The sequence below is a fragment of the Astyanax mexicanus genome, chromosome 5, assembly GCF_023375975.1.
Source record: "Astyanax mexicanus isolate ESR-SI-001 chromosome 5, AstMex3_surface, whole genome shotgun sequence".
NCBI lineage: Eukaryota > Metazoa > Chordata > Actinopteri > Characiformes > Acestrorhamphidae > Astyanax > Astyanax mexicanus.
This window is the reverse complement of record NC_064412.1, coordinates 28,754,765-29,309,993: the sequence shown is the minus strand read 5'-3', so window position 1 is coordinate 29,309,993 and position 555,229 is coordinate 28,754,765. Positions and strand designations below refer to the sequence as shown.

Below are 555,229 nucleotides of genomic sequence, written 5' to 3'. Positions count from 1 at the left end.
CCACATGTGATATCCCCTCCACCAATAACTGAGTATAATGAATGAACTTCCACTTGCTGTCTTCAAATGCTGAATAAAGGCTGGTCTTTTTAACAAGTTCCTTAAACATTTTTTTTCTAGGTATCTAAACATTAATGAAGCTTGACTTATCTTTCTGATTGTAATGACTAATAACTATTTATTTTACAAAATAAGTAAAATTTGACAACATTTATTAAACACTGTAAGATTGAATTACAAATGTATTTTTATATATAGAGATGGGTGGGGTGACACTTTATAGGGTAAGTAAAGTTTAGTTTGGAATAAGCTCATTATTATTATAACATCCTTCAGTTGATGGCATGTTGCCACATATTTGGCAAGACACATTTGTACTAGTTCAGGTACAAATGTGTAAGGTAAGGCTTTCTAGATTTGGGACTTGCTATTCTTACATCTACTGGTGATTTTTTTCCTTATGTCTCCCTTGTTCACACGCACAGGTGCCTGAGCAGAGGATGCACAGAGTGTGTTTGTGGATCTGCTAGGCTGAAACTTCTTCGGAAAGTTCAGAAGACTCCAGGGAAGTATGAATAGTCCCAAAGGATAGGGATAGTAAATATAGTCCTGCTAAGCAGGAAGTCAAGAAGCTTACAGATCAGTAAGTCTCTGTGTAACCTCACTGACAGGAGCGCAGGTGAAAGGAATACATAAAGAGGAAAACAGGTCCTGTACTTTCTCACAGAACTCAGCCTTATCATTATAGCCTAAAGGTACTTCCATTTTTAAAGATATATGTGTTAATAATAAAAAAAATGTTTAAACTACCAAACCCACAACTGTAAATATTCCAGATAAGTAGTGACAGTAATGACTTCCTACACGTGTGTAGCTAACAAAGAGCTAATATTTAATAGTAGGTGAGGAGTCTGTTTGTCTGTCTGAGACGTTCTGTTCTGTATCTTTGCTCAGATGTTTCTATGGAAGTTCAACTGATATAGGCAGGTAAATAAACTGTCCACCTGTGTCTTATACTGTAGCTATTACTGACCTGAACAAGCTGGGCCTTGGACTGGTTTCGTACATTAACTTATTAGACACACTCTATTGCACTGCATACCAATTACCCAAAGCATTAAAACCTTGTTCCAGTTCACTACCAACATAGAAATATAGCATGAATGTCTGTTGATGTCTGCCTAAGGTTGCATTCATTCAGTGGCACCCCTGTGTTTACCTGAACACACCTCATTTTGAGACCACCATGATCACTGGCATAGATATATTCACAAGCACCATTGCTTAAGCCAAGGCTTAAAAATAGACTCTCCTTGGTTTCATCTTTGACACAGCTTAGGAACATAGCTAAGTTCAAAAACATCCAACATTCCAACATTTTAAGGACCTGGAAACAGTTATCCATGCTTTTATTTCCTCCCGTGTGGATTACTGCAACTCACTGTACCTGGGTATCTGTCAGTCAAGCCTGTCACGTCTGCATTGGTCCAAAATGCAGCTGCTTGCCTCCTCACTGGTACCAAGAAAAGGGCAGGCATCACCCCAGTACTGGCTTCACTGCATTGGCTTCCAGTAAAATACAGAGTGAAATTTAAAGTTCTACTCTTTGTTTTTGAAGCTCTTCATGACCTGGCTCCAAGTTACATTTCTGAACTCTCCTTCACTTTCACTCGACCTCTTGTCTTTTATGCTCCTCAGTGTAATTGTGTTTAGATGTTTAGATGTTTCTTGCTCTCTGCTGAAATTTGGAATAATCTTCCACTTTTTATAAAGGAATCAGCCACAGTGGATATTTTTTAAGTCAATTTAAGTCCAGCTATTCTCTCAGGCATTTGAATCCTGGGTGTTTTATGCTGTAAGTTGTCTGTTTTGTCTTGGTCAACTCTGTCCTGTCATCAGGTTCTTTTTTATTATTGTTTTTATTGTTAGTATTTGTATTGTTTCTTTTATGTCTAGTTTTTTTCTGTGTTGTTTTGAATTAGGTTTGTGTTATGTGATCTCTTTGGTAGGCACTTTGGTAGGCACTCATTGTCTTGTAAATGTGCTATACAGATAACGTTGGCTTGACTTGACTTTGCAGGGTGTAAGATAGCAATGAGCATCAGAGCGAACCTTGTGCAGGGTACAAGATAGGGGCCCTAGAGTTCAAACATCAACTGAGTATCTGCCAGATACCCAGGACACCATGCCTGAGTCCATGCCTCAGTGGGTTCCTCTGCAAATGAAAGCTATATACAAAACATACATTGTGTCTATATCTATATATTTCTTGATTATGGGTGTTTAACTGTGTGTTAGTGTGTCATGTGTCGCAGTCGCCGCTTCCAGCTCATCTTATCAGCTCCAATGTCTGCACATGCTGAGATGGAAATTTCATCAAATTGGTGTAATGGTGTGCTGTGCGAGGCTGATCAGCTGCTTTTCTGTAATGACCCTTTTTAAGGAGCTCTTCTAGACGCCCCTGTTCCATCCTTATCTCTTTCGTGTGATTTACTTAAATTCTAATATGGAAACAGAGCATGTTTTCACTGCCCCACACCGTGATTAGTCCGACCACAAACAAAGCTGGAGTGTTTTATTTGCAGGGGGAATCAAATCTGTTCTCGTAAAAGAGGAAAGACGGCGAGCTGGTAGTGATCAGAAGGCAGTATTTACCCAGGCTGGCAGGATGTTTGATTAGCTGGAAAAAGCCAAAGAACAGAAACATGCTCTGCAGCTCAATCTCTGATAAAGGGGCTTGTAACCTGTGGCCTACAGTCGTGTGCACACCTACATACACAACTAAAGCCTTATGTCACACCGTGTGGAGGTGTTAAGTAATCCGTAATACACTTGCTTTTATCGTTTCTGACACTAAAACCCAGTCTGTTTTCAGCTTTTTGGTGTATTTGTTAGCTTAAGACCTGCTTTTGTTGGTAGGCGGTAAACTGGTATTTGATGGTCAAGATGGGTGAAAAGCTGCTCAGCCAGGGGAAAACTTACTCTATGCTGGTGTTGTTGACGCCAAATGGTCTCGAAGGGGGGATATATGAAGTATATTTTCAGCATATGTATTTTCTTTATATTCTCTTCATTTCTCTTTACTAAATATGTATGTTTAAGTGTTTCCAGATGTATACCATAACACCCTATTTAAGCAGCTTCCCAAAGTGGGGAGGTGGAGAGAGCAGGAACATCGAATTGGCAGAACATCTCTCTCCAGGGCTGGCCTAGAAAGCCTTGAAAGATATTGTCTTAGTCTTTGTAATAAATAATTGTATTACACCTAAGGCAGTGTCTGCGGTGTCTTCTTCCTCATCTTCAAGCATCTTCACAGCAAATAGACAGCGATAAACGGCAATACAGTGGCCATTCTTAGCAACCCCGACATCGAAGGCAATCATTGATCTTGTGTGACACTACCAGCAATATGTTGTAGCTGAAGAAGAAGACCCAAGACCCAAGACCTTACTGCATGGTCAGCTGAGGTCCTCTAACTGAGCTTTAATTGCAGACAGTAGAAGTTAAATACAGAGATTTTTACAAGGGACCAGGGCCTGAGTGGGCCCCTTTTTCAACCCGGGAGTTTCATGCCCAAATCCAGCCCATTTTTTCCATGGAGCAGGAATTTGAATAAATAATAAGTACAAGTATATGTTGGTAAGTTAACAGAACATCCTTCATTTAAACATGTTTCATTCAAATTTAAATCAGATATAAAGTTGTAATTTTATGAATTAATATTACTTAGAAGTAGTGCTGGGCGATATGGGAAAAATCATAAATCTGAATATGGAATTTTTTATATCACCAAAAAGATATATTTTATGATATACCACATTTATATAAATCAATTATAAATAAATGAACAAACACGAAAATAAGGGCATTCAATCTGTAATTTCAGTTAGTTTTAGTTTTTCCATTAATTACCGTTTTTATTAGTTTCAGTTAAGGAGAATTTTTATTAACAATAATACTTGGTTACTTAGCTGTATTGTGATTATCATGCCATAGCTTTATATAAAATTAAAATAGTATTAAAAACAGATGAATACATCACAGACTATTTCCTGGAGCCGACCCGGCCGAGGAAAGTGACGCGCTCATCCGCGCATTTAAAAATCTGCAGGTGGATTAATGGGTGCACGGCTTGCAGGGATCTGGTGCTAATTCTACTGCTTTGGGGCTGCGTGACGTTCAGTCTCTCAGCCTGCCAGTCAGACTACAGTATCAGCATAAATCACCTGCATTTTTGTACAGGACAAACCATTCAAACATGCGGATGAGCTCTCAGCACCCGATTAAAAAATCACACAGTGTCTGTCTGGCTTAGATACAGCTATTAAATGAATAAATCAACATTCATTTAAAAAACCCAGGGAGATGTTCTGTATGCTAACAAGCTAGAAGCTAATAAGCTAATAACATTTAATAAAAACAGAAAAATAGATATAAAATAGGAAAATACCCAAACTAAACTAAGCTCAAAATGCTAGAAGAAATATAATCTAACAAATTCTAAAAGATCAAAACGAAAAAGTGAATCCTCAAAGCAGTAGCTTAAAGACAGAATATAAAGCTTTACCAGATTCAAAATTATGAATCTTAATTCTAATAAACAAGGCATATTTCGCCCTAAATGTTTATTTCATGAAAGGACATACAGCTAAATAGGCTAGATACTGAAAAGCAGAGATTCTAGGCTTTAAAATGGCATATTGGGTGTCTATAATTATTCATAAACACTGCAAGATATTAATTATGACATATTTCTGGCCCGCCGGCGGCCAGGACGTGTTAAAAGGTTAATGATGTGTTTTGGGCTCTACAAAATAAACTATGCTAATTCGACATTGCAAACGTTGCGCAATAGCTGACAATTCAAGATTATTTCCATATCTCTGGCTGCAGCTGTAGTCTGTCCTCTGGAAAACAAGCTTGTTAATTTTGCACATTTGGCAGCTTCTTCTTCCATCTCCTTTTTTTTTTAATCTGGCCTTTTCGGCTCCACCTGGCCTCTTTTTACCCTCCATCACAGCCGACTGACGCTTCGTGCTATTCTGTTGCTATATTTAATTTTATCGCTTCAGAAAAGACCACTCGTCGGCGCAACCAACTCAAACATTTGGGAGGGGAGAATTCCCTCAGATGGTTAAACCCATCTAATCTACTGCGAAGTAGAGGCTGTGCTGTCAGACGAATAGAGAATGCATACGTAGTTGAATGGAAATGAATGCAAGAATAAGATTAGGGTAAATTATTTTTTTCCGTCCAACCGGCCCAAACTCGAGCCGGCCCATCGGGAATCCTCCCGAATCTCCTGATTAGCCACTCCGGGCCTGCAAGGGAGGCAGGACCATACATGGACCAGCCCTAAAGTAAGTATCATGTTTGTGGCTAATTCATGGTTCCAGTAAGTATGGAAAAGCATGTGAAGTATGCACAGAAATTCTTAAACTGGTTACTATTTTACAATTTAATTGAAATATTATGTCATACATTGAAAAGCTAGCTAATTATCAGGGTCTGGGCCAGCATAGTGCATTTTGTATTTGATTTTAGTCATTCTTGGCCATGATAGTCAAGATGGTTGACCAGTACTATCTTGCTAGCATGCAGGCTGACCAGGTTGACAGTATTAAAAAGCTCAGCGATTTTAATTTGACCAAAATTCAGTTTAATATAAAACATTTGTCTTACCTACAGCTACCCCAGAAAACTGTAATTGCTTTTATTTTAAAATTAAAGTATGATGGAACGAAGAACGGGGAGATAAGCCACAAATACTCACAAACTGCACACTTTAGATGTTGCCATTCTTAGGTTTTGGATATATTTGCTAGTTTGTGCTGAGGCTACAATGCTAATGTAGCTAGCAAACACTAGAGGCTTATGGACTCCACCTAGCCTCACAGAAACTGCATGTCTGCACGACTCATTTTTAATAGGTATCATACTAAATGGATAAATGTATGTGGACACCCCTTTTTATGTTTAACTTTAGGTGTAGCCATACCTATTAATTAGAGATGTATAAAATCAAGCACACAGTGTTGCTAGCAATAGAATTTGATTTACTGAAGAGCTCATTTTTACCATGATCTGACATGATCAGACAACTCTAATTGTTTTTATTGCAAAATTAAAGCACAGTGGAGCAAGAAAAGCTATTTGATGTACTTGTGTATTGTGTTTGTGCTGAAGCTAGAATGCTAATATAGCTAGCAACCAATAGGGGGCTTATGTACACCCCTTAGCGCCTAATTCTATTTACAACAGATTAAGTAATATATTGTCAATAGAATGTGGACTCTCTAAATAACTCAGGTGTCAGGTGTTTAGCCACACTGTTTTCTAAAAAGCTATATAATGTAAAATCAGGCACACTGGACAGCAGTCTCTACAGACAAACAAAAGCAGTAGAATTAGATGGAGTGAAAAGCTCAGTGACTTTTAATGTGGCCCCTTAGGATCTTAGGATGACACCTTTGCCACAAGTCAGCTTGTGCAAGTGCGCTTATAGCTCAATGGAAGCAATAAGAAAAAAACAGCAGCTTGGCCAAGCAATTAACCTACCGAGCGCTACAGTGTTTCTTCAAACTGTTTATATATTAGGTTTCCAGATGTTTCCAGATGCTAAACGATTCAGTTCCACCACGATTTAAGTTTAATGCTCTGGCCTGATTTGATCTGACCAGGATTTAAAGCTTGCTCCTCAACATGTCCTAAATCCCCACTCCATTAATTCATCTGTACATCCATTCATTGGTTTCATCCTCCATTCATCCATTAGTTCCTCCACACACCCATGCATATGGTCTTTAATCTTTTGCTTCATTCCATGATCCTCCCATCTGTGTGTGAATTCAGACCATCCTGCTTTCTGTCATGAGCAAAGCCATTATAAGCTTTCAGGTCTGGTTTTCTATAGGTTTTCTCTCTTTCTCTGCCAGATTTCACAATCTCTCTCTCTCTCTGTCTCTCTCCCTCACCCACTGTGCATGGTGTTAACTCTTAGCCTAAGGATGTTCCATTTTCAGTCCTGCTGAATCCATATTGTAAAACATCAGCGCTGTAAATTTAGTAAGACAGCTGTGCTGCCTGTTTAGAAGCACTGTATCTAAAATGCTTGAGTTTTCAAGCCTTCACCTTTAAAGAAAGAGTTTGGCAAAATATTTTATCTACCTGATTAATTACTGACCCCGAATTCAGGCAACCAGCTAATGTCTGGTCCACACAACAGGTCAATAGGGATGATTTAAGGGCTGTCTTGCTTTTCCCGATAGTCACAAAAAGATTATCCTGTAGTATGTGATGCCTATATTACATTCCTATAGTCTCTCCACCTCCGATCTTTGCTTAGATCGTGAATCATAATATGAAATCCTCCAACTTTATGTGTGTTTTGTAGTGTAGGCCAGGCATTAGACACGTTTGGTACCTGGCGCATGCTTCTTTAGTTAAAGTTGCTTCTGTAGTCTGTTGTTCAACAGGTTCTCTATTTAGGATAATCATTTGATTATTGACACAGTCTTAAACAGCTGCTGTTCAGCTGAGCAAGAAATAGTGAATTCACTCAATGTTCTGCTCCTTCCTGACAATACAAGTGAAGGTTTAGCAGTGTTGAAAGCAACACTTTGTAGTGTCGCTAATGTATGCTAGTGTTTTACAGCATAAATAACAGCTGCATCTGTGGCGCTGTGGAGAGTGTGGCTTGGCACTGATCCAATTAAGTTAGATGTTTGCACCAGTTCTAATGCACATTATTTAGTGTTAGCACTGATTCTTTGTGTCAGATATCTCTCTAAACTGAATTTAGAGGTGCCTATGATTTTAGCTACATTTGCTAGGATTCGCTATTTATGCTAAATAGTTGTTTGTTTTTTTTATAGCTAAGCTTGTTGTATGGGGGCCTTTAGGTAATTAGAGAACTTACATTGTTATCTGGTTTATATTATACTTCTTCCCATTTCTTTCTATTATACTAATTCTTATCTAATATACCAATACACATTGTTTCAGATATGTCATTTTAGGACAGACCTTTAAGAACATATTTTCCATGCTACCTCAGTCTCCCTTTTGTCTGACCGCTGACAAACCCCATGCCTTCAAACTCTACTCCATAGCCATACTACATATACATCTACATCTATTAGTTTTTTTTTTTCTCCGCTTATTCATTTTCACATACTCCCAAGTCATAGAGTCTCTGTGTTCTGATGGCCATCAGACTTTTACTCCACTGGGGCCAGTAATTCTAATCCACAACCATACTGACATACACCTACACCTGTCTGTCCTGCCAGTCTAGATGTGCAACCATTCAATTTTTTTTTCCCCAAAGTTTAAAGCTTAAAACATGTGAACATTGTGATCTTTCATTGATAATCGAGTAGTTTTAGATTATTCAGATGTTAAATCATTGTGTTATTACGCGGAAAACCTCACTGAAGAGAGTCTGACTCAGGGGCTAATGGGCCCGATTAATCCTTGGATCAGATAACGCTGTTTACAGACTGGTTTACTGAGAGAGAGAGTGTGTGTGAGAGAGAGAGAGAGAGAGAGAGAGTGTGAGAGAGTGAGGTAGAGGCCTGAGGTTGCAGCAGTGCAGTGGTGGGGGGTGGAATCTGTAAGTTTGACAGTGTGGAGTGACAGGATGAGTGAGTAAGAACTCAGATGGGCTGTCATCCTCTATTGACCGTAAGGAGATGATGGAGCAGGAGGCGAAGCAATATAATTGGAAAGGGAAATTAGAACAAAGGGAGGGTTAGTTAGGGAGGGGAGGGGGAAGAAAGGGATCCAATTGAGGAGCAAACAAGGAGAAAGGTAGGAAGGGGACAGATATTCTGTATCACAGTGCAAAGAGGAGAAAAGAAATAGGATAGAGCAAAAGAAAGAGAGAGAGCAAAATCTAATATTTCTGAAAGGGTAGAAGCAAAGCCGGGTTCTAACCCAGCTGCTCACCAACATCAATAAACATTGTTATCTTGCTGAATGTTTTTTCGGACTTTAAGTGACCAAAAGAAATTCAGTTGTTGCATCATTGTCAGATTGTCAGGGGTTTACATAAATTTTGTATTGATGTTGAAGCTTAACGTGAACCCACTGCTGTTTTTGCACAGAAGTGTGACCTTGATATTCAACCAACTCAATGCTGTGCAAGGTCTGTGTTTTATATTTAGCTAATTTTACTAAGCCTTCAGCTACAAGTTTTACTGTATATTTAGCTAATTTTGCTAAGCCTTCAGCTATACATTTTATATTTGACTAATTTTGCTAAGCCTTCAGCTACATGTTTTATATTTAGCTAATTTTGCTAAGCCTTTAGCTACATGTTTTACTGTATATTTAGCTAATTTTGCTAAGCCGTCAGCTATATATTTTATATTAAGCTAATTTTGCTAAACCTTTATCTACATTTTTTATATGTAGCTAATTTTGCTAAACCTTCAACTACATGTTTTATATTTAGCTAATTTTGCTAAGCCTTTAGCTACATGTTTTACTGTATATTTAGCTAATTTTGCTAAGCCGTCAGCTATATATTTTATATTAAGCTAATTTTGCTAAACCTTTATCTACATTTTTTATATTTAACAAATTTTGCTAAGCCTACAGCTACATGTTTTACTGTATATTTAGCTAATTTTGCTAAACCTAAACTTTCAGCTATATATTTTATATTTATTTAATTTGGCTAAGCATTCAGATAAATATTTTATATTTAACTAATTTTGTTAATCCTTCAGCTACATGTTTTATATTTAGCTAGTTTTGCTAAACCTTCATGTACATGTTTTATATTTAACTAATTTGGCTAAGCATTCAGCTAATTCGCTAGTCCTTCAGATACATTCTAGAGTTCGCTAATTTCGCTAGTCCTTTAAATACATTTGCTAGAGTTAGCTAATTTTGCTAGTCCTTTAGCTACAGTTCTAGGGTTTGCTCATTTTGCTATGCCTTTAGCTTATATGCTATACAGTTTTTATTTTTATTTTGCTAGGCCTTTAGCTACTTTTTTTTTTACAGTTGCTTATCTAATTCTGCTAGGTCTTCAGCTACATGTTCTGCAGTTAGCTAACTGACTAAGACTACCCCCTGGGGAGTAAAAGCATGTGTTTATTTAGTGCATTAAAGTGAGTGTGTGTGTTTGAGAGATGCTATATTATCAAGTGTCTCTCAATGTCGATGACTGTTAATCTGGGCAGGGGTTATTGTGCAATCTGCCCCACATTTCCTGCCCTACTTTTTATTCCACCCCCTCGTCTCATTCAGAAGAACCCATTTCTCTGCAGATTAGCATGAACCGGTAAATCAGCCCCGAACATCACAACTCCCTGCTCTTCTGGTCCACACGAACTCCCCCCCACTGTTACACTGACCCACATACACATAATTACTGTCAGCATCATAGCCGGATAAGACGCCCTCTCATTTACGAGTAGAAACAGTTGATAAGTGATGTGCTGATTAATCTTCTGAATAATTATAGTTGATATTTAATTAAATTAACCCCAACTGCAGTCAAACAGACAATACCTGTTTGGAGTCTGATGTTTGGTTCTTAAATGTAAACACTAGTGCTAAAAGTCTAAAGGAAATAACACAGGACAATGTAAATCATGCAATAGACTCAATCTAGGTAGAGCTCAATCTTAATAAAAAATCAAATAAACAATTAATTAAACTTAAGCCAAAGATTAACAACATAAACTCTTGCATGGCGCCTGCAAAACTAAAACTCCACTCTAACTCTACTGACGAGCATCACATACTGACCAGGATTATTGACCTTAATTATATGCTGTCTAGATACAACAGTAGAGGATTTGAATAGTGTCCAGTGGCCAGTAAGTGAAAGCACAAAATATTCTAGGTGTTTCTAATTAAGTGGCCAGTAAGTGAAGCATAAGACAAGTGTTTCTAATAAAGTGGCCAGTGAGTGAAAGCAAACAGTAAGTGTTTCCATTAAAGTGGCCAGAGAGTAAAAGCACAAGATACTGTAGGTGTTTCTAATAAAGTGGCCAGTGAGTGAAAGCAAACAGTTAGTGTTTCCAGTAAAATGGCCAGTGAGTGAGAGCACAAGATCCTGTCAGTGTTTCTAATAAAGTGGCCAGTTAGTGAAAGCAAACAGTTAGTGTTTCCAGTAAAATGGCCAGTGAGTGAAAGCAAACAGTAAGTGTTTCCAGTAAAATGGCCAGTGAGTGAAAGGACAAGATCCTGTCGGTGTTTCTAATAAAGTGGCCAATGAGTGAAAGCAAACAGTAAGTGTTTCCATTAAAGTGGCCAGAGAGTAAAAGCACAAGATACTGTAGGTGTTTCTAATAAAGCGGCCAGTGAGTGAAAGCAAACAGTTAGTGTTTCCAGTAAAATGGCCAGAGAGTGAAAGCACAAGATCCTGTCAGTGTTGCTAATAAAGTGGCCAGTTAGCGAAAGCAAACAGTTAGTGTTTCCAGTAAAATGGCCAGTGACTGAAAGCACAAGATCCTGTCGGTGTTTCTAATAAAGTGGCCAGTGAGTGAAAGCAAACAGTAAGTGTTTCCATTAAAGTGGCCAGAGAGTAAAAGCACAAGATACTGTAGGTGTTTCTAATAAAGCGGCCAGTGAGTGAAAGCAAACAGTTAGTGTTTCCAGTAAAATGGCCAGTGAGTGAGAGCACAAGATCCTGTCAGTGTTTCTAATAAAGTGGCCAGTGAGTGAAAGCAAACAGTTAGTGTTTCCAGTAAAATGGCCAGTGAGTGAAAGCACAAGATCCTGTCGGTGTTTCTAATAAAGTGGCCAGTGAGTGAAAGCAAACAGTTAGTGTTTCCAGTAAAATGGCCACTGAGTGAAAGCACAAGATACTGTAGGTGTTTCTAATGAAGTGGCCAGTGAGTGAAAGCAAACAGTAAGTGTTTCCAGTAAAATGGCCAGTGAGTGAAAGCACAAGATCCTGTCGGTGTTTCTAATAAAGTGGCCAGTGAGTGAAAGCAAACAGTTAGTGTTTCCAGTAAAATGGCCACTGAGTGAAAGCACAAGATACTGTAGGTGTTTCTAATGAAGTGGCCAGTGAGTGAAAGCAAACAGTAAGTGTTTCCACTAAAGTGGCCCAAAAGTGAAAGCACAAGGTACTATAGGTGTTTCTAATAAAGTGGCTCATAGGTGAAAGCACAAGATATTGTAGGTTTTGCTAACAAAGCGGCTTGCGAGTAAAAGCACAAGATACTGTAGGTGTTTCTAATAAAGTGGCCAGTTAGTGAATGTATAAGGTATGGATAAATATAGAAATACATTATTTTAAACCTATTGCATTGTTTTTTTTGCCTAAAGAAATCCTTTAGTTTATTATAAACATACTAATTTAATTCCTGCTGAATCTCTCTTTAGCTCTCTTGGGGTGAATGTGGGCAGTAGGATAAACTTGTGAACTTCTGTCCCAGTGGATCATCTGACTGCGCTGTAATGGGTACAGACAGTACTGTGGACAGTGGGTCGTCTGAATGTAGATCAGCTTTCTGTAAGGCTTTACGTTAGACTGGGTTGCTTAAGGTTCTGTGACAGAACCTTTCAGTGACCTAAAGATGCTTATAATGGCTGAGAACACAACACACTGTAACAGACATTAACATATACATTAATCAACTTAATGCTGTGACTAGAGGCCATTAGTGCCCCACCATCTGCACCACTGTATAGTTAAACCATATAGATACACAGTTACTGACTGCACCCGCCTGCTGCTGGACCCATCCCCAACCTTATCATTGTTTAATGGTTATATTACTCTCATTTGCATGGTTGTGCTACACTCTTATCTATTATTGTTACATACATAACATTTGTTATGAAACAAACTACAGTATTTCCAGGAAAACATTAAAACCTTCCATATATTTTCCATATATTTTAATATTCTACATTTTATATGATGCTACAGTTAAGTTACCCAATTTCCATAATAAAAATACACCATCTTTGATAGCTATACCACATCCATTTCCATAGTCATGCTGCACTAATTTCTATGATCACACCACACTTGTTCCCTTTTTTATATTACAACTAGGAGTGGGTGATATTTAAATGATATCACAATATTTCTGAGTATACAATATTCTTGGCGATATGACAAAACACTAAAAATATTTGATTAATTTTAAGAAATTAAGACCATTGCAACAAAATAAATGTAAAAAGCATTATTTACCATACATTTAAAAATATTAGACATGCATTAGAAACAAAACTGTAAAATCTGTAAATTCTTGTCTATTTTTATAAATGGAACATATTTTACCTTTATTTAAACGAGTTAGAAAATTGAAGATCTACAGACTATACAAAACATTTTCCTGGCACAAAATCACTCTCACATAAAGAAAGATCTCACGTTTCTTCTCACGATCTGGCGTTTCTTCAACTAATCTAGTGGTTGGAGCTCTGGTGGGGATTGACAGGTCAGTGGTGGTTTTGTCATGGTTATTCTATGCATATTATCTTATTGTGATGTCACAATAAGGGAGCCGTCCAAATATCTCATAAAGGCATACAGGTCCTGACACCTTCTGAAACTCTTTAAACTGATGTATGATTTTTTTTCCATGCTTGCAGTGTTTATAGGAGCAGTCAAGACTCAAGTGGAAAAACAAAAGTACCCAAAAAGTAAGTTTTGCAAAATATGTGCCCTTTAAAGAACAGTAAATTACCAAGACTCTACCAAGATTTTGTGTAAAATAATGTAACATGAAAGTAAAGTAATGTGACAACAAATCTATAACCAACACTATTTAGTGCATTCACACTGATTATGCAAACAGTATCCTTGAATTTTCACAGCAAATAGCAAAACAAATAGAAAATAGACAAAATACAAAATTCCCTCAGCAGTGCTAGCAGTAATGGCTTCAGAGAAAGCTCACACTATCACGGTCTGAATGCTGATACGGTGCAGTCGGGGTTGGCGTTCTCTGATCGTAGACTGGGGGATTGAATGCCAGTGGTTTTGCTCTCATCACAACTTTGTGAGCTGACTCAGTTTGACATATAAAATAAACTTCACCCATCAGGGTTCTGCTCCAAACCGATCAGCTGTCTCTTTCTTTCATTCATTCTGTCTCTCTCTCTTTCTGTCTTCATCAGTGTCTCTCTGTGTCTTTCAGGCTTGCACACCCTTGGCCCAATTTTCGTATATAAAGTCTTTGGACTAGACAGGCTTTCCAGAAAATATAGGCACCACATGAAAGTGTTTTTGTAAACATATTTAAATATGTGGAACTATTTAAAAATAGTATTTTTTTGTCATTAAAACATATCGACACTGTCCAATAAAAAACATGGAAAGATTTAACCTTCTTAACTTTCAGTGGACGTCAATGTAAAAAGAGTTTATTTCAGGTAATTTTGGAGAATTTCTATTGGTCCATTCATCAAGAAATTTTGACACATAAATAAAGATACTTGTTTTTCATTGGAAATCGACAACATGAAGATGAACAGGGCTAAAACTCATACTGCAACCAGGCAGCAGAGGCGCTAGACCTGTGGTGGTTAAACTTTTGAGTGACATTAGCTGTGTTCTAAAGGCATTAAAAGACTGGAGTCAAGGTATGATGTGCAGTATCCTTGGTGAAGAAGAGTAGCCTGTTGGTCACACATATGGAATACTCTAATGATGTTTTGTGGAGATGACACATGTGAATGTCACAGAATTACACTTAAATAAATTATTTAAAAACATTTAAAAACAACCTGTTTCCTGACATTTTTGCCCAATTTCCTTGGATCTTGTTTTATTTTATCCCTCACGTTGGACCTGCGCAGAATAATAAATGTGGGTAACTGAGGGCTGCAAAGGATACATCAGCTGCGTCCTTCAAATCGCTTTGAATGTTGATGACTGCGTACGAAGGACTCATCATGTTGGAACAGCCTTCAAAAAGCATGATTATTGTGCTGTTAATACATGTACACAGTCATGCAGAGGTCTCCTTGACCTGAAGCACTTTAAGAGTTGTACTTTATTAGCACATATTTGATTAGCTGAGTGAGTCAGTAACAGAGCAGTGCACTAGCTCAAGAAATTACCAACACCCTCACTGGGAATAGATCTCAATTAAATTTGCATTTGTGGAGGACACTTAAGATCCCTGCCCTTCATACCATTTAATCCAAAGTGGGCTTTGTGAAACACTTGTTCATGCATGACAAGCTCTATCGTGACTCCAAATACAAACGCTTTGGATCACCCTTCCACCTCAATATGCCTTTGTTCTGCTCTCCTGGATTGGAGGATTTATTGGGCAGCTTTTATCATTAATTAAATGTCTCATTAGATTTCTGTACACAAGCTGTGATGCATTAATTCCTCCAGGCATGCCATCACACAGGCGTGACTGGGTTGTCACATGTAACAGGTTTAATATGTGGAGAGCCAAGGGTGGAGGAGGAAAAGATGAGAAACAGCACAAGGTCAGAAATGCTTGATGCATTTGATTTAAAATCAATCAATATATTATTTAACCCAAGTACCAAAAAGTTCTTTAAAACAAAGAAAAAAGATGATTTATTATAAAAACCCTTTTTAATGCTTTTTTTTTTTAATCTGGAAAAAAACTTTTTAATTTCTATTACAGTCATGTATAATCTTACCTCATTTTAATTCTGTTAGTTAATTTTATAAACTTTCTGTCATTTCCTTTTCAGACAAAATGCATTATTTATTCATATATTTTCTAGAGTCTCAAGTATAAAACCCTACTAAATTACTACTTAACTTATCACACAAAGAAAGTATAACTGTGTAGTAACACAACTGTGAACACTACAACACTCAACAATAAAGAAAACAGCAACTTGCTCTTACAGCCTACAACATTGCATACAAGCATTTAACCATTATATATAACTTCCCTCAGTAGCTAAGAGAAGATACACTGGGAGGAACAACTTCACAATGATGGTGAGGGAGGTCACGCACTTTATGTGAAATAGTAGTGACGGGAACCAATGGGAAGAGTGTGAGACTGACTGACAAAAGTAAAAGGAAGAGTGATCTAATGTTTAAGTTGTTTTAATAGGGAATGGATTAGCTTTTAGGCAAACTGAGAAAAGCAGGGTTAAACTCACCATTTTTTTTTATTAGACCAACATAAAAATGCACTTTAAATCAATGACATGGTTGTTACACTTTTTTTAGTGCATCCATCCATCCATCCATCCATCCACACTGTCAGACAGTTTCCCAGATAGGGATTAAGCCTAATCCACCATCAGTGTGTAGTGATTCCCCCCTGAGCTACATTAGGTAAACTTGTAGATCCTATGTTCTAATTAATTGCTATGGCCTTTATGTTGTAGGCTGTAAGAACAAGCATAATTTTTTTAGATGCTAGCTCTGCATTGGCTGTGTGCTTTTTATTGTTCTATATCTATAGTGTTCAGTTTCTCTAACTTATTTTCCATGTGTCATGCCTAGCGCAGTCAGCGCTGGTGTTTCTCCCACACTCAGCTCTATCTGCGATTCTGCTCCACAAGACTACAATACCCAGAACACACCACAAAGAGACTCTGGCGATCATGTGACCTTACCAGGAAGCAATTCCCCTAATTACCAACACCTGTTTTACACACTATTTAAGCTCTCTCAGAACTCTCATTCCCTGCTGAGTATTGTTCGGTTCGTCCAGCTTTACAACGAACTTCTCTGATCTCTATTTTGTTACTCCGTGTATTACCTTTTTTCCGTGTACTCCGACCTCGATTTTTGCCTGCCCTGTTTCCTGCTCTATTCGTATTTTTCTGACCATTGGACTGTTTATTCGACTTTGATTTTTGCCTGCTCTCTGATATTGCCCTGCCGGTGTTAGACCCCGGACTGTGTACCCCGTTACGGTATGGTTTTCTCTGTATGCATCTGTTTTTTGGTATATACCCTCTTTTGCCCGACTACTCTCCGTACTGCTCCTTTTTCTAATAAATACTTTTATTTACGTCTGCATTTGTCTGAGTCCTGGGTAATCATGACACCATGAATATTTCAAATCTGTATTTCACTTGAATGAAAATGTATTTTATTCACTTGACCATTACATTCAAAGTAGAATTATTGTGCAAAGCAAGTGATGCCAAAAGTAAAAATCAAATCATTTAGGTTTGGGAAACTGCCCCATATGTTCAAATGTTTGTGGACAATCTGTTATTGAATGCATAGAGCTATTTTAAATTGCTGACACAGATGTACAAATGCACACACACACTTGTCTCATCCTTGCACAATAAATAATATTTGAGCAGTAAGTTATGATACCTTACTTTTTCATTTACTTTAACTCATCAAAGTTTTGTAATATCAACTCTGTCACGCCCTTGCTCTGTTTCCCTGTGTTTTTCCGTTTCCCAGTGTGTTCCCCAGTAATTTTCCAGTCACGTGTGTCTAATTTGTAGCTCCGCCCCTCGTTACCTGTTTCCCCAGGTGTGTACTTCCTGTATGTATATGTAGTTCCCTTATGTCTGTGTTTCTTCGTCTGTCTTTGCACCTTCCTCTGTTGTTTCATTCCGCGTTCCCTAGTTCTTTTCTTAGTGTTTATCTCTGTTTATCCTTGTTTATATCTAGTTTATTTCCCTAGTCCTGTTTAGTTTATTTTCTGTCTAGTTTAGTTCCTTGTTGTTTTCTCTGTTTGTTTATTTTATTATTATCTCTCGTTTGTTTTGGTTTGTTTCTTTCTTATGTATTTAATACATTTTGTCTTACCCGCGTTTACGTCCACCTCCTGTCTGCGATTCCTAACAGAAAGAACGAACATAATATGGACATAGCGGGTAATCCGTGGGCCGGGTCCCGGATTGCTATTGCCTGTTCCAGCTCCCAGAACAGTGTTAGGGTAGGGCTTCTGTCACACCCTTGCTCTGTTTCCCTGTGTTTCTCGGTTTCCCAATGTGTTCCCCAGTAATTTTCCAGTCACGTGCGTGTAATTTGTAGCTCCGCCCCTCGTTACCTGTTTCCCCAGGTGTGTATGTATATATAGTCCCCTTATGTCTGTTTTGTTCGTCGGTCTTTGCACCTTCCTCTGTTGTTTTGTCATTCCGTGTTCCCTAGTTAATTTTCTCATTTGTTTTCATTTTTACCTTACCCATTTATGTTATTGTTACCTCTCATTTGTTTTGGTTTGTTTCTTTGTTTATTTATTAATAAAATTCCCCTTACATGCTTTTACGTCCGCTTCCACATCTCCCTGTCTGGCTGTCCCGTGACAGCCTCAGTGTTTATGGTTATAAGAGCAAGTCACCATTTGCTGTAAAATTTCATTGACATACTCAACATTTCACTCACAAAACTGTACATGAATTAGTCCACCAAGAACTTAAATAACTAAGTTTAACAAAGTTATTTTACCAGGCAAATATAACTCATCAGGGCCACTCCATAAAAGAAAGACCAAGAGTTACCTCTGTTGTACAGGATACATTTATCAGCGTTACCAGCCTCAGAAGACACAAGTTAACAGCATCTCAGATAAAAGTATTTGGGTTTGTTTAACACTTTTAAGTTACTACATTCCTTTACAGTGTTCCTTCTTAGTCTGGATGACTTCAGTATTCATTTACAATGTAGGAAAAAAATAAAAACTTTTTACTGAGAAAGTATATGTTTAACAAATCAGTTTCAATAAATGAATATACATGTCTTCACACAAGAAACTCCCTGTCAGACTTTAGGGAGAGAAGTCACACTTAAAGCAAAGCAACAAAGAGCATCACTCCATATTTCATAAAGGCCCTCGTTTGGTTATTCTAAATGAGGAAGGCTGAGCGGAGAATGAAATTCCCTCTGAAGTTGTTTGACTGTGGTTTGGACTGTTTCAGGCGATGCTGCTGTGAGGCTTTTTTGATTCTTTCTAACTTTCAAACACTGGCCATCATCTACTCTCTCTAACAGTGAAGCTATGAAGAGAAGTGTTTTGAGCTGCTGCTGCTGGACAGCTGTCAAGATGTTAAATTCTGTATCTTGTGGTTCAGATACAGAGTTAGCAGTAGGATCTGGATGGCAGTGATAGTTTTGTGAGTCAGAGTTCTTGCACTAACCATTCGCTATTTTAGAAAGCATGTGGCTGTCAAGAAATCAAGAGTGTATGAAAGATGTGTGTATTTTCAGGGCAAAAATATTTTAACTATGTATGAGAAAGCACACATTTAATCAATTAATCTGCCAGCTATAGTGAATTTGTTTTAATTTGGCTCAAACTTTCTTCCACAAATCACTCTTTTTTTAGTCTGGTGAATTATTAGCATCAACAATGAAACAAAAACAAAGTAACAATAATCTAATAATATTACAAAATCTCTATAGTTCATGTTTTAAAACCTATTTTCAATGTATTAAAGTGGAACCAAACTCGCTGATTTTAGCTGACTCCACCCTCCTCAACTCAAATTTGAAAAATGCAACAAAATGTGAGGAGCAGTTTGGGAGGGGCACTGGGTGATGTATGGGTTTAGAGGTGAATGGCCTGAGCAGTATGGCTGTGATAGCAGTAAGATGCAAATAGTTTAATATCACCAGTGGGAGGTATTATTGATTGACTGATTTGTATATTGTAAGTGTCCATGCACCAAAGTACATGAAAACATAGTTCTCGGCAATGGCACAGTTGAACCTGCGAGTGCACTGCAGAGGCAGAAATGACCGCAATAGTAGCATTTTTTAAGGTTAGGAAGTGTTTATAAAAAATTTAAGCAGCACTGGTATGTTTTATTACTTTAAATTAACACATTTCAGCTTTTTATGAAAAAAAAAAAAGGTTTAAGGTTCAGTGCCTCTTTAACCAAAATTTTCTATTCTAGTGCATTTTTTTTTAAAAGACTAGAAAATCCCCATGCATCTCAAAGACACACCAATTCTAGACTTGTAATTAATGTGAATGTAGAGCTTTACTCATTTACAGTATTACAATCGGCATGTGACAAAAGCCCTGTTGTAATCCTGCTACCGTTTACTGAGCAGCTCATAAGTCAAGAGCAAATACCAGCAGCCTTAATCACTGTTTGGTGTCAATTGTGCTGTTGACAAATCAGAGTAATGTCCGTGTTGACTTTTCAGGAAGGAGATTGTTAGTGAGTTACTAATATTGGGGCTGAATATTTGCTCACGTTGCTATTGTCTGCAATTTATAACAATGTCAATAAAAAGGGAACACTCTGAACTAAATATTTCATCTGCACGTTCAGACTGCAGGACTTTTACTAATAGACAGGTAGCATTCAGCATTCAGATGTTTTCCACAAATTACATATTTAATTTTTTTGTGTCAATTTTTTATATTTGATTGCACCAATATTTCTGTGGACTGCATGAAAATGCAGCATTTTTCTATGTATACTTTTGCAGCCCTTGAACCTTTCAGTTGTTCTTTCTCACAGTCTTAACACCTTTACACCGTAGGTCTATTAGCCAGTTATTATTCCTAATTCTTAAACTATTTAAAGTTATTTGATAGCTGTTTGTTTTTGTTTCACGTTGTGGCATCCCACAGGTTTTTTTTAGGATCAGTGAAACTAATGTTAATTATGACAGTAATGTAGTTATAGTTATGAGAGTATAGAAGTGAAGTGAGAGCTTGCATACAGTGTCTAATGGGTTAAAGGGTCTTCTTTTGAGATACTGGGTTTCTGGTAGTGGTTCATTCTCATGCTCTTTGGTAAGTTCTGGTTTTAAGTCTTGGTTTCTCTCAGTTGTTTTCCCTCATGATTTCTTCTTTTGGGGTATTGGTTCCTGTCAGTGGTTCTTCCCTATGCTCTCCTTTTGGCTATGTGTTATTTTCTCACAACCACAGGCCTTCTTCTTTTATAATCTTTGTCACAGTCATTTCTTCAATAATTTTTCTCCATTTGAGTCCTGTTTTTTTTTTTTCCTTGGTTCCAGGTTCTCTTTTTGAAACCTTAAAACTTTTTAAAACAATTCTTGTTTGGGTTTTTTTCTTATGCTACTTGAGAATTTCTTGGAGAGTCTTGGTTTTCTATTGGTTTGAGTTTTGCACTCTTTTGAAGCCTTGGTTCCTTATAGTGGTTCTTCCTTTTGATCATATGGAGTCTTGGTTCTTGTCATTGGTCAGAGCCTCTCCTTTTGAGTCTTCGTTCCTCATAGCTGTTCTTTCTTGCAATCTCACAAAGTCCTCTTTCATAGGCTTAGTTTCTCTTAATTGTTCTTTCCTATTTGAATCATGATAATTTATCATGCTCCTGGGAAGGCTCTTATATTATTTACTGGTTCTTCTTCGTGGTTCTTCCGCATGCTTTTTAAAAAAATCTTCTAATGAGTCTTGGTTCTTCTTAGTAGTTCGTTCTCTTAATCAGTGGTTGCCTACTTTTGGAGTTTTGGTTCGTCTCAGGGTTTTTTTCATGTTGGTCTTTTGGATTCTTGGTTTTTGTCAATAGTGATTCCCCATTCTACCTGGAATTCTTCTCCTTTTGAGTCTTGGCATCTCTTAGTGGTTCTCCCTCACAATCTTAGGGAGTCCCCACTGAAGTCTTGTTCCTTTTCAGTGGTTCTTCCTAATATTGCTACAGAATATCTTCTTTTGAGACATGGTTCTACTCAGCAGAGATATGGTAATTTCACAGTTCTTCTTAATTCCACTCACACTCATCTTGTGTAACACTGCCTATCTCGTTAAACAGTGCATGCTTAGAAATGTTCAGTATGACTAATGTCAAGTACGGACTGTAAAGAAGCAGATATCTGCTTTTGCCCACAGCCATAACCTCTCCTTTATGAGATAAGAGGAGTTAGAGGCGTGTGCTGAATATTGATTAGCATAGAATCTCTACTCAGACTGAGGCTAGATTGGGCTTCTGCTCACCACAGCCTACTGAAGTGTCTGAATTGATGTTTTCATCAAGATATGTCTGACCTACAAAGCTGGCATCTTTCATTTTGCACTGGAGTTACGAGGTGATGAAAAGTAGACCTGTATAGATGTTGTTTATACTGTATGACTCACTGTTATGTAGAAAAATCTCAGGGTTTGAATTTTGTCCATTTTTAGTCCATGTTTATAAATAACATTGAGTCATACAGTGTCAGAAATTACATAAGCAAGTCTATTAGAGATCTGAACACCTCCACACAAGTTTGCAGCAGCGATGTGCACGGTCATTTGCAAGTGTGCAAGGGTTGAGGTGTTTTAGAACATCCTGAAGTTCTTAAAGTTGATGTGTTGTAAGCAGGAAAAATGGGCAAGCATAAAAATTTAAGACACTTTAAGAACCAAATTATGACTAAGGCAGGTAGTGAGATAAGTAGTAATTAATACAATACAGCATAGGGTTATGGAGGTTTATTCATTTAATAAAAAATGTAAACCATGGAAGTGTTGGTTAGAGTAATGTATTATGTTTATATTTAGCTTCTCCAGGTTCTCACTGCATCCTCTTTCAGTTGGTGTTTGTTTTGAGGGGTTACTGTTACGAATAAGAGGGTTGGACGTAAGTGCAGAAATATATATTTAATAAAATAAACAAACTAATAAACTAACAAACAAACATGATAAACAAAAGTATTACTGAAGACAAACTGAAAGCAAACACGTGTAGGGAAACGTAAAACAATATTAAACAATACAAAGATAACTAAACTATGAAAACTAGACAAGGAATACAAAACTCAAAAAGACTTAACTACAAAACAGGAAGCTAACAACAAGCAGCATGAGACACAAAACAAACCTGTCAAGACTACAGGCAGCAACCAAACCAACAAAAGACTAGACAAGGAAGACTTAAAACAATGGGGCTTATATATACACTAGGAGGTAACAGGAAACTGGAAACACCTGAGGATCAATCATGAGGGTGCGGGGTTACAAATAACTGATGACAGAGTGGGGCTAGGGCGGAGACAGGACCAAAACACAACAGTAGCACATGGCTGGGAAACACATGACAGGTTAACAGAGGGCAGGAGCACAAGGGACCAAATGAGGGAGAAACACAAGACAGACATGGGCTTAGCTGTGACAGTTACTCACTGCTGTCTCCCCTTTAGCAGGTAAAATGCATGCTCTGTAGGGTTTAAATCAGGATGTTCACTTCAAAATCATTGATTATAAGTTGTATTAACAAGATACACCCAGAAACAAAGCATAGTTTTCTAATTAAATATAGGTTTCTGTATTTAATTACTAAGTACATTTTAGAAGTGTTGGTTAGAGTAAAGTATTATGTTTATGTTTAACAGAGCACATTTTTAGCTGGGATTAAAGTCCATCAAGACAGACTTTATTCTTGATTTAAAACAAAAATATGTACAACATACGGAGCCCCTAAAGGGACCTGGTGTATTTTTTTTTTTACATAGAAAGTGGTGACCACCGCTTACTAAGTCGTGAGCACGACTTACTAAGTCGTGAGCACAACCTACTAAGTCGTGAGCACGACTTACTAAGTCGTGAGCACCACATACTAAGTCGTGAGCACCACTTACTAAGTCGTGAGCACCACTTACTAAGTCGTGAGCACCAGATGACGGTAGCTAGCAAGCTATAGTTTAAACTGGCATATGTTCCACAGTGTAATGTGATTAACTAGCTAGGTTAGCTAAGTTATCTATTTTTCATTGTGAAATGTTTTAGCTAACGATAGCCAGCTAACTCTTATTAGATGTGCACAGAAAGAGCTTTTGGGCACACACACACACACACACGCACACACACACACACAATCCAGTTATCAAAATCATATTTATTTAGCTCCCATGTGTGATCAAATGTAGGCTGCTTTTACAAAGATCTAGCTTGCTAACCTAATGCTAGCTAAGTTAGCTTAGCTTTAAGGCTTTCATTGCTCTCTGTACAATATATGGTAGGCTTGGGTTAAAGTAGCTGCTGTGTTTGGTGTGTGTGTGTGTGTGTGCCCAAAAGCTTTTCTGTGCACATCTAATAAGAGTAAGCTGGCTAACATTAGTTAACATTTCCCACTGAAAAAAAAGTAATTACCATTAGCTAACATAGCTAACGTTAGCTAATACATTCCCCACTGAAATAAAGTAGTTACCATTAGCTAACCTAGCTAACGTTAGCTAAAACATTTCACAATGAAATATAGATAATATTAGCTAACCTAGCTAGTTAATCACATTACACTGTGGAACATATGCCAGTTTAAACTATAGCGACTTAATAAGTCGTGCTCACAACTTAGTAAGTGGTGCTCACGACTTAGTAAGTGGTGCTCACCACTTTCTACGTAAAAAAAAAATAAATACACCACGTCCCTTTAGGGGCTCCGTAATAACATTATGTATGTAGGATGAATAAAAAAGGAAAACCTCAGTCCAATTTCAAAACATTGGAGAGAGTTGACTGCCTCCTTCACATACAGAGAACTTCAAGATCTGTTGCAATGCTGTTCAGATAATGTATATGAGAGCTATGTTTCTACTGTTTGCACAATATAAATCAGCTCATGTGGATTTATACTGTGCAAACATTAATTCCGAAAAAAAAACAACTACTCCCAAAATACACACTCTAGAATTTGAGTTACTACTTTACAGATTTTGTTAAGCTACTGCTCAGTTTAACAAACTTTTCAGGCATTAACCAGCTCAACATCTGTCTTGTAGTCCTTCTGGGCTCAGTGCTGTCTTCCCCACTCAACACATCGCCAATATTTACTGGTATTAATGTCCGTCTCTGGTCATTAAACTTATAAGGCCAGTTCTGCAGCTATCTGTTTTTGCATGCTGTGGCGCTCTATACCTGGCAAACTGGGGATGTGAATCAAGACTGGGGAATGGGCAGTGGGTGGGTATTTAAGTATGACAATTCTGGCTGAAGCTGCTGTAGAGACTTGCCAGTGCTTAACCTTTACTTAATATTGGATTATACATTCTTCTTATTATGAGTACAGTAAATATATTACATATTAGTCCTAGAAAGAATAGCACATGCTTCTGTGCAAACACCATAATGAAAACATTCTGCCCAGAATCTCAGGAACACACAGGAACAGCCACTCACATCCCACCACAACAGTCTTGCGTGAGTCCAGGCAGGTAAACAGCCATTAGTCAGCCTAGGTGGGACACTGTGTATCTGCCTGGAGCACAGCTTGGATGACTTCTGCCTCATCTGCCCAGCAGATAAATACCGGACCAAGCTGGCTAATCGCTGCGGCGCTGCAGGGAGAACCAGCTGAATCTGGGTTCTAGAAAAAATAGAGCACAGGCAAACAGCAGCTAATAGACCTTTTCACATAGTTTGATGACATGTTTCCAGTTTAGTTTAGCAGGGTAAACACAGCAGCTACTGTAATTGCAGAACGAATTAGCTGAGCCTCTGTGTGGGTTTATGTACCAAAAGAGCCATCATTTATCTTATCTGACTCACTTTTTCTCTTAGAATAAAACTAAATTTGAGTTAAGCAAGGCACAATAGAGGGCAGCCGGTAAAAGAAGAGGTCAAATACACATTAAAGGCACTGTAACAAAATCTGATTAATCACAAAATCAGATGATTAATTACTATAAACAGACTTGGGCCCAATCCCATTTCTCTTTTGTACCTCTACCCCTTGTATTTGAGTGTAAAGGGGGAATTCCTTCCCCTAAGAATTGGAACAGTCCTTCAAGCAGCTGATACAGATATACAGTATAGCAGTGGAGAGCTAAAGTTCAGCAACCTAGCTGCTGGTTAACAAGCTAACTTTAGGGCATCGTATGCCTTCAGATAGGTAGCAGGTATGGCAGAAATTATTTATTACTGTCCATTTTTTAATTTCTCTATAATGGGGAGCTGAAATTAGCTTTTATTAACTTTTGTTTCATTTTATTTTTCCATTCCACCCTAAATGCTGCAGCCTCTGCTATCTGTTGCACCATTTTAGGTGGAACAGGAAAGTTAGCTAGCTAGCTACTTAGATGAACTACTAGTTTTTGTTATGCTTGTTATGAAATAAATGGCCATAAAACATTGAAACTACACATAAAACTATGGTAATATAGGGGTTATCTTAAATTTTGTCAGTAATTCCCTCTGTTTTGAGTGTGCATCTAAAAAAAAAAAACTTAGTTTGCAGGGCTGTATCCCTCTAACACTTAACCCTATCCCTCCAGCCTAACAGTAATCAAAATATCCTACCTACATCTAGGCGTGCACATGGAAAATAAAGGGGTAGGGCTAAGTGGCTGGGCCAAGGACTGAAATGGGATTGGGCCTCGGTTGGTGATTTTTGAGTGCCGTAAATAGATGATGGGCTTACATGTTAACATTGTGTTTAATGCTGAGAATTGTTGCATTCCTATTGATCTCAGATGCTAAAATGTTTTTGTCCCAGGTCACAAATTCTTACAGGTTGGAATTTTATCTCAGAAAGTCAAAAGAACTTCATGAATCCAGAGTTAACAGTAGTAAAAGCAGTAGCATAATTTATTATCAGTTTATTAGCACTTCTATCTAATTGCATCTCAATATATCAGTCGTACACCCAAATACTGCCCACTGTCTATCTGTGAACATGTTTCCATGGTGTTTAGATGCACAAACTACTGTATGACGCATTGTTATTAACTGATATTGCAACAACAGCAATGCTAACCTGGGACAATGCTAAAATTATGATCTAGGACACTACATGAAACAAATCTTTTAACTGGATTTGGACAAATCGTTTGTGGTAAACTTTATGATACAAAAGATCAACATTTGAGCTTTTATTTTTCTAATTTTTTACATCTTGATCTGATACACATTTCAGAAGAAAGCACCTACTGTACCACCCATTGTTCTTGGGAGCAAAAGTATTGGAACAGATAAAGTCTTTTACCACCTGTTTTGGGGTATTTTCCCCTTCATTCTCCTATTTAACATGTCAAATTCATGCTTCATAGGTTTTAGTTCTGGAGATTTACTTGGCCAGTCTATAACCTTTCGATTCTTGTCCCTGATGAACTCCTTTGAGTTCATTGTACATCAACGAAGATTAATAAACCTGTCCCAAAAATACACAGTCAAAATCCAAATCTGAAAAAAACATTTGGGCAACAAAACAAACTTGACATTCACATGTTCCAATACTTTTGCTCACAATAACAAAATGTGTGGGTTCAGACAGAAGGTGCTATCTTCTGAACTGTGTATCAGATCCCGATGTAAATATCTGAACCTTTAGGCTCATATTCATGTTTTAATGTCAAACTCAAATGTTTTCAGTCTACAGCAGAAATAATAGGATTGGCCTCACAGTTCTGATACATTTGGAGGCGTGTGTAGTTTCCACATCAACATCCATAGTAAATTGAATGCAGCATTGCTTTCCATATATTGATTCGGCACATTTTGGTGATTTTCTATGGATTGGCCTCTTATATATTTAAAAGTATAGCCTTTTATGCAGTAGTAAGCATTTTAATATAAGCAATCCTAAAAATTATATTAAAACTGGCATGTATTTAAACAGGATTATTGTTATTCATTTGTGTTAAAAATTCACTGATGAAAGCTACAGGCTACCTTCAGCTAATGTATGTGTGTGTGTGTGTGTGTGTGTGTGTGTGTATGTGTATTGGGGGCTCCTGTGATTGATGTATATAGGTTTTTTTTTGTAGATCATTCTGAGCTCCAAGACTGGAGCCCTAAGGCCATAGGTCATGTATGAGTCTCAACCAATAAAAAGTGGGGCTATTTTTATGATTTTTTATGATTTTTATATATTCGGTTCATTTAAACATTGCCCCTTTCCTTTCAGGTCAAAATGAAGTGCTCTTTAAACTATTTGTGACATCACAAACACAATTTTAAAAGAGATGGGTGAAATAAATCAGAATTAATTTTCTACGGTATTGGCCCTTAAATATTTTACGATATAAGTAAAACTTTTTGTGCATATGTAAGCCTTTTTTTACTGTGATACTACGTAAAAAGTACTTTTAAAAACTGGATACATTTAATCATTTATTCATGAAATGAGTTGTTGCCAATTATTTTGCTAAACATTTTATAAATATTCCGTATTTATGAAATGTTTGAAATGTGATAGAACACATCCCATACATATTTGGGTTGATCTAGGCAGGTTGTGAATTATGCACCTATATTTAAGGTGTGTGTGTGTGTGTGTGTGTGTGTGTGTGTGTGTGTGTGTGTGTGTACATTTAAAAGCCATGGTCACTGCTGTTGCAAACTGCTGTTGCAAACTGCTGTTGCTCTGAAGGAGGAAAAGGAAAGATTAAGAGCACTATAGAGAAGCAAGGCTCAGGTTAAAGAAAGATGGCGGTGCTCCACTTCTGCTCATTTTCATGCATCCAGATCCATCTTTATGAAATATGATGTAAAAATGCTAGTACTGAAATTACTGAAGTACATGAGATTTATTTGTCATGTAGCTGTGGTAGATGCCTGTTTTGTCTTTTAAAAATGTTTTAATTCATTTTTATTTTTATTATTAACACTGACCTTAACAAAGGCAGGTGAGACCTGCAGTTCTTTAAATGTTGTTCTGGGTTCTTTTGTGACCTCCTGGATGAGTTGTTAATGCCCTTTTGGAGTACTTTTGGTAGGCTGGTCACTCCTGGGAAGGTTCACTAGTGTTCCTTGTTTTCTTTATTTGTGAACAATAGCTCTCACTGTGGTTCGCTGGAGTCCCAAAGCTTTAGATATGACTTTGTAACCTGTTCCAGACTGATAGATGATCAGTGACTTTCTAATTTTTTCTTGAGCTTTTCTTCAGATTGTGGCATAATGTGTTGCTTTTTGAACTCTTTTAGCTGCTTCATGTTATCAGACAGGTTCTATTTAAGTGATTAAGTGATATTAAGTGAAATTGAGCTTTCCAAAAATTGTGATTAATCACAGGTAATATAGGCGGGGTGTGTGTGGGGCGGAGTGCAAACACTTTTTCACGAAGGACTAGATTGATTCAGGTTAATTTTAGGTAAAGAACTGTTTATATTTAATCCAGGTTAGGAATTTATATATATCAACGTCACATCAACTATATATTGGATTACTGATCTAATCCAGAGTGCTCCACTGACCACGTCCATTCCCCATCCCACTCCCACTCTTCTGCTCTCGTCCCCTCACACTCTGTCAGTATAAATAGGCGTCTCTGTGAGTAACACACCGTCTGGGTAAAGAATGTCCTGTAGGTGCATGAGGAGAGGGAAGGGTTATGTTGAGAATCCACTAATGATGGCTGTAGGCTACCTTCAGCTAACATGTGTGTGATGGAGGATACTTTGACTGACATGTTCTGGTCTTTAGTAGACCGTTCTGAGCTCCAAGACTTGGGCCCTAAGGCCAGAGGTCATATATGGGTATTAGCAGAGTAAACAAATGCAGCTATTTTAAGATTTCATGCTGCATTTATTGATTTGTACACATTCTGTTATTTCTAGCAGTGCTCGGATCCCTCTCCTTTTAGGTCAAAATTGTATCCAGGGCATGAAATACTGATACAGTATTCACAATTATACATGTATATAGAAATGCTTTTGATTCTTTAGGGTGTTTCATAGAAATCTATACACTAAGCTAATAAGCTAATACAGAATAACAGACCCATTTTAACATCAGACAAATATAATCTCAGTAAATATAAATAGCAAGAAAATAAATAAAATTATATATATATATATATATATATATATATATATATATATATATATATATATATATATATATATATATATAATAGGGATAAAACCTATTTGGACCAATCTAGCCTTGTGTGAAAATGTATTTGCCCCCTAAATCTAATAACTTGATTGTGCCCTGCATCATTTAAGTGTTTGCGATAACTGGCAATGAGTCTTTCACATCTCTGTGGAGAAAGTCTGACCCACACTTCGTTGCACAATTGTTTTTATTTCAGCTACATTAGAGAGTGTTTGAGCATTTAGGCTTCTTTGGGCCTCCTGGATGAGTTGTCCATGCCCTTTTAAATAAATTTTGGTAGGTCGGTCACTCCTAAGATCAAACAATTAAATAAAGAAAAAAGAAAAAACATTAAATTACACTGTAAAAAGTGAAGCATGGAGCTGTTCATTCAAGCTAATAAATATGATTGAACACATAGTACAATTATTGACTTTATTGTGAAACTCAACCTTTTTGAATTTTGATGTGTCAATTTTGATTCAGACTAAATTAATTACAATTCTGAAGGAAATAAACCAAATGTTTTGGTTCCACTGAAATCATACTCGAAGAAAAGAGATAAGGATGTAATATTTTTAATTTGAATCAAACATGAATTGCGCATGCGCACTGTGGAGCACGGGAGAAGTTGTAGAGAAGTGCTTCAGAGCACTGAGGGAGAGAGGGAGAAAGTGCCTGAACGCGCTCGCGAGAGAGAGAATGAGAGAGGGAGAAAGTGCCTGAACGCGCTCGCGAGATAGCAACGCATGCTTATGGTATTGTGGCGTCGGGACTGGAGGGGGGCGCAAGGAATTATGGGAGCTCACCCTGTTGGGGGAAGTGGGTGTTTTTCTGCGTGTTTATGTTACTGTTTATCCCAGAGTTTCATGTCATGTTTTATTATCACTGTTCTAGTATTATTCATGTAGTTATCAGTTATGTGGTTGTTTTGTGCCTCACCCTTTGTGTGTTTTCTGTGTGTGGGAGTGGGGTTAGCTGCGTTGGAGCTGTAGGTAGTTTTACTTTCAAAAGTGGAATCCCACGTAAATCCAACTCTTAGTGTCCTCCTCAGAGCAAAATAAAAAGAGCAAGAGAGCACTGAAACGAATCTCGCTGGTAATCCGTCCTCTTCCACGCCACAGTAACTTCTGGAACTTCTGAATATGCTGCCATGTTTTTTTTTTAAGTTCGGTTCAATTTAAATGTATTAGTTTGGTTCCGAAACTGAAATGTAAAGAATTTAACTTGGATCAAGGTGAATAATTAATATTGGGTCGAGTGAAGTAATAGGGTTTATGTCAAAATAAAATAATAAGGTTGTAACAATTGACTTTATTTAGATTGAGTGAAGTCAAATAGTTTAGATGCAACAAATGGACATCAATTTTTTTAATTTGAGCAGGGCTACACTTTTTACAGTGTAGAAGGTGTGTACAAACGTTTGACTGGTACAGTATGTAAATTAAATAAGCTTTCTCATATATCAATAATCTTTACATGTTCTTGGTAATGAACCGTGCAGTTGCTGAGAATGAATGCAAGCGAGAGGGCGGGTGGTGGCAGAGAGAAAAAGAGAGATAGAGAGAGAAATGAAGAGAAAGAGGGAGAGAGAGAGTAAGAGAGGTTTAATGGATGTGTGATTAGGGGTATTGGGGATACAGGAGTTGAACAGTGAGACGCTGCTTCAGTAAAGCAGTTTACAGATTAAAGGTAAATCCTGTATGGATTTACTGCTGTCTGTGTTTACTTACAGTGTGTGCACATGTGTGTGTGTGTGTGTGTGTGTGTTTGACTGTAGGTTCCATACAGGGAAATATGTGTCTTTTATTCTAATGGCAGAGAATTAAAATGAAAAAAAAAAAGAAGCGAGAGAAAATTCTAAAGAGAAAAAGGAAAAAGAGAAAAAAAGAGCTTAAAAAATACAGAGAAAAATATATATATATATTAATAGAGAGAAAATAGAAATAAAGCAATGTGGTAAAATAATGTGTGTGTGTGTGTGTGTAAATGTGTGTTACAGCCTGTCACTGTCCTCCTGCAGCTGTAGCAATAACATGACGAGAAGAAAGAGGTTCAGCATCAGGAGGAATGAAGGACAGTCTACATTACAACATCTCACCACCAACCCCCACCTGCCACACACCCTCATTCATATTCAACACCAGCCTTCTGCTTCCACTCACTGGCCAGTTTATTAGAAACACCTAGATTCTGCTTTCACTCACTGGCCACTTTATTAGAAACACCTACCTTCAGATTCCACTCACTGGCCAGTTTATTAGAAACAACTACTTTATGCTTGCACTTACTGGCCAGTTAATTAGAAACACCTAGCTTATGCTTCCACTCACTGGACACTTTATTGGAAACACTTGCCTTTTGCCTCCACTCACTGGCCAGTTTATTAAAAACACATATCTTCTGCTTTCACTCAGGTGGCCAGTTTAATGGAAACAACTGCCTTCAGAGTGAGAGACTGAGAGAGTGAGACACAGAGAGAGACAGACACAAAGAAAGACAGAGAGAGATAGAACGAGAGAGATAGACAGAGAGAGTGAGAGAGAGACAGAAAGAGTGAGTGAGAGAGAGAGAGACAGTGAGAGAGAGATAGACAGAGTGAGAGAGAGAGATACACAGTGAGAGAGAGATAGACAGAGAGAGAGAGAGCGAGAGACAAGTAATGTTAATTAATGAAAAGCATCTCTCCTCTGGCAGAAGAAAATCTATATGTTGTGCAGCACAGCCGACACACTCAATTATCTTATCAGCACCAGCTGTGATTAGAGTTAGAGCACACACATGCACGCGCGCACACACACGCACGCACGCACACACACACAGATACATTTTATTCTACCAGTAAGCAAAGGTCTGTGCTCTGGTTGCCATAGTTTCCCATTCAGGGGGTTAACGCCCTCACTGAGAAAGAAAGAGGGAGAGAGAGAGAGAGAGAGAGAGAGAGAGAGAGAGAGAGAGAGAATGAGAGCTGTCAGCACTACATGAAGCTAGCTAAAGTGAGGGTTACACTACTTTTGCTTAAGACTTTTGCCCTGATGTTAGCCCTAAATCTCAGTCTGGTTGAGTCTGTGCTAGTTAGCTCTAATCTGTGGATTTTTCAGCAGTCGGATTTAAGTATTCTCTGAGAATTGCAGACTCTGATTTTTGGCCTTCAGATTGATTTTTTTTTTACCGGACTCTAGTTCCTACTTGCAGAGTTGCTAATGTTAACTGGTTAGAAGCCAAAATTAGGCCAACATAGGCCCAACATCAAACATTGGTTGACACGTTGACCAACGTTGGTACCCAACTTTAAGCCAATGTAGGCCCACTGGCCAAAAATGATGTTGGACCAACATGATTAGCCAACGTCATGCCAACGTAAACAATGATGTTTATCATTGTTACATTGTTTATCACCATATAAACCTGACGTTGCCTTCCTATTACGCAGTTTCTTAATTTAATTTCCACCTTAAATGGTGCAGCAGCTCTAGAACTTGACCCACACTGCTGCACTGCTTAAGGTAAGGTATCTGCCTGTACGTTCACACCGAACGCAATAAAATAGCTCTGTGTCGCCTGTCCAACAGGCGATAAGTCGCTTGGGGGCGTGTCTCACTCAGAACAAGCTGTCACTGGTGGCCGTTTTCCAAATACAGCACGTACAGAAACAAGGGTTCAGCCTATCTACACAATTCCTAAACATTAAACAGTTGTACAGACGTTTCGCAAACAATAAATCTTTGTATATTTTATAACTACTATTAAGTACAATTATTTAACATAATTATTTCATATTACAATAAATGGGTTTACTAAAATATAGTACATTTTTACTTAATGTAGTAAATCATTCTCTTAATTTATATATATATTTTATATATTTAAAATTATTTAAAATATTGTTAACTTAATGTAATAAATAATTCCTTGGATATAATTGATTTAATAAAACGTATTTCTTAGTTTTTTAGTTTACCCTGTACAAATATGCATCATAAACACTACCAGTCAAATGTTTGGACACACCCTCCCATTCAATATGCTTATTTTTTGTATATTTTTCACATGCAGAAGCACACTTGTAGAATAATTTGGAGAAAGGGAAATACATTTTAGCAGAAACCAAATTTTGTGAAACTCGTAACAGCCCAGATTCCTGTGTTTAGTGAGTGCAGTATTAAAGTGTTGAATTTGATTTTGTTTGTGAATTGTTCTAAGTATAGCACTGTGTGTGTGTGTGTGTGTGTGTGTGTGTGTGTGTGTGTGTGAGAGTGTGTGTGTGGGATGCTTTAAGTGCTTTAATGTTGTGGTGATGCTGGTGTCTGGTGGAGATGTATGTAGGAGAGTTCCTGAGATTACAGGGACTCATGGCAGCGTCAGATCCGTATGTGGAGGAGTGTAATTCAGTTAGTTATTAATGAGGCATGGTGGAAATATATATATATATATATATATATATATACATATATATATATATATATATATATATGTATATATATATATATATATATATATATATATATATATTATATGTTATACAGTTCTGGAAAAAATTAAGAGACCACTTCAGTTTCTCAATCAGTTTCTCTGATTTTGCTATTTATAGGTATATGTTTGAGTAAAATGAACATTGTTTAAAATTTAAAAAATGTAAAAAAAAAATGTCATTTAGAGAATTTATTTGCAGAAAATCAAAATAATTCCTGAAATGACAAAAAGATGCAGAGCTTTCAGACTTTAAATAATTCAAAGAAAACAAGTTTATATTCATAAAGCTTTAAGAATTAAAAAATAAATATAAGTTTTTAATGCATCTTGTACACACTGCTTTTGAAGCATTCCAAGGTGGTACACTAGATGACCTCAGATTTCTTTTTTTAAATATTAAGTGCTGAAATCTATAAAGTTTTCATCTGTAACTTTTTCTAACATTACATTTGTTTGTGTTGTGTGCTTTACCCATTATAAACCTGTATGTGAGCCTACACTGTAGTTCTTTACTACCAGAACTACAGTTTAATTATGATTATCATCAGTTTCATTGGCTTTAGAATGAAATCCTATATGCTACATCAACCAACATTCACCAACAGGTCACAACAATTTCTGCATTACGAATAGTAGTTAAATAAAGTTGTAAATACTGTAGTTCACTGCTTGGCACACTTGTTGTTTTCCTCTGTCTGAATCCTTCTGAGATTTCCCAGTTAATTTAGCGTCAAACACGAACCATCCAAGTAAAATGTTACTGTTTAAAATTACACATTGAGAGTGAAAATCAACTCTCAACTATTTTACTCAGAAATATGAACTGTCTTTTTTTTGTTGTGTAGCTGGGTTGATAGGACAAAATCTGCACTTTCTGCTCAGATTCAGTTCAGTGCTACAAATCAGAGAGAAAAGTGTTTCACTGTTTATAAAGTGACTATAAAACATACTGCAAAGCTTTTGACTTTTTTACAAAATACAACACTGAGGGCAGAAAGTAACAGAGAGGAAGAATAGAGAACAGTGGTGAATCCCTGCCCGTCTCTGTGAATAGGATGCTCTGGAGCTTATCGTCGCTTTGACTGGCTGTGGGTGCAAAAGCATTTGATCTGAAGAAAACAGTGGGAGGAGAATCCATAAACAGACGGAGAAACCTGAGGGGATAAAGCTGTGGCAGAGTTTCTGAAGACAAATGACTTTAATGCTGTATTATAATGAATTATCATTAAGGAGAGAACAGTCTTGCTGTTATAACAAAACACACACACACACACACACACACAAACACATATATACATATATAGTTGAGAATGTTCATGTACACACATAAGTCCCAAAACAAATCCATAGCTAATACAGAATCATTACTAAATCATACATTGTACATACATATATTGTTCACCCTGCGCAAGGCACATATTGATGCTCTTTGCTATTGTACACCCTATTAACAGTCTTATTTCATGCCTTGCGCCCACGCCGCCAAAATAGCATCAGAGATCAGAAATACATTTACACTTATGGGTGAAAATGGATTGCATTATTTAGTAATAATAGTATTAAAACAACTAATATAATCAAAGTAAACAGTAAATAATTCATAGCGTTTGCTGAATAATTCTTAGCAGATACAGAATTATTCATACTGGTTGCTGAACAACTCTCAGCAGACAGTAATTAATTCATAGTAGTTGCTAAATAATTCATAGCATAAACTGAATAATTCATAGTGGTTACTGAACAATTCATAGTAAATGATGAATCAATTACAGTAAATGATTTATTGCACATTTAGAATAATTCATAATGATTATTTAATAACTCATCATGGTTACTAAATAACTCAAAGCAGATACAGAATAATTCATAATGGTTACCAAATAACTCATCGTGGTTATTAATTAACTCATAGCAGATACAGAATAATTCATAATGGTTACCAAATAACTCATCGTGGTTATTAATTAACTCATAGCAGATACAGAATAATTCATAATGGTTACCAAATAACTCATCGTGGTTACTGAATAATTTATAGCAGATACCAAAAATAATTAATCGCAAATACAGAATAATTCATAATGGTTACTGAATAACTCATCGAAGTTACTAAATAATTTATAGAACATACTGCATAATTAATGGCAGATAAAGAATAATTCATCATGGTTACCAAATAATTCATAGCAGATACTAAATATAGTTAATTGCAGCTACAGACTAATTCATAATGGTTACTAAATAACTAATAGGGATTAACGAAAAATTCATAGCACACACTGAATAACTTACAGCAGACTCATAATAATTCAAAGTGGTTCTGAATAATTGATAATTGTTAATAGATTATTTATAGCAGCTTCTGTAAGTATTGAATTTAACTGAAAAGTATGACACATGTTTAAGTGATTAATGTTTAATGTTGTTTTATTCTGTTGGGAAGTTAATCTAATCTAATCTAATCTACTATCAGCACTAAATGTTCAGAGATTAGGTTTTGTAACTGAAAATGTTATGTGAGTAATCTAGATCAGTGAGACAGTCTTATCAATAAGATATACTCTAGCTAATGGTGAAATACAGTGCAATGCTACTGGGTTACTTTCATGCTGGATTGTGTAACAACGGCAAGTCCTCACAAACAAAACATAAAAGGTACTGCGAGGACCAAAGAGCTGTGATTAGAAGCTCTCTGGATCGGAGAAGAATCGGATGAAAGCTGTGTGTCGGGAGAGGAGCGGCTGCGGAAAGAGGCAATAACTGCAGAACAATACACACATGATAGCAGTGCAATTACTGTACAATCAGAATCAGACGAGAGTGCTCATCACTGCACACACACACACACGCACGCACGCACGCATACGCAGTAAAATACATAGTGTTAGTGTGCCCTGTGTAAAAGTGTAAATGCTACACTGTTCTACCTAACCTTAACCTCAGAAACTCCTGGACGTTCTTTCTTTTTTCTAGTAAAAGTTGCATTTTGAAGATGCCTTAGACAGATCTTTAAGGGGCCATATCCATAATGCATACACTTCAAATACTCATCATATATACTGCTTTTGTTAGCACAATCTTAGCAAATAAAGGGTGCAATGTGTAGGGTTAAAGCTGTGGTCCAAAAACTGGTCCTCAGGGGCCCATACACATCCATACATTTAAATAAAGGGATAGAAGAAAATACGGACCATCTACGGCTTCCTGAGGACCGATTTGAGACCATGCTAACAAATAGATTTTCTTTAACAGCCTTGTATATGTGTATCTATAAACACAGAAACAGAGCACAGAGACATGAGAAGGAAGCAGGGGCGTGACCAGAGGAAAGAAACAGTAATTTGGAGCTAATGTTCAGATGTTCTGATGAATCTTATTCACAGTGGAACAATAATAAAACCAAGGCTTCACGTTAGATGTTGGTTTGGACACAGAGTCAAGGTCCAGAATGGGGAGATACAGGTCAAAAAAAAAAAGAAGAGACCATGACTTTACCAAATTGAAAACCTCTGGAATATAATCAAGAGGAAGACGGATGATCACAAGCCATCAAACCAAGCTAAACTGCTTGATTTTTTTGCACCAGGAGTGGCATGAAGTTATCCAAAAGCAGTGTGTAAGACTGGTGGAGGAGAACATGCCAAGATGCATGAAAACCAGGTTTATTCCACCAAATATTGAGGTCTGAAAGCTCTGCATCTTTTTTATTTTAGCCATTTCTTGTTTTCAGCAAATAAATGCTCTGAATGACAATATTTTGTTTGGAATTTGGGTGCCTCAAAACAACTCTCAAATGACCTGAAAACAAAAATTGTTCAACATTATGGTTTAGGGGAAGGATACAAAAAGCTACATTGGAACATTGTAAGGAAATGAACAGTTTTAGGCACAGTTTTAGTTAAGGCAGCTCTGGACAGTACAGTTATTCACTCATAGATTTACTGCCCAGCTAAATCTCATTTGAAACGTGAAAAACGTGATTAATTTAGATTCATTAATCATATAGCATGTAAATTATTTGATGTTTTTTTACTTGTTAATCAGCAGTAGTTTGAACAAATGAACAAAGAACATTCATCATCTCATATGTTTATGCTATAACATATTTTAAACTGTAATTTATAATTTTTTTTTGAGTTGTTTCTCTCTCGTCTCCGCCCAAGCCCCACCTTCTTATTAGTGTTCCCACTGGTCTCATTTGTACCCAGCCCCCTCATTATCTTCTCCAGGTGTTCTTTGTCTGTGCCATTTTTTTCTTTGTACTTCTTCATGCTTTTCGACCCACTGTCCTGCTTTGTTTTTCTATCCGCTTAGTTACTGGTTTGCTATAGTTAGTTAATTAGTTAGTTAGTTAGTTAGTTAGTTAGTTAGTTAGACGTTAATCGAATCAAATAAAACAATTAATTTAGAAAAAGATTAATTCTTGTAAGATGTTCAAATAATCACCCACTACAGTGACATCTGGTAGGTAATCAGGCATTTACCTGTTTTTCTTCAAATTCAAAATGATCCCATATAGCAAAGAATCAATTCACTTGTGGTTTTACAGCTTTTGTATTTTGTATTTCTTTATTTAAAAGAGCTCACATATTGATGGAATCATCTACAAATATCACAAAAAATAGATTAATTTAACTTTTTAATTTAACTTTTTATTTGCACACAGAAATTACAGAAGTAAAGGAAAAAGAAGTGATTTTTTTATGGTATTTTAGCAAAGACAAACCTAAATTTTAACTTACGGGCAGAAGGGCAGAGAGGAAGTTAAAATGACAGGACTAGGGTAACAGTAGTCAGAATTTTTCAACAAAATATATATATATTTTTTTTTTCTCAGCTGAAGACATACAAGCTAGATAAAAGACATACAAGTGAGGAGAAAACAGTACAAACTTTATAACTGCTCCTTTACCTCTTTAACTGCTAAGTGAAATGTTAGCTGCTGGAGGGTCAGCAGGTTGGGGCAGAGGCCCCGCCCCTTTAACCTCCTGTCCTCCTGGCCATCCAGATTCACCCATCTTTCATGCTGGTTCACCGCTGCCTGTTTCCATGGCGATGTCCGAGCGTGATCTTTAATGGGCTGGCAGATGGAGAGGGAGGAAATATGGCCCATCTGGACATTTGAAGAGCCAATCACAGACTAGTTGTCATAGCACACTTTACACACTGCTGAAAAGCAAACTTTAGAAACAGTGTAGAGCTCTGTCAGTCAGGGATGAGATGTTATTAAACATTCAGAAATCCAGATTCACCTAAAGACCTGTTTAGACTGGATTCTGGTTTATCAGGGTGTTTTCTCACTGATAAAACTCTCACATTTAGACAGCAATTAAAAGTTTTTGACAGTCCAGTCAGAATATTATGACTACAATATCCATTATCCATTATACAGTATATACAGCTCTGGAAAAAAAAAACTTCACTTTTTTTAATCAGTTTCTCTGATTTTGCTATTTATAGGTATATGTTTGAGTAAAATATCCATTGTTGTTTTATTAAAATTTCTCCCAAATTCCAAATATAAATTGTCATTTAGAGCATTTATTGGCAGAAAATGAGAAATGGCTGAAATAACAAAAAAGATGCAGAGCATTAAGACCGCAAATAATTTAAAGAAAACAAATTTATGTTCATAAAGTTTTATGAGTTCAGAAATCAATATTTGGAGGAATAACCGTGGTTTTTAATTACAGTTTTAAGGCATGTTCTTCTCCACCAGTCTTACACACTGCTTTTGGATAACTTTAAGCCACGACTGGTCTAAAAATTCAAGCAGTTCAGCTTGGTTTAATGGCTTGTGATCATTCATCTTCCTCTTCCTCTTGAGGTTTTTAATTTGGTAAAATCAAAGAAACTCAGTGAAACCCATGCAGACACGGGAAGAACATGGAAACTCCACCCAGCTAGGGAATTGAACCTGAAACCCGAGGCGAGGCGAACACATTAACCACTAAGCCTCTGTGCCACCCAAACTAACAGAAACTCCTGCCTACCTTCTCCACCTTGTAGATGTACAGTAAAGTCAGAGACATATTTGTTATTTATGGTTATTTGTTCACAAGACAATGCCTACAGGGTGCTGCTCTCAGGACACTGTTGGTGTATTATTCTCAGTCCAGCAGCGACACTGAGGTGTTTAAAAACTCCACCAGCCCTGCTGTGTCTGATCTACTTATACCAGCAACACTAACACTAACACAGTAACCACCATTATGTTAGCGTCACTGCACTGTACTGAGAATGACCCACCCACGTATAGACTAGTTTTGTTTTTTTTTGGAAAAGACTTCTGCAACATATCAGTCTGAAGCCTTTTCCGTGTCTTTGACTATAATCCTTTGTTTACATTGGCTAATGCTAAAGCTGTTCCTTGTTCTGTGTTTTGTTTGTTCATGCCTCTATCCTTGCTGTGCTTATTTGCTATGCATTAAATGCTGTTTGCTGATCCTCCTGTTATTTCATCTCGACTGGTGACCTTGTTGTAAACGTCCCACCTTCATTACAATGAAGCTTCAATATCTTGTATCAACAAGAAGAATAATACATTTGTACAGTTTAAGGATGTGTGTGTCGACTGCCAAAAAACACTGCCAAAAAGTTTTCCCACTATTAAAGAAGAGGTCTATAAGACACCTGTTCACATTCTCAATCAATTACTCGCCAACCTCTCCACCATTACCGAGACCAAAGTGCTGTCTAAGAACACCAGGGCCAAAACTGTAGACCTGCATAAAGCTGGGATGAGCTACTGATCACTAGGAGAGTAGCTTGGAGAGAAGGCAACAACTATTCAATTAGTGGAGTTTTGCATACAACTTAATTTTGGGGGATTGATCCAGTCTCTTTACTCCTCCAACTTGCCCCTTAAAAACCCTCACTTTTTCTCTACCAGCGTGTCGAACAACTTTACACCCATCTCCTTCCCATCTTTCTCCTTCTTCTTTCTCTTTACTTCTTTTCCTGTTCCATGCTTCCTAGTGAAGCTATTCCAAACCCCCACTCCAGTTCAAGGGTTTGGGAAATACTAGCAAACTAGACAATGGAAGAAACTCAAGATGATTGTCAATCTTCACTCTAAAAAACAGAGGTACGATCAGGTTCACTCTTTATAATTGTACCCTTAAAGGTACAATATTGGTCTTTACAGGGTCAGATTTGTTCCCTCCGAAGTACAAAGTAATTTCTAACAGCAATAAGTACAAATCTGTACCATTTAACTGGCCAAAGAGTACATTCAGTATTCTGTATCACTGTACTAATAAACTATGTATATTTAAATTGCACATTTATTTTTTGAAAACCAGACTATTTTGGATCATCAAGTTTTTAAAACCATATTCAGTTGATGATAATGTTTATAATCTTTATAATCATTACTGGCACAAAAACCATGGGTACAAAAAAGGACTTTCACTGTAAGGTACTTTTTTGTACCTCAATATAAGGTACAGCCCCAGCGACAAGCTTTGTACTCTTTTTAGTACAAATCTGTACTTACTTTTCTTAGTGTGTTCCTCACTCTGGGGCTCCATGCAAGATCTTGCCTCGTTGGGTAAGAATGCTTCTAAAGCCCTATCTGGATGGGATTAGTTTCTCAGGGGGACGTCTGTGAAAAATATTTCACACTTCTACTCAGTGATAAAACTCTTCTCTGGACTGCAGAAAAAACAGGAGGACCAGTGACTTTTTTGGCTTTCTCGGTCATGTGACATCACATTCAGTAGCTTCTCCATTTCCGCTCACTGTTGTTTGTACATGGATCACTGTGGAAACATGCATCCGAAGTGTAATTATGGTGCTTGGCAGTGCACAAATAGCTATTTTGTTAAACGCAAGAAGGCAAAACTCAGAGATGTGAGTCCGGACAGGACTTAAAATACCAGAGAACCACAGAGTTCAGGGTAAAACAATAGGTAATTCAGCCTGTAATTTTTTTTAGAGGACGTCTGAGAAAAACGCGCACATGGTCAATCCCAACGGGAATAAAATCACAAAGGACTCCCCATAAAAGAGAAAATTACCCCAGGACCCCCTGAGAAATTAATCCCATCCGGAGAGGGCTTAAGAAAGATCCAGAATCAGCCCAGAACTACATGAGAGGACCTGGCCAATGGCCTGAGGGGAGCTGGGACCGCAGTCTTAAAGATTACTGTTAGTAACAAACTATGCCCTCATGGATTGAAATATTGTCTACAAAGTCCCCTTGCTCACGGCAGGACATGTCCAAGCCCGTTTGTAGTTCACCAGTGATCATCTGGATGATCCAGAGGCGGCAGGGAAGAAGGTCATGTGGTCAGATGAGACCAAAATACAGCTGGTATTAACTCTGGTCATCAACACCAAGTTTAAACGAAGAAGAAAGATAAGTACAACCCTAAGAACACCACCCCAACCGTGAAGCATGGGGGTGGAAACATCGTATTTTGGGTCTGCTTTTCTGCAAAGGCGACATGATGACTGCACTGTAATGAAGGGAGGATGAATGGGGTCATGTATCGCAAGATTTTGTCCAACAATCTCCTTCCTTCAGTAAGAGCATTAAAGATGGGTTGTAACTGGGTCTTCCAGCATGACAATGACCAGAAACACACAGGGCAACTTAGAATTAGTTTTGTGAAACCTAAAAGATTTGGAAAATATCTGTATGGAGGAATGGGCCAAAATCCCTGCTGCAGGGTGTGCAAACTTAGTCAAGAACTACAGGAAACATGTGACCACTGTAATTGTAAACAAATGTTTCTGTACCAAATATTAAGTACAGATTTTTTGTGTTGTATCAAATACTTATTTCATGCAACAAAATGCATGCAATTAATTATTTTAGAAGATTCTGATTTACTGTCTTACAGTTAAAGTGTACCTGCGATGATGTCACATTTTGTTGTTTTTTTTGCACATCTCCGGTCTTCCCTGTGTTTATCCCCTGTCTCCCCCCTAATGTTTACTTATTCTTTGTAGCTCCGCCCCCTTGTTACCCGGTCCCAGATGTTTCGTGTTTCCTGTCCCCTTTCTGTGTGTATAAATGGTTCTCCTTGTTTCTGTGTTCCTCGTCCGTGGTTGTACATCTAACGTCAGTCAGGTTATGTGTTACTCTAGTCCTCATGTACTCCTCATGTTTTTTTTTTTTGTTTTTGGTTCCTTGTTTGTTTGTTGTAAAATTACAGACCTCTCCATTCTTTGTAGGTTGCAAAATAAACAGTGTTTCAAATTATTATTATTTCAATACTGAATAAAATTTTGCAAGAGAAGGAAAAGCTAATTTTAACTTTAACTAAAAAAAAATCATTGTGAAAGGTTTTTAGTAATTTTGGACCCTTTCTTTTGGTATTTGGTGGACACAATGTAAAGAACAACTTCCACATTCAATCACTTAAAAAAGTGAGTGTGACAGCAGTTTCCTCAGAAGTGTGTAACAAGCTGTCAAGCGAAGGCCTTCAAACTCTCCAATCAATGCCAGAGACAGTCTGAGTTCCTCTCAGAAGTGGCTGGGTTGTCAGATTTAGCTTGAGTGCTGAATGTTTTGGTGAGAGCAGCTCTAACTGATAGCAGAACACAGGAACAGTAAGCAGGTGTGTGTTTTGAAAGCTGTATTTTTGGAAGGTGTGGAATGTGGGTCAGCTGCACAGTAGAAAGAGCTGCAGCAGATTGAGTTGAGCAAAGTTAAAAGGTGTACAGCTGTAAAGAAGTAAGGATGCTTTTTCATATGTGGTAGCATATGAATACATTAGCAACATCTTATCAAACACCACCATAGCATAGCAACTGTCATAGCAGCAACCTGGAAAACCTTAGCAAGCACCTGGTGTACCATAAAAACCACCTACTTATCAAATCAAATTTATTTGTATAGCGCTTTTTACAGAAACATGATTACAGGACAAAGAATCAGGCAAAACATTAAACAGAGAAAATACAGAATACAGAACCCCAGTGAGCGCGGAGGCAAGGAAAAACTCCCTCAGAGCTGAAGGAGGAAGAAACCTTGGGAGGACCAAGACTCACATATAAGGGGGGACCATCCTACCACTGGTCAAACGGCTTTTAAATTAAATTTAAAAAGTCTTTATACATCCACATAGGTTTTATATATATACATAGCTTGGATGTAATCAGTAGTAGAGAGTAAGATAAATGATGAGCAGCTGATTTGTGGTGGGTGATGGAGAAGAGCTGACTTCAGAAACTTCCATCAGTCTGGCCGGACAGGGGACATGAGAGCCTGAGGGTCCAACATCCATCGGTATCGGGTCAGACAGGTGGGCAGTCAGTAACTCGGAAGAAGGCAGAGAGATGGAATTAGTTTTGACTGGATTTATGTAAAACAGAGTGTATAAAATATTATCAGAGTGTGGCTAATGACTCCGGCAGAACTGAATAAAACAGCCTAACTAAAGGGAGAGAGCCAGAAGGTAACATAGACACGGAGGCACCCTGAAACACCGGCATCCACCCCACTCCATCATCCACAAACCTGAGTGACCGTGTGCAGTGAGAGAACAACAGCACCAGCATCTCAGTTTACCAAAATTCCCTATGTCCATAAACCCCTGGATCTGCAGCCTTATCTAAAGAGAAAAAACATTAATTACCAAAAGCTAAACTTAATAACTTGACTCGTTAATTTTATCAGCGGCAACTTTTCCATACTGTATTTATATATATTGAGAAAAATGAACATTGCTGTTTTATTCTATAAAATACTTAAAAAAATATATATAAAATACAACATTTCTTTCAAATTCCGAATAAAAAACATTGTCATTTAGAGCATTTACTGGCAGATAATCAGAAATGGTCAAAATAAGGGAAAAAAAGCAGTGCTTCCAGACCTAAAATACTACAAACAAAAAAAAGATTTCATATTTATTTAGAAACAATAACACTAATTTTATAATTCAAGAAGAGTTCAGAAATCAATATTTGTAAGAATGTAATCAAGAGAAAGATGGATGATCACAAGCCATCAAACAAAACTGAACTGCTTGAATGTTTGTAACAGGAGTGGCATAAGGTCATCCAAAAACAGCGTGTAAGACTGGTGGAGGAGAACATGCCAAGATGCATGAGAACTGTGATTAAAAACCAGGGTTATTCCACCAAATATTGAGTAAAACATTTTCTGCAAATAAATGCTTAAAAGAATATTTTTATTTGGAACTTGGAAGAAATGTTGTCAGTAGTTTATATAATAAAACAACAATGTTCATTTTACTAAAACATGTACCTATAAATAGTAAAACTCAACATTTTGCAGTGTTCTCCTAATTTCTTTCTGGAGCTGTATGTTTCTTATTGATAGGTATTGATAGGTAAACATACTACTCAGTACACTGTGTCATGCTTTCATGCTGAGTGGATAAAAAGAAATGCTTAAAAATGACATATATTTTTATGATATATATATATATATATATATATATATATATATATATATATATATATATATAATATAAATATATATATATTTTTTTATTTTTTATTTTGAGGACCTACCATCATGATATAAACTATGCCAGAATGGTGCCTTAAATAACCCCAGCCTTCTCATTGGGTGATCAAATCAGAGAAAACTGAAAAATCCGAACATGGTCTAAAACTGCAAAAGAAATATCTGAATGGTTCAAATTTAACTAATGGGAAGGAAAATTAGTTGGTGTTCTTTAAAATCAATTTGAATGGAACTCAGTGTAAAATAAGACTTTATTCCATATTATTAGTGCATTTTTATAGGTCCATTTATTTGAGCCCCAGTGTAGAGAGCAGCTACAGGATTTAAATGATGGACAAAATTAGAAACGGACAAAAACGGAGGTGCATGGTTTCCATCAAACAGCAGTCATCGTTTAATAGAATTCCATGTATTGTAATGTATGTCATATATTTGATATATAAATTATGCCATATATTAGATTTCCATGTGGGTAAGGTGAAAACAAATTTAATTATCACACACACACACACAGCCCTCAGGTATGTAGAAAAACACCTACGCTTGGCTCACATCGAAACATATATATGCATATTGACATAATGCTTTAAAATAGCAATAATAGAAAAATGGCTAAAACAGCCTAAAAATGTTTAAAAACACATCTTTTTTTATCACGCTCCGAAAGGTTCTATTATTCTTGCTGTATTGCTAATCCCTGTACACAGTACTGTGTGTTGTGTTTTAGTGGTAACTGTTTTATTATGAACAGGTAAGTGCTGACAATAGTTTAGTAGAGCTGCAATTTGCCCCAGTTTATGTGTGTTTGGGTGAGTCTACTCTCTTGTTTGAACACTGGGTCACACACCCATATTAGCTCTCTCTCTCTCTCTATCTCTCTCTCTCTCTCTCTCTGTGTTTGAACAGAGAGACTCAGTCAGATAAGAGTTTGAACCTAGACCCATTTCCCTCTATTCCAAATGATTTTTCCAGCAAGCTTCATCATTTGTCCCTTTAAAATCCCAGCTGTAAAACTAGGATATTTCACCAAAAAAATATATAAAATAACTCAAACATCCAAACTTTCCTGTATATTGTTAACAGCCCCTTGGTGCCTGCAAATCATATACAGTATCCCGGGAAGATATTTCATATCAGGATTGCTCGAACACTTTTTGGAAGCAATCAAGCAAGACTTGCTTAACATGCTTAGTAGACCAGTAGATCAGTCTGCTCTGTGGGCGGACTTTACTTTGCCATTGGTCTGTCTGTGAGCAGGAGTTACTCCAAAAAGACATGGACAACTCATCCAAAAGGACTCACAGCAACCCAGAACAACATCCTAAGAAGTACAGACCACACTTTTCCTCAGTTAAGATCATTGGTAATGATTGAGTTATAAGAAAAAAACTGGGAAAAATGGTATGGTATTCATGGTACCCATGGAAGAGCTCCAAGGCGAAAACCACTGCGGACCTAAAAGAATACACAGGAAATCTGGCAGTGTTAAATCAACACTGTTAGTGTTGATTTAACACTACCAAATTTCCTGTGTACAAAGACCCGTCTCACATTTGCTAACAAACACCTTGTTGATATTCTGTGGGCTGATGAAACAAATGTAGAACCTTTTGGAAGGTGTGTGTCCCATTACATCTGACATAAAATGAACAGATAATTTCAGAAAAAGTCATATTGAAAGTCAATCATGGTTGTAATTTATGGAACCATGAATTCTGCTCTCTACTAGAAAATCCTGAAGGAGAATATCTGGCCATCAGTTTGTGACCTTAAGCTTAGGTGTACTTGGGTTCAAAGTTTATGATAAGAAGTAGACCAGCAAGTCCACCTCTAAATGGCTAAACATAAAAATAAAAAGATGCTTTTGGAGCATGCTAGGGATGTGAAAGACTTATTGCCAGTTATTGTGAATGTTGATTGCAGTTATTAGATTACCAAGTTATTAGGTTTAGGGAGCAAATACTGTTGCACATAGGGCCAGATTGGTTTGGACTTCTCCATATTAATAAATAAAATACTCATTTAAAATCAGATTTTTCATATTCAGTCAAGTTATCTTTGGCTGATATTAAAGTTTGTTTGATAACCTAAGAAATGTGAGTATTATACAAAAGCTAAAATAAGTCTGTAAGGGGTAAATTTATACATTTATGGCAATGTATATATATAGCTGCTAGCTGTGCTGCTCTATTGACATGTCCTTCAGAAGGACAGAGGTTAAACTCTGGAGACTACTGAATAAATAAACGGATGTGGTTGTGGTTGTTTGGGGGGAGTTGTGATGGCTTTGTGTTACTTTTGTGTGATGGGGGTCCTGAGTAGTGGTCTGATTAGTCTTGTTTTCTTATACATTGCAATATGCAGTCAGTTCCTACGGGTGGGACAGCAACAACATAGCAAGAAATGCAGGAAATTAAAGCCTGGTGTTGTAATATTCATGAACAGCCTTCTCAAGATTGTCATATATTATGTATGCTGAGAAAATCACTGTGAATAATGGTCAAATAAAAAAAAATATGTCATCATGCTTTTGTACTTTTACAGAAATTGTATTTAAATGGATACTGTAACTTACAACAGCACTAAACTCTATACACACTCTAACTTTTGCTATTTGCTAATTGCCATCTACTGTATCAAATGCATGCTGGCTAGCATCTAATGCTTCTGTTCTCTTTCTCACTTCTGTTGCTGTAACAGAGTTCTTAAAATGTCCTAAACTAAAATCTTACGGTCTTAAATTGTCTTAAATTTACTGTAAATTTGCAGTAGGTATTAATTTTTTTGATGGTGAGTTTAATGCCGGTGGGAAAGCACATACTAACATTAGCGGTCGGTCAGTAACTGGGGAGAGAACTAAGGCTAGTGTAGAGCTAGCTAACATTAGCGTTGAGCTAGCTAACATTACTGGGGAGAGAACTAAGGTTAACATATAGCTAGCTAACATTACTGGGGAGCTAGCTAACGTTACTGGGGAGAGAACTAAGGTTAGCATAGGGCTAGCCAACATTAACAGAGAGCTAGCTTACATTAACGGGCAGAGAACTAAGGCTAGCGGAGTTAACATTACCAGCAAACTAGCTAACATACTAACGTTAGCGGCGAGTTCGCTTATGTTACTGGGGAGAGATCTAAGTTAACATCAGCAGCGTGCCAGCTAATGTTACTGGGGAGAGAACTAAGGTTAGCGTAGACCTAGCTTACATCAGCGGCGAGCTAGCTAATGTTACTGGAGAGAGAACTAACGTTAGCGTAGACCTAGCTAACATCAGCGACGAGCTAGCTAATGTTACTGGAGAGAGAACTAACGTTAGCGTAGACCTAGCTAACATCAGCGGCGAGCTAGCTAATGTTACTGGGGAGAGAACTAAGGTTAGCGTAGACCAAGCTTACATCAGTGGCGAGCTAGCTAATGTTACTGGAGAGAGAACTAACGTTAGCGTAGACCTAGCTAACATCAGCGACGAGCTAGCTAATGTTACTGGGGAGAGAACTAAGGTTACTTAAGAAATTATGACTACATTTTGGGCCTTAAATCATATTTGTTGAGGTCTTTAAAAGGTCTTAAAAAACATTACATTTGACTTTTTAAATGGAGCAAAAACCCTGTGTAAAGGGATTGTTTACACAGCCTGCTATTATGTTCCGTACCTGTCAACCTGTGTGTGAAAATAGGTCTGGGGAATGCGCAGATATTTCAAAGAATAAACTACTGGCTAAAGCACTGCTGTCAAGTTTACATAATTTTTGATGATACATTCCGATCATATTATGAAATAATACAGATAATATTATTCATATGATTTCATTTAAACATTTTTTAGGTTCTCTAGGAGGCAAATGGAAAGGTTGATGAACCTGGTCCTCTGTACGGGGAGGTAGTCAGTAGTGAGGGAGGTGGGGGGGAGGTTTCCAGGTGTTACATAAAGATACAGAAAGCTTATGTAATGTTGACTTTGATGGGGGTAATCAGGGAGGCGATGGCGGTGCCTGTTGTGCTGTGTTTGGTGTGATTTCCTAATGGGGCCAATATTCGCTTCAATCTCAACGGGTTTCCTCCGAGAGTTTTAGAGCCAGTGAGCATGCAGTATTGAACCACGCTGTGTAACAGTAATTAAATAGTTAGTGGGCCAGAAAATGGGCTGATTTGTTTCGGTGTGTGATCGAATGCCTTTACCCCAAACTATTACAAATACACCTTCCCTGCATTCACAACACAGAATACATTATTTACAGCAAACCAATAAGATTGCCTGAGGTTAACTAACTTTGAATGGGTTCATTAGGGATTCATTTCTGTGTGCTTATATGTGCTTTAAAAGGGGAATCCCAACAGTTTTTTAAAATTCTTCCATTTAATTCCAATGATGAGAGCAAACAAAGGCATTCAAAAACGGGGTATTCTGGGGTAAAATTGTGGTTAATTAAAGAGAGGTCAGTTCTAAAAAGGAAAATATGCTGTTTATGTTAACCGTTTTTGTCAAATATGGGGGGGTTTGACAAATACAGTATATTGAGTCAAGACTGTGATGTAACAGTTTTGGGGGTTTGAAGTCAACCTGTTTTACAGCTCCATTTAAAGATAATTTTGTAGATGGTTCAGATTGTCAGACCAATTACAGCAAGGTAAGGCAGGCTATCATTAAAGAAGATCTCCGGTGTAAAATAGGCTTTTGTTGTAGTAAAACATGATAAAAAGTACTTACCTCTAATGAATAGCACACCTCCCTCCTCCCAGAGAGGTTCCTAGATCCAGAAATTTAGACAGTTTGTCCAAACACCCTTCAGACTGGGTGACACGGGGCATAATTTGCCCTGATACATCGCTTTTTCCACCGTTATCCAGGCTCAAAGTACCTCCACACCTCCTCCATGCTGTGTTCAATAAATGCATGTAAACATATCATTTTTTGTGTGGAATTAGTTAAAGCAGACTGTGTTTGTCTATTGTTGTGACTTAGATGAAGATGAGAACACATTTAATGACCAATTTTTGCAGAAATCTAAGTAATCCCAATGGGTTCACATACTTTTTCTGTAAAAAGAAATCAAAGGGGAATATAATGAACTCATTCCGTTGTGTGATATCTGTGCATGTGAATGTAGTCAGTCCAGTATGACACCTGTAAAAGTCCATGTAGATGATGAAGATGTGCATTACTGAGACCACAGTGCATCACAGTACATACATCGCTTTATAAGGCCACTCTGTACAATGTCACAAAACCATGATCCTTGGTTCACTGATCCAGACTTTCAGGTTTCAAAACACCATAAGACACAATAGGTCAAATTCCTGTTTTGATTGAATATTTCCTAGTTTCTAGGATTCATCTCTACACAGGAAACTTCCTCAAACGTTGTTGAAAGTAGATATTAAATAAATAAACTCTCTTAAAATGCAATTAGGTATTTTTTTTTAGTTTAGCTTCTGGAGACAATTACCGGGAAATAAATGGAAAACCCCCGTTTTAATTAAACTCAAAGGGATGGTTCCCTCAGGTACCTGATGGTCACAATTGCTCCCCTGGGTTCCTCATTAGGCTGCAGGACAGAGCAGGTTATCTCAGCACACGAGTGCATTCGCGGGAAATATGCAGATGTGTTTGTGGCATTCCTGAAGCGTGCAGAAGTGAATTAGCGGCTTGTTTCGAAGGAAAGGAGAGGAAACAGGGTTTTATAGCGGCTAATCAAACAGATTAAATTCAGCACAGGAGAGCAGACAGAGAAAAAAAGAAAGAACCTACACATTGATTCTGCAGCAGTCGATTCTGCTTTCAGAAGACACAAAAACATAATACCTGCCTACTTTATTAGAAACACCTCTCTTGTGCTTCCACCCACTGGACATTTTATTAGAAACACCTTCCTTGAGCTTCCATACACTGGACAATTTATTAGAAACACATAGCTTGAGTTTTTTTTTACTCTCTGGCCAATTTATTAGAAACAACTACTATATATTTTCCCTCACTGGCCACTTTATTAGAAACACCTAGCTTGTGCTTTCCCACACTGGCCACTTTATTAGAAACACCTAGCTTGTGCTTCTTCTCACTGGCCACTTTAATAGAAACACATAGCTTGTGCTTCTTCTCACTGGCCACTTTAATAGAAACACATAGCTTGTGCTTTCCCACACTGGCCACTTTATTAGAAACACGTCCCTTGAGCTTCCACATTCTAGACACTTTAATAGGAACACTTATCCTTTGTTTATACAGTCTGGCCACTTTATTAGAAACATCTGCCACATGCTTTCATGTTACTGGAAACAACTACTGTGTGCTTCCACTCACTGGTCACTTTATTAGAAACATCTAGCATGTGATCCAACCTACAGGCCATTTTATTGGAAGCACCCTACCTTATTATTACCCTCATTTATCACACCCTTACTTCAAAGTTTTACTTTCTGGTCACTTTATTAGAAACCCCTTTTATATGCTTGCAAACTAACCACTTTATAGAACCCCCTACCCTGTGCTTTTACCCAGTGGCCACTTTACTGGAAACATCTATCACATGCTTCCGTTCACCTACCTTCCTTGTTCATTTATTGGCCACTTAATTAGAAACTCCTACATTTTGCATTCACTTAATGACTATTTTTTTTAGATACGCCTACATTGGCCACTTTATTAGAAACATCTACCATGTGCTACCATTCACTGGTCAGTTTATTAGAAACACCAACCTTGGTCTTCTCCTTTTGGAAACTTTATTAGAAACCCTAACCTTGTGCTTCCACTCACTGGACATTTTATTGGAAGCATCTACCTTGGGTTCTTCTCTCTGGGCACTCTGTTAAAAACACCCACCCTCTTTCCCACCTACCCCTACATTCACTTACAGGCCACCTTATTAGAAATGCCTACATTGGCCACTTTATAAGAAACACCAACCTTGCGTGTTCACTTACTGGACACTTTATTAGAAACACTATGTGCTTTTACTCACTGGTCACTTCACTGGCAATACCTACCTTGATCTTCCCCTTTTTGGCCACTTTATTAGAAACCCTAACTTTTGTGTTTCTATTCACTGTTCATTTTATTGGTAACATCTACCGTGAGGTTTTATTCTCTGGCCACTTTAGCCACTATAGAAATCCCAAAGTTAGGGTTACACCCATTGGCCACTTTATTAGAAACACCTGATTTATGTTTCCATAATTTTAGGCAGGCTAACACTGATTGGTATACCTAAGCTTCTATTGATTGTTAGCTGTGTAACTCCAGTGTGAAAACCCAGTGTGAGACTTTTGCACATTTCAGATAATATAACAGTGTTTGCTGGAAGAGGGGGAAGGGATTTATATATATATATTTTTTCAGATTATTTTATCTGAACTCTGCTGATATAAGGTCAGCAGTATGCGTGTCCTCGCACTGCACTCGTATCATTTGGTGTCCAGGGTTGCCCTCTGCTCTTTGTTTGGTTTCTCATGGTAACCGGGTTTCATCCCCTGCTTCCGAGAAAAGGAAGAGTGAGCATGTGATTTTGCACGGTCCGCTGCCAAGTGACACCGTCATGGCAACCAGATATGAAGCACGTTTTGGGCTCTGGCTCGATGTGGTTTGAAGCTCAGACACAACAACCATTAGTCGGTTCAGTTTCTCATCTGTTCCGAGCCAAAAGGGACACAGAGGTGAAAAAAAAGCAAAAATAAAGGATTGTGGGAATAAAAGAGTTTGTTCTAAACAATCTTGTAGCATTTTGCTTTCAACCGTGATAAAAAGGCTTTTAATCCGTTTATGATTAAAGGCTTATTGATTCTTTATTATACAGGTAAAAATAAATGTTAACACTTTTTTTCACTCCCTTGAACACATAGTTTTTTTTTGTTTTTTTTTTACTTTTACTCACTGGCCACTTTATTGGAAACCTCTGCCTTGCACTTTCACCCTCTGGACACTTTATTGGAAACCTCTACCTTGCAATAACACTCTCTTGAGGCACACTGCCTTTTTCTGCTTTAACCCTTAGAACCCCATTGACGCAAATAGCATCAAAAATGATGCATTGTTTTATACAGCTTAATTACTCAGGAATGCGTCAATGCTCCAACATGATTCATAAATTGTGACAAACAGGTAACCCTATTGTTTCTAAAAATAGCACTGACCTCATGCTGAATATCAAGAAAATAAAATACACCTGGTGCTGCTTATATATTATGTCATAGTAAAAAGCTGCCATCTAATGAATCAAAATCCTTATACTTTCAACTAATATGCACTCTAACTATTACTGAAAATAAATCTTGCGTATGAATTGATTTAAAATGTGTACATAAAAAAAAGAAAATTTACAAAATTTACAAATTCTGGAAGAATTTTCATCTCAAATGATGACATTCTGAGCAGCTCAATGTCTTCTGATATAAAGAAAAATAATAGCATGTGGCTGTCTCCTAACATAACTGTGTTATAATAAGGGAAAGGGAAACTGACAAAAATGGAGAAAAACACACCAAAATATGGGTTAACCAACCAATTTGTACTCAACAATGGACCAGGTATGTTGGGAGCAGGAAAATCACCAAAGAAGGCATTGGCAGTGCAGGACTGTGTGCTTCCAGGAACAGAATTAAGGAATACTGGTTTACATGATGCTAACAATGATTGGTGTACAGAAGATTCTATTATTTGCTTGTTTTAGCAGACTAAAGCACTTCCACCATTATTTGATAATGGCCGGTTTGAATCCTTAAATTTAGTGTTTTTTCATTTTAAAATGTTTTTAAAATGTGCTAAAGTCATCCAAACAATGACAAAAACATATGGAATTATTTTGTAAATAAAAATGTTTAAACAAGCCAAAACATGTTTCAGATTCTTCACTAAGCACCTCTTGCTTAGATAGAGACAGTTTTGCACATCTTGGCTGGAGTTTCTCAGTCAGCTTTATAAGGTAGAGTCACCTGGAATGGCTTTCAGTTAACAGCTGTGCTAAACTTGTCAAAAGTTAATGACTTGGTTTTCCTGTCCACTTAATGTGTTTGAGAGCATCAGTTGTAAAGTTGTAAAGAGGTAGAGTTGTTATACAGTGAATATTTGAGTAATGTTCTAATCTTTATTATGGCAAACAATTACTCAACTAAGTAAAGGAAAAAAATTACTTGAAATAAAGATCAGCCAATGCGAAAAAGGTTAAGGACTTTGAAAGTATCCTCAAGTGCAGTCAAGAAAAAACATCAAAAACGTTATGATGAAACTGGATCTCATCAGGACCACCCCAGAAAAGGAAGACAGAGAGTTACCTCTGTCGCACAGGATCATTAGTTCATTAGTTTCCAGCCTCTGAATCCACAAGTTAACTGCACCTCAGATAAGAGCCACATAAATGCATCTTGACATAGTATTTTACTTTGTTTAACACTTTTAAGTTTTTTATTTTTAACTTTTAAGATGATTCCTTATGTGTTCCTTTATACTCTGGATGACTTCTGTATAATTTACAATGTAAGAGACATATGCTTTGCAGTGTGTCCATGTTTTAAAATAGTACTAAATAACTCAAAAGGAATGTTGAAGTGTGATTGTTTTAGACTTTAATTCTGTTGATTTCTTAAAGAGTATTAAAAAGGAAATTTTGCTCAAGATTGGAATTGCTTTTGACCCAAAAGGTCAACATAAAAAGCTGCTCTTTACACTCCTGCTGGATCCCAGCTCTAAAAGCAGAGTGTGAAAAAATAGCATGTGGAAAAATTAGGTCAGCATGTTTTTCTGACTCACACCTGCTGGAATGTGGGTGGCATACAGAAAGTGTGTCACTTGTTACAAACAGACTTTATACAGTATATGATCAACTGGCATTTCTCCATCCAAACATCCACCCATCAATCCATCCACCTACTCCAAATGACACACTGTTTGGAATGGCTATTAACATTTTAAGCAAACAAGCCACAGTGTTTGTTTATGATGATTTGTCGTCTAGCTTGAAGTAGTTTATGAATCATCGACTCCACCCACTCATTTATTTAACATGAAAAGTAGAATTTACACACTTTTCCTATTAACACCAAAGAGATATGACTAGCCGAGACATTATTTGCTACAAGAGTAGCTACAAGCCTAAACAAAACACACCAAAAAGCATTTGAAAATAGCTTATAGCTCAATGCAAATGCATACAGGGGTTGGACAATGAAACTGAAACAGCTGATTTTAGACCACAATAATATTTATTGTATCGACGGACAGTTCTGGTGGAAACAGGAGAGTTGAGATGCACATTGAATTCTGCCGTGATTTGGGAAGCCGTGGTTTTATGTTTTTTGGATACAATCCGGGTTAGCACCCGAACATCCCTTTCAGACAGCTTCCTCTTACAGCGTCCACAGTTAATCCTGTTGGATGTGGTTCGTCCTTCTTGATGATATGCATACATTACTCTAGATACCTTGGCTCTTGATACATCATAAAGACTCACAAATGAGCCAGCAAGACGTGCAGCAACAATTTGTCCTCTTTTGAACTCTGGTTTGTCACCCATAATGTTGTGTGCATTGCAATATTTTGAGCAAAACTGTGCTCTTACCCTGCTAACTGAACCTTTACACTTTGCTCTTACTGGTGCAATGTGCAATTAATGAAGATTGGCCACCAGGCTGCTCCAATTTAGACATGAAACCTCCCACACTAAAATGACAGATGTTTCAGTTTCATTGTCAAACCCCTGTATATTAGCCTTGTATTCCCAAGAAAAAAATTAAAAGGCCACATTTTATATTTTAGCAAACAAGTCTTGGCTGATCAAATACAACCGGCTCATTTTTTTTGACAAAGTACAGCTTTCAATTCTTTTAGATTAGGTTACAAGCCTTGCCTCCATCATGTTACAGTGACTGAAACTGTATTTCCTGGGTCAAAGGGCACCAATGAAGCAGATTAATTAGGCGTTCTCTATAAATTAAAGACAAATAGCTTTGTTTGAGAGCAGATTGGAGGACTAGAGATTGGATTATAGAAAGCACACACTACAGAATAAATTGAAAAGATCACTGCTTATGATCACCCTGAATTCAGGAGACTTTGTGCAATTGTCAGAAGAACAAATCAGCCTTAAAACTGGCATGATTATCCTGTAGTGTGGACCAGGGGTTAGGTTTGCAGTCAGCAAGCAGTCAGCAGTGGTTGGTCTGAAGTGTGCTGAGATTACAAAAAAACAGTCTGCATGTTTGCAGTGCGTGGAGCTGATATAACACTCTTTAACATAGAGCCAAGTGTAACAGGAGCAAGATATACAACCGGATGCTATCAAGGTTAGCGTGGCCTAATCTAACATAAGAGTGGCTGAGTCTGAGTCTCTTAGGTGGATATTATTGTGTAATAGACCCACTCTCAACCTATCAGTGTCTAGCACTCACGAGGGTAGGCTGCAGCAATACAATATTAATTCTGTATAATCTGAACTATACATAGTGACCTATTGGGTAGATGTTTTAAGATAGGGGTTTCTAATACATTTGCCACTTAGTCAAAGCCGAGACAGGAGTTTGAAGCATAAGGTGTACGTTTCTAATAAAATAAGCAGTTTTTGGAAGGATAAGGTGAATATTTCTCGTGGACGAAACCTTAGGAAAAACCTTATAGTGAGTTTATGATAAGTTTTACCCTCCTGATTTCTGTTCCTTTGTTCGTTGTTGGGCTCATTTAGGGGTTTCTTGATGTTTCTGGGGAGAAAAATACATGTATAAAAAGGTATGTATGTGTGTGTTTGCTGTGATTAGTGCTATATATAAATAAAACTGGTCTTAAAACAGCCATCAGAAAAAAAAAAATGAAAATAACACTGCTCAAAAATAAAGGTCTTTTTGAAGCTTATTTACAGCCTTGTGTCATTTATTCATTCTGGAGTAGAAAATGCAAACATTCTAGGTTAAAAACCTGTGCTTTGGTTCTAAACCTACACTATTTAGAACCTCTGTAAGAACAGTGAGAGAAAATAAGGTTAAACTCTGGGTAGCCTGCTGGGTACAGCATTATACTGCATATGGTGCCAATAGATTTATAAGTTTATCCGCTTCAAGGAGTCCTTTTCTATAGGCAATAGTTCTCTGCAGGGACTAGACCAGCTGTGTGTATGTGTGTATGTGTATGTGTGTGTGCAACTGAAAGTATCTACAGTTCAAATAAACTCATCAAAAATTGGACATTCAGAGGATTTGAACTTTATTTTTACTTTCCTCTGGTTGTTGTGTGTGGTCGAGTAAGATCAGAAAAAAGCTTAAGGTGAAAAAATGTAACCTGCCTGTTTCATTCTTCTTTTTTTCCCTTTTGTGGTCATTTGGGGTTTTCATCTTGTTTTCAGTAGGGCATTATTTGCCCTCTTGGTGTCAATGTGGAGGGTGGATAAGGGCTCCACAGGTGGGCCGCAATATAAACCTCTTGAGATTGTGCATCCTCATATGGAGACATTACTTTTCTGCTTATCTGCACCATGATACTTCATTTTTTAAAACGTTGTCCCTTTTGCCTCATATAGAGACACTGCCCGTACTGGCCATCTAGTGGTCACATAACAACATTACACTCAATTGATTGAAAACAAAATGGCGGGAATCCCAGTCAAAAGTTTCTACAGCCAAAGGTAACAATTCTCATCCAGTTCTAGGTTTGAAACTAATTTATTTACTTACTGGATTTTAATCAATTTTAGTTTTTGGACTAATTTGTTCCTTCTGATTCCAAATGGCAAGGATAAATTTAAAATTAAATTTTAAAATAAACTACTGTTCCCATATGAGAACATTGATTTTTGCCAAAATGACTTCCTGTACAAAGACAAACTTTAGGTTTTATACTTCTTAGGTACTACTAATCCCAAATTAAATTCATATTAAAAAAAAAATATATATATATATATATGCAAACCACAGAAAAGTCCAGGTCGCTGGAGATTAAGAGGTTTTTGTCTCTCACTGTTCAGATAACCTTGCCAAATAAGAATATGGCCTGGCCTCACTAGTCTGACTTCAATGATATTTTCAATTTAAAATAATTTTTTTGGTAACACTTTACTTACACGGTCCACTGTTGATATCTTGTAGATGATCAACTAACATTAAACTTAATGTTACAGTTGAATGAAAATGATTCTCTGTTAAATGTTATTCTACACCTAACTCCTACACCTAAAAGGGTTTGATTTTAGGGTAGATTTAAGATTAGGGTTAAGTTTAAAATAGGCATTAAGAATAATTTACTTTCAGCTGAGAGTTTAGTTGCATTTGATAGATATTAGGTTAAATATTATTTTAATGTTAGCTGAGTATCTATGAAGAATCTATAATGGACCATCCAAATAAAGTAATACCTATTTTTTTTTGTATTTATACACTTATTATAGTGTTGTATGTTTCTCTCACACTGCCGGATATTTTATTTTATTTTATATCTGAAACACTAAGGATGTACAAACCTAAATCTAAATGTGTGTGTTTAGATGCCTGGTGTGGGCAAAGTCAAGGATGCTACAATAAGATTACATTTATAAACACAAGGAGAGAACGCCTCTAAATTGGTCAAATTTGACTAAAACACAATTGCACAGTTAATGTGAGCTCAAGATAAGGTTTTTCATAACTTGATAACGTGGTCACAGATTGGACATAGGTATCTTCACAAGCGTTTCTACTATACTCAACCCAAGGTTGTGCTACTGTAAATAAACTGAGAGTAATTGGGGATGATGGGAAATGTCCAGTTTAATTTACTAAGCAGTCAAGCAATGCCTGTCTGTGGCACACATTTATTCACAACCCTGCCAGTTTAATATAAACCTTATGCTCCCTCTAGTGGCTACTTTTGATTTACAAATAATGTTTTTAGCTGTTAAATGTATTTCTTACATCTTTCGATGACACTGAGTATTCTCTTTCTCATTTTAAATACTGTGCCCTGTATGAGCAGTATATCAGGCCATGGTGTATTTGTCAGCCAGCACAATCAGAAATGATGTGGATTTTCTAGCTGATAAAGCTGTTCTGACCTTTCAGTTGATAAGGCCTGATAGGAGGCTATAAGAGATAATGTTTATCATTTATTTGCTCCTGTTTTGAAACTGTGCGCTCCAAAAAGCATGGTGACATTAATAGACCCTTAATAACTTCATAAATTAGCTAAATTCATAAATACCAGCTTGGAGCAGCTGGAGAAATGGCATCTCAGCAGACATGGGCATCATACCCACAACCCTATTACCTATAACCCCATACTTTAACTAACAACTATGGGTTAGCAGATAAACATTGGTCGTATATAGACCACAGGCATTTCTAGACCCTTTAAGAAGTTTTCAAGTTGTTTTCAGAAAGTGGAATTTGAGGATTGATCCACCAGTAAAGGACACTTTTTTCACATGCATTTTACAAGCCCAAAGATACAGAACTGGCATCTGAAGTGAAAGAAGCATGTGAAAAGACCTACTTTCAATATTGGGTGCTGGTGATCCTTTGGCCATCAGATGGCACTGTTTTAAAACATACATACTCCTGTACCCCTAAGGCTCTGATCCTAGAACTGACTCTGCTATATCCAATTATCTTGTTGTCTACCCTATTTTACGGACTATAAGGCGTACTATCAATGAAAGTCTATTTTCTGGTTTATTTTCTTACACAAGGCCCACTGGATTATAAGCGACACAACAGGGCTGTTGCCATGTTTCCCTTCTAATTCAGCAATTCTCGCTGCTGGGGGCGCCAAAGTAAATGAAACTGTAATTCATAAAAAGACATTTTCTTTCAATCGAGCGCTGAATGTTAATCTACAAAGATTTCTCTCCTGACAACCATTTATTTGGGTGAGTAAAGCGCTTCTGTTTATTTACAGTAAGTTTAAATTTCAAGTAATTTAGCGTGGTTAGCAGCAGCGCTAGCCATGGTTAGCAGCAGCAGTTAGCAGCAGCGCTAGCCACAGTTAGCAGCACTACACTGAGGAACCCTGAGCATTCTGGTAACCCAAGTTGCTAACAGCTAGTGGTTACTCCCACGTAGCTTGTTTTAACACAGTAAACACAGGCTATGGTCAAATTTACTCGCCTCTGAATGGCAAAAGACTACAGCTGAGTGGCTTTACTGCTCCTTATAATCTGACTGGTAAAATTCATATATAATGTGCACCAGATTATAAGGTGCACTGTCAACTTCCTGGGAAAATTTTAAGATTTTTTGAGCACCTTATTGTGCGATTACTTTCCATAGCAGTGTATATGTGTACAGTATTTTCAGTAACACAAGCTAGATGTCATATAATGCAGGACAACATCTTCATTAATTGCACATTGCACCAGTAAGAGCAGAGTGTAAAGGTTTAATTCAGGGATGGGCAACTGGCGGCCCGGGGGCCGCACACGGCCCTCGTCATCACTCAGTGCGGCCCGCGAATAGATCAAAAATAATTTCATAATTTCATAATTTAAAAAAAAAAAAAAAAAAAAGTAATTCTACTTTTGACCGCTAGAGGCTGCCAAACAATAGCGGGCACGGGCGCTAATAGTTTTCTGCTATTATTGAATGAGCTATTTGCAATCAGTTTTTAAATCTTTTTTGTTCTTTGTTAAAATGCCTCAAGTTCAAATGCCTTTTGCACTTTTCTAAGCAAATGTTTTGTCCTTGTTGCTTATGAAGGACTTGTTATAATGAACTTATTTTACACAGAGGAACTACTGTATTTGCAATCAGTTTTTTAAGCAAACTTTTTGTTCTTTGATATGAAGGACTTCCTTTTTGCACTTTTTTTAAGCAAACGGTTTGTCTTTTGCCGTATTAAAATGCATTAATATGCAGAAAATAGTTGTTAATAAATGTTGGTGCTGTAAACATACAGATATAAATTCATATAAAATTTGTTCTTATTGAAAATCATTTGTAGCGTTTTTCATATTCAATTATTTGAAGTGCGAGGTCATGTGGCCCTCCAATGGTCATGCTGAAAAAAATGTAGCCCTCTCCATCATGGAAGTTGCCCATCCCTGGTTTAATTAGCAGGGTAAGAACACAGTTTTGCTCAAAATATTGCAATGCACACAACATTATGGGGGACATACCAGAGTTCAAAAGAGGACAAATTCTTGGTGCACGTCTTGCTGGCGCATTTTTGACCAAGACAGCAAGTCTTTGTAATATATCAAGAGCCACGGTATCCAGGGTAATGTCAGCAGACCACCAAGAAGGACCAACCACATCCAACAGGATTAACTGTGGACGCAAGTGGAAGCTGTTTGAAAGGGAAAATCACGGCAGGATTCAATTTGCACCTCAACTCTCCTGTTTCCACCAGAACTGTCTGTCGGGACAATAAATTATAGTTGTCTGAAACCAGGTGTTTCAGTTTCATTGTCCAACCCCTGTATGTGGATTGAGGCATCAGAGTAATATTACAGGATTTTGCATATGAATTGGGTTATGCAGCATTACACACTATTGCCTGCTTACTTCATCAAAGTTACATAGGGCTATTCTCCCTATTACAGGTGTTATTTTATAGCAAAAAAGTACATAAGGCTGCTCTGAGTTATATAGCTTGCTTCTCTAATAGCTCCAAATATCACAAGCTGGAAATGGAATGAAAATAGGTGCCACCTCCTTAATCTGTCTGAGCCCCCTTATCTAATTGACCCTGCTGCTGGGCATGTTGACCCGGCTTATCTGTCTGTGCTGGGCTCATGCTGAATGATTTTTCGCCTGCCTCCAGCCTCCATGTGTTGTTTGGTGAAGTTCTTCATGCTGGTAATGTTTCATTTGCAGGCCTGCAGAGGTCTGGTGAAAAGGTGAACGCTAATGATGTGGAGGTCACAGCTGCTGCTGCATGCTAGCTCACCCAGCTAAAAGCATATAAAGCGTAGATTTAATGCGTTCATTGTCGGATTTTTTTTATTTTGTCAGATTTAAATTATTATCCTCTTATTAGTATATCCCATAGACTGTGTATAGCTGGAAAGAGCATCGTCTTTCAAAAGTGAAGCCACCACAGGTCAGGCGCCCCCTGCTGTTCGGTTGCCCCATAGGTTTGCTAGTGCAGCTAGTGTAACCTCTGCTTATGTTGTCAAGTTTTTATATCCCCACAGAATTTGTTTTTTAAAAAGTTAATCAGCTCTATTCAAAAAAGTGTGGTTATTGTAAAAGGGCTGGGTTACACCTAGCTGGTGTGGGACCAATGACTGTGTGAGCTCTGTGGAGGCAGCTCTCAGGGGCGGGTTTATTCAAATGAGTAGGCTGTCTCTCTACAGTCTTTCTCCCTCCTCTGGTCTCTACTGCGCAGGTTTCAGGATCGCCAACATGGCGGAAGATTTTGGCTTCATTTTTATTTAATGAATGGGATTGGCTACAAGGCGTCCATCTTTTTTGCACTCTCTGGTAAATACAGTACATAAAAAGTATTTGCCCCTTTATAATTTTTTTTTTGTCATACTTACATTTTTTCAGATTAGCAAACAAACTTTAGTATTCGACAAAGATAACCTGAGTAAATATAAAAAGCAGTTTTTAAAAGGATGGTTTAATTTATTCGAAGGAAAAAGCTTCCCAAACAAACCTGGCCCTATGTGAAAAAGTACTTCCACCCTCTATATATAAACTAACTGTGTTTAACAAACTTTTTGGACAGCTAAGATCAACCAGGTCTGATTACTGCCAGGCCTTTAGAATCAAGGCATCACTTGTCAAGAAAGAACCTGTCTGACAACATAAAGCAGATTGAAAGATCTCAAAAAGCAACACAATATGCCTCAATCACAGGAAATTTAAAAACAGATGAGAAAGGAAAACAAAGTCATTGATCATCTATTAGTCTTGAAAATGTTATAAAGTCATCTCTATGGCTTTGAAACTTCAGTGGACCACAGTGAGAGCTATTATTTACAAATAAAGAAAACATAAAACACAAGTAAACCTTCCCACAAGTGACTGGCCTACTGAAATTACTCCAAAAGGGCAGGGCCAACTCATCCAGGAGGTCACAAAAGAACCCAGAACAACACCTAAAGAACTGCAGGTCTCACTTGCCTCAGTTAAGGTCAGTTAATGATTCAGGTAATAATTCAATAATAAGAAAGAGAATTGTCAAAAATGATATCAATGGAAGAGTTCCATGGTAAAAAAAAAAAAAAACACTACTGACCAAAATGAACTCTGAGATTTTATTTTGAAAGGTGTGTGTCTTGTTACATCTGGTGTAAAATTAACACATCATTTCAGAAAAAAAAACATCATAATAAAAGTCAAACATGGTAATGGTACTGTGATGGTCATCTGGACAACTTTCTTCAATTGCACTCTACCAGAAAAACTTGAAAAAAATGTCCATCAGTTTGTGACCTTATCAACATCAGATTGGAAGGTTGATGAGGTTAAGATAATGTATTAAATATCTATTGAATGACTGATTGCTATCTGGGATGTGTCCACCTTTCTGTATTGTTTTAAACAAACAATTCTCATCAGTAATCTCGCTTCATTCTTCCTTTTACACTGCTTTTATTCTCCCTTTCTTCCCAGAACAATACATCTTCCATGCAATTAGCATTTATCCAATCAACAACACTGCTGGACTCTTTTATACACATCAATAATAACGTCCACCACAGGACACACTGCATTAACCTCTGACCCCCAAATCTTTATACAAACAACTCCACCTGCTCTCTATTCACCACACACACACACACACACACACACACCATTACCTTATGGATGGATGGAATGAGGCATAAACCATGTGACCTCCTAAATACCACGACATTTCTCATTGTCCTGCACATCTCTACTGCTCACTCTCTATACTGCAAAGCCTACTGTAATGTATATTCATATCTCTATAAAAACATAAAACACACTGCAATGTCCAAGATGATGCCCACTGTTTTTCACTGTTATCTGTGAAGGGATGCAGAGAAATTATTTTAAATATGCCAAAAAACCTGCACCTAACAACTGGGATCACACATACTGAAGGATTAAGCCCATAACCTTCACCCATTTAATTTATCCAACCAAACACTACATCACAAGCTCTTCACATGGGCTTCACATATAAGAATTGCAACATTATGTTTCGAATTTTTTTTGATGATCTAAAATACAATTTGGATTTTGGATAATATGGAAAATATACTATAATATAATATATAATATAATATTACCCCCTTACAAATTTCTTTTGTTTTTGCATTTTGATATTTCAAATATATTGATATTGATATTTTTCAGATTATCCAACAAACTATACTATCAGACAAAGATAACTTGAGTAAATATAAAAAACACTTTTTAAATGATTATTTATTTAGTCAGGGAAAAAACTGATTACTGCCAGACCTATAGAATCAAGAAATCACTTGAATAAAACCTGTCAGAGAACATGTAGCAGCTAAAAGATCTAAAAAAAAAAAAAAAAGCTGAAGAAATTCAAAAACAGATGAGAAAACAAAGTCACTGACAGCTGTCAGTCTGGAAAAAAATGTTATAAAGTAATTTCTAAGGTTTTGGGACTCCAGCGCACCACAGTGAGAGCTCTTATTCACAAACAAAGTGAACCTTCCCAGGAGTGGCTGCTCAACCGAAATCATTCCAAAAGGGCATGAGCAACTCATCCAAGAGGTCAAAAAAGAATTGACCCAAATTAACTCATAGGCTCATCTTATTAGCCAAAAAAAAAAAAAATCTTAATGACCCCCAGGACTTTTTGGTTAATATTATGGCATAAAACTAACACAATTTTAGAAAAAGACAACATACTGAATGTAAAACATGGTGGTGGTAGAGTGATGGTCTGGGCCTGTTTTGCTGCTTCAGGGCCCGAAGAACTTGCTGTAATAAATGGAACTAGCTATTCTGCTGTTTACCAAACAAGTCTGGCCATCTGTTCATGACCTCAAGCTCAGGCGTACTTTGGTTCTGCAGCAGGACAATGATCCAAAAGAGATGCTGTGGCATGATCTTAAACAGGACTTCATGCTCAAAAACCCTCCAATATGGCTGAATTACAACAATTCTGCAAAGAAGAGTGAGGTAAAATTCCTTCACAGAGATGTGAAAGACTCGTTGCCAGATTCGTTTGGATATTTTTTTTCCATTAATAAATAAAATCTTCATCTTAACCTTTCCTTTTATATTTATTATATTTTCTTTGTCTGATTTTAAAGTTTACTTTGAAAATCTGAAAAATATCAGTATAACCATAAAGCAAAAGGGGGCAAATACTTTTTCACACCACTGTATTTTTAAACTCCGACCACTAGATGGCAGTGTTGTACTCTATAGCAGAGTCTTTAGGTCCCAATGTTCTGATTGGATGAAACAATGTTTTTTACTCTATTTAGATTTTATGCCTTTGATGTTAGGATTTTATATACAAAGAAAGGCACCACTTTAAAATAACAATATTCTTATAAAGGTTCAAAAATTGTTTATAAATAAGTTTATCATGTTTAACACATGTATTAAGTTCTAAATGCTTTAATAATCTTTAAAAAGCAGTTAAATATTGTCATCCATCCTAAATAATAATACATTACTAATACTAAAAAATATTCATTTTAAACACTTAACTACCAAAATTAATTATTTTATCATAAATGACAGTGTGATGTACATTAAAGTAGTGATCAGCACATTGGGATAAACTGTGTTTGATGGTACATGGCAAAGTCAGTAGTTATTAATCATAGCACAAAGTTTTAAAAAAATAATTCCCATTGTTAACCTTTAGTTAACAAAGTTTAGCAGTCTACAAAGTTTACAGACTTTCATTGCTATCTTGGCAGTGAATTGTCATAACAAGCACGTTCCCAGTGGGTATACACCCCTGCTTGTTACGGAAGCATCCAGGTAGCTGCACCATTGAAATAGCAATCTGTCAATGTTAGACTGCGCACTTGGTTCTTAAAAGGAATGGCAAGTAATATGCTGATTGGTTTGTTGCATGTTGCACCTTAAACCCACTCATAATTCATTCAAAGAATTAGTACATACCTTTTGCGCATACTTTTCCCGTTGTTACAATAGCAACTGACACACGGACATGCCCTAAATCAAGCTGTGCTGTGCCTGGTTAACAGCTCAACTAAAAATCGCTAAAATAGGACCCATACATTTTAAATTTCAATATACAATGTGTTTTTTAAAGTTTATTAAACATTCAGTAGTATTACTTAAAATTATTTAAAAGTCCACATTCATTGCAAAACATCACTTTGCACACATTTTATAAATCGTCTTTTTAGTGTACTCAATAAACAGGGGTTTTTATCCGTCTTAACCTGGCGGTCACAACCCCAGAGGTGTCCTAACATAGGTAAATGCATTTTCTCAGAAAATTATTAAAGTAAAAAGTATTTGCCCCTTACAGATTTCTTTTGTTTTTGCTTTTTTGTTCTGCAGATATTTTAATATAAGACAAAGATAACCTGAATAAATATAAAAGCACTTTTAATTGATCATTTATTTATTAAAGGGGAAAAAAATCCAAACCAGTCTAGCCCTGTGTGAAAAATTGTTTGCCCTTTAAACTTAAAACCGTGGTTATGCCATTCTTGGCGGCAACAACTGCAGTCAAGCTTTACTGATAACTGGCAATGAGTCTTTCAGATCTCTGTAGGGGAATTGTTGTCCATTCTTCTTTACAGAATTGTTTTAATTCAGCCACACTGGAGGGCTTCCATGCATAAACATCCTGTTTAAGATCATGCTACAGCATCTCAATCAGATGTTGACAAAACCATAATTTTATTTCATTTTTTTAAAAACCATTAAGAGGTGGATTTGTTTGTGTGCTTTGGGTCATTGTCCTGCTGCAGAACCCAAGTATGCCTGAGCTTGAGGTCACAAAGTGATGGACAGATATTCACCTTCAGGATTGTCTGGTAAACAGCAGATTTCTTGGCTCCATCTAATTACAGCAAGTTGTCCAGGCCGTGAAGCAGCAAGGCAGCCCCCGATCATCACACAACCACCACCATGTTTTACCTTCAGTCTAATGTTCTGGGCATCATTAAGATGTTGTTTGGCAAATGTGAGACGGGCTGTTTTGTTTTATTTAGTGTGCTTGTTTGTTTGATAACCTGAAAAATGTAAGTATGACAATAATGCAAAAATAAAATAAATCTGTAACGGGGCAAATACTTTTCCACACCACAGTTTATATTGATTTGAACCCTAAAAGGAGTCAGTAAAAATGGTGAAGAACCTCTAGAATGAAACACAAATTCAAACTCTTTTAGTGGCCAAAAGCGAGATCATCACTAGATGGCAGCATTAAACAACTTAGAACCACACTGACACATTTATAACACACAGTATATAATATCTAACCCTTCTTGACATTATTAGGCCACAGTGCTTAAGCAAAACTAAGTGAGTGGTGTCCAAAGTACAGATATATTTTTAGAAACTTGCTGTAATCAGCTCTTTAAACAAATAACATTATAAGCTACACCCAAGATTACACTGAAGTGAAACATATAAATGTTGTTCTATGTAAAAGAGTCTGTCCCCAACTAACCCATCCAATACAGAAAACTCATATATTTGGCAAAATATAGATTTCAAATACATGTCATCTGATAAAATATATGGATTTGTCTTATAGCCATCATATATTTTTCATTATTTTTCACATATTGAAATATATTTGACATAAAAGCTTATCTTATTTGAAAGTGTCATGTTTGTCAATATATACAAAAACATATATGAATGACACATTTATTTAATAACATCTCATCTATAAAAAACATCAAAATAAGAAATCAAAAGATTTTGAAAAACTTTGAATGGAAGCTAGTGCAAAAAGATTTTACATCACGTAAAAAAATCAATTAATGTAAAAAAAACAAACAAACATACATAATAAAAACAGTAATGCATTCCAGTGAAGGACAGCGGAGTTATGTATCATACATTTTAACATATATGCATTTTAATATTTTTTTTTCATTAATTTGCTTATTACATATATGTATGTACATACGTGTTTGCAGGCCAATACACTGTTACATACCGTATGTGTTTCTGGCATGTGTTTCCGTTAAATGATAGTTAAACATATGTATAGGATATATATGTGCATATTTTTGAAATATATGCTCAATCTGTACGTAACGTCCTGGAAAGTGGTAAGTGTATATGTGTGTGTTGAGGTGTATTTACATAAAAAAATGTTTACATCATAGCAGAAAAATACAAAAAATCAAACATTTTGATAATTCTGGCACAAATCAGAGTTCACATTTTGGGCAGATTCGTTTGTTATGCATTCCCACAGTGCTCCTGGATTCCAGAGAAAGAACAATAAGCCCTAATTTCAACAAATTGCACAATTTGATCCCCACTTCCACTTGAATCTGTTTTTGAGAGTGTATTTCACTGATTGGTTGGTGAAGGATTGAGTTCGAACACAAATGCACAAATGCTAGGAAAAAAACATCAACAATCAGGTTTCTTATTCAAAATCAGTAGCACACTGGAATCTGCTCTAGTCCAGATTGTCCGAAAGCTGCTTGGTATTAAAGGGTGAGTATGAATGCTGTTAGCACCAAGAATGTCCATTTCGTATGTAAAGGGCTGGCGTGGTTGGGCACCGTCCTGACAGAGAATGATGTCCTTAAGGACTCTACTGGCTCCACAGGACAGTCTGCAGGAAGAAAACAGATTTTCTTTCATTGTTCAAATGGCATTAAGTGGATGTTGTGGTTTATGCAGAGTATTAGGTAAAAAGACCTTTACTGTAGACTGTAGTTTGATTCACTGTAAACTTCAGTTTGATTCTCTGTAGACTATAATTTGGTTCCCTCTAGACTTCAGTTTAATTCACTGTAAACTACAGTTTGATTCACTGTAAACTACAGTTTGATTCACTGTAGAGAACAATTTGATTCCCTACAGACTATGGTTTGTTTTCTGTAGACTATGTTTGATTACTTGTAGATTATGATTTGATTGATTGAATCGAACAAATGTTAATATTGGGTGAAAAATCTTTTTTTTTCTGGTTTTTAAACTACTGGATACATTAAATAGCCTAAGTATATTTTTGTATTTCTGTCTAGAATTTCTAATAACCCAACTGACATGCCAATGACTTTACTTTTACCTTAGCAGTGCTAATCGTTACTTTAATTTGGTAGTGCTTTTCTAAACATAAATGTATCTCAGCAATGCTATTTAATTCAAATTTTGGAAACTTTAGAGAATGGCAGAAGTGGGTTCAGAGTAATGGGTAACAAAATGCCTTCCATGTAGTAGTTTGATTTCCTGTACACTGTGGTTTGATTTCCTGTAGAGTACAGTTTGATTCCCAGTGGACTGTGGTTTGATTCCCTGTAGAGTACGATTTGATTCCCTGTAGATTATGGTTTAGTTCCCGGTGGACTATGGTTTATTTTCTGTAGATTATGATTTGATTGATTGAATCGAACAAATGTTAATATAAGGTGAAAAATATTTTTTTTTCTTGTTTTTTGTTTGTTTTTAAACTACTGGATACATTAAATAGCCTAAGTATATTTTTGTATTGCTGTGTTGAATTTCTAATAACCCAACTGACATGCCAATGACTTTACTTTTACCTTAGCAGTGCTAATCATTACTTTAAATTGGTAGCGCTTTTCTAAACATAAATGTATCTCAGCAATGCTATTCAATTCAAATTTTGGAGAAAGGCTATGCTAAGGTTAAGATAGCTCAGCAAATGTTACTGTCCTAGCCCTGTACAGCTTGTATCTTTAAGCTGAAAAACAGACAGTATGTGAAGAGAAAAAACGGACAAGTCATGTTAAAAACTGAGGAAATACTGAAATAGTACTTAAAATAAACTAAATCTTTTTTTTTTCATACAATTTAATTTACATTTGAGCTTTATTTTCCTGATGCTCTTGTTAAGAGTGAATTTTATTGCGACTGATGAGGTCGGTAGAGGGTAAAAAACTCACACGACTGTAGCTGTTAACATTTTGTAGCACAGGATCACCTCAGAATTCACCATAAGAAGGCAAAGTTGTTACCCACGAAGCTACACCAACCACATCCCACAGGTTCCTTATTAATCCTCCCAAACCTCAACCGCATGCCCCTCTTCCTGAGTCACTGCATGAACTTTAAATACTCACCTGAGACATGCAGGGTGGTGTCAGCCTTTGTATGATTGAAGTTTGTAAACAATTTGCAGCTGTACTGTCCCCGATCAGCTTCAGATAGATTGGAGATGGTGAGGGACAGTTTTCCAGGCGTATAATGGCACTGGATGCGAGGATCAGAGTGTACTCCTTCGGATGTTTTATAGTTGCAGAGTTGTTCTCCAGTCTTATTCTCCCAGTATAGCCCAAAAACCATGAAATCGCTGCCTTCTGATATGATGATACAATCAAGAGTAGCGTTTTTGTGACAGTCACACGACACAGACTTTTCAGTCCTCAGCTCCACCTGGATTTCACCTGTAAAGCAATCATCATGTTCTTGATCAGGGACAATAATTCAACTATAAGTGAATTAGCCTCAAAACACTAATAAACTAACTTACCAATTAGAATATAAGTGCAATGAGGTGTTCCTCAAGGTTCTGTTTTAGGCCCCTTTTTTGTTCAATTATTTATTTATTCTACAACCTGTAGGTCATATAGTGTTTTCTTGCATTGTAGATGAATTCAGTATTTTTTTCAGCATTATATGTACATTCAAACTGTATGGAATTATTTAGGAAATAAAAGTAGGCATTATATATATTTTTTAGACTCTTCAGAGTAGGCTCTTCTTGCATACATGACAGCTTTGCACATCTTTTATTAGGGAAAATCACCAGAAGTGGCTTTTAGTTAACAGCTGTGCTGTTAATATTTTGAATTTCTTGTTTTCTTAATGTGTTTGAGAGCACCGGTCGTAAAGTTGTAAAGAGGTAGAGTTGGTATACAGTGAATAACCCTATTTGAGTAATGTTCTAATCCATATTATTGCAAGAATTACTCAAGTAGTGTAAGTAAAAAAATAAAATAAATAAAATATAAAAATATTAATAATAGTAATAAAGGTCAGTTAATACATTAACTATTTTATGATGAAACTGGCTCTCATCAGGAACACCCCAGGAAAGGAAGAGTTACCTCTGTTGCACAGGATAAGTTCATCAGAGTTACCAGCCTCAGAAACCACAAGTTAACGGCTCCCCAGATAGGAGTATTTTGGTTTGTTTAACACTTTTAAGTTACTACATGATTCCTTATTTGTTCCTTATGTGTCTGAATGACTTTGGTATTCATTTACAATGTAGGGAAAAAATGCTGAGTCATAAAAAGATTCTACTCTGTACAGACCACTTGGCAGGAGTTGCTAAACTCTGAAATATAAGGTGTACGAACCTGACAGCCATTATTATTAAATATACATTATCTTTTACTTTTGTAATTGAAACTGTATTGTTTTTCAACAAATATTTTAGCATGACCTGAACTGTATTTTTGGATATTTTTTTTAATATACACATATTTATTAAAACAAGTCCTTACCTCCATTTACCACAGTGATGAGCACAGCCAGGAGAGGGAGAGTGGTATAGGGTTGCATGTTCTCTCTTACTTTCACTTTCTGAGACTTTTAAAACACTAAAAACACAAAGAAATGAATGTGTTATATTGGGGTAGTCGTCTGTAGAAGGTCTGTGCAGAAGAGTCTCGTTCTTAAGAAATTCTTAGGAAACTAAAATTCAAACAAATATCTCTGAACCATTAATCAAGTTCTAAAAACTCAAAACTTGCTGTTATTTAGATTTGATTAGGTACTAGCTAATTATCTATCATACCACAGACATGTAAAGTTCTCATTGACTAAGTTCTAAGGTAAAAGCATTCTTTATATTACTGAAAGAGGGGTTACCTCTTTAGTTTTTTAAATAACAGTAGTGGCAACGTTTTTCCATTAAAAGCTATTTAGCAACTTTTTTTTTCTTACTTTTACTTTCTAAGAACTTTCCCAAACAGTATAAAAACACAAATAAATGAATGTGTTGTATTGGGGTAGTCCTCTGTAGAGACTGTCTTTGTAGAAGAGTCTTCTTCTTAAGAAATTTTATCTTAGGAAACTAAAATTCAAACAAAAATCTCTGAACCATTACCCAGATTTTTTCCTAAAAACTCAAAACTCAAATCAAAACTTGCTGTTACCTAGATTTGATTAGGTAATAGCTAATTATTTATCAAACCACAGACATGCAAGCTTCTTATTCCCTAATTGTTGAGGTAAAGAGGTTCATTATATTACTGAAAGAGGGTTTACCTCTTTTTTAAATAACAGTAGTGGCAACGTCTTTGAATGTTGTTCTATTAAAAGCCATATAGAAAGTTGTTTTTCTTTAACATAGGGACTAGAAACTCTTTATCTCTTCCTTTTACTTTCTGAGACCTTTCCCAAATACTAAAAACACATTATATTGGGGTAGTCATTTGTAGAAGGTCTGTAGAGACAGTCTGTGTTAAAGAGTCTTCCTCTAAAGAAATTCTTAGGAAACTAAAATTCAAACAAAAAAATCTCTAAACTTAACTCAAAACTCGCTGTTACCTAGATTTGATCAGGTTTTAACTAATTATTTATCAAACCACAGACATGCAAGGTTCTTATTTCCTAAGTTTTGAGGTAAAGAGGTTCATTATATGACTGAAAGAGGGTTTACCTCTTTTTTAAATAACAGTAGTGGCAATGATTTTGAATGTTGTTCTATTAAAAGCCATATAGAAAAGTATTTTTTTAACATAGGGACTAGAAACCCTCTATCTTGTACTTTTACTTTCTAAGACCTTTTCCAAACAGTATAAAATCACAAAGAAATGACTGTGTTATATTGGGGTGATAATTTGTAGAAAGGTCTGTAGAGACAGTCTGTGTAGAAAAGTCTTCTTTTTAAGAAAAATTTTGTTAGGAAACTAAAATTCAAACATAAATCTCCATTACCCAAGTTTTTTTTTAAAAAAACTCTTGCTTTTCTTTCTATTACCTAGATTTGATTAGGTACTAGCTAATTATCTTTCAAACCAAAGACATGCAAGGTTCTTATTTTCTAAGTAGTAGTTCTACAGTAAAAAGGTTCTTTTTAGTACTAAAAAGGCTTTATGTCTTTTTTGCATTTTTTTTATCAATTAACAGAAGTGGCAATGTTTTTAAAGGGTTCTTTTAAAGCCATATACAAGTTTTTTTTTTTTTTTTTTTTTTTACATATTGTAGAAACCTTTAATCATGCAGACCAATATAAAGCTTCCAAACCAATTATTTTATGCCTTATCTTTATGTAGCATAATATAAATCTGGCAGTTGTTTTTTTATATTATTGTAACAATTCATAATTCTTACAACGCTCTTTTACACTGACTTCTAATGAAGTTAAGAATGTGTTTAGCTACTCTTATAAAGTTTCCATTTTTTAAGATACAGTGTTTTTGATGATACTCAACTCTTAATTGATTAAAAACAACATGAATATAGCACTGTTCTTTATTATGATTCCATCAGTGACTTGTGAAAACTGCAAAGAATTACTCACCAGGCAGAACTGATAGTGAAAGATGTTCCTCTCAGTCGGTCTTGGCTCTGCTCAACTCTGGAATGATCGCCTGTGATCTTCCTCAGCCAAAGTTAATGATTAGCGATGAGCAGAATCGGCTCCTACTGAGGATCAGTCAATGAACTGTGCCGCCGCTGTTTCATAGCTGCCAGCTCTTTCGTAAAACACACCTGAGAAAGGGAAGTAAAAAGAGGAGGAGTCAAACTGGTCCGGTTATCTACATGCCACAACGTGAACCTGTCAAAGATCTTTCACAATGAAGGCTGCAGTGGCAGGCCCCCATAACACACATTCAGAATGACTCAGTTATTAAAGTTCCAGGTTTTTAAACCTGATATGACCATTCAAACTGTTGCTTTCAAATCGAGCTCCAGTTTGTGAAAAAAAGTGCACTATAGCTGAGCAAGAAGATCTTAGCAAAAAAAAGAAATGCAGACTGCTGCTGTTTTTAAAACAATGGACTGAACACCCAAGAGTTCAGACCTCAACAACACCTCAACAAGAAACAATAAATATGCTTAGGAGGACTTGAGACGGTAAAAAAACAGAAAATGGCAGAAAATCCTCCTGAAATTCTTATCCTGAACTTTGTAGGTGTCGAAATATCTCCCTGCAGATTCCTCCCACCATGTTTAACAGATGGGATATTCCATTTCTTTTAGATGGAAGGTAAAAAAAAAAATCCGCAGATTTCTGAACAAACCCACCACCATGTTTAACAGGTGAGATATTCTGTGTTTTAGATGGAAGGTGTGGAAGAAATCTGCAGATTTCTGAACAAACCCACCACCATGTTTAACAGATGAGATATTCTGTGTTTTAGATAAAAGGTGAGCAAAAATCTGCAGATTTCTGAACAAACCCACCACCATGTTTAACAGATAAGCATGTTTTGGATCTTGTTCAAAAGCTATTTAAAACACTGAAAGTGAGTCTTCCTAAAAGAACAAAAGCTTTAACAAAGGCACTGCTCTAAACATTCAAACAGCTAATTTCTGATCTGATTTTATTTTTGAGGTTTCTAGGATTTTGTTTTTGGGACAGAAGGTGTGGAACAATCTTGTGCAGGTTTCAGAAAACCTCCCACCACCATGTTTAACAGTTAAGCATGCTTTGGATTTTGTTCAAAAGGTGTGGAAAAATATGGAAGCCCATTCTCACCATCTAAAAAAACAAACAAACTTGTGTTTTCTTAGACTTATATTTAAATTTCTTTGATGATCTGAAACATTTAAGAATGCCAAACATGCAAAAAAGGGGGCATTAACTTTTTTACACCACTGTAGTTTATAGTATCAATGTGCAAACTTTTAAAAAGTCGCCTTCGATAGCAGCTGGTGAGTAACTAAGTGAGAAAGAGAGAGTGAGAGAGTCAGATTCTTTTAGTCACAGCCATGGGCGAAAAGCTGTGCCACCGTAATCTGGGCTGTCAGTAATTAAGCGGGGGATAAATGGGCCTGGCTGCGCTGGTGGGCTAAACTTTGATCAGGACCGCGCTGTGAAATGGAGGCGACTTGAGAGACGTTCTGCCGTTTTCATGAAATCAAACTGCGGCCCTGTGAAGGGTAATTATCATGAAGTGGGTGGCACACACACACACACACACATTCGCTATACGAAAGCACACACACATCTTTTTCTTTGCAAGTAGCAAGTAGCTCTGACTAGCCAATTCACTACTGTCAATTCACTACCCACAGATCTTTTTCTTTCAGCAGATGCAATGAAATAGATTCACATCTAGACCAAAGGGTCACGTCAATTATTTAAAGCACTGTTTAAAAGATTAAAAGATAATTAAAAGATTTCAAGTACTCGATCGAGATGAACCATTAGATGATGTCAATGTTGAATTATGCATGAGTTATCCTGTATAATGAATTGCATTTGCATTTGATTTGCATTCTCTGTTTGCATCTACAGTTCATGTCTTTTTATTTATATTTTTTTTCAAAAATGTCAAAAATGTAATAAAACCTTGTATAAACATGATTAAGACACAATGCAACTTAAAACTTCAAATGAAGATAAATATTAAAATGCTTTGTAAACTATAATATAAATATAAATGGCCCTAACAAACTTTATTAAGAGTTAACCGCACTAAGTGCCAGCTCTTTTGCTGTTTAGAGGTGAGTATTATCGGCCTGTAGCCTGCTGCTAACCATGGATAGCATTTCTGGAGCAGCATTAGCATTACCCGCTAACCACATTAAGCTCTAGCTCTTTTGCTGTACAGAGACGAGTATTATCGGCCTGTAGCCTGCTGCTAACCAAGGCAATCACAGCTGGAGCGGCATTAGCATTACCTGCTAACTGCACTAAGCGCTAGCTCGCTGTTCAGAGGGGAGTATATTGGACTGTAGCTAATATCGCTTTGGCTTACTGGAACACTTAGAGTTTCTCAGTGTAGCGCTGTTGGGTGGCATTAGCCTCTAACCGCAGCTAGCCTTAGTGGAAATGTGGAAATCTTACCCAAATAAATAGTATTCAGGAGAGGAATCTGTGTAGATATTGTTTTAAGAATTACAGTTTTGTTTACTTAACTTAGCTTAGTTTTACAAGCGAGAGCTGATGAATTAGAAGGAAAACATGGTGACACCCCTCTTCCTTACTAGTGTCGCATAATGCGCCATATAATCCAGTGTGCTTTTTCTATAAAAATACACCATAAAATAGGCATTCATTGATAGTGTGCATTATAATCCAGTGCACCTTATAGTGCGAAAAAAAAAGTACATAAACTTATACAGTTATGAATCCCCTGTGTCGGTAGACTCCAAATAAAGTGTTACTTATTAATACATATGAAATATGAAAGCGTCTCTGGCAGTGGAAATGGGAAAGTCCTTCAATTCTTATGGGTGGATTTGTTTAATGTTAGTTTAACTTCAGTCTACAGCAGAAGTTGGCTGCAGGCCTGACTGACCACATTCAGTTCAGGTAACTGTATAATATCTGATTGACCTGCTGCTCACCTTACTGTTTAAATAAGTTTTTTTTTTTTTTTAAAGAACATACCAGCTTCTTCCTCATGTGTATTTATGGATTTCTTCACTTTGTGTTGTACAGTGACTCTTCTGATGCTGTTTATTCTTGAAAACCTGATGTGTGAGGATTTAGACTAGTCACTAGTTACATAGCTAGCTGGTTAATTACTGCAGATTTTGCGAGTTTTCCCACCTACAAAGAATAGAAAGGTATGTCATATTGTTCACTTCAATAGACAGAATCTAAAAATCCAGAAAACAACACAGTGATTAATTAGCATTTTTATCACATGAAACATGTATTGGATACAACAGAAAAACAGAACTTACTATTGACATGTGGTTGAAATATGATTGAAGTAATGTCTGTTGTTGTTTTAACGTCGAAATGACATTTAATATTGAATGGTTGTGCAAACGTTAAAATTTTAACGTTGAATCAACATAATGTCCTCAACCTTCTGCCTTTTGAATTAACATTTTACATTTCATCACCAAACAATTTCAAAAAACGGTTAGTTGGAGGAATGAAAAAGTGTTTTTACTTCCATTTGCAGTAATTTCTTTTAATGTGGCACCATTTCATTACCATATAGGGGATATGTTCATGTTCTATTATGTTTAAGTTGTGATTTGTAAGTTTATGTACATTTACACTCTGTTAACACTCTGTTAGCCATATGATTTTCTAGTTTTACTGAGCTGGTTTATTGGATGGTTTATTAAAGTTTCAACGTACAACATTGAAACAATGTTGCCAAATCCAACGCAAACTCAACCATAACATCAACCTTGACCCAGATCTTTCAGGTTCCGAGGTTTTTTTTTTTTGTTGGGTTAACTGGCTAGGCCACTCTAGGGTCTTAAAATGCTTCTTAGTTAAAGAATCGCTCCTTAGTTGCCCTGGCTGTGTGTTTTGGGTCATTGTTATGCTGAAAGACTCAGACACAACTCATCTTCATTTCTCTTTCTTATGGGAGGGAGGTTGTTGAATAAACTCGTGCAATACATAATCATATTCATCCTTCCTTTAATACAGTACAGTTGTCCTTTCCCCTTTTGCAGAAAAGCACCCTAAAGTATGATCTTTCCACTTCTGTTATTGATTGAGTGTACAGACAGGTTTCTTTTATAAAGATGACAAGTTCAAACAGATGCAATTAATACAGTTAATGAGAGCAGAATATGATAATTTCCTAAAGAAAAACAGGCCTGTACGACCTAGGACTCTTGGTTGCTGCTTGGTTGGTGATCAAATACTTATTTCATGCAATAAAATACAAATGAACTATTGTAAAATCATGCTATGTGATTTTTTTTTTTTTGTATTAAAAATTACAGACTTCTCCATTCTTTGTAGGTGGGAAGACATCTTTGCCCTGTTTCCCTGTGTTTCCCGGCTGTGCTCGTGTTTCTCTGTGTTTGTTTACCTTTTCCCTGACTGTCATTTCCCTGTGTGCTTTGTCTGTGTTCATCTGTAGCTCTGTGTAGCCACAGTGTTCATCCATGTCTTTACCTTTACTGTTGTCACCTGTGTTCATTTGTAGCTCCACCCCCTCTTGTCTGTCTGTATTTATTGTCCGCGTGTTTTCTGTTCCAGTGTCGGTTCTTTTTTAAGTTGTTATGTCTGTTAAGCTGTTCCCTGTGTTTTCCTTTGTTCTCGGTGTTCCTCGTTTTCAGTTTTAGTTTTAGTGTTTCTTTGTTTATTTTGTTCCTTGTTTTGTTTTATTGTTCGTTTGTTTTTTGCGTCTGCCTCTGCGTCCTCTTCCTGCTCACAGCGTGACATCAAATTTTCCAGTGTATCAAATTTTTATTTTCCCCACTGTGCAATAACTTAACATGTGTGAATTACATGGTTGATACAAACACAAAAAAATCTTATGTATTTAAACTAAGACCTATTTTTCCATATAGTCACATGTGATTCATTGAAATTATAATTAATGGAGGCAGTTCTACAAGTTGAGGCCTGTGTCCCAAAGCAGTGACATGGCTGCAGTTTACTTTTCCAAAGCAGGTGAAGCACACCTGACCAAATATTTGAAGACTCAGATCTGCTGATTAAACAAGAAACTTCGGTTATTTCCAGACTTCAGTTCTGTATTCAGCTCATTAACTAATCAGCAAAGCCTTCATGAGGAACAAGAGAGTAAAAAAAAACAGACTTCTTGTGTGTGTCAAAACCAAAACAGCTGTGTTTTTGTGTCCTTGTGTTTTTTGCATCTTTGCCTGACGTCATCTTCAAACACTGCCCAAGTTATATTCCAGTATTTGAGATTTTACCATAAGGGTTTGATACCAAAATACTATGTTTCTTTTTGTTTATCATATTTACAAGAATTCAGACTACAAATAAATCACATAAATCATTATGTCACTTTTTATTTTCACACATTTATATTTATATATTCTTAATATTTTATATGTGTCCAGCTTGGACGACTTTTGCAAAAATTGTTGAGCAGATAAGATCTGATTAATAATCATAAATCAGTAATGTACCAAAGATGTAAAACATATATCAAAGGATTTTGATTTCCAATTTCCAAACACTAGATATGGAAGAGAGGTTTCATCCCTATCCTCTCCTCCCTAAAAAAATGCAGAGCTTTCAGACCTCAAATAATGCAACAAAAAACAAGTTCATATTCATAGAGTTTTAAGAGTTCAGAAATCAATATTCGGTGGAATAACCCTGGTTTTTAATTACATTAAACAATGTTCTCCTCCACCAGTCTTACACACTGCTTTTGGATAACTTTATGCCACTCCTAGTGCAAAAATTCAAGCAGTTCAGCTTGGTTTGATGGCTTATGATAATCCATCTTCCTCTTGATTTTATTCCAGAGGTTTTCAATTTGATAAAATAAAAAAAACTCATAATTTCTCTTATTTTTTTCCAGAGCTGTATATACGTTTATATATGCAATGTCCAAAATGTCTAACTGTTGTACATATACATTTACATTTATGTATACACTGTTTAGTATTTTATTTTCAAAATTGAATTTTATTGGAAATTAGGCCATTTCCAGGGCTTTACAATGGTAACTATGAAACTATGAGGAGGAGTTATATTGAGCTAACCAGTAGACCTTTAGGGCCACTACATGGATTCAGCTGGCGGGCAATGGAAGAAAACCTGTCCATTTAAGAGATTTAAGGCTTTAAATTCCAACATACCAATGCAGCAATTACTCTATTACTCCTGACTCTTCTACAGGCTTGGCTCAAACTTTTTTATTGATCAACTGTTAGAAACTATTGGCTGTTATGGTAACTGGGGGAAAAAAATCACCATAAAAAGATAAAAAATAAACTCTTTATTAAAAAGTGTCATGGGATTTTTGAAAAAAAAAAAAAATCTGCATACATGGAATGCAGGAATATCTGTTTTAACAGCTTTGGCGATTTTAACCACAGTAACCAGTAAGAGCAGAGTGTGAAGGTTCAGTTAGCAGGGTAAGAGCACAGTTTTGCTCAAATTTTTTCAATGCACACAACATTATGGGTGACATACCAGATTTCAAAAGAGGACAAATTGTTGGTGAACGTCTTGCTGGCGCATCTGTGACCAAGACAGCAAGTTTTGTGATGTATCAAGAGCCAAGGTATCAAGGGTAATATCAGCATACCACCAAGAAGGATGAACTACATCCAACAGGATTAACTGTGGACGCAAGAGGAAGCTGTCTGAAAGGGATGTTCGGGTGCTAACCCGGATTCTATCCAAAAAACATAAAAGCACGGCTGCCCAAACACGGCAGAATTCAACGTACACCTCAACTCTCCTGTTTCCACCAGAACTGTCCATCATAACAATAACTTATTGTGGTCTAAAACCAGGTGTTTCAGTTTTATTGTCCAACCTCTGTATATATATATATATATATATATATATATATATATATATATATATATACATGCAACTTGGTATGTCTGCATAACTCAGGTACATTATATCTACTGTATGTTTTCATTGCAGTGAGCTGGTTTTGATAAAAATCTAATTTAGTTCCCAGTCCAGTCCAGTCCAGTGATCAATGTGATCAATAACCACTAAAAACCAGCAGGACCTTCTTTTATCCCACAGCTTTTGTTTGAACATCTGAAAAGTCTTCTCTTCCTGTAAAAGTTACGCATTAAACTCACACACTCATTTTTATACCCTCTTATATTTCTGACAGCGGCATCAAAACTAACCCCAGCTCCTGACACTCACAGCTGTTTAATGGTCTTTAACGGGTTGTTTCATGGCTGGTTTGTGCTGCTGCCTGAGGGCTGAAGGCCTGATCTGGCCGTTCGGTGAAGTAAGTGCCAGCTTTCCGTCACCTCCTGCGGTGTAGCAGTAGATTAAATAAAAGGTCAGATTTAGTGGAGAGTAATAGGTAGTGCAGTCCCTGAAGGCACTCGGCTGCCTCTCTAACAGCTCTGCTCTGCAGCCCCGCCCTAAACGACACCTCTTCAAATGCCACCGGCACTCTTCAAGCAGGAGTGAACTTTAAAGAAGAGTGAGCGTGCACTTTAGGAGAGTGGGGGAGTGGAGGGGTGTGAGGCTGTGTCAGGAAAGCACCCGCAACCCCGGCTTTCCGCTATCTGCCCTGAGCTGCTTCTGCTGCTGTGCTGCTGCTGTGGCTGTTGAGTCGTGGCTGATTTACAGTGCAGTAATGACAAATCACAGCTTAAATCAGCTTTACGACACACTTTTATGGTATGCTTCATTCAGCTCATTATATAAAGGTCTTATGAGGTTCCTTGTTGTACTATAGGAGATAGCGACCCTTACAAAGTGTATTACAAGTATAACATAATGCAATATATTCTTAACAGACTCACCATTAGACAAAAGACATCTTTTTTTAAATTAAGAAGTAATAAAAAACATCCTTTGTAGTCACACAAAACAATTATTTTCCATAAATGTATGTACCCTAATGCACAGTTACTTTGTATTTCTGTATTTCTTCAGAGTCAAGACTAAAGGCCCTATTGTAGGGCGTAAGGCGTGTCGTGATGCTCGTTGTTATCTTACATCCCTTCAACAGTCTATTTTCACGCCTTGCAACGTGCCGTTAAAATAGCGTCTGAGTTAAATAAACGAATAAATCTACACCAATGGGCGTGATGGTCAGGAAGTGAGGAGTGTTCAGGCAAATTTCTGGCGTGTTTCTATCTTGGCGGTGGGAAGTACAGGTGCACCACTGACTGATTAAAACCCTGACAACAGTCAACAGTCAGCTGCCCAATCCTATCTTCATGCAGGAGCGCCTGCTTGTTAAACACACACATGCTTGTGTACCTTCACAGCGCAACACACAAAAGCACTACATTGTTAAGATATCAATGCACCAAAGGTAGAGCACACCTGCCTCTTAAAGGGAATGATAACTGGCACACTGATTGGTTTATTTTACGTTATATTTAACACACCCAACACTACCTATGAGTAGAATTAGGTTATGCCTTTTGCGCGTTTTAAACTGACCAAAGTTTATTTTTTGTGCCCTCACGATACCAAAGACACACAGACATGCCCTAAATCAATCTGCGTGATGCACAACTGACCTGTGCGCTATACGTCGTTAAAATGGGGCCCTAAGTCAGGTCGTTCTGTGCCAATAGGTGGATTACCATTTCAAAAATGTAACAGCAACATAATCTAATGGATTACCATTTTACCATAACATAAACTAATTACTTTAAGTTAATTCAGGATTACTTGTCTATTAAAAACATATATTTAAGTAAATACAGGCAAAAGCAAAACCTCCCATGAACTTTCAAAACACCACAAACCCAAAAAATGTATCTCCACTTTAAACAATCTTGTGTTGCTATTGTACAAATCCCCCATCAATACCTCCAAAAATTCCACAAAAAGGGAAGTTCACAGTAAAAGGAAAAACACTGTAGATTACAATAATTGATATTGATTAGTATATTGAAAGAAACACCAGCATGAATTCCATTTTTACCAAAAATGGTGTAAACTTGTTATTACTGGCCTGGTGCTGCTCATGTTTGCTGGTATATGCTGGTGTTTTTCTGCAGGGCGGTGTAAAGGGCTGTTTTATATTATGCAAAAAACATAAAAAAAAGATCACAAGTTACTGTGCTTAATAAAATTAGTAGTAAAATCTTACACAGAAACCCTCCTGCAAACTTGACTAACAGCATAAAAAAATGTAGTGCATCAGCTAATCATACAGCCATTTTAGCTCACCTACATAATACATTGTAACTGTCGCTCTGTGGTGGTCCTGTGGGGTCCTGACCATTGAAGGACAGGATGAAAGGAGATAATAAAGTGTGCAGAGTAATTATAGAACTATAAAATGCTGCTCTATGATTAGTGGTACTGAAAAAAATGACAATTAGTGTAGAGAAAAAGGAGGTGGTCATAATGTTATGCTTGATTGGTGTGCAGAGTAATTATATAACTATAATTAATTATTAGTTTTATAATTGAAGTGTTAATTCTAGAAATGTTGTTCCATAATCAAAAACTGTGGTTTATAGAACTACAAGGTTCTGCTATATGATTATTAGAGCTGAAAAAATGGACAATTCGTATATAGAAAAAAAGGAGGTGGTCATAAAGTTATGCTTAATTGGTGTGCAGAGTGATTATAGAACTACAATTAATGATCAGTACAATAATTAAAATATTAATTCTATAAATGTAGTTCCATAATCAAAACTGTGGTTTATAGAACTACAAGGTTCTGCTTTATGATTATTAGAGCTAAAAAAATGGACAATTAGTGTGGAGAAAAAAAGGAGGTGGTCATAATGTTATGCTCGATTGGTGTAAGTCTAATTTAACCAAAACATATATTGAGATGTAAAAAAAATGATGTAAAAAAAAAAAGTATGTTAAAATATATTCATTTATACTGTACTGATATTTTGAAATATACATAAAACTCTATTTTAGTAGGTCACGGCAGAGGAAGCGAGAGAGTGTTTAAAACAGAGATAGAGTGAGAGATAGAGTGAGAGAAGGCAGGACGGCTCCAGAGGAAATCATTGTGTATTTCTGACTCTGTTTCCTCCTATTGTGTTTGACTGCAGGGGACCTCCTGTGCTAATGGCTGAATGATTTAATGATGACCTTTACCGGACGTTTACACTCTCTTAACAACAGCCCTAAGCATGGAAACTAATTATTACTGTCCTGCTAACAAGACGCTACATGATATTAGACTGATGCATTTTACTGATAACAGAACCTTTACTGCCTTCACTGCTGTATCCTGTATTCTAGGCCATTCCGAGTTGGGGTGTGGTTTGGGTACACAGTGCATATATAAAAAAAAAACCGGCTCCAAAGTTCAGTTTGGTTTTATAGTTTGTTTGTATGTGTATATATATATATATATGTGTGTGTGTGTGAGTGTATGTGTGTGTGTGTGCGTGTGTGTCTTGTAAGGCTTTATGTCTGTGATAGTAGTGTTAAACTGGCAGCCAGTGGTGAACATTGACCCTGGAAGGCCAAAAGTCACTCCAGTCAGAAGATTTACAGCATTTTTTTTTTAAATATATTTATAAGTATAACTTATTATCTTCACACTTTGGAAGACCTGTTACCCCACCGACTCATCACTAAATATCTAAATATGCACATATTTATTCAGTACCCTCAGCTGACATCCGCACCTCTTACACACTGTTTTATTCATTGTTTATATATCTTCGCACTGCCTTTTTTATCTGTATGATTCTAATGCATATTTTTACAGTTTTTACATTTATTATATACAGTGGCGTGAAAAAGTATTTTATTTGATTTGTTTTTGCTTTTTCTCATACTGATATTTTTTCAGCTTATGAAACAAACTTTCATATCAGTCAAAGATAACCTGAGCACATAAAATAGTCACTTTTTAAATGAAAATGTGTGAAAATTAAAGGGAAAAAAATCTTTCCAAACCATTCTAGCCCTGTGTGAAAAATTGTTTGACCTCTAAACCTAATAACTTGAGTCTTTCGCATCTCTGTGGAGGAATTTTGTTTCAGTCTTCTTTACAGAATTGTTTTATTTCAGCCACATTGGAGGGTTTTTCAACATGAACCACATGTTTAAGATCATCCACAGCATCTAAATCAGACTCGAAAATCTTCATTTAGATCATTGTCCTGCTGCAGAACCCAAATACGCCGGAGCTTGAGGTCACAAACAGATGGCCAGGCTTTCTTTATCAGGATTGTCTGATAAACAGCACAATTACTTCCATCTATTACAGTAAGTTTTCCAGGCCCTGAAGCAGCAAAGCAGCCCCAGATCATGACACTACCACCACCATGTTTTAAGTTCAGTATAATGTTCTTTTTCTAAAAGTATGTGTTAGTTTTACGCCAGATGTAATGGGACACACCTTCCAAAAAGTTCCACTTTGGCCACGGCAGTCCAAAGAATATTTTCCTAAAGTCCTGTGAATCATCAAGATGTTTTTTTTTTGCCTTGGAACTCTCCCATGGCTACTATCTAATTAGTTTAGTTGTCACCTTTATTTTCAAACCTACCTGGTAAAGTACTTTTGCATTGCAGTAAGCAATGCCCCCATCTCTTTACTAGGGGCTGAAGTTTAACACACGTTTCCTATACATGTGAATCCAGATTCTGCCTCATTTTGAACTGCTGTTGATACAGCATCACTGTGTGGCCAACACACTCAGAGGAAAGCGCAGCTCCCCAGCTATGATACCTCAGCTAACAGACACCTGTGCTGACCAAAATCACATACCCAGAGGGAACAAGGAAAGGACAATGTGCTCTCCCAGACTCTGGCTGCTGATGACATACAGCATGACCTGGGAATCAAACCAGAGATCTCCGGATTATTGGCAATTGACAGAGGGTCTGCAAGCTACAAATAGATTTGCTGAACAAATTCTTCCAGTTATAACCAGTTATAGACATGGAGGTCTGAGGTCCCCACCTATCCATTTTATTTCTATCGTACTTTATTTATATCCTTAGCAGTGTGGTTTTGAAAATGAAAGAAGGACTTATTTTCTGTTTTATATGATGCATATAAGCTCAAATACAGGGACAATTTAGAGAAAAATGAAGTGTAGACTGCAACAACAGATAAACTTGGGGTAAGCGACTTCTGAACCCACAATATACATATTGGAAAATGTAATTTTACATTTTAAGTCTTTTTCTGTAGTAAATACTGTTCTAATACAGAGTTCCACTACCAGATCAGGAGCATCCCTTGCTATGTTTAAGAAACTCCTGAAGACAGAGCTCTTCAAAGAGCACTTACTCTCCTAACACCTCTAACACTAACTACCTATTTCTAACCTCATTTCCTTCTCTCTCTCCTTCACTCCTCTATCCCACCATTCCCTTTTGACCTCCTTTAGGCCCTATCTAAAGATGTTTTTTGCCTTTAACTTCTATTACTCTATGTACGTCATTATTGTAAGTTGCTATGGACAAAAGTGTCTGCCAAATGTAATGTAATGAGATGAAATGTGATGTTAAACAGTGCTGGAACAGATTGTGCTACTGCACTCTCTACTGCAGCATTTACACACTTACACACAGCACATTCACACTTTCACAATCATAATAACTAGAAAAAGACACAAAAACACAGAGAACTCTGTAACTATTATGTATTTTCTTTAAGGAAATTACAGTTAAAGCCAGAGAGCAGTGAATACTGTTTCCTACACATTCAAAACACTTATGTCTGGCTGACCCACATGGCAACGCCAGCCTTTAGCTCAGTTTAACATTAGAATAAGTCTCAGTGTCAGCAGTGAAGAGAAGAATTAGAGGTACAGTAATAAAATCATTGCTAAAATGAGAAAATAAAGCAGCTTGTCTGGGCATATCTGTCATATATTGCATTTCCATATGAGAACTTACCCATTTTGGGAAAATTGGGTGATATATGGGATATTTTTCACTTCCGGCGCCGCTCGAGTGGCAGCCAGTTACAGCAGCTCCTGCTCTTTGTGAGCTGTTTTTCTTGTTTTTCTCTCTTTTTATAGAACTCTTTAAGTTTAAGTCTTTATATATATTTCCTGTAATTGTTTTTGTATACATAGTTTTTATTATTATTTGTTTATATTTTTTCCTCACCTTTTTCTCTGTCCTTTCCTCTGTACTGCTGTAACACTGTAAATTTCCCCATTGTGGGATTAATACAGGATTATCTTATCTTATCTAATCTTATCTTATCTTATCTATTCGTTAAAAAACACTCAAATGGTTAGAACTGGAAATGACTGAAAGGTAAAGGTTCCTAAATAGTTCTTGGCTCAGGCATTCTAGTGCAGTACTAGTGTGGAATCAAAACACTCACTATTTGTATTAAACCTTTACATCAAAAGATTTTCACATCTTTAAATCTTACTCAAGAAAATGGCATTGTTTTAAAGGATACCAAAGGCAAAACATTTTTGTTGCTCAATTTGGACAAGGGGTCTTATTTATGCTAAAAAAAAAAAAAAAAAAAAAAAAAGACTTTCCAGAAATCCAGGCAGACAACAACATTGCCAACCAGCTCTCTTGCATTTGGAGCAAGTTTAAGAGGAATCCATTGGCTAATTCACTCTTTTCTAAGCATGCTAACAGCGGCAACATAACTGCACCTCAAAAACAGTGACTATAGCAGGAGCCAGAAACACACTTAGCTGCTGAGATGGCTCTCTAAACACAGCTAGGACTGGCTCTGCAGCCAATTGGCTAAGCCTGTCCCTACCGAGGATATGTGCTATTGAAATTCCAGTCATTCAGTGAAAGATTAGCATTGTATTATTAGCACTGCTGCATGAGCTACAACTGCAGTGGGGATTTGAGGATTTATGTTCCCTTTTTTACTATCTAGAATTAGGTATGGTATGGTATTGTTCTCAACTGGCTGTGATTTAGATGGCAATAGTTACATGACACTCTGCGACTAAACAAAGAGAGAGAGAGACCTTTAAAAGTCATCCGTGATAACACTGTTTTGGGATGCTTTTTATGAAATGGAGGCTATTATCTGTGGCGATGACCTTTTAAATTGGCCAGTGTCCTAAAATATTCAAGCATATTTGAGGTTTTTTTTTTTTCTTAAAGCAAGAGAATCTCGTAAGCAAACAAACCAAACATAGGACCAACAACAAGACAAAGAAAAAGTCATGTAAGATAAGCAAGGAGTCAAAACCAGTACAACAATCAAAACCAGGCAAATAAATCAAAAGAGCAAAGACACATAGCAAAACAACAGAAACAAACAGGATTCTACTACACAATAGCAATCAGATTAAGATTAAGGCTAAATATGCAATAAACAAGGGTGTGTTGGCAATACTTTGCAAAGCAAGAGTGAAAGCAGAAGGGTACATATCGTCACTGTCCAATGAAAAAAAAACAAGTATCTCCAAAACAGCCACTTTACAAGAGAGAGAGAGTAAAAACCTTCTAAACTTTCAATGGAAGTCAATGTAAAACTAATTTATTTCAGGTCATTTTAAAGTATTTCTATTGGTCTGTGTTTATTAAGAAATTTTGGCACGGTGTTAGGGACAGTTTTTCTGTTCAAAATATGTAGTAAACTAAAAATCGTCAAAATTGGAGATACTTTTTTTCATTGGACAGCGACGATATAAGTTATATAAAAAAATTATTGGATTGGATTAATCAAGGAAATTAATTTCTTCTTCTTAAGACTCAAGCTTTTAATAGCGGATATTAAAATGTAAATAAAATGCAAAGTGAAATTATATTTATAGTAGTCGGTTTGTTATTTTTCAATGTCATATTAATTTGATTTATGATTAAAATATTTTAATGCTGGTACTTCCCTGTTTTTTGTGAAGGAGATAGCAATAACTGTGTAATGGATAAGTTATTTACATTTCTTAATAAGAGAGTGCTAACTACCCACCCAGAGAGAGCAAGGCCAATTGTGCTCTCTTAGGGCTCTGTTAGCTGGTGGCAAGCTACATGAACAGGATTCGAACCAGCGATCTCCTGATCATAGTGGCAGCGTTTAACCCGCTCTACCACTCAGAGCCCCATCACAGATCTTGATAATAAAGGGGGACTTTCCCTTGATTTTACCATAAACATTAAAAATATATAAACAAATATACTCATTTAGCTGTTTGGAGTAACATGGAAGTTCATTCGGGGTGCGCAGACTTCTGCACACCACTGCAATCCCTCTACAATCTGAATCAACGTGGTATAGAGGACACTAAAGAGTTACACAACAGAAAGGGACAGTTTTTTAGGGGACATAAATTTAGCAATATGTTTCTGATGCTACCAGCACCATCATTTTGCCCGATTAGCATAATCTTCCTTGTAATCCCAGCTAATCTTGACAGGACGGACATCGCACAGATGCTGCTTCCTTTTGTCTTGCATATAAATGGATTTGGCGCTTGCCGGTGGTGACTATGATCACCGTGTCTGATGGTTTTAGGCTTTGATGTGAAGCTCGTGTTGTGTTTACTGGGGTGTTAGCCTTCCAGAAAGTAGCTCAGATGCCAGCAGTAGGTGTTTCTACAAAGTCTACAACTCTACAAAGTGGCTTACAACCTAGAAGCAAGATAACATGCTGTCATTGTACGCCTTCTGCTGAGGAGTTCAGCTTTTATGGCTTAAATGTTTGTGTTGGCTCTTAATTAAAGGCCCATATCTGTCATTTCCTTTTTTCCCTAAGGGAAATGGTACTAGCCAACTTTGGGAACAGTTTATAGACAGAACAGCTGGATGTTAGGCGCTTTGGGATGGAACCATGACCTTCCGAGAAGCTGCGGCAGCTGCTGGGTCATCCACATTTGTGTAGTGTAGCACTGTTGATTCATTGTATGAGTTTATGATTTAAATTATTACTCTGAAGTAAGTGTTCAGTTTAACAAAAAAAGCTGAAAAACTGCAGTGTTGTTAGAAGGCATGTTAAAATTCGCCTGAAATATTTCGTCTCTAGCATTAGTTCATGTTCAGCTAATGTTGGATGGTTAGTTCCAAAGATTTTATAGGAACATCACTTTACCTTGTGTCCATATTTGCAATGCTGCCGATCATACAAGACCAGGCTCCAATCTCTATGAATGGAAAAAAGTCTTTTTTTTAATTCACTGGTTCAATCTGACATTTATCTCATGAACCTCTTGAAGGATTTGGCTCCATAATGCACAAAAAACATGATTTTCCAGCTTGGTATGGCTACTGCGCATGCACAGATCTCGATATTAAGGGAGGACTTACCTTCTAGCTTAAGGAGTATCATCAAACTGATTGGTTTTTTTTGTTAAAGGATTAAACCGAGGCTGGTTTGAGCGCTATGAGAACTACGGCCTCTTCAATAAGAACATCTCTGTTACTCATACCAGTGGTGTTGGATTGAACTCCATCTTCCCTCAAAAGATTGTAGTTCCAATGTCCCAAACTCTGGAAGATGTACAGCTTTTGGCAATCGAGTAAGCCCTAAATTGCCTTACTTTATCATAGTTTAACTGCATTTCAATTGATGCTTTTCATGGTTCTATAAGGAAACAGAAGTGGGTGAATAATGTTTAAGAGCGTAACATGACTCAACAGCCCAAAGTGGAAATCTCCAGCTCTGCTTCAGCATGTCCACCCATCTGCCGATCTTAGAATCAACCCTGTTTAACCCCACCTAGCTGAGGAATTCCTACAGCCAGGTACACCAGCTGAATGTAATCTGGATTGTGCTCTCAGAGGAAAACACTAGTGGCAAGATAGGAGCCTCAAAACATCTCTTAAATGACCTGAAACGAAGACTGTTCAACATCATGGTTTAAAAGGAAGGATACAAAAAAAAAAAAAAAAACAGAGTCACTTGAGGTATGCTAAAGCTAAAGCACATTTGGACAAGCCAGCTTCATTTTGGAATAAGGTGCTGTGGACTGATGAAGCTAAAATTGAGTTATTTGGAGGGTGGTATGCATGGCAGAAAAAGAACACAGCATGACAATCACTTTACTGCTTCCCACAGTAAATTTTGGTGGTGTTTCCACTGTGTTGTGGGGCTGTGTGGTCAGTGCAGGTACTGGAAATCTTGTTAAAGTAGAGGGTCTCATGAATTCATGTCAATATCCACAGATTCTTGAGAGCAATGTTTAAGAATCAGTGACAAAAAAACTGCTTAAAATCTACTAAGACATTCACGCAGAGAAACAAGTACAATGTTCTGGAATGATTATTTCAAACCCTAGGCCTAAATATTATTAAAAACCTGTGGTGTGATTTAATGCAAGCTGTTCATGCTTGGAAAACAACAAACCTGACTGAACTGGAGATGTTTAGTAAAAAAGAATTCATCAAAAATACCTTCAACCAGAAGCCAGACTCTCATTGGACGCTATAGGAAGCATTTAGAGGCTGTTATTACTGCAAAAGGAGGATCTACTAAATATTGATGCAGTTTTTTTTTTTGTTGTTGGGGTGCCCAAATGTATGCACCTGCCAAATTTTGGTTAAAGAATTATTGCACACTGTAGTTTCCTGAAATTTGAATAGATGTTCTTGTAGAGATTGTAAATATTCTTGTAGAGATAGTAAGGTTGTTGTAAAGGTTGTTGTGCTATAAATCTCTGGCTATGAGGTCTGTAATCTTTTTTTTTTTTATCTCAGATTGATGATCAGAGAAGAGTTGTAAAAAATGTAAATAAAAGGGTGTAAACTGTCATACTGAACTTTTTGCTGACCCAGACCAATAGTCCCCTTATTTAGATTTTTTTTTAAAGTTGACAACAGGGTGATGAGTCTGAGCTTGGGGAGATCACAACATATTCAGCTCTAACAGAGAATCTCAGTCCTCCAACTACACTACCCAGAACGCACGACACGCTGACATCACACAGACACCCGATCACATGACACATCACATGCTACCCCCCTGGAAGTCCTGAGTATTGATTACTAGCACTATAAAAGAGCTTCACTCACGCACACCTGTCCCGAGTATTATTGGTTCGCCCTCATTATGAAGTGTTATTGTTATCCTGTCTCTGTTTTTTCTGTGTATTACCTTTCTCTTTGTTTTTTCGACGCCGATTTTTGCCTGTTCCTCTGTGTTTGCATTTACCGTGTTTGACCTGGACTCTTTATCGTTTTTGCCTTCTGTCTACCTCTTCTTCTGGCCTTCCCTTGTATGATTCTCTGCACGGTTTCTGTATATGGTATGTTTTTTCTATGTGGCTACTGTTTTCCGGTTTATTACTGTTTCTGTTTTTGACTACCCCTGTATCTCTGATTCCTTTAATAAACACCATTATCTGTATCTGCGAGTGTCTGAGTCCTGTCCACACTATGACACAGTAAAAAAAAGGTTAAGAACCTCTGTTCTATGGCATTGCCCAAAGAATCTTCCCCTATGCTACAACAGACTTTCTGGAGGAAAGCCCTGCAGCTAGTTCTGAAAAAAAAAAAAAAAAACAGATCATGAAGGCAGATTATAGTTATTCAACCTTGCAGTATAACGGCAACATGAGCGTCTGAATAAAGAGCCCACGTTTGTTTGGTAAATCAGTCTTTCTATCTACTAAATTTGTCAAGGGCGATGTCTCCACAGTCGAGCGTTCCACTTCTATTCAATTCAATTTGGCAAGCTTTATTGGTTTGGACATGTTTAGCTACAATATTGATAACGTAACAAGAATTACCATTTATAAAGTGAGTCTACATTTCAGTTATAAAGTAAATTTAGCTTGAAAAGATCAAAGACAATTTTCTGGTGTTTTTCTCACAGAGTGGAAAGAATGTAGATCTCGGAGCATGAAGCAATTCTGGAAAAGAAAAGCCAGCAGGGTTCATCTCCCTAATGCTTTTTTGTTTTCTTCTGTTTATTGAGCAATTCCTTGGGGCATAGGCCTCAATTCCTCTACCAGCAACCTCTCTCTCACTCTTAGTCACTCACTCACTCACTCACTCACTCGCTGGCTTTCTCTCTCCCTCTTTCTCTCTCTCTTTCTCTTGTTTTCTTCTCCCTCATCACAGCTGTCAGTCTCTCTCTAATTCCCTATTTATTCCTCTTTTTCCTACATTTCATCTCTACCTCCCTCTCTTTCTATCTTCCCATCACCTCTGCATTTCTCCCTCTCTCTGTATCTCTCACTCTCTTTCTCTTGTTTTCTTCTTCCTCATCACAGATGTCAGTCTCTCTCTAATTCCCTATTTATTCCTCTTTTTCCTACATTTCATCTCTACCCATTCCTCTCTTTCTACCTTCCCATCATCTCTGCATTTCTCCCTCCCTCTGTATCTCTCTCTCTTTATCTCTCTCTCTCTCTCCTTTGCTATCGTAACGTCGGGAAAAGTAGACCTTGCACAGCTCAAAACGTGTGTACTAATTTTCTTTAATTAACATGCTAGTTAGGTAATTGCTGAAGAGTTAAAAATGTACACTATGTGAGACACTGTTTAACACTGTTTAGTGTTAAATTTGAAATACCCCCATGTACAGTCAGATTTAAATTTATTACAGTGATAAAATGTTAGCAATTTATAATTGTTAATATAACACTAGACAGTGGACCCATGTATACACTTTTGGTTTTAGTTAGTTGTTTTTAAACTGTATATACTTTTATTGTTTGTTGATCTACATAGTGTTAGAATTTCATTATAATTCGATCAATAAGCTCCAAAATGACATAAAATGTCCCACTAAAGATTAAGAAATGACAGTATATATGTATATGTAAGAAATAAAATAAAACAAACGCTGAGAAAACAAAGTCATTTATAAGGCTTTGGGACTCTAGCAAACTACAGTGGGAGCTTTTATTCACAAATGGAGAAAACACGGAACAGTGGTGAACGTTCCCAGGCATGACCAGCCTACTAAAATACTCCAAAAGGGCATGAACAACTCATCTAGAAGGTCACAAAAGAATCAAATACAACATCTTAAAATCTGCAGGTCTGTTAATGATTTATTAATAATGTAGAGACTAGTCAAAAATAGTATCCATGAGTTCCAAGGCACAAAACACTGTTGACCAAAACAAAAACACAATCTCACATTTACCAAAAAACATCTTGATGATCCCCAGGAATTTGTATAAATATTTTTTGGTCTTTCATGACAAGAGTGGAACTTTTTGGCAGGTGTGTGTCCTGTTACATCTGCCGAAAAACTAACACACAAAACATGGTGGTGGTAGTGTGATGGTCTGAGACTGCTTTGCTGCTTCAGGGTCTGGACAACTTGCTGTAATAGATGGAACCAGCAATTCTGTTATTTACCAGACAATCCTGAAGGAGATCATCAGTCCAGCCATCTGTTTGTGAGCTCAAGCTCAGGTGTACTTGGGTTCTGCAGCAGGACAATGATCCAAAGCACATGAACAATTTACATCTGAATGGCTTAAAAAAAATAAACTAAGGTTTTGAAATGGCCTAGTCAAAGTTTGATTGGTTCATTTTCAAAAACTCAAACTGTTCAACCAGTTTTAAATTCTGAATGCTTTTAAGTGTTTGATAATAATAAATAATAAAGAATACTTTTAAGGAGTGCTAGACATTTTTTGCTGTTATCTGCTTTTAGTAAATGTTCTTTACATTGTCTCTCAATTTCATGACAAAATGCTCCAAAAATGATCTGATATAAAATGCTCCATCAAAGGTTAAAAGGGGATAGTGTATAAGCTGTAATATATAAGTAATGAAGAAAATGACCACCGATTGCACCATTTAAATTACCAAACGTCTCTGGAATGCTCTGAATGAACCCATTGACCGCCTCCAGCTCTAAAACCAACCGATCTGAAAGGGCGGTTCCTCAGATTGTGCTGTTGTGTAGCATGTCCTGCACGGTCAGCAGGTAGAAAATCATACAGCCTATAGCAGTTAGCAGTGACTGCTGCGGATTCTCACCGACAGTCTTTCTTCCAGAAGCCCAGGACATGCTGAAAGAACCGTGTAAATATTTACAAAGAAGCCGATATGAACGTGAAAAATCTTTCTTGCTTCCATGGCAACTGCAGAATCCTTGGGTCATCAGTCTAAAACGCGCACCACTGTACCACTCACTCGGGGGCTGAAGGTAATCCTTCAGGGCATCAAAAGAGGCCGGGCTGTGATTTATTCCTTTATTCATCTCCAGGAATGTGTGTCTGTGTGTGTGTTGATTCAGGGAGAGAAAGCTCTGTGGTTTTCTCAGTTCAGAGCAGGTGTAGCACGGCCCTGCAGCGCTGTTGGTTTTGTGAATTTGTTCTGAATAGGTTGATTTAGTTAAGCTGCACTGAGAGTTCAGCCAGGCAGACAATCCAATAAAACCAATAAAAGTTTGTTGACACACTGATATCTGCTTTTTTTCAGGCAAATATTAATCAGTTCATAACATCATTTCTACAGCTTTTTATATTTTCAACCGAAAATTAAAAGAAGATTCATTAAATGGGAATGCTCCAGAATGTACCAGGAGGTGCAAGGCACATGTGTGAGCAGTATACAAAAGCATGAGCTGTAAGCTGCATGGTAATGTTTGTGTTAAAGAGTACAGATAGCCAAAGGTGTCAAATAACAAAGTACAAAAACTGTAAGCAATTTTACATTAAAATGCTTTACACATGCTTGCTTCACCTAAATTGCAAGCAATATAAACAGCTTACATGGTTAATATTTGCCCTTTACCTTTCTTATGTTACATTTCTTTCAAAAAGTGCTACTCTTTTTTTTATTAGTTTTTTTTTTTAATAAAATGTAAAAGAAAATGAATTAAACTCAAGATATGAGTAGAAAATTTGTTTAGTTTCAAATTTACAAATGAAGCAATGTTTATTAGCCCCTGGCCAAACATACTGTATGTAATATAAATGTGTGTGTGTGTGGGGGGGTGTACAGTGTATGTTTATTGAAAATGTGTTTTGATATACGTTTTTCACAAACAATGAGCCAATGCCAATGAGTTTGAGTTAGAAAAAATATTTTTAGTATTATTTGATGAAAAATGAAAACGGGTCCCACAGACCCGAACACCACAGGGTTAAGGTGGTTTGTTGGTTACTATATTTTACTGTAATTATTATTTTTCAGATTATTCTTTTAAAAAGTAGGGGTTACTAGGGGTGGGCGATATGGCTCTAAAATAATATCGCGGTGTTTCAGGGTATTTTTGCAATAACGATATGTGGCAAAATAAATAATATAGCATAAAATAATATAACGCAGCAAAAAAAATGCAGAATATTTAGTGCATGCATATAAACTGCAAACTAAAACAGTTATACAATAAATACACTTACAGCTTGACAGTAAATAACAGACTATTTTAAGACAGAACATCTCTATTATCACAATATGGATTTTTAATATCACGATATATTGTATACGATATAATATTGCCCACCCCTACTTGTTGCTGCTATTTTATTTCAGCATGTTTTCATTCCGACTTCTCACAGTTAAAAAAACCCAGATAAATATATCCTGATATATTTCCAGATAAATCTCTCCATCCAGATAGAGTGAATTTGAAAATTTGAATTATAACCAATTATCCGTGCAGAGACTCAAGAGAACTTGAGTATCGAAATGTCCCAGCACTTAGCTTCTTAATTATATGTGTATTGTACTAAAATGCATTCATTTTTAATGAGCATATATGCAGCTACAACAGGAAGCCAAGTGCATCCCAAATGTATCAACATTAACCTTTTAATAGAACATTATAGTCATTATGGCTTTTAGAAAAATGTTTTTTGAGGAGGGGTGAGGGCAGTGCACTATAGGCTTCTGTGGTGCGGCCTAAACTTCTGTGCTTAATGGCATTTTTTCTTCTTACATTACTTTTCTTTTTATACTTTAATTAGTTTTGAAAGCAGAGTTAATACTTCAACTTCTACAGAAGTATTTTAAACCCTAGTCTGTATACTTCTAACTTCTAGTAATGAATGTCAATACTTTTGACACCTTTGGAGAAAGCTCAAATAAAAAAATAAACATATTTATATGTGTATATGTTAGCAGACAATATCAGCAAGTGTGTTGTTTATCGATATATCATGATATATTACCATAACAGGGTGAACAGCTTAAGCTTTACCTCTGCTAAGCATGAAGACAAAATGAGAAATATTATAATTTATTAATACATGTATTGTTTTGAGCACAGCAGAGGGGTGAACCTAACAGAAAAGAGTTTGATTTGCATGGTTTAAAGTAAAATACAACAAAACATTTTTTTTCCATTCTCCAGTCATCAGTAAACGCTAGTCAATAAAAACTAGACAGACACACTAGTTTTGTCAGTTTTATGACTAGCAAAATTGACTAGCTCTTGTACCGGTTACAGCTTATAGTAAAATGCACTTCAAATAATGGTCTATTTAGTAAAGTAAAAACACATACCTGCACTAATCTTCACTTATGAAGCAAGTTTGCCAACTAGCAAGCAATGGAAAGGCAGTTATCTAATCAAGCTATTAGCCAAACAACAATGTTTAGCCAGTGAGCTAACGAACTAGCTAAACTAACAGACCCACTAGCACTTAGCTATCCATCAACAGACCACATCCATAAAACAAACAGTCAAACAAACACCTTTACAAACAGTGACCACCATAGTGAAAGCTCAAACATGCACAGAACAAGAGAGAAATCATCCCAGTGGCGGCAGATAGAACATTCATTCTTCCTGCAATGAATAACAGTTAATTCAATCATCTGAAACAGTATGAAGCAAATTAATTAGCTAAAAATTAAGTTATTTGTTAGTGTATTCTTCGCACTATAAGGCGCACTTAAAATCCTTTAATTTTCCCAAAAATTGCCAGTGCGGATAATAATCCAGTGTATGGATTTTACTAGTCAGGTTGTAAGGAGCAGTAAAGCAACTCCACTGAAGTACAGCGTTGTAAAGGAGTTTCAGTTTAGTTCTCCAGCACCAGGGCTGGAGTAGCATTAGCATTAGCCGCTAACCGCTATTTCCCTGTTCAGAGATGAGTATTATCAGTCTGTAGCCACTAATGCTAATGCTCCAGCCTTAGTACTGGAGGAATTCGGTAATCTAAGCTTACTGTAAATAAATGAAAGTGCTTTACTTACCCAAATAAACAGTTTTCAGGAGAGAAATCTGTGTAGATTAACATCCAGCGCTCGTTTGACTTTAAAAGACAGTCTTTTTTTAAATTAAAGTTTTGTTTACTTAGCTTAGCTTGCTGAATTAGAAGTTCCTTATAGTGCCTCTTAAAATGTGCCTTATTTACTTAATTCAATGCAAAAATACAGTAATTGACAAACTGATAATGTCTTCAAGGTACTTTAAAAGGAAACAATGTGAAGGTTGTGAAGTCACTGGTGTAAAAGATTACTTTTTCAGAGGGGCGGGGTTATCCAATATGTTAGGGATTTTTGGACAAATAGCTGATATTCTTATAAAAAATAGCTATATAAATAATTACAATGCCAGAACTATTAAAAAGTGTGGTAAAAATGTGTTATTTAGTGGAAGTGGAAATGGCAAAAAAAAACACCCCCATGTATCAAAGAAAAAAATGTAAAAAATGTACAAAAATACTTTAAAGTGAGGATTAACATTACTTCATACATGTAATAATGTGTTAAAGAGTAAATCTAAATGTATTAAATGTACTGTTACATAGTTGTTATATCAGAATTTAAACAACAATGCTGCAAAGATAACCCAGATGACCCAGTTAAAATGTTGTTAAAAAACAAAAACAAAGCAATGCTCAGCCTATTTATCAAAGCCAAGTTTCCAAACCAATTATTGTTATTATTTTAATATAATATATAAGTATAAACATTCACATATCATCTTTTGACATTAGCATCAGCCACTGTCAGATCATATCACATTCATGTGCGTTCTTGTCTGGCTCATCGTTAACTCTGAAATGAGCTCATTAGGGATCCAATGCAGAAAGATGTCCTCATGCACCTGCACTGAACCTTCGACAGGAGCCCAACGCAAATAAGCCTCATCGTTAGCCTCCTTTCTCTGCGCTAATAACAGCGCTACCCTTCAGAATTGATGGCCCCGTCCATTAAGGGTGTTCATTATGTCGAGTCGTTTCAAATGGAGGACTGTAATGAGCAAATGGCCCACTCCATCAACGCTGGCACCTTGGTGACTCGATTCATGACACTCTTCTGGGATGAAAGAGGGCCGGCGTGAGCTGGGTGAGCGCTCTGGCCAACATGTGTCGTCAATACAAAAACCACAGGACAGGCATCAATTACAGCAGTGCATTGTCCTCTGTGGAACCTTGTGTCTTTTGAAGCATCACCAGCAGCCTGCATGCTGCTTGCGGTCTGTCCAGCTGTATCAGTTACAATCACAGCATGACATTATGCTCAGGGTTCAGCTATCAAAAGATGAATCTTTTCGCGACAATCGCGAAGGTTAAGATTTATCAATTTCATTTTTTCTGTCAATGTAATTAATGTCAGGGTTCTAAAATTGATCAGATTCTGATACATCATACAGATGTAAAAACGGTTAAATGGTTGATGGGAACAACACAGCCTAGTTTACCCAACACATAAGCAACCATATAGAAGCAAACAGAGCAGACATGGACTACTCAAAATTAAGATAAAAAAACATGAGACATAAACAGATTAAAATCACAACCAGGGGCAAAAAATTTTTACAAAGAAAGAGAAAATTTGAGATCAAACCCAGAATAAGAAACAGACAAAAAACACTCAGTAGGCAACAACAATGCAATGGGTTGGCAATACTTCGCACTAATGTGTTAATAAAAAATAAAATGCTTTTATACAATGCTAATGGGTAAAATACAGGTGAACATGATGATCAGCAGGCAGGTGTCTGGGAATGCAGGAACTGTCTCAATACAGTGGTTGGTGTAAAGCATATGACAGAGAGAGAGGTTCCTTGAGTCAACAGAGAGAGAGAGAGAGAGAGAGAGAGAGAGAGAGAGAGAGAAGAGGCCCAAAAGCATGATAGTCACAGTATATAATTGCAAAAACTTAACTGAATAGTTAGTAGGGATTGTACAATTGTTTTTTTTTCACAATCAAACTAGTCTATGTTACTGTATGTTTGTATTAGTGTTCCAAATATCAGTTAAAAAGTGTTTGAATAGTAGGTTGGGTGCTGTGATTTGAGGTGACTAGTGGAGGTGGTCTCAATCCAGTCCCAAACAAACTCTGGAGCGGTTCTCTTGTGGTGAGAATAGAATCCAATCACAATCCGACCCAGCTATCAAATATTGTTAGCGGGAGACGGAGGGATGGACGTAAGTGCAATATATTATTTATTAAACAAACAAGATAAAATAAAACAGTAAACAAAACACGGGTAACGCAAAAAACTTACAAAGAACAAGGCAAGGATAAATCAAACTAAGAAACTCAGACTTAGAAACTAAGACTAGGATACATACGGACTAAGGATGCAAGGATACAAAGGATACAAAAGACTCGACACTGAACATTCAAACAGAGGGGCTTAAATACAGGAGGAGAGTGAGAAACACCTGGGCTTGGATGACAAGGGGGCGGGGTTACAGACAGGACACAGGTGAGAACACTAATAGCTAGGGCAGGGCTGGGGCGGAGCTATGGTGGAGACAGGTACAAAAACAACAACACAAGCACATGGCTGGGAACACTTGACAGGAAAACAGAGGGGCAGGAGCACAAGAGACCAAACGAGGGAGAAACAGAAGACAGACATGGGCTAAGGTGTTACAAATATACTCCTTCTGTTTGAGCTAAATTGCTGATAAGGTGCAGTTTAATCTAATATATTAGCCAGATAAGTCTGATTCCCACAGCTATGAACAGATGCTGTCTCTGTTGCATGCTGTTTACACGCACGATCTGTTCTGCGTTCACTGCTCACATCTGCGCTGCGTTCACTGCTCACATCTGCGCTGCATGTCCTATTAAAAACACTGTGTTTCTAAGCGCAGCTGCAAATTTTCAGCATTTTTTGTAAAAAGCAGCTTAACACTGCACAGATACATGCGCTGGTATTTTCTTTCTTGCTCATGCAAGCTTGCGCCAGACAGCTCTGACCAATCAGAGGAGACAATGTGCTCGCGTGGTTTATTGGTGCGTATTTTGGTGCATTTAGGTTTGTGCCTGTGTGAAACCAAACCAAACAGAGGAAGAAAACACTTTAAGTAAACAAACTCATCCACTGATCCGGACCATCGAAACGAATTACAGGTGTGAAAACGCACTTAAACACATACTCTGGTGCACTATTTCAACAAGACAATGCTTGGCCACATACTGCTGCCATATTTACAGCTTGCCTTCAAGACACTGATAGTATACCCTGGCCAATTGTACCAGACCTATTGCCTGATTGAAAATGTGCAGGATGCTTTTTTGACACTCTACTAAACCTCCACCCCGCCGCAAAATCAGCAGGAACTGCGTAAATATTCAAGCTGCATGGGATAAATTATCAGAGGACACCTTTAGCTGTTTGTTTTTGCTGTGGTCACAGTCTGTGATTGGCTTGTCCTTGGTTTGACTGTATTTCAGCACAGTCTTTCAGCAGACAGGCTGTAGTGGAATTGACTTCTCTACACCAATAAAGTCACTTCTGGACTCTGGACTCCTGGACTTCTGTTTAATACTGTTTGTTTGTACTGGCTTTCTTGAAGCCCTGCCCTCAACTGCTGTCCACAGCGCAGACTAGTGGATTTGTTAGTTGATTAATCAGTACAGTAGTCTGTATGCACATCAGAGTTTTAATTAAATGCATGTTATAATAAAATGCATACTCTTTCATGTATGGCTTCTTTGTTTGATCATATCAAGTGCTTGAATGTGAAGGTGTGCTGTCACAATTTACCACTTATATGTGTCACTATATGTCTAATAAATCATATTTTTTAGAACTGAAGCCAGATTATTGTGAAAAACTCAACTTTGTGGAGTGAGTGTGAAAAATGCATGTTTTCCAATCATCATTTTATTTTAAAGTGTTAGTCCTCAACTCACTATGATCAGGGCCAACGTCACACACTAAATTCCATACGTTGCCAGATCACATTTGGTCCTGCAACCACTGTCCCTACCTTAATGCTCATCCACAACCTGAAGCCATCTATCTTGATTTAAGAACACAGATACTATGCCATGGTCATCCACATTGCAAGACCTATTCCTACACAGCAAATTTCTGAGGTTAAAAAATCTGTAGTTAAACAAAAATGTGTGAAAGTGTTAAATTGTGTGAGTTTATTCTCCAACTTAAACTACAAGTTGAGTTGAGGGGAACTCTTTGGTGGTGTAGTATTTCAGAGTTTATTCCAAGGTGTTGAGGAGCGTGACTAAACTCTCTAATGGGCGTGTCCCCCAATCCTAGCTTACCATCAGTGTGAAGTTACCATCTTCTGCACTGTAAATTGTGCCGTGCTGGCAATGAAATATTACAATGTTTTAATAAAATTAGTTTAATAACATTTTTTTGCATTAATTGTTAACACTGTGGAGGAGTTTATGGTGAAATTAATTCCAGCTGAGATCTGTATTTTACTCTAGATGGGATAAATATTTTAACTCCCACAACAGTTCAGATTTAAGTCCTGAACAGAGTTAAAAGTCCAACTCCATAAAAAGGGTTACTTTAACTCTGTCATAGAGTGTATTTGATGGTCAGGCATATACACTTAAAATGAGTTGAAATGAACTCTTCGATGCCATGTCAACCCACCACCCCTTCTGCACAATGTGAAGAAATATCTAAGCTACAGAGCCAAATGTGTCAAAAGTATTAATATTCATTACTCAGGTAGAAGTATAGATAGATCTGTAGGAAATATCAACTCAAGCTTTTTACTAAAGTAAAAAAGTGCAAAGGTACTGCTTTTAAAACTACTTAAAGTATAAAAGTAAATGTAATGTAAGGGCACAATGTAAATAGTCTCTTAAGCCATGGATCATCTTCATACTAGGCTACAAACGTCTGATATGTTCTTGCTGGAGTGTGGGCGTGACGTGTGCATATGTGATAGATCACGTATAAACCAACAGGCTGTTGGAATGGTATATGTTTATACTTCTTACCCAGCTACAATCAAATTCACTCTATCTGGATGGAGAGATTTATCTGGATAGGGTTTTTTTTTATCAATGACAAGCCAGAATGAAAACAAGCTGAAATAAAATTTTACCAGGCAATTTTTAAAATGTAAGGAATAGAAATGTCAGTCCTGATTCTGTCTGTCTGCCTACTCCGCTATGAGTCAGAAATCATCCACCTTCACCCCTACATCACTGCCAGCAATAACTCTCACTAGAACATTTCCTTTACTGCAACTCATCAATTTAAAACAAACATGTCCGAAACGGCTTGTTCCAAGACCTGGCATGTTGGCATAGTGTCTCCAGTAATTGGCTCCAGACTATTTACTGTAAGTAAAGGAAATTTGATGAGCATATCTAAGCAGATCTAACCCTAGCCAAATGAAGAAGAAGTCTGTGCTAGACACTCCTTCCTGTTATTTCATGATCAGCTTCCCCTCAGAAAACACGTTCAGTCCAGCTCTAGATGCTCCGGAGGAGTGCGGAGGTGATCCAGAGAGGTCAAACGGAGAACAAAAGATTGACACAGAGAGTTCAAATAGCTAAACACTGTTCCACAGCCAGGTTTACAACCCCACTTCCCTTTGCAGCAGTAAGCACAGCCTCCACGGAGCGCGTTTCCTGACCTCTTCCCAAAACTACCAACTTCTGACAGACAACTGGACCCTTTGGCCACCCTCATTTTCGGTAAACTGCTTGAGACTTGACCCAGATGACCTGCTGTTTTGCACCAGGGAGAGCTGGTGAAAATGTGGAGTGCGCTTGTGTTTGTGCTGAATCAGCAGCTTCTCAACCCTCGTGTGATTCGGTCTTGTTTATTTCATCACATTTTTATGGCTGGATTTCAGGAGCTGTAGGTGCTTGTAGATGTGCAGGGAAAAGGGAATAAAACCAAAGTTATGTGAAATATAACGTAATGTAAGGAAGTATAAATGCAAAGGGCACCTTCATCATGACTCTTAGAGTTGGAGGAGACTTCAGCTTTGGAATAAAAGAGCTTTAAGCATCATCCACAAGTGGATCTACCTGAAGTCTACAGAGAAATGTGATTTTATTATATTTTGTTGTTTTTCAGCAACAGATTAGTCTGTGTTTCCTAAATTAAGGGTTGTGATCCAGTTCAACAACAAAAAAAATAAGACTGGGTAGGAACATCAATGGTGTTCCTGGGTTAATTTGACCCGATGTCTGAAGCCAATATTTCATCACTAACTCCATGGCTAATCATTCTATCCAAATTTATTGCAATGCTGTTCCTTACCTCTACCAGGTAATGGTTCAATTAGAATGATTCACTTGTTTTTCATAAAAAATACATGTTCAAACAAGTTTCACTATTTTGTTTTTTTACCTTTGAAAGACCAACATATAAAACACAATAGTTTTTCATAACGTTGAAACATTACATTGCAATTTTGATTTAGTCTTGTTTTTGCAGAGGGTCATTGCAAATATGTGAGAAAAGCCATGTTCATTGTATATGTTGATTACAATAATTAAGGCAAGTAGAAGAAACTCCAAAAAAATACCAAAAGCCTTTTATAAGAAGATGCTACATTACAGTCCCAGTCAAAATTTGGACACACTTTCCCATTTAATGTATTTTTTACTGAAGTCATTCAGACTATGAAGAAACAAATAAGGAATCATGTAGACACTTAAAAGTAATAAACAAACCATAATAGTCTGTGAAGCTGCATTTAGGTGCTTCTATCTGGGGAGCTGTTAACTTGCAATTTCTGAGGAGACTTCTCCTGTGCATCAGAGGTAAGTAACTCTTGGTCTTCTTTTCCTGGGGCTGTACTGATGAGTGCCAGTTTCATCATAACCTTTTTAATAGTCTTTTAGAATGCACTTTAAGATACTTTCAAAGTTCTTGAAATGTGACTGACCTTCATTTCTTCTTTTTATTTTTTTCAAACAATTCACTGTATACCTGTCACTCTACCTCTTCCCAACTTTACAACTGATGCTCTCAAACACATTAAGAGGCAAGAAATGCAAGTAATTAACTCTTGACAAGTTCAGCACAGCTGTTAACTGAAAGCCATTCTAACTCATAAAGCTGACTGAGACAATCCAGCCAAGGTGTGTAAAGCTGGCATCTAGGCAAGAGGTTCCTACTGAAGTATAAAACAAATTCTGGTTTGTTTAAGAATTTTTTGGTTCACTACATAATTCCATGTGTTTTTCTTCATAGTTAAGATTTAAGAACTTCATGTAATGAGTTTCCATCTTCATCCAAGCCTTACATCAGACAAACACAATGTAGGGAAGTGAATACTTTAGTCAATATAGTGTATATTGGTATTTCACATTATAGACTTGCTGAAAGAAATTAAAGGATGCAAAACAGATGCCAAGCTGTTGTAGTTTCTGATCTAACATATATATATATATATATTTATTCACTCTTAGGAGAAAATTCGGACAGCCAGTTTAACTATTGTTTTACTATTATTTAATTAATGTAACCTGAAATGTATTCGTTTAATATGCATATGTCTATTTATCTATTTGTTTTTCCTCAAACCTATATTTTAGATATGCTGGAGTTTATTTATTTATTCAACCTGATATTGACATTGATTTGTTCAGCCTTGAAATTACTTATTTATTTTTGTGTTAATATTAATTTAGATCATAATTAAGTCTGTCTAGAGTTTATTTATGTCTTTATTTCTGTTTTTTTTTCGTATTGAGCAGAATCATACAGACAATAAATGCATCTATTTTTCTATTTTGTATCAATGCAGTTAATATGTATTATTACATTTCTTTTGTTCAATACAGACAAATTAATGAACATTTTAATAAAAAAAAAAAACAGTTCATACATTTCTGTTCCAACATTCTGCACCAATAATAAACAGCACCAGTCAAAAGTTTGGACACACCTCTTCTTATTGTATTATAATGTGTTTTCATTCTTTACATTGTACTCATTTTTTTTACATTGTAAATTTAATATTGAAGAGGAAGACTATAATAAAGCTATAGAGGAACACATGCAGAATTATGTAAACAAAAAATGATAAAGAAAACAGAATATGTTTTATATTCTTTTATAGATTCTTCTAGAGGACAGATCTGCACACTCTTGGTTTTTTAATCTCAGTGTCTTTATGAGGTAAGAGTCACCTGGAATAGTTTTCTTAGCATCTTGAAGGAGTTCCTGGAGGTGCTGAACACTAGGTACTGCTTTTCCTTCACGCTGTAAAGCTTTAGTTCATTCCAAACTCATTTCTTTTGTAAGAGAGAAGTACAGCACTGCTGTGAATATGAAGCAATGCTTTTTCACTTACCCTGTTCTTCTGATGGCCGTGGTCTGTTCTGATAGTCCTCTTTCCTCGGGGCAGAGCAGTGCTTTTGTCTGCTGCACTGAGGAGCATGCTCTCTTAAAGAAAGGCTGACATCACAGTGTGTTTGTCTTTCCTGGAAACCACGTTTCCTGGATCGATGATGAGGGAAAAAATCGGGGTCTTTCCGTTTTCCTTTCGCTTTCCTTTGTGGCTATAGGCTCACACACATACACACGCACTCTGACTGAGGAAATGATATCGGACACTCGTATTGCTTCTATTTCTGCAGTGACAGTGTTTACATGCAGACTGGACACTACAGCACTATGCATAGTAAATCAGGATATACAGATAAAGAAATACAACTTATATACAACAGCAGAGCCATGAGGCCCCCTGCAGGATGTTGGCTGACCCCTCTGACCCTGGAAGTCACCCTCCTCCATTACCCACATACCTTTAGTTGAAGAATCAAGGCCTATGATGAGGTGAAGTGCTGGAAACAACCTTACTAAAAGTACTATAGAATGCATTGAATTACTACTTACCAGTGGCGTGCAGTGAATATAGTGGGTACCCCTTCTGCAACCACCCGCCTTGCCCCCCCCCCCCAAACACCCCCACCAGGCCGACCGACACATTGACAAATACTACAATAACTATATATTCTCTGTCTTGACTGAGTTATATGAACTTAATACACATTAACAGCCCACAAATACAGCTACAAACCACAAAAGTATACAATAGACCCAACAATCGCTGCTTAATGTTCCTACAAGTACAACTGTTCAATAAAGATCACTCATTTGTATGCCTACAGGATGCCAGAGCAGCCAAAACATTAAGTACACATAAAACTCACCAGTCAGGCAGCCTGTTACTTAGTTTCACGTTGAAGGGCAGCCTTTAAAAAGGATTCATTACTACACCCTTCTCAAAATCAGGAGAAGGGGCAGCAGACACGTGGGCAGAATCCATTTTAAAAAGCTTTGATTGGTTAAAACCGCTGTCAGTCAGATAAGAGTCCTGTAGCAACTGAAAAACACAGACTAATGCTTTGAATTAGTTGTTTTTTATTTTAGTTAATTTATAAAATAAATGCTTACACAATAATTATATTATATACTTCCTGTTTAAAATTCTGTAATTATTTACATGCACTTTTTGTCACCTCTTCTCTGAAGGGTTAGAAGGGCCTCACTGCACACCACTGCTATTAACAGCATGTTTTGGTATATTAATAGTAAACTTGTATCTTTGTTTGGGATTAAATACAGTAAATGCCCAAATGTTATTTAACAATGATATTTGACAACATCTAGAATTTCCAGAAAGTCTATAGCATGAATGGTAGATTTTTCTCATAAAGCTAGAAACCTAGTAGAAACTAAGTGTGTACTCACACTAGGCAATCCGAACCGTGCCCAGGCACGGTTACCTCCCAAAGCACGGTTCGTTTGGCTAGTGTGATCGCTCCGAACCGTGCCCGGGCACGGTACGCTGAACCGCTTGGAGAGGTGGGCCCGAGCACGGTTCACTTGGACCCGGGCACGGATCAAGATGACGTCAGTGATGCGACGCTACTGTAAACGGAGGACGTTTTATACACAATTCTGCATATAATATTTTTGAAAAGGGTTCTAAAGAGCACCATAATGGTTAGTGTTACCCATAATAAATTAGGACTACTATCTACAAGTCCTAAACAACAAACACATTTTATTATTACTTGAGTTTTATGTTTCGCTCCTTTGGTCACTATTTATGTATATAGCAAGTACGTCTCTTACCTTACTGATGAACGTGAATTGTAGTCCGCGAGTAAAGCTGCAAATTTCTCCCTGGACGTCTGCTGCTTGTGTAAAAACCTTCTTACACATGCAGCACGATTAGCAGTAAATCGTTGTGTTGCACAATCAATGAATCTCTGGTTCAGTTGCGTATTTGCACGCCCAAAACGACTCCAGAGAAACAAAAACAACAGTACAATCCTGAACTCCATTGTTTTGCGCGCGCATACTGTTCTTCAAAACAAAAGTCACCTGTTGATGACGAAAGCGTGCTCGGGCACGGATCGTTTAGCGCAGTGTGAGTGCAGGCCTGCGGGGGAGCGGGGAGGGGGTCGAACCGTGCTCCGGCACGATTCAACAAAAACGGGCCTAGTGTGATTACACCCTAAAACATGGTACTCCTAAATGACAGGTTGATGACTAATATGGTATATATTCACTACGACTTTTCCTTGACACATTGCTCTTTGATGATTTTAATTCAAATAAAGCAACAGTATTGGCAAAACTGGTTATAATTTTTATGTTAATGTAACCCTTTCTCTCCTACGGCTCCCTAGCTGGACTCTGCGTTGTGTTAGATGGAATAATGATGGACCAGGAAGCACAAAGATGCGGTGTATTCAGCTGGACGCTCTGTTTTATTGCCAGGCTCACACAGCAGCTCATCATAACTTCAGCTTTAGAGAAAGCACACAACACTGTCTTAATTAATTAAGTGCAATTATCCACTTGCACTCAGAGATCAACATTACAGAGAAATAATAGCTCTAAAATAACTCACAGATCGTATAAAAATAAAATAAAAGCATATACTGATTTAAACTGCAATAAAAACTGATATTTGAAACTCCATGACTAATAAAACAAATGATTTAAACTCCCAGATATACACCGCATTAACTGTAATATTAAAACACCAAATACACCAATAGAACACAAAAATATGGTTAAATTTATACATCTAACAGAACTTAAGGTGAAATCTAGAATAAATCTGTACAAAATATTAATGGATGGCATATATTTTTAAAGGATTAATTAGGATTAATCTCAGAGCACAACACCGCATGTCTCACCTTTAGAGAAAGCACACAACACTGTGGCTTCCTGGGTGAGCAGCAGCAGGAAATAGAAAAAACTAGCTAGGCATAGTGCATCTATTGCCACCTAGAGGCCAGCACTAGCAACAGCACCTTACATTAAGGCGACGGGAGGTGGTGTCTGCAGCTGCTGAAAGTAACTAATAAAGTAACTTGTAAAGTAACTTAGTTACTTTTAAAATCAAGTAATCCATAAAGTAACTAAGTTACTTTTTAAAGGAGTAATCAGTAATCAATAATCTGATTACTTTTTCAAAGTAACTATACCATCACTGCCTCCGACACACCGCCTCTTTTTAAACTGCTGCTGATTCAGCATTGCCAAGTAGCCAGCACACTCGAAGGAAAGTGCAGCGATTGTGCTGATTGACATCACCCTAGGAATGATGAGGGGAAATTTACCCACCCATAGAGAGAGAGAAAGGCCAATTGTTATCTCTTCACACATCTTGGCATTTTCTGAGTTAGCTTCTGAGTCCAAAAAAATTCACAAGTGCAGTGGCAAAAAACATCAAAATCAGTATGATGAAACTGGCTCTCACCAGGAACATCCCAAGAAAGGAAGACCAAGAGTTATCTCTGTTGCACAGGATAAGTTCAACAGAGTTACCAGCTTTAGAAACCACAAGTTAACAGCATCCCAGATAAGAGCCACCTAAATGCAGCTTCACAAAGTATTTTGGTTTGTTTAACACTTTTTAGTTACTACATGATATACTACATGAAAAATAAAAATAAAAAGATAGAATAAGAAGGAATGTCCAAACCTTTGAATGGTAAATACTGTATGTATGCGATGTATCAGCCAACCCAGTCCAATGGACTAGATGCAGCACAGTGTGGCCATACTCATTTGCATAAAGTTGAACTCTGCTGAGCTTTCTCTCTGCACGGCGAGTCTGCACTCGGCACAACCTAATCTGTCATGCACCGTGGCATGCATCAGCTCTCTCTATTGAAATGAATGGTCTGTGTCGAGTGCTTAATGTAATGTGGTCTGCTCTGAAGTCTCAACCAATGAGAGAGCTCACTAAACAACTCATTTAGCGCATATATTTCAAGAAACCACAACCCTGTCATAAGTAAACTAGTACTCTAACCACAGGAGCCACCGCTGCCCTTCAAATCTTCAACATCTCTACTGTTAAAGACAAAGAGTCTTATTTTAGTGATCTAAAGGCAAGCCACCAACTGCACACTTGTGCAGCTTGATATAGGCCTTTTTTAGTGTGTCTTTGCTATCATAAGGACAGGAAAAGTACACCTTGCATGACTCGAAGTGCACAAAACACATGTGCTGATTCTTTTAATTAATTATAGGTGTGTTTTGGATGTTGTATGTGATAAATCAATCTTGCGTTTCCCTTTAAGAGCCGGATACGTCCTGACTTTGGTGAATTGCTATTTTGATAGCGCAGAGCTTCAGCGCTTCTCAGCAGAGAAACCGATCTGCTCGTTCACACTAAAGGTAAGCAGGTTGGTCATTTACCGTAACAGCAATGTTATTTTATTTAATATTCTGGTAACACTTTATTTTAAGGAACACAAATTAGGTGCTTATTCAAGTCTTATTAGGGGTCTATTATGTGGAAATGATTAATAATGACTGAATTAGTTCTTATAGTGCACTATAAACAGTTATGTTAGCACACTTTTAAGCAGATTATTAAGCATTAACTATTAGCTAATTCTACATGTTATTAGTGTATAATTGGCAGCAGTTTTATGGCTGTGCTGGAGTTTATTAAGTTAATAAGGGCTTAATAAGTCACTAATAGACCAAGATGTGTACCATACTTTAAAGTGAGCTTCTGTTCATCACTAATTAGACACTAAAATCAATCACAGACCCCTAATTAAGGACCAATAACACTTACACAAAATTAAGCCTAATAAGTAGTGAATAAGTCATTTACAAATGTCTAATTAAGGCTTTATTAAGCAAATAAAAATATATTAATAAGTGCCTAATTTGTGTTCCTTAAAATAAAGTTTTACCAGTATTCTTTTTCTTGTTGATGTAAAAGTTGGGTTTAAGCACTGCTACCTGTCCCTTTGTGTGAGTAACAAGCAAGGGTGTGTGCACATTGAGCATGTGTGGCACAGCTGTCTTGCCAAGATACAAGATAGCAATGACCGCCTGACTGTTGAGTGTTGTCTGGGTTCATTTCAGCCAGTGGCACTCTTGTGTTTTCCATTGCCAAGATAACAATATGCCAGAAATGTATCTAAACACACCTCACTTCCAGATCACCACACGCTATTGGCATAGATATATTCTTAAATTGCGTTGCTATTTAAATGACACAGGCAGAAGGTGTAATAGAGTGTTGGTGGGGTGTAAGGTAGCAATGAGCATCGCAATGTGCATTGTGCAGGGTGTAAAAATAGGGCTTAAATGCTGCACATGCTTGCTTACCCTGTTTGTGATTATGTTTATTTAGCCATGGATTTGAGCAGCTGTTGAAGAAATGTTCCCACATTTGTGCTGCAACACAAGATAAATGGATAGAACCCAAATCCAACAGCATGTTTTGAAATGGATGAAAAATGAGGGTTTTGTCCAGTGTTTGTTTATGTATTTTCTCACTTAAAAAACAGTGATCGGGAAAACAGTAGTATGACACGTTGAGACCAAAAGATCAAGAGCTTGAACTGTCACATCCAATTGCCAAGAGTCCCTATATTGCAACATTGCATAATCCTAAGAAAATGACCCACTTCCCCGAGACACAAAGCTGCAGATGATTTGAATCCATCAGAACATTCAATCAAAGGCTTGAAACGGAGGTTCGACACCTTAGAGACTTGACTGTACTCTTGGATGTTGTAATAAGGGCTCCTGCTGCTCTGGGTAATGAAAACCTCAAGGCAGACTGTGAGAGTGAAATGGCGGGTGGGGACAGGACGAGAATGTTCCACTGTTCTGCTGAAAGGTAAGCGAGGGAAAATGGCATCTATCAAAGCTGCTGCTGTCTAGCTGTGGATGTAAGTAGATGACCAGTTTCAGACAGAATGGACGGACAGTGGATGGAGAAAAATGGTGTCAAGCCTCTTCTACAGATCAGCTCAGACTTTTAAACAGAAAAAGCAGAAATCATTCATATGATGACAGATCTGGAGGATGAACAGTTCATGAATGTTGAGGGAAAAAAAGGAAATTGCAAGAATCTGAGAACATTTTTACATATAAAAATCCAGACCAGTGTCCAAACCAATGTTTGTGTTTGTTATATTTTATACATTTAGAGCCCCATTGTACACCCTGGGCAAGGCACGTTGCGATGCTCTTTGCTATCTTATACCCTATCACATGCCTGTCAAGTTTTAGATTTAAAAATAAGGGATATTTTCCTCTGTACGCTTAAAGCCGTCCCACCAGCCCAACGAAGGTTCAGTATCCCTTACATTTTAAGACAGGTTTACAAAAAAATCTAAAATAACCACAAGTGAACCACTTACACACTACAATTAGATTATCAGAATCTAAAAAAAAAATACGATTTCATGTCTTTTTTGTAATAAATGCACTCTTTTATATGATATATTTTTTATTTATTTAATGGATTTAAAATTGAACAAAGGGTGCACAAATTCTGCAAAATTACTGTTGGTGACCTAAAATAGTATCATGAGCTTTTACTAAAAGGACAAGGACCAGATATGTTTCATCAGTAAAAATTAGTCCTAAGGGGCCTGCACAATAAATTTTAATTAATACTTCTTCCTTTTGATCACTCCACCCCTGATCAGTTCAGTTAATTTCGGTCCTCTCCACATTTCTCCACTTATTTTAAAAGGTTTAATCTGTGTGTTTTATTTCGGAGACGAGTATTTTTAAGCAGCTATCAGAAAAATATCATCACAGTTTACATGATTAGCCTACCGTTACCTTTCTTTTAGAAAAATCGCTGTATATCCAGATCTGTTTTAACATCAGCTGCTCCGACTAGCTGCCTGAACTCACAGCGACGGGGGGGCTTCCCCACACTGACCCTCCTTTGCAAGCTGATTGGCTGTTTCTCCTGAAAGGCGGGACTTTCTCCTTGAATCGGCTCCACGATTGGTTAAGAGACACAGAGCGGTCAGTGCCCTGTATCCTCAATAATATATATTTTTTTATTTTAATAGAATACGGGAAATTTACGGGAAAATACTAATACGGGAGGACGGCGGGAAAGAGGAGTAAAATACGGTAGTTTCCCGGCCAAAACGGGAGACTTGACAGGTATGCTATCAACAGACTATTTCCATGCCTTTTATAAGTCTTTTTCAGAAATACACAGAAATCAAACTGTTTATCTGACTGTTTCACAGCCATTCCAATAAAATACTGCCTCAAATTCTGTGATTTTCTGCATTTAATAGTAAAGTCACCCAAACTATGAAGAAAAACATGGAGTTATTTAGTAAACAAAATGTGTTAAACCAGAATATGTTCAATTTTTTTTTTAAAGTAGCGCCTCTTGCTTTAAATGACAGTTTGCGCATCTTGGCTGTTTTTTCTCAGTCAGCCTTGAGGTGGAATGGCTTTCAGTTAACAGCTGTTATGAACTTGTCAAGAGTAAATTACTTGAATGTCTTGTTTTCTTAATGTGTTTGAGTGCATCATTTGTGTTGTGAAGAGGTAGAGTTTGTGGTTTACAGTGAATTGTCCTATTTAAGTAATATTCTAATACATATTATGGCAAGAACTGCTCAACTAAGTAAAGAAAAAAAATCAGTCATTACGAAACATTTTAAGAAAGTATTCACAAGTGCAGTCGCAAAGACCATCAAAAATTTTATTATGAAACTGGCTCTCATTAGGACTGCCACAGAAAAGGAAAACAGAGAGTTTCCTCTAAGTTAATCGAAGTTATCAGCCTCAGAAAACACAAGGTTACAGCACCCCATACCTAAATGCAGCTTCACAGAGTATTTCGGTTTGTTTAACACTTTTAAGTTACTACATGATCCTTATTTGTTCCTTTTGATCTGGATGACTTCATCTTTTTTTTTACAATGTATGAAAAAAATAAATAAAAACATTGAATGAGAAGGTGTGTCCAAGCTTTTGACTGGTAGTTGTTTATTTTTGCTACAAAAGTTTTGGAGATTCGGGGAGTTGGAGACCTCTCTGGTGAGAATGTGTAATTGCAGAGAGCATGTGGAGAGTACTTTTAATGCAGGTTAATGTAAACACATTGCTGTAAGAAATTGTATGTTTGTGAGTTTTGTGTTAATTTTGTTCATTAAATTAATGAAATACTGTCGAATTGAAGAGAGCTACTGCATCCAGCTTTTTAAAAGTGTTTATCTGTTTAAAGTTAGAGAAATTGGGCAATTATTACCATTACTTACTGGGACTTTTGGAGACATAGCATTCGTGCATCTGTAAACACATCCACTTATTGGTGCTTTGTTCCAGGAATCCTTCTGTTGCAGGAAGGAGGGGATTCACTGAAGAGGTGTTTTAGCATAAGGAACGTAATGTTATTGCCGCACACTGGAAATCAATAAGGGGAGGAATTAATCAGTGAACAAAGGCCTTCATTTATTAGTTGTCTTTGGCTTGGTTTTAGCGATTGCCACGTGGCCTCGACACAGAGGTTAATGGACATGTAAAACAATAGAAGGTTATTGAGGGCAGTCATGTTTTCTAGATCCCAAAGGAAATTCCTCTCACCTTTTTAAAGTCCATGAAGTCCATGTAGACTGATGCAGTAGGGGAATCACAGAGAGAGGAGATGATATTGCTTTAATGAATGATAACAAGAGCCAAACCCAGGCCAGAGTAATCAAGAACTTTATAAAGAACAAATAAAGAATTTGCACTTTATTACAAATATGTAAGACTTTTTAGACTCAATTAGACTTAAAGGACCATTAAGGATTATATTTTCTGTGGTAACTCTAGATAACATGATCAGGATGTATCATCAGATATTAAGGAAACAAGCACTGGCTAGTTTTGTCAGCAGAGCTTTAACCAGTATTTTCTTATTTGAACTGTGTGGTACATCACGGAAATCTGTGTGGGATTTAGCCTCTGAATCTGCCCACTGTCATTCCCCCAGTCCCTTTTCTATACACTGGGTTACCAGGTATAGAGAACAGCACAGAAACTGCAGGTGTAGACATGGAAAAAAGCAAGCTTTTGAACAGGTACCTGAACAGGTAATCACTGAGCTTCAGTAAGGTTGCTAACCAAAGCTGGGTCATTTATCACCACCACCAAAAGCATGGTAGAGTAGAGAATTTTGGACACTATAAACATATACATATTCCCTTATCAGCTACAGAGTAAGAGTCATTGTTGCTTGCCACTCTGTGTCAATCTGGCAACCCTTGTGTGTCTTGTATCTGGGGAGGAGCGTTGGTTGGCAGAAAACTCTCCTCAGTGTTTTGAAATTGGACTCTTGCTGCATTTATTACTGACTGTTCCTTTAACATTTAAACCACTGATAGCTGACTATATAAGTTAAAATCACAATGTAAACCTCTCTTGATTTTTTTATTGTCCCAGATTCCTCAGGACACCCTTAAAAGTCTTTCTAGGAGTCACGCCTTGCTGGCCCATAATGTCAGCAGCTGCAATTGATAAAAGTTAATAAGCCATCTTTTTCCGTCTCCTGACTGTCCTCTTTCTCTCTCTACTTCAGGTGCTCGGTTGAGTGGTGGGTTGTTAACAGTGTTAATGGTGTCAGGTTGTAATTAGCTGGATGCTACGCTCGGTCTCTTTTCTGCTGCTGTTTTAAATCGTGTGAAATGGCTCAGTCATTAGTGCAGCATGTGGAACGAAAGTTCAAGAGGTTTTATACGACCCAGCCCGATCACATACAACCATTCCAACTGCTAAATCATAACCAGACATGGATCTGTAGTTGTGCTGTAGTTGGGGGTTTAAGCTGAGTGGGATAGAAGAAATAAAGTTGGGGGTCAACGGAAAGGGACATTTTGGGGTTGGACTTTATTCCCATGTTGGCTGTAACACCCATGCTGAGTATAATCTCATACCATTTATTTGTCAGAAATCTGGGAGCAAGACAAAAAAATCAAACAAAACATAAAACATGAAACATAGAAGATGCACAGCAAACTTCTGGAGTTTGAAAAAATGTGTTAAAGTGTTAAATTGTGTGAGTTTATTCTCCAACTTAAACTACAAGTTGAGTTGAGGGGAACTCTTTGGTGGTGTAGTATTTCAGAGTTTATTCCAAGGTGTTGAGGAGCGTGACTGAACTCTCTAACGGGCGTGTCTCCCGGTCCTAGCTTACTTTATTGCTTTAACTCTGTTATAAAGTGTATTCGATGGTCACGCATTTACATTTTAAATGAGTTGATATTAACTCTCAGGACGTTTATTCCAAAAAAACAGAATTTGCTGTGTACATTCGATTTTTGAGTTTTGGGGCCAACTCAAACTGTTACGTTTTGTAGAAAAACCCCACCAGTTGTGCCCCCTAGAAATCTTTAGTTTAGATAATAAATTATTCATCAAACTTCAAATATTAACTCTCACCAACTTTCCATGTAAAAATTCAAGTTTTTACATGGCCTAATTTAAGTTATTTCAAATGTTTATTGTAAGTTCTGCTGACTAGCCTTTAGGATCATTGAATGATCATTCTGTTGTTCTGATTCGTTGATTCTCAGCTCTGATTCTCTTCTCATTTCGTGAGAAAAGCCCTTAAATAGCATAACTCTCGCAAATTCTAACAGGGACTTCCATATCAGGACCCTCTTGGGGGTCACGACCCCCTGGTTATGAAAACCTGCTATAATATTCATCTAATAAACACATAAGGACATGTTGGCCTGGCTGTATTAATAAAAATCATTACGCGTGGAAGACTGAATAAACTGTAGCTATAAGAACGCCTGAGGACATTGTGAGAAGCTTGTAGCTTAAGGAGGATTTCACAGCTCAATGAAACCGAATCCAGTATAGCAATCTTTACAATGCCTTCAGATGTCTCAGCCAATCAGATTACAACAGAAACGATTGAGGACACATCTTTTGACTGATCTGTCAGAAATTTAAAAAATAATTAGTCATCATCTGCAGTGAGTAATGCTTCTGCTGGGATGGGTTTGTCAACACTTCACATTTTTCACAACAGCTTATCTGTTTAAATTCGTATAATTTCTAATATTCCCACCAATTTTACTGTGTCCAGGTTTCACCTACTAGATATACGTCTCATCACACAGTGCTGACAAGTTGAGAAACCTGAAGCCAGCCAATGGTTGCTTACACAGCTTCAGTACACAGCATGGATGCCTGCTGTTCCTAGTGATCACAGTATGCTGACTTCGAGCTACAGAGTTCACTCTTATACTGCTCTGGTATTATACTGTCAGTGTTGGCAGTTCAATAATAATATACTAAATATGATGAGAATACCTATGGTTAAATTAAAATGAAGTTATTTGAATATTACTAAAGTTTTAGTAACTTAAAAGTGTGTGTTTGTTACGCCCTCGCTATGTTTTCCTGTGTTTTCCCCGTTTCCTAGTGTGTTTCTCTAGTAATTTTCCGTCACGTGTGTCTAATTTGTAGCTCCGCCCCTCGTTACCTGTCTCCCCAGGTGTTCATTGTTTCATGTTTAGTATAAATAGTACCTGTTAGTCTACGTTTGCTGTCGGTCTTTGCACCTTCCTCTGTCCTTTGTCTCGCCACGTTTGCTATTGTTTGTTCACGGTTTCGTTACGCTCTATTAGTTTCTTGTTTATTTCTAGTTCCCTTTATTTCTTGTATATTTCTAGTCACGTTTCTTGCCTGTTTGTTTCTTTGTTTATTTTGTATATATTTACGTATTTATCCATTGTATATATTCCCTAACCTTGTTTTGTACTTATCTGTTTAGTTTAGCTCTTTGTTTGTTTTCCCTGTTTGTTTATGTATATATATTTATTCGTTATTCCCCTGTTTGTTTATTTGTTTATTTGTTATTTATTAAAGTATTGTTCTTACCCGCTTATAAATCCGCCTCTCTTCTCATCCCAGCGTTACAGTGTTAAAATAAAGATTAATTTTTAGTTTGTTTGACTAAACAGATCATTTATAAAAAGGACAAATTAAACACTTAGGTTGAACTCAGTTCTATTTAGTACTGTTTAGTAAATATAAAAAGCCATGGGAGAATGTGGCGCTGCATTGTTGTAGTAAAATTCACTGAGTAAAATCTAATTGAATATAAAATTGTTGCAAAGTAACATTTACTGAAGAATTTGTAGTTCAATGCACTGAGAATTATGAGTGAATATTACTTGAATATATGCTCTTAAATTTACTTGCTGTTTTTACGTGAAAAAGGTTTCCTAACTTTTTTTAAGTAAATCATACTTCATTTTTTTTTTCAGTGTAAGTGGAAATTACAGTTTTGCAACCTTACTACATACAGTAAAAATGGCTTACATTTGTGTCACATATACATGTTGTACTGTAATGCTATATGGGTGGGGTCCTACACTGCACCAAAGGAGCTTAAGGAGGATTTCACAGCTCAATGAAACCGAATCCAGTATTGAAATCTTTACAATGCCTTCAGATGTGTCAGCCAATCAGATTACAACAGAAACGATTGAGGACACATCTTTTGACTGATCTGTCAGAAATTTAAAAAATAATTAGTCATCATCTGCAGTGAGTAATGCTTCTGCTGGGATGGGTTTGTCAACACTTCACATTTTTCACAACAGCTTATCTGTTTAAATTCGTATAATTTCTAATATTCCCACCAATTTTACTGTGTCCAGGTTTCACCTACTAGATATACGTCTCATCACACAGTGCTGACAAGTTGAGAAACCTGAAGCCAGCCAATGGTTGCTTACACAGCTTCAGTACACAGCAGGCATGGATGCACCACTGGGAAGTTGGGCTGGTTTTATACTGTAAGTGCTTGTCGTTTGTGCCACCCTGGCATTACATCATCTAAATAAACAGTACAAACTGGTATTTTATAGGTCATATGAGGTGCAGCAGCCTTAGGCACCACAAGCACTCCTTCAACCACTTGGAGCACCACTGCAACCACTTCAAAGAACTACTAAAAATCACAACCGCCACTAAGCAACTTCATACACTGTAAACCCAGAATTAGTTTGAACTCAAATAAATTAAGTCTGTTTTACATAAAATTGGATATTTCTAAACAATACTCAACTATTTTGAGTTAGTTGAACATTCGTGGGCACATATACATTCAAACTGAGATCTTTAAGTGGAACCAACTTATAATAACTGAGTTTAGTCTGTTGCCATTGGCAGCCTCTTTTCCATTGGCTTCTGTCACAATCTATTTGCATACTGGGTGTGTCCAACAGTTTCTGACTAACACTCACCATCAGTGTGTAGTGATTTCTCCCAGGCTAGGTTAGGTAAATTTGTAGCTCACATATTATAAGAAAATGCTTGGTCTCTGTGTTGTAGGCTGGAGATCAAGCATCATTTATATAACTCTGTGTTCTCAGTACTTTTAATTCTTTAACGTTTTCTTTTATCTACTTTTCTATGAGTATTAAAAAAATAGTTGCATAAAACCAGAAAGAAGACTAAATACAAGTTCAGGAAAATATTCCATTTAAATATATGTGTATATGTATTTGTTACGTTCACTGCACTTAAAAATTATATTACATGAACTTAAATTTTTTTAGGTAATCGGTTACAACAAAAGTTTTGAGTTTAGTCAACTAATCGTGTTTTACAGTGTAGTAACCTTTTCTCAGACTTTTCCCTTTTTAAAAATATACATTCTTTAAACTCAAATGATTAAAGTCTGTTTTACATAAGATTGGGTATTTCTAAGCAATACTCAACTATTTCGAGTTAGTTGATTTAAACCAACTTATAATAACTGAGTTTACACCGTCGCCATCAGCAGCTTCTTTTCCATTGGCTTCTGTCACAATGTATTTGCATACTGAGTGTGTCCAACAGTTTCTGACTAACACTCACCATCAGTGTGTAGTGATTAGTCCTGGGTGACCTTTGAAATAAATCAAGCTCCTCTTTAGTTACTATAATTTAATGGTCTAGTTTTTACGATCTTGGGTTATCCCCATTATTTAACTTCAACTGGTTTTCTCATGTTATTTAAGCAAATTTGACTAAAAAAATTGAGCAAAGCTTAGACATGCTAAGTAGAGTCAACTTATTTGGTCTTACAGAATAACACAAATAAAAAAGTTAAATCGACTTCCCCTTTAGTTGTAATTTTCTAAGTTATGGTAACTTAAATTTTCATTTCCCATTACGTAACTTTTTTTAAGGCAACCGCTTTCCTAAATTTTTAAAAGTAAATTCAAATTATCCGGGCTCACAGTGTGGCAGGTTAAAGGCCAATTTATATTATACTATACTGCTTCGAACCTTCACGTCGATGTGCACCTCCCTGGAAATGTAACTACATGTCGCGTGACGCAGACAGCAGCAGCTGTGATGCTTGTTTAGCCAATGAAAAAATTGTGATTTCAACCAACTTTTATTATACTACACATGTCAATGCTCTTTCTACAGTGTTGGTTCATACATATTTCCCATAGGCTCCTGGCAGCCTATATTTGCATGTTGGGTGTGGCCTCTCCCTTACTTACCATCTTTGTGTTGTCTGTTGCCCAAAGCTACCTTATCGTAGTCATGCAGTAGTTATAATATGCATATTTATTGGTAGGCTTCAGTGTTGTAGAGCTGTAAGAGCACATTAACTTTATTCTGTTCCTAGTGATCACAGTATGCTGACTTTGAGCTACAGAGTTCACTCTTATACTGCTCTGGTATTATACTGTCAGTGTTGGCAGTTCAATAATAATATACTAAATATGATGAGAATACCTATAGTTAAATTAAAATGAAGTTATTTGAATATTACTAAAGTTTTAGTAACTTAAAAGTGTGTGTTAAAATAAAAATTAATTTTTAGTTTGTTTGACTAAACAGATCATTTATAAAATGGACAAATTAAACACTTAGGTTTAACTCAGTTCTATTTAGTACTGTTTAGTAAATATAAAAAGCCATGGGAGAATGTGGCGCTGCATTGTTGTAGTAAAATACACTGAGTAAAATCTAATTGAATATTAAATTGTTGCAAAGTAACATTTACTGAAGAATTTGTAGTTCAATGCACTGAGAATTATGAGTGAATATTACTTGAATATATGCTCTTAAATTTACTTGCTGTTTTTACGTGAAAAAGGTTTCCTAACTTTTTTTAAGTAAATCATACTTCATTTTTCTTTCAGTGTAAGTGGAAATTACAGTTTTGCAACCTTACTACATACAGTAAAAATGGCTTACATTTGTGTCACATATACATGTTGTACTGTAATGCTATATGGGTGGGGTCCTACACTGCACCAAATAAATGTAAAGAACAAAAAAGCCAAGGACTTCCATTATATGCATTTGAATTTGTACAGTGGCCTCATGAAGTCAAACACATAACCAAATAATAATAGTGATAATAGTGCTCTGAATAGATCTTGTCAGTTTTTATTTGATGTTCGGCAGGAGGTAAGTATATAAATATCTGTGTGTGTTGTTTTGGTGGAAGGAATCAGTTTTGCGTGAGATTTGTGGAGTTTTAACAAAGCAGTTCATACTTTTCAGTTTGTGTTTAGAGTTTTGAGAAACTGAGCCAAGTTTCTAGAAATGCGTTTAAACATTTGTGAAAAACTGTAATGACATAAGTATCAAATCATTTTACTGTAGCATTTTGCAGTTATGAGGGATCAAACTTAGCAGAAACAGCCATTTGGTTTTGTATAAAGCAGAATTTGTTGGTGTGGGGCTTAGGGCTCTCAAATGGATAGTAGTGGCCCTGAAATTATATATATGGTTCACTTTTCAAGCTTATGAAAAGCTGTCAACAATTTACAAAAGCCAATAGCGCTCAGACAAAACTAGGCTTTCCTGCTTTTGTTGAACAAGTAATCAGTATCCCTCATAACCCTGATAACAAGTGATTCATAACAGAGCATTTATGAGAAGTGGCTGTGTTTCTTGGAATTACAGCAGGAGTTCATATTCATAAGCAGAGCAGAACATTAAAAAAAAAAAAAAAAAAAAGAATCTGAAATTTACACAAGATCTCTGGAACGAGAAGAGCAGTGATCCCGGGGTCTTCAGTGGCTCCGGCAGACCGCCCTGGCTTTCACACCAGCACAGAGAAAGCACAGAGGCTTCCGCTTCAAATATCAGTTTCAGGTGGACTGTGCAGAAAATATATCAGAAATATATCAGAGCCTTTAGTTTCAGTCTGAGAAATACAACACTCAAATATATAATTACCCAGCTCTTATTACCGCTCTCTTACTTCAGTTATATAAGATCTACAACTGAAGGAGTAGTCTAAAGCTGACACTGAGAAACAGTGCTGAATCACACACTCACACACACATTCCTATCTCTATATGTCATAATCAATCCCTCCCTCTTCTCCTCACTTTTCTCACACTATTATTTTACTCTCTCTCTCTCTCTTCCTCTCTCTCTCACACACACTGTTCTCTCTCTCTCTCTCGCTCTCTCTCTCTCTCGCACTCTTTTGCTTGCTCTCGCCCTCTCTCTTTCTCCCCTGCCAGGGGCGTCACTAGCTCTTTTTTAGGAGGGAACAAACAAAGACCCCTAAAGTTACAGCTCCCCTAAAAGTGAAAGTATAAAGTTGTGTTTTTGAACTTTTGACTTTTGTAAAGTTTGTGTTTCTAATAAGCTAAAACATATACATTTAAGAAAGTAGATTTTTTAAATGTAGTAATCAGACACTGCTTAAACTGGAGAGAGAGAGAGAGAGAGAGAGCTGTGGGGCTGGTGTTGGTCTCGTTTTTGTGTTAAAATTAAAGGTGAGGTGCTAAACTAGTACTGTATGTCTGTCTATCATCTAATTAATGTTATCAACACTTAATTACAGTATATAACTTTTTTTTTTTTTTTTTTTTTACAGTTTTTTACCAATTGTTTGAACGCATTCCTAGAAACTTGGCTCAGTTTCTCAAAACTCTAAACACAAACTGAAAATTATTAACTGCTTTGTTGAAACTCTAGCAAATCTCTAGCAAAACTGATTCCTTCCACCAAAACAACACACACAGATATTGATATGCTTATCTCCTGCAGAGCATCAAATAAACACTGACAAGATCAATTCAAACCACAATTATCAGAAGTATTTGGTTATGATTTTGACTTCATGAGGCCACTGTTCAAATGCATAGTCCATGAAAATATGTTGGCTTTCTGTTCTTTACATTTATTTGGTGCAGTGTAGGACCCCCCAATATAGCATTACAGTACTACCTGTATATGCGACACAAAGCTAAGCCATTTTTACTGTATAGTTTTGTTGCAAAACTGTAATTTTCACTTATATAAGTACAATGAGAAACATGACGAGGAAAATCAGTTCACATACAAAGAGTAACAAAAATATATTTATAGCAAAATGCATAGAAACAGATCACTGTTCATCAGACCTCTGATCAGAGGACCTGAACTAAATTATGCAATTTGTGTTTAGCGATTTGCATAGCTGTGATTTAGAATGATATTTGTGTGCATAGTTCCACATTTTGTGTGTATACAATGTGGAAAAAACTGTAATAATTTACAACTTAAAAAAATAAACTCAGTAGTGTTGGGTTTTTTTACTTACTTATTTTTATAAGAGCACTTACGATGGTGTACTTTTATTAAAAAGAATGATTTTTGGCCCCCCACCTTTTCAAAATTCTTTTTTCACGTGAAACAATTCTTGCAGGGCGCCAAGTGGTCCAGCGATCTAATACGAAACATGCTTTCAAAATAAAAGGTTTTTTTTGCCAGAAGGTCGCAGGGTCGAATCCCGTTCATGTAGCTTGCCATCCGAGCTTGCTAGCTGCTCAGGCAATAATTCATCAGCAGCAACTTGAAAAAAAGGGTTGACTGACTTCAGACGTGTCGGAGGAGGCGTGTGCTCATCCGCACCCTCCTAGGGTCACAGACGCCCCTAGTGATGGGGACGCACAAAGGGTTAGGACAATTGGATAACCCAATTAGTGGAGAAATGGGGGGAAAAAATCAGAAATAAATGTATATAAAAATCTGCTGTATCATTTTTTGTCATTCAAATCTTGTAATTTGCCAATAAACTGTAATTTTCCCTTAAACTTAGAAAAAAGAATACTATTTTTTTAAAACAAAAAATCAAGCTTAACTCTTTTTCAACTCATGAGCTTTCTGAGTTAATGAGTATGTGTATTTTAATCAACACAAACTGTGACAGACATTAAGAAACAGCCATGATAAACCGCAAACTCTTCAGAAACTCTTGTTTAACAGAGTTGCTACTCACGACTCACCCAGCCAGGAGGATAAAACTGTTATGAAACTACTTTATTGTGAGCCCTCTAAACTGAACATCTAATTAACATAGCCACGCCCCACAGACAGCTGCATTACATCCCGTTCATTTCAATGGAAAGAAAGCCCCACTATGGGCGAAAAAGTTCAACAGAGCTCAATTTTATTCAAATGAATCCAGAGCCACGCTGCATTCAGCCAATCAGGGAACAGCAGGCTGTGACACCACACACATGCGAGCCTCACACACACAGAGCAGCCCCCTTTTAACCACTGAAGAGAAGCTAAAAATGGTGGAATATGGATTCATAGAACTACAGATTACAGTGAGGTTGATTAAAAATTAAAAATAGTATGCTTATAATCGGGACTTCTGTTGGTTCATTTGAATTAAAAAACGTCCCCCACTGACACGCCCACATGGACACGCCCACACGTGGCGAGCTGCAACATGAGTTGAAGAAAAGTGTTTTATAAAAGAGGCCACAATACCTATAAAAACACAAAGATACACTCCTGCACTGCCACAATACACTCCAGCCATAGAGGAATAAATGTTTTTGAACATAACAGTGTTTAAATAAATAATAATTTAGGGTAAAACAGCCCTAAAACTTAATTAAACAGTAAAAATGAGGATTATATCTGTGTTCCATTTGGCTTTAAAATGGGTGTTACTTCTTATTTACAGCAAAATGTAAAAAAAATATAAAACTACTTTACTGGTCTGTGTTTTTACACTGAAACCCCATAAATTAACATTTAAAACCCTTAAAAATGTTTACAGTTGAGTTAAAAAACAGAGAATTCTTGACAATTAAATTTACAGATTTCGACTGTGCTTTTACAGAAGATTTATTGAAATAGGTGTTTTTACTGGGATTTTCAGGTATATTCTTTTTTTTTACATAAAATACAGAAAACAACTTTTTTTCTACAGTTATTTTCTGTATTTATTTTTTTTACAGTGCAACTGATGCTCTCAAACACATTAAGAGGACAAGAAATTCAAGTAATTAACTCTTCAAGTAATTAAAGTTTAGCACAGCTGTTAACTGAAAGCCATTTCAGGTGACTGAAAGACATCCAGGTGACAGGATGTATAAAGCAATATATATAAATATATATAAAGGATATAAATATATATATATGTTTTTTATTAGATTAGAAAAAAAAATTAAGTAATTTCACTGCACTTTTAATACAGTAAAAATCTGGCCAGGATGTAGTCTTCACATTTGTATAGTAATAATTACAAAGTAATATAGTTATTAGTGATCTATTATGAATCTGCGCTTGGCCTGAGAGATATTTTCCACTGGGTTATGTTGTCTGTGTAAATAAAGAAAGTATGCTGCTCTCTGCAGGTCTGGTTATGTTGTGTCTTTTCCCTTCAGCCAACCAAAGCGGAGCTGAATCGATAGAGCGTCTCAGTGACACACTGCCTCTCTCTCTCTCACTCTCTTTCTCTGCCACTTAGCCGCTAGTATATGGTGTCTTTACACGGCTGGGGTGTTAAAGGGCTCAGGGATGGCCTGCCTGTCACTCTGATAGTGATGCATGGCTTTAATTACGTCAGGCCCCTCCGTCTGTTCTGTCTTCTCGCTGCCATGCACCGGCTCCTCCGCTAGGGCAATTTGTTTCACTTACGTCAGCGAGATTTCTCTCCACTGAGCGCTACAGCACGCGCTCGCAGTGTAATCAACCCGTACCTCACAATTCTGCTACCAAAGCTAAGCAGTGGCCGGGCTGGGCTTAGATATGTTACAGTCATTTTTAACACCTCTGTTATATGATCTACAGAGGCCCTGGGGACTCAGAAAAAAGATGTCTTACTCAAGGGTCCCTTTTTACCTTTTTCAGCACTACCACCACCATGTGTATCCCACTAAAAGCTTTTTTTTGTATCCCACTAAAAGCTTGCCCACCTCGGCTAAGGACCGCCCACAGACAAAGCTGAACCCGGGCTGCAGCAGAGAGGACATTAACTCGTCAGGTAAGAGCTTACAGCTTCTGTTTTCACCAGCTAGCTATTTTGTGTAAGACACTGTAGGTTTAAATAGGATCTCTGGTTGATTCTGCGTCTTATCAGGATCTTAAATATACACTAGGGAAGCACAGTTTAACAAGGTAGCACAACTCAACAGAACACCAGTCAAAGTAGGCGCCATTCACGTCGGATTTTATGTTATAGAGCAGACTCTGGGGCTTTGACCTGGTAAAACTGCCTAAGCACTGAATCACCAAGTCTGATGTAAGAGTTGAGTAGCACTTAGCTAAAAAAAAAAATGTTATCAATGCCGCCAGGAGACTCTCAGCTTTGCTCGGCTGCGAGGCGAGCGGCCCTGCGGTCCGCCGCAGCTCTGTTTACACTACCTAGTTAGTGTTAGCTATCTTGTGTAAGTAACTGTGGGTTTAAATCGGATCTCCGGTTGATTCAACAGTTTACCGACACCTTAAATATACACTAGGGAAGCACAGTTTGACATGGTAGCACAACTTGACAGAACACCGGTCAATGCAGGCGCCATTCTCGTCAAATTGTATGTCATAGAGAAGACTCTGGGGTTTTGACCTAGTAAAACTGCCTAAGCACTGAATCATCAAGTCTGAGGTAAGAGTTTAGTAGCGCTTAGCTGAACAAAACGTTATCAGTGCCGCCAGGAGACTCTCAGACTCTCAGCTTTGCTCGGATGTGAGGTGAGCGGCCCTGCAACCGAAATAAATGTTATCAATGCCGCAGGGTGAGCGAAGGCTGCCCACCACAGCTCTGTTTACACCACCTACTTAGTGTTAGTTATCTTGTATAAGTAACTATAGGTTTAAATCGGATCTCCGGTTGATTCCACGATTTACCGAGACCCTAAATATACACTAGGGAAGCACAGTTTGACAAGGTAGCACAATTTGAAAGAACACCGGTCAAAGTGGGCGCCGTTTGTGTCAGATTTTATGTTATAGAGAGGACTCTGGGGGGGCTTCGACCTGGTGAAACTGGCCAAGCACCGAATCACCAAGTCTGAGGTCTGAGGCTCTCCCCACGGCCGAGTGGCTCTAGCACCCCCCACCCGCGGTGGAGTGTCAGCCTCCGCTCACCCTTGTCTCACCTTGTTACATTGATAACGTTTCTTTCAGCTGCGGGGGAGTCTAAGGGTTCAAGGAAATCTTTAAAACTAAAATTGTATCTCTGAAAACATTTTGTCCTTTAAGTTTTTAAAGCTGTAAAATTGATTGTGTTGGAAGGCAGGTCACGCTCTCTGCTGCCGTGCTGTTATCCAATCAACACATCGACATGAGTCAACATGTTTGCATGTATGAATATTCATGAGCAAGAGCCAAAATCCTGTCTTTCTTCAGTGACCACTAATTCAGTGAACTAAAGCAGGGCTAAATAGAAACACCGGAGCACTTTTTTTTTCACTTAAAACGGATCACATGGCATTCATTCATACTAGAGACCACAACTAGACATTTTGAAATGAATAAAAAACAACGGAATGAAACGTTAAGGACATTTCTTTAATTGTATTTTGCATTGTGTAAATATATTAAAGATTACATCAGTTTTCAGAAAGTATTCTTATTTTTTTAAAAGGCTGTATATACCCAGATAGCAAACATCACTTGTACTGTTTCCTGTCTGAATGTAGGTCTGATTCTCAGCTCACATCTGGGCCATTTGAACGCCACATGTGCCAACACCTTGTTTGCTGAGTATAATACGGCAATTGGTACGTTCTGTTTGTGCCAACACCTCAGTTGGAGAGTGCAATACGAGAATCTGCCCACGCCTCTTTTGCCAACTCTCTGGTTGCCAAGTAGAAACCAAATATGGCCTAATTCCACATGGCCGGTGCCAAGTCTCGGCCAGTGCTGCCATACATCAGCCGAGCTCTGAGCAGTTCCTCATGCTGTCTGGGTACAGAACAAACACAGCATACAGAATATTCCAGTGTAAAACCAACACTGTTAAAGTGAAACTAACACTGTTAATGTTAGTGAAGTTAACACTCACATTGTTAATACTAACATTGTTGTGGCAAATGATATAGAAAAGCTTGCTCAATTGACTTTGTTAAAAAGCACTTACAGCATTGATTTGAACACTCTTTCCTAAAGCTCATAATAATGATAATGAACATGCTGCAGCTTGAAGAAGCTAACATCACTTTTTCCTCAGCATCAGCCAGCCGCCTCCACTCTAAAGAGCTACAGGTGAAGACCTGCAGCTGAAGGGTGATTGGCTAAGCTGCTGTCGGTGTGTACGTGTGTAGAGCTTTTTGAGCTTCATTTAAGGTTAATAGATGGACTAGATGAGTTAAAGGAAGTATAATAAAGTATGACGAAACTCTCGAAGGTGCCAAAGTCTCAAATAGGGGTTATCTGAAGCGATGCCTTAGAAGAAGCCCTTTTAAATCCCTTTCAATGAATGGATCTTAGGAATCATAGTTGTTTGAAATATATGATGCTTGGAGAACCTCTAGACAATGTAAGCTCAATAATTAATACTAATTGACAAAACAAACTTTATATGTGTATTTGTGAATGTAAAAAAAGATACATTTATGTTTCAAGGCGCATCTCTACCTGGATACAAGACTGGTTGGACATGGAGCATGGACAAGGTATGATCTTACCACACATTTTCTGACAGATGTTTGCAGCTGGCAACCCTCCTGAGCATTCATACTGCCAGGGTCGTTTTAATGCATTTGGGGGCATATTCTCAGCCCATTGAAAAAATATCACAAACAGCTATGATTCCTAAGATCCAATAGTTCCAAGATATAAACCATAAAAAAAAACAATTATTGTATTTACTATGATTAACAACTATTACTGTCATTTTACAAAAACCTGTTCTATAATTACATGAAATCTTTCCCTTTTAACATATTTTAATTCTTAAAAAAGTATCATATACTCCTTATAAAACAAAATAATTATTAACTTTCCAAAAAACTGTCATATAATTACAGGAAATCATGTCAAAAGTATGATAAATTACATTAGAAGTCTGTTATCTGAAGGTTGACATCATTTAGGTAACAGTGTAATTATGTTACAACGTTAATAGAATTAGATAGAACTATTAAAACAATGTACAGCATGTACCTGTCAAATTACATAATTAATAAATTAATAAAAAGTTATTTCACTGTCATTTACATCTCGAAAATTGTCAAGAGGTGGCTTAGTTCTTTATGTTAACAGATAAATTACAAATTTCAGTTTCTTTCTAAGTGAACTTTTTGACCCACACAATTAATCCATGTTTGACTCAACATACACTGAGATCAGTGGCGTCGCCTGACCTTGGCTTCCGGGGCTTTAGCCCCGAATGATTTTCCAGCAGCCTCGAATCATTTCACTCAGCTCAGCTGTATTATTAATGGGAAGATGGACCACTGAGCGCTGTGTGAATGAAAAATCTCTTAGCGCTAATCACGGAGTGATCAGTTCAAGCATAAAGTTCCGCCTTTTAGGAGAAACAGCCAATCAGCTTGCTGGTTTTGCAAAGCGTGGTGGGCTAGTCTGGCCACTGAGAGGAAGCACAAGGTACAGTAGGTGTTTCCAATAAAGTGGCCCATCAGTGGAAGCACGAGGTAGGAGTGTCCAATAAAGTGTACAGCATCGCGAAGTGAAACCTAACAGCCTTTGCTGATTAAAAGTGCTGGAATTATTTTGGATTGGTTTGCGTTTCTACACGAGTGTTTACATGAGATCAGTGTTTCACTCATTTGTTTCTCTGCCCATTTTAACTGAATAAGCACATTGAATGCATTGCGCCCACTTACCAGCTCTGAGTGCTTCTTACGAGTGGAATATTAAACATGTTGTTGTGAAAGGAAGCGGCAAGCGGCGTATAAACGTTTCAGCATTATCTAATTTAGACTTTTGTAGCGGAACAGCTTTATTGTGCGAGAGTGTGTGTATCTGTTATGGTGTTTCTAAATTGAAAAAACAAGCCTCTCAAGTGGGCAGAAAAAAAAATCGACTCATGCCTTTGGTTCCACTTTACTCCCTTAGCAAGCAGGATAATTCTGAAAACACCAGCTAAGTGTTTTTATTTTTAGGACTCTGAGAGCTAATGTCTGCTATATTGGTGGGGAACACTCTGCTCGTGACAGACTCAGAAGCAGTTGGGCAGTTTAGGAATGGCGGCTCATTTTTCACTGTGGTTCAGGCCTGCGAAACAAAAGTAATAACCTCAGCACAGACATTTTTATCCACTCCAGGCTGTAAATTACACTTACAGGCAGCTAAAAACATGAAAAAAATATAGCCCCAAGCCTCCCAAATAATAAAAAGAAAAAAAAAATGATTGCCATCTCTGTTGTTTTTCTGTTTCTGACCTAACATCTGGCAGTTGTTTTTTGTATTGTGTCAAAATTTCATGATGAATGGACCAATAGAACTGCCTGGTCTTAAGAAAAAATCAAAACATACGCAACTAAATGACCATTTCAAAATTCATACAATGTGTAATAAATATAGCTCAACACTCGTTCAGGCATACGAATTAAAGATGCAACCCAGACAAATGAAAAAGAAATTTGACATCAAAAGTTTGGACACACCTCTTCCCCTTTTTTAATTTGGCACAAGAGGAAGCTGTATAGGAGAAGAAGCCTTTTCTATACACACGCCACAAACAGAGTCGCTTGAGGTATGCTAAAGCTAAAGCACATTTGGACAAGTCAGCTTCGTTTTGGAATAAGGTGCTGTGGACTGATGAAGCTAAAATTATTTGAGTTATTTGGAGGGAGGTATGCATGGTGAAAAAAAGAAAACATAATTCCATGACAAACACTTTACTGCTCCCCACAGTGAAATTTAGTGTTGTTTCCATCATGCTGTGGGGCTGTGTGGTTCCAGTGCAGGTACTGGGAAGCTTGTTAAAGTTTGAGGTCGCATGAATTCCAGTAAAATATCAGCAGATTCTTGAGAACAATGTTCAAGAATCAGTGAGAAAGTTGAAGATGAAGTTGCGCCGGGGCTGGATACTTCAACAAGACAACGACCCTAAACACTAAACACTGCTCTAAATCTACTAAAGCTTTCATGTAGAGGAACAAGTTTAACATTCTGGAATGATTATCTCAGTCCCCAGACCTGAATTATATAAAAAAATCTGTGGTGTGATTTAACCCCTTAACAGGCTTAGCCCATATGGGCCACAAGTTTCCATAATACAAATCCCCTTTTTCTGCAGTAAAATTAGTTATTTACATCCTGAAAACTTTGGGCTTTGGAGAGTCATATAGGACACTTTAAGAAGCTGCATTTAAACCCTCTCTACTCCACTTAATAATTTAAGATCAGTAACAGGAATCAACATAAATTCTGCATGATTAAAAATAGACATGAAAACAAGACAATTGTATTGAAACAATTGTAGTTTGTAGAACATAAAATGTTTGATGTGTATGCAGGAAAAAAATATTTTAAAATTCAATACAGTTCAGGAAAACTCCCGTTGTATTCATTATATTTTAAAAGTTTGCAGATTTACTTCAAAATTTGCTAAATATTTTCCATTAAACTTGTAATTAGGATTTTTGCTAATGTTTCTTATCAAACTTGAAAACTTTTTATGTAATTATTACATAGATATTCTAAAGATATTGGCAATGTAATCAGGCTTAAATTTGACTAAGATACCTGCCAGTCAAGGGGTTAAAGCGGGCTGTTCATGCTCAGAAACCATCAAACCTGCCTGAACTGGAGATGTTTTGTAAAGAACAATGATCCAAAATACCTCCAACCAGAAGACGGACCTCAATTAAAAGCTAAAGGAAGTGTTTAGAGGCTGTTTTTCCTGCAATAGCAGGATCTACTATATACTGATGTACTTTTTCTGTTGGGGTGCCCACATTTATGCACCTGCCTAATTTAGTTTAAAGAATTATTGCACACTTTCTGTACATCCTATAAAATTCCCTTCACTTCTCAAATATCACTGTGACTGTGTTCTTCTGCTGTATGATATATTTAACTGAAATTGCTGATCTGAACAACTACTGGTTTATAAAGGAAAATCATGAAAACTATCAGGGATGTATATTAGATGTTCTCCAGTTTAATGTTGTTTAATGAGTTAAATTAGTGCTTTTCAGAGCAGGTTGCTGAAGGTGTCAAAGATGCTGAAGGTCGTTTGTGTGAAAGCTGGTGATTAAAAGCTGTTTAATCTGGTGATTAAAGATTAAAAACGCTGTTAAAAGCTGTTTAATACAATTGCAGATTCTATCAGAGCGACATACAGCTGAGCACTTTAGCAGCTGGGCTTTATCCTGTATCACAAGGTTATTCATTTGTGCACGTGGACTAGCATAGCTAGCATGCTGGGCCTCAGTAAAAGTATTTCTCATCCCTAGAAATGAAAAGGAGAAATGAAAGGGACTGAAAAGGTGCGGAACTAGCTGCTAGGTCTGCATGCTAAGTAGCTTTCCCAGAATGACAGAAATGCAGTGCGTGTTCACATATGAGCTGACGTGCTGCAGAGACAGAGTCTAATGCTATTAGAATTGTAATTTCCATCTCAAAGTGAGAGACTGATTAGGTCGGGACCAGAAGAGGAGATGGGAATTATTTCAGGGATATGAGAGATGTCAGAAACGGTATGTTTCTGCCTCAGGGCACCAGACCTCAAGCTTTTTTCTTTTTTTTTTTTACTAATACACATCAAGCAATGGCTCGGGTTTACATTAAACATTTTCTTTTAGACAAAAATGTCCAGCACTTGTAGAAATACTAGCTAAAAACCATCAAAATGATGATGGAACTCCATATAACATCCAATTCCTATGAGATAAGTTAGAGTGGTACAACCTCACTAATGGTGATGTGATTTCAGATTGCCATCAAATTGTCACAGCAGTGTTTAGCCTTCATCTACATCTAGTTCAAAGCCTTCTAAGAAACAGGGCCATTCTAAGGCATTTGAGGGCCCAAAGCAAAATCGACCACACCCCATACCATCCCCCTCCACCAGTAGTTCAAACAGCAAAGCAATGGTATAAAACACACTATATTTACCACCTTTAACGAAACTGATGAAGGAGCAAGGAAGATGTGGAGACGATGCAAAAGTGAGTATTTATTAAAGAAACAATTAAAGAAACAAACAAGACACTAAAATAAACGAATAAACAAAAACTGAAGCAAAACTGAAACAAAAAGAAACACAGAATAACATGGAGGTAGCGCAAAAGAAAACACGAGACCCGACTGACGTTAAATAAACACTGGTACAAAGGAACTATTTATGCACATGGATGAAACAGGAAACACCTGGGGACAGGTAACAAGGGGGCAGAGCTACAGTGCACATGGAAAAACAGAGGACAAAGTGGGCACAGATACAGGCACAGAAGGGAAACGACAGGGAACAGGGCAAGGATATGACACACGGCTACAAATTAAACCATATAAATTTAAGATTAGTGAGGACATGTAAAGGTAATCAAATGTTGTCAAATATAAATGAACGGTTGAGGTGTTGCTGTGTTGTTTCCATGATTTAAAAGTGAAACTAATGTCAGATAGTCAGTACCTTTATTAGTTCTTGAGTTAGACTTTGAACAGCTACACAGCAAATTCTGTTTTTTGGAACAAACTTCCTGAGAGTTAATATCAGCTCATTTTAAGTGTATATGCATGACCATCAAATACACTCTATAACAGAGTTAAAGTAACTCTTTTCCGGAGTTAAATCTGAACTGTTGTGGGAGTTAAAATATTATAATATAACATAATATATAATATAATATAGGTGAACAAGCGTTTTAAAAAGGATAACAGAATACCTCATGGAAGGAGCCCTGTTGGGCAAGACTTCACACTGATGGTAAGCTAGGATTGGGGGACCCGACCACTAGAGAGTTCAGTCACGCTCCTCAACACCTTGGAATAAACTCTAAGAAATACTACACCACCAAAGAGTTCCCCTCAACTCAACATGTAGTTTAAGTTGGAGAATAAACACACACAGTTTAACACTTTCACACATTTTTGTTTAACTCCAGATTTTCCAACTCCTGAAATTTGCTGTGTGGTGTGTATGGATACTGCTGAACATGTTCCAGTCTGGTTGTATGCTACTGTCTTCATCTAGTGGAAGGGCCCCCCTTTGAGGTGGATTCTGATAACAGTGCTGTTGTACTTTCCTGCAACAGCCGTCGTTGTTGTCTGGGGGCTCCAGGCAATTGCTATGTTTGCCTGTCTTGTTCCAATGGGCCTGTTCAGAAAACAAGAGATTTTAATGCACTAAAGCAAGAAAACTTCCATCTAAATCCATTGAATCAGTCCTCCCAATATCCCAGTACAATCCTTGTCCTCCTGTATGTTGTCCATTGTTTCTGCTCTCTCGCATGAATTCTGCCATTAAGAAGCTGAAGCTGTTGAAACGTGTATTTCAGGACTAGCCAGTCTGCAGAATGATTAACGATACAGTGCCGGCGTTCAGCGTTTAGTTTTTCACTTCCACTGCTGCATTAATGGGCTGTTTTTGTTTTGTTTTGGTCCTCTGTGACCGCACTTTAGACACCCAATTATCCCTCCTTTTGTTGCTCCTAGTCACTGACAGAGAAGACCTGGGGAACGAGGGAGGCATTCTTTTATCCACCCCACACAAAGGAGGAGAGGAAAAAAAAGAGAGAGTAGTCATTCCTGACAGGTTTAAACAGAGCTAACCCTGAGGGGAAAGCCCATTAGATTGTGTATGTGGCAGTTTCTGCTGTTGTTTTAACCTTTATGTAATGAAGCTGAGGTCATTGAGAAGCTTTTTCTTTGTGGAGATTGTTTCGCTACAGGCGGAGGAGGGAATTTCTGGTCTAATGTGTCTCGACTGGGCTAGAAGTTCTGCAAAGTTCCGTTTTCATAGAGAATTTTAACTTTACTTTACTTTAATTTCAAGTTTACTTAATGCAGACCTTAAACCAAACGATTTTCAAGCGACAAATTTCCAGAATCAGGATAAAATCATGAGAGTCTTGCTATAGTCGAATTGCGGTCGCGTCATCTCAATTGTTCAGTATAAGGTGGTTAGGATTGAAGGTTTAGTTCAATCTGTTTCTCGTCCTGGTGCTCCGATAAAAGCAACCGAGTTAAATGGTTATTTGTGTACCAGTATTGTAAAGTGTTACCAATATTACCATAAGTCTTAAAACTTGGCTCACATGAATAGTGACGTGAACAATGTCAATATTGTTACTGTTGCGATTCATTGCTCTAATCACTGACCTCGCATGTAAAGCTGCTGTAGTGCCGAATTCAGCACCCCCACCAAGCAAAACTCACTTCTTCTTGGCTTTAACTGTACTTAGAAAATTTAAATACCCAAGATACTTTTCAAAGCTGCGCCGACTCGTAAGAAATAAGGAAAAAGGAATGTCACCTGCAGCCTCTCCCGAGAGGGGGTGCTTTTCCTGGCGGGGGTGCTGAATTCGGCACCATAGTAGTGCCTAAATCTGTACCATTGCCAAACAAAAAAGCACCCACTCTCGGCACCGTCTTCTTAATAAAGCCTAGATGCTTTAGCTAACTTTAATTAGAAACACGGTCCCAAGAGGGGGTGCTTTTCATGGCGGGGGTGCAGAGTTTGATGCACTTTCAAAATAAAAGTTCATTTTAAAACAATTTCTGCGGTATCATTTTTTGGGGACAAATCCACCTATTTCTCATATTGGGTGGGACACATCCCACCCATCCCCCCTGGTTCCTACGTCAATGCTGGTCTGTGACTTGTCTTTAGAAGTAAGAGGGTGTCAGACTTTAGTCTATTAAGAGTCTTTTCAGGGTCTTTTCTAAGTTTTCTAGTGTATAATTTGCTTAAGATGCATCTTGGGCCAATTTTGGTCCAAGTGGTGCATGTGCCAACACCCCAGTTGCTGAGTAAAATATGACAATAAGCCAGTGCAGATTTTAACCCTTGATTTTTTTGAGTCACTTGAGTCACTAATTAGCAGGCTTGTAATAATACATCTGTCAGGGCCAGGCAGAGATGAGATAAGTGCAGGTACAATAAATAAACTTCATTAAAAGGGGTAATCCAAACTTGTTTTCAACAACTAGCAAAATGCCAGTATCAAAAGGCCAATAAAAAAATGGTGAGACAGTCTAGATCAAAAACACGGCAGGGCTGTCAGTATAGAAGGGCAAGGCCAAATTGAGAAAACAATAAAATGGGCAAGATAAACACCTTCGCAAAGCTGAATGGAACTAATCGAATAATCTGCAGTGAGTGAGTGAAGTGCAGGGGTTTATATGTGAACAGGTGAAATCAATATTACGGTGATGGTCATTTGGGGAGTTGTTAAGTTGTTGAGGAAGTCAGTAAGTGATATTAGTGGGTGGTGCAGTCTGGGAAACGGAGTTCAGAGCTGGGAGATCACTGATAGACACAGATATAGGAGCAATAGCAGGTGTTACAACAGCTTACCACACATCCCACACGTCCCAATTAGTTCTGGTGCTCCATGGCAGAATGTTTAAAAGAGCGAATAAAAATCTTAATTTCTATAATTCAGAGCATGTATTATTCATTTAGGATTTTTTTTTTCACTGATGCTATTTTAAAATAGCTTCCCAAACTCATGCTGTTTAACTTTTTCAGACCCTGCATCCATTACAATAGACATCATGTATTTTCTTTATTTGTTAATGTTTTGCTGCACATAACTCAATTTAAGAGCTGTTGTCCATCAGAACAGACCATGAACCAGCCAATGAACAAGTTTAAGTAGCTTGGCCCCGCCCAGTGCATTGGAAAAACAGTGGTTCTAGAACCATTGAGGCAAAGTAAAATATAATTTTTAGTAATTTACCATGATGTAGAACACTTTTTAATCATGTTTTTTTTTTACTGTTTAGGGGTGGTTTACGAAACATAAAATATTACACACATGCTTCCAATGCAATGAAAATAACATAAACAATTCAATATTTTAGTAAATTTATTTATTTGCTATATAGACTTTATATTTTTCCATTTCTGGAGAGGATTCAGGTCTGCAAGGGTTAACCCTTTTACACCCTGCATCCATTGCAATCGTCATGGTGTGTTTTCTAATTTCTTGTATATATTTTTTCACTTTACATAGAATAAGACCTATTGTCCATCAGAATAGACGTTTATTAGTAAAAACAAACGAAAGTTTAGCCCACCCACTGCATTGGAAAAATAAAAATCTGCTCACTGAAGTAAGGCATGGTAGCGTCCCAGCTAATGTGGCAGAGTAAACACATTTTCCCATCATGCTATAAGTTTTTTCTGCTTAATAATTAGTAAAATCATACATAAATATGATATATATATATATATATATATATATATATATATATATATATATATATATATATATATATATATTAAAACAATATTAGTTATATGAAATAGAAATAACAGTGAACAGAAAAAAATACACATTTTTTGTTTGATTTCTACTTATTGGTTATTTTATGTGTTTGATTACTGAATCCTGTATATAATATATACATCATTATTTTTTTAATCACTAGACCAGGGGTGTCCAAACTACGGCCGGAGGTATTTTAGAAATAGAATGAAAGTTGGCCCGCTGTTAAGCGTTTTTTTATAATGTGAGATTCAAAGTTTGAACTAGGTGTCAGAAACGAGCCAAAGAGTCTAAAAGCGGAGAGAGTGCGCATTTCTAGCGCAGAAAAACAGGCCAAAGAGTCTAAAAGCGGAGAGAGTGCGCATTTCTAGCGCAGAAAAACAGGGCAAAGAGTCTAAAAGCGGAGAGAGTGCACATTTCTAGCGCAGAAAAACAGGCCAAAGAGTCTAAAAGCGGAGAGAGTGCGCATTTCTAGTGCAGAAAAATGGGCATAAGAGTCTAAAAGTTGCCGTAATTAAGGAGTTTAATATTAAGAGAAATCATGAAATGAAACATCAATTTGAAAAATCTTAGTTTACACAACACTGTCAAAGATAAAGATAGTAAGTCAAGTAAAATGGTGTGTAAATGAAATAATCAGGAAAAAAGTATTATTTTAAGTGGTATATTTCATTATTTCTTTTATTACAGAGTCTGTGGCCCGTGACTTCAAATATATTTCTCCTTCTGGCCCCCAACAAAAAAAGTTTGGACACCCCTGCACTAGACCATAAGTTGTTTTTGTTCCTTGTAATCTTTACCTTCCTTCCAAAAAACACTGCAGTCTGACATTTCCTTCTGGGTGTAACAGTAACTGGTACCTGTGTGTGAGTGTTCACTTTCTCTATGCATCAAAACTCCCCGCTATGCACCAGTACAAGCACCTGCGTGAAGATGACCTGCAGCTATGAAGATGAGCTTTCATTTCTTCCTCCTCATTTCTTCCTCTGTTTCTGGCTTTTCTTTTCCGCCACTTTCTATTCCACTCTGGGTGTGTCTGACCTGCTACAGTTTCCCAACATATGTGGGCTGATCTGCAACAGCTGTCATTTCAACAAAAAGGCCTGAGGAACAAGAAAAAATGAATTACGGTGCAATAATTCAGCCACACCCTGTTTCCACACTACACACTGAATCCAATTAGACCTGAACCAAATTAGGAAATTTAAGTCAAACCACATGACATTGCCAACTTAATCAATCTGTCTTACTTTCTTCCTTCATCAAACCCTTATTTTCATGCTCAAGCAACCACAGAATACCAGAATACTAATAGTGTTACTCTAGGCTCTCAGCCACCAAAGAGCTCTCAACCAGCATGACTCTCAGCGGTTTAGACGCCCAGGAGAAGCTGGATCCAGACCTGGGTGATAAAGTAAAAAATATAACATCACAAATTTTACTATTCACATTATTTTTCTAGATAAATATTACCTTATTCAGAATACATCAGTTGAGACAGATCCTAAACAATTATAATTCAAATGCTTTCACTGTAAGCCCGGATAAGTTGAATTTACTTTAAAAATGTAAAGAAATCGGTTGCCTTAAAAAAATTAAGGAATGGGTAACAAAAACTTAAGTTAGCATAACTTAGAACATCAGGTTATTACAACTAAAGGAGAAGTTGATTTTACTTTTTTATTTTTGTTATACTGTAAAACCAGATAAATTGAGATTACTTAACTTTTTTAAGGCAGCCGGTTTGCTCATATGTTTTTTAAGTAACGGGGAATAAAAACGTGAGTTAACAAATTAAAACATCAAGTTATTACAACTAAAGGGGAACTTGATTTATTTCTAAGGTAGCCCAGGGGGAATCACTACACACTGATGGTGAGTGTTAATCAGAAACTGTTGGACACACCCAGTATGCAAATAGATTGTGACAGAAGCCAATGGAAAAGAAGCTGCCAATGGCAACAGACTAAACTCAGTTATTATAAGTTGCTTCAACTCAAAGATCTCAGTTTGAATGTTTATGTGCCCAGAAATGTTTAACTAACTCAAAATAGTTTAGTATTGTTAAGAAATATCCAATTTTATGTAAAACAGACTTATATTAATTAAGTTCAAACAACTTCTGGGTTTACAGTTTTCCTATCCAGAGTACAGTGCACAAAAAAAAAGTTTCTTGTGAGTTACAGTTAAGTTGACGGCAAAAAGAATGCTGGTAAAATAGGGCTGCACGATGTATCATTTAAGCATCGTCATAGTGTTGTGTCACTTAAGGCAATTAAATCAAACACGTCATGTTGCAATGTTTAGATTCTTGACACAAGAAGTAGATACACAGCGCTGTCTCTGTGTCTGTGTGAGTGACAGGCTGCTGCAAGTTGTTCCTGAGAAGCGGGAGGGGGAGCGGGAGCGTGAGGGGGGGCAGGATTAAACCAGAGGTAACCGCATGGCCTCCATCCACATGGTTGGGCATGTGCTTGTAAACGCATGTATCGAAAGCTGTGCACCTCAGATATCAGCAGATATTTCCAGTTAGAGCTGAATTCACGCTTTTAATCTGAAAAAAGAAAAAAACTTTGAACCAACCTAATAAACAATACTCCTTAGTTAGTTACACCTAAATAAATATATGTTTTTCAACTTATATTTACGATCTAGTTGGAATCTAACCTTTTGATTTAAAATCAATCAATATATATTTTTTTTACCCAAGTACTGCTTTTTTATGTGGAAAAAACTATTATCTATTTTTTTCTATCGCAGCCATGTATAGTTTTTCCTTTGAATAAACTAATTAAATAATTTCTGTTAGTTAACTTGATAAACTTTCCATAATTTCTTTTTTAGCCAAAATGCATTATTTATTTATTTATTTATTTTCTGTAGTCACAAGTATAAAACCTATTAATCCCTTACAATAGCATAATTTCAGATTAGTAACAGGAACCAAACCAAATTCTGCATGTTTGAAAATAGATGTTAAAACTAGTTAAACATAACAAAACTAGTGGTTTGGAGAACATGAACTGCTTGATTTATATTCAGGAAAATATTTATTTTAGAATGAAATTTAGGAAAGAGACAATTTTATGATTTTGTTCATTATACCTCGATATTAGCAGATAAATTTACTTAAATTTACTTTCTTTTTTCTATTACAATTACAATTATGCTTTTCAGTAACATTCTTTACAACCATGAAAGCTTTTTTACGTAATGCTTGAATAGAGATGCTCATAATTTAGTGGTGTAATGTCCTAAATAAGGTTAGAACAACTCAACTTAATATTCTAGCATTAAAAAACAATTGAAACTATACAAGCTTTCAGCAACTCTAATAAAAATTTTTCACTTCTTAATTGAGCACACAAACCAAATCTTCCCTCAGCAGCTCAGAGAAGATACCCTGAGGGGAACAACTTCACAATGATGGTGAGGGAGGTCACGCCCTTTGCTTTAAACCATAGTAAACCCAGACCAAAGCAGAGTTTAAAAGAGAGATGGTAAAAGAGGAGACCCTACAGCTGCCTGATGAAAAGAAAACCAGAGAGGGGTTCTTTTTTATATTTTGGTCTTTGAAGCAAAATCAGATAGAAAACATGGCCATCTTTGTTCTTTCATTCATATTTTCTGTTAAAAAAAATCCCTTTCTCTCCCCTTCTCTCTGCTTGTTTAGATGTCCTGGTTGCTATGCTGTCTGGGTTTGGTGTGTTTTCATGGTGTGTTTTTTATGTTTTGCTTTGGTTTGGGACACAGCCATTAGCCCCTTTAATCCCCCTCTCTAAGCTCTCTCTTCTGTGTCTGTTCTAGAGGGAGCTTGTTTGCGAGGCTGGGTTTCTTTTTGCCCTTTATATTTGTATAGCTGTCAAATCAAAACCTTGTAACTTGCTTTTTTCCCATTCAATTTAAATGTATGGAGGTTTCTTGCTCTCATAAAAGGAAGAAGGAGATATGTGTGGTTCATTTAAAAACAAAATCTTAACTATTTAATAGGAAACAATTTCTAAAGTAAAAGTCTAGGTGCTGTAATTACTCCAGGTTTGTACACTCTAAAAAGTTCTTATACTTAAAAAAATACCCTCTTGTAAGATAAAAATTAAAATTAAAATAAAGTATATGAATTTGGCAGGATTTATATTTTCATTTATTGTTTTATTGACTTGTAGTGACATAAAAAATGGAAGTGTTGTTTCAACACACTTTTCTGACAAACCCAGACTAAATATATTCCATTAAACACTAAAATACAAAAGTCGTTTTCTGGCAGCTTAATTATCTGTATTGGACAACTTCATCTTCTCATCCATCTTAATTCTTCCACCCACTCAGACATGTTAAATATCACTCAAGCAGAAGACACAGAAGTAGAGAGGCTCCACCAGACACCAGTTTTAAGTATGTGAGGGATGAGCTGTGTGACCAAAGTATTTAATAAAGTTGATCATACTGTTGAATATTGACATTGTTTGACTTTATTAAGACAACTTTAGCAAAACTGACATTATAGGAGAAGGTTGAGATAATAGAAAAGGTTGAGAAAATATATTATATGAGCAAATCAAGAAGATTATCAATTCAAATATATTTTGGTAATGATAGGCTACACTAAAAAAACAAAACTTAAAATTGTTCCCCTTAAGGTGGTTTTTAAATCAGCTGAACAGGAAATATTGAATTGCAACGTAAACTATAACAAATTAATCACCTCAGATAACATTATTAAGTTACTTGTTTAAAGTCGGTGTAACTAAATAAATTGTGTTGCAAAATTTACAAATTATAGTTGAACTCCAGTTGAGGTCAACCCAACTACTCTGCACTACTGCACATGCTCAGTTTACTCTTTAGTTAAACGGGGTCTACTGAGCAATTCTGCAGGGGTTTTCACCTGATATTGGTCACGCTATTTGCATATTGGGCGTGTCCTTCCATCTCTCACTTACAAACGTTTGGATTAAATCTGAAAATCTTAATTTAAAATATTTCTCCTCACAAGTTAAAAACAGAAAGGGCATTGTAAAAAAAGTAAATTTATGAACTGCACCACCCTGTAAAATTTGATAAGTTTGATGAGATTTTGAATGAATTTGGGAAACTGACTGACCTCAAAATGGTAAATATACCATATAATGGCAATATAACTGTCATTTACAAGATATGTTTTCTTAATGTCTACTATTTAAATGTGCTTAAAACATAGCGTTTATTCATTAAATTTATCTCGTACTGATTTTTTTTTAAGTCGCACTGACTTTAAATAGCATAGTAATGTTGATATAAGTTAATAAGTTAATATAACTATAGTTTCCTGGCTAGCTTAAATATACTTTAAAGAGAATTAGCACTTAAGTTGAACAATTTGCTGAAAGACTCAGCAGTTATCATGCACTGCTCCTCTGCACATGCTCACTGAAGAACCTAAAAGGGTAGAGTATAGTTTACTCAAGTGTATTTAATTATAGAAATCATTCATTCAAATTTACAACTTTACTAAAATGACATGAGTTGAATCGTTAGGTTGTAATTTTAGGTTAACTCATGTTATTTGAGAAAGAAGTGATGTTACCTTTTACAGTGCATTCAATATTTTAAGTTGATCACAATGTCAAATAAATATACAAAATGCAAATTTACATATGGTTTTCCAATGTGTTTCCAATGTGTTTGTTTCATATCATATAAAGTTATCATTTATGAGATTATGCTCTTTTCTTATAACAGCAACAGTAAGAAGCTGTACATTCTCATATATCATAAATGTGGTCATATTGCAGCATATTAAACACTGCTTAAAGCCTCACCTCACTGATGTGTGTAACTCTGTGTTTATGTGAAGCTCACTGTCGCGTGGCTGTTCTCCTGCTCACTGAGGGCTGCTTTCACATGCTTCAGTGTGCAGTAACTGACAGACCGATGAAACGAGTGAATTAGAGAGTGAATCATAGACTGAATCAGTCCTGTTGCTTTTCTTTTACCTGAAATCCCAAATGCTGGAAATCCCTCGGCTGCTTTCCAGCAGGAGGAGATCTCAGTGAATTTCAGCTTCAGGCTTCTTTCAGGTAAGACACTGAGAACTGCTGTCAGACAGGAAGAGAGAAGCAGCTTAAACCAAAAATCCAAACCCTTAGTATTCTGCTCTCTGGTAAAAAGAATTCTACCATTAATAGCTGCATTTATACTGAAACAGAGCAAATTTCAGCTAAACTAAACTAGTTATACACTCAGTTTACTACTATTTTAGCAATCAAACAACATTCTCATAATGTTGTTCTTATAAGGGTGTTCATTAATTCACTTTTCTTTATGTAAAAGTGTTTCTATTAGAGAACTGTGGAGTGAAAGTAAATCCTGGGTCAAAGAAGCTCTAAGCTTTATCAAAAACCTTTTTTACAACTGCTTAAATAGTTCTAGATCACTTATTCAAAAATACTAGATAAATCTAAGGTAAGTTACAAAAATCTAAAAAACTTAATAGAGATTTATAAAACACATAATTGAGAGTTTTATAACACTTATTTGACAAGTCTTAAATGGTTATTTATTTAAAAAAAAAAAAACCTAAACTATATTTTTCTGTTAATAGCTTAAATGTGTTTTTTTTAAAGTAATAAAACATACCAGTCCTGCTTTTTTTTTTTTTTATAAAAATTTCCTAACCTTTAAAAATGCTTTTATTGTGGTCATTTCCACCTCTGCAGTGCCCTCTTAGGTGTGCTATAGGTGAGGATGGGCTTCTCCGCTATCAGAGTTACAATGCTGCTGCTGCAGCTCAGCCAATCAGCTCTTTCTCCTGCCCTGCCTCTAAACCCATACATCACCCAGTGCCCCTCCCAGTTTTTTTTTTTTTTTAGAATTTGAGCTGAAAAAGCTGAGGTTGGAGTCATCAAAATTCCCTTTAAAACGCTTAGTAAATAAATAAAAAATACGAGTTGTATCTTTGTATTAAGACATTAACACTAATGTTATTTTGCTGAGGGAAAACAATTTTTTCCCTTTCCCTTTTTCATGAAATTAAGTTTTGAATTGTATAGTTGCATGAACTGGACATCAAGTCAGCTCTATTTAAACCACTAACTTTATCTGAATTAGAGGAGGGGTGGACAATGTTTGGGTTTTTCCTGCTTATTCACCTTGTTCATCTCACCTGTTAATTGTTGTCTCACCTGTTGCTAGGTTTAGTAGGTCTGTCAGTTTTTGCGTAGGACATTACTACTTAAATTACAGAAGCTTACCTTTGAACAAATTTAGCTTTTTTTATCATTTTATTTCTTTTTTTTTTCATTTTCTCCCCAATTTACACAGCCAATTACCCATCCCACTCATTAGGCCTTACCCTATCACTAGTAATGTCCCAACACACCAGAAGGGGGGAAGACTAACACATGCTTCCTCCAATACACATTTTGACTGCCCACCTGTCTGACCCGATACCGATGGATGTTGGACCCCCAGGATCTCATGTCCCCTGTCTGGCCAGACTGATGGAAGTTTCTGAAGTCAGCTCTTCTCCATCACCCACCACAGATCAGCTGCTCATCATCCATCTTAATCTCCACTACTGATTATATCCAAGCTTACATGAACTCTAACTGCTTCCATTAGTGGTGCTGCTATACTCTTGAATATATAAAACCTATGTGGATGTATGAAAGACTTTTTAAAATTAATTTAAAAGCCGTTTGACCAGTGGTAGGATGTTCCCCCCTTTAATGTGAGTCTTGGTCCTCCCAAGGTTTCTTCTTCCTCCTGCAGCTCTGAGGGGGTTTTTCCTTGCCTCCGCGCTCACTGGGGGTTCTGTATTCTGTATTTTCTATGTTAAATGGTTTGCCTGATTCTTTGTCCTGTGATCATGTTTCTGTAAAGCTGCTTTGTGACAACACCAGTTGTAAAAAGCGCTATACAAATGAATTTGATTTGATTTGATTTGATTTGATACATGTGAAGTCGGCCAATGCTTCTTTTCGAGCTGCTGTTGATGCAGCATTGCCGAGTAGCAGGAAAAAAGCGCAGCGGCTCGGTTCTGATACATCAGCTCAGAGATGCCCGTTGCTGCGGACATCACCCTAAGAGTGATGTGGGGAGAGAGCGCCATCTACCAACACGTAGGGAGCATGGCCAATTTCGCTCCCTCTGAGCGCCGGCAGCTTGGGGTTCGAACCTGCAACCTCCAGCGCTTTAGACCGCTGGACAACTCAGTGCCCTATCTTTTGTTTTTATAAATAACATAACATACAATACTTTCATAAAGCCCAACATATTAAATTGGTAGATATAATAAGCCTATTCAGTACCTATAATATAATAACGTTCTCTTTCAGCAACCCAAACTGAAGCCAATTAACTAACCACTGCACAAAACTTCTTTAATACATAAGAAAAAGTAGCTTGGGAGAGAAATCTACACACTGATGGTGAATGAGTGAGTGTGGCCACACCAATAGTGCAAATAAATGGTGGCGGGAGCAAATGGGAACGGCGTGGGTTTTAATTAAAGAGTTGGTGTTACACATACAAACTGACTTTATACTATTGAACCAGCCCAGCAGACTCAGTTACAGTAATGAGAAACATCAATATAAGATAAATGAGTAAATCCAACTCCAGTGCAGTTTGTTTGTGTTTGTTAAGCTTGCATGGGGCATTCACTGTCCAGCTGCCCAGTGGCAAAGGACTAAACTCTATTATAAGTTAATATAATCTCTACACTGCACAGAAAAAAAAAAGATACTTTGGACCAACCTAAAAAAAATATTTTTAATTTATTACAGCTAAATATTTTTTTTATTATGTTTATGATTGTTAGAATCTAACATTTTGATTTAAAATCAATAAATATGTTACCAAAATTATTTAAGACAAAGAAAAAAAGATTTTTACACTTTTCTTACACAATTTATTTAAATCTGGAAAAAACTATTATTTTCTATTACAGCCTATATAGTTTACCCTTGAATAAACTCATTAAATAATTGTAATTCTGTTACTTGTATAAACTTTCTGTAATTTCTTTTTTTTCTAGCCAAAATGCATTATTGATTTATAGATTTTTCTAGATAAAAGAATAAAATTGATCAAATTTTGTTAGATTAACTTAAAATGACTTAATATATCAATATTAAGCAACAAGCGAAGCTGGCCAAACTTTCAAAGTTCCTAATGAGGCTTTCACTCTTAATTAAACACACAAAGGCAACATACAAACAAACCAATGTGAACACTGCAACACTAAACAACAAAAACAAACAGCAACTTGTTCTTACAGCCTACAACACCACATACAAGCATTTAACCATTATGTAAATTTTCCCTCAGTAGCTAAGAGAAGATACACTGGGGGGGAACAACTTCACAACGATGGTGAGGGAGGTTATGAGCTTTATCAGTAATAGTGGTGACGGGAACCAATGGAAACAGTGTGAAACATGTCTCAGTCATAAGTAATTGTACAACACTTGTTTGGGAATTATTTTTTAATGTCTAGATCACTTGTTTGGGATAATTTGTAGAACCTTTTGGTCACTTATTTTAGATCTTAAATCGAATTCTAGGTAGCGTATTTTGAAATCAGGGACATTTTCAGATTTCAATATAGAAAACTACTTTTAAGAACATTCTAATCAGTTCTACATTGTGTATTAGAGAATTGCAGAGAATGTGTTTGAGAATAATACCTGCATATACATACTAGAAAATTCTTGAACTGTTATTGAAGATGCAGGGAATTCTAGATCACATAATAGAGTGTACAAAGTAGTGATCCTTTAGATTGCACTGTAAACCCACAGGTTGTTTGAACTCAAATGATTTAAGTCTCTTTTACATAAAATTGGAGATTTCTAAAAAATACTAAACTATTTTAAGTTAATTGAACTTGAGATCTTTGAGTTGAATCAACTTATAATAATAACTGAGTTTGGTATAATAACTTATAATAACTGAGTTTAGTCTGTTGCCATTGTCAGCTTCTTTTCCATTGGCTTCTGTCACAATTGATTTGCATACTGGGTGTGTCCAACAGTTTCTGACTAACACTCACCATCAGTGTGTAGAGAGTCCCCCTGGGCTACCTTAGAAATATATCAAGTTCCCATTTAGGTGCTATCTAGTAATGACTGCAGTCTGCCCGAAGATGGAGTTGGATGTAGTGCGTGTCCACATCTCGCCTTGTAGTGTAATGACGTGTTAATGTAATAGAATTAATAGAAAAATGCACATTGCTTGTATGTTGGTTAAACATCCAAATAAAAAAACAGCTTTTTGCGCTGTAAAGCTAAGACATGACACTGTCAAAGTGGGCGGGACTAGATGGCATGATGCCAACAAAGTGGGCGGAGCTGGATGTGCTGAACATCCAACTCCGCCTTCCCGCAAGCTGCAGTCAGTACCCTCTCTTTAGTTGCAGTAACTTGATGTTTTAATTTAGCTAACTCAAGTTTTCATTTCCTAAATTTAAGGAAACCGGCTGCCTTAAAAAAGTTAAGTAAACTCAACTTATTCTTTCTTACAGTATAACAAAAATAAAAAAGATAAATCAACTTCCCCTTTAGTTATATTAACTTGATGTTCTAAGTTATGCTAACTTAAGTTTCCATTACCCATTACTTAACTTTTTTAAGGCAACCGGTTTCCTCAAATCTTTAAAGTGAATTCAACTTATCTGGGCTTACAGTGTAGCAACACTGTTTACATGTGTGCATGTGCACATTTTAAAAGGTAACATTACGTAAATAATATTAGTTATTTTAGTAAATAACATTAGTGAACTTTATTTCATAATATCTTAATTTGGTATGAAAGATTTACTAAATAACTAAAACACTTGAGTAAACAAAACTTCACCCTTTCAAGGTCTTACTTACAGTAAATAAGCAAAATATTAACCCATGAATCTTCCCTATTGGTTCCTGGTTCCATTAATTTGCATAATGGGCGTATCCATCCTCACTTACTCAGCATCAGTGTGTAGTATTTCCCACCAGGGCTACCCTCCCTTGGCCCTGCTTTTGTGTTCACTGTAATCAAAATATTCGCACTAGTTTTGTATGGGTTTTTTTTTGTTTATTTATTTATTTTTTTTACACATACAAAGACATAGAACACAACTGCTTTAAACATCTTTAACATATAGATGAATTTAAGTTGTGTTGTGATTTAAAGTGAAAGTGCTTATTGATGATTTTATGTGATGTAAAGTAAAAATAAGTCCGTCAAAAATGAAAAAATGTCTGAAATATCTTTTTTAAAAAAAGCAAGTTCACTTTTCTTTTTACTGAGAATTTAAAAACTACAACTTCAATTCTGATTAATTTCCCAAGAGAGAAAAAGTCTAGCCAAAAAGGTGGAGTAGATGTTCTACAAATGAGCAAAGACACAAAACATCCTTGTCTGAATAAACAATAGTTTTAATTGGGCATTTTTAACGGTTATTAAAAAAAAACAATGGCAAAACACCCAAAAAAAGGTAGGCCTTATCAACAAAACTACACACTGATGGTGAGTTAGTGGTGGAGGTACACACAGTTATATTTAATTGTGTTAATGTAACTATGGCAATTGGTTCTCCAAACATCTAAATCTCAAAAATCTCCAAAAAACTCAAATTTTAGTGAGTGTGTGTGTGTGCGCAAAGTTACTGAGTGAAGGCAGGGGTTTTGTGTTCACTGCAGTTTCTCTGATGGGGAGAGAATGTTCCCACCTTGTTATCCTCCTGAACAGAGTGGGAGCAGGACTGGTCCTGGAGATGTGAGCTGATGTTCCCCTCATTAGGAATTCCCGGATGTGTGAACAGAGAAACTACAGAGCTGCTAATTGGTTCACTTCAGGATCCCATATTGATTCAGATCAAATCTGGTCTGAGTGTGGAGTTACTGCAACACATTCACAGCAGGCAGGGGGCGGAGCGTTCACCAGAGACTGGAGCTTCTGTTGAACTGAGACTTTATCTAATCCACATGGAGGAACCCCTTATAGAGGAACTTCTCAATATCATTATTGTTAAATGAGAACAGCCTATATATATATAGACTGCAAGGGAAGCTCAGCTTCCCCTAAAATGTAAAAAAATAAGCGATTAAATATATACTATTGTGTGTACATGTCACTGATTAAATATGCGCTACAACGCGCTGAACTTTAGTTCAGAATCAACTTCTTATCACTGGTAACACCGCGGCTTTCCTCTCTCTCATTCCTGCAGCTTCACAGCACTGCTTTAAACAGTGCGGACGCTGAGCGTCCACAGACTTCCACAGAGGAGCAAAGCGCGCGGCGAAACGAGACGAGTCATTGGATAAACGCTGGGCTTTGTCCCGCCCATCGGACGCTCAGCGTCTCTGGGGGTCTATGGAGCAGTGGGCTGGCGTACACTCAGCTTCTGCGTGATGATTGGATGACCTGTCTGAGGCGGAGTCCCTTTTTGATTGACAGCGAAATGATCTTTTAGTGTAAAACTCCGTGATGAGCGCAATTTCATTCTGTTCCGGAGACTTTCCTAATCCTTATAGCGGCATTTTCTTTATTAAAAACGAAGTGCTGAAACAAATAAAATGAACTGATGGCCTGGCCATTCCTCTTGATGAAACTCAGGACATAAATTAACAGGGGCCAGTAGTAAGTATTGTGTTATCATTAAAAATAATTTAAATGAATTAAGGGATTATTCAAGGAAATTAAAACTGTCCAAAAAGGAACAAAATTTACCTGCATTTTTTCCTTTACCAACTTTAAAGATTTTGCGTAATGTTTTTTTTTTTTTACAGATAAACATTTTATGTTTATTCATGTCATAGCTCTTTTGAAAACTTGAAAATAATGCCTTTTGTTTACACAAAAAAAAACATCTCAGGGAGAGTAGAATTTTTGTATAAATAAAACTACATATGTTAAGATGTAGGCCGAAATTGAGCTTCCCCTCCTTGAAGGACCAGCATCCGCCACTTATGATATGATTATGGCAGGGTGTGACTAGTATTATTGCACAAAGAGTAGCAGTGAATACATATCAAATAAATAATAGATAAAAAGGTGAGAAAAAAACACTGTTTTTTGATTGTTTTTTCCTTGATTTTACGAAATTGAAAACCTCTGGAATATAATAAAGAGGAAGCTGCATGATCACAAGCCATCAAACCAAGCTGAATTGCTGCAATTTTTGCACCAAGAATGGCATAAAGTTATCCAAAAGCAGTGTCTAGTGTGTAAGACTGGTGGAGGAGAACATGCCAAGATGCATAAACAGTGATTAAAACCAGGGTTATTCCACCAAATATTAATTTCTGAACTCTTAAAACTTTATGAATATAAACTTGTTTTCTTTGCATTATTTGAGGTCTGAAAGCTCTGCATCTTTTTTATTTCAGTCATTTCTCATTTTCTGCAAATAAATGCTTTAAATGACAGTATTTTTATTTGGAATTTGAATGAAATGTTGTCCATAGTTTAGAGAATAAAACAACAAGGTTAATTTCACTCAAACAAAGAAACAGAAACTGAAGTGATCTTTTAACTTTTTTCAGAGCTGTATATATTGCCACTGCTGCCAATTTTTTTTCTTTACCGCTGTTTAACTTTTTGACAGCTAAGATAAACAAAAGATACAGGGTCTCTTATTTTGTTTCGTCTTTTCTCATGACATTATGTTACACAAAATTATATCTTTGCTATTGCTCCCTGACATCATGTATTTGCATAATGGGCAAGTCCCCACCCCTAACACACCATAAGCATGAAGCCTTGCCCAGCAGGGCTACTTTAACTAAATTTCACTTTTAAAAAAAAAAAAAAAAAGTGATTTTATGTTTGAAAACTCCAATTAAGCAATGTTGCAGTGTTTCTGATGCCTATATTTTGTTGATCGTTTACAGTGAGGTTCTTTACTGTGTGTAGTTAGGTATAAATTTATAGCAACTAAAGACACTGAATGCTTAAAGTACATATGGTTATTGGAAAAAAAAAAATAAATTTACAATTATTGTGTATTTTATGTAAAAAAAACTGTACTAATTTAATTTATTTATAGACAATTACTATTATTATTATTATTATTATTATTATTATTATTACTATTATTATATTATTATTATACACTAAGATGCTGTAAGCTTTCTTTACAGTGAATTACTGTAATTTAACAATCACTGTTTAGCCATTAACTTTTTATTTTTTTTTTTTTATTTTTTTTTTTGTTTTATTTTTTTTTTTATTTTATCAATAGGTTTGTGTTTGTACTATTCTGTATGGACCTTTTTATCCACACAACATACATGCAACACAGACACTGTTTTCACAAATTTTCTTTCTTTCAAAGTGTTGTTTTTTTGGGTGGTCTTAAAGAAAAATGTGAATTGGTTTTAAGAAAAAAATAATCATGGGTTTTAGAGTGCCATGTTTCTTACGTGTTGATTTTATATGTGCATTGGTTTTTAATGTGAAAAGAAAACTGATCACTGTACGATACTGTGACAGTAAAGCTTTTTTCGACAGAAAACATAAGTGCAAATAAAAAAACAAAAATTGCTATTTTATTACTGAGTACTATTCTACAATTTTCCACTGTAAATTTACCTCATTTCTTTATTCTGTTTCTTTGTTCCTTTTGTGATCTGTGGCTTGGAAGATGACAAATAATCCATGATATAGAAAACACACAGAATTCTCTCAAATTTTATGTCATTCGAAACTTCTGAGATAAAATCAGGTCTTCAGTAGCAGGGTCCACCCTTACGAGATGTTGGAGATTCTATAATTTTAATCTTCTGAAGGTTCTGTCAGTCTTCTCTGTCAGTTGGATACCGTAACTCTTATAAACCACGTTGTATTTTTTCCCTCAGCTCTGGTAAATTTGCAGCAGGTCCGGTATTGTTAGTGTTCTAAAGCTCTGTTGTGTTCTTTCATCCTGCTGGAGTTATTGCTGTGTTGTGGAGCTAATAACTCAGCTCATAGCCTCCCACTAACATCAGCAGTTCATTTTGCACCAGAATGAGTTCTGCTGACAGCACTGGGTCAAACTTTCATAAACTGCATGGATTTGCTACACTTGAAGCCCTTCAGGGTAAAAGCACTGACTGCTTTTTTTTGTAATATCCTATTAAATCTGCGATTTTCTACACAGATTAAACAGAAATAATAATACACTTTGGGGAAGCATGTATTACCTGCTCTTCGCCGCTTGGGGCCGCAGTTTCACGCCCGTTTGAGTCGGTGGCTGTCCATGGTGCTGAAACTCTCAAAAAAATAAATAAATAAAAAATATTTAAAAAAAAATATGAAAAAAACAAACAAACAAAAAAAAAAACATTTTGGGGCAGTTTCCCAGACAGAGATTAAGCATTGTCTTGGACTACATACAGAATTTGCAATATAGATTTTTCCATTAAAAGGAAAATATATAGTCTAGGCTTAATCTCTGTCTAGAACACAGACCCTTTGTTTATTATGATAGAATAGGATACACAGATGTGACAATTATAATGCAAGAAAACAAAACAGATATAATTACACTAAAAATAATTTAGAAAAAAAAAAACAATCAAGCACATACATAAATAAACATTAAAATAAGAAACTTTACAGCAAATTCTGTTTTTTTGGAATAAACTTCCTGAGAGTTAATATCAACTAATTTTAAGTGTATATGCCTGACCATTGAATACACTCTATAAAAGAGTTACAGTAACTCTGTTCAGGAGTTAAATCTGAACTGCTGTGGGAGTTCAAACATTTGTCCCGTCTACATTAAAATGCATATTTTAACAAACCCCTTCACAGCGTTAACCATTAAAGTACAAAAAAAAAACACATTATAACTTACTGTAACTGAGTTTTAAATAGCAGTTCTCAGTACATTGCCAGCACTTTGACATACTTAACAGTGCAGAAGATGGTAACTTGCTCTTACAGACAACATCACATCAACTAGGCAAACAACCATTATATAAAACAACAAAAAATACTCCATGGAAGGAGCCCTGGTGGGCAAGACTTCACACTGATGGTAAGCTAGGATTGTAGGACACGCCTATTAGAGAGTTCAGTCACGCTACTCAACACCCTGGAATAAACTCTGAAATACTACACCACCAAAGAGTTCCCCTCAACTCAACTTGTAGTTTAAGTTGGAGAATAAACTCACACAGTTTAACACTTTCACACATTTTCGTTTAACTCCAGAAATTTGCTGTGTACAGAGTATTAGAGCTTTCTAAGATTTAGCTCAAAAAATACACAAGATAACTTACTCTTATAACAACCATGTTTTGTTAGTAGCATTTAGTTGCCAAATCACTGTAAAATTACATCTGCCATGAACATAAATATTAATACCACACAATAAACAAAATAAAATAAAAAAAAAAGCTTTTATGGCCATCAGCGCAACCAAGAGAAGGTTAGCCTCATACACAAGGGACTACACTGATGGGGAGTTAGGGGTGGAAGGCAACACCCATTATACAAATAAAGCATGTCAGGGGTCAATAAGACAGATGGAACTTTTGTGTACTGACTAAGAAGTGTTATGTATTTTAGTTTGTCTCAATTCATTAGGTTTGCACAAATAAATGTAATATAACACTGCAATTATTCTTTACAATTACAATATGTACTTTAAACATTTCAGTTCTTCAGTTTTAACTGAGGTTAACTGTAGCTACCCATACGCTATAAATTATTTTACACTAAATGAAAGTACCGCTCTTAGCTGAACTGCAAAGTTACTGCATTGCAGTCCTCCATCAGCATGAAACCATGTTTCACAGCAAAGGAAAAGGCTACTTTATTTGTAATGTTTACAATAATGTAAACAGATGAAACATTAGGAACCATATGATTGATATAGCTCTGGTAGGCACGAGTTCACACTGATGGTAAGTAAGGGGTGGGAGGAACACTTATTATGCAAATAAAAGATGTAACTTTTGTGTAACATACTTAGAAAGATTTTTTTGTACTGTGTCTCAGCTGCTCAAGTTAGGTAATATTTACTCAAAATATGGAGTAAACTCTTGATTCAAATGTATGCAGTAGATTCTATATGTTCTATATACTCTTTACAGTCTATACACTAGTTTGAACTCAAATTAATTAATCCTGTTTTACATAAAATTGGATATTTCTAAACATTACTCAACTATTTTGAGTTAATTGAACATTTGTGGGCATATAGACACTCATACAGAAGATCTTGAGTTGAGCCAACTAATTATAGCTGAGTTTAGTCTGTTGCCATTGGCAGCTTCTTTTCCATTGGCTTCTGGCACAATCTATTTGCATAGTGGGTGTGTCCCCCAGTTTCTGACACTCACCATCAGTGTGTAGTGATTCCCCCAGGCTACCTTTGGTTAACCTGTTGTTCATATATTGTGGTTAATTTGTTGGTTTCTGTTCTGGTTTCTGTTCACTCAATACTGTTCACTTTGTAGCTGTTTTTGTGAATTAATGATTTTGAGAAAATGCTATCAATGTAAGTTTTTTCATCTACTGCATCTCATTAAGAGTTATGTTATGTTAGGATTGATGTAATTTTTTTAGTGGTGCCTCTTTAGTTTAGAATGTTAACTATAAAACAACTACAGTATGCATACGTTGAGTAAAAACAACTGATTTTATTCATTGCAATAAACTTAAATAAGTAAGCTGGACCTTGTTGGGCAAGTTTTGTTCTTATTGCTAGTTTTCATCCCATTTCTTCCCAGTTTACAAGGCCAATTACACAACTGTTTGGGTGATGTCGATCAGCACAAGGCGTCTGTGAGCTGATGTATCGGAACTGTGTCACTGCGCTTTCCTCCGAGCGAAAAAAGCATTTTGAAAAGTGGCGGAGTCTAACTTCTCATGTGTTGGAGGAGGCATGTACTAGTCTTCACCCTCCTTGTGTTGGGGCATCACTAGTGATGAGGGGAGTCCTAATAAGCAGTTTCGGTAATTGGCCGTAGGAACTGTGGAAAAAATGGATTAAAAATTGCAAAACAAAAATATAGCTGCCAGTTTTCCCTTCAAATGTTACTGTTAAATATACAGGTGGCAGCTGTTGTTATAGGTATTCCCAGAATGTAATGCGCTCTACAGTTTTACAATAAAACATCTCTAGAATAGTTATTCAATGTATTATTTTACTGTAAAAAATACAGCATTTGATTACAGTGTAGAATGAGCTATAAAACAAACATGAGACCTAATAAAACCAAACAGAACTCCCAGCCAATCCAGTAGCGGGACCCTTGACACCACGAGCCAATCCCGACGCGCGTGGGCGTGGTCTAGTCGCATCTGAGCTGGAGGTTCGGAGATGGGTACGTAGTGGACGGGATCCTCGTCCTCGCGCCTGTTTGGAGGGAAGTTGCTCTCGTGTGCGCGCGGAGTTGTGGTGCACGCGACTGACCGGATGAAATCAACAGATCCGCTGAGGATGCGCGCGAGCTGCTGCAGCGCTGTGTAGGGAAGGAGGGAAAAGACGGGGGCAGGAAGAGCATCGCGAGCGCCTAACTTACACTGATATGGATGATATGCGCTGATCAGTGATCAGCCGTTTGAGGAGCGCGAGGCAGCAGCAGCAGCAGCAGCATCATGTCCGCTGGGTTTTGTCGCTGGTGGTGAACACAGACGGTGGGAATAATGGTCAGAAGATGCCTGCTGACGTTCAAACCGTTCAGGTGAGCACGAGCTACGCGACCAGATGTTGGACAGCAGCGACTAGAGACAGGGGTAAAGACAATTGCCAGAGATTCAGTGACTGGGGCAAGTTTAGGTCCATGAAAATAGGGTACAGTGCAGTGTAGAGAGTGTGTGAACAGCCTATAGAGTAAATCAGTGCAGTGCAATACATTAAAGCATGCAATTAATAATTTTGTGCAATGCAACTGAGAGTATGTAGTTAGAACAGTACAGCACAGAGCAATGCAATACCCAGTATGCAATACACTAGTTTGTGCAATGCAACTGTTAGTATAAGAACACAGTGCAGCCCGGTACAATACAGAGTTTACAATACACTAGTTGTGCATTGCAATTAAGAGTATATAGAAAACACTACAGTGTCATGCAAAACAAAGTGTGCAATGCACTTTGTTTAATTAAAGCCCTATCTGGACGATAAAACTCTGATTAAACTCTTGCATCCGGACTGAATTGAAAAAACAAGAGGACCAGTGAGTTTTTTGGCTTTCTCGGTCACATGACATTGTGTTCAGTAGCTCCTCCATTTGCACGCTGTTGTGTTTCTGTGGATCTCCGTGGAAACGTATGCCTAAGTGTAATTACAGTGCGCAGCAGTGGACAAATAGCTTATAATATCTTATTAAACGTGAGCTGACGAAACTCAGAGATGTGCGCCCGGACGGGACTAAAATTACCGGAGGACCACAGATTTCAGTATGTGCATTGCATTTAAAAGTGTGTAGAACACAATGCAATAACCCAGAGTGTGCTTTGCAATCAAGAGTACGTAGAACATAGTATGCAATACACTATTTTGTGCAATGCAATTAAGAGTATGTATAATGCAGCCCAGTGCAATACAAAGTGTTGCGGAGGAAATTTGGCTACTGAGTTGCGATAAATTTCCTCCACAGCGTGCAATGCACTAGTTTGTGCAATGCAATTATAGCCCTATCCGGACAGGATTAGTTTCTCAGGGGTACGTCTGTGAAAAATATTTTACACTTCAACTCAGTGATAAAACTCTTGCATCTGGACTGCAACTGATAAACAGGAGGACCAGTGAGTTTTTTGGCTTTCTTGGTCACATGACACTGCGTTTAGTAGCTCCTCCATTTTCACTGTTGTGTTTACGTGGATCTCCGTGAAAACGCTCGCCCAAAGTGTAATTAAGGTGTGTGGCAGTGGAGAAAGAAAAAAACCTTATAAACTTATAATGGGAGTCTATGTAAAAAGAGTTTATTTCTGGTCATTTTTAAGTATTTCTATTGGTTCATTTATCAAGAAATTGTAGCACAATATAAGAGCTCAGTATGTGTGTTCAAATTATGTAGTAAACTAAAAATCGACAAAAATGCAGATACTTGTTTTTCATTGGACAGCGACGATATAGCACATATTGTAGTGCAATGCAATACAAAGTATGCAATACATCATATTGTGCAATGCAACTGAAAGTGCAGCACCAGTCAAAAGTTTGAACACACCTCCTCTCATTCAATGTGTTTTCTTTCTTTTGAAGTTTTTTTATATTGTAAAATTAATATTAATATTGGCTTCATGTGGGGAAAGTCACCAGGAATAGTTTTCTCAGCATCTTAAAGGAGTTTCTGGAGGTGCTGAACAAAAGTTACTGCTTTTTCTTCACGCTGTGAAGCTCCAGCTCATCCCAAATCACAATTTAGGGTTTAGATCAGGTAGAATAACCCTGGTTTTAATCACAGTTTTCATGCATCTTGGCATGTTCTTCTCCACCAGTCTTACACACTGCTTTTGGGTAACTTTATGCCGCTCCTGGTGCAAAAATTCAAGCAGTTCAGCTTGGTTTGATGGCTTGTGATCATCCATCTTCCTTTTGTTTAGGTTCCAGAGGTTTTTAATTTGGTAAAATTAAAGAAACTCATTTCTTATTTTTTTCCAGAGCTGTATAAATTGCAAGACAATTCCCTATGATATTTGAAGGCAGTAGAGTTCCTTCACAATCGATCACAAAATATAAATAATTAATAATAAATAGTAATAATTCAGCTTAAGACTAGCTGGTCATTCAGAAAAAAATAAACATACCCTGTGCTAGTCAAGATTATACTACAGAGAGTTTGCAGTCTACAATCCATATCATATAAAGTGTACACACAGTGCATACTGTAGTAAAATGCAGGATAAACCAATGTAACAATGCAAAACAAAATAGGCCACTCAGTGCACATTTTACACAAGCTATGCAGTGCCACACAGTTTACAGCATGCAATCATTATACAGCAGTGAAATACAGAGCAGGTGGGATGCTCAATGCCAATATTGCTAATATGTATCCAATAATGACTGGAAATAAATGTCTGCATGTGGTCAGAGGGGTTGAGAACAAGCCGTCACTTTCACGCAGGCTTCATTTCCCCTGCTGTGGGTTTGGCTGAGCCATCAATCAGCACCTGAGACACGTTTGTCCCAGAGTCTTTCTCTCTCACACACTCACACACACACACTCACACACACACACGGCCAGAGGATGGAAGACCAAAAAAACACGTCTGTCCCGCCAGCAGCACTTTACGGTCTGCTGATCTCGCCTCCCGTGAGACACACAGGGAAGAGGAACCTCCTCAGCCTGTACCTCACCACACATTTTTCAGCCTTTCCTGCTCTTACACGCCGACTCAGTCTCTAGTGTGCACTCGCGCCCTTGTGGATTCTGAAGCCCTCTTACAACAGACAGCGCAATGTCACAAATTTGCTCAAGATACAGTCATAAGTGTTGTATAAAATCTACATCTACTGTATCTACAGTATTCTCTAAATAAAGCAGATTACAGTCAATGATGGCTGTGTCCCAATTTATATCTAGAGTATTTACAAAATACTCGAAATAGTCCAGACCAAACTCCATTAAGTCTGTTTCTCAGTTTACATCTACGGTACTTTGTCTATAGTATTCTCAGAATAATGCAGGTTAGAAGTCCATCAATGCTGCGTTCCAAATCTACGTCTACTGTATTCCACAGTATTCTCAAAATGGGACAGATTAGAGACAGTCATGGTGGTGTTCCAAATTCACGTCTAGTGTCTTTGTTTATTTAAAAAAAGTGCTAATTAGACAGATAAAACATAATATCCATGAGGGCTGTGTCCCAAATCTACATCATCTGTATCTTTAGAATACTCAAAATAGTGCAGATTAGAGATAATCATGGCTGCGTTCCAAACCCACAACTAGTGTTTTTATATATTTCAAAAATGTGCTGATTAGAGTGACAAAATTTAATATCCATCAGGGCTTTGTCTCAAATCTACATCTGCTTTATCTTTAGAATACTCAAAAAGTCATCAGTGCTAGGTCCCAAATCTACATCTTTTTTTATCTACAGTACTCTCAAAATAGGGCAGATTACAGACAATCATGGCTGTGTTCCAAACACACAATTTTTTTCTTCAGTATACTTTAAAAAAGTGCTGGTTAGAGTAAAAAAGTAGTATCCATCAGGCCTGGGTCTAAAATCTACATCTGCTGGATATATAGAATACTCAAAATAGTGCAGATTAGAGGCCATCAAGGCTTGGTCCCAAATCTACATCTTTCTTATCTGCAGTATTCTCAAAATAGGACAGATTAGAGACAGTTTTGGCTGCGTTCCAAATCCCAAACTAGTATCTACAGTATACTTCCAACAAGTGCTGATTAGAGTTATGATAAATAGTATCCATCAGGGCTGTGTCCCAAATCTGCATCTGCTGTATCTTAACAATACGCAAAATAGTGCAGATTAGAAGCCATCAGGTCTGTATCATAACTATATATTTATTGTATCGAGAGCGTTCTTTGAATTGTGTAGATTAGAGTGGTGAAAGGTAGTTCTCCATCTCTTTCTTTGTCCCATGTCTCAAAATACTATACCATGTCATGTTAAACATAAATAAGGGCTGTGTCCCAAATCCACTGTAAATACATCCACTGTACCCACAATACACTCGAAATTGTAGCTTCACTCAAACGAACCCTTTTTGGTTGACTTAGGCACCTTCAATTTTCAGAGCGTAGAAGCTGCATTATGGGTGTTTTTTAGATCTAAAAAAATTCAGACCAGAGTCTGAGTCAGAGTTGGATTTTTCTTCGAGTGCATGTGCATCATGCAGCAGAATCAGCACAACATGTTTATGAATAGGAATAATCTACAGTTACAGTAGATACAGCAATTACAAGCTAACTCGTTTGTGCTTATTCTGCTGCATTATAAATGTGCATCAGCACAGCACGGGTTCTTTTGCTTCCTCTATAACTGAATGAGTGACGATAGTCTGCCTCAACTTTCTGTAACTGGTCCGAAAGTCCCACCGTCTAGAAAAGTGCTTTCACCCTGCCGATGAACTGGACCATGGTTCAGTTAATCTGAAGCGAGACCACCTCTTCTCATAGTCTCAGACTGCTGTTCACAGCACTTTTCACACCTGCTATTTTGGTTTGGATTAAACTGCGAAGTCCAAAAGTTTGGACCAAATTCCTGACTGAGTCAAATGATAAATGATCTCTTCATCCATTATTCTCATCCAAGAAGTATGCTGGCTAAAGTTCTTGGAAATCCTCCCAAAGTCGCCTTCTCCTCCCTCCCCAGCCATAGCCAATCCGCACAGAATCTGATACTCATAAGCCCGGAAAACCAATTAGGAGATAACGGATCTTCGCTCTGAGCCAAGCAGAAGACCAAAGCGTTTACTTTAAATCCATTAATTAGAGAGGATATAATCTCCTCACACAGCTAAGCTAAGCCTTTGAACGCTTCTAAATGGTAAAAAGAGGAAGGATCAAGTGAAGCTCCGATATTTGACACACTCTTGACAAACTTCTCGATGTAGGCTGAGAGGAGCCAGTCTGGTAATTTAGCCTTTAACTTGTAGGTCAGCTCTACTTTGAATGGTGTCCTTTACCCTTTAAATTAATAATTTGTAAAAAAAAATCTAATTTATGTCTTTTTTTTTAATTTCTCATCCTTAATGCGGTGAGTCAGCCAAGACTTGTGTGGTGGAGCTGTGAGGCGAATGTTCTTAACTTAACACTGGAACACATAACATACTGGAAGTTAGAGATAAAAAGATCTTAAGATAAGGTTAGCAGCAGCAGCAGCAATCATCATCTAGATGATGCAAGTCTATGTTGGATATTATGGATGTTACTCGGGGTGGGCGATATGGTCCTAAAATAATATCACGATATTTCATGGTGTTTTTTCGGGATAACGATACTCTTAGCGATATGGCAAAACACTGAGAATACACACTACTGCAACAAAATGACAATTACACTTTATTACTGCATACGAAATTATATGGCACACCCCTTACTGAGATATTAAAAATACAAGAATTTCAACCAACTTTTAGTTACTACACGTGTCAATGCTCTTTCTACAGTGTTGGTTCAAACAGCTTTCCCATAGGCTCCTGGCACCATATATTTACATATTGGGTGTGGCCTCTCCCTTACTTACCATCTTTGTGTTGTCTGTTGCCCAAAGCTACCTAAACCTAAACATGCATTAATATAAAATGTGTATTAATAGTCAGGCCTCTGTGTTGTAGGCTGTAAGAGCAAGTCATCTTTATTCTGAGTTCATATTTATCACAGTATGCTGGCTTGCAGCTACAGTATTATGTTGTCAGTAGTGTCAGTTCTTTAAAAATGTGCTAAATGAGTTGAGAAGACCAAAGTGTTTTAATCAGCTAAAGTCCACAATACTTGAAAAAAAGCAGTTGAGTTAATCAAACTACTGTTGTGTGAACAAAACACAGTTGAGTAAACTTAACTGAATCAAGTTATCATCTAGCTTTGACTAAGTTGAATAAACCTAAAGCGGCAGTCCGTATTATTTTGTTTCTAAGCTGAAAGCAAAAGCATTTCTGAGTGAAGGAAGGACAGAATATTGTGTTTAATGTTACCAGTGTGCTGAAACGACCATCCCTGCTAAGACTAATATATTTATTCTAAAACCTGGGGTGTTGGGTTGCTTTTCACGGTTGTTCTTCTGGCAACGTGACACGTCTTTACGTATTTACGTCACACGTACGGCCTCTAAAAGAGGATCCGGCTCAGTTTTACTGAATGCGAGCAGCTGGTGGAGCAATGGAGACTTCAGAAGAGGAAACTCAGACTTCAGTAGCTCATTCACCCATAGTTAAATCAAAGCGTGCTTGGTCTTTCTCTCTCTGACTGAACATAACCTGGAATCGGATTCATCCGCTCTGAAAGGAGACCGCATCACATCCGCCCAGTTTAAAATGATTCTTCCGCATGCTTGGTGCAATTACCCACTCTCACCAGAGAGGGCCCTAAATCCCAAAACTTACAGACATCAGCTTTAACTGAGTCAAATCATAAGTTAAGTTGAGACAATAAATAATTTTTATCAGTGTACAGCAAAGTGGGTGAAAACGACTCTTCACTCTTTTATTAATGCATTAAATTTCAGATGATGCCCTGAAAAAGCAGGTTTGAACAAATAAAAATTATACATACAGCATATTTATATTTTTCGGGTCAGTGAAACTGAAATGTGTCCAGTGATGATGTTCAGGTTCAGTGCCCCTGGCATCGTCAGTCATGTCATTTGTCCTGTACTGCAGCCTGCAGCCCGGGCTTGGCCGCAGCTTCATGTGTGTGTCTGAAAGCAGATGATTCTGGTTAAGTAATAATCTCAGAGGTGCCCTTCACAGAGCCCTTGGATTATGATGGGAGGGATATAACTCTGGCTGTTAGGATTATTATAACGCAGAGGCAGATGGCGTTACACAGATGATGGAAACAAAATATGTGTCTTCTTCTTTGATCTGTCTTTTATCTTGTCACAATTTCTCTTTTTCCGAGCCGCGATGCTTATCTTCATCTTGAAAGTTCATCTATATGCGCTGCTGCTGTTATAAAAGAGGGAAGGTGCAGATTCTACAATATATATATTTTTCTGTAAATCTTCTTTGCAACATGAGTTGTTAAAAGTGTTATATAAGTACATTGTATTTATTTTTTTATATATTTATTAGACATTAATTGATTCTTTTGATGAAAACAAAACCAAAACAAAATGCACTGAATATGTATTTTTTTTGGAGATATGTAGATTTTTGTTAAATAATTTAATTAATTAAATAAATGTAATCATTTATAAAATGTGTATATAATGTAAATAATAAATTAAAGGACAAATACCAAACAACTAATTAAAAAAAATATTGAACACTTACATTTTTTATATCAAAGCAGATAAACCATACATTTACCTCAGCAGGGCAATTCTGTATATATTTTTTTGGTTGCAAACTAAATTTTCTGATCGTTAAAGGCTAAATTAGAACGTAGAATATTGGGTGTAAAACTTTATTTTATTATTTCACTTTGTCCATTTGGCTTAGTAAGAAAGAAATGGAGTTTTATCCATTTTTCCAATTTTCACGTTTTTCATTTCTGCCATTTTTCAGTACTTTTTTCTATTTTATACAAAAGTTGCATTATCTGATTTTTGTTACAAAATAGATTACGTCCAATTTTCGATTTTTCAATTTAGTACCAAATAGTCAGAAAAATGAAGAAATAAATGTTAAAATTGACCCAAACATTTGGTGCATCCCTATTATTTATTATCATACACCTTAAATACATTTATTTGTATCACTACAGAATACATTGTAAAAGGTGTATTTGAGTAGTAGTTGAAGTAATGCAATATTATGAATGAGAACAGGGTAGAATCTAACTGATCAAATACTTAAATTAATGAAGTTAGTTCAACTTAAATACCACCAGAATTGTATTCCTGTTAGATCAAGTTACAATTTTCTAAGTTCACAGTTCTCCATTTTTAGTGTGTTATCTAAGAGCTCAGATCTATGTGAAAGTCCACATTTTGGAAGGCTCTTTTTTCCTTGCTTTTTATTGTAACACTCAAATGTTGCTTAAATGTTGAAGGAATGTTTTATCTTTCACTTCTACACTGAAAGAAGAGTGACAATCATGTCATTAATTTAAAGTGCATTTTTGGTCTAATGAAAACTTATGATTTCTAGTTCAAACCTGTTTTTCTCAGTTTGCCTGAATCCTTTTCCTATAAATAACTTAAAATAAATTCTTTAACTCAAATCATATTTTTTACTTCATTTCAGAGGTTATGACATCACATCAGATCACTCCTGAATATATATTTAGGTGTAACAAATTAGATGATTTTTTTAGGTTGGTCCAATGTTTTTTGTTTTATTTTATTTATTTTTTTGTTGACTGATATCGATATTTAGGTGTTAGGGTGGGAGTGGCAAGATTTTTGCATGCTATTATATGTCATTAATTGTCTTCTCAGTATTTTACTACGATAATATTCTCCAGTTCTTGCTTCCTGTGCTTTATTAAGTCTTAATTGCATGTATTGCATGTATGAGAAGTTACATTCCTGCAGGCTAAATGTAACTTCTTTTCTTCTTGCTCTTTTCTTCTTCTACTTCTTTCTACTTTTCTACTCTTTCCTCTGCTGCTCTCTCTCTCTCTCTGTTTTTCAGGATCTTTGTGGTGGGGATTGGTTTCTTCAGTCTGTGTTTTTTAATGACCTCCCTGGGCGGTCAGTTCTCGGCCAAGCGTCTCACCGACTCTCCGTTCACCGTCCGGACAGAAGGTAGCTGTAACGACCGCGGCTATCGACCCTTTTCCCTGATGCTCTGTGCGTCCCCCCCCCCTTTCCTCCCCCTAGAGTCCCCCTGAACCCTTGATGGCTGTGATTGTGATGCGGTCAGTCCCAGAGTGGACGGACGCCAGCCGGCAGGCCTTGTTAGCGAAGAGCATGTTTTTGTGTCATGGTTGAAAAGGCTTCTGGCCTGCTGAGGACGAAATATGCTTTAACCTTTAGAAGTTCAGAGTTAAGACCCTTTCATACCGAGTACAGTTTTTTTTTGAAAAAAAAAAAAAAACACATCAAGTTTCAAGTTTCAGTGCATTCTAGGTCTTTTCGTGTCCGAAACTAACCACAAACTAGAGCTTCCTGCACTAATGAGCCCTCGTGTGGAGGAGGGGAATTAAAGAAGTAAGAAAAAAGAGAGCAGAAAGCAAACATGGAGCAGAGAAAAGGAAAAAAAAGTGGGCCTGTGAAGTTTCTTGGCAAAAAAAAACAAAAAAACGTTATAATCATATATAATGTTGTAGAACACGGTCTCTGTCTCAAAAACAGCCTCAAGACCATAAACAAACACTCTCCCGTCTCGTCTTGTTGTGTCTCGGTCTCAGGATGAGATGGACCGATGCATTCATCTGAGGTAACATTAATTAGAAGCTCAAGTATTTAAGAGTGATAGTCTGAGATTGTTTGTTTCAAACATCTTCATTCAGCTTCATGTTTTAAAATATCATTATCACGAAAATATTGTAATGTTATTTTAGGGCTATATGGGCCATTAAGGTATATGTTTAGGCATTATTAGTATTCCAACATATTGAATCATTAACTTCTGTTACAAACTGGAGAATCACAAACTTTAATCATTATAATATTTTTGTAAAAAATACTGATGTAGGATTATGTGCAATTAATTACAAATATATATTTTTGTTTTATTGTTTGTATCTTGGCCTTGACCTTGGCTCAGACTCTGCTCTAGTGGTCTTGACTAAAACAATGGTGTGAAGGTTCTACTACGGTAATATAAGCATTTTTACGTCCAAAATAAAACAAACTCAGCGTTAATGGGCCTTTCCTGAAAGCATGTGTTGGCATTGTGTACAAAGTTCAGATTCTAGACTATCAGCCAAGAACACTAGATAAAAATCTCTTTTTCTCCAGATAATTTGATCAAATCTGATGGAATGCAGTCTTGTTTTTGTGTGAAGGAAACATTTTAAATTTCATTTAATTTTGTATGCCTAACCTATGAAGTTAATATTTTAAAAAAAATGTTCAGTGGGTGGAAACACTAAGCAGGTGTTTCCAATAAAAAGGCCAGTGAGTGGAAGCGCTGAGCATGTGTTTCCAATAAAGTGGCCAGTGAGTGAAAGCACTGAGCAGTTGTTTCCAATAAAGTGGCCAGTGAGTGGAAGCGCTGAGCAGGTGTTTCCAAAAAAGTGGCCAGTGAGTTAAAGCACTAAGCAGGTGTTTCCAATAAAATGGCCAGTGAGTGAAGGCACTAAGCAGGTGTTTTCAAAAAAGTGGCCAGTGAGTGGAAGTACTACGCAAGTATTTCCAATAAAGTGGCCTATGAGTGAAGGCGCTAAGCAGGTGTTTCCAATAAAGTGGCCAGTGAGTGGAAGCGCTAAGCAAGTGTTTCCAATAAAGTGGCCAGTGAGTGGAAGCACTGAGCATGTTTCCAATAAAGTGGCCAGTGAGTGGAAGCGCTAAGCAGGTGTTTCCAATAAAGTGGCCAGTGAGTGAAAGCGCTAAGCAGGTGTTTCCAAAAAAGTGGCCAGTGAGTCTGGTGAGTAGTCACACTAAGTAGGTGTTTCCAATAAAGTGTCCAGTGAGTGGAAGCATTAAAGAGGGGTTTCCGATAAAGTGGCCAATGAGTGGAGGCACTGAGCATGTGTTTCCAATAAAGTGGCCAGTGAGTGGAAGCGCTAAGCAGGTGTTTCCAATAAAGTGGCCAGTGAGTGGAAGCGCTAAGCAAGTGTTTCCAATAAAGTGGCCAGTGAGTGGAAGCACTGAGAATGTCTTTTCAACAAAGTGGCCAGTGAGTGGAAGCGCTAAGCAGGTGTTTCCAATAAAGTGGCCAGTGAGTTGAAGCGCTAAGCAGGTGTTTCCAATAAAGTGGCCAGTAAAGGGAAGCGCTTAGCAGATGTTTCCAATTAAGTGGCCAGTGTGTGGAAGCCCTAAGCAGGTGTTTCCAAAAAAGTGGCCAGTGAGTGAAAGCGCCTAGCAGGTGTTTCCAATAAAATGGCCAGTAAGTGGAAGCGCTGAGCAGGTGTTTTCAATAAAGTGGCCAGTGAGTGGAAGAACTAAGTAAGTGTTTCGACTAAAGTGGCCAGTAAGTGGACGCACTAAGTATGTGTTTCCAATAGTGTCCAGTGACCATCCACAGTTTGATCCTTTAATCTATCTTTATGACTTGAAATCCAGCAGCTAAAATCTTTAGTAGATAATGTAAATTGTATGTACAGTAAATATGATTTATCACATAACTGCAGTTGTTTATGTATTTATGTGATTATGTTTCTTTTTAAAGTACTGAAAAGAGGCAGTAATTACTACACACTTCTAAGGTCTAAAGTCAGCTTGAACTCTAGTCTTTCTCTCATTCTACACTCTACACTCTCTCTCTCTCTCTTTCCCTCTGGCTTTATAATGAGGAAATGACTCCCTGGAGACTTTCCACTCAGGGATGGAGACTGCAGAGACAGTCTAGCCTCAGGGCATCCACTGTAGTAGTCTTCTGATTGGAGAACTTGAGCTCAGACTCGGGAGGTTGTGGGTTCAATCCCTGCTGATGGCTGTAGCCACTGTAGCCTGAGGCAGGTTCCTGTAGACGCTGTGTCCTGCAGTTGGTTAATTTATGTCGTTTTGGGCTGAAAGCGTCGGTTAAGTGCTGACAGTTAAGTGGCTGGTGGTTTATGTGGAGTGAGTAGAATATGCTTCTTCAGAGCTGCTATGAGAAGATAGCTTACTGCTGAAGATAGACCTGTGTGTCTGTGTTTCTTTGTCAATCTGATATCTGCTTGTACTTCCATGTATTTTTTGGGGGAGGGAGAAAAATAATTATAGTGTGGAATGCAGTGTAAAAGTAGAGTTAACTAGTAAACATTTTATTTAGTATATCAGTGTAGTTTGTAGGGGTGTGCCATATCGTATCATACACGATAATATCGTCAACATTTTTAAATATCGTGAACGATATTATGCCCTAAAATATCGTGCCATATCACCCATCCCATTTTCCATTATATATCTACTAGAGACAGATTATATCTATCCAATATTGGATATATGGAGATATTTGGAGTGCATTATTAGCATTATTATTAGTATCATGACATTCTGGATCATTGACTTCTGTTAAAAAATCTGGTAAAATTCTTGTATTTTTTAATATCTCTTTTAGGGGTGTGCAATATTATATTGTATGTAATAATAAAGTATTTTTTTATTTTTTTTTTGCAGTGTATAGTGTATGTTTTGTCATATCGCCAAGAGTATCGTTATCGCGAATATACCATGAAATATTGTGATATTATTTTAGGGCCATATCGCCCACCCCTAGTAGTTTCAATTATGTTTTTATTGAAATCTCTTAATCTACTGATGAACAGCTAACAGATTGAGTTTGTTATGAAATGTAATCAATTTTTCAACTTAAATACAATATGCTAATATGTCATCATTTTTGACAGTTTACAGTTTGACAGATTACAGTTTCCTCTCTGACCACTTTAAAAACTTTGACTTTTGTAACCACCTCGGCTACAAGATAGTAGATTTCAGTAAAAACTTAAGCTAGCATAACTTAGAACATCGAGTTATTACAACTAAAGGGAAAATTGATTTAGCTTTATTTCTTATACACAGTAAGAACAGATAGGTTGAGTTTACTTAACTTTTTTAAGGCAGCCAGTTTGATCAGATTTTTAAGATTAATTTACTTTAAAATTTTGAGATAACCAGTTGCCTTAAAAAAGTTAAGTAATGGGGAATAAAAACTTGAGTTAGCATAAATTAAAACATCAAGTTATTACAACTAAAGGGGAACTTGATTAATTTCTAAGGTAGCCCAGGGGGACTCACTGCACACTGATGGTGAGTGTTAGTCAGAAACTGTTGGACACACCCAGTATGCAAATAGATTGTGACAGAAGCCAATGGAAAAGAAGCTGCCAATGGCAACAGACTAAACTCAGTTATTATAAGTTGGTTCAACTCAAAGATCTCAGTTTAAATGTATATATGTGCCCACAAATGTTCAACTAACTCAAAATAGTAGAGTATTGTTTAGAAATCTCTAATTTTATGTAAAACAGACTCAAATTTGAGTTCAACCATGTACAGGTTTACAGTGTAGGGGGATTAGCTTAACCGGTGATTTGGCTAACGCGCTAAGCTAACGGTGGATTCAGCCAGTCAGGTCTTACTTTAAATGAAGTACAGGCGAAAACAACACTGGGAAACAACTTAAGTACAGTAGAAATACAAAAGAAAATGAATTACATTTTTACAGAAACTCCCTGCAGTCCTGGGCGCCGTCTCTCGTGCTCCACATTTAGTTTGTGTGTACCAAAACAGCACCTCTATTCTTGTAGGTAAACTGCTAAACTGGACTCACCTTTTCTGTCCATATTTCCTCCATACTGCACATCCCTAGTAGCTGATGATATTTTTATGTTTTTGACTCTTGTTAAAGCTCTCATTAAAATTGACTGGATACCGCATCCATATCCTCTAACTGTGGCGCAGTGCTGAGATAACTCTGAGGTATATTTAATATTGATCCAGGGCTTTGAGCTGAACTGTATGCTACGCTGTGGATGTAGGAAATTGTGGCCATTAGAGGATCCACAAAGGAAGCCGACAGTATATACAGGTTTCCGGTAAAGAAAGCATAGAAAATAGGCTGTTTTTTGAGTGACATTATTGCACCTCTGCTATACTTATAAACATCCTGAAAACACACGCTCCATGCAGAGTGTATATATTAAATGGCATAAGTCTCATAAGCCAGTAAACTGTATTATTTCCTTCTCAGACCTGACTGAAAACTATTGCACTTTAAAAGGATCAATGTGTTGCAGAGATCGAATCCGTGTCCTGCATAAACACACTCTATCATAAAGCTTCAATGAGACCTGCAGGGAAATCTACAGCAGCTGTTAAAAGAAAAGAAAATCTATCTACACTGTAAAAATGAAAGCGACTATGTAATGAATTACTGAGCATTTTAAATTAAATTCAAATTAGTTCAGTGAAAAGTTGAGCCTTGAAAACATTAGTAAATGACCTGCAGTTAAAATTGATTAAATAGGGTTTATTTCCATGTGCAGGTTAGAACCTCCAGTGTCTTCACAGAAGGTTTTTAACTCACAGTGCCCTATCTTACACCCTGTGCAAGGCACGTCGCAATGCTCATTGCTATCTTACACCCTGCCAACAGTTTATTTTTACACCTTGCACCTGCGCCGTTTAAATAGCAATAGTGCATGTGGAAATATCGATGCCAATGTGCGTGGTGGTTTGAAAAGTGAGGTGTGTTCAGGTAAATTTTTTGGTATATTGCTGTCTTGGCAATAGAAAACACAGGTGCTTCACTGACTGACAGCAGTCAACCGTCAGATGTTCATTGCTATCTTAGCAATGCAGGTGTACCATGCGTGCTCAACACTTGTACACCTCAGATCGTTTTGTAGACACCAACAGATGCGCCGCAGTGCGCACACCTAATCACATCAACAATAAAGTGAATACAAAATAAAATAACATTGCTGCTTTAATCAAGTTTAGTTAGTTTTCTCTGCTGAGAATTGCAGAATCGCTGCACCTTTGAAGTCAGAGCGCATCTGGCTCTTAAAGGGAATGGCAAGTGACTCACTGAATAGTTTATTTCATGTTATTTCGTGTTACACAAAACGTACAAGAACCGACAAAAGAAACAGGAAACACAGGGCTATAAGTACACACAGCAATTTTCATAGGGCATCCCAAGAAGCATTGTGTTTTTTTTTTGTTTTACAACAGAACACAGTTTTTTACTGTATTAATTTATTTAAAAAAAAAACACAGCAGAGTAAATCCTAAACAGTTATTGCAGTGTTCATGCATGTGCATGAAATTTAAACAACTATACTATACGATATATGATAGTGACCCTAATACTGTCTCATATATCATGTGAGTGTAAACCTGAACTGTGGTATATTAGAAATATATCTACTGAAACAGCAGTGCAGCAAAACGATATTAATAACTCTGGTTTGGTCTTATGGGGCTAGCTGTGAGCTTCTATTGAAAGGTCAGCTGCTGTCCAGTGGGCTTTTATTTCTTACCACACACTCCAGGTGTCAGCCTGAATATGAGACAGGTAACACAGAGGCAGGTGAGGGGAGAGAAGAGGACAGGAGAGGAGGAAGAGAGAGATAGAGAGAGAGAGAATGGTTTTAGGGACAGACGAGGATTTGAGCTGAAGTTGGGCCGTCTCCTCTTGGCGATGGAAATCTCATTATCATTGTTTCCTTGGGGGTCTTCACCTGATCTCACCTACTCTCCTCCCCACCCAAACCCCCTCTTCCTGCAGCTCATGGAAGAATGGATGTTCTCTATCATCAAGTGGGTTTAGCCTCAGGGTCTGCAAGCCTGTGTCAGTTCTTATCATGATCATCCGTCAGTTTTTACTCTAGGATCCTCATCTCAGACAGTGAAGCCTTTGTCTGTGTGTATAAGTGTGTGTGTGTACAGTTTTGATAATACAGTGGTTTATATTTTATATAGGGCATACCTAATTTATGGCTATGAAAACTGCATCAGGTACCATGAAATCAGCCTTTTTTTTAGTTGTAATATGAAATTTACAATGACATTTCCAAATTTAAGCAGAGTATAGAGGTTGAAGCTTAAGAATTTGACCTTTTTTATTCACACAACATTCAAGTGCCTTATAAATGGATTATTTTGCACTGTGAGGCAGTTCTGGCAATCTTATGACATGTGAAATTAAGTCTAATACCAAGTTTATACTACACAATATACATAGAATAATGTTAAATAAATAAAATAAATAAAATATGTACATCGGTTGCAGAGAACAAAGTTATGTTAAATAAAAATGACATATTCAAGCTGAACATTTACATGTTTTATTATGATTTTTATGTTTAGCTATCTTCTTTGCGTAAAATAGTCAATTATAATTTGTTGGACCAACATGAGTTTTTATACTGATTGAAAGCTGAACTAATCTTATTCAGTTGCAACAATTAATATCACAATTTGTACCTAAATTGCATTGAACAATTTTAACCTTTTAAAGTGAAATATAAAGGAATAATCCTGAATTAGTGCAAAAGTGATCTTTAAATATTTTTTTTTACTAGGAAATAGTAGCTAGTGATTAATATGATTTTTTTTGGTTATTTTCGATGTGCTGTAAAACCCGATAAGTTGACTAAACTCAAAACTTTTGTTGAAACCGATTACCTAATAAATTTCAAGTTCACATATATATTTAAAGTTTATTTTTTTCCTGAATTTGTATTTAGTCTTATTTCTGGTTTCATTCAACTATTTTTTTAAATACTCATAGAAAAGTAGATGGTAGAAAACAGTAAAGAATTAGAAAGTACTGAGAGCACAGCAAGAACACAGAGTTACTGCAGCTCAGTAAATGATGCTTGTTCTACAGCCAACAACACAAAGACCAAGCATTTAATTATAATAAATGATCTACAAGTTTACCTAACCTAGCCTGGGAGGAGTGCCAGAAATTGGGGGGCACACCCAGTATGCAAATAGATTGTGACAGAAGCCAATGGAAAAGAGGCTGCCAATGGCAACAGACTAAACTCAGTTATTATAAGTTAGTTCAACTCAAAGATCTCAGTTTGAGTATATATTAGGGCTGGCCCGAATAGCGTTTTTTGAGCTCCGGATATTCGGCACTGATTCGAAGCGAATATTCGAATATTCGTTTTTAAAAAAAGAGGTAAAAAAAGAGGTAAAAAAAAAAAAGAAAATCACGGCCCCCTTAAGACATATTCACCCCGGATTTTTGGTGTTTTTATCCCGGATTTTTGTTTTTCACCCCATATTTTTTCTGTGTTTTTAGCCCAGATTTCTTTGTGTTTTCATCCCGGAATTTCTGCTGCCGCACACTGCGGCTTATCCGCGTAAGCAGGCTAGGAGCGCTGCTGCTGCACGGTTTCTTAGAAAAATAACAAACAAAAATAAACCCAAAATGTTGACAAAAATATAGTCTAACGAATAAAAAAAAATAAGAAACGAAAAACTCCACAGGACCAAAGAAAATTACTAAGACATGTAATACTGAAAAAAAACGGAAAAAACAAATACGCGTCTGGGGATAAAAATTAAACAAACCAAACCACACTCAAAGAAATAAATGTATATATAAACAAAACAAAAGAATGGACAAAAACAACAATCCGTTAAAAAAAACTCATTTAAATCCATTAAAAAACTCATTTAAAACAATCACAGGCTTTTTGCGCAGAATAATAAAAGTTTCGGTTAGTTTCAGTTTCAAATCATGAAAACAGCTCATCAAAACCTCAACCTATCCTTTATATTTGACAATATTTGATTAACTTACAGGTCCTTACTTATTTTTATTTAACTGAACTGAGTTGTAAATTATTTATAGCCTCGCGCTGAATTCAGCTCCGCGCTGCGAAAGAGAGAGAGAGAGAGAGAGAGAGAGAGAGGCGCAGCGCATTTTGCCTGATTTTAATTAACAGTACATTTGTTGGCTTTAGTAAGTTTAATAACATTAATTTTAGTATACTTGTCAGATCTTATTTATAAAAACTTTTTTTAGAAGACAGAGGTTATTCTGCGCGCAATGCGCGCCGCTGCGCCAAGCACCACTTTGCATGCCTGACATTTCAGAGCGCTGGACGAGATTTTAATTCATGAATTAATATATTTGATATTTTAATAAATTTGCCCTGGTGATAAGAAACGAATGCTAACATATAGCTTTATATTTCTGTGTATTTCAAATGTTTTAAGTTTTATGTAATTGACGGGCAGCACCACGCGCCAGATTGACAATGTGCTTTGTTTTTCAGATATAAAAGTGAAATTCAGTTAAATAATAGCAAAGTTAACTAAAATAAATTTATGTTCAGTCAAAGTTATTTTCTCTTTTAATTTTCCATTTCAAAACTCTAGCATTTGAGTGAGAATAAGCATCTGTTGAAATTTTTAAACAGCAGAATGCCTAGTTACAGTTATTTAGTCTGTGTACTAAACATAAATATAAATCCTTATAACTGACAGAAATAAATATAACTAATAATAATTTATAGTTACAGTGCAGATTTTTAAGTATATATATTTTTTCATAGTTGATTGCTGAAGGCTCTGGGTGTGGTTTATTTTTATGTGGTAAAGATGTGATGGGATGGAGTATTTTGGAGCGCAGGGTGAGCAATCGCGCTAAGCTTTTTTCCGCCGCCAAGATAGAAACACGCCAGAAATTTACCTCAACACACATCATTTCCAGACCACCACGCCCATCGGTGTTAATATATTCCAAAGTCCAACGCTATTTTAAGGACGCGTGCAAGGCCTAAAAATAGACTGTTGACGGGTGGCAACGCGCCACGCTACACGCCTTGCGTGGGGTGTATGATAGGGCTCTTTGTCTGTGTGCGCAAAGTTAAAAAAAAGTTCATTCAGCTGCTAAAGTAACGTGCAGTAACGGAGTGTCGAAAATGGTAACGGCGTTATAGTTACAGTCATAGTAATTAGTTAGATTACTCGTTACTGAAAAAAGTAACGGCGTTAGTAACGCCGTTTATTTTAACGCCGTTACTCCCAACACTGTCGTCTGGATTAAACTCCTGCTCCAGCCAATAACAGTTCAGTTCTGTCCCGCGCGCAAGATATTCTGACGGGACCCGCGAGAACAGAAGTGGTTAGAGTGAGGTGGAGCTCTGGAAAGTAGAAAAAAAACGAATATCCGAATACCAAAATTAAAAACCGAATATCTACTCAACGAACGAATATCCGAATACCCGAATATTCGGGTCCAGCCCTAGTATATATGTGCCCACAAATGTTCAACTAACTCAAAATAGTTGAGTATTGTTTAGAAATCTCCAATTTTATGTAAAACAGACTAAATTTATTTGAGTTCAAACAACTTCTGGGTTTACAGTGTAGTAGCTGTGGACATGGCAATACCAGATCATATCCTGTGTTCAAAAATTTAAATGTAAATAAACTAGATTGTATCTACATGAAAAAAAGAAAGCAAACTCGTTTAATTGGGTCAAGAATAAAAACACACCAGGCATTCCTGTTGAGATGCGCTACGTTACCCCAAACCCCTTTTTTCCGATTGGACACTCCACATATTAGATTAGGCCATAAATTTATGCCGTCTTAATCAGGAGACACCACTGGCAGCACTACATGATTGACAACAACCAATCATCTTTCAGATCCCTGCGAGAGTTTGTAGACCCTCAGGGGGAGGTTTGAGGAACTGTCAATCACAGTACAGAAGTGCTATGTGTCATGCTGGTGGATCTGTGTTAAGATAACGAGAAAAAAGAAGAAGAAATAACTATGGACTTGTTTCTCCATGTCACAAAGAGGACATTATGGGCTGTCTATCCATTAAAAAAGAGAACTTGAGGTAACAATATGCCTGTTACAATAATTAAACTTTTGAATTATTGTACAGTATATGGACATAATATCAGTATTTTCACTTATTGGATTAATGAACGATTCATATTTTATTTCATTAGCTACTAATATTTATTGGTTTGAGAGAGCCTATATCTGAGATGTGTATTGCTGCTGAGAGCAACATTGATTGGTATAACCTGTGTCTTTCCCATTGGCTCCTAGCACTTCTGATATCTGGCATTATTTATACGCATCCTGGACTCAATCTCATTCACCATCAATGTGCAATCATTACCCCAGGCTATCTTCCCTTGTGTGTTCATTTAAATTTCATATTGCGCTGTACTTTTTAGGTCTCAATGGAAACAAGTTTTTTTTTTTTTTTTTTTTTTTTTTGGCTGGTGCCGAACGTGGTCTAATGTATGTTAGATACTTTGAAGACTTGTTCAAAAAGACCTATGCAATGGAGATAAAAGCAAAATGTGGTTAAATCTGCGTTCAGTGTTGGTCCATACAGCTTTCTTATTGGCTTCTGGCACCCTTTTATTTGCATTCTGGGTCTGGCCTCTCTCTTACTTACCATCTTTGTGTTGTCGGTTGCTCAAGGCTACCTTATCATATAGTATAATGTATGTGTTAATTGACAGGGCTCAATGTTTAAGACTGTAAGAGCCTTATTTATGTTGCTTTGAGCTGTTCCAGCAATTTTGCACTTTGTCAGTGGCTGAATGTGGTCTTATTTGTGTTATGTACTTTAAAAAAAGTGCTGAAAATGAGCCATAAGATGGATTTGAGAAGCGAAATATGATTACTTCTGTGTTTACAAAAAACAGCCAAGAGCACTGAGCCCTGCCATTTGGCAACGATGGAACTGGTTGAGGCTTTTGCCAGTGTAAACATAACACTGAAAAAGCTTGCCCACTCGAACCTAAGAGACAACCTTCTTAAGGTCTTTGAGGCACAGTCTGAAGAGTTGAAATTACTCTTAGATATTTTAAATGTCATCTATCTTCAGAGCTGGAGAGCCATCTGCAGCTAACGGTTTCAGAGCAGTAGCTCCAAGACAGGCTGTAGCTTAGAGAAGCTAACGTTAGCAACAGATTGTTTTCCTCATCCAAAGATACTAAAGCCTGCTAGACTAGTTAAACAATATGTTTTAATAACTGTACAGTACCAGTCAAAGGTTTAGACATACCTCCTCTCATTTAATGTGTTATCTTTCTTTTTTATATTAAGTATTAAAGACATTAAATACCTACAGGAACACATGAGGAATTGTTTTGCAAACAAACCAGCAGCGTTAGGTAAATCAGAATATAGAAAATTGTTTTATGCATTAGATTCTTCTAAGGAGACACATTATGCCTCAATGGCAGATTTGAACAGGTTTGGTATTTAAATCTCAGTGTCTTCATGAGGGAGAGTCACTTGGAACAGGTTTCTCAGCATCTTAAATAAAGGAGTTCCTGGAGGTGCTGAACAATAGCTGCTGCTTTTTCTTCATGCTGTGAAGCTCCAGCTCATCCCAAATCACCCTCTCAGTTGATCAGGTTTAGATCAGGGGATTGTGGAGGACAAACACTGTTTTTTACTGTTTGCTACATAATTTTGTGTGTCCCTTAATTGTTTTCCCATCTTTAGTATTAATGTACAATGTAGAAAATGGATTAAAGAACAACATTGAATGAGAAGGTGCATCTAAAATTTTGACAGTACTGTATATCTCATTTAGAAAACAAGGTAGCATTTTTCCTGAGTTTTCAGGATTTTTTAAAATACTTTTTGTCTTATAATTATAATTTTATTATTTTATAATAAATTGAAACTTTTTTCAAGGTCTTTTTTTACACTGAAATTTGTGAAATGGAAGTGTGTGATGATCACAGTCAAATTACAATGTTTACATTATGTGTACACTATTGTGTTATAGACACTTTAAATAATACAAAAAATATCAGTGTAACTGTGTTGGGTTGATTTTTTTTTTATGTAAACTCTAATATATTAATAATGATTGGTTCCAACATTTACAACTTTATTTCTCTAAAGAATATATTTTATACTTGAATAAAACCTTCAATTTTAACCAAATAACCTCAATAAATTGATATTGTATTGAATTGCATTGGAAATCGATTCAAATTGACACAGTGTAAAAGCCTAAAAGTTGAATTTCCTTAAATTATTTGAGGTAACCGGTTGCCTTGAGATTTTTAAATAATGTTGTTTGAAAACATTTAGTTATTATGCTTAAATTATAAAACAGTTTTGCTGAAGCTTTTGTTGTAATTTTTTGTTGCTTTATGCAGCAATTTTATCTACATAAAACACCAATGCCAAATACTATAGAGAGAACTGTGTAGAACATACACGCTGCACAGAGCTAGCTGCTCAGAAAATGATGCTCGTTCTTATAGCATGCAACATCAAGAACCAGCAGTTAATCATAATAGATGAGCTCCAAGTTTATCTAAGGTAATCCAGGGTGAACACTACACACTGATGGTGAGTGTCAGAAACTGTTGGACACACCCAGTATGCAAACAGATTGTGTCAGAATCCAATGGAAAAGAAGCTGTTAATGTCAACAGACTAAACTCAGTTATTATAAGTTGGTTCAACTCAAAAATGTAATATTTGTATATATTCAGCTAAACTTATTAAGGGTTTGCAGTATACACACAAAAAAAAAAAAAGATATTTGGACCAACCTAAAAAAATACTCTAATTTGTTAAAACTAAATATATTAGATAAATATATTTATCAACTTATATTTATGATTTGTTTAGAATCTAACATTTTGATTTAAAGCAAATAAATATTTTATTTAACCCAAGTACAAAATTTATTTTTTTTTAATAAATAAAAAGGATGATTTATAATAAATGCCCTTTTTTACACTATTTTGAATTGAGAAAAACCTATTATTTTCTGAAAGTTTGTAATATTTTTTTACAGAAATTAATTTATTTAAATAGTTTTTATTTTCAAGTTTCAAGTTTCTATTAAGGTCTTCATTCCTTATTCAGCACAGAAAGGCAGTACAATTGAGCAGGAGCATTCCAACTTGCTCTTACAGCCTACAACACTGCATACAAGCATTTAGCTATTATAGAATTCTTCCCTCTGTAGCAAAGAGAAGATGATGGTGACCAATGTGAAGAGAGTGAGACTGACTGACAGAAAAACTCCAGGCAGAGTGACCTGATGGGATGTCATAACCTCTGAAATGAAGTAAAAAACATATTATTTAAGTTTAATGATTTATTTTAAGTTGTTTTAATGAATGGAACGGATTTGCTTTTAGGCAAAGTGAAAAAAACAGGTTTGAACCAGAAATCATGATTTTTTGTCAGACCAACATAAAAATGATCTTTAAATCAATGATTCAATGGTTGTTACACTTTTTTAGTGTAGTCTAGAGTTAGAGGATTGTGTTGGCAAATTAGTTTTTTTTTTTAGGTTTCTCTCTGTACCTGTGCCAGATTTCTGCCTGTGTGACTCGCATACAGTACAGGGGGCGTGTCTGTATTACCAGACTCCTCCCAGTCTGCTGTGAGCAATCAATCACAGAGCTTTCTGTTGCCATGCAGGTCCAGCTGGCTGTTGGTGGTTAGGGCGGCAGAATAAACCTTGAATAAATTATTGTCTGTTTTGATATTTTCCTTTTTCCTATGTATTATTTATTTTGTGTTTTTTTTACAATATGATCCACAGTTGATAAGCATTCCGAACAGTCAGGGGAGATCTGTATAGATCATGGATTATCCATGTCTAGATACAGGGCTTTGACAATAAAACTGAAACACCTGGTTTTAAACCACAATAATTTATCGTCCTGACAGTTCTGGTGGAAACAGGAGAGTTCAGGTGCACATTGAATTCTGCCGTGATTTGATCAGCCGCGGTTTTATGTTTTTTGGATACAATCCTGGTTAGCACCCGAACATCCCTTTCAGACAGCTTCCTCTTGCGTCCACAGTTAATCCTTTTGGATGTGGTTTGTCCTTCTTGGTGGTCTGCTGACATTACCTTGGATACCGTGGCTCTTGATACATCACAAAGACTTGCTGTTTTGGTCACAGATTTGCGCCAGCAAGACGTGCACCAACAATTTGTCCTCTTTTGTACTCTGGTGTGTCACCCACAATGTTGTGTGCATTGCAATATTTTGAGCAAAACTGTGCTCTTACCCTGCTAATTGAACCTTCACACTCTGCTCTTACTGGTGCAATAATGTGCAATTAATGAAGATTGGCCACCAGGCTGCTCCAATTTAGCCATGAAACCTCCCACACTAAAATGACAGGTGTTTCATTGTCCAACCCATGTAGATCATTCTGTGTGTAAAACATCTATATAATATATATATGTATATATATATATATATATATATATATATATATATATATATATATATACATATATATATTAGGGGTGTGACGAGACACTTATACCACGAGACGAGACGAGACAAGATATTGGGTTCACAATAACGAGACGAGATTTAAAAATAAAATTTTAAAGAAAACTTTTTTTTTTTGTTGGACAAAATCATATACCTCAAACTTAACAGACTGGTTTCTCTCACACATTTATTCTATAAGGAATAGAAATAAGAATAAAAAATAAAAATACAACTTTTCTAGGTCTTATATAGTGCAAACAATAAGTACAAACCACAACCAGTCATATTAAGCCTATGGTTTGTGTTTTTTTTTCTCCTAAATCTCTTGTAATTTAACTATGTATAACCATAACCAGTCATATTACAAGACTATGCTTGAAGTGAAACAGAGACAGAACATGTTTTTAAATACAGTACAGAGCTAAGGGATTAGTACAGCTACCTATGAAACAGTCACGTGTAGGATTTACTTACAGTATTTATATATGGTTTGTGTCTTGTTGGTCACTCTGTTACCGTTTATTGTTTCCACTGGAGCCAAAATGCAGCCAGACATACAACATCTTCTATATCAGGGGTATTTAATTATATTAAATAATTAAGTGCTATATCCTGTAAGGTTGTTTGAACTGAATTATGTAAAAATATAGAAGAAGAAGAAGAAGAAGAAGAAGAAGAAATGCCTCTCTGGACAGATTTTGTTTACATGTATCCCCTGTCTCTCTGTCGCGCTCGGCGTGACTAGTTTCCAGCAGTTCTCGTTTTTCCACCCGATCTCGGGCTCCCTATCTTCTTATAAACGCGTTTTTTCACGGCCGCGGTACCGCGACCCTGACAACACGGGTTCGATCCCGCGTGAGGAGCGGTGTGTTTGCACTTATTTTTTTCCTTACCGCGTCTGCACAGATCTGATTGACTGAAGAGAGCGTTTGGTGATCTTACCCCACGCGTGATTGGTCTGTGAGTTTACTGCGCCGCACAATTAAATCCTTCTCAGTAGTTTATCGGTTTGGGTCCGCATTGGACAACGTTTGGGTCCGGACCGCGGTCCGCCCATTTTCCTCTTCTGCTGAGAGCTGCTCTCACACTCGCTGCTACTGGGTTGCCAGATCCCTCTTAAAAAGTCCACATTAAACTGTTTTTTTTTTTTCTCTCGCGAGACAGGTTTAAGCTTGACGAGAAATATCGTCACATTTAATCTCGCGAGATCTCGTGGCACGATATCTCGTCACACCCCTAGTATATATATATATATATATATATATATATAATATAATATAAAATTGAGATGCACTAGTAAATGCACTGAGCAGTGCCTATGGTAAAGTAGTGATTCCACATTACTGTTTTCATTAATACGTCTCTACAGCTCTCCTCATGGGAGTCTAGCGTTATTTACAGTTAATCAGTGCTTAATGAAGTTAACCCCTTATCTCCCCCCAGGTTTATTACGCCTATTATTCGTTAACTATGGGGACTTCTGTGCAAACTGATTGGGGCTATTGTTTGGTTAAGGAAGTGTGTAATGAGTGTAATTGTTAACAGTGGGCAGTGAAGCCATGAAAATGCAGAGATCTCAATAGACTGACCTCAGATTTCATTCTTTACTACCAACATTCAGTGAGAGCAACAGTGGCTGTTAGCCCTGTCCCAGTAACTGGGTTATTGACTTATTATACAATATATGAACATAATCTTAGTATTGCATATTATGTTTTTGTTAGCTAGGAGAGACAATTAGCTCTTAAAAAGGATGTTATTGCACAATTATGGTGCTATGTTATCATTATATCTGTGGAATAATTATAATTTAGGACTTAATTAGGGATATACAGAATATTCAGAATATTCAACCAAAGTGATTTCGCCCAAATGGCAAAAAAACAACAACACTTTCAGTGTTTGGGCAAATAAGCGAGAAGGACAATTTGGTTTTGTTTCATTTGGCTTCGGATTTGTCCCAAATATGTTCCTTTCAGTTCATCCCTAGTATAAAAATAGTAATATAATGTATTGCAATTATTTCTGAGACAATGTATTGTCCAAACAACAATGGTTAGCATGACAGGACTAGCGGCTATGTTCTTTGTTGTGAATTCATGAACACTGTATATTAATCTTCTGTAGCGTTTAACTGATCAAATGTATGTCAAGGATAGAGTGTGTGTGTGTGTGGGGGGGGGTAGGTAAATGGGTGTTTATTTGTGGGTTATAGCAAGAGAGCATGTCTGTGCTTCTGTGCTTCGGTGTGTGTGTGTGCGCGTGAGTGCTTGATTAATTAACCGCTCATGCGCTGTAGAGCTGAGGAGGCATCTGGTCTGAGCTCATTAACTACTGTAGAGTGTGTATCCTCTCTGTGCCCCCAGACACTCTCCTGTTTGAGGGTCTGAGTGTGTGTGTGTGCGTATCTGGATACGCATTATGGAGAGACCTGTGTTAATAATGTGACATGAACTAGCGTACACAGAATTGTAGAAATAGAAATGTAAAACAGTGCACATAAGGAGAACATTCATGAACACTGTGAATAAAAATCTAGATTCTATTCTAGAACAGTGTGAATCACAGAGGACATTCTAGAACACTGAATAACAGAGGACATTCAAGAACAGTGTGAATCACAGAGGACATTCTAGAACAAGGTGAATAAAAATCTAGATTATATTCTAGAACAGTGTGAATACAAATCTAGATTCCATGCTACAACAGTGTGAATCACAGAGGACATTCTAGAACAGTGTTAATCACAGAGTACATTCTAGAACACTGAATAACAGAGGACATTCAAGAACAGTGTGAATCATAGAGGACATTCTAGAACAGTGTGAATTACAGAGAAAAACTCTAGGTTTCTAGTAAGACCCTTACAAGACATAGAGCACAATGAACTACCAAGGACATGCTGTAACAGTAAGAATTAAAGAGGAAGGTCTCCAAAATAATTATTAACAAGGAAGATTCTAGAAAAATAAGAATTCGAGAGGAAATTCTAGAACATTGTGAACAACACGGGCATTCTAGAACAGTAAGTATTACAAAGGACATTCTAGGAATTCAGAGGAATTTCAGAGGAATTTCAGAGGAATTTCTATAACAGTGTAAATTACAGAGGGCTTTCTCAAAGAATGTGAATTGCAAAGCGCATTCTACAATAGTGAGAATTGCAGAGGAAATTCTAGAACAGTAAAAAATACTGAAGAAATTCTAGAACATAATGTATAACAAATAAAATTTTAGAGCAGTAAGAATTACAGAGGACTGCAGCAAGGGTGGAACAGTTTAAAACGGGGTGAATAGTGAGATTGTACAAAAGTAGAATTAATGAGAACGTTCAAGAACTATTTATGGGACATTTCTAGAGTAATGTGAAACGTATGAACAACAGAGAATATTCTAGATCCTATGTCTCACACACACTGCATTATACATTAATGTGTAATGAGCTGCATTTCATTTGTCTCTATGTAAGCTCCAGTTACTGCCAGTTATAATAGAGGATAAAATAGCTTACTAAACACAAACACACACACACACACACACACACACACACACACACATTAATGGGTGTCTGACAAGCACAGAGCTAAATCATGATTTATGATGCTGTGGTTTGGAGTATAAAGTGTGTAAATTAAGCAGTGTGTATTGTGGCAGCGCAGAGTATGGGGGGTGGGCTTAAGAGCTCATGAGAGAACCCTTGCATGCTCGGCGGTGCCCTTTTCTGTTTGTTGGAGCTATTATGGGGTTTCATTTTCTTTTGGGGGAATGTGTGTGTGCATGTATTTTTAGTCCATGTTAGTTCATTTAATTTTGTAATTTAATTTTGAGTATCTGCTGATACCGAGTGCAGATCCGATACTTCTGTAGAAAAAAGCAGCTTCCAAATTGTCCCTTTGAATTAATTTTTAATTATTATTAAAACAACAATATCAAAACATAACATTTTTTATCACAAAACTAACAAGTACTTAATAGCCATTTCCATTTAAATTAAACGCAATGTTTAATTTAAATGCGTTTAAATTAAACTGTTCACAAAGAAACAGTTCACAAAGAAAACTGTTAACATCCATTTTCTAAAAGCTAGTTTAAAAATTCTAGTTTAAAATATGAGGTAAGGCATGTTTTTTTTAATCTGTGAAATAATGTAAAAGGCGATTTTATATTATAATATTATAATCGATACAGGTGCATCTAAAAAAAAATTGAATATCATTGAAAAGTTCAGTAATTCTGTTTAAAATGTAAAACTACACACAGAGTGATCTATTTTAAGTGTTTCTTTCTTTTATTGTTTTCGATTATGGCTTACAGCCAATAAAACCTCTCAGAAAATTGGAATATTATATAAGACCATTTGGTACTTTTGGCAGCGTGGGCAGTGTTGGCAGTGTGCCAAGTCCTGCTGGAAAATGAAATCTGCATCTCCATAAAAATTGTCAGCAGAGGGAAGCATGAAGTGCTGTATTTTGTGGTAAAACGCTGCACTGATCTGATACAGTGAACCAACACCAGCATATGACATCATGTCTCTCCGAACCATGGACAAGCTAACAAGCTATGTGGAAAACAAGCTACGTCGAAAGAACGGCTAGCTGATAGCACCATGGGTTACCTAAACACTCAGGGTTCCTTAGTGTAGCGCTGTTGGGCGGCATTTACTAGTGCTAAGCGCTCCTAACTGCAGGTAGCACTGCTGCTAACCACACTAGCTGCTGCTAACCACACTAGCTCCTGCTAGCTGCGCTAAAATACAAAACATTTAAGCTTATACTGTACAGAAGTGTAATGGAAGTGCTTTACCCACCCAAATAAACAGTTTTCAGGAGAGAAATCGGTGTAGATTAACATCCAGTGCTTATTTGAAAGAAAATGTTTATTTTTTTATTACAGTTTTGTTTACTTAGGGGCCTCCAGCAGCAAGACCTGCTACATAAGACGAGGAACATGCCGACACCCCTGTTCTTTATTACCTGTCTAAATACTAGTGTAGTTACTCTTTAGTACGCATTTGAGTAGCCTCATCCTAAAACCTCCTGAAAATAATCTCTTGTATGTTCGACTGTCTCCTATACATATTTTCTGTCTTTTTTTAGCTGAATAAAGGTGCAGAAAACTGTAAATGCCCTTGAGCTGTAAGAGGTATTTACAGCATCTGTCAGGAACGGACTGTCTGTTATCTTTACATGGCGCAGCCGTCAGTTCACTCTATTCAAGCCGAGCAAAAACAGCAGAATACTGTAGGCTTCTGTAGCCTGGCAGTGTCAGCGCATGATGATGTACACCACAGGAGGTGGCTTTTATACTGTTCATATCGATATCAGAGATACAGATCAGGGAAAAAAAATAATAGACCAGTTCAAAATGGTAAGTTTCTCTGATTTTATTATTTATAGGTATATGTTTGAGTTAAATTAACATTGTTGTTTCATTCTATAATCTATTGACAACATTTATTTCACATTTCAAGAAAAAATATTATTATTTAAAGCAGTGGTTGTCAAACTTTTAAAGCATTGGATCACGCATGATCAAACCAAAGTGTTTAAGTACGCGAGGTTCGTGGCATAATGTGTAATATTGGCACTGCGGTGCTGAGTGTATTATTGCTCAATTGTTTCCTGTAAATGTAGTATGCTACTGAAACATGTTGGAAAGTTTGAGATAGAATACAATAACAAGAGAGTGAGACAGAGTAGTGGACTACAGAGTCTACATGGCACCCTGTTAAAACTTAGGATAATTATTTTGCCCTTATTACTAATACAGAACTGTATTCCCAAATGAATCTTGGAATTTAATCGGGTTCCACAGGTTTCAAACAGGGTTGGCTTACAAACAGGGTCTACCAGGTTAAACATAAACAAACTTGATTCTGTAAAAAATTAGAGATAAATACATTTTAGATTTCAATGTAAATTATTACTTTGTGCATGCATTACATTTCCTGAGGACATCTGGTGTACCACACTGAAATGCTTTGCATACCACCAGTGGTACATGTATCGTAGTTTGGCAACCACTGATTTAGAGCATTTATTTCCAGAAAATTAAAAGTGTTCAAAATAACAAAAAAGATGCAGCGCATTCCGACCTCAAATAATGCAAAGAAAACAAGTTCATATTCATTTAGAAACCACAATACTAATGTTTTAACACTTTTAATTACAGTTTTCATGTGTCTTGGCATGCTCTCCACCAGTCTTACACACTGCTTTTGGGTGACCTTATGCACAAGTCAAGCAGTTCCGCTTTGTTTGATGGCTTGTGACCATCCAATCTTTCTCTTGATTATATTCCAGAGGATTTCAGTCGGTTTCAGGTCTCTTTTCTGGAGCTATACTGTTTATTGTACAAACCAAAATTAAGAAATATATTGTGTTATACAGTTTATTTTGGCCATATCTTCCAGCACTAGTCCTAAGCATAGTCTGTGGGGTATGTGCAATCTGGTAACTTGCCATTACAGGTTTTATATATTTATGGACTTTGTGTAAGAAATGTGCTCTTGAGTTCGACTTCAGACATTAGAATCCTGTTTAAAAAATAAACCATCATGCAATTTTCCCATCATGCATTACAACATCTGGCTAAGGCAAGCATGATATTGGTGAATGGCACCAAATGTAAACAGAGTAGTGTAGAATAGGGGTGTGCCATATCGTATCGTACGCAATAATATCGGCAACATTTTTTAATATTGTGAACTATATTATACCCTGAAATATTGTGCCATATCACCCACCCCTAATTATCACATCAGGGTAAAAGCAAAAAAAAATCATACTGTTCTCATTTCTCATTATATATCTTCTAGAGATGGATTAAATCTGTCCACTATAATTTATTTTACTTTAATTCTGGATATATGGAGATATATGAAGTGCATTATTAGTATCATGACATTCTGGATCATTGACTTCTGGCTAAGATGAACATTTACAAATCTGCTAGAATTCTTGTGTTTTATTTTTTCATCTCAGTTAGGGGTGTGCCATATCATAAGGTATGCAATAATACACTTTCATTTTTATTTTGTTGCAGTAGTGTATTCTTGAAAAAAAAAAAACAATTCAGTGTTTTGTCATTTTGCCAAGAGTATCCTTATCGCAAAAATACCATGAAATATCGTAATATTACAATATTGGGCCATATCGCCCATCCCTAGTGTAGAATAACTAGTGGTAGTCTTTGGCTATCAGAAGTACAATATCCTGGGATAAAACAGAATAATAATTACAAAATAAAAAAATGGTGGATCGACCACATCACACTTTGTAACGTATTTTTCTTAATTCCAATTATAAAGCCCCCTATTGGACAGGGTTGTAAACTGCAGTCTGTGCATTAATTGTGTTTAACAGAGCCGTCTCATTCCTGAGCTGAGAAGTGTTCTACTGCTGAACTGTGTAATAAACTGCCAGTACTTGACGTTTTGTTTGTTTGTGTGTGTGTGCGTGTGTGTGTGTGTGTCGGGGGGAGAGTAAGGGGTGTTTTCATTTGTGCTGGCTATCGTGGTACTAACGAAACGTCAAATTAGGTCAAGCTTGTTTTACACAGCTCTCTTCACTGCAGCCGCTGGAAGATCAGAGTGAAGGAATCAGGGCAATTAGTGTTTCGTCTGTGATGAGACAACACAACACACTGCTGGGATCCACCTTTAAAACCCTCAGACACGCAAACACACAGAGTAACATTTTACTTTCCCATCTTCAGTGAGTAAATGATGTAAATATCAAACCAGGTGTGGATATAGGATTGAATCGGAGCCACCTCAGTTTTATCTAGTTTAAAAATAAATAAGAAGGCAAATGAAAATAAAAATCTGTAGTAATGAATATTAGGCATGTTAAGATCAAGAGTCCTCCAAAACATCATTATGGTATGTTCCTAGTATGCAGCGGCCAGCACTACCCACCAAAAATACAGCAAGTTGGAACAACCTGTGAACCTGTGACAGAAATCAATATTTACTGGAATAACCCTAATTTTTAATTACAGCTTTCATGTGTCTTGGCATGTTCTCCTCCACCAGTCTTACACACTGCTTTTGGATGACCTTATGCCACTCCTGGTGAAAACATTCAAGCAGTTCATCTTAGATTGATGGCTTGTGACCATCTCCCTGTCTATTGATTAACATTCCAGGTTTTTTTTTCAGTTTAGCTTCAGGTCTGGAGATTGGTCTGACCATGACAGGGTCTTGATCTGGTGGTCCTTTATCTACCCGATTTTAGATTTGCTAAAGAATCCCCAGATCATCCCTGATCCTCCACCAAATTTCACAGTGGGTGCAAGACACTGTGGCTTGTGCGCCTCTCCAGGTCTATGTCTAACCATTCGACAACCAGGTGATGTCGAATGAAAATTGGACTCATCAGAGAAGATGATTTTACTCCAGTCCTCTATATTTCAATCCTTATTGGCTTTTTTCTAGCTTTACATTGTTTAAGTCCTGCCTCTATGAGCCTGTTTTAAACAGTTTTTTTTTCTGTGCATTTTACATAAGCTGCCATTTGCCATTCTTTTTGTAGGTCATTTAATGTCATCCTGCAGTTACTGACATTTAAATAAGTTGACAGTCAATCTCCAGACCTGAACGCCATTGAAACCCTTTGCTGAACGGCTGAAATATATGTGCCAGGAATGGCATAAGGTCACCCAAAAGTAGTGTGAAAGACTGGTGAAGGGCATGCGAAGACGCATGAAAGCTGTTATTATAAATCAGAGTTATTCCACCAATTTTTGATTTCTTAAAGATTGGTTTTGTTTCTAAAGGAACAAGAACTTGTTTTGATTGCATTATTTGAGGTCTAAAAGCTCTGCATCTTTGTCATTTATTTGGCTATTTCTCATTTTCTACAAATAAATATTCTAAATGACAATAATTTAATTTAGAATTTGGGAGAAACGGTGTCAGTAGTTTATAAAATAAAACAGCTAAGTTAATTTTACTCAAACATGTACCTATTAATAGAAAATAATAATAGATAAAATCAGAGAAACGGATCATTTTGGAATGGTCTCTTTTTTCCGGAACTGTATAATACTGAAGACAGCTGAGGTTGTGATGACCAACATCTCCTAATTATCATGCGCCAACATCATATTGTTTATTGATATGTTTACATTTTCACAATTCCATGGTGAATATACCTACAGAAAAGCTCCAAAAGTAAAATAATATCTTTCCTTATTGGCTTCCATAAAAAAATAGGAAGGCATTTTCCTTATCTTTTCCTTAAAGTTGGCAGTTTTAAGACATAAATGTTTAGTATGCTGGTGAAGATATTGTTTTATGTAATATATTATTATACGCAAGCCGTATTTTCAGCAAAGTGCACAGAAGGTGCAGAAATTATATATCGGATATGCTGTTTCTTGTTCACTCCCCTGTGTGATAGCGTTTACCGACTTCTTGACCCGTGCGCCGAGCAGTACGGTCAGCTCTGCTTGTGTATGTATGAGTGTGTCTCCGGGTTTTGGGGAAATGGATCATTTCTGTGTGTCACGCTGGCTTGTCTGTGATAACGCTCTGAGCTTGCCGAAAAAAAACCTCAGATTAGAGCACGTTTTTAAACCCCCTGAGATGAATGTATTTAGCCCGATTCTGAAGTAAGACACAATAATTGCTGCCTTGTGGAGACGGCTGGAACTTTGCCCGGCGCTGTAACTCTGGCACTGTATTTTGGGGGCTTTGAGAAGCTTTTGGGAAGAAAGTACTTTTGTTTAAAAGTGACAGCAATGTGTGTATGTGTGTGTGTTAAATACTAGAAGTGGGGTGGAGGGTGTAGCTCTGTAAAAAGTACTTTGTTTAACCAGTTTGACCCTATATGGAAGCTCAGAGAATGCATAGTTAATGCATTACTGTAATAATTAAAACACAAAGCTTACACCAGCTTTATAGGCCTTAAAATAGAACCCTGTGGGACTCCACAGGATATGCTACACTAAACGTGTACAAGAACACTCACAATATAGGGCCCTATATTGTACACCCTGCACAAGGTGCGTCACAGTTATGATTCCTATCTTACACCCCATCAACAGTCTATTTTCATTCCATTCCATAGCATCTGAGTTTATGAATATGGGTGGTTGACATATTTGCCTAAAAAATTAAGTCACGGAAATTACTGGGTTATATTTTACCCTTAACTCTTATATTTCCAAATATATATATGGTCTTGTAGATTTCTTCTTGCAATTTACATTTATTCACTAGTTTACGGTCTTAGTGATTAAAATATTATGTATTATTATGTGTTATTGTGTATTAAATAAAAAAAGGGTATAATGTGATAATGTAGGTCAATTTATCCTGTTTCTTTATTATCACTATATAAAAATATAGCACTGCTCACATGCAAATATGTTACCTTTTGCATTATTTTTCATTATCTACACACATAGGAATTTTATCACATTTAATCACATTCTTTCAATAAACTTTAAATTCATTTGGGATTATCTTTTTTATAAAAGTACCAAAATTGTTGTAACCTTTGCTGCCACTATTTCTCATATGTCACATTGACGATTTTTGGCTGTGGAAAACACAGGTGCGCCACTGACTGAAACAAATCTAGACAAGAACTCTGGCCAAGTTGTTCAGAGATTTCCCACCACTTTTCTTGGTCCGGTTCAGGTCAGGCTCAAGAAAATGGTCTGTGATCTAGGCGTCTGTTTTTTAATACTATTTTTATTTTATATTAAAGCTGTGGCCTGATAATCTTTTTGCTCTGCAAAGGTAAAAGAAAAAAACAACACTGTTTTTATTTCCCATTATATATCTACTATAGACAGATTATATCTGTGCAGTATAATTTATTTCACTTCACTGCTTCACCACGGTGCACCGGTGCACAAGCCGGCTCAGTGAACTGCTATTTTTATGTTTTTGTCTCTAGGTTTTAAGCTTAAAATATTAATAAAAAATGGTTTGTTCATAAAGTATTTTATATTCTCAAACACGTACCTATAAATAGTAAAATGGCCTCTTAATTTTTTTTCTTTGGCTGTATATTTCTGTAACGTTACAGGCTGTCCTTCCTGGTACCTTTTAAAAACGCTGGAAAAAGTTCTTTTGATGTTTTCTTTCAGCTGGGATATAATTGCGAGGTATTGTGACCAAAAGCCAATGTCTGCTAAACTGTTAAAAATGTTGACACAACATTAAAACATCATAAAATGCTAACTTGACTTTCCATCATGGTGTTGAGTAACCAAAACTGAACGTCTGTCTGTCTAACGTTGGAGCTAGATGTTAATCCAGTGTTGGTTTATGTGGGCTTTGTGTTGTGGTCTGTACTACAACTCTGGGTTTTGACGTTACCATGATTAAAGTCATGAGGGTTATGTGACTTTAATTTCCAACTAAAACTCAACATCTGTCTGACATCCAGCCTTTTTTCTGATGACAAATTGAAATTGATGTCTGGTGTGTGCTGGGTCAATCCATTCTGAGATGTTACTGCGAAAGTATTGCTTTAATAGCAGCAATATACCAGTCTCTCTCTCTCTCTCTTCAGGTCACAGGCGGGTCTCTCTCTGCCACTCTCTCTCTCTCATTATTATACTCCCTCTCACTTTCTCCTTTTCCCCTCTTTCTCACTCTTTCTGCACACTCTTCACAAAGCTCTGAGCTTCAGAGAAGCGTGATAGTCCCAGAAGCGTTTTCTATTCCTGCAGGAGGATCTGGGAGGCTGTTCTTTGGAGGCTTTGATGTTCTGCTGCTATTTCTGGGAGTGGTAGGTGTGAGTGAATTGGGGCGGGGGGTTGAGAAGCGTCTCTGCAGGACAGCGCCTGTGGCTGACAGTGCTGGCTTCTGTACATTAATGCCTAGCTACTGTATTTTCATTTAGCTTGCCCTCCACACACTGTAGATGGAGGAGGGGCATCTTATAACAGTGTGAATGTCATTAAGTGAGAAGCATCAACACATTTTAGAACATATACACAGGATTCGTACGGTCATGAAAAACCCGGAAAAGTCATGGAATTTGAAAATAGCAATTTCCAGGCCTGAATAAGTTTTGAAAAATAAAAATACCCAGAATGTATTGGAAAAGTCATGGAAGTTTGGTCTACAAATCTTTGTGTTTCAAATAATCGATGTAGAAAATCTATTTTGTGCAAACATATACATTAGCTCAGAGTTAATTCAGTAATTTAGCCCTACACAATGGATCTCTCAGGATCATTTTATTATCAAAGATTGTGTGTCAACCTTTTCTGATTCATTTAAGGCCCACTATAATCAATTTTAATTATAGTTTTAGCAAACTTTTGGCTTTATTGTCTGCACTGATGAGCCGTTTTCATTTTTCATCAAATGATACAAAAAAATATTTTTTCTTACTCAAACTCATTGGCATTGGCTCATTTTTTGTGAAAAACATATATCGAAACACATTTTCGATAAACACACACTGTACACCCCCACACACACACACATTTCTATTACATACAGTATGTTTGGCCAAGGGATAATAAACATTGCTTCATTTGTAAATTTGAAACTAAACAAATTTTCTACTCATATCTTGAGTTTAATTCATTTTCTTTTACATTTTATTAAAAAAACTAATAAAAAAGAGTAGCACTTTTTGAAAGAAATGTAACATAAAAAAGGTAAAGGCCAAATATTAACCATGTAAGCTGTTTATATTGTTTATAAGCAAGCATGTGTAAAGCATTTTAATGTAAAATTGCTTAATTTTGCTGAATTAAATACAAGTAACAAAGTTAACGAGTAACAAAAATATGAACACCACACAAGGGTTAAAAATTGTATGGTCATGAAAATTAGCTTGGAGGCAAAGAAAAGTCATAAAAATCATGGAAATGTATCGGTTAAAACATGTATGACCCCTGTATCCAGTACCAATCTCTCCTTTAAGACAGTTGGAGAAACATTCCAGGTTCTGCCAAACGAAGCCGAATGAGAGAATAAGGCCAAGAGTGGACAAAGTGTGCATTAAAGAAAAAGGTGCTACTTTTCTGCTGAATCTAAAGAGTATAGAACATATTTGGACTTTTTTGTTATTTCGTAATTACATATGCATTCCCTCATGGTTTTGGTGTCTTAAATATTAACCTACGATGTAGAAAATAATAGATTTTTAAAAAAAGAACATTAAGTAAGAATGTGTGTGTCCAAACTTTTACATACATAATATTTTTAAACAGTGTGAATGCAGGATGCAGATAATTGAAGGTGAATGGGAAAAAAAAAATCTAGAAGAAAGTAAATAGAATAGAACATTCTAGAACCAGTTAAACTGGGGAAAATATTCAGTCGCAGTGTAAATGACACAAGAGTGTCCCAGAACATGTGAATGTGAATGCACAGAAAGGACAGTGTGACTTGGGTGGGAGCATTCTAGAAACTTCTAGGGAGCTTTTTAGAGCAAGGTGAAAAAAAAGAAACATAAGATCTAGCATTCTAGAACAATGTCTAGAACATTTTAGACTATTTTAGAACATTACTATTCTAAAACCATATATACAGAATACAGTTCTAGAACAGAGTGAACTGGGGAATACAGTTCTAGAACAGAGTGAACTGGGGAATACAGTTCTAGAACAGAGTGAATTGAGAAATACAGTTCTGGAACAAAGTGAACAGTTCAAGAACATTTTAGAGCAGTGTAAATGACATAACATTCTTCAACAAACTGAACTGGGAAAGAACTTTCTAGAACAGCATGATTGGTGGCCAGCATTTAACAATGCAAACAAGAGAGCATTCTAGAACAGGGTCAACTGCGAAATAACGTTCTAGAACTGCATGAAGGCACCAGTGGCGCAAAAAGGAGGTATGCAGCCTATGCGACGCATAGGGGCGCTGCAATAGAGGGGCCGCCAAATCAAAGCCCCAAATAAATTTCCTCTCTGGAGAAACAGCCAATCAGCTTGCTGGTTTGCGGAGCGCGGTGGGAAAGTAATGACAGGGCACTGACGATTTTAAAACGTATGTCACTCCCCCCCGCTGATGATTTTAAAACGTATCTCCACCCCTGATGATTTTAAAACATATCCCTCCCCCCACTGATGATTTTAAAGCGCACCTCCCCCCGCTGATGTTTTTAAAACGTATCTCCCCCCCTGATGATTTTAAAAGCCATCCCCCCCTGATAATTTTACACCCTTCCCCCCCCCGCTGATGATTTTAAAACGTATCACCCCGTCCACCTCACCCCCCACCCCGCCCACCTCACCTCCCACCCCCCGCTGACAATTTTAAAACGTTTCTCCCCCCCCCCCCCCCCCCGATGATTTTAAAACGTGTCTCTGCCCCGCAGATACTACGTTTGCATACACCCCAAAAAGTATGTAGTTGCGCCCCTGGAAGGCACAACAGCATGTTAAAGCAATATGAACATTCTAGAACATTCTAAAAAAAAATAAATGGAACAGAACTGAATGGATGCATGTAAATGAAATTTTACATTCTAGAACAAAACCTTAAGTTTAAGGAACTTGGCCATGAACCATGTAGTGGAAAGTCGCCTAAAAGACCTTGATTTCCCAAAACACAATCAGGTTCCTGGAAAGGTTCCTGCAGTGGAAATGGCCTTCTGCATCAAAGGAGCAGATGAAAGGTGGGTTGTTGATCAGTAGGAGGGGGATGCTGAACACTGCAGCATGGAGGAGAGTACTGATGGAGGTGTGTTTGGTGTATTCTCTGCATTTGGCGTCTTCAGACCTCGGGGAAAGTCCTGTGACACGGAGAGAAGTGATGAAGCTGCTTTCTGGAGCTGAAAGTGACCCTGGGGACTGGACAGCCAAACTCTCTATGGACTCTATTAAAACAACCAGGGAGGCCAGGCAACTAAATCACAGCTGGGAATGCTATTTATGCTCCACTAAAGCTTCCAGGGCACGTTTCAGCCGAGGAACCTGCCCTGCCTCTCGTGAACTGTTTTGAGCGAGTTAACCTTGAGGTGCGCTTAGGGTTTAAAATCATTTTGAGGAGTATGTGGAAGCCACGGCGTGTATTATGAATCCCAAAAGCCTCACAGACAAATAAAAAAAAAACAACTATTACTCTAGCCGACACCTCAGGAGATAAAGCAGAAATTCATCACGCTGGGCTCTGTTTGAGAGAGATACATCGCATCGATTTTAGGGCGGTCTTGAAGGATGACAGCAGTGGTTGTATCTAAGCGCCTGCTTTTTGAAAAAAAAAAAAAAGCTCTGCACACAGTAGCTTAGCAGAGCTTTCATTCATCACCACAAATATTTACCGTGACCTCTGTGCCTCCGGATCACAGCTGACAGATGATTTAGGCTTTTCAGATGCAGGGAAAAGCTCCTGCATTTCAAGTATTAAACATGCTCTGAATAGGATCGGTCGATTTACACCAGGAACTTATTCAGTTTGCTGATTGTATGAGATCGGATAGGCAAGGATCACAAGATATCACAATGCTACCGGTAGTAATGAATGGGAATTGAACTATTGAGCTATTCGATTGTGCACAATTTGAAAGGAAAGACATTGGGAAATCCAGTTGAGAGCACTTAAATTGCTCTACAAATGAGTTTAAAGCAACTGGAATAAGGCATGAAGGGGTGGTGCACTCAACACCATGGAAAATCCATTTTTAGAATCCATACCCAATAATTGACGGTAAAGTCCTTACCAATTAAAGATAGCTTAACCCAGAAATCTTTTACAAAGGTATTCTTCTACAGCATCTTTAAAAAACCTGTTTGCTCTGTTTACACTTGGACATTTAGACATGTGACTAGTATCTGTAGTATCTGTACTCTAAAAATATTTTAGCCACGTAGATGTACAAGGATTGTGACTGGTGGTGTCTGGTCAGAATTGTCATGAGACATGAGATTCAATTTTTAGATACTTAAGGCTTGACCAAGTCTCACCCTACCAAGACCTGAGATTTGATTTAAACTTTTGATTTTGAAATTTGAGAATTGAGTTGGATTCATAACCAAAGACTTTGAACTTGACCAATTCTTACCCAACAAAGACTTAAGACTTGAGTACTGACTTGAACTCATGACCACAGACTTGAGACTTGACTTGGGCTCATAATCAAAGACTTGGTACTAGACAAAGTGTTACCCCACAAAGACTTAAGACTTGACTTGGACTCATAACCAAAGACTTGAGACTTGACTTGGGCTCATAACTAAAGACTTAAGACTTGATTTTGTCTCATAACCAAATACTTTAGTATTGATTTGGGCTCCTAACCAAAAAATTGAGACTTGACTTGGTACTTGACAAAGTCTTACCCCAAAAAAGCTTGAGAATTGACTTGGACTTGTAACTAAGGACTTAAGACTTGACTTGGCACTTGACCAAGTCTTACCCCACAAAGACTTAAGACTTGGCATGGGCTCTTAACCAAAGACTTGGTACTTGACAAAATCCTACCCCACAAAGACTTAAGACTTGACTTGGGCTCATAACCAAAGACTTGAGTATTGATTTGGGCTCATAACCAAAGACTTGAGTATTGATTTGGGCTCATAACCAAAGACATGATACTTGACTTGGTACTTGATCAATTCTTAGCCCACAAAGACTTAAGACTTTACTTGGACTTGCAAAAAAAAAGACGTGCAAATGTCTGACGTTAAGTCATAATGGCAGAATCATAGAATATTAGAATATTTTTATTCCACCTTAAATTGAGCTTACCATGAATGTCACTGCTGCTCCATTTAAGTTAGAACCAACAATTAACTCTCAATAAGAAGCAAACAAATAACAAGCTGATTTCCAACTTTGATGGGTTCTACTAGAAATACAGTACTATTATTATTTCGGTATGTAATATGACCTGGGAGGGCAATATTTTGCAATAACCACATCTATCCCTAGTTGGCTGTCCTTCTTGTTTCTTGTGTAAAGTATAGACACACACATTATCAAAAAATAGACAGTTTATGTTTGTAAGTGAGGCCAGAACCTAATAACAAAGACTGTAAGTGAGTAAGGTTTTGCTGAAAGTTGGAAAGGTCCATAGGTTCATTTGAGGGAAGTTCTTTAAAAGCCTTGTGGGTGTAAAGGTTTTTTTTCTGTTTGTTTGTTTTGCTGCTTTCTTCCACCAAATGTTCAGCAGTCTCTCTCGTCTGGAGCTCGGAGACTTCCAGGAGCGTAGAAAAAAGGAGGTTTGTGAGGCGCAAGCTGAGCAGAAGAAAAAATGCCTATAATGGGCGCTCATGGCCTCGGTCTACTCAGAGCAACAAATACGTCTCTTCTTTCAGTTGACTGTGAGCTGAAATGTTGAAGTCAATTAGCCTTGAGTCTCCATCCTTGTTTGTACGAGCTTATGTTGTGTGTGTGTGTGCGTGTGTGTGAAGTGACATTTAGTACAGCAGCAGTATTATTTATTTTATGTAACGTTTTTACCCAGCCTGATCTTGTGGTTGCCTTTAAGCGATACTCCAGCAACAAATCTAATTAACCAAAATGTAGCTGATCAGCTAAGACAGGTTTCATGTCTTTAGTTTTCTCTACTACACTGGAGTTGTGATGCTAAAGTAGTGTAATGAAGGCTAATGAAGTAATGGAGTCTTACAAAACACCAATTAGCGATTCACATGAATAAACCTAAATTTTTAGTAGACTTGATTTTGTGGTTTCTGACATATAACTTATGGATATATGTAGATATACAGTATCTAGGGACCTAAAAACATGAGTGTCGATATTATAGCAGGTAAACTAAAGCCTGAAGTGTATCTTTCCTATTTTCACTGCTTGAAAGTAAGGGTAATGTTGTCATTAGTTATTTTGTTTTAGACCAAATTTTAATCTATAGTCTTGATCAAAAGAGAGTTATTAAACATGCTGAATTCCTGTCTGCCTGAAACTCGCTCCATTTCTAAATGTTCAGACGTGAATGACTGTATGACTGGACAGACAGAGCGCAGAAATATACAGCTCTGGAAAAAATTAAGACTACTTCAGTTTCTTTAGTTTTCTGTTGTTTTATTCTGTAAACTACGAACAACATTGCTCCCAAATTCCACATAAAAATATTGTCCTTTAGAGCATTTATTTGCAGAAAAAGAGAAATTACTGAAATAATAAAAAAAAAAAATGCAGAGCTTTTAGACCTCAATAATAATGCAAAGAAAACAAGTTCATAAATACATGAAGTTTTAAGAGTTCAGAAATCAATATTTGGTGGAATAACCCTGGTTTTTAATCAGAGTTTTCAGGCATCTTGGCATGTTCTCCTCCACCACTCTTACACACTGCTTTTTGGATACGCAAAGATTTAAGCAGTTTAGCTTGATTTGATCATTCTTGATCATCCATCTTCCTCTTGATTATATTTCAGAGGTTTTCAATTTGGTAAAACCAAAGAAACTCATCATTTTTAAGTGGTCTCTTATTTTTTTCCTGAGCTGTATATTTTTTCCTGTGGTGTTGTGTAACTAAAGGTGCTTGCACACTGCACGCGGTAGGTGCGGCGCGGTACGCTGACCCCCATAGGATTCAATAGTGTCTAGAGCGGTAGAGCGGTGCGTCGCTGCCGCGGAGCAGAGCGGAAAGCGGCGCGTTTCCCCGCCCATAACCACGCCTCCACCGCGCTACCGCTTACCGCGGGCAAAGTTCAACATGGTTCAACTTTGACCTCGCGGCAAGCGGTACCTCGGCAGAAAACGCATGACGTGAACTCACGCGACTAGAGAGAAACTGTAGTCCAAACAACAATAAACGTGCGCGAGAGACTAATAATAGCGATTAGTGAATCCCCTCAGCTGTACATCACTTCCCTACACTCATATAGAGATAACAGGAGGAAGAGAAGAATCAGAGCTTTGTTCTGAGGCTGAGAAACATATACAGATCCACAGAGGCTGTAGAGACTCAAAACTACAAAACACCGCTCACAGAGGTGATGGGTTTTAGAAAACTCCGCCTATTATCAGCAGGAGACGCTTGGCGTCAGCAGCAGCGCAACGCACCCGCAACTGACCAGCGTAGAGCAGAGCGGCAGCACAGCGGAATGCCGCGCGGCATACCGCGTTCAGTGTGCAAGCACCTTTACAACAAATCCACGGGTTCAAGCTCATTTTAGCAGAATGAGGTTCTGTGCTGGAACTGGTTGGCTAATGGCAGCCATATTTTTTAGATTTGCACTAAATTTGGCATCTTGCCACATCAGTTTCCTATGCTGTATATCAATCTAACATATTATTGAACACCCATCCCATCTTCACACAGTTTGTGTGATGATTTAGACATGCTAATTGGTTCAAAATGGCAAATTGTTGGGTTGGAAGTTCCTTTGCTTCATTGCAAATTTACGGAAGCAAACTTGTCTTGACTGATCAGCTAAACATGTGTAATTGGGAGAAGTCTAAGTTTAGTTATTTTTTTTGTCTGAAGAGTCCAGCAGTAGCTCTACTTCACGCTGACATTCAGTCGGCTTTACAAAGCTGCCTGTCAAACGGCCATCCATGGGTTCAAGCTCATTTAGCAGAATAGAATAAGGATCAGTGCTGAAGCTGGTTGGCTAGTGGCCATATTTTTTTTTTGGATTTGCACTAAATTTGGCATCTTGCCTCAGTTTTACATGCCGTAAATCAATCTAACAATTTTATTGAACACCCATCTTCAAACAGTTTGTGTGATGATTTAGACATGCTAATTGGTTTAAAATGGCTGAAAAAGTTCCATTCAGGGTTCACACAGGTGCTTGAAATCCTGGAAAATGCTTGAATTTTAACTTTCTCCAAAATTCCAGCAATTTCCAGGCCTGGAAAACAGAATGTTAAAATTGGAATTTTGGGGAAAGTGCTTGAAACTTTAACTATATTTACTTTACAATAAATAAATATCTGACTTAATAAGTTCGCTTTAAGAAAAAAATGCAGAGCGTAAAGTAAAACAAAGGCTTGAATTTCTTCTCCTTCTGTTATTACCATCTCTAATACCATCTCTTGAAGTGTGACAAAAAGCAAACTAGTAATTTTAAGTATATGTGTGTATAAATGCTCTCAACTCTCAACTGCTTAGTCAAATGAATAGGGTAAACATGTGGTGAAGAACATTGGTATTTAAATTGTGTGAAACTGACATAAATAAATCCATCATTTCTGCTATTTACTTACTAAGAAGTATTTTCTTTTCTCAGTAGCATACTCGCTGTGAAGTGTGGAGAATAGTCTTGCGATATATTGATTATCACTGAATCTCAGTTTTGAGATATCACCGTTATCATTAATTTACCACAGCTGAAATGTGCTGGAAAAACTTAAAAATGAAAGGCCTTGAAAGTGCTTGAATTTTACCTTGTAAAAGGTGTATAAACCCTGTCCTTTGCTTCAGTGCAAATCTACAGAAGCAAACTTTAGAGACAAACTTGTCTTGACTGATTGGCTAAAACATTTGGAATTGGGAGAAAAACTAAGTCTAAGTTCAGTGATTTTTATTCGTCTGAAGAGTCCAGCAGTAGCTCTACTTCACGCTGACCTTCAGTCGGCTTTACAAAGCTGCCTGTCATCTGCAGGCGCTCTCGCTGCGGTGTCATATTCGTCTCGGTGAGCGCTCATGAAGTGAGAAAGAGAGTGACAGCCTGGCTGAGAAGCGTCGCTCACTGGGAGCCTTAACGTCATTGGCTGGCCTTGGGAGGGATTAGCGATTAGCGATTAGCATGGCGGCGCGGCCATGCGGGGAGCGGCGTGAGCAAAGCAACATCGCGATTAGAAAGGTGGAAGCTGAGGAGAATAGCAGATTTACTGACACACACACACACACACACATACACATTCACACACGGAGATGTAAACACCATGGAGACCTTGACAAACACATCCACTATAAGAGCACAAGCTGTCACAGAAACTGAGAAACTATCTGTTGACAGCTCTCCCACTCTTTCTTTCTGTCTCTCTCTTTTTCTGTTTCACACAAACACTTATTTATACTAAAGTATATTTATATAAAAACATAATTAACAACATTTTCCATCCCTCAACCAACCTATATAATAATAAATATAGCTGTAAACGGCAATTCACAGGTTCAAGCCTGTTTAGCAGAATGGGGATCAGTGCTGAAAACTGGTTAGGTACTGGCGGCCATATTTTTTGGCCAAATTCAATTTCGATCTCACATTTTGATAGGACATCTGTCCATTTAGGTTTGTAAAATCAAGGCTTATAAACATATACAATCTAATATCAAATATAACAATATAAAAACTGTCTTTTGAGCTTGGTAGGGGTTCCCAAAAACTGATATGGATCAAACTTTGTTTAAATTGACTCAAATATTATAGCTGCTGAAGTAAAATTAGGATTCATTTACATATGTCAGCCATAGTTTTTTCATATTGTTGAAGTTCACACTCTGCCGAGATGTCAGGATTATCAGGATTGGTCAAAAATCCACAGACTAGTTTGCAAAAGTAGATTTTGCATATTATGCACATTGGCAAAAAATCTAATTGGGTGGTGGATAATATTCCAAATTGCAAGGAATCAATTTTTTTTTTACAAAGGAAAAGTATGTAATTGGTGTCATCCTGCACAAACTAAGTCTTACTACTAAGTTTAATGTCTCTATGCATTATCGTTTAGTCTGCAATATCATTTTTGCGAAAGAACGAAGAAGAAGAACCTGAGCAAAATAAATAGGGTTCTATATACCTTTGGTGCTTGAACCCTAAATATCTTAATAAAAAAAAAAAAAAAAAAAAAAAAATCAATCTACAAATATATAAAAAAATTACATTGCAAAAGTTACATTGTCACACTGTGTGCTTCCTACTGAAATGTGTTTCAAACACTTTTTCTATTTTAATATCTACCTTCGAGTAGTGATGCACCAGAATAATAAAAAAACAGAATAAACAGAATACCGAACACTGTGCATGTTTTTCTGCAGGGTTTTTTTTTTTTTCATTTTTAATTCAAATTAAATAGCTTAATATATTTTTGTCTCGCTCTTCCAAGAAAAAAGCAATAACAAAACTGCAATGTAAAAATATTTATTGAACTCTTAATATAATAAGATCCTAGCAGATAAACTAACAAAGCACATTAAAGTCTTTCTATTACATATACCAAGTGATTACAAAACCCAGCATAGGGCTTTTTCTTTAAAATGAGGTCACACCCTCTCACTTTGGTTTAAGTGGCATGTAATGCATGTAATCTGAACTGTTTTTCCGAGCTGGATTACTCGCTGAGTTGATGACAGACTGTGCCTGTTGACAACTTTAAGATAATGCTTTTTTTTTTTGGTTTTGTGTCTTGGGATCTGCTGATGAAAACTTAGTTTCACTTATTTAACTGAATACTGAACACATTTTTTTTTCCATTTTTGGCCAAAGGTCATTGGTTTCCAAATAATTGGTACATCCCAACAGTGAAGTAGATTAAAGTAAATGACACTTAAAATGATTGCTTAACCCTGCGAGGGACTGACTGATACCATTATTAAAACAGTTTAAATGTGAACAATATATATTTAAATTGATATTAAATTATTGCCCTGCCCTGTGGACATTCTTGATGTACCTGGCTGTTTTTTCTGGGGTTTTCTTTTTTTTCTTTATTTGCTGCTTTTACATTACATTGCTGCGGGTTCCCGCAGGTCCTTAAAAAGTCTTAAAATAACTTCATTTAAAATATAGGTAATTAAATTGTCTTAAATTTACTGTAAATTTGCTGTAGATATTACATTTTCAGATGGTGCATTTTATGCCGGTGGGAAAAGACAGTGACCCACTGTAAACATCTAATCCAGGGAGAGAACAAAGGTTAGCAGAGAGCTAGCTTTTTTTAGCCGCGAGCTAGCTAACATACTAACTTTAGTAGCGAGCTAGCTAACATACTAACTTTAGCAGCGAGCTAGCTAACATACTAACTTTAGTAACGAGCTAGCTAACATACTAACTTTAGCAGCGAGCTAGCTAACATACTAACTTTAGTAGCGAGCTAGCTAACATACTAACTTTAGCAGCGAGCTAACATACTAACTTTAGTAGCGAGCTAGCTAACATACTAACTTTAGCAGCGAGCTAGCTAACATACTAACTTTAGTAGCGAGCTAGCTAACATACTAACTTTAGCAGCGAGCTAGCTAACATACTAACTTTAGCAGCGAGATAGCTAACACACTAACTTTAGCAGCGAGCTAGCTGACATACTAACTTTAGCAGTGAGCTAACTAACATACTAACTTTAGCAGCGAGATAGCTAACATACTAACTTTAGCAGCGAGCTAGCTGACATACTAACTTTAGCAGCGAGCTTGCTGACATACTAACTTTAGCAGTGAGCTAACTAACATACTAACTTTAGCAGCGAGCTAGCTAACATACTAACTTTAGCAACGAGCTAGCTAACATACTAACTTTAGCAGAGAGCTAGCTAACATACTAACTTTAGCAGCGAGCTAGCTAACATACTAACTTTAGCAACGAGCTAGCTAACATACTAACTTTAGCAGAGAGCTAGCTAACATACTAACTTTAGCAGCGAGCTAGCTAACATACTAACTTTAGCAGCGAGATAGCTAACACACTAACTTTAGCAGCGAGCTAGCTGACATACTAACTTTAGCAGTGAGCTAACTAACTTACTAACTTTAGCAGCGAGATAGCTAACATACTAACTTTAGCAGCGAGCTAGCTGACAAACTAACTTTAGCAGCGAGCTTGCTGACATACTAACTTTAGCAGTGAGCTAACTAACATACTAACTTTAGCAGCGAGCTAGCTAACATACTAACTTTAGCAACGAGCTAGCTAACATACTAACTTTAGCAGAGAGCTAGCTAACATACTAACTTTAGCAGCGAGCTAGCTAACATACTAACTTTAGCAGCGAGATAGCTAACACACTAACTTTAGCAGCGAGCTAGCTGACATACTAACTTTAGCAGTGAGCTAACTAACATACTAACTTTAGCAGCGAGATAGCTAACATACTAACTTTAGCAGCGAGCTAGCTGACATACTAACTTTAGCAGCGAGCTTGCTGACATACTAACTTTAGCAGTGAGCTAACTAACATACTAACTTTAGCAGCGAGCTAGCTAACATACTAACGTTAGCAGCTAGATAGCTAACATACTAACTTTAGCAGCGAGCTAGCTAACATACTAACTTTAGCAGCGAGCTAGCTGACATACTAACTTTAGCAGCCAGCTAGCTAACATACTAAGTTTAGTGGCGAGCTAGCTAACATATTAACTTTAGCAGAGAGCTAGCTGACATACTAACTTTAGCAGAGAGCTAGCTAACATACTAACTTTAGCAGTGAGCTAGCTAACATACTAACTTTAGCGGCAAGCTAGCTAACATATTAACTTTAGCAGCGAGCTAGCTGACATACTAATTTTATAGGCGAGCTAGCTAACATACTAACTTTAGCGGCGAGCTAGGTAACATATTATCTTTAGCAGTGAGCTAGCTGACATACTAACTTTAGCAGCGAGCTAGCTGACATACAAACTTTATCGACGAGCTAGCTAACATACTAACTTTAGTGATGAGCTAGCTAACATACTAACTTTAGTGACGAGCTAGCTAACATACTAACTTTAGCAGCGAGCTAACATACTAACTTTAGCGACGAGCTAGCTAACATACTAACTTTAGCGGCGAGCTAGCTGACATACAAACTTTAGTGACGAGCTAGCTAACATACTAACTTTAGCGGCGAGCTAGCTGACATACAAACTTTAGCGACGAGCTAGCTAACATACTAACTTTAACGGCGAGCTAGCTGACATACAAACTTTAGCGACGAGCTAGCTAACATACTAACTTTAGCGGCGAGCTAGCTGACATACAAACTTTAGTGACGAGCTAGCTAACATACTAACTTTAGCGGCGAGGTAGCTGACATACAAACTTTAGCGACGAGCTAGCTGACATACAAACTTTAGCGACGAGCTAGCTGACATACAAACTTTAGCGATGAGCTAGCTAACATACTAACTTTAGCGACGAGCTAGCTAACATACTAACTTTAGCGACGAGCTAGCTAACATACTAACTTTAGCGGCGAGCTAGCTGACATACAAACTTTAGCGACGAGCTAGCTAACATACTAACTTGAGCAGCGAGCTAGCTGACATTAACTTTAGCGACGAGCTAGTTAACATACTAACTTTAGGAGCGAGCTAGCTAGCTAACATACTAACTTTACCAGCGAGCTAGCTAACATACTAACTTTAGCAGCGAGCTAACATACTAACTTTAGCGACGAGCTAGCTAATATACTAACTTTATCTAGCTAAAACGAGCTAGCTAAAAATACCAGTGATAGAACTAAGGTTAGCAAAAAACTAGATAACATTAGTGCCGAGTTAGCTAACATATTAACGTTAGCAGCAAGCTAACTAACATTAGCAGCAATCTAGCTAACATACTGACTTTACCCAGCATAAATCAGTTAGCTAACATTACCAGGGATAGAACTTAGGTTAGCAGCAAGCAAGCTAACATTAGCGGCCAGTTAGCTAACATACTTACCTCAGCAGAAAGTTAGCTAACATACTAACTTTAGCGGCGAGCTAGCTGACATACAAACTTTAGCGACGAGCTAGCTAACATACTAACTTTAACGGCGAGCTAGCTGACATACAAACTTTAGCGACGAGCTAGCTAACATACTAACTTTAGCGGCGAGCTAGCTGACATACAAACTTTAGTGACGAGCTAGCTAACATACTAACTTTAGCGGCGAGGTAGCTGACATACAAACTTTAGCGACGAGCTAGCTGACATACAAACTTTAGCGACGAGCTAGCTGACATACAAACTTTAGCGATGAGCTAGCTAACATACTAACTTTAGCGACGACCTAGCTAACATACTAACTTTAGCGACGAGCTAGCTAACATACTAACTTTAGCAGCAAGCTAGCTAACATACTAACTTTAGCGGCGAGCTAGCTAACATACTAACTTTAACAGCAAGCTAGCTAACATACTAACTTTAGCGGCGAGCTAGCTGACATACAAACTTTAGCGACAAGCTAGCTAACATACTAACTTGAGCAGCGAGCTAGCTGACATTAACTTTAGCGACGAGCTAGTTAACATACTAACTTTAGGAGCGAGCTAGCTAGCTAACATACTAACTTTACCAGCGAGCTAGCTAACATACTAACTTTAGCAGCGAGCTAACATACTAACTTTAGCGACGAGCTAGCTAATATACTAACTTTACCTAGCTAAAACGAGCTAGCTAAAAATACCAGTGATAGAACTAAGGTTAGCAAAAAACTAGATAACATTAGTGCCGAGTTAGCTAACATATTAACGTTAGCAGCAAGCTAACTAACATTAGCAGCAATCTAGCTAACATACTGACTTTACCCAGCATAAATCAGTTAGCTAACGTTACCAGGGATAGAACTTAGGTTAGCAGCAAGCAAGCTAACATTAGCGGCCAGTTAGCTAACATACTTACCTCAGCAGAAAGTTAGCTAATGTTACCGGGGAGAGAACTAAAGAAATTAAAACTACATTTTGGTTCCTCAATTATATTTATTGAGGTCTTAAAAAGCATTAAATATGACTTTTAAAATGGTGCAAGAACCCTGCATTAATTCATCTCTGCATTTCTTTGCTAAGTCAAATCTGGCCTTCAGATTCATATTTCCACAAACTTGTCTGTGGTATGAGCGCTACGTCTTTTCTACTCTCAAGCTCTTCTTTATATGGCAAGTGTAAAACCTTCACCTCTGCCGTCTGAAGGTTGTTCTTAATGTCCCTGATGTTTTTTTTCGGGGTTTTCTTTAGCGCTCTCACTTTTTTTTGTCATCCATTGCTGTTGTTTTCCTAGGCTGACCTGTTCTATGATGGTATCTGTCTTTTTCAGGTCATCCTAAATCGATTTATTGACTGTATTCAAGGCTTTTATGCAATGGCTCTGATTGATTCCCTTTCTTTTATCAGCTTTAGAATGGCTTGCTTTCTTCCAAAAACAACTCCCTTGTCTTCATGTTGGTCTACTAAAAAAAAGCTACAAAAAAGTCAGTCTGTCACTCTCTCAGGCCTTCCACCTGCTTCACAAACATTATGGATTTAATTTCCCTGAATCTACCCTTCCCCTGACAGTTCCTACATTCCTAGAAACCTGGTCATTATGTTTATTAGGCTTTGTGTGTGTATATATATACAGCTCTGGAAAAAATTAAGAGACCAATTAAGAGTTTCTGAATCAAAATCTGAATCAAAATCACTCTGATTTTGCTATTTCTCCCAAATTTCAAATACAAATATTGTCATTTAGAGCATTTATTTGCAGAAAATGAGAAATGGCTGAAATAACCAAAAAGATGCAGAGCTTTCAGACCTCAAATAATGCAAAAAAAACCAAAACAAGTTCATATTCATAAAGAATTCAAAAATCAATATTTGGTGGAATAACCCTGGTTTTTAAGTAAAGCTTTCGTGAATCTTGGCATGTTCTCTCTCTCTAGTGCTGTTTATTTTCTTCCACTGTTCTTTTGTATGTTCTGTTGTTGCTCTAATGATTTATAATGTATAATGCAGAAATATTGTGATATTATTTTAGGGACATATCGCCCACCCCAGGTGGTTAGTGATGTTTGTTGATGTCTGAAAGATGCACTGTATTGAGTGATATTGGGTATTGGATATTGGGGTTAGTGGGGTTAAAATCTTTACTCACTTTCCTTTATTAGATGTGTTAGTCCTACACTTATAAAGGGCAGAAATGGCGGAAAAACAAACAAACTCAAGGCTGAAAGAGCAGAGCTGAGCTGGTAGACCTGACTGGCTGCTAACGAGTGAGTGAGTGTCTGCAGCTGTTCTTCAGCCATGAAGTTCATCTAATCTTTGCATAGAGTCAATTGTCTAATACCTTTAATAAACACTGTCGTACTGGCTGTTTCTTCAGAGCTTTGCGACGTTTTGAAGCAATAACATTCATTTGGATTTATTTGACATATTTGGGTTTGTGCCCCTCCCACCACAGCCACACCCCCTCCCTGTTCTGCTGCTCTGCTGGACATTCAGCCCCATTAGCAGGCCAGGGTCGAGTGTGTGCTCATAAATATGTGATGACGTGATACGCTCTGCAGGAGAGAAAGGGAGTAAATAAGCTTTTCCTTTCTTTTCCTTTTTAAATCAGGCCAGTAAGAGTTCCAGCAGCATCAGCCCACCACACTCACTCTCCTTTATTCCAGCCATAAACCTTAATTACCAAACGAGCAGCGAGAGCACCGCTGATTAAAGTGGCCTGATTAGGTCATTTACAAACACTCGCTCTCTCTCTACCATATGCTTTTATTCTCTCTCTCTCTCTCTCTCTCTCTCTCTCTGTCTCACGCACACCATCTTACTCTTGTAAGATGACTCTTGTAAGACTCTTGAAAAATGTTTTTATTTTTCTCTGACATACACTGACTTACTCTCCCTCTCATGTTGTTATTCTGTCTCTTTCTTTCTTTCTTTTATGGCTGTACACTTCTCTCTCATATGCTTTTAGTCTCTCTCTCTCATCTAACTCTCTCTCTCTCGTGTTTTTATTTTCTCTCTCACACACAAATACTGACTTATTTTCTTTCATGTTGTTATTCTGTCTCTCTTTTATGGCTGTATTATTGTCTTCTATTTGCTTTTATTCTCTCTCTCTCTCTCTCTCTCTCTCTCTCTCTCTTTTGCTCTTATTCTCTCTCTCTCCCTCTCTCTTTATTTCTCTCTCTCTCACACACACACACACTATCTCGTTGTTGTTCTGTCTCTCTCTCTCTTATGCCTCTATCTCTCTCTTGTTACTGTTGATCTGTTTCTCTCTCACTCATATATTCTCTCTCGCTTATTACCTTAGAATGACTCTAATATTATTGTTTTCTTTCTTTCTTTCTTTCTTTCTTTCTTCTTTCTTTCTTTCTTTCTTTCTCTCTTTCTCTCTCTTACACACACATATAATGTCAGTCTGTCTCATGTTCTTATTCTGTCTCCATCTCTAACTCTCTCATTTGCTCTTGTTCTTCCTCTCCCTCTCATATGCTTACTCTTACTTTCTCTCTCACAGCTCTCATCACTCACTTTCTTTCATGCTTATAATCTCTTTCCTCTTCTCTGTCTTTCTCATACATTTTCTTTTACATGCTTTTACCCTCTTTACCCTTTCTTTTTCTTTTGAGCTCTCTCTCTCTCTCACTCTCTTTTACTAGTGTTGTTTTTTCCACTGGTCTCTGTTGTTGCTCTAATGATCTGGACTGTTTATTGCAGAGCTTTTATTGAGGCTTTTTTATAATTAAAAAGAGAAGAACTGGTCAAGTAAATACATTATTACTCAAATATAATGTAAGAAATATGGGTAACTAAATCATGATGAACACCTAATGCTGGATGATTTTTACGATTAATTCGGTTAGTTTAAATTATAGTTTTAATGTAATTTTCAAAATGGAGTAATCACAATTTTACATACAGACATTTTATAAACTAAAATATTTTTTATCTAAAATATCTCAAAAACGCTACTGATTTCTGAAGTGTTTATCCGTCTTACCTTAGTTACCGGCACCTCCCACAGACCGACACGTGTATATTTTCTAAACATTCCTCTGAGGACTGAGCTCATACTGGAAAAAGTTCCAGGACTAATCCAGCACTTTCAACACAAACATGGGATAATATTAGATAAAGCATATATCGCTCTCCGGTGAAAATCCGTGATTAATTGTGGAAAAAATAATAATCGCTCCTTCAAAGTTTCTTTAGTGATTCATTTAGTGCGTTATTTTTCTATTTTTAGTCACAGACCAGCGTTCCAGTACAGTATAATCCAGTGTCCGTCAGAGTGTGAAATTCTGCTCTGCTGTGTAGACATAAGGATAGCGCGTGATTTTTATTTTTTTTTTTACAGGTAAACCTAGTTTTGAACCATTTCTTTGTCAATTGTAGTTGGATTTTTTGTAGAGGGGGAAATAATTGATTATATTTGAAAATCTGTTATTTTGTGAAAATATGAAAGATTATTTTTTAGGCCATAATTGCCCAGCACTATGAACACTGTTATATGCCTGCAATGTGCATATATATGTATGATTACAGGGTAATACAGACTGTGGCCCATTTCTTCCTGTTTCAGCATGAAATTACAGTACAGACAAGGCAGCTTTCAATATAGAAATAAACACAGTCAGGTTTAGTAACTGAAAATTGTGTTTTTTTTTTCACTGTAGTAATACGGATCCGGCCCTCGCTGGGCTGAGTCATGCACGAGTGGTCAGATTAGACTTGGACAGAGCCAGTTTTAGCCTAGTGGGATTTCTAATGAGATGGGAGGATTAAGCGCTGCTGTTTGGGTTTGATAGTGGAGAGGCGTTACAGGGGTTATACAGCAGATTAGCGGCCGCTCTGTTACTGTTTTCCTCTTCTTAAGGGATTTGAATGTTTCGAGTGCCAGATGACAAGCATATTGATGGCTTTCCCTGTCTTACAGTGTGAAACAGTGTGGGTTAAAGCCAGAGTGTGTGTGTGTGTGTATGTGTGTGTGTTGTTTAACAGTTCAAATTTATTTTTCTGTATCTAGAAAACATTAGTCCAACATGGCAAACCTGACCAGGATTATGGCCAGAATCAATCAGCCAGCATGATCAAGATTGCTGATCAGCATGACCTGGGTGTTTGACAAGAGTTTTATACAGTGGCTTGCAAAAGTATTCATACCCCTTGACCTCTTTAGAGAGACACTAAACCTTAAACCACATGCGTTCCTTTGAAGTCATGTAACATAGCAGTCCTGCTTAATTTTTTTTTAACATTTCTTATCCTTTAAAAAAAAAAGCTTTTACTGTGGTCATTTCCACCTCTGCAGTGCCCTCACAGGTTCAACAGGTTGCAAATCAGTCAGTCAATAATACTGCCCCCATGGTGATGTCCAACAATCTGCATCTCACTGCTAACAGAGCCACACTGCTGCTGCATGTCAGGCCAATTAGCTCTCCTGTCTGCCCTGCCCCTAAACCCATACATCACCCAATTAGGGCTGCCACGATTAGTCGACTAGTCACGATTATGTCGACTATTAAAATAGTCGACGACTAATTTAATAGTCGATTAGTCGTTTTTTTTTTTTCTTTGTTTTTCTCTCCAAACTGCTGCGACTGCCTTTCTGTCCTGGACGCACATGCGCAGTAGTGGAAACCGGGGTAGGTGGTGGACGACATCTCAGGACATTATACAGACAGGCTCTGGTTTCATGGCTACCCCGCTACAGAACTCAAAAGTGTGGGATCACCAAGAAAATAAAAGTGAAACGCGTGCAATGCAATATCTGCAATGAAGAACTTGCCTTCCTCGGCAGCACAACCGCGATGCACGAGCACCTGAAAAGGAGGCATGTTGTGGCTGATTAAATGACGAAGAAGCTAAATTGCTATTTAGCTGCTAAAATTAGCATAAACAGAGCGTTAACTTAGTACTTAACTTACTCATCTTGATAGCTTTAAAACAGAGGTCACTAATAGGCGGACCGCGATCCGGATCCAGACCCAGACGTTGTCACAAATGCCGTCCCAAACCGATAAACTACAGAGAAGGATTTCATTCTGACAGTGGCTTCTGTTTTCAGTGCTTTTCGGTGCAGTAAACTCACAGATCAGTCATGTGTGGTGTAAAATCACCAAACGCTCTCCTCTGCCAATCAGATCTGTGCAGACCGCTGCCCTGGCTAGTGAATTGGGACGCGGACGGGGAAAAACGCCTTTATAAAGAGATAGGGAGCCCAAGAACTGGCAGAAAAACAAGATCGGGCAGAAACTAAAGACACACTGAGTGCGACAGAGAGACGGTAATGTACACAATATCTGGACAGAGAGGCATTTTTTATTAATATACTTTTTTTCATAATAGTTCAAACAACCTCACAGTTGAGATGTTTCATAAATGCCAGTGCCTTATCCTTATTTTACACAGTTGTTTACACTTTATGCTAAACAGTAAAATAATTGTCTGTTACAACAAGCTGCATATTTCATTAAAGGTTTAATGAACTATGATTTTAATTGTTTTTATTTTTAGTTAGCATATAGCTGAAATCTAATGATGGTTGTATAATAGCAGCTGCATTCTATTGTGATAAGCTGTGTTTTATATTCAATTAACGTATGATCCGATTAGTCGACTAATCATAAAAAATAATCGGTGATTAGTCGACTATAAAAATAATCGTTTGTGGCAGCCCTACACCCAATGCACCTGCCAAACTAGCCATCACATTTGAGATGATGGTGGAGTCAACTAAAATCTGGGGGTTTAGTTACCCTTTAACAATTGGTCACCTTACAACCACAAACTTAAATGTATTTCATTGAGATTTTAAGTGATGAACCAACACAAAATTGTGAAGCTGAGAAAAAGAATGTTTGTTTGTTTTTTTTAAATAAAAAAAAATCTGAAAAATGTTCAACCCCCTTTACTCTGGAACCTTTAAATAAAATCCAGTGCAATCAATTGCCTTTTAGAAATGAATAAGTATAGAGTTCATAGAGTCCAGCTACGTGTAATTTAGTCTCAGTATAAATACTCCTGTTCTGTGAAGGCCTCAGTGGTTTGTTAGAGAAAACTAGTAAACGAACAGCATCCTAAAGACCAAGGAACTCTCCACACAGGTCAGAGATAAAGTTGTTGAAAAGTTTAAAACTGACAGATCGAACAAGGAGAGTACTGGTCAGAGAAGCAGCCAAGAGGTCCATGGTCACTCTGAAGGAGCTGCAGAAATCCACAGCTCAGTCATGCACTCCACAAATCTGGCTTTTATTGAAGAGTGGGAACAATAAAATAATTGCTGAAAGAAAACATGAAAAGTGCAAGCTACAGTCATATGAAAAAGTTTGGGCACCCCTATTAATCTTAATCATTTTTAGTTCTAAATATTTGGGTGTTTGCAACAGCCATTTCAGTTTGATATATCTAATGAATGAGGTTACCAAACCAATTTTGTGCTTCAGTAAGTCAGTAAAAAGTAGTTAGGAGTATTCAAATCAATAAAATGATAAGGGTGCCCATACTTTTGCACTGGTCAAATTTTGGTTTAATGCATATTGTACATTTTCTGTTAGTACAATAAACCTCATTTCAATCCTGAAATATTACTGTGTCCATCAGTTATTAGATATATCAAACTGAAATGGCTGTTGCAAACACCAAAATATTTAGAACTAAAAATGATTAAGATTAATAGGGGTGCCCAAACTTTTTCATATGACTGTATGTATCAAATATGTGAGAGAAATCTGTGTAGATTAACATCCAGTGCTCGTTTGACTTTTAAAGTTTTGTTTATTAAGCTTAGCTTTACTTAATTTAAGCTACCACAGTACTTAGTTAGGTTCAAGCTAAGTCTATGCGTTAATGGGCAAAATCCTTCAAACTATACAGTATACTGTACATAAAACACTACAAGCTGTTATTTAGCAGCAAGATCATGTGTAGCAGAGGAGCAGGATTATATAATTCAGTCTAAATGGCAGCTGTGCGACGAGTAGCAGAGCTTTTCTTTCAGCCCAAATGTCTTTTAGTCCAGCTGGATGGCTCTTCCTCACCTGTGGGCTGTTTAGAAATAAGGAAGAGAATGAACGTGCCTCAACAATGAAGAGCAGCATCAAGCAGCGTGCAGGAGAGCTTTTAGCTGAGGCTAAAGCTGACAGATGCTAATACGCCTGCCTCCGGGTGAATTATGCAGAGAGAGAGAGAGAGAGAGAGAGAGAGAGAATGAAAGAGAGTTGAAGATAGGAATAATAAAGATGGACTGGACAGAGTGAATTAGAGGGAGAGGCAGGAAGAGAACTCGGCGGTTATTAAATAAGGAACACATCCAAGAGGCCAGATGTCAATTAGATCAGCTTTCCTTCTTGCCAGAACCACAGAAGGCCCTTTTGTTTGCTATCTCTTTTTTCGCTTTCTCTCTCTCTCTCTTTATCTCAGTTTCACAGCTAGAAGCTCCTCTCTGGCTTCCCGGTGCTGCAGCTTCTCTCCAGCATCTTTTTTCTCATCTGCTGTCTGGAGAACTTCTGCCCCTGGTGTGGGTGTGATGGCAAAGGCTATGCTGAGCCGGTATAGCGTAAAACCTTCCTGTAAAAACTGGAGCTCAAGGTCTTTCTAATGTACAGCAACGTTTTTAAATAAAAAACTGTAATAATATCACACCCACAGATCTTAAAAGCCTTGCTGTCTAGGCACATGACCAGGACAGTATAAGCATAACGCAATTTCATATATTACACATGCTGCCATTGATTTAAATGGAATATATCTCTCTCTCTTATCTATAATTACATTTTTACTAGTAAAGACTCCAATTCCAGATATCTGTAATTACTTTTTTACTAGATCAGTTAGATGAAAACCGAATTAGGACTCTTATCACTGATGCGATATTAGGTTAAATCAGCTTGTGATAAAAGGCCACTAGAGTATCCACAGAGTTGCAATAGCCATCAGTAAAAAAAAAATCTTAATATGTTTAACTAAGTGTCTATACTGGACTGTGGTGGGTCTTATGCAATGAGATCTAGTCATAATCGCTAAAAAAAAACTAAGCATTCTATGGAAAAACCTGTATGTTGTAGTCTTTTTGGATGCACTGCAAAGTCAAACTCAACAAAGGCAGTTTGAGACACTTATTCTAGGAGAACGGGGCGCAGCTAGGTGAGTTTGGCTCCACCTTGGGTTTCTATGCTTGCAAAACTTTTCAACATAGTGCACAATTTTTGAACTTTTGTGGAATGGAAGAGAAAGGAAATGCAGTGTCTATTTTTTTATACTGTCAGCATGGCTAGCATGTTAAGCATGTATTTAGCGGCATCAAAGTCTAACCTTTAATGTTCAAAATAATTAAAGTATACAGAATAGAACATATAAGATTAGATCTATAATCATAATAAAAAAAACAGTAGGTGAGCTCCATGGTACAGTTAAAAAGCTCCGTGTGACAGTGGGTGAGCTTGATGGTACAGTTAAATAGCTCCGCACGACAGTAGGTGAGCTCCACGGTACAGTTAAAAAGCTTCGCACGAGAGTAGGTGAGCTCCACGGTACAGTTAAAAAGCTCCGCACGACAGTAGGTGAGCTCCACGGTACAGTTAAAAAGCTCTGCGTGACAGTAGGTGAGCTCCACGGTACAGTTAAAAAGCTCTGCGTGACAGTAGGTGAGCTCCACGGTACAGTTAAAAAGCTTCGCACGACAGTAGGTGAGCTCCACGTCTGTTAGCTGATGGATCATATCTGGGGGAATTTAGGCAGGCTAAACAATAGAAGAAGAAAAAGCATGTTCATTTAGTAAATTGGGTAAACTAATCTTGAGTTTTGATTGCTTCAATCGGATATTCGATATCCTGAATTCAGTGATGTTGTATGTAATTTGTGTGTGTCAGGGATCAGTTATCAATATGCGATAGATTTCGGTGACTTCTGTGCAAGTGAGTGGAATTATTCCTGCTCAGGTTTCCAGAACAGACCCTGCAGCGCTCGATTCTGCTGAAGCCGAGAAACTACAGGACTCCACTCCTCACTGTCTGACATAATGTACAACACACAGCCTGATCTAAAATTAACCAGAGAGAGAGAGAGAGAGAGAGAGAGAGAATAGAAGAGCAAAGGAATGAGAATCCAAAAGGGAGAGATGGAGAGAGATCAAAGAAAGAAAGAACAGAGAGAATAGAGACAGAGAGAGAAAGGAAGTAGAAAGAGAGTGAGAGATTAGAGAGTATGAAAGAAGAGAGAAATAGAAACAAAGAGAGTGAAAGTGACAGAGAGACATTAAGAGGGAGAGAGAGAGTGTTAGAGTGATCGCTTTAGGAATCAGAAACTGAACTGAACGGAAGGGAAGGTTTTAATTGAAACGCTGCCTCAGAGGACGCCAGTCTAAAATTACAGCTGAGCTCTCGGCTCTCTGCTTTCAGTCTGGATCAGAAGGGAGGCGGAGCTCGGCGTGTCTGTTTTAACTCATCATGATCTCACACTCGCACACAAACACACTTCCTCAAGTGCTTTGACAACACTTAAAAGAAAAGTAAAGTTCAAACGGACACTACAAAGCCATCTGCTCTGACTCACGTACTATATTTGGATGTTTACAAGCTTGTGTTTGATTACTGTTCAACGTCCACACCATGAATAATTATGTATATACTATGAATTTTCAATACATACTGTAAATGCTATTACTTTTTCAGTATCTACCCTGAATTATTCACTTAATGTTGTAAATATTTGTAATCATTCAGCATCTACTATAAACTACTTTTTTTCAGTATCCAACATGTTTTTTTCAGTTTCATTAATTGATAATTTAAGAACAATTGTCAATCATTCAGAATTAATTATTCAATTTCTGATATGAGTTATTTAATATATATTGTGAAATATTCTAAATCTGCTATGAATTATTTAGTATGTTAATAATGATCCAGTGCCCATTTTGAATTGTTTAATATCTGCTGTAAAATATTCGGTATGCATTATGAATGATTCAGGATATACTATGAAATATACAGTAACCACTAGTTTTTCAGTGCCTTATATAAATAATATAATATCTAATGTGAATTTTGTCCAATATTTTGTTATTAATTCCAGTAATCCACTACCCATTATGAATTATTTAGTATTTTTGGTAAATTATTCTGTATTCATAATTAATTATTCAATATCTACTATGTTTTTTTAAGTAACCACTATTGTTTTTTTTAGTATCTATTATTAATAATTCAAGATCTACTATGAATTATACAGTAACCATTATGATGTTTTTAGTGTTCATTATGAATTATTCATTATCTACAGTTATGAATATTTCAGGAACTGTTAGTAATTATCAACTATTATGATTTTTTCAGTATATAATTATAATATATAATAGTACTTATTTAGTATCAGGTATTCACCATCTGATATAAATCATTTAACATCTATTGTGAATTATTTACAATCTGCTATCAATTGTATGAACTATGAACTATGAATTCTTAAATGACCATTAAGGATCATATTCTCTAGTTGAAAGAGCTGTCTATTTTTCTGCTAAACAGGTAATTACTGAGCTTCAGTAAGGTTGCTAACCATAGCTGGGTAATTTACCACCACCAATAGAGTAGTAGAGATGGGCATTTTGGATAGTAAATACTATATATTCACTGATCAGCTACAGAGTAAGACTCATGGTCGCTTCGCACCGTGCGTCAGTCTGGCAACCTGCATGAGCTTCGCGTCTGGAGAGGAGTGGGTGGGGCAGAAAACTCTATTTAGTGTTTTGAAACTAGACTCCTGTAGCCATTTCACACACTCGCTCCCATTTATAACTGATTGTTTCTTTAAGTAAACAAAGTATGCACTTTAAATGATTCTATATTTAAATGAATAGTTTAGTCCTCAAAACAGTTTGCACTATTCAGTATGAACTAATCAGTACCTACTACAGATCTCTACAGATTATCTAGTGTTCAGTTTAACTTACAAAAAAACTTACTTTAACTTACTTTAATTATAAAGTCTGTTAGGAATAATGGTACCACTTTAAAATAAGACTACCTTTATAAAGGGTTTATAAATGGTTTGCAATAAGTTTATTAATGGTTACTAATTAGGTTGTAAATGCCTTAAAAATCATTAATAATCAGTTATACCACATACAGAGAAAGGGCAACAAAGACCTGTTGTTTGCCAAATAGTGAACCCACAGCCATCTATATCGTTGCCCTTTCTCCGTATGTGTTATAACTGATTATTAATGATTTTTAAGGCATTTACAACCTAATTAGTAACCATTAATAAACTAATTGTAAACCATTTATAAACCCTTTATAAAGGTAGTCTTATTTTAAAGTGGAATAATTTAGAGTGTGCTGTAATTTTCCAAAATTTGACAGGATTAGCCGCTAACCACAGCGCTAGCTCTTTAGCCGTTCAAGAGGCAAATATATCGGACTGTAGCCTGCATGTTTACTGTGTTAAAACAAGCTACGTGGAATGAACCTCTAGCTTCATAGCACCTTGGTTTACTGGAACACTCAGGGTTCCTCAGTGTAGCTCTGTCGGGCAGCATTTACTAGCGCTAAGCGCTAATGCTAATCGCGACTAGCCCTGTTGCTAACAGTGCTAAAATACTGGAAATCTAAGCTTACAGTAAGTAAACAGAAGCACTTTACTCACCCAAATAAACAGTTTTTTTTAGAATTAGAGATGTGTTTATTTAGGTGCCAACCTGTTTTCTGATCTATGTGATTAAAAAAAAGACGTTCATTGATAGTGTGCCTTATACTCACAGTAATTTTCTGGCAGCAGGGGGAGCCAAAAATATCTGTAAAAAAACAGAAAAAAATGTTTAAAACAGATATAAACCGTAAAAAAAACAGTTATTGTATTTACTATGATTAACAATATTTACTGTAATGTTACAAGAACTTGTCCTATAATTTCATGAATTCTTTCACTTTCAACAGATTTTATTCTTAAAAAATATCATATACTCTCTGCAAATCATAATAATTATTAATTTGACAAGAACTTGTCCTTTAATTACATTTTCCTTTTAACAGATTTTAATTCTTAAAAAGTATCATATACTCCTTACAAAACATAATAATTATCAATTTTACTAGAACTTGTTCTATATTTACATAAATCTTTCACTTTTAACAGATTTTAATTCTTAAAAAAGTATCATAAACTCATTATAAAACTGCATAATTATTAATTTTACAAGAAACTGTCCTATAATTACATTAAATCTTTTCCTTTTAACAGATTTAAATTCTTAAAAAAGTGCAATACACTCCTTACAAAACGGAATAATTATTAATTTTACAAGAACTTGTTCTATATTTACATGAAATCTTTCACTTTTAACAGATTTTAATTCTTAAAAAAGTATTATATACTTCTTATAAAACAGAACAATTATTAATTTTACTAGAACTTGTTCTTTATTTACATGAAATCTTTTACTTTAATTTAAACAGTTACCTCCAGTTCTAAACCCTGATTGACCCACCTGATCTTTAGTCATTCCCATCACCAAATGATGCCTGTTTACAACATCAGTGTTCAGAGTATTGTAGAAGCATCTTCTTAAAGAGAGGAGTTTCAAATCTAAGAATATGCAGCTTCTCTACGAACTCACTAAGGACATATGCTAAGATAAAACAGCCAGGAGTGTCTTTATTTTTAATCAAAGACAATCAAAATGAAGAGATCTCAGTGGAGACTTTCTCACAAATTGGTGTCTCATGCTGAGAAAGGCAGAAAGTGAAGCTTCCACTGCTTCTCGTTAGGAGGGGAAATCTTTTCCTCTGGGTTAATCAATAGCCCGACATCCCTCAGATTAAATAATATGACATCTCCAACCATAACGAATTAAACAGCATCTGATTGGGTGTAATTGGGAGTCTGTTGGAAATGGTGATTAGTTGGTTGAGGTCGCAGCAGGAAGCTGAGGAGATTCAGCAGGAGGACATGTTTGTTTCAAATCTTTGAGCTTTGGAAAACAAAGACAATCTGACAGTTTCAAAGAAGCATCCAGGGTCTACATTATTTTCATTGAAATATAATACATTACATCATAACAGTCTCAGCTGCACATGCACTTTATGGCCAAAAGTATATTCAGACATCTACATCTGTTCAAACCAACCTGGCCTTGTGTCAAAAAGTGTTTGACCCCTAAATATTATATCTTGGTTTTGCCACTTTTGGCAGCAACAACTGCAATCAAGCATTTGCGATAACTGGCAATGAGTCAAAAACCTTCAGAGCTGGACTTGTTTGTGTGTTTTGAATCATTGTCCTGCTGCAGAACCCAAGTACACCTGAGCTTGAGGTAACAAACTGATGGACGGACATTCTCCTTCAGGATTTTCTGGCAGAGAGCAGAATCTATGGTTCCATTTATTACAGCATGTTGTCCAGGTCTTGAAGCAGCAAAACAGCCCCAGATCCTCAAACTACCACCACCATGTTTTGCATGCAGTATGATGCTCTTTTTTCTGACATTATGTGTAAATGTAACAGTACACACACCTTCCGAAAGTTCCACTTTTGTTTTTTTCAGTCCATAGAATATTTTTATTTTTTATATTTTTATATCCATAGAATGTTTGTTGGCAAATTTAAGATGGGCTGTTGTGTTGTTTTTTTGTCTTGGAACTTGGAACTTGGACCAGTTTTTTTATTATTAAGTCATTAACACGTAACTGAGGCAAGCGACATACCTAAAGTTCTTTAGACATTTTATTTTGGCTTGTTTTGGGACCTCGTGGATGAGTTGTCCATGCCCCTTTGGAGTAATTTTGGTAGGCTGGTCACTCCTACAACATAAAAAATGGACCAATAAATGGCTTAAAGTACAATCTGTATTGACTTAAAAATTAAAAGTGTATTTTTGTTCTGACTGTGCCCTGATACCCACAAAAAGAAAAACAGCAATAGAAAAGTGTATACTATATATGAAGGCAAATAAACATGATGCTGATATGGCACTGGCAGAGAGGAGGCCATATGGAGGCAGTGTGGAGATTCTGTTCCAGACTATGCAAATGACTGTGATTTTACAGATTCTCTGCCGAATGTTGGAGGCTGTGTGTTAGTTGGTGAGTATGCAAACTGCCTCTAGTCATTTCTTTCAATGACACATCACCCCCCGTGCCCCTGCCCCCTGGTGTACTACAGCGCAGTACTGTGCAGTGATTCATTACCCACAACCTCATTTGAGGCTTCAGTAGGCCTGCTGCATAGCGTACTAAGCCAACTCATGAATTTAAATATAGATATGTGTGTTTGTGGCTCTAGGGAAAGAAGAATGGATATTCAAAAACTATAGTGAGAAAGACATCAGGACCTGATTGAAACCACTGCCTCACTGCTTTTACGCTGTGTCCAATCATGGGGCTGCAGTTAACGTTGGAAAGTGGTCATCTTAGCAGCTCAAACTGAATAATGTGTATTCAGGTTGTGTATGGACTAATATATTTTATTCTTATATATTTGAGTGTTTAATGAGAATTAAATTTGCAAATAAAAAGCTCTAAATGACAATATTTTTATTTGGAATTTGGGAGAAATGTTGTCTGTAGTTTATAGAATAAAACTACAATGTTCAGAATTTTGGAGATTTTCTATTGATGTTTTGAGCCAGTATACAGGTCAGTTTGTGAGTTCAAATTATGTTGTAAAGAAAAATCTGCAAAAATGGAGATACTTGTTATTCATTAGACAATGACAATATGGAGGTTTATTAGGTGTTTCTTATTCTAGTGTACAGGAGTCTTTATTGTTTTTATCTCTTGTTCTATCATATACAGACAGCTCTTCCAAAAATAAAAAAGAAGAAGAAACCACTTCAGTTTCTGAATCAGTTTCTCTGATTTTGCTATTTATAGATATATGTTTAAGTAAAATAAACATTGTTTTATTATTCTATAAACTACGAACATTTCTCCCAAATTCCAAATAAAAATATTGTCATTAAGATCATTTATTTGCAGAAAATGAGAAATGGCTAAAATAACAAAAACAATGCAGAGCTTTCAGACCTCAGATTATGCAAAGGAAACAAGTTCATATTCATAAAGTTTTAAAAGTCCAGAAATCAATATTTGGTGGAATAACCCTGGTTTCTAATCATAGTTTTCATGCATCTTGGCAGGTTCTCCTCCACCAGTCTTACACACTGCTTTTGGATAACTTTAGGGATAACCACTCCTGGTGCAAAAATGTAAGCAGTTCAGCTAGTTTTTCGTGGCTTGTGATCATCCATTTTCCATTCAATTATATCATTTTTAGTAGCAAGTGTCTTGATATATCCTATTCTAGTGTATAGTAGTGTTTATTGAAGTTATGAACATTTTATTAGCATTTTTTTCGAGTGTATATGAGATTATTGAGATTGCTTATATCCTGATATCTCCTAGTTTAGTGTATATAAGTGTTTATTGAGGTTTTCAAGTACTTATATCTCCTAGTGCAGTGTTTCTCAACCTTTTTTCTATCACGTCACCCTTTAAATATATGCGAGATGTAAAGGCACCCCAAAGTACTTCAGGTGAGAAGGGGGGGGGGGGGGGTGCTGGCGCAGTACTTCAGGTGAGAAGAGGGGGGGGTGTGCTGGCGCAGTAATTCAGGTGAGAACGGGGGGTGTTGCTGGCGGAATATGAAATAAAATAGCGCGTCACAATTAGCGCGATTAGTGCTGCCTGTGATTTGGGACACACCCCGACACGAGCTGACTCTGGAAAGGAAATATGCACGTGAGGCGCAATATTTTGACGGCACCCCCGATGAAGCCAGACGGCACCCCAGGGTGCCGCGGCACCCTGGTTGAGAAACACTGTCCTAGTGTATGCAAGTGTTTAGTGAGGCTATTTATGTCCTGGTATCTTCTATTCTAGTGTATCGGCGTGTTTATTGAGGGAATTAACGGACTAACATTTATTTTTCGAGTGTATATGAGTGTCTATTGAGGTTGTTTGTGGGCTAATATCCTGCTTTCTTGTGTATTGAAATGTTTACTGAGGTATTTAAGGACTTATATTTCTTTTTCTAGTGTACATGCGTGTTTATTGAAGTTTGTAGTGTACTAATATCTCATGTTCTAGCATATGCGAGTATTTATTGAGGTGAAAGGTCTAATATCTTATATTTTAGTGTGCATGAGTGTTTACTGAGGCTCTTTACATCCTTATATCTACGTTTATTAGTAAACCGGAGTGTTTATTGAGGCTCTTTACATCCTTATATCTACGTTTATTAGTAAACCGGAGTGTTTATTGAGGTTGTAAATGGACTAATATCTTCTAGTGCATACAGTACATGCGTTCATTGAGGCTAATTGCTGTGTAATATCTCCTTTACTGGTGTACAGGAGTGTTTACTGAGGCTCTTAACATCCTAATATCTACGTTTATTAGTAAACTGGAGTTTTTTTTCTTGAGGTTGTAAATGGACTAATACCTTCTAGTGCATACAGTACATGTGTTTACTGTGTAATATCTCCTTTACTGGTGTATAGGAGTGTTTACTGAGGTTGCACATGGACTAATGTATATTGCTGTATTATTCACTGGAGTAATATGTTTGGTTGTAGTGTATAGAAGTGTTTATTGATGAGAATTAGACATTTTTGTGCTGATTATGGGTACATAGCTAGAATACTTTATGTTTTCGGCCATACCAAACCGTAAAGCATAAAGGGTCTGAAAGACTCTGTCATGGTAAATTCATCTCCTCTGCACCTGAACCATGTCCTTTGCTAGGAATTCACCTCCAAAAGCACAAGTATGGTGTAACCATCTAGCTAATGGAGGTGAGGCTTGCACTGAAATGCTTTCTCCTTTCCTCAGAAGCTTTTGTTCCGTACGCAGGGTCGATATTTCCTAGAACACAGACGAACTGGGACCCTACCTCATCGTACCAGCTGAACTTAAAAGCATGAAAAGCTTTTCCCACAACGCTGGGTATGGTGACCTCTCACAAAATGAACCAGCAGCAGCTGGAGAATGAATATATTTGGTGTGTTTGTGGATTAAATAGATATGACCATTCTGTTTTCCTGCAAATAAAAGCTCTAAATGACAATATTTTTATTTGGAATTTGGGAGAAATGCTGTCTGTAGTTTATAGAATAAAACTACAATGTTCAGGCAAACGGGGGTCCAACCCATTATCTAATAAAGTGGCTGGTGAGTGTATGACTACTAAGGAATCAAAGATCAATTTGTTTTATGATTATAGCTTTATTATTAATGTCTTTACACAAAAAAAAAAAATTCTTATGTACATGCAAAGCTAATTGTCTTTGCATCAAATTGAGGCTGATTTTCTTTACGTACATTTAAATCTTTAAATCTTTTAAAACTAGTTTCGTTGTGCTATTTCGAAGCTGATTTTCTTTCCATACATGAAAGCTGATTTTTTCAACATTAAATTAAATATGACGGCTTTATTTAAATTGAAACATAATTTATCTAAATAACTGAATTGGTCATATACTTACATTCTTTTCTTTATATGTTAAAATTATATTAAAAACTGTTTTCTCTGCATTTATTTTAAACCAATATGCTCTCAGAAGTGTCTCAGAGGTCCAGCAGACAGTTCATTACCCTACCTGCACCGTGAGACTAATAAAAGCTCCTTATTACGATTCCTGTGTTGAGTGTTGTAGTATTGAACTGTCTACTTAATCGACACAGCAGTTAAAGCGTTACGTGACGGCATGCTAAAGGCTAAGTCCCCAGAGTGTGATAATGCTTGTAATCGCTAATCAGTAATGAGGATAATGACCATCCGAAGCTCCTAGTCTTGACTGATTATGACCCTCCTGGGTCCTTAGTGGAGCACTTTCCTTGACTCAGCTCTTCTTATATATTGCTGAATTTTCTTGCATGTTATGTGATTTTTTTGCATCAAAACAAAAAAGAAAAAAAAATATTACACAATATGTTATAGGATTAATCATATGTACATATTGCATAGGGGTGCAGGAAAAAAAAAATATTCGAGCTCGAATCGCATTTCTAACATTAAACGATTCAGAATTGATTCTCATTTTCAAAAAAATCTTTTTTTTGCGGGTGCAGCTACTGTAGCGCAGAGCATTTTAACTGTACCACAGACTTTTTAACTGTCGCACAGAGCTTTTTTACTGTACCGCGGAGCTTTTTAACTGTACTGCAGAGCTTTTTAACTGTACTGCGGAGTTTTTAACTGTCACGCAGAGCTTTTTAACTGTACCGCGGAGTTTTTAACTGTACTGCAAAATTTTTAACTGTACCGCAGATCTTTTTAACTGTACCGCAGAGTTTTTAACTGTCACGCAGAGCTTTTTAACTGTACTGCGGAGTTTTTAACTGTCACGCACAGCTTTTTAACTGTACCGCGGAGTTTTTAACTGTACTGCAAAATTTTTAACTGTACCGCAGATCTTTTTAACTGTACCGCAGAGTTTTTAACTGTACCGCAGTGCTTTTTAACTGTACCGCAGTGCTTTTTAACTGTACCGCAGTGCTTTTTAACTGTACCGCAGAGTTTTTAACTGTACCACGGAGTTTTTAACTGTCGCACAGAACTTTTTAACTGTACCGTGTAGTTTTTAACTGTACCGTGGAGCTTTTTAACTGTCACGCAGAGCTTTTTAACTGTACCGCGGAGTTTTTAACTGTCTCATGGAGCTTTTTAACTGTACCGCAGAGCTTTTTAACTGTCTCATGGAGCTTTTTAACTGTACCGCAGAGCTTTTTAACTGTACCGCAGAGCTTTTTTACTGTCACACGGAGCTTTTTAACTCTGCAGGACAGTAGATAAACTCTGCAAGACAAACAAACAGCATAAACGAAAGCAAAACAGAAAGCAAACACAGGTAAACAAAGCAAATTAAAAATACAAGGAGAAGACTAAAGATAACAAGATTAACAAGATAACAAGATTAAGTAAAACAAAACTGAGAAAACAAGATACAGAATAGCTGAGACTAGATTATGATCAAAAACACACAAACCTAAAAGGCAAAACAAAAAATACTATGGACACAAAAATACAAAAAGTGTACAAAAGACTTAATGTGGAACACTGAAACAAAGGGGCTTTTATCCACAAAGAGTTGAGGAACACATGGGGAAGGAAACGAGGGTGCGGGCTTACTAACCACTGTGGATGTGGGCAGTGGGGTGGATGTGGGCAGTGGGGTGGATGTGGGCGGGGTGGGGTGGATGTGGGCGGGGTGGGATGGGTCTAAATGTGGTGGGGTGAATGTGGGCGGGATGGGGTGGATGTGGGCAGTGTAGTGTGGGTCTAAATGTGGTGGGGTGGATGTGGGCGGGGTGGCGTGGATGTGGGCGGGGTGGCGTGGATGCGGGCGGGGTGGGGTGGGTGTAAATGTGGTGGGGTGGATGTGGATGGGATTTAAAAGGGATAGTAAAACATTGTCTGTTTTAGTGTACTATACGTCTGCAACTGTTGTCTATAAAACTCTTAATAAAAACTTAATTAAAAGGAAAGTGACATACTGATTGGTTAATTGCACTCTACGCCCAAAACACTCCTGTGATTTCGTACATTTTGAGCAATCTGCGCAAAGCATACTTTTCCCGTCATTACGATAGCAAAGATACAGTGTGACGCTCTAAAGTAAGCTGTGTGGTGGCTAAAATAGGGCCCTTTGTGTTTTATCAAGGTTATTGAAAAGTGGAATTTGCCAGGTTGTATGAAAGGTGCTGTACAAATAACCTTGCTTTTCCTTTTTTATAAATAATAATGTAAAGGAAAAGGAATGTGTAGCAAAACTACAATAGTAACTGACTTCTGAGGGTCAAATCTGGGTCAGGGTTTGCTGATGAAACTTTCTGACTGCCTCGCAGACTTTACAGTCTGTTGTTGTGATTGAAGCACTTTTTGCTGGAGAAGAAAAAAATATAAACAACAAAAAAGCCCTCTGCTGGAGAGACTCTGATCAAGAGCAGCTTCACATGTCAAGCTTCTGTGCAATTTCTGATCTTTCAACACTGAAGATGAGCTGTGTAGAAGGAACTCCAGAAAGGTCTCTTCAACAACAGCAAAGCAATGTATTGTGTGTTTGTATTGAGCTTTGTAGATGCTTTAAATATCATAGACCTCTACATAGACCTCTTTTTACACAGGTTACAATAGGTCTATGGGCTACACAAAACATGTTTGTGAAGTTCTTTATACAAAATCATTAACAAAAATATCTCACCAGCTCTATACCTACCAGTTTCTCTTTCAGAATGAGCCATTTAAGGTCACTTTTTTATGTAAATGAGTTTTTTCTGACCATGTCATGTTTATGCTATAGAAGCACAAAATTCATTATTTAAAAGTACTTGCATCTCCCTCATTTTCTGAATTGCCACAAACCCACTCTGTTATGCCACAGATCCCTCCGTCAGAAGTCTGTTGGCTAATCCTGCTGTGCACTGTCCGAGTTTTTTGTGTGTGTGTTTTTTGTTCTGGACCAAACATTTATGACTGAAATAGCACTCCTAAAGTAAAGTTGTTATTAGAGTAGCACTGCTGAGGTACATTTATGACTGAAAAAATACTCCAAAAAGAAAGTTCATTATTAGAGTAGCAGTGCTGAGGTACATTTATGACTGGAATAACGCTCGGAAAGTGAGTTTCTTAATAGAATAACACTGCTGAGGTACATTTATGCCTGGAATAGCACTTTGAAAAGAAAGTTCATTATTAAAGTAGCACCGCTGAGGTACCTTTATGACTGGAATAGCACACCTAAAATAAGTTCATTATTAGAGTAGCACTGCTAAGGTACATTTATGACTGAAATAGCAGTCTAAAAGCACTCTTGCCACAAACCCACCCTGACTTGCTACAGATCCCTTCGTCAGAAAAAGTCTGCTGGCTAATCCTGCTGTATTCTATATTCTTGAGTTTTTTTTTAGCACAGTTTTGTATATTTATTTTTTATCTTTTTAGGTCTGGACCAAGCAAAGCTCACTAAGTCCTATTTTCTTGGGTGCCAAAACCTTTTACACAGTACTGAAAGCACTCCATTAAGAAGGGAATACAAGTGTGTGTGTGTCTGAAAACACTCTAATGTACATGTCGGCCGTGTTTCTCGTATCACTGGGCTAATAGCTTGACTGGCTTTGACACTGCCTCTAAGTGAATTCCTGCATGCATTCATACACACACACACACACAAACAGCGGCATCTCTGCATTATTCATTTTCACACCTATTGAAATATGGATTTAACTAGCGTACAGGAAAGCATGTCATGTGTGCCGCTGTTGTTCGGCTGTGCCCCTCGGTGCCAGGTAGGCAGTAATTCTGCCTTACGTAATTGTGTTTTTCTGCTGCTAGAACAGAAATATTGCTTAATGTAAAAGTTTTGAGGGCGGACTGCAGAGCTCTCTGCAAAATACTTCAAAAACACTCTTAGCTCTGACAGCTGGCGCGCCTGCGAATGAGGCCTCGCGTCAGACTCTGCTGTGTGAGGAGTAGAGTTTTAGGCGTGTGTGTGTGTGTGCATGTGTGTGTGTGAGACTCCAGTTGTGTGAGAAAGTCATCAGCACAGGTGAGAGTGGGACTGTCAGGTATTACAACTGCAGTAGGAACCGCTTCTCACGCACAGGGTAACAGTTTTAGGGCTTTTTGCTTCAGTCTGACTGGAGGACTGACTGTATTTCTTTGTGTAAATTTCACTCGTATGTGACATGAGTAGCACCGCTGAGGTACATTTATAACTAACATAACACCCAGTACTGCTGAGTTAAATTTATGACTGAAATAACACTTCGAAAGTAAGTTGCTTATTAGTGTAGCAGTGCTGAGGTATATTTATGAATAAAATAACACTCAGCACTGCTGAGGTAAATTTATGACATAAATAACACTCCAAAAGTAATTTTGTTTTTAGAATAGCACTGCTAAGGTACATTCATGACTGAATTAACACATAGCACTGCTGAGATACAATTATGACTGGAATAGCACTCCGAAAGTATGCTCATTAGTACAGTAGCAGTGCTGAGGTACATTTAGGACTGGAATAGCACTCTTAAAGTAAGTTCCTTATTAAAATAGCACTGTTGAGGTACATTAATGTCTGGAATAACACTACAAAAGTAGTTTTTTTTTTATTAGAGTAGCACTGCTGAGATACAATTATGACTGTAAAAGCACTCCGAAAGTAAGTTCATTATTAGAGTAGCACTGCTGAGGTACAGTTATGTTTTTATAGCAGTCCGAAAGTATGCTTATTAATACAGTAGCAGTGCTGAGGTACATTTATGACTGGAGTAACACTCTGAAAGTAAGTTAGTTATTAGAATAGCACTGCTGAGGTTCATTTATGACTGGAATAGCACTCTTAAAGTAAGGTCGTTATTAGAGTAGCAGTACTAAGATATATTTATGACTGGAATATCACTCCTGAAGTAAGTTCATTATTAGAGTAGCACTGTTGAGGTACATTTGTATCTGGAATAACACTGCAAAAAGCATCCATTATTAGAGTAGGACTGCTGAGGTAAATTTATGACTGAAATAACACTCCGAAAGTAAGTTCCTTATTAGAGTAGCAGTGCTGAGGTATTTTCATGACGTTTTCAAGTAAACGTCATTCTGTATTTTTTTCCTCCGGCTGTGTATATGTGTGTGTGTGTGTGTGTGTGTTTTGAATGGCAGTGAAGGTGAAGATGATTTCAGAAAGGTAAAGAAAGAAGAGAGGATGATGTTTACTGATGTGCTATTTATCTCCTTCTCACACCTTTTTACTTTATTCTCAGTGCACATAACACACACACACATATACACACACACACACACACACACGCACACACACAGATGTTGCCAGCCACTGTAACTGGAGCAGCTGTTCATCAGTGCTGTTTCAACTCCTACGGCTCTTTTATAATGCAGCGGCACCCTCAGTGGAGCTCATGCCAACTGCTTTGGAATTGTGTGTGTGTGTGTGTGTCAGTGTGCACTCGTGCGTGCACATGCGCGTGTGTGTGTGTGTGTGTGTGTGTGTGTGTTAGTTGCTGATAATGGGATGTTAGATCAGGAAACCTGAGGAGCAGTTTGACATCCATTGTATCAGGAAGCGTTAAGAACTTTAAGAACTTCTCGAAGCTTGTCAGTTTAATTCTTCTGTTTAATACATCCAAAGACTTCCAAAAGTCATGAAACAGGGCATAGTACTGTGTCCCATGACTTTTGCCAAGTCCCGTCAAAGCTAAAGAATGCTGCACTGACCTGTGGGATATGTGTGTGTGGGGGGGTCTCCTACAGTGTGAATGTGATTTTTGTTAGAGTGGCATCTTCTGGAGTATTACCACTCACTGCTCTGTCTACTGTGTGTAGTAATGTCTTCTTTGCCTGGAGTGGAGTTGCCAGGTTCTGTTTGTGTCTGCAAGGTTCTCCTCCTGTGACCAGGGTTCCTCCCATAGTCCAAAAAAAAAAGAATTCAGGCACACTTTGCTGGGTCAACTCCTCAGTGCACAATGCAGTCCTCCAGGTAGATGGCAGTTTCCGGTTAAGAGTATGTTGTGCGTGATTGGCTGATGCTTCTCACCTGTGTGTGTGTGTTTGAGTGTTGAATGCAAACGGTTGTGTGTAAAACATGATTGTAAAGTGTCCTTAGGTGTCTAGAAATGTGATATATAAGTGTAAATTCATTAATTCATTCAACCAGTGCACAGCCTTGAGGCGTTTTCACACTGAGTTGTGAATGAAAATTCACAACTGCGCTTTCTAACACATTTTCAAACATATGTAATTTTTACTCACCTGGTGCAACAGGAACCAGAGTAACCAGAGTGCATGCAACATTTTAGGTAGTGTTGACAATAAGGCTGCATACTTGGCAACGTCAACTATAAATATTTGTCAGTTTGTCCTCAATATGTGATGGAGGGGACTACACTTAGTGCAAGGGGTAATGGGCTCACACAGGAAGTTCGCTCTGTGCTCTTCCTGCCTCCAAAACCGTAAACACACCAGATAAGGGACAAGACAACACCCTTACTCACTGTTCATCATCTCATTATACATGTAAACATATTCTTAATGTTTAAATCCCACTATAGTGCCTTCTGTTGTCTTTGAATCGATAGAGAGAAAGCAGACAGAGAGTTACCACAATCTGCAGCCAGGGTTGCCAGGTCCAACAAAAACATCCTTCCCAAAGTGTGTCTAAAATCTAGCCCAATATATAAGGTTGCCACAGCTGTTCACAACACAGTACATTGTAATTTTTTATTTTGAATGGTTTGCAATTCAGCTGCAATTTTTACTAACAAATAACCCCAGTTGAAAAAGTGTGAACCTGGCAACTCAGGTTACAGAGGTAATTCAAGAGCACAATACAATGGGAAATATTAATGCTAAAAGAAGTAAATATTTATCAATAGGCAAACAATATAAAAATAATAAACAGATTTTGCATGGCAATTTAAATGAATAAAAAAAAAGATGAAGTACATTTCATTTATAGTAAAATTATTAAATCATTAAAAACTTCCACACAACAGAAGAGATTGATTAAGATTTTTATCAAAGCATCGTCAAATTCAGAGTAATATTGTTTTAAAAATGATAGTTTTAATAGTTTACTAAATAATATATATTTTTTTTCGTTTTAATAAGTGTATTATTAGATAATTATTAAATTTAAATTTAAATTCCACAAAGTTATCAAGTTATCTTATGTCGGTTAAGATAAATAAAATAAAATATATGTTTTATTTCCACAAACTTTGAACATTATTATTATTATTATTTTATTAATGTACGAATAAAGCTTTATCCATTTATTGCTGGTTCTGTCCATGTGCAGTTCTAGTCCATGTGCTAATGCTAACTGATAGCGCAGCAAGACAATACGTCTTCACGTACAACACTTTAGATTGCTAATTGCTAGTTAGCAAAATATATTTATTGAACGGTAATGAAAGTAATTACATTTCCAAACATATCTAAGGTAAGTCCCAGACTGCTGCAAAAACAGTATAGTAAACTATTGGAATAGTTTATTATACGTCAGTGGTTTTAATGTTAAAGTTGATTTAAAAAATATGAAAATATAAGGAAATTGCTCATGATAAACTCAATAACGTATCCAGATAAAACCTAAATTTTTAGAACTAGAAAATCTGCATCAGTCTGATCATTCCAGTTCTACCAACCAGTTTTTAATCAGGTAACACTCCTTTAAACCTTCCTCTCCTTCCATCATCAGCAGCAGCAGCAGCTGTGTCAGAGTTAGCGCTGTGTTTATTAGCGTAGCCCCGCAGGACAAGCCTACAAGCCAGCTACAGTTGAGCAGCTACAGCTACAGTGTGAGTAATCTCCTTCCAGCACTTCACGTCCCCTAAAATCACGCCAGCGCCGAGGCCCGTTCCCCATCCTCTCGCCTCGTGTTGTGCGTAATCAGTCTGGTGTGCAAATGAGTGTTTTTCTCCAGAGCATATGCGTGTCAGGAAGCGCGCACGTCTTCATCAGCGTCTGAGGATCAATCTGCGCAGCTCGTACAGCGTGAAGATGCTGAACTGTAGTTAAAAGTGAGCAGCTGTGAGTTTCTGTGATTAGACTTCACTGAATCTGCAGATGTGAAAGTTTTGCAGTGTTTACAGTATGGAGGTTTAGCTTGCATTCGTTTTTTTTTTATTTTTTTTTTATGTTGCACATTGTTTCTAGAGCCTTACAGGTTCTTAGGTTTTAAAATAAGACAGATACAGTGATGTAACCCAAAAGAAGCAAATGTATTTTGTTTTGTTTTGTTTCTTTATCATACTTACATTTTTCAAACACATCTTAAAGGAGAACTCAGGTGTAAAATGGTCTTTTGGTGTAGTAAAACATGATAAAAAGTACTTACCTTTGATGAATAGCGATTTTCCACCGGCATGGTGTCGGTGCTGGTGCCAGGTTCCCGAACGGTTATTTTAATTTCCACTGCAAAATCACAGGTTGTGGGCCAGAAAGGCCGGTTCCATTCTGGCCCCACAATCGTGATGTTCTGGAACCAGCGAACCTGTGACACGAGCGGCCAAAGGGCGAGCGAGGAGAGCAGCACAAGTTTTAAAAGGAGCTCGGTTTCCACCATATTGTTTTCAAATCCCCCCCATCCCCCCCCCCACTGGGTGACATGGGGCATAATTTGCCCCGATAAATCGCTTTTTCCACCCTTATTCAGGCTCAAAGTAGCTCCACACCTCCTTGCTAGAATCCGGAAAGCCGTGACATTTAAAACGAGGCATTAATAACTTAAAAAGTGCAGAAGAAGCTTATCAAGAAACACTGTTAAATTATATAGCTCTGCTGAATTGCCCCCTTTAAATAAAGCTTTAGAGGAAAGTATATACAAAATATTTGTTCAATAGTTTATTTGTGCTCATTTTTAATCACAAATTGTTTTTAGTTGATGCAAGGTAATTGGTTCAGTCACCTGTCAGTCAAAAGTCTGAATAATAGGAGGGGATAGTAACTGCGTTAGGAGCAGCTATATATAAGAGACCACTTAAAAATGATGAGTTTTTTTTATTTGACCAAAATGAAAACATCTGAAATTTATTCAAGATGTTTAAGATGGCTGATCACAAGCCATCAAACCATGCTGAACTGCTTGAACATTTGCACCAAAGCTATATATATATATATATATATATATATATATATATACAGTAGGGCTAAATTATAATTTGTAGCTGCTTGTGTGTTGAATATTTAGATAAACTTTGTACAGAGCTAGAGCTGCTGACAAGGGAGCTGTGTCTAAAATAGTTTTATTTGTAAAATTAGGTGTTTAACAACATCTTAAAAATACACCACAATGCAGTGTGTCCCGGCATGTCCTCATTAGTGTGTGTTGGTTGAGTGCTGAGTGTGAAGGAATGTGTTAAGTGTTGTTGGCCATGGGTGCTTAGTTTTACTCCTTTTCGTCTTTAGGGCAATGTTGCTAACACGTAAAATAAACTTATGTACACCAATTAGCACTGTGTTAATGATTACAGAAACCTTTATTCTTTCTTTCTTATTCTCCCTTTCCTTCACTCACTCTTTCTGCTACTCCTCCGTTACTGTAATTGGGTTGGTCTTTAAAGCTGACAGCCCCAGTGATTTGCTCACACGCCAACCAGAGCCAGAAACGCTGCTGTCTGTCATCCACACTACATATCAGCTACCAGTGAACACACACACACACACACACACACAGGCATATGAACCCTGAGTGTCACTAGGCCAAATAAAAATCTCGTATGCACTCAGGAAAGATGACTAATCACACTCGTTCAGTTCTGTCTCACCGGCTTAGTCACCACAAGTCCGTGCTGACTCTCTCACTATTAGCCTTTCATTCATTCATTTACCCATTCAAACCATAAACATTCATGTTCTTCTGATCAACATCAATATTACTATAATATTTGGGTTTATTCTAATGTCATGTAGAGTTTATTACAGGTAGAAACAGTCACTGACCACTGACTTTATTCATGTTTATATGTTTATATATGTTTATTCTAATGGTATATAGAGTTAATTACAGAGAGATACACTCACTGACCACTAGGGGTGTCACGATTTCGATATTTCATCGAAATCAATAGAAATTATGTCATGGTCTCGAGCGTCAAAGTCAAAAAGAGGATCGACGCGCGCTACGCAAATGGCGCATCACACTGTAGCCGACGCCGCGGACATTGTAACTGCTCAAAGAGCAGCCCTTTCTCCAGAGAATGTGGACATTCTCATCTTCTTAAAGAAAAACTTGAAAATATTAAAATAACAGTTGTTTTGTCTAGCCTCAAATATGTTAATTGTTTTAGTACCTTAAGGAGCATCTTTCTCTCAGATAAAGTTAATAATAAATCTTTGTTGAAGAAAAAGGGACCGAAAAGGTCTTAAAGTCTTATTTTTCATGTTTAGCTGTTATAGTAGGATAGAGTTCAGTTTGTTAAGGCTCTAATTGTTCTATTATTTTGTCATGACTGTTCCTGTATTTTTTTATTATTTATTTTGTTATGTTGCACATTGCTGTTTTAATAGTGCACACTGCTGCTACCAAAAAAGCCACTAGATGGCATTATATTTATATCTTAATTAAATTATTTAAATTTGAGCTTTAGTGCCTAATGTGGTGTATTACAGATCACTTGTATCACTTTGCATCACTTATATCAAGCACACCTTTTGAAATAAGAGATTGTAAATTTGATGAATCAAACCAATGACTGACCATAGACTAATCTAAAACTGGCATAGGCCTCTCTGCTCTAAAAAAAGGAAAAAGAAAATTGAGAATCGAATCGAATCGTGACCCTAAAATCGGAAATAAAATCGAATCGAGGATTTAGATAATCGTGACACCCCTACTGACCACTGACTTTATTAATGTTTATTCTAATGGTATATAGAGTTATATAGAGAGATACACTCACTGACCACTGACTTTATTTATGTTTATTGGGGATAATTCTAATGCTATATAGAGTTAATAACATATAGACACTCTCTCTGACCACTGACTTAATGTTTATTTGGGTTTATTTTAATGTTATATAGAGTACTTTAGGAATTAAATGTTTACAGATTGGAGGCTGGTGACCTCAGATCCATATGTCTGTGATTGATCCGAAGAATTTGTTCATCCAGTCAGTTAAAACAAATGTCCCCTCAAGTCGTCATAATTCATTTGCATAAAGCTGAGACAATCTTAATGCATTTCATATGAAGAGACAAATCACATTCTCCCATAGAAAATGAATGGACACTCCTGAATGGAACTGAGAAACTGCATGTTTAAGTTCGTTTTTACTCCCTGCTTATATAAATTCAATAAATTCTAGCTTTATGTATGAGTTTACAACCGCTTCAAAATCTGGCGGTTTCCCTGATGAATAATATTAGCAACGCAGGGCTAGCTAAGATATTAACATTAGCTGAGCTATTTTAGCAATAGTATATAATGTTTGTTTACCAAAAGCCAACTGGATGTCTTTCTCTGTGTATATTTCACTCACCTTCAGTCTCACTGAGGAGATATATTATTTATATATGTCTGACTGTGACAGCACTGCTTAAGGAAATCTATGATTAGAATAGGACTACTGAGGTACATGTTTGACTAAAATTGCAGTGTTGTTTTAGCTAGCTATCTGGCTAGGTAGATGTATACAATGAATTATTTTTTTTCCTAAATTGTAAATGAATACTGAAGTCATCCAGACTATCCAGGAACACCTAAGGAATCATGCAGTAACTTTGCTAAAATTGCTAAACAAACCGAGCTGCTCTTATCTGTGTTGCTGGTAACTTGCAGTTTCTAATGCTGGTAACTCTGATAAACCTATCCTGTACAACAGAGGTACCTTTTGCTCTTCCTTTCCTGGATTGGTCCTGATGAGAGCCAGTTTCATCATGAAGTTATTGATGATATTTTTTTTCTTTATTTAGTTGAGTAATTCCTTCCATAAATGAATTAAAACATTACTCAAACAGGGCTATTCACTGTATACCAACTATACACAACTCTTCACAACTTTACAGCTGATGCTCTCAAACACATTAAGAGGACAAGAAATTTAAGTAATTAGCTCTTAGAAAGTTAAGCACAGCTGTTAACTGAAAGCTCACATTCCAGGTGACTTTACCTCATAAAGCTGACTGAGAAAAAAACCAAAAGCCAAGATGTGCAAAACTGTCTCTATTTAAGCAACTTTACTAAGAGGTGTCTACTTTGAAGAATGTAAGATATAAAACATATTCTGGTTTGTTTAGCACTTGTTTGTTTGCTAAATAATTCCATATGATTCCATTAATCTACAGGGTAGACCATTTGACTGGTGCTGTAAGTTAATAATTATAAAAGCACTGCTGAAGTAAATGTATTGTGCTTTGTTGGTGTATCTGCTGGGAATTTAAATGTTCAGTAAATGTTTTTTTTTATATTGTGGTTTTGTATTCGCTTATTCTTTGAAAAGTGACATTTTTTTAAGTTTTGGGCAAACTATTAAACCCATTATTATTATAATAAACCCAGTGGACAGAGTGCAGCAGATACAATATGACTGGGTCTGGTTTTCTTTGCCTTGTTACGCTGGACTATTGTAGCAGAATCACCTCAGTCTGGCTGTGCCGCTGTTTGACGTTAGCCCTGAACGAAGGTTCAGACTGATAAGATTCTCTGTGTGATGATAACAGCGTGACAAACCACTCCTATTGAGCTGCAGGCTGCGAGTAATAAGGGTTAAAACAAAGGTGTCCCCTGCACGCTGTAATATTTGATAAGAGCCCTGTGTAATCCTATTCATGTGTAATCTACTGGCTCATTTCATTTCCCACATTAAAGATCTAATTACCCCGACCATGTGTGTGTTGAGAGATGTCCTTCAGCTGCTCGGGGACACGGATTTCGGGACAGAATAGAAAGAAGGAAGGTAGAGAGAAATATCTTTCGCTCTTTTTCTCTTTAGTTCAGCAGGTGTGTGTATCCTCACCCGTCTTCTCTGTAGACTTTTCTAAAAAAGACTTTGGTTTACTGATGGAGTATAAAGTCAACATCATTTCTTCCCCTCTCTCTTTCTCTCTCTCTCTCTCTCTCTCTCTCTCTCTCTTTCTCTCTCTCTCTTAGACACACACACACTCGTTCTCCCATAATCTGAGCTGTGATGTACTCTATTAGATATGAAAGGTCAGAGCTGAGCTCGTACGCCTGGTTGTCGGCGGGATGACACAAAGCCTTTTTATTTACGTCTAACAAAAGCTCCACATTGCAGCTAGAGCTGAACTGAAGCACAGTGAGAGGAGAAGTGTCAGAAGCACAAATGGCTAAAAAGCTTCTAACCCTGTGTGAAATAATATAAACAACCCATCTGGGAAATTCAAGCTGCTGTAGAGTTTAGATTATCTGCCCGAGCCCAAGCCCGATCCGATGCCCCAATGAACTCAGGCCGGGTCAGGCAGACATTTCCCACTATTTTCCTTAAGTCTTGTCAGGCTCAAGAAAATGGTCTGTGATCTAGGCGTCTTTTTTTTATTGCTATTTTTATTTGATATAAAAAGCTATGGCCTGATAATCGTTTTGCTCTGCAAAAGTTTAAAAAAGTCACACTGTTCATATTTCCCATTATATATCTACTAGTGACAGATTATATCTGTACAGTATCATTTATTTCACTTCAATCCTGAATATATGGAGTGCATTATGTCTCCTCATGTTGTGATGTTTAGATTTTTTTTGTGTTTTCACACCAGAATATTTTTTGTGCTTTCACGTCTGATTTTTTTTGTGTTTTCACACCGGATTTTTTTGTGTTTTCACACCGTTTTTTTGTGTTTTCATCCCGGATTTTTTTTTGTTTTCACCCCAGATTTTTATGTGTGTTTTCACCCCGGATTTTTTTGTTTTTTTTTCACATAGTTTTTTATTTGTGTTTTCAGCCTGGATTTTTTGTGTTTTTACACCTTTTTTTGTGTGTTTTCACCCTGGATTTTTTTGTGTGTTATTACATCATTTTTTTTTTGTTTTGTTTTCACACCACATTTTTTTTTGTTTTCACATCAGATGTTTTTGTGTTTTCACATCTTTTTTTTGTGTTTTCACGCAGTATTTTTTGTGTTTTCATATCTTTTTTTGTGTGTGTTTTCACAATTTTTTGTGTGTTTTAACACCGTTTTTTTTTTTGTTTTGTTTTCACCCCAGATTTTTTTGTGTTTTCACACATTTTAGCTGGCAGTTTTAATAAATCTAACCAATAAATAAAACGTATTATTCAATTCAAATTTCTGTATTGCTCAGAATCCTTTAGTTTGTACCCTTGAGTGTAGTTGTTTCTAATAAGCTTTTTGCTGGTGTGTTATTGTGTGTTCAGTGCTGGGAGGTGTGGAGTCCAGAGGGGTCCTGAGGAAGATCAGTGATATGCTGGAGGTGATTATGAAGAGGATGGATAGTCTGTCTAAGTTGGAGAATGTCAACGACTCGCGCCGCCTGGAGGAGCTCAGCTCAGCCATTAACAGGTACGACACTGAAGACAATCTAATCAAACCAAAGACATGAAGATACTATATATATATATATATATATATATATATATATATATATATATATATACAGTATATTATTTCATGATACAGAAATAAACCAAATTAAACAGACAGGGGAACTGACAAGGGAACATAGAAACAAAGGAGCTATATATATATACAGATGTAGACAGGAAACAAGAAACACCTGGGGACAGATAACGTGGGGGCGGAGCTACAAATTAACACAGATGGGAGTACTGAAAACAGAGGTTGAGACAAGGAGAACACAGAGCCACGCACAAGAAAGCACATGGCTAGGAACACAGACAGGCATAGGAAAATATATAAACACAGAGATAGAACAGAAAGACATAAAAAAGGAGGAGAATGTTACGGTATATTGTATTTAAAGGCTAATTCTGTGGGTTTGTGACCACGTTTCTAAGTTTATATTATGCAGTGGATGTTCAGTGTAGCATTTGGTACTTTTATTCCACCGCTCCATCTAGCTAGAGCAGTTCTGAACAACACTTGTTTTGTGTAGAAGAGGCCTTTCGCACTCCTCTGCTCTGATTGATGGAGGACCTCTGATTGACACTGTTCGAACCTGACAGCAGTTGAGAGTCGCTTGATGTAATCAGAGCAGGCATTGATACACTGGGGCACATTTGCATATATTTGAATGTATTAAATCACAAACATTGCCTCTCAAAAGTGCGGGGACACTTTTCCTCAAGTAATATTGGATTTTCACTGCTAACTTCAATTTAAAAGAATGATAAATAAACAATGCCAGTTAAACGTTACACATAGGGAAAAGAGATACTCTGTGAAGCTGCGTTTAGGTGCTCTTATCTGGGTGCTGTAATTTTTTCTGAAGTTTCTCTTGGTCTTCTCTAGTCCTGGTAAGTGCCAGTTTCATCAACATTTTAGATGGTTCTTGCGACTGCAAAAAGTTCTTGAAATATTTCGAATTGACAGGCCTTCATTTCTTAAAGTCATTTTTTCTTTACTTAGTTGAGTAGTTCTTGCCATAATATGGATTAAAACATTACTCAAATAGAGCTATTCACTGTATACCTGTAACTCTACCTTTTCACAACTTTACAACTGATGCTCTCAAACACATTAAGAGAACAAGAAATTCAAGTAATTAACTCTTGATAGGTTCAGCAAAGCTTTTAACTGAAAGCTCACATTCCAGCTGACTCTACCTCATAAAACTGACAGAGAAATCCTGCCAAGATTTGCAAAACTAAATATAAAGCGTATAAATAATTATATTAATTTTTCTTCATAGTACTGGGGTTGTGGTGGCTCAGTGGACAGGACAAATTGTTGGTGCACGTCTAGAAAGTCTTTGTAATGTATCAAGAGCCACGGTCCAACAGGATTAACTGTGGACGCTGTAAGAGGAAGCTGTCTGAAAGGGATGTTCGGGTGATAACCTGTATTGTATCCAAAAAACATAAAAACCACAGCTGCCCAAATCACGGCAGAATTCAATGTGCACCTCAACTCTGCTGTTTCCACCAGAATTGTCCGTCAGGACAATAAATTATTGTGGTCTAAAACCATGTGTTTCAGTTTCATTGTCCAACCCCTGTATTTATTGTAATGTTAGTGTTTTACTGAGCTATTAAACACTTAATTCACAGATAAGAACCTTAAGATTAAAATAAATAGATAAGATAAACGATAAAAAACATAAAGATAAAAAGAGGCTAAAAAACATATGAGACTCGTTCCTCAACCCAGTCCTCCTCTTTCTTCTGGCTGCACTGGGAGGAGTTGAAGAGTCTGATGGCTCTCGGGACAAAGGATCTCCTGAGTCTGTCTCTAAAGCAGCTCTGTGACAGAAACCTGCCACTGAAACTGCTACTATGGTCCATAAAAATAGTGTGCATTGGGTGAGTGACCATCATCGTCCATGATAGAGAGCAGTTTGTGCAGTGACCTCCTCTCTGCCACCGTTTTAGGAGAAACATCTGTTACCAAGTTGATCTGTAAATGAAACTTAAGTGAGAATCCCAAATACGTCTTTTTTTTAGACACTAAAGATCAACATTTGAGCAAAAGAATTTTCCTATGGGGCTCATCCAGGGTAAATCTCAGAGCTCACTCACCTTTAATTAAAGTAAATATCGAGATGGTAACATTTCTAGCATTGTGGAAAAAAAAAAAAAAAACAGAAATATAATCAGTCAATTTTTCCACAATCGAGGAATCTGACAAGGCACTTGATCAGCTGACAGCTCAACAGTGGCTAATTTTGAGCGTCGGCTGTTTTTCTCATCGCCGGCTTTTTGTACCAGGCCCGTGGCAACGGGCTCCATATTTCATCATATGATCGCTCTCTCCCGTGGCAATGGGGAGAATTCATCAGAAAGGGAGAATGAAGGATAGAGGAGGGGCAGAAAGTGGAAGTGTGGAACGCTGGCATAGCCGTGAAAAATATCTCTGTTATTAGGAGCATATTGTAGCATAGTGATTGGAAAACACTCCGAGATGAATGAGCCGGCCTTTACCGTTGAACATGGCGGCTCTGCCTCGGCCGCTTTGGTCACATTCAATTTGGGACAAAGCAAGACCATGTTTTATCCCTTAGAAGTAGAGAATTACTTTCATTCTGTTGTACTGCCCAGTAATGTTTTTATGGTCTTATAAACTGACTATACTGACCGGGAACATGCATGAGACAGCATGAACGAGCTGCTCTAGCGATACCATTTCATAATGTTGGTCAATCAGCGTGAAAAGCATTACCAAGCAGGTAGAACAGCATGACCCATATGGCTGTACAATATGACCAAGAATGTATATACAGCTCTAGAATAACAAAACAAGAGACCACTTAATGATAATGTTTTTCTTTGATTTGGCCAAATTAAAAACCTCTGGAATATAAGAGGAAGGTGGATGATTACAGCCATCATATCAAGCTGAACTGCTTGACTTTTTGCACCAGGAGTGGCATAAAGTCAACAGTGTGTAAGACTGGTTGAGGAGAACATTCATGAAGAAGATGCATGAAAACTGTGATTAAAAACCAGGGTTATTCCACCAAATATTGATTTTTTTAAACTCTTCTTAAAACTTTATGAATGATGGGAGTGTGCAGAGCAGGGATGCAGCGAGAAATACTGCTTTAGTAGAGTGTAATACTAAATGATAAACGTTTTTCTATTGCCAAACTAAATATCTTGTCATATCGCACTGCCCTAATGACTAGTGTGACAGAATTAGTTGACTAACATGACCAGCAACACCAAGCTTTTACCTCAGCATGACCACAGTAGTCAACCAACATGAAAAGCATTCCCATCATGACCATGCTGGTCCACTTGTGTCACGAAATTGCGTGATGAAGTTAATTAACCAACTTATCCAAACTAGACAAACTAGCCAGTTAGTCCATCAAACTCAAATTATGGCAAACACTACACTGGTCAGGAGTTGCTTTCCAACTTTTTAAGTCATGTTAGTTGTGTTTCGAAAAAGTCAGCTTCACATGAGCCTGTGGGCGCGGGCTGAGACGTGAAAACTACCATTTACCCTGTAATGACCCAGTTAATAATCTTATTATATATAAATATCTTAAATAAAATCTAATAAACTAAGTATGAAACACATTAATTAACTAAAAAAATGTTGCATAATGTGGCTTTAAGGGCTCAAGTAGTGTTTTTGCTGGTTCCTTTCATCCTGTTATTCATGTGAAGCTTTTGTGAAGTCTTTGTGAATTATGCTACATTGATTTTGGTCACTATTGGTATGGTTTCATGGTATGTTTCCATTTCCAATGATCTAATGGAAGTCTTATATAACACAGTTATATGGGAATTAAGGCTTTTAATTAGCATTATGCTGATTTCTAAGCAATCACATTAAATCACATTACCATTATTTGGTAGCTACATTATTCTACATTAGCTCCAATTGTCACCACAAACGGGTAATGAGACTGGATGGCAAACAGATATGTCAGAGGCTGAGACTAAGGCGTGGTCAAAAAGCAATGCAAGAGCTCAGAATACCAAATAAAAAGCTCAGAGCTAAGAGTTCAACAGAAATGCTAAAACTTTGCAAAGAGTCGATATGCTGAGGCTCATTTATAAAGCATATTAATGACATTCAGGTGAAGCAGGCTAGGGCAGGTGATCACAATTCCGGTGATGCCGAGCGGGAGCGGGTGGAGTCTGTGGGCTGACACCGATCCTAAAAAAAAAAAAAAAACAGTCAAGCGCCAGATGCCAAACATGTCATGGCTGATCTACTATATTTAGACATATTTTTTTCCATAAAAATATTGCCTTCTTGCTTCTAGTCCAAGATTTGATTTTGGAAGGGGTTCTGGCTTGGTGGTGCAACATCAGGCCTCAGTATTGAACCCAGTTGACACCACTCCACCTTGTAGGCTATAATACTGGGCAGATTCGGAAGACTAACCATCTGGACCAAGGCCATAAATATTTAACTGTGTTTTTATTGTGTAATTACTGTCCATTGCCGTTCCATTAAGGCAGGCCTGTATTTTCCCCTTCAGGGCTGAGTGCCAGGGCCATGTGGGGGGAGCGCTGGAGCATGCTCGGTAAGGCTACAGGATGGAAGTGCTGATAAATGTCTCCTGGCACAGGTGCTAACCCGAAATGGTCGATGCGTTTAGGCGTGGCCCTGCCTGAGATTAGATTTAATTAGCGAAAGCTGACTTTTTATTAACAGAAGGCTTCCCTGAGCGCTGGCCAGGCTTGGCCGCTCTTGCTTGCGCTTGGCCCCGGCTACTGTTAACACAGCTAAAGCCTCAGGTGAATAGTTAGCGTCTCGTGTTAGCCGCAGACAGTGGCCTGAGACTTCTGGGGATGGAGTGATTCAGCTGAAGTGAAGCGAGGTAGAGTGAAACATGTTGAGGGCCAGAACATGTGGCTCTGGACACAGCTCGGTCTCCGTGACTGAACAGAGCCATTCCGTGATTAATGGGCCCACTGAGACTGGAGCTTTGGTTTATGCAGAAGGTGGACACTTGCTAGCTTCCTAAATCCAACTTTCTCTCTCTTTCTCTCTTTCTATGAGGTAACAGTGTTGAATGTAAGGTTGGTGAATGCTGTAACAGCAGAGAGTCCTCCGAGAGTTCTTTGCCATGAAGCGCGATGTTGAATATACAGGGGCCTGTATGAAAAATGAAAAATTAGACCCAAAACACCAAATTAAACAGCCTTCTCCAGCATTCACACACAGAACCTTGTATTATTCTAACGAGTCACATGATACCATGGAGGGAGGATGACACAATTGGGCACAATATGCACATGTTCACTGTGATATTATTTAGACAGTAATTGCGGTGTGTTGAGTTGTTTTCAAAATACAGTAAATCTATACTGCTACACAAGCTGTACACTGACTACTCTAGTCATATTCATGATACATTTCTGTAGTGTTTCCCAATAAAATATATAATCACAGTATGGAATATAATACTGGTCATATTGTGTTACAATATAGGACAGCATGCTGGTTAGCTCTTTAACATTATGCAATGTATTACAAGTCAGTGGTGTAACAGTATGGTATATATTAATGGTCAGTGGTTTAACAGTATGGGATATATTACTGGTCAGTGGTGTAACAGTATGGTATATTTACTGGTCAGTGGTGTAACAGTGTGAAATGTATTTCTTGTCAGTGGTGTAACAGTATGAAATTTATTTCTAGTCAGTGGTGTAACAGAATGAAATGTAATTCTAGTCAGTGGTGTAACACTATGGTATAGATTACTGCTCAGTGGTGTTACAATGTTAGGACAACATTCTTTGCTGATTCTTTTTGATGACTTGTAATACATTTCAAGTCAGTGGTGTCACAGTATAAAATGTATTTCTAGTCAGTGGTGTAACAGTATGGTATATATTACAGCTCAGTGGTGTTACAATGTTAGGACAACCTTCTTTGCTGATTCTTTTAAAGAATGAAATGTATTACAAGTCAGTGGTGTAACAGTATGGGATATATTACTGTGCAGTGGTGTAACAATATGAAATATGTTACTGCTCAGTGGTGTTATATTATGGAATATGTTACTGGTCAGTAGTGTAACAGTATGGGATATATTACTGGTCAGTAGTGTAACAATATGGTATATATTACTGGTCAGTGATGTAACAGTATGGGATATATTACTGGATAGTGATGTAACAGTTTGGGAAATATTACTGGTCGGTGATATTATACTATGGGATATATTACTGGTCAGTAGTGTAACAGTATGTTATATATTTCTGGTCAGTGGTGTAACAGTATGAAATATATTAATGGTCAGTGATGTAACAGTATGTTAAATATTAATGGTCAGTGGTGTAACAGTATGAAATGCTCTGTGAAGTCCCCGTCACTTATTTCTTATAGGGCTGACTGGATTCAGTTGGGACTTCACAGCCAGCTGACGATGCACCGCTGAAACATTGGCACCCTCGTCTGTGTCTAATGGCAGAGTGAGTGAGTGAGCGAGAGCGGGCGGGCGAGAGAGTGAGAGAGCGCGAGAGAGAGAGAGAGATGGAGAGAGTGTAGCTCTGATTTTCATTGCTGTTGACACTGTCTGTGTACTGTGGAATTGGTTCTGATGTTTCTGGCCCTTTGTCTGCGATTCACCCTTAGGGCAGGTGTTTGCTAACGGGCCAGGAATTTAGAGAGAGAGAGAGAGAGAATAAACGCGAGAGTTGGGATGATAGAGATAGATAAGGAAAAGAGGGGAGAGGGAGAAAGTGTGAGTGTGTGTGAGAGCGAGAGAGAGAGAGAGAGAGAGATAGATAACAGGGGAGATAGAACATTAGCCTTTCAACAGAGTCATACAGGCCAAGTGAGACCATGCAGGAGGAGCACAGTCCATCTCTCTCTCTCTTTCTCTCTCTCTCCTCCTGTTTCTCTCTATTCTGCCTTTCTCTGAATCCTCTCTTTACCCACATCTACCTTTTACCCTTCCTTTTACCTCCCCTATGTCTCTGACCTTGTTTTACCTCGTTCTCTCACTTTCTTTTCTATATTATTCCCCTCACTCTCTCTGTCTTTCTACTTTCTCCATACCTGTTTTTTCTTAATCTGCCTTTTCCACACTCTTTTCCCACCTTATCTCTCTCCCTCTCTCTTTCTTTCTAGCTTCTTCATACCTGTCTTTCCCTTCATCTGCCTTTTTCTACATTATTTTCCCACCTTATCTCTCTCCCTCTCTCTCTCTTTCTAGCTTCTTCATACCTGTCTTTCCCTTGATCTGCTTTTTTTCTACATTATTTTCCCACCTTATCTCTCTCCCTCTCTCTCTCTCTTTAGCTTCTTTATACCTCTTTCCCTTCATCTGCCTTTTCCACATTATTTTGCCACCGTATCTCTCTCATTCTCTCTCTTTCCTTTCTTCATACCTGTCTTTTCCCTTCATCTGCCTTTTCCACATTATTTATCTTTCTCTTTACCTCTGGTTACCTCTCTCTCTCTTTTATTCTGCCTTTATCTGAATCTACCTTTTCCCTCCCTTTTCCCTCCCTTTTCCCTCCCTTATGTCTCTGACCTTGTTTTTCTTTCTGTCCTCTCACTTTCTTTTCTTTATTCTTCCATTCCTTATCCTTCCTTTGTTTTATATCTCAACCTCCCTTTTACCACCTTATCTCTCTCTTACTCTCTCTCTCTCACTCTCTCTCTGTCTTTCTACTTTCTCCATACCTGTCTTTCCCTTCATCTGCCTTTTTCACACTCTTTTACCACCTTATCCCTCTCTTTCTATCTCTATTTCTTTAAACCTGTATTCCCCTACCTTGCCACATTATCTATCTCTCTCACTCTCTCTTTCCAGCTTCTTCATACCTGTCCTTCCCTCCATCTGCCTTTTCTACATTCCATTACCACCTTATCTCTCTCTCCCTCTCTCTGTTTCTACTTTCCCTTCATCTGCCTTTTCCACATTCGTTATCCTTCTCTTTAACCCTGGTTACCCCCTTTCTCTCTCTCTCTCTCTCTCTCTCTCTCTCTCTTTCTATTCTGCCCTGAATCTACCTTTTCCCTCCCTTTTACCTCCCGTATGTCTCTGACCTTGTTGATCTTTTACCACACATCTCTCTCTCTCTCTCTCTCTCTCTCTCTCTCTCTCTCTCTCTCTCTCTCCATTACCTCAGGTTACTTCTTCCATGATCTTTTACCACACATCTCTCCCTCTCTCTTTCTCACTCACTCACTCTCTCTCTCGCTCTCTTCCTAATCTCTCTCTCTATCTCTTGTTTTCTATCTGTTTAATCTCCCTCTCTCTTTCTCTCCCTCTCCTATTCTCTCTGTTATGACGTACTCAAAACAAACACGTCCTTTATGTTTTTGACATATTGTTATTCTTTGACAAACAGAGGAGAAACAACACACACACACACACACACACACACACACATACACACAGTCTGCAGTTAAAAGAGTGTCTCTAGCTGCTTTTATCTGATTCCCCTGGAGCGAAACATTAGGTGTGACAGGATGATGTCTGCTTTACCCTCTCCCTGTTTAGTCTGAGACTGAGAGGAAGATACACTATATGGACAAAACTGCCTTTACTGTCCAGAGAAGACTTTCTCTACTAGATTGGGGGGGGGGGGGGGGTCTGATTGCATTCAGTGCCAAGAGCATTAGTCAGGAAGTCAGGATGCCTGAAAAACCTCACCTCATCCTCAACTCCCCAACCAATCCATAAATCCATCAAGTATTGGATGGAGAACAATGATCCCAGAGAACACAGTTCTACCACTGTTCTACAGCTCAATGCTGGGGGGCTTTATACCCCTCTAGCCCACTCCTGGTTTTAGGCATGGTGCCAATAGGTTCATGTTTATCTGTTCTATTAGAAAAGCTTCTATATGCTTTAAACATTTTAATTATCTGCTATGGGAAGCCCACTATCCCCAGTTCCTTTCCAACACCTAGTTTATCTAATCAGTTTCCCATTAAAGTAAATCCGGTGAGGTGCTGGTGTTTTATTCTAATATTATATGTGATTTATTGCAGGTAGATACACCCACTAACCACTAACTTTATGTTTATTTGGGTTTATTATAATGTTATATAGAGTTTATTACAGGTGAACACACTCACCGATCAATGACTTTATGTTTATCTGGGTTTATTATAATGTTATATAGAGTTTATTACAGGTGAACACACTCACCGATCAATGACTTTATGTTTATCTGGGTTTATTTTAAAGTTATATAGAGTTTGTTAGAGGTAGATACACTCACTGATTACTGACTTTATGTTAATTTGGGTTTATTATAATGTTATATAGAGTTTGTTAGTGGTAAACACTCTCACTTACCACCGACTTTATAATTTTTTGAGTTTATTAAAATGTTATATAGAGTTTATTACAGGTGAACACACTCACCAATCACTGACTTTATGTTAATTTGGGTTTATTTTAAAGTTATACAGAGTTTATTACAGGTGAACACTCTCACTTACCACCGACTTTATAGTAATTTGGGTTTCTTAAAATGTTATATAGAGTTTATTACAGGTGAACACACTCACCGATCACTGACTTTATGTTTATTTGGGGGGCAGCGCCTCTAGTGGTATGGCAGTATGTGAAAAATTCTAATTTCTGCTCCGGTATACCATATGAACCAGTGTACCGCCCAGCACTAATTCTAATGTTAAATATAGACACTCTCCCTGTCCACTAAGTTTATGTTATATAGAGTTTTACTGTGAAGATTTTAAATCATTTTTACCCTGTGGAAAGACAGAACTGACTGGTTGTAAGTAGTGGGGAAAATGTGTATTAAACAGCTAGATTTGTTGGTCAGCTTGAAAACAAAGAACTCAGTTCAAAACTAAATGATGCCAATATGTTCATGTTTATCTGTCATATAGAATACCCATGCGTGCATTTGCCTGTCTTGGTCAGCAATGGGTACACTTTAAAGCAGGGTACACAAATATGCAATATAGAACAGCTGTATTCACTTCTCTCTACACAGTTTGTGGTTCATTTTTATGCATTAAGTTTTTAAATCTCCATTAAACTTTCTGAAAAATCCCATGGGTTCCACTTTGCTTGACCTACAAGAGTGATTGGAATGCACCTTCGGTTTTCATAACGCATGCTTGATGTTGGAGAGTGTGTTCGGCCTAAATTTTTATGCTTGCTGTGAAATGGGTGATTATGCCCATTATAAATTATTATGCTGGTTGTAAAATAGTTCCAGAGCTGCCTAATTACACTGTAAAGCCTCTAATGAGTGTCGTCTCCTCTGCCTGCCAAACAAGGACTAGCTGCTAGCGTATTCCGCTAACGTCTGCCTGCTTTTGTATTTTATTTATTTCAGTATTCGCCTTATTATTATTTTTTTATTTATTTTTAAGCTTGAAAGAGTCAATGGATATCTAGTTCATGGACAAATTGTCATCTTTTCTAATGATTACGTTCAGCTACTTAAAGTTGCACCCAGTGCTGATGACACATATGTCCAAACTCATACACTAGCAGCTTGTCTAGTCCCTGTAGAGAATCCTGGCAAAAGAATAGAACACTGTGGAGCAGATAAACATGAACATTTAGCTCCATGTCTAAAGCCAGGCGTAGTCTATAGAGATATACAGTGGTAGATCTTTGTTTTCTGGAATGATGGTGCACCTACTACTGGGAATGATGAGGTTGGGTTATCATGGCATCATGGTAGCATGAACTCACTGATGCTCTTTCCGCTGAAAAACAAAATCTAGTAGAAAGCTTCTTCTCCATCTTGGCTTGTTTTTAGCAAGTTAGCCATTATGTCAACAGCCAGGCTTAACCAGGTTAAAGCCTAAAGCCACAGTGCTACCAGGCACAGCAGCTTCCTGTCACATCTTAGCCTGTGTCTGTCCAGTGTCTTTCATTTTTTTTTGGTTCCTTCCTTCTCCTGTCCTGTTCTCTATTGTTTACCTGTCATGTTTTCCAGCCATGTGCTTCTGTTGTGTTTTGGCCTTGTCTCCGCCTTAGCCCCGCCTTGTCATCTGTAACCCCTCCTGTCTCATTTGTAACTCCACCCCCCTCATTACCTCCACAGGTGTCCCTAGTGTGTGCCTGTGTATAAATACCTCATGTGCTCCTTTGTTCTCTGTCGCGCTTTTTGTTTGACCGTGTCCTGTTACTCTGTCCGGATCTTGTTCATCTGTTTTGTGTAGCCTCATACCTCCTGTGTTTTTTCTCTTCAGTTTTTCCAGGTTTGCTTTATATAGTTTGTTTCATTGTTTGTTATTTTTGCTTGTTTGTTTCAGTTTTTTAGTTTATCCTCTGTTTCATAGTGTTTTGTTTTAGTTACCTTTTATTTATATTATTCCATAGTGTTTTGTTCTTTGTTTACTTTTTCTAATATGGAAAATAAAACCGACGTGCGCTTGCATCCTGCCTCCTCTTTGTTACACTTCCCTTAATTGGCTTTCTGAGCTGTATTACATTTGCTATGATATGTGTATCTACTACTACTAATACTAGAATAATTCACAGCATATGCATTATTCATGTCGAAAAGATCCTAAATATTCAATACTCAGTCCAGCTAATTCTCTTATTATCAGTACTAATATCCAGTCCTGACGTTGATCTGGTGTAGCCTTCTCACGAAAGCTATATTTTTATATGGACGATTTAGTAATTGCGATAATTGATATTTTTTATGATAAATTTTATGTCACTAGTATAATGACAGTGCTACAGTAGCATAACAGAGCAAATACACCCTGCACCCAAGTTTAAACTTTTTAATCTCTACGTTTATTAGTCTGTCAACGATCATAATCCAGAAAGTATCAGTCAAAAGTTTTAGAACACTAGAATTTCCCTCTTTATTTTTACCATTTAAGCTCCATTTATGTCCAGTCAACAACAAGAAATAGTACAAAATCCATTGTAAAAAAAAAAAAAAAAAAAAACAGTAAACTGCCAGGTCCTTTAAAGAAAAACAAATAAAATAAAATCAGATTTTTTAAAAATATTAATAATACTACCACATTGTAAAAAAAAAAAAAAAAAAAACAGGGGGCAGTGTTTAGCAAACAATTAATTGTTTAACAGCTTACAGCTGGTAAGTAGCAAGAAAAAATGGATTTTAATGGCTTTTCGTCCGTAGTAAAGCAGTGCTGGAACAGATCTAGTGCAGCATTTGCACTTTAACACACAGCACATTCATACTTTCATAATAATAACTAGAAAAAGACATAGAAACACAGAGAACTTCGTATCTATTCAAAGTATAAGTCTACAGAATGTCTTTCAAGAAATTACAGAAGACGCCAGAGAGTGGAGAGTACTGTTTTCTACACCTTCAAAAGACTCTAGATGAGAAAAGAAAACTGATAACAGGAATACAGGAAGAGGTCTGGCTGACCCATATGCCAACAACCTTAGCTCAGCTTAACATTGGACTAAATCTCAGTTTCAGCAGTGAAGAGAAGAGTTATAAATCTGACAGGTGAAGTTCAGTAATAAATGTATTGTTGAGATTAGAAAGAGTAAGAGTTTACCATATGTTGTCCATATGGAGTCCCACAGGGTTCTGTTGTAGGGTTTATGAAAATGTAGAATGTTTAAGGAGTTAAAGAGCAATGACTTTTATCCTATGAATAAAACTGAAATAAAAAACAAAACAAAACAGTGTTTATAAAAGTCAGCACACCAGCACTTCTTTATGTTAATAGGCCCTCCTTTTAAAGAAAAAAAAACATAGTGGCCAGTATTGAGGTCAGCAAAAATGATTGAGGTCATGTCTCATTATATTGTAAGATCATCGGTTGATAACGTAATTATGGTGACAGATCTATATCAGTGCTATATCTCTGTGTATTAGCAGTTTTTTACTGTGATTTTCTGTAATGATGTAAATTGAATATAGCACAGTGGCAGTAATAAGCTAAGACAGAGTTAAGCCGCCGAGGCTGCGAGGTCCCTGGGCGACAGTGATGCCAGGAAAAGTTTGTTTTTATCTCCAGACGTCTTTAAGATATTCAGCTGGGGTAGCCGTGCTGACCTTGCTAAGGGTCAGCTGTCATGCTGCCTCGTCCCGTGGGGGACTTTGGACACTGCTGTAGAAAAAAAGCAAGCACTGTGGGGGTCAGCTTTCATTGACCGTGCCGTGGCACGGGTCAGCGTACGTGTCAGGCTTTTTTGATTCGTTCTGTCACCAGCGCAGCACATTACACACATAAATAGAAAGAGAATAAGAGAGAGAGAGAGAGAGGATGATGCATAAATGGAGACAGAGAAGGATGAAGACAGTCAGAGATTGTACACACTGAAAGAAAGTGTAATAATTCATTTAGAGTAAAGAGTCAGATCTGGGGTGTAATGGTTTACCCCAGTTGACCAGAACACACCAGAGAGCTAATAGATTAAGTAGCCAGCTAATAGAATAAATGGCCAACTTGGGTTTAAAATGCTTGGTTCACATCCAGGCCTCATGTGCCAACACCCCTGTTGCTGAGTATAATATGTCAATTGGACCACGCTGCTTGTGCCATCTCTTCTGGACAATTCTTCATGCTGTCTTGGTAGATACAGGGGTTGGACAATGAAACTAAAACACCTGGTTTTAGACCACAATAATGTATCGTCCCGACGGACAGTTCTGGTGGAAACAGGAGAGTTGAGGTGCACATTGAATTCTGCCGTGATTTGGGCAGCCGTGGTTTTATGTTTTTTTATTGGATACAATCCGGGTTAGCACCCGAACAAACCTTTCAGACAGCTTCCTCTTACAGCGTCCACAGTCAATCCTGTTGGATGTAGTTCGTCCTTCTTGGTGGTATGCTGACATTACCCTGGATACCGGGGCTCTTGATACATCACAAAGACTTGCTGTTTGCAACAATTTGTCCTCTTTTGAACTCTGGTATGTCACACATAATGTTGTGTGCATTGCAGTATTTGGAATTTTAAGCAAAACTGTGCTCTTACCCTGCTAAATGAACCTTCACTCTCTGCTCTTACTGGTGCAATGTGCAATTAAGGAAGATTGGCCACCAGGCTGCTCCAATTTAGCCATGAAACCTCCCACACTAAAATAACAGGTGTTTCAGTTTCATTGTCCAACCCCTATATTACCAAACTCTAGAACTAGAGGGGTTGAGAGTATACTCTGTACAGACAAAATATTAAAACCCCTCCCTAATATTTTTTAGGTCTCCCTTATGCTGTCAAAACAGCTCTGAACTGTCCAGGTCAGCCTCCACAAGAACTCTAAAGATGTTCTGTAGTATCTGGAACGCTAAGATATTATCAACAGATCCTTTAAGCCCTGTAACTTGTAAGGTGGGGCCTTTATGATCATCAATGAGTCCTGTAAGCTCTGCCCAAGACCTGCTTTGGAGATGATTCTTATGCTTGGCCGTTTTTCCTGTTTTCAATAAATCACCTTCAGAGACTGACTGTTCACATGCTGCCTCTTACAGATTTAACCTCTTTATTTTTTTTTTTTAAATGTTGACGCTTTGGTCTCATACGGAGACACTGCTCGTACCATCTAGTGGTCACATGACAACATTACTATCATGTCATGCTTGTGTCATTCCACACGTGGTCCTGTGTGTTCATCTCTTGCTTCCACCTCATTTGAAGCTCCACCCCCCTCGTTACCTGTCTCCAGGTGTTTCCTGTTTCCTTTGTCAGTTCTTGTACGTTTTTTCGTCTGTTAGAGTCGCATGTTCTTTGTTCTCTCTTTTAGTAAGTTCAAGCTACTATGTTCTGTTTTGCTTTATTGTTTTGTTTCACATTTGCATCTGACTCTGACTCCTCTCCTTGCTGCACATTGACAATTAGACTCAATTGAATAAAAAAAAGATGGCGTGAACCCCAGACAAAGGATTCTACAGCCAGTCCAGACAGAAAGAGGAGGCATGTAAATCTTTCATCTTTTTTTTAAAGTTTAAAACTAGTTAATTTACATACTGTAGAAAGCTTAAATATTGTTTTTGGACTAATTTGGTCCTTCTGATCCTAACTGACAATAATACTTTTAAATGTTAGATTAAACTACTATCACTATATGAGGACATTGTTTTTGTTTTTATTGTTTTTTTTTTCCATAAACAACTTCTTGTACAAAAGACAAAGTTTAGTTTTTATATGTGTTAGGTCCTACTCATATTAAACAGCTAGGTGAAATTTAAAATGCAAAACAAGCAAAAGTCTGGGTCTCAGGAATAGAAAATCTCTGGAATATAATCAAGAGGAAGATGGATGATCACAAGCCATCAAACCAACTGAACTGCTTGAGTTTTTGCACCAGGAGTGGCATAAAGTTATCTAAAAACAGTGTGTAAGACTGGTGGAGGAGAACATGCCAAGATGCATTACAAATGTCATTAAAAATGCAAATGAGATGCAATTTTTTTTTTTTGCATTATTTGAGGTCTGAAAGCTCTGCATCTTTTTTGTTATTTCAGCCATTTCTCATTTTCTGCAGATAAATGCTCTAAATGACAATATTTTTACTTGGAATTTGGGAGAAATGTTGTCCATAATTTATAGAATTCGATTTAAGATTATTAGATATTAGATTATTTTACTCAAACATATACCTATAAATAGCAAAATCAGAGAAACTGATTTAGAAACTAAAGTGGTGGTCTTTTTTTTCCAGAGCTGTAGTAACATTAAAAGAAATAAGAGAACCTGGAAAAATCCTTATTCACAAGAGACAAGCCCAACAGTCAGTATGCTGGATGCTGGTGATCTTCGGGCCCTCGGGCAGCATTTCTTTTTTTTTTAATTCATTTTTTTTTTTATTCTGGGGTTGTATATCCTTATTATGTCAGGTGCCACTGGAACCAGTAACCAGTTGATTGATTGGTGAATGTAAAGAAATGTAAAGAGGTGTTTTATATTGATTATAACATTCAATACATACAAACTGTGCTTTAATGAAATACAGTTTTGTTTTAATAATAAGTAATTAAGAAAAATAAACAAAATTTACAGTAAGAATGGAGGTGTTTGTGGTGTAGATGCCCTGGGGCAGCTTGGAAGGTTAAGTGGTAATTAGAATGGTGTGTATAGAAGTGGATGCGCAGAGGGCCAGGCTAAAGCCAAAGTCCGGGTCTGATAGAACACATATCAGATGTTGACAGTGAGACCATTTTCTGGAAAAAAAGAATTTGATGGCCACAACATATCTCCAAAAAGCTGGACAGGACTGCCAAATACTTTGTCTTAAAATATTGGATCATTTCAAAAAACTAATTTCCTCAACGTTCATGTGCAAAAACTCTGGATATCCCACCATCTAAAGTACATACATCTCTGGAAAAAAAAATAAGAGATCACTTAAAATTGAGTTTCTTTGATTTTACCAAATTGAAAACCTCTAGAATATAATCAAGAGGAAGGTGGATGATCACAAGCCATCAAACTTAATGATAAGTAATTAGCCAAATAAACAAAATATAGAGAAAGAATGGAGGTGTTTGTGGTGTAGATGCCCTGGGGCAGCTTGGAAGGTTAAGTGGTAATTAGAATGGTGTGTATAGAAGTGGAAGAGCAGAGGGCCAGGCTGAAAGCAGAAGGAGATGAATGTCCTTGGCGGTGTGACATTAATTCGGCTGGTGGATTGGTGGAGTGACACTGGGGTGAGATGGGTGTGATAGTGTCTGGGGATTTGGGGCTGGGGGCAGTAATCCACTCTGAGAGGGCGTCGTGATTGCTTACGTTTTATGTCGCCTTCAGAAGGCCCAAGGTTGAGCAGTGGCTCGGCTATTACTGACCCTCAGGTGATCCCTAATAACGCGGGATGACGTCCTGCGTCTTGCGAGGCTTTTGACAGCGCTGTAACCGGTCCTGCTGTGTGATGGGGGCAGAGCTGATTACAGCGGGTCACTCCCCTTCTCAATGAGGAGCGTTCAGGCTGTATCTCACCTGACGTAATGATGAGCGCTTAGATCTTACAAGTCTGAGGTCATTACTGTCATATTGCTCTTCTGGTTAATGGAATTTACATGGTATGGATTTACATAGCCATTAGGCTGGCACAATATATCATTTCAGCATTACCATCACAGTGTTGTATGTGCAATGTAATATAAAGCATGTTAAATACATTGGGGTACAACTTATTTGCTATTTGCCACAAAAAGTAAATTCATCACTTCATCATTACCCATCAAATATCTATGAAAGACAGATTATATCACAATGATATAATTCATTTTACTTCAGTCTTGGATAAAATGAGTGCAATATGAGCATCATGAGCAGTTGGATAATTGCTTTCTGTATAAATATGGTGGAAAAAAAAAACACTTTTGCAAGAAATATTTCAATCTAACCTATTGTAATGCCTACTTTTTTTTTGCCAATATCAGAGAGAGAACGAATTACAAACTGCAAACCGTAATTCATAAAGTCCACCTTAACATCAAAGAGTTCAAACATCACACAAAAAGTATACACAGCCAGTAAAAAAAATGCAGGAATTTTTTTTTAAACTTGACACAAAGTGGTCCAGCAGTCTAAAGCACTAACATGCTGATCGTGAGATCGCTGGTTCGAATCTCGATCATGCAGCTTGCCATCAGCTGCCTGAGCCCTGAGAGAGGACAATTGGCCTTATTCTCTCTAGGTGGGTAGATGGCGCTCTTTCTGCTATATCAGCAGCAGTTTGAAAAGAAATCTTAAGCTCAGTTTACCCCTTCTCACTCGTGTCTTATGTACTTTATGTACGTCTCATCCAATTGGCTGATGTGGTCCTGACATCACATGATGATGCTGGAGAAATTAACTTGTATCTATAGAGTAAAACTAATCTCTATTTTCTATTTAAGCATAATTTGTACAAAAAAAAAAAAAACTGCACCAGTACATTATGCTCCTGACTGATTTATTCTAAATAGGTATCTGTATTTGTATCGGCGAGTAGAAAAATACATATACTCATACTCGGTTGTAAAAATGGTCATTAATGCGTCCCTATCATCCCTATCAATAACCTTAATGATCCTACAGGTATTTATGTTTATTTAATCTGAGCAGTCAGGAACATTTGCTATGTAGAAAAATCTAATTAACCCAACATCCTTCATTTTACAAATTAGCAGAGATAATAAAACACAGGTTATCCTGTTTAACTCACACTGGTTTGTGGGGTTTTTTGTAAAGGCTTGCTGCCTCTCTCAGCGTTTCTCACCATGTGTTCAATAGGCTCCTGTTAGCGCCTTCGCTCGCTCTGCCGCTATTACACCCAGCGCTAACGATCCTGCTCTATTCACTCGCTGTAATGTGTGGGGAAACGCTCAGAGCCCAAATTGTATCTGCGGGTTTCAGGATTTTTCTATTTCACGCTCCATCCAAGTGCCTCACAATTAGCATCTCTGCTGCCAGTTAGCACTTCCCAGTGTTTTTGGAAGAAGAGCGAGAGAGAGAGAGAGAGAGAGAGAGACAGAGAGAGAGAGAGACACAGTTAGAGAGAGAGAGAGAGAGAGAGAGAGAGAGAGAGAGAGAGAGAAAGAGAGAAACAGAGCAATAAAGGTAAATCAGAAAGGATATATATATATATAGAGAGAGAGAGAGAGAGAGAGAGAGAGACACACACACAGTTAGAGAGAGAGAGAGAGAAAGAGAGAAACAGAGCAATAAAGGTAAATCAGAAAGGATATATATATATATATAGAGAGAGAGAGAGAGAGAGAGAGAGAGACACACACACAGTTAGAGAGAGAGAGAGAGAGAAAGAGAGAAACAGAGCAATAAAGGTAAATCAGAAAGGATATATATATATAGAGAGAGAGAGAGACAGATAGAGAGAGAGAGAGAAACTCAGGATCTACACTCTATGTTTTTATTTTATTTTGCAGCTCAACTGACTGAAAAATTCTGTCTGGGTTGAGTTATACACTGATTATGCGTAACATAATGACCACTTCTTTGTTTCTACATCCATTATCAATAATTGAACACCTCCTGCTTTCTTTAGGACATATAATACATACATGTTGAAGATTCAAGGTTGCAAACTTTGTCTATCAATATATGATATAAATTGTCTTTACTGTACTGTTACACATTTAACATACACACACATTCACAAACACCTAAAAGAAACTAAACTGAAAAAAAACTAAAATACTCCTTAAACATTTGCAACACTTGCTAATATCTATATAATTAATAAAATTAAGTAGTCTTGATAATTCATAAGTAAAGCATTGATTCAGGCAGATACAGCTCTGGAAAAAAACAATAAGTGATCACCTAAAAATGATGAGTTTCTTTGATTTTACCAAATTGAAAACCTCTGGAATATAATCAAGAGAAACATAGATCATCACAAGCCATCAAACCAAGCTGAACTGCTTACATTTTTGCACAGGAGTAAAGGTATAAAGTTATCCAAAAGCAGTGTGTAAGACTGGTGGAAGAGAACATGCCAAGATGCATGAAAACTGTGATTAAAACCAGGGTTATTCCACCAAATATTGATTTCTGAACTCTTAAAACTTTATGAATATGAACTTGTTTTTCTTTGCATTATTTGAGGTCTGAAAGCTCTGCATTTTTTCTGTTATTTCAGCAATTTCTCATTTTCTCCAAATAAATGCTCTAAATGAAAAAAAATGATATTTTTATTTGGAATTTGGAAGAAATGTTGTCCGTAGTTTATAGACTAAAACAACATAGTTAATTTTTCTCAAATATTTACATATAAATAGCAAAACCAGAGAAACTGATTCAGAAACTGAAGTGGTTTCTTAAAACATTAGTGAATAAGAACATTAGTAGCCACTGGCACACAGGACTTTTTAAACACATTTATTTTTATAACTATGTGAGATTATTGTGAATAAAGCGAAAGATACATTTTAATCACTTCAAAGGAGGAATGAATTAAATATTAATAACCTACTCACATCATTTTAACACACATTACTATACAAACTATCCAGCACACAGAACAAATTGTACAAGATGAAAAAAACACTGTCTTCTCGTGTGTGTTTGTGTGTGTGTGTGTGTGTGTGTTTGGCAGGATACAGCCAGCTGGACTGGTGGAGAGAATCCAGGCCATTGCCCAGAATGTGTCAAACATGGCAGTTCGAGTGGAGCAGATTCTAAAGAACAGCATGGCAGCATCCAGAGGTACCACACACACACACGCCCACGTACACACACTCACACACACACAAGTACACATATTACAATTTACATATACAGTATGTGAAATGTTGTCACACTGTGTAAAAAATTGGAAATAAAAAAATAGAAAAAGGGAATGTATGTAGAAATCATACACGGTAAAAATCAAAACTCAAAATTGTTTTCCTAATGTGATTTTTAAATCACCTGAACAAGAAATATTAAATTGCGCCATAACCTATAGCAAACTAACTGCCTCAGCTAACTTTATTATGTTTCTTGTTTAAAGCTGGTTTAACTAAATAATCCAGGTTTGCACATGCTCAGATTAACTCTATAGTTAAACGGGGTCTACTGAGCAATTACGCAGGGGTTTTAACCTGATGTTGGTCACGCTATTTGTAGTTTTCAGGAGGGAAAACTGTGTAGATTTACATCCAGCGCTCATTTAACTTGTCTGACTCGTCTGAAAATGTTTTTTTTTTTTATTTACTTAACTCAGCTTAGCTTTACAGCTCTCGCCACCCAGCGGAGAGATCTGCTGAATTACAAGGGAAACATGGCAACATCCCTGTTCCTAACAAGTGCCACTTAAAATGCAAACAGACCAGAAAATAGGCGTCTTTTTGATAGTGCGCCTTATAATACGGTGCACCTTATAGTGCAAAAAATATGGGAGTTGGATCAACTTTGGTGTATTTAGTTCACAGAGAATACTTCATTGACTCAACTTATTTTACTTTAATCAGGGTTCGTACGGGTGCTTGAAATCATGGAAAATGCTTGAATTTTAACGTTCTGTTTTCCAGGCCTGGAAAGCGCTGGAATTTTAGAGAAAGTGCTTGAAAATGCTTAAATTATAACTATATGACTAAATAAGTTTGATTTAAAAAATTTCAGAGCGTAAAATAAAAAAGGCTTTAATTTCTTCTCTTTCTGCTATTACCAAACACAATTCTGGTTATGCATAAATGCTCTCAACTCACCCCCGAAATTGACCTACTACAGAAACTGCTCAATCAAATGAATAGGGTAAACATGCGGTGAAAAACATTGGTATTTAAATTGTGTGAAGCTGATACAAATAAATCCAGAATTGCTGCTATTTACTTACTTAGAAGTATTTTGTCGTTGTGAAGTGTGGAGAGTAGTTTTGCGATGTATTGATTATCACTGAATCGTAGTTTTGAGATCACCATTATCATTAATTTACCAAAGCTGAAAGGAGCTGGAAAAAAACTTGAAAATGGGCCTTGAAAATGCTTTAAAAGTGCTTGAATGTTACCTTGTAAAAGGTGTATTAACCCTGTTTAATTGTACCAAAATTCTAGGGCTGTCAGCAGAACATAAAATATGTAAACATAAAACTGAAAAAGTAGGTGCAATATTTTTTACACTAAAAAGATTTGTATATTTAAATCGTCATCATGGCCTGTGAAAAGGTTTTGACACCCTACGCATTGCAAAGGGCTGAATCTCTCACTCGTCTCTTTATCTTTCTTTCTTTCTCTCTCTCTTTCTCTCTCAGTGTTTTATGTTTTTCCAATAAATAAAAAAATGTCTTTACTATGTAGTTAACATCAACATATTAAACCACCAATTATTATCATTTAAAAAGGGAAAGCTGATGAGTTGAAGGAACTGAATAAGATCAGAAATAATCAAGATTCTATTACATACTATCAACTTTACTTTAATAAAAACAACCAAAAAAACACCCATTACAGGGCTCTCACTTCAGCGTTTCTTTTACATCTAGCAGATTTTGTGGTGTTGACTATTGACTGGTTCATGGTTCAAATGACAGTTTAGGGGAGGTCAACAAAAGATCTTAACAACCAAAGAAAACTCTGCGAGAAAACAGGCAAATCAAAACCCTCTAAAGACTGTCAAGCATCTGTTGGAAGTTTTAGCTGAGAGTTGAGAGTGGTGGTGCACTGTTCCATTGTGCAGCACTGCTTGTAACAATGTAACTACACATTAGGATTAGGGTTTGTTAAAAATATTGTGTTTTATGTGTGAGACGATGCTTGTTTAATGCTATGCGTAGTACTTGAAAAAAATATATATATTCTATGATATCTCTGATTTGAATCCTGGTCATGCTGCTTGCCATCAGCTGCCAGAGTCCAGAGAGAGCAAATTGGCCTTGCTCTCTCTGGGTGGGTAGATGGCGTTCTTTTCCCTCATCACTCCAAAGGGTGATGTCGCTCAGCACAGGGCATCTGTGAGCTGATGTATCAGAACCTTTCTATGTGACTTTCTAGTCTTCACCTTCGTGTTGTGACATCACTAGCTGAATGGGTGAGACAAGTGGCAAAAAAATGTAGGAAAAAAATAGAAATAAATTTAATATAAAAAAAGCATATTCTATGATTAAGTCCAAGCTTAACCTTCACCCCCCCCCCAAAAAAAAGCTTTAAGTATAAAACAAGGAGCTACTGTAAACTATATTCTTCCATTTTTTTTATTTTTTAACAATGCCCAGAAAATGTATGAAAACTAACACACTGATGGTCAAAACAGTGTCACGTGACCTGAAGCTGTACTATTAGGATTCTGAGCTGATGTGCTGCTCCAGAGCATCTGATAAGATCAGCTTTCTGCAGAAGCTGAAGAGCTGAAGATAAAATCACACGCGGTTTCATATCAGCGCCTCACTAATTTTCACGGAATCTGCTCACATTAGTCAGAATGAACTCCTGTCTGTCGGCTTCACAGAAATGCGGTTGTAAGGCACGGCTCTGACGCATAGCCGGAGATTTGTTGGTTTGGAAATCTATGGAAGTTGGGAATAAATAGCAGACGGCGGCAGTAAAACCAAATTAAGCAGAGTGCGTCCGGCGAGCTGCAGGATTTAAACCCGTTTTTTATTCACATTTGGATTTTATTGCTCGCTCAGACGCTATTGATTTAGTCAATGTCCACCATCCTGACTTAATCAAACTATAAAAATCCTCTGGCGCTCGCAACGGATGTAAATTTTTCTGTTCTGTTCTTCGAGCGATGGGCTTCGGAGAGGTGGCGGCCTGAATCCTGCACTCCCTCAAGCAATTACAGAGGCGGTGCTTTAATGGAGACAGCTATTTGAGAAGTTCTGACATTTACTGCAGAGAAAGGACATTTCCTGAGGACAGTGAGATTCATTCATATTCTAAATAGCACATTTATAACATAATCTAACCCTATAGAGATTCACGAGAGCGAGAGAGTGGCAGGTGAGGCTTCAGTTTGCAGCTCTTACTTTATCGTTTACTATTAGTAAGAGTAATCCGATAAATGACACATAAATATACTCACTTTCTGTTAAACATGGGGGTGGGGGGATTGTATGCTTCTCACTGTAAAAGTCGTCCCATACATATTAAATGATGTTAAGATCTGGAAAGTGAAATCACACTCTTGGCCAAATTCACTCAATTTAATCGGTGTCAAAGATAGCCTTCATCAGACAAATAGCTTGTATTAAATTGAAATAATTGCAAAATTGCTCTATTAATTTGTGTCTTCGCGCCCCTCTGGTAGCGGCTCTCATAACCAGGGCCCTTTAAAAATACCCCCCCCCCTCTTCCTAGGACCCCTAATAGCCAGAGGTTGAAGTCAGAGAAGTACCACAATGCCTCATCCATTTTCAAAAGGAGCCCAAAAGCATGGCTAGAGCCCCCAAGAGGCCCTGGGGTCAAAGTCCCTAATAGTCCTTAAAATGGGGAGGATCCTTAAAATGGGGAGCCCTCAGAAATAAAAATATGTTGTATCATATAGGCACCCTCCCGGGGCCTCCTGATCTCAGGTCAGTAATCCAGACATGCCATTACCCACAGCCGGATCAGGGCAGAGAAAGAAGGACAGTAGGATGAGTTAGCTGGCTAGCTATGCTAAAATCCAAACTGTCAAAACCACCCCTTTCTACACTCAAGCGCAAAATCCTCACTTAAGCAAAAAGAGCAGCCACAGGCAATTCACATGTGAACTCAAGAGAAAAAAAAACACACGAGAGGGAGAAAAATGAAGCTTGGATGCGACATTTTGACATTGATGTGACGCCCTACTCACCCATTTCTACATGGCTGTAGCATACTGTTTGCATGCTGTTGTCGGTACCTGGCAACACTGAGTGTGGAAATGGGAAGGGGCAATGGCGATCGAGAGATTTCCATGATGAACCACAGAGTTCTAATAAAAAAAATACTGGCTGAAGCTCTGCTGTAATGAGCTATCGGTGCTTTAGCTCCTTAAAGTGTCTGTGTTCCTACACACTTGTATAAAATCCATTTCTGGCCTTACACAGATTGAGCACCAACAGATGGTGTAGAGCTGAAGGATGCTGTTTATAATGAAGTGGACAGTGAGCGTGCACAAGTGCGTACCATCGCAGGGTAATTTGAGGAGCTCTCAGAATCAGTGCCCAGTGAATCACGTCAAAAGCTTGGAGCTAAATGTCGTTAGGCTTTTACACTCTTTCTCCTGTGATCTGTGGTTCCGGTAGGTTCTGTTCGGAGGTCGTAAGCGAGTTGGATTTGTCGCAGTCGTTTCTGAGCTGTAACTGATTTTGGAGGTGGTGGGGGTTGAGGTGGGGGTGATGGTAGTGGGGGGCGGGCAAAGTTCTCGGTTGCACTCTCTCATTAGCCAAATGGAGGCCGCAGTAGGAGTAGTATTGTTCAGCTTCATCTCCTTCATCAATCTCCGCTCCCCTGCTCCGGAGGCAGGCTGCCCGCTGGCCGCTAGCACGCTAACACACTGACGAGCAGTTAGCTAACTCAGTGGAGCAATTAATGCACTGACTTCATTCCCAGTGAGAGAAAGAGAGCGGGAGAGAGAGAAAGAGAGAGCGAGAGAGAGAATAACTGCACATTACATTTTGTTAAAAAATTATGTTTTACCTGTAGCCATGCTTGTTTAATGCTGTATGTAGTCTTTAAAAAAAGGTATATGTTGTATGATAGGGCGCAGAGTTATTATCGGGAGATCGCTGAGAAAGCACATTCGGCCTTGTCCTCTCTTGGTGGGTAGATGGTGCTCTTTCCTTTAATCACTTCTAGGGTGATGTCGCTCAGCACAAGGCATCTGTGAGCTGATATATCAGAACCGAGTCGCTGCGCTTTCCTCTTTTTTCTCGAAAAGAGGAAAAAAGAGAGAGATAGAGAGAGAGAAAGAGAGAGAGAGAGAGAGAGAGATCTATATGTATGTTGCTGCCCGTATCAGATAGCTTTGTAATGTGTACGGATTGGATTAAAGCAAAACTACTCTTCCCCCAATGATCGATAATGTATGTATATCATATATTCAGTCATTGGTTTATACCCTCCCCAATGATAAAGAGAGAGATGTGTATACAAAGAGAGAAAGAGAAAGAGAGAGAGAGAGAAAGTGTGGTTCAGCTCTTCCCCAATGAGTGTATGACCCAGATCATATTTATCAAACACACACAGTCATTTTTAAGCACCTCCTCCATGACTTTATAGGTCATACAGTATATATCATATATACAGATATTGGTTTAGCTCCTCCCCCAGTAATAATGTATAGGTCATATGCATCATGTTCTTACAGTGAGTTGTTTAGCTCCTCCCCCTATATGGCATATACATTCTAGCACAAGGAATCATGTAGTAACTTTAAAGGGTTAAACAAACCAAAATACTCTGTGAAGCTGTATTTAGGTGGCTTTTATCTGATTTTTGAGGCTGGTAAGTCTGATGAACAGAGGTAACTCTTGATCTTCCTTTCCTGGGCGGTCCTGATGAGAGCCAGTTTCATCATACTATTTTTGATGGTCTTTGTGACTGCACTTGAGGATACTTTCAAAGTTCTTGATTTTTTTCAGATTGACCTTTGTTTCTTAAAGTTTTTTTTTTTTTTTTTTATGTAGTTGAGTAGTTCTTGCAATAATACGGATCTACATCTATACGGCTTTACAACTGATGCTCTCAAACACATTAAGAGGACAAGAAATTTAAGTAATTCACTCTTGGAAAGTGGTGCAGCACTTCCACTTAATGACTTTCTACAGTAGATCACATAGATCATACTGCCTATACACCCATAGGTTTAGCATCTCTCCCAGTATCTATGTAGATCATGTATATATTACATTTACAGGGTCACTGGATATTGCTTCTCCCCAAGTGTCTTCCACAAAGACTGTACTGGGCATACAGCACTGAAACTTAAAAATAATGAGTTTCTTTGATTTTACCAAATTAAAAAAAAAACACTGGAATATAATCAAGAGGAAGATGAATGATCACAAGCCATCAAACCAAGCTAAACTCCAAAAGCAGTGTGTAAGACTGGTGGAGGAGAACATGCCGAGATGCATGAAAACTGTGATTAAAACAGTTTTTTTCATTATTTGAGGTCTGAAGAGAACTTTTTGTTTTGAACTGGTTGGTCTGTCTACAGGTGTCCTAGTCAAATTGCCGTCCTGTATATGCTGCTGAAAATAATTCATGTATAACTTTTAAAAAACTTTTTTTAAAAGCTGAGCAATAGGAGCTATAAGCTATTAGAGCATTGTATTGCTGAGAACAAGCAGCTGGGGTTCGAAATGCATTATTGTTAGGAAAATTAGGAAAATGCACTAAAAGGGCAGGTAAATAAGGTCATGTGTCATAATCAATGTGTTAAATATTTATTAATTTATTAATGTTGGTGTTGTCTTTATATTTTATTTATTTTTTTATTTTTTATCAGTTGTGAGAGACGGGACGTCGGGTCAGTGCGACGTTCCCAGAGACCCTCGCTTCCCAGACTGCCCAGGCAAAGTGGACGTAAGTATCTCCTACACTGTAACACAATTCCTACAATTGCTGTATTTCTTAAAAATAAAATCATAAAATTACTGTTTAACAATATCATTGTGAAACTGTAGAATGTATTTGCGTAATGGTTGTGTCACCTGCCCCTTACTCACTATTATTGTGAAATCATGCCTATGAATGCTACCCTTCCTTGAATATTTTGTTATATTTAACATATAATGATGTTTGACTGCATGGCCACAGTGTTTTAGGCCATATGAGCAAGTTACAATTTTCTTTACTGCAAAGTATGACTATATGCTGCTTGAAAACTGTGTTAGAATAATGTTGCAGTGTCTCTGTTATTCATTTGCAGTAAAATACTATTCTTATAATATAATATTCTTATAATTCTCTTGAGAAAGGGCTGCTCTTTGAGCAGTCACAATGTCCGCGGCGTTGGCTACAGTGTGCTGCGCCATTTGAGTAGCGCGCGTGCTTGCGTAGCTTAGAGGGAGGGATTGTCGATCATCTTTTTGACTTCGAGGCTCAAGACCATGACATAATTTAGATCGATTTCAATGAAATATCGAAATCGTGACACCCCTACATAGTATACAAAGTTTCTCTGCAATCCAGTACTGCTAAAACTGTGTAACATCCTTCCCGAGTTTATGTTGTAAAACACTGGCTGATTGGCTGTTGTAGTGGATGCGGGCCCGCTGGACATCTGACCCCTGCTACGCTTTCTATGGAGTGGACGGCTCGGACTGCTCCTTCCTCATCTACCTGAGCGAGGTGGAGTGGTTCTGCCCCCCGCTGACCTGGAGGAACCACAGCAGCCCACCTGTGCTCCCCAAAAGCCCACCCAAACGTCAGGTGAGGAAGATACATCCTAATCATCGTAGTCCTGCTTATGTGATCTATAGCACACCAGTAAACTGCATTAAGAGAATCAGCGATGCTATTGTTTTTTTCTTTATTCTGTTTATTGTTGAGTTAAAATATGTGCTCTGTGGCGTGTCTGTGTGTGTGTGTGTTTAAAGAGTGGGGATTTACGCACACTGGGCGCACCTACAGGAATGTGACTGACGATTGACTGTTGTCAAGGTTTTAATCAGTCAGTGGCGCACCGGCAAAGTAGCAACACGCCAGAAATTGACCTGAAAACACTTCACTTCCAGAGCACCACGCCCATCAGTGCAGATTTATTCCTAAAACTATGATGCTATTTTAACAGTGTGGGTACAAGGCATGAAAATAGACTGTTGTCGGGGTGTAAGATAGCAAAGAGCATCGCGACACGACTTGTGCAGGGTGTACTATAGGGCTCTGAGGGTTAATCAGGATGTTATGGGCTAGGGCTCAAGTCTAACATATTTATGTATGTATGTTTCTGTCTCTCTGTAACACACACTCACACACACACACACACACACACACACACTGAGAGAAGCCCAGTCTCTTGTGTTCCCCAGGCTCTTGGTGCATGCTGCATAAATGAGTTGTAACTCTAATCCCTCATGCTGCCTGCGTCTCTGCTGCTATTTACAGAAATGTGTTCCAGACTGATTCCTGCCTGATATACAGCGTGAGTGTGTGTGTGTGTGTGTGTGTGTGTGTGAGTTTGCGCACTGTAGGTGTGTTTAACATTCAAAAACAATTCCCTGGCATGCTGACTGTATTGCATCCTGGCTCTACAGTAAAGCTTCTCAAACTCAAGATTACATTTCAGTCCCTTTATAGTTGATGTCCTCTGAATTATTCATTAAAGGAGAAATCCGGTGTAAAATGGACTTGGGCTGTAGTGAAACAGGATAACGGGTACAAACTTTTGTCGAATAGCCCACTCCATTTACCCCCAGAATTCAGAAATACAGAGCTTTTAGCTGATGCTCCCAACAGGCTTACAATGCTAGCGATAGGGGCATAAAGATGTTCATGCAAAGAAATCACTATTTTTACACCATTAACAAGCTCAAAATAGCTCTAAACTCCATTGGTAGAATTCTGAGGGCCCTTGCATTTAAAACGAGTCACTGAGAACTTTATGAACCTAAAAGTGGACAGATAGTTTAGTAAAAAAACACTGTTTATACACACAGTACCTTCAGGTAGTTCTACATGAAAATGCATGAATATTAGGGATTTTCAGCAACAATTCATTTTCAAATCTGTTCCCCTATCCTACCTATTTTTTGTGCTCATCAGTCAATTTATTGTGACTTAATTTCAAGATGGTGACAGCTGGAGAACTAGCTCAATGTACTGTGTGTATAAATACTGTGGTAACACTACTTGGATGGTCCATTTGATGGCCTCTTTGATGCTCAACTGACATTCAACTAACATTCAACTACATGTCTATTAAATGCAAATGAACTTAAAGGTGAAAGTAAATGATTCTCTATTGAATATAACCCTACATTCAACTCTAACCCAAACGCTTATCTTAATATTTTAGGATTGAGTTTAGGGTTAGATTTTAAGCTTAGGTTAAGGTTAGGGTTAGGGTTAGGTGTAGGGTTTGATTTTATGGTTGATTAAGGGTTAAGGTTAGGGTTAGGTGTACGGTTAGGTTATGTTCTATTTTGAATCATTTACCTTCAACATAGGGTTAAGTTAAATTTAATGGCCATTCAATTCAGTGTTAGTTGAATCAAGTCAGTTGAGCATCAACAAGGCCAACAAATGGACCATCCAAGTAAAGTGTAACCGACACTATTTTTAATAAACGATATTAAACTACGTTTTAAATGGCAGGCTCAGGATTCTACCAATGAAGTTTGAGCTACTTTGAGTTTGTTAATGCTGTAAAATTGGGATTATTTTGCATGGGCAATGCTATGCCCTTATTATGATGAGAAATTAGAGCCAAACCGAATAAAAAACACTATTGTGGAAAAAAAAAAGTAAATTCAATCCACAAGATTCATTGCTTTTCCTCACTAACATGCAGAATACAAGTTTCTCGTACGGGTTTCTGAGCCCAGCCCCAATTTCAGTCTTTGGCTCTGATTGGACTGTGATTACGTTTCATTTTGGCACGAATTCCATGCTGCTCCTAGACGAAATGCAATCCTGTGCATTGTGACTTTGTGCTTTTGAACAGTGGAATACCATGTCATTGAGCTGATTGCATTTTAAGGAGGTCTGTGTGCAATTCGGACACCAATTCGACGTTTGGTTTTGGAAATGTAAATTATTGCGTGTTGTATTTCAATAAAAAAAGAGATCAGTGCAGTGAAATGTAATGTAATGGTGGATTTGCATTTCATATTGGCACGTTTTTTGCGCGTTAGTAAGGAAAAGCAATGCATTTTGTTGATTGCATTTACATGTTTCCACGGTAGTCTTTGCTTTTCAATTTGGTACTAATTTCTTTTATACCTATTCCTAGCATTATAAGCTTGTTGGGAGCATTAGCTAAAATAACTGTATTTAGGAATGCTGGGGCCGGATTTCTCCTTTAATCACTGTAAACTGCATAGTTTCTATTACTACTTATTAACAAACAAATGTAAATTATTTACTGCTATAAAGTATTTACTCAGCCCTATGAATTATTCCAAAAATCTAACTAATCTAAATTTTAATTTTTAAATATATAATCATAGAACATAAAACAACATTGCGATTTCAGATTTTCCAATATCATGCAGCCCTAGAATCCACTATGAACCATTAGTTATGAATTATTTAATAACTACTGCGAATAATTCAATAACTACTAGGGATTATTTAATATCTGCAATGAGTTATTAAGCATCTGAATTATCGTTTAATAACTGATATGAATTATAATTCTGTAACAATTGTGAAATATTCCATATCCACATCTTCAGTATTTATAATTACTTGTTAAATATGTAATTTTCAAGTAAGTATTTAGCAAATAAACGCATAAAGGATGTAAATTGTGTGTGTTGGTTGGTCATTAATCTCAGTATCTCATAGAAGGAAGAATTTGAATGTGTCATCTGCATTAGTATACTGACCTGAGTCAGTACACTAACACACACACACACACACACACACAGACGCAGGTTTTTATTCATTCTGACAGAGCAGTGTAGTGCCTGTGGGCTCCTGTGGGAGTGTGTTTGCCTCTTTTCTCCTCTCTCCCTCTCTCTCTCCCTCTCTCTCTCTCTCTCTCTCTCTCTCTATCTATTTAACTCCCTCTTCCTCTCTCTGTCTCTCTCTGTATATTACTCTTTCTCTCGCTTTCTGTTTTTTTTCTTTTTCTCTCGTTTTTTCTCTCTCTGTGTCTCTATCTCTCTCTTTCTCTCTCCCTCGCTCTCTGTTTTTCTCTTTCTAAGTCACTCTTTCTATATCTCTATGAGTATGCTTGGTGGCTTAATGTTTTTTGTGGGAGTTACATGTGGTTGTATATGTACATATATACATACATACATAACCTACACTTTATCTTAATTTAATTTGTCCAGTACAAAACGGATAACTCTCTCTTTCTTTCTCTCTCTCTCTCTCTCTCTCTCTCTCTCTGTCTCTCTGTCTCTCTCTCTGTCTCTCCTGCAGGCGGCGTTCCGTACGGATCTGAGTACACTGCTGGATCAGGTGGGAACAGGAAAGGAGTCTCTGAGTTTTATGAAGAGGAGGATCCGCAGGCTGGCCTCTCAGTGGGCCACTGCTGCCTACAGACTGGACATCAAACTGCACAGAAGCTGGAGGGAGCAGAAGAAGGTGATGAGAGGGTCTGACTGGTTGTTCCTTCCACACATCCACCCATATGGACACACACACACACACACACAAACAAATACAACAAAAAAAAACAAAAAAAAAAACAAAAAATCTAAGTGGGGACGTTTTTTTCAAACAGTAGAAAATGAGATTATTAGTTGTGATTCTCAATAGTAATGGTATTAGCTATGATATTATACAGTTGGTATAATAATATAATATAATAATATAATAATAATGGTATTAGCTGTGATTTCCGACAGTAGTAGTATTAGCTGTTATTTTCAACAGTGATATTATTAGCTGTGATATTGGACTGTGGTAGCATTAGCTGTGATATTGAACAACATTTAGAGTAGCTGTGATTTTGTACTGTAATAATGTTACCTCTTATATTGGACAACATTTCAATTAGCTGTCATTAACTGTGGATGTGAACAGTGATGGCATTAGCTGTGATATTGGACTGTAATACTATTAACTGTGATTTTGCACAGTTATGGTAATAGCTGTGGTGGTATTACCTGTGATTGTGAACAATGACAATATTGGCCATGTGTTGGCCATTGTATACAGTAATAGTACCTGCTGTGATTGTGGACAGTGATGGTATTAACTGTGATTTTGGAGCAGTGATGGTATTAGCTGTGATATTGAACTGATAGTATTAGCTGTGATTTTGGAGCAGTGATGGTATTAGCTGTGATTTTGGAGTAGTGATGGTATTAGCTGTGATTTTGGACAGTGATGGTATTAGCTGTGATTTTGGAGTAGTGATGGTATTAGCTGTGATTTTGGACAGTGATGGTATTAGCTGTGATTTTGGAGTAGTGATGGTATTAGCTGTGATATTGAACAGTGATGGTATTAGCTGTGATTTTGGACAGTGATGGTATTAGCTGTGATTTTGGAGCAGTGATGGTATTAGCTGTGATTTTGGAGTAGTGATGGTATTAGCTGTGATTTTGGAGCAGTAATGGTATTAGCTGTGATTTTGGACAGTGATGGTATTAGCTGTGATATTGAACAGTGATGGTATTAGCTGTGATTTTGGAGCAGTAATGTTATTATCTGTGATTTTGGACAGTGATGATGATAAGCTCTAACTGCAGGGCTCTGTTTACCTCTTTATTCTCCCTCCCCCTCGCTCAGGTTATTTTTTTATTTATTTTCTCTCTCTCTGGCATAAGGGTTCGCTCACGCTCCACAGCACTCTTGACCTGGGCCACGAGGATGGCTTCTATCTGCACCACGGGACCTTATCTCCGTATCTGTGCCTGGAGAGCTGATTGTTTAGCAGCACTGCGAGAGCTTGTTTACTTCTAGTAGAGGCTGCTCCTTACTGTATCTGTATCTCCACCGCGGGGCTTTATCTCTCCCGGAGGATTAAGTTTAAGGGGCATTCCTCGCAGACCTCTTACGACAGTCCGGGACTCAGAAACCTCACGCGCTCTTCGGGCTGCCCGACTGCCTGAACACATTCTGTTCTAAATGAGTTAACAAGGCCAAAAATTGCACTCTCGCCTGATTTATCTCGCCATCTTTCTCCCTCGGCGCCTAAAATGGATTTTTTTATCTCCCAACTTTATGTGCTATCTCTACACCAGCTGTTGCGATTCCTTTCTTTCGGGCCGTCCAGAGTTCTTTATCATCCGTAATTAAGGCGAGGCTGGGAGTCAGAAGCTATTCGCCGTCTGCCGCAGATAAAGGCTGGGAGTGGGATGCTCCGGAATGGGAACAGAGGGTGTAATTGCAAATCAGATTCCAGTGCCAGATAAGCGAGAGCGTGAGAGAGTGAGTTTTGACTGCGGCGCGACAGCGGCGGCGTACTTTGCTCGTGAGTGGCAGCCACTCAGATTAGCCGTACAGGTCTAGCATGATCTGCGTTAGCGCTGGCAGAGAGAGGCTGCGGGAGGATTTCCGGCAATAGCGGCGAGATTTATGGATCTTCCTCTGGGTTGTTAACGGTGTCTGGCATTTATTGAAGGCGTTCAAGCTTCACTGCACTCCATTTCCCAGCATTCTTAATCTCCTGGAAGGTCTTTTTTTTTTTGCGTTGCACAGAGTTATGGCAGTGAGATGTGCGAGGAAACGTGTGTATCAGAGGCGGTTAGCTTCAGTCTTGCTTCAGGTGAGTGGATAGTCTACCATAGAGATGGAGATGGAGATGGACACACAAATACACACATTAATATACACATAAACTCCCCCCCTCTACCCAGGTTGCCCTTAGCCCTGTTTGTTTCTGCGTCCAGCTGGTCAGAGACTGACTCTGCACGCATCATTAGCTGCTGTTCCAGGCTTTTCTTCCAGCCTTCACACTTGAAGAGACCACAGCAGAAACCTCCACACAGCAAAGCAAAGCTGTCTACAGTTACAATATAGTAACTAATAGTGACAAACCAAGATACATGACACTGTTTAGTTTAAAACAGACAAAAAACTCTGATCTGTTGACTTGTCCGACTTACTACCAATATTTACTCTTGTTTTATTCCATCTTTGTTTTTTGAGCTTTTTGGACAAATGCCACAACTTTTTAGGTTGTACAGCAGCTCAGATTTGGGCTGAACCAGCCGCTTGCTAGCTTCCGTGGCTGCTGCCCTTCTGTTTTTTTTTTGTTTGTTTTACTTGGAAACCTTGGTGGTGTAGCAATGCTGTGGTGTTTTTTTTTTTAATCTGGCAACCTTGGTGGTGGAATAAAAGTTGGAGAATGTGCAACAGACTTACCGCACAGTTCTAGTAAGAAAATACTGGCTTTAACTCTGTTGACATGAGATGACAATGCTTAAACTTTGCGTGTTTCTTTAATATCTGACGACACATCCTGATCATGTTTGTTTCTGCATCCAGCTGGTCAGAGACTAACTCTGCATGCATCATAAGCTGCTGTTCCAGGCTTTTCTTCCAGCTTTCACACTTGAAGAGACCACAGCAGTTACAATATAGTAACTAATATTGTCAAACCAAGATGCATGACAGAGTTTAGTTTAAAACAGACAAAAATAAGCTCTGATCCATTGAGGCATGGACTCCACGAGACCTCTGAAAGGTTTCATATATAGTGTCTGGCACCAAGACGTTAGTGACAGAAAATTAGTAGCTCGAAATATTTTAGACCTTCTTTTAGACCTTCAAAACTCGAAGGTCTTGTCCATCTGTCGACTCACTGGCAATATTTACTCTTGTTTTGTTCCATCTTTGGTTTTTGAGCCTTCTAGACAAATACCGCAGCTTTTAGGCTTTTTAGGCTTGCTAGCTTTCATGGCTGCTGCCCTGCTGTGGTGTTTTTTTTAAACTGGCGACCTTGGTCGTGGAATAAAAGTTGGAGAATGTGCACCAGACTTACCACACAGTTCTAGTAAGAAAAAAGTGGTGTTATCACGTCTGATGACATGAGATAACAATGCTTGAACTTCATTCAAGCTATTCATATATAGTGTCTGGCACCAAGACTTTAGTGGCAGAAAAGCAGTAGCTCGGCATCTGTCTTGTAGACCTTCTAAACACAAAAGTTCTCTTCCGTCTGTCGACTCACTGACAATATTCCATCTTTGTTTTTTGAGCTTTATGGACAAATGCCGCAGCTTTTTAAGCTGTGCAGCAGCTCAGATTTGGCCTGAACCAGTCGCTTTCATGCTAGCTTTCATGGCTGCTGCCCTGCTGTGGTGTTTTTTTTTTAAACCTGGCAACCTTGGTGGTGGAATTAGTGTTAGGGAATGAGCTGCAGGCAGAGTCAGAGGCCACACCCACACAGTTTCTGTGACTTACCACACAGTTCTAGTAAGAAAATACTGCCGTTAAATCCGATGATGACATGAGGTGACAGTTTTTGAACTTCGCATGTTTATTTAACCCTTTCAGACATTAATTATGTTCCAGTGATGGAAAAAAAAAAATGTAAGAACACTGTTTTCTGTCAGTAATGCAAAAAAAAAAACAAGACACTACTATCCTAATAAAATATAATATAAAATAAATACAATTAACCAAAATGTTTTTTTATTCCTAACATTATAAAAAAAAGTGTTCTAAATCACAAAGAATGAGTAATAACCAGCTTGTAACTTTGCCACATTTGTTCTGTAGTGCTGCTACTGATGTCTTCATATAACTTTGTGAATCCATGACCCTGTAACTGATTTACTGGCTGTCCTTTCTTGGGGGACATTCCAGGATTTTGGTACATTTCCTGTCCCACCACTTAAATTTCAAATGCACGTATCCAAAATATCTAAATGAATATTTTTTGTGAAAAATGTACTTGTTATAAGACAAACTGTAAAATATGGTGGAAAAATAAGCTCCTTAGATAATATTCAAAAGACCGAATACCTTTGGACCACCTCAAAAAATGGCCGTTTTCTCTTGTCCCACACATTGGGTGACCAAATCCTTTGGCAAATTTAACAATAAAAATAAGCTCTAAATAAATTACTTCCTCTTGTATATTGTTGATATGCATCTCCTTTACTTATGAAAACAACTTCTTTGGTCTACATTGTATTGCATGTTACAGTTTTTATGCTTTTAATTGTGTCTCACACCATGCACGCAACCCTGTTACCATAAGCAATTTTACCTGCAGAGAAAGAGTTAAAAGTATTTGTCTACTGGCACAAAGGAAGTGACATCACAAGGACATTTTCTGCCCACATGGCAAGACCAAGAGTAAGTGCTCTAACAATTTTCAAGTTTTTTTTCCAAATATGTTTGTCCAAGTTGTGTGTGTCACTCAGTGAACGCAACCCTGTTACTCATATTGTAAGATTAATATTGAGTAGAGTCAAAATTTACTTTATATACTTATATAACCATGTTTGTCCTTGATCTTGTATACATAGCTAAATTTTACAGTTAGCATCTGTTCCTGGGGTAAACCACAACTTAGCCTAGATTTGCAACCCTGTTACTCGCAACCCTGTTACTGTAAGTTACCAAATATGTTGCATAATCTAATTTAAAAAACTGCTTTGATACCTGAGCTTGACGAATCAAACTTTTTGATAGTCTATTACCTGTATTTAATAAATATATGACTAAAAATGATCAAATTGGAGATCAAATTTTCAGAAGTGACCACCCCTGAAATGTACCAAAATCCTGGAATGTCCCTTGGAACACTTGGTAGGTACTAACCTCTGCATCCTGAGATGTTCTGAGACAGTCCTTTAGCTATCATAATTTAGTTAGTGTCAGAATGTCTCATTTTATGCTTGCCCATTTTTCCTCCCATTTAAAAAAAAAAAAAAAAAAAAAGTACTGTATTTTATCAGGCATTTGATGTCTAATATATCCAGCCCTTGACAGGTGCTCACTTTGAAACTGTGACGCCAGGTAGTGAGGAGTGACGCGAGCCGAGTTAAAAATACAAACAGTTTTATTAGCAGTTAAGCTAACAGATACTGCTAACAGAATAGCCAGGCAAACAAAGATCTCACCGATGACAGAAGACGTAGTCAAAAATACAGTCCGAGTTCGTAACCGAGAAACAGTCCAACCATACATCAAATCCAGAAAGGGCAAAACAAAAGACATAAACCGATAATCCGAAAACAGGGTCGTAACGAGTAGGCAAAAACAATACACAGGAAAACGCTTAGTATGTAACATGAGTTAGCAATACCTCGCGGAGTTTGTTTACAAGCGGCCGCCTTAAATACAGGAAGCTAGAGGGGAATGAACCGGAACTAACTCAGAACACAGGTGAGTCTGAGCGTCGGAGCGTAACGTGATTGGGTGAAGGTGAGCGTGTGTTGTTGACGTTATTGTTCATGGGATCTTGGGAAATGGAGTCAGGTAGCGTGGAAGGAGAACACGGCCGCGTGACAGTACCCCCCTCCAAAGAGTCCGAATAATCCGAAGGATGAGGACGACACAAGGAGACAGCCCCCCCAACCTCAGCGGAGTCCTGAACAGGTGGCCCAGAAACGGGAACGGAATGGATGGAAGCCCTGGACCTGGGACGACCCCTCCTGGGACTGCGGACAGAACTGAGGGACCGGACAGAGACAGAACCACCGCGTCTACCCCTTCTTGGACCTGGAGACCTTCTCCTAGGGCGACCTCTGGGGCGTGGTGCAGGACGGGATGGATGAGACCGGTGAAAGTCATCCACCATTAAAGGATCCAGGACATCAGTTGCCGGAACCCAACTTCTCTCCTCAGGTCCGTAGCCCTTCCAGTCCACCAGATACTCCAGGGCTCCCCTTCTCCTCCTGGAGTCCAAAAGTCGTTCTACCGCATAAACCGGGCCACCGTCCATAGCCACCGGAGGAGGAGGAGACGCCCCAAGCGATGTCTCATCCAACGGACCAGGGATAACCGGCTTTAATAAAGACACATGAAAAGAAGGGCATACACGGTAGTGAGAGGGTAGATCGAGACGGTAGGTAACTTCATTAATTCTCTTAATGACTTTGAAAGGACCAATATACTTAACTGAAAGTTTCTTATTAGCATCTGGTTGCCGGAAATCCCTGGTAGATAGCCAAACCCGATCACCAGGAGAGTAAAGGGGGGTCTCACGGCGTAGGCGATCAGCCTGTTGTTTCTGCCGTTGTAAAACAGCCTCAATGCGTCTGTGAGTCTCCTCCCACACTTCCTCGCTCCGACGCATCCAATCGTCTACCGCAGGAATATTAGAGGGTTCGGCTGACCAGGGCATGATGGGTGGTTGATATCCTAAAAAGCATTGAAAAGGTGTCATTTTAGTAGTGGAACTGATCAGTGAGTTCTGAGCTAGTTCCGCCCAAGGGAGAAATTTGGCCCAATCATGGACGTTGTTAGAACAATAGACTCTCAAAAACTTTCCTAGCTCCTGATTCATTCTCTCACATTGTCCATTGCTTTGAGGGTGATAGCCAGAAGATAAACTAACAGATATACCCAAACTACTCATAAAGGCAGACCAAACTTGAGAAATAAATTGGGGACCACGATCAGAGACAATATCTTCAGGGATACCAAAAACACGAAAAACATGAGTAAAAATGGCTTCAGCAGTTTCTAGGGCCGTAGGCATTTTACTAAAAGGAATGAACCTAACTCCGCGAGAGAAACGGTCTATAACTGTCATGATAACTGTTTGACCCATAGATTCAGGAAGATCAGAAACAAAATCGACAGCTAAGTGAGACCAAGGCCGAGCAGGAACGGGCAGAGGTACTAATTTACCAGCAGGTAGAGTACGGGGAGTTTTACTCTGAGCACACACAGTACAGGAGGATACAAAATTGTGGATGTCAGATCGCATATTTTCCCACCAGAAACGACTCTCTAATAATTGAAAAGTGCGGGTCTCGCCAGGATGTCCTGAAGTAGGAGAAGTGTGAGCCCAAGTAATGAGTCTATCTCTGCACTGGTCTGGTACATAAGACTTGTCTGGGGGGCACTGCAAAGGAGGAGGGGATGTAGAATTAATTAGATTGATCTCCTCCGAGATATCCCATCTGATAGGAGCTAGAACTATACCTGGTTTTAGAATTGTAGAGGGTTCTGAGGTTTCTACATTATCTTCCTCATAAATTCGTGAGAGGGCATCCGCCTTGGTGTTTCTGGAGCCAGGTCGATAAGTGATTACAAAATTGAAACGAGCAAAGAAGACAGACCAACGTGCTTGACGTGAATTCATACTTTTCATAGATCTCAAGAATTCTAAATTTCTGTGATCAGTTATTACCACGAAAGGATGTAGTGCTCCCTCTAACCAGTGTCTCCATTCTTCTAAAGCTAATTTAATGGCCAATAGTTCACGATCACCAATACCATAGTTCCGTTCAGCTGGGGAGAGTTTGTGGGAGAAGTAGGCTACAGGGTGCATCTTACTGGGAGAGCCAATATTTTGGGAGAGTACAGCACCTACTCCAACACTGGATGCATCTACCTCAACAACAAAGGGCTCTTTAGGATCTGGATGTTTTAACAAGGGAGCTGAAGTAAACACCTCCTTGAGAGAAGAGAAAGCATCTGATGCTTCTTCAGACCAGATCAGCTTTCTAGCATTCCGTTTCAAAAGATTGGTCAGTGGAGCAGCTACAGAACTATAATTACGAATAAATCTCCTATAAAAGTTTGCGAAACCAAGAAATCTTTGTAGTTCCTTTACTGATCTAGGGGTTGGCCAGTTAACTACAGCCTGAATCTTCCTGTCATCCATAGTAATGCCTCTGGCACTAATAACATAACCCAAAAAGGAAATGGTAGACAGATTAAATTCACATTTTTCCGTTTTAACGAAAAGCTGGTTTTGGAGAAGACGGGTCAATACAGCACGAACATGGGAAATGTGTGTAGTCAAGTCAGATGAATAAATTAGAATGTCGTCTATAAAAGCTATGACAAATTTTCCTAGCATGTCACGGAGTACATCGTTTATGAAAGATTGGAATATGGACGGGGCGTTCTTGAGACCAAACGGCATAACTAAGTATTCATAGTGCCCCCTAGTGGTGAAAAAGGCAGTCTTCCACTCATCACCCTCTCTAATTCTCACCAAGTTATAAGCACTGCGGAGATCTAATTTAGTGAAGATGGAAGCTCCGCGTAGTTGTTCAAGCGCTACAGGTACTAAAGGGAGAGGATAGGGATAAGTTTTGGTAACTGCATTTAGTTGTCGATAGTCGATACATGGACGCAGACCTCCATCCTTTTTTTTTGACAAAGAAAAAGGATGCAGCTACAGGAGAAGTGGAATGACGAATGAACCCCTGAGATAGAGCCTCCTGCACATACTCCTCCATAGCACGTTCTTCAGTTTGAGTTAAAGGATATATACGTGACTTGGGAGGTATCTGATTGTCTATAAGCTCTATAGCACAGTCATAGGAGCGATGTGGGGGAAGTTGAGTAGCACGTGACTTGCTAAAAACTTCATTCAGATCAGAGTAATCAGGAGGAATATGTGCAAGTGACTCCAGGCCAGGACTCTCTACAGTAGTAGATTGGATCATTAATTTAGGAACAGTAATGCAGTGATCATGACAGTATGGAGACCAAGAAATAATTTCACAGTTAGACCAAGAAATCAGGGGATTATGTTTTTTCAACCATGGAAGTCCTAATATAATTTGATAATTAGTGTCCTTCATCACAAAAAACCTGATCTCTTCTGAGTGCAGAGCGCTGACGTTGAGCTTGACAGGAGTGGTGGTGTGGGAAACAGCTCCTCGGCCAACTGGGGTCCCATCCACCGCAGACAGTCTCATAGGATTTTCCAATGGTTCGAACGGAATCTGGAGTTGTCTGGTCAGCTGCTCGTGTATAAAGTTCCCCTCGGCACCGGAATCAATCAGGGCTGGAAACACAAATGAAGAAGACTGGCAGAACAGAACAACAGAAATAATAAAAGATCTTGAAAACATATCAGGACTGAGTCGGCTTACCCCTTTAGCGTGTGGAATCCTCTCCACACGCTTTCCCGAGTTAGTAGCAGATGGCTCATATGGACGGTCCGGGTTGCCATGATAACCATGGGAGAGCCCACCGTAGGACGAGCCTGAAGTATCTTGGCGTTGAACTCGGGAGGGGCAAAGCTGACAATCTCGCAACACATGATCTGCTCTGCCACAATAGAAGCATAATCCAGCTTGAAATCGTCGCTTTCTTTCTTCTTTAGACAAACGGGTAGCGTCTACTTGCATGGGTTCCTCATCCCTGAGTGTGGTTCGTGGAGTAAATCCAGATGCGCGTGGCGTAGCAAAACGAGGAGAAGTAGCAGTAGCTCTACGGCCAGGTACTGTGCTCTGTTTGAGCTGATCAAGTCTGATGGCTAAAGATATAAGTTCATCCAAAGGCAGCCCATCATCCTTGCAAGCTAATTCGGCCAAAACATCAGCCCTGAGTCCATTTCGAAACATCACGCGTAGAGCTGGTTCATTCCAACCACTACCAGCAGCCAAAGTACGGAATTCAAGAGCGAAATCAGACACGGGTCGGTTTCCTTGACGTAACTGAACCAATAACTCTCCCTGAGATTGTCCATGATGCGGGTGATCAAAAACTAACTTAAATTCCCTGAGGAAATGCTCGTATGGGCTATTTTCAATACTAGGCCAAATAGCAGTAGCCCAATCCAAAGCCTTGCCGGTGAGACGAGATATAAAAAACGAAATACGCGCAGCGTCGGCACTAACTGCTGAATTAGCAAAAAATAGTGACATCTGCAAGAGAAAACCTCTGCATAAATCTGGCGAACCATCATATTTATCAGGTTTGCTTACCGGAAAAGCGGCTGCCGAGGGAGCGAAAGCGGGAGCGATAGCAGGAGAGCTAACCGGGGCCTGGTTAGCAGAGGCTAGGCTAGCTGGAGTGGCCACTCTCAGCTGGGCAAGCTGAGTAGAGATATCCTGAAGGCTAGCAGTTATCTGAGCTAGCTGAGAGTGTTGATCTGACTGCTGGGTAGTAAGAGCAGTAACGGTGTTAGCAAGGCTCTCAAAAAGCTGGCTATGCTGTTCGAGAACCCTCCCCTGATTCCCGACTGCCTGCTGGAGGTCTTTAAACTCGGCCATCACTTCAGGCGAGGTATTCTGTGACGCCAGGTAGTGAGGAGTGACGCGAGCCGAGTTAAAAATACAAACAGTTTTATTAGCAGTTAAGCTAACAGATACTGCTAACAGAATAGCCAGGCAAACAAAGATCTCACCGATGACAGAAGACGTAGTCAAAAATACAGTCCGAGTTCGTAACCGAGAAACAGTCCAACCATACATCAAATCCAGAAAGGGCAAAACAAAAGACATAAACCGATAATCCGAAAACAGGGTCGTAACGAGTAGGCAAAAACAATACACAGGAAAACGCTTAGTATGTAACATGAGTTAGCAATACCTCGCGGAGTTTGTTTACAAGCGGCCGCCTTAAATACAGGAAGCTAGAGGGGAATGAACCGGAACTAACTCAGAACACAGGTGAGTCTGAGCGTCGGAGCGTAACGTGATTGGGTGAAGGTGAGCGTGTGTTGTTGACGTTATTGTTCATGGGATCTTGGGAAATGGAGTCAGGTAGCGTGGAAGGAGAACACGGCCGCGTGACAGAAACAAATGCAGTGCGCATCTTTAGATGAACGGCAGAAAGTAACCGGACTTGTCCATCAAAGCTGGAGTTCCAGGAAAACAGATGCAGTTAAGGGTGGCCTACTGAGAAAATACAGCTGATGCAATAGGAGCTAATAATCTACTGTAATTAAAAACAGCTTGTGATTTATTGTGATTGAAAGCCCACAGATAAATCCAGAGAGGCGTGAAATATGTCTCACTTCTTTTGCTCCTATTGACACAGACATATCAATAGCTGGGTTCTCTAATCTTGAAATTCTAAATAAAATTGCAAGAAAAAAAAATTTAACCCTTTGGGATAACCTGAGATTTCTACATAAATTGATCATTTAATGTGTTCTGATCTTCATCTAAGTCACAACAATATACAAACACAGTCTGCTTAAACTAATACCACACAAAAAATGAGATGTTTCAATGATTTTATTGAACACAGCATGTAAACATTCACATAAGTAGTAAGTTCTTTCCTTTACAGTCTTAGCTCCTCTCAGTGTTTATTTTTTAATGCTTTTATAGAATTCTTCTTTTTGAGTTTTCCCTCCAGACACTGGGTATCAGTTTGCTGTCAGAAATATGTTGAGCATGTTGGAGATGCTTGACAGAGGTTGAATTTTAATCTAAAAAATCCAACCTTGTATACAGAGATGTTGAATCCTGGTTAAAAGTCAAAGTTTCTGATCTGTCAAAAAAAAAAAAAAAAAAAAAAAAAAAGATTTTGGCTTGACATTTGATATTTGAGACATTGGACATTGAATTATGGTTACTTATGGTTACCCCACATTCAGGAGATAACAACATCTATTGGATTGGATTGGATTCTCACAGAGTTTTTCTTTTTTTACACACAGATACAGCTCACTTACATTTTTGAATGTGAACCGTCAAGATAGCCAAATCGGATCTGAGCAAAAAATCTATTTTTTTAGCAACGTGGCTTGTAATGTGAACGCAGCCCTAGAGAACTCTAACCTTTTAACCCCTTCTATTATGTTCATTCGTCGGAACCAGCAGTGGTGTTCCCGGGGCATGTTTAATAATCCAAAAGATATTTGAAAAATAATCCTAAGAATCCTATTAATATTAAGTGCAATAGTGTTCCTTACCTCTAACAGGTATCTCTAACATGTTTCAATTCAAAATCCATTGTTTTTCATTAAAAAAAAATCATGTTGAACCTTTTTTTTAATGTTTCATTACTTTATTAGTTTTGAAAGACCAACATATATAAAACAGTAGTTTGGCATAACATTGAAACATAACATTGCAATTTTGTGTTAGATTTCGTTGGTTGTGCAGGGGGTGGTTGCAAATATTTGAGATGAACCATTTTCATATTATGTGTTGATTACACTAATTAGGGCAAGCAGAAGAAGTTTCATACTGGAAAAATACTTTAAATTTCAAGACGTGTCAATTTGACCCGTAACATAACAGGAGGGTTGAGTGTTGGAAAAGAGGAACCACTGACAGGAAACGACACTCAAAAGAAAGACCACTGGCTTTGAAAAAGGCCTGGTCCAGTAATCACCTTGTTGGAAGCTTGATACTGAATATAAACCTGACCTCCTGTGTTGACACGTGGAAAGATCAACAGAGCAGTGATGTAAGGACACTGTGGGCAGGAGATAAGTCATCGCTCGCGCCACCAGCGCCCTGCCGGACGATCAGGATCCAGCAGGATGCACATCACTAACACCGCCCATGCCTGACCTTGGCTACTTCTGACAGTTAGCTTGAGTTGTGTGTAGTGTTGGGGGGAAGGAAAGAGGAAGGAGGGGGGGGCTCTGTAGCAAAAAGGTCTTTATGATAGCCTGTCATAGCCCACACAGCAATGCGGCTCGTTGCTAACCCAAGCGGAATGCTAACTAGCTCAGGGCCAGAGGGCAACGCGCTAGCGGTTTGGGCTAAAGGGTCCTAGCGGTGAGCATCCAGCAGCATCTGGTGTGTCCTCCAGAGAAATGTGCCACGTCAGGGCTGAAACGACCTCTCCAACCCCCAGCTGGTGCCCACAGATGGCCCAAAGCTCTCCCAGTGTCGAACATCACCATCTCAGCCAGGCATCAACCAGTACAAAACCCCCAATTATACATTAGCTGGCTTTTTTTTTTAATTAAATCTTTATACATACAGTATAAGGATGTTGGTGGTCATATCAGTAAGCTCAAAAAATGCCATGTATGCTAATTAAGACCCTGTGTGTGGGTGTGTGTTGTGTGTATAGTGATTCACACTGAAGTCACCAGCTCGCTAATAGCCTTTTGACATCATATTGACTAAAGGAATAGATCGAGGCTAACGGACACACGGGGGGGGGGGGAGGGGGGGTGGTGGGTGACAAGGGAAGTAGATCATAGCTAACGGACAGTGACTAAGCTAATACCACGCTGCTAATAACTAATGCTAATTGGTAGCGTCAGGAAGTCGGAGAATCGCCGATAATCCCGAGCCCACAGTGTGGCGTTAAAATCAATGCGGCTGATTTAATAACGGTCACAGCAGATCAGCGTACATCAAGGGCAGCCTCGCTTATTTAGGAAAAGGATTATCCTTCCACGCAGTAAATAATATATCCATTAATTGCTATGTGTGCGCTATGAGTTTTAATGATGTAGCCGGAAAACAAAACAAACGCTTCAACTTTTAATGAAAGGATCTGTATCTCTGTAGATTTAGCCGGTTCCCAGGAAGTTGTTTTAGGAAGTCGCTAGGCTGTGTTAAACTCGTTTTTTTTAAGTGGTTGATATGGTGTTGTGCATTTGCTGTGGTATTTCTAGTGGCTTTGTGGCGCTTATAATATTTCTGTTCTTTGCCGTGGTGTTGTAGGTACTTTCTTTTTTTAGAGGTTGCTGCTGCATTTCTGGTAGTGGTGGTTGCTATTGTGTTGCTAAGTGGTTGCTATGGTATTGGTTAAGTGTTTCTAGATTTTTAATATGGTATAACAGATGGCTGCCAGGATGGTTGCTATGGTATTTCATTCAATTCTGGTGCTAGGCTAGTCAGCATGTACCCGAACCTCAAATCAGAAAAATTTGGAACAGTATAGAAGGGTTTCCCACAAAAAAAGTCAAGGTGGGGCTGTTGTTGGGGGTGTGGGGGGTTTGCTGATGCTGATGATTCACAGTTTCTTGCCAGAGACTCATAGTTAACCAACAGGGGTTTGAATCAACTGGGATGAATCATCAATGTGTATTATGGTGTATTTTAAAAAGAAGTTAATCTTTGGTTCAAAGATGAAAAGGACCATTCAGACTGTTATCAGCAATACGTTCAAAAGACAGGCTCTGTCATGATGTGAGATTGTGTCAGCACACTTAGGCCTAGGATTTTAGGGCATCTTATTATTAGACATGTTTTTTCTGCCAATTTAGTTAGGCCAAATGTCCCATGCATTCAGCTGCTACTCAGCTGTATATCCCCCATCAGTAGCCCAAGCCTCCTCTGATACATGTGAAGTCAGACTCCACCTCTTTTTGAACTGCTGCTGATGTAGCATTGCTGAGTAGCATCACAGCGCGCTTGGAGAAAAGCACAGCGACTCGGTTCTGATACATCAGCTCACAGATGCCTCGTGCTGATCGACATCACCCTTTGGAGTGATGAGGGAAAAGAGTGCCTTCAACCCACCCAGAGAGAGCAAGTACAATTGTACTCCGGCAGCTGATGGCAAGCTGCATGACCTGGATTCGAACCAGCGAGCTCCTGATCATAGTAGTGGCAGCGCTTTAGACATTTTGGACCACTCGACCAGTGTCTTTTATCTTAAGAAAGGTTTGCTGGATGATGAAACAAAATATAATAGCTTTTTTGTAACTGTAAACTGTATTTTATTCTCTCTTCTTCTGATATATTTATATATATATATATATATATATATATATATATATATATATATATATATATATATATATATATACCATAAAAGGGTGGAAATGCATTTAAACTTCATTCATACCTATGAGAAAACATTTAGTTCAAAATCTGGTGGTATCATTTAATGATGACATTTGATGGTAACATTTTAATGGTGTCCATATCTCCAAAACTCAAGACAAGGACAATATAGTCTGCAAAAAAGTGTAAGAGAACTCAGAATAACACAGAATATAAATGCAGTAACATTAAAATGAAGGCGATGTTGTGATATTTCACTTCTTGCTTCCAGTCTGAAACTAGAAAGCAGTTACTGACCTCCTCGGATTCGGACATGGCAGCAGTCCAGCCTAACCTCATCTTCAGAGAGCGGTGAGAACACAGCGGTGAGGCTCAGCTCCTCATCCCTCTGAACTCTCCCACACTGGAGTAAAGTCATGTCCAATGTCAGAGTGTCAGAGTGCCAGAGGGAGATCAAACACAGTGTTGTTTCTGTGTTAGAGGAGCAAGCTGTGGGTATTCTGCCCTATCTATCTCCACACAGCATTCCAATTTCCTGTTCTGGAGTGTTCCATCACTCAAGTACATCATCTCCAGTGATGTCAGACACCTTGATGTCCTCCATTTCCACATGTTTTACCCATGACTTTCTAGGAAGCCAAGCTTCAAAACAAGGACAGCGATTAGATTAGATCAGCTGTGGAAATCTACCCAGAATCAACAGTTCAATTTCATTCCAGGTTGTTTTGATGCACTGATCAGTTTGTTCTGAAATGCTTGTAGAATATAAATGTGCACACAAGAAACATGAAGCAAAACACTGAGATATGAAGCCTTGAAGACTCAAATAAAATAATTTAATCTAAGAGTGTGGAGAAAGAACACTCAAAGGAAGCAAGACTGTCTTTGAGCAACAGGTAAAAAATTCTGAAATCTTTGTGAGCATGAATTAAAAATACAAACAGGAACAAAGACTCAAATAAAGGAACTATCTAGGAATGTGAAGAAGAAACAATGAGGGTGACAAAGACTCAAAATTGAAAACCCTTAATGAAGGAAAACACTGACAAAATTCAAGACTCAAATAAAAGAACTGTCTGGGAATAGGAAGAATAAACACAGGGTTAAAAATACTTCAAATGGAAGACTCTTAATAAAGGAAAAAAACGACAAAAATCAAGTATAAAGTAAAATGACTATCTAGGAATGTAAAAAAGAAACACTGAGGGTGAAAAACTCTTAATGAAGGAAAAGCACTGAATGATATGAATCAAGACTCAAATAAAATAACTATTTAGGAATGTGAAGTAGAAACACAGAGGTTGAATAAGACTCAAAATGGAAAACCCTTAATGAAGGAAAAACACAGATAAGAATCAAGGCTCAAATACAAGAACTATCTAGGAATGTGAAGAAGAAACACAAAAGGTGAAAAAGACACAAAATGTAAAACCCCTAATGAAGAAAATACATTGATCAGAATCAAGACTCAAGTAAAAGAACTATCTAGAAATGTGTAGAAAAAACACAGAGGGTGAAAAAGGCTTAAAATGGAAAACCCTCAACGAAGGAAAAACACTGACAAAAATCAAGACTCAAAAAAAGAATTATCTAGGAATGTGAAGAAGCAACATTGAGGGTGGAAACACAATCTTAACGAGGAAGAAACACTGACAGGAAGCAAGACTAAAATAATAAAAAAAACTACTGTATCTAAGAGTGTGAAGTACAAACACTGAGAGAAACACGATTCAAAATGAAAGAACTCTTAGAGCATCAAAAGATCCAAAACTCAAAAGTAAGAACTCTCGGTAAGCATGATGAAAAAACACTAAGAAAAGACAAGACTTAAAAACTCTAAAAGGAACCAACACTCAAACAAATTGAGTGAAGATGGAAAACCCAGAGGACCTGTTTTTGTCCGTCATGAACCAAAACTCAGTTTTGGTAGAAAGTAGAAACACTGAGAGAAACAAGACTCAAAAGTAATAACTCTCTGAGAACTTGCAAAAGAAACACTCAGAGTACAAAGACTGGAAAAAAATAACTTTTTTGTGAGAATGAAGATCAACACTGAGATGGACCAAAACTCAAAGGAACTTTCTGGTCATGCTCCATGCTTCAGCAGCCGGAGTCTGAGAGAGCACAATGCATCTTGTTCTCTCAGGGTGGGTAGATGGCACTCTCTGCCCTCATCATTCCAAATGTGATGTTGGCCAGCACAGGTGTCTGTTATCTGATGTATCAGAGCTGGGGATCTGGTGCTTTCTACTGAGTTGGTCCGGTTTTGAGGTGGAAAAGTGGTATCAGTGGTTCTCCTCACGCTCACGGAGAGTTCTTTATTCTGAGATTTGGTTCTCTTATACCTCTTTTCCACTAAAAAAGTGCTGGTGCCGGGGCCGGAGCCGGTTTCTGCGAACCTGTGAACCTTTTAAGAACCGGCCCGTGTTTCCACTGCTTCAAGGAGTCGGGGGCAATTTGAAAACAACATGGCGGAACTCGAGCTGCTTTTAATACTTGTGCTGCTGTCCTCGGTGGACAATAGTTGATCCATTTTCATTCATTTATCTGCTTCTGCTGCTCTTAGCTCTGAATGGAGGTGTGGTTTGTAAACTTTGCCCCGAAGACGCTTCAACGTCCCGCCCTTTGGCCGCTTGCGTCACAGGTTCGCTGGTTCCAGACCAGCAAGATTGTGGGGTCAGAACGGAACCCACTTTTCTGGCCCAGAACCTGTGATTTTGCGGTGGAAACGCAAAGAACCATTCGGTAACCTGGCACCAACACCATGACAGTGCAAAAGAGCTCTTAGTGGTTCATCGTCATGCTCTAGTCTGGATTTCTCTCACTGTTTGATCCTTTTGCTTAGAGAGAGTTCATCCTTTTGGGTAGTGTTAGGTTCTTTTGGAATTTTTATGAGATTTTCATTAGGTTTTTGTGACACTGTTCCCCTCAGTCTTACTGTTCCTTATTGGAAAAGGCTTTGGATCAAAGACTGTTAAATTTTAAACTACATTAGAATTAGAACATGGATTTAAACCAGTGGAAAAGCTGTGCAGCAGAAGGTCCGGAAATGTTTATGCCTCTATTTCAAGGGTGTTAAGTCACATGCAGCTTCCGCTATGCAAAAACCAAGGTGCCGGATTTGAATGATTGATGTTTGAGAGCTTCTAGGATATAATAAAGTCCTGCATAATCTCATGTGCACCTGGAGAAAATGCATTCTGATGACATGAGTAAGGTAACGCAGCAGGTCGCAGGAATCCTCTGTATCTAGCTGCTCATATACAAAAGACTCTCCCTCTCTCTCTTCCCCTGCCTGTGGCACTAATCTCCCCAGAGCCCTGCAGTCGCTAAGTCATCTGAAAGAAGAGTCAGAAATGGAAAACCGGTGTCTTACTACACAGCAGACTCTCAGTGGGACACACACTGTTCTTTCACTGCGTTCCAAAGCACAAGCCGGCAAGCAGTCAAGCTATTGTTTCTTAGTCCACCTACAGGAATAACACTGGCTTATTATGCAAACACCCGAAGTTTAACGCTCAGGATAATAAATCGCACAGTGATTAACGGACACGTGCTGTGATACGGTTGGTCATAAAAAATATGTGCAGGTTAATCAAAAACATATGATGGTTAAAGAACAGCCTACAATATGATTTGAGAATAAATTTGTAACAGTTTTACAGTGTTGAACTCAAACTCAGAGGCTCCTCTTGCGAGAAGCTTATTAAACATCTAGAAAAAGGTTGAAAATTTTATAATTTGCTTAAAGATTAAGCTTGAATTCATTTTTAAGATTTGTTATTCAGGCATATTGGTGTTAGGGGTCATATGGAAAAATATGGAAAAATGTAGTATGTCACAAAACAACAACAACAACAACAAAAAAAAACAAGTTTTTCAGTGTTTTTTTAAGTACAAAAGAAATTTTGATCAATGTTTTATCTCATTTCAATCGTTATATTCATATAGTCTTCAGTTGGTTTACACTTTGTTTTGAGTGGTCCTTCCTAAATAGGGTTCAGATCTTCATGTTTTTGGATAAATGTTGCTGATTGGATCATAAACGACCACAGTAACCTATAGCTGTTAGAGGTCAGATCTTCATGTTTTTGGATAAATGTTGCTGATTGGATCATAAACGACCACAGTAACCTATAGCTGTTAGGTGTCAGATCTTCATGTTTTTGGAGAAATGTTGCTGATTGGATCATAAACGACCACAGTAACCTATAGCTGTTAGAGGTCAGATGTTCATGTTTTTGGATAAATGTTGCTGATTGGATCATAAACGACCACAGTAACCTATAGCTGTTAGGAGTCAGATCTTCATGTTTTTGGAGAAATGTTGCTGATTGGATCATAAACGACCACAGTAATCTAGCTGTTACGGTTCAGATCTTAATGTGAATAAATATAGCTGATTGGATCAATAACGGCCACAACAATCTTTATAAAGGGTTTATACATATTTTATAAAGGTTATAAAGATTTTATTAATGGATATAAGTTATAAAGACTTTAAAATACATTAATAAGCATATAAATAGAAAGAACAACAGTGGCTTTGCCTTTTTAAAATATGTAATTAAATAATATAGAAAGTCAATTTAGTTACTTAATATGTTATAGGTAAGTGAATATAATTATTAACAGAAATGTTAATGATGAATGATGGAAAAGACAAAGCAAGATAAGCCTCTAGTAAGATCTGAAGTTTACCATTATAAATGAATGTGGAATTACTATTTGGCACACAACAGGCCACTGTTGCCCTTTCTGTGTATATGTTGTACCTGCTTATTAATGGTTTATAACCTAATTAATTACTATTAATAAACTATTTTTAAACCCTTTATAAAGGAGCCTTATGTAAAATTGGTCCCGGATTATGTTAGGTGTAACAATAAACACTAAAATTAACAGTAAAAACTGACCCCTGTGCTGTGGATAATATGCAGTGTTTAGTATATAAAGCACTTGTGTGTGTGTAACAACACTTAAGTGATAAAATCTAACACTAAAAGTCCATAAAAATCTCTATAACGATTGTACACTCTTACTGTAGCTCCTAAGTCATATTCAAGCATCAATTCCTGATGTATTTCACACAGTGCACACAAACTATTTGCTGCCCACGCTGAATTCTGGATGGTCCTTTGACCCCTGTTAAATTTCAGTTCGCTTAGAGCGGTATTTGCCAGCCGCTGTCGATTCACTCCAGCGCACATAATATAGAGAAAACCTGACTTTCTCAAATGTTTTTTTTTTTTTTTTTTTTTGCAAGTTTAGACTCTTTTTTTCTTTCGTTCTGCAAGCTGTGATTGTAATTCTGGCAGATTATCAAGTTTTCTGTTGTTTACTGGCTCTGCAACTGCTCACTTCTTACCATCTGCCGCATGCTGGATTTAGCAATTACAGTAGAGTTCTCCTTTATTATGTAGAAAGTTGCTGGAGTTGATTAAATTAACAGGATGTGGAATCCGCAGCAGTAAACACACTTGAAAGCAGCGTGTGCTGTAAGCGTCTGCTGCTTCTGCTCGCTGAGCGTTTACAGTGGAGGGGTGAAAGGTCAGATCTGTTTATTTGACTGCGTGAGAGAAGAAAAGTACAAGTACAAAATGACAAATGATGAATAAATACAATTTAGCTGGGTTTGCGTGAAGCTGAAGCTGTTGTCCAAGGATTGGAAACAAGAAGAAAAAAAAATCAAAAGATTATTACTTATTTTTTTCTTACCATTTCTAGTCTGTTTATCTCTTTTTTTAGGGTCTGTTTCTTCACCCACCCCTGTCATTTTTCTTGTTCTATTTTTTCTTTTGAGAACGAAGATTCCCCAAGAGGGAACTGTGACATTGCGTCTACAGCCTTGAGGTTTACACTGATTATTTTTTTACACCAAAATAATCAGAAAGGAGATAATTCTGGTGGATATCTTAATATACTGTAGATGTAAAACCCAATAAATAAGATCCTTAATTCATTTATACATGTTGAAGGGTTTTTTTTGTCTCCTGGCCTGGCTGCACTCATTTTCCACAAGCTGAAATGTAATCAATTAAATTGACTTAAATTGATAAAATTGAGAAATCTTTCTTTTTTTTTTTTTTTTTTTTTAGAAAATTAGAGTTTTTTTGTTTTGAAAGTTTTGTAGATAACAGATGTAACAGAGTGTAACACAAAAAAAACTTACAATGTTTTCCTATCTCTTTTAAATCCCACCCCACCCACATCCATCCCACCCCTCCCACATCTAACCCACTACATCCAGATTACCTTACCCATTACTATCCCTTTCCACCCAACCACCACACATCTAGCGCAATATATACATGAAACAAAGTCTAACAATAGAAAGTAATCATGATAAAAGAATAATTTTAGGTGCCCCCCCCCCAGCAGCCAGGCCTGTTGAATTAAAGAGGTCTCCTATTACCGGCCACCTTACTGATTAAAATATCCTATATTTACTGTTCAAATGTATATATACAGTACCCATGCTTTTATTTTAATAATAAGAACTCTTAACATGGTATTGGTGTCTAATCATGAGTGTATTAATGTGTATTTTCAAATCACTGGGCTTATTTGTATTGTATGGCGTTTCTCCCAGTGGTGTACAATGATATTGCATTTGTCCTGGGTGGGTAACCATACTCTGATTACATTAGGAAAACTTGGCAACACCCTTTTTTTAGATTAAAAACGAGAAAAAAAAGTTGTCGCGATACAGAAATGCAAAATTGTTAGCGGTTGTTAGCAGTACTAAAACAAAATTTTATGATGCGATTTTTTTTTTTTGTGAGAAAAAAGTTTAAGTGTTTGTCTTAGGCAGGAGCTGAGGTCCTTTGAATTTCTTTAAGGCAAATGGCAAAAAAAAAGGAAAACAAAAAAAAAGCGAAACTGGGCGATAATAGGGGTACAGCCGATTCATCAGATTAATTTATTATCAAAATAATAGTTAGTTGCAGCCCTAGTTTGGTGTGTGTGTGTGTGTTCACTGAGGACGTTTATCTAACTCTAATGTGCTCTACCTCGCTCTGCCTCCAGTCTTGTTTTGTCATCTGATTATAGTCTGCATAGTCCGTTGAGTTTGTCACAATTTGTCACAATGTTATCACAGGACTTACAATGTGTTTATCATCAAAACACAATGTTTTTATCGCAAAAAACACTAAAAATATTATTAAGTAATTTTTAAAAAACTATTTTCCATAATTTACAAATGTGCAAGAGCCTTATGGGAGTGGCAGAATCCTAACTAAGCATTTTATTCTCCAAACTTTTAAACACATCCATTACAGTTTGCCTAACATAAGTGTTTTATTACTGATTGATTACACTGACTTGGCAAAAGTCATGGGATAGCAGTATGCACATTGTTACATCATGTTACCTCGAGTGTTACCTCAGGTGACAGCCTGGGAATGCACACATCTGTTAAAGTTGTGAGGTGTTATCTTGTGAATGCGGTTGAATGCAATGACTTTGACATGCTGCATCTCTAGGATCTAGGATTGCCCGTGTAGGAGACCCAATAGTCAAAAGGCAAAAGTCATGGGATACAATAGAAGTTACCAGTCAGTGTATATTATTAATGATATATATGCTACATACTATCTCTCCAGCACAGTACATGAGGAGGTTCTATGAGTTTTTCTCTTATTCTAGAATCATCTGTAGCTCAGTGTAACATGCTGCACACATCTCCCGCGTATCTCAGCTTTTGATACAGTTTTCTACTAATCAATATCTCCTGTAGTGTGTTTATGATCTTGTGTTCTGAATCTCTTGTCTGTTTGCTCTGCAGATCCTGGTCCACGTTGGCTTCCTGACGGAGGAGTCCGGAGACGTGTTCAGTCCGAAGGTGCTGAAGGGTGGGCCGCTGGGGGAGATGGTGCAGTGGGCAGATATCCTGACCGCACTTTACGTTTTGGGACACAACCTTAAAATCTCCATGTCAGTCAAAGAGCTGCAGGGGTGAGTTACGTTTCTCCATATGAGCTTCTGCTGATATTCTCAACAGATCAAACATCAAGCAGGTGGAAACAGAGAGAGAGAGAGATACATGTACAGATGGATAGGCAGATAGGCTAACAAGCTCATGGTTAGATAGGTAGACAGACAGAAAGATAGACACACTGAAAAAAAATATGAGTAAAATTTAGTTAAAAACTAGTTTCGCAACTTTCTGCATTTGCTTTTTTAAGTAAATTTAATTTCAGATAAATGTAAGTAACTTCAACTTAAATGTTACACAGAGTAAATAAGTGAACTGAACTTCAGCCAATCCTTTCTTTTAGTAAACTTACTTAATTACAAATACTTAATTCATACAATATTACTCAAATAATTTATAATAGATAATATATTATAATTCCTGAAATTGAAATATTTTTAGATTTTTATATAGTTAGTGGATGCGTGTAGTGAATGCAGTACAGACCGCGTGTGTAAACAGCATGGAGCAGCAGAGACAGCGTTTGTTCACAGCTGTGGTAATTAGCATTATCGGGCTGTTATATCAGATTAAACAGCACCTTATCAGCAGTTTAGCGTGATTAAAAATGATGAGTATATTTGATAGCTGGGTCAGATCGAGACCGGATCACGTTTTCACCACAAGAGAACCGCTCCAGAATTCGTTTGGGATGAGACCACATCCTCTAACTGGTCTCGGTCCGGTTGTTTTGATCCTAACCCGATCTGAACCCGATTGCTGTTTTCACATTTGCTCATTTGAACTGCATTAAAGGTACAGACGAACCTGAGTCAGTTTTAACCAAACCAAATAGTGCTTGCTGTAAAAAAAAACCCTGGTATACAGATGGATATACAGTCACACAGACAGATGGATTTATGGAGAGAGAGACAGACAGACAGATAATTAGATAGAAAAGGCTCTTTTTCTATTGGATTTTCTTTCTGCTACCTGTGTGTGTGAGCGATTCTGAGCTCATTACTTGCTTTCCTGGTCAGGGTGACACGACCCATCCCTGATCATTATCACAGTGGAATGTCACATTTTCCAGTGTGCTGTTACTGTGCACACTGCTGTGCTATAGTTCTGCAGGATCTGCAGTGTGATCTACGTATAGCTCTGTAAGGCCACTGTATGTTCAGACTGCTGGAAAATCTGATTTGTTTCGCTGTTATTTGGGTAAAAGGGGATCAGATTAGATGTCCGGACATCATAAATGTATCTTCTTGGTACCCTGCACTTCTGTCACACTGGATTTGAGGAGGACATTGTTTGACACGTAGTGAATGACACAAAAGGGCTTGAATCTGATTAGCAAAAAAAGCTATTATTTCATGTGGTTTCTGGTTGTCCACTGTATGAAAAATAATCTAAATGTGTCAAAAATCAGATCTAGCCTGGCAGTCTAAACATAGCGTATGATTCAGTAACTCTACCCCTAGGATATCTCACTCTACCCTCACTACAAATGGACAGTAGATACCAGTATCTGCATATCAAAGGAATTTCCAGCCACGATTGAGTTCTTGCAGCTGTGAAACCTGCTGGTGCTTGTGAGTCATGCTGAGGGCTCTTCTAGTGCATGGCCACTTTTTTTAATTGGGTGAAGTAAAAGCGAAGGAATGCCTTTTGAGTCGTTTTGAGGTTTGTAAGCTGAACTGAAGGTCTAATACTGTATTTACACTGCTGCATCAATTTAACAGACATAAATATACATTGTCCTATTAAATCACGTGTGTTTGTGTAAATGTGTTTAATAGTGTCCGTTAGGGGTGGGCAATATTATATCGTATACAATATATCGTGACACAGAAATATCATGATATTAAAAATCCATATCGTGATAATAGGGATGTTCTGTCTTAAAAGTAGTCTATTATTTACTGTGAAGCTTTAGGTGTATTTATTGTATAATTGTTTTAGTTTGCAGTTTATATGCATGCACTAAATATTCTGCAATATTATTTGATGCATTATATTATTTTATGCTATATTATTTATTTTGCCACATTATGATTATACTGCTATAGTATTATACTATATTCCTGAAATGAATTAATTATTTTAGTTTTCCTATATTGCCAAGAATATCATCATCGCAAAAATACCCTGAAATATCGTGATATTATTTTAGAGCCATATCGCCCATCCCTAGTGTCCGTTTTATTTTTTGCAATTTTTTATTTATTTATTTATTTTTTTCTGTTTTTGTTTTTTATTTAATTTTTTGTTTTTTTCCTCATGGTTTGAATTGTTTTTTTTTATAGTACTGTCATGTTCAGTGATTAATCTTAATTAATCATATTCATCATCAGAGTATTTTTAAGTGTACAATTTACTTGAATCATGAAGTTTAGCTGAGGAGCTAATAAATGAATGAATGAATAACTGGTAAAAACTGTATATCTCTTTTAACCTTTGACTAATTTTTATAGCTGCACCTTTATTCATCTAAAAATTACAACAACAAAAAAAATAGAGGATGTTCACGCATGGCAGATTTATTTATTTATTATTTATTATTTTTTTAGTCCCTCACGTTTTTGGTATCCCATATTCCATTTGAGATTCCAGAGTCCCTTACGCTTGTAGTGCTTAATGCATAATAGATTCCAGCGCTGGCCTTCAGATGGAGTTTGCTGCGGGAATGTACCCAGAAAAGCAGCCTACACAACAAAAGAAGGCTGTCTGAAATTGCCTCTCTCTTTTATTTTGCTGACTACAGACAGGGTTGGACTCACGCCAGCCCCTTTTGTTTTGATCTTTCTTTCTTGGAGAAGAACTTTAGTGCCCTTTCAGAAGCGCTGCTCCTCGTTGTGTTGGTGATGATCAGAAGGAATTGGACGGTAGCTGATTCCTCCGCCAGCGAGCGCTTTGGCTCCGGTCCCGAGCGGAATGCGGTGTGAAAACGTGACAGGATGAATCTGTGTTTCCGTCATTAAAGCAGCGCTTATTAAGCAGCACATTGATCTCTATTGATTGGAAGGGTTTGGTATGCTTTTGTTGTTGCCGGTGTGTCATCTCCTTTCCACACGAGTCAGCAGCACTTTTATATTCTGCTAACTGATGCAAGCCCCCGGTCTAGCACCCATAAATCTGTCTGCCAGAGGCGGCTAACGGCAGCTAGCACGCTCCGTTTGGCTATCAAAGCAGGAGCAATTCGCTGTAAATCAGAATGAGGAGTCACTCCGAACCCTGAAGAGCTACCGGCAGCAGCTGTGTGGAGAACTGACTCTTCTGTTTAGATGGACGGTTTTATCTGTTTATAAGCTGCACACCCTGGAGGTGGGCGATATGATGATATTTAATGGCATTAGATAAATATAGGCTTTATTCTGTTAACAATTAGGGGTAAGGCTGGTGGGTATTAGGGGTGTAACGGTACAGAAAATTCATGGTTTGGTTCACACCGTGGTATAAACCCCACAGTTTGGTGCATTTTCGGTTCGGTTGGTGGAAAAAAATAAGAAATCTAAGCATTCTGTATAGCCTAACCTTTATTAACTTCATAATAACAATGAAACTTCATTATAAGCGTGTTTTGTTTTACAATCCTCTGTATATTTATACAAGTTTACAGTACTTGAGCTTACAGCAATGTGCTTCGAAAATACTTCAATAATGGCTTGGGACCTGTCTGATTTCACATCTAGAGGCTGCTAAAAGCAGTGGGGACAATTAGTTGGGTAAAAGTTATTTTTTATTAGTTCTGTTTTTTGCCGCTTAAAATTCTTTATCATCTTAATTTAGCATGTTCAATTTATACATCTAACACACCGTCATAGTTCAGTCCATAGACTGTATATAGCTGGACAGAGCATCGTCTCTCAAAAGTTAAGCCACCACAGGTCGGGCGCCCCCTGCTGTTCGGTTGCAGAAAGCTGTGTAACCCCACCCATTCCCATAGGTTTTAATGTCAAAACAGACAACTTTCAATCACGTTTTTTTCCAATATACTGTAATTCTACCTCCTTTATTTAAATGCAACAGCTAGTGTAACCTCGGCTTATATTGTCAAATTTTTATATCCCCACAGAATTCGTTTTTTAAAAACGTTTTTCAGCTCTATTTAAAAAAGGTGTGGTTACTGTAAGAGGGCTGGGTTACACCTAGCCGGGGTGGGACCAATGACTGTATGGGTGGGACCATAGACTGTATATAGCTCTGTTGAGGCAGCCCTCAGGGGCGGGTTTATTTAAATGAGTAGGCTGTCTCTCCACAGTATTTCTCCCTCCTCTGGTTTCTATTGCGCAGACTCAGGTTTCAGGATCGCCAACATGGTGGAAGATTTTGGCTCCATTTTCATTGAATGAATGGGAACGACACAGCATCCATCTTTTTTACAGTCTCTGGTTCGGTCCACCACTCGCTTTTTTCCAGCTCTGCTGTAGTTCACAGGGAGCCCACAGTATTCCCACACAGTTGATTTAAAAGCAGCAGGCGGGTCCTCGAGCTCCTGTGTGTCTTTATCACTCTCCAGTGCACTTTTTCCAGTCGCTAAGCTACTAAGCTAAATGTGCTCAGAGCTAAACTTCTCAGGACAGGCTAGGTTAGTGGCGAGTTGCTGGTAACAACAGTGCTACAGCTATACTCTCCGGGTGCAACACTCCTGTGAACATTAGTTCTGTGTTACTTTCATTGGTTCCAGCGGACGGTTCTTAAAGCATACACCTACCGTTACACCCCTACTGGGTATCACCTTAAAAATTTTATATTGTTGCCGATGTGATACTTTTAATTCGATACCTTTTCTAAATTGAGCTAAAAAAACATACTTCGTATTTATTTAACAGCAGCCATGAGTAATCTCATTCTCATCTCTTAACATGAGAGGCTCCATAGAGAGAGAGAGAGAGAGAGAGAGAGACATAGAGCGAGTGAGCGAGTGACAGAGAGAGAGAAAGAAAAAACTGAAGGGGGAGAGAGAGACGGGGAGGAAGGAGGAGAGAGAGAGATAGAGAGGGAGTGAACAAGAGACAGAGAGCGAGTACGAGAGAGAAAGTGGGAGAGAGAGCAAGAGAGACAGAGAGAGAGAGCAAGTGAGTGAGAGAGACAGAGTGACAGACAGAGAGAGAGAGAGAGAGAGAGAGAGAAGGCGGAGAGAGATAGAGAGGGAGTGAATAAGAGACAGAGAGCAAGTAAGAAAGAGAAAGTGGGAGAAAGAGAGAGAGAGAGAGAATTTTTTGCTGCTTAAAGCAAAGAAAAATTCACTATTCTCATTTTACATTAAAATATCTACTAGATTTATTTTACTCCAATTATTCAGTCAATCAATCAATCAATCAACCTTTATTTTCACTTGGGAAGAAACATTGAGGTGACCCTCATTTACAATGTTGCCGAGTCTTTATAACATCAAAGGGATTGAACACATTTAATGATAATTTAGAAATAATAAAAAATAAAATAGTAAAAAATAAATAAATAAATTTATTTATTGATACACATACTGTGTTTTTGAATATATAGCAGATCCAAAAATTGCAGCATACAAGTTTTGCAATATCGTACAGCCCTAATTTGGGCTACTGTAACCCTGCATTCATACTGGACAAAGACTAAACTCTATCCATGTAAAGAAACAAAGCCTGTCTACCAAAAAAATGAAGAAGCAATGCCAATAACCACAGGAGAAATGAAAACATGCACTGGTCATGACGTATTGAGCAGGAAAGATTTAATACAGTGAGAAATTATTGTTTTTCAGAGTGATTGGTTGAGCATTATTGTATTTACACGTCATTAAACATACAAACATAAGATTTTAATTGGCGTAATGATCATGTTTAATGGCCGTTTATGGATTTCAGGTCCTATCTAACATATCTAACATGTCTAACCCTACTTTATTGGAGCTTTTTTATATCTTATCTATTTGATTTGTACTAGATTTACTAGAATGCTAGAACTTGGAAAAATTAGGTTTTCACAAACCAAAGATTCCGAAAGTAAAACAGTTTTTAAAAAAACGTGATCATTTAGCACGCCTTCTCTTGTGGCTTTGCTTATAAATAGCATCAGCCGTATATAGCACTAGCATCTGTTAGCGGAGGCGCTAGCTAGAACATATGACATGAATCACTGAGGGTGGGTGGCCAACCGGCAGGCGAGTACCAGCATCACTCACGGCTAAGTGGAGCAGCGTCCGCCGGCGTTGCTTTATGGGGACTGATATGGAGGTGTACAGGAAGTTGATGGCATTAGTTATTCATGGCGTGGTATAGCTGCTGACAACCCTATTCTCTGGAGACGAATGGCAGCCTTGCTCGAGCCCCTTAGATGGAGTTATAGAGAGTTATGGCAATACATCAGCACATATGGAGCAACGCTGGGCAGCTTTCACACGTTTGGGGCTAGCTTAGCCTAGCAAGAGGAAGGCGTGAATATGGAGATTTTATGGATATTAACAACATATTTCAGATTTCAGCTTAGTTTTCTATTCAGGACCATACAGAAGACGTTGGACCTCCATCAGCACTGATATACTGTATATATGGTAGCAAATGTAAATTCTGAAGAGACATTCTGCAGACGTTTTCACAGGTCCTCATGTGTTTATAATGATAAAAGGCTCATGAGTATCTGAAATATATTACAGATATATAGAAGAACCTGTCTACCTGTCTACTCTCCCTATTTATTTTTATTTTTGGGGGGTATTTATCTTTATCTATTTTGTATGTTCTCTTTTTATTGTATTCTTTTATTTTATCTATATATCTATTTTAATAACAGCTCTTTGGGTGTAAACTGGATCGTGAGATCACAATTTCGTTCCACCTCATGTACCACATGTGATGCGAATGACAATAAAATCTCCTTGAATCCTTGAGGAAAAGGAGCATCACAGCCCAGTCATACAAAGTTCTGTTGATGTACAAAAGGTTGTTTTATGTCGATAACTTTTTGACTAAATTCATTTGATGTGTGAACTTTCAGTGAACTTTCAAACACGAATTAATGCCTGCGACAAGTTAGGTGCAGTTATAGCCCCTGAAATGTAGTTACAGAGAGTTTTAGCAATATATCAGCACATATGGAGCAAAGCCAGCACATTTGGGGCTAGCTTAGCTTAGCGACGGGATGGCATTTATATGAAGATTTTATGCACATTACAAATGCCTTCCCAATTTCAGCTTAGGTTTGGAGAGAAATAAAAAAGACTTATTTTAACTTACTCTAATTTTTAGATTGACCCCGTTAGCCCTGTATGTAAGCCTACACTTCAGTTCACGACTCTAATAACTACAGTACTGTCACAGTTAACATTAGAGTTGGGAAAATATATCGATATTGAGGTATATCATATCATTTTGATAGTTTGGTACCATATCGTATCGTATCGTGTTGTACCATATCGTATCATACTATAATGTATTGTATCGTACCGTACCATATCGTATCGTACCATATCATACCATACCATATCGTATCATACTATAATGTATTGTATCGTACCGTACCATATCATACCGTACCATATCGTATCGTACCATATCATATCGTACCATATCGTATCATACTATAATGTATTGTATCATACCGTACCATATCGTATCGTACCATATCGTATCGTACCATATCGTATCGTACCATATCATACCGTACCATATCGTATCGTGCCATATCATACCGTACCATATCGTATCGTACCATATCATATCGTACCATATCGTATCGTACTATGATGTATCATACCATATCGTATCGTACCATATCGTATCGTACTATGATGTATCGTATCATACCATATCGTATCGTACCATATCGTATCGTAACATATCGTATCGTACTATAATGTATCGTATCATACCATATCGTATCGTACCATATCGTATTGTACCATTTCATACTGTATCGCATCATTCCGTGTCGTATCGTACCATATCGCATCATACCATATTGTTTCATACCATAACATATCATACAATATTGTATCGTACATATCATACCGTATTATATCGTACCATAACGTATCATACCATATTGTATCATACACATCGCTCATACACATTCACTCTCTCTGAATAAACATAACCTGGAATCGGTTCATCTGCTGTGAAAGGAGACCGCATCACACCCGCCCAGTTTAAAATGATTCTTCCGCATGCTCGGTGTAGTTACCCATTCTGACCAGAGAGGGCCCTAAATCCCCAAACTTACAGACATCAGCTTTAAATGAAGGTCTAAACCTGGTTGTTTTCGGTAACTTTCAATGAGTCTTTCACATCGCTGTGGAGGAATTCTCCTCAACTCTTCTTTACAGAATTGTTGCAATTCCACCACATTGGAGGGATTTTTAGCATTAACTGCCTTTTTTAAGGTCATGCCACAGCATCTTAATAGGATTCAGGTCAGGACTTTGACTAGGCCACTCACAGTCTTCATTTTGTTTTTCTTCAGCCATTCAGAGGTGGACTTGCTGGTGTGTTTTGGGTCATTGTCCTGCCACAGAACCCAAGTTCATTTCAGCTTGAAGTCAGAAACAGACGACCGGACATTCTCCTTCAAGATTTTTGGTAAACAGTGAAATTCATGTTTTCATTTATCACAGCAAAGCAGCCCCAGACCACCACACTACCACCACCATGTTTTACTGTAGGTATAATGCTAGGTGTAAGAGGACATACACCTTCCAAAAAAGTTAAACTTCTGTCTTGTCCTTCCAAAGAGTATTTTCCCAAAAGTCTTTTGTATCACCAAGATGGTTTAGTATTAGTATGCTAATACTGCTGGAGAAACTTCACTCAAACTCCTGTATAAAGCTGTACTTCAGCAAAGTGGCTTTACTGCTCCTTACAACCTGACTGATGGAATTCATACATAGGGTGCACCAGATTTAGGGAAAATGAATGGATTTTAAGTGCGACTTTAGTGGGAAAATAAGGTAAGTATATGGAGTCCTGAGGACTTGGAGCTAGGTAACATCCAACTCTACATACAATACTCTCGCTAGTTAATGGAGACAGTTTGTGTGTGTGTGTGTGTGTGTGTGTGTATGGAGGGAGGTATATACTGCCAGAACAGCAGGTGTCTAGATGGTTACAGTTTTGACACCAGTCGCTTGGGAGTTGTTTCAATGAGATGTTCTTCAAAAAGCGAAGTCGTCCAGTCAGCCTCAAAGCCACCAGGTGCCTACAGAGCCTCACTTTGTGCACTCCCAGGCATACAGAGTACAGAAGCTGCGTGTGTGTGTGTAGCGAGGTGTGTGTGTGTGTGTTTGTGTGTATATATATATATATATATATATATATATATATATATACTGCTTTTATTCATAAGGCAGTTTCGTTCTGTAGACCAAGTTGAACTTTAGAAGAACTCCCCAGGTGAGGCGCTGCTTGTTTTATTTTTGTGAGCAGCGCAGGGAACAATACAGTGAGGAACATCGTATCTACAATTTAAATAAGTTGTTTTTTTAAGGCTTTTCGTGGTTCTGGAGGGGATGTTGGTGTTGGTGATGAGGAAGAAGGGTGGATTACCTTTTTTAAACCCTGAAAAAACTAAACCCTGAAGTTGCTGTCAGGTGCAGGTTTCTTTGACTCTTCTCTAAAGATTTCCTTTACAATTCATCAGCTTTTTTTTTTTTTTTAGTCTGTTTGTTGTCTTCCCTCTAGTCTTCGAGCCTTGCCAAAACTCTAGGAGGAATATTGGCTTTTAGAGAGCTGCTCTAAAGCAATATTAAAGCTGTTTGGACTGTCAGAGAAAGGTGTGTGTGTGTGTTCCGGTATTGATTTGGCCTCTGATTGCACAGCATTGATTTACCGGGGTTAACTCACCGCGAAAGTTTGTTGGGTTTTGATCTGTGACTGTTTGCCAGTAAAGTACAGTGCAGAATCATCCAGCACGTTTCTTGGCTCCTCTAGTTGTGAACAAAACGTCACGTACAAACTGAAACGTGTGGGCATTAACTGCATTCAGCTCTGAGAAAAATACAACTCTGAAAAGACTGAAAAGATGCTACATGGGTTTGCTTGAGCGATGATACCAGAAAAAAAGCCTTTTTCTGGGTCCTTAAAGAACCATTATTATATAAGACATGCTTCTTTCAGTGTTTTGTCATATCGTCAAGAATATTGCTATCGCAAAAATACCATGAAATATCGTGATATAATTTTAGGGCCGTATCGCCCACCCCTAGTTTGGACACGACTTAAATTCAGTGGGTTTTTTTTGCCATGGCTGTGCAGAATACAGGCACATGCAGACGTAGTAAAAATAGAGATTTATTAACAAAAACGCAAGACAAAGGGGTAGTCAGGCAAAAAAGGGGGTCAAAACGGACAAACAGTAACAAATGAGAGAGCGCATACCAGAGTAGAAACAGTCCAGGGTTGGTCAGTGAGAGAAACTTTCTGCATTGTAGAGTAATACTAAAGTCATCCAAACTATAATATATATATATATATATATATATATTTTTTTTTTTTTTTTTTTTTTTTTTTGATTCTTTAAAGCAGACACCTCTTGTTTAGATGACAGCTTTTCACATCTTGGCTGGATTTTCTCAATCAGCTTTATGAGGTAGAGTCACCTGTTAGCAGCTGTTAGACCATTTGACCAGTTTGAGAGCATCAGTTGTAAAGTTGTGAAGAGGAAGAGTTGGTGGTATACAGTCAATAGCTCTATTTGAGTAATGTTCTAATCCATATTATGGCAATAAATACTCAACAAACTAAAGAAAAAAAATATATAATTTAAGAAATGAAGGTCTGTCAATCTGTCAAATGTCAAGAACTTTAAAAGTATCCTCCTAAAAGTGCAGTCGCAAATAGCATCAGAAACATTGGGATGAAACTGGCTCTCATCAGGACCACCCCAGGAAAGGAAGACCAAGAGTTACCTCTGTTGTACAGGATAAGTTCATCAGAGTTACCAACCTCAAAAAACGCAAGTTAACAGCACCCCAGATAAGAGTCACCTAAACGCAGCTTCACAGAGTATTTTGGTTTGTTTAATACTTCAGTCAATCAACGTTTATTTTCAATGGGTAAATACATTGAGGGTAGCCCTCGTTTTCAATGCAGCCGAGCATCCTCAAAATTAAAGGGATTGAAAAATAAGTTAAAGTAAATAAGTAAAAAAAAAAAAAAAAACAATGTAAGATTTAACTAAGAAAAAATAAAATGATTCAGAATAAAAGGATAAGCAGACAGGCTAAAATGTAGAGCAATAAAACAAAGCGATAAATATGTAGAATAATAAAATATAAACACAATTACAGAAATAAAAGACTAAAATAAAAAATAGTAAATGATGGAAATAAAATAAATAATAATAATAAGTAAAAAATAAATAAAAGGAAGAAATAGATGCAATAAGTAAATATAATAAAACAAGTAATAAGTACAAATAATAGGATGAAATTTATGAAATAAAAAAATATAACAAAATTAAATAAAAGGGCTATTCGTTCATACTCAGTATGACTTCAGTATTCATTTAAAATATAGGGGGGGCTCTCTAGGCTTATTCACACCAATTCCACCTCTATTATCATTGTTTTTACTATACATGGGTTATTCAAAACATTCTGTCTGGAACATTCTCCTCTGGTTCTCTATGCATTTATTCATTTGTGTGTGTGTGTGTGTGTGTTGTGGAGATGAGTGTACATGATATAGTAAAACTCTTTCTCTAGTTTCATTGTTCAGAAGTTCTGAGTAAAAGAGGATGACATTCTCATCATCAGAACAAGCTCCACAGATCAGAGATGAGCTTGACTCTATAAGATGATAAATCCCACCCCCTCCTGCGAGTCTCTTTCTGTCCCACAGAGTTCAATTTGGCTTCTGTGCTTCAATTTCTGACTGTTCTACCCCATTTTTCCCTTATTAGCGATATTGCACAGATGGATTAGCCATCTTAATTGTTTCTGACTCTTCAAAGAGATGGTTGTGTAATGCTGGAGATATGGAGATCAGATAATGGACCCAAGGCAGATGGCCTACGTCAGCCTGCAGCGCTATACGTGCTGTCGCTCTGTGTGATGAGAGTGTGTGTTAAGATAATACAGACAGGCTATAAGGCAGTAGAGGCTATTGTCTAGAGTAGAGGAGTCTAGAGCAGCGACTTGTTGTGTTTTTTTTAGGTTCTGTTTTTTTCTAGTTTTCTAACTTAAAAATCGTATTTAATTACAAAAATGTTGTTTCAATTTTTTTACAAATACAGACAAAATGTGTTATTTGTATTTGTAGTTGAAACAGCAAGAGAATGTATACTACTACTACTATACTACTACTACTATACTACTACTACTACTTCTACTACTATCAATCATTTAACTTTTATTTTCACTCTGTAAAAAGTGTAACCCTCATTTTCCATGCAGCCGAGCATTTACAACTTAAAGGGACTGAAGAAACTAAATTCATTAAATAAAATTAAAATCAAGTATTTCATCAGGTGAGCTAACACAAGGAACGGCATAAACAAAACAATAAAAATTTAATTTAAGTGTCACGTCTATTACTGACTGTGTAGTCCAAAACCAGGACTCCTCTGTATCTGTCAATGGACAATGTCTGCCTCAGGACTCCAACCCCCAGAATGCATCTGTGTCTGACACGTGTCCGGACTCCACCAATCAGCGCGCCTTCTCTCTCTCGTCATCTCCGGAATTCTGAGATTGCTTTCAGCTGTTTGTTATTATCTTACTGTATATAAGTCAGTCTATTTTCACTTGTTTTCCGCGAAGTATTGCCACTGTTATCCAGCGACATACCGAGCGTTCTCTATCTTTTTGTATTACCGTGTATGACCCGTTTTTTCCCCTTTTGACTCCGTTTTTTGTCTCGCCCGTACTGCTTTGTTTACTCTGTGATCTTCCGTTTTTTTGACTCTGTATTTTGGCTCAGGTTTACTCTTTGTCTAACGTTTTAGCTCTAATGCATTGGTTTATTGTCTTTCTGGTTCCGACCCTCGCCTGTATTACTACTACGCCCTCTGTTTTTGCCCCACTGATTAAAGTCTCATCTAGTTTTTACAGCGAGCGTCTGACTCCGCTCTGTAACGTTACATTAAGAACATACAAAAAAGCACAAAAAAACAAACAAACAATACAAGGTTCAATTTGGAATCAATAAAATAATTCAGAATTAAAAACGTGGACAGGCTAAAATGTAAAGTACCTCATAAAGTTAACAAAAAAAAAGGCCAAGATGTGCAAAGCTGTCTGTCTGTCTGTCTGTTATATATACATAAGGCGCACTGGATTATGAGGTGCATTATGCGACAGTAGTAAGGAACACTCGCCATGTTTTACTTCTATTTCAGCAGGTCTCGCTGCTGTGGGTAACTAAGCTAAGTAAAGCTAAGCTAAGTAAACAAAACTGTTATTCTTTAAAAAAAATCCTTTTAAAGTCACACAAGCGCTTCCTTTTATTTACAGTAAGCTTACAATTCCAGATTTACACTAAGTGTGGGGGCAGCAGCATTAGTGGCTAACCGCTAGCACTAGCTAGCCACGCTTAGCGCTAGAAAATGCCACCCGACAGCACTACACTGAGGAACCCTGAGTGTTCTGGTAAGCTAGGGTGATATTAGCTAGCTTTTCGTCTCACATAGCTTGTTTAACACGGTAAACACAGACTAAACGGCGAAAGAGCTAGCGCTTAGCGCGGTAAGCGGGTAATGCTGCTCCAGCAGTGTTAGCAGGGTTAGAAGCTATATTAGCTATATTTATCTATGCTTATATTTATCTATAATACTTTATAATATTCTGTTAAGATTATGTATACATTATATATGCAATATGAGTATATTATTACTGTATTTTATTTAGACTTTTTATTGTTTCTGTGTGATTTGGTTGCTGCAATATATGATTTTTCCCCTGGGATCTATCTATCTATCTATCTATCTATCTATCTATCTACAGGCCGATAGTACTTACCTCTGAATGGCGAAAGAGCTAGTGCTTAGCATGGTTAGCAGCTAATGCTAATGCTGCTCCTGTCTCTGTGCTGGAGAACTAAACTGAAACTCCTCTATAACTCTATACTTGAGCAGAGTGGCTTTTACTGGTTTCTTGTTTAAGATTATTGATTAAAAATTATATAATTTTTTTGCTAGAGGCTTAAGTTTAATTAAGCTAAAGATCTAAGATATTTGGATTTTCTTTAAATACTGAATTAATAAATATTCTAGTAAGCAGTGCAGCTTCATAATAAATATATGTTTTAATCTCTGAGCTGAAGATCTTCATATAGTTCTTATAACTGGGTCCCAGTAGAACTCTTCTTTAGGAATTGACCTTTTCTCTCTCATTATCTTCTTCTCCTCCGTACGTTTCTTCCCTTTTCTCTCTAAAGTGACACTCCTGCGCTCCTGCGCCACCCCTTTAAGTGCCGCTCTGTGACCCTCCAAACGCACTGAAACATTTTAATGGCACTCTCTCATGCCACATCAAGCGCCTGATTGGCTGTTGAATCAGCAGTGCTGTCTAATTGGCCACCAAGGAGATTATTAAACGAAGCAGGAAGGAGATCACCTTGCCGCCTGCGTCGCTCCAGTGACGACCCGTCATATGACCTGTCTACCTACAGCACCTCCTGTCAGTGCAGGCTGGGATGCAGAGCCCACTGTGGCGGTTTTAAAGCACATTTTATAAAGGAAAACTGTCAGAGCCCTCCCCTCCCCCCTCACCACACACACACACACACACACACATACAGCTGCTTTCCACTCTGCAGCTTGTGGTCTAAGGTAAACATTTTGCTGTTTATGTTCTGGAAATATATTATGAAACTATGAAAATTAATATGGAATTATTTAGTAAAAAAAAGTGTTAAACAAACAGTTTTGCACATCTTGGTTGGATTTTCTCAGTCAGCTTTATGAGGTAGAGTCACCAGGAATGTAGGCTTTCAGCTAACAGCTGTGCTGAACTCATCAAGAGTTAATTACTTGAGTTTCTTGTCCTCTTAATGTGTTTGAGAGCATCATATGTAAGGATGTTAGGAGGTAGAGTTACAGGTATACAGTAAATATTCGTTTCAACTTTGAAAGTACAAGTGCAGTCGCAAAGACCATCAAAAAAGTTATGATGAAACTGGCCCTCATCAGGACCTGCCTAGTTGCACAGGATAATTTCATCAGAGTTCCAGCTTCAGAAATCCAAAGTTAAGATAAAAGCACCCAGATGCTTCAAATTGCTAATAAAATTGAGTGCCTTGGAATAAAGAACAGCATTTCTGTTTTTCAACTCTTTCGTCGTAAAGGGTTTAATTCATGATGAGTGCTAACATTGCAACAGTGCAAGCTTTGACTTTGTTATTAAGATAGGTAGGTCATTTTTTATTTTATTTTTTTACACAGAAAAAAACGACATTGCTGTATGTTGCATATTAAAAAACACAGAATTTATCAGAAGTCAATGATCCAACAAGACATGATATTAATAAACTGCTCTGTGTTTGAAATATAAAACATAAAACAAACAATGTGCCATGCTGGTCAGACACACGGCAGACACACGCAGATACCAAACACACAGTTTATTATTAAAGGGATTAGACTTACAGAGGTGGTCAGAGACAGGCAGGGTGAGAAATAAAATGGCAGCGATAGAGAGCAAGAGCTATAAGGTAAAAAGGCTAGGCAAAAAGAGTAGTCTCATAACAGAAATGAGGGTCGGCAACGATAAACAATAAGTACGATAAGAGGGCTAGGCAAAAGAGTATTCAAAAACACAAAACAGGGTCGGAAATCAAAAGAGGAATAAATTAATGAACCACGAGGTGGAAGAGCTAAGAACTAGATTCAATACTGGACAACAAAGAACAGAAACGGGGGTATTTATACTAACATGACCAGGTGTAGTAATTTGAAGCTCGGTGAGTTAGAACACCGATGCTTCACATGATCATGAGGTCTAGTGTAGGTGCATGCTGGGAGTTGGAGTCTTAAGTGTGTGCGGCGGAGTTCCTGGAAGGCAGACTGACAACACGTCAGGACTGATACAATCTCAGATATGTACTATGAAAAATTCATATACCGGTACCACTTTAAAATAAGACTACTTTTATAAAGGGTTAATAAATGGTTTATAATTAGTTTATTAATGGTTACTAATTAGGTTGTAAATGCCTTAAAAATCATTAATAATCAGTTATGTGGCTGTGGGTTCACTATTTGGCAAACAACAGGTCTACATACATTTCTCCGTATGTGTTATAACTGATTATTAACGATTTTTAAGGCATTTACAACCTAATTAGTAACCATTAATAAACTAAACCATTTATAAACCCTTTTTAAAGGTAGTCTTATTTTAAAGTGGTACCCATATAACTTTAACACATATCACATCTTTATCTGTTTTTGCTCATTAACTGCTAAAAACATTACTGTCCATTGAAGACAAGTATTTCCCTATACAGCAACTTTATAGAAAAGAGAAAAATAACTTTTCTAACTTTCAATGGAAGTCATTGTAAAAAGAGTTTCTGGTCTATTTCTGGTCATTTTGGAGAATTTCTAATGCCAGTTTCATCAAGGAATTTTGAAACAGTGTAAGGGACATTTTGTGTGTTAATAATCTGTAGTAAACCCTCTTAGATGAATTTGTAATTTACCTTACATGACATTCCCTGGTCCGAGATTTGTGATGCTGAAATTTTATATTTCAGCCATGTATTGTAAACTAAAGCTCTCCAAAGTTCTGATTAGTATTGAAACTCCTCTATTGTTGCAGTCATGTCCTTTTTAGGTTTGTAAAAGATGGATGGATGGATGTATGGATGGATGGATGGATGGATGGATAGATAGATAGATAGATAGATAGATAGATAGATAGATAGATAGATAGATAGATAGATAGATAGATAGATAGATACTTTATTGATCTCGAATGAAAAATTAGCAGCCAGTGGCAGTTACAAAACACGGTAGAAACAAACAGCAATAGGGGGAGTACAGTAAGAGAGCACAGCAAGAAATATAAAACTCTAAACTATAAGACTCTAAACTGAGAATATATGTAAGCAATAGAACACGAGAGGGAGTGTGTTACCACAAATAAATGATAACGAGTGTTTTATTGCTTTTATACAACTTTTTTTTTTTTTTTTTTACAAAATGAATAAAGAAAATAAATCAAAGAACTTTAAGAAATTCAGAATGAATATGCTTTAGAATGGACTGTGCCTTCTGCCAAAAAGTAGTTCCAGTTCTGTAACAGAACTGAAACTTAACTACAAAACGGTGTATGGTTCAGGCGGACTAACACCACGAAAGTTAGCTTGAAAGCAAAAATGTGAATAAGTGAAGATGGTAACGTTAGGAGCGTGAAACAACGCTAATACTCTCCTCTCCTGCTCCGTGGAGTCGTCTTCAGGTGAATGCTGCGCATTTTTTGAGCATTTCTGCCTGTTTTGCTGGGAGTTGTTGGTTTTAGCTAGCTGGCTGCACTGTGGTTAGGTTAGCATAGCTTGCTTTAGCTCAGCATTAACTTAGCTTAGCCTAGCCTGGCTGGTTAAGTTACCGTTCTTGCTGTCAGACAGCATTAGCCGAGCGATTTTCCTTCCCTTTTTCCACAAAATACGAGCCAGCGCTGCGGGCGAGCGTGCCGTGGCTAAGCGCTAGCCTGAGCTAAGCTAACGCTGCTGCTGCTGCTGGTGGAGATGATGATTCTAAGCTGTACTGTGTATATACGCTGTTACTTGGCAACGCGTCGGCGGAGTGATACAAGTTTAGTGTGAGAAGGCCGTGATGTTATCACAAATATCAACATGGCTAGAACACTTCTCAACCAATCAGATTGTGAGGTTGGAACTAACTGTTGTATAAACATAAATATATAAAGACAAAAGCTATACAAAGTGTGGAAAACCTCATCTTCTTAATCTTGTCTTTATCTTTCTTCATTTTTATGTCTTTTCCACTATTTAATATCATGCTGCAGTTATCAAGCAGTTATCTGGATGTGCAGCGTATGATCTGTGCTCTCTTTGTGTCTGCAGGCTCTGGCCTTTGGTGATGTAAAAAACACATTCTTCTTTCCTTTATAGGTCACTGCGTTTCTCTCATAGATGACATAGTTTGACAGTTTTGCCTGATGTCTGTGAACTCTTCCTGCCATCGCAATGCAAATACTGTGTTTCTAAACCTGTGAAAAACGCAAGTAGCATCTTAATGGCATTGCTATAGCTTTATAGATAGAGTTATGGAATGGCCTCACCTGAGAATCCTGCTGCTGTCAATTAAATATGTTAATATTGACATTATAATATATTCATTTCCACTGCCACACAGTGAATATGTCAATTTTATACTAAAACAACAGTAGGACTGGGCAATATCCATATGTTCTAAACTGTTTTATTGCAGATATCACAAAACTATTGTTCCTACTATGTAGGTTGCCATCAGTGTACAAATTTAATCAAATTTAATCAAACTTCATTTAATTCCAAAAATATATATATGTTATATATAGATGTCAAACATCATTCAGTGCAGTGTAATTACTACTGTATTACTACAGGTCTAGACTGCTAGATAAATACTATTTAAATGTACAGTATGCTGTCTTTTCGGTGTTGAAATTTTATTGTATCATAATTGATACATTTTCATAGTATTGTAGTACCAATTTTAATGTGTTAAGAAAGTTAAGATGTCTTTATATTGATCATTGAAATGGACATTTTTATATGTACTGTATATTTAATTAGATCACAATTACACTAGCTCTGGCTATTCCAAAAACAAACAAACAAACAAACAAAAACATAGCGCATCCAACAAGAAGAAAGCCGGAGGAGACTACAGTCCGATATACTCGCCTCTGAACGGCGAAAGAGCTAGCGGTTAGCATGGTTAGTGGCTAATGCTAATTCTGCTCCAGTGTTGAGTCTTGGTGCTGGAGACTTTAACTATATATCTGCTGTACTTCTTTTTACGTACACACGGGATTAGAAGGCACACTGACGATTTTTGGAATAATTAAAGGATTTTAAGTGCACCTTGTAGTGCGAAAAATACAGTATTTGCCATTTTTGACACTTTTGGAATTTGGAATGAGTTTGAAATGGTCGATTAATTTCTGTACATCCAGCAATATCAGCTAAAACCGTTTCCTTCTGTGACAAATCAACAAATCCAGATGCCTTTACAAGCAGATAAGTGCGCCCTAGTGTTGTATAGCGCGTGTACATTCTCTCTGCGTGACAAAAAAACAAGAAAAAAACTACACCCGCCGTCATAATTAACTCTCAAAACGACGTCCATGAATAGATGGGTTTATTAAAAAGAGGGGAAAGTACCATGGGGCGCCATACGGCATCCGCTCCCAGGGCAAATTAAATCTTTCTTGGCTTGTGCTGAACAGGCTCTCTGCCTTCTGTGGATAATAGAATTGCATCATGAAAATAAGCCACTATTTGAAGTCAATTAGATTCCCCAGAGCCCAAGAAATATAGCCGCTCTCAGAGAGAAGACAGCCAGGTGATGTATCTGTTTTATTCACAGACTTGCAAAACGAGGAAATTGGCCATCGAGTTGTAGAGCAGGGCTGAGGCGGAGAGGGAGAAGTACAGGAATCACCCAGTTGAGAAACTGTGGTTTTACTGAATTCCCATTCCCACAAGGTGGATGTTTCCAGCAGCTGTGACTTATTATCACAATATAATCACTGTAATTTGCTTGAGATTACAAATTACTATCTCACTGAATATTACAAACTCCTAGTTTATTTTCTCTCTCTTTAGATTCAACCTTCTGCATAGTATTACCATCTTATCAGCTCCACTGACCACTTTCTAGTTTCTAGTTTCTATAATTATAGACTGTGTTCCTTTATCTGTTTCTCTGCATACTGCTGTATTATCCTGTTTCCTTCTTGTTTTTCAATGGTCAGGATCCCACATGACCCCTATAGAGCAGGTACTGTATTATTCCAGTGGTGGATGATTCTCAGCACTGCAGTAACTGTACTGACAGGACTGACATGGTGGTGTCCGCAAGATCCTGAAATTCTTGTGTCATTCTTGTGCTAGGGGTAGGGTGTCCTGATTCTTGCTTGGCCCCAGGGGTAGGTGTCAGGTTGCAACTACAGGGGTTGGACAATGAAACTGAAACACTGGTTTTAGACCAAATTAATTTATTGTCTCGACAGACAGTTCTGGTGGAAACAGGAGAGTTGAGGTGCACATTGAATTCTGCGTGATTTGAGCAGCCGTGATTTTATGTTTTCTGGATACAATCCGGGTTAGCACCCGAACATCTTTCAGACAGCTTCCTCTTGCGTCCACAGTTAATCCTGTTGGATGTGGTTGGTCCTTCTTGGTGGTATGCTGACATTACCCTGGATACCGTGGCTCTTGATACATTACAAAGACTTGCTGTCTTGGTCACAGATGCGCCAGCAAGACGTGCACCAACAATTTGTCCTCTTTTGAACTCTGGTATATCACCCATAATGTTGTGTGCATTGCAATATTTTGAGTAAAACTGTGCTCGTACCCTGCTAATTAAACCTTTACACTCTGCTCTTACTGGTGCAATGTGCAATTAATGAAGATTCTCTCTTCTCCCACACTAAAATGACAGGTGTTTCAGTATCATTGTCCAACCCCTGTATATATATATATTTAATGAAACAGAAATAAACCAAAGAAATAAACACAAAAAACAGGATGAACAAACAAACAGGACTGAAATGAACTAAGATATGGAACAAGCAACCTAACCGACTTAAAAACGTACAAGAACCGACCAGAAACACAGAAACAAATGGGCTATATATACTGAAATAAACAGGAAACACCTGGGGACAGATAACGAGGGGGCGGAGCAGCAAATGAACACAGGTGGAAGCACTGAAGACAGGGGCAGAGACAAGAAGAACACAGAGCCACGTGCAAGAAAGCCCATGGCTAGGAACAAAGACAGGTATGGGAAAAGATAGAAACACAGAGATAAACCAGAAAAGACACAGAACAGGACAAGGCACACTCAAAACAGAAGACTGAGACTCACTAAAAAAGTGGAGTATTTTCCTTGTTAAAGATGACCGTCAAAACCACTATATTATCATAGTTTAGTGTGTGGTTTAAATGTTTTATGTTTAAACATTTTATTTTCTTCATAAGAAGCAAAAAAAATCTCTAGTAGTTTGTCTCAGTAGCTAGCTAGCTAGCTAAATTTCCCAGTCTACCTTAAATGGTGCAACAGACAAAAGCTGCAGCATTTAAGGTAAAAAATAAAATAAAACAAAAAACTAATTTCAGCTCTTTATCAGAGACAAATTAAGGAATGGACAATAATAATTAAAGGACCATTAAGGATTATATTTTTTGTAGTAACTCTAGAGAACATGATCAGGATGTATCGTCAGATATTAATATGCACTGGCAGCTCTTGTCAGCAGAGCTTCAGCCAGTATTTTCTTATTTGAACTGTGTCGTTTGTCACGGTAATTTGTTGTGGCCTTCGAATCAATGCCTTTTCCATAATCCCATTTCCACACCCCAGGTTGCCACGTATAGACAACAGCTCGCAAACAGTGTGCTGAAGCCATGGAAATGGGAGAGCTGGCTATTTTTCTGCTGAACAGGAAATCACTGAGCTTCAGTAAGGTTTGCTAACCTTAACTAAACGTATAGTTATCAAACTTTAACTTTGTTCCAAGAAGAATGGTTACACTCGGAAAACACGTGGCAGGGGTACAAATTAGAAATGGGGTTGAGCAATTTGCACCCCACAAGACCTGCCTAATATTTAAGTGATATTGTAACTCAGTCGTGACACAGCTAATAAGCGCTGAGGGGTTTTACTAACGAGTAAATGTAAAAAGTATTTGACTCCAACACGGAAGCTGTAGATTTCACTAATGATATGTAAGAAAGGAGCAGCTGTAAGAGCGTGGCTGTTATTATATTATGAGCTATGAATTATGACAGACAGCCGCGGGGAGAAATGACAAGATGACAGACAGAAAGAGGTCAAAGCAGCAGGTACTTAATGACCATGGCTTCAAGCTAAACCCATAGAGAGAACTCACGTTGAATACACAAATGAGGATTATGATTTGATGAAAGTGATTGCAGGAGATTATGCACCAGCATATACAGATACTTGAGTGGTAAATTACTGTCTGAGTTAATAACTGTTTAGAGAATTAGTGACTGATACATTTTATTCTAGTGCATACAAGTGCTTTTTGAGGTTAATTATGGATTAATACTTCATGTTTTAGAATATAGAAGTGTTTCTTTAGGGTGGAATGACCAAAAATATCATATTTTAGTGTATAGGAGTGATTATTGTGGTTTTATATCGACTAATATATCTATAATTTAGTGTAGTTGTTTGTTAATTAAGGTTGTGGGCTAATATCTCCTATTTATTGGGCAGAGGTGTTTATTGAGTATGATTCTGGACTAATATATTCTATTCTAGTGTACAGGAGTGTTTATTTAGGTTGATTATGGACTAATATCTCCTATTCTAGTGTACAGAAATGTTTATTTAGGTTGATTACAGACTAATATCTTATGTTTTATTGTACAAAAGTGTTTGTTGGGGATGATTATGGGCTAATATCTCATATTCTAGTGCAAAGGACTGTTTATTGAAGTTGATTACAGACTAATATCTCCTGTTTTAGTGTATAGAAGTGTTTATTCAGGTTGTTTACAGACTAATATCTCCTGTTTTAGTGTACAGGAGTGTTTATTGAGGATGATTATGAACTAATATTTCCTGTTTTAGTGTTCAGAAATGTTTATTGAGGTTGATTACAGACTAATATCTTATGTTTTAGTGTACAAGAGTGTTTTTGGTGGATGATTATGCTAATATCTTATATTAAATGGACAGAAATGTTTATTGAGGTTGATTTATGGACTAATATCTCATATTCTAGTGTACAAGAGTGATTATTGAGGCTGATTATGGACTAATATCTCCTATTATAGTGTGCAGGAGTGTTTATTTAGGTTGATTACAGACTAATATCTCCTGTTTTAGTGTACAAATGTGTTTGTTGGGGATGATTATGGGCTTATATCTCATATTCTAGTGTATAGGATATATAATCATGGGCTAATATCTCCTATTTAATGAATAGAAATATTTATTGAGGATGATTATTGACTAATATCTTCTATTCTAGTATACAGGAGTATTTATTGAGGATGATTATTGACTAATATTTCCTATTCTAGTGTACAGGAGTGTTTATTGAGGTTCATTACAGACTAATATATTTTATTCTAGTGTAAAGGAGTGCTTATTTAGATTAATTATGGGCTAATATTTCCTATTCTTGTGTACAGGAGTGTTTATTAAGGATTATAATAGAGTAACATCTCATATTTTGCTGAAACAGGTTAACATCTTTTCCACAACCACAGGATGCATCTTTCCTCATGGTTGTTTAACACATGAGAAGCTACTCACTGCATCAGTTAATGTTAAATAACTTGTTGCCAGATCAAACATAATCACCCTAGCAGTAATTGTTCAGTGGGAGGCTCTTACCATTTTTGCTTATTTTAATCCAGTTGGTGACCTTTTTTTGACCAGGCAGTGTATGTATAGGGGTTGTAAAGCTTTCACTCTTGGCGTTGGGGAGGAGTGACAGTGTGATTGCTGGGTGACATGAAGTACTGGAGCGATACAGTCAAGAAAAACAGACACAAACACAAACAACTGCACACCAACGGGTGATTTTTCACTCGAGAGTTCCTCTCTCTCTCTCTCTCTCTCTCTCTCTCTCTCTCTGTCTCTCTCTGTCTGGGTGGAAAGAGGGATGTATAATGGTGTGTTAATCTGACATGTACACAGTGCCATTACTCAGAGTCCTGGCTGTCACAGGCCCAGTAGAGACCAGTGTAATCCATTTAACTCGTTGTCTTTCATGCCTTGCTGTTCTCAACGCACTGGAGCAAACCACCACCATTAATCTCATTTCATGCTTCTCTTCTCTTCTCTTCTCTTCTCTTCTCTCCTCTGTCCTCTCTTCTCTTCAACCTCTGTCTTCTCTTCTCTCATCTCTCTTCTCTTCTCTCCTCTGTCCTCTCTTCTCGTCAACCTCTGTCTTCTCTCCTCTCCTCTCTCTTCTCTTCTCTCCTCTGTCTTCTCTTCTCTGTCTTCTCTTCTCTCCTCTGTCTTCTCTTCTCTCCTCTGTCCTCTCTTCTCTTCAACCTCTGTCTTCTCTTCTCTCATCTCTCTTCTCTTCTCTCCTTTGTCCTCTCTTCTCTTCAACCTCTGTCTTCTCTTCTCTCATCTCTCTTCTCTTCTCTCCTCTGTCCTCTCTTCTCTTCTCTCCTCTGTCTTCTCTTCTCTCCTCTGTCCTCTCTTCTCGTCAACCTCTGTCTTCTCTTCTCTCCTCTCTCTTCTCTTCTCTTCTCTTCTCTGTCTTCTCTTCTCTCCTCTGTCTTCTCTTCTCTGTCTTCTCTTCTCTTCTCTCCTCTGTCTTCTCTTCTCTTCTCTCCTCTGTCTTCTCTTCTCTCCTCTGTCCTCTCTTCTCGTCAACCTCTGTCTTCTCTTCTCTCCTCTCTCTTCTCTTCTCTCCTCTCCTCTGTCCTCTCTTCTTGTCAACCTCTGTCTTCTCTTCTCTCCTCTCTCTTCTCTCCCCTCTCTTCTCTTCTCTCCTCTATCCTCTCTTCTCGTCAACCTCTGTCTTCTCCTCTCTTCTCATCTCTTCTCTTCTCTCCTCTGTCTTCTCTTCTCTCCTCTATCCTCTTTCCTTTTCTCCTCTCTCCTCTGTCCTTTTTCCTTTTCTCCTCTCTCCTCTGTCCTCTTCTCTTTTCTCCTCTGTCCTCTTTCCTCTATCCTGTTCTTTTCTCTTCACTGTCCTCTCTTCTCTTCTCTCTCCTCTTCTGTCCTCTCTTTTATTCACTCCTTTTATTTTCTCATCTCTTCTCTTTCCTCTTCTATCCTCTGTCCTCCTTTCTTCTCATCACTCCTCTGTCCTCTTTCCTCATCTTTTCTCTTCTCTTCTCTCCACTGTCCTCTCTTCTCTAATATATGTCTTTCTTTTCTCCACCCTCTTCTCTTCTCTTATATAACTTTCTTTTGTCTTGTCTCCTCTTTTCTTCTTTTCTTTGCTTTCTTCTTTTCTTTTATTACATTTTCTTTTCTCTAATTTTCTGTCCTCTCCTCTCTTGTCTTCTCCTTGGTTCTCTTCTGTTCACTCATCCTCTTTTCTCTTCTCTCTGTTCTGTTCTCTTCTCTATCCTCTCTTCTGTTCTATCCTTCATGTTCCCCATTTTCTTCTCTTCTATTCTCTTCTCTTCTCTGTCCTCCTTTTCTAAACTCCTCCTTTGTTCTCTTCTTTTCTCTTCTGTTTCCTCCTATCTTATCTTCTCTTCTTCCATTTAAACTTCTTCCTTTTTCTCTTCTCTTCTTTGTTCTCTTCTCTTCTCTGTCTTTTTCGCGTCCATTTCTTCTCTTTGGTTTCTTTTCTTTTTTCCTTTTCAAGTTTCTCTTTTTCTTTTCATATATTTCCTCTTCTCTTCTGTAATCTAATATCTTCTCCTCTGGGCTGTTTTGAAAGCTCTTCAGTGAAACTATGCAGGAAGTTGTAGTTAAAGGTTCTGTGTTTTTTGCTGCTGCTGCTGTTATGATAAAGCATCCAGCTGCTTGTTGAGGACAGATCAGCGGCGCTGTGTGCGTTTAAAAAGCGTTTAGTGAGGCAGGTGAGGCAGGACGAGTGACAAAACAACACATCAGCACAGCTCATTAAAAAACTAAAGGTGCTGAGGCTTCATTTTTACTGTGTTTCTGCTCTCGCAAAGCAACCGAGGCGGACAACTCAGTCTGACTAGCAGACAGAGAGATGAAACAGCAGTAATCAGAGTTCTGGAGAGTGTGTGTGTGTGTGTGTGTGTGTACTGTGCTGGAGAAGTCCAGTGTTTTTTCTGGCCTGTTCAGATTTAAATGCATGTCAACTAGGGATGCACCAATTTTGAAATTCTAGGCCGATACTACTCATGCACATATCCAACACATGCCAATGCCGATACCAATGCCGATATACATATTTACATATACAGAGAGACTAGACACTTGGGCGTCTATGTGTTTTAGCTTGATTTAAAATTATTATTATTTATTTATTTATTTATTTTTTTTTTTTCAAAACTTGTCAGTGCGCCTTATAATTCAGTATGCCCTCTGTAAGAATTTTACCAGTCAGGTTGTAAGGAGCAGTAAAGTCACGCCACTGAAGTACAGCGTTACACAGGAGTTTCAGTAAAGTTTCTCCTGCACCAAGGCTGGAGCAGCATTAGCATGAGCTGCTAACCACTTTTAGCTGACTTTTGATGGAAACCATAAAATTACTATTACACTTATCCAAATGCTGTATACAAGCACACTGTTCCAGATCAGTGTGTCAATATCTCAAAAATTCAAGGGCTCCAAAGTTTAGGTGGACTAACAAAAAAACAAGATAAAAATAAAACTTAAGTCACTTAATCCACATTAATTACAGATTTAACATTTTCCCTGGTTTCTACGTTACCCTGTCATATTGAGAACTTAAAAGAAAACAGTATTAAAAGGGACCTTTTTGCATAATTCAAACAGTAGCTGAATTAAAAAAAATAGGAGCAGGCATCATAACTCGCTAAGCACTAGCTCTTTTGTCGTTCAGAAGTGAGTCTATTGGTCTGTAGCCTGCGTTTACCATGTTAAAACAAGCTATGTAGGACAAACCGCTAGCTGATAGCGCCGTGGCTAGCGTTCCTGCTAACTGTGGCTAGCGCTGCTGCTAAACGCTATTTCGATCCGTGACTAGCGCTGCTGCTAACCGTGCTAAAATACTGTACATATAAGCTTACTGTAGATAAACAGAAGTGCTTTACTTACCCAAATTAATAGTTTTCAGGGGAGAAATCTGTGTTCTTTTGACTTAAATGTTTTTTTTAAGAACTAGTTACTCTTTTGTTTACTTAGCTGCCCCCAGCAGCAAGACCTGCTGAATTAAAAGGGAAACATGGCAACAACCTTGTTCCTTAATATTGACGCTTAAAATGCGCCTTTTAGTTAGAAAAATACAGTGCATATAATATCACAATAACACAAAAACACTTTTTTTGAGCTGTGGAATGATTGCGTAATTCCATGTCTCCCTTTTTCTCAGAGTGAATAATTGTAAAAGCTCAATTTGTTTTCTGTTTTTCTGTTTTTCTATTTTAATCAGATAAAAAACACTCATACAGTAAGGAACAGCAGCAGGGGCTCTTCAGATAAAGTGCTGTTCTCATTCCTCTCAAGGCAGGACTGCGCGAGATGAGCGTTTGACTCTACAGAGCTCAGCTATCGTCACTCCATAGTGTTAGCTTGAATATGCTAACTGGCTAGCATTAGCTAGCGGGCTATATCAGCATGCTTCTTCGGCTGTATGCTTCTTCTACACAGCGCTCAGCAGGGCCTCTAGTGGTTTGGTGATATGTGAAAAATAAATACTTGGAGGGGGGATTAGAACCAGTATACTGGATAAACCGATATACCATACTCGTTAAAATATATTAGAGAAGCCTGTGATCTCCTGAATATAGGTGCAAATAAAGGTGCGTTAAACTATATAGTTTTGCACAATTTTTTCCCCTTTTAAAAATATAAAGATATCATTAATTTTAGTTAGTTCTGGGACAATATATCATAAAAAAATTGGTTATCATGGGAATGGCTTACTATGTGTGGCCTTAGGAATACCAAACACTGGAAACCAGAGTAATGACTCTGACGCTGAAGTATTGATTTGTTTTTATTTCCCAGCTCGTATTTTATTTTTTTTTGGTCCAACTTTTTGATGGATGTGGGTGTTACCCAAACCTCCCAGAGATATTGTGTGTGTGTGTGTGTGTGAAGGAGAGAGAGAGAGAGCGAGAGAGAGAGAGAGAGGGAGGGTCACTGGTGTGCCACAGAAAGCTAAAGTGTCCATACATTACTGTCTATGAGGCAGCAGGCCAGGCCTGAGCAGTCAGGCTTGAAATTAAACTGAGTGGGTGATGTGTTGATTTCAATGAGAAATAAAATCACCCTCCTCCATATTCCCCCCATTCCCTTTCAACCTTCACTCTCTCTCTTTCTCTCTCTCTCTTTCTTTTACTCTCACTTTCCCTCTTTCTCTTCTCATGCTGTGTTGTTCGTTGGGCATTGTGAGTTCCACAGATACTGTTTAGCATGCTAGCTAAGATTCCTCGCTGCATTTCTCACTGATATCTCACTGATATCCCCTCGTGGATGCCAGCCAATCACCTGAACCGTGAACTGTGATCTTGCCATCTACCTCCTCTACATCCAACTCCCTGGTCATGTCACCAGCAGAAGCAGAAAGCCTTGGTGTCGTTGGTTTAGCCTAGTTGTAACCGGTGTTGTAGGTTCTGGACTCTGGATAGCCCTATCTGGACGGCATTAGTTTCTCAGGGGGACGTCTGTGGAAAAAAATATTTCACACTTGCACTTGTCAGTGATAAAACTCTTGTATTTGGGCTGCAACTGAAAAACCATGACCCATGACGCATGGTCGCATGACGAATGGCGCATGGCGTTCAGTAGCTCCTCCATTTCCACTCTTTGTTGTTGTTGTTTTTACGTGGATCTCCGTAGAAACGCACGCCCAAAGTGTAATTACGGTGAGTAGTAGTGGACAGAAAGCTATTTTATTAAATATGAGGTAAAGAAACTTAGAGATGTGCATCTGGACGGGACTAAAATTAACGTAGGACCACAGAGCTCAGCGAAAACCAGTTGGTACTGTAATTCAGCCTGCAATTTTCTCAGAGGACATCTGAGAAAAACACATACATGATCGTTCCAGACCGGAATAAATTCACAGAAAATCCCCCCATAAAAGAGAAAACTAACCCAAGACCCCCTGAGAAACTAATCCCGTCCGGATGGGGCTAAAATTTTTAATTGGTCTCGGTCATGCTGGTTTCTCCGCTTGAGCCTTTAGATAATATCACACTTCATCTGTCTCATGAGTTCCCCTAGATCGTTGATTAGCCCCTCATCATCTCCAGACTTGACTCCTTACAAGACCTCCCTCCCTGGCTGGTCCGTTTCAGAAGGTATTTAGTAGGCATGCCAACAAACGACAGGTTTAAGTTCAATTTCACTCCCTAAATTAACAAATTAAGTTTACTACAGTTTCACAAACAGTTTCTGTTTTCCAGCTAAAAGGTACAGGCTGCACAGGGCTAACTTGGCATTAGTAGCACTGCTGAGGTACATGTATTATTGGAATAGCAGTTCTGAGGTACATTTATGACTGGAATAACTCTGGCCTCAAGTATGGTTGGACTTGTCTCAGCTTGCTTTACGATGGATGGAGCCTTGGCACATGTATGTTACAGTTCACATTGTGCTGAATGGAAACCAGCGTACAACATTCTGTGGCATGTCCAACATGTCCGATATGTCCAACTGAGCTATAAAAGAGCATACTGTATTTGTGAACAGAGCATGGGTGTGGCAATGTTTTATTTATATTCCTAACATGCTGTAAATCCTGCCTGAATCATGGCCCACATTACTAGATTTAATATAGCCCTCTTTTTATCAGTCCGTCCCACTGAAATGCGTGCAATTATTTACACAGGAACGACTAGCCAAAACTTTAGCTTATGCTTATGTGAGATTGAGCAAGCACCATGCTGGCCTCATCTGTAATCAATGGAGTAATTATGTTGGTTTTGTTGTTGTGCTCCGTCAGCACAGGGACTGGATGACTGTGTTTGGGACAGGCCCTCTTGCCCAGACAAAAAAAAACTTGCTTTTTGAAGAGAATAGAGCCACAGATCTGTCTTACTTTAACTGGTGCTGAGGGGTAGTGGTGCTGAGTGAAGCACAGGACAACCAGGTTAATTATGGTTTAACAAATGTAGGAAGGATTTTTGATATGATCAGAAGGTACAGGTGGCCTGGTTTAGGTGGAAGTTTGTTACCCACATTTAGGTTAAAGTGGAATTTTGTCACCCACAGTCAGATTTAAGGTGGAATTTTAACAACCATAGTCAGGTTTAGGTCGAACTCTATCAGGTTCACATGGAATTTTGTAAGGTTAACATGGATTTTCATCACCTACAGTTAAGTTTAGATGGATTTTTGGGGGTTTAAGTGGATTTTTGTCAATCGTAATGAGGTTTAGGTGTAAGTTTGTCAACCCTAATCAGGTTTAGATTCATTTTTGTCACCTACCGTGAGGTCCAGATGAAATTATGTTGAGTTCACATGGAATTTTGTCTGGTTCAGGTGGATTTTTGACACATGCGGTTAGGTTCTTGTGGAGTTCTTTTGGAATTCAGGTGGAAGTTTGTCAATCAAGAGGCTCAGGTGGAAATTTGTCACCCCTACTCAAGATCAGATGACAGAATCAGAATTTTGTCAGGTTCAGATGGAATTTTGTCAGGTTTAAGTGGAATTTTGTCAGGTTCAGGTGGAATTTTGTCAGGTTCAGGTGGAATTTTGTCGGGTTCAGGTGAAATTTTGTCGGGTTCAGATGGATTTTTGTCAGGTTAAGTTTTTGATAATTTTATCACCTACAGGCAAGCTCACATATTTTGGGGTTCAAGTGGAATTTTGTCAATTATAATGAGGTTTAGGTGGAAGTTTATCACCTCTATTCAGGTTCAGATCATTTTTTGTCACCCACATCAGGTCCAGATGAAATAATATATTATGAGTTCACATGAAAGTTTGTCTGGTTCAGGTGGATTTTTGACATATGCGGTTAGGTTTCTTATAGAGTTCTTTTGGAATTCAGGTGGAAGTTTGTGAACCATAAAGAGGCTCAGGTGGAATTTTGTCACCCCTAGTCAGGATCATATGAAATTTAGCTGGGTTCAGATGGAATTTTCTCACAGTCAGGTTCGGATATAATTTTTGACAACAATAGAAAGGCTCAATAATGTACAGATTTTTTTGTAAAGTTCAGAAGGAATAGTGTTGGGCTACATGAGGGTTCAGATGATTTTGTTGGACTTTAGTCATATTCAGACAAAATGCACAAAGCCTATAAACTACATCATGTACAGACTTTCTGTGTTTTCTCTTGTTTTAGCATTAGTTGAATTCATGTGTAGAATTTATGAGCTTCTTGTTTCTCATCGTGTGTAGCTCTAGAGGCTGGAGGAGTGAAAATCTTTGAACTGATCAGGACAGATCACTGTGACCTTTTCACACACTGTAGTGCTCATGCTGTTCTTGTAATAATCAGTGTCTGTTCTCCTCTGGCTTTTCTTGTGTGGTTTGTTATGGGTTTTTGTATGAGTGATAACAAGGGGTATTTTGCTAACTTGACCAAGGCCTTTGACTGGACAGAGAAGAAGAAGAGAGGGGGGGAGTTCTGGGCAGCTTAAAAAGCAACAATAAAAGCAGGTGGAAGATGGGGAGGAGGTGGGTGCGAGGTTCTTCAACAAGCAGGTAGAGTGGAAGTGACAGTTTATATATGGAGGGTAGTGGGAGGAGTGAGGGCGTGGATCCTCCTCCCAAAAAAAAGTTATATACATAACTCCACTTATGATATTTATTGTTGCATTGGAAACAATGGTGTTTCTGTGTGTGCGTTTCTGTGTGTGTGTGTGTGTGTGTGTGTGTGTGGCTTCCAATGCAATGAAAATAAAACTATTACAAACTGCATTTATTTGCTACACTGTAAACCCAAAAGTTGTTTGAACTCAAATGATTTAAGTCTGTTTTACATAAAACTAGATATTTCTAAACAACACTCAACTATTTTGAGTTAGTTGAACATTTCTGAGCACATATTCATTTAAACTGAGATCTTTGAATTAAACCAACTTATAATAACTGAGTTTAATCTGTTGTCATCGGCAGCTTCTTATCCATTGGCTTCTGTCACAATCTATTTACATACTGGGTGTGTCCAACAGTTTCTGACAAACACTCACCGTCAGTGTGTAGTGATTCGCCCTGGGCTACCTTAGAAATAAATCAAGTTCCCCTTTAGTTGTAATAACTTGATGTTTTAATTCATGCTAACTCAAATTACTTAAAAAATGTGAGCAAACCGACTGCTTAAAAAAAAATTAAGTAAACGTGACTCATCAGGTTTTACAGTATAACAAAAATAAAAAAAGTTAAATTAGCTTCCCCTTTAGTTGTAATAACTTGATGTTCTAAGTTATGCTAACTCAAGTTTTCATTATCCATTACTTAACTATTTTAAAGCAACCGGTTTTTATCCGGGCTTACAGTGTAGTAGAATATTAGAGCCTTCTTGTCTGTGCATTGCAGACAGAAAACAGAATTCTTATTTATTTATTTTTTTCCACCACTGGAGATAATTCAGGTCTGAAAGGGTTAAGTTACTACATGATTCCTTATGTGTTCTTTCATAGTCTGGATGACTTCAGTATTCATTTACAATGTAGGAAAAAAAGAAAGAAAGTTCCTTTTCAGTCCCTTCCACTCTCTCACAGCCTCTGTCTTTTTCTGAAGACTCTCTTGCTGGATATCAGTGGAATATAATATGATTTACAGGGGGACATAATTCTGTTAAAAGGCATTTAATGATACAGAACGGCAGGCACTTTCACAGGAGTGCAAATTGAAGGCGGGGGCTGAGGGGCTGAGAGTAAATCTCCCAGCCCAGACACAGGGACTCAATTAGGCACAGACTAATGCAATTTCATATCTGTGGAATTCCTTCAGAAGCGTAATTAAAAGCGTGTTGGGCGAGAGAGAGAGAGAAATAGAGAGAGAGAAAGAGAGAGAGAGAGAGAGAGAGAGAGTTGAGGCCGAGTTGTGAACGGCGCTGGGGCGGCTGTGACCCTGCAAACAGCAGCAAAAGCATGCTTTAAAAGAGAGAAGGAAAAAAAAACGAGTGCAGATCCTTTATTGCTTTCCTTTATTGCATTCTCTGCTAGCGGCGCTTTAGAAAGGATACAAACACCCAGAGCCAGATGTGCAGATGTAATTTTATTAATCTTTCATTGCACAGAAACAGCGGCCCGTTACTTTTGAAGGCCGTGTGAGTTATGAAGAAGAAGAAGAAGAAGAAGAAGTAGGAGAAGAAAAAGAAGAAAGAGAAGGATCTGTCCTTTTTTTTTCTTTTTTTTTTTCTTACAGTCTGACTGAGCCAACTGAATCATCTTTCTTCTGATTTTTAAACATGTCTGATCCGTTCCGTTCTATAATTCCACTTAAATCCTCTTGTGCAACAATTTTTACTTGGGCTGTACTCAAGAATTGTGTCAGTTGAATCAGATTTAGGTTTTACATATTGAATATTCAACTATTCTTTAATGTGTTTCATTCCATCACTCTTTTTAACAATTTGTCTTCTTTGATATTCTGAATTTGGCACTTTTTTGCTTTAGTGGGGGGAATTTTTGTTTTTTTGCTCTGTTTTTTATGTACTCACCCAAGACTTTCCTGACTCTTGATCACGTGACGCTACAGCATTCCCGCTCCCCCAGTTACAGATTGTTTGCACCTGGCTTGTCTTGTATACATACCCCTCTGTTTGCTCTGTACTTGCTCTGCCAAGTATTGAATCTAGTTAGCTAGCTCTTCTACAACTCATTTCCTTCGTTTTGCCTTTGTTACTGACCTGTTTTTCTATAATACCACCAATTCTTGCCTTACCCTTTATTGTTTGTTTCCCTTGCCAATTTATTTCTTGCCCCTTATATACTGGATTTCCTGTGTATGACCCTGTTTGCCTGACTATGCTCTGGTATGTTGATTACATTTGCTGCCATACTATTTCTGACCCTGCCTGTCCCAGACTTTGTCCCCTTTGTCAATATACTGTGTTTGGTATACACATGTGACTATCGTGTGTCTGGCCAGCATGACAATAGTATGGGAAAACCACTTTTTAGTTATTGTAGAGGTTTTTTTTTTTTTTTGGCTAATGGATCACCCATTTCCAGCCTATTGGAAGAACATTCCAGGTGGTTCTTCACAAAACTGCTTGTGATTATGAGTATGTATGTATATGTAGGCCATATTTGCAGAAAATGAGAAGTGGCTGAAATAACAAAAAAGATGCAAAGCTTTCAGACCTCAAATAGTAAAAATAAAACAACAAGTTCATATTCATAAAGTTTTGAAATCAATATTTGGTGGAATAACCCTGGGTTTTAAACACAGTTTTCATGCATCTTGGCATGTTCTCCTCCACCAGTCTTACACACTGCTTTTGGATAACTTTATGCCTTTACTCCTGGTGCAGAAATTCAAGCAGTGTAGCTTGGTTGAATGGCTTGTGATCATCCATCTTATTCTCGATTATATTCCAGAGGTTTTCAGTTTGGTAAAATCAAGGAAGCTCATCATTTTAAAGTGGTCTCTTATTTTTTTTTGTAGGTTATTTATATTGTTTAAGATTTTATGATGAGTGGACCAATTGAATTGCTTTTTAACTTTGTCCTATAAAGTTGTTTTTGGAGAAATAAAGTTTTTGCAGGACAGCAATAATATGTTATCAAGCTTTTCACATTTCCACTATTCCACTGTATTTATTTTAATATGCGTATAAAGTAAAACAGAGGTAAAACCCTTGGTGTAGGTGGTAGCTTTGTCCAAACACTGGTACAGCTGCCTCTATATGAAGACTCTATATGAGCTTCTCCTCATCAGAGCTCTCCACAAGCCGCCATCATCTGCTCTACAGAGCTCTCTAGCATCCATAAGGGCTGGAAGTCTATCAGAGTAATGGCTGGATCTGTGTTTGCAGATGTAGCCGTTCCTCCTACTGGTGTGATCCATTAACACACTGAATCTACTTCAGCAGCGCCAGGATGAGCACTTCACTGAGAGGAAGTCTGGAGAGGGGGTGCATTATCTATTTGAAGAGGGTTCAGGAGGAATTGAAGTACTGTGTGTAACAGGCTTCATAACCCTCTTATAACACAGAGGCCTAGAGACCGGCTAGGTAAGGTAGATACTGGAAGTACCAGTGCATGTAGGCCAGGGTGAAGCAGGTGTGGATCATGTTCACATGAATAATATTTAGAAGAACACGAGAGTTTTTGAGTTTTAATGTACTTTTATGTTTAATTTTACGTTTTCTGTCAACTAAAGCTGTCCATACTCTACACGACTTTGAAAAGACTCTGATGTGTGACTCCCTCTCACATCTAAAGACTCGTCACAGACTTTTTACCCACAGACTAAGATTTCGCAAAGACTGGGGATCACTAACTGAAAGACTGCAACTAGATTCTTCTGAGATTATTTTCCATCATGCTTCTAGTGGAGTTTACATACAATACATATTAAATATAAAGTTACAAACAATGTGTATATCAATACTTTGATTTATCAGAGACTCACAACTTTTTCTACCACACTGTAATTAGTTCTTGATATCTTTTAATAGAATATATTTTGTGTTCAACTCTGCCTATAAGCTTCATTTCCCCCTTTTTTGCTACAACCTGGTATAGCAAAGAATTACAGTTTCACTGCTGTACATTTGCCTTTGTTTCAGATAGAATTAATAATAAAGAACTAAAAAATGAGAGAGCACAATTGGCCTTGCTAGATGGCCTTGGTAGATGGTGCTCTTTCTCCTCATCACATTTCTAGGGTGATGTCGATCAGCACAGGGCGTCTGTGAGCTGTTGTATAGGAACCGAGTTGCTGCACTTTCCTCTGAGCGTGCTGTGATGCTAATCGGCCATGCTGCATCAGCAGCAATTCAAAAACAGGCAGTAACTGACTTCACATGTAACAGAGTAGGCATGTGTCTTCACCCTACTTGTGTTGTGCAGATAAGTAGTAGTTGAATGGGTGGGCCAAGCTAAATTGGGAGAAAAATGCGAAAAAATATAGGAAACAAAAAACAAAAACTGGCTCTCATAAGGACTGACCCAGGAAAGAGACGCGTAAATGCATCTTCACGGAGTGTTTTAGTTTGTTTAACACTTTTAAGTTACTACATGATTCATTTTGTGTTCATTTATAGTCTGTATGACTTTAGTATTAATTTACAATGTAGAAAAAAACCTTTAGACTGGTACTGTGCATTAATTTACATTATATTTACCTTTAGAATTGCATTTCACACATGGCCCACTAGGTTTATTATTCAGTATCATTAGTCCTAATGCAGAAATGATTCTGAATTATGAAGCGCATTGTGTGGAGTCCCCCAGGGTTCGGTTATAGGGTTTATAAAGCTGTTATGTGAGCAAAGAAAGTTCTACACAGCTTTTAAGGGGTTAATTAAATTCCCATAGAAAACTGTACATGGAAAGTGATGTTTCCTCCCAGAACAAATTCAGCAGCTGCGTTTCCTGGTCCAGTAATATTCCAGAGTTAAGCTAAGCTAAGGATGTTGCCATGTGGGTCAGCCAGACCTCTTCTTGTACTAGTGTTCCCCAGTTTCCATGAGTCTGTTTAAGTTGTAGGTAACAGTACACTGATTCCTGAGTCTCATATGGCTCTGTTGTAGGGTTTATGAAGTTGTTAATAAAGCAAAGAACTAAAATGTGGGTCTACACAGCTTTTCAACCTTTAATTATGACTGAGTTCTCATAGAAAAGTGCACATGTAAAGTGACCTTCCTTCCCAGAGCTAATTCCTCTGCCGTGTTCTGGTCCAGTGATATTCCAGAGCAGTGAACTGTCAGTACATTATCCATTTACCGCTTGTATTTCCCACAACCCTGTGGGAAAACTGCAATACCCACAGTCCCCTGCCCTCCGAGACACGGGGCCAAGCGAAAGTGGAATTACGGCGGCCTGAGCTTTAAGACGAGATAAATCCTGTGAAGGAGAGAGACTTAGAGTGTCCTCCAGAACAATGAGGAGAGTCTGGATCAGCCGTGTCAGTGCTGGGTCCCACAGCGCCAGGGCTGAGACACAAAAGAAGCATGACTGAGTAGGATAATGGTGTCTGAGTGGAAGCTGCTGTGTGACCTGGTGGAAGTGTGTGTTCGACACACTGTGTTTGTGCTTCAGGTTTATTTGAAGTTTTTATAGAAAGGTTTGGGTATTGTTTTTAAATTTTCGATACCCGTACCGATATGATACTTTGAATTTGGTAACGATACCCAAACAGTACTTTTTTCTATTTGTATTTTTTCTAAAAAATAAAAAATGTAAAATCTAAAAATGTATTTTTTCTAAAAAATTTCTATTAAAAAAAAAAAATACAAAAAACGATAATTATTACTACACAAAATATTTATTTAACAGCTAACATGATTAATATCATTTTCATACTGTCACCTTGAGATACTCTATCTTTATGGATCTTGTTGGAAGAAACAGTGAGCATTTTTTTTGTGACACTTTTATTAAAAATAAAAATCATTGCTTGTGATCAAACTACAAATATTTTTTCCTACGAATATTGCTTTATGCATTTCAGTTTAAAGAGTTTTTTTTTTTTTAAATATCTGCATTACATTGACAAAAGTTAATTAAATTATATTAGTGATTTTTTTTTTATGTTGCTAGTTCTCGGTAGCTCTCTGGGGGCAGTAATAACAGTGTAGTGTGGTTTAGTCAGGCAGACTAGAGCTTTTTTCCTGTATTATAATATCTCAGGAAAGAGAGAGAGAGGGGGACGCAGGGCGAGAAGATTTTTTTATTTATGTTGTTAACCAATTACATGTTTCCTAAAAAGCACCCCTCCCTCATTTTTTCGTTACAATATTTTTTAAAGTATTAATTTTTAAGTACTTTTCTTTGTTTTAGGTCTTTTTTTCACCTTAAAAGCCCTGGCAGTTTACTGTTATCATAAATAATTTTTAATATTTAAGTTTACTGGGTTTGCTACCATTTCAGCTTATTCACTGAAACGGATGAGCTTAAATATCGACCAAAATGTTGAAAGTAAGGCAATTGACCATTTAATAAAAAAAAAAAAAAAAAAAACACATTAAATTATTTAGAACTTGATGACAGCAATGCATCACAAAATGTTAGAACGGGGCAACAAAAGGCTGGAAAAGTATGTGGTACTAAAAAAAAATAAATCAATGTACACTCATGTGTATTAAAAAAAGCATTTTAGAGTCTCTCAATTTCAATATTAGGAAATGTAAGTCAAAAAATTTTAAATTGAAGGTTCTCACCATCTACAGTACTGGAAATGAATCAATCAATCAAATGCACGTAAAAGCAGTATCATGTAAATAAAAAGAAGCTGTAGCTGTATACATAATCCAAAAACACTGGAAAACAGTTCAACGGTCAGATTAAAAAACAAACAGAATTTGGAAAAGTTTTAAATGAGCTGCACCTGTTTTTCTGCACTGAACTACACTTTCTGCAAAAGACAATGAATGTCCTTATGCTTGTATCCATATAGTGCAGTTCTTAATTTTTTTAAAGGACTGTTCTTCATTGTAGATGATTATGACAGGTTTTTTTTCACATTTTTTGTACTTTGTGGGGTTCATAGGATTTACATAACTCAATAGTCTTTTGTGGACCTTGATTATGACAAATGGACCTTTAAAATACAGTACATTCAGTATACAGCTCTGGAGAAAATGAAGAGACCACTTCCATTTCTGAATCAGTCTCTCTGATTTTGATATTTAAGTATATAAGTAAATGTTATATTTAGGTATATATATATATATATATATATATATATGTATGTATTTACATAGGTATGTATTTAGGTATATATAGGTATATGTTTCAGTAAAATTATCATTGTTGTTTAATTCTATAAACTACAGACAACATTTTTCCCAAATTCTAAAAAATACAAATATTGTCATTTACAGCATTTATTTGCAGAAAATGAGAAATGGCTGAAATAGCAAAAAAGATGCAGAGCTTTCAGACCTCAAATAATGAAAAGAAAAACCCTGGTGAAATAACCCTGGTTTTAATGACAGTTTTCATGCATCTTGGCATGTTCTCCTCCACCTGTCTTATACGCTGCTTTTGGGTTTGGGTTGCAAAAATTCAAGCAGTTCAGCTTGGTTTGATGGCTTGTGATCATCTATCTTCCTCTTGATTATATTCCAGTGGTTTTTTAATTGGATTAGAATCAAAGAAACTTATAATTTGTAAGTGGTCTCTTATTTTTTTTTGTTAATTCCAGAGCTGTGTAATTACCATGTCACGTATATGAGCTGGTTCTTGCTTTGTATTCTGCCCAGAATCCTTTTTCACAAGAAATTCTCTCAGTTTCCAGATTATCAAGGCAAGTCCTGAACAACCAATCTTTCTTTTCATTCATCATAGAGCTGGTCACTGAGACCTGAGTGTAATACCCTCTGAGTTAGCACCACTCTGTTAGCTGGTGGATGGCACAGCAGTGAGCAAACAGAAGAACGTGGTGAGTTAAACACACTGCAGTGATTAATGAAGGCCTGTGGAAGGTCAGTTGTTTCAGCCGGTCCTTCCTCACCCTTTCCAATCCCTCTTTCACTTCTGCCGTCGTCTCCCGCGTGTCGCTTCCAGCCTTCGCGTCAGCCCACGCCTCGTTCCTGCACTATATCGTCGACCTTGAGGGTGCAGACTGTGACACTTTGCTGTCGGCCGTCCCGCCGTTCCCTTTAAACGTGAATTACTGATATATGTTTCACTGCCCCTAAACAAACAGTGTGCTTCAAAAAGCCATATGTGAGCAGCGCGAGGGAGAAGATTGCCTCATAAGTCATGTTCCTGAGTTAAAATTGTGGCGCAGCGTACTATAACCAAGCCTAGCCTTTAAATTCCTCAGCGTAGCCCGAGCCCATAGCTCCAGCGGACGGACACAAGCCCTGTCAGGCCATTAACCCCGAGCTATTCATCACCCACAGCCAAGTAAAAGGATGGAAACCAATCACACAAGATGACATCCAATATGGCCGCTGGGATTACGGAGCGAGAGAGCGCTGAGCTCAAACTCAATAGGTGTCAAATGTCCTCTTCTGTTACCGGCCAGAGCGAGAGAACTCCAGAGCTGAGCAGCTATGGGCTGACCACAACACACTCACTGACATATTAACTGCATCCCTGTTGCTTCAGAAACAGAAATACCATTTGAATACTAAATGGTTCTTCTCTATGATGGAGAATTGCTTGTACACACCAATCAGCCTTAACCATAACGCTAACATAACATTAAAAACAAGCTTGTGCCACCAAAACAGCACTGATAATTAGATTAAATCAGAAACTATTGGAACAAAATGAATAGTCCCAAAAAACTAACTAATTGTTAGCAAAAAAAAAACAAGGGACAGTAAAGCATTTACCACTTTGTAAAGTTGCCATTCCTTCTCACAATATTTAAAATATGTTTTGGTACCAAGGATACCAACTTTTTTGTCTTAAAGGAGAAATATCACAGATATATACCAGAGCCAGCGAAAACAAATGTGATTTAAAGCTCTTTTCTCTTTTTGTGTTTGCCTACTTCACGATTTCTTATTTGTTTGCATGTTTGTCACTCTAAAATGGTTCAGATAATCAAACTAATTTATATATTAGAGAAAGACAACACAAGTAAACACAGAAGGTTTTAAAATGAAGGTTAAAACGTATCTTACCTGTGGTTCATCACACCTGAGTTCAATCTCTCTAACCACACGCAGACCTGATTACACCTGTTCTCACTCCAAAAATCACTTAAAAAATACTCAAATACTCAAGCAAGAATTCATGCTATTATCCAAAGAAATTCAGGAACAAATGAGAAAGAAAGTATTTGAGATCTGTCAATCTGGAAAAAGTAATTTCTAAAGTTTTGCCATTACCCACAAATGGTGAAAATGTGGAACAGTGGTGAACCTTCAATCACCCCAAGAGTGTAGTGACAACTCATCCAGGAGGTCACAAAAGACCCCACAACAACCTCCAAAGAACTGCAAGCTTTAATTGCCTCAGTTAAGGTGATGACTCCATCATAATAAAAAGATGCTGAAGGAGAATGTACAGCCATCTGTTTGTGACCTCAAGCTGAAACGAACTTGGGTTCTGCTGCAGGACAATGACCCAAAACACACCAGCAAGTCCACCCGAAGACAAAATGAAGACTTTGGAGTGGCCTAGTTAAAGTTCTGACCTGAATCCGATTGAGATGCTGCAGCATGACCTTAAAAAAAGCCCGTTCATGCTCGAAAACCATCCAATGTGGGTAAATTACAAAAATTGGGAAAAGAAGAGTGGAACAGAATTCTTCCACAACACTGTAAAAGATTCATTGCAAGTTACCACAAACACGTGCTTGCAGTTGGAAAACAACCAGTCATTAGAATTAGGGGGCACTTTTTTATACAGGGCCATGGTGTTTACTTGTGTTGTCTTTCACTAATATTTAAATTTGCTTGATGATCTGAAATATTTAAGAGTGACAAACATACAAAAAAAAGGGGCAAACACTTTTTCACAAAGTCAATATATATATATACATATATATATAGGTCTGCTTTCGTGTGATTTGTGTAGGTTGCCATGCCAGCCCGGGTGTGTGTGTGTGTGTTCATAGAGCGGTGTAGCTGGAGGCATTCTCACACTCGGTTAGTTGGCCTGAGTGATTTGCTATGGCTGTTTGTGTGCTGGCAGTGCCGCCAGCCCAGACACCACCCAGACAGACTAATAAGGCTTATTATTGCTGGATACAGTAGCCTGCAGAATTACCCTTCAGCGATCGCGTCCCGAGTGATTCACCACCACCACTGTCAATATGTATCTCACACTTACGCTTTACACACACACACACACACACACACATACCACTTTAATGGCACTCGGCGCAAAGCATTCACTGAACCTTAAGTAAAGCTTAATGTGTTGCTGTTTGTTGTGATGTGAGTAATAATGTGTTCCCAGCCTCTGGTTGGTGCTAATGATCTTCTGCAGCTTTTAACCTTCAGACGACGCCGTTATCCACTGCGAAAACAAGCGTGTCGCACTTTTATTTGAATTATTTCTCGCTTTTAGTTCGGCAAATGGAGAAATTACGGGGAGAGTGCAGATCGTTCCCTCCCCCAAGCCAGAACACATTAGTATCTGTAAGTAAAAGATTATGTTAATATAAAGCAGCCTTATGTTGCAGAAAGAGCCAGTACAAAATCAGAAACATAGGTTTTAAAATATATATAATGATAATCTTTTAATGATAACTCTTAACTTCAGAGGTCAAGTCATTATTAACATTTTGACACAATCATCACATATTTTGATTTTGATGTACAACCAATGTATCAATAGCGGATCCAGGATTTTTTTCTAAATAAGGGGGGCACAGTATTCATACAGGGGCCAAGTGTTTTTTTTTTATCAGTCACACCATGTTCAAACACTTTTAATATTATTCTTTAAATCTTGCTCTTTGGGCACAGAATGATCCAATCAGCTAAATTCTGCCACTATGTTCAGGAGATCGCAGATTCAAATCCAGGGCATGTAGCTTGCCATTAGCTGCCAGAGCCCTGAGAGAGCACAATCGGCCTTTGGTGAAGTCAGTAAGCACAGGGCATCTGTGAGCTGATGTATCAGAACCGAGTCGCTGCGCTTTCCTCCGAGTGCGCTGTGATGCTACTTGGCAATGCTGCATCAGCAGCAGTTCGATAAGAAGTGATTGGCTTCACATGTATCGAAGGAGGCATGTGCTACTTTTCACCTTCCTTGTGTTGTGGCATCACCTATCATGGGGTGTATTCAGCTGACTAGCAGCTGAGTGGGTGGGACAATTGACCTAGCTAAGAATCTTGCACAGTTAATTTTTTTTTGCCAAAAGTTTTTAACAGAAAAATAAAATTTGAAAATCAAGATTTTAAGACACAAAAAGAAAAACGTACAGTGAGTCCAAGGAGTATTTGATCCCTTGCTGATTTTCTTCGTTGGCCCACTAATAAAGACATGATCATTCTATACTTTTAATGGTAGATGTATTCTTACATGGAGAGACAGAATATTAAAAAGAAAATCCAGAAAATAAATCTAAGGAATATATATTAATTGATTTGTATTTCATGGAGTGAAATAAGTATTTGATCCCTTAGTATTCATTAGCAGTTCTGGCTTTTACAGACCAGTTAGACACTCCCAATCAACTTGTTACCTGACCTGAAGCCACCTGTTCTCACTAATCACTTGTGTGAAAAACACCTGTCCACAGAATCAGACAGATCACACAGATTTCAAGTCTCCAACATGGGTAAAACCAAAGAGCTGTCACAGGACCTCAGAGTCAGAATTGTTGACCTTCACAAAGCTGGAATGGGCTACAAAAAGATTAGTAAGGTGTTGGATGTGAAAGTAACAACTATTGGTGCAATTATCAGAAAGTTTAAAGAGTATAACATGACAATCAACAGACCTCGGCCCGGTGCTCCAAAGAAGATTTCACCTCGTGGGGTGGCAATGATGCTGAGAACGGTCAGAAATCGTCCTGCAACCACTCGGCAGGAGTTAGCAAATGACCTGAAGGCAGCTGGGACCACAGTTTGCAAGGAAACAATTGGCAACACTTTGCGCAACAATGGATTCACATCCTGCAGTGCCCGAAAGGTACCCCTGCTGAAGAGAGCACATGTGGAGGCGCGCCTCAAGTATGCCAATGATCATTTGAAAGATGAACCAAGTTATTGGGAGAAGGTTTTGTGGTCAGACGAGACCAAAATTTAACTTTTTGGCCTCAACTCCACCCGCCATGTGTGGAGGAAGAAAAATGCTGCCTATGACCCCAAGAACACTGTGCCCACCGTCAAGCATGGAGGTGGAAGCATAATGTTTTGGGGGTGTTTCTCTGCCAAGGGTACAGGGCTACTTCACCGCATCACTGGGAAGATGGATGGAGCCATGTACCGCACAATCCTGAGGGACAACCTCCGCCCCTCTGCCAGGGATCTGAAAATGGGCCGTGGTTGGGTCTTCCAACATGATAACGACCCTAAACATACAGCAAAGGATTGGCTCAAGAAAAATCACATTAAGGTCATGGAGTGGCCCAGCCAGTCGCCAGACCTCAATCCGATCGAAAATCTATGGAGGGAGCTGAAGGTCAGAGTTGCCAAGCGACAGCCCACCAACCTTCATGATTTAGAGAGGATCTGCAAAGAAGAGTGGGCCAAAATTCCCCCTGGTGTGTGTGCTAAACTTGTGGTTAACTACAACAAACGTCTCACCGCTGTGCTTGCAAACAAAGGCTTTGCCACTAAGTATTGAGTGTGTTTGGCAAGAGGGATCAAATACTTATTTTCCTCATTGAAATACAAATTAATTAAAATATATTCTTTAAAATTATATTCTGGATTTTTGTCTTGATATTCTGTCTCTCCATGTTAGAATATATCTACCATTAAAAGTGCAGAAGGATAGTGTCTTTATTAGTGGGCAAACAAAGAAAATCAGCAAGGGATCAAATACTTCTTGGACTCACTGTATGTATTTAATCAAAAATAACTTTATTAATTGCAAATTATTTACATATGGATTTACAGTGTTTGCTTTGTTTTTATGGATTTTCTGTGTATTTTTCTGAATTTTGCTGCATCTTTTGGTTCTGGAATGTCTCAAATGTTTTATGTACATAGAAAAAATACTCTCAAACACACAGCATGTGAGAAATCCCAGCATTTTATTCATTTTTTAAAACCTTTTCACAAATACTGTCAGTTTAAAACATCAGAACATCTGTCCTACATAAGCTTTAATTATGTTCCTGTTTTGGGGCATGAAACTGCACCCACCTATAATCTGATCATGGCTTTTGAGCAAAGGACAGATGAGTGGCACTTCAGAGGGCAATCAGATTTCAGCTGGTGCCATATTTCCTTATGGCCCCACCCCTGGAACCACCACTTCTGCCATGCAGAAGACCAAAATTCACTTTTTCACAGTTCCTCTTGTTGATTTAATTTCTGATTTTGATTAATCTGAAGACGGTGATGTTTCTGAATTTATACATGAGGCTTCTTCTTTGCCTGAATCTTTTGGTATGTGTTCTGTGTTCTTGCACTTGGACTTAAAATATGAGCATAAAATATACGTTTTTATTTGCGGTTTCAGATATGGGAATGTATTTCTTTTCTATTATGCATGTGCTCAGTATATTCCTGTAACATTACAAAATACAGGAACCTAAAAGGGTTCTTTTTATGCATGATAGAAAAAAAAAAAGAAAAAAAACTAACAGGGATCAATAAACAAAGGTTCAGGCAACCTCTATATCATCAGTATAATCCTGTAACACTGCTATAGAACCTCTAAACCATAGGAAGATTCTTTAAACCTTTCAAATGTTCTGCATGCTTCCCCATGATCTCTCTCTCTCTCTCTCTCTCTCTCTTTCAAATGGGGTTCCTTAGAGAAACAAACATACAGTACTTCTTCTATAGATCAACATTTTCTGGAGCGTTTTTACTAAATATATGAAATAAGCATCATAATGTAATACACCTGGTTGAATCAGCGTGTTTATTGTAAAAGGAATAAAAAGTATTATCCCGTACCCAGAACACACTGGTCTTTTGTCTCTTGGTGAGCTCTCTGCTTCCTTCATAAATTGCTCATAATGTATGTGCGGTTGTGATGCTCCTTGTTGCCACAAAGATCTGGCTGATGCCTATTTCAGAGAGCCTGTGGCTGGCCTTCAAATCCAGCTGCTGCTTCTGCAGAGAGATGAAATGGAAGAAGGAAGATAGCAGGGGGTCTGGAATGACTCTCCATCTGTTCAATAATGCAAGAGGTCCTCCACAAACCCCCCCCCCCCCCCCCCCCCCCAGATAGACAGATAGATAGATAGAAGGATAGAGAGAGAGAGACAGAGAGAGAGAGAGAGAGATAAAAAGAGTAGTAGAATGGAATATGTATTGTGGTTCTATATACCGATATCCCTGCAGATTCTGCAGTAAAGGTGAAGTGTTGATAGTGCATCAAATAGAATAGCATCCCACACATTTTCAATCAGGAGATCAGGAGGGTCTGGAGATGCGGGTGGCCATGGATGGCATCTTGGTGTCTTCAAAGCAGGTTTTTAAGATGGCAACATGATGTGGATGAGCACTGTCTTGTTGGAATAGTGCAGAGTGTGGAATAGAGTGTGCGTTCAGAGAAGGTAAGGGTTGCACTGGTTGCAGGACCTTATTAATGTTCAGCTTAATGTTGAGCTGTCAAAAAGCCTGTAATGAAGACCAATTCCCTGTATTCCCACTGTCTGAAGGTACAGTATACAGTGGCATGAAAAAGTATTACTAATATTTTGTTCTAATTATCAAACAAAGTTTAATACGAGACAAAGAAAACCTGAGTAAATATTAAAAAGCAGTATTTAAATGATACGTTTATTTATTGCACAACATGGGTCAAAAGTGACCCGGCTGAGTTTAAATGTTCTATATCTTTGCAATAAATTAACTAAATCATTCAGTATTCAATAGGGATGCAACGGTTCTCGGTATTGTATCGAACCGTTCTGTTCGGCCTGTTCGGTTCGACCTGTTCGGTTCGACACACCCAGATGGACCGCGGTATTTCGGTGCGCGCATTAACAGAGCAAACGAATGCTGTGGTACTGATTGGCCAGGGGGACGGGCCGCTGAGCGCGTTCTGTTGGGGCGGGAGGGGGGGGGTGGGTGGGCGGTTGGTGGTTGCAGTGAGGGCTCCTCCTTCTCCACGCCACCATAAACTGGCTGTGTTCGGGCCGTTTGAATGAGGGAAATCTGTTCAGAATGATGTTAATGAACACTACAACACTGAAGGAGCGCAGACCTGTTGTTTAATAAAAATGTGTAAGAAATGTTAAACACAGCGCTGCACGTCAAACGCAGACAAATGGAGAAGCTCGCCCACGCCCAGAGCTGCGGGATTATAACATTCTAACTGGTGCAACTTTCTTTAAACAGTTTGATCTGTTACTTAAGGTTATAATAGTTTTGCATGTTTCATTATAGTTTAGTTTCATTTAGTTTTCACCTTTTTCTCCTCCAATCCAGTTAGTTTTAATTGGTTTTTAGAGTGAGTTTGCTAGGTTTTATTAGTTTTTACACATCACATCAGAGAGATCAATCTGAGAAACACATAAACAAACTCAAAAACTTAATAAACTTTACAGGTTTCACTGATTTTCACCAAAATGATCATATGAGTGAGTGTGTGAGAGAGAGAGAGAGAGAGAGTAATAGAGAGATGTATTAGTTTATCCTCTACGTGGGGTGTTCTGGTGTATGAGCTACTCACAACAGGTACTGTATCTCCTGTTTCACGGCTTTATCTTCCTCGCACTCAAATTTTAATCCCATTCTGCAGCTTTCTTAGGGGTTTCTGTCGTTATTTTGTGGCTAGCGCTAGCGGTATAAATAAGACGCCACGCCGCTGCCGCTGTTGTGCCGAATCCGACTCCCCACAGAATCTGACTCCGCTCCACGAGTAGATTCGGCACAACGCTGTAAAACTGCTGAAGTGAAAACAGCGCTTATAAATCAATTAACAAACACGAAAACTAAGTGTATTCTATAGGTAATTTTAGTTTGTTTTAGTTAGTTTATAAACTCTCAATACTGTTCCAGTTAGTTACCTTTTTTCTTTTAATTACTGTTTTCACTAGTTTTAGTTAACGGAAATGTCTTTTTATTTTCAGTTTTAGTTGTTTCGTTTTTATTTACGTTTTCGTTAACGATAATACTTGGTTACTTGGTTATATTGTGATTTTCAAGCCCGAGCTTTATATAAAATAAAAATATAATTAAAAACAGATGCCTATGTCACAGACTATTTCCTGGAGCCCGACCCGAGGAATGTGGTGTGAAGTCTCGGGCCGGGTCGGGCAGGGAATCTAAGCTCTAATATTGATATATCGAAACCAAACCCATACCGTGGCCCAAGAACCGCGATACGAACCGAACCGTGGCCACACTGTACCATTGCATCCCTAGTATTCAAGGTATTCCTAATGTAACTAATTTTTTTTTTCATAGTACATCCTTATTTTATTTTTACCTTTTTATACTTTTTGAATAAGCATAAAGCTTAATGGCTTTGGCATGTCCATCATTATTAACAGTTTCTACTCTTCAGATTACAGGAAGTTAAAAGTGTTCTTTTTAGAAACAGAAGAAAAAATGATAGTGGATCAATAAAAGAAATGTTTAGGCATCCTCTATGTCATGAGCGTAACCATGTAACACTGTTACAATACCTTAGGAAGATTCTTTAAACATTTAAAATGTTCTCTATGCATACCCATGAGTTTTAATTCTCTCTCTCTCTCTCTCTCTATATATATATATATATATATTCGAGGTATTCCTAATTTAACTTGTTTTTTTATCATAGTACATTATTTTCTTATTTTATTCTTACCTTTCTTACTTTTTGAAAAAAAAAAAAAACGTTTTGTATATCTACCCCTCTAATTCGCAATATGGGTCAAAAATGACCCGCATTCATTTTCTATTCTGTTAATTTATGTATGACTGAGATTTTCTATAATATATCTTACCAATAAATTAATGCAGTCATTAAGAATTTAAAGAATTTCTCAATAGCCTTGTTCTCGAACATCATACATTCTTATTTAAGTTTTACCTTTCTTACTTTTTGAATAAAAACCTTTTTGTATATCTACCCCTCTAATAAGCAACATGGGTCAAAAATGACCCGCATTAATTTTCTATTTAAATTCATGTGTGGCGGAGGAGGGTTTTCTATGATATATCTTACCAATAAATTAATCCAGTCATTCAGAATTCAGAAAGGTATTTCTCAACTAGCCCAAACTTTCAGCAGCCCAGCTTTTATAGCACTAACGTAATTACTAAATGAATAACTTTATTTTCCCTTTCTTACTTTTTGAATAAAAGCCCTGTAGGTGGTGTAAACTCATGTGATGAACACAGCCCCTGAATTCTCTGCTCTTTTTTTTGTCCTGCAGATTTCTTGGGGTGCCCCCTGGGAGAGGAAGCTGTCCGCTGACGGGTCCTCTGCCTTTTGACCTCATCTACACAGACTACCATGGCCTACAGCAGATGAAGCAGCACATGGGGCTCTCCTTAAAGAAACACAAGTCAGTACCAAGCTTATCTTGTTTACGTGTGTTTGTTTTCCTAGGTTTTCACATGTCCTACCTTTTAAAATGAAGAAAAAAAAACACAGAAAACGTCTTTTAGAAAATGCTTTTTACACAACGACCAGTAGAATACTTGGGTACATTACCTTTAAAATCACAATGCCCAATGCAAAGAGTGAGCATTAAGCCTTGGGATTTTCTGACAAAAAAAAAAAAAAAAAAGAACTTTCTGGTACAAAAGTCTGTACACTGCAAATGAACCGAACCATGGTTCTGTTGATCTGGACCAAGACCACCTTTGGTTGGACCAAATTTTGGACACAATTTGGGATAAGAGAGTTAAAGGGAGGAGTTACGAGATGGAGATGGAGGGTTGCAGAGACTCACCATAACCAAGGGAGTGAGGTAGGGATGATGTTTATAGGATGCTAGATTAAGAAGCAGGGCTTCAACCATGTTCCTCCTCCCAAAAGATTGGTTATTTTCACAACTACACTTAAGTTAAGTTAAGGGAACATATCTCGGGTTACAGTTTAGATATGAATAGTTGTATTGCTGTAAGTGACCTCTTTATCTGACAAGGTATAAAACCAAATGAATGTGTGTGTGTGTGTGTGTGTTTGGTGTGTGTTTTCCTGCTGTGGGAGCATATTTCTGTGCAGGGTTTTACTTTTATGGCAGATGTAATGAGACACACCTTACAAAAAGTTGAACTTTTGTTTTGCCAGTCTACAGAGTATTTTCCCAAAAGTCTTGGGGATCCTTAAGACATTTTTTGTCTGGCACAATTAAGGTGTGCCTTACGGTGCGCGTCCACTGGCACTTAAGCCCCGGCGCATATCATTCATTTCCAGAGGAGGAAAGTAACTAATTACATTTACTCACATTACTGTAATTGAGTAGATTGTATGAGTAATTTGTAATTTTTAGTAGTTTTTAAAATAGGTGATTTTACTTTTACTCAAATACATTTTGACACAAGTAATTTACTTCGCTACATTGGAAAACTACCGATTACTGAGTAAAAAATTAAATGCTGGAAAAAAAAAAAATCGTCTGAATTAAAAAAAAAAGAGTTTTGTTCTCCATGTCAGCGCAGCTGAACTTCTCCATGCAGTGTTTATTACAGTTAGCGGGAGAGACGCTGTGTAAATCAGCTTTGCAGCCTGGAATCTTTGTGCGCAGCTCGGGGGAACCGGTGTTCTGTCGAGTTATGCTAACCATCGATATGTGCTTCTTTTCGGCAGTGCGCATGCACCGAACATGTTTTTCAGAAGAAAAAAAACGTTTTTATTGGGAACATTAAACCATTAAATCTGCTTGGATGTTAAAAAAACATGTAAATAGCAGTTAAAGCAGAGCAATGGCAAGTTAAAATATAATAATGAACTGTAAAACAAAAAAATACAGTTTATACTCACCTATATTACCATAACTTTACCATAACAGTAAAGAAAAAAACGGATCATAGACCATGCCACTTGTTCCTGAAAATGTTTTATGAGCTGGTCTGAACAAATACTGCCTGAAAGGTCCAAATTATTTAATTTAATAATTATTTAATTTAGGATTTGTACTTTTTTACGTCAAATAATTAAAAGTAACTATGTAACTTTTACTCAAAGTACATTTTAAATTGAGTACTTTTTTACTTTTACTCGAGTAGATTTTTAGATGGGTACTTTTATTTTACTTGAGTAGAATTTTAGCAAAGTAAAGGTACTTTTACTTAATTACAACTTTTCAGTACTTTTTTCACCTCTGTTCATTTCAATGGAGAGAGCCGCCGCATGCCGCAGTGCATGCTGGGTTGCGTTGCGTTGAGTGCAGCCCCGCCCTCTGGCAAGAAAGTTGAGCAGATCTCCGCCGTGCTGCGTCTAGCCAATCAGGGAAGAGCAGGCTGCCACGCCACACACATACGAACCTCACACACACAGAACAGGTGCCTTTCAAACACTGAACAGCGGCTAAAAATGGCGGAATATGGATTTATTGAGTTTCTCCTACAGCCCACACGCGGCGAGCCGAGAGATCCGGCATGAAGACGTGTGTTAAAGAAAAGTGCCAGTGGACACTCACCGCCAATGTCCTTTTTGATCAACAGTTGTTTTCCTCTTGGCACTTTGACCAGGTTTTTATTTTTATTTATTTATTTTTTTTTTTATGATGGATTCATGAACGTTGACCTTAACTGAAGCTAGTGAGGCCTGCACTTCTTTGGATGTTGTTGTGAATCTTTTGTGACCTCTTGGATGAGTCGTCGCTGCACTCTTGGGGTAATTTTGGTCGTGTGCATGTGTGTGTGTGTGTGTGTGTGTGCGCTCCTGCAGTAGGAGCGTAATTCTCTGCAGGGTTCCTCTATTGAGTCTCTCTCTGTTCCTGCTGTTAAATTTCCTCCTGCTCTCTGACTGGCTTCCTTTCAAAGTCGTCTCACTTTCAAAGACAGTGATTAGCTGAATCACTTTAATTAGAGCTTTGCTTAATCAAGCAACCACTCTCTCTCTCTCTCTCTCTCTTTCTCCCTCTCTCTCTCTCTCTCTCTCTCTCTCTCACACACACACACAGATACACACTTAACGCTCTTTCTAATTCTCACCCCTCTGTAACTGCTTCTGTCCCTCCAGGCGGTTCTCTGGCTTAGTCACCAACTGCAGCGACAAAAACAGTTTGTGTGTGAATGTGTATGTGTGCGTGGGTGTGTGTGTGTGTGTGCGTGCACGTGTACATGTGTGTGTGTGTACACCACCAGCAACACACTCGCCTTATAGCCGTGTCTGTCAACAGATTGCTGCTGCTGTTGTTCTGCTGTCAGCGTCACAGTGTAAATAGTGTTTATTGATCCCAGCCATGCACACACACACATACAGTACACACACACACACACACATGCACACCAACGAACCCACTGTTCACACACACACCTTCCTCACGCTCACACTTCTCCAATTGGCAGGCAGCGTGGCTGTAAGAGGTGTGAAACAGTGAGCAGCTAGGCTAGCGTTATTATCTTCAGAATTGCAGCTTTTCCTCACCACAAAAGATACTTCACACCAAACTCTAGCTGCATCCAGATCCCTAAAAGTTACACATTCTTTTCATACTGATCCTCCTCCTCTCCTCCGTATTCCAGAAACTGTTTTTGCGATTTTATCTTGTCGCCTGTCCGAATACCAGAGGAGATAATAGAAGCCGCTTAAAATCCTCCTCGAAGCTCAACTTCTAGCAGAAGATACACCAGAGTATCCTACCTAGGAAGTCTTTTAGGGATTTTTTGAGTGACGACACTGTGGCCACGCCCACAGAGCACACAAGCACATGTTTTTTTTGTTTGTTTTATTAATGATGATTAATGAATTATTTATAATGTTTTTATTTATTTATTGAATTTTGTAGTAAATTGTGAAGAAATAAAACTTAAAAAAATACTCACGAAACCCACATGACAGTACAACATATAAAACTGAAACACCCGGTTTTAAAGCACAATGATTGATTGTCCCGACGGACAGTTCTGCTGGAAACAGGAGAGTTGAGGTGCACATTGAATTCTGCCGTGATTTTTTGGATACAATCTGGGTTAGCACCCGAACATCCCTTTCAGACATCTTCCTCTCGCGTCCACAGTTAATCCTGTTGGATGTGGTTGGTCCTTCTTGGTGGTATGCTGGCATTACCCTGGATACTGTGGCTCTTGATGCATCACAAATACTTGCTGTCTTGGTCACAGATGCGCCAGCGACGGCCAGATTCATTTAAATAAGGTTGAGATCTGCTCAACTTTCTTGCCAGAGGGCGGGGCTGCACTCAACGCAACGCAACCCAGCATGCATCGCGGCATGCGGCGGCTCTCTCAATTGAAATGAATGAGATGCGTCGGGGCTTAAGTGCCAGTGGACGTGCACCAACAATTTGTCCTTTTTTGAACTCTGGTATGTCACCCATAATGTTGTGTGCATTGCAATATTTTGAGTAAAACTGTGCTCTTACTCTGCTAATTGAACCTTCACACTCTGCTCTTACTGGTGCAATGTCCAATTAATGAAGATGGGCCACCAGGCTGCTCCAATTTAGACATGAAACCTCCCACACTGAAACAGGTGTTTCAGTTTCGTTGTCCAACCCCTGTATGTCAGCACTTCTTATGAACAAATAAAAATATATATATATATATATTAAAGCCCTATCCGGACAGGATTAGTTTCTCAGAGGGTCCTGGGGTAATTTTTTCCTTTATGGGGGGGTCCTTTGTGATTTTATTCCCGTCCGTAAAGACCGTGTACGTATTTTTCTTAGACGTCCTCTAAAAAAATAAAACCCAGAAAGTTCTTTACAATCTGTTTCTATGCCACTCCAAATGGAGGGCTATCAGAAATCACCAAGGCAAAATCGTGGTCAAAGATTCAAAAACAGTAATTCACAGAGAACAATAACACAGGTAAGATAAACGCTTTGTCTAGACGGACAGAACCAACTCAATACTCGGCAATAAGTGAGTGACATGCAGGGGTATATATAGTGAAGTGAACGGGTATAACCTAAACAATATTCAGGTGATTGTGCTCTGGGACTTTGAGGAGATCAGTCATGTGCTGCGTCATGTGAGGAAGTGAGTGAGTGAGTGATGTCAGTGTGTGGTGCATTGTGGGCAATGGAGTCCAGAGCTGTGAGATGACTGGCAGACAATAACTATTGCATTATGTTAGTTCAATGTAGTTTCAATGTATTATGGCCGTTTCTTCAAAACAAACAAATACCAAAAAACTTATACCAACAAATGGTAGTACATCTCAATAGCAAGCTAGCTAGATCAGCTTCCCATTACACCTTATGAATTTTGATGCTGTGTTGGGTTCTTTAAGCTTTGTCCCATTTCTTAGCTGGGTGGATTGCAACCACTTCTACTTTTGAACACAGTTCCAAAGGAAGAGTGACACTCGACAACAAGGGGTAGGGGTATAAATGAGAAATGGGACTGGGCCTAAACAGGAACACAAACAGTTTTGTGATCGTTTGCATTTTAACGCAAAATTTGACACAGTTTTGGTTCATTAAATCAGTAATTACCACCAAGTCTAATTGCCTCAGATGTCAAATCAAAAAATAGTGCAAAATAATTAGCCTAAAAAATAAAAAAAGCAACAAATATCAGCTTAGACCCATCATACAGTACAATAGCCAAACAGCTATAACAGTTTCCAAAATAATATTTAAGTATTTTGTAGCCTAAATCTACATAATTAGACCTGTTCATAACATCAGTGATTGCCATCAAGTCTGTCTGAGATCTGGCTGAGATGTCAATTTTCATACTATACTATAAATCATCGAAATATCATCAAATAATTAAACTTCACAAACAACAGATCCACACAGCTTACAACAGATGAGACCTGTGTATCCAGCAACATATAACTAGATTTTACATAATATAATGACAACATATCTAAGTAATTAGCAGCCTAATCTTTATATTGGTTCATCTTATCAGCAAATGTCATCAAATTTAATTAACCCAGATGTCAATTTGTAAACAAATAATTATCTTTAAAAACAGCTAAAGAGATCATATTATTTTATGAAAGTGTATTTTTGCAATTAGCAGTTTAATTGACTCATATGTCAGATGTAGTATGTTGTTAAAAAGTTTTAAGGAAAAATGAAAAAAAAAAATACAAAACTCAGCGCTGCATAAAAGAGATACCATGTGTGAGGGCATAGCTAAGATAAGAAGGGACGTTTGACGATTGACTGTTGTCAAGGTTCAAAAATCCTATGCCAAGATAGCGATACGCCAGAAATCTTCCTGAACAAGCCGCACTTCCAGACCGCCACGATCATCAGCGTAGATATATAAATATATCTAAATTCTAAATAGTTTGAGCAGTAATTTGACATTCTTATTTTAAAGTCCATAATCATTATCATTGGTTCATTTGGTAGGGTGGGGTAAATGGCCTTCCAATTTGGGGGAAAAGTGGTAAAATTTATGAAAATAGCTTATAGTTTTTTGGTTCCTTTGAAGCCATTTTAAAACTGTTGTTGCCAATGGTTTATCCTTGTTTAGCATTTATAGACTTGCTTTAACCCCTTCCATTACTGCTTTTTGTACCATATTTTTTGCATTTTATGGCTCACTTAAAATCCTTAAATTTTCCCCACAATCGGCAGTGCCTCTTATAATCCGGTGCGCCTTATGTATAAATTCTACTAGTCATTTATTAAGGAGCTGTAAAGCCACTCTGCTGAAGTGCAGCGTTATAAGGGTGAATTTTCAGTAAAGTTTCTCCAGCACTAAGGCTGGGTGCAGCAGCATTAGTATTAGTCGCTAGCGCAGCACTAGCCGTGTTAAAACAAGCTACATGGTACCAATCATTAGCTACTAGCCTCCTGGGTTACTGGAACACTCATGGTTCCTCAGTCTAGCATCCCAAAAGCACTGTGGTTAGCAGCTAATGCTAATGCTGCTGCACCCAGCCTTAGTGCTGGAGAAACTTTTCTAAAAGCTCAAGAAATACTGGAAATCTAAGCTTACTGTAAATAAACGGAAGCGCTTTACTCACCCAAATAAACCCAAAGTTTTCAGGATATATATATATATATATATATATATATATATATATATATTTCAATTCTTTTAAGAATTACTGAAAAATTGTAATTAAGTAAAAGTACCTTTACTTTGCTAAAATTCTATTCAAGTAAAAGTAAAAGTACCCATCTAAAAATCTACTGGAGTAAAAGTAAAAAAGTACTTAATTTAAAATGTACTTTTAGTAAATGTTACATAGTTACTTTTAATTATTTGGTGTAAAAATGTAAAAACAAATAAATGAAATTGTTTTATTATTCCACATAATAATTTGGTCCTTTTAGGCAGTATTTGTTCAGACCCCCCCCCATAAAACAAGTGGTATAGGTTTCTATGATCCATTTTTTTTCTTTACTATTAAAAAGTTATGGTAATATAGGTGACTATAAACTGTAATTTTATAGTGTTACAGTTAATTATAATTTTTTAACTTGCCATTGCTATGCAATACAATTATTTTTTTCCCCAGCATTTTATTTTTTACTCAGTAACGGGGAGTTTTCCAATGTAGAAAAGTAAATTACTTGTGTCAAAATGTACTTGAGTAAAGGTAAAATTACCTAATTTTAAAAACTACTTTAAAAATGACAAATTACTCATAAAATCTACTCAATTACAGTAACTTGAGTAAATGTAATTCATTACTTTCCACTTCTGGTTTTGTTTACTTAGACACTTCCCCCAGCTAGTTCCCCAGTAGAAGGGAAACATGGCGACACCCTTGCTCACTTCGATGTAGGCATTCTTACTAGTGTTGCTTAAAGCGTTTTAAAATCTGGTGCACCTTATGTATGAGAATAGACTAGAAAATAGACGTTCATTAATCCGTTCGACAATCAGGCACATCTTATTGTCCAAAATGTATTGTAATATTTGTGTTTGGCTACCAGTAGTATTTCTTACAGTCATATTATATTTCGTTTTTTCGTATACTGTGGCATCGTGCTGTCGAGGAAGCTTTCAGATTGACAGTTGACCGTTAGAAACAGGTACAGACCTGAGTCAGTTACTGTATGATTCAGGCCATGCTCCATGTTCTGCTGCAGTCTATTGACCCGTATTGATCCCAGCTTTCTCACACAGAGGTGTAATCTGCTCTCCCTTCAAAACATTTCTCTTTTCTCTCTGTCTGCAGCACGCCGTTGACATTTTAATGTCTCTGTGACAGCTTGTACACTGAAAAAAATAGTGTGCTTGATCTACTTTTAAAAAATCAACGTTTTGCATCAGATAATTAGGTAGATCAAGCAAGAGTAGTCATTCTATTTACTACTTAATTTTCTCCAGTAGGGCTAACATACTTTTTCAGGTAGTGTCAACTTAAAAGAGTCCATTGACTACATGGGAAATTTAAGTATTGTCAACTTTATTTTCTCTTGTACACTGCTGCCTTAAAAAGCTGAGTTAACTCAACTTAAGTGTTTAATTTGTCCTTTTTAAAAAAATGATCTGTTTAGTCAAACAATTCATCTTTATTTAACACACACTTTCAAGTTCATAAAACTTTAGTGATATTCACATAACTTATCATTTTAAGTTAACCATGTGTATTCTCAACATATTAATATATTATTATTTAACTGCCAATACTGACAGTATAATAATGGAGCAATACAGGAGTAAACTCAGTAAAGAGTGAACTCTGTAGCTCAAAGTCAGCATACTGTGATCACTAGAAACACAGAATAAAGTTAACGTGCTCTTACAGCCTACAACACTGAGACCTGCCAATCAACATGTATATTATAACTACTGCACGCCCGGGATAAGGTAGCTTTGGGCAACAGACAACACAAAGATGGTAAGTAAGGGAGAGACCACACCCAATATGCAGATATATGGTACCAGGAGCCTATAGGAAAGCTGCATAAACAAACACTGTAGAAAGAGCATTGACACAGGTAGTGACTAAAACTCTAGTAAATATAACAAGATTTTTTTTTTATCAGTTTGTTGTGCAGATTTGTGTACCTTAAAAGATGGGATTACATAAATAAATTATATTAAGGAAAAAATACACAATGTCTTGTATTTTGAACAAATATGGAGTAATTAAAAAAGGTAGAAACATATTTCTCTGTTGTTAATAACACAGATTTAATTACGTTACATTTACTAACGCTCAGATTGTTTTTTTTCAGTGTAGGGTGGCGTCAGCGTTGGGCCTGAAACAGTTCTTCTTCTCCACGAGCGATTTCAGACCAGTTACCAGCACCATTAACTACACGTGATGTGTTAGATATGGCCTGTGACATCTCGTCTAGATTACAGCACACGGCCCTGATTAAACACACGGCGATTGGTATTCAGGATCAGAACCGGATGTGGATATTAAAATGAGCAGGGGGAGTTGTTGGCTGTAGCCTTCACTAATGCATTATTAATAAAGTGGAGTTTGTAATGTAAAGTCGGTTAATGAAAGTATCTGGGAGCTTTATAAAGCCTGATTAATGGCTCGCTGTTGGGAAATAGGCAGTGGGCTGGAAGCTGAAGGACAACTTGTTAGATTTTTGTGTGCGTGTGTGAACAAAATGTGTGTGTGTGTGTGTGTAAAGTAAGATAATCAGAAAATACGGCTTAAAATATGATCTACTTAATAATTTATCTAATACAGGAGTGCTTAACCTTTTTGTTGTGTGTGATTACTTTTTTGAGTTAAAATTATTATTATTATTTTTTTTTTTTTGCATTGCTGGGCTTTAATATAGGTTTGTGAGTTACTCTACTGTTAGGAGTACATATAATATAAAACACTAAGGCTTTAAATTAGGGCTTTGATTAGTATTGGGTTTATTTTGTCCCACAAAATTACACAATATATGAAGAAATCATAATAAGATTTTAACCAGCTGGCACACAACCGACCTTCAATGTTGAAATGTGGTTAAAATATGACTAAAGTAATGTATGTTGTTGCTTCAATGTTGAAATAACGTTGAATCAACGTTTAATGTTCAATGGTTGTGCTAACGTTGAGGTTTTAACGTTGAATCAACATAATGTCCTTAACCTTCTGCCTTTTGAATCAGCATTTTACATTTCATCACCATATCATTTCTAAAAACGGCTGGATGGAGGAATAAAACAGTGCTTTACTTCTATTTGCAGTAACTGCTTTTTAATTTAACACCATGTTCATGTTCTAATAGTTTTACTGTTTTAGTGTTTTTGAGATCAGCTGTTGAATCAGATTGGTAGTGGTGGGTAACTTTATTTATACTCAGATTTACTGCAGTGATGTAAGTTTATTGTTAACATTTAGTTAACCATAGGATTTTCTCATTTTAGTGAGCTATGGTTTAGTAAATATTGAACATATGACGTTGAAACAACAACGCTATATCAACATTGATTCACTTTTCAAAAACATTGTTTATTCAACGTTGAAATGCCAGCTGGGTATTATCAGAAAAATAGCTAAAGAATGTAAACAATAGACCTTAAAAACAACTAATTTAACACGGCTCCCTTTACAAAACTAAATATTTGAATAAATAGTTTCATAAACACTATAAACAACCTAAAATACTCAATGTTTAAGTATTCAAAGAGATATTTGTTCAAAACTATTGCACAAGTTAGACACCCCTTAGCCCTGCAATCTTGGTGGCTTTAAAAACACTTACCTAGCGACCGCTGCTGTCCAGGGTGCTGAATGCTCCTGGGGCTCAGCACCCTGGACAGCGGGGGCCGCCTGGTAAGGCTTGCTCTGTTTGGCAGACGGGGCAGCAATGAGGCATCTGCGTCACACCAGACATTAAAAATACTGCGAGCAAAAACACTGCAGAGTTACTGCATTGCAGTTCTCGGCCAGCATAAAGCCATGCTTTACAATAAATACAGCGGTAACTTGCTCTTATGATCTACAACACTGCAGCAATCAACCATTACATAAACAACACTTAAGCATAACAAAAAAAATAATACCCAAGATAAAATAATGGTAGGGATGGAGTTAAGGATGGGGGGGACACGTCTATCATGCAAATAAAGATGTGAAACATACTAAGATTATACTTAGATTATAAAGTGTGTCTTAGCTTTTCAACTTTTATTTTTGACTTCTATATTTACTCAGAAATATTGGGGGAACTCTCCCCAAACATAGCGAGTGCAAACTGTTACTAAAAGGGTCAGTGACGAGGAAGGCAAAACAATGAAACACATCATAGAAGAAATCGAAAAAAATAGATTCAATACTCAGCAAAGGACTGAGCAAACTGAGGGGCATATATACTAGGGAGGACAGGTGAAGCCAGTTAGAAACTTGGCGAGCAGGAACACCGTAGCGTCATGTGATCAGTGGAGTCAGAAAAGTCTGGCGTGGGTGCATGCTGGGAGGTTGAGTCATCATTGCACAGTTCAGTTCAGAGTCTTGAGCAGGCAGATAGATGATTGACATATTTTTACAGTGTAAAATTGGGTCAAATTGCGGAAGCTTTTGTACAGTATGTGGTAGTTTTTTCATGATGTTTATACAGAAATAAAATAAAGCAGTTAATTCCTACAGGAATAATGGAATTGGCTGTGTTTTGGAGTGTAGTGTAAAGTGTATATCTTACGGATGACTTTACACAAGCTTGTGAATGTTAAACCAGGACCTTTCCTGACACATCGTTCCTAAATTCATCACTTTTCCAACCCGGCGGGTCGAGGGGCAGCTTAGCCCAGATTAGCGTCTCTCTGATCTCGTGCAGATGCTGCAGAGCCGGGTTTTAAAGCTAAAGCGGCTCCTTTAAAGACTGCTACTTCCTCTCCCCTAAGGGGTGTCTTATCTGTTTTTCTTGACGACTCTGTCACGGCGAGCGGAGGAGAAAACTAGAAGTAACATCGCTCATCAATGTTTAACAGCCCACAGTACGCCTGCTGCTCGCTTAGCGTAGCGCGTGTTCTGTTAGATTCTTGTAGGTTTTTCTGCTGCTGTTTCTCAGATCAGGAAGCAGATACAGCCCCAGATGTTAAATGCAGATATTAGCAAGGGAGATGTTAGTCGATATCAGACGAGATTTTATATTACCGTATATATCTAAGCTGTGGGATGATGATGTAAGAGAAAACACAGCTTCCAGTTCAGTTTGGTTGGGTTGTTGGGAAACTACATGTACAGTGAAGCAAGTTTATGAAGGTTATAGTTATAATTAATAAGTATGTGTTGGGTTTTATGAGTGGGTGCGCAATAGTTATTGTTATATAGCACAACTGTGTACAATGGCAGTGGATTTATAATTTTTCTCCCCAATTTACACAGCCAAATACCCAACCCACTTATCAGGACTCCCTCTATTGCTAGTGATTGCTCCAACACCAGGAGGGGGAAGACTAACACATGCCTCCTCTGATACATGTGAAGTCAGACTCCGCCTCTTTTTGAACGGCTGCTGATGCAGCATTGCCGAGTAGCATCACAGCGCACTCGGAGGAAAGCTCAGCGACTCGGTTCCGATACATCAGCTCACAGACGCCTTGTGCTGATTGACATCACCCTTTGGAGTCTCACTGTCTCAACACATGGGTGGCGCGTAACTAGGGTTGCAGCGGTAACCGGTTTCACGGTATACCGTGGTATTAAAATGCACGGTTATCATACCGTGTGTGTTTGCTTATTACCGGTAAAACACAAGCCAGCGGAGAAACTCACCCGCGCATGCGCAACTCTGCTCCGCTTCAGCTACTCAGCACACAGCGGTGAGAACGGCAGAAAGTGCATCAGACTAGAGCTTAGATTCTCTGCCCGAACCAGACCTGACCCGAGGCCCGACCCGAGATCGGGTCCGTTCGGGACGAGATTTCCCACCACATTCCTCGGGCCGGGTCGGGTTGGGCTCTAGAAAATAGTCTGAGATGTAGGCATCTGTTTTTTAATTATATATTTTATTTTTAAATAAAGCTCTGGTGTGATAATCACTATGTTAATGCTAAGTAACCAATTATTATTGTTAATGAAAACGAACCAAATAACGAAAACTGAAACTTAACTAACTTAATTATAAGCGCTGTTTTCACTCCCGCAGTTCTACAGCGGGGGGTGTTGTGCCGATTCTGTCCGCGAAGCGGGAGTCGGATTGAGCAGGGAGTCGGATTCGGCATAACAGCGGCAGCACGGCTGCACCTCGCGGCCCGCGGTGTTAGTTGTAAGCGCTCGCGATAGCCGCAAAATACGACAGAAAACACTGAGAAACTGCAGAATTATGTATTGGACTAAAATGAGCACGAGGAGATAAAAGAGAACCTTTACCTGTGAGTAGCTCACATCAGAACACGTAAATCTCTCTCTCTCTGTGTGTCTCTCTCTCTCTCTGTCTCTCTCTCTCGCACGTGAACTTCTCCGCACTGTGTTTAGCTGTTCTTAAAAATAATTTTAATTAAATAATAGTTCTATGCTTCTATGTTAGTGTTAATTTACATCATTCTGATCATATTTCGCTCATTCAAACAGCCTGAAAACAGACTTGTAATCTTGTAATCAACAAGCTTGTAATCAATGTGGCCGTAAAGTCACAGCTAAAGGAGGAAATACATCAAACCTGTTCTCCCATCTCCGAGAACACCACCCCGCTGTGCAGCGCAAAGTATGTGTTCAGTTTATAATTTTAATCTGAACATAAATAAATCTTTGTAGTCGTGCATAACCCATGCGGTAAGCGCCCGCAAAAGCGCTGAGTTATCCGAAATTTGTGCACGCAGGTACAGGCGTGAAGTGCGTGCTACGATGGATTCACGTGTCCGTGTAAAGGTGAAAGACGCCATTCATTTACATGCGTTCATTTTCAAATTCTGACGTGCCTGTTTTTCATATTTTGAAGGTTTTAAGTAGTGAAAGCCTTAAAATAGAAATCTCTATTGTGAGGATCATGTCAGAAATAAATCCCCTCTTTCTGCAGTATCTGGTTATATACCAACTTTTTTTTATATATACACTCTTAATGCCCTTAAGAGTAGTGGAAAAACATGGTTTCCTTCACCTGATGGTGTAGTTTCTACAATAAATAGTTAATTGAACAAAAAAATAATAATATATGTAACAAACTGTGATACCGTGATAACCGTGATACCGCGGTATTTTCCGAGACGGTTATCATACCGTGAAAATCTCATACCGTTGCAACCCTACGCGTAACACATTCTTGGATTACTATACTTAAAAGAATGTATTACATGCCACTCATGTGTTGAGACAGGGTAATATGTGTGTTTTAACTGAAAATATTTATATTTTAGGTATTGTAATATATTATGTATTATAAATTATTTTAGTAATATAAATTATAAGCAAAGTTTACTAAAAGAAAGGATTGATTCAGCAAAAAAAATGAAGTAAAGGTTACTAAAAGAAAGGATTGACTGAAATAAGTTCAGTTCACTTATTTACTCTAAGTAACATTTAAATCTTAAAACCTAGTTGAAGTTTCTTAAATTTATCAGAAATTAAATTGTCTTAAAAAAAAGCAAATGCAAAAAGTTGCGAAACTTTTTAAAAGTTAATGTTACTCATCATTTTTTTCTGTGTATATTATCTTAGCCATCGCCATTTTAAGGCGGTACGGCTCTCTCGCTGCTGCTCTCGCGCTGCTGGCTGCAAATGAATCAATTCGAGAGTATTAATTTGACTAGGTTGCGTGGCACACGTGTCAAATCAATTGATTCATTTGTTCAGAATACTAAGTTTACTAATCCTGTCACACCAGCCGAAATGTGAATCAGTTTTCTTCTGAAGTGAATCAAATCACGCCTACTAATTTGACTCCTTTGAAGCAAATAACTGGGCTTCATACAGTATTGAAAGCATCGAACGCTAAAGAACCGAATCGTTTGTGATGACGTAGTATTGATAAAGCACTGAAAGCTCGCTGCATCGTGCAACTCTAGCTGAGACATGCTAAAGCGCCACGCTGTTACAGTATAATATCAATGCGCCAAAGTTAGAATGCAGCTGCCTCATAAAGCTCCACTAGGTAGGATTGAGATTTTGTGCTCGTGGGCTCCCCCTACAGTTGCAGAGTGTAATAAATGTTTCAGGCTGTTTAGTTTCTCTTTCTCGTTTTCTGGCTTTCACAGACATATTCTGTCTCTTTCCAGCTTCTTCCAGAGTGTCTGTATGTTAGTTTGTAAAGAATGAACCAGCAGTCCTTGTAGAACTGTTAGAACTAAAGGTCGGAAAGCAGGTCGCAGTTCTCGCGAGCGAGCGTTGGTCGCGGCCACCTCGGAAAACTTACAGAGTCTGGTTTGAGCTCAGAGGAGCTCCGGCACAGACACGAGAGCAACGCTATTCCTCCTATTACACCTCAATGCAGCGCTGCAGTGAGTTTCAAGTTATTTTCAAGTAATTTTACTTCTTTAAAAAGATAAAAAATCAGCGATATCTTACCTAGTGCTGCTTTAAAGGGAATGACAAGTGGCACACCATGATTTATTAAGAGAATGAGTACATTACAATTAGGTCGGATTTTTTTTTGCACCCTCTCAATACCAAAGACACACCTACATGCCTACATACATGGTTCATTAAGCAGTTGCTTGTAATGTAAATGTATTATTACAATGTTTTATTCTAGCATTACGACATGCTTTTATGATGGCGACTGTCTCTCTCCGTGACTTTAAAGGGTTAAGGTTTATCTGCAGTAGAGATTGCCTGCATCATAAGGCCATGCTGCTGTTACTTTATCCCAAATGACTTCTCTATGCGGCGTGTCTTTGTTTTGAAGGCTCTTTGAATCTCGGAGCTGATTTGGAAGTGATTTCAAAGACCCGTATTGACCTCCACTCAGTCTATTGTGCGCTGTTGTGCCGCAGAAGCGGCCGGGGTTGAATGAGGCTGCTCACAATGCCGGATAGAAAGAAGCGATTGTGGCTGAGCTGTCTCATCCCTAACCTGTCATTCTGGCTTTAGATTATAGCGTGGGGAACAAGTGTGCTCAGCCAACGACAATACATCCCTTTTTTTCAGGAAAATTGAGGGAAGTATAGAGAGCTCGCCGACATCTGAAAGGGGAGATTTAATTTTCACAAGCCGTTTATATTCATAGAGTTTATATTCAAGTGTCTTTCATTAGAAAGAAGTCACTCTGCAATTAAACAGTACTACAGATTTACTGTGAGTTAATGCATGTGTAAAATGGACTTATCTTGGAATGTTGGAGAATTTGTTAGTAAGGAGCATGTTTTTATAAAATTGTCCAGAAGCATAAAAATTGATATAAGACAAGCGCAAAATTGTGATGTCTACTCAAGTCATCGTTCATAGCATCTCCAAAACATCAGTGAAAGATTTCATGTAATTATAGGACAAGTTCTTGTAAAATGACTTATCACTCCGTTTCATAAGGAGTACACAGTAAAATCCAAAGTGTTAAAATCACAGTGTGAACATTCAACTCTAACAGGCTCCACCTCCTTGATTCTGCTGTGTGTGTGTGTGTGTGTGGTTTAGCTTAGTTGTGGTGGTTCCCTTGATGGAGCGTAATTCATCCTCTTGGTGTTGGGTTGGGTTGGATGGTGGATAAAGGTCTCCATCCAGGAGTTGTTGTGTTATAATGGCTTTTTTGGCAGTTTTTGATGGTATCTCTTGTTCTTAATAAAGCTTAGATAGTATGAAAAGGTAATTTATTCTGTATAGCTATATTCTTATAGTGTTTTATAGATACTCTGGTGTATAGTTTTTAGGTGAAAGTTAGTAAATATCCAAAAATAAATTCAAACCTTAAAAAATGCAATGAACAATTGTTGTTGTACCCTGTTTTACAACCCTACTGTGTTAAATTAACTCTAAAATATTAACACTGATGAGAGTTACATAGGGTTAATATATTGATTCCATACGGCGTTGAATTAACTCTAAAAGTTTAACTCTTTTGGTAGAGTTATTTGTACATATGTTATCTAGGACAGTGTCAAATTAAACTCTTACAGAGTTCATTTGACACTGTTAATTTTGCTGTGTATATGACACTTTTTTTAAAGTAAAATTTTATGTAATTATAGGACAGTTTCTTGTAAAATTAATAATTATTCTGTTTTATAAGGAGTATATGATACTTTTTGAAAGAATTAAAATATGTTAAAGATACATTCTGTCGGAACTGAGAGCGAGTGTGTGAAATGGCTACAGCAGTCCAATTTCAGAACACCACAGAGAGTAGTCTGCTCCGCCCACCCCTCCCCAGCCACAAAGCTTATTTGGGTTGCCAAATTCAGGAGGCTGAATCTACACAAAGTTTAGACTAGTAGGAGAGGCAGAGAACTCAGAGTACGGGCGAGAGTAGAGGAGAAATACAGCAATTCTAAACTCTTCTAAAACCCGTATCTAGCGTTATATTGACTGTATGTTACACGAGGGAGAGCTAAAGCTCTGCGATGTGTCGGACTGCGCGAGCTTCGCAATGTGCCCGACCGAGGGAGCTCCGTGAAAGTACCTGACTGAATTAGCTAGCCAGTTAGCTTACCTGTTCAGGAGAAAAGCTGCAGTTCTGGGTCAGTCTTGTGGTCTATTTGAGCTCTAAGTCTCCAACTTTTAAACTCACTGCCAGTATTCACTCTTGTTATATTCCTTCTTTGGTCACTGAGCTTTTTTTGAGACTTTTTAAGCTGTGTAGCAGCTGAGGTTTAACTGAACCAGCTCTGCTAGTTGCTCTTTTGCTGTGCTGCGCGCTGTACTCGCTGGCAACCTTGGTGGGAGGAGTTAGTGTTGGGGAACGAGCAGCAGGAAGAGTCAGAGGACAAAACTGACACAAAACCCGGGCCTGCACACTTAAAATAGGAACGTACTGCTGAAGCCCTGCTGACAAGAGCTGCCAGTGCTTTCACTCAACATGTTTCCTTAATATCTGATGATACATCCTGATCATTTTATCATTTAATACTGAAAATTAGTTACATATTTTTCCTTTAAAAAATGAATGATTTCATGAACTTATAGGACAAGTTCTTGTAAAATGACAATAATAGTTGTAAATCATAATAAATACGATAACTCCTGCAACACATGTGAAGATACCTTCTGTTTCTTTTAGCCAGCAAACTCGGAGGAAAGCACAGCACCCTACCCCCTCCTACCCCCTCGTGCACAGGAGCTGACTAAATTATCTCCAAACAAACGAGAGTTTACTCAAAAACAACAGCTAATGTCACTAGTTGACTCAATAACAGACTGAGGTTGCTGCAGCATGCTTAGCAAACTCAAAAAACAAAAAAAAACCTTGACAGGTGCATTATTACACAGATTAAACTAGTTAAACTAGTACATTTTAGATTGAGCCATACCGCTAGCCCTCAGTACGCTGGTGTTACTCACTTTATTGTCTTTCTCTTTAGTGTTTCTTGTCTCTCATGACCCCTAAATGCAAGTTTATGGTCCAGCAAAACCTGTGGACTTGAATTTGGATCTGTAAGTGGATCGGTTTTGTTTGTCTGATATCCGATTCGTTAACTCCATCAATATTGGGTTTAATACCAATACTGGGTTGGATCTGTCCCATCTCTACCAACTGTATTCTAGAGCTGGCTGTACACCATCAACGTGTAAAAACAAGAAAAAAGGGTTCCTAATAAAGTGGCCAGTCAATGCCAGCCGTTTAATGCCATCTTTGTTTCCTGTTTTCTTGTTTTGCAAGGTGCCATATTCGAGTAATAGACACATTTGGGACGGAGCCGGCCTACAACCATGAGGAATATGCAACCCTGCACGGCTACAGAACAAACTGGGGATACTGGAACCTCAACTCCAGACAGTACATGACCATGTTCCGTAAGTACAGCTTAAATAGAGACTGGATTTGAAACATATAATAAATATACTGTTTTTATTCATGATCTAAATTTATCATTTCTGATTTTAAGACCATTTTTATAAGTCTATTACTTATTGAAATAACTATTTCAAACTTCAAACAGGACTTTTTAGAAGATCTGCCACTAAAGTCTTAGTGTCAGATACAACAGGAGGACATCATTAAAGGTTTTGTGGAGTATAAATCAAATAATTAATGATCATGATGACCAGATATTATACTAGGAGGAGGACAAGCTAGTATAAATAGTATCTATAAAATAGTACCTAATTAGTTGGTATTCTATTACTGTATTCAGGAGCTGACTAAAATATCTCCAAACAAACAGACAAACATTTTACTTGGAACAACAGCAAATCACACAGTTTCTGCAGCATCTTTAGCACACTCCTGACAGGTGCTTTAATAAACTGATGAAAATGATGCATTTTCAGATCGTTAAAGTAGGAAAAATAACAGAAGCTATGTATATATGGAGATTATATTCTAATTTACTGTAGCACACTTCATTTTTAACATTTAAATTTTGCATTAAAGGGTGTGTTTTACTATCCCTCAATGGGAAATATAGAATCATATTATATTTTCCATTTATTCCTCTCCTGTGGTGAGTAATCCCTGGAGAGGATTTGGTTTAGATTCTCCGGGCCTGGAGGTCCTAATTCCTCTGCCCTTCTTCTGACCGCTGCCATCAACGCCCTTCAGCAAAACTCTTAACTACAAGCTTCTCAAGGGTGACTGTAACCCTTATCTAACTCTTCTTCAGACATATTTATCCTGAAAAGAGCAGTAACTCTGCAGTGCCTTATAATAACACTGATAAAAAACATGTTAGAAATTGGGTCATGGTGTGCATTCTGTTAGCTGGGATGTTTTGTAAGCTGTTCAGTTTAAAGGTTATTTGTTAGTTTGAATTATGGCATCACTATAGATCAAAAGGAGACTTCTCTAGTCAATAAAGAAAAAAATGGTGTGAAATGTACTTGAGATGTAGTGAAACATGAATCTTATGAGTAAGTACATTCCAAAATATAGCGCTTTTAGCCAATGCTAACCTTTACCTTCAGGTAGTTCTCCGGACGCTGTCATATTGAAATTAAGTCATGATGAGCACAAACAAATACAGCTCTGGAAAAAATAAATAAAAGACCACTTAAAAAAGATGAGTTTCTTAGATTTTCTTAGACCAAATTGGAAACCTGGAATATAATCAAGAGAAAGATGGATGATCACAAACCATTAAATCAAGCTTAACTGCTTGAATTTTTTCACCAGGAGTAAAGGCATAAAATTATCCAAAAGCAGTGTGTAAGACTGGTGGAGGAGAACATACCAAGATGCAATAAAACTATAATTAAACCCAGGGTTATTGATGAGTTGGGATGAGGTAGTAGAAATCATTTTATTATGGATGGTAGAGACAGTTACTTTAATAAAAGCAGAATACAGTTGTTTTTAATACTTTTAGCAGTGATACACAATGCTTTTTCCATTTAGTGTCCTTGCACTGCCAAGTGCTGTTACGTAGTTCTGAAGCACTGATTTGCCCCAGAACCAAAATTTAACAGCCAATGGAGATTTACAGTTTTTGCGCATTCAGTGTTACTTAACATACAACTCTGGAAAAAAATGAGACCACTTAAAAATGAAGAGTTTATTTAATTTTGTCAAATTGAAAACCTCTGGAATATAATCAAGAGGAAGATGGATGATCACAAGCCATCAAATCAAGCTGAACTGCTTGATTTTTCACACCAGGAGCGGCATAAAGTTATCCAAAAGCAGTGTGTAAGACTGGTGGAGGAGAACATGCCAAGATGCATGAAAACTTAGATTTAAAACCAGGGTTATTTCCCCCAAATATTGATTTCTGAACGCTTAATACTTGAACATGAATATGAACTTGTTTTCTTTTTATTATTTGAGGTCTGAAAGCTCTGCATCTTTTTTGTTATTTCAGCCATTTCTCATTTTCTGCAAATAAATGCTCTAAATGATAATATTATATAAACAGCAAAATCAGAGAAACTGATTCAGAAAATGAAGTGTTTTCTTCATTTTTATCCAGAGCTGTTTACAGTAAATATGCTTGACTTGATTTTTTTCGATTGCTTCTGTAGCTTTACTCACCCTCTGCCCTCCTCTCCTCAGCTCACACTCCAGATAACTCCTTCATGGGCTTCGTCTCCGAGGAGCTGAACAAGACGGAGAAGCGAAGCATTCAGCAGAACAAAGTCAGGAACATGGCGGTGGTGTACGGCAAGGAAGCCAGCATGTGGAAGGTGAGGACAGCACTGTAAATAGCCCTGCTGACCCAAAAACTACTCTGGAACAGTTCAACTGAAGATCTGACAGTTCTGTATGGATCTTCTTCAAAGCCTGGACCCACATTTATAGTAGCTTGCTATAAGATTTCCGAGATCTAAGATCTCTACACTGAAACAGAGCAGATTCAAAGAATGAGAAAGTCACTTTGCACATTGTAACATTGTAAATTAATACTGAAGTCGTTCAGACTGTGAAGGAACACATAAGGAATCATGTAGTAACTTAACAGTGTTAAACAAACCCAAATACTGAAGCATTTAGGTGGGATCTTCTCTGGGTTGCTGTTAAAATAGAACTCCGGTGTAGTTTTGCTGTAGTAAAACATGATAAAAAAGTACTTACATTTGATATTTAGCACACCTCCGTTCTCCCACAGCGCTCCAAGATCCAGAAATTTTAATAGTTTATCCAAACACCCTTCAGACTGGGTGACACGGGGCATAATTTGCCCTGATAAATCGCTTTTTCCACCGTTATCCAGCTCAAAGTAGCTCCACACCTCCTTGCTAGAATCTGGAGAGCCCTGACATATAAAACGAGGCATTAATAACTTAAAAAGTGCACAAGAAACTTATTAAAACCACTGTTTACTTCCTATAATGCTAACTTCAGCTCCGAGCTCCGCCATCACTGAACTGATAATGACAGACATATATACATGGATTCTATATATACATAGACTCCTGGCGCCGGCTGCTACGCTATGCAGAATCTATGTATATATGTCTGTCATTATCAGTTCAGTGATTATCAGTTCAGTGATGGGGGCGCTCGGAGCTGAAGCTTGAGTTATAGGATGTATACAGTGTGTTTTAATAAGCTTCTTGTGCACTTTTTAAGTTATTAATGCCTCGTTTTAATGCCGAGGTGTGGAGCTACTTTGAGCTGAATGAAGGTGGAAAAAGCGATTTATCGGGGCAAATTATGCCACGTGTCACCCAGTCTGAGGGGTGTTTGGACAAACTGTTAAAATTTCTGGATCTCGGAGTGCTGTGGGAGAACGGAGGTGTGCGATTCATCAAAGTAAGTAAGTACTTTATCATGTTTTACTACAACAAAATCCATTTTACACTGGAGTTCTCCTTTAACATAGATTAGAACTTTAGGAATTAGAAATAGGGCTGTTCACTGTATACCAACTCTCCCAGTTTAGCACATTTGTTAACTGAAAGCCCTTTCAGGTGACTGTACGTCATATAGCTGATTGAGAAAATCCAGCCAAGATGTGCAAAACTGTCATCTAAGCAAGATGTTCTTACTTTAAACATATTCTGGTTTGTTTAACACTGTTTTTTACTGAATATTTGAATTTGAATGACTTAAAGGATGCTGCCTACAGAGCACTGCACACCCTGCTGGTAGACTAACACCACCACCACCATGCCAGTGTCCCTGCAGTGCTGAGAATGACCCTCCACCCAAATACTGCCCTCTCTGTGGTGGTCTTGTAGAGTCCTGGTCACTAAAGAACAGGGCTTTAAGAGAATAATAAAGTGTACAGAGAAACACTTTGGAAACAAATGGATAATGGTTGTAGGAACAAGGAGGTGGTCATAATGTTATGTGTAATCAGTGTACATGCGTTAATGAGGAACCCTGCAGTGTTAAGTCAAATGAAAAGGAAAGGTATGAAGTTGTGAGTCTGATCACATCAGCGTTGAAGCTTCAGCAGTGTGCTGTGGTTCAGGCGTGATCAGATTGAGCAGCAGAGGCTGGCAGGCTGAGATACGTCTGTCTGTTTGAGGAACACGGAGATAAAACTGACGCTCTGCTTTCATTTAGAGCGGCTTCATTCTTCAAAGTGCTGCGCTGCTCTCCAGCGCATTTGATGAAGACGAGCTGATCTCTCATTGTCCAAAGACACACAGAGCGCGTGCAGAACGCTCTTTTAAAGTCACCGAGCTCATTCAGAACCCAGTCAAAGAAAACCCAAACTAATCCACTTATTTTAAGGCCTTGTCAAGAAAGAGTAATTGGCCCGGAACTCAGACATGCTTTAATTGTGTTCAGCTTTATATAAGAGCAGAATGTCTAACATCTCTTTCCTTATCTTCTCTTCCTTTCTTCTCATCCTTTCTTCTCTTTTCTTTTTTATTTTCTCTTTTCTCTTCTTAACTTTTTCTCTTCTCATTTCTTCTCTTCCCTTCTCTTCTTTTTTGTTGTATTTTTTCTTTTGTTTCTGCTCTTCTCATTTCTTCTTTTTTCTCATTTATTGTCCTCATTTATTGTTTTATCTTTTCTTTTCTTCCTTTTTTTCTCCTCTTTTCTTCTATTTTCTTTGCAATTCTTCTCTTCTTTGTCTCTTTTCTTTTCTTCCTTTCTTCTCTTTTCTCTTTTCTTCTATTCACCTCTCTTCCCATCTCCTTTCCTTTCTCTTGTATTTTCTTTTATGTTCTTTTCTTCTTATTTCATCTCTTTTCTCTTCTCTTTTCTTCTGTTTTTCTTATTTTCTCATCTTTTTCTTCTTTCCTTCTTTTTTCTTCTTTTATTTTTTTCCCTTTATTTCTTCTGTTCTACTCTCATGTTTGTTTTCTTTTTTACCTCTTCACGTCTCTCTTCACCCTTTCTGTTTTCCCACTTCTTTTTTCTTTTGACGCCTTCTCATCTCTCACTTTTCTTCTCTACACTTTTTCTCTCTTCTCTTCCCTTCTTTTTTCTTCTCTTTTAATTTTCTTATTCTCCTCTCGTTATTTTCTTCTATTTATTTTGTTCTTCACTTTATTGCATCTTGTCTTTTTTTCTCATCTGTCATCTCTCTCTTTTTTCCCCTTTCATCTCCTTTCTTTGTCTTCTTCTTCTTTTCTCATTCCCTATTTGTTTCTATTCTGTCTTGGTTCTTTTCTCGTCCCTTTTCTACTCGTCTGTTTTGTTTTTTCTTATTGTCTTCTTTTTTTTTCAACTTTTCCATTATTTTTCTTTTTATCACATCTTCTCTTCTCTACTCTTCACTTGTCTTTGTTTTTTTTCTGTACTCTCGTTTTCTCTGCTCTGCTCTTTTCTCCTTTTTGTCTACGCTTATGTCTTATTGTCTCCTCTCCTCTTTGCTTCTTCTTCTCTCAACTTGTCCTCTTCTTTTCCCTCCTTCTTTAATCTTTCATGCCTGCTTCTCTTCCCTTTTCTTTTGTCTCATTGCTCTTGTTCATTTTCTCTCATTTTTCGAATAACATCTTTTTTACACTTCACTTATGTTCGCTTCTTTTTCTTCTTCTTCTTCTTCTTCTTCTTCTTCTTCTTTTCCTTCTTCTTCTTTTTTACCTCTTTTTCTGTCTTTTTCTGTCCTCTTATCTTGTCTTCTGTTCTCTTGTCTTCTTATTCTGTCCACTCATCTGGTCCTCTTCTTTTTCCTTTCTTCTGTATTCTGTTTTTCTTCATTTCACTTCTCTTTATTCTTATATTTTCTCTTATTTTCTCTGTTCTCATGTCTCCTCCATCATGGATCTGTGGACCTGGATGCAGCTTCAGGTAAGTCATTTTTTACTCTCTTGTTGGGTCACATGATTGTTCTGAGGGTTGGTTCTGATTTGCAGTCAGATCATGTACAGAATTTACTTTATTTCATCCATTTCTAGTACAGCGTTTTCACTGAGATCTATCCCCACTGTCACACTGGAGACGTATCTGTCCTGTGGCTGGAGGCAGAGAGCTATATTCAGTGCATGTTTTGCGTAGGGATCTTGTTTTTATGGTGAGTTTATTGAGATGCTTGGTTCTCTATAGCATTGCTTTGCATTGCCTCAGGTTAAGGGCGTCTTCCAGTGCAGTTTACTCTGATCAATAAGCTCCCTGGAGGGAGGCGTTCTCTGTGAAACGGGTCAGAGAGCTGAGGGTTTCTGGCTTTTAGGAGGAAGAGGATTGATTTCTGTGCTGTTGACCGCGGGCCTGTAATTGGAGAGTTATGGTTCTAGCCGCTGATTGCTTTGCTTAAGCCGATGATGCCGCTGAATATCTCTTCCCAAACAACAACCTGCAGAACTCAGCACTTTTCTTACTCACCCAAGCAGATTGCTGGCACCTGAGCTCGGAACAAGTCGTAGACCTCCGAGACCTTTCTGCTTATTAAACACACAGAGCCCTCTTTCCGTCAACGTCTTCCATCCATCATGTTTCTATCCATCATTTTCTAGCTTTGATCCTTTATCTTCATCACAGTCCTTTCTCATTAGGAACCTACTTTATCTCTCCTGTCTAACTGTTTTTATTTTTTATTTTTTTCTCTCCAGTTGTTCTCACCTTTTTCTTTTTTCATTATTTCTTTTTTTTCACTGTTGTGTTTATATTTCTTTTCTATTTATGTTCTTGATTGATTTAATATATGATGATAATATGTGATGATTATATGATTTGATTATTATATTATATGAACTATCATAAAACTATTTTTGTTATACAGTCCATGGGTGCGTTTCCCGAAAACGATCGTTCTTAGTGAATAACGAACAAACGAACAAATGCATGATCTGAGAAAAAAAGGAGCCAATTCTGCAATTGTTTTTTTTTTTTTTTTTCAAAGAGCATCACAAAGCAAAACTTAACCAATGAGTTCAAAGAACGCCTTTGTCGAGGCCTCCCATGGAACAGCACGCTCAGTTAAACAGCAAACATCGATTCAACTATATAGTATAGAAATATAGTATTTTTCCAGTATTATGCCCAAAAAATGTAGAAATGTGTTGTGATTAATATCTTCATACATATTCCGAAATTCACATAACCAACGGAGTATTTAGGTGTAAAATACTATTAAAACACACACATTTAACTAAATAGATGATACAACCTATCTAAAAAAAACATTGAACTATATATGTTTTAGAGAGAGAGAAAGAGAGAGAGAGAGAGAGAGAGAGAGAGAAACTGATCAAAAGGTTCGGATCAAAAGAACCGGCCTGGTCCCAAATGAATTCTAGAGCGGTTCGCTTGTGGTGAGAACATGATCCGGCCTCAATCCAATAAAAGTCCATTTATTTCAAATAAACTGCTGATAAGACGTAGTTTAATCTGATATATCAGCCAGATAACGCTAATTACCACAGCTATGAACAAACACTGTGTCCATGCTGTTTACACGTGCGGTCTGTGCTGCCTTCACTGCTCACAGCCGTGTGACTCGGTTTACTACACTGCAAAAAAATGATGAGTAAAATTTACTTTAATTTACTTATAGTTTAAGTTTCTGCATTTGTTTATTTAAAGTAAATTTAATTTCATGTAAATGTAAGTAACTTCAACTCAGGTTTAAGACTGAGTTTCTTTTCTTTTATTAAACTTTACCTAATTTATTTTTGCTGAATCAATCCATTCTTTTGGTAACCTTTACTTAATTTCTGCATACAGTATTACCTAATTACAATGACTTCATTTATACAATATTACTCAAATCATTTAGGATGCATAATATATTATAATTCCTGAAATTTAAATATTTTTTAGTTAAAACACACATATTACACTCTCTCAACACATGTTTGTTGTTTACAAAATAAATCTTTGAGATGTAAATATTTGTATTCAAAATATTGTATATTGTATATTGAATATTGTATGCAAAAATTATGTAAAGTTTACTAAAAAAAAAGGATTGACTGAAGTACAGTTAAATGTAACATTTAAGTCTTGAAACCGAGTTGAAGTTACTTAAATTTACATTTAATTAAATGTATTTATTTTTTAAAAAGTATGCAGAAAGTTGCGAAAGTACATTTTTTACGCATTATTTTTTTCAGTGTATGATTACATCTGTGCTGCACGTCCAAACACTGTGTTGGAAAGCGCAGCGTTTCAGCGTTCAGTGTTCAATGATTTCTAGAATTTCCCCTCTGGGATCAATAAAGTATCTATCTATCTATATATCTAAGCACAGATATACGCGCTGAAACACAGAATCTTCTCCCTATATTTACTTTACCTATATTAATATTATATATTATATTTATGTGGTTTATTGGTGTGCATTTTGGTGCGTTTACATTTATGTCTGTGTGAAACCAAACCAAACAGAGGGAGAAAACACTCCAACTAAACGAACTCATCAACTGATTCAGACCAGAGAAACGAACTACATGTGTGAAAACACCCTTTAGACATTCTGCACTTGGATTATTGTCCATTGGTCAAACTCTATGCTTTTTCTTTTGCTCACTGATAATATTAATAGAATTAATAGAATCTTCCACTGATAAACATCTCTTCTAGCTTATTAAAAGGCATGATGAAAGTCTTCAGCCATCAGTTCTTTTTTTTTTTCATCGTGTCCTCGGGCCAGTTGTTAAAGGTATCTGAACATCCATTTGCATAATCACATAAAGCAACAGAAAGCCTTTCGGTTTCCCACCAGGTCATTTGCGAGCTCTTCTTGTTTTGTTTTCTCATTAGCGAGGCTATAAAGGCTCTGCTTGGCCTTCCTCTTCAGTAATCACCACTCTAGCTAAGGCTTTAGATGGCCGGTTTGGGAGTGTTTTGAACCCGAGCTCGGGCCGAGGCACTCGTTCATCGTGCTGTTGGTTACAGTGGAATGCTGTTCAGTCTTGACGATTAGCGAAGGATGTGTCTTTCCTGTAACCTCATCCAATGAGACGCCGTGTCCTCAGCCCCCGGTTTCACCGGGGCAACATTTCCTTTGGCTTTAATTCTTTCTGTCCACTGCATTTAGTGCTGGGGATAATCTGCTAATTGGCTCGGAAAATCCTCGCAGAGGAAGCTATCGATCCCCCGGCCTCCAATTACATCTACAGGCCACACAATGGAACGAGTGTAAGCAGCTTAGTAGCTCATGGAAGTCGATATTAGGGCCTTGATCGTATACTTGAGTATTTGAGGACTTTGGCTTGACCTTACGAAGAACAGAGAACCAAGTTGAACCACCAACCCTTTTCTCCCCCTGGAGAGGAGAATACAGTACATGCAAGAGCTGGTTCTGTATCACCTTGGCCATTACAGTCATAACATTCTTCCAGTTTCCTCCAGTTTTTGTGAAATTACTTACCGGTTGGTTAGCATGCAGAACGTTTTCCAATATATCGTCTGTGTGCCCTAGTGAAAAAAAAGTAGATCAAAATTAGACTAAGCTTTATTATGCTATAGTGCACTGAAGTGTAAAGAGGTTGGACAATGAAACTGAAACACCTGTCATTTTAGTGTGGGAGGTTTCATGGCTAAATTGGAGCAGGCTGGTGGCCAATTTTCATTAATTGCACATTGCACCAGTAAGAGCAGAGTGTGAAGGTTCAGTTAGAGTAAGAGCACAGTTTTGCTTAAAATATTGCAATGCACACAACATTATGGGTGACAAACCAGAGTTCAAAAGAGGACAAATTGTTGGTGCACGTCTTGCTGGCGCATCTGTGACCAAGACATCAAGTCTTTGTGATGCATCAAGAGCCAGAGAATCCAGGGTAACGTCAGCGTACCACCAAGAAGGACCAACCACATCCAACAGGATTAACTGTGGATGCAAGAGAAAGCTGTTTGAAAGGGATGTTCAGGTGCTAACCCGGATTGTACCCAAAAAACATAAAACCACGGCTGCTCAAATCACGGCAGAATTCAATGTGCACCTCAACTCTTCTGTTTCCACCAGAACTGTCCGTCGGGACAATAAATTATTTTGCTCTAAAACCAGGTGTTTCAGTTTCATTGTCCAACCCGTGTACTTTGTAGCCACATTATTAATCAGTATAGTTAAAGATTAGAAATGTATTAGAAATGTACTAAGAATTGATGTTAAATAGTTTTACATTAGAGTATAAATATGCTTCTTGTTCCTGTCTTTTGTAAGTAGCACACTTCTAGTAAACTTCTTTTGGAAAATATATTTTAAAATATACTGTACTACAATTTTACTACAATTGTTCTACAAAGTAATTTAATTTATTTTCTAAAAACTTTCATGATACATTGTACTTTAAGTGAACTACTGTCTAACACACTTACAAAAGTGTGTTAGACACTTGCTAAAACTGTACAAAAATATATTTGGAAATAGGTATTTTAGAAGTATATTGAATTACATTAAACTTAAAGTGTACTTCATAGTAGTCTATTTTAGAAATACACTATATTGCACTTTTTAAAAAGTATAATTAAAGTTTTCTTTTTAAACATTTGTTGCGAGCATAATATTTATGTCCTTTTAATATATTTTAAGTGAGTACGTAAATCTGTTAGCATATTTACAGCATACTTAGACATTTCTCAATATATTTTAAGTGGAATTAAGTATATATATTTTTTTCACCAGGCTGTTCCATGTAAAATGGTTTTCTTCTCCCTTGGTAGAACAGGAACATTAGTTAAGGGAGTCTCTGAGAGAAAAATGAAATGGTTCTGATATATTTGAGGCTTAATTCTAATTCTTTTGCTGCTCTGAAAGCCTCTAAATCTCGTTATGCGAAAAGCCTACGGAGACTTTGACCTCGCACAGCAAAGGCTCACTCCTGTTCTTTTCCCCTGGTTAATTCAGATACAGTATGTTTCAGTGTTCATGTGTGAAAGGGCTGTGGTTCTAATCCCTCCTGTACCTTCACTAGCAGGGCATGACATTGACATTGGCATTTTATGAGAATGTTTATTATATATTTGAACCAGTGCAGGGAAACAGCACTCTGAACAGGTGCACAGCAGAGGCAGGTGAGAAGGTTTCTTGGGACTTTTTGGATCTTACACCTTGCCCAAGGTGTGTATTTTCACGTGTGTCTTCACGCGTCTTTCAGTATGTGCTGAAAGAATGAGGTCAGCTGACTACCTGAATATACTGAATATAGACCAGGTTATTCCATTAATGTTTTTTTTTTACACATGAATTGTTCACCACAGAGTCCAGACCTTAACCTCATTGGGAATCTTTGCGATGTGCCGGAATCGAGAATGCTTTGTGCAGCGGTCAGACTCTACCCTCATCAATGCTGCTGCAAGATCTTGGTGAAAAAGTAATGCAACACTGGATTGAAATAAATCTTCGGACATTACAGAAGGTTATCGATACAATGCCACAGTGAATTTGTGCAGCAATCAAAGCTAAAGGCGGTCCAATAAAATATAACAATGTGTTGTACCACTTTTTTTTAGTGACGTTTTTTTTTTTTGGTCAGGCAATGTAGCTTTAGATTAAAGAAAGAGAAACACCAAGATTGTCCTTAGCTAGAGGGTTTCTGGAATATGGAGTTCCCAATGAACGTCTGATGGTTTTGCATCTGCTTTCCGTTGCCAGAGATTTACCTGAACAAACTCCTTTTCCAGACCACCACTCCTATCAGTGTGGATATATTCACACGCACCATTGCTATTTTAACGGCGTACAAGTACAAGGTGTGAAAATAGACTTTTGAAGAGGTGTAAGATAGCAGTGAGCATCGTGACACACCAAGATTAGGGTGTCAAATGTTACAGTTACAGTTACAATTTCATCAGCATGTCCATGTGTGGAGGCACTGTGGGGTCAGCACCAAGATAAGTGGTTTGTTCTCACTTGTCAGATATCTAGAAGGTCTGGTGTCATGATATGGGGTGCATTTTGACAGCTCAGTGATTTGTTAATAAGGTCCTACAACCAGTGGACCTGCTGTTCTGAATGTACTTGTCATAAAGGCACAGATGCCATGCTATGGACAGCCTCCCTGCCAGACCTGTCCCCAATATAAAACGAGTAGAATGCTATTTGATGCACTTTCATTTAGAGCGTGACAGTGTGTCTTTGCTATCATAACGACGGGTAAAGTATGCCTTGTGCACCTCGAAGCGCACAAAAGTCATGTACTAATCTCTTAATTAATCATGAGTATGTTTGTTTTGGGTGCAACATGCAATAAACCAATCAGTGTGTCACTTGCAATTCCTTTTAAGAGCCAGGTGAGCTATGGCTTTGTATATACTGTATAGCATTATTGCTATTTCAGGGGCGCAGCTACTCAGACGTTTTCAACATTTCTGAGCAGAGGAAACTGAGCGGCTGGTTCACGCTCATTCATTCTGTTTATTGTTGATGTAAAAGTTTGCATAGCTGCAAACGGGCATATGCTACGCTATGGGTTTGTGCACTGCTGCATCTTCATGTGTATGTAACAAGCGTAGTTGTACAGCGTTGGGAATGCACCTGTTGACAATTCTGTGCCAAGCTAGCAATGAACGTCCTAACGATTGGCATCTGCTTTTCCTTCTGTTGCCGAGATAGCAATACCAGCCTAGATATATTTACAAGCACCTTCGCTATTTAAACGACGCAGGTACAAGATGTGAAAATAGACTGTTGGGGAGGTGTAAGATAGCAGTGAACATCGTGACGCACCAAGCGCAGTGTGGGTGTAAAAAAGAGCCCTATGTGTTTATTCACAACTCAATATTGCTTTTGATTTTCCTTCTCAGGCTCTGCTTCCTTCAAAGCACAGTCCAGTAAATGTATTTCTGTGCATACGTACAGTGGTTCCCACTATGCTCCCAGAGGGGCGAGTTATGTTTCTTCCCTGCTTTAAGGCTCATGATTCAAGTCATGAAAGCTTCTATACTGTAATTAGCTGAGGATTTGAATTAGCTGTGCCAGATGAAAAAAGGACTGTAGACTCCCCTGTGCAGCCGTCCCCCCTGGAGTAGCCCTCTATCTGTCCACCTCTGCCCCGCCCCCTCCCCCTATAACAGGGCCGGCTCGCCTCGCGAAGCGTTTTAAATATGCGAGCAGCTTCTGCGAACATGATGCTGCCGCTCAGATCCAGAAGCTGCCACCTGCTTTACATTCTGGCCACGGTGGCAGGGCTGCCAGGGGGCTTGTCACAGTGAGAGCGTTCAGTGTGAGGGGGCAGCCGTGGCTTTGATGTGGTGCCAGGTGACATTTAAAATGTTTGGAGACTTAACCCACGGGCTAAACGGGTGGGTCTTTCTCGGCATTTGAGGGTGAGTGACTTGAAAGGAGAAGCGGTGGTCCTTCCTGAGGAATCTGCTTGGTGATTCATGAATCAGCGGTGGTCTGTCTTGGTGGTGCTACTGAACTTCTGAGGCCTAGAATTGATCTTCTTCTGTTGTTTCCACAGTTGTTTCTAACGTCAGTAGACAGGCAGTTTCAAATGTTTCCATTGTGTTGACCCACAAAGTTAGAGTTCAGAATGAGTCGGGCTCAAGAAAACAGTCTGTGACATACAGTACAGGCCAAAAATGTGGACACACCTTCTCTTTTTCAATGCTTTTTTCTTTATTTTCATGACTGTTTACATTATAGATTCTCACTGAAGGCATCAAAACTATGAATGAACACATGTAGAGTTACTGTATGTACTTCACAAAAGTTTCTTCAAATTAGCCACCCTTTGCTCTGATTGCTGCTTTGCACACTCTTGGCATCATTCTCTCAATGAGCTTCAAGAGGTGGTCACCTGAAATGGTTTTCCAACAGTCTTGAAGGAAGGAGTTCCCAGAGGTGTTTAGCTCTTGTTGGCCCTTTTGCCTTCACTCTGTGGTCCAGCTCACCCCAAACCATCTCGACTAGGTTCAGGTCCGGTGACTGTGGAGGCCAGGTCATAACTCCACATGTGTTCATTCATAGTTTTGATGCCTTCAGTGAGAATCTACTATGTAAATAGTCAAGAAAACGCATTGAATGAGAAGGTGTGTCCAAACTTTTGGCCTGTACTGTAGGCATCAGTTTTTTAAAGCTATTTTTATTTTATATAAAGCTATGGCATCATAATCACAGTATAGCAGTAAGTTAACAAATCGAACAGTGCACACTCCACCTGTCCGTATAACGCTCTTGATTTGCAGTGCAGTGCAAATAGACTTATTACTGTTTTTTTTTTTTTTCGTGTGTGTTTTTGCACATAGACTATAAGCTCAATATAAAAAAAATTGGTTGATAAGAATTTATTTTCTATTCTTAAACCATGTTAAATTATATTAGATTAGAGGAAAGTCATCCCGACATCATCTTGTAGCCTAATTTACAGAAAGTTTTAATCTTTCGGAGATCTGTTCTTAATAAACGTTCTTCTTAAATAATAGGTCTATGCTTCTTCAGTGTTGCAATGTTAATTAACACCAAACAGACTTTGCTCATTCAAACAGCCCAAAAATGTATTTTAAAAGCTCAGTTTTAACGCGCTACTTACTAAAAGAAAATGTCAGGATTAATTCGGGCTCTGGCAGAACGCGCACAGGCTCAGGCCGGGTCGGGCTGGATGTTTTGGGCCAGATCTAAGCTCTAAACAAAGTATCATGTTGGTTCCAGGGGTATTCACCAAAACCAAAAAGTTTTGATTAGTGGTCCAAACCTGTGTGCTTGTATAAGGGCTCTACGGGTCAGTGTCATGAAATAATGTCATATTATACAGTAACTACAGATTTGAATAAAAACCTTTATTTTTAGCAGTATATTTATTTTTGTATATATTTATTTATTTGTATATATGTCATTGTTTATGCTCCGTGATATACTGCTATGAACAAATGCTGCTTCATGCTGTTTACACACTGTGCACGGTCTGTGCAGTGTTCACTGGTTGCAGCAGTGACACTCCGTTTATTACATGACATTTGTGCTGCACATCCCATTGAAAACACTGGTTTGAAAGCTTAGCGGCTAATTTTCAACATTTTGTGTTAAAGCAGCCTCACACTGCACAGATATACTGTATGCACTGGAACACAGAATCTTCTAACTATATTTACTTTCTTGCTCCCATGCCAGACAGCTCTGACCAATCAGAGGAGAGAATGTGCTCGCTGGTTTATTGGTATGCATTTTGTTGCGTTTAGTTTTATGCCTGTGTGAAACCAAACCAAACAGAGGGAGAAAACACTCCAAGTAAACAAATTCTTCAACTGATTTGGACCAGTGAAACAAACTACAGGTGTGAAAACGCTGTTTTATATCAGAAATCTGCACAACCAAGCTGAGAAGTTTACAATAAAGGAAAAAAAAATAATTTGTCATTCATTCTTTATTCCAGCATCTTACGTTGGCTTTATCTCCTCTTAAACTTACAATTATATACTAGTATTTTAATTGACAGCACTAATTTAAATGTAAATACATTTTACATTTATTACAATTATTGCAATATTGCATACAATTGTTGCAATATTAGTCAGTTACCTCTATCTGACACTTGATTTCTTTAACCAGGGTAAAGAGAAGTTCCTGCAGATTCTGCATCGCTACATGGAAGTACATGGAACAGTGTACTACGAGACACAGCGCCCCCCGGAGGTCCCTGCCTTCGTTAAGAACCATGGATTGCTACCTCAACAGGAGCTGCAGCAACTTCTGCGCAAGGCTAAGGTCTGCATACAGTGGAGCACTTGTTAAATAATGATGTAGGATAGTTTAATGATGTAGTAATGTGTGTTCCTGATGATAAAGCTCGATTTGTTTCGCTTATTTCTTCATTCCACAGCTCTTTATTGGTTTTGGTTTTCCCTATGAAGGACCCGCCCCCTTAGAAGCAATAGCCAATGGATGCATTTACCTGCAACCCAAGTTCCACCCGCCCCACAGCTCACTTAACCATGAGTTTTTCAGGGGGAAACCTACATCCAGAGAGGTGAGCTCTTAAACGAACTTCTTTGCTTGTGGTAATTATGGGGACTTTGTGAGACTTTGTGTAGTTTGTGAGGGTTATGTGTGTATGTTTGTGTTATGTTTGTTTTTATTTACATTAATGGGACATAGTTGTTGTGGTTCAAATGGTAGGGCATTATTGATTCTCTTAGTGCTGGGTTGGAGGGTGGATAATGTTTTTTTTTTTTTTGTAAATTAACACTGTAGAGTAAATTTAATGCAGTGGTATGTCTAAATTAGCACTTTGAGAGTTGTTCTAACTATTTTACATATAATTCATATAACATGTGACTAAAATGTGGTGTTGAATTAACTCTCAAAATATTAACTCTTCTGCTAGAGCTTTTTTTAGTTTCTAATCACCGTCAGAAAGCCTATGATTGTTTTAAATGATTTTTTTAAATTAGTTTATCTTTTTCTTATTTTAATTTTAAATTTATTTAATTTATTTTAATTTAATTATTTATTATTACTTTTGTTTTTTTTATTCTAATATTTTATATTTTCATTCTTGCTCTTAGTTCTATTATTCATTTTATCATTTCCTATCACTTCTACTATTATCTTTTTACTTATTTTATATCTTATAATTATTTTTACTTTTCATGTGTCAATTCATTTTTTATGGTATTTTAGAAATTTCTGTTTTAGTCATACATATTAAATGTTGATTTAAAATTAGTACTTCTTTTATTTATTTATTTATTTATTTTCTATTTTATTCCTTATTATTTCTAATTTATTAGTAAATGTTTTCAATCCCTTTGATGCTGTAAATGCTCAGCAACATTGTAAATGAGGGTCACCCTCAATGTTTTTCCCGAGTGAAAATAAAGGTTGATTAATTGATTGATTGATTTTGCTTTGTAGAGACCTGGACCATAAGATACCTTGGCATTTTGAATGGATCTTTTTCATTGACAAGCTATGAGGGAACCTGGGCTCTCAATCCCCTACGAGTCACGTATATACAGCTCTGTTTCTGAATTAGTTTCTCTGATTTTTTTTGTTTCTCTGAGTTTGAGTAAAATGAACATTGGTGTTTTATTCTATAAACTACGGACATTGTAAAAAAAATTGTACACTTTTGTAATTTAAAGCATTTATTTGCAGAAAATGAGAAATGGATGAATTAACAAAAAAGATGCAAAGCTTTCAGACCTCAAATAATGCAAAGAAAACTAGTTCATATTCATAAAAACCCTGGTTTTTGATCACAGTTTTATGCATCTTGTCATGTTCTTCTCCACCAGTCTTACACACTGCTTTTGGATAACTTTATGTCACTCCTGGTGCAAAAATTCAAGCAGTTTAGTTTGGTTTGATGGCTGTGATCATCCATATTCCTCTTGATTACATTCCAAAGCTTTTTAATTTGGTAAAACCAAAGAAACTCATCATTTTTAAGTGAAGTCTTGTTTGTTTGTTTTTTTCCAGAGCTGTATATGGTATGTATGGTGACAATTTTATGTATATCTCTGTAGGAGATGTAAAGAGGGTGTTGGCCTCTTCTACTTCTGCTTCCAGTTCTGCACAGGCCGATTTTTGTAAGATTAAGTGACGCTAACCCAAACCTGACAACCCACCAACATGCTGACACTGGGTCCCTCTGGATATTTTATGTGATGATGAGCTTTTTTTCCCCAGTGCTATTTGAACTATTCACAGCAGATCCTCAAGTACTGAAAGTAGCAACTTTGACAGTTTAGCATAGCAGAGAGCCCAGCAGAGACGTGAACTGCATACTGATCAAAGCTGCCTTGAAGATTCAGGCAACTTTCTTTGCTATTCATGAAGAAGCGAGACTTAAAGAGGGGCCACACAGTGAGCTACCTGAGGTCAGCACCTCATGTAAAAGGATAATATTCTGACAAATGTGTTTGAGTGCAGTTTTTGGGTAGTTTCACCAGAGTTTCACCAGAGCTTAAGGAGTATTCTGTTTTATTCTTTACAAAATGATCAGGTGTTGAAAAAAGTGGAAGAGTTAATAAACAAGATCTTACTTATTTAGAAGTGCAAGTAGAAGTCTAAAAATGCTTAATTTGACATGCAAACGATTTCAAGCACAGTACATAAAAAAGTCAGGGCTCTGATTCACTATGATCTGAGAATCACTGGTTTGCTTGCATCAGCAGCCGGAGTCTGAGAGAGAAAAAATTGGCTTACTGTGTAGAATGGAATGGGTGCTTTCTGTACTTATTACTCTCAGTGTGAAGTTGTCAGCACAGGCATCTGTTAGCTGATGTATTGGAGCTGGGGTGCTGTGCTTTCCTCCAAATGGGCTGTGATGCTACCTATTGATGCTACAGTTGGAAAAGAGGTGGAGTCTGACTTTACATGTATCAGAGGAGGCATGCGCTAGTCTTTACCCTCCTTTTCCACCCAAAAAAATCATATCAAATCAAAAGTTCAGATGAATTAGCTGAATATCATTGAGGTATATTTATTGTTTGTCTGTTGCAGGTGTCGTCTCAGCACCCGTATGCAGAGCAGTACATCGGAAGACCTCACGTAATGACCGTGGACTACAACAACTCAGATGAGTTTGAGGCGGCTGTCCAAGAGATCATGAGGTTGAAGGTAAGGTGAAGCAGTAGGAATTCATAATAAGTTTATTTGCATTTGTATATAAAATCTGTTTTGTAAAATGAAGTTTACTACAGACTAGTAGCTCTCCAGCCCAGAGGGTTGTTGAACCCAATTGCAGAACAGTTAATTTCAAAGCAGGAAAACCTGAGAAGAAAGACGCTGCCCCGGCAGGGAGCCCAAGAACGGGCAGAAAAACAAGAACAGGCGGAAGCTAAAGTCACGCCTAGCGCAACAGAGAGACAGGGGGGCATGTAAACAAAAGAAGCATTTTCTTTTTCTTTTTTTTTATCATCATTCATTATAGTTCAAACAACCTAACAGGCCAGATGTTTCATGCTTGCTGGCCACATCTGGCCCGCTGGCCTCCTATTGCCAACCCCTGGTCTAGACTTTCAGATCAATTACAGGAAGATGCGCCTTACAATCATCATCTGTTAAACAATGCAGAAGAAAACAGAACTGGTGTTGTGCCGAAACCTGAACCCCCTCCACCTGGGTGCATGTCTTGCATCAGTATGGAGTTCACTAATAAATCCTCTTCCACTTCTTCATGATGACATTACATAGCTGGTGGATATTAAGAGACCTTGTACTCCTCCACCTTCCATTTGAGGATGCCCTACAGATGCTCATATGGCTTTAGGTCTAGATACATCCTTTGGCCAGTCCTTCACAGAAGAGGATGTGCCAAATCGGAGTTGTGCCAAAACCTGAATCCCCTTCAACTGAGTGCATGTCTTGAAGCAGTATGGGCAGAAACGTTTATGCTGGTGATTGCTGTATCTACTGTAGCTGTAGATCCATCCAGAATTCTAGGTTAATCTGGTACATTCATTCTCCACAAAGGGGAGTCAAATTGTGGCAGAGAGGCAAAAATCAACACAACACTTGGAAGAAATGCAACTTCTTAGACTGACAACATTCTACAAACCAAGTAATAGTAGTGAAGTCTTAGTAGAAGCTATCTTTCTATGTAGACGATGATGACAGAACATTGGAAAGTTCTTAAATCCACTCATTAAACTACAATGTAAAACCAAAACTGTCTCAAAAATGTTAATTTTTGTTCTAGTTGAACCACATTCATCTGAGAACACAGGAGCCTTTATTTTATTTGCAGCACCTGCTAGAACATTATTCAATGACAACAGACATTTGTTTGCCATACACTGATTGATTGCAGCTGTTCCGATCGAGAGAGCAATCAGACATGAGCATTTACATGCCTATTAGTTGCTAATATCCTCCCTTTGAATGCACTATCAAAGAATTAATCCACTTCATTCAGCTCAGATCTTCAATCTGATTACCCTGGAACAGTAATTACAGTGTTTATACAATCATCCTGAATAAACTCTTACATTTACTGAAAGCATAATACAAGGCTGTAAACTATAACACATCATGATTGTTTTAGAGATTCCCGAATTTGTGCTCCAGATGAAAAAGCGCTGATTTTACACTGGTCAGTGCACTTATTGCTTTCTCTGTATTGAACCAGTCGCCAGATAATGGGGTCTAATTTATTTAATTATCTTCTCACCTGGACTTTTAAGGCCTTGATTACAAACTAACTACAATTATCTCTCAAAAAAATCCACCCATTTTCCAGCTTGTGATAGAGACTGCAGTTGTCTCTAATGTTTAATGTTTGAGTAAAATAAGCATTGTTATTTATATTGTCAAATATTGTCATTTAAAGCATTTATTTGCAGAAAATGAGAAATGTCTGAAATAACAAAAAAGATGCAGAGCTTTCAGACCTCAAATAATGCAAAGAAAACAAGTTTATGTTCATAAAGTTTAGTTCAGAAATCAATATTTGGTGGAATAACCCTCTTTTTTAATCACAGTTGTCATGCATCTTGGCATGTTCTCCGCCACCAGTCTTACACACTGCTTTTGGATAACTTTATGCCGCTCCTACTGCAAAAATCCAAGCAGTTCTGCTTGGTTTGATGGCTTGTGATCATCCATCTTCCCCTTGACTTTATTTTCCAGAGGTTTTCAATTTGGTAAAATCAACGAAACATATAATTTTTAAGTGGTCTCTTATTTGTTTTCAGAACTGTATATATACATGTTTACAGGATCAGTCAAAAGTTTAAAAGTTTCTCCAGACTTTAAGGAAATTTGAAAGAACACATATCAGGAAACAAAGCAACAGTAAGAGCCCTATTTTAGCAATCTATAGCCCCCCAGTCAATTGCAAATTGCCCACCTGGATTTAGAGCATGTTGGCGTGTCTTCAGTATTGCAAGGGCGCTAAAAATACTCTTTGCACAGCTCGAAACGCACAAAAGGCATGTACTAATTATTTTAATTAACCAATCAGTGTGTCAGTTGCCTTTCCCTTTAAGAAGCAGGTGAGCTCTGACTTTGGCACATTCGTATCTTAACAGCATGACCCTTTGTGTGTCACAGCAGAGGAAACTGACCTGCGTTCATGCTGTTAAGGTATGCCAGCAGCTCTTTTAAGGGAACAGCAATCTTAATTTACTCTTTATTCTGCATGGCACACCTGTAGGAATGGACTCTGCTGATTGACTTTTGCCTAGGTTAATTTCAGTCAGTGGCGCACTCGGGCTTTATCTAAACACACATAATTTCTACCCATCCTCATTTATTCCTGAACTTTGTCCTTTGTATTCCTTAATTTGTCAGCGTGGGCTCAAAGCGTGAAAAAAGACTTTTGACGGGGTGTAAGATAGCAAAGAGCATTGTGACGCGCCTTGTGCAGGGTGTACGATAGGGCTCTAGAACTCTAGAAGAGATGTGTTTAATAGTGAAAGTAAGAGCATTTCCACACATACACAATACGAAATGAACTTAAGGGATTGGGACTAAACATATATATATAGCCTTAAGAAAAGCACTTATCAGTAAGGTTAACCGGCAAAAACTGCTACAGATTGGTCTTCTGGTCTGATTCCAGATTTACCCTGTGGAGTTGCTGTTAAAAGCTGTTCAACATGTTTAGAGCTACTTGAATCTTTTTTTTTAAACACTGATAGATCCAATTGAACACCCTAAACCATTTTTCGGACCACCATGCAGCATGGACATGCAGCCCACCCACTACTCTGGAGGCAGTTTTCATTTAATTAAAGTGAGTTCTGCCAAACCTCATGCCTCCATAGAAATGCTTGGTTTCATAGGGTTAATCACTGTTTTATGGGCCACTACTCTGTGAGAGGGAGGAGCATTGTGAGCATTCAGTGGACTGACCATACTACACTTCTGTGTACACACACACACACACACACACACACACACACACTGCATTAGCTGCTTGTAGTGTCAATCAAAGAACATTCCACCACAACAGTTTACTGAAACCAATTAACCTCCCCTCCTCTCTGTCCTACAGTGAGATTGCTTTGTTTCTGTGTGTCACCGCCGATTTCGTGACGGCAGCGATTGAGATTTACAGAGAGCACGAGAGCGAGAGACACGGCAGGACTGGGCTTTGACTGACTGCAGCTTTAGTATAACATTAGAAATAAATGGTGTTGAAAGGTGTTCATTAGCAACAAAAGTCCTTTTCTCAGGGTTTACACTACAGTGGTTTTTGAAGTGTGTGTAAATATATTGTATTTTTTAATTTTATGAATAAACGTCAAATTTTTTGGTCTGTATTCATGCATAAAGAACACGGATTATAAGGCGCATTGTGCGACACTAGTAAGGAACAGGGGTGGCGCCATGTTTCCCTTCTAATTCAGCAGGTCTTGCTGGTAAAATAATTTTATAAAAATTAGACAGTAACAATAATAGATAAATGACAATAGTAACAATAATGTGCTTCTCCCAGGAAGTCAGCAACCACTTTAAAACTCTAATTCTTAATAAAAACATTTTCTTTTAAACTCAAACGAGTTCTGGACGTTAATCTACACAGATTTCTCTCCAGAAAACTGTTTATTTGGGTGAGTAAAGCACTTCCGTTTATTTACAGTAGGCTTAGGTTTCCAGATTTCCACTAAGGCTGGGTGCAGCAGCATTAGCATTAGTGGGTAACAGTCAATACTCTACACTGAGGAACCCTGGCTGCTCTGGTAAGCCAGGGAGATATTAGCTATTAGGTAGCTTGTTTTAACACAGTAAACGGACACAGACTACAGACCGATATACGTGTCTCTGAATGGTGAAAGACCTAGCACTTAGCGTGAATGCTTAAGCTGCTCCAGCAGTGCTAGCCAGTGTTAGAAGCAGGCTACAGGCCGATAATACTCACCTTTAAATGACAAAAGGGCTAGTGCTTAGTGCTTAGCGACTAATGCTAATGTTGCTTCAGCAGAGCTAGCCAGGGTTAGCAGCAGGCTACATACTCACCACTGAATGGGGAAAGAGCTAGAGCTTAGCACGATTAGCATCTAATGCTAATACTGCTCCAGTCTCAGTGCTGGAGAACTAAACTGAAACTCCTGTGTAACGCTGTACTTCAGCGGAATGGCTTTACTGCCCCTTACAACCTGAATGATAAAATTCATGCATAATGACTTAATGATTTTTGGGAAAATTAAAGGATTTAAGTGTGCCTTCCCTCACATTTTTGTAAATATGCCATTAATGCATAAACCACTGAACGAATTGTGCCAAAAGTGTTACCACCATTATTTTTTTTTAGCACTGCTTTAACTCTCTTAGGCAAAAGTTCACTAGAGAATTAACGTCCATGCCTCCATGAGGAGACCCTGTAATCCTCCACCTTCTGTTTGAGGATGCTCCTCAGATGCTCAAATAGCTTTAGGTCTGGAGACAACCTTGGCTAGTCCATCACAGAAGAGGATATGCCGAATCGGTGTTGTGCTGAAATCTGAATGTATGGGCACAAAGGTTTACGCTGGTGATCGCTGTATCTACTGTAGCTGTAGATCCACCCAGAAACACTCATTCTGCTGTGTGATGTGTGATGTGAGTGGGGCAGGGAGGCAAATTCAGCATAACACTTAAAAAAAGCAAAAATCCAGTGTTTTTTTTTCTTCATCTACCTCAGCAAGGCAGTTGTGTCATCATGAAGGTGTGTTAGGGTCTTTATCTCTGTGGAAAAAACGCCACGTGACCCAGTTTCCCGAAGAACTGGGATCATGTTTCTGTGTGTCACCGCAGATCTCATGACGGCAGCAGTTGAGATTTACAGAAAGCGCGAGAGCACGAGAGCGAGAGACACGGCAAGACTTGGCTTTGAAGTGAACGCGTCCAGAACGCGGTGGACTGAAGGGAGATGGAGAAATGCGGCAGGCCCAGTAAAGCTCCCCGCGTCTCTAAATATTTATGAACCTGCTCTAATTAATCTGCTGGGAGCATTTCCATATTTTTAGCGGCATCACTCGAGTGCTCTTTCATCTCCCGAGGTGTTTCTCAGCGACACCGCCGCCTGGCATCTCCAGACATTTCGAGGGAGAGCGAACTGTTTACGAAAAAGACCCCGTAAATCGAATCGGTTTAATCAAGTGTGCGCTTTGTTACAGATTTTCATTTGTGTCCGAGATAATTCACGTCCACGACAAAGGAAAATGAAAATGTGATTTATCGAGTCAGCGGTTCCTGACTGTCACCAAGCCAAAGGCAATTAAACCTGACGGGCTCGGCAATTACCACGTTTGTCTTGTTTTGACTAATGGGCTGAAATACCTTTTGATTGCAATTAAGTTGAATAATGACAAGCAAGGAGGAAAAAAGCACTTCAAACAATGATTTCAAAACAACGATCTGCAGTTCAATACAAGTGACTTGTGTTTCTCTCTCTTTGTGTGTGTGTGTGTGTGTGTGTGTATGTCCTCAGGTGGAGCCGTATCTACCATACGAGTACACATGTGAGGGGATGCTTGAGAGAGTGCACGCTTACATTCAACACCAGGTGGGTACATAGATCAGATATATATATATATATTTATATATATTGAACCCTCTAACTGCTCTGAACACTGAATATAAATCATTCTGGATGAATAGACGTACAATATTGTGAAAAAGCAATACTTTGTTTTTCCTTTTTTTAATCATACATTTTTCAGATTAACAAACCCATTTGAACATCAGACAAATATAACCTGTGTAAATATTAAAAGCCATTTTTAAATGATTATTTCATTTATTAAGAGAAAAAAAAATCTATTCAAACTAACCTGGCACTGTGTGAAAAAGTCTTCGCCCCCTAAATATTATAACTTGGTTGAGCCCCCTTGGCAGCAACAACAGCATTTGTGATAACTGCCATTTCTGTGAAAGAGGAATTGTTTTAATTCAGCCACATGGAGAGGTTTTAAGCTTAAGGTCACAGACTGATGGCTGAACATTCTCCTTTTGGATTTTCTGGAAGAGAGCAAAACGTATGATTTACTAATTACATCAAGTTGTCCAAGTCCAGAAGCAGCAAAGCAGCCCCAGACATCACACTACCACCACCATGTTTTTTTTTTTTTAAATGTGAGATGGGCATTTGTGTTCTTTTTGGTCTCTTTCTTATTATTGAATCATTAACACTGACCTTAACTGAGGCAAGTGAGACCTGTAGTTCTTTGGATGTTGTTCTGGGTTCTTTTATGACCTTCTGGATGAGTTGCCTGTACCTTTTTTAGTAATTTTAGCCACTCATTTGTAAATAATAGCTCTCACTGTGGTCCAAAATAATTTGCAACCTTTTCCATACTGATAGATGATCAATGACTTTGTTTTCTCATTTGTTCTTGAATTTTCTTCAGATCGAGGCATAATGTGTTGCTTTTTGAGATCTTTTATTTTGCTTTGTGTTGTCAGACAACACATTGAGTCCTTGATTCTACAGGTTTGGCAGTAATCAGGCAGATTTCTTTTTCCCTTTATAAATAAAATCAAATTTTAAAATCCCTTTATAAATAAAATAATTTTTTTTTTAGTTTTTTTCCCCTTTCTCTTACACACACACACACACACACACACATTCCTTATCACACACACACACACACACCTGCCTGTGATGTGTCATTAACTCTACTACATGCAGTGCAAGCCCTTCCTAATCACACAATGCAGCAGACTGATTACAGCCTGATTCACTGCTATTGAGCTGAACACACCAGGAACACAACGTGAATGAAAGAAAAAAGAAAAAAATCAACCACATTGAGGAAAAAGAGAGAGAGAGAGAGAGAGAGAGAGAGAATGGCAAAGAAGGGTAGTGTAACAACAGACGAATAGAATGTGTATATGTATATGTATATTTCAATGTGTTTTCTTTCTTTTTATGATTTTATGAATAAAGTCATTGAAGTCATTCAGACTATGAAGCAACATATAAGGAGTCATGTAGTAACGTAGTAAAAGTGTTAAATAAACCAAAATACTGTTTACTTGCAGATTCTGAGGCTAGTAACTGATGAACCTATCCTGTGCAACAGAGATAACTCTTGGTCCTCCGTCCTGAGGCGGTCCTGACGAGAGCCAGTTTCATCATAACATTTGATGGTCTTTGTCATGACACTTGAGGATACTTTCAAAGTTTCAGCATAGTTCATTCTTTCAGACTGACTGACCTTCATTCTTTTTCTTTAGGTAGTTGAGTAGTTCTTTTATATCAATTTCATTGAAGTTTTTTAAAAACATTTTACAGAAAACAGCACATACAAAATCTCATGTTTCTTCACAGCATCTTTTGTTACATACAATAATAAAAGTGAAAGTAAAACAAATATGTTACATTAACATAATCATTTATTTTACAAAATCCAAAACATATAAAATAAAACAGGGATTTTACCAACATCATTTAAATATTTTTCAAAATCTTATTCTTATTTGTATCAGAAATCCAGTTGAGTAGTTCTTGCTATAATAAAGATAATAGAACATTGCTATAATAGAACATTACTCAAACAGGGCTATTTACTGTATATTGACTCTACCTCTTCACAACTTTACAACTGATGCTCTCAAACACATTAATAGGCAAAGAAATTAAAGCAATTAACTCAGGTTTTCTTTGTCTGATATTAATGTTTGTATAATCTGAAAAATGTAAGTATGACAAAAAAATAAACTGTAGGGGGCAAATACTTTCACTCATTTTTTTTTTTTTGTTTTTTTTCCCCTCTTTCTTACACACACACACACACACACACACATTCCTTGGCACACACCTGCCTGTGATGTGTCATTAACTCTCTATCCTGTGCAACAGAGATAACTCTTGGTCCTCCTTCCTGAGGCCATCCTGATGAGGGCCAGTTTCATCATAACATTTGATGGTCTTTGTCTTTGAACTTTTAAAGTTTCTGTATACTTATTTTTTTCAGACTGACTGACTGACCTTCATTTCTTAAAGTATTTTTTTCTTTAGTTAGTTGAGTATTATTTTGCCATAAAATGGATTTAGAATGTTACTCAAACGGTTAGGGGTTAGGGTTATTCACTTATTTACTGTATACCAACTCTACCTCTTCACAACTTTACAACTGATGCTCTCAAACACATTATTAAGAGACAACAAATTCAAGTTATTAACTATTGATAAGTTCAGCACAGCTGTATTTAAAAGCCTGAATTCCAGGTGACTCTACCTCATAAAGCTGACAAAAAATGTCAAGATGTACAAAGCTTTATTTATCTAAGCAGGAGTTGCTAGTTTGAAGAATCTAAAATATAAAACATATACTGGTTTGTTTAACAAATGTTTCTTATTTATTCTTCATAGTTTGGTTGACTTTACTAATAATCTACAGTGCTAAACACATGCTCATAATCTAACAGCACATATTTTTGGACCTAATTTGATGCCAATTACACAATAACTTTGCTTTGATTTATCAGCTATAGTATGATTTACAGATAAAAATGTGAAATTTTAGAAATTGCACTTACTGAAGTCAAAACATTGATTCTCTTCCATGCCTTGACATGATCAAAAAACTTCATTAAGATCCTTTCACAGGATTTGAAACTTTACCCAGTCAACAGCCCTCTAATGCTGAACTGTGATTGATAGTGTGTGTTTAATCGAAATGACATGGTCTTGATTAATCTCTCGCTGTGCATTAGCAGCTACGCTCCCCTCTCGACCTTCACACTTCAGAAGTGATGAACATTATAAAACATATCCCTGTTTAGTTAGGAAAAGAGCAGCGAGTCTCGCCGGATTTGGAGCTTAGTTTGGAGCATTGAAGAATGTTCACACGTTGTGCGTGAGACTCACGTTTGTATTATGCAGAGTTTCTGAATGTGATGAAGTTTCACACTTACTGTGTTTCAATGAAAAGAATTAATGTAGCATCAGATCAGGGATGGAAGCTGTCATCATTATGACTGTTTTTAGATTAAAGTATAATTTATAGGGATATTTCCAGTATTTTAAGGGACTAGGATCTGTTTTTTTTTTTTTCTTTTCTTGGTCCTTTTTGATCCTGTTTTGTGTTCTCGCTTGTCTTCCTCATGCCAGGTTCACACTACACAACTTTTTGAGTGGTCAGTCGTTTTGCTGTTGTGCTGTAATCGCCTTGAGTCCTTCAGTTGTTGAGACTTTCACACTACACAACTAATCAGTGACACAGGGGCAAAAAAATATGGAAAGAAAATTCTTGTGTTGTTTATTTTATAGTCTTATTATTTGCCTCTTAGTACTTTTTTAAAGTACACAGTTTATGGTGCATTATAATCGATTATAATTGATAATTCTTTTTTTTTTTCATCTCTCTTGTTTTCTACAGGAGTTTTGCAGTCCAGAGGCTCCGTTTCCTCCAGTCAATGCCTCCAGAGTTTGGCCTGGGGGTCCGTTCACTCGGTTACCCAACTCCACGCTCCTGGGCTGGGCGGGGAACTCCACAGCGCTGCCCTGCTGGCCTCCGTTAAGTGCCCTCAGACTCATGGTATCTGCAGAAGGCCAGTCGTGTGTGGAGGCGTGTCAGAGCTCAGACCTGGTGTGTGAACCAGCCTTCTTTCGCTTCATCAACAACAAGGAGGCGCTGAGCAAGTGAGTGTTTCTTATACTGAACACTGAATTCTCAGTTCTGTCAGCGTAACTGAGGTTAAGCTCAGACTGCTGTACAGTGTGAGGAGAGAAAGCACAGCAGCCGGCCGTAGAAACAGAGCTATAAAAACTACATTTCAGATATTCTCCCATACTGAGCACAGTGACTTCTATTCATATTTTTCTGTCCTGGATTAATAGATTTTTTAAATGAAATAAAGTGCCGATGGGTTTGGGTTCTTCATGTCCTGGTGATATTGGTCTTCAATATTCTAAGAAGCGCTAAGAAAAATACGATAAAATACAATTAAAAATATTGTTATATGGCCCATCTCTAATTTGAACCAATCAGCTAAATAAGTTAAAAGTTTAAAAGTTAAAGTTTAGCGTCTAGCTAGCTAATATACTGACTTTAGCGGCAAGTGAGCTAACCTACTAACTTTAGCGGCAAGCTAGCTAACATACTAATGTTAGCAGCAAGATAGCTAACATACTGTTAGCAGCAAGCTAGCTAACCTGCTAACTTTAGCAGCAAGCTAGCTAACATACGAATGTTAGCAGCAATCTAGCTTACATACTTACTTTAGCTAGCTAAAGCGAGATAGCTAACATTACCAGGGATAGAACTAATGTTAGCAGTAAGCAAGCTAACATTAACGGCGAGTTAGCTAACATACTAACATCAGCAGAATATATGGTATATTTTACGGTAACTGGACTGAGTGAAACCCAGGGACACAACTAAAATGTGTATGTGTATTGAGTATAGATAGTATGGATTTATTATGAGAAAAAAATATTTTAAAACATATATTGGGATTTGGAGTCACACAACAATGCAAAAATATACTACATCCCGGTAGGATTTTAAGAAATTCAAGCACACACTGTTAAAAAAATGTTAAAAAAAAAAAGAAAAACGGTCATTTTCCGGCAGCAGGGGGCGCCAGAAAATGTCTGTAAAAAAAACAGAAAATCACATTTAAATGTCACATTTAAAACAGATATAAACCATAAAAAAACAGTTATTGTATTTACTACGATTAACAACTATTACTGTCATTTTAGAACTTGTCCTATTTATTAATTCCATTAATAATCTATATTAATATATCTATCTATAATCTTTATCTATAATCTTTTACTTTAAACAGATTTTAATTCTTAAAAAAGTGCCATATACTCCTTATTAAAGGGAATAATTATTCATTTTACAAGAACTTGTCTTATAATTACATGAAATATTTCACTTTTAACATATTTTAATTCTTAACAAAGTGTCATACTCTCCTTATAAAAGAGAATAATTATTAATTTTACATCAAACTGTCCTATAATTACATTAAATCTTTCACAGCTGTTAACTGGAAGCCATTCCAGGTGACTTTACCACAAAAATGCCAAGATGTGCAAAGCTGTGATCTAAGCAAGATGTGCTACTTTGGATAATCTAAAATGGAACTGTTTTTCTGTTGTTTTTTTTTGCATACATCCCTGAAGCCTGATGTAATAAAGCATATACAGTTCAAATAAACAACATAAAAACAAGCTTTCATACCATCAATACAATATAATAACCAGAAATCACACCAGAGACTAGATATTGCCATCGTCTAGCACACGACAGCGTGGACTACAGTTATAAGATTGCGGATATTGCACAGTTCACAGAGGGCCAGCTGTTGTGATTTCATTATAAGCTAGCAGGAGCAGGAACAGTTGATAAGCAGCAAAGGGCACCTTCCTCCGGGCTTCATCCTGCTATAGGAAGCAGAGAGAGGGGCTCGTGTATGAAGACCTACATTTCATACGAGTTGGAAGGAGCCACAGTGTCATGGAAGTGTGTATGAGAAGAGTGGATCTCGTTACCACCCTGCCAGTCTCAACAAAGACCAGCAGCATGTCTCTTTCCCTCGCTATTATCCTCCCTCACTCTCCCCAGCCTTTACTATCTCACCTGTCTTCACTTCACCCACCACCTCTCTATATTTAACCCGTCCTTTCATCTGTCTTTTACTCCACGGCTTTTTTCATCTTCTTCTTTCTCCTTCCTTTTTATTCATCCATTCAATTTCTTTTTTTGTTATTTTCAAGCATAATCTTTTTTCATACACCCTCATAGCTGCCTTTTATTCCACCTTTCTTTCTTTTTTTCTTTCTTTTTTTGGTGACAGAATGAACAAACTACAAACTAGTGCCCTAGTTTCCAATACATTTCCTCAGCATGTTTTCAGCTAATGCTGTTAGCAGCTAATGCTACTTTTTATTGCAAGTTTATAATTTGCTATCCTGGTAGAGTTTAAAAGGTAACCAAACCCCCTGATTTTAGCTGACTCCACCCTCAGCTCAAATTTGAAAAATGCTTTACAAAAGTGGGACGGTTTGCTTAGGAGGGGCGCTGGGTGATGTATGGGTTTAGGGGGCAGGGCATTAAGAGGAGAGCTGATTAGGCTAAGATAAAGCAGTAGCAGTGTGGCTCTTATAGAAGTGAGGTGCAGATGATTGGACGTCACCAGGGGGGAGGTATTATTTTTTGACTGATGCTATTAATGAAAAAATATCAGTTTGAACATTGTTGTTTTATTCTATAACTATTGACAAATGAAAAATACGCAGTGCTCTCAGACCTCAAATATTGCAAAGAAAACTAGCTTTTTTATTGATTTAAAAACATCAATACTGATGTTTTACCTCAGAAATAATTTCCTAAATTTAATTTTAAACAACTTTCATGCGTCTTGGCATGTTCTCCATCAGTCTTACACACTGCTTTTGGGTGACCTTTCTCCACTCCTGAAGAAATAATTCAAGCAGTTCAGATTTGTTTGACGGCTTGTGATGATTTATCTTCCTCTTAATTACATTCCAGAGGTTTTCAACGGGGTTCAGGTCTGAAGTTTGGGCTGACCATTGCAGGATTTTGATCTGGTGGTACTACATCCACACCTTGACTGATCTATCCGTGTGGCATGGAGTATTGTCCTGCTGGAAAAACACTAGTCCTCAGAGTTAGGGAACATTTCATTCATTTCAGAGTTAGGGCTTGATTCATGCGTCATTTACAAAGATGAATCCGCCAGATTCCATGCTTTGCTGAAGCATCACCATATCATCACCAATCCTCCATCAAATTTCACAGTGGGTGCTAGATATTGTGGCTTGTAAGTCTCTCTGGGTCTCTGTCTAACAATTAGATAAGCAGGTGTTGGGCAAAGATGAAAATTGGACCCATCAGAAACAATGATTTTACTCCAGTCTTCTATGTTTTTTTTGCAAACTTCAGCCTGTTTATTATTTGCTTCTTATGAATGAAGGGATTTTGTTCAAGCTTTTTAGCCCTGCCTCTAGTAGCCTGTTCTTTCCATGCACTTCAGCCCATCTGTCATTTGCCATTCTTTTTGTAGGTCACTGCATGTCATCCTGCAGTTGCTGACTGACATTTAAATAAATTGAAGGTTAGTCTCCAGATTTGAACCCTATTGAAAACCTCTGGAATGAAGTCAAGAGGATGATAAGATTAACATAAGGTTAAGAAGTCAAGAAGTCACTTGGTTCGTTAATTACCTTAATTAGAGTCCAGCTTTGTATAATTTGTATAATTTATATCTACATGAGTATAAATACTAAGGGTGTCACGATTTCGATATTTCATCGAAATCGATCGAAATTATGTCATGGTTTCGAACTTCAAAGTAATAATACTTTTGGTACCTTAAGGAGCATCTTTCTCTCAGATAAAATTAATAATATATCTTTGTTAAAGAAAAAGGGACCGAAAAGGTCTTAAAGTCTTATTTTTCATGTTTAACTGTTATAGTAGGATAAAGTTCAGTTTGTTAAGGCTCTAATTGTTCTATTATTTTGTACATGACTGTTCCTGTTTTTTTTATTATTTATTTTGTTATGTTGCACATTGCTGTTTTAATAGTGCACACTGCTGCTACCTAAAAAAGCCACTAGATGGCATTACATATATATCTTAATTAAATTATTTAAATTTGACCATTAGTGCCTAATGTGGTGTATTACAGATCACTTGTATCACTTTGCATCACTTATATCAAGCCCACCTTTTGAAATAAGGTATTGTAAATTTGATTAATCAAACCAATGACTGACCATAGACTAATCTAAAACTGGCGTAGACCTCTCTGCTGTAAAAAAAAAGAAAATCGAGAATCGAATCGTGACCCTAAAATCGGAAATAAAATCAAATCGAGGATTTAGAGAATCGTGACACCCCTAATAAATACACCTGTTCTGTGAAGGCCTTAGTGGTTTGTTTAAGAACACTAGTGAACAAACAGCATCGTGAAAACAAAGAAACTCACCAGACAGGTCAGAGATGCAGAGATGCAAATATGGCCTTTATGGAGGAGTGGCAAGAAGCAAACCAAGAAAAATGTTGTTGAAAGTAAGACATGATGTTTTGCAGATCACCCAAAAGCAGTGTATAAGACTGGTGGAGGAGAACATGCCAAGACACATGAAAGCTGTGATTAGAAACATGGTTAAATATTGATTTCCGAACTTGAGTTGTCTGTTTTCTTTTAGAATTGTACATATCTTCCCATCCCTTACCTTTTATCTTACTTTTCTTTCTGATTTCTTTGTCTTTTCAGGCTTGAGATCCAGTGTGAGGTGGTGGAGCTTGAGATGAACCACATCTTCCCAGCGTATTCCGTCACCAGGGGCGAGTGCGGCCTGCAGAAGGAAACCCTCCTGTTCAGCTGCGCCGGCTTCAGCGGTAAATACAGACGCATATGCCCCTGCAGGGACTTCCGCAAAGGCCAGGTGGCGCTATGCAGGGACTGCTTATGATGACGGAGGCGTCTACTGTCCAGACCAGCCGTCCGAGTCTGGAGAAAGCCGGAGTGCACCAGGTTCCTCTAGGTCTTCTCCGTTCCAGAGGTCGTAGCCAACATGTAGCTCCATCTACCACCCAGGCGGAGGCTGGCACACAGCTGAAGCTAGCACCCATGAAGGCTAGCTAGCACCTGAAAGAGGAGAAAGTGGAGAAAGCTGTTTGCTAACATTCTGGGTATACCTATTCCAGTTTCTCTGAAAGAAGAGTAGGAACACGCCCAGTCAGAGCTGCTGGACAAGTCAAATCTTATGCTAGCATCAGGACACAGGGCTAGCATGTTGGTGTTTTCTACCAAAATGTTTCAGTATAGTTTTCTACAGGAAATGCTACAATAACTACAGTTTTTAGCCCCTAAATAGCTAAAATAATGTTTTTCAACCCTGATCCTGGAGTGCTTTTGCCCTGTTGTGATGCTTTACTAGTGCTGCACTCTAAACTAAATCTTAGTAAGTAAAATGGTCTATTTTCAAAGCAATATGTCTTATTTTTTTCTCTAATAAGAATTTAGTCTTAATAAGCATCTTTAAGCAACTGTAAGATTATTTTGCTTAGCTAGTTTTTTACCTTATTTTAAGCAATTTGAACTTAAAATAAGCATTAAAAAGTCACTAGCCATGTTTTTCTGATCCTTATGTCCAAATTTAAGCCACAAAATCAGTAATTAAAGTCTTACTTCACTCCTTTTTTTAAATTATAAGAAATCTAACAAAAAAAAATTGCTTACCCCATTGGCAGATTATTTAGTCTAATATAAGTATATATGTCTCAATTTACGTACATGTTATCAAGTTTTTGCCAAAGAAAAAAATAGAATCTGGGAAAATATGAACACATTAATTACAACATACACTAGGGGTGTAATGGTACAGAACATTCACAGTTCAGTTCACACCTCAGTATAAACCCCATGGTTCTGTGCGTTTTCGGTACGGTTGGTGAAAAAAATAAAGAGGCATTCTTTATAGCTTTACCTTTATTAACTTCATAATAACAATGAATTTTTATTCTAACCATGTTTTGTTTTTTGGGATGGATGAAACAAACAAACAATTAACCTGACTGTGGCGCTTTATTAAAAACAAAAACAACAGCATTACTTTAACTGCTTAAACTACAAATATGAGATCTTTTTAAAGAAATATCAGTATTAGAATATCAAAATTAAATTAGATTAATGTCAGTCACCTAAAAATGAATGAAAATAATGATTTCTTTTTTTAATGCTGGAATATCTCATTATTATTGTGAGGGGAGAGGAATAATATAATAATAATGTAGTGTGGTTTAGGTCTGGCAGACTAGATCATTTTGTGCTGTATTATAATATCTCAGAGAGAGAGAGTGAGAGACAGACAGTGAGACAATTCGAGGGAAAGAGAGAGAGCGAGCGAGAGAGATAGATACACACAGTACGAGCGCCTAACCCTGCGTTCACACTGGAAAGCGACAGGCGACCTGCAGCAGTGTGTGGACAGTCTGAATGATCTGATGATTTCTGTGCACGCTCTCTGCTTGTGAGCTTCAACTTCCAGTCAGAGCTAAACATCTCAGAGTAGGCTATGGGCTAGGTCAGTAGCGAGTTGCTAATAGCAACAGTGCCACACCTACACTTTCCGGGTTTCGTTCATTGGATCCACATGTCTCCTATAGACTGCCTGTGTACCGTGTATTCTGCGTGCGTTTGCACGAACCGAACTGTAACCCCGTACCGTGGCGGTTTGCGAAGAACATACACATACCATTACACTCCTGATATACACTATATTGACAAAATTATCCGCTCGTCTACTTTGGCTTGGATGCAGCTGCTTTTTTCTCACTGTTGAGCTAATCTTAAGGCCACATTGTTGTTTTCATTCCCAGTCACTTCCAATTTTAGTGTCACTCACATGCATTTAGTACCGATTGTTATTATTTTTTTTATTTCTAATTTTTCCCATTTTCTCCCCAATTTACACGGCCAATTACCCAACCCACTCATTAGGACTCCCCCTATCACTAGTGATGCCCCAACACACCAGGAGGGTGAAGACTAACACATGCTTCCTCCGATACATGTGAAGCCAGCCACCGCTTCTTTTCGAGCTGCTGCTGATGCAGCATTGCCGAGCTCGGCTTGCTGTGCGGTCAGAGGACAGCACAGCGGCTCGGCTCCGGTACATCAGCTCACAGACGCCCTGTGCTGCAGACATCACCATAGGAGTGATGTGGGGAGAGAGCGCCATCTACCCACCCAGAGGGAGCAGGGCCAATTTTGCTCCCTCTAACGCCGGCAGCTTGATGGCAAAGCTGCATGAGCCGGGGTTCGAACCTGCGACCTCCTGCTCATAGTGGCAGCGCTTTAGACCGCTGGACAACTCGGTGCCTACCGATTGTTCTTTTAAGATGGCTGTGGCAGTGCCAGAGGTCAAACGACAAACACAAGTAACTAAATCTGAAAATAAAGAAACCAAAATATATAAAACTATTCTAATGTTCTGTCACCAAAACAGAAGAAACAAAATGTCACACACACTCTACTTTTTCCAAAAGATGAAAAATAAGAAAGTACAACAAAACAAGCATGAGCTTGAGGTTTTTCCAGGTCATGAAAGGGGAGGAGCCCTGAACATCTGTCCCAGCTCAGGCTTTATACAGGCCTTTATTTCGAGAGCTACTACACACTATAAATAAGACACAAATTGGAAAAGATGTTAATTAGAAGCTGGAAAAAGCACTCAAACATTCAGGGTAGAGAGCACTCAAGATCCAGGGTTGTAAACCTCCAAGATAAACACCAGTCCACTGGCCTGCGATCGTCAGTTTGACATATTTGGAGCAAACAAAGCTTTCTGTTTGCACTGATTTGCTGCTACTCGATAACAAGGTTCAAGAACCACAGAAAAGGACGAGGACCCGGCTTCCTCGTATGTGGAGCATTCTGATAACGACTCAAAGCAGGACGTCCTTGCTTTCTCTGCAGGCTCCACCCACCTCCACCACCAGAGATGGATTCATAAAAGCGGACTTCTCTCAAAACAGACTTATCTTACCTTGGGGTGATGCAATCTTCGATCTGCACAAAATGAACTCGAAAAAGCAAAAAGATTATTTTTTAAAAGGAGTCAAATGTTTAAAGCACTGTTTGAATGCAAACTGTGAATTTTTATGAATACAGGTTTGTGAATTAAGTTATGATTAATAAAATGAAGAGAAACACATTTCTTTGGGCTTTTTTTATATTAAGGCTTGTCTGATTTAGCTTTTTGAACTAGTAGCGTCTTGTGCTCACTCCTTCGCTTCACCTTACCTGCCACTATTTTCCTAGTCACTGAAGGACATCTTAAATATTTAATTCTGTAGACTGACATGGAAAAATTATTTTACTTTCTGTAAATGCTCTCAGACTATTTTATTAATCTGAAGTTTGATAAGAAAATACATTTGTAAATGTTTTCTAAAAATGAAGATAAAGTGAAATGTATCAAGAGAACTGGTCCCATGCTACAGAGCCACTGATATTTGTTGAGCACCAAATATGTGCCCTCATTTTGCTTGGGTATAGAGCAAATATGTGGTAAGCACCAGTTACTAAGAGGTGAGCACTGAATACGTGCCCTCATTTTGCTTGGGTATAGAGCAAACATGGTAATCACCAGATACATTGTTGTGAGCACACATCTACAATGTGGTGAGCAACAGATACTATGTTCTAAACACCATATACTATGTGGTGAGCACCAGATGCTATGTGGTGAGCACCAGATACTATGTGGTGAGCACCAGATACTATGTGGTGAGCACCAGATACTATGTGGTGAGCTACAGATACTATGTTCTAAACACCATATACTATGTGGTGAGCACCAGATACTATGTGGTGAGCACCAGACACTATGTAATGAGCTCCAGCTACAAAGTGGTAAGCACCAAATATGTGCACTCACTTTGTTTGGGTATTGCAAATATATAGGGTGTAATAGATACTATGATGTGAGCACCAGATACTATGTGCTTAACACCATATACTGATGAGTGCTAGACACTATGTAGTGAGCTCCAGCTACTAAGTGGAGAGCACCAAATATGTGCACTCACTTTGATTTAAGTATAGTGTTTGTTTTGTTTGGGTATAGTGCAAATATTTGGTGAGCACCAGATACTATGCAGTGAGCAAAATATACTATGTGGTGAGCACCAGCTACTAAGTTGTGAGCACCAAATATGTGCACTCACTTTGTTTTGAGTATAGTGCAAATATTTGATGAGCACCAGATACATTGTTGTGCGCACAACATATTATGTGGTAAGAGCTGTGTACTATGTAGTGAGTTCCAGCTACTAAGTGGTGAGCACCAAATATGTGCACTCACTTTGTTTGAGTATAGTGCAAATATTTGATGAGCACCAGATACATTGTTGTGCGCACAACATATTATGTGGTAAGAGCTGTGTACTATGTAGTGAGTTCCAGCTACTAAGTGGTGAGCACCAAATATGTGCACTCACTTTGTTTGAGTATAGTGCAAATATTTGATGAGCACCAGATACATTGTTGTGCGCACAACATATTATGTGGTAAGAGCTGTGTACTATGTAGTGAGTTCTAGCTACTAAGTGGTGAGCACCAAATATGTGCACTCACTTTGTTTGAGTATAGTGCCAATATGTGGTGAGCAACATGTGTTATGCAGTGAGCAAAAGATACTATGAGGGGGAGCATCAGATACAATTTAGTGAGCAAAAGACACTATGTGTGAGCACCACATACAATTTAATGACCACTAGTTATTAAGTGGTGAGCACCAAATATGTGCACTCACTTTGTTCGGGTGGAGTGCAAATACTGTATGCGGTGAGCTATAGATACAATGTGTTGAGAACCAGCAGATACAATTTAGTGAGCTCCAGCTACTAAGTGGTGAGCTCCAGATATTATGAGGTGATCTCCTGATCTTAGGGGCAGTGCTTTAGACAGCGGGACCACTCAGCACCCCAGCAATATTGAATGGGACTATAGTCAAATTTACTATTGTCAATTTTTTTTCCGCTTGTTGTTGAAGAACATCTCAGTTGTTTTGTCTGAAGTTTAAACGGGAGTGAATTTCTCATTAGGAAACTTCAATTTGCACTTAAGACCCTTTTATTTCATTCCATTTGCTCAAGATTTGATAGGAAAATTCTCTGATGAATTAGCCATGAAATGTTCTCAGCTTTTAATGAAATATGAATGTATCAATAGGACCTGTTCCATGCTGTTTTAAGATTAGATAGACTGAGTTGTAAATTTCACAGCGGCACTCGGCAGCAGCAGGGCAGTAATCTTTGTTGAAGGAAATTCGGAGTTGAGGGAGGTTTACAATCACTATTATTTACATTACATTACATTACATTTCATTTGGCAGACGCTTTTGTCCAAAGCGACTTACAGTAATGAAGTACAAAGTAATAGGAATTTAGATAACCCATTTTTAGATAGGGCTTAAAGGAGGTCGAAGGGAAATAGATAGAGAAGGGATAGAGGAGTGAAGGAGGGGAAGAAGGAAATGGGGTTAGAAGTAGTTAGTGTGTTAGAGGTGTTAGGAGAGTAAGTGCTCTTTGAAGAGCTCTGTCTTCAGGAGTCTCTTAAAGATAGCGAGAGATTCTCCTGATCTGGTAGTGGAAGGTAGTTTGTTCCACCATTGGGGAACTCTGTATGAGAACAGTCTGGATTGCTTTGTGTGAGTGTTTGGTAAAGCGAGGCGACGTTCATTGGAGGAGCGCAGCGGCCTGGAGGTAGCGTAAGCCTTCAGGAGTGAGTGCAGGTAGGAAGGAGCCTGTTCTGTCATCACCTTGTAGGCGATTGTAAGAGTTTTGAATTTGATGCGAGCAGCAACTGGTAGCCAATAGAGCTCAATGAGCAGCGGGGTGACATGTGCCCGTTTTGGTTGGTTGAAGACCAGACGTTCTGCTGCATTCTGGATCATTTGGAGTGGTTTTAGTACGCAGGCCGGGAGGCCAGTTAGCAGGGCATTGCAGTAGTCGAGGCGTGAGATGACGACTGCTTGTACCAGGAGTTGGGTGGCCTGTTGCGTCAGAAACTGTCTAATTTCCTGATGTTATAAAGCGCGAAGCGGCAGGATCGAGCAACCGAGGCCACATGGTGCGTGAAGGAGAGCTGGTCATCAACCATAACACCCAGGTTTATTTATTCATAAGCCAAATCTTGTTTTTTTTTTTGTTCGGCGCAGGATGACTCTCCTGGGCGCTGATGAAAAAAGGCTTTATCCCGTTTTACAGATCTTATTTTTTGGAGCCATCTGAACACAAAAGCTGCGGAGAGAGTACAGAGTCAGAGTCAAGGACACTGAAGGGTCAGGTGTGTGTGGGTGTGTGCTGGTGTGTGTGTGCGTTTATGTTTACAGCTATTTGCGGGGGTGAAATTCTCACATTTAATAAAGGTACGTATCTCTCTGCCTTTGGGGAGATTAAAGACTGTGTTGGGCTGGATGGACAGGTAATAACTTTGGCCCGCTGGCAGCTAGTGGACTAAGCTTCGCCTCGGCCCCGGTCCTGGGAGCTGACCCTCAGTGTTATTGAAGGTGGATGTTGCGGCGAAATGATGTGCTCTGGAAAAAAAAAGTCATAGTTCAAATGTGTCCATAAGCTCTAAAAAACTGCAGCATAAGCTTTTAAATCCTAATGCAAGCCAATTTTAATCAGTTATGGTTAGAAATGTCTGTAATATCTAACTGTAATTTTGACTGGTTAAATGACTATATAAAAATATATAATTTACTGTGTGATAAATTCTATGTGAGCGAAATCAATTTTAAGCTTCTTTTCAGTGACAGGGTTCATACACTTTTCAACTAATACATTTCCATGATTTTTCCAAACTTTTGCGGCAAATTTTCATAACCGTACAGTATTTAAAATATCAGCGCAGACGTGACGTGATGGATTTGCCTAAACATTCAATTATTGTTGACACAAAAATAGCTTTTCTTAGTCGATAAACGAAAACACTGAGATTTGTAGAGCAAATTTCCACGACATTTCCAAAACCTTCTGGGTATTTGTATTTTTCCAAAACTTATACAGGCCTGGAATTAGCTGTTTTCAAATTCCATGACTTTCCCAGGTTTTTCATGACTGTACAAACCTTGCAGCGATTAAAATAAAATAAATGTATAAAGAGTATTTTAAGTGCAAATCTCACTGAAAAAGTAAGAAATAAATCTTGGTTGGTAGGGGTTAGTAGACTTCCTGTTAGAGCTGTTGTCGGTTGGAGTTGTTTTGTCAAAGCTATGCTATGTCCATTGCCTGTAAAAACTGTTGAAGAGGAGAATTTAGATCAGTAAATGTAAATGTAAGATCTGTAGTTTATTGATTTTTGATGATAATGTTCCTAATATCTATCATGATTTCTATTGGTTCATCATATGTGTTAATAAGCATAACTTATGGAAAACCAGAACACGTATGACGTTTGACCACCTGTCCGTGCCAGATGAGATGGTTTTTATAAATATTAAATATTAAATAACGTTAAATTTAATATTTAAAAATCCCTGAAAAAGTTTGTGTGATAATTGTGGTGGTAGTGTATTTGATTGAATCTCGATTATTCTAGATTGTATTTTGTATCATGATTGCGGCTGTGAAATTTTTGTAATTATTATAATTTTTCAATAAAGATTTTTTATTTAAAAAAAAAAAAAGAAAATACTCCAAAAGGGCATGGGCAACTCATCCAGGATGTCACAAAAGAACACTGGCTTGTTTAAGGTCGGTGTTAATAATTCAAAAATAAGAAAAAGACGGGGCAAAAAATCATATCTATGAGAGAGGCCCATCAGACATTTGCCAACAAACATCTTGATGATCACCAGGATCAACAGGGAAATGTTCTTTGCACTAATGAGACAAAAGTGCAACTTTTTGGAAGGTGTGTGTCCCATTACATCTGGCATAAAACATCAAATTGACAGTCAAACATGGTGGGGGTACGGTAATGGTCTGAGGTTCCTCGGGCAACTTGCTGTATAATTGATGGAACCATGAAGGAGAATGCCTGGCCATCAGTTTGTGACCTTAAGCTCAGGTGTACTTGGGTTCTGCAGCAGGACAATGATCCGTAGCACACCATGTGCACCTTGGAATGGCTCAGTTGCTTGATGGCACAACCTAGTTATCAGGATTAGAGGCAAATACTTTTTTTTACAACGAGCCAGGCTGGTTTGGATTGTTTTTTTTTTCCATAATAAATTTAATTATCATTTAAAAGCTGCTATTTGTTTTTAATATGTTTTTGTTAATCTAAAAAAATTGTAAGTATATATATGATTAAAAATAAAAGGTAAAATACTCCTATATTTCACAGTACACTATATACACCCCATATCAGTCTAATTTTATATATATTTAATTCTTGTTTCTGGTAACCTTTATCTTTCTTTTAAATAAAATTGCAATGCATTTTCTTCTGGGTGGAACTGTCTGTTTTTATGATTAGTGCAGAAACGCATTGTATCACAAAGTTCTTGCCAAACCCAGACATGGTTGAAAACTAAAACTAAAGAAGAAACTTTAAACACCAGTCTTATCCAAGTTCCTAGAAGAAGAAGAGTAACATTGTGTATTTTTGAATTCCTGCCAAAATGCAGCTTGAACAGAGCTGATAGAATCACAGCGAAAGCTCAGGATGATTGAGGTAACTGACTCACACTCTGACATATCAGCTTTTTCTACCGTCTATATTAATGACACCATCAGTGCCTTTTACAGGGACATAGTAATGCAGTAAAGCAGAGCGATCATTTGCCCTCAATGAAACGGCTGAAGAAATATGACCCAGTCCTTCACTGTCTGCAGCTGAATGCTCATCATCTCCAAATACATCCACATATGCTCAACCTTCATTCAGAATAAGGCCGTGATATCAACTGGCAGCTTTCACGTCCTGGCAACAAGACAGCTGACCTTACACCCACCTTCTGTCCAATCACAACACAGATTTAATTAATGGCAACTGTTGCTAATCACATTCCATCTGTCAGATATTCAACACTGAATTACTGTTGAGCAACTGAGGGACAATGAGGTCAAAAAGCAGTTCATTTCAGATGAAACATGGCTTTTTAGTGCAGGACACCTAATAGCAGAACATGGAACACCATTTATTTTTAAATTGCTTTTAAATTTGGAGACAGTTTTAGCTTCATAAGGATCAAAAGCCATCTGTAAGTGATAGAGTGAGCCATTACACTCAAATTATTCAACATGCTGTGTGGTCCACTATTAGGGTTATTGTCAGTCTGGGAAATCATCCAAATAACTAAACTGGCAGCTCATTGAAACGTTGTATTTAAACAGAACCTGTTAATCCAGTTGTTGTCGATCAGCAGTGGGCGATTCTACGATCAGACTTTTAGAAATTAAATTAAATTAAATTGAGGAGCGAACAGTCTGTTTTTACACCTTGCACACATGCTAGTGGTCTGAAAATGAGGGGTGTTCTGGTAAATTTCTGGCGTATTGCTATCTTGGTGGCAGAAAACACAGGTGCACCACTGACCAATTTAAACCCTGACAACAGTCGTCACACACAAGTACACATAAGAATGCACAAACCCAACTTTTACGTCAACAATATAGAGAACATAAAATAAAAAAAAACATTGCTATTCCCATAAATGATCTGCTCAAGAACCTTCACAGCATGCATGATCAAGCAGGTCTGTTTCCTCTGCTAAGAAGCGCAGAAGCACTGCACCTTTAAAATACCAATTCACTAAAGTCAGAGCACACCTGACTCTTAAAGAGAATGTTAGGTGACATGCTGGTTGGTGTATTGCATGTCATGCCCAAAACACACCCATGCTTAATTAGTAAGATCAATTTGTACATGCTTTTTTACCTTTCAAGCTGTGTAAGGTGTACTTTTCCTGTCATTACGATAGCAAAGACACACTGACACGCTCTCAATCAAGCTGCACAGTGTGCAGTTGACAGCTCGCCTATTGATCGCTAAAACTGGACCCACAAACATTCCAACTCTGTATGGATTTTTTAAGGCATGTGAAAAGTGGATTGTTTTCTTTGTAAACTGATAGGCTGGCCACATACACACACACGACATATTAGGAATGGGTCACCAACTGTCATGTCATCGTGTTTTAAATTCTGTAACATTGTATAGTATATCTGATATAAGCACAGACAGTACTAGTCTAGCACACTTACTTAAATATCAACACAGAGACCGACCAATGGCAGCACAGCTAGCTTCTCTCACTCCAGTTTAAACAATGAACAGAGGCTGATTATCAACCTGCTTACCTAATTAAGTAATTCAGTAATTAATTTGTTAAGACAGTAACAGCAAAAAAAAAACTCTCGTGTTATATTCTTGGCCTTAAAATTTAGTTTCATTATGTTCTTTCTAAGATTATAGATTATTATAACATCATAAAAGAGTGTTTTTTAAAACAAAAATTCTCCCAAATCCAGACAGAGAAGCTAATAAGTGTGAAAAACGTGTGCTGCAGATTTGATCTGTGTAAATGCAGCTTGTTACATTGGTAAGAGTGTGTATCAGACTTGTCTACTGAAGCATCTGAAGGTGAGAATCAATATTTCTGTGAGGAATACGTCCCACAGGCTGTATCTGAGCTCAGCTCTGCTGCCGGAACTCTGCGGAAGCTTTCTGTCTGCTGGTGCTGAATGGTTCTGAAATGTAGCGACGCTGGATTTCTTAATATCCGCCGCTTTTGTTTGTGTTCGGCTGTGGCTGTGGTTTTAATTATCGTAATCAGCATTCGGTCAGGCCCGTCAGAGGTGCTGCATGCTGGGTAAAAGAGGCAAAGCCCCGGCGTTTTTTGGAATGAGATTCTCACAGCTATTGATTTCTGTTGAGCCAAAAAATCTGACCTATAGTGGAGTGTTTGTCTGTGCTGCTGTGTGTTTTGTGTGTGTGTGTTTGTGTGTGTGTGTGTGTGTGGTAGAGAGGCATTAGAGGGTGTGAGAGGAAAAGAATTGAGAATAAACAGATAGATTAGGTAGATAGGAAAGGCTTTGAACTGAAAGGAGAAAAAGAAAGAGAGAGAGAGAGAGAGAGAGAGAGAGAGAGAGAATATTATTATGGTGAGCACATCTCTCTCTTTCATTAACCCACAGAGCTTCTGTTCTGTTTTCCATTGTTTCCTCTCCTGATCTCATCTTACATATAGTTAGATTATTAGATTAGAGGATTTTTGTTCATGCTAAACAACACATGACAGGAAGGATATATAGTGCCTTGAATTGTGATTAACCTCTTAAACCCCAAGCCTAATTTTACCAATTTCCGGCTAAAATGACATACTCAAAAGCTTTTAAGGCTTTTCACTCTAATATTAAGTAATTCAGATGAAATTTTATGAATTAATATTACTTAGAAGCCTTTACAATCTTTTTTGAAAACACTTATTCACACACAATTATTCAATTTAATATATAATGGTCAACATATGGTAAAAATTATTAAATTATGATTAAATCATTGGGGGGCTATACAGTGTCATTTGAACCTTTGGGAACCCTTTTAATATTTTATATATTTTTGCTTAAATATGACCTAAAACTCCAAGCCTAATTTTACCAACTTCCACCTGAAATTACATACCCAAATTCTAAGGCTTTTCACGCTAATATTAAATAATTCAGAGGCAATTTTATGAATTAATATTACTTAGAAGGCTTTACAAAATTTATTGAAAACACTTAAAATTATTCAATTGAATATGTAATGGCCAAAATATATAAAAACAATTAAATTATGATTAAATCATTGGGTGGATATACAGTGTCATTTGAACGTTTGGGAATCCTCTTAACATTTTGTATATTTCTGCTTAAATATGACCTAAAATTTATCTTCAGATATATTTACAAAAATCCTAAAAGTAGATATCAAATATTAAACTTGGTCATTTATTTGGTCAGATAACAGGGTGGACATATAGTGACTTGAATTGTGATTAACCTCTTAAATCCCAAGCCTAATTTTACCAATTTCTGCCTGAAATTACATGCCCAAATTCTAAGGCTTTTCACTTTAATATTAAATAATTTAGAGGCAATTTTATGAATTAATATTACTTAGAAGCTGTTACATTTTTTTGAAAACACTTTAAATCATTCAGTTGAACATGTAAAGGTTAAAATATAGTAAAAACTATTTTAGAGATTTATAGCACACTGGTTAATTGTGCATCAAACAGCTGGATTTAGGGCGTGAGTTTGTTTTTACTATCATGAGGGGACAAAAAGATACATCTTGCACAGCTCTAAACACACAAAAAGCATGTACTATATTTCTTAATTATTCATTGGTGTGTTTTGGGTGTAACTTGAAATAAACCAATCAGTGTGACCACTTGCCTCACATTCTCTTTAAGAGGCAGGTGAGCTCTGACTTTGGCACATTGGTATCTTAACAGCGTGGTGCCTTATGGGTCTCAGCAGAGGATACTGACCTGTGCATTCATGAGGCAGCTGACTGTTGAGGGTTTTTAATCAGTCAGTGGCGCACCTGTATTTCCCACCACCGAGATAAAAACACGCCAGAAATTTACCTGAACACACCTCACTTCCAGACCACCACGCCCAGTCTCATCAGTCTCATCAATATATTCCTAGATTTTGACACTACTTTATTGGCGCAGGCACAAGGCATGCCAACAGACAGTTGACAGGGTGTAAGATAGCAATGAGCATCGCAATGCACCTTGCACAGGTTAGGGCTCAATGTCATTTCATGTTTATGTCTTGGGATGTGCTGCTTAACATGTGCACACTGTGATAAAGATGATAAATAGAAATTCCACACGACCCTAAAAGAAAAAATGGGAAAAGGAGAAGAAGAAAGAAGGGCAGGATAGAACAGAAGGTGTTTTAGAGAAAATATGAGAAGTCTATTTATTGACTGGTGTTGAGTAATTGCTCCATGAAAAAGGATTCACTTTCCTCAAACGAGAGATCAAACAGCAGCCGTTCATCCACAGCCTTCCTGTTCTTCTGTAGCGAGGCTCGGGTGAATCTGAAGGACGCTGTGTGTCATAAAGGCTGTTGTGTTCGAGGGCGAGGAGATATATAATTAGTGGAAAAAGCTGCAAAAGCTGCAATTAAGTCCATAAATAGTAGCAGCAAACAAACGATGGGGGCAGTGTAAATAACAACAGCTCCAGAGCGGAGGAATTAAACTCTGGGGAGGAGACAAAATAAAACAACAAAAAAGAGAAAGAAAAAGATGAAGGAGAGAAAGAGAGCAGAGAACAACACAACTCATTACAACCCATTCATCAGTCATAACATTAAATCCACTGCAGTGAAGTAAATAACATTGATTATCTTTCTTTCTTTCCCTGCATTGTGTTTTCTAACATCTTTTGTAACGTCTTACTCTTCCTTTTTATCTTTTATTATTTCTTTCTTCAACCCAGCCAGTTTAATCATTCTCTTTTATTCAAATCAATCACCTTTCTTTCATTTTCTTTCCTTTTTTCTTTCTCATTCTTATCATTCCTTTCCTTTTTTTTCTTCCCTTTTTAGTTCATTTTTTGTCTTATTCTTATCATTCTTTTTTCTTTCTTTTCCTTTATTTTTCTTTTTATTTCTTTTTTCTTTCCCTTACTTATCATTTCTTTTTTTCTTTCCATTTATTTTCTTTTCTTTCCTTTCTCCCTTTCTTTTGTTCCTTTCATTTGCTTTCCTTTTCTTTCCTTTCCATTAATTTTCTTTTCTTGCCTTGTTTCTTTATTTCCCTTTCTTTTCTTTCTTTTTTCTTTCCTTTTTTCCTTCCTTTCCTTTTCCTTCCATTACTTTTCCTTTTGTGCCTTGTTTCTTTCTTTCCTTCTCTTTTCTTTCCTTTTTTTCCCTTTCCTTTTCATTACTGTTCTTTTCTTGCATTTGTTTCTTTATTTCCCTTTATTTTCTTTCCTTTCCTTTTCTTTTCTTGCCTTATTTCTTTCCTTTTTTCCCCCTTTTTTAATTCCTTTTTATTGTTTTCTTCCTTTTTGTTTGTTTCCCTACCACTTCTTTTCTTTCCTTTTTTTTGTCTTTCTTTTCTTTTTTCCTTTTTCCTTTCCTTTCCTTTTCCTTCCTTCCTTTTTTTCTTTTTCTTTTGTGTTATTTTATACCTGTATACAGTCTCATCTGCAGCTTTACAGTATTATTGTTACCATTGATAATGGTGTGTCAGGTATATGCTGGTCGTCTGGTTGTTTAGGTTGTTTTTAAATGTTCTCTCCGTTGAGTGTGTGTGTGTGTGTGTGATATTCCGGCATGTGTGGGAGTGATATCCTCATTACCATGGCCATGTTTCCAGCACAGCATCTGTTTCCTCAGACTTGCTGATATTCTCTCCTCACTCACTCGTACAGCAGCTCAGTGGTGATTGTTGCGTGTGTGTGTGTGTACATGTTGATACGCCTGCCAGCAGCAGCACTTATCTGTGTACTGAAATGCTATTTTCCATCCTTATTAATGTTCTACATGACTGAGCCTGGACTAAGCTCAGCAGCGCAGATCTACAACAGCCTGCGCTCAGATTAGCTGCGGCTGCAGGATTGTTTCCTGTTCTGCCTCTGCTCATGTGTAGCCGGCAGCGGCGCCCGGCCTGGATGGGTTTCTAATGCGGACGGAGGCGAGGACAGTCATGGATCACTTAACGACTGGAGAGTTTAATAAATAATAAAAGCAGGAGCGAACAGCTGCTTATCACCGCAGCTCCACCAGCAGTGGGCAGCAACAAGATACACAACAACTGTCGAAAGAAGAAATGCCTTCAGGCTTCACGATCAACCTGATAAGAAGGAGAAATCAATGACTGTCTGCGTGTGGAGACTTCTGACACACATCCTGTTCCTGAAAAAGTCTAGCTGGCTTTAAAGGGCCCATATTTTATTTTAAAATGAAGACACCACTTCAGTTTCTGAATTAGTTTCTCTGATTTTGCTATTTATAGGTATATGTTTGAGTAAAATGAACATTGTTGTTTTATTCTATAAACTACAGACAACATTTCTCACAAATTCCAAATAAAAATATTGTCATTTATTTGTAGAAATTTGTAGAAAATGAGAAATGGCTGAAATAGACCTTAAATAATGCAAAGATAACAAGTTTGTTCATATTCATAAAGTTTTAATAGTTCAGAAATCAATATTTGGTGGAATAACCCTGGATTTTAATCACAGTTTTCATGCATCTTGGCATGTTCTCCTCCACCAGTCTTACACACTGCTTTTTGATAACTTTATGCCACTCCTGGTGCAAAAATTCAAGCAGTTCAGCTTGGTTTGATGGCATCCATCTACCTCATGATTATATTCCAGAGGTTTTTAATTCGGTAATATCAAAGCAACTCATCATTTTTAAGTGGTCTCCTTTTTTTTCCAGAGCTGTATTTCCAGAAACCTCCAAAAGGCCTAAGAATGTGTTCTGAGGAAAATGACATTAAGATGTAAGCAGCAGATTCTTTTAACCCTGACATAGTGCTGCAGATTAAGTTCATATTCCAGAAGATTTGTTTACTTTCTGATAAAAACACCCAATTTGGCTATAGTACATGTAAAATAAAGGTTTTCTGTGTAGAAATGTAATGGCTCAACACTGTTTCCACTTCAGATTGTTCAGTCTGATTGTGTGACGCATGCTTGCATACAGATTTTTGATCAGATGCAGGTTACGATTTATTAATTTCCTTTTTTCCCCCCATGTAGAATGAATGTGGAATAAAAGTGCATCTTGACCATTTCACACCTTTTCAGATACACTATTTCGGGGCAGCCCCCAGAGTAGAAATTCTCATTGTTCTTTTAACCGGCACTCGTTTATTTGTCATTTTATTCCTCCCAATCATTTTCGCTTATACCAAATCTCAATCTGCCATTAACTGCTCAGAGCCATCGACAGTTGACAGAATGCAGGTGCAAAAAAAGAATGCCATTGATAGAACTGTTTTGCTCTTTGTATTTCCATGATCTACCAGTTCGACATCTATTCTTCAGTACACCAGTGACGACTCTCTTCTTCAGGACATTCCAAACGGTTGTACTTGCTAAGGCCAATATTTGTGCAGTTTGTGGCTTTGATTGATTGATATATTCTTTCTCCTTTCCAGTAGGATATAAACAGCTCTCTTGTTTTTATGATTTAGCTACTCCTCTAACTATAAATGCACAGTCTGCACAGCAAAAACCCAAATCAGAAACTGAATGGAGACATTCAGAGCTATTTAATGTTTGAATGGTCAATGTATCAGAACACACCTGGGCAAAAAAACACACCTGAAATTCACATGTTTCAATACTTTTGAAACTTTTGAAAGAATGGGTGGGTTCAGACAGAAACTGCTATCTACTGAACTTTGAATTAACAAATAAAAGTTGAAATGTAAATCTTTTGTCTAATATTCATCTTTTAATGTCAAACCCGAATGTGTTCAGTCTACAGCAGAAATAAAGGGATTGGTCTCACTGTAAAGCAGATTTTATTTTTATTTTTTTTGCCAAGTTATTCTGATTCACCGTACTTTTGCTATCTTGCTATATTTTGAAACTTCGCTGATATATGTGTGTCATATAAAACTTCTGTTTCAAGGCAGCAAGAAGCATCTGCTTTTTCATGATATGGATCCTTTAAAGTAAAGAAGGCACAGCAGACGCAGCAGGTAAGGAACATCCCGTCAGCGCTGCTGCGTGGTTCTGTAGCTTAAAGACAAAGGTTCCGCCCAGCGGGATCTGCTTCAAAAAGCCTGCTTTTGGAGCCAAATCTGGAGGATTAAAATGCGATACAAGGCTCCTCTACTGGATGGCGAGTTAATCAAAGGCAAACGGCCCATTTTGGCTCGGCTGTTGGTCGGACACAGCGAAAAGCTGCACGGCGGGGCTTCTGAAGGCTTTTCAGAGGTGAACAGATGTTTAACAGAGTTAACAGTGATTGAGATTTCACACAGAACAGCAGCAGAAAAAGGTGGCTGAGGATAATAAACCCAGAGTTTAATAGGACTGAACTGATGTTCTGGTTAGAAAACGCCAAAGTTACACACGTGCAGTGTCCTCTACAAAGGACACAATAGATGGTTGAGTCATCCTAACGTCTGTAAGATAGCTGGGCTGAATATGAATATTAATTTCGTCAGTGTCCAATGAAAAACACTTATCTCTAAAACAGCAACTTTACAGGAGAGAGAAAAAACCTTGTAAACTTTCAATGGAAGTCAATGTAAAAAGAGTTTATTTCAGGTCATTTTAAAGAGTTTCTATTGGTCCGTTCATCAAACTTTTTTTGCACAGTCTAAGGGACTTTGTCTTTTTTTTTCTGTTCAAATTATGTAGTAAACTAAAAATCAACAAAAGTGGAGATAAGAGTTTTTTTCCTAGGACAGCGACGGTATGACTGAAATATGACTGAAATAAACTGTACACAGGCACAAGGTGTGTGTTAAAAGAGAACTCTGGGGTAAAATGAACTTTTGCTGTAGTAAAACATGATAAAAAGCACTTACCTTTGATGAACAGCACACCTCCGTTCTCCGACAGCGTTCTGAGATCCAGAAATTTGAACAGTTTGACCAAACACCCTTCAGACTGGGTGACACAGGGCACAATTTACCACGATAATTTGCTTTTTTCAACCGCTATCCAGCTCAAAGTAGCTCCACACCTCCTTGCTAAAATCTGAAGAGCCCTGACGTTTAAAACAAGGCATTAACAATTTAAAAAGTGCACAAGAAGCTTATTAAAAAACACGGTTTACATCCTGTAACACTTGCTTCAGCTCTGAGTGACGCCATCACTGCTGGTGCCAGCTGCTACTCTCTATGCGGAGTTTACGTAGTCTATGGGTGTGTTAGGGCGTGTTAGGGAGATGCAATAAACCAATCAGCATGTCACAGCATGTCTTTTCCTTTTAGAGCCAGGTGCACTGTAACTTAGTCTTGTAACATTGGGCAATTTTACAGCCCAATGTTACATTTGTCTGGAGATGTCTGGGCCTAAAGTTGTAGAGGTTCCTAAGGGTGTCTTAGCTCAAAGTATATTGCCCATATCAGTTTATTGTTGACTTGTACCCAGAGGTGGGAAGTAACTAATTACATTTAGTCACTTTACTGTTATTGACTAGACTGTATTTCATCAATTTTAAAGTAGTTTTTAAAATAGGTAATTTTACTTTTACTCAAGTTCATTTTGACACAAGTAATTTACTTTGCTACATTGGAAAACTCCCAATTACTGAGTAAAAAATGAAATGCTGAATTAAAAAAAAAAGAGTTTCGTTCTTCATGGCAGCGCAGCTGAACTTCTCCATGCAGTGTTTATTACGGTTAGCGGGAGAGACGCTGTGTGAATAAGCTGTGTAGTTTGGGTACTGTGTGCGCAGCTCGGGGGAACTGGTGTTGCTGTTATCGACTCTGTCGAGTTATGCCATCCATTTATATGTGCTTCTCTTTTGGCACTGCGCATTCGCCGATCCAACAGTATTTTTGTATATTTTCATGTTTTTTATCTGCTTAGCAGTTAAAGCATAGCAATGGCAAGTTAAAAAATAATAATGAACTGTAAAAATAAGAAATAAGGTTTACAGTCACTTATATGACCAAACTTTTTAACTTTTTTAACATCATAGAAACCTATGCCACTTGTTCTTGAAAATGTTTTATGGGGTGGTCTTACTAAATACTGCCTGAAAGGTTCAAATTATTTAATTGAATAATTATTTAATTTATGATTTCTTGAACTTTTTTTTTTTACATCAAATAATTAAAAGTAACTATGTAACTTTTACTCAAAGTAGATTTTAAATTGAGTACTTTTATTTTTACTTGAGTAGAATTTTAGCAAAGTAAAGGTACTTTTACTTAATTACAATTATTCAGTACTTTTTCCACCTCTGCTTTTACCCTTTATAACTAAACTAAACTAAATAACTTTCTAATAACATTGCAATCCAACATTTCATACTTTCATTTTCTGGATGATGTTAAGTGTATAGTAAACAGTGTAGGGCAGGGGTGTCCAAACTTTTTTCGTTGGGGCCCAGAAGGAGAAATATATTTGAAGTCACGGGCCACACTCTGTAATAAAACAAATAATGAAATATACCACTTAAATAATACTTTATTCTGATTATTTCATTTACACACCATTTTACTTGACTAACTATCTTTATCTTTGACAGTGTTGTGTAAATTAATATTTTTCAAATTGATGTTTAATTTCATGATTTCTCTTAATATTAAACTCCTAAATTACGGCAACTTTTAGACTCTGTTTTTCTGCGCTAGAAATGCGCACCCTCTGCTTTTAGACTCTTTGCCCCGTTTTTCTGGGCTAGAAATGCGCACTCTCTCCGCTTTTAAACTCTTTTGCCCCGTTTTTCTGCGCTAGAAATGCGCACTCTCTCTGCTTTTAGACTCTTTGCCCCGTTTTTCTGCGCTAGAAATGCGCACTCTCTCTGCTTTTAAACTCTTTTGTCCCGTTTTTCTGCGCTAGAAATGCGCACTCTCTCTGCTTTTAGACTCTTTTGCCCCGATTTTCTGCGCTAGAAATGTGCACCCTCTCCGCTTTTATACTCTTTGGCCCGATTTTCTGCGCTAGAAATGTGCACTCTCTCCGCTTTTATACTCTTTGGCCTGATTTTCTGCGCTAGAACTGCGCACCCTCTCCGCTTTTATACTCTTTGGCCCGTTTCTGACACCTAGCGTTCAAACTTTGAATCTCACATTTGTAAAAACCTGATTAACAGCGGGCCAACTTTCATTCTATTGCTAAAATACCTCGCGGGCCGCTCCAAAAAAGGAAACGGGCCGTAGTTTGGACGCCCCTGGTGTAGATCATGTGTAGCATCACCATTGATTCAGCACTCTTACAGCGCCCTGTTAAACTAAATTCAGTCACCACTCATAGCTGTATACCTTCACATAACCTTAATTACATTAATTAAAGTTCTTAGGGCACTGGTATGGAAATACTGATTTAAGCACTAAACATGAAAATAAAAAAAAATAAAAAAAGAAGCATGCTCATGTTAATTAGCATGTTGACACTGACAGCCCTCACAGCGCAGCTTTACGGAGTGCCAGCTGTAAATCCAGCACGGAAGAGGACTCGAGGGGGGGAAGAGTCACGAGAGCCGGCTCTCTCGTTCATTTACTGCCGCTATAAACCCCATCACCAACCTCCAGTGCTCTCCTAGAGTCCAGCCTGGTCGTAGGGAAGATGAAGAGATCCGCTGATACAGATAAATGTGCGTCGCTCGCTCTTTATTCATCCCTCTCCGCCACTGACATCTGTATCAACCTTGAACCTGCCTCCATCGCTCATCCAGCACAAAAGGAGGAGGGCAGGGAAGAAAAGGAGAGAGAGGGGAGGAGAGGGAGGTGAAGGATGAGGCTGTAATTCAGTGATAATGGATGTTTCCAATGACTTTGGCCCGTACACCTGGCTGCCGAGGAGGAAACGACCTGTGTAGGTGTGGGAGTGGAGACACCAGGTCGCCGTGTGGAACGCTCCTCTTTCAGAAGAGAGGTCCAGCGGTCAGCGTGGAGTGAGGCCGGACATTGTGGAGAGAGGCCCATTAGAACTGTGGAAGTGCACTCAAAAAAATTGTTTAATTAAAATTAACAAAGCGGATTGCAATAGACTTTCTGAGTTGTGTCAACGTCTTCTATAATTACATTGATCCAAAAAAGTATTTTAAGCATGGTGAATTAGTTTGTCAGTTATAGTAGAAAACATTTTTAAATAGCATGAACATATATATGTTACCCTTAACACCTATTTTTTTTTTTTTACGTTAACAGCTAACTTTTATACTGTAAAGCAAACTCACATCAGTTTTAGTTTAGTTTAGTTTAGTTTAGAAGATTTATTCATTTCATTATAAACAAAATACATTTTTTCAGAAAAAAAAACTACAAATCACATAAAATGAAAGGCAGCAGAAAGAAGAAATAAATCTTATAATATCTGCCCCTTTTATCCCAAAAATAATTAAGAACAATAGTAAATTTCCAAAAGAAAAACAAACAAAACAATTAGACAAAAATCATCAAATCCTTCTCAAACAACAGTTTAAATATTTACACATTATACTATTTCATATTTTTTATACAGACCAGCTTTTATCATTTCTTTTAAACACACACACATTGATCTAGCATTTTTAACATCACTCTCCAAATTATTCCATAATCTTATTCCTTGAATTACAGTACACCGCTCCTTCAGACTAGTTCGAAATTTAGGTTTTACAAACATCTCTATCCCCTTAAGATTCTAACAACTTTTTCTCTTCACAAAATTTAATTGGATGTTTGAACTTAATATATTTTTATGAGCCTTATACATTAGTAATAAAATATAAAAGTCAACTAAATCATAAAATTTCAATCATTTCAACTGATAAAACAATGTATTTGATGGATGACTGTAAAGTTTTCTGGTGATAATTCCTACAGCCCTTTTCTGTAGAACAAGAATAGAATTTGTAATTGTTTTACACACTTTTCCCCAGACTTCAATACAGTAGATTAAGTGTGGAACAATTATAGCATTATACAATATATACAGAGCTTTATCATTAAATAACTCCCTTACTTTGTACAATAATGCAATAGATTTAGCAATTTTAGTTTTTAAATGAGTTATGTGTGGTTTCCATGTCAGCTTTTCATCAATGATGACACCCAGAAACTTCACCTCACTAACTCTACAAATCTCAACACCACCAACTCTAAAGGAAATATCAATAGTTTTCTTTCTATTACTGAATATCATATAGTTTGTTTTATACAAATTTAATGATTATTTAAGTTAGTAACTAAGAATACATGACTATTACTTATCTGTTTCATTACCAGTCATATAAGTATTGCAGAAATACAGATATGACCAGCTGCAACCAGGCAGCATATAGTCTATATACAATCAGCAAAACCAAACACAGTAACTTGCTCTTATAGCCTTCAGCACTAAGACCAGGCAGTTATTGTACAACACATATATAAATCCCAAGAGAAGGCAGCAGTCTGTGGGAAATGACTGCACACTGATGGTGAGATAAAACATAAAAGGAGGACACACCCAATATGCAGATAGCATGATCAACATCAGGTGAAAACCCTGCAGAATTGCTCAGTTGCCCCCATTTAACTAAAGAGTAAAACTGAGCACGTGCAGTAGAGCAGATTAGTTGGTTTGGCCTCAACTAGAGTTCAACCACAATTAGTACATTTTGCAACACAGATTTAGCTACACCAACTTTTAACAAGAAACTTGTAACAGTTAATAACACATTTTCAGAAAATGTAGAAATGAGAGGGGTACCGTCATATAAGAGCAGATACACGTTTACTAAACCGCAAATTCACCAAATACAAAAATTACAGAAATCGAAATCAATGTCTAAACTCCTCGATTGATAAATGCAAAAAACACCCACATAAATACTTTGACCAGTCTTTTAAACTCTTTCAAGAGGACCTTAAAAAAAGAGAATTCTCACCAGGTCTGGCTGAAATAGTCCATAGATGTCCAAAGAAATCCTAAGAAAGGTAGTTAAACAAAAAAAAAAAAAGAATTTCCAGAAAAGAAAAACAGAACAAAACTCCAATAAGTACAAAGAAGATTTTTCTAACACAAATATAGTTAAAACACTTACATTGAGCTTTAAACTTAAAAGTTCCTCAAACAAAGGTTCGTTAGTCAGAGAAATGAAGCAAGAGCTCCCTCTGGACCTCCATTGTTACCACATGGCTTCCATCTTTGGATGGCTTGTAATCTGTGGGAAATAACCAGTACTGCCCCCTAAGGTTAGGGTAGGAATAACAAAAAAAAAAATGGCACTGCTGTCACAAACTTAATAATGTTAGTTGAGGTGACTAGTTTGCTGTAATTTTTGTGCAATTTAACATTTCTTGTTCAGCTGACCTAAAATATCACTTTAAGGAGAACAATTTTAACTTTAGTTTTTTAGTGTAGCATATCATTACCAAAAATGTATTTATTAATCTTGTTGATTTGCTCATATCATATATTTTCTCAACCTTCTCTTTTGTTTTTAAAATGTCAGTTTTGCTGAAATTGTCTTAACAATGACAAATAATGTCAATATTCAACAATATATCAACTTTATTCAACTTCAGATTATACAGCTCATCCCTCACATACTTAAAACTGGTGTCTGGTGGAGCTTCTCTTCTTCTCCAGAGTGAAATCCAACATTTTCTAGTGGGGGAGAATTCAAATTGATGAGAAAATGAAGTTGTCCAATACAGATAATTAAGTTGCCCGAAAATTACTTTTATATTTTAGTGTTTAATTAAATATATTTAGTCTGGGTTAGTCAGGAAAGTGTGTTAAACTCACTAAAACAATAAATCACAATAAAATCCTCCCAAATTAATATAAATTATTATTTCTTTTATTTTACAACAGTGTAAATTTATTTAAATATTGGCTTAAGGTCATCAGAATTACTTTTTTTTATTGTAGTGATTCTGGTGCTGCGGTTCTGCTAAAGCGAAGACATTCGAAGCAGAACATCATGTTGATAGCGTTCAGCAATTTAGTGCTAAGTAATTTGGCCTCAAATGACTCCTATTAAACATTTGAAACTTCTGCAAGTGCTGCAAGAAAAAGAAGCATTATCTGGAGTTAAGTGACTCACTCAAGGACACAATAGTCACAGCTAGCAAACGACCATTGCTAGCAGAAAAAGCTGCTATTACAGCCTTACAGGCTACAAGTTGTTATTCATGTAGCCGCTGCATACTGTGCTAAAAAGAAAAATCAGTTTCCACGCTTCAAAAGATCTGAGAGCTTCAGGAAAATTCTGGAAAATGGCTGGTGGTGATGGAAGCCCACTCACAAAGGGTACTTGATAGACTCGTGCGGATGAATTTCGCTGAAAGCCCAACTAGCAGAACTAGCATTTCTTAGCAAAGGATGAAAGATACTGCTTGAAATTCCTTTAGTTCATTTGATCTAAGCTAGCATGCAGTGCAATTCCATGCATGCACTCTACAGATAGAAGCTAGAAGTATATGCATGCTTTCTGTGTGAAACTCAGTAATAGATCCATAGCAAAAGTTCTAGCAATTTTTTACTAGAAGCTTAAAGCTAAAATAATACATAATAAAGATGAAATACACTGTGCCTCAGCAGTACTTTATTTTTTCTTAACGTTTCTTTAGTTTGGCTGTGTACACTGAAATATATTATTCATTGGCTCAACTTAACTCAATCAAGTAATCATTTAGATTGGACGCAGTATATTTTTATAGAACTACCAATACTTAAAATATTGCACTGGTGCAGTATAAGAAAACAGTAACCTGCTCTTACAGCTAACAACACTTCAGCTAGGAAGCCAATCATTACATAAAACATAATGACTTCACACTGATAGTGAGCTAGGATTGGGGGACACGCCCATAAGAGAGTTCAGTCACGCTCCTCAACACCTTGGAATAAACTCTGAAATATACCGCCAAAGAGTTCCCCTCAACTCAACTTGTAGTTTAAGTTAATTAAGTTGCCAGAAAATGTATTTTAGTGTTTAATGGAATATTTTTAGCCTGTATTAGTATTGTGGGGTTAAAAAATGTATTTACTTTAATACGATATATATGTATTGTGTTTATATATATATATATATATATATAGGTATTTTTTAACAAATTTTGCATATTTTTATGAAACTGCCAATACTTACAATATTACACTGGTGTAGCATAAGAGTGAATTTTGTATAACGGTGACACAAGACAACATACTGCGACAACGAGAAACACATAATAAAGGTGACTTGCTCTTACAGCCTACAACACAGAGGCCTAGCAATCAACACACCCATTGCCCTAGTGCACGCCTAGAATAAGGTAGCTATTGGGCAACAGACAATACAAAGACGGTAAGCAAGGGAGAGGCCACACCCAATATGCAGATACATGACGTATATAAAGTGTATATAATGGAAGGTATTCTGGGGGGAATAGCTGCTCAAGGATGGTAAGTAAAAGTGGGATGACACCTCATATGCAAATAGATGGTCGCAGGAGCCAATGGGAGGCCAAACATAAGACACCCTGAAAGTTAGCATATTGCATTAAAATGGATCTCTGCAGTCAGTATAACTCAACTGAATCAATTAACCTTAATCAACTCAAGATATGTCAAAAGGGCATAAGGGCATCTTATACAAATGAACACAAAAGATACAACTGAGTGTGTATCTCAAATATTCGTTTAGTTAATTTAGTTAGTTTGATTCAATCAGGGTAAGTGATCCCACATGTTTGTACACAGCAAATTCTGTTTTTTTTGGAATAAACTCCCTGAGAGTTAATATCAACTCATTTTAAGTGTATATGCCTGACCATCGAATAAACTCTATAACAGGGAGTTGGACTTTTAACTCTGTTAAGGAGTTAAATCTGAACTGTTGTCTAGAGTAAAATACAGATCTTAGCTGAAGTAAATTTTAACATAAACTCCTTCACAATGTTAACAAACAATGCAAACATTTAGTTTTAAACTAATATTATTAAAAAAACATTGTAATATTTTAAAACCCTGGAACTTTCAGAAAATGTTCCAGGTAAAAATGACAACAAAAAGCATTATTACTGATTACAATAACAATTGCATAACCAACAAGTGTATGCCAGTATTTTTCCATTGCATGGTAACTTCAATTCTGCATTGCAGTTCTAAATGCATTACCAGCACTTTGTCATACTTCACAATGCAGAAAACAGTAATTTGCTCTTATAGCCAACAACACTTCAGCTAGGAAACCAATCATTACATAAAACATCATAAAACACCCCATGGAAGGAGCCCTGGTGGACAAGACTTCACACTGATGGTAAGCTAGGATTGGGGGACACGCCCATTAGAGAGTTCAGTCACGCTACTCACAATTTGGAATTAACTCTGAAATACTAAACCACCAAAGAGTTCCCCTCAACTCAACTTGTAGTTTAAGTTAATTAAGTTGCCAGAAAACGACTCTTGTATTTTAGTGTTTAATGGAATACTTTTAGCCTGGGTAATTTAGGAAAGTCCATTTTTTCTCAATAAACTCAATAAAACAATAAACGAAAATAAAAATCCTGCTAAATTCATACAACTTATTTTTTTATCTTCCAACAGGGTATTTATTTAAAGGCAAAAAGATGGCATTAGTTTTGACTGGATATATGGAGAACAGACAAGATGCAACATTATCGGAGTGTGACTAATGACTCTAGCAGATTTAAATATAACAGCCTAACTAAAGGGAGAGAGCCAGATGGTAACATAGACACATAGGCCCCCTGAAACACTGGCATCCACCCTCTGCACCTTCCACAAACCTGAATGATCACATGCAGAGGACAAGGCAATTCTTTGGTATTGAACCCACAACCCACAATGGATCAATAATCCAGCATCTTAACCACAAGGCCACCGCCGCCCACATTCTGTTTATGCCTTCATCACTCTGCAATCTATTGTCACACACTGAGTAGATGTCAAAACAGCAAGATTTCAAGCAGTCAAGCTCGACACGGTAGATTTAGTTTGAGATGAAACACGAGTCGTCTGTCACACTTCACTCAGAAAAGACAGGTACACCGTCATCTCTGGCTTCTTCATTTCCTCCGCAGGAAGCCAGTGCTGTTATTAACATTTACTGAGTCGAAAATAACCACGCACAAATAGACCGGAAGCCTAATTATAGAGAGATTGCTGAACGCTTTCTTTTGCTTTTTTCTCCCGTAGGCAGAAACGCTGTCAGGGAATGGATCTCCGGGGATTTGTAGTGTTTCAGAAGGAGCGAGGCTTTGATCTCACCTTCTGATGGAGAACACTTGTTCTGAAGACGCAGCCGTCAGTCGAGGAGACAGCTGGAGAAAGGGACGAAAGAAAGCAAGCTTTGAAGATGACATAGCTTCGCCGAGCGCCTTCACTGGAAGGTGGTGCGATGCGCTCTCTCTGCTGAATCACCTGGATGCCTGACTGACGGTGAACGTGTGGGAAGACTTGAAGGAATCGTCTCTTCAGGGAGTGTGTGGGTGCCACTGTTTGAGTTGTTGAAGTTCAGAAGTGAGGAATTGTTTACTCAAACAACTGCACCTGCAAACTCGTCCAAGAACTGTTGACGCCTTCAGATCAGCTGAGAAACTGAAAGCTTTTTAGTCAGACGAAAGCGGCGCCTGCCATTCCGAGCCAAACTGAAACCGCCTTTCTTTCCCCACCTTCCATTCATGTGGGTGTTGAGGATGGAGCTGTTGACACAGGTGGCATCTGACAGCAATGCGAAGTGTATTAGCCTGTCACTAAGCTTTTAAAATGGGTTTAATACAAAGGAACATGGTTGTTCGAGAGTTTGCGATAATTTAACAAAAAACAAGCAGGTTAATTTTGATAAAAAAGAACACCTAGAGAATAAGAATGTTCACACAAGTCTGTGGTACACTGGAAAGCCGCAATGTGTTTGAACTCTGATAAATTACATCAGTTTTATGTAAAATTTGAGAAGAACATGAGATAAAGATAGATAATAGAGGTTATTCTGTTACTTTTACCCACTTCTTTTCTACTGGATTCTTGAACCATCTTCATGGATACTAGGTGTGTGGTCCCCAGTTTCTGACACCCACCATCAGTGTGTATCCCAGGCTTGATTATATTTTATGATTAGCTACCTGGTCTTGATGTTGTAGGCTGTAAAAATCCTGCTAACTCTGGGATGGCAGTATGTTCTATAGAATTTTCAAAAAGAAGACCAAATAGAAAATCTCTAAAAAGTCTGCAGTAAAAGTATGATGCGAAACAATTTATATAACCAAAAAACAGTATGTTTGAAGTCTAATTAACTAAAGTTTTCAGGAAGCATTATGTCAGAGCCAGGCAGGAGTTAAACACAACCAGAAACAATAAAAAGGTTGTTTTTTTAATTGGGGAATTCAAAAATGTGGTCAACAACATGCATGTAAGTAAATATAAAGGGCACTACACATACCAAGGGAGAGTGAGACAGTCCATGTGAGTAAAGTGCAGGGGTGCTTATAATGAGGGAAAAAAGTTTCAGGTGTTCAGGTCAATATTCAGGTGATTTCAATCATCTCTATGTCCTGTACATATGCAGTATTGACAATAAAACTACTTGACTTGCCAAAATCATGTCATTTTTGTGTACTATTTCAGTGCAGAGTTTAATATGGTGATGGATTTTGGGTAAAAACTGTTCACCAGTCTTGTAATCTGTGCTCGTATGGTCCTGTTCAAACAATTTATGCACTGGGCGAAGTTGGTCCTTTATGATATATAGTGTTCTGCAGACCCCGGGGAATCGTAGATGTCATCCAGATAAGGCAGGTGTGTTTTGTTTATGTTCTCTGCAGATTTTTTGCAGAGTCTTTGCAGAGACTATTTGTCTGCTACTAAGCTGCTATTATACCAGGTTACGCATTTTGTACGTATTTGTTTTGACATTAACTCTCACAAGTGTTTCTTGCCAATCTTTGCTAATATTGGGTTTCACTGCCTTAGCATGTGCCTTCATTGCAAGGATGACACTTGGATGAACATAAAGGGAAGTGTACCCAAATTTTTTACAAGTGATCTTTGTATACAAAAGCAGTTTACACAACTTTATTTAATGCATCGCTCACTTCCGCACAAATGACCTAATGACAAATGACTTGCCAGACATTTGCATTGAAAACGGAACTGATCACATTAGTGCATGCTGTACATTAGTTTTAGGTGTTCAGGTGATTTCAATGTCCTTTCAATGAACATATGCAGTATTGACAATAAAACTACTTGACTTGCCAAAATCATGTCATTTTTGTGTACTATTTCAGTGCAGAGTTTAATATAATGATGGATTTTGGGTAAAAACTGTTCACCAGTCTCGTAATCTGTGCTCGTATGGTCCTGTTCAAACAATTTATGCACTGGGTGAAGTTGGTCCTTTATGATATTGAATGTGTTCTGCAGACCCTGGGGAATCGTAGATGTCATCCAGAGAAGGCAGGTGTGTATTGGTAATTTTCTATTTGTCTGCTATTAAGCTGCTATCATACCAGGCTACGCATTTTACGCATTTGTTTTGACATTAACTCTCACAAGAGTTTCTTGCCAATCTTTGCTAATATTGGGTTCATTCCAAGGAAGACAGTTGGGTGAACATCAAGCAAAGTGTACCCACACTTTTGACAGGTGATCTTTGTATACGAAAGCAGTTTACCCAACTTTATGTAATGCATCGCTTACTTCCGCACAAATGACCTAAACTTGCCAGACCTCCATTTGCGTTCAATCCGGAACTGATCACATTAGTGCGCGCTGCTGGACGCGGGGGTGATAATAGGCTATTTCCAGTCGGCCGCATTTCTGCTTGGATTAGCACGTGCTCCCACGTCCGTGCTGCTGTTTGTCACGGAGTCGCTGAGGTGGATTAGTCACACCCTGAGCTGCAGATGCGTGCTGGGTGCCACGCTGTGAAGGATTGAGTGCTTTTTGACCACTCCTCAGGTCTGGCCTGAGCTCCAGCGCGCAGTGTTTTGGAGATACGTTCTGTGTTCATAAAGCTCCTCGGAGTAAACACACTCCTGCTCGATTCGTTCTGGTTGATTCTTGAACCTGAAGATACGGGGAAAGTGTTTTGAGGGAAGCGAATCGATCCGGCACGGTCGCAGGTGCCGGAGCACTGTTTACCACCACAGCAGCCATGCAAAAGCTTGAGGCCTCATGTCGGAATAAAGGTATTTACACAGAATAAGTACTGGAACTGATTCACAAAATGCCTCATCAGACGAATCGTAATGGAGAGAGCAAATAGCATCGCACGGCGCACCATTTGCATATTTCACATGCAGGATTTATCATTTATTCTGATATATGAGACTCGTGCACTTTCCTCTCATTTACATGTGACATTAGCAATTCATAACTGAACACTGAGCCATTAAAATGTAGCATAAACCAGTCCAACTGTAAATTTTCTGGTAAAAAGCTGATTTACTGATCTTTTTCGGTAACACTGACCTTAATGGTAAACCTTGAGTAAGGATGCACCGATGTTCATCGCTGTTCAGCCGAATAATTTATTTAATTCATACTGAACCATTTGTTTTAATTTATTTTAAATCATAGTGAAGTTATTTTTTTTTACGATATTGCTAGAATGTTTTCTATGAACACTTATGAATGTCTTGTCTCTTAGAATCTATAAACATACTCAAAACACATTATAATGCATTCATAAAGCATTATAAACTAGACTAAGACATTATAGATATGTTTTTAAAGTAAATTATGCATTATGTGATCATGATACATCATGAGCTGTGTTTATAATAACTTATGAATGCATTGCAATGTTTTATGAGTATGTTTCTAGAGTCTAATAGACATGACATTCATAAAAATTGTGACAGCAGTGTCTGTGGCAGCCCCACTATCCACTCCCCCTCCTCCCAGCCCCCAGCAGTGCTGTGCATAAGAACAGGGACTGTGGGAGAGAGCTGGAAAAAGACAATCAGCAAAAGATCAGGTTTGGGCCACATTTACCTGCTTTGTTAATGTAACCTAAAAAAAGGAAATTTCCCATCTGGTAAATAGTATAGCTTCTAGCATTAAAGGAACAATCAGTATTAAATGCAAGCAAATGCCTCAACCTGGCAATCCAGGGTGTGGAAATGGGACTGAGGGTATGGTGGTGGGCAGGTCCGGATTCCACATAGATTTCTGTGACGTATCGCACAGTTCAAATAAGAAAATACTGTCTGAAGCTCTGCTGACAAGATGCTTCAACTCAGAATGTTTCCTTAATTTCTGATGATACATCCTGATCATGTTATGAGTGTCTACTGCTAATATAATCCTTAATGGTCCTTTAATTTCTGATGTTTTAGCCACAGTGTGTCACAGATCCTCCGCTTCACATCTGGCTGTGATGTGATACCTCAGCTCAGATGTCATACCTCTTTCCAAAATAAAATGCTATTATTTTATACTGAAAGTGAGTTATTACATTGGATATTATCCGCTGATACATTTCACAGGTTGATAGAGGGCACTTTCTGTTGTATTCTAGCGACACTCATACTGAGATTTTTAAATGAAGCATGTATTTACTTATTATTAATCGCTTCTGGCCAATTTTGCAGCAAAGCATGTGCTGAGTGCTGGTGATTAATTTGCAATAGTTCTATTTAAAATGTTAAATGTGATTGGCTCTTACTGAGCCAACTGAGGACGTGTGTATAAATACAGCTGTGTTAATTATGATACTGTACGTGATTTAAATTTCATGATTCCATCATCTCCACAGAAGCTTCAAAAGTAGAGATCTGTACTCAGTGTGCGACGGGATTATAAAGCAATGTTCTGTAAAGTCTTTTTGAAAACAGGCTGTGAAGATCACTGAAGAGTGTCCCAAGTGTGTTGTATGCCGTGTTTTCCTCAGTGTGTGTGTGTGGTGAAGACTCGTGTTAAACATCGACTGAGTGAATGTTGTTGCCATAAGCATTAAGCACAGATGGTTAGGAAACAGTGCAGGACATCAAATCATGTTTCTGTCAGGATACACAGCCAAGCTTTCACAAAGCTGTCACTCTGTACTCTTTCTCTCTCTCTCTCTCTCTCTCTCTCTCACTCTCTCTTTCTCTCTCTCTCTCTCTCTCTCTCTCTCTCTCTCTTTCTTTTAGGCAGATATGTAAATAATTACAGATGAGTTCTGATTAGATATTGAATCTTGCCACAATAGAGCAGATGCTGTTAGTTTTTAACAGCATATATAAAAGTATATATATATATACAGCTCTGGAAAAAATAAGATACCACTTCAGTGTTTCATTTTATAAACTACGGACAACATTTCTACCAAATTCCAAATAAATTTTGTCATTTAGAGCATTTATTTGCAGAAAATGAGAAATGGCCGAAATAACAAAAAAGATGCAGAGCTTTCATAAATCTCTTATTCATAAAGTTTTAAGAGTTCAGAAATCAATATTTGCTGGAATAACCCTGCTTTTTAATCACAGTTTTCATGCATCTTGGCATGTTCTCCTCCACCAGTCTTACTGGTGCAAAAATTCAAGCAGTTCAGCTTGGTTTGGTGGTCCATCTTCCTCTTGATTATATTCCATAGCTTTCCAATTTGGTAAAATCAAAGAAACTCATAATTTTTATGTGATCTCTTATTTTTTCATCTATTTTTGGGTGGAAAACTGGATCGTGAGATCACAATTTCAATAAAATCTAAAAATTGAAGATTCAAGGATTCAAGGAGATTTTATTGAAATTGTGATCTCACGATCCAGTTTTACACCCAAAAATAGATATATAGATAAAAAAAAGAATACAATAAAATAAAAAAATAGAATATACAAAATAGATAGATAAATACCCCAAAAGAATAAAAAATAAATAGAGTAGAAAGGTTTCAGCAACATGAAGTCCAGAGTGCAAGTGTGCTATAGCAGCATGATATGGAATTTGAGCAGTGGAGATAAAGTGTCTCAGTGCAAGTAAAGTGACCATGTTTGTAAACAGTATTTTGTCCTTGGTGTCAGTGCAGTGTGTTGTTAAGTGAAGTTTAAGAGTCTTACAGCTTCCGGAATGAAGCTGTTTCTGAGTCTGGTTGTTTTGCACTTAATGCTCCGCAGCCTCCGGCCTGAGGGGAGTGGGACAAAAAGTGCGTGTGCTGGAGAGCTGTACATAAATAAACACAACAAAGATCAAACAAAGAGGTTTCAATTAATAATTGTTACAGGTGCATTAATTGTTTGCACATTTTTTATTTTGCACATATTATCTGTGAGCTACAGTACACTGTAAAAAGGTTTCTTATACATTTTACAGCCATAATAATTGTAAAGTTGCAGTAATTTACTGTGGAGGAATATTACAGCATATTACTGTAAAATAAGAAGACTAATTTACTGCACTGAAATATATAGTTGGCCATACATTATAAATACGTTTACACTCAACTAATAGTAAAATAGATAATAGAATCTACACTGATGGTGAGTTAGGGGTGAGGGGGGGACATGCATATTATGCAAATAAAGGATGTCAGGGGCCAAAAAGAAAGATGTAACCTTTGTGTACTAAGACTGTTATATTTATGTATTGGATCTTAGCTGTTCAGTTTAGGTAATATTTATTCCAAATATAGACTAAACTCTTCCCAAACAAAGTGAGTGCAAACTGTTGTTTTACATGTATTGAGTAAATTCTTTATGTTACTTTTTAACATTCTATTATTGGGTAAAATGTAGGACATTTCAGCATGTGGTAGAACGTTTGACATCTTACCACTTATTTTATTCTCTCAAATGTTACTATTATATACTGTATACAGGTGGCAGCCATTTTTATAAGGCATCCTAAGATAGATTGTGTTCTACAGTTTTACAACAGAACAACATCATTCACTGTATGATTTTACTGTTAAAATACAGAAATAAATTGCAGTATCGCCTTTTAGCTCCAGTGCAAATTTAAAGAAACACATTTCACCTTGACAGCATCTGAGTATGTTGAATATTTTAGGCTTGGTTTAACCACAAAATGCCTCAGTGTGAGAAGAGTGTGCGCTTTACCTGAGCCTCTATCCTGTCCCTGTGGTCCAGACCCCTGTTGGTTCCACCTCTGGCCTTTCCAACATTAATAAATGGAGTGTTTGCGCTGCTGTAGCAGAGATTAGAGGAAACAGGGCATGGGGAAGCACTCTGATGATGTTAAACACAGCAGTGTGTGCGTGTGTGTGTGTGTGTGTGTGTGTAGTGCAGCCGGTGTGATGTGCTCTCACCTTACCGATGGGAGACGCTTTAATTAGAACAGAGCTGCCAGATGCACAGCAGCTGAAGAGAAAAGAGAGAGAGAGAGAGAGAGAGAGAGAGAGAGAGAGAGACAGAGAGAGAAAGAGAGAGAGAAATGAATAAACCTCAGCATTTAGCAGGAGAAGACTTCTCACGTCTGCAGGCGGATGTGTAACTTAGTCTTATTCTCTTTGGGAGGTCTAAACATCATCACAGTCATCTAAAAGCAGGCAAACTGTGATGCTGTTGGATCCCATGAGAACAAACTGAAGAACCCAAAATACCGACACTGATTAAACGTAAATATACAGCAACAGAAACATTTTTACTGCCAGAAAATGAAGTGATTTTTGGATCATTTATAATGAAAATAAAATAATCTTTTTGCATCATTGCATTCAGTTTATTCATGACAAATTACAAACTTCTCCAAACAGTTTTCTAGAAATGTGGTTCCTAACACCAGTCCAGCTAAACCATTTTTATATTCAGACCTAAACCCATTAGAACCCCTGAGAGGAACCAGATGCTGTGAAGAAGCTCTGAGTCTGTGTTGATGGCGTGTTGGTGCTGGTGTGGGTATGTTCATTAAAAACAAAGGTTAAAATAGCAACAGTGCTTTTGAATATACTGTATCTACACTGATGGGCGTGGTGGTCTGGAAGTGAGGTATGTTCAGGTAAATTTCTGGTGTATTGTTATCTTGGCAATCAAAAACACATGTGTGACACTGACTGAAATGAAAGGCTGTGGCAAGTGACACGCTGATCAATTTAAAATAATTAGTACATGCCTTTTGTGCATTTATGTACTTTTCCCGCTGTTATGATAGCAAAAACACGCTTAATCAAGCCAATCGCGGTGGATGTCTCACCAATAGGGGCCATGGTGTGTGGTGCTTTACAAAAAAATACAATTGTTGCTCACTAAAAACACAGTTTTTTAATGCTCTTTAATGTAGATTTTTTACATTTTGTTGTCAATTCTGTCTTGTCATATACTGAAAATGCTAATAAATAAGAATGAAGACATAAAACAAACAGCATTTTTAAATTAAGCATTAATAACAGGATTATTTTAAATCGGCAATCGGGCCTGTGGAATGTCACCGACTCTAATGGAGAAATATTAGCAGAATCTAATGTTCCGTTTTTTTATGTCTGATTTATCATGAGCTCTGAAAACATATGTAGATAGTGAACTCAAGACAGGAGAACAATATGAGAGTGTAAACTGAAGTAATGAGAGTTCAGGGGAAGTGTGGAAGTCTTTCTAAATAATGAAAGACCAATAAAACTTGTATGTTGGGTTGGTAAGAAAGAAAAATCAATCCCAAAAAAATCATTCCAAAAAAAAAATAAATAAATAAATAATAATAATAATAATAATAATATATATATATATATATATATATATATATATATATATATATATATATATATATATATATATATATATATATATATATATATATACATATGTGTGAAAGTTTTTCTATGTCAAATCAGTGCCCTTATCTGCCCTTGGTGCTCTTATCTGGACCAAAGCTCATTAAAAAAGGACTATGGCAAAATTTAAAACTATTCTGTGGCCAGATTAATACATTTTTAAATGGTAATTTAGCTTTGAACAAGGAAGATGGCATAGATTCTGGATTTTGTTCACATTTGTCTTCCTCTTTGAATGATACAGCTTTATAGATCACACAGCGAACTGTGTAAAAGTTTTCCTGAGCCAATGCAGTGATTTCCAGTACAGATTCATGCCTGTTTTTAATGCATCATCTTATCCAGGTATAATCATTAACCCAGGTATAGTATAACACTAGCCCCCCTCTGCTTGAATGTCAATAGCCTTACATTTTTCACCAGACATAAAATTAACCATGCGCCGATCTTCCAAATGAGCAGGAGGACACTGATGTGCCGGTGAGTCATAGTTATGAACGCTGAGCTTGAGGGCATATTCATCATCTTCCCTAAAAAACTCATAACCTGACTAAGAGGCGGAGGGAAGTGAGATTAAAAGTTCATGGAAAAGTTCACAGTGTGAAATTATAGCTGTACAGCTGTGTGGCTGAGGGAAGTAAGAGAGAATGGGAATGAGATCCAATTGTGGTCATTTGTGATCAATATGTGACAAAATTATCCTTTAGTCTCGCCATGGTATGAATTTAGACCTCATACATCATCTTTTTAGTGATTAATCTGCAGAAAGATCTTTTAATTTTAAGAGAGTCGGGTTCCTTACTTAAATCTACTGACCAGATATCATTATAAACCAAATTAAATGACGAATCAAAGATTACAACAAGACATCGATCAATCAATACAGGCCACAGAAAACTACTGCCACAGATCACTACATGACAGAAAAACAACTGAAAACAGAGCATGTTGAGTAACAAAAACTACTGAAAATAGATCAATAGAGGCCACAGAATACTACTCAGAACAGATTACAACAGGCCACAGAAACCTACTGAACACTGATCAATACATGCCACAGAAACATACTGAACACTGATCAGTTTAGGCCATGGAAAACTACTGAACACAGATCAATACATGCCGCAGAAAACTACTGAAAATAGATTAATACAGGCCACAAAAAACTACTAAACACTGATCAGTAAAGGCTATGGAAAACTACTGAATACAGTTCAATACGGGCCAAAGAAAACTACTGAATTCAGATGATTACAGGACAAAGAAAACTACTGAACAAACTCAATACTGCCTATAGAAAACTACTGAGCACAAGTAGATAAAGGACACAGACACCTACTGAACACAGATCAATATGGGCCACAGAAAACTACTGAATACAGATCAATACAGGACACAGAAATCTACAGAATACATATTAATACAGGCCACAGAAAACTACTAAATACAGATCAATACAGGACACAGAAAACTACTGAAGAAAAATCACTACAAGCCACAGAAAACTACTGACCAAAGATCACAAGAAGCATAAAGAAACAATCCCAAAAATCCCATATAACACAACCAACTACTGAATCACTACAGACCATCCAGAGCTACAGAAATTATTCCACATAAGAACACTGACCAGAATCACTACAAGCCACAGAAAACCACAGACTACTGACTATTCTTAACTACAGAGCCACTACAAACCACATAGAACTACTGACATCATTCTGTATAAGACCATTGACTATGATCACTACATGTTACAAAAAACGAAGGACTACATACCACTATATGCCACAGGAAACTACATAGAACAATCACTACAATCAAGATAAAGCTACTGAATACTGACTGCATGTAACTACAGAGAATGATCACTACAATCCGGATAAAACTACTGAATACTGACCACTAATAACTACAAAAAACAATCACTACAATTCAGATAAACCTACTGAATACTGACCACTAGTAACTACAAAAAACAATCACTACAATTCAGATAAAACTACTGACTATAGACCCCATGTAACTACAGAGAAAGATTACTACAATGCAGAAAAAAACTACTGACTACTGACCACACGTAACTACAGAGAAAGATCAGTACAATCCAGATAAAACTACTAAGTACTAACCACATGTAACTACAGAGAAAGATCACTACAATCCAGATAACACTACTGACTACTGACCGCATATAACTACAGAGAAAGATGACTACAGACCACATAGAACTGCTGACCTTCTTCCAAATACGATTACTGACCAAGATTAGTAAAAGATACAAAACACCACAGATTATAGATCACTACAAGCTTTAAAAAACTACTGACTGCTGACTTAGTCAGCACATAATCCAGAGGAAAAACACTACAGACCACATACAGTAGAATGACTGACCCCACACAGCTACATAGGAAAATCATTAGAGACCACACAGAATCACTGTTCCCAAACAATATTCCACACAAAATCACGGACCAGGTTCACTGTGAATGTCACAGAATTACAGACCATACATTGCTACTGTCCTGGGTGCCATTTTCACAGAAATATAACGTTTTACACAGTGTCCCTAATTGTCATTCAACCAAAATTACAGCAATTTGTTTGTGCTGTGCTATTGTACTGTAAAAAACACACAAGCATACAGAGTGTTGCGGTGGCCGAAAAGCAGCAATTTACTGCATGGATGGCTGCAATTTTCAACACCAACAAACAGGAATTGAGAGGTACACAGCCGTCCTGTTTTTTCGGTTGCGGCTTGTTTGTGGCTTTGTTACACAAGCACAAAGATGCAATCAGAAAAGGTCAGGAACCCGTCTCTGATTAGCCAGAGCATCCTCTGAGCTTCTCTCGCTGACTGGTTATGATGACCCCACGCTTCAGCTTTTGCAATGTCTTAAACATTGAAGAGCCTCTTGGTCTTTGGCTGTGATTGTTTGTTTGTGGGTTCGGTTCTATTGTATTGATTGGAGAAGTGGACAGCGTCTAGCCCTCTGTCCCACCCAAGGTCAGGGCTAAGAGACCCACTCATGTGTGAAGGTCAATTGCCTGTAAGAAATCCCACCAAGCCCCTCTCGCCATGAGGTCTGCAATCATAAGGTCTGGGTGCAGAACAATTACCCTGTGGAACTGAGCGTTCCCATTCTGATAGGTTGAGTGCACTAACACAAACATTTTAACTCGTACTTGTAATAAATTGCCATTTTGACTCTAGTCTGGAATTACTCAGTTAAATTGACTAAATGTGTGGTACTCTAAAATCTCTATTTTGAGTAGACTGTAGTTCCTCATGGTCTGTTGACCCATAAGTAGAGGTGGGCGATACCGGGAATTTTGGTATCGATCCGATACCAAGTAAACGCAGGGCCAGTATTGCCGATATCGATACTGATACCGATACTTTTTAATATTTAAGCTTTATAGATCCAAATGATCCAAAAACCTAGGATATAATTTCACCAAACATTGTAAGTGATAACAAAATACTTTAGTATCACAATCAACATTTTTTGTTTAGAAACAATGGAACAGTAACAAAACAAAGTTTAAATATAAAGTAAAAAAATATTAACAAATAAAATAAAAATTCTCCCCTCACTAGACATCTTTTCTAGTTCTTTGTTTCTTTGTTTCTTTTTTTTAATAGAATTGTCATTTGGAAAAACAATAAAAAATAAGGAATTGTCTTCCTTTCCGTGCAATTCAAATGCAAGTTTTTCTTAAATAAACAGAGTGTAAAAAAATATCACTCAACACTAATCTCCTGAGGTAGAGGCGTGTCGACTCGAGGAGAGCGCTGAGTGGGCGGGGCCAGGCTGAGCCTACCTGCGTGGCGGTTTGGCTGGCTTTGCTGAGCCATGTGACGCATGTGCAACAACAAGAGACCAGAGAGTAGACTGTGGTGAATCCTCGTGTGCAGCAGTCAGTGCGTGCGGCAGAGAAAAAAGCTTGAATATCGATATTTTTACACGAGTATTGCTCAATACCAATACCAGCGTTGGTATCGATATTATCGATATTTGGATCGATCCGCCCACCTCTACCCATAAGTCCATTTTATGCAATTCAGGGCCAGTAGTGCTTTGTAGTCTGCAATTATCGTATCGTACGCAATAATATCGCCAACATTTTTAAATGTCGTGAATGATATTATACCCTGAAATATCGTGCCATATCACCCTCCCCTAATTATCACATCAGGGTAGTACTTTTAAACTGTTTTAGCAAAATAAAAATTCACATTGTTCTCAGTTCTCATTGAGACAGATTATATCCTGTTTAGTATTGTTTATTTTACTTTAATCCTGGATATATGGAGAAATGTAGAGGGCATTATTAGAATCATCACATTCTGGAACATTGACTTCTGATAAAATTCTTGTTGTCGCAAAAATACCATAAAATATCGGGATATTAATTTAGTGCCATACCGCCCACCCCTAGTCAAGGGTTAGATATGTGGTCAGTAGGTGTCTGTGATTTGTAGTGATCTGTGGTCAGTAGTTTGTTTTATGAGGAATACATAGGACTGTAGTTGAGTTTGTTCTGTGGTAATCATTGACCTCATTTCTGTAGGTTTGTGAGGTTTACAGAGATCTGTGGTCAGTAGTTTTGTGTGATTTGCAGTGATCTAATTTCTGTAGTTTTGTGAGGTTTACAGGGATCTGTGATTAGTAGTTCAGCAATTTTAACCAAAACCTGAAGATCCGACCTCTTAAAGATTTAAGATTAAGTTAAAATTAGTGTTAGGCTTAGATTTCAGATAAAGATTGACTGATTGATTGAATTGTCCAACTATACATACATCAAATAATACAGTATAACACACACACACACACTACAGAACCTGTGGGTGCTGTGTAGGCAGGAAAGTAAATCAGTGTGATTAGCATTGAGTGGTGTGTCAGAGCCGTGCAGACAGATAGCCTCCCTGCAGAAACGAACAGCTCACACAGTCACCATTTACCCACCAGGCACAGGTTCTGTTTAGAATCTGCCAGGATGAGCATCTCTGTGTTAGAGAAGAGCTCTTTCTGAATATACTGTACTGTATGTGCATCTCTCTTTCTCAGTATCCTCAGAACTTTCAAACCAACAAAGAGGAGATCCCATCCATCACCACTGAACACTGAAGTGTCTAGAGGTATTTACTGGTTGGTGCCTAAAAAATCACTAGTTCTGGCATCTTTGGACTCGAAAAAGTTTCATTATTAAAATATTAAAAAAGAGTGTGCAGATCTGTCTTCAAAGCTAAATGTGGTACTTAAAAGAGTTTAAAGTATAAAACATAGTAAAAACATGGTAAACACATGGTAAAACTATTAAAACATAGTAAACATGGCAAATTCATTGTAAAATATAGTAAACACAGTAGAAACATGGTTATACTATAAAAACATTGTAAAAATGGCAAAAACATGGTAAAACATAGTAAACAGTAAAAATATGGTAAAACATGGTGAAAACATGTAAAACATGGTAAAAACATGGTGAAAACATGTAAAACATGGTGAAAACTTGTAAAACATGGTAAAACATGGTGAAAACATGTAAAACATGGTAAAAGCATGGTGAAAACATGTAAAACATGGTAAAAGCATGGTAAACATGGTGAAAACATGGTAAAACGTGTAAAACATGGTAAAACATGGTAAACATGGTAAAACATGTAAAACATGGTAAACATGGTGAAAACATGGTAAAACATGGTAAACATGGTAAAACATGGTGAAAACATGTAAAACATGGTAAAAACATGGTGAAAACATGTAAAACATGGTAAAAACATGGTGAAAACATGTAAAACATGGTAAAACATGGTGAAAACATGTAAAACATGGTAAAACATGGTGAAAACATGTAAAACATGGTAAAAGCATGGTAAACATGGTGAAAACATGGTAAAACGTGTAAAACATGGTAAAACATGGTAAACATGGTAAAACATGGTGAAAACATGTAAAACATGGTAAAAGCATGGTAAACATGGTGAAAACATGGTAAAACATGTAAAACATGGTAAAACATGGTAAACATGGTAAAACATGTAAAACATGGTAAAACATGGTAAACATGGTGAAAACATGGTAAAACATGGTGAAAACATGTAAAACATGGTAAAAGCATGGTAAACATGGTAAAACATGGTAAAAGCATGGTAAAGCATAGAAAACATGTAAACCATGGTAAAAGCATGGTAAAGCATAGAAAACATGGTAAAAACATGGTAAAACTATAAAAACATGGTAAACATGGTAAAAACATGCTAAAACTATTTAACATAGTAAACATGGTAAAAACATGGTAAAACTATTTAACATAGTAAACATGGTAAAAACATGGTAAAACTATTTAACATAGTAAACATGGTAAAAACATGGTAAAACTATAAAAACATGGTAAACATGGTAAAAACATAGTAAACATGGTAAAAACATGCTAAAACTATTTAACATAGTAAACATGGTAAAAACATGCCAAAACTATTTAACATGGTAAACACAGTATAAACATGTTAAACATGATTAAAACATGTTAAACATGATTAAAACATGTTAAACATGGTAAAAACATGGTAAAAATGGAGAAAACATGGTAAATACTAGTAAACATGGTAAAAGCATGGTAAAACTATAAAACATTCATAAACAGAGTCAGTGTTTGTTTTTTAGCTCTGCAAGATTCACACAGTGCTCTAACTGTGCTAGCTAACGTTTCTGCAGAACATCAGGTTCTTAATCAGGTAGCAGTACAGAATACTATGACTGACATTTTATAAATTCCACACAGTGCAGAACACACACTGTAAACATGTGTATTAATACTAGTTTGTACGTGGTATTAAAAATATTTGCCAGATTAATGAGCTACAGCACTTCTGCAGGATTCAGACAAAAGATGTCTGTTGATCATGCAACATATAACCCCCAGTGATCAACAGAGGCAAGAAAAAACTCCCTCAGAGCTGGAGAAGAAGAAAACTTGGGAGGAATCAAGACCCACATGTAACATATCACATGAACTAATAAGGCTATTATATGAGAGGGGCTTATCCTCCTTTGGTCTGACCACTTATAAGTGAATGTTAAAAAGTCATTATACATCCACATATAATATATTTTATATTCAGGTCATATCTGTGGTGGGTTACAGGAAAGCCTGACTTCCAGAAATGTCCATCAGTCTGATCAGACAGGTGAAAGAAAAAAAATCTGAGGGTTGAAAATCCAAAGGTATCAGTCCAATCAGACTGGTATATCTTAGATAGAGCTTATTATTTTAAGGCAGTTACAAAATGAAATACTACCTTGAGAAGATACTTTCCACTTCACTCCCTTCCAGAGGATTTTACACTCGTTTTTATAGACATCAACATCATATATTTTTTTAAACGACAGATCTTCTGGAGAAGAACGCAGTGATCCAAAATGAGAGGCTTTCTGTGAATATAGAGTATCCTCCAGCCTTCAGCACGGCACGTTCTACTGCCAATAAGTTATGGCTCCTCAGGGTACGGCGAGTTCCCCGTGCTGCACAAACTGTCACAGACTTCTGCAGATGATGTCAGCACTAAAAAACAAGAACTGTATATTATTTACACCCATCAGCTATAAGATGCAGACTCCTGGAATTAATGAGGTGGGGCGTTCATAAGCATCATGAGTCCTAGGTGTCCTTTGATTGATCATGGTCAGTAGTTTTTTGTGGAATCTGCAGTGACCCATGGCCAGTAGTTTTGTGAGATCTATAGAGATTCAGGGTCATTAGTTTTATGTGATGTGTAGTGATCTGTTTTCAGTAGTTTTGTGGGATCTGTAGTGATCTGTTTTCAGTAGTTTTGTGGGATCTGTAGTGATTTGTGGTCAATAGCTTTGTGGGATCTGTAGTGGTCTGTGGTCAATAGTTTTATGGGATCTGTAGTGATCCATGGTCAGTAGTTTTGTGGGATCTGTAGTGATCTGTGGTCAGTAGTTTTGTGGGATCTGCAGTGACCCATGGTCAGTAGTTTTATGGAATCTGTAGTGATCTGTTTTCAGTAGTTTTGGTAGACATACATCAATCTGTGGTCCATAGTTTTATGTGCTCTGTAGTGACCTATGGTCAGTAGTTTTATGGGATCTGTAGTGACCTGCTTTCAGTAGTTTTGGTGGATATAAATCGATCTGTGGTCAGTAGTTCTGTGTGGTCTGCAGTGACCCATGGTCAGTAGATTTGTGGGATCTGTAGTCAACCATAGTCAGTATTTTAATGAGGCTTACATTTATTTGTGGTCAGTAATTTGGTGAGGTATACATCAATCTGTCACCAGTAGTTTTGTGAGGTTTACAGAGATCTGTGGTCAGTAGTTTGTAAGGTTTACATCAATCTTTGACCAGTAGTTTTGTGATCTGTAGTGACCCATGGCCAGTAGTTTTGTGATCTGTAGTGATCCTTGGCCAGTAGTTTTGTGATCTGTACTGATCCTTGGCCAGTAGTTTTCTGATCTGTACTGATCCATGGCCAGTAGTTTTGTGATCTGTACTGATCCATGGCCAGTAGTTTTGTGATCTGTAGTGATCCTTGGCCAATAGTTTTGTGATCTGATCCATGGCCAGTAGTTTGTGATCTGTACTGATCCATGGCCAATAGTTTTGTGATCTGTACTCATCCATGGCCAGTAGTTTGTGATCTGTACTGATCCATGGCCAGTAGTTTTGTGTGATCTATAGTGATCTGTGCTTATTAGCTGCATGTGGTCTATAATGATTCATTTTAGCATTGGGTATGGTGGATATGATGCATATGGTGGGTATGATGGAAATGGTGGATATGATGGATATGGTGGAAATGGTGGATATGGTGGAAATGGTGGATATGATGGATATGGGGGATATGGTGGGTATGGTGGAAATGGTGGATATGGTGGAAATGGTGGGTATGGTGGATATGGTGGGTATGGTGGATATGGTGGAAATGGTGGATATGGTAAAAATGGTGGATATGGTGGGTATGATGGAAATGGTGGATATGGTGGGTATGGTGGGTATGATGGAAATGGTGGATATGGTGGGTATGGTGGATATGGTGGGTATGGTGGATATGGTGGAAATGGTGGATATGGTAAAAATGGTGGATATGGTGGGTATGGTGGGTATGATGGAAATGGTGGATATGGTGGGTATGATGGAAATGGTGGATATGGTGGGTATGGTGGAAATGGTGGATATGGTGGGTATGGAGGATATGGTGGATATGATGGATATGGTGGGTATGGTGGAGGGGTGGTTTGAGCAGAAAACTCATCCACCCCTGAAGCTGAACCCGACTATTTTAACACATCATTCCATTTCAGTCTAACAGTTGGATGGGCAAATGTGCTGGAGCAGAAAGCAACAGCAGAACATCTCTCTGATATGGTATTCACTAGACTGGTGACAACTATGAATATTTTAGCTTGTGCTTTTCTGTTTATTTTTCCAAGGCATCTTTCTAAATAAACCTACTGAGTATTGAAAAAAAAAGGTTTCTTAAAATTCTCTCACTCTCCTTTTCTGTTTACTCCAGCTCTTTTCTTTGCTCTCTATTTAACTCTTGGTCTTTCCCTCTCTCTCTTTTCTCTCTCTCCCCCTCACATTCACCTCCTGCTTGAAATATTAAGTAATTTTCCTAAATATCACCGTAACTGAAATAAATACCTCTATTGTGCCGCTCTTTTGTGCCCTGCTCCAGTTCTGCTCTGGAAAATGTCAAAAAAAAATAAATCCCAGCTAAAGTGAAGGAAATCTTCATTTTAATACGAGTCGGAGACGGAGTTTGATGGACAGGTTTGGACAATAGGTAATCTGGACCGGTCTCTGCTCACAAAGAGGACTTAATGAGGTGAGATAGCTTTGTGAGAAAGAGAGAGAGGTGCTTTCCCTCAAGGACAAGAAAAAGAAAGAGAGAGAGAGTAAGAGAGAAAGGAGAAAGAGAGAGAACGAGAGAGAGAGAGAGAGAGAGAGAGAGAGAAATGAAGCAAATTAGAGCAAGTGAGAGAATAAGTGTTTAAGAGATAGGAAAAGTATAGTGATAGATAGATAGATAGATAGATAGATAGATAGATAGATAGATAGATAGATAGATAGATAGATAGATAGATAGATAGATAGATAGGAGAAAATAAGAGAGATAGAGAGGAAGAGAGAGAGATAAATAGAGACAGACAGAATGAGTATGAGAATAGGAGAGAGATAGAGACAAAGAAAGATAAATTGAGAGAATGAGTATGAGAAAAGGAGAGAGAGATAAATAGAGAGAGACAGAATGAGTATGAGAACATGGGAGAGATAAATAGAGGGAATGAGTATGAGAAAAGGAGAGTGAAGGTCATTCAAGAGAGATAGAGAGGAAGAGAGATACGTAGAGACAGACAGAATGAGCATGAGACAATATACATAGAAAAAAATGAGAGATAAACAGAGAGACATAATGAGTATGAGAACGTGGGAGAGAGAGAGGAAGAGATAGATAAATAGAGAGATAAAACGAGTATGAGAACAGGAGACTGATAGAGAGGAAGAGAGAGATAATGAATAGGAGAAAAAGAGAGAGAAAGAGATACTGTCACTATTGTTGTTGTCACTATTATCACTCCTGTAGGTGTCTATCTGTCTGTCTGTCTGTCTGACTGACTGTCTGTCTGTCTGTCTGTCTGTTTTGACCTCATATATAAGTCAGTCTGCTCTCCTGAATAAGTGGGAGACCTTCTGAATAACCCTTAAACTAAAATCCAAGCAGATGTTCCAAAAAAAATGTCTGAAATAATTTGAGTACTACCCCCCCCCCCCCATTCACATGCATATGAGTGCATCACCCACTGTCCAGTCTCTCACCCAGAGTCCCACTGTCTCCACTGTACATATATTGTCTATGAAACCCCCTGAATCCTGATCCACCTCCAGATATGTGGCTGTAGGCAGGTGTATTGTGTGTCATACATACAAATTAACTCAAATATACACTCTCTCTTTCTCTCTCTCTCTCTCTGATATTCACCCCTACCCCCACACAAACACACAAACACACACACACACTTATTTTTAGCAGAGATGATGGGCCCAGACCTTTGCGTAGTATTGTAAACAGATAACGCTCGCTTTCCTAATTGAGGTCATTAACCTTCCTCGATTGTGAGGCAGAGATTAATCCCTGTTTATGGCCGCTTCGCTTCAGAACACTGTTTAATAGGCCTGTAAAGTGGTGAGCCGGTGGGGGTTTATCATTTTGTTTTGGTGTTTTAGTCTAAAAAACCAAGCGCCTTGATTAACAAACCATTTTTCTATCAAACAACAGCAATATAGAGCGTAGCTGGCAGAGATATAACCCTTTCACAAGTTTGTGGAGGCTATCTGTAGGGTCATGTCTTCAGAATACTGTGGCTTTTGGCCCTTAAAACATAAAAAAATGAGTTGTTCTGACTTTTAATCATAGTTAAAAGACTGCAGATTATACAGAAATATACAGAAGATTTTCCCAGTTTATTTATTCATTTTTCTTTCCTTTTGACGTAGAGTTGCAAGCATTTTAAATTGTCCATGATGACCTTCTTCTTGTTTCACATATGCATATTCATTTCCTAAAATGATTTTAATTACCATAATATTCTACCACAACAGAGTGGACAATATAAGCTTCACCTCAGATAAGCATGGAGGCAATATGAGAAATATTCAACTAAATAAATATTACTAATTGCTCCAAGTGGCATGCAGCAAGTGTTTTTAGCCCCTTAAAAACAAAACATCATTAGGGTTGTGATGTGTCTTATGTCAAATGTTACTTTATTAGGGCTGCATTTATCTTCATAGATAGATAGATAGATAGATAGATAGATAGATAGATAGATAGATAGATAGATAGATAGATAGATAGATAGATAGATAGATAGATAGATAGAAAAAAGGAGAGAGATAGAGAGGAAGAGAGAGATAAGTAGAGACAGACAGAATGAGTATGAGAACAGGAGCCAGATAGAGACAAAGAAAGAGATAAATAGAGAGAATGAGTATAAGAAAAGGAGGGAGAGAAAATGAGTGATAAATAGAGAGAGACAGAATGAGTATGAGAACAGGAGAGATATAGAGAGAAAGAGAGAGATAAATAGAGAGACAGAATGAGTAAGAGGACAGGAGAAAGATAGAGAGAAAGAGAGAGATAAATAGAGAGACAGAATGAGTATGAGAACATGGGAGAGAGATAGAGATGGATAAATAGAGAGACAGAATGAGTATGAGAACAGGAGAGATATAGAGAGAAAGAGAGAGATAAATAGAGAGACAGAATGAGTATGAGAACAGGAGAGATATAGAGATAAAGAGAGAGATAAATAGAATGACAGAATGAGTATGAGGAGATAGAGAGAAAGAGAGGGATAAATAGAGAGACAGAATGAGTATGAGAACAGGAGAGAGAGCGAGAGATTCAGTTTCTGAATCAGTTTCTCTGATTTTGCTATTTATAGGTAAATGTTAGAGTAAAATGAACAATGTTGTTTTATTTTATAAACTACGGACAACATTTCTCCCAAATTCCAAATAAAAATACTGTTATTTAGAGCATTTATTTGCAGAAAATGAGAAATAACAAAAAATATGCAGAGCTTTCAGACCTTAAATAATGCAAAGAAAACAAGTTCATGTTCATAAAGTTCAGAAATCAGTATTTGGTGGAGTAACCCTGGTTTTAAATCACAATTTTCATGTTCACAATGACATGTTCTCCTCCACCAGTCTTACACACTGCTTTTGGATAACTTTTTGCCACTCCTGGTGCAAAAATTCAAGCAGTTCAGCTTGGTTTGATGTCTTGTGATCATCTCTTGATTATATTACAGAGATTTTCAATTTTGTAAAATCAAAGAAACTTATAATTTTTAAGTGGTCTTTATTATTTTTCCAGGACTGTATGTGAAATATGAAGTAAATCTAATAGTATTTAAACATAGCTAATTTTAAATAAGTTGAGATTAGTAACTTGCTGTTTCTGAAGCTGTTAACTCTGATAACCGTATCCTGTGCTACAGAGGTAACTCTTGTTCTTTCTTTCCTAGGAGGCCCTGATGAGAGCCAGTTTCATCAACATGTTTTTAAAGGTATTTGCGACTGTACTGGAGAATAATTTTAAAGTCCATGAAATTATTTATATTGACTGACCATCATTTTTAATGTCATTTTTTCTTTACTTAGTTGAGTAGTTCTTGATATAATATGGATTAGAATATTACTCAAATAGGTCTGTCTACCTATCTACCTGTAACTCTACCTCTTCACAACTTCACAACTGATGCTCTCAAACACACAAACACATAAAGAGGACAAGAAATTCAAGTAATTAACTCTTAACGAGTTCAGCACAGCTGTTAACTGAAAGCTATTCCAGGTGACTCTACCTCATAAAGCTGACTGAGAAAAAGAACAAAAGTGTAAAGCACTGCAGAAAGGGAGATGTGTAGGCAGATGCAAATGAAAGTAATTTAATATAACAGAAATACACCAAAATAAACACAAAACAGGAGAATTAAACAGAGAGGGTAACAAGAATAAACACAGAATACATTCAGACTGAAAAAAAAAAACTCCCTACTGGAAAAACCAGCTCATACCAGCTAAAGCTGGTCAAGCTGGTTTCTAGCTGGTAACTGGTGTATAGCTGGTCACAACATCTAAAACCAGCTTGTAGCTGGTCTGTACCTGGTAACTGGTAGCTGGTTTTAGACGTTCTGACCAGCTATGAACCAGTTACCAGCTAGAAACCAGTTACCAGGTTCCAAAACACAGCTTAAGCTGGTAAAGCTGGTCAACCAGCTTGACCAGCTTTAGCTGGTATAAGCTGTTTTTTCCAGTAGGACTAAATCCTAACTGACGTAAAACGCACCAAAAGAACACAGAAAAAAAAAGCTATATTGCCCGCAAAAGAACACGAAACAAGAAACACATGGGGACAGGTAAGGAGAGGGTGGAGCTACAAATGACACATGTGGAAACACTGAAAGCAGAAACAAAGGGGAAGACACAACATGGCCATGTGCAAACGAGCACATGGGGGAAGGATCGCGAAAAAACACAGAGACAGACCAGAAAAGTGCAAAGCTCTCCTCTAAGCAAGAGGTGCCTACTTGGAAAAATATAAAACATAAAACATATTCTGGTTTGTAGTATGAAGTTTACATATATTTAAGCATTATCAGTTTAAATAAGCTGATACACACACAAGGTAAAAAGCTCAGTCCACTGAAAAGTGTGAATTGAGTCTTTATGCCTCTTCTCAGGACGTCACCACCTTTTATGACACAGTGATAATTACTTTCGCCACCTAGAGAAGCAGCGTTTCACAGCAGGCCCACACTGATTGACCCAGCAGCTTCATCCAGCCTCCAGCACCAGATTATATCCCAGTATTTAACAGCAGAAGGTCTCGCCCTCCTCCGCTTTAGTTAATTAATCATTTAAACATGAACAGTTAATGTTTTTTATGTCAATCAATAAACCTATGGATCACCCTGTGCGCCATTGGTTAAAAGATTAATCAGCGATCTGGATTCATTGCTTATTTAATAGCTTTTGATTGATTGCTCAGTCAGTCTCGGTGCATGCAGATGTAATGGATGAGTTTATTGACCTTATCATTGAATCAGGATCATATCATAAGCGATCGCAGTTCTGTTAAGCTGGGAAGACCTTATCTGCTCAGTACAATTTCAGAATCATCTCAGAGATCAGTCATCACAAGTATTTATTTTTTTTATTTAAAATGTTTAAATCATTGTTGTAATGGATAAATATATTTTATGGAAGATATTTGACAGGCTCTGAACTGTCTTATGCAAAAGTCATGTCAACCCTGGCAAAAGTCTTGTAAACTGTACATTCTCACACCTAGACCATTAACAGTGTGTATACTATATTTGCCTGGCGTGGACCTGATGAGAGCCAGTTTCATCATAATGTTTTTGATGGTCTTTGCAACTGCAATTGAGGATACTTTTAAAGTTCTTATGCAAAAGTCATGAGACCACTGGCCAAAATCTAGTAAAATGTAATAATTCTCTGCACAGACATTCCTCTGCACATTCTAAAGAATAATATGCACTGTGTTATTAACTGAATTTATTATAGAACATACTATATCACATAAAAAATATGGTGTGTAAAAAAAAGTAGTGGCATATGAAATCTGTTCTGTTTTCTTTTCGATCTGTTAGACTGTACTATACTGTTCACATTATCACACCTAGAACATGAACACTGTGTATAGTGTATTTGACCACTCTAGAACCGTGAGAACATTCTAAAATAGGAAGAAATGTGAAGAGCATTTAAAAGCACTGCACATCTGTGAAAACTATGAATTATTCAGTACCTACTACTATTCAGCCTCCACTATGAATTGTGAATTGACTACTATGAATTATTTATAGGGGTGTGACGAAACACTCATCTCACAAGACAAGACACAATAAGAATTAAAATTTTAACAATACCCTGTTTTTCGGACTATAAGGCACACTTAAAACCCATTAATTTGACCAAAAATCGTCAGTGTGCATTTAACCCTAACCTTGGCTAGCACTGCTGGAGCAGTTAGCCGCTAATGCTAATGCTCCAGCCTTAGTGCTGGAGATATTTGGTAATCTAAGCTTACTGTAAATAAACTAAAGTGCTTTACTCACCCAAATAAACAGAGAGATATAGAAGTTAAGTAACTTAGATTAGAAGTTCCTTATAGTGTCTTTTGAAATGTTCCTTATAATCCTTATGTATAAAAATACACCAGAAAATAGATGTTTATTGATAGTGTGCCTTATCATACAGTGCACCTTATAGTGTGAAAAATATGGTATATAATAAAGAATTATAGAGTATAGCTTTAAAGCCTTTACACAGGTCTTTAGGGTTTAAGCAGTTAGCTCTTAGAGCAGGATCAGGCGTACTGTAGGTTCAGGAAACACCATCATTTATCATGGTGTTCATAGCGATGATCATTTCCCTAGTTTCAGGCCTCTGTACGCAAGCCCGGTCCAGCCCCACGCCCTCGGCTGCAATATTTGAACAGGTTCTGCCTGAGCAGTGCTTGATGAAGTCAAATATATTGGAGTGGACTGAGGGCTGCAGACCTACTGAGCCATGAGATTGAGAAGCTTCAGCAGAGTCAAGAAACGTCAGAGGAGGGAAGCTTAATATTAGAGTGCATGCAAATGCGGCAATAACGCTCCAAATGTGAGTGTGTGTGTATGTGTGTGGTGGGTGGTGAGGAGAGGGTGTAAGGAAGTGGTTGAGTATGAGAGGTAAGGGGTGTTTCATAAAATCAGTCTTGGTCCACACACTGAGTTAGCAGACTTTGTAGACCATTTACGTAATTTCTGACATTTAGAATAAAGTAGGTGAAGGGAATGTTAAATTATTATTGCATAATAATGTCTGTATATTAATTTCCAAATTCTTTTTTTTCTTCTTTACTGTGCTCTGCTGGATATTACTTCCACTCACTGGAACCCTACCTTGTTTTCTGCTTAGTACCATGTCTACTTTATTAGAAACACGTACCTTGTGTTTCAGCTAGTGTCCACTTTATTAGAAACACCCTACCTTGTGCTTTCAGCTAGTGTCCACTATATTAGAAACACCCTACCATGTGCTTTCAGTCAGTGTCCACTTTATTAGAAACACGTACCTTGTGTTTCAGCTAGTGTCCACTTTATTAGAAACACCCTACCATGTGCTTTCAGTCAGTGTCCACTTTATTAGAAACACGTACCTTGTGTTTCAGCTAGTGTCCACTATATTAGAAACACCCTACCATGTGCTTTCAGTCAGTGTCCACTTTATTAGAAACACGTACCTTGTGTTTCAGCTAGTGTCCACTTTATTAGAAACACCCTACCTTGTGCTTTCAGCTAGTGTCCACTATATTAGAAACACCCTACCATGTGCTTTCAGTCAGTGTCCACTTTATTAGAAACACGTACCTTGTGTTTCAGCTAGTGTCCACTTTATTAGAAACACCCTACCATGTGCTTTCAGTCAGTGTCCACTTTATTAGAAACACGTACCTTGTGTTTCAGCTAGTGTCCACTTTATTAGAAACACCATACGTTGTGCTTTCAGCTAGTGTCCACTTTATTAGAAACACCTAACTTGAGTTTCCAATCAGTGTCCATTTTATTAGAAACACCCTAGTTTGTGCTTTCAGCCAGTGTCCACTTTATTAGAAACACCCACCTTGAGTTTACAGTCAGTGTCCACTTTATTAGAAACACCTACCTTGAGTTTCCAATCAGTGTCCACTTTATTAGAAACACCCTACCTTGTGTTTCAGCTTGTGTCCACTTTATTAGAAACATCTACCTTGCATTTTCCAGTCAGTGTCCACTTTATTAGAAACACCCACATTGTGCTTTCAGCTAGTGTCCACTTTATTAGAAACACCTACCTTGTGCTTTCAGCTAGTGTCCACTTTATTAGAAACACCCACCTTGAGTTTCCAATCAGTGTCCACTTTATTAGAAACACCCACCTTGAGTTTCCAATCAGTGTCCACTTTATTAGAAACGCCTAGCTTGAGTTTCCAGTCAGTGTCCACTTTATTAGAAACATCTACCTTGTGTTTCAGCTTGTGTCCATTTTATTAGAAACACCCTACCTTGTGCTTTCAGCTAGTGTCCACTATATTAGAAACACCCTACCATGTGCTTTCAGACAGTGTCCACTTTATTAGAAACACGTACCTTGTGTTTCAGCTAGTGTCCACTTTATTAGGAACACCCAACTTGTGCTTTCAGCTAGTGTCCACTTTATTAGAAACACCCTACCATGTGCTTTCAGTCAGTGTCCACTTTATTAGAAACACCTACCTTAAGTTTACAGTCAGTTTCCACTTTATTAGAAACACCCACCTTGAGTTTACAGTCAGTGTCCACTTTATAAGAAACACCTACCTTGCATTTTCCAGTCAGTGTCCACTTTATTAGAAACACCTACCTTAAGTTTACAGTCAGAGTCCACTTTATTAGCAACACCTACCTTGTGTTTCAGCTAGTGTCCACTTTATTAGAAACACCCACCTTGAATGTACAGTCAGTGTCCACTTTATTAGAAACACCCACCTTGAGTTTACAGTCAGTGTCCACTTTATTAGAAACACCCACCTTGTGTTTCAGCTTGAGTCCACTTTATTAGAAACACCCACCTTGAGTTTACAGTCAGTGTCGACTTTATAAGAAACACCTACCTTGTATTTTCCAGTCAGTGTCCACTTTATTAGAAACACCCACCTTGAATGTACAGTCAGTGTCCACTTTATTAGAAACACCCACCTTGAATGTACAGTCAGTGTCCACTTTATTAGAAACACCTACCTTGAATGTACTGACAGTGTCCACTTTATTAGAAACACCTACCTAAAGTTTACAGCCAGGGTCCACTTTATTAGAAACACCTACCTTGTGCTTTAAGCTAGTGTCCACTTTATTAGAAACACCTACCTTGTGTTTTAGCTAGTGTCCACTTTATTAGAAACACCCACCTTGAGTTTACAGTCAGTGTCCACTTTATTAGAAACACCCACCTTGTGTTTCAGCTTGTGTACACTTTATTAGAAACACCCTACCATGTGCTTTCAGACAGTGTCCACTTTATTAGAAACACCTACCTTGTGTTTTAGCTAGTGTCCACTTTATTAGAAACACCTACCTTGAATTTACAGTCAGTGTCCACTTTATTAGAAACTCCCTACCTTGTGCTTTGCAGCTAGTGTCCACTTTATTAGAAACACCTACCTTGTGTTTTAGCTAGTGTCCACTTTATTAGAAACACCTACCTTAAGTTTACAGTCAGTGTCCACTTTATTAGAAACACCTACCTTGTGCTGTCATTCATTGGCCACTTTCTTATCTCGTTCTGCTTTATGGTTCTATTAAACAGGTGTACAGCTACAGTCTGCAGCTTTTCTGTAAACTGGGGTTCTTTGCACATCAGGGTCTACTACTAGGTTAAAAGTGGATCAGAATGATTTTCATTCAATACGAGTAAATTTTACCTTAAATTAAAATTAATTAAAATTCTTTTGTGATGCTCTGTCACCCAACAAAAAGCAGCAAATGAGACTCCAGCAGCCCCACAACAAATAGCAACTGTGAATGCATGAACACGAGCAGCACAGAAGGTTAATTACTTCTTTATATTAGTGTTTATTCATGTAATGGGTAAGTAAAAGAAAAAAGAAAGAAAAAAAGAAAGAGAGAGCGAGTGAGACAGAGAGAGGTGCAGCTACTGTGATCAGGCCAATGTGCAGCTATTTGATTACTCTAAATGTCCAGCCTGAATAGAAGAGAGTTAATAGTTTATTAGCCTTTTCACTTCTGCACAGCTATTTGCTAAAGCACATTTAATTCACTGTCAATGAAATTTAACCTGATTGTGCCATCTCCACCAGTCAGCAGAGGTAGTATGTTCATGAATAGCCACACCAGCAATGAAAGCAGTTAGAATATTCCTAGTTTGAGTTCATGTAACTTGGGTGTAATCGGTAGTGGTGTGACAGATTCACGGCACAGTGCGACGGATTCATCAGTATAATATAATCAAGAGCAAAATGAATGATCAAAAGCCACCAAACCAAGCTGAACTGCTTGAATTTTTGCACCAGGAGTGGCAAAAATGTTATCCAAAAGCAGCGTGTATGACTGGTGGAGGAGAACATGCCAAGATGCATGAAACCTGTGATTAAAAACCAGTGTTATTCCACCAAATATTAATTTCTGAACTCTTAACACTTTATGAATATGAACTTGTTTTCCTTGCATTATTTGAGGTATCTTGTTTGTTATTTCAGCCATTTCTCATGTTCTACATATAAATACACTATTTTTTATTTGGAATTTAGTTTATAGAATAAAACAACAATATTCTCAAATATATAACCTATAAATAGTAAAATCAGAGAACATGATTCAGAAACTGAAGTGATCTTTTAATTTTTATCCAGAGCTGTATATGGCAAAAGAACTGCCTATTAAATCGGTTCATACAGTATATTTTCTAGTTAATATAAAATACAGTTCTAAAATTATTATAAATTGTCTCTGCGTTACCAGTAGAATCTTGTACCACAAAAATACACATTAAAGTTGATGGACATGAGCACATTTCACAAACTTCATTAAAATATAACAAAACATTAACAGATTAAGATTAAAATATTAGTGAAACACATACCTGGATGACAATATGTACCTTTCCTGCAGTCGCTACTGCAGTTAACATAAAATAAATAAATATATCAAAATATAAATCAAAATATCTCTCATTAGCTCATATGCTGCTAGCACAGCTACGGAAAGTGGAGGGAAAAGGTAGCCTTGTGTTTCACACAACTTTTAACAAAGAAGCAAGACATAAGTTCATAAACTCTTTACTATGACCTAAAACAATGGATTCTCCATGAAAATACGTTTTAATATGTTTTATAACCCTACTGGAAAAAAAAACAGCTCATACCAGCTAAAGCTGGTCAAGCTGGTTGACCAGCTTTACCAGCTTAAACTGTGTTTTGGAACCTGGTAACTGGTTTCTAGCTGGTAACTGGTTCATAGCTGGTCAGAACATCTAAAACCAGCTACCAGTTACCAGGTACAGACCAGCTACAAGCTGGTTTTAAATGTTCTGACCAGCTATGAACCAATTACCAGCTAGAAACCAGTTACCAGGTGCAAACCAGCTACAAGCTGGTTTTAGATGTTCTGACCAGCTATACACCAGTAGGTACAGACAAGCTACAAGCTGGTTTTAGATGTGTTTAAAACTGTACGGTAGGTTTATAGTAAATAGGTGGTGATTTACCAATGTACCACTCTTTACTAAACATCATAGCAATGTCTGGAACACATCAAATTATGATTTATACTTGTCTATAGCTGGTTCAAAATGTAGTGAACTAAAAATAAACAAAAATGAAAACATGTGTTTCTTTAGACAGCTATAATTCATGCTGTTTTTTCATTCTGTTTCTTTGCTACATTTTTTTTAAGCAGAGGAAACATTTCAAAATGCAATTTCAAGTTTTTTTCAGGTGGGACTTTCATTTTAAAGATTTTAGTTTCTCAGTCATATGTCTTACTACTCACTAGCTTTGGTCAGAAATACCACAGGAGAGGAGATCTCAGGTTCCCATTCCAGAACAGACAACTCAATCTCACTCTAGCGACAATGATGGAGAAGGGGGAGAATGAGGGAGAGAAGTATCAGAGAAGGAGAAGAAAAGAGAATGGGGTTGATATGAAGCAGGCAGCAGCTGCTTCATTTGGACCTGCTGAAAGAGCTGCAGGCTGGATCCTGTGATTGATTTGACAGAAGAATGTTTCTGATGGAGCTCAAACAGCGAGACTGGGATTAAATGACCAACGTATTCAATTCTCCGCTCATCATCCTCCATCATTTACTCCTGTGGTTTCACAGTCTTTTGTGGTTCAACATCTTTACTATTGTATTGAGTGCATCAGTCCTGTTCATTTAGTTTCAGGATAATACTTTTCTAACAACTGGTGAAAAGCCACTTTAGAGTCTAGAGTCTGTGGGTAAGGAGAGCATGATACCTTCATCCACACACTATCTATTTACTGGAGATGGAAGAATCGATCTGCTATGTGCCAGTGTTAAATTATTTTCAATATATATATGATCAGGGATCAGCTGATGATTTGCCAAATCTGAGACCTGGTCAAATCATATAATCCATATTTTGTTGATGTAGCATTGCATGAAGTTCCACATTTAACCATAAGATTGCAATATGGATCTCACATATTGCTAAAGAAATCCATTAAAGCCAGTGTATACAAATACACTTTGAATGTGTAAAACTAACATGCGTCATGAGTGAATAGAGTAAAAACACATAATTTAAATTTAACACAACTAACCAGATACTCCTCTCAAGAGTACATCAAATTCTTTCTTTTTTTAAACTGTGCTCGGCTGAACATTACTTTCGCTCATTGGCCATTATATTAGAAACTGTCACCTTCTCATCTACTCACTGTCCACTTTTTGTTTGAGAATAAAATATCTCTGCTGGGCCACCACTCAGCCCAGTACAGTGGGTATCACTGAGTAACAACACAGTATGGCCATACTAAAATGGCACTTAATGGAGCTGTTTAACATAAACTGTTTCTAATACACTAAAAAATATACATAAATTTGCTAAAATATTTACATATTTACAGTCAACACACATGTCTCTCTCTCTCTCTTACTTGTGCATGCTTATATATTTATATACAGGACATGCTGGAATTTAGGGTATTTAAGGGTATGCTGGGGTCTCCAATAAACACATATTTTTATACATTTACATAGATTCTTGATTGATTCCAAGCTAAATTTAGTAGCAATACAGCACAGTAATCTAAATCTAAAACAACATATTGTTTTAAAAGCTGCATATCATAAAGACGCAGAGATAGACTGGCCATAGGGAGTATTGGGACAATTCCCGGTGGGTGGTTCTGTGTGTGGGCCACTGAAAGACCCAAAGTAGAACCTGATTCAAGCATTTTATTAATAAATTGTGCATTGTTTTAGAGTATCAGAAGTGCATGACCATTAACCATGCATGACTCCCAGCATAAAACATACTCAGAGCAACTGTGAATAATAGAAAGGCATTTGTTTATTAATGATTACAAAACGAAGTAAGGAAGGAGGGGAAAACACGCAACAAAAAAAGAAGAAGCTACAACAAGTCTTCGAAAATTGCATGAATCGGCATAATTTGTTCATCTGTCTTAGTTTGTAACAGCATGGACAAAACACACAAAAAACTGTGTTTAGAGAGTATTTGCTTAGATAACTAGCCGCTAAGTTTGCCAGTTCATTTATGCTGTTTTTACACTGGACACAGTATGCAATCCATTCAAGCTGTTGTCATCAGACCCGGCCGAAGCATAGCATGCAAAAATTGAAAACTTTTGAACTTTGTTGACATTACGCATCAGTAGGAACCTGTAAATAAAACAGTGTTCAGTAATATGTGTCCAGGGTAGCAAACAGAAGAGTTTAGGCTTTAAAGTAGTGAGACAAGATGAGGAAATTCCAATTGAACCAATTCAAACATTTAAGAAAACCATATAATTCTGTAGGTAGATTATTTTAAATGTAATAGCCTAATACATTATTTGTTTTATTGATACCAAAGTGCAGTAAATACATTTTGAAGTATGTGGTCTGGTTATTATAAATAATGCCAGAGGTAGGACACTTAAAACAACTAACCAGATACTCCTCTCAGGAGTGCATTATTTCTTTCTATTCATAGAAAGATACAACGTTCATACCACATTTCTGCATTTTTCCCAGAAAATTTTGGCTTGGCTACTCCTTTATTAATGTATTTTTTTAATGTAGTCATGTATTATCATTTAGTTACTTTTGTACTTTTGTACTGTAATTAGGTATGCGTATAGAAGGATCTGATTAGAGGAAGATGTGTGTTTTACCGTGAAGTTGCTGTGATTGTAGTGGCCTGATCTGGGAAAAATGTCTTTAAGCTTAGGCCATTCCATCTTCTGTATATAATTCTGATTTGTCCATCAGTCGGAACGTGATGTTAGTCTCCTCTGGACTGTAGAAGCTCTGTGTTTGGATAGAGTCACAGGGTGGCCATGCTGTTGTCAGCACTGATCTACTCCCTCATTACTCAAAGCCCTGTCTCAGATCCTTGGAATCGCCCATAGCCTTGAATTCTAGTCTAAGCATTGTCTGGAGATGCTGCGTAGGATGCTGGAGTCAGCTTTTCCGTACTGGAGACACGTGAGCAGGTGGAATTTACTGCTGATTAAGCTTTTGCCTGTTGTGCTGATTGTTACCAATTTCATCATTCACAGTGTTCAGTTCACCAGTATGTGCTCTACATTATACACTATACTATACATGTTATCCAGTTCACTCCACAAAACTTCCACATTTATTCCACACAATTCTTTTTTAAAAAGTTTTAAAAGTTTCCAGTTTTAACTGTCTGTGATGACTAATCTGACATTTGCATTGAAAATGTCACCAAATAAAGTTCATATGCACTTATAAAAAAAAAAAGAGTTACACCCAGAAGGAAGTGTCAGATTGCAAAGCTGTTCTGGAGGAAGATAAAGGTTACCAGGAGCAATAAATGATTAAAAATGAGGGCTAATAAGAGCAAGATTTATTTAGCTCGTCATAGAGAAGTTGTGCATGTGTAACGCATGTGTTATGTAACATGAGGGACATCTCAATGTGTCTCAATGTGGAGTTGTAGTGGTTCCTAATGGTGTGATGCCATGATTAGTTGCATTACCCAACCTTCAATCTTCAATCTTCGATTCAGAAGAACAGGACACCATTAGGATTCTTTGGCATGTTGTGCATGTGTTTCCCCAACATTTGGCAATTTTTGTTGTCTGTAATATTGTTACATTGCTTTTAGTCAAGTCAAGCCAATAGACATAGGCCTATTGTCAACACTGCATGTGTACAGGACATACAGAGAATTAAAATTACGTTACTCTCCTTCCCAAAAACTATCAGCAAGTACAGAAAATAAGATATATAATATAAAAGAATGGGAGACACTACATGTACAATACAACAAGGACACAAATAGACATACGTGAGACAGAAGACAATAGTACAATAGTGCAATAGTGATGGGGGGGGGGGGGTGAAGATGGAATGACAGTACAAGTATAAAACAAACCTGTATAAACAGCAGTACAAATATGGTGTAATAGCTTAAGGCTGGTAAAGTGAAGTGCGTAAAGTTCTTAAAGTTCACAGTTTTGAGTTTAATGACATTGCAAGGAGATTTTACAAATAAAATTCAGTCATTATTCAAGCAAAAAAAGGCAAATTCTGATGTTGTTACATCTTTTCTTGGTCTTTTCTGTTTCTGTCTTGTGTTTATGCTTGTCTTCCTAAGTCTGCTTGTTTTCCTAGCCATGTACTCTGTAGCACATAGCCCTGTTTTGTTGTTGTCTTGTCTCCGCCCAGGCCCCGCCCCATCATCAGTGTTCCCATGTGTCTCATTTGTAATCCAGCCCCCTTGTTATCTTCCCCACATGTTCCTTGGTCATTTCTCAATACGGAATACACAAGTGCTACTGTATTTACACACAAACATGGACTATATACACTATATACACACATACACATACAAGGACCATTTCTGCCATTTGCATTCTTGTCGGTTCTTGTCTGTTCTTGTGTTCTCATGGACTCAGGAAATGTCATCAGTAAGAACCATCAACAAATAGAAAAAAAATGTTTCCTATTTGTAACACATATATTTAGATATTTGAAGTAGCATTTGGATATGATGTGATATGAAAAGCTGAATAGATCATATTGATGATCATAATTATAAACTGATTATAAGTTGATGCAATGACATAATGATTAAATGTTAAAATCAATATTGATTCATTTTAAAGCATTTTGTTGACCATTTCACATTGTATACCACTTTTTATAAATAAAAAAAGAAATACTTTTTTTTTTTTTTTACATTTTTTATACTAGGGCTGGGTTGCCCTAGGTCTTGTTGAAATCAGCAGGCAGTCTGAATTGGTTGGCAGTCTGGTTGAGTTATGGAAGCACCTAGACACATGTTTTGAAACGGAAATTCTGCTGCATCCAGATGCTTCTGTTCAGCTCCAGAGAGATAGAATAGGTACTAATGGTTCCCTAAAGGTTGCCCGAGTGTGAAGGCCTGATGGAGCTTACAGATAGATCATTTCCCTCTGTGACAGAAGGGTGTGTGTATGTGTGAGAAAGAGAGAGAGAGATACCATGGGAGTGATTATTGACTGAAGCTGTGCTTCTCCCTAGGTCTCCATTTTCCTGCTTTAATAATTTATCTCTGAGAAATGAATAGCGATTTAAGCCACCACTGATCCGCTGCCCCACCGGGGGAATTTGGGAAGCTCCCAGTTTCACTAGCTGGGGTTAATGGTCAAAAAGTGTTAGTCTACCAGGAGAATACAGAACATATACATTTAGACATATTTTTGCTCTAAACATACTACTGAAGCACTTTTATTAAGTATGAAACAAATTAGGAACTATTTTTCATCCCTCACATGGCGTGTTGCAATGCTTATTGTTATCTTACACCCTGCCAACAGTCTATTTTCAGGCCTTCAGCCTGTGTCTTTAAATAGCAACCGTGCTTGTGAGTATACAGTATCTACGTCAATGTGCGTGGTGGTCTGGAATTGAGGTGTATTTAGGTTCATCTCTGGCATATTGCTAATAGGGGAAATTATCTGTAATAAATTTTATTATTGACCAGTTATCGGAAAATTGCTGCTCCACGCGGCAAGAACATCGACATTAACCCGAGCCCCTCACACAGACACTCTGCCACACAGCTGTTTCACACACAGCGTGTCAGCGTGGAATAAATATGATTTAGGGGGAAAAGTTCAGCTCTGCTACCATGGATAACAAATGTACATGGAATAAATTCAGCGGAAAACTAGGCAAACTTCATGAGGCATAGATCTTACCATTGAGACGTTAAGAAACAGGTAAGCTAATGTTACATTCAAGTTTGTGGAGGCAGGTTATGCACAATGACGCACCTCTGTTAGTTAGCTAGTTAGATGTGTCTTCAGTTTAGTGTTAGCATTGAACAGTCCATGATCATTAGCTAAGGTGTTTAGGTTATATTGGCCACAAACGCTTCATAAACTCATGAGACACAATTCATACAGCCTTTGACTGCATTTTACATACTATTAACCTACAGGTTAACACATATTAACTGTGTTCAGGCACGTTGCAACAGGGCAAGCAAACCAAGCAACGGTGGCTGGGGCTCCCAATGGCTGGGGCCCCAGACAACGACTGGTTATATGTCACCGTGTGAGCACCCCTTTAAATGCAGGTTAACGCAGGAAAGTACAACAACTGTTATTAGAATCCCCTTAAGGTGGCACCTCCCACTAGTGTCTGACAGCCGTCTCTGACCCCCCCCCCCCCTCCAAATGCCCATGTTAACCGACCTATAAACACGAAAGAGAACCAGCATTTTATGTCTTTTTCTCCCAACCGTCACTGTTTCCTTCAGAAAATGCTGAGGAAAAAAGTTATCCCTCTCTCTGTTAATACAGAAGTTGTTTGTGTTTTAAAGTTTTTAATAGTAAGAGCAGGGTTTCTCAAACTTTTGTGACTTACAGCCCACTTAACCCACCACAAAACTTTTCACAGCCCCCAAAATATGTTGTTTGCTGTTTAAAACCTGTTTTAGCTTGATGCTCTACCACACTCTAATTGTTTAAGTCCACCAAAAAAAGAAACACAACAATAACAAACAAACAAAAATCCACAGAACTTCACAGAACCACTGGCTCAAAAGTTGAACAGTTTACTGCTTGAAAACATAGGTTGATACAGAAATGTTCTTCCCAAGATTCTTCCAAAAGTTAACCCAAAAGGAAGCAAAAGAGAGAGAGAAGACAAAAAAAACTGTTTGACTTCACAGTTCTATTTTTTTTTTCTTCCAAAGCACACAAAACACTCTCAAAACACAATCTAACACTCTCCCCTCCCTCTGCTGTTTCACTCTTAAACTCTTAGCCCCTCTCACAGCCTCTTTCTGGTGAGATTACTCACAGCTAGCAAGGGCAACCTTTTTTTTTTTTATAAATTCACAATTCTCACCATCGAGACATTAAGAAACAGGTAAGCTAATGTTACATTCAGGTTTGTGGAGACAGGTTATGCACAGAACGTAGTTTTGTTAGTTAGCTAGTTTGATATGTCTCCGGTTTAGAGCTAGCATTGTTTACTATCTGTGTAGGGATATCTGTGCAGTCCAGGATCATTAGCTAAGGTGGTTATGTTATACTGGCCAGAAACATCTCATAACGCCTTATGCTTCACATGTTGACAGTCTTTTTTTTGTCAGAAATCCTGTTTTTTCCCTCACATAGTTAGCTAACTCACTAGCTAACCAGCTAGCTCTGCTTGTCATGTGACTGTACTACACCTGACCAATCAACAAGCTCCACCTAAACATAATCAGAAATGGGGCAAAATCCAGTGTGCGATTTTTTGCAGTACACATCCAGGGAGTTTAAGGAAAACAAATGATCTAAAAACTGCGAAAATAAATAAATAAATAATAATAAAAAAAAACAGGTAACTGCTGACAGCTTGTAGCAATAGATTTTTAAAAATGTAAATAAAAAAAGCCTGTAATAAAGCAGTGCTGTCTAAATGTCTGTCACATCTTAACGTACATTAACTGAATTAACTAGCAATAAATAATCTCAAAATAATTACACAAATCTAAAATTGTAAAAACCATACAAATCTAGAATAAAAACTTTTAATTTGACTAAAACCAGACATTTTTTTTTGTTTTCATTGACTAAAACTACAGTACAACTAATAATAACTAACTATCTAATTTGTGACTGTACAATAACACATTTTAAATCTAAATCACTTGTCAAAATGAACACTGGCCTGAACACTGGACCTCTGTCCTGAAATAATAATTAGTATATAAAACATTACTATACAATATTGTATTTCCCACTAATACCACACATTAAATAATTAATTTGTATAATGTGTGTTAATTTCTTGTCAGCTGCTGTGCAAATGCTGTAAATCAGTGGGCCTAGTGTAGTATCTTTATGGTCCGCATGGGGGTGCTCTGTACACATATTTATCTTTCAGTCTCCTTAAGACGACTGTTGGCTCCAGGATGCTTCAGTTCCAGCTGCTCGATTGTGTTCTTCTGTATATATACAGCTCTTCACATTAGACCAGTTCTGTTTCAGTTATACTGAATCCCATAATACCATTCTTACTGCTAAATAACACACCCCAACCCAAAATAAGGCTTACATTTGTTTCTGTTGTGTTCAGACAGACTGATTGGACATGGATTTCTATATAAACAGTATGCAGTAAAATACACTACCGGTCAAAAGATTTAGAACACTCAATTTTTTCCCTTTAATTTTGCTTTTTAAGCTCTTCAGGCTCTCCAGTTTATAACCGAAAATAATACAAAATTCAGGGTACAAAATTTAGCAGTAAACTTCCTGGAAGTTTAAAGGAGAACTCCGGTGTAAAAGGAAAACATTATTTTTTAATATTACTTAAATAAACAGCAGGTAGCAATGGAAATAAACTGAGCTTTGAAATTGATTTTAAAAATTGTAAATCTGTCAGGGTGCAGCAAGGAAGGACGAGGAGAGCGGATGCAAATGCGAATGAATTTATTAAACAATAAACAAAAGACAAAAATAAACAAATAAACTGAAACTAAACTGAAAACAAGAAACACGGGGAACAAAGGAACCAGAGACGCAACCATAACAGACTTGATCAAGTACAAGGACCGACACAAGAGAAAGGAAACACGGACTATAAATAGAGGAGCACACACACGGGAAACAGAAAACACCTGGGACTAGGGGCGGAGTTACAAATGAACACAGGTGAGGGCAAGAAACACTAAGGAACATGGGTCACGTGGGAGACACACTAACAGGCACAAGCAGAAGACAGGCACAGAAAAGGTAAATAAACACAGAAACATGAGAACAGACAGGGACCATGTGACAAAATCAAAAAAGCCTTTGTCAGAGTGGCTGCGTCCAGAAACCCCAAAAGTGTCTCCTTTTTCCTACCGATCCTCCTCCTCTCCTCCGTGACCCGGAAACTGATTTCGTGACGCCATCTTGCCGCCTGTCTGAATACCGTAGGAGACGAAAGAAGCCGCTTAAAATCCACCTGTAGTAGGCTTCCAACGGAGGGTACATCAGTGTATCCTACTCCGGAAGACTTTTAAGGATTTCCCAATGACATCACTGCATCCACGCCCACAGAGCACGCAAAAATGGGGAAGGCAACGCCCAAATATACGTCATAAACATATTAATTAACTAGGTTCCTTATCTAATTAAACAGCCAGTAAAGCAGTAATATAATTTATAGTTTAGATAAACTGTATGCTCAGTAAAACTATATTTATGACCCTATGTGCATCATGTTATACATATAAAACATATATTATTTATAATATATATATATATATATATATATATATATATATATATATATATATATAATTTTAATTAATTCATTTATTTACTTATTTATTTTAACTTAGGGACTGATGAGGAACTGAATCCCTCATAAGGCTGAGGTCAGACAGGGCTGCCAGATTCACTGGCCAGAGATGCGGCCAAAAATGCGGCTGGGAGTAAACAGGATTTTATTGGAATATCTGAATTTTTAGCTGTGTGTGATAGAAATGTTCTGAAACATGTGCTGAAAGTGAGCGTTGTGATTGGCTCAGTTCAACGGTAGTCAACATCCTATCTAAAAGGGATCAGCTGTCCCATTTCCCCAATTACAGCTCCTTCCCTCCATTCCTCCTCCTCCTCTCCTCTCCTCGATTCCTCCACCTTCTTCCGGGGTAGGAGAGGAGGAGTAGGAAAGGAGGAGTAGGAAAGGAGGAGTAGGAGAGGAGGAGTAGCAAAAGTTTCTGGACGCAGCCATTGTGTTCCTGCACTCTCTACTGCATCATTTACACAACACATCAATTACAAAGCATATTTATCATAATAGATAGAAAAGGACACAGAAACACAAATAACTCTAAACACAGATAACTATTAAAAGTAAAAGTCTTTTCTTTAGATAAATTACAGATGAAGCCAGAGAGCTTAAACACCTTTAAAAAAGACGGCCGCACTAACTTGCTGGTTTGGAACCAGTGAAAATCTGACGCGAGCGGCCAAATGGCGGGGCATTTAAGCGTCACTAAAAAAGGCGTTCAAATCGTCTCCCGAATTCTGTTTCTGGTTTATGGAACACGCCCACATTCACATACGTAGTGAGTGACTCCTTTAATTTCCTTAAAGCAGTGAAACACGGGCCGGTTCTTAAAAGGTTCGCAGGTTTGCAAGGAACTGGCACCGGCTCTAGCACCTTGTTAATGTAAAAGAGGGATTAGTTGCCTTTAATGTAATATTATGTTATATTATTAATTTATAATATTTACATTTTTATATCAGTACAGTCAGTCATTAAATTTGGCATTTAGAAAGCACTTTTTGCAGTAGCACGTCCCCTTTGATATATTTTTTTTTTCTTAAAATTAAAATTTCTGGTTTTACAGTTATGTACGAGTTTGGTATAACTGTAAATACACTGGCCAGACATGACAGACAGTGGCCTAAATATAAACATATGACCTTATTCATTTTTCTATCATTTCTATGAGTCACCTATGTATGCGATAAAACAACAGTGCCATATACAACATGCAACAAGCTATGCAATACTGTTGTTTAAAAAACTGAATTTAACAAGACAATAATCTCACAAATAGGATTCAGAACTTTATCAGTCATTTATATCTCATTCATGAGGCAGTTTACACATTTAAAATGCCGTTAACACACCCAGTAAAATGGGATATTTCAACTATTTTGATTAAACATAGTAAACAAAAGTAAACATATGGACACATAAACATTCAAACAGAGATCTCTGAGCTGAGTTTAAGTCAACTTATAACTTATTATTTTGTCTTTTTCCATAGGCAGCATGTTTTCCATTGGTTTCTGGTACAATCTATTTTCATACTAGGTGTGTCCCCCATTTTTTGACACTCACCATCAGTGTGTAGTGATTCTCCCTGGGGCTCCCTTAGGTAAACCTGAAGCTAAAGCTAAATTATGATTAATTGCATGGCATCTATCATTTTCTAAGCTGGAAGCTGTATGTTGGCTGTATGCTCTATACGGTTCTCTATATAGCATTTCTTTTTTCATCTAGTTGTTTGTCAGTATTTCTAGTCTGTATTTTACTTAAATTACATTTAAAAGAAAAGACTAATTGCAAATCTATTTTATTCACCTGCCCGTAACATTCGAAGTAGGATTTATATACAAAGCCAATATTATAACAAAAAAAATCTATGAAATGAACTTACAATTTATTCATAATTTAAAAAAGTTTGTAGTAAACATTACTTACAGTTTTCCTAAACTATTTTAATTAAATTCAACGTATCCAGGCTTACAGTGCAGTGAGCCCTTGGCCATAGCCAATAAAGTCTTGTTAATATAAACATTTTTATATAACCTTTTTATATAATGATCTTAACCTACATACACTTTTATGAGATCTAGAAATGGTATCTTAGCTTTGGTATTTGTCTAGGAATGTGTCTATAAAGATGCCTTATGATGATTTCAAAGGTCATCAGACATGCTGAAACATCACAATTTCTAAATATAGAGGGGTGTAAAAAAAAAATGTTTGCCCCCTTTATGATTTCTTTTTTTTTTTTTTTTTGCATGTTTGTCACTCATAAATGTTTCAGATCTTCAAACTATTTCAGACATTAGTTAAAGACAACACAAATAAACACAAAATACAAAATCTAAACCTTCATGGCCCTGTGTGGAAAAGTGTTTTCCCCACAGTTAAAACATAACTTAACTGTGGTTTATCACATCTAAGTTCAGGTTCTCTAGCCACACCCAGGCCTGATTACAGCCACACCTGTTCTCACTAAAGAAATTACCCCAAGAGCGCAGTGACAACTCATCCAAGAGGTCACAAAAGACCCCACAACAATGTACAAAGAATGTTAGGCCTCACTTGCCTCAGTTAGGGTCAGTGTTCATGCCTCCACCATCAGAAAGAGACTGGGCAAAAATGGCTTTCATGACAGAGTGCCAAGTTTATAACCACTGCTGACCAAAAAGAACATTAAGGCTCGTCTCAATTTTGCCAGAACACATCTTGATGATCGCCAAGACTTTTGGAAAAATACTATGTGGACTGACAAGACACAATTTCAACATTTTGGGAGGTTTGTGTCCACTATTACATCTGTTGTAAAAATAAAACACCACAAATTTTAGAAAAAGAATATCGTACCCACAGTAAAACATGGTGGTGGTAGTGTGGTGGTCTGGGGCTGTTTTGCTGCGTCAGGGCCTGGAAGACTTGCTGTGATAAATGGAACTATGAATTCTGCTGTCTACCAAAAGATCCTGAAGGAGAATGTCCATCTATCTGTTTGTGACCTCAAGCTAAAATTAACTTGGGCTCTGCAGCAGGACAATGACCCAAAACACTCCAGCCACAAGTCCACCTCTGAATAGGTAAATAAAACCAAGTGAACTGAAGACTTTGGAGTGATCTAGTTAAAGTCCTGACCTGAATCCTATTAAGATGCTGTGGCATGAACTTAAAATGGCGGTTCAAGCAGGAAAACCCTCCAATGTGATGGAATTACAACAATTCTGTAAAGAAGAGTGAAATATAATTACTCCACAGAGATGTGAAAGATTACCGCAAACGATTAATTGCAATTGTTGCTGCTAAGGGTGGAACAACCAGTTATTTTAGGTTTAGGGGGCAAACACTTTTTCACACAGGGCCATGTAGGTTTGAATTTTCTTGGGTCTTGTTTAGAAGTAAGACACACTAATTCTTGCTCACTTAGGTGGAAACCCCTTCTTATTAATGCCTAAATTAAAGCTACTTTACATTGCACACAGATGTACAAATTCTCACCACATGTATAGTCCTGGTAAAGAAGTGCTGCCACTAGAGTAGAACTTTGTGGAGCAGATAAAAATGTATCTATAAGAAACATGCTTAACAACATCATCCAAAATTCCTGACCTTAGTAATGATCAGGGATCAGTTTCCCAAAAGCATCTTAGCATTAGGAACAGCTTAACCTGGAGAGAGAGACAGAGAGTGCTCAGTGTAAAGCTCGCTCGACCATTTAAGAATCATCTCAAACTACGTTCACATTACAAGCCGCATTGTTCAAATCCGATTTTTTACTCAGATCAGATTTGGCTATCCTGACGGTTCACATTCACAAATGTAAGTGAGCTGTATCTGTGTGTAATGTGAACAAATCTGTCCCTGAAACGCTCCACATGAGCACATTGATATGTGTGTAAATGTCGCCTTCTTCCCCAACAAAAAAAAAACGTCCTATTTGAGAGACGACTCGTAGCTTTTTAAAAGGAAATTGAGGCGTCAGCAGCTCATATGTGGAGCATCTTTTGCTGGAGTGGAGAGCAAACAGCTCGTCTAAAGCACATGCTCAGGTCGAGGAAATGCGTAAAAGCAAAAAGATGCATGAATTCCCATTTGAGCGTTCACATTTATGTCCCATGTCCATGGATCGGCTATGTATCCAATTTAGGACCATAAATGAAAGTGGCTCAATTTGATAAAAAAAAAAAAACATATTTGTCACATTCACACAGACATGAAAACATCTGATCTAACCCACATTAAGCAAAAAAATCTGATTTGAATCACTTCAGCCTGGTAAAGTTAACGTAGCCTCACACTACTGCTCCAAAATCCAGTAGAAAGCATTATTCCCTGGACAGTAGAGACAGTTTATACATCAGAATCAGAGTACACATAATAAAACTCACTTTTAATACTCTGGATTTATAAGAAACAATAATTGAACAGGTGTCCCAGTACTATTGTCCATGTAGAGTACAATATATATGCTGATTCACAGAATGCAGCGTTTCTAAATGTGACATTTTACAGACCAATATAAACTTTTATGAGATCCAGGTATAACTTCCAAAACTCTGTCATTTATCAATACCAATTTCATTTTTGGTAAACTGCTTTGTAATAATTCCAAAGGTCATCAGTCATGCAGAAACATCTGACTTTGGGGTTATATTTAAATTCAGGTCAGAGCACTCAACAGACTGCTCTGTAAAAGTGGAAGAAGTCTTCTTGCAAGAAAAAGAAGAAAAGGGAGAAGAAGAAGAAAGCTGAGATTTAAGGTAATGCATTCCCTCAGTTCTTGGCTTGATATTCTGGGTAGTAGAAAATGTGAAAATGTTGTGTAGGGGAAAATGGATGTTAACATTGTTTTAAATATATATATTTAAAAAGAAATGAAGGTCATTCAATCTGAAAATTTCAGAGAGAAAAAAAGAACTTTAAAATTATCCTCAAGTGCGGTGGCAAAGACCATCAAAAACGCTATAATGAGACTGTCTCTCATCAGGACCGCCGCAGAACAAGGAGACCAAGAGTTACCTCTGTTGCACAGAGAGTTACCAGTCTTCAGAAAACGCAAATTAAAAGCTCCATAGATAAGAGTAATTTGTTTTGTTTAACAGTATTAAGTTTACTATATAATTCCTTATATGATTACTATGATTCTTCCATTGTCTGGATTACTTCAGTATTCAAAGTGTACATTATAATCAACATTAAATGCAAAGATTTCCAAACTTTTGACTGGTATTGTATGTGTGAAGCATAGAAAACAACAACACATCAGAAAAGAAATGCTGTGAACAAACTTTGAGTTTTATTACTTCTGCTTTAATCTGAAGAAGCTTTGCAGCTGCAGATGATTTTTTTTGAAGTCTTGATGGTTCTATATAGAATCATTGTTTTCATTAACCCTTGAAGAGCCACACTGTTTAAGACCATTTGTACCATGTGGAAAAAAAAGAAAATGATATCTGTTGTTTATTACATGTTGGAAAAAAAACTAAATCAAAACAAGTTTCAACATTGATTCAACCATTAAGGTTTTTTTTATTGTTTGTGTTTTTCCTCGAAGAAGAAAAGCATAAATTTAAGGATGCCTACGCCATTAAAGGATTATCTAAAGAAAGAGCGAAGGACTCTGGGGGTAAGTCACACCTGACAATTGCTGTTCAACACTGAGATGCTCTACCTAACCATTCCACTCCATATACAGTGATTTCAACAATGTCATGGGGCCCTTTAGATGAGCTATCATCTCAGTATTTCTTTGCTATCGTAACAACAGGAAAAGTACAGCTTGCGCAGCTCAAAGTGCACTAATACTCTTAATTAATCATGGTTATGTTTTGGGCATTACATGAAATAAACCAATCAGTGTGTCACTTGTCATTCCTTTTAAGAGCCAGGTGCACTCTGACTTTGGAGGATTGCTATTTTAACAGTGCAGCACTTCTGCAATTCTCAGCAGAGGAAACTGAACGGCGAGTTCACGCGGTGAACAGCAATGTTATTTTATTGTGTATTTTGTTCAATGTTGATGTAAAAGTTGTGTTTGAGCACTGCAGCACGAAATTATTTTTTTTTTCAATAGTTCCCTCCAAACTAGGCATATTTTCATCCTTTAACAGGATAGCCACCCCAAACAAATTATTTACAAAAAATGGAAACTTGATCATGATGTATCTTATTTGCTGAAGAGAAGGTTTTAAGAGACATGCAACAACTAAACATGACTACTTTAATGCACCTGTCATCTCGTGCACCTGTAAAACTCGTTTTTCATTAAATATTTCCCTGGTGTTACCTTTCTTTGGTACACACAATATTTAAATAAATCCACAAAATCCATGCATGCACATTCATACAGCCAATAAGCTTTGTAATAACACAGTCTACAATGCAAAATCTAATGGCAAAAGCTAGACAAAATATATGTAAATGTATATGTATGGAAATGTCTATTCTTATATTAAGCAAACAAATCTGCATATGGAGTAAAACAGTCTTAGTAAGATTAGTAACTTCAAATCATTGAAGTAAGACTTAAATCAAGCAAAATCACTGATTTACTGGCTCAGAATTACTCGACTGGTGACTTCTTGTTCTTATTTTAAGCTAAAATGACTGAAGATTCTAAATAAGACTAATTAGCATCATAATTCATAAAATAAGCTAAATAATAGATAGATAGAGTCATTTGACTATTTTTTTAATTTATTTTTTATATAAGTTTAACTAGAGTGAGGGTTAGAGACGTTTAAATATATATAGAGTTTGTCTATAAACGCAAATGTATGTTTAAAGTAGTGTATTTTTCTGTTACAGATTATCCAGATAGTGGTTGCTATATTGCAGCTCGCATTTGCCATTGTGATGTCTGGTGACACTAATAAAATCGTAATTTACACTGGCCTTCTCTACTTGATGCCCATTGTTGTAAGCATTGTTTAAAAATATATTTTAATCATGATTATGATTTTCTTTAACTTCAACTTTTAACTGTTTTTACTTGCAGGTGTTAAAGTGTTGAAAGGATAATTTAACATTTTAAACAAATTACACTTTTTCCTTCTCTGCAGTTCATCGCTGGCGGTTCGTTAACAGTTGCCCTGGGGAATAATCCTGAGACCCGCCTGGTTTGTAAAACTCTCCTTTCTCCTAAAAGAAAAATACAATGTGCATGCATATATAGTGTTTTTTGTGTCATAAATATCAATTATTTCTCAGGCAACCATTTTTTAAATAAACACTTTCTTGAGAGACAATCCAAGGAATTAGTGGACTTGCTTTTAAACATGCTTTTTAAATGTCACTTGAGTTTTGGTAACAGGACCGAGAAGGACTTAAGTAAAGTTGCTTGAGATTGACCGGCACATGTTTTGAATATTTAATTACATGTGTTTTTTGATTCAGAGTTGAAAAAAGATAAAACTAAGTTTAACTTGGAAGAGCCACAACAAGCAAATGGCACCAATTTCGTTGGAATGGCCCACAACTAACGTTTTGAGTTTAATAAACTTATTGGGTTTTAAAGAGCAGCAGTCCTTCCAAAATTAGTAGAAAGCCTCTGGATATTTTTTTTTTTTTGAATGCTCTCTATTTAAGAAATAAATCTGTCCCAATACTTTTGTCTATGCTATGGTTTGTTTTCTGTTCCTGCAGAGGAAGGCATGTGGTATCGGAGCAAATTTATTCTGTTTTCTGTTAGCGTTTGTTATAAGTTTATTGCTGGCATGGGATACTAAGGAGAACTGGCCGAGCTGCTTTCCAGAAAATGATGACCCCGACTGTCATATTGAAGAGTACACAACAATAAAGATGGTATGTTATATTAGCCTGAAAACTCAAAAACCGCATCGGTGCTTGATTTTTTAAATAACCTGGTAAAATTGACTTAAAATGGAAAATACCTTTTGTAAATTGTTCTCTGTAGCACCATTAATTATTCCACCTTTTAGCCATTTTCAGTTTTATACAGAGCTCTTTTTGCCTAGCATAAAAGGTTATTTATTATATAAGTTAGATAGATAGAACTTAAATAGATATTTAAGAATACTGAAAACATGTTGCTTGGCTTATGTTTTAGATTAAGGTTCAATTCGTCAGATGGATATTGGAGTTGGCACTGATGAAAAATATAACACAGCAAGAAGTTAGTTGTTGGAATGAAATGAAATTTATATATGCTTATATATCAAATGAAATTAAATTAAATCAAATCAGATTAATTGTACCATCACAAAGTGCAGGTGTACAGGTATGCAGAGAGCAATATTTACAACGAAGAGTAGAATAAGTAAGGAAATAATTATTAATGCTCCCTATTACTCCCTATAAATTAATAAATGCACACTTAACTCAACCTGATTTTTCCTCTTCTGATCCAGCTGGCAGGGAAATCAATGTCATTTCTTAGTGCAAATTTTTGGTCTAAAATTAAGAATATCACAAAGTTTTAGTGATAAAATGTAAGAACACAATAAACATTTAAAAATATATATATGTTCATAAGTGGGAGTGAGTTGTGCCACTTGCACAACTTACCCCAGGCCCTTTGGCACACATTACCCCAACCCCACTATTTTGGAAAAAATGCATCATTCAGTAGTTTTGTGCTAAAATCATGTTAGCTGTATAGACTCATAGTGTAGCTTTACCAAAGCACTAAAAGATGTGTGAAATGTTTTCAAACTTGTCTATCACTGTTCAGACACAACAATCAAAACTCCTTGATCATAGAAATTTTACTTTGAAAGGCAAACCTGTTTCCGAGAAAGTTTTAAGTAAATCTTACTTAAAGCTCCAATAGGTAGGATTGAGATTTTGTGCTCGTGGGCTCCCCCTACAGTTATAGAGTGTAATAAATGTTTCAAGCTGATTAGTTTCTCTTTCTCGTTTTCTGGCTTTCACAGACATATTCTGACACAAAATCCTTTGGGTCACAATGACCCAGATTTTATTATGCCTTGCACACTGTAAAGCGAGAAAAAACACCCAAAACATATTTGAGCCTCCCAAATAGTTGTCTGTGGGCACTGTAATATTTTCTTTGTAGGCCTTCATTCTACTTTCGGTAAACAGTAGAATGATGTGCTTTACCAAAAAGCTGTCTTGTCTACATCTTTGTGTTTTAGTCAGAAGAACCAATATTATCAATTTGAGTGAACTTACCGTCCAGTACAACTCAATAAAATTCAGTTCAGAGAACTTCAACCTGAAAACTATGTTTATTGAGCCAATGAAAAAAATGTGATTTTAACCAACTTTTGTATATCTTTTTGTATACTACACGTGTCAATGCTTTCTAAAGAGTTGGTTTATACAGCATTCCCATAGGCTCCTGACACCATATATTTGCATATTGGGTGTGGCCCAGGGTTATGCTTTCATATATATATATATATATATATTTCCTTGTAAGAAAAACTATGTGACTATGACTCACTTATGTTTCTTTAAAGATCAACTTTGTCACAGATGTTTCAAATAACATTGAGAGAAAAAAAAAACGCTTTAGATAAAGCCTGAACCTGAACAAAGTCATTCCAAAGTTTCCAAAATCATTCCAAAGTTTACTACTAAAAATTAAGGTGAACACATAATCAGTTTCCCGAACAGGGATAAGTATATTCTTAGACTATATTTTCCCTTCAGTTGGAAATGGTTAAATAACTGCATAGGCTGGAAAATTGCCCCATAGTTATTGAATATTGATCTTCATTGTACAACAGACTTTAATGTTACCTTCTGTTTCAGAACCTTGACGATGCAATCCATAGGGCACTGATTGCGTTTTCAGGTCTTCACGGTGGCATGTGCTTGTACTACATCGCTAGCTTCGGGAAACCTTGTCATCACACTGCAGCTACAGTGAGTGCTAGCATTAAAACTTGAAAGTTTTATTCAACTTCTCCCTCCTTCTTTGTTGACTCTCTCAACTGCATTTCCCATAATGCACCACTTCTTATATTTCATAATTCAATTTCTAAAATGTTATTATTATACTTAAATTTCATCAAATAATTCACATCAATTCAATTACAGTCACATCAAACAATCCTGAGTATTAGACAAATATAACCTCAGTAAATATATAAAGCACTTTTTAAATGATGATTTCATTTGTTCGTTAAAAAGTATTTGCCTGCTTATAAATTAACTGTGATTAATCACACTTCAGGAGTTCAATTCACTACTAACCACAACCAAGAAATCACAAGAACCTGCCTGACAACATGAGGCAGCTAAAAGATCTCAAAATACAACACACTATGCCCCAATCTTAAAAAAAAAAAAAATCAAAAACAGGTGAGAAAACAAAGTCATTGATCATATATCAGTCTGGAAAAGGTGACAAAGTCATTTCTAAAGTCTTGGGACTCACAGTGAACCACAGTGATTGCTATTATTCACAATTGGAGAAAACACGCAACACTGGTGAACCTTCCCAGGAGTGATCGGCCTACCAAAATTACTCCAAAAGGGCATGGACAACTCATCCATGAGGTCACAAAAGAACACAGAACAACACTTAAAGAACTGCAAATCTAAGGTCAGTGATAAAGATTCAATAACAAGAAAGAGACTGGTAAAAAATGGTATCTATGAGAGAATCCAAGATAAAAAACACTGCTGACCAAAAAGAACACAACGACCAAATTTCACCCACTTACAAAAAAAAAAACTCCCAGGTCTTTGTGTAAATATTCTTTGCACTGATGTGACAAAAGTGGAACTTTTTGAAAGGTGTGTGTCCCGTTATAATCTGGTGTAAAACTAACACATTATTTCAGAAAAACATCATACTGATCGTAAAACATGGTGCTGGTAGTGTGATGGTCTGGGGCTGCTTTGCTGCTTCAGGGCCTGAACAACTTGCTGTAATTTATAAAACCAGGAATTCTGTTGTTAACCAGCCAAATTCCTCCACAGAAATGTGGAGCACAAGCCAAGCACATCCAAATAATTACATTTTTAGGGGGCAAAAACTTTTTCACACAGGGCTAGATTGGTTTGATTAGTTTTTTTTTTCCTTTAATAAATAATGTCATTTAAGAAGTGATTTCTATATTAAGTTTGTTTTATAATCAATCAACCTTTAATTGCACTTAGGAATACAATGAGGGTGACCCTGATTTACAATGTTGTCGAGCATTTACAGTTTAAAAGGATTCAAAGATTTAATAAGAAATTAGAAATAATAAGGAACAACACAGGGGACATGTAAAAAAAAAAAATAGAAAATTCTAAAAAAGACCAACAAATTGATAAAACAAAATAATAAAAAGATTATAATAGTTATAATATTTTATTCATAATAAAATGAATAATAAGGAACTAAGAAAATAGGTAACAAATAAAAACATTTGAATAAAAATCAAATAAATAGTAATTCATTCATTAATTTAATCTAATAAAACAAATGTAAATTTCAATAATAAGAAAAAGATCAATTCATTTAAAAAACGTATTTAAAATAATGACAGGCTTTCTGATGGTGATTAGAAACTAATAATTTAAAATGGTTCAGTGATCTCAGTGAGCTGAGCTTCAGTGTTTTCTGTAGTGAATTTCTCCTCGCTGGTGCGCTGTAGCTAAAAGCAGATTTTTCCAGTTCACTAAAAACTCTCGGTAATCCAGCCACTGGAGTGAGTCTGATAATTAGTGTTATTAATTGAGATCATAGAAGAGATACAAGCTGGCAAATGGCCATATAGGACATTATATATTTTATATAGAGAATCTTAAAACATGATTATTCTTCTCATTACAGGAGCAGAATGCACAAGAATCCGTAAACCTGGAAGATCCACCTGCTACCATCCCTCCACAAAACACTAATATCATTTAGTGATGCTGAAGACCTTTCATTAGTGATGTAGGATTTAGTTCTGTGATTCAGAAATGTAACTCTTGGATTATTAAACATTAAAAACCCATCTACACACTGTGTTTTTGTACAGCAATATACATGTTTAAAATAAAAGAATGGAAATCAGAAAGAAAATATTGATATTATGTTGCATTGTCATATGTTTTTTTGCAATACTTTAGTGATTTTTTTTTAATTAGTTCACATGTAAAAACTGGTGTCAGACTGTGGTTCATATTGTGTTGTGTTTAAACTCAGACCACTAGATATCAGTTTTGTACTCTATTAGTTACAGGGGTTGGACAATGAAACTGAAACACCTGGTTTTAGACCACAATAATTTATTTATATTTATTTATTATTTACGGACAGTTCTGATGGAAATAGCAGAGTTGAGGTGCACATTGAATTCTGCCAGGATTTGTTCAGCCATGGTTTTATGTTTTTTAGATACAATCCAAGTTATGACCCGAAAATTCCTTTTCAGAGAGCTTCCTCTTGCGTCCACAGTTAATCCTGTTGGATGTGGTATGTCCTTCTTGGTGGTTCGCTGACATTACCCTGGATACCGTAGCTCTTGATACATCACAAAGACTTGCTGTCTTGGTCACAGATGCGCCAGCAAGAGGTGCACCAACAATTTGTCCTCTTTTGAACTTTGAACTTTTTGGTATGTCACACATAATGTTGTGAGCATTGCAATGTTTTGAGCAAAACTGTGCTCTTACCCTGCTAATTGAACCTTCACACTCTGCTCCAGTGATGTCAGTAACGCGTTACTCTAATCTGACCCTTTTTTTCAGTAACAAGTAATCTAATGCGTTACTATTTCCAATCCAGTAATCAGATTAAAGTTACTTATTTAAGTCACTGTGCGTTACTCTCTCTCTCTCTCCACCTCATCTCCTCAACACACACACACACACACACACCGCTCCCTTACCCATTCCCCCTCCGCTCTTCCCCAATCACACGCGTCTCGCTTTCTCCCGTCTCTCTCTCTCGCGCTCGGCGTGTCTTTAGTTTTCGCCCGTTTTCGTTTTTCGCCAGTTCTCAGGCTCCCTATCTCTTTATAAAGGCGTTTTTTTTGCGGCCGCGTCCCAATTCACTAGCCAGGGCAGCGGACCACAAATTTGATTGGCAGAGAAGAGCATTTCAAGATTTTACACCACATGTGATTGGAAGTTCACTGTGGCGCAGAGCGAACATACCGTAGGGGTGTCACGATCTCGATATTTTATCGAAATCGAATCGAAATGAGGTCATGGTCTCGAGTATCGAAGTCAAAAAGAGGATCGACGATCCCTCCCGCGCGCGCTACGCAAATAGCGCAGCGCGCTACGCAAATGGCACGGCACCAACACAGCGCATCCTATTCATTTAAATAGAGAGAGCCGCTGCATGAGCGCAGCCCCGCCCTCAGTTCTGCTGTGTGAGAGACAGCTGCCTTTCAACCACGGAGGAGAAACTGAAAACGGATTTATAGAAATATAGACAGGGCTCTCAAGTTTTGAGTGTCGGCGGGAGTGTGATCACTGTTTTTTATCTGTCCAACGGTGGAGGGGGGGCGGGGGTTGGGCACGCAGGTTTTGTATCTGTATCTAACGGAGGGGTGGGTGCGCGCAGGTGAGAGCGTGTGAACTCGCTGAAATGCGTGTGTCAGTGTGACTTGAGAACACTGACTATAGATCACAGTGAGGTGGATTAAAAATCTTAAACTTATAATTGACTACACCTGTTGCTTTCCATTGAATTAAAAAAACATCTTTCTCTCAGATAAAGTAAACACAAGCGTGTTTCTGACTAAAATAAAAGCTTTTCAGGAGAGATATAAGTTATGTGTAAATATTTATAAGACGATACCTGACAAAATCTGTTTTAATGATGTTAATAAACATCACTGTGACAGCGCTAGTCACAGTTTCACCACATCACTTATCTAACCAGCCTGTACTGATTTCTGCCCCCCAATAATGCTTTCAATAACCTCTAATAGCCTTTAATAGTCTTCAGTAGCCTTTAAAAGACTTACCTGGTGGCCGTGGTGTGTCCACTAAACTCCGTAGTTATAAACATCCTGAGGTTAGCAGCGCGCTAACTGACCTGTTTATAATGTAATCCGAGCAGTGACTCCGTGTCGGCTGTTCTAACCTGCTGCTGTTAGCTGCTTGGGCTGAAAGATGAACTGTAGTGAGCTGTATTATCCGGTTAGTGGGGTTAAAACCTTTATTTGTTTACAGAAACAGTAAAAACGGACTGGCTGAGCTCTGTAGCCCGTGGCTGGGCTGTACTGAAGTAGTGACTGAGTGAAGAGAGCGGGGCTTGTGCTGCTGCTGCAGCTCCGACTAGTGGTTGGATGAAGAACTGCAGCTTCATGTAAGTGAGCAGTTTCACCAGCCATCCACACACAGCTCTGATAAACTGCTTGTTTTTATAGTGCACACTGTTGCTACCAAAAAAAGTCACTAGATGGCATTACCATATATATCTTAATAAATAATAATTATAATATTTATAATATTTATAATAATAATAATAAATATATTATTTAAATTTTATGAGGCATAAAATAATAACAAGAAAAAAAAAACAAGAAAATCGAGAATCAAATCGAATCGTGACCCTCAAATCGAAAATGAAATCGAATCGAGGATTTAGAGAATCGTGACACCCCTACCGTAAAGACAAGAAAAGTTCCGGTGCTTTAAATGAACACTGTCAGAATTAAATCCTTCTCAGTAGTTGGGGTCCGGTATGGGTCCGTATTGGACAACGTCTGGGTCCGCAGTCTGCAAATATGTGATCCCTGGTCTAGACCATACACACGGTTCTGTTTTATAAAACCACTCCTTGCTGCCCTGCAGAGAACAACAAGTTCAATGTTCAGTTTTACAGTGTTAATTATGTCAGGTCAAGAAAGACTTTCTTTATTTTAAATATTTTTTATAAAAACAAGTATTTATGTTAAGTGAAATCAAGACAGACCATATTTTATTTTTTATAAAAAAATATATTCATGTTAAGTTAATTTTTTTATTTTTATAAAAAAAAAACTTATTTTTTTTAGGAAATAGTTCAACTTAATAGAGATAAATTGTTGCTGTTAAAAATGCATTTTCTAATAAAGGGTGTATTGGCAAAACTGGTTATAATATTTACATTAAGGCGGAGGGAGGTGGTGTCTGCAGCTGCTGAAAGTAACTAATAAAGTAACTTGTAAAGTAACTTAGTTACTTTTAAAATCAAGTAATCCATAAAGTAACTAAGTTACTTTTTAAAGGAGTAATCAGTAATCGGATTTCTTTTTCAAAGTAACTATACCATCACTGCTCTGTTCTTACTGGTGCTCTGACTGGTGCCACCAGGCTAGTCCAATTTAGCCATGAAACCTCCCACACTAAAATGAGAGGTATTTCGGTTTCATTGTCCAACCCCTGTAGATCCCACAGTTCCGATTGGAAAAAGAGTAATTTTTTCTTTTGCACAGATTTTATAAATGTTATAATGTGTTTCTTATACTGTGACAGTTTTCCTAAAATTTTATTTCAATAATTGCAGTATATCTCTTTGCTTGACCTGAAAGATTGTCCTCAGACCTGGCACTCTAATTATTAATCATTTTATAAAAGACTGGTCTGACTGAGCTATTAATATACGTTATATGTTTAGGGTCATTGTCTTGTTGGAAGGTAAATCTCCTTCCTAGTCTCAAGTTTTTACAATTTGGCCTTTGTGGAAGAGTGGAAAAGACGAAAACCATTGTAAAAAGAAAGACATAAGAAGTGAAATTTGCAGTTTGTAGGCAAATGCCATGCAGAGGACACAACAAACACGTGGAAGAAGTTGCTGTGGTCAGATGAGACCAAAGTTGTACATTTTGGCCTAAATGTAAAGCACTATGTGTGGTGGAAAAGTAACAGTGCTTATCACTCTGAACACACGCTCCCCACTGTAAAAAATGTTGGTGGCAGCATCACGCTGTGGGGATGCTGTTCTTCAGCAGGGACAGGGAACCTAATCAGAGTTGATGGGAAGATGAATGGAGCTAAATACAGGAAAGACCTACAGCTCTTTAGATGTTGGTCTGGGATCTTTTTTGACCTTCTGGATGAGTTGTCCATGTGCTTTTGGAGTCATTTAAAACTGCTTTTTTATATTGACTCAGATAGTTTTTTGTCTGTTATTAATGCTTTGTTTGATCATCTGTAAATGTAAGTATGATAAAAAAAGCAAAACCAAAAAAAAAAATGTGTATGAAATCTGTGTAATACTGCGTATCTACGTTTATCAAGGTGTACTCTGAACAAACATTATTTTTCATATGAGGAAATATTAACCTTCACTTTCAAGTTGTTTTTAACCATTTTTAAAATGATTTTAAAGTGAATTTAAAAAATATTAAACTTTGAAAAATGATTTCTGTGTTGAAATCACAGTATTTTATGATAAAATATGATAAGCAGTCAAATAATATTTTTTATTTATATTTAATAGAAAGGAAGTCTACAAACACATGGGCATAAAGTGTTTGTATGCAGGTGAAAAGCCTTCTTGTTTAAAGTAACGTTTTTCTAGTTCCGTGTATAAAAATGAGCAATGCTTTGGTAACGATTACCTTATAGTGCACCATGACAGACACCACACCCTGGCGTCACTAACAGTTAATCCTGTTTTTTAAAAGTGCCTCTATAGCTGCTACGTGCAGCCACAGGGGTAATTCATACAATTACACAATCATTTTAGAATAATCTTTCTCGGTAAAGAGAGTTGTTTTATGACCGAGATGTGGGCTCTAGATGCACTAAAGTGCAATAAAGGAAAGTAGGTCAGAAAATGTTTTGAGCCATTTCTCATTCAAAGATGTATACAAAACAACTGAAATAATAAATAAAATATAACATAAAACCAGAGGTGGAAAGTAACTAATTACATTTACTCACATTACTGTAATTGAGTAGATTTTATGAGTAATTTGTCTTTTTTCAAAAGTAGTTTTTAAAATAGGTAATTTTACTTTTACTCAAGTACATTTTGACACAAGTAATTTACTTCGCTACATTGGAAAACTCCCTGAGTAAAAAATAAAATGCTGGGAAAAAAACAAATCGTCTGGTTTTTTTTTGTTGTTGTTGTTTTGTTCTCCATGGTAGCGCAGCTGAATTTCTCCATGTAGTGTATATTTTGGTTAGCGGGAGAGACGCTGTGCGAATCAGCTGGGGTCTGTGTGCGCCACTCGGGGGAATCGGTGTTCTGTCGAGTCATGCTAGCCATCGATATGTGCTTCTTTACGACACTGCACATGCACCGACCAACAGTTTTTCATAATGATTCCTTAAGTTTTTATTAGGAACATTAAACAATCTGCTTGGATGTTAAAAAAAAACATGTAAATAGCAGTTAAAGCATAGGAATGGCAAGTTAAAAAATAATAATGAACTGTAAAACTATAAAAATACAGTTTATAGTCACCTATATTACCATAACCTTTTAACTTTAAACAGTAAAGAAAAAAATGGATCATAGAAACCTATGCCACTTGTTCTTGAAAATGTTTTATGGGGTGGTCTTAACAAATACTAAACAAATTATTTAATTTTATAATTATTTAATTTATAATTTGTACTTTTTTACATCAAATAAATAAAAGTAACAATGTAACTTTTACTCAAAGTACATTTTAAATTAAGTACTTTTTTACTTTTACTCGAGTAGATTTTTAGATGGGTACTTTTACTTAATTACAATTTTTCAGTACTTTTTCCACCTCTGCATAAAACACAAAACACAATGTTCTCCAAATTGATTAATATCAAGTGACATTCAGTTATGAGGATGAATTTCTATTTGTGTTTCCTTCACTTCTTCATACTTTTCTATTTCAAATTCAGCCCAAACACAATATGGAATATATTAAAACTCAAACTTCAAGCAACTTAAAGTTTTAAGGAAAGCACAAAACCCATACAAAGCCCAAGAGATGGCAGCCTGGGGAGAATCATTACCCCACTGATGTTAAGTGAAAGACAAAAGGACACGCCCAATATGCAAATAGTGTGATCAACCTCAGGTGAAAACCCCTGCAGAATTGCTTGGTAGACCCTGTTTAACTAAAGAGTGAACCCTAGCAAGTGCTAATGTGATGGATTCACAGTAGTGACCCCTCAGCAGACCCAGCTTGTTTTCAAGACACCTCTCACCAATAGCACAGCAGCACACGCACACCCTCCTTCATGCCTTTCTCTACTTTTATTCTGGAAAACAATATGTATATATTTTTACCTCCGTATATATTTTTAAGTGGCTACTGCAGTTACTGCAAGCTGGTAAATAAATAAATGATCTCTCATTAACAAAGGACAGAAAACGAAGGATAAACGGAGCCCCGTGTAAATCTCACCCAACTTTTAACAGAGGAGCCAGAAATAGACTCAAATATTTAACTACGACCTAAAACAATCGATTCTTCACTAAAACATATTTTAATATGTTTCATAGACGTAGTTAGAGCAGAAATTTTAACCTAAAATATGTTTTTAACTATTATTTATTAATAAAACCAGGAGCTCAGCACCGACTGCTGGTGAGGGACGGTGGCTCAGAAGGATCAAACAGCGTAACTGCAGTTCACCACTTACCAATAGGGGCCGCCAAAACTCCATTTTAGAATATTAAAGAGTCTAATTTTATGAAATTCACTTAAAACAAAGGGATTTTCTTACTCTGTTACACAAAGTAGTTGGAAAGTTTGCTTACCTTCCTTCATTTCTTCATACTTTTCTACTCCAAATTAACAGCTGCTGGTGAGTTAGATTCATGTAAAACATAATTTACACAAGTTAATGATTTTAGTTGATCTTAAAGTTTAGTCAGCAGAATTTACAAAACACTTTTCATAGAACCTAAATGAGACCAACTAATAACACAAAGTGATTTTGTTATAAAAGTGAATTTTGTGAAGAAAATTACATTTTTGTGAAAAAATTATACACAGATTATACTTCATTGACTCAATTTGCTTTCCTTAATTGGACCAAACAAATTCAGCTAAACTTAAATCAGACCACCTAAAAAAAGTTTAAAACTTTTCAATGAATATTGGGGGTTTTAGGTCAACTCAAAGCTCATACAAAGCCCAAGAGAAGGCAACCAGTGGAGAATGACTGTACACTGATGGTAAGTGAGAGGTGGGAGGACACGCCCAATATGCAAATAGCATGACCAACATCAGGTGAAAACCCCTGCAGAATTGCTCAATAGACCCCGTTTAATTAGAGTTTTAATAAACAAGTAGTTGGCTTGGCCTCAACTAGGGTTAAAATACAATTTGTACATTTTGCCAACACAGGTTATTTAGTCAGACCAAAATTCTAGAGTTGCCAGCAGAACTTAAACTTAAAGGGTGGGTCTGTGGGCAAGAGAAGAGTTAGAACAAGTATGTATTAACACCTACCCTCTAGTGACACGTCTAAAAACCTGTATGTAAATGTGGTGTAAATAATGTCGACATCAACGTATGTATTAGTATATGTTTGTATGTCTGTATACCTTTCGAGTATCTACATACCTGTTTAATTAGTATGGCCCAATTAAAGAAGGGGCAGAGCTACAGGTTTTAAAAGCCTTGTAAAGAGTCTGCAAAGGGAAGCTGTTTTGAGTCAGCCATGCAGCTGAAGTTTCGATTGCATATTCTGCTGTAAGACCAGATTAGTTGGTTAAAGAGCTAGTATTTGCAAGTTGAGAGTCATGTGTGTATGATCAGATTTTGTACAGTTTTTCTTTTTCTATTTTTGTGAATTTTGGTCATTTAAATTATATTATATAAAGTGAAATTTAGTTATGCGAATTCCTTCTTTCATTCCTTCCTTCCTTCTCTTCCTTCCTTCATTTCTTCATACTTTTCTTCACCAATTTGACAGCCCCAACACTATAAACATGAAAATTCAAAATTTCCAGCAGCTTTCAGCACTCACTGTAAAAAGCTAAACTTAAAATTGTTCTCCTTAATGTGCTTTTTTAAGTCAGCTGAACAAAACATATTGAATTGCACCATAAACTATAGCAAACTAATCACCTCAACTAACATTAAGTTTCTTGTTAAAAGTTGGTTTAACTAAATCATCTGTGTTGCAAAATTTACAAATTGTAATTGAACTCTAGGTGAGGTCAAGCCAACTACTCTGCACTACTGCACATGCTCAGTTTTACTCTTTACTTAAATGGGGTCTACTGAGCAATTCCGCAGGGGTTTTCACTTTCTTTCAATTGCTTAAATTAACAAAATGTATAGTGTTGTGCTCATTATGTGAATCTGATTTATGTAAAACAGGATTGATACAAGTTAATCGCTTTAGCTGATCTTAAAGTATTGTCAGCAGAACTTACAAAACACATTTCATAAAACTAAACTAAACTAAATGACACCAACTAACAACAAAGTGCTTTTTTAGCAAGATATGTAGTTGGACCAATTTATTTGTATTTGGTTCACAGATAATATTTCATGGATTCACTTTATTTTGTTTAGTTGGACCAACATTCTAGGGTCAGCTGCAACTTAAAATGTGCATCCCACTTAAACTACACTAACAAAAAAAAAAAGTTTAAGTTGGTAAGAATTCAAACAATTCAGTATAGTTTTTGCAAACTCAAACTCAAAGCATATATAAAGCCATGGAGAATAACTACACACTGATGGTGAGTGAGAGGTGGGATTACACACCCAATATGCAAATAGCGCGACCAACATCAGGTGAAAACCACTGCAGAATTGCTCAGCAGACCCCGTTTAACTAAAGAGTCAAACTGAGTATGTACAAAGTAGTTGGCCTCAACTAGGGTTCAACTACAATTTGTACATTTTACCAACACAGATTTTTTAGCAAATAATAATGCAGACAAACCAAGTCTCCCTGATGCCCGCGAGTCACATATAATCTCCCGGAATTCAATGACAGGACGCTGACAATTTTAAAACGCAGCACCCCCACCACCCCCCCCCCCCCCAACCCAAACCCCCCCCCCCCCGCCCACGATTTTAAAACGCATCCACAACACCCCACGTGAATATTTGAATGGTTAAAGGTTGGAACAATCTACTACTACTACAGCTACTTTTTTATCTCTGGCACTAACTCAGCACTCCTACATTCTATAACTAAATAACCTGAGATAATCGAACAAAGATTCACACACTGGATGTTCAGTAGGTTATATCACTTAGGGACTTTTTCATGATTTACAGTAGAGTGCTGCAGGAAACTTTTTACACAGGGGTCTGTGACTCACATACAGAAACAATGAGCTCTGAGATAACTTTCTAAAATAGTAGGATAATTTATATCGACACAGGAATCTCACAGATCTGTTGATTCTCTCATTCCAAAGGTCACAAAAACACATGGAACTTCCTGGATGAATGAGGGAGGGATGGTACTACACTCTCAGAGGAGCAGGAAGAACTGTATACAGTTAATTACCCAACGGCAGAGAGAAAAACGAGGAGGAAAAGCAGGTAAAACCATACTGTTTATTTGTATGTTAGTAAGAGCAGGATTTAATCACTGAGCTGTAGTTTTTTAATTACACAGTAAATTTGCCTTTGTTAAATGAGCACTATTATAGTTTTCACCAATTGCTAACACACTAAAATGACATGTACAGCACAATTATATAAAATTATTTAAACTGAAACACAGAGGGTATAACCTCTTCACAAGTCTCCGACACTCTAAACGTGCTTTCTGCTTTAAACACATTTTACACACAGCTTTAGAAAAAAAAATAAGATACTTCTTCAGTTTCTGAATTAGTTTCTCTGATTTTGTTATTTATAGGTATATGTTTGAGTAAAATGATGTTTTATTCTATAAACTACAGACAACATTTCTCCCAAAATCCTAATAAAAATATTGTCATTAAGAGCATTTATTTGCAGAAAATGAGAAATGTCTAAAATAACAAAAAAGATGCAGAGCTCTTACAATGCAAAGAAAAAAAACTCATATTCAAGTTTTACGAGTTCAGAAATCAACATTTGGTGAAATAACCCTGGATTTTAATCACAGTTTTCATGCAGCATGTTCTCCTCCACCAGTCTTACACACTGCTTTTGGATAACTTTATGCAAAAATTCAAGCAGTTCAGTTTGGTTTGATGGCTTATGATCATCCATCTTCCTCTTGATTATTTTCCAAAGGTTTTCAATTTGGTAAAATCCAAGAAACTCATCCTCTTTTAAGTGGTCTATTATTTTTTTCCAGAGCTGTATATTTACATATATTGTTGTTCAGTCCAATTAAAATATCTCCGCTGTACATTAGTTGCCCTGACTTGTTCTGATGAAATATGAAGAATTACAGCAGCATATGTGTGTGTGTGTGTGTTTGTGTTTGTGTTTTTTCAAAACATTTTCTGTGCGTAAGAACATTTTGAAGAAGTTTCTACAATTTGAACTATTTTAATATTGTGGCAAAGCTTAACAAAGATAAAAATGTCATGATCTATGGCTTCAATAAATATATGTTTTTACGTTGAATTCAGATTATTCTTCTCCCCTTTAAAGTTACAGTACTTTTTTGGATATACCAAGTTATTGTATTACAGCAAGAATATGGATATTTATAAATCATTTTAACCTCTCGAGACACTGTGATATTATATAAAAACATTACATTTCTGCTTCTCTGCACCAGGATACTTATTTTCTTTTAATTGTTAAGTCTTTGGCCTCATATGGAGACACTGCCTGTAGCTTCTAATTAAGAACAAGATGGCGGGTCAAAATTCCAGTCAAAAGTTTCTATAGCCAGTTTAGCGAGAAACATGGGTCAGGTAAAAATTCTCATCCAATTCTATGTTTGAAATACATTTGTTTATGTACAGTAGAAATATAAAATTTTGTTTTTGGACTAATTGTGTGCTTCTGATCTCAAATTGCAAGGATCATTTTTTTAATGTTTAAGTAAATTACTGTTTTTAATATAAATGTAATTAATATAATTTCCACCAACTTAATCAGAACACAAAATATATTATAGTATATTATTTTCTTTATTATTTATATCAATTGCTTTGCATAATAATTCTACTTTGAATGTAATGGTCAAGTGAATTAAAATTGTAGATTTGTATTTAGTCTTCTTTTTTATCATTCAGCATTTTTTTGAATACTCATAGAAAATAAGATAAAGGAAGAAAATCTATAGAGTGAACGGTATTCTGAGCACAGCCAACAATGAGTTACTGTAGCTCAAAAAATGAGATTTGTTCTGACAGCTTACAACACAAAGGCCAAACAATTAATACAAGTTTACCTGAGGTAGCCCTACACTGATGGTGATTGTCACAAAATGGGGGACACACCCAGTATGCAAAGATTATGCCAGAAGCCAATGGAATAGAAGCTGCCAATGGCAACAGACTAAACTCAGTTATTATAAGTTGGTTCAACTCAAAGATCTCCATTTGAATGTGCCCACAAATGTTCAGCTAACTCAATTTATTAACTAAGCTAACTCAATTTATTTCAGTTCAAGCAACTTTTGGGTTTACAGTGAAGCAATAGTCCAGGTCTCAGATGAGATTATAATGTTGTAATAACTGAACCAGATTTCAAGTTTCATTCGTTTTGGTGCAATAGAGTAAAAAGCAAAAATAAAAAAGGTAAAATAGTTCATACAACAAGAAACATGGTTCTTAAAATGACCAAATACGGAGCATCACCTTCATTAATTCACATGGCTAAAATTCATTACACAGGCCACCGCATTTTGGCAGTATTCTCAACAGCCTCAACAGCCCAGCTGGTATTAAAGAATGTCCACCACAGTCATCCCCACCAATAACATGGAAAACAGCTTCATCATCCTGACCCAAGTGATACCAGCACAATCAGCTCCATCTGGAACAGGACAGAACGGACCAGAGCCTGGAGCAGGATTCTTCACCAGGCCATTATCCACAACCACAGGACATGACCAGGACCGCTTCAGCCCAGGCCAAGCCAGGAGTTTCCTCAAGAGAGAGACAAAAGTCCTCGGGGTGAGATGTTTTACTGACTGACTGGAGTTTCATACATAATAAGAGTCCTTGGGGAAGTGTTGACTGATTAGAAAAATGGAATCACCTCTAAACTGAATAGTTAACATACTATTCATCTTGGGATGGTCAGTTGTTCCTGGATTTATAGTTTTAACCCCTTAACAATCGGGTGTTTTTGTATATTTTCTCTATTTCTAAAGATATTACTTTTTTATTGTATCCTCTATCGAATTTGTATTCAAACATTACATAAAACGTTTGATAAGATAACATGGGAATTCCAAGTGTTCCTTATTTTACTGCAGAGGAAAAAAAAAAGTTTTTTTGTATCACCTACACTTGTAGCCTTTATACGAGCCTATACAGGTCTGTTACCTGTGATTGATAAATCATCATCACTACAGAAACTAAGACTACAGAATGCTCTAGATTATTTATATATTTTTGTACATGCTGAAACATTACCATAAAATTACAGAAAATAGCTGAAACTAATTTAACAATGAATTTGTGTAAAATTATAGCCTTTCCTTGTATTTCTGTTCTCTGTAATTTTACAGTCAAAGTATTGTAATTGACATTAAAAGACTTATATCTGAAGGTTGACATATAAATATAAATAACGGTGTAATTATGTTTTTTGATAAAATTATTTAAACAATGAACAGCATGAAAATGTCAAATTGCATGTCTTTTGAAGTAAATTGAAGTTTAAATTGAAGAATTTAAATTTACATATTAACAATAGATAATTAATGTGTAAATGTAAAGAATATTTCAATTTTTTGTGGCGAGCCCTGAAACTTAAATAAACAGTAAAACTGAAGATTATATCTGTGTTCCATTTGGTTTTAAAATGTATGTTACTTCTTACTACTTTACTGGTCTGTATTTTTACACCAAAGACTGTGTTTATATATCAGTGAGTGTATTTTTGAACTGAGACCCCATGAATTAACATTCAAACCCCTTAAAAAATTTACAGTTGAGTTAAAAAAAACAGAGGATTTTTGTCATTTAAATTTACAGATTTCGAATGTTCTTTTATAGAAGATTTATTGAAACAGATGTTTTTACTGTGATTTTCAGGTATATTCTTTTTTTTACATAAAATACAGAAAATTACTTTTTTTTCCTACGGTTATTATTTTTTTTTTTTTACAGTGATCAATTAATAAAATAATCTGGTTTTGCCCCCTGAGAACATCATCTAGCATATCCTCTGTTCTTCCTCCCACAGACGGTGCAAATTATGATGGGCATAATGTCATTTTTGTTTAGTATTGTCCTACTCTATGAAACCTACATGTTGCTGTTCACACGTAGCTTACACGGATTCTGGGGATCCGCAATCGTAAGTCTTGTCCAGTTTTCATTTATTTATATGTTTATGTTAATTACAGTAGTGTAAAAGTACTGACTATCTTTTTACCCCCTCTTGCATTTCTCTAGTACATCTTTGCTGGAATTCTGTCTGTGGTTGCAGAGAATAAATATCATCCTCAGTTGGTAGGTACATCTTACACATCTTACTAATAGTAGTATACACAGGGGTTGGACAATGAAACTGAAACACCTGTTATTTTAGTGTGGGAGGGTTCATGGCTAAATTGGAGCAGCCTGGTGGCCAATCTTCCTTAATTGCACATTATTGCACCAGTAAGAGCAGAGTGTGAAGGTTCAATTAGCAGGGTAAGAGCACCGTTTTGCTCAACATTATGTGTAAAAAAAAAAAAAAAAAACGACACTAAAAAAAAATATATATATTATATATATATGAATAAAAACGTTCTTATTAAGTCGATTTTATTACCGATTTTAAAATTCTCTGTGTTTTAAGTTGGCCTCTTTAAGCCACTGATGGTGAGTGAGAGGTGGGAGGACACGCCCAATATGCAAATAGCTTGACCAACATCATGTGAAAACCCCTGCATAACTGCTCAGTAGACCCCGTTTAACTAAAGAGTAAAACTGAGCATGTGCAGTAGTGCAGACTAGTTGGCTTGGCCTCAACTAGAGTTCAACTACAATTTGTAAATTTTGCAACACAGTTTATTTAGTTACACCAACTTTTAACAAGTAATTTAATAATGTTAGGTAAGGTGTTTATTTGCTATATTTGCTATTTAAGCTGACTTAAAAACCACCGTAAAAGAACAATTATAAGTTTTTATAAATTATTTTACTGTGCATTTTGTAGTTACTTTGCTCTCCAAAGGTATTGAAACAAGGGAAGCCAATGCCTTTATTTCTGCTGTACATTGAAAACATGTGGGTTTAACATTATGACAAAATGAATATTAGAGAAAAGACCAACATTTCAGCTTTCATTTTATAACACCTTTTGTGTGAACCCACCCTCATTACCACAAACTCTTGATTGCAGTTGTTGCTGTTAAGAGTGGAGCAACGTTATTCACACTTTTTCACACACACTGTAAACCCAGAAGATATCTTTGAGTTGAACCAACTTTGGCAGCTTCTTTTCCATTGGCTTCTGTATCAATCCATTTGCATACTGGGTGTGTACAACAGTTTCTGACTAACACTCACCATCAGTGTGTAGTGATTCCCCCTGGGCTACCTTAGAAATATATCACCTTCCCCTTTAGTTTAAGATGTTTAAGCAAACCAGCTGCCTTGAAAAAGTTAAGTAAACTCGGCTTATCCGGTCTAACAATATAACAAAAACTAAAAAGTTAAATGAACTTTGGGTGTAATAACTTGATGTTTTAAGTTATGCTAGCTTAAGTTTTTATTGCCCATTTCTAAACTTTTTTAAGGCAACTGGTTTCCTCAAATTTTTAAGTAAATTCAACTAACAGTGCAGAGCCATGTAGGTTTGTTTTTTAATTTAAAAAGTGCATTTTTGGTTTACTTATGTTGTCTTTGAGTAATATTTAAATTAATTAAATGAACTAAAACATAGAAGAATGACAAACATGCAAAAAGGAAGCAAAAAAAGAAATCATGAAGACTTTTTCACCCCACTGTATATATCGTCGCTGTCCAATGAAAAACACTTATCTCCAAAACAGCAACTTAACAGGAGAGAGAAAAAACCTTGTAAACTTTCAATGGAAGTCAATGTAAAAAGAGTTTATTTTAGGTAATTTTGAAGAGTTTCTATTGGTCCGTTCATCAAGGATTTTAGGCACAGTATAAGGGACAGTTTGTTTGTTCAAATTATGAAATAAACTAAAAATCGATGATATGCTCTGTGTTTTTTTGACCTCTCTCAGGTAAAAGCCTTGCTGATAGTGAATGCCGTCAGTGCTGTGACGGCAGGAACAGCTGTTGTTCTACATTCCTTGGACATAATGTATCAGTCAACCAACATGCCATGCTATGATAACAACTGCAACTTATATATGGTGTGTGCAGCATCTGATTACAACAGACACACAGTTACAGCATCTTCTGCGCACATTGTTTGGTCCCAGTATGTAAAAATTGCCTCTAATAAGTTAATAAATGTTAATAATTACATGTTAATAATTTATGTACCATATTTTTCGCACTATAAGGCGCACCATATTATAAGGCACACTATCAGTAAACGTCTATGTTCTGGTCTATTTTTATACATAAGGCTCACTGGATTATAAGGTGCATTTTAAGAGACACCATATGGAACTATAATTCAGCAGTTCTTGCTGCTGGGTGGTGGTGGGGAGGGTTAGCTAACTAAGTTAAGTAAAGCTAAGCTAAGTAAAGAAAACTGTAGTAAACAAGACTTTATTTTAAAGTCAAATGAGCGCTGGATGTTAATCTACACAGATTTCTCTCCTGAAATACGTAAAGCACATCTGTTTATTTACGAACAGCAAAAGAGCTAGCGCAAAGCGTGGTTAGTGGCTAATGCTAATAACAGTTCTGTCTGGGGTTAGCAGCAAGCTACAGTCCGATAACACTCACCTCTGAACGGCGAAAGAGCTAGCGCTTAACGTGGTTAGCAGGTAATGCTAATACTGCTCCAGTCTTGAGTTTGTGCTGGAGAACTAAACTGAAACTCCTGTATAACTCTGTATTTCAGTGTTATACAAAGTGGTTTTAATTCTTAAAACCTGACTGGTAAAATTCATACATAAGGCTGCACATAAAATACAGTATATAGTTTATTAATGGGTAAATACTGAGTTATTAGAAATACTTATAAACACTTATAAAGTGGGCCTGATTGTTTTCATTTGAATGAAAAATAATATGAATTAAAATTAAAGATATAGGTTTCTAATAATAACTAAATTAGCATTTGTTCACTAATCTTTTGCAGAGGAATGGGTTCAGTGGAGCGCTTCTGGTTTTCTCTCTGCTCCAGTTCATCGTCTCTATCTGCATGCTACTGTTTGGTTTAGATGCTTCCTTCTGTGCAGAACCAACGGTATGTAATCCAAATGCAGCATCCAAGACAATTATTGTAACTTTAAAAACCTGTACTGTGTTTGTGTGCATTAGATCTGTGCATTGGCAAGAACCTGGTGATACAATACATATCACAATGCAAGGCTTATAATTTAATATACAGACAGCAGATGCAAGTCATCAAACAGAATATTAACATATTAGTCTTCAAAAACCTCCAAAATACTTAAATGCAATCCAAATGCAGTTTTTTCCCATTGCGTTGCAGTTCTCAGTGCTTTGCCAGCACTTTGACACAGTTAACAGTGCAGAAAATAGTAACTTGCTCTTATAGCCAACAACACATCTGCCAGGCAAACAACCATTATATAAAATATCACTAACTACCCAATGAAATTTCACAAAGCCTCACAAATACACACAAGTATATACTATTTTATTATAGCCAAGACAAATGTTGTGATATATTGCAATACTGTCAGAGGGTTGACTTGTTTAAGTCAAATTTTGTTGTAGTACAAACTGCTGTAGTGTTAATCTAAGTAAGAGATATGTTTAATGTTACGCAATCAGAACAGTGACATCTAACAACACTACTGTGACTATACACAGAAATAAAATACTCAGTGGCTCTACTTTTTCAAGTTTGTTCAACTTAACTTCTCAACATATTTTGCATATTTTTAAAGACCTGCCAATACTGCAGGCATATTACCAGAACAGCCCCAAAATAAGTTTTGCAGTGCCAAACCAACATACTGTAACACTAAAAACAAGAAACAAAGGTGACTTGCTCTTATAGCCTAAAACACTGAGACCTAGCAACTAACACATAGATCACAATTATGCCTAGGTAGCTTTGGGCAAGAGACAACACATAGATGGTAAGTAAGGGAGAGACCACACCCAATATGCAAATATATTGTGCCAGGAGCCTTATGGGAAAGCTGTAAAGAAACATTGTAAAAAAGGGCATTGACACGTGTAGTAAATTAAAGTTGTTTAAAATCACATTTTTCATTGGCTAAAAAAACATTAAGTTTTCAGGTTGAAGTTCTTTGAACTCATTTTATTGAGTTGTACTGACCGACAAGTTCACTGAACTTGATAATATTAGTTATTCTTGCTTAAACACTTTTTACAGTGTATTACTATACTACTAGTGGTTTAAACTCAACACTAAATGAACCACTGTCTGAAACCAAAACTCTAAAAAGTAATTCTGTTTTTTAGTCAGGAGAAGTAATATTATTAAGTTGAGTGAACTTACCAGTCAGTACAACTCAAAAAAATGAGTTCAGAGAACTTTAAACCTGAAAACTTAAAAATGCTTCTTAATAAGGCTCCTGGCACCAAATATTTGCATATTGGGTGTGGCTGCTCCCTTACTTACCATCTTTGTGTTGTCTGTTGCCCAAAGCTAACTTATCCTGGGTGTGCAGTAAGGTAAAATATGTGTGGTTTGCCAAGCCTCAGTGTTGTAAGCTGTAAGAGCACATTAACATTATTGTGTGTTCCTAGTTGTCACAGCATTATACTGTCAGTATTGGCAGTTAAATAATAATAATATACTAAATATGAATCTAGAATATCTGTGTGTGTATGTATATGTGTATATATGAATATATATATACTAAATAAACTAAATTATTTAAGTCCACAGAGTTTGAGAAAAACTATTGAGTTAATACATTTTTTGTTGTATGAACAAAAAACAATATAAAATAATCAGATGCTTTAATATGTAAAATTAGTAGCATTGAGGTCAATTTTTTACATAATTATAGACAAATGATGTCTTTTTTATTTGGGAGAATTCAAAATTATTGAACTGTCCCAATCTAAAAAAAAATAGCTTGCACGGAGTAAAAATAATCAGGTTGAATCAATTTTTTTAAATATATTGAGCCAATGGCAAATATTTAGTGTGATCGATTACTTCAATTTTTTTACATTTAGCCAATGTTGTATGGAAAATAATAATTAGAAGTTTATACTGTGTTTTCGAAAATTGATACAGTATTGCAAAACTAAAAAATAAAACTTAAAAAGTGCTTGTTGAGTCCATAAAAAATGTGATTTGGTCAATTTTTAGTAAACTACACGTGTCATTGCTCTTTCTACAGTGTTGATTCATACATTTATGATTCATATATTTGCATATTGGGTGGGGCCTCTCCCTTTTTTACCATCACTGAGTTGTCTGTTGCCAAAGCTACCTTATGGTGAGCATGCATTACTGTAATATATGTGTTAATAGCCAGGCCTTAGTGTTGTAAGATGATTCATTTGTAGATGCTTAATAGATGCAATCAGCTGAGTGACTTAACTGAATTAAATCCAACTGAGCTTTAAGATTAAAATACATTGTTTTTTATTGAGTTTAACAGTAAACGTCACTCAAGTTTTGACAATTTAGGATTAGATTTAGGGTTAGATTTAAGGTTTAGTCAAAGGTTTTTGTCAGGGTTGGATTTTAGGGTTGATTCATGGTTGAAGTTAAAGTTAGGGTTATCCTAGGAGTAGGGTTAGGTTCTATAGAGAATCTTTTACATTTGACTAGTCAAGAGTCAAATTCAGGCAAATTCAGTTGAATGTTATTTTAATGGTAGTTGAGCATCTATTAAGCATCTATAACAAACCATCTAAATAAAGTGTTACCCATTACTTTCTTAAACCCTTACTGTGTATTGCAGGTATGCACTAGCAGCCAGTTACCAGCATATCCGACATGCTGTTCACTGAATAACCCCATCTATTTGCACAGAAATGAAGAGGTGAGTTATATGTCTTTAAACTGCATTTGGTTTTAGGTTGTGAATAAAATTAGCTTTTTTATGGAAGTTTGCTATTAATTTATTTGTCCTTTAAAATGAGTTTCCCTCTGAAATGAACAGAAAATGTAAATTCCACACTGAACATGCAAGGAAAGAGAAAAAAAAATAAATAAATAAATGATGAACAGAAACATACTTTTGATACATATGTGATAATGAGCAAATTTGAAGCTATATATTTTATTAAAGACGTCAATCTGAACTAAAGCTGGGTGCACCTTCTCTACCAATCAGCAAAGTGTGGACCATCTGCTGGTCACAATGGACCAGTTTAAAAACCATTGACTTTACTTAACTATTAACACTAATGTCTCGTCTCAGTTTAGACCGTTAGACCATAGTTATCTCAACTTCACCATGGTTATAAAGTGTCATCCTTTTCCAGAACATGTTCGTGATCAGCAATCCCAACATGGACGACTCACTGCTGGCACGTCCTCCACCCTACGACAATACTGGGCCTCAGTTCCAGCAATGAGTTCATCCCCCCCTCCCCCCCTCCCCCCCTCAAAAAAGTATTATCAAGTTGATTGAATTTAATGTCCAGTACAACTCGATGCTTTCTACAGTGTTGGTTCATACAGCTTTCCTATAGGCTCCTGGCACCATATATTTGCATATTAGGTGTGGCCTCTCCATTACTTACCATCTTTGTGTTGTCTGTTGCCCAAAGCTACCTTATCCTAGGCATGCTTCAGTGAAACATATGTGTTGATTGCATGCTCTTAGTGTTTGAAGGCTGTAAGAGCAAGTTATTTTTATTCTGTGTTTCTTGTTCTTACAGTATGTTGGCTTAGAGCTATAGCATCTAATCTTATGCTGCTGCAGTAGCAGTTTTTTAGAAATGTGCTAAATATGTTGAAAAAACAAATGATACATATATATTTATTTTGTTTGCTAAATGATTTCATGTTTTTCTTTTTTGCTGATTATTTTAATGTAGTGAAAAACTACTGAATTATGTATGTATCTTTTCTTATGTTACAACATCTTAAACTCTCATACTATAAAAAAATAAAACTTTGGGTCTACAAAAAAATGGTTTGCAGTAGACTTTCATTTTTAAATAGCATGAACTTAAAAACTTTCACCATCAACAGATCATCAATTTTTACATTAACTGCACAAAAAAACTATCTACATAAATCAAACTCCCATAATGAACACAGCATCACATTTTTAACTGAGAATTCATGACTATTATTTATCTGTCAGTCATATAAGCATTGCAGTAATACAAATATGACCAGCTGGACCCAGACAGAATATAGCCTATACATATACAGCAACAAAAACACAGTAACTAGTAAAAGTTAAGAATCTTACAGCCTTCAACACGAAGGCCAGGCATTATTGTATAACACATATGTGAATACTAAGAGAAGCAGTCTGTGGGAAATGACTACATACTAATGGTGAGTGAGAGGTGTGAGGACACACCCAATATGCAAATAGGGTGACCAACATCATGTGAAAACCCCTGCATAATTGCTCAGTAGACCCTGTTTAACTAAAGAGTAAATCTGAGCATGTGCAGTAGTGCAGAGTAGTTGGCTTGACCTAAAGTAGAGTTCAACTACAATTTGTACGTTTTGCAACACAAAAGATTTAGTTACACCAACTTTTAACAAGAAACTTAATAATGTTAGTTGAGGTGATTAGTTTGCTGTAGTTTATGGTGCAATTCAATATGTCTTGTTTAGATTAAACAATCACTTTAAGAGAACAATTTTAGGTTTTTACATTTTTTAGTGTAGCCTGTAATTACCAAAAATTTATTTATTAATCTTGTTGATTTACTCATATAATGTATTCTCTAAACATTCTCTATTGTTCCTATAATGTCAGTTTTGTAAAGTTGTCTTAATAAAGTCAAACAATGTCAATATTCAAATATTCAACAGTATGATCAACTTTATTCTGTACTCTGTAAAACTACTTTTATATTTTAGTTTAAAGGAATATATTTAGTCTGGGTTCGTCAGGAAAGTGTGTTGAAACAACACTTCCATTTGTTATGTCACTACAACTCAATAAAACAATAAATAAAAATCCTGCCAAATTCATATAACATATATATATATATATATATATATATATATATATATATATATATATATATATATATATATATATATATATTTTAAAAAGCAGAAAGTAGAAAGACTGAATTATACAATATACTTTAATTTCTCCGACATGACACCTTTATAGTGAAAGTAAACAGCCTTCTTAACTATCAATGCACGTCAGTGTTTCTATTGGATTTCTATTGGTCCATTCATCATGAAATGATAATGCATAAACAATGGCCAGATTCCCATTAGGCCAAATCTCAAGAGAACTAAGAACTATAGTTCATATAAAATCACTCATACAGTTATACTCAATTTACTAGAGGCGTCAGCACTTGTGACTTCTTCCTGTACACAGATCAAACACTACCTTTGGTCTGTAGCAGTAAATCTGTAAGTAAGTCTGATACATGTCTGGATTATACATTATAAATTGCTCGGGTGGAGTTTTAGTATATGACTTCAGGCTCTTCCATCTAACACAGCTTGTTTACATACATGTCCTATTATGTTATACAGTTATATTTTAATTTAGGCTATTTTATTTGTTGTCAATGACTGAAATAAAGGAATGACTGTATATTATGATTATATGCAGCAATACCATTTTGTTACCTCTATAACTGAAAACTACACATTAAAATTATGAAGGTGTTCTTCTTTTTGGGTGGCTACAATTTAGCAGCTGTAAAGTGATAAAACTGAAATATCATACCATTACAACATTATACTTGGAAAAAACTACTGTGTAATTGTTAATTTTAGCTGAGATAGCTCCATGCAAACAGGTTTCCTCCTGGGATAATAGGGCAAGACATTCTCTGAGGTTTACAGGGAGGGAATGATGGGAAACAAAACAAGCCTATGAACAAATATTCAGTGCTTCTAAAGTTGTGATCTACAAAAAGTAAAATCATCCCTTAATGACTGTAATGACTTTTTTTTTTCAAATTAAGCTTCTCCACTTTTTTAAAAATAGAGTTTCCTTATGAATTATGCCCTTTCCTGTATTCTGCTGTTTTTTTTAAAGATTGTTAAACACCTGTATCTAATTACAAAAGTGACTAAATTCAAGAACTATTTTAGAGACAGATTAAAGAATTCATCAAGTCTTCATTTAACTAGTCCAAATATTCTTCAGCCTGTTTTTAAACCCACTGCTGTGCCTGAGATAATAAAGTTAAAGTGGAACAATTCATTAATACTGACTTTAAACGTGTGTTAGGTTTTGTCTGTTTTATTTAGTGAATACCCTATTTTGAGAATACCCTAATGTTGCCCTATTTTAATGTTTAGTTGAACATTCACAATTTAAAAGCATGTAACAAATAAATACGATTTTTAGCCAAAACTTGTACAAGGCTAATGTTACCTCCTCCAGTTTAACTCAAATGCATTAAGTTGTAGTCAACCAGGAAGACCTGGAGTGCACTTTTAGTAATATGTGTATTCTCCTATCGATCAAGTGGTATGGATTCTTTAGCGATGCAATAAGAGCAGCACTGAGGGAACTAATATTTTATGATAAATGTGGTGTTGGTTCCCCCATATGATTCCATATTGTCTGAAATATTTCAAAGTTTAAGGAATGATTTCATAGTGTCAGAAAAATTGTCATACAGTGAGACCCTGGTTTACTGTAAAATTAGCTAAGGAATTATGGAGAGTTTTTTTTATTATAATGATATATTTTTATTCTATAATGTCACAGTCACATTTTAATGATTGAGTATTGTTTGAAAGATTCCATTGTTTACAGATAATTTCCATTTTGTAACAGGGGTTCCTTAAAGTCATAACTAGTCTATATTGTCTGAAAGATTCCATATTTTAATACTTTCATAGTAAAGGAATGATTTCATGGTGTCAGAAAAAATCCATATTTAAGGAATTATTCCATAGTGTCAGAACAATTCCATATTGTCTAAAAGATTCCATATTTTAAGAAAATATTCCATAGTGTCAGATCAATTCCATATTGTCTGAAAGATATCGTATTTTAAGGAACGATTTCATAGTTACACAATAATTCCATATTTCTGAAATATTCCAAAGTTTAAGGAATGATTTCATAGTGTCAGAAAAATTATCTGAAATATTCCGTATTTTAAGGAAAGATTCCATAGTTACAGAACAATTCCATATTGTCTAAAGGATTCCAAAGTTTAAGGAATGATTCCATAGTGTCAGAATAAGCCCATGTTGTCAAAGCAATTCAGAGAAATATTCCGTTGAATATGGTTAAATATTCTTGTTGGAATGCTGAGTTTGCATTACTAGCTATTTTATGATCAGTGTCCACAGCAATAACTACTCCAGACTGCAGGAAGACTGCAACATTGAAAGGAAGACAGGAAACATTGAAACTATTTAGATGTAGCAGAATCTGATATACTTGCAGAAAATACCCTACAGAAATAGAATAAATAGTCATCAGAAATGATCCAACACAGCCATATTTTAGGTAGAAATGTACTTTATATATTCAAGTATATGTTGTTATTATTATATATGTAACAAAGGAGTCCACAGGTTACAGAATGTATATAAACTACATCAGTGTTACCAGCAAAAAAGTAACAGTCTGACACTGGAAAAAGAAACAGAGCATTCAGGGGACAGGGGACAATGGTGGTCTATAAAATTTCATTTCTCTCATTCATTTCACACTCACGTTTACACTAATTTACACTGCTGCCACTTGATAAAGTGCTAAATCTTGTCTGTTTTACTCAAAAGTGCCAAATGTTAAGGGGCCTAAGTTTACAAAAAGTCAATACCCACAATACAAAATACTATAGAAAACATCAGCACTTATAAAACTAGTATGAGTAAAAAAGAGACTGTGCTCAGTGTCTGTTTTACTGCAAGTGTCTGATTCAACCAACAGAAACATGACATAGCAAACATGACATAGTGGCTCATGGAGACCTGATTCCATACTTCCAGAATGATTATGTATTGTCTAAAAGATTCTGTAGTTTAAAGAATGGTTCTATATTGTCATACTGATTATATATTGCTTTAAAGATTCTGTATTTTAAGGAATAATTCCATTATTGTCTAAACAATTCTGTATTGTCTAAAAGATTCTATTTTTTTAAGGAACTATTCCATATTTTAAAGGTCACCTTCCGTCGTTTTTTCTTTCATTTTAAAATGTCTAGTTGTGGTCTCTAGTATGAATGAATGACATGTGAGCCGTTTTTGTAAAAAAAAAAGTGCTCAGGTGTCTCTGTATAGCTCTTTTTTAATGGACTGTTTTAGGGGTGTGTCCAAAATGACCGGATTCCAGCTTTGCTCATGAATATTCATACATGCAAACAGCATGCAAATATCTCTCCTCTGATTGGCTAGGAGCACTGCGACGCCCCTCCACCGCTCTGCCGCTCACTGCCTCCCACCTCCTAACTGATGAGCGGTGATGTTGCGTCGCTTCAGCTCCGCCTCTGGGAGTTTCTCGAGCCAAGGTGGGCTGGTCTGTGAGTTTCTGCCTACGTAGGCAGAAAGATAATTCAAAATTCACCCGTTTTTCGGAGGGGGGGAGGGGGGATTTCTTTGCTTAGCTCCTGCAGACAATGGGGGCTGCAAAACAGTTTAATGTGCAGGTGTACACATTCAACTCGGAGAGACCTACTGTATTCCACAAAAAACAAGAAAAATCGGATTTTCGCGGAAGGTGACCTTTAAGGAACAATTCTTTACTGTAAGAATGATTCTGTGTTGTCTAAAAAAAGACTCCATATTTTAAGAAATATTTTAGGGGATGAGTCGCAACCCTAGGTGAAGTGCAGAAGCAAAATACTGTATATACTAAAGAGTACATAAAATAGAAACTGCATAAAGAAAATATATCAGCAAAATTCTTTGCATTGCGAGATGTACATTATATTTGTATTTGTGTGTAAGTGCATTTCAGGTTTTAATCATCTGAAGGTTGTTTAGCCTCAGTTGTCTGGGGGGCATTTGGTCTCGGAGTACTCTGGAGGACTTTCCACAGGAGCACTGCTCGCAGTGTACTCTGGAGGACTTTCCATAGGGGCACTGCTCGCAGAGTACTCTGGAGGACTTTCCATAGGAGCACCATCCGCACCATACTAAAAAACAAGGAACATGGACAGAGATTCCTTTAAAACAGAAGCTTAAATAAAATAATAACAAAAAAAAAAACAATCATTTGAGTATTATGTTAGTGATTACATTTTCTGGTTAAATTTATGTTTTGCTAATATGATTTTGAAGTGAACTAAATGTTTAATGCAATATATTTTTTAAAGTGTTATTTAATTGAGTGATTAAAATTGAGTTTTGTTCTTTAAATAACCTTTCATAAGATGGCAATTATCATACCATATTTTGGTGTGCTCTTTTTTATTTCTTTCGGTTAAAGGATCTGAATTTGTGACTTACAGTTTTGCCAGATTCATAAATGCCACTACAGTCAAGAATATACATTTTTCATTAGCTGCAGAGATAACCAATGGGAACAATGTGTCAAAAAAATAATTACATAGAAACACATCTCTGCGAGGTCCGAATATTTTAAAGAACGGTAAATATTAAAGTGACTCAGACTCCAAAGGCTTTAATAAATCCCTGAGAGTCTGTGGTTTCCAATAGAAATCCCAGAGGAACCTGTTCTCTCAACTAGCACACACCTGATCCATCTCCTCTGCTAATTACACAGCCCTACAAAAGCTGCTCAAGAAAGAAAACATCCAATGGTTACTACTGTTCACGTTTTACATTTGGGTGCTGATAACCAATGAAAACTTTCACAGACAAGACTGCATCTACACCATTTTTACCAACCGTGTACGATTACAAGTACACTTATTTGTACTTGCTGATACTGATACATACGGAGCCCCTAATAATGCGTGGCCACAACTTATTAAGGCGTTTGAATAGGATCCTATGGCATGGCCATGAATTATTAAGACATGGGAGGGAGAACCTAATGTCACCATAATTAATTCCAAGAGGAAAATAAAAAGAAACCAATTTACTCTTCATTTTCTCACCTAAGATTATCCTTGGATTGGATATTTGATGCAATATTCCGTTTCTTTATTTACCTTTATTACTCTCTCGATTATCTCATTCTCATGCCTTAATAAGTCGTGGCCATGGCTTAATTATCTCATTCACACACACTAAATAATTATCTCATTCCCACGCATAAGGATCTCATTCCCACGCCTTAATAAGTCGTGGCACATCATGTCACCTTAGGGGCTCCGTAGATACAGATACCTACTTATAATAAAGCAATCAGGAGTGTTATGTAATAGTGTAGTTTTTAGTGTAAAGTAGTGCAATGCAAACAGTTAGTTTCTTAATGTTGAGTATCATCATGTGACCTCAGGGCCAAATCAACCAATTATATGGGACTTTGAAATACAGGTGATTAATGTCAGGGGTGAAAGGGGCTGAACGGACGGCGTCTAGAAGTAAATTTCACTTAGAAACTAGTTTTTAGCAGCGTGTTTCTACTGCTTGTGGATATTTTGCGTTGTATGCATGAACTCTTTGACTTCAGGGTGGATGAGCCCGCAGTCCGAGTTTAGCGGGCCATGAGGAGCGGAGAACAGGATCGCGCGAAAAGAGGTGCGAGTAAACAGAGAGCTGCACAGCTTCTCACTGCTGATAAGTATGGTTTGCTGAGCTGCTAGGGCTAGTCGTACCAGTTTGTTCGGAAGTTCAAATTAGGTATGTCCCAGATCCGATCATGTGATCAGAAATCGGGCCCGTTCACGTAATTTTCAATGGATCGGAATCGGGTGGAAAAGCTCCCGATTACTGATTTATTAAAAAATGTGTGGTTATGTTGTAACTACATAAGTTCACTATAGGCTCTGCTATAAGCAGGAAGTGAGAATGCTTGCACTGTCGCGTTAAAGAAGGCTCTCCGGTGCTCTCTCTCTCTCACACTAAATCTAGTCCACCAGGCCTAAAGTACACTACACTATTATTGTCTCCCTCCCAGATATACAGCAAAATACTAATGCTCTCTCCAGTGCTGTGGATCAGAGACTAAATACCAGACAAACCAAGTCTCCCTGAAGCTGCGGGAGTCTCCCGCATTTCGGTAGTGGCTCCCGGATGCCCGCGAGTCACATATAATCTCCCGAAAATTCAGAACGAGCGCCCCAAACGCGCACACAGGGGACAGGCTTTTTTTCTCTAATCGCGTGTGGGAAGGAGAGAGAGAAAACAGAGAGGGTTCTGATTGGCCTGTTCTCTGCAAAGAGTTTTTAGTGTTTTTTTTAGTGTGAGCGGGCAGGGGGGGGGGCTCCCTGAAAGCAACTTTTGCAGCTTGGGATGTCTGAAATACAGCTCTGGAAGTTTCTGAATAAGTTTCTCTGATTGATTTTGATATTTATAGGTATATGTTTGAGTTAGTTTTATTCTATAACCTTTGGACAACATTTCTCCCAAATTCCAAACAAAAATATTGACATATAGAGCATTAATTTGCAGAAAGAGAGAATTGGCAGAAATAACAAAAAAGATGCAGAGTTCAGAAAGGGAATAACCCTGTTTTTTAATCATAGTTTTCATGCATCATGGCATCTTGGTTTTCGTCCACCAGTCTTACACACTGCTTTTTTAGATATCTTTATGCCTTTACTCCTGGTGCAAACATTCAAGCAGTTCAGCTTGATTTGATGGCTTGCGATCATCCATCTTCCCCTTGATTATATTCCAGAGGTTTTCAATTTGGTAAAATCAAAGAAACTCATAATTATTAGGTAGTCTTTTATTTTTTTCCAGAGCTGTATATATAATTCAGACTTGAGTGATGAAGTTGTCTGTTTGTTACTGCAACAATGTGCAGTAGGTATCAGATTGTTGGTTTCAGGGCCTCGTTGACAAGTACAAGTATGTTAGCAGCCATTAGCATGGTACTGGCCCAATACTGACCAGTGAAGTTTTTAGTTACAGCCAAAGTCAAACAGTGAAAAAAAGAAATGTTGGATGTCCGCTTGCCAGTATGCTAATTGTGCGTTAGCAATGTTATATGAGCCCAATCGCTGGTATGCTATTGGTGAGTTGGCGCTGTTGGGTGAGCCTGGTGTCCAGCATGCTAACACTGTGTTAGTGATGTTGGATGTGCCCGTTAGCCTCTAGTGAATGAGTGAGATGAAGTAAAACTTTTCTTTGACGATTCACTGTCAGACGGAATCACGCTTCAAAAACACACAATAGGTGGGTGTAAAGTTGTAAAGTCTTGTCGTACCTGTGGGTTGTTCTGAGTGGGGAAGGGATTGACCACTGAACAGAATCCTTCTTGGTTTGGAACCACAGTGATGTTCACCTGCAGTAATACAAACTTTATGTATTAAAAATGCTGCACAGGATGAGTCATTAAATGAGGTCATTACACCAGATGATGCTGACAATAGGAACACAATGAACAATAAACATCATTCTACATTTATGTTAAATACCCACTGTAGGTACAGCGCGACAGGAATGGGCTGCGATGAAGATGGAGATGATGAACTGAAGCACACAGAAAACCAGCAGCACTCTGGCAATATCATTGGACTGGTTCTGAAATTAAGGGCAGAAAAAAATCATAGTTTAAGTGCAATATGATCTCAAGTTCAAAATGTTCAGTTTTTTTTATGCAATTTGCTGCCTGAATCCCAACCATCTCCAAATAACTTAGCTGTTGATTTTATTTTTACTAAGCAGCTCCTCTTCTATAGGGGGAGAGGGGTGGGCGAGGTGAAACCATCCAGAGACACGGGGGAGAACTAATGGAGGTCACGGGAACGCAGTATAGTCTATATCAATATATACAATATTGTCTCTCCTTATATCTCGTATATAAAAACCACCGAGCCTTTTTTTAACAGTAATAACATTGTTAAATGGTTTAGTAATAATATATTAAAATAGTAATATTATTAATTCCCACTATTTAATACATTATTAAAGATACTGTATGTCTTAACTAGTGTGAATAATTAGTTGAGTCATTCTGCCATAAATAATCTTAATTAATGTACCTTTATTGTATCAGTGTCAAAAAATGTCTTTTAAATGTACAAGTTAAACTTAAGGGCCATTTAAACTAAAAATGAAACAAATGAACAAGGTTTTTTAACAGATAATATTACTGTACTTCTAACAGATGTTCAAGTGAACATGACAAAAATTAAACAGTATTACCCTGGAGGAACATCTGTATCGGCCTCTACATCCATAATAGTAAACTGCCGGTTCTATTTGCGCGGTGTGCTCATCTCCATCTCTATCGGAGCCTATTTCTGTCGCCCTCACCAAATCCACGGAAATAAAGATGATGGCTATTGCTGCAGTTACTGCGCTAAACACATTCATTTTCAAAGCACCATTCACCTAAAAAACAAACACAATACAAGAGAACATTGAAAACATTAGATATTAAAAAAACAGTGCTGTAATCACTGAGACACAACAGACCCACTTTAATTTGTCTTAATCAGTCATCCTTAATTAACAATATCAATATAGCAAATAAGTAAGTCATTTTTACAAAGGAGCTAGTTTTGTCTGTGTGCACTGTTGTCAGGGTTTTAATCAGTCAGTGGTGCACCTGTGTCTTCTGTTGCCAAAATAGCAACATGCCAGATATTTTCTGAGCTAAAATAAGGAACAAACAAACCAATAAAAATGTAATGGTACAAGCATTAGAAAAACAAACAAACTATATATGATTTAATTGAGAAGTAATAAAAAAATGAATTAAAGGATATGTTGACAGGCTAAAATGTAAAGCAATAAAATAAAGAGATTAATTATTAGAATAATAGAAGATAACAAACACAAATAACTAAACAGAGGACTAAAAAAATGAAGCAGCTAAAATTATTATCTGACTCTTGTATTAATAAAAGCATGGTACAAGCCCTTTAAACAACTTCAGTGTAGTTGAAATTCTGCTGTATACCTTTCTACAATAAACGTGAGCACAGTAATGGTGAGTTTCGTTTAGCTCAGATGTCTGACGCCAATCTGACTCTGTTCCAGTAAAACATTCAGATAACAGCTATCACTGTTCCAAATTAGCACTGCCAACGGATACCAACACATTATGCAGTATTCTGTGCATCCAACATGTATGGTGGTTATAAACTGTTTAATACTACTGCTTTCAGAACAAGATGTCCAACCCGTAGAATCATTCCCGTTACGATTTCCAACGCAGCTATAAAATTTCAACATTCAAGCTGAAATCGAATGCAGAATGAGACTCTAGTAGTTTGTATTTACATACCACACAGCGATGGAGTTTGTTGTTTGCTGAAACAGCGAGCGAGCCGGTGACGATAAACTGCATGAGAGGGAAATTTTCTCTGTTAAACTGGTACTGAGAATTTGTTCTTTATATTCAATCAGATAGAATAAAAATAGAGAAAGCTTACCAGCAATGACCCCCAGAAGGAGATGCCACTGTAGACGGTAATGGAAGGCTGGGCATTTGTCGATATCACAATACCGAACAGGAACATAAACAGACCAATCATTATTTGGACGGTCTGTTGAGAAAAAAAAACAGCACAACAAGATGTTTGATCCATGTCAATATTCTTAAAAAAAGATTTTCATAAAGAATATTTATCACTGTTTGAACTGTTCATGGTAACCTGACGTTCTGTTTCAAATATTAATGCTTTACCACTGCTAAAGTATTATTGTATTTTTCACACAATAAGGTGCTCTTAAAATCCTTTAATTTTCCCAAAAATTATCAGTGCCTCTTATAATCCGGTGTGCCTTATGTAAGGAGCAGTAAAGCCACTACACTAAAGTGCAACATCATAAGAGATATTTTTCAGAGCTAGCTTTTCAGAGCTAGGTCTTTCGCCATTCAGAAGTAAGGCCTGTAGCCTGCTGCTAACCCCGGCTAGCAATGCTGGATCAGCATTAGCATTAGCTGCTAACCACGCTTACTTATGTGCCTCTCAGCAGCAGGACCTGCAGAATAACAAGGGTCCCCCTATCTTTAAACACCTTACATTCAGCTTTAAATACCCTACACTGGAAAATGTGTATACCTAAGCTTTTATTTTTATAATAAGAACTCTTAACCTGATATTGGGGGATGATAATATGTGTAATAATGTGTAATTTTTTTTACATTTCTGGGATTATTTATTTGTGTGGACCGCGTCTTTGCCTGCGCCGCCTATTGGAGACATGGCGTTTCTGTGCCTTTGGGATCCAGCGGCTCCCAGTGGTGTACAATGACATCGCATTTGCCCTGTGTGGGCATTCAAAATTAGATTATGTCAGAAAAATATGGCCACAACCTTGTTAATGTCAGTCCTGTCACTGTCTGTCTGCCTGCCACTAACTCTAGTTCTCGCTAGAAAGACTTAATTAATAATGGAAGGTGACTTGTGTGGATTTCTTACAGCCCGATATACCAGAATGCACCTCGTAGCAGTATCAGCGCAATGCAGTAAAACAGCAAAACAGCAAAACAGTACTGCTGTGTGCTAAAACAATGTTTTAAGTTATTTTTTGGCGTAGGGTGTAGGGTGTAGAATGTAGGGGTTTACACTTCAGATATGTAGTTAATTTATTAAGAAAGTAGCTAGGTGAAAATTTGCTCCTATGTTTTCTGAACAATGCTTTCTGCTCCTCTAAGAGGGTGATGTCATCAAGTACACAGCTGTTCCAGTTACACAACAACCCTCCCACTTCCTCCCATCCTCAGGAGAATGCACTCGCGATCCGAACTTCCCAAGTCCGCTCTTGCCAAGTACGGGAGTACAGACTTGTGTACTTGTGCATTGAGAAACGGCCCTGGACTCCACAGTATATATCGCCCTGGTTCTAATTTACTCCTCGCCCAGTACTGAATCTATTTCCATAGCTCTTCTACCTCAAGTTTCCTTTACTTATTGAACTTTTGTTTCTGACTCTTTTTTTTTATTATCAACTCTTTTGTCTAGCCCTTTTGTTTATTGTTAGCTTTTTCAGTATTTACCTAGTTTTGTGTTTGTATTTTTGACTTTGCCTTGCCCTTTTGCCTTGCTTTTGGATTTCCCGTGTATGCCCTCTTTGCCTGCCCACTCTGGTATGTTGTGTACATATGCTGCTATTTGGTTACTGACCATGCCTGTTTTTGATAATTCTACTAAGCTTGCTTCTTTAATTATGAAATTGTATGTTTGTTATCCACACTTGTCTGTCCTGTGTTTGGCACCTGTGAAAGCGATGCTAAAATATTTTTTGTGACGTTATTGTGAGAATGAAGTTTAATTGTCTGTCAAAAGCGGGAGCTGACGTGTTTTGAATTTCCTTTCTTCCTGATAGGGGACCACCCGTTAGTTGTATTTGTTATTTTTATTTTTTTTTTTGACTTATGCTCACCCCTGAAGCCAGATTTCCTTATATTTATCAGTAAAATTATCCTGGTTTATTTTATTTTCTGTATCCGGTATTTGGTCTGGCAGAGGGTCTTTTATTTTCTGTGTCGGCCTCCCCCTAGATCAGGTTGTAACAATAAATAAATAATATTTAGTGAAATATTGAACAATTGGTGACGGTGTTGTGTTGTGATTAAGTGACTTACTCCTAGTGCTTTTGGTTCTCCTTTCAGAAATTTTTTAAGTGATCCACCGCTGGAGACATTTTGCTGTGTTTCACTCGTGCCTGTTTGTGGGGAGAACACATGGGTCACAATGGTGTAGCCATTTCCCACGTTGGTGAGAGGTACAGCTGGACCAGACATCCTTACAGCAGGCTGGACTCTGTCAGTACTACAGACAGACAGACAAACAGACAGACAAATAGATGTGGAGTAGTTATATATATTACCATATTTGCATAGGCATATACACAGAATGTAGACATTTCTATTTCTAAAGCATTATAAACATAGTTATACATATTTATAAAAATGTATAACACATTATAGCCATGTTTTGTTATGCATTCAATTTTTTACGTATGCATATGTCTATAAGATTTTATAATTACATTTAACCACTCATAATGTTTAATATATATTAATGTGTTGCTGTACACTCTGTACACATACTGTCCATTGTGGGAGTATACTGTATTAGATACTGACAGACATATGATATTTAAACCCAGATGTGTAATATATTACAAGCACAGCTGATTGTGATTTTCAAAATCACAATTCATAGTGCATAATAAACATGTCTATAATATAATAGTGTTATACATTTTTTATAAATATGTATAACCATGTTTATAATTCCTTATGAATACATTATAATGTATGGAATGTTTATAGAGTGTAAACTTGACATTTACAGTTACCACATATTACAGACATTTAAAGTGTTACCACAAAAACATGCACAGAACAGAGTACAGATATAGCTCATACTGAAAATGAAACTAAACAACTGAATTTCAGTTTTTTCAGGCATGGCAGTAAATCACAGGTTTGGACTTGGTTAAACTGGTTTCACTTCTTGCCAAAGCATGTTTTTACTGTTTTTTTCTTTTTTGCTAAATGTGTTGTGCAATCTGTGATGTTATCTTATACTGTGGTTATGAAAAACTTCCTGTGTTGAGAAATTAGTCACTGTCTGAGACAAACATTTTTATTCAGGCTGGTAATAAAGATCTCTGCTCTTCTGATTGGTGAAAAAACAAAAACCATTCAGTTAAATTTTGCAAATAAACAAGAAGAAATACTCTATAGTCACTGTTAAGCTGAAAAAAATATAATTTACACAGGAATAGCAAAACTTCTTCTAAACTGGATGAGAGTGTAAATTCCAATTTACAAAATTACAGTACCAGTCAAAAGTTTGGACACAAACTCATTAATATTTGTTATTTATTTGTATTATAGTACACACCTGCAATAAGGGTAGTAAACAAAAAGTGCTTGGCCTTCACAAACACCTGACATAAAAACCCAACCCAGGTGTTCATTGGGAAAAGTTGGAGCGCAGAGTTAATAAAAGAATCTCTACAACTCCTTCTTAAATATAGAGTTGGCATCAAAGCAAATTGTGCTACTTGGAAAAAGGTAAAGTAAGAAAAAACACATTTCTTCATAGTGTTTCTTGATAGTTTTGATGTCTTCAGTACTACAATGTAGAAAATAATAAAAATAAAGAAAATAAATAATTAAATGAGAAGTAGTGTATCTAAACGTTTTACTGCTATTCTGTGTATCAAAAGTATTTACATTCATTACTCAGGTAGATGTTTAGATAATAGGGTTTAAAATACTTCTATAGAAGTTAAAGTATCAACTCAAGCTTTTTACTCTAGTAAAAGTGTAAAAGTACTGCTTTCAAAACTACCTAAGTATAAAAGTAAAAGTAATGTAAGAGGAAAAAATGCCATTAAGCACAATTGTCAGGATGCGCCAGGCAGGGTGACAAGGAGGCGGACGTAAAAGCAGGTAAGGGAGATTTATTCAATAAATAACAAATAAACAAAAAGAAACAAGTAAACATGGAACAAAGAAATAAACCAAAAAAACGAGGGTGTAACGATAACATAAAACAAACAGGGAGGCTAACAAACAAGGAGCTAAAACAAGACAGGGTAAACTAAACAGGGCAAGGGAGAAAACTAGGGAAATAAATAGGGAACTAGAAATAAACAGAGATAAACAATAAGCAAGAACAACTAGATCAGGGGTATTTAATTAGAATTCAGTTCGGTCCAGTTAGAGAAAAATACGCTTTTCTCGCTTTATTCTCCGACTACAGCTTTTCACGGCCTGCTTCGCCTGTGTGGCGCCGCGCTCTCGCATCTGCAAAGATCTGATTGGTCTGTGAGTTTACTGCACTGTAAAGCACGTAAACCATAAAGACAATAAACGCTCCGCCGCTTTAAATAAATGCTGTCACAATTAAATCCTTCTCAGTAGTTTATCGGTTTGGGTCCGGATTGGACAACGTCTGGGTCCGGATCCGGACCGCGGACCACCTATTAGTGACCCCTGAACTAGATGAGATAACGTGGAACGAACAAAACAACACGGGAAGGTGCAAAGACCGACAGAAAACACTGACAATGGAGGGCTATTTAACACACGGGAAGTGGAAAGTGGAAACACCTGGGGCTAGGGGGCGGAGCTACAAATTAGACACAGGTGGTACAGAGACAGAAAGCAGGGGCACAGGTCACATGGGGAACACACAGGCACGAGGACAGATAGGAAACAGGGCCAGGACATGACAACAAAAGCTTAGGTTGCACCACAGGAGCCTATAGTGCACTACCTCTCCTCCTCAAAACATATATTTAATAATTCATTTTGAATTTGGGATGTACTAGGATGCCTGTTTCAGCTGCATAAATGCTCATTAAAATGATGTATTTTACTACTATACAAATATATTAAAGAAGCTTAGTTTTCTGACAAAAACATCTTCATACTAGACTGTATTCTGTATATTCTATGTATTCTGTATATTCTGTATATTCTATGTTTAATGTTTTGCCTGATTCATTGTCCTGTAATCATGTTTCTGTAAAGCTGCTTTGTGCCAACACCAGTTGTAAAAAGCGCTATACAAATAAATTTGATTTGATTTGATTTGATTTGATTTGACTACATACGTCTGCTCTGTTCTTGCTGGAGTGGGACATTGTGATGTGTGCAGGTGTGATGAATCGTTTATAAACCAATAGGGTGTGAGAAACAACAATCTAATTCACTGGATGGAGAGATTTATCTGGATAGGATTTTTAACGCTAAGAAGTCAGATTAGAAAAAAGCTAAAATGTAATATAAGCAACGAGGCTTTTTAAAATGTAAGGAGTATAAAGTTCAGATAATTGTGTTAAAATGTACAGAGTATAATTAAAAAGCCACCTGAAAAATAATAATTACTCCAGTAAAGTATAGATAACCAACATTTCTACTTAAGAAAAGTAACAAAGTATTTGTACTTTCTTACTTGACAGCTCAGCTGATACTGTATATTGTCAATTTGCGTTTAAAATAATCCATCAAAAAACAATAGCATTGCAACCAAAGCTACAAAAACTAAAAAATCTCACGCAATGGAAGTAAATAATGTAAGAAACGAAACCAGACAGAAATCCAGCAGATATACTTTCAAAACGAACCAAACTGACTCAACTCAACTGAGTTAAGCTGGGAATCAGAATCACATTATGTTTAAAAAGTACAGAACAAAAATAGGGATACTAGGATTTGAGTTATAGCAATCAATAAAATGTAAACAATAATTGAAACTATTTAAAACCAGCTCATAAAGTGACCTACATGTCAACAACTTAATTTAGCCTGACCCAGCCGATAACTAAACTGCTTCAGCTGAAAACTGAAAAGTAACAGCAGTATCTACCTGAAATGAAGGCTGTGTTATACTCCTTTTGTAAAGTTAGTTTGATATTCGATATTCAGCGGAGATTCGCCTTTCGGCCGTTCTCTTGCTCACAGGCAATGTCCTAAACTCTCCCAAATTACATTTTCCAAACCACAGAAGAACAGAGAACAAACTTCAAACGTCAGATTTTCTGAAAACACCCAACCTTTCTGTTTCTCCGAGAATATTTACTGAAAATGGCAGGAATCGCTGCAGCGGCCGCTGAAGCTGTTAAGGGACCGTCTGCAAAGTACGGACCCTGATTAAAAACGTAAACATTCACAGCGCCGTTTAATGCATTTCTACTGTAACACGCCCATATGAAATATAGATAAAAAAATCATACGTAGTCTTTAGAGACACACCTGAAAAATAACTACAACTTTTATTTTTGAAAAATATGATTTGGTTGATTTTATATTATTTTTTTAATAATAAAAATTGCTACTGTACTGTACTAATATGAAATATAAAAATAAAATCACTTGTAGTCTTTAGAGACACACCCGATAAATATACTACAACTTTTCGTTTTGAAAAATATGATTTGGTTGATTTTTTTATAAATTTTTTAATAATAAAAATTGCTACTGTACTGTACTAATATAAAATATAGAAATAAAATCACTTGTAGTCTTTAGAGACACACCTGATAAACATACTACAACTTTTAATTTAAAAAAATATGATTCGATTGATTTTTTATAAATTTTTTAATAATAAAAATTGCTACTGTACTCTACTAATTTGAAATATTGATAAAAAATCACTTGTAGTCTTTAGAGACACACCTGATAAACATACTACAACTTTTAATTTTAAAAAATATGACGGTTGATTTTATATTAATTTTTTAATAATAATAATTGCTACTGTACTGTACTAATATGAAATATAGAAATAAAATCACTTGTAGTCTTTAGAGACACACCTGATAAACATACTACAACCTTTAGTTTTGAAAAATATGACTCGGTTGATTTTATATTAATTTTTTAATAATAAAAAATGCTACTGTACTGTACTAATATGAAATATTGATAAAAAATCACTTGTAGTCTTTAGAGACACACCTGATAAACATACTACAACTTTTAGTTTTGAAAAATATGACGGTTGATTTTTTATAATTTTTTTAATAATAAAAATTGCTACTGTACTGTAGTAATATGAAATATAGAAATAAAATCACTTGTAGTCCTCAAAGACCAGTGTTGGGAAGTAACGGATTACATGTAACGGCGTTACGTAATCAGATTACAAATTATAAGTAACTGTAATCCGTTACAGTTACTGCTTCAGTAAGTGGTAATCAGATTACAGTTACTCTGCTAAAATAAAAGGGTTACATTGCGGTACTTTCCTATTTTTGCTCTTCCAATCCAACACTGACAAAACGCAAATAACATTTTGCGGTGAATACGCTCTGATATGACAGGGAAGGAGGGGCAGCGGCTCACAGCGGCTCCACGCTCACACAACGAGACGAAATTAACTGACATTTTGGTCAACGAATAAAAACGAGACGAAAATGTTTGGCAGGGACGAAATCCAATCAGAACTGATTTAGGTCTGTGAAAGGTAGGGACCAGTTAGGAAGAGATCCAATCACTGCTACTTTAGCGAAGGTGGAGTACCCGCCTCTCCTGCAGCAGCGCCGCGCGGAATTAAACTGTCGATACGGAGCTCGACTGGAAGTTAACTCCACAGTGTTCAGCAGGGAGAGAGAGAGAGAGGGCCGATATATTTCTCTTTTGACGTCGCGAAAAACAAGATAACGTGTAAACCGCGTGGAGCGACTCCATTACCGGTAAAAACACCACTAATCTTTCAGCTTCTGCAGACCAGAGTCACACAGATCTCCATGCAGAGATCCGCGTTTTAACCCTTTCATGCATAGAGGTCACTACAGTGTACAGCTGTTTAAAACATTTTTTTCTTTAAATATGCTTGCAATTTTGGGCACTGCTGCATATAGTCCACTGTAGTGGAAGCTATTGCATCATCCTATACAAAAAAATCCCATTGGTTGGTCATTGTAATGGGAAAAAGAAGTCAATGAAATCAAGATGGCCGGCAGACAGGGAAAACCACCAAACACCTTGGCTATTTTTGTTTCTACCTTTTATAAAATTATATCACTGCAGGTAAAAAATATATAATTACATCAAGTAACATCTAAGGTGACATATTATGTAAAGATTTTCGAAATTTTGATTTTATATTTGAGGGAATTGTAGATTAATCATCTGTCCACTTAATTGTACATCATGCATCATTAGCTATTTTTCAACTTTTATGCAATGTCAATTACTTCCAGTGTTGTTTTTAAAATAATTCATATTGTTTAATGTTTTGGCTGTAAATCAACTTCTTTAATTGAGGAATGTCTGCCAGTACAGACAGTTGCAAGCAGAGAAGTAGGGTCAAGCAGTGATAGTGAAGGTGAGTCTGGAAATGTTACTGAGGGAGTTGAGGCTGAGGAACGGAGATGAAGGAGATGAGGCTGTTGAAACTAAGGGCACCCCAATATCCAGTATGCCCCTGGAAACCACTGGCCCCAGCTCAAGAAAGTATAAAATGCCAGCACACGAAGAACCAAGTACATCTGCATGCAGTGTCTTGTAGCTTTGTGCCCTGTATGCTTTGGCAACCATCAAAGAAAATAGTTTCAGAAATTAGCAACAAGCATGATTTGACAGGAAATATGATACATGCTATAAAATACTATAAGAGAATATGCTCACTTAACAGTTCAGAGACTTGACAAGAATACAGTATGATAATACCAGTCACAATCAAGATTCTATAAGGTTCTACGGTTCAGAGACATTTTCTTGTGTCACAATATCCTCCTCAGTTCCACTATTCCAACAGAATACCATATTACAACTGTATAACTGAATTACATTTGTGTTTTTTTTACAACAAAAAATGCATGAAGTACACTTGAGTGGACAGATAAATATTTCTTTATCGAATAAAGATAGAATATATATTTTTTCAAACCTTGTTTTACATCCCTAAGGATGTATAAAAACACTTAGAAAAAAAATCCTGACTGAGTTTATTATAATTCATGCATGAGAGGGTTAATACTGATGTTATTTCATGAGCTGATGTGTTTAACTCGGCAGTGCACTAAAACACAGAACTGATACAGAACCCTAACTCATTAAGATGTCTCACAGTGGGAAAGATATAGCTAGTGATAAATCAGCAGCAGGTCAGAAAGGAACTCAATAATATAACGAAAATAAAACAATAAAATAAGTGAATCTATGAACCCAAAAGTCTGTGTAAAGTTCCTTACAGCACTTTCTCATAAGTTTCTCACTTTAACTCATGAAGTCTCTCTGTACATCCTGAGAGCATCTCTACAGGACAGTGTGTGAATGTGTGTTCATTTATAGACTGTAGCTACAGTAGGTGTGCTGGGTTAGTGCTGGAGATAAAACTAGATCCTTTAAAAGTTTTTGCATCTACAGCTCTGTTTAAACTATAATTTAACTATTCAGATGTTTTATGACCTGATTTCTAGAGCAAAATTTTAAATGTAAAATATGTATAGTCACACACCTACAATAATAATAGTAATAATAATAATAATATACATTAAATCATATATAAATATATTTCACTTTCAAACATTAACAATATTACTCAAGTGGTTATTAAACGTTTCATTTTGTATACATGTAGAGTTAATAATTCAAGGGAACTGATGAACAAGCATTTACATTTACACCCTTTACATTTTAGTCGACTAAATTTACTGTAATTTTAGTCGACTATATTCTTATGACATTAAGTCGACTAAAACTAAAAACATTTCAGATGACTAAATTGTGACTAAAACTAAATACTATTTTCGTCACAAGACTATGACTAAGACTAAATCACAATTTGTTGTCAAAATTAACACTGGAGGCAAACCTGCAAATAGATAGCTTACGGTTGTTGTTACATTGTTTGGTTTTAAATGGTTTTATCATCAATTTATAGAAGTGTTTTATAAAATTGTTTGATGAAATGGTTTCATAAGTATTTTTATAGAGTGATTGAAAAGGCTGTTTTATTTGTTTATCTATTTGTTACATTCATTCAGGCTTAAAAAAATGACAATATTTAAAGTAATCCAAAGTAATCAGATTACGTTACTCACTTGAAGTAATGTAACTGATTACGTTACAAATTACATTTTGAGTGATGTAATCAGTAATCTGTAAGGGATTACATTTTAAAAGTAACCTTCCCAACACTGTCAAAGACACACCTGATAAACATACTACAACTTTTATTTTTGACAAATATGACTCGGTTGATTTTATATTAATTTTTTAATAATAAAAATTGCTACTGTACTGCACTAATATGAAATATAGAAATAAAATCACTTGTAGTCTTTAGAGACACACCTGATAAACATACTACAACCTTTAGTTTTGAAAAATATGATTCGGTTGATTTTTTATTATTTTTTTAATACTAAAAATTGCAACTGTACTGTACTAATATGAAATATTGATAAAAAATCACTTGTAGTCTTTAGAGACACACCTGATAAACATACTACAACTTTTAATTTTAAAAAATATGATTCGATTGATTTTTTATTAATTTTTTAATAATAAAAATTGCTACTGTACTGTACTAATATGAAATATTGATAAAAAATCACTTGTAGTCTTTAGAGACACACCTGATAAACATACTACAACTTTTAGTTTTGAAAAATATGACTCGGTTGATTTTATATTAATTTTTTTAATAAAAAAAATTGCTACTGTACTGTACTAATATGAAATATTGATAAAAAATCACTTGTAGTCTTTAGAGACACACCTGATAAACATACTACAACTTTTAGTTTTGAAAAATATGACTCGGTTGATTTTATATTAATTTTTTAATAATAAAAATTTCTACTGTACTGTACTAATATGAAATATAGAAATAAAATCACTTGTAGTCTTTAGAGACACACCTGATAAACATACTACAACCTTTAGTTTTGAAAAATATGATTCGGTTGATTTTTTATTAATTTTTTAATAATAAAAATTTCTACTGTACTGTACTAATATGAAATATAGAAATAAAATCACTTGTAGTCTTTAGAGACACACCTGATAAACATACTACAACTTTTAGTTTTGAAAAATATGACTCGGTTGATTTTATATTAATTTTTTTAATAAAAAAAATTGCTACTGTACTGTACTAATATGAAATATTGATAAAAAATCACTTGTAGTCTTTAGAGACACACCTGATAAACATACTACAACTTTTAGTTTTGAAAAATATGACTCGGTTGATTTTATATTAATTTTTTAATAATAAAAATTGCTACTGTACTGTACTAATATGAAATTTTGATAAAAAATCACTTGTAGTCTTTAGAGACACACCTGATAAACATACTACAACTTTTAATTTTAAAAAATATGATTCGATTGATTTTTTATTAATTTTTTAATAATAAAAATTGCTACTGTACTGTACTAATATGAAATATAGAAATAAAATCACTTGTAGTCCTCAGAGACACACCTGATAAACATACTACAACTTTTAATTTTTAAAAATATGATTTGGTTGATTTTTTATAATTTTTTTAATAATAAAAATTGCTACTGTACTGTACTAATATGAAATATAGAAATAAAATTACTTGTAGTCCTCAAAGACACACCTGATAAACATACTACAACCTTTAGTTTTGAAAAATATGATTTAGTTGATTTTTTATAATTTTTTTAATAATAAAAATTGCTACTGTACTGTACTAATATGAAATATAGAAATAAAATCACTTGTAGTCTTTAGAGACACACCTGATAAACATACTACAACCTTTAGTTTTGAAAAATATGACTCGGTTGATTTTATATTAATTTTTTAATAATAAAAATTGCTACTGTACTGTACTAATATGAAATATAGATATATGATCACAGCAGTTACTGAGATAGAGAGTTCTTATGGAGCGTGTGAGCAGCAAATATTGCTGATAGTGATAGAGACAGTTCAGTCTTCGTGTGCTGAGTTTGTGTGTAGTGTGATGGGATTGTCCAGTACAGTCTTTGTGTGTGTGTGTGGGGAGTGGTGGGGGGTGGTGGGGGGAGGGCTCAGTTCAGTGTGGGTGTGTGGTGGATGGGGGGGGGTCAGTTCCGTCTCTGTGTGTTGAGGAGTCTGACTGCCTGGTGGACGAAGCTGTTGCAGAGTCTGGAAGTGGAGGCACGGATACTCCGGTATCTTCTGCCAGATGGCATCAGAGCGAAGAGTCCGTGTGATGGATGGGTGGGGTCATCCACAATGCTGGTGGCTTTGCGGATGCATCTACACTTTTGCTGCAGTTCCCAAACCAGACGGTAATGCAGGTGCTCAAGATGTTCTCTACAGTCCCTCTGTAGAACATGGTGAGGATGGGGGGTGGAAGATGTGCTTTTCTCAGTCTCCGCAGGAAGTAGAGACGCTGCTGGGCTTTCTTGGTGATGGAGCTGGTGTTGAGAGACCAGGTGAGGTTCTCTGCAATGTGAACACCGAGGAACTAGGTTTTCTTCACACTTTCCACAGCAGAGCCGTTGATGTTCAGTGGGTGGTGGTTACCTGGTGCTCTCCTGAAGTCAACAACCATCTCTTTGGTTTTATCCACACTTGGAGAGAGGTTGTTGGTTCTGCACCAGTGTGTTAGCCACTGCACCTCCTCTCTGTATGCTGACTCGTCATTCTTGCTGATGAGTCCAACTACGGTTGTGTCATCAGCGAACTTAATGATGTGATTTAAGCTGTAGTTTGCAGTACAGTCATGAGTCAGCAGAGTGAACAGCAGTGGACTGAGCACACAGCCTTGGGGGACACCAGTGCTCAGTATGGTGGTGCTGGAGGTGTTGTTTCCAATCCTGACTGATAGTCTCTCAGTCAGGAAATCCAGAGGGATTGCAGAGGGAGGAGTTCAGGCCCAGCAAGCTCAGTTCAGATGCTGAGGGATGATGGTGTTGAATGCTGAACTTAAGTCGATGAACAGCATTTGAACATAGCAGTCTTTATTGTCCAGGTGGGTGAGAGCCAGGTGGAGCGCAGTATAGATGGCATCATCTGTTGATCGGTTTGGATGATACGCAAACTGCAGTGGATCCAGTGAGGAAGGGAGCTGTTTTTTGATGTGCCTCATGACCAGCATCTCAAAGCACTTCATGATGATGGGAGTAAGTGCAATGGGACGGTAGTCATTGAGGCAGGACACATGGGACTTCTTTGGCACAGGAACGATGGTGGTCGTCTTGAAGCACGTTGGCATGACCGGAGTGCTCAGAGAAATGTTGTAAATGAGAACATCTGCGAGCTGTGCCCGTGTACGATTTTCTGTCTGCACGAGAAAAAACTCACGTCAACACTGAAGCCGTCTCCTGACTCCTGAATCTGATTCCTGATTCCTGAAGGCCAGAATTTCTAACAAAATATTTACAAAATGCATTACATGGACACATCACTATAAAATATGCTGACCTGGGCATTTCAATATAAATGTAGCAATATACTGGAAAAAATAATAAAAATTAAACAGAGTGATATTTTTCGAATCTAAAAGTAGTACATGTTCATCAAGCCTGTCTCTAAAGACTACAAGTGATTTTATTTTTATATTTCATATTAGTGCATTACAGTAGCATTTTTTATTATTAAAAAATTAATATAAAATCAACCGAGTCATATTTTTCAAAACTAAAAGTTGTAGTATATTTATCGGGTGTGTCTCTAAAGACTACAAGTGATTTTATTTCTTTATTTCATATTAGTACAGTACAGTAGCAATTTTTATTATTACAAAATTAATATAAAATCAACCGAGACATATTTTTAAAAACTAAAAGTTGTAGTATGTTTATCAGGTGTGTCTCTAAAGACTACAAGTGATTTTATTTCTATATTTCATATTAGTGCAGTACAGTAGCAATTTTTATTATTAAAGAATTAATATAAAATCAACCAAATCATATTTTTCAAAAATAAAAGTTGTAGTTATTTTTCAGGTGTGTCTCTAAAGACTACGTATGATTTTTTTTATCTATATTTCATATGGGCGTGTTACAGTAGAAATGCATTAAACGGCGCTGTGAATGTTTACGTTTTTAATCAGGGTCCGTACTTTGCAGACGGTCCCTTAACAGCTTCAGCGCCCGCTGCAGCGATTCCTGCCATTTTCAGTAAATATTCTCGGAGAAACAGAAAGGTTGGGTGTTTTCAGAAAATCTGACGTTTGAAGTTTGTTCTCTGTTCTTCTGTGGTTTGGAAAATGTAATTTGGGAGAGTTTAGGACATTGCCTGTGAGCAAGAGAACGGCCGAAAGGCGAATCTCCGCTGAATATCGAATATCAAACTAACTTTACTCCGCTCTGAAGGTGTGTGTGTGTGTGGTTCACTCCACGCCCATTTTGAAACGAAAGCCAGGCTAAGGGGTACGCTTCTAAACCGGAAGTTCCGAGGCAGTGAGGGAGACGGCAGCAATAGCACAGTAATTATATCAGTCAGCCTTAGCTCTAAACCATGAGCTCTTTTACTCCAAAAGCCATATGGCTCATCAAAAATGTAATCATTTGAAATGTAAAAGGAAGCAGAATTGTTATATTTTCCTGAAACTGGTCATGTTTTGTTAAAAATGTTACCAAGGGCCTGTTTTTTTTTTTTTTTTTTTTTTTTTTACTTATTTTTGAATGTATAGACTTTAAATATATTCACCTAAGATATCTTTTCAAAATGGTTAGACTAGAGTGTAAATGAGTTGAAAGCATAAGAATATTGATGATAATTCATTACATGGCTTATTATTTTGACAAAATACATGAACATCATCAGGTGGACTTATTTGTTTTGATAATCAGACCTCTAGGATACATGTAGATTACTAAAACCCTGACAGTCAGAGCAGCCTATGCCTTTGAGTATATTGATCAGGTCCAATATATCCAATATTCCAACTAATGGCAAGACTGATTTACTATATTAGATATTTATTTTCAGCTGCTTATAATAACAACACATATTAAAATAAAGAGTTATTCCACAAAATGATGAGAAAAACATTTTTATTTAGGACACACAGTGAAAACTATATATAAAAAGTGTAAACGTTTTAGTCTAAATAAAAATGTTTAGTGCGAAATACTGTATAGTGCGAAATACTTAGGTAAAATGAAAAGCAGTGTGCAGACCATACCTAGCTTTAGTTTGAGCGCAGGTAGTTTCACACTCTTTTTCTGTACACACTATTGGGTCATTTACTGATATTATTTGGTTTGAAACATCAGATAAATATGTTTAAAGCACTAGAGGTAAATAATATTGGTTGTCGAAAAGCAAATTGCACATATTTTTCTGTTGTGGTGAAAGTCCATTTTTAAAACACTTTGAGGAATCAATGGCAATGATGACATCATGTCATTTACTAAGAAACCCGAGAGTGAATGTAAATACAACTGATTATGTGTTTTGAGCAAATAAATAGAGTTATAATGGAAGAATAAAACAAGGAACATTGAAGGAGGTCTTATTTTTTAGGTGTTTTTCCCGATAGCTTTCATGCAGAAGCTTTACTGCACTGGGATGTAGCTGCTATTTTCAGAAAGATTAAGTTCCACCCTTTCTAACCATATTTGGTTTATGTTTATGTGTGAAGGCATTCCTGAGTAACTAACTTACTGACTGTACTGGTGGGAACTACGTTACCCAGGATGCTGTGTATGTGGGGGGCAGTAGGGAAAACTGTGAATAAACAGCAATGGACATGAAGCTGCGTTGTGAGTCTGGTCTCCGTGTTAGTTGAATGTAAGCTAAAATTATACATGGTGTCAGAAGTGGGCAGTTTACTGAAGACCACGTACATTTACCGCTTCATATGTAAAGTGAGTGAACTCGAGGCTGTCGCTCAAAAAAAAAAAAAAAAACGGAGTTTAAGGAGACAAAAGGAAGCGCACAAAACTTGCGCACAAAACTCGGAGGGGAGTAGTGCAGCTTCACACACACGGCCAGTGTGTTTTCCTCCACGAATTTGGCTCCAGACACACAGAACTGAAGCAATGGCAGTAGCAGCAGTACAGATAACACACCCAGAGCCCTTCGACTTCTCCAATACAGCTGAGTGGCCAAGATGGATTAGGCGGTTTGAACGCTTTCGTCTAGCTTCAGGACTATGCACAAAACCAGAGGACTATCAGGTGAACTCTTTACTCTATGCTATAGGAGATGAAGCAGATGATATCCTAGCAGTGCTGCCACTGAGTGAGGAAGTGTGACGCCTACCACAGACTCTGTAGTTCCTTTTTCTGACTCTGCCGTTCCCGTCTATGGACAATCCCCGGTCCGGAACTACACCTCCCAGCATGCACCTGACAACACCACGTTTTCGGACTCACCCAATCGCGGCTCATTCGTGCGGTCTACGTCACCGGAATTCTAGATTGTGTTCAGGTGTTGGTAATTTACTTCAGATATAAATACCTGTCTGTTTGTCTCGTTTTTCGCGAGGTATTTTCCCTGTTTCACCAGTGATATACTGAGCGTTATTTTCCTGTCTGTATTACCCGTGTATGACCCTTGTTTGTTCTTTTCGACTACGTTTTTTGCCTTATCCTTTTGTTCTGTTTGTATTGTGATTTTCTGGTTTATTGAACTCTGCTTCTGGTTAATGGTTTCGTTTTCGGTTTGTGATTCGGCTCTGATGTTTTGGTTGGTTGTTTTTCTGGCTTTGACCCACGCCTGTTATCTGACTACGCTATCAGCTTACGTGCTTTATAATAAAGCCTCGTTTTGTTTTTACCACAAGCGTCTGACTCCCGTCTGTGGCGTTACAGAATACCTCGCCATTATGCAGACGGCGGACTTCGAGGCTCTTAAAAACGCGGTTAGTGAGCAGAATAAGACGCTACAACAACACCAGCAGCTTTTTGAAGGATTTTCTCAGTCTGTTATTGCTATGGCTCAGCGTCAGGGAGATCAGCAGGACCAGCTGGCACAGGTTATTGAAGGTGATGAAGACAGGATCCCGGAACCCATGCAGTGTGACTCATCTCGTTTGTCTCCTGAGGAAAGACTTCGTCGTTTACATGGTGGTCTATGTATGTACTGTGGCGGGGCTGGTCACGTTTTACGTGATTGTCAGTCCCGTCCGCATAGACGTCAGGCGCTGACCCCTGGAAAACGCGTGGATCCTACTCCACGTGCTAAAGTGGTGAGTCTTCCCACTCAGGGGTTAGTTTCACGGTCTTTCTTGTTACCTGTTACTCTCCACTGCCCTCCATCTGTTTCTGTTTTCTCAGCCCTGATTGACTCCGGTGCAGAGGGAAACTTCATAAACAAGACCATCGTGGACCAGCTGAAGATTGCTACAACTCCGTTGGAAGCATCACTGAAAGTTTCTGCACTGGATGGGGGGCCTGTAGGTACTGGAACTATTACACACAAGACTGAGCCAGTTAAGTTAGCTACCAGTTTTCTACATGTGGAATTTATTAGTTTTCTCATCCTTGACACTTCAGAATTTCCCATAATTTTAGGTCTGCCCTGGTTAAAACAGCATGACTCTCTGATCTCGTGGTCAGACCAAGAGCTGCTTTCTTGGTCCCCCTTCTGTTTGGAGAACTGTTTAACTACCCCTGTTATGTCTGTTGGTGCCACTTCTGTTGAGAACCCTGTTATTAATGCTAAGTTACAGATCCCTCCTGAATATCAGGATCTCCAAGAAGTATTTAACAAAGTAAATGCCACCAAATTGCCTCCTCATAGAGAATATGATTGCGCAATTGAGCTCCTTGATGGGGCTACTCTACCAAAGTCCAGAGTTTATCCCCTTACTCAGGCTGAGGAGAAAGTTATGGAAGAATACATAGAGGAGTTCCTAGCTCAGGGTTTCATCCGACCGTCCGAATCTCCAGCAGCTTCTGGGTTCTTTTTTGTTCAAAAAAAAGATGGAGGATTACGTCCCTGTATAGATTATAGAGGTTTAAATCAGATTACTAAACCATATCCCTATCCTCTACCTCTTATCCCAGTAGCTTTAGAACAATTAAGAGGAGCCACGATTTTTACTAAACTTGATCTTAGAAGTGCCTATAACCTAGTTCGAATTAAAGAAGGTGATGAATGGAAGACCGCTTTTGTTACCACTAGGGGGCACTATGAGTACCTTGTTATGCCTTTTGGTTTACGTAATGCCCCTTCCGTCTTCCAGGCTTTTGTCAATGATGTTTTTCGTGATATGATTGGCCAGTTTGTCATTGTATCCATAGACGATATCTTGATCTATTCAGATTCATTCGAAAATCACGTTCATCAGGTCCGTCAGGTACTCACTAGACTGCTTGAGCACCAGTTATATGTCAAAGGTGAAAAATGCGAGTTCCATCTCCCTTCCACCACGTTCCTCGGTTACATCATTAGCCCCACGGGTATCACCATGGATGACCACAAGGTGGAGGCTGTTGTCAGTTGGCCCCGACCCAGATCAGTTAAAGATCTTCAAAACATTTTAGGGTTTGCCAACTTTTATCGGAGGTTTATTAGAAATTTCAGCAGTATTGCTGCTCCCCTCACGGCTCTTTTGAAAGGAGCTACCAAAACTTTGACATGGTCTAGTCAGGCTGAGCAGGCTTTTCAGACACTTAAGGATTCATTCACTTCAGCTCCTATCCTTAAACACCCTGATCCTAGTCAGCCCTTTGTAGTAGAAGTTGATGCTTCAGAAACCGGTGTAGGTGCAGTCTTATCACAAAGATTAGGGGATCCTCAGAAACTTCACCCTGTAGCTTTTTTCTCCCACAAACTCACACCCACTGAACGAAATTATGGCATTGGTGATAGAGAACTACTGGCCATTAAACTTGCATTTGAGGAGTGGAGACATTGGTTAGAGGGGGCTAATTATCCGTTTATGGTGTTAACTGACCACAAGAATTTAGAATATTTGAATTCAGCCAAGAGGTTAAACCCTCGTCAAGCCCGTTGGTCCCTGTTTTTCTCTCGTTTTGATTTTTCTATCACTTATCGGCCTGGTTCTCGTAATGGTAAAGCTGATGCTCTGTCTCGTATGTATACTGATGAGGCACCTCAAGACACTTCCTCTGAGACCATCCTGCAACCCGGTGTGGTCGTGTCCAGTATCAGATGGGAGGTCGATGATGAGATCGAGAGGGCTTTACAGGATATTGAAATACCTTCTCAGTGCCCTTCAGATAAGTTATATGTACCTGTTAACTTTCGAGATCGTTTGATTACGTGGGCCCATTCATCTATTACTTCTGGGCATCCTGGTGAGACCCGTACTCAGCAGCTTTTGCTCAATAGATATTGGTGGGAGAGCATGTCTAGTGATGTACATAAATTTGTGCCCTCATGTTCTGTCTGTTCTCAGTGCGAAACCCCCAAGACTTTGCCTGCTGGCAAACTAGTCCCCTTACCTGTTCCCAGTCGTCCCTGGTCTCATTTGGCTGTAGATTTTGTCACAGATCTTCCCCTGTCTCAGTCTTACACTACCATTCTTACAGTCATTGATAGATTCTCCCGTGGAGTTAGATTTATTCCTTTTCCATCACTACCCACAGCGTTTCAGACAGCTGAGGTCCTGTTCAACTATGTATTTCGCATTTTTGGTATTCCTGAGAATATTGTATCTGATAGGGGCCCTCAATTTACCTCTCAGGTCTGGTCAGCCTTTTTCGAACTTTTAGGTGTCTCTGTAAGTCTGTCCTCTGGTCAGGGGCGTAGCAGCAAATTCTGGGCCCTGTACACTCGCAATGTCAGTGGGCCCCTATCAAGTACATGAAGAACGTGAGCAAAAAAGCGGTATTTATCTAAAATAAAAAGCATTAATAAAGTTTTAAGCTACAATCTCTGGCAAAAATATATGGCAAAAATCATGATCACAATTATTTTTGATTAATATTGAGATCACAGTTATTTAACATGATTATTAATTGGCTTTGGTAACATCATGAATTTATTGAGCGTTGATAATAGCTTTTTAAGCACTGCACTGCAATGCTAAGGCTTTTTACCAGACAAAAATAATCAATTGCTTTATTGCTTAATATATTACTAGTGTGTACTCGCACCTACAGAGATATTGGTAGGCTACTTACATGTTGATATATGCAGCAGAAATATTGCTAGGTGGATCATTTATTAAGTCTCAGCACTGTTTCTCTTTCAGCTCTGCTGTGTTAGTAGACAATAGGCTATAGCACACGCACTGAACCAAAATAATAACTTACTTATAACTTATAATAAATCTCTCTCTCTCTCTCTCTCTCTCTCTCTCTCTCTCTCTCTCTCTCTTGAACCAACATACCAACGTAAGGGGGAGTTTCTAAGACCGGTTAATGTCGATATCTAACCTTACGCGGCTCAGAATTACCTTTATTCTTACAGCAGCAGCAGCCTGGTTGGTAATTTGCTAAGCTAACGGCTTCACGTGAGCATACAGACATCAGCAGCAGCTGTGTGGAGAGGACTACATTAACTTTAATTACACTTAGCATAACAAGCAAACTCTGTTCACCTTTGGGAAAGAAAGCCGTCAACAGCTGCCTCCCCTCACTCTGCCTTCTTTCTTTCTTCTTCTGATAAACTGATTTCTGTTTTAGGGGCAGCATGAAGTCTCTAACCCCCCCCCCCCCAGGTCATTTAATCTGGGCTCACTGACGGTACACCTGTAGCCGGGTCGCTGTCGGGCGGACCAAACCATCTTGCGCCTCCAGGAGGGGGCTCCCAGAATGTCCCATATGTTGAGAGGACTGTAACTAAAGTTAATTCTCTCAGTAGATGTTATCAATAATTTTTGATAGATTAATTAATAAATAGTTAATTAGAGGGCCCAATTCAATAATAAAAATACCACTTAAAAATAAATGAATAAATCAGGATTTTTATGGGCCCCTCTCCCTACTTGGGCCCTGGGTAGTCAGGTCCACTTTTCCCCCCACTACCACGCCCATGCCTCTGGTTATCACCCAGAAACTAATGGTCAATGTGAAAGGATGAACCAGGAGCTAGGTAAATTCCTTAGGCTATATTGTTTTGAGAATCCAAGAGACTGGTTTCGTTTTCTTCCCTGGGCGGAAATGGCTCAAAACTCCCTCACTAGCTCTACCACAGGACTGACCCCTTTCCAGTGCATATTAGGATATCAACTCCCCATAATGCCTTGGTCTGGTGCCACCTCTGACATACCTGCCTTCGATGATTGGATGAGGAGAAGCGAGGAGGTGTGGGAACTTACTCATCAGCGTATTGATGCTGCTCTTCGTCGACAAAAAGCCAAAGCGGACCACCATCGAAGAGAGACCCCCTCCTATCAAGCTGGAGATAGAGTCTGGTTGTCAACCCGTGATCTTCGTCCTTCAGAGGGAAGTAAAAAACTTTTCGCCAAGTATATTGGTCCTTATAAAATTTTGAAACAGATTAATGAAGTTACTTATCGTTTAGATTTACCCACTCATTCACGTTTGTCAAACTCATTCCATGTTTCTTTGCTCAAACACGTTATTTCAGGTCCGTTGGACGAGGCTACGCCTGGGGAGACTCCTCCACCTCCGGTGACTGTTGATGGGTCGACTGTTTATGCTGTTCGGCAGTTGCTGGACTCGCGGCGGCGTGGGGGCACTCTGCAGTATCTGGTCGACTGGGAGGGGTATGGTCCAGAAGAGAGGAGCTGGATCCCTGCATCGTATGTAGCAGATCCTGGCTTGATTGCTGACTTCCATCAGCGTCACCCCGAGAAACCGGCTCCTCGTCCTAGAGGTCGGCCACGACTCAGATCTCCCAGTTCATCCAGCGCTCGTCCCAGGGGCCGCCCTGCATACAGATCTCTGAGCTCATCAGGTGCCCGTCCTGGTAGCTGTCCGAGAGGTCGTCCAAGGAAATCCAGTTCTGTCCAGCAACGACATGGCATCAGTAGGTCACCCGGAGACGTCACCGGGGAGTTGGTTGCGTCTATGGACAATCCCCGGTCCGGAACTACACCTCCCGGCATGCACCTGACAACACCACGTGTTCGGACTCAGCCAATCGCGGCTCATTCGTGCGATCTACGTCACCGGAATTCTAGATTGTGTTCAGGTGTTGGTAATTTACTTCAGATATAAATACCTGTCTGTTTGTCTCGTTTTTCGCGAGGTATTTTCCCTGTTTCACCAGCGATATACTGAGCGTTATTTTCCTGTCTGTATTACCCGTGTATGACCCTTGTTTGTTCTTTTCGACTACGTTTTTTGCCTTATCCTTTTGTTCTGTTTGTATTGTGATTTTCTGGTTTATTGAACTCTGCTTCTGGTTAATGGTTTCGTTTTCGGTTTGTGATTCGGCTCTGATGTTTTGGTTGGTTGTTTTTCTGGCTTTGACCCAGGCCTGTTATCTGACTACGCTATCAGCTTACGTGCTTTATAATAAAGCCTCGTTTTGTTTTTACCGCGAGCGTCTGACTCCCGTCTGTGGCGTTACAGGAAGGCAAAGAGAAATATGACACAGTTGTGCAAGCATTTCAGCAACACTGTGTAGGTAGACACAATGTCATATTTGAGAGCCCAGTTCAATCGCAGATGCCAAGAAGAGGGTGAAAGTGCAGAGGCATTTATCACAGCAGTACATAAGCTCGCAGAGCATTGTAACTTTGGCTCACTGAAAGTAGAACTAATCAGGGATAGAATTGTTGTGGGAATCAGAGACCACAGACTGTCTGAACTTATGCAGCTAGATCCTGATTTAACTCTGAACAAAGCAATACAAAAAGTCCGCCAAAATGAAACTGTGAAAAAACAACAAGCTGTACTGCATGACTCTGAGAATACAGGAGCAGCCAAGAGCATTAATGTAGATGCCATAAGAGGAAAAGTGGGAAACAAAAAGATGTTTCCAAACTCAAAGTATGAAAAATACGACAGAAAAGGTGTCCATAAAAATAAACAGCATCAGTATCAAAAAGACTGTGGCAGATGTGGTGCAGGGAAAAAGCATGCATGGAAGGACTGTCCAGCTAGAGATGCTGAATGCCATAAGTGTCACAAAAAAGGGCACTTTGCTGCTGCATGTCGTTCATCTAAAATGGACTCTGTGTCTCATGGTGAATGTGAATTCTGCTCAGAGGACTTTGTTTTTCTTGGAGAATTGTCCTCATCTACTGCTCAAGAGTGGACAGAAACAGTTTCTGTAAATGGAACAGACATCCAGTTCAAATTAGACACAGGAGCAGCGGTGTCAGCTGTACCAGAGGGTGTTTTCAGCTAAAACAAACTTGGTCATATCCAAAAAGCGAAAGGGCGCAGCTGCATCCAAGATGTTTATGTTGTTGCTGGACTGACAAAAGCACTACTAGGGCTACCAGCAATTGAAGCATTGAGCCTCGTCCACCGCATTGATGCTGTCACACAACAAAACACTCCAAACTTTGTTGATGCATATCCATCTGTGTTTAGTGGGCTTGGGCTACTGCGCAGCCATATCACATTGAACTGGAGAAAGATGCAACGCCATATGCACTTTCAACACCCCGCAGAGTACCACTACCACTGAGAGATAAGGTGAAGGAGGAGCTAGACCGGATGGAGTTTATGGGGGTCATTTCCAAGGTGAGCAGCCCTACAGAATGGTGCGCAGGGATGGTCGTGGTTCCAAAGCCAAGTGGGAAGATTCGCATATGTGTAGATCTCACAAACTTGAATAAGTGGGTCAAAAGAGAACGCCACATCCTGCCAGCTGTAGACCAGTCTCTAGCAATGCTGTCAAATGCCAAGGTTTTCACAAAATTGGATGCTAGGTCAGGCTTCTGGCAGATTCCCCTCACAAATGAATCAAAGCCTCTCACTACATTCATTACCCCATTCGGGAGATATATTTTTAATCGGCTCCCTTTTGGAATTGTATCTGCCCCAGAACACTTTCAACGCAGAATGTCACAGCTACTAGAGAACTATGACGGAGTGATCTGCCATGCTGATGACATTCTTGTCTTTGGCCAAGACAAAATGGAGCATGATCTGTGTCTGCACCAGGTGTTGCAGAAACTTCAGTCTGAGGGCCTCACACTAAATGAAAAGTGTGAGTTTGGCAAGAGTGAAATGATTTTTGTTGGCCACAAAATAACAGCAAATGGGTTGGAGGGTCGATCCTCCAAATGCCTGAGCCAACCTGTGTGGCTGATGTTCGCAGAGTTATGGGCATGGCAAATTATCTCGCCAAATTCCTCCCGCAACTCGCTTCTTTCACAACTCCATTGAAAGAGTTACTGAGAGAAAGAAATGAGTGGTGCTGGGGAGATCCACAGAGAACAGCTTTCTGCAAGCTGAAAGAAGAGCTGAGATCGCCAAACGTATTGGCCCAGTATTCACCAGAGAGAGAGACCAGGGTAGCAGCAGATGCATCCTCGTATGGCATCGGGGCTGTACTTACACAAAGACAGCTTGATGGCACGTGGAAACCTGTCACGTACATTTCAAGAGGGCTGAGTGACACAGAGAAGCGCTATGCGCAAATCGAAAAAGAAGCACTGGCAGTAACATGGGCATGTGAAAGGTTGGTCTCATATCTCCAAGGTCTTCACTTCACGTTACTCACTGACCATAAACCACTCATACCACTGCTGGGTACCAGAGGCTTAGATGAGTTACCACCAAGAATTCTCAGATTTCGCCTTCGCCTCTTGAGATTCTGTTATGACATACAACATGTTCCAGGGAAAAAACTCATAACTGCGGACACGCTGTCTCGTGCACCACTGAGTGACGCTTTGACACTAGCTGATCAGCAGTTGGAAAAAGATGTTCAGGTTTTCGTGGACACTATAGTGGCATCACTGCCAGTGACAGAGGCTCGTCTGAAACAGATACAAGAGGCCCAAGCAGCGGACAACACATGTCAGAAAGTAAAACACTACTGTTTAGCTGGCTGGCCAGAGAAACATGCTGTACACAAAGACCTCAAGCACTTTTGGCAAGTTAGAGCTGAACTGACCGTGGTTGACAATCTCCTTCTGAAAAGTGACAGATTATTAATTCCAGTTCAGCTGCAGAAAGACATCCTTGAAAGGATCCATGAGGGACACCAGGGCATTTCTAAATGCAGAGCCAGAGCTCATCATTCTGTTTGTTGGCCAGGTCTGTCATCTGAAATTCGGCTGATGGTAGAAAACTGTGACATATGCATGCAACACAGAGTGCAGAGGTGTGAGCCACTGTTATCTAGTCCAGTCCCAGTTCGCCCATGGAGTAAAGTAGGTATGGATCTCTTCGAGCATGAAAAGAAATCCTATATGCTCATTGTTGACTATTTCTCCAGATACATCGAAGTGGCAGAGCTCAAAACCACATCCTCAGAGGTCACAGTGCGAGCAATCAAAGAAGCATTTGCACGTCACGGCATCCCTGATGAGGTTGTTTCTGACAAGGGACCTCAGTTTGTGTCAAACACCTTTCGAAATTTTGCACGTGAGTTCAAATGCATACACACCACCTGCAGCCCACGTTATCCTCAGGCTAATGGGGAAGCAGAGAGGGCAGTGTGCACTCTCAAAGGACTGGAAAAAGGAGAGAGACTTCAGCAAAGCATTGCTAGCTTACAGAGCAACGCCTTTAGAGCATGGTTTCTCTCCCTCCCAGCTGCTTATGGGGAGACGCTTGCATACTACATTACCCCAACCTCCTGGAAATTCTCCAGCATGGCCTAAACTCCAAGAGTTCCACAAGAAGGATGAAGCAATGCGAGAGCGACAAGCAAGAAACTACAACCAACGTCATGGCTCTTGTCCACTTCCCAGGCTTCACACAGGGCAAAAGGTTTGGCTTGCTACAGAGCATGTCCATGGTTCTGTCAATGGACCAGCTCATACTCCAAGATCTTACTTAGTTGACACTTCTCGAGGGATGCTGAGGAGAAACAGACGGCATCTACGTCCCACTGGATTTGTCACAAGATCCGGAAGATTGTCTAGACCGCCTGATAGACTGGACATATGAACATTGTGCTTTCAAAAAAAAAAAAAAAAAGGAAATGAAGGTGGTGAGAGTGTTGTAGCAAGCTTATGGACTTTATAAGATAATGGTATATAGGAAAAAAATAAGTTAAACTGTTCTGCTTTGAAAGAAAATAATGTAGTTATGACAGGTGTTCAAGTAAAATGTGTTTATGGTTAAAGAAAATACGTGCACAAGTTAGAGAAACAAATTTAAAAGATACATGCTACAGAATGTTATTTGTATGGGGTATTTCTCATCTAAAAGGGGGAGGTGTACTGATGGGAACTACGTTACCCAGGATGCTGTGTATGTGGGGGGCAGTAGGGAAAACAGTGAATAAACAGCAATGGACATGAAGCTGCGTTGTGAGTCTGGTCTCCGTGTTAGTTGAATGTAAGCTATAATTATACACTGACTGTAGAAAAATACCCTGTAGTTCATCTAACTAGAGTCCTCTTAACAGGCTTCACTGAACTCTGTGAATCTGTCCAGGGATATAACGTGAGCACAGCATCTTTCTTCAACTTTCGCATTCAAAACCAGTGTCTTAAAGAATCACTCTTTTGTAAAGTGTTTTGACATTATTTTGTGTAGAAATTAATTGTGTGTAAATCTCACCCAACTGTTAACAGAGGAGCAAGACTCAAACATTTAACTACGACCTAAAACAATCGATTTTTCACGAAAACACATTTTAATATGTTTTATAGACGTAGTTAGAGCAGAAATTTTAACCTAAAATATGTTTTTAAAATATGTTTTTAACTATATGAGTATTTATTTCTTTCATTGCTTGCAAGCTTATTTTTATGTACTGTATTTACTTTTTTGGTTCGTGTGTCCAATGATACAATGCTCAAAACACATAATACAAACATGCAGATAAACTAATTTAAATATTGTTTTTTGTAATAGTGATATTTAAGATAATTAAGGTATTTTATTTAAGATCATGTTGGAATAAACCCTGTAATATTGTTAATACGATGAACATTAGCTGTTTGGGTGATTTTATCAGTATTTTGGCGGATTTGAAACATGTTTTACCCAGTGAATTCGTTTTATCTGAATCCCACTGTAACAATCTGGCAACCCTGATGGCTCACTGTCCGCTCCGTTTGTTCGGCTGTCTGTTGCTTAGTAGCGAGACGCGCATGCATTTTGGGACACATTTAGCTGGCTTAGTAGGCAGCAATGTTTACTATAAATTAGATGCATTATGGGAGTTTTTAGTGCCCTCAAAATCACGTTCGAATCCCCCCTTATGATCCGGACACTCCAAAAAAGTGTCTGACATACTCAATAGTGCACTAACTAGTAAATACGGAGCCATTTCGGTCACAGCCTCAGTATTTAAGCCGGAATAAAAAACAACTGCCAACTTCCCTGTACATAGTTTACTTCCGTTCAGAGGCGGAGCTAAGACATGACGCTGACAAAGTGGGCGGAGCTGGACGCACTGGACGTCTAACTCCGCCTTTCCGCAGGTTGCAGTCAGTAGTAGTTGAACTTGAATGTATAAAGTAGTTTACCTCAACTAGGGTTCAACTACATTTGTACATTTTACCAACACAGATTATTTAGCAAATAATAATGTTAGTTGAGGCAATTTGTTTAGGCAATTGCGTTTTTAAGTATTTGATTGGCTAAATGGTTGGAACAAAGCTGTAGAAGCTAAGTTAATACACTTTTAAAATGAGCTACTTTTAACTCAGCACTCCTACATTCAATAACTAAATAAACTGAGATAATAGAACAAATATTCACACACTGTAGTCCTGTAGTGAGGCTCTCAGGATGTTCAGTAGGTTATATGTCAGTTAGGGACTTCAGCACAGTAAAGAAAAGAGTGCTGTAAATAACTTTTTACACAGATTTTAAAGGGTCTGTGACACACATAGAGCTCTTTTGAGATAACTTTCTAAATAGTAGGATCATTTATACCCCCACAGGAATCTCAAAAACCTGTTGATTCTCTCATTCCAAAGGTGAAAAAAACAGGAGCAGAAAGAACTGTATACAGTAAATAACTTAACGGCAGAGAGAAAACGAGGAGGAAAAGCAGGTACAACCATACTGTTTATTTGTATGTTAGCAAGAGCAGGATTTAATCACTGAGCTGTAGCGTTTTCAATTACACAGTAAATTTGCCTTTGTTAAATGAGCACTATTATAGTTTTCACCAATTGCTAACACACTAAAATGACATGTACAGCACAATTATTTAAACTGAAACACAGAGGGTATAACCTCTTCACAAGTCTCCGACACTCTAAACGTGCTTTCTGCTTTAAACACATTTTGCACACAGCTGTAGAAAAAAAAATAAGACACTACTTCAGTTTCTGAATTAGTTTCTCTGATTTTGTTATTTATAGGTATATGTTTGAGTAAAATGAACATTGTTGTTTTATTCTGTAAACTACAGACAACATTTCTCCCAAATTCCTAATAAAAATATTGTCATTCAGAGCATTTATTTGCAGAAAATGAGAAATGTCTAAAATAACAAAAGATACAGCATATATATGTGTGTGTGTGTGTGTGTGTGTGTGTGTGTGTGTGTGTGTGTTTGTAGTTTTTTTTAAACATTTTCTGTGAACATTTTGAAGAAGTTTCTACAATTTGAACTATTTTAATATTGTGACAAAGCTTAAAAAGATGAGAGTTCTTAGTGCTGTAGTTGATTAGTCAGAAATCTGATAATATAAGTAAAGAGTTTTAACTAATTTGGTGTAGAAGTTTGATTTTGATAATGCTGTATGTAGTTTTGGATGCATTGATTCATTTTGCAGGATATATATATATATTTTGCAGTTTGTGGGTTTGTGGTTCTGTGAATTGTTTTAAGTATTTTATAAAACCAGCCTAGTTTACAAAATTGTCCCCTGCACTGTGAGTGTTAAATTCGACCACTTATAGTGTTAATGTAATGCTAGAAGTTGTTGTTTTGTTTTTGCTGTGTATATCTATTTTCTATTAAAAGTAATGTATACATACAATATACTAATATATAATTAAACACTTCATCCACTTGTTGCTCTATGATATCTGGTATCTGTTTGTTAAAATGAACAGCTCTTCTATAATTTAAATGGAAGGATATATCATACCAAGTCTTTATAATGTTTATATTTCTTGCATTTCATTGATGTAATTTAAATATCTTGTATCTACATTTTTTCCATATCCCCGTTTTGCCTTTTTGACATAATCTGAACCTGGCAGTTAGTTTTTACATTGTGTCAAATCTAATTTCATGATCTATGAATTCATGAATTCAGATTATTCTTCTCCCCTTTAAAGGTACAGTACGTTTTTGCAGATACCAGGTTATTGTATTACAGCAAGAATATGGATATTTATAGAAGATTTTAACCTCTCGAGACACTGTGATATTATATGGAGACATTACATTTCTGCTTCTCTGCACCAGGATACTTAATTGATTTGAATTGTTAAGTCTTTGGCCTCATATGGAGACACTGGGCCCTATTTTAACAATATATGGGCCCTATTTTAACGATCTATAGCGCACTAGTTTATTGAGCTTTGCACAGCTTGATTTAGGGGCGTGTCCTCTGTCTTTGGTATCTTGGGGGCCCGAAAAATACGCCTTGCGCAGCTCCAACGGCGCAAAGGGTGTGTTTTAATTCCCTTAATTATTCATGGGTGTGTTTTGGGCGTAACATGAGATAAGCCAGTCAGTGTGTCTAGATCCATCCCCTTTAAGAGGCAGCTGCGCTCTGTCTTCTGTTCATTCCTATTTTAAGAGCGCACAAACTGACTGAGCGTCACGCTTTTCAAATAAGGGAAGCAGCTGAAGTAAGGGAAGTGTAATGTTATTTTATTCTCTATTCTGTTTTTTGTTTGTGTAAAAACTGGGTTTGCAACATTGAATATTAATCAAGCAATCGATTATTTACACTGGATAGGGACCCTCATTTACAGTTTAAAAGGGATTAAAAATATTAAAGAAATAAAAACTACTATAGACGAAAAAAATATATAAATTTTTAAAAAGTTAATAAAAATTGACATAAAAAGTAAAACATTTATATCTTAGGAATAAAATAATAATAGCAGTGAAATTAAAGTAAAATGATTAGAATGATAAGAAATTATCAAATTTATACCAATAAACTAAGAACATTAAGAAAAAAAAAATATATATATATATTTCTCATGATTCCCATGTTCTTAGTTTATTGGTATAAATTTGATAATTTCTTATCATTCTAATCATTTTACTTATTTATAGCGCTATAGTGCGCTATAATTATTTTATTAAGCAAATTATTATATATATATATATAATAATTTGCTTAATAAAATAATTAAAATAAATAAAATGAATGAAAAAAAATAACATAAAATATAAACTCATTAAAAAAAACTAATTTAAAACAATCACAGGCTCAGTTTCAGTTAGTTTCAGTTTCAAATCATTGAAACAGCTCATCAAAACCTCAACATATCCTTTATATTTCACAATATTTGATTAACTTACAGGTCCTTACTCATCTTAATTTATTTAACTAAACTGAGTTTTATATTATTTTGCGCTGCGAAAGAGAGAAAGAGAGAGAGAGAGAGAGAGAGTAGCGGTGCATTTTGCCTGATATGTGGCTTTAATAGTTAGTTAGTTAGTTTTATTTATTTGCCATTTGTGTACAGACCGCAGTCCAAAAAATATATATATAAACACAAATATGTACACATGCACATATGTACACTTGCCCACATCCATACCAACACATATACCTCCATACACAAACATATACATATATACATAAATATATATATATACACATACACATACACACACACACAGACCTCAACAGACATCAAAAGTTATTTAAAAATGCACAACCAACGAAGAGAAGGACACAATTAACCATCATAAGTATCTTAAACAACCTTTCACATTTCCAAGTCAAAATATTTTCAGTGACTGTGTTTTGCCATCAGTCTGACTGTGGATGGAAAAAAAACTGTTAAAAAAGTGTGTCTTGTGTGTGTGACAATGCTGTCTGCCTGTGAACTTAACTTGAAAACAGTTATGATTGCTTAACTTTTTCAAGGCAACCGGTTTCCTCATTTTTTTGTTAAGTAAGATCAACTTATGACATTTTACAGTGTATTAGTTCTTTGGTTTTGTCCGTGTTGAGGATACGATCATTCTCCTCTCCATAGGCAAGAATGTTGTTCACCAGGGTCTTATACCTTGACTCGTCTCCTCCCTTGATAAGTCCCAGGATAGTGGGGTCATCAGCATATTTGATAATGATGGTACTGTTCTGTGTAGAAACACAGTCATAAGTGTACAGGGTAACTGTGAGCTCCGCTGACACCTGTCCTCCCATTCTCACCACCTGTGGTCTTTCTGTCATAAAATCCAAGGTCCAGTTACAGGTGGGTGTTGGAACACCCAGATCTGTCAGCTTCTTAATCAGCTTCCCTGTTCGGATGGTGTTGAAGGCAGAACTGTAGTCCAGGAATAACATCCTGGCATACATTCTGCCATTATCCAGATGTTGCAGAGCATGGTGTAGAGCTATTGCTACCGCATCATCAACTGTTCGATTGGGGTGATTTGGAAGGGATCGATGGTGTCCGGGACCATGTTGTTAATGTGTGGACTAATTTTTCTAGGCACTCCATGGCAACTGCTGTAAGCGCCACTGGCCTGAAGTCATTTAAGGTGGATATATCTGGTCCTTTAGGGACTGAAATGATGGTGGAGGATTTAAAAATATGGGGGACTATGGCCTGGGATAGTGACAGATTGAAAATGTCACAGTATACCCCAGCAAGTTGTTCCCCACAGGCCTTCAGAACTTTGGGGAGAACTCCATCCGGTCCCACAGCCTTGTGGGGATTTACCCTCTTCAAAACCTTTGGACCTGTGTCTTTGTCACCTGAAGAACAGTATCCATGGGGTCACAGGGCGCTTTCAGTGGTGTATCTGTATTCAGTCTATCAAACCTGGCATAGAAAGTGTTAAGGCTGTCTGGAATGGTGGCATCCAAGGATAGTTCATAATAGTTCATTGTTATCGTGGCCCTACTATAGTTTGTAGCAGACTGGATTCCCTGCCACATGCTGCGTGTGTTATGATTAAGGTAGTGGCTTTCAAGTTTTTGGGAGTGAGCCCTTTTTGCTGCTCTGATAGATTTCTGCAGTTCATACCTTGTAATAATAATACTAATAATAGTATTAATATTAATAATAATAATAATAATAATAATAATAATAGTGAATTTATAACATGCATTTTCCTTATTTATTACGACGGGTTTTTTTTAGAAGACAGAGGTTATTTTGCGCGCAATGCCGCGCACGCTGCAAGCTTTGCTTTGCATGCCTGACATTTTATAGCGCTGGAGGAGATTTTAACTAGCTAAATTAATATATTTAATAATTTTATACATTTGCCCTGGTAAAAAGAAATGAATTCTAACATATAGCTTTATATTTCTGTGTATTTCAAATGTTTTATATAATTGACGGGCAGACGTGAGAGGTGTAGAATTCTAAACAGTGGTAAGTTTTTATGAGTTTATGACTCTTGTCTCAGTGTGTCAGGCTGTAATCTGCTGAACCTGCCTGTCCTCATTTCTCACACAGAGACGTCTATCTTTTATTCGAAAGAAGGTTTGGTAAATTAGTTTGTAATAATGTTAAATCTGTGCATCTGTGATTTGGCAATGGAATCAGGAAGCTCACAAGACATCAACAACTTTCTTTAATGTGCGTAATTTTTTTAATTTCTCCCGGTATTTTGTTTAATTGTACCATTTGAATATGATATGTAGTTTTTACAATCAAAAACACTCTTACTGCTGACAAAAATGATTCTGAATCATACATTCAGGTGCCCAAAGCTTCTGCACAGTGTTGTAACTGTCAGCTACTGAAAGAACACACATCTGTCTCAGCAATATATAATTAAAAAATTAAGATTTTACGTGATCATCCAGAAAAATGTCTTTGGACATACAAAATGTCATACAGTGAGACCCTGATTTACTGTAAATTTAGCTAAGGCATAAAGGTTTTTTTTTTTATTATAATGATATATTTTTATTCTATAATGTCACAGTCACATTTTAATGATTGAGTATTGTTTGAAAGATTCCATTGTTTACAGATAATTTCCATTTTGTAACAGGGGTTCCTTAAAGTCATAACTAGTCTATATTGTCTGAAAGATTCCATATTTTAAGGAATGATTCCATAGTGTCAGAACAATTCCATACTGTCTGAAAAATTCCGTATTTTAAGGAATGCTTTCATAGTAAAGGAATGATTTCATGGAGTCAGAAGAAATCCATATTTTAAGGAATTATTCCATAGTGTCAGAACAATTCCATAATGTCTGAAAAATTCTGTATTATAAGGAATGATTTCATAGTTATAGAACAATTCCATATTGTCTGAAATATTCCAAAGTTTAGGGAATGATTTCAAAGTGTCAGAACAATTGCATATTATCCGAAAAAATCTGTATTTTAAGGAATAATTCCATAGTGTCAGAATAAGTCCATGTTGTCAGTTAAATATTTCTTTAAACATGATTGAATATGGTTAAATATTCTTGATGAAATGCTGACTGTGCATTACTAGCTATTTTATGATCAGTGCCCACAGCAATAGCCACTCCAGACTGCATTCATTCTGAATATCTTATATATCCAATAAATCATTAAAAATTTTACACAAAAAAGGGGACATATCGAAACTAGTGAGATGTAGCAGAATATGGTGGATATAACCAATCTGATATACTTGCAGAAAAAAAAATAGAATAAAAAATAAAATAAAATAAATAAAAAATAGAATAAATAGTCATCAGAAAGGATTCAACAAAGCAGTATTTAGGTAGAAATGTACTTTATATATTCAAGCATATGTTGTTTTTATTATATATGTAACAAAGGAGTCCACAGGTTACAGAATGTATATAAACTACACCAGTATTACCAGCAAAAAAGTAACAGTCTGACACTGGAAAAAGAAACACAGCATTCAGGGGACAGGGGACAATGGTGGTCCCAGGACCAAAACAAACATATATTCTGTATCTTTAAATGAATTATGCAAAAAATCTTTTTTAAAAATACCTCAGAATTTTTCTATAAATTTTTTATTTCTCTCATTCATTTCACACTCACTTTTACACTAATTTACACTGCTGCCACTTGATAAAGTGCGAAATCTTGTCTGTTTTAATCAAAAGTGCCAAATGTTAAGGGGCCTAAGTTTACAAAAAGTCAATACCCACAATACAAAATACTATAGAAAACATCAGCACTTATAAAACTAGTATGAGTAAAAAAGAGACTGTGCTCAGTGTCTGTTTTACTGCAAGTGTCTGATTCAAACAATAGAAACATGACATAGCAAACATGACATAGTGGCTCATGGAGACCTGATTCCATACTTCCAGAATGATTATGTATTGTCTAAAAGATTCTATAGTTTAAAGAACGGTTCCATATTGTCATACTGATTATATATTGCTTTAAAGATTCTGTATTTTAAGGAATAATTCCATTATTGTCTAAACAATTCTGTATTGTCTAAAAGATTCTATTTTTAAGGAACTATTTTATATTTTAAGGAACAATTCTTTACTGTAAGAATGATTCTGTGTTATCTAAAAAAAGACTCCATATTGTAAGAAATATTTTTGGGGATAAGTCGCAACCCTAGGTGAAGTGCAGAAGCAAAATACTGTATATACTAAAGAGTACATAAAATAGAAACTGCATAAAGAAAATATATCAGCAAAATTCTTTGCATTGCGAGATGTACATTATATTTGTATTTGTGTGTAAGTGCATTTCAGGTTTTAATCATCTTAAGGTTGTTTATCCTCAGTTGTCTGGGGGGCATTTGGTCTCGGAGTACTCTGGAGGACTTTCCATAGGAGCACTGCTCGCAGTGGCACCACCGGCTCCATACATCCACTGAAAAACAAGGAACATAGACAGAGATTCCTTTAAAACAGAAGCTTAAATAAAAGAATAACAAAAAAAAAAAAAAACAATCATTTGAGTATTATGTGAATGATTACATAATAGGGTTAAATTTATGTTTTGCCAATATGATTTTGAAGTGAACTAAATGTTTAATGTAATATATTTTTTAAAGTGTTAAAATAGCTTTTATTTAATTAAGTGATAACTGTTTTGTTCTTTAAAGAACCTTTCATAAGACGCCAATTAACATACCATCTCTTGGTGTGCTCTTTTTTATTTCTTTTTCGGTTAAAGGATTTGAATTTGTGACTTACAGTTTTGCCAGATTCATAAATTCCACTACATTCAAGAATATAATTTTTTTTATTAGCTGCAGAGTTAACCAATTTTATTTTATTACGTAGTAAAACATCTCTGCGAGGTAAATAAATGTGCTATTGTCTGAATATTTTAAAGAACAGTAAATATTAAAGCAGGAATGAATTATTAATTTTGGTGACTCAGACTCCAAAGGCTGTAATAAATCCCTGAGAGTCTGTGGTTTCCAACAGAAATCCCAGAGGAACCTGTTCTCTCAACTAGCACACACCTGATCCATCTCCTCTGCTAATTACACAGCCCTACAAAAGCTGCTCAAGAAAGAAAACATCCAATGGTTACTACTGTTCACGTTTTACATTTAGGTGCTGATATCCACTGAAAACTTTCACAGACTGTAGCTCCCTTAAAAATTAAAATGCCTATATAATATCTAAATGGGATATATCTACACCATTTTTACCAACCGAGTATGATTACAAACACACTTATTTTTGTACTTGCTGATACTGATACATACGGAGCCCCTAATAATGCGTGGCCACAACTTATTGAGCCATTTGAATAGGATCCTATGGCATGGCCACGAATTATTAAGACATGGGAGGGAGAACCTAATGCGAGGGGACGATATAATTAAGGCATGGGAATGAGATCCTAATGAGTGGGAATGAGATAATTAAGGTGTGGCCACAACTTATTAAGGCATTGGAAAGAGTTCATTAAAATGTAGCCATTAAGGGGAGGCCACAAGGACTTTCACAGCTAACAGCAATATGACTGCCTGAGGAAGGTAAACGGGTCTTCATACTGTCTGTCTGCCTATGAGCCAATCAGCTTCTAGTATGAGAATTAAGTGTCTTTAACATGTCTCACTGCAAGAGACTCCAAAATATCACCATAATTCATTCCAAGAGGAAAATAAAAAGAAACCAATTTACTCTTTATTTTCTCACCAAAGATTATCCTTGGATTGGATATTTGATGCAATATTCAGTTTCTTCATATACCTTTATTATTCTCTGGCTACAACTCAATTATCTCATTCCCATGCCTTAATAAGTCGTGGCCATGGCTTAATTATCTCATTCACATGTGTTAAATAATTATCTCATTCCCACACATTAGGATCTCATTCCCACGCCTTAATAAGTCATGGCACATCATGTCACCTTAGGGTCTCCGTAGATACAGATACCTACTTACAGGTGCTGGTCAACGAATTAGAATAATTTGAAATAGTGCAATCATGAAATTCTTTGAATGCATTTTTTGTGCAGAAAGAAAATCAGGTGTTCACCGCACCTGTCCTACTCGTTAGACTAATCACAGAACTCGTTACCTGTAAAAATTTGCTCAGCTGAGCTTTCCAAAAGGCCCATTTAGGCCATTTAACTGTGACACTGTTGTTTTATTGAATTAGAATAATGGAGAAACCGTTTCATTGAATTAGAATAAATGCTCGAATTTTTGTTTTCTGTGAAGAGTGTTCACTGTGCAGTATAAAGTCAGGGTTGAGTAGAATTTCTAAGTTGTAAAATAAATCATGGGTAAGCAGCGCGACCTCTCAACCGGAATAGTGGCTCAAATTCAAGCCCTTCACCAACAAGGCTTGACCCAAACTAAAATTGCTGAGCAGCTCGGCATCAGCCAGTCTTCCGTCTGCAAAGCTCTCTAGAAAAACTGCAGCAAGCGCACCAACTGTTCCGGCGTCCGAAAAACTTCTGCTCGCGACAACAAGCAGCTGAGAAAGATCGCAGTCAGCAACCGGTTCAAGTCCACTTCCGAGCTCACCGACTTGTGGAACAAGCAGACCGGCGCTGACGTCTCCAGATCAACCACTTACCGTCGTCTGCGCGAACTCGGCTTCAAATCTCGCGTTCCAGCAGTAAAACCGATGCTGAACAAGAAACAAATGGAGAAACGGCTGAAGTGGGCCAAAGAACACGGCGAGTGGACTGCTGAAGACTGGCAGAAAGTGGTCTTCAGTGACGAATCACGCTTCTGCATCTCCTTCGGTGACCAAGGTCCTCGTGTCTGGCGTCGTGGTGGCGAAACCTACAACCACGAGTGCGTGAAAAGATCCGTCAAGTTTCCCCAGAGCGTTATGGTCTGGGGATGCATGTCCGCTCGAGGTGTAGGGAAACTCTGCTTCCTCAAGAAGACTGTCAATGCTGCCGCATATCAAGATGTTCTGGAAACGTTCCTGATTCCGACTGTTGAGGAAAAGTTCGGCGAAGAAGACTTCATATTTCAACAGGATCTTGCACCGGCTCATGCGGCAAAGTCGACCAAAGATTGGTTCACTAAAAAACAGCTTGAAGTTTTTTCTCGCCTGACCTCAATGTCATTGAAAACCTTTGGGCCATCGTCAAGCGGAAAATTCGCGACAGAAAGCCTACTACGCTGGACCAACTGAAGCAGAACATCGCCACTGCCTGGGAAGCTGTGAGTGCGGAAACTTGCGACAAGCTGGTAAAATCGATGCCGCGGAGACTTCAGGCAGTCATACAAGCCAAGGGGGCAGCCACAAAATACTGAGAAAGTGATGATTGTACTTATAATAAAAATTATTCTAATTCAATGAAACGGTTTCTCCATTATTCTAATTCACTAAAACAACAGTGTCAGAGTTAAATGGCCTAAATGGGCCTTTTGGAAAGCTCAGCTGAGCAAAATTTTTTACAGGTAACGAGTTCTGTGATTAGTCTAACGAGTAGGATAGGTGCGGTGAACACTTGATTTGCTTTCTGCACAAAAATGCATTCAAAGAATTTCATGATTGCACTATTTCAAATTATTCTAATTCGTTGACCAGCACCTGTATAATAAAGCAATCAGGGGCGTTATGTAAATGTGTTTTTTTTAGTGTAAAGTAGTGCAATGCAAACAGTTAGTTTTAGTTAATTTAGAGTATTATTATGTGATGTCAGCGCCACATCAACCAATTAGATGGGACTTTCATGGAAATACAGGAGATTAATATCAGGGGTGAGAGGGGCTGAGCGGGCGGCGTCTAGATGTAAATTTCACTTGGATACTTGTTTTTAGCAGCGTGTTTCTACTGCTTGTGGATATTTTGCGTTGTATGTATAAACTTTTTGACTTCAGGGTGGACCTTCACTAGTGATAAGTATGGTTTGCGGAGCTGCTAGGGGTAGTCGCAGGGGCGGATTTGAAAGTTCTGGGGCTCCAAGCAATGTTTTTTTCCAGGGTCCCTGCTTAAATGGATTCTTTTGTAAAGCAAAATTCAATATTGACTCCCTCATCCTCGTCCGACGCTTCAATTCTTACTGCTGCGAAAAAAATTGTTAGCTATGTCAAACTTTCTGTGCTTTTCTTAATTTTCTTTCTTTTTTGGGTACCGCTGGGATAAGACCGTTTCATGGTTGTGCCGAAGTTACCTTAGTCTACCTCACCTGGCTTAACTTGTGTGTACAAATAAGAAATAATGCAGGTATTTTTTTTCTTTGTTTTTTTTTTTTTTTTTTTTTCCTTTTTGGCCAGCAGGGGGCCCCAAGCAATTGCTTGGTTTGCATGGTGGTAAAATCCGCCCCTGGCTAGTCGTAAGTTTAAATAAGGGATGTTCCAGACCCGATCATGTGATCAGAAATTGGGGTAGTTGGAATCGGGTGGAAAAGCTCTCGATTACTGATTTATCAAAAATGTAACGTTATGTTGTTACTTCCTAAGTTCACTATAAGCTCTGCTATGAGCACAAAGTGAGAATTCTTGCACTGTCTGGTTAAAGTAGGATCTCCAGTGCTCTCTCTCTCACACGTTTGCTCGCGCACGCTCGCACCCACACATTTCCTCTTTCCAAAAAAAAAAGTGATGTATGCAGCTACACAAGTATTTATGTTCTTCTTTAAACTCACTAACTGAAACTGCATAACTTGTTAAAGTATTCTAATTTTAAAAGAATCAAATCATCCCTGTGATATTATAACACTGTAAACATTTCAGTCTAAATCTAGTCTGCCAGGCCTAAACTACACTACACTATTATTATACTGTCTCTAATGCTCTCTCCAGTGCCGTGGATCAGAGACTAAATACAGCTCTGGAAGTTTCTGAATAAGTTTCTCTGATTGATTTTGCTATTTATAGGTATATGTTTGAGTATGTTTTATTCTATAAACTTTGGACAACATTTTTCCCAATTTCCAAATAAAAATATTGTCATTTAGAGCATTTATTTGCAGAAAAAGAGAAATGGCAAAAATAACAAAAAAGATGCAGAGTTCAGAAAGGGAATAACCCTGTTTTCATGCATCATGGCATCTTGGTTTTCCTCCACCAGTTTTACACACTGCTTTTGGATATCTTTATGCCACTCCTGGTGCAAAAATTCAAGCAGTTCAGCTTGATTTGATGGTGATCATCCATCTTCCTCTTCATTATATTCCAGAGGTTTTCAATTTGGTAAAATCAAAGAAACTCATAATTATTAGGTAGTTTTTTATTTTTGTATATATAATTCAGACTTGAGTGATGAAGTTGTCTGTTCGTTACTGCAACAATGTGCAGTAGGTATCAGATTGTTGGTTTCAGGGCCTCGTTGACAAGTACAAGTATGTTAGCAGCCATTAGCATGGTACTGGCCCAATACTGACCAGTGAAGTTTTTAGTTACAGCTAAAGTCAAACAGTGAAAGAAAGAAATGTTGGATGTCTGGTTGCCAGTATGCTAATTGTGCATTAGCAATATTAGATGAGCCCATTCGCAGGTTTGCTATTGAGTTGGCGCTGTTGGGTGAGCCTGGTGTCCGGCATGCTATGACTGTGTTATTGATGTTGGATGTGCCCGTTAGCCTCTAGTGAATGAGTGAGATGAAGTAAAACTTTTCTTTGACGATTCACTGTCAGACGGAAATCACGCTTCAAAAACACACAACAGGTGGGTGTAAAGTTGTAAAGTCTTGTCGTACCTGTGGGTTGTTCTGAGTGGGGAAGGGATTGACCACTGAACAGAATCCTTCTTGGTTTGGAACCACAGTGATGTTCACCTGCAGTAATACAAACTTTATGTATTAAAAATGCTGCACAGGATGAGTCATTAAATGAGGTCATTACACCAGATGATGCTGACAATAGGAACACAATGAACAATAAACATCATTCTACATTTATTTTTAATACCCACTGCAGGTTCAGTGTTGCAGGAAGCGCGACAGGAATGGGCTGCGATGAAGATGGAGATGATGAACTGAAGCACACAGAAAACCAGCAGCACTCCGGCAATGCCCCTGGACTGTTTCTGAAATAAAGGGCAGAAAAAATCACAGTTTTGGCACATATGATCTCAAGTTTAAAATGTTCATGTTTTATTGTCTTTTTGCAATTGCTAAATTTGTAACATTGTAATCTTCTCAGAAAGATCAGCAACACTTTACAATAAAGATCACAAATAAAACATAACAGTGATTACAACTAGGGCTGGGCGATATGGTTCAAAATGAATATCTTGATATATATTTTCTGAATGGCAATATACAATATATATCTCCATATTTGTTTAATCTCATAAGATAATAACAAAAAGTAACTTCCGAGACAAAACTACATGTTTTTATATGGGCAATTAAAATTACACTAATTATAAAGTATAATAGAGTCTTCCAATAAAATGTCCCCCCCCCCCCCCAAAATAGTCCAAAAACAAGAGACACATAATATATATAGTCTATATCAATATAAACAATATTGTCTCTACTTATATCTCGTATATAAAAAACACCCAGCCTATTCACAACAGTAATAACATTGTTAAATCGTTAAGTAATATTATATTAATATAGTAATATTATTAATTTCCACTGTTTATTACATTATTAATAAACATTGGCCATAATTTATTCGGTCATAAATAATCTTAATTAATGTACCTTTTTTTCTGTAAAGTGTCAAAAAATGTCTTTAAAATGTAGAAGTTAAACTTATTGGCCATTTAAGCTAAAAACTTTTTAGTTTTTTGTAACAGATAATATTACTTTACTTCTAAAAGATGTTCAAGTGAACATGACAAAAATGAAACAGTATTACCCTGGAGGAACATTTGTATCGGCTTCCGTATTCATAATCGTCATAGCACCGTTCTGAAAACGCCAAATCCATGGAAAGCAAGTAGATGGCTATTGCTGCAGTTACTGCGCTAAACACATTCATTGTCAAAGCACCATTCACCTAAAAAACAAACACAATACAAGAGAACATCGAAAACATCAGAAGAATTTAGAACATTAGTTAAAACAGTGCTGTAATCACTGAGGCACAACAGACCCACTTTAATTTATCTTAATCAGTCATCCTTAATTAACAATATCAATATAGAAAATACAGTGCCTTGCGAAAGTATTCACCCCCCTTTACATTTTTCACATTTTGTTACCTCACAACCTGGAATTCAAAGAGAATATTTGAGGGTCTGCATCATTTAATTTACAGACCATGCATACAACTTTCAACATTTAACTTTTTTTTTTATTGTGAAGCAAACAACAAATAGGACAAAATAACTGAAAACATCAGTGTGCATAACTATTCACCCCCCGTAAGCCAGTACTTTGTAGAGCCACCTTTTGCAGCAATTACAGCTGCAAGTCGCTTTGGATAAGTCTCTATGAGCTTGCCACATCTTGCCACTGGAATTTTTGCCCATTCCTCATGGCAAAACTGCTCCAGCTCCATCAAGTTAGATGGTTTCCGTTGGTGAACAGCAATCTTCAAGTCTGACCACAGATTCTCAATTGGATTAAGGTCTGGGCTTTGACTAGGCCATTCCAATATGTTTACACGTTTCCTCTTGAACCACTCAAGTGTTGCTTTAGCAGTATGCTTTTGGTTATTATCCTGTTGGAAGGTAAATCTCCGCCCTAGTCTCAAATCACTGACAGACGTAAACAGGTTTTGCTCAAGAATATCCCTGTATTTAGCACCATCCATCTTCCCCTCGACTCGGAGCAGTTTTCCAGTCCCTGCTGCTGAAAAACATCCCCACAGCATGATGCTTCCACCACCATGTTTCATTGTGGGGGGTGATGAGATGTGTTGGGTTTGCGCCAGACATAGCGTTTTCCTTGGTAGCCAAAAAGTTCAATTTTGGTCTCATCTGACCACAGTACCTTCCTCCATACAGTTTGGGAGTCTTCCACATGCCTTTTTGCAAACTCGAAACGAGCCTTCCTATTTTTGCCTGTAAGTAAAGGTTTTTTTCTGGCCACTCTTCCATAAAGCCCAACTCTATGGAGTTTACGGCTTATTGTGGTCATATGAACAGATACTCCAGTCTCTGCTTGGGAACTCTGCAGCTCCTTCAGGGTTACCTTTGGTCTCTGTGCTGCCTCTCTGATTAATACCCTCCTTGACCGGGCTGAGAGTTTTGGTGGGCGGCCCTCTCTTGGCAGGTTTGTTGTGGTACCATGTTCTTTCCATTTGATGATGATGGATTTGATGGTGCTCCGGGGGATCATCAGAGATTTGGATATTTTTTTATAACCCAACCCTGACTTATACTTCTCTACAACTTTATCCCTGACTTGCTTGGAGAGCTCCTTGGTCTTCATGGTGTTGTTTGGTTAGCTTAATGGTGTTGCAGCCTCTGGGGCCTTTCAGAAAAGGTGTGTATATACTGACAGATCATGTGACACTTAGATTGCACACAGGTGGCCTTCATTTCACTAAGCATGTGACTTCTGAAGGTAATTGGTTGCACCAGAACTTTTTAGGGGCTTCATAACATAGGGGGTGAATACATATGCACATGCCAATTTTCAGTTTTTTATTTTCATATTTTCTTTATATAAATATATTTTTTTTCTCATTTCACTTCTAAAACGTAGACTATTTTGTGCAGATGCATCACATTCAATTCAGATAAAAAAAAAAACATACAGGTTGTAATGTAGTAAAATAGGGAAATAATCCAAGGGTGTGAATACTTTTGCAAGGCACTGTATGTAAGTAATTTTTACAAAGGAGCTAGTTTCATCTGAATGCACTGTTGACTGTTTTCAGGGTTTTAATCAGTCAGTGGTGCACCTGTGTCTTCTGTTGCCAAAATAGCAACATGCCAGAGATTTTATCGATGCTGGCACAAGGCTTAAAAATATATACTATTGACCAGGTGTAAGGTAGCAAAGAGCATCGATTATCAATCAATTGACCTTTATTTTCACTCTGTATTACATTGAGGGTAACCCTCATTTTCAATGTAGCCGAGCATTTCCAACTAAAATCAAGTATCAGCTGAGCTAAAATAAGAAACAAACAATCCAATAAAAAATGTATGGTACAAGCATTAGAAAAACAAACAAACTATATATGATCTAATTGAGAAGAAATTAAAAAATTTAATTAAAGGATATGTTGACAGGCTAAAATGTAAAGCAATAAAATAAAGAGATGAATTATTAGAATAATAAAAGATAAACACAAATAACTAAACAGAGGACTAAAAAATGAAGCAACTTAAAATTATTAGCTGACTCTTGTATTAATAAAGCATGGCACAAGGCCTTTAAACAACTTCAGTGTAGTTGAAATTCTGCTGTATACCTTTCTACAATAAACGTAAGCAAAGTAATGGTGAGTTTCAGTAAAACATTCAGATATCAGCTATTACTGTCCCAAATTAGCACTGCCAGCTATACCAACTGATAACAATACATTATGCAGTATTCTGTGCATCCAACATGTATGGTGGTTATAAACTGTTTAATACTGCTGCTTTCCAAACTAGATATCCAACTCGTCGAATCATTCCCGTTACGATTTCCAACTCGCAGCTATAAAATTTCAACATTCAAGCTGAAATGGAATGCAGAATGAGACTCTAGTAGTTTGTATTTACATACCACACAGCGATGGAGCTTGTTGCTTGCTGAAACAGCGAGCGAGCCGGTGATGATGAACTGCATGAGAGGGAAATTTTCTCTATTAAACTGGTACTGAGAATTTGTTCTTTATATTCAATCAGATAGAATAAAAATAGAGAAAGCTTACCAGCAATGACCCCCAGAAGGAGATGCGACTGTAGACGGTAATGATAGGAGGGGAATCGGTCAATATCACAATACCAAACAGGAACATCAACAGGCCAATCATTATTTGGACGGTCTGTTGAAAAAAAAAAACAGCACAACAAGATGTTTGATCCCTGTCAATATTCTTAAAAAAAGAGTTTCAAAAAGATTATTTATCATCTAATTGTTTGAACTGTTCATGGTAACCTGACGTTCTGTTTCAAAGATTAATGCTTTACCTCAGCTAAAGTATTATTGTATTTTTCACACAATAAGGTGCACTTAAAATCCTTTAATTTTCCCAAAAATTATCAGTGCCTCTTATAATCCGGTGTGCCTTATGTATGAATTGTACCAGTCAGGTTGTAAGGAGCAGTAAAGCCACTACACCAAAGCGCAACATCATAAGATATATTTTTCAGAGCTATCTTTTCAGAGCTAGGTCTTTCGCCGTTCAGAAGTGAGTATTATCGGCCTGTAGCCTGCTGCTAACCCCGGCTAGCAATGCTGGATCAGCATTAGCATTAGCTGCTAACCATGCTTACTTAAGGTGCCTCTCAGCAGCAGGACCTGCAGAATAACAAGGGTCCCCTACAATGGCGCAAAAAGGGGTATGCAGCACTAGGGGGGGCGCCAAATCAAAGCCCCAAATAAATTTCCTCTCCTGAGAAACAGCCAATCAGCTTGCTGGTTTGCGGAGCGCAGTGAGAAAGTAATGACAGGACATTATACACCACTCCCAGTGGTGTACAATAACATCAAATTTCAAAATCCTGTGTGGGCATCCAAAATTTGATTATGTCAGAAAAATATGGCCACAACCTTGTTCACTTTTTAGGGACCCTAAATAGTGTACAACATTAAACAACATTTTTGCGCTACGGAAATGCGATGCACGCTCCACACAGTTTTTTACACACAGATTTACAACATTGTTAATGTCAGTCCTATCACTGTCTGTCTGCCTGCCACTAACTCTAGTTCTGGCTAGAAAGAATTCAACTGTGCTCAACCCTCCGGATATCACGTGACACATCAGCGTTCCGGCGCCATGTGTCTAATCATCACACACCTGGGCCGTTTCTCAATCTGCGTTCTTGTCTGTGCTTGTGGACTCAGGGAACGTCATCAGTCGCAGTTCCATTCAGAAGATCTCAGTTTGCCAAGTACACAACTAATACCCGGATGTGTTCTTGCTCCTCCCACTTTATCGAGGATGCAAGGAAGGTGACTAGTGGATTTCTTACAGCCCGATATCCCAGAATGCATCTCGCAGCAGTATCAGCGTAATGCAGGATGAGAAGGTACATACCTGTAAGCACCTGTACGTTTTCAAAACAGTACTGCTGTGTGCTAAAACAATGTTTTAAGTTATTTTTAGGCGAGAATGTAGGGGTTTACACTTCAAATATGTAGTTTATTTATTAATAAAGCAGCTAGGTGAAAATGTTCTCCTATGTTTTCTGAACAATGCTTTCTGCTCCTCTAAGAGGGTGATGTCATCAAGTACACAGCTGTTCCAATTACACAACAACCCTCCCACTTCCTCCCGTTCTCGCGAGGAGAATGCACTTGCCATCCGAACGTCCCAAGTCTGCTCTTGCCAAGTACGGGAGTACAGACTTGTGTATTTGTGCATTAAGAAACGGTCCTGGACTCCACAGTATATATCGCCCTGGTTCTCATTTACTCCTTGCCCGGTACTGAATCTATTTCCATAGCTCTTCTACCTCTAGTTTCCTTTGCTTATTGAACTTTTGTTTCTGACCCTCTTTTTATTATCAACTACTCTTTTGTCTAGCCCTTTTGTTTATTGTTAGCTTTTTCAGTATTTACCTAGTTTTGTGTTTGTATTTTTGACCGTCCCTTTGTCTTTCCCTTTTGCCTTGCTTTTGGATTTCCCGTGTCTGGCCTCTTTGCCTGCCCACTCTGGTATGTTGTGTACATATGCTGCCATTTGGTTACTGACCATGCGTGTTTTTGATAATTCTACTAAGCCTGCTTCTTTAATTATGAAATTGTATGTTTGGTATTCGCACTTGTTTGTCCTTTGTTTGGCACCCATGAAAGTTAGCGATACTAAAATTATTTTTTGTGACGCGATTGTTTGTGAGAATAAAGTTTAATTGTTTGTCAAAAGCAGGAGCTGACATATTTTGTATTTCCTTGACGTGATTTTCAGAAAAAAAAGGGAAATTGCACTAAGATTAAGATTAAGTGACTTACTCCTAGTGCTTTTGGTTCTCCTTTCAGAAATTTTTGAACTGATCCACCGCTGGAGACATTTTGCTGTGTTTCACTCGTGCCTGTTTGTGGGGAGAACACATGGGTCACAATGGTGTAGCCATTTCCCACGTTGGTGAGAGGTACAGCTGGACCAGACATCCTTACAGCAGGCTGGTTTCTGTCAGTACTACAGACAGACAGACAAACAGACAGACAGACAAATAGATGTGGAGTAGTTATCTATATTAACATATTTGCATAGGCATATACACAGAATGTAGACATTTCTATTTCTAAAGCATTATAAACATAGTTATACATATTTATAAAAATGTATAACACATTATAGCCATGTTTTGTTATGCATTCATTTTTTACGTATGCATATGTCTATAAGATTTTATAATTACATTTAACCACTCATAATGTTTAATATATATTAATGTGTTGCTGTACACTCTGTACACATACCATCCATTGTGGGAGTATACTGTATCAGATACTGACAGACATATGCTATTTAAACCCAGATGTGTAATATATTAAAAGCACAGCTGATTGTGATTTTTAAAATCACAATTCATAGTGCATAATAAACATGTCTATAATACAATAGTGTTATACATTTTTTATAAATATGTATAACCATGTTTATAATTCCTTATGAATACATTATAATGTGTTACAGGAATGTTTATATAGTGTAATCGTGACGTTTACAGTTACCACAGACGGTTATTACAGACATTTAAAGTGTTACCACAAGAACATGCACAGAACAGAGTACAGATATAGCTCATGCTGAAAATGAAACTAAACAACTGAATTTCTGTTTTTTCAGGCATGGCAGTAAATCACAGGTTTGGACTTGGTTAAACTGGTTTCACTTCATGCCAAAGCATGTTTTTACTGTGTTTTTCTTTTTTGCTAAATGTGTTGTGCAATCTGTGATGTTATCTTATACTGTGGTTATGAAAAACTTCCTGTGTTGAGAAATTAGTCACTGTCTGAGACAAACATTTTCATTTAGGCTGGGAATAAAGATCTCTGCTCTTCTGATTGGTGAAAAACCAAAAACCATTCAGTTAAATTTTGCAAATAAACAAGACGAAATACTCTATAGTCACTGTTAAACTGAAAAAATATATAGCTAATTTACACAGGAAAAGCAAAACTTCTTCTAAACTGGTGTAAATTCCAATTTCCAATTCCAAGTAATAATTTTGGAGCAATTCTATTGGACGATTCATCATGGAACTTTTTCACAATGTAAAAAGACAAACCAACTGATTTCCATTATGCTGGGTCAGTCTTCTTTAAGCTCTGGTGAAATCCTCAATATGCTTTAAAAATTACAGTACCAGTCAAAAGTTTGGACACACACTCTCATTAATATTTGTTATTTAATTGTATTATAGTACACATCTGCAATTAGGTAGTAAACAAAAAGTGCTTGGCCTTCACAAACACCTGACATAAAAACCCAACCCAGGTGTTCATTGGGAAAAGTTGGAGCGCTGAGTGAAGTAAAATAATCTCCTTCTCAACTATAAAGTTGGCATCAAAGCAAATTGTGCTACTTGGAAAAAGGTAAAGTAAGAAAGAACACATTTCTTCATAGTGTTTCTTGATAGTTTTGATGTCTTCAGTACTACAATGTAGAAAATAATAAAAATAAAGAAAATAAATCATTAAATGAGAAGTAGTGTATCTAAACTGTTTACTGTTATTCAGTGTATCAAAAGTATTTACATTCATTACTCATGTAGATGTTTAGATACTAGGGTTTAAAATACTTCTATAGAAGTTAAAGTATCAACTCAAGCTTTTTACTCTAGTAAAAGTGGAAAAATTACTGCTTTCAAAACTACCTAAGTATAAAAGTAAAAGTAATGTAAGAGGAAAAAATGCCATTAAGCACAATTGTCAGGATGTACCAGGCAGGGTGACAAGGAGGCGGACGTAAAAGCAGGTAAGGGAGATTTATTCAATAAATAACAAATAAACAAATTAAACAAGTAAACATGGAACAAAGAAATAAACCAAAAAAACGAGGGTGTAACGATAACATAAAACAAACAGGGAGGCTAACAAACAAGGAGCTAAAACAAGACAGGGTAAACTAAACAGGGCAAGGGAGAAAACTAGGGAAATAAATAGGGAACTAGAAATAAACAGAGATAAACAATAAGCAAGAACAACTAGATCAGGGGTATTTAACTAGAATTCAGTTCGGTCCAGTTAGAGAAAAATACGCCAGGCCGAGGTCCGGACCGTCGCCATTTTTAACTTGTGTTATGATTCAGTATTATATCCTGTATACTGAAGAAGCCTAGTACTTCTGTCAGTGTTTTATGTCATCAACAACTGAAAGACAAAACAAATTACACATACTAGTATATTTCAACAATATGTGTTGTTTTAAATAGACCTGTCACAATAATTACATTATCAACCTATCATAAAATGTCTATTAATGTGAATCTGTATGTTAGCTTTGTTATAATATTTGTAAATGCTATATTTATTCTATTTGATTTTATTTCTATTAGATTTAGGCCTGCCTGTCATGATAATTACATGAATGACAAATCATACAATATATGAAGAATATGTTTGCTGAACTTGGCCAAAATATCAGCTTTAAAAAAAACAGTAGTTTTATTTGATTTTATATTATTTCTGTATCAGACTTTATTATGTTGTGGGTAAAACTGATGGGAGAAGTTGCCAATGCTTTTTGTCCCCTGGGGGTTGCCGTAGTTTTGAGGTAGGGTTGTTTTGGTAGTAAAGAGAGCGGCCTGCGAGCGAGGAAGTTTTTTCTTGCTGAGGAGTTCTGATCAGGTGGAGTAAAGTGGAATATTTTGCACTCTTGTCTCGGTTGCCTCCAAGTAACATCGCTCGGTTACATTACTGTTAGTATGTTTTATAAAAGTAGTATCTTCATTTATTTTTCTGGTGCGCACCATCTGTAGTCTCATCTTTTTTCGCTTTATTCTCCGACTGCAGCTTCTCACAGCCTGCTTCGCCTGTGTGGCGCTGCGCTCTAGCATCTGCAAAAATGTGATTGGCAAAGGTCTGTAAGTTTACTGCACTGTAAAGAACGTAAACCATAAAGACAATAAACGCTCTGCCACTTTAAATAAATGCTGTCAGAATTAAATCCTTCTCAGTAGTTTATTGGTTTGGGTCCGGATTGGACAACGTCTGGGTTCGGATCCGGACCGCGGTCCACCTATTAGTGACCCCTGAACTACATGAGACAACGTGGAACGAACAAAACAACACGGGAAGGTGCAAAGACCGACAAAAAACACTGACACAGGAGGGCTATTTAACACACACGGGAAGTGGAAACACCTAGGGCTAGGGAGCGGAGCTACAAATTAGACACAGGTGGAAAAGTACAGAGACAGAACGCAGGGGCACAGGTCACATGGGGAACACACAGCGAACAAAAGCTTAGGTTGCACCACAGGAGCCTATAGTGCACTACCTCTCCTCCTTTGACAACTAAACTGCTTCAGCTGAAAACTGAAAAGAAACAGCAGTATCTACCTGAAATGAAGGCTGTGTTATGCTCCTTTTGTTGGGTCACTTCACTGAGAGCTGTTTCTCTTCTTCTTCTGAAGGACTTCAGGAAAGCTGTGTGTAAGTATGTGTGCTACTTGTGTGTGTACCTGCTGAAGGTGTGTGTGTGTGTGTGTATCTTTACATTCACAATGCACGTCGTTCACTCCACGCCCATTTTGAAACGAAAGCCAGGCGGTAACACTTTATAATACTGTTCCATAGTTAATAGGTAACTAAGCAGGAACTAAGCAGTAACTAATTAATAGTGCTGCATTAACACCTAAATATTTTCTATTAACTACCAGGGAGTACTGAATAATTACTCAGTAGATAGTACTGAACTAATGATTATAGTAGTTCACTATTAACTCCACAATAATTACTGAGACTTACATATCTCCCAGAGGACTACTTACTAATTATGTCTCCTTTATAATAACTACTTATTAATTACTGCTCAAATCAACATTAATTACTGAAAACCCTTACATGCCACCTGGGGAACTATAGATCTAAATCAGTCTAAAGGCATATTTGAGTTAAATGCATATTAATTGAAGGCATATTTGAATTAAGCAAGTGACACCATTTGTAGTAGTGGTAACCTTAATTACCTTATTATCCTCAGTTCATTCCAAATATTAGCAACATATAGTAAAATACTACAGTGTGTATTACTCTGCTTAACCATACATTTTTGGAAGAAAAAAACAACATTATAACGTAATATTATTGCAAAGAAGACATTGATGAAAGTTCTCCAGAAGGCATCTAAGACTCTAAGAATGACTGTAAGACTGTAATAATGTAACAATTATTGCTTTAATATTAGGTATCAGCCTTATAAAAGTGTATCCAGCGTTTGCAGTCTCACAGAGATTTATTTTACTGCGCATTATTAGGGCAATTACGGTAATTTCACAGCGGACGCAGCTCTCCAGGTCCTTCGTATAAATTCTCTGCTGTGCTGCTGCTGCTGCTGGAGGAGAGACTGCTGCTTTCATATTTCTGTATTTGATTAAAAATAAACTAGTAATCAAGATATTGAGATCTTTTCCAGCTTATTTTACCCCCGGATCAGAGGAGGACTCTTTGTGGGTTGTTAACCAGCTTTAGGATGTGTGTTAGCTAGCTAAGTTAGCTAAGTTGTGTGTGTAGTTAGCGTTAGCCAGCTAAGTTAACTAGGTTATATTTGTGTTAGTTAACTGGCTAAGTTAAATAGGTTATGTTTGTGTTAGTTAACTGGCTAAGTTAGCTAGGTTATGTGTGTGTTAGTTAGCTAGTTTAAATGTGTGTTAGTTAGCTAGGTTATGTGTGTTCGTTTGCTAGCTAAGTTAACTTTTATATGTGGGTTAGTTAGCTAGGTTATATGTGTGTTAGTTAGCAAGCTAAGTTAGCTAGGGGAAATGTGTGTGTGTTAGCTAGGTTAATTGTGTTAGCTAGTTTAAATGTGTGTGTTAGTTAACTAGATTAAATGTGTGTGTGTTAGTTAGCTAGGTTAAATGTGTGTTGTTATTATTATTATTATTATTATTATTATTATTATTAATGTATATTTCCCTTTATAATACTGTGGTATGATTTACAGTAACTCCTAAAGAAGAACACAGTAACTCCTCAGTAATTAGTAATTAGTTAACATGTTTCTCACTTTATAATACTGTGGTATGATTTGCAGTAACTCCTAAAGAAGAACACAATAACTCCTCAGTAATTAGTAATTAGTTACCATGTTTCTCACTTTATAATACTGTGACATGATCTACAGTAACTCCTAAAGAAGAACACAGTAACTCCTCAGTAATTAGTAATTAGTTACCATGTTTCTCACTTTATAATACTGTGACATGATCTGCAGTAACTCCTAAAGAAGAACACAGTAACTCCTCAGTCATTAGTAATTAGTTACCATGTTTCTCACTTTATAATACTGTGACATGATCTACAGTAACTCCTAAAGAAGAACACAGTAACTCCTCAGTCATTAGTAATGGGTTACCATGTGCTGCTGTTAACTCCCGAAAAAAGAAGACAGGGACCCCTTATTAATTATCTATGAAGAACACAGGGATGCCTAGTTCGTTATCTAACACACATATTTATTCATTTAAACATGATTTCCCCCAGAATAAGGATGTAGGACACAGCCTAGGGTAAAGCTGTATGTGAGCCATCACTTCTACTGAGCACATCTCCAGGAGGACTGAAGAAGAGCACAGGTTTAGAATAAACACCTGTAACACACTGACATAATATTACAAAAATGGGGGTTAAGCAGACTACTGCACATTTCAGTGTGTCTAACATTTGGAAGATATTGAGCATACTAAGGTAAGTAAGGTTAATATATGATGTGTCACTGACTTTAATATCACCACTGATAGAATAACCTGCAGCAGCAGATAAACACACTGATAGAGGCTAGCGGTCTGGCGCTGTGGAATTACCGTAATTACCCTAATAATGGGCACTAAAAGTCTGTGAGACTGCAAGGCTAAAGATGAACGTTTATAAGGTTGGTGCTGAAAATTAAAGCAGTGACCATTAAAACAAAATTGAGTACAGTCAGTCTTAGAGTCTTCTGGAGAACATAAATAATGTCTACTATGTAATAATATTACGTTATAAAGTTTTTTTTGTCTTTCAAAAATGGGGTTTAAGCAGATTACGACACACTGTAGTATTTTACTATATGTTGCTAATATTTGGAAGATAATGATGATAATAAGGTAATTAAGGTTACTACTACTACAAATGGTGTCACTCAAATATGCCTTTAATATCACCACTGATATGAATAATTGTTTGTGTAGACTGATTTAGATCTATAGTTCCCCAGGTGGCATGTAAGGGTTTTCAGTAGTTAATGTTGATTTGAGCAGTAATTAATGAATAGTTATTATAAAGGAGACATAATTAGTAAGTAGTTCTCTGGTAGATATGTAAGTCTCAGTAATTATTGTGGAGTTAATAGTGAACTACTATAATCATTAGTTCAGTACTATCTACTGAGTAATTATTCAGTACTCCCTGGTAGTTAATAGAAAATATTTAGGTGTTAATGCAGCACTATTAATTAGTTACTGCTTAGTTACCTATTAACTATGGAACAGTATTATAAAGTGTTACCAGCCAGGCTAAGGGGTACGCTTCTAAACCGGAAGTTCCGAGGCAGTGAGGGAGACGGCAGCAATAGCACAGTAATTATATCAGTCAGCCTTAGCTCTAAACCATGAGCTCTTTTACTCCAAAAGCCAAATGTCTCTTAAAAAATGTAATCATTTAAAATGTAAAAGTAAGCAGAATTGTTATATT

At 37.4% G+C, this 555,229-nt stretch overlaps 6 protein-coding genes across 7 annotated transcripts; 3 read left to right on the top strand and 3 right to left on the bottom strand.

Moving 5' to 3' along the window:
• Nucleotides 1–68,234: 68,234 nt before the first annotated feature.
• On the bottom strand, nucleotides 68,235–74,265 carry LOC103026114 (V-set and immunoglobulin domain-containing protein 1). The gene is made up of 4 exons (XM_049479286.1): nucleotides 74,064–74,265; nucleotides 72,040–72,135; nucleotides 70,651–70,974; nucleotides 68,235–69,176 (listed from the first exon to the last, which is right to left on the bottom strand). The coding sequence occupies exons 2-4, from the start codon at nucleotides 72,095–72,097 to the stop codon at nucleotides 69,049–69,051; spliced, it is 510 nt and encodes a 169-aa protein (XP_049335243.1). The 5' UTR covers nucleotides 72,098–72,135; nucleotides 74,064–74,265; the 3' UTR covers nucleotides 68,235–69,048.
• Nucleotides 74,266–156,264: 81,999 nt separating this feature from the next.
• LOC103031728 (alpha-1,6-mannosylglycoprotein 6-beta-N-acetylglucosaminyltransferase B) lies at nucleotides 156,265–397,066 on the top strand. The gene is made up of 18 exons (XM_022664078.2): nucleotides 156,265–156,625; nucleotides 165,163–165,275; nucleotides 238,697–238,841; nucleotides 258,866–258,975; nucleotides 265,666–265,742; nucleotides 266,421–266,591; nucleotides 270,252–270,416; nucleotides 293,154–293,323; nucleotides 342,093–342,224; nucleotides 360,426–360,559; nucleotides 362,754–362,884; nucleotides 366,387–366,392; nucleotides 376,033–376,188; nucleotides 376,304–376,450; nucleotides 378,931–379,047; nucleotides 384,845–384,919; nucleotides 388,740–389,002; nucleotides 393,622–397,066. The coding sequence occupies exons 1-18, from the start codon at nucleotides 156,588–156,590 to the stop codon at nucleotides 393,818–393,820; spliced, it is 2,349 nt and encodes a 782-aa protein (XP_022519799.2). The 5' UTR covers nucleotides 156,265–156,587; the 3' UTR covers nucleotides 393,821–397,066.
• An 83,461-nt stretch (nucleotides 397,067–480,527) lies between these two features.
• LOC111190341 (membrane-spanning 4-domains subfamily A member 12) lies at nucleotides 480,528–492,257 on the top strand. The gene is made up of 8 exons (XM_022664082.2): nucleotides 480,528–480,633; nucleotides 482,880–483,161; nucleotides 484,402–484,515; nucleotides 484,614–484,670; nucleotides 486,404–486,535; nucleotides 487,438–487,545; nucleotides 490,223–490,303; nucleotides 490,749–492,257. Exons 2-8 carry the CDS (start codon nucleotides 482,937–482,939, stop codon nucleotides 490,839–490,841), a joined length of 810 nt encoding a protein of 269 aa, XP_022519803.2. The 5' UTR covers nucleotides 480,528–480,633; nucleotides 482,880–482,936; the 3' UTR covers nucleotides 490,842–492,257.
• Nucleotides 492,258–494,896: 2,639 nt separating this feature from the next.
• On the bottom strand, nucleotides 494,897–508,032 carry LOC103030009 (membrane-spanning 4-domains subfamily A member 4A-like). Of its 2 annotated transcripts, none has more exons than XM_049479284.1 (8): nucleotides 507,952–508,032; nucleotides 504,017–504,203; nucleotides 501,858–501,971; nucleotides 501,710–501,766; nucleotides 500,623–500,811; nucleotides 499,897–499,998; nucleotides 499,682–499,759; nucleotides 494,897–496,535 (listed from the first exon to the last, which is right to left on the bottom strand). In XM_049479284.1, the coding sequence occupies exons 2-8, from the start codon at nucleotides 504,173–504,175 to the stop codon at nucleotides 496,386–496,388; spliced, it is 849 nt and encodes a 282-aa protein (XP_049335241.1). In that variant the 5' UTR covers nucleotides 504,176–504,203; nucleotides 507,952–508,032; the 3' UTR covers nucleotides 494,897–496,385. The 2 variants fall into 2 exon arrangements, with proteins under 2 accessions (XP_049335241.1, XP_022519800.2); XM_022664079.2 differs by lacking the exon at nucleotides 507,952–508,032 and adding an exon at nucleotides 507,765–507,933.
• Nucleotides 508,033–518,820: 10,788 nt separating this feature from the next.
• LOC125802248 (uncharacterized) lies at nucleotides 518,821–527,499 on the top strand. Its single transcript, XM_049479647.1, has 5 exons — nucleotides 518,821–521,536; nucleotides 523,335–523,736; nucleotides 524,923–525,041; nucleotides 525,254–525,873; nucleotides 525,987–527,499. Exons 1-5 carry the CDS (start codon nucleotides 518,842–518,844, stop codon nucleotides 527,497–527,499), a joined length of 5,349 nt encoding a protein of 1,782 aa, XP_049335604.1. The 5' UTR covers nucleotides 518,821–518,841.
• Nucleotides 527,500–535,667: 8,168 nt separating this feature from the next.
• On the bottom strand, nucleotides 535,668–552,040 carry LOC111193711 (membrane-spanning 4-domains subfamily A member 4A). Its single transcript, XM_049479288.1, has 8 exons — nucleotides 551,900–552,040; nucleotides 548,342–548,528; nucleotides 546,096–546,209; nucleotides 545,948–546,004; nucleotides 543,138–543,278; nucleotides 542,239–542,352; nucleotides 542,024–542,101; nucleotides 535,668–536,763 (listed from the first exon to the last, which is right to left on the bottom strand). Exons 2-8 carry the CDS (start codon nucleotides 548,498–548,500, stop codon nucleotides 536,671–536,673), a joined length of 756 nt encoding a protein of 251 aa, XP_049335245.1. The 5' UTR covers nucleotides 548,501–548,528; nucleotides 551,900–552,040; the 3' UTR covers nucleotides 535,668–536,670.
• Between the last annotated feature and the right edge of the window lie 3,189 nt (nucleotides 552,041–555,229).

Bases quoted from the DNA above. Each gene is read 5' to 3' on its own strand.
- LOC125802248 (XM_049479647.1), top strand. From the start codon at position 518,842: ATGCAGTGTGACTCATCTCGTTTGTCTCCTGAGGAAAGACTTCGTCGT. The intron at 523,737-524,922 runs GTAGGTCACCCG...AATTCTGCTCAG, and splicing joins CCAGCAACGACATGGCATCA to AGGACTTTGTTTTTCTTGGA. The intron at 525,042-525,253 runs GTACCAGAGGGT...ATCTGTGTTTAG, and splicing joins CAGGAGCAGCGGTGTCAGCT to TGGGCTTGGGCTACTGCGCA.
- LOC103030009 (XM_049479284.1), bottom strand. From the start codon at position 504,175: ATGTCTGGTCCAGCTGTACCTCTCACCAACGTGGGAAATGGCTACACC. The intron at 499,999-500,622 runs GTAATACTGTTT...CCTTAATTTCAG, and splicing joins GATACAGATGTTCCTCCAGG to AACCAGTCCAATGATATTGC. The intron at 496,536-499,681 runs GTACGACAAGAC...CTTGTTTTTTAG, and splicing joins CCACTCAGAACAACCCACAG to TATGGTGCGGATGGTGCTCC.
- LOC103026114 (XM_049479286.1), bottom strand. From the start codon at position 72,097: ATGCAACCCTATACCACTCTCCCTCTCCTGGCTGTGCTCATCACTGTG. The intron at 70,975-72,039 runs GTAAGGACTTGT...ATTGCTTTACAG, and splicing joins CATCACTGTGGTAAATGGAG to GTGAAATCCAGGTGGAGCTG. The intron at 69,177-70,650 runs GTGAGTATTTAA...TTCTTCCTGCAG, and splicing joins CACCACCCTGCATGTCTCAG to ACTGTCCTGTGGAGCCAGTA.
- LOC111193711 (XM_049479288.1), bottom strand. From the start codon at position 548,500: ATGTCTGGTCCAGCTGTACCTCTCACCAACGTGGGAAATGGCTACACC. The intron at 546,005-546,095 runs GTAAGCTTTCTC...CCTCTCATGCAG, and splicing joins CCTTCTGGGGGTCATTGCTG to TTCATCATCACCGGCTCGCT. The intron at 542,353-543,137 runs GTAATACTGTTT...CCTTTATTTCAG, and splicing joins GATACAAATGTTCCTCCAGG to AAACAGTCCAGGGGCATTGC.
- LOC103031728 (XM_022664078.2), top strand. From the start codon at position 156,588: ATGGTCAGAAGATGCCTGCTGACGTTCAAACCGTTCAG. The intron at 165,276-238,696 runs GTAGCTGTAACG...TTGTGTGTTCAG, and splicing joins GTTCACCGTCCGGACAGAAG to TGCTGGGAGGTGTGGAGTCC. The intron at 266,592-270,251 runs GTGAGGAAGATA...TCTCTCCTGCAG, and splicing joins AAAGCCCACCCAAACGTCAG to GCGGCGTTCCGTACGGATCT.
- LOC111190341 (XM_022664082.2), top strand. From the start codon at position 482,937: ATGTCCACCACAGTCATCCCCACCAATAACATGGAAAACAGCTTCATC. The intron at 486,536-487,437 runs GTGTGTGCAGCA...AATCTTTTGCAG, and splicing joins ACAACTGCAACTTATATATG to AGGAATGGGTTCAGTGGAGC. The intron at 487,546-490,222 runs GTATGTAATCCA...TGTGTATTGCAG, and splicing joins CCTTCTGTGCAGAACCAACG to GTATGCACTAGCAGCCAGTT.